General features: G+C 38.4%; 27 protein-coding genes, 2 long non-coding RNA genes and 5 other non-coding genes across 44 annotated transcripts in view; 19 read left to right on the forward strand and 15 right to left on the reverse strand.

Moving 5' to 3' along the window:
- Nucleotides 1-6,339: 6,339 nt before the first annotated feature.
- On the reverse strand, nt 6,340-15,191 carry htr3a (5-hydroxytryptamine (serotonin) receptor 3A). The gene is given in 11 exon segments (XM_042498693.1): nt 6,340-6,650; nt 6,822-7,031; nt 7,034-7,057; nt 7,798-7,936; nt 7,938-8,009; nt 10,539-10,699; nt 11,562-11,731; nt 11,845-11,954; nt 12,446-12,490; nt 13,462-13,625; nt 15,000-15,191. Coding segments are annotated over 11 exon segments (1,476 nt in total). The 5' UTR covers nt 15,070-15,191.
- A 3,567-nt stretch (nt 15,192-18,758) lies between these two features.
- htr3b (5-hydroxytryptamine (serotonin) receptor 3B) lies at nt 18,759-27,324 on the reverse strand. The gene is made up of 9 exons (XM_042498694.1): nt 27,291-27,324; nt 26,045-26,208; nt 25,906-25,950; nt 25,137-25,246; nt 23,545-23,714; nt 21,652-21,809; nt 20,598-20,808; nt 19,413-19,622; nt 18,759-19,024 (listed from the first exon to the last, which is right to left on the reverse strand). Exons 1-9 carry the CDS (start codon nt 27,322-27,324, stop codon nt 18,759-18,761), a joined length of 1,368 nt encoding a protein of 455 aa, XP_042354628.1.
- Nucleotides 27,325-28,328: 1,004 nt separating this feature from the next.
- Nucleotides 28,329-53,151, forward strand: usp28 (ubiquitin specific peptidase 28). Of its 3 annotated transcripts, none has more exons than XM_042498692.1 (26): nt 28,329-28,474; nt 31,383-31,460; nt 32,322-32,442; nt 32,783-32,870; nt 33,803-33,965; nt 36,851-36,937; nt 37,136-37,273; nt 37,492-37,559; nt 37,654-37,730; nt 37,817-37,965; nt 38,071-38,198; nt 38,363-38,458; nt 38,540-38,713; nt 39,597-39,796; nt 41,265-41,335; nt 41,613-41,841; nt 42,620-42,955; nt 43,083-43,216; nt 44,249-44,530; nt 45,588-45,683; nt 46,463-46,641; nt 47,094-47,172; nt 48,598-48,677; nt 49,165-49,288; nt 50,588-50,786; nt 51,437-53,151. In XM_042498692.1, the coding sequence occupies exons 1-26, from the start codon at nt 28,430-28,432 to the stop codon at nt 51,610-51,612; spliced, it is 3,597 nt and encodes a 1,198-aa protein (XP_042354626.1). In that variant the 5' UTR covers nt 28,329-28,429; the 3' UTR covers nt 51,613-53,151. The 3 variants fall into 3 exon arrangements, with proteins under 3 accessions (XP_042354626.1, XP_042354625.1, XP_042354624.1); XM_042498691.1 differs by having other exon boundaries at nt 28,330-28,474; nt 31,386-31,460; nt 43,080-43,216; XM_042498690.1 differs by having other exon boundaries at nt 28,331-28,474; nt 43,080-43,216.
- A 3,661-nt stretch (nt 53,152-56,812) lies between these two features.
- orai2 (ORAI calcium release-activated calcium modulator 2) lies at nt 56,813-65,865 on the forward strand. The gene is made up of 3 exons (XM_042499955.1): nt 56,813-57,123; nt 59,983-60,218; nt 63,135-65,865. The coding sequence occupies exons 2-3, from the start codon at nt 59,988-59,990 to the stop codon at nt 63,708-63,710; spliced, it is 807 nt and encodes a 268-aa protein (XP_042355889.1). The 5' UTR covers nt 56,813-57,123; nt 59,983-59,987; the 3' UTR covers nt 63,711-65,865.
- A 2,444-nt stretch (nt 65,866-68,309) lies between these two features.
- Nucleotides 68,310-70,378, forward strand: LOC121952256. The gene is made up of 3 exons (XR_006106441.1): nt 68,310-68,710; nt 68,791-68,881; nt 69,193-70,378. It is a non-coding gene; the product is annotated as an uncharacterized LOC121952256 (long non-coding RNA).
- Nucleotides 70,379-88,465: 18,087 nt separating this feature from the next.
- On the reverse strand, nt 88,466-108,451 carry bckdk (branched chain ketoacid dehydrogenase kinase). Its single transcript, XM_042498810.1, has 11 exons — nt 107,803-108,451; nt 104,290-104,358; nt 104,070-104,180; nt 101,733-101,780; nt 97,960-98,079; nt 97,319-97,417; nt 96,904-96,977; nt 96,215-96,343; nt 94,713-94,802; nt 94,260-94,415; nt 88,466-92,637 (listed from the first exon to the last, which is right to left on the reverse strand). The coding sequence occupies exons 1-11, from the start codon at nt 108,046-108,048 to the stop codon at nt 92,493-92,495; spliced, it is 1,287 nt and encodes a 428-aa protein (XP_042354744.1). The 5' UTR covers nt 108,049-108,451; the 3' UTR covers nt 88,466-92,492.
- Nucleotides 108,452-112,650: 4,199 nt separating this feature from the next.
- Nucleotides 112,651-123,947, reverse strand: lrwd1 (leucine-rich repeats and WD repeat domain containing 1). 2 transcript variants are annotated; one of them, XM_042499530.1, is made up of 16 exons: nt 123,887-123,947; nt 122,288-122,374; nt 121,505-121,739; nt 120,631-120,750; nt 120,331-120,477; nt 119,259-119,351; nt 118,803-119,168; nt 118,542-118,659; nt 118,296-118,402; nt 117,294-117,504; nt 116,441-116,513; nt 115,858-116,001; nt 115,569-115,672; nt 114,845-115,006; nt 113,572-113,681; nt 112,651-112,862 (listed from the first exon to the last, which is right to left on the reverse strand). In XM_042499530.1, the coding sequence occupies exons 2-16, from the start codon at nt 122,365-122,367 to the stop codon at nt 112,710-112,712; spliced, it is 2,223 nt and encodes a 740-aa protein (XP_042355464.1). In that variant the 5' UTR covers nt 122,368-122,374; nt 123,887-123,947; the 3' UTR covers nt 112,651-112,709. The 2 variants fall into 2 exon arrangements, with proteins under 2 accessions (XP_042355464.1, XP_042355462.1); XM_042499528.1 differs by having other exon boundaries at nt 115,569-115,675.
- A 789-nt stretch (nt 123,948-124,736) lies between these two features.
- Nucleotides 124,737-128,732, forward strand: alkbh4 (alkB homolog 4, lysine demthylase). Its single transcript, XM_042498687.1, has 3 exons — nt 124,737-124,853; nt 126,298-126,486; nt 127,750-128,732. The coding sequence occupies exons 1-3, from the start codon at nt 124,737-124,739 to the stop codon at nt 128,269-128,271; spliced, it is 828 nt and encodes a 275-aa protein (XP_042354621.1). The 3' UTR covers nt 128,272-128,732.
- A 1,560-nt stretch (nt 128,733-130,292) lies between these two features.
- LOC121952169 (E3 ubiquitin-protein ligase CBL-like) lies at nt 130,293-150,956 on the forward strand. Its single transcript, XM_042498686.1, has 15 exons — nt 130,293-130,853; nt 134,722-134,969; nt 137,732-137,878; nt 138,193-138,349; nt 139,165-139,286; nt 139,482-139,619; nt 140,402-140,489; nt 140,694-140,825; nt 141,982-142,188; nt 142,413-142,529; nt 142,700-142,989; nt 144,275-144,442; nt 145,604-145,707; nt 146,282-146,467; nt 147,167-150,956. Exons 1-15 carry the CDS (start codon nt 130,710-130,712, stop codon nt 147,514-147,516), a joined length of 2,598 nt encoding a protein of 865 aa, XP_042354620.1. The 5' UTR covers nt 130,293-130,709; the 3' UTR covers nt 147,517-150,956.
- Nucleotides 150,957-154,667: 3,711 nt separating this feature from the next.
- mcama (melanoma cell adhesion molecule a) lies at nt 154,668-224,585 on the reverse strand. Of its 2 annotated transcripts, none has more exons than XM_042498564.1 (18): nt 224,547-224,585; nt 222,871-223,012; nt 220,845-220,985; nt 175,362-175,495; nt 174,070-174,298; nt 173,881-173,951; nt 173,654-173,741; nt 172,547-172,726; nt 170,853-170,980; nt 169,645-169,789; nt 169,149-169,264; nt 168,218-168,359; nt 165,892-166,022; nt 164,667-164,808; nt 163,937-163,972; nt 160,594-160,723; nt 159,003-159,120; nt 154,668-157,087 (listed from the first exon to the last, which is right to left on the reverse strand). In XM_042498564.1, the coding sequence occupies exons 3-18, from the start codon at nt 220,900-220,902 to the stop codon at nt 157,085-157,087; spliced, it is 1,851 nt and encodes a 616-aa protein (XP_042354498.1). In that variant the 5' UTR covers nt 220,903-220,985; nt 222,871-223,012; nt 224,547-224,585; the 3' UTR covers nt 154,668-157,084. The 2 variants fall into 2 exon arrangements, with proteins under 2 accessions (XP_042354498.1, XP_042354497.1); XM_042498563.1 differs by having other exon boundaries at nt 159,003-159,123.
- Nucleotides 224,586-226,647: 2,062 nt separating this feature from the next.
- Nucleotides 226,648-236,568, reverse strand: LOC121952116. The gene is made up of 4 exons (XR_006106427.1): nt 236,520-236,568; nt 228,773-228,882; nt 228,054-228,377; nt 226,648-226,727 (listed from the first exon to the last, which is right to left on the reverse strand). It is a non-coding gene; the product is annotated as an uncharacterized LOC121952116 (long non-coding RNA).
- A 9,487-nt stretch (nt 236,569-246,055) lies between these two features.
- Nucleotides 246,056-255,682, reverse strand: tmem120aa (transmembrane protein 120Aa). 2 transcript variants are annotated; one of them, XM_042499538.1, is made up of 12 exons: nt 255,517-255,682; nt 253,594-253,712; nt 251,940-252,071; nt 251,599-251,658; nt 251,412-251,507; nt 250,473-250,562; nt 249,853-249,918; nt 249,653-249,714; nt 248,864-248,956; nt 247,637-247,701; nt 247,315-247,383; nt 246,056-246,605 (listed from the first exon to the last, which is right to left on the reverse strand). In XM_042499538.1, the coding sequence occupies exons 1-12, from the start codon at nt 255,592-255,594 to the stop codon at nt 246,492-246,494; spliced, it is 1,044 nt and encodes a 347-aa protein (XP_042355472.1). In that variant the 5' UTR covers nt 255,595-255,682; the 3' UTR covers nt 246,056-246,491. The 2 variants fall into 2 exon arrangements, with proteins under 2 accessions (XP_042355472.1, XP_042355470.1); XM_042499536.1 differs by having other exon boundaries at nt 248,864-248,959.
- Nucleotides 255,683-257,608: 1,926 nt separating this feature from the next.
- Nucleotides 257,609-263,314, reverse strand: styxl1 (serine/threonine/tyrosine interacting-like 1). The gene is made up of 8 exons (XM_042499880.1): nt 262,791-263,314; nt 262,628-262,689; nt 262,318-262,417; nt 261,577-261,710; nt 261,355-261,500; nt 260,504-260,607; nt 259,477-259,589; nt 257,609-257,748 (listed from the first exon to the last, which is right to left on the reverse strand). The coding sequence occupies exons 1-8, from the start codon at nt 262,891-262,893 to the stop codon at nt 257,617-257,619; spliced, it is 894 nt and encodes a 297-aa protein (XP_042355814.1). The 5' UTR covers nt 262,894-263,314; the 3' UTR covers nt 257,609-257,616.
- Nucleotides 258,459-258,547, reverse strand: trnay-gua. Its single transcript is given in 2 exon segments — nt 258,459-258,494; nt 258,511-258,547. It is a non-coding gene; the product is annotated as a tRNA-Tyr (tRNA).
- Nucleotides 263,315-263,415: 101 nt separating the features above from the next.
- On the reverse strand, nt 263,416-265,729 carry LOC121952732 (serine/threonine-protein kinase pim-1-like). Its single transcript, XM_042499547.1, has 8 exons — nt 265,724-265,729; nt 265,458-265,677; nt 264,763-265,022; nt 264,625-264,672; nt 264,287-264,505; nt 263,913-264,093; nt 263,623-263,796; nt 263,416-263,521 (listed from the first exon to the last, which is right to left on the reverse strand). Exons 1-8 carry the CDS (start codon nt 265,727-265,729, stop codon nt 263,430-263,432), a joined length of 1,200 nt encoding a protein of 399 aa, XP_042355481.1. The 3' UTR covers nt 263,416-263,429.
- A 718-nt stretch (nt 265,730-266,447) lies between these two features.
- Nucleotides 266,448-275,317, forward strand: hepacamb (hepatic and glial cell adhesion molecule b). Its single transcript, XM_042498680.1, has 7 exons — nt 266,448-266,610; nt 269,399-269,740; nt 271,991-272,272; nt 273,239-273,332; nt 273,411-273,484; nt 273,578-273,651; nt 274,853-275,317. Exons 1-7 carry the CDS (start codon nt 266,448-266,450, stop codon nt 275,000-275,002), a joined length of 1,179 nt encoding a protein of 392 aa, XP_042354614.1. The 3' UTR covers nt 275,003-275,317.
- A 1,629-nt stretch (nt 275,318-276,946) lies between these two features.
- On the forward strand, nt 276,947-277,035 carry trnay-gua. The gene is given in 2 exon segments: nt 276,947-276,983; nt 277,000-277,035. It is a non-coding gene; the product is annotated as a tRNA-Tyr (tRNA).
- A 251-nt stretch (nt 277,036-277,286) lies between these two features.
- trnay-gua lies at nt 277,287-277,375 on the forward strand. Its single transcript is given in 2 exon segments — nt 277,287-277,323; nt 277,340-277,375. It is a non-coding gene; the product is annotated as a tRNA-Tyr (tRNA).
- A 248-nt stretch (nt 277,376-277,623) lies between these two features.
- On the forward strand, nt 277,624-277,712 carry trnay-gua. The gene is given in 2 exon segments: nt 277,624-277,660; nt 277,677-277,712. It is a non-coding gene; the product is annotated as a tRNA-Tyr (tRNA).
- A 251-nt stretch (nt 277,713-277,963) lies between these two features.
- On the forward strand, nt 277,964-278,052 carry trnay-gua. The gene is given in 2 exon segments: nt 277,964-278,000; nt 278,017-278,052. It is a non-coding gene; the product is annotated as a tRNA-Tyr (tRNA).
- A 1,259-nt stretch (nt 278,053-279,311) lies between these two features.
- Nucleotides 279,312-298,609, reverse strand: ap2b1 (adaptor related protein complex 2 subunit beta 1). 2 transcript variants are annotated; one of them, XM_042498677.1, is made up of 22 exons: nt 298,512-298,609; nt 295,282-295,336; nt 294,944-295,049; nt 294,226-294,361; nt 293,571-293,816; nt 292,943-293,133; nt 291,916-292,137; nt 291,205-291,325; nt 290,808-290,903; nt 290,557-290,672; nt 290,294-290,459; nt 289,878-289,976; nt 289,247-289,506; nt 288,022-288,214; nt 287,260-287,301; nt 286,133-286,285; nt 285,835-285,980; nt 285,245-285,374; nt 284,946-285,030; nt 284,427-284,513; nt 282,591-282,745; nt 279,312-281,814 (listed from the first exon to the last, which is right to left on the reverse strand). In XM_042498677.1, the coding sequence occupies exons 2-22, from the start codon at nt 295,316-295,318 to the stop codon at nt 281,740-281,742; spliced, it is 2,862 nt and encodes a 953-aa protein (XP_042354611.1). In that variant the 5' UTR covers nt 295,319-295,336; nt 298,512-298,609; the 3' UTR covers nt 279,312-281,739. The 2 variants fall into 2 exon arrangements, with proteins under 2 accessions (XP_042354611.1, XP_042354613.1); XM_042498679.1 differs by lacking the exon at nt 287,260-287,301.
- A 3,006-nt stretch (nt 298,610-301,615) lies between these two features.
- On the reverse strand, nt 301,616-311,181 carry mks1 (MKS transition zone complex subunit 1). Of its 2 annotated transcripts, none has more exons than XM_042499692.1 (18): nt 310,882-311,181; nt 309,399-309,520; nt 308,612-308,664; nt 308,243-308,410; nt 307,128-307,225; nt 306,715-306,843; nt 306,386-306,490; nt 306,060-306,168; nt 305,869-305,925; nt 304,895-304,937; nt 304,740-304,802; nt 304,545-304,615; nt 304,394-304,463; nt 304,155-304,262; nt 303,647-303,780; nt 302,834-302,916; nt 302,557-302,654; nt 301,616-302,003 (listed from the first exon to the last, which is right to left on the reverse strand). In XM_042499692.1, the coding sequence occupies exons 1-18, from the start codon at nt 310,956-310,958 to the stop codon at nt 301,894-301,896; spliced, it is 1,698 nt and encodes a 565-aa protein (XP_042355626.1). In that variant the 5' UTR covers nt 310,959-311,181; the 3' UTR covers nt 301,616-301,893. The 2 variants fall into 2 exon arrangements, with proteins under 2 accessions (XP_042355626.1, XP_042355625.1); XM_042499691.1 differs by having other exon boundaries at nt 307,128-307,228.
- A 2,939-nt stretch (nt 311,182-314,120) lies between these two features.
- Nucleotides 314,121-323,193, forward strand: zw10 (zw10 kinetochore protein). Its single transcript, XM_042499027.1, has 16 exons — nt 314,121-314,330; nt 315,487-315,621; nt 315,743-315,844; nt 316,180-316,257; nt 316,689-316,848; nt 317,429-317,581; nt 317,979-318,176; nt 319,217-319,353; nt 319,448-319,630; nt 319,991-320,214; nt 320,534-320,605; nt 320,695-320,864; nt 320,970-321,100; nt 321,275-321,406; nt 321,885-322,087; nt 322,459-323,193. The coding sequence occupies exons 1-16, from the start codon at nt 314,226-314,228 to the stop codon at nt 322,577-322,579; spliced, it is 2,304 nt and encodes a 767-aa protein (XP_042354961.1). The 5' UTR covers nt 314,121-314,225; the 3' UTR covers nt 322,580-323,193.
- A 771-nt stretch (nt 323,194-323,964) lies between these two features.
- LOC121952490 (G protein-activated inward rectifier potassium channel 3-like) lies at nt 323,965-329,934 on the forward strand. 2 transcript variants are annotated; one of them, XM_042499210.1, is made up of 4 exons: nt 323,965-324,314; nt 326,046-326,268; nt 327,038-328,244; nt 329,552-329,934. In XM_042499210.1, exons 2-4 carry the CDS (start codon nt 326,089-326,091, stop codon nt 329,761-329,763), a joined length of 1,599 nt encoding a protein of 532 aa, XP_042355144.1. In that variant the 5' UTR covers nt 323,965-324,314; nt 326,046-326,088; the 3' UTR covers nt 329,764-329,934. The 2 variants fall into 2 exon arrangements, with proteins under 2 accessions (XP_042355144.1, XP_042355146.1); XM_042499212.1 differs by lacking the exon at nt 323,965-324,314 and having other exon boundaries at nt 325,992-326,268.
- An 890-nt stretch (nt 329,935-330,824) lies between these two features.
- pom121 (POM121 transmembrane nucleoporin) lies at nt 330,825-341,926 on the forward strand. The gene is made up of 13 exons (XM_042499597.1): nt 330,825-331,400; nt 333,464-333,673; nt 333,823-333,972; nt 335,012-335,092; nt 335,223-335,394; nt 335,484-335,572; nt 335,652-335,731; nt 337,314-337,435; nt 337,540-337,639; nt 337,962-338,231; nt 338,850-340,538; nt 341,234-341,332; nt 341,772-341,926. Exons 1-13 carry the CDS (start codon nt 330,829-330,831, stop codon nt 341,870-341,872), a joined length of 3,735 nt encoding a protein of 1,244 aa, XP_042355531.1. The 5' UTR covers nt 330,825-330,828; the 3' UTR covers nt 341,873-341,926.
- Nucleotides 341,927-344,798: 2,872 nt separating this feature from the next.
- tbl2 (transducin beta like 2) lies at nt 344,799-349,084 on the forward strand. The gene is made up of 7 exons (XM_042499440.1): nt 344,799-344,987; nt 345,783-345,907; nt 346,758-346,942; nt 347,087-347,244; nt 347,412-347,538; nt 347,804-347,956; nt 348,363-349,084. Exons 1-7 carry the CDS (start codon nt 344,879-344,881, stop codon nt 348,820-348,822), a joined length of 1,317 nt encoding a protein of 438 aa, XP_042355374.1. The 5' UTR covers nt 344,799-344,878; the 3' UTR covers nt 348,823-349,084.
- Nucleotides 349,085-350,022: 938 nt separating this feature from the next.
- mybbp1a (MYB binding protein (P160) 1a) lies at nt 350,023-404,641 on the forward strand. Its single transcript, XM_042499009.1, has 27 exons — nt 350,023-350,223; nt 351,300-351,395; nt 352,717-352,800; nt 352,879-352,953; nt 353,191-353,298; nt 354,630-354,820; nt 355,636-355,803; nt 356,745-356,862; nt 357,607-357,896; nt 358,471-358,581; nt 358,666-358,791; nt 359,782-359,988; nt 360,886-360,994; nt 361,119-361,209; nt 363,304-363,464; nt 364,369-364,485; nt 364,940-365,113; nt 366,152-366,325; nt 366,820-366,977; nt 367,089-367,223; nt 368,519-368,609; nt 370,153-370,284; nt 370,827-370,895; nt 371,015-371,128; nt 401,793-401,894; nt 401,996-402,120; nt 404,023-404,641. The coding sequence occupies exons 1-27, from the start codon at nt 350,047-350,049 to the stop codon at nt 404,381-404,383; spliced, it is 3,864 nt and encodes a 1,287-aa protein (XP_042354943.1). The 5' UTR covers nt 350,023-350,046; the 3' UTR covers nt 404,384-404,641.
- Nucleotides 404,642-416,463: 11,822 nt separating this feature from the next.
- Nucleotides 416,464-418,801, reverse strand: LOC121953100 (uncharacterized protein C11orf87 homolog). The gene is made up of 2 exons (XM_042500048.1): nt 418,482-418,801; nt 416,464-417,140 (listed from the first exon to the last, which is right to left on the reverse strand). The coding sequence occupies exon 2, from the start codon at nt 417,040-417,042 to the stop codon at nt 416,617-416,619; it is 426 nt and encodes a 141-aa protein (XP_042355982.1). The 5' UTR covers nt 417,043-417,140; nt 418,482-418,801; the 3' UTR covers nt 416,464-416,616.
- A 14,259-nt stretch (nt 418,802-433,060) lies between these two features.
- Nucleotides 433,061-442,667, forward strand: psmg1 (proteasome (prosome, macropain) assembly chaperone 1). The gene is given in 9 exon segments (XM_042499640.1): nt 433,061-433,162; nt 433,165-433,243; nt 434,342-434,445; nt 436,052-436,145; nt 436,147-436,195; nt 438,500-438,562; nt 438,688-438,886; nt 442,316-442,446; nt 442,584-442,667. Coding segments are annotated over 9 exon segments (834 nt in total). The 5' UTR covers nt 433,061-433,125; the 3' UTR covers nt 442,662-442,667.
- Nucleotides 442,668-444,589: 1,922 nt separating this feature from the next.
- Nucleotides 444,590-452,275, forward strand: ccdc15 (coiled-coil domain containing 15). The gene is made up of 10 exons (XM_042499462.1): nt 444,590-444,991; nt 446,001-446,150; nt 446,612-446,740; nt 447,820-447,936; nt 448,028-448,156; nt 450,318-450,437; nt 450,533-450,636; nt 450,933-451,127; nt 451,376-451,524; nt 451,626-452,275. Exons 1-10 carry the CDS (start codon nt 444,815-444,817, stop codon nt 451,673-451,675), a joined length of 1,320 nt encoding a protein of 439 aa, XP_042355396.1. The 5' UTR covers nt 444,590-444,814; the 3' UTR covers nt 451,676-452,275.
- A 503-nt stretch (nt 452,276-452,778) lies between these two features.
- slc37a2 (solute carrier family 37 member 2) lies at nt 452,779-471,640 on the forward strand. Its single transcript, XM_042499466.1, has 18 exons — nt 452,779-453,402; nt 455,282-455,363; nt 456,926-457,016; nt 457,411-457,489; nt 457,575-457,710; nt 460,667-460,743; nt 462,981-463,147; nt 463,716-463,753; nt 463,834-463,983; nt 464,896-464,986; nt 465,091-465,153; nt 465,681-465,766; nt 466,458-466,506; nt 466,818-466,891; nt 467,504-467,582; nt 467,739-467,836; nt 468,011-468,075; nt 471,346-471,640. Exons 1-18 carry the CDS (start codon nt 453,344-453,346, stop codon nt 471,359-471,361), a joined length of 1,500 nt encoding a protein of 499 aa, XP_042355400.1. The 5' UTR covers nt 452,779-453,343; the 3' UTR covers nt 471,362-471,640.
- A 1,296-nt stretch (nt 471,641-472,936) lies between these two features.
- On the reverse strand, nt 472,937-491,678 carry pou2f3 (POU class 2 homeobox 3). Its single transcript, XM_042499726.1, has 13 exons — nt 491,580-491,678; nt 491,255-491,311; nt 485,579-485,607; nt 483,148-483,249; nt 482,143-482,248; nt 480,769-480,857; nt 479,348-479,524; nt 478,280-478,421; nt 477,206-477,339; nt 476,296-476,460; nt 475,639-475,681; nt 475,428-475,542; nt 472,937-474,265 (listed from the first exon to the last, which is right to left on the reverse strand). Exons 2-13 carry the CDS (start codon nt 491,301-491,303, stop codon nt 474,226-474,228), a joined length of 1,191 nt encoding a protein of 396 aa, XP_042355660.1. The 5' UTR covers nt 491,304-491,311; nt 491,580-491,678; the 3' UTR covers nt 472,937-474,225.
- A 1,588-nt stretch (nt 491,679-493,266) lies between these two features.
- Nucleotides 493,267-521,706, forward strand: trim37 (tripartite motif containing 37). Of its 2 annotated transcripts, none has more exons than XM_042499159.1 (25): nt 493,267-493,481; nt 496,912-496,991; nt 497,287-497,388; nt 498,414-498,454; nt 498,693-498,809; nt 500,326-500,413; nt 500,530-500,652; nt 502,185-502,308; nt 503,656-503,723; nt 504,210-504,334; nt 505,254-505,304; nt 506,796-506,877; nt 507,674-507,750; nt 509,399-509,578; nt 509,738-509,852; nt 509,958-510,149; nt 510,418-510,551; nt 510,769-510,851; nt 512,736-512,963; nt 513,542-513,850; nt 514,470-514,619; nt 515,011-515,206; nt 515,325-515,416; nt 516,808-516,930; nt 521,314-521,706. In XM_042499159.1, exons 2-25 carry the CDS (start codon nt 496,971-496,973, stop codon nt 521,418-521,420), a joined length of 2,928 nt encoding a protein of 975 aa, XP_042355093.1. In that variant the 5' UTR covers nt 493,267-493,481; nt 496,912-496,970; the 3' UTR covers nt 521,421-521,706. The 2 variants fall into 2 exon arrangements, with proteins under 2 accessions (XP_042355093.1, XP_042355094.1); XM_042499160.1 differs by having other exon boundaries at nt 518,473-521,393.
- Nucleotides 521,707-534,459: 12,753 nt separating this feature from the next.
- ppm1e (protein phosphatase, Mg2+/Mn2+ dependent, 1E) overlaps nt 534,460-576,716 on the reverse strand; it is a 49,003-nt gene continuing 6,746 nt past the window's right edge. For both annotated transcript variants that reach the window (XM_042498595.1, XM_042498594.1), the window contains exons 3-8: nt 545,132-545,253; nt 541,650-541,849; nt 540,584-540,772; nt 537,257-537,400; nt 536,242-536,335; nt 534,460-535,780 (exon numbers count right to left, since the gene is read on the reverse strand). In XM_042498595.1, the coding sequence (XP_042354529.1) occupies nt 534,837-535,780; nt 536,242-536,335; nt 537,257-537,400; nt 540,584-540,772; nt 541,650-541,849; nt 545,132-545,253 (1,693 nt within the window). In that variant the 3' untranslated portion in view covers nt 534,460-534,836. The remainder of the gene's footprint in view (nt 535,781-536,241; nt 536,336-537,256; nt 537,401-540,583; nt 540,773-541,649; nt 541,850-545,131; nt 545,254-576,716) is intronic.

A 576,716-nucleotide genomic window follows, 5' to 3' on the forward strand; every position in this document is an offset into this window, starting at 1 on the left:
TGAAAACAATCATACATTAATGGAGAGGACCCAATCTGTCTGTGAATTCAATCTGTAAATGGCTCATTGCAGGGGATTATAAACTAAGAAAAAACACAGTTGTGAAGATTTCTATTTGTGCCAATAGATGCCCCTTAATCCTACACAATGGACCTTTAGCATTTTTCTTGTTCCAATGACAAACTGTCGACAGTGAAGTGTATGTATTATCAGAGACAGTGTTGAATTCATCTTTTTTTTTAACCCTGTGAGCACTTCCATTCAAATCTATTAGTAGGGTTGAGGCAGAAATTTCTGATACAGAAAGCTCAATCTGGACAACTTAAACTAAAGCTATTTACATATATAAAACCTAGAGGGAGGTGAGGCTTTTTTATTGAATAGAGTGTCAATCACACTACTGACTGGCTGTTTTCAATGAAACGCGTCAGTATTCACAATATGTGTCCAAGTATTTTGCTTTTCAGAATGACACAATGAAAAATTATATAAAGATAATTATAGCGTGCATGCAATACCTCCATGGAGTGACAGCCAGCTGATCGGCTCAATAGCCTATAAATCCATCAGTCTTCCCAATGTTAAACTCAGGTAGAAAGGCTTCTTAAGTGTACTGAGTTTAGTTCTGCTTCGTGCACATTGTGGCTGTTATAAAGCATAAACTGATGCAAGAAAGCAAAAAAGTTACATTTGAATTAACCTTTCGTAACCATTTCAAACCACAGCACCTGACTAAATGCCACCACTTAACCATCAGCAGCCTGCTGCATGTTTCCACAAATGTTCACAGTGGAAGCGCATTCAGCTGTCTGGCTCCGCGCTCACCACCTGGCTGTGATGTGCTAATGGTGACTACTGCAGCACTTCAAGCCTGACTGCTTTTTGTCTGTTCTGCCTCTTGTGCCATAGAGGTCACAAATGCTATCATTAGATATGCAGGGCGTGTGTATGTGTGCACCTCTATTGTCACACACGCATGATAGTCATTATAGAGGAAGCCAGCCGAGACGCAAAATGTTCAGCTCGTGCGTGGTGATAGAATGACCTGAAAAGGGTTTACATGAGTCTTTTTGTGGCAGGCTGTTGCTCATGTTTGCCTCAATTGTTGTGTTTTTATTGCTTTAACAGTTGATTAAACATATCATTTTGTATCTTTATGTTATATGACATTAAACCAGCTAACATGTTGACTTCCAGTAGGCACTTATTCCAGTTTGTAGGTAAATATTGCACAAAAAGCAAAGTTAAAGCAGACTGCCATTACTGTTGCGTTTAGCTTACTTTGCCTCCATTTATTTTTATCATATGTCTCTGTCTTACTTTATATAATTCCTTTTGGCTGTTTATATGTCCAGGGCTGTAGGGTTCATTTCCATGTTGGGAGGGACACTAAAAGACAGGGAGTTTGAGGGTCCTACACCAGAAAATTTTGATTGTCAAACACAGATTTTTATTTTTTTATTTTATCAAAACATAAGTCCACTCCTATTTTCACATTTTTGTTGAGTGCAAAAAATGCTGTCTAAATTTTGATTCAGACATGTCGTCTGCCCTGTACTTGTTGTCACTTCTTCTCTTGTTCTTACTTTATTACACAATTGTTTAAAAAAAACAAACAAAAAAAGCAAAGATTAAATTACAGTTTGATATTATTTATCACGAAGCCAATATGTGTGTCTGTGGTAAATTCAGACCCGGTGTCACCTGGCCTTTCCTCTGGTGCCACCATCAGGCCAAAATTTGCACTTGCTCCCCAGAGGATGAACCATTTCCAAATACAAAGGCATATTTTAATAGGCTGATTGTAGGGCTGACAAAATGACTGATTTAGCTGTCTGCTTTGTAGCACGAACTATAGGGCAAGCATGAAAATTTTGATGAAAATAAAATTCATCGTAACCATCCTATTATTGCCACAAGCAGCAATTAAATGCACTGAAAAGAAGGTGTCCTGACACTGTTTATAAAACTTCCTGCTGGAGTCATGAGACACATGACACATAATACTGTGAAGTAATGTGATTTGTTGCTGATGTGCTAAAACATGCACATGTAGGCATTAAGCTCTTCTAATGTGTTGCAGCTTAAAGTGATACACTTTCATTGTCATCTGGCTGCTGTGATTTCATCCCCAATAAAGCTCAAAGAGGCGAGCCCGTCTTTGTGTCCAACAAATAAACATCACATCAAAAGTGTCTCCAGTGCGTCCCAATAATGCCACTATGTTTGCTCATTTCCTCTCGCTGGCACACAGGATCAGATCTTGACTTCAGTGTATTGGAAACTAATGAGGCAGCTTTCCACTTTCCCTCTCCACTTATGTACTCACTCCAAAAGAATTACACCCCAAACACATGGCGGCTCTGTGGTTATTTTTTCTGACTTTTTTTAGATTTTGGCAGAAAAGAAAAACAGGAAATGAGAGGGAAAAAGCTCTCATTGTGAGTGGTTTTGTTGGACTTGTTGCTTTAGTGTGTTTGATCTTATTTTGGGGTGTTAGGAAGGAAGGGGCAGGGGTTGGTGAATGGTTTGTCAGGATGGTAATATGAACAGTGAAGGGCCTTTGTGCCGCAGCAGGAGGTTTCAGCTCTTAACTTTGACCCACTAAGGGCTGGATGATTTAGGCTGCTAGCCTTCAGTACTGAACTGACGATCCTGTAGTTTTCATGTTTTTAAGAGTTTTAAATGAAGGTTTGAACTAAAATCTGATAATCTTAGCTTATCTTTACCTTTCACAAGTATTTAAAACGCTAAACCTTGGTGTGAGAAAATTATGAAAAAGAAAAAAGCTGGGAAAACTATATTTACTGCTAAGTACCATAATTAGATATCTAAAATTACATTACAGAATAATTACAATTTTCAAGTACTTTTTCTAGGTCATTTCTGTTGTAACTTTTTACCGTTACATACCAGAGGGAAATATTGTACTTTTTCTGAAGGTCTTGGTTACCAGTTACTTTACAAATTAAGGTTCTTGCATAAAGTGCATCAAAAGTTTTTAAAATATAACATTTTGTTATAATTATTTTTTTTTTATAAATGGTACAATTGTTTTCTTATTTATTTGAATACTTTTGAGTTGATATATATATTATTATGATTATTATTATTTGGGGGGATTGGATGATTTTAATGTAATACCTTAAGTGTACTGTTACTTTCACTAGTAGTGTTTTCAGTGTTTGTTTGTTTTGTTTTTTTAGTAATATTACTTAAGTAAAATATGGCAATCAAATCTGAGGTCTGGTCAGGGTGATAGCTGCACATAAAAATGTGTTTGTCCTTAACATCAGAGGCGCATCCTGCGTCATACTATGCAAATCTTTACAGGTTCATATGCAGAGAACAATGCATCAGTTGTTTCTCAGTTTAACAATTTATGTAGCGAAGGGCTGTGTTATACAGTTGACATTCAATTGAGTATTATTAATTCAAGAAACTGTGCAGTAAAATACCCTGTATATCTTCATTCACATTTTTTCACACGTATATGACATTGTGAAATGCCATATTGCAAAGGTGTAAAATGTAGATTCTAATTTTAAGCTGCAAGGTATTTAATGATGCAAGTATGAGGGGCTACCGCATCGTCTCTAACACTATCGTGGAGTTCTTCCCAGTAGCGGACAATGTGGACGAAGAATTTGGTCACTATTATATAGATAAAATCCACTGCACGAGGCAAAAATTAGATTTAAAAATTCCCAGCTTTTTACAGTATATTATATTGGCCAACATTACCTTGACATTTAAGGAGTAGCATATTTTAGATGGGGAATATTTTCTAGAACTGATCAATATAACATTCTGTGCAATAATAAGTTATATAAATAAATAATCCAGGCAGCATGTTGTTGATGTGAAATACTTGTATATCAGCATTAGTAGCAGCTGAAGTTGGATTTAATTTGCACAAACTGATGATATGTTGAATTCAGAAGAAGCAACGTTAGGTTTTGGTATAAATTTAAAAATAATAAAACAAAAAAAAAAAAATATATATATATATATATATATATGTGGTAACTTTAACTGCCCCAAAAGTCTGGTATGTATTTTTAAGTATTTTCATTTGACCTGCACATCTATCTGTTTTATTTTCCATCTGTTCCTATTATTGTGAAATTATATATGTGTGTGTGTGTGTGTGTGTGTGTGTGTGTGTGTGTGTGTGTGTGTGTGTGTGTGTGTGTGTGTGTGTGTGTGTGTATTCTCGTAAGTTGAGTCAGTCACAACACAGAGCATGACTGGGCTCTTCATTGGGAAAGTAGAAATATAAACCAGATTTAAGAGTCTGAAAGATCTCTTTGGTAACATGACAGATCCAGGTTAACCTAAAAATGTCTCTATTAAGTCGTTTGTGTTTCATTAATGTATTGAATCCCTTAGCATGCACTAAAATTCAGTGCAAATATTTTTGCAAACAAGGGACTTAATATTCAGCGACTCCATCCTACTGGAAGTATTACCGAACCTGTAGCTCCTGGCTGCAGTTGAGGGACACTAATGCTGTTGTGCATGGTGCCATCCTCTGGCTGCTGTGATGAACTGCAGGAGTTAACTGATGATGAATGAGCAATGTGGTATTTATACTGCTATTAGAAGGTTTGCAGCAAATTATGAGCAATGCAAAATAATTACCTAATTGGAAATAAATAAATAATTACTAAAAAAAATATATGCTACTACATTAATACTGATAATTAATTTAGTGTGTTAAAGTTTTATTGGAGCTATTTTTTTAATTTCATTGTTGCAATTTTGATTTCTAAATCTGTTTCCGTTTCAGACGTTTCAGCACTGAAAAAGAAAAAGTCACTATAGGGTTAAGTCCAAATTAGTGGGTAGTCATTCTAAGACTGACATGATTATAATAATTAGAAATAATGACGTGAGTTTCACATAAACATTCACAATATTTTACACCGTTTGCTTCGAATAATTTATTTACTTTTTAATGTCTATAATTATGGCCCACATGGGCTTCCATAAAAGTAAGGTGAAGATGGTAAATGTTTTATTTAGTCACTAAACACTTTCAACTTACTTTGGCTGCAAAGAAACTTTGCTTTACAAAAATTCAATAGTTTTGAGACAAATTTAATAACATGAGGTGATACATAAATGTTAAACATTTTATTGATATGTATATAAAGCAGTACAAGTTTCCACAATTTTGCTTACAGACTTAGTATTTACCATAATGTGAAAATAAACTTATAATATGCATCATATTTATGTGTCTATATGTAAGAAATTCCAAATTCAGGGAAAGGGGTCATGCAGTCAAATGTTTTCCATAGTATACATGTAGTGCAAACAGGTCACCATATGCAATTATCACCTTATATAAATTCCTTACTTACTGATCCATTTAAATGCATTTTTATATGTTTTTATCAATTTTACACTTCAATAACAGAATTTACAAATACCCTACTGTTCACTAACTTGTCCCTAAATCCAAATTTTATTCTTAATCTGTATATTCATTATTGGATTTTCCACAGTTTGCCTTTATTGTAACATACTGTCGAGCTTTGTCTTAGGTTTTACCAATTTATATCCCTTTAAAGGTATTAATTATTGTGGCCATATTCAATATATGTTTTAATTGATATTAAAACATGTATCGACTTTTATTCTTCTAAACCCCAAAAGACAAACATAAACAAACTCTTTTAATTGTTTTTAGAGCTCCTTAGCCACCCAAAGGCCCTGAAACTAGTAAATGGTACTTGTGTGGCTTCTGTCAAGTTGCTCATTGCCTTTTCCCCCATAGTTTTGAGAGAAATCGCACCAATTTGCTCAAGGTTTAAAGGTTAAAATACTTGCGAAAGGTGTGTGAAAGCAGCAAAGGAAAATAAATGGTGGTGCAGGTTTCAAAAGGTTAATCGTTGATGGTTGATAAGACATCAATATGAAAGTGGTACCCTTAGCTAATATATATCTTTTTTGTCATGCTACCATTATTGTCATCCTTTTTAATCCCTCATAATGGTGAATTATAGTTGCATTTACAAGTGTGTTAGTGCATTTCTGCTTGGGCATTTCAAAAAGCCTTGACCCGACCCTGAAAACATCTCAGATTGCGCTCACATCATGGAGAACTCTCCGATCAAACCTAAATTGATGATAATAATATTTGTAGGGATATAGTGGCAAACCTAGTTGTACAAAGGCTCCAACAACAGGAAGCCTTTCCCTGTTCCATCCCTCTGTGAGTGCCTCCCTGTATCCACTGAGCTACACAGGGCACAGAGCCAATAACTCTGGCCTTTTGAATTTAACGCTCAACCCTCGGAGCTTGTGTCCACAGCTGTGCAGAAGCGAGACTCAGGCGACCTGCCACACTGACCACAGCGTGCCCAGAGTGATGCTGTACGCCACCACGGCCACTAAGTAAACTCTGAAGAGCAGCACGTCCAACACGTAGCCCACCTGCAGCCACTCTTTAGCAACTTCCCGGCACCTGTCCCTCTTCTCCAGGAAGTGACGTATTGCTGTCACTTCCTGCAGGATGTTGTCCATGACTGGCGGGGTTGGGTCTCTGGAGGGGGGCAAGCCCAATCCGAGGAGTCCACTCTCTCTATCGCGGTGGCTCAGCCTTTGGCCTATGTCACAGGTGTGGTGGAGTGTGCACTGAGCTGCAAGATGAGACAAGGATAGGCTTCATTTTACTTTGAAATCTGAATTTTTAATGAAACAGGTGTGAAGGTTAACCATTTGAAACCTGGATAAATGGCACTTTTCTTGTGCTGCATTCAGATGCCTTTCACAGTTGTTCATTACTGTGCACGCTTTCACCTGTACCTTACCGGTCCCATAGTTGCTGTCCTTGTAGTGCTCCAGGTCAGCGCCCTGGGAGGACAGTGCAGAGCAGAGGCGATGCTTCTTGTGGATGCAGAAGAGGACCGGCGCTCTTTCCAGCACCAAATACTTCACCCAGTGGGGCACAGGGGGCTGCAGGTCCTGCTTGTGGACCAGACGTACAATCAGCACAGTTTCTGTCAGGCTGATCACCAGAGCGCCATGCAAACCACGAAGTACACACCTGCAGGACAGGTAAGATGAGACAAGCTGTTGATGTGATGATTCTCTTGCAGATATTCTTTAAAAGCAGATAGAAGTTAGACAATACAACATACTTTTTTACTCCTCTAAATTACATGGTTTGCATTGTGACTCATACAGACAGCAGACTGCAAGTTGAAGTCCAGGGGCCGGTTTCACAGGTGGATGTTAGGAGAAACCTTAAAGAGAAGACTTAAGGGTGTTTTGTGCAACTGATTTTATTTTAAGGAAACTGTAACTTGGACTTTAAGATAATCTTAATTTAAGGATTTTGTGCACCAGGCCCCTTGGAGTTTTGCATGTGCCTCGATTTGGGCCTCCTCTAACAATCAGGTGGATTGAGCATGAATGGAAGTATTTTACTGCTATAGACCCGTGATGTTGTGGTTATGTGTTGAGGATGTTTCTGTGCCTTCCACATGCTGGGATAGTCTCTCAAAAAAATCCTGAAATTAGTGCTTGAATTTAGTCTGAGTGTGCTCTCAGAGCTTGTTTTGCCCTCACCAATCTGTCGCTGCATGTTTGACTTGCAGATTAACTGCTGCTCAATTTTGTTTTGTGCTCTCCTGACATAAGAGTTTACCAACCTTTCTTAATGTTTTTTTTCAATTCTGCATGAATTTAGAGGTAAAGTTAGGGTAAATATTTTAAAATCATGAGCTGACACTCCTTGCTGAAATTCTCCTCTGAGTGCAAACTGCTGTATTGGATCACAGTCACCTATCAGTGGGGTTCCTATGGCGGTGGCAGGCAGAGTGTCAGATACAATGATGAGGAAGACTGAGTAGCCCAGCAGCAAAGTGATCTTGAAGGAAACCCTCTCTCCACTGTCTGGTGGCAGATAGAAACCCACAATGTCCCATCACCATCAAGAAGATACTGGGCAGAAGCAGGTTCACGGTGTAGAACAACGGCCGCCGCCGGATCACCACCTGGGAAATGAAGGTTTTAAGTCAAAACATGCTGGGAAAAAAGGCAGGATGTGGTTTATCTTAAAGACTGGAAACAGGGGGAAGCATGGCTCTGTCCTTAAACTGTCAATAATGATTACATTGTATCTCGTTAGTTAAATCTGTACATACACAGAATTGTAAAATTACCAGTGTATCGATCTTCCCAATAGTATTGAGGAGTATTTCTGGCTATACTGTGAGCGATCCAGTTTTTATGTCAAAGGCTAAACACACTAACTCCACCTCTGTACTTAACACTCAAACATGAGACCATGAAAAAGCCAATAAGCATATGTCCCAAAAATACACAACTATTTGGGCCCATGCGTTCTTTTTAGGTAGTATTAGGTTATGGGGGTATTTTTTTGTTGAGAGACAGTAGTAGCCTAATTTGATCCAGAGGGCCTTGTGGTTCATGGTCAGCGATTTACGCCCCACAGCCTGCAGGTGCTCCACAAATATTTAAGTTTTCGTAAAATATTCAGAAAAAAATTCAAACAAAAGATTTTTAGACCTAATGTCAAAACTGGATATTAAAACAATACAATGTTCCTCCTCCGGTCTGTACGATTCAGTTTTAATAATAATAATAATAATAAAAGCAAAAAGATGCATTAAAAACTGAAAATATTGTAGTTTTCTAACAAGTGAGATGTTAACAGTTGAACAGGAGCTGCTCAAAAGTGAGAATTAGAACAATAGAATTAAAAATGTTATTGTGTAATTGAATGTCATTATGTAATAATGATAAGAATTATTAAATTTTTAAAAAACTGCATTCAAAACTGAAAATATTTTAGTTTTCAAAAAAGTGAGATGTAAACAGTTTAATAAAGGGCTCATAAAGTGAATAATTCAGTTCGAAAGAGTCTCAGTTAAAATACACTGGATACACCTTTGGTTTGGGTTTGGGCTCTTTTGGTTGTTATTGGTTATTGTCAGTCATCAGTCAGTGACACCTGTTGTGATTGGCAGAAGGTGACGGGGGAAACAAAGGGGGCGGGCTGACACACAGAGCGCAAATACACGGAAATAACGAGTAAGACACCAACACGCACATTTCTCTCCTGAATTTCAGATTTAGCTTGGACATTGTTGCTAGGCCGGGCGAGGTGTGTGAGTGATGAAGACACCTGTTGGACTGTTAAGATGCGCTCTGAGTGACCGGAAACACCTTTGAAGGCCTGAAGACTTGAGACTCAGCTCCCTGAGACACGAGCCTTCTCTGCAGGACTGACACAGAACTGTAAGTTAAATTTTATTTGCTCTCAGTCTGTTTTAGTTAAGACTTTTTCTACTGTTTGCTGCATGTCACCCGAGCCAGGCCTGTAAGATTTAACTTTATTTATTCTGTGTGTGAGGAGAGTAATTACTGCCAGATCTGTGGTGTAACTTTATTTTAAATAGTGTGCAATTCTTGCTTTAGAAATTAAAGAAATTGTCCCATGGAGGGGACTTATTAAAAAGTGGTCCCTTGTAATCATCACTTATGACCTGCTGTGGTGATGTTTATGTCTGGAGACTTTGACCTCTGCCTGTATTTTCTTATTTTCTTCCTACGTTGATCTGAATTGATATCAGCATTTTTTTAAAATTTTTTTTACCTTTGTTGGACTACAGTGATCTGCTCTTTATGAGCACACCTGACTACTGCCTAAAGAGGCTGGATACTGTTTACCATTGTGCTTTACGTTTTATTACTGCCTGTTGAAACCGCGTACTCTGTCCTTCCACAGATTTTCGTGTTGATTGGTTTTCATAAATTTCTGCTTCTGGCTTGCACTCTCACAATACTTTCTTGATGTTGGATTGGATTTGCATAGAACTTGCAGAAAAGCTTTTAAATACACCGCTTCCTCTTGTTGAAATAATTTATGGAGTTACCTAAATTGTCTGAGCTGACGGGGGATTTTAAGTCCATTTTAAGAGATGGTGAAAATGGCATTCTTAGTCAGTGTGATTACTCCTCAAATTAACGTTGAAATAGTTTTCAGAAAATTGTACTTGTGTGTTCATTTAACATTTTTTAGTGTGTTGCATTTTCACTGGATGTTGTGCTTGCTCGTTATATATGTATATATATATATATATGTTTGGATGTATCTCTGCACAGTGCAAATTTGAGGTTGGAACTTTATAAAAAGGTAGCAGCAGGTGCCAGACTTTAGGCAGCAGGCATCCGAAAGGACGCTGCATTAATTGCACACAGTGCAGCAGGAAAGGCGCAAATGTAACAATACAAGACTAAATCAGGGATTTATTTTCACTATAGCTGTTGGCACTGTTTACAAATAGTAAACAACAAATCCTGTATACCTTTTAGGTAATCATTTTTTGCAGCAGGTTGCAATAGTACATTTAAGTGCATTAGGAATATTTTTAAGGTCATTATTTATAGGAAAATCTTGCAGGTCTTGAGGTCAGTTCATGAAAAGAGAAAATCTTTGATTCAAGATGCAGCTCCTGTATTTATACTACACATATAACTTAAAATCTTTAAATACTTACATGAAACTTCATCTCAGCGTAGTAGTCATCATTGTCCACACTGAAGATTTTGTAGTTGGACAGTATGTGGAGCAGCTCCCACTCTCCTTGGTTCATGAAGACACTCTTGTCCTCCCTGAGCTCCTCGGGGCTTCTCATCAGGGTGATGTTGATGTCATCAACTACAGATCGAACACAATGTTGAGAGCAGCATGAAACGGCCATGGCAACAAGCTACCTTTCACCCTCCGCTCTGCTCTTTAAGCACACATCACAGCAGGGGAGAGTTCACGGATGCACAGAACAGAGCGGTTGTTCCACTCAAGTCTTAATGAGAAGAGTGGAGGAGAGAGCTGAATGTTGTTTTCTGATGCCGGTGAATATTTCTCACCATTTTGCCAGAATTAGCAGCACGTAATATCAGATTATTTGCATCATATAAGGAGCTGCAGATGTTGGTCATGTTAGGTGCCTGTAAATAGATGTAACTAGTTATGAGCTCTAGAATGTAAAATGCACTGAGAAATGATAGTGTTAGAGTGTTATTGTTAAAAATGATGGGCAGAGTGGTGAAAATAGGACCAAAGTTGAAATAAACTGTGGTTATCTTTTAGGTTAAACTCTTTAATGTGTGTATGTTTCTAAAGAAAGTGGGCTGCGTTCTACCTTCATTTTAGAGTTAAAACAAAGTTTACACTACCTTACCTAATTCAGCTAAATTTTATGGAAGTGTCAGAAAAGTACGTTGGGATCATTTTTATAGAGTTGGACGCCTTATTATCAGAAATTTTAACCTGCTAAGAAAACTTAACACATTCTTGAGAAAAAAATACAATTTTCTTTGTGGATTTGTCATATTGGAAAATTAGTTTAGATAACTGAAATCAATGACATCAGACACTCAAATGCAGATCCGGATGGTATTTTTTGCTCTTTAAAACACATTAATGCTAAGGGAAAATTCTTGAAAGCTTGTGTAGGTGATGTTTTAAACCAAAGGCAAGTTAAATCACATTGTAATGAAGCAAGTGAAGAAGGCCTTACTGGTATGTAGCCAGCTCTGGAACGTGAGGCTGCATTTCTGCACATCAAATGGGAAGTTGTAGATGTTGAGAGTGCAGGCTGTTACCACCTGGATGGGCTTGTAGTTGCGCACCAGTCCGTCATGTGTCACATAGACGTAAGGTATGTCGGGAGACTTCCCAACATCTACACTGCAGATCAGAGGCAAAAATGTCATGTTTAGAAGCAAAGACAGACTGGAGCCAGCTCTGGTAGAGCAATAAAAGTAACAGAAATAGTAGTAAAAAACAGCAACAGTTCTTACAACTCATTGATGAGGATGTCAGGCACCCACACATTCGCAGTAGGTATTGAAACTTGTTTGACTTCATCAAAGTCTTCAGGGTTCCACACCAGAAATTCATCCGTCCACGACTAAAATATTGAAGAACAGAAGAAGCCAGCTGAGCGTATAGTATAATAAATAGATTGGCTGGTACTTTTGTGTAAATACATACAGCATGAGTGTCTTAGTAACAGAAATGTAATGTTATTGGTATATTGTAAAGACATAGAATAAAATAGTTTTAAGGGGTATGATAAAATAGAACTAGAAGGACACTTTTCTCGCAGATTGCTTAAAAATTACAACAACATAAGAACAGCAACAGTAGAGTAACAAATGTAAAGTATATATGGAGTACAATTAAGTGTCTCATAGAATATCAGTAAAAGGAAAACAAAGTTAGTAAAATAATTAGACTAAAAAAATCACAAACTGTCAAAGTATTGAATGCATATTTTGCTATTATAGTCCTTACTAATTGGTTTAATGGGAGATATTGTAGTAATGCAGTAAATCAAAGTAGCTGTATTGCAGATGTGGTATTGATAGAGCACTATTATGATTTTTGTGCTTGTCTTACCTGTCTGTACCACACATATGTTGTCAAAACCTGGTTCTTCTCATCCTGTATTGGAATACAAAAAGACATCAGGGTGTTTAGAAAAAAATATTTTATATTCAGTCATTTTCAGTCATTCATTTTAATATCAGTTTATATACATATTTATATATATTGGAAAACATTCAAATTCAACAAGTAACTGTGTTTATTGAGTTATTTTTTTAAATAGAGCATCAGTTGAAGCTTCAAAAATCTGTTCACACATATTATCTCGTTTAATCAAACCTATCAGCGCTGGTAAGTTGTAGAAGAGGGAGCTACTGGTCCACCCTGAGCACATTTAATCAAAAATCTTCTGTGTAGTTGAGACAAGAAGAGTCGCATAAATGCCAAATCCTATTTGAAGTCAACTGAAAATGTACATTTCAGATATGTATGTATGGAGCCATTTCTTTGTGAGCATAAACATTTATTTGTTGATAAGACATTTCATTGATAAAATATGAAATATGCCCTTATATCAGCTGGATTAGCAATCTGGCAACTGCCCCAGACCATTGCAAGGCCCCTGAAATCTTAAAGATCTTACTATTAAATATAAACTGACACTAAGACCCTAAAGCAATAAAGTTGGTTGCTTTAAGTTTTAATCTTGAGGCCCAGTCTTGAAGAGTCTTGGTTTGTTATGATGCATATTTTTAAGTAAATGTGGGAATCAAATTAACACGTGCGGGCATGTGAGGACAGTCTGGCAGTCTGGCAGCTAAATATTTGCTTCAGGGTTCGTTTGAGGTTAATCCATGCGTTCTGCTGTATTACTATAAGTGTTACATATCAAATATAACCCTGTAAAGCCTTAATTAAGTTTGCAGATGTTTGTATGTGTAATTGCAGATAATCATCCAGATTGCATGTGGCTTATGAAACAATAATTAAAGGAGTCATGACACACACACAGTAAAGTCGGTAAATAACAGAGCAGGGCAGGTTAGTGTGACGTTCTGGAGTTGTGGACTTGTTTGTTTGTAACTCACCACATTGAGGATGGAGTAAACCATGAGGTCTATGGCCACTATAGTAGACGTCCTCCAGTCCTTCACTGGTCTCACTCCCTTCTTGTACCCGGCGCTCAAGAACTCAGAGAGCCGCACTAATGTGGCGTTGGCAAATCTTCCTGTGCTGCTGCCCAGTTTCTTCACTGAAAATGTTTAAGATAATTATCTTTTTATGTGCCATTACATTATTGAGTCAAACATACAGTGTTTGTCTCATTTATTGTCAACAGGAGAGGTATACTATATATATATATTAATTTATCAGTAGGCCTACATGCAAGTTTTCTATATATTATCTTCATTGGAATAAAACGCTTGTTTTGTTTTATTAAGATCCGGTAATTCAAAATACTTTCTAAGTAGAGGTTTAAGCACTTGCAAGTAAAACTTTTTGCATATGAAATTGGCAATAAAACAAAAAACCCTAATAAATGTCTAACAAATTCTATTCAAGTCAAAACAAAGTGAAAGGCATCAAACTAAGCGTTAAATAAGATAATTAATTTATTTTTATTTTTATTTTTATTTTTATTTTTATTTTTATTTTTATTTTTATTTTTATTTTATTTTTATTTTTATTTTTATTTAGTCACAGTTCCTAGCTGTTTTAAGCAGTGCCACTTTTGTAAATGGTATGTGCTACAATATATTTAATTAAATTTTGAAATTTTCATGCAATGAAATGTAATGTCTTTCACCTCACTGTCTTTAAAACAAGGTTACTCTTAACCTAATTTTACATAGTTTTATGTAATATCAGTTTTAATTCATTTAAATAACATGTTTTCAAATTTCATATATATTTTATTATTTTTGTTCTATTTTATACAAATGCCCTCATAAATGACAGTCTAGAAATCCAACAAAACCAAGACAAATCAGAAAGACATCTACATTTTGAAGCAGTATTCTGTATTTTAAGAGCAACAGTGTCTGTAATTCCAAATTGCTTGGTAACCATTGTCAAATAATTCACCATTTTGACCAAATAACAGTAATTGTAAAATAAAATAAATTTAAAAATATATCACAATCAAATAAATAAAAAAAAAGAAAAGAAAAACACATTGTGTATTATTATGCATTTTATCACTGCTTTATAATTAAACTTCTTTGTATAATTGCTGTTACCACAAATGCTTTTTATTAGATTATTTTAAAAGTGCTTAATTCTGATCACTTTTTCACACTATTTTATTAACTGTAAGTTATTCTGAAAAATAGCACTTTCATAGCACCTTAGTTGTGATATTATATTTTTTCATTTAATAAGTTGATGATTTTCTCAAATTAACTAAAATGATTCAATCTTATAAACCACAAATCAAAAGATTTTGCCTGAGTTGTGAATAAAACTTCAGCATTTATGTCTCATATTGCAGTCAGTCTCTGTTGATGTGTTAAACACACCAAATGATTTCAATTATCAGCTTTTCTCACACTTTTTCTCTTGAATTAAATGGGCCAAAGACTTGAATAATAGACTATAATCGAGTGTTAATCAGAAGCCGCTGTACCTGTACAGGCTCTTGATGCTCCTTGAATAAGAAGGAAGATGAGTGCCGTCCAGGCCGCTGAGAGTCTCATGGTGCCACTTCACCTCTGTTTTCTTCTCCTGCTGTGGAGGTCTGCCTGCCGCTCTGATGAAAGGCCTCGGGATGCCTGATGCCCATATCCTCCATATTCATCCACTATATCCATCACTTGACTCTCATTCACTTTCAAAACCTTGTTAGTGTCACTCAGCTCATGAGGGTGTATCCGTCTGCTCTGACGCCACTCCTCCTTGTTCAATAAAGCAGCGGCTCTCTGAGATAAATGGAGCTGAAAGACTGCAGAAATAAAAGCTAGTGACCGGATCGTATGTCATGTCTGAGTAATCATTTAATTAAGTAAAATGCCAGCGCTGAACCAGTGTGTTAGTGTGATTTAGAACAATTAAGAGACACTTAGTCAAGGGTGTCAACTCACTTACTGACAGCAAAGTTTCAATCGCATTTAATGTCTTTCATTAGTGGCCATAACTGCCTTTTTACACCACTTTCTTTATGTAGAGATCCTACATGTTGAAGTTCACAGCCGCTGATATTTAAAGGAAATCGTTTAAGCTATTATAAATTGAGTTTGTGTTTAAAACATTGACTTTTGCATGTTTGCAAATGCATAATTATACCCAGAATTAAAATAAAACTTCCACTGATAAATGCACAACATGTGCAAAAGTATGTATGCCTATATGTAACATTTAAAGATGTATTTTCCAAAACTATGGGCACTGATATGCTGCTATGCAGCATCCACTCTTTTAGGAAGTCTTTTCACAAGATTTTGGAGCCTGGCTGCAGGGATTTACTTTCACTCAGCCACTAGAGCATTAGTGAGGCAGGGCGATAAGACTTGGTTTGCAGTCAGCGTTCCAATTTATTGCAAAGGTGTTTGATGGAGTTGAGGTCAGCTGGTGTCTGTGCAGGCCAACTGGGTTCATCCACAGTTAAATAAAGCATCTCAAAATATTGTTGTATAATATTGATTTGAATTTATTCTGATGAACTGAAAGATTGTGTTTTCCTACGTGCATTTCGAACAAGCTTATGCTAAAAACTGGATTATTTGAAAAATACGTGATTGACCGCAGCGTTGGAGACTCCTTGGCTGTAATGATATCGTTCAGGTGCAGCCTCGGGTAACAAGCCCTACAAGGCAAAAGAGTAGCCGGAGGAATTTGTTTTTTCTTACAGATGATCTGTCTCATTTAATGCCATGTAAATATAGTGACAATTCAAAATATAAAAAAGGTTGTTACCAAGTTACCAACTACAGCTTTAAAGTTAGGAGAAAAAGTTGTGGTTTGGATTGAAATGAATAGCTTTCTTTGAGAAACGACTATCTGGAAGAAGGCTTTTAAGGAAAATTTCTCCCATTTGCACAGAACCATCACAGAAGAACTCAGGGCTCCCACAGGTCCTTCAAAAGTCTTAAAAGGCATTGATTTTTATTAATCTAAAAATAAGGCACTGATTGACATTAAAATGTCTTAAATCAATCTTTCAAATGTCTAAAAAATGCTCAGACACTGGAGATGGGATTTTCATGAATTCCTTTTTCTGACACGGCATTGCGAAAGCTCAAAGTAATGGGTTACTTAAAAATAATCATGGTAATGTACAGAATGCCTCTTGGATTAAGAAAATCCAAGAGCTCCAATACATATTTGAAAAATAAGATAAACTCTCCCCCGAACCTTAGCTAATCGATGTCAGTATTTGTTTCTTTTCCTTGGTGTGTGTAAAATTGGTCCAAAATTTAATTCCAAGTGGCATTAAAAAATCTTTAAAAGTCTTGAACACACTTGCCTTAAACTGTAAAAACCCTGACAACTGTCATTTGTCCTGTTTTCACTGTCCAAATCTGTCCCTATCTGCTATTTCAAATTCCTGAACATAAAACACAAATTTGGTTCAAATTTTCATACATATGCATTTGCTGGCCTACTTTTTAAGTTGTAAATCTGCCTCCTAGGCAAAAGGCAAAATACTGAATATGAATATGCAGCTTTTGAGAACTCTAATTTCTCCCGACTTGGTGTAATTCAGAAATAAGAAACGGCAGCTTTGTGGCTGGTTTTGAGGCTTTATTTTCACTTCGGTCATGTGTCATTGTCACAACAATCAGCTTAAAGGCTCTTAATTTATTTCAAAAGAACAGATACAGTCATCTTGAAATGATATTCATATTCACAGTGAAGTTAAAAGACAAAGCCTGTAACATAACACACAGCCAATGGGTACCTGCAGACAGTAACAAAGCACTGACTAAACATTTATCTTTAGCTTGGTTGCATAACATCATGTAACCAGATCCACTGGAGGAAGAGGTTTGCAGATAGTGTGAAAATTGCATTAAAATGGATCTTTCCACCGGCAAGTTTTCTATGACGCACGCTTGATATTCTAGTCATGACTATTAGGAAGCCAACAGGGAATAGAGACACAGCAGCTGAGCTCTGAATGGGTTTTATTGATCTATTTTGTGGCAGTGGGATTGAGATTAAAGTATGAATACAATATCATAACATCACACTGGCACTGAGGATTTTCTCCAGAGAGCTGCTTTATTTAACGCCATCTCTGAGTAAATCTTTACTTTCGGGAATTCATGATAACAGACGCGATACAATAATGTCTCTCTCAAATTATAATGTTGCTATACAGTGGCAGTGCAATATTTGGAGGTTAGGCAAACAGAATATTAAAGGGTAGTTCTAGTTTCAGACAACTTGAATTTTATTCTAGTAGTTTTGACATTATAATTTGGTTAAATTCCATAGCTGAGATCTGGGAACACGATGACAGTGCAAAAAGACGTGAAATACGACCAGAGAGGTTGTAAACTAACAAATAAGCCAAAACAGCCCAGTCACCAGAAAAAATGTTGACATTGTAAATTTCTGTTAACCACAAACACGATACATTTGGGAGTTTCATATGTATCATATCAGTGTTTCTAAAGTGGCGTAATATATAAGGTAGCTTAGTCATTCGTAGGTGGAGGGGATGGTGGATAGCGTGTCACCGAGGCGAGACGCTTGCAGAGCTGCAGACCACTCTTTGAAATCAACAAACAACAACACTGGTTGTATTTTTGAGACCCTTTATGGCGTTTCCATCCATGTTTGTGGCTGCCAATTTGGGTGTTTTTCACCAACATGTCGCTACTTTTTTCAGCGGCTTTTGTGCCACTAACATGGATGTTTCAGATCAATAACATGACTTTGTAACCATAACCAAGTGGGGTTTTTTTGCCTAAACTTAACCAAACCTTCACCACATATCTGCGACAAAATAATAACAATAATAAATGTAACATATCTGTGGTGTGCAGAAATGTACAAACTCAGCTTGTTTTGAGTTTCCAGATAAAGTACAAAGTAATGATGACTGATCAAAACTTTGGCAAAAACTACATAAATAAGAAGAGTTAAGAAAAGTTTTGATAACGTATTTTTTAAAAGCATAGTATTGGTATGTAATATACAGTGTATCCTATTATATTTATTTATTTGTAATTATTAACTTTTCTGGACGTTTGAAGTATATTTTGAATCTAAACACACATTGTTCTGTCTGCAATAGCAATACATCATCCTTCCCTTTGCTTTGTAACATATTTAGCCTTCTCCACTGAAAGGCTGAATCACTGTAGATATGATAAAGACCGTAAACAAGAAGTGCTTTCAGTAAGAGTATTAAAAATTAATTAAGTCTCTGGTTGTGCGGTCAGGCAAAGCTCCAAATGGCCCAGAGCATCAGCAGCGTAGCAGCATACAAGGCCAAAACCAGCAGGTAAAAGCGGAATAGGAAGATGTCGAGTTTGGAGCAAAGGGCCAGCCATTCAGCCTGAGCCGAAGACTCACTGTCTTCCTGGGATAAAGCCAGGCGGAGGGAAACCAGCTCCTGGAGAAGCCACTCCAGCCCAGATGGAGCATCCTGGATCTCATTCAGGGACAGAAGGTCCTCCTCCAGTGACGGCTCAAGCTCATAATCTATAAGGGGATCATTCGATCATTAATGGAGTTTCTCCAAGTAGATGTAAACAATCCAGATCAATCTTGATTGATAGGACACTTCATTAATATTCCTGACATCAGTATTGTTATACTTTCAAAAAGAGTGAGTTTCTAAACATCTTGTGTAACCAACAGTACCAGAACTTGGTAGCATCCAAATTGTTTCTGAATTTTTAGGGTTTAAACTTTCCTGCATTTTGGCTTCCTTTTATCCAAGTGTTCTTTCACCCTTGACTCCAACGGACTCTTGTATTTTTTGCAAACTGACCTTTTTGATTTGGTGGTGTATAAAGCAAGAACACACTGTGGTATCGCCTGTCAGCAGGACTTTTGGAAAATCTCAGTCTTTGAGCTCGTGGCTTACCTCCAGATGGGTTGATGCGATCAAGGGTCTTAATGGAGGTTAACGCGCTCTCTGTGAAGCCGTGACCAGCTGAGCCATACTTGTCCAGCAGGCAGGCAGACACTGACATTTGCCTGACCTCCTTCTCACTGTGGTGGAGCAGCTTCACCACCAGAATAGACTTGATCAGACTGAGCATCAGCAGGGCCATGCACACTGCGAAGAACACACCTGGATGTAGAAAGGAGATAAAACAGAGAAGTTTCCAAAACTGGCTGCTTTCACAATAATGGCCAATAACCAGATCAGAGCATTATTGACAATCAGTATTTATCCTTGACCCTGATCATTCTCTCATAGTTCACTGTAGTTTTAACTCTGCGGCTGTTTTTAAACAGAGGATGTCCAAATTGTACCTTTTTTTTTGTAGAGATATTCCTGTACCATTTTTGTTACAGATTCCAATAACTTAACGTTTATCTTGGCAGATACTGAGTACACAGTTCCAATCCAGTACCATTGCTTTAAAAATAAATTACAGCTGTACACTACTGACCCTGTAAGGATGTGAAATGATGGCTGTCAACATTGTGTGGCATGGCTCAGGTTAAACCTTTTTGTAAAATATGAACAAACACAAACAGAACTTTTTTTCCAGTTTTAAAAACAATGCCAAATTACTGATATTTTGCCAACAGCTTATGTTACATCTTTTACCAAAAAAAAAGCAATTCTTCTTTACCGTTCTACTATTTGCTTGGTGCTGCACAATGCAAGTTGCTTTGTAGGTTACTGTTTTAGAGTGGCCAAGATAATGGATTTTTGGGTTTTCTACCAGGCAATGTTGAAATTTTGAGCATCAAACACTTAATCTCTAACAATTTGTGGATCAGTTTATGGTATAAATGCCATTAATTTTATCAAAACAAAAGCACACTACTTGTCACATTTTTATCTTGAGCGAAAAAAATGCTAAATGTTTAAAATATTGTCCTACGCCTAAGAATAAAAAAATAAACCCAAGCTTGAAGCAATGCTTGGTTTGCCTTTTTTTAAAAAATATATATATTTTCAGTTATTAGCCCTGAATCAAAAAGAAGCTGTTGCCACTAATTGGAAGCCAAAGGAAAGTAGGGAAAAAAGTAATGACAGCGACTATCTATCTAAACTATCTAAACAACAAAAAAATACCATAAAACATGTGACCTATAAGTGGTGTGTTGATGGCAGTGGCAGGCAGTTCGTCTGTCAGGTTGACTCTGAAGACCGTGTAGCCCAGCAGGATGCTGATCTTAAAGACAATCCGTGTACCGCTGTTCAGAGGCAGGTAGAAGCTGATCACATCTACCAGCATGAGAAAGATGCTGGGGATGAGGAGACCGACCACATACAGCAGGGGGCGCCGGCGGATCAACACCTGAATGAATTATTAGGACAGAGAACTGAAATCTGATGGAAACTCAGAAATAATATCATTTATTTAACCACATGTCCCTTCTAGATGTGCAGATAATGCTGATTTTATTTGTCCAGGTCTTGACACTTTTGCTTCATAAAGATTTTTATCAAGTTCTTTTAAAATTAACATATTGCCAGAACTGTAAATAAACATTTTTCTGTCCTTTTCATATGACATACTACCTTTAACGACAAATCTGCCCCAGTGTAACAATATCCCAGTGAGCCATGAAATGCTCCATTATCAGAGAGCCCTTCGCTCTTTGAGCTGAATAAATAGCAGCCCTCCCTGCTCTCCACCTGCAATGGGCTATGGGGCCATTTTCCTCACCACTAACAAGAAGTCCATTGATCAGGCAGCCACTGAGACAGTCTCATTATGGTTGCTCACCCTCCCCTGTCTATCAGCCTCCCTCTCTATCTGTCTCTTTACTTGCCAGAAACAGCCTCGGCCTCATCATTTGGCATTAGCTCACTAGCCCGATCCATGAAGGTCGCGGCCAATTGCTTTACACTTTACAATTCCACCGCACAGCGTGGAGGGGGGCTAACCCACAGAGGGGCTACAGTTTAAAGCTCGCCATCGATAAGCAATCACAGCCATCACAGCCATCACAGCGCGGCTACTGGCTCACTTGTTACAGAGCTGTTCCACAATACTACACCTTTAGACATGAGAATTATTAGGATTATATTAAAATAACCTGCAATATGTCCTTTTTACTCTCTTACTTTATTAAGCAAATCATTTGCGCTGTGTGAAAGTGATGAATGCACATGATAGAGACAATGAGGCAGATACATTAAACTGAATGTGGGCATAGTCGGTGTTGTCTTGGTGGATTTGCCAGTAGCTGGAAGGAATGGACAACAGTTCCCATTCTCCGTCATTCATGAACTCCCTCTTATCGTTAGCAATGGCCTCTGCACTCCTCCACAGCGCCAGGTCTATTTCCTTCACTGTGAAAGCAAGGGAGAGATAATGAAGGTTAAAAAGGAAAGCAGTAACTATCTGCTTTTCCTTTTGAGATTGTGTTGGGTTTTATCCAGGCTCTTCTTTTTTACACATGCTTTACATTGTCCAAACAAATGCAAACATGGAGAATTGAAAGTTGTAATTAAAATCTACTAGACTGAAACCACCACCGTTGATTAGTGAGCTACTGTTGAAGCACGGGTGAGTAAATAATCTCAAGTTTCACTTGTAGCTTTTTCAAAGCTTTCAAACACAGTGTTATTAGTGGAAGTTTGCTCAGCTATTAAAGAAATGATTCAGCTGTCATCCTAAGTACTGAACTTCGTTCACATGGTAACAGCTAGTTGTATGGAGAACCCCAGTAATGAGTCCTAAAACCCAGAATAAATTAGCATTTCAGCACGTGACTCCCTCGTCTCAAAGTCAATGGTTTTTTTGAATGAGTTTTTGGTTAGAACTGAAGAGACTTTCACGATTTGTTTCACAAAATAAAATACATCAGTTAACATGGCTAAATGAAACTACAGAACGTCATCACACCAAACCACATCAAACACAGCTTTACAGCCTCAATGGTGGCAACGATACCAAAGTGTTGTTGTTTGTGGCCTAACATTAGCTTTTTACTTGTGTTGATTTCATCTAGGCTTCAAAATTATAGAAGTGGTGTAGTGGTGAGGTTGCAGATTGCAACTAACTGAAATTTCTTTCAGTTTGTAAGAGGACTACAGTGGCCAATGCAAAAACTCATATGGCCCTACCAGTGCCAGTGCCAGTGTTTGGTTTGTTTATTCTGGGCTACTGTAGAAACATGGCAGACTCCTTGGAAGAGACACACTAGGTGTATAGATTAGGGCTGCAACTAATGATTGTTTTCATGATTGATTGATCGGCTGATTTTTTTGCACATAATGACCTGAAGCCCAAATTAACGTCTTAAAATATGCTTATTTTGTCAAACCAATAGTCAAAAACTGAGACTTTTTATTTACTATGCTAAATGACAAAGAAAAACAGATATTCTCCCATTTAAGAGACTCAAAGCAGTTAATGTTTGACATTTTGGCTTAAATTAACTTAAATGATTTATTATTGTAATAGTGTGCGATCATTATTATTTTTTTGATCAACTAATCAATTAATTATTTCAGCTCTTATGTAGATATATACTCTATTGAAAAAAAGTCATGAATATTACAGACACCATTTATACCCCTAAATCCTCTTTTACTTAAATTGAATATCTTTGAGTTTTAGACTGTTGGTCAATAAAAAAAAAAAAAGTGAAGAAGTCACCTTGGGCTTTACGAAAAATCTCAATTGTGATTGACATTTTTTGGACATTTTATAGACAAAATGATTAGTCAACTAATTGAAAAAGTAATTGGCGGAATAATCCATCATGAAAATAGCAGTTAATTGCAGACATAATCATCACCCCTGTCTCTGTTCAAAGATGATCTCTGGTGTCAGATGCGAATGGCCTCCTTGATTTTTCTGCAGATCACGTTGATGACTTTTGACTCCTTCCCACTCTGTGCCATCAGGGGTTTTGGTTTGGCGTTTACAGACTGCTAATGCTCTCTATTTCTGGTGTTCATTCAGTGTCTTGTAGGGTACACCTATGTGGTGTTGTCACACATGATATTATACACCATCATTTTTCTACGGGGGATCCGTTACTGAGCTTACAACCACCACCACAGGCAGGAAATGTACCTGAGTGAAGCCAGCTGCGGAAGGTGAGGCTGCAGTTCTGCTTGTCAAATGGAAAAGCGTACATCTCCAGGCTGCAGGCCAGCACCACCTGCATGGGCCGGTAGTTCTTCACTGAGCCAGAGGAGTTGACGTAAACATAGGGGATGGGTAGGGACTTTCCCTCGTCCACACTGGGAACGAGAGAAAGGGGGGGAAAGGTGAGACAACAGGGCAGAATATGAAACCTGTCATGCTGTAGAGGCCATTTGGTGGTCTAAGTTCTACAAATGTTCACATTTGTCAAAAGTGCTGTTAGTGGAATTCAAATTCACTTTTGATTCGAGTTAATAAAACTTAAATTATCACCTAGGAGCAGTTTCAACACCAATCACAAATATGTAGGACAGAAGCAGAGAGGAGAATATGAATAAGAGGAAAGATAAGTCAGTTTCTTATCTTGTCAACCAATTCCAGTATTTAGCTTTGTTAAGTGACCAGATGTGGGCTTTTTTAACATTTACCAAAGCATCACGTGGCAATTTTGTTTCATATTTTTCATTGCATTTCATAGTGCTTTAAGAAAAATTGTTTGTCTATGTCACTGATACTCAACTTACAGCCTGCAGGCCAAATCTGGACCATTATAGGGTGTTGGATGGCCTGCCTACAATTTTTCAGTTCACAATGAAAAGAACCTGATTGACACTGATTTTTTTTTTATGTACTTTGAATATAAATAAGACGCAAGAGTGCATAAAATGCATCAAAATAGAGCTTATTTATCAAGCTGGCATTATTTGTGGCTGGATTTGCCTCTTGGCAAAGATGAGGACAGCAAACATTGACAGCAAAGAAAATGTTTCTTTATTAACTGGCTATGGCCTCCTGTTATTTTGCAAAAGTGGCCCATGGGCAAAGCGAAATGAGAATTCCTGGTCTGTCATTTAGCAACTTGCAGAGCCTTGAATCGCATTGAGTATTTAAAAAAAAAATTCTTGCCTGGCAGGGTAGCTCTAATAGCAGGTCAGCTGTGTGACACCTGCCAGTCAGCACCCATGGAGAACAGACTTTGTTAGCCAGTTTTTTTCCTGTTTTTTTCCTGATTTTGATCTTTATAGAGGATATGAGTCAAAAACCTAATGTTTGTTGCTGATCAAATTGGTTTGGACAGTAAAGTTAAGTTTTTTTATTAGACGCTTAATATACAATAGTGCTTTTAGCTACTTTTATGTAAATATCTTTTCTGTATGTATATACGTGTATATATTTAAAACAGTATGACATTAGTTGTGTATTTACTTTAGCCTTTTTAGCGGGTGACACCAAGTTTGAACTTTAGCACACTTGTAATTAAGAAAGGTGTCTTTTATTCTCACTGGGGGTGGCCAAAGACATTTTTTAAGTTCTACTCACATTTGCTTTGATATAAGGATTTAGTGCTTATAGGGTTTATGGCGAACAACCAAGGTCCCTGCAAGTGTGTTTTTTAGTTAGCTGAAATCAATGGAAGTCATTGGTAAGCCGGAGAACACATGCTCAGACTCAGCTGCTTTAGACGCTGGTATTCTGAAGGACACTGATGTTTAAAGGGACCCTTTCAGTTAATTTCTCACAATTCACTGATGATAACATCAGGTATCCAGATGGCATCAGATGACAGTGAGATCTCATTGATGCCATCAAACTCCTCTGGGTCCCAAACCAAGAACTCGTCTGTCCAGATCTGAAAATGGAGCAGGAAGTTTGTGGTGAAAGTAATAAAATGTGTTTAAATGAGTAAGCAAATAGTTACAACAACATTTAAATTAGCTGCCTGTATTATTGAGAATGAAATGTATTCCAATCAATATTACAGAATTCACTCACACTGTGAAGGGAGAGTTGCTGTTCACAGTTCAGGGTATGTCAAGAAACTTTAAAATGACAACTCAAGGTTTTGTATAAGTTTGTTTTAGGGGTTGATCGATAAGGGTTTTTCAGGGCCGATAAAAATGAAAATCTTTCTGTCAGTATTTAGAATTTGGAATATAACAAACTCCAATGCAAAACTTTGTTTAAATGCCTCAAAAGTTAAATCAAAACTGCAAGTTCACAGCAACTTTTTTTATGAAGTCAAGTGGAAATTAAATTAAAAATAAATAAATAAAAATAGTAACATAAAAAGTTTCTCCAATGCCGACACTTTCTTTGAACTTTTTAATTAATTAACTTTATCAGTGATCATTAAAATAAAATGCCGATACAGATAATCATCAAAATGCCAATTATCTGCCCCAGTAATCAGGCAGATTGATAATCGGTCCACTCTTAATTTGAACAAGTTTAATTTTAAAGATATGGCTTTAATAGAGGAGAAAAATGCTTGTTTTTTTTTTCGCCTACCTGTCTGTACCAAATACTTGTGGTTATGCTCTGGGTCTTTCCATCCTGTGAAAAGGAGAACATATACTAATTCTTTTGTTTTTTATTAAGGCTGCTGTTTGACTTTGATGAGATCAGAGTGCATTCAAAGTTTACATACCACATCCAGTACAGACTGCAGTATGAGGTCTATGTAGATGATGGTGGGACTGGTCCAGTTGTGAACAGGTCGAACTCCACAGTCATATTTCCTGAGGAGGGTCCTGGTCAGCTGGTTCAGAGCTGATCTTTTTGGCTTTTCGGGCACACATTCAGCCAGATGAACTGAAAGGCAAAGATGGCACTGAGAAAAGTGGGCAACCAGAGGCAGCCACAGACATTTTTCATAGGTTTGGCCACTGAAAACATTAGAGTGGCACACCAAAAGTCATATCTGACTTTGTGTGATTTGATTATGCTGTTGAAGTCAGGGTACCCGCTTATCCTTAAGAAGTCTTAAAAAGTAATTAATTCATCAATTGCAAAATAAGTCCTTAGTTTGTATTAAAATAACTTAAATTGATCTTTCAAAAGTCTTAAAATGGTCATACACGAGGAATGTGATTTAATGAATTGTGATTTTTTTTATGATGTTGCATTATAAAACCACAAAATAATTGTTAACATCTTTTGTTCAATAATTTAATAAATTCCTCCTCTTAAACTCATCACGATATGTTGAAGCAGTGGAACCTCACAGGCAGTTTGAGAAACACAAATTTCCCAAGAAATTTTCCCACTATTGTTGGTAAACTAAACTAAACTAAATGATAATATGTTCATTGTCTTCTATGTTTTCATTATAAAAGGTGTTGCTATTAAATCATTTGACATAGATAATTTAACTTTTTCACTGGGCAAAAAACGCCATGTTTTATGTAACAATAAACATTTGGGCAAAATAAAATTGGCCTTCTTCAGTTTTGGTAATTAGAAAATTGGTCTTAAACTTAACTCCAAGTGGCATTAAAAACATCTTGAAAAGTCTTAAATCTAACTTGCTGTAAGCTGCAGGAACCCTGAGAGAGCAACGGGCTTGGCCATTTTCAAAGGGGTCCCTCTAACTCTCACCTCTGAGGCTTGTTTTTCGGTAAATGTTTGAGAAAAAAAAGTCCATTACTTATGAATTTGAATCTGTGACAGAGTGGTTACTGACCTAATGTTAGTGAAATAGGTAATCAAAGAGCAAACAATGTTTGAAAAATCTGAAAACTGCAGAGCTCTATTTTCATTAAACATTTCACAAAGTATGTATAAATATTTGTAACAAAACTCTGCTAGTAATTTTTAACTTAGAAATAAATACATCATTCTATTTCAGAAATGCAATTATCTGATCTTATCTTCAGCCAAAAAGAGGAGCTTACCTGAGAACAACAGCGTCAACCAAATGAAAGACATCAAGCTAAAAAGGATATCAGCCCTCCAGATGACAGGTGTTATCCAGGTGTCACATGAAAACACCTGCTCAGTTAACGCAGAAATATCCACAGTTTCAAGAGTAGTGGTACTCAGTGTAGTGGACGAACAATGAACAGGATAGTGCAGACATTTTGGTAGCACTGATATTGATTTTCCACTGCCTGTGTAAGGTGATACATAATGAAACACACTGGAGAAGAAGCTCCCTGGAGGCTTCTTTAGTGCCAGTGTATTGCTTCATTATGTAGGAGCATGAACACTTCTGTAGCTGTTATTGTAAAGGTGATTTTAATTCAGCTGCAAACACCAAGTAGAGCATGCAACAGATATACAATATGTAGCCTATTGTTCCTGTGTTACATTGTGTGTGTTAAATTTTAATTTTAAGAAAACATTGGAGGGGGGAATTTAGTGATTAAGAGGTTGAAATTATAAATGAAGTTGAAATTGAGACACAATTTGCAATTTCAACCATTCATTACACCCCCCTCCCAAAAAGAGGTCTTAAGGCACCAACAGTGATCAATGGACCGAAAGCAAAAAAAGCGTCAGTGAACATTATAATACCATATTATGCTAGAAAAATGTAGACCAAGCTTGATTTAAAACTAAAATGGGCAAAAATATGTTTAAGGGTTAAAAAAAAAAGATTTTTAAATTAATTTTGAACAAAAGTAGCCTAACTCTTATCTGCAGAGTACTGCTGTGTTGCTTATTAAAATGTGTTTAAAGGGTATCATAGTCATTAAATAATATGTTTCCAGAATTTCTCTATTTTTATGTTTTATTGCCGAAAAAAACACAAGGTGATATCACCTTATAGTATGGAGACATGCAGTTATATCATCGGGGTAAGTGTTAAATTTGTCACATGAGTATTGTATTAAGTTTAGAAATGTCCTGTCACTCTGTGTGTGAGTGAGAACGCGCGCGTTAACGTTCTGGTGCACGCGCGTGTCTTGACAGGTGAGCGCGCGCAGCTGGCCGGTCGCTCTCGGCGTTTGACAGATGGAGTTGGTGTGACTCGGAGTCAGGGCTAAAAGCGTTTGTTGAAAACAGGAAGAAATTCACTTTTTTATCTGCAATGAGAGGTGAACAGACTGAAAATGGGGAAAACTCAACAAACTCGGTGAGCGCAAAGGATGATGGAACCGTTATTAACGTAACAAGTGACATGTTTGTATCGGAATGCCCGAGAAACTAACACTAACCCCTCTGCTGTGCGAAGCCCAAACTTCTACTAAAAATACTGCGTTTTAAAGTTACTTTTACCATAATTTCCTTTTAACAATATGCAGAAAAAAATGTCAAACATTATCATATTGTTCAGAAAAGACTCTTGAATTCGGCATACAAAAATGAAGCAAACTGCTCGTATTTTAATAAAATTCATAATTCAGATGTGCCTTATTAGCTAGCTAGCAGTTAAATATAGCTATATTTGTAAAAGCGTTGATTTTTTGCTAACTGCATATTGGCTCGCTAAATTACTTTAAGTTGGTTAAAAAATAGAGGCAACTATTCGAGTTAATATGGTAATATGGCACTATGGCAAAAAGTTTCTTAATAAACAAAATTTTCACATTTTAATCTGATGTTGTCAGTTGCTAGTCTCATATGACACAGGACTTATTACTGCTATAATCAATTATATAGCCTACAGATACAGGGTGTAAAAGATTTAATTTATTTTTTATTTGAATTCTCATAATTAAAAAGTTAACTAGATTATTTTTGAGTGTAACATTAGCACTTAAACCAGTATCTGGCTCTGCAGTCTGTTGCTTTATCAATAGGGCTTTCTAATGAACTATTCCAGCAGACAGTATATTGAGCCACGCTTCTAATGATAATATGTACAAAAGAGATAAGGGTTTACCAACAGTAGAACTTATGTGGTGTTGTTATTCTGTTTATTTGCCTCTGTTTTCTATTTGGTATTGACATAGGAGGTGTGTGTGAGAAAGAGAGAGACACCCAGTGCCTTTGTCACTCATGTCTGGTGGCATGGTGAGTGGAATGATAAACAGAAGCCTGTGCTATCCATGTCAGTAGCCTAAAATAGAGGCTAACCAAGAGGGTCTCAGATAGCCCCCTGGTCTCCATATAAGTCTGGTCAACTTGCTCTTGGCTTCCTGTGTGTGTGTGTGTGTGTGTGTGTGTGTGCGTGTGTGTGTGTGTGTGTGTGTGTGTGTGTGTGTGTGTTTATGCATGTGTGAGAGAGATACCCTGACATGTCCACCTGCTGTTGGGTTAGAAGGCTTTATATATAGCGCTTCTCACTTAGCAGAGTTATGTTATTTCTTTTTCATGTTTATGAGGTCAAAATACATAACAACCTTTGAGAATTTTTGTCCACCAGTCTAAATGTGGATAATGTAATTTTGGTATGTTGGCGATTTGGCATACAATTAGTTGGCTCAATACATTTCCCACAATGTTCAAGTCTAGCTTAAAGGTAGGCTTCAGTAATTTGTCCCCACCAAGGAAACAATTTTGAAACACAACGTGACAATTTGTACTTAAACTTTCAAATCTGTAATAAGAGGAATTAAAAGAACAGGTTAATAATTTGGGAAACACACTTAATTTGCCAGTATAGTAAATATGAAGTTACCACGATTAGCCAGTTAGCTTAGTTTGTAGAAAGACTGGAAACTACGACAAACAGCCAATCTGACTCTACCTGCCCTCCAACATTCTGCCTACCAGCACCTCTAAAGCCACTAAATAACATGTTATATCTTGTTAGTTTAACCACTCTGTGCCAAAAAGTGCGTGGAAAGTCACACGCTAGTATATTTCTTGGCTGAGATGAGTAACTTCCTGGAGTCTCCTTTGGCTTCTCTCTCATTGGGTCGTCATATATGCTGCAGAGAGATTAGATTAATCCTCTCATCAAAGTCTCAGTAAGAAACAATGTAAGCACATCTTCAAAATGTCAAACTATTCCCTTAATGCTGCTTATTGAAGCCAATCTGGCCTTGTTTCATTGCGCCATTGTCCTGACCCAGCCAACATGTGGACCTCCTATAGGCATGACAATGTCGGCATTTGGACATTTGTCCTTCAGCTCCATATATACCCCATGAGTGTTTGACCAGCTCGGTCAGAGGCTAAAAGTGACACACTTATAAGCCGTTATCCTCAGGTGCCACATACTGTACTCAGTATAAGGCTCACTTGTGGCCCAGTTTTGTCACTTTGATCAGTCGAATGCGGGTATGTCACTAACCCACACCAGTGGTGGATGAAGTACCTCTAGGCCACACTTGAGTAAAAGTACAGATTTAAACGAGTGAGTTTGGTAGAAGTTAAAGTTACATTTTAGAATATTATGTGAATAAGTAATAAGTGTCTTATATTTACTCTATTTATGCATCAAAACTAAAGTAAAAGTGCAAGTCAATGTCATTAATTAAAAAGCAAAGGGGCAGAGAACTGAGAATTATTCCGTTTATTTCTTCATAACAAGTACACAACCTTAACGTTGGAGCGGACATGCAACCTAAAGTAAAACAAGGTTTTCTTCACAGCTCAAAGGACTTAAAGAAAACCTTTGACCTCCAGGTCTGACACAGTACAGTGGAACAGTTACCACGCAGTTACCTGTCACAAATCTTTATCTCCTCGAAACATTATAATCATAATGCCATTTTCTGCTCTTATTATGAAGTGGGTATTATCGCCAAGTGGAATTAACTGTGGTTTTCAGAGCACTTGTTTGCATACAACCTTATGTGATAAACCTTTGATCTCACATGCAAGCTAGCACCACTGATTTGCCAAACCTTTTAATATTGTAATTACAAAGTGACAAAAATTCTCAGGGGAAATGTATCAGAAAGAAAGTATACATTTTCTTTAGGAAATCTAGAGCACAACTGAAAGTTGACCGAAATATAAAAACTCTAGTAAAGTCCAGATACTCATCAGGAAATATACTTTGTTAGATTACACCACCAACCCAAACAATGTGTGGCATACAACATGTTGACATGACTGTTGTTTTCTGTTTGGGCAATCCTTTCCATCAGCAGAGTGAAATCCTGATCAACCAGCTGAGGGAGATCACTGGCATCCAGGACCCACAGATTCTCTACAGAGCCTTGAATGTAAGACCTAAAAAGTCGTCATCAAATTTTACTCATTGACGGTGTCTTCCCTGTTTGTAGCACTTGGTTATTTTGCCAAAATGCAAGCCAGAGCATGAACTTCATAAAGGAAGTGTAACATAAACACAGCATTGTGATTTTCCAAATACTGAACACTTGATAATAATAAAGTAATTGCAAAAGTCAGGGGTCTCTTGTGACTTACATGCATAAGGTTTGTCATAAGGTTTGTTATAAGCGTGAAAGGGTTTAGAGAGATGTAAAATTACAATTCATCCTGTAGAGAACAAAAATGTGTGTACAAAATCTCATGGGAATCTATCCCTAGAGCCATGCTGCTAGTTGGCTAAAAAACATAGCCCTTGCTGTTCTCATGTAATTAATGTTAAAGGAACACTCTTTGATTACATTAAAAGCACCCCCAGGGTGCCAAGTTTCCACCCCAGCACACTGCTTATTTTTTGAAACACGACTGCAAAGGAAAAATCCCTAGGAGCCTGAGTTAATAGGAACCTCATAAAAGTGATAATTGACAAACAGTACACTAAACAGTCTGGCTGACTGCGGTGCAGGCATCATCCAACCTGTTGTACCAGGGGCAGACAGAGAAACAGCAGGAGCTCACAGGTTCGGGAGGGGCACATGCTCTCAGAGTTCTTACAAAATTAGAAATGTTTGTCTGCTGCTGGTTTCAAACACAGAAGGGGATTTTTTATGTTCCTTTAACACAGTTTGCTCTGTCTTTATTTCCATGCATTTCATATTTGTTTATTTTGTTTTACTGTATTGCTACATCTTCTGCAGACACTAATAACATCCAGAATATCTGACATTATCTTTTCCTTGTTCTCTCTTTTTAAGGCCAGTCAGGGTGACATTGGACATGCCGTTGGACTGCTGACCACCCAGACTGCAGAGGTTCAGGATCCTGGAGAACCACAGGAGTCAGGGACCTCTGCAGAGGCCTGGGAGGGCCAGAAAGGTACAATGGGGACAAAACAAGCATGCACAAAATTGTGACTGCATTCACTTAATTGTTAAATTTTTTAATATTTCAGATATAAAATATGATCACATAAAAGTGCAAAGTGACATGTGGTTGACAGCATATCATGTCCAGCACAGGATATAAATGCTCAGATCAAAGCAAGGCACATGTATTTATATAGCACATGTCTGAACCAAAGGCAACCCAATTTTCTTCACAGATTAAGAGCTATGCAATCTGTTATTCCTAATATGTTGGTAAAATTGAATATAAAACTGTTTTAACTAGAATTTCGCGACCTTGTTGACACATTTTTGTCTGTTTGGTTCTTCAGGACTTCAAAAAGATGAACTGCAGACGGCCATCGAGCTCAGCCTGCAGGAGTCCCACAATGCCCAAGAAGAGGAGAGAGAATTTAACAGGTAGAAGAGAACCTGCTTTTTATACAGGCTTCTTTGATACTGCTTACTGTGGGGTTTTTTTCTAATTTACTGCTGACTTTCTCACAAACTGCCAAAATCATCATCAAGATTATTTGCAAGATTATTATGAAGCTAAGACAGTCAACAAAGGTAACTGCCTCCATCTGACAGCCCATGCTAAACGAAAAACACACAAAGGAACAGTTTTCGGAGACTCTTGTTTAGATGAAAATTGATTAAAATGTACCGCTATCGTAAGTGCACTTACATTTTAGTCACACTAGTGGCCTGGCTTTTGGTTTGGCACTGTCGTTAACTTGTTCAGTTGGTCCACCAGATAGAGGATGAAATATCTTGTCATCTATTAGGATGTATTGCCAGTGAACTGCCATCAAATTTCACCTGCAGTTAAAAATTTTTAATCAGTATCTCAGTAGTTGTGGATGGATTGGCACACAAATTAAGGCCTTACTGGTTCCCAGACAATGAATGTAACTGACTTTGGTGATACCCTGATTTTTCTTCTAGCGCCACCATGAGGTTGACCTTTATGGTAAAGAGTAAAATATGTTAACAAAAGTTCAATTTGTTAAATACTCTGGTTTATTATCAAATACCTGCAAAGCTACTGACATCCACATCAGCTGCACTTTGTGTTTTTTGCCAAAGTGAAAATGCCAGTGTAATAACACTTTAATCTTTACCTGCTAACGTCAGTGTATTTATATTTTTATTATAAAATTGGCATACCAGGCAGTTGATTCTGTTTTGCAGCACAGTTTGTGTTTCCTGAGAGATTTTAGGGGATTTTACCTTTAACTTATTACTTATTATTGAGCCTATAAACAAGACAGGGAGTCTAACTAAGTCAAGCTGTGTTTAATAGAGTCGTCAGTTCATTGCTTTCAGATGGATAACTTGATGTTCTGCAGGGCTCTGGAGGCCAGTGCAGAGGAGAACGCAGCGAGAATGAAGAGGAAGAGATGTGAAGTCCAGAATGAGATGTGCAGCCCTGCAGACTGGATCCGTCAGGACGACTGGCCCGTGGGCATTCGCAATGTTGGCAACACCTGCTGGTTCAGTGCCGTCATTCAGGTGGGAATCAGCGTGCGAGCAGTTACATCAAAGTGATGAGGATGTTTTGACACAAACTGATACAGCAACATCTGTTTTCTTGCTTTCCTTTTTGTTTTCATATAGTTTTAGTGTCCTGAAATGTGGGACAGGTATTCTTGTAATTTGTAATTTATTTCAAATGTATTTATTTAAAAAGGGACAGTGTACATTAATCCACATTTAAACAAATGTAAATGCACCCGAGTTAGCTGGAAAGCTAATTTTCAGCAGTAGTCCCTTGTCTTATGTTAAAAGGCATCCTAAAATAACAGTATGTACAGTTGTTAAAACAAAAAACATTAAGATAAAAAAGGCACACAATATAGAAAGATTAAATGTATATTACCTTAATAAAAGTATTCATAATAAAGCTGCACAGCACACACTAATCATATTGTCATTTAAGTTCGCCAAGCTCCTTCTCAGTGTCCACCTGTTCTAGCAGTATCTCCTTAGCTGCTAAAACTTAAAATAGCTCTCTCACTTGGCTAAACAAACGTTTATAGACTTGGAGTTTCCCTTCCAAGATTTCTAACTTTAGTCTGTCAGAGGTGTCACACCTTAGAGTCAGTCAGCAAGTGTTTGTTCTTGGCTTTTAACAATCTCTAAAATAGTTTTGATAGTTTTTTTTTTACCAGTTTATCAGGATGTCTGCAGGTCCTAAGAGAGTCTTCAAATGTCTTAAATTCAATTTTATAAATGCTAAGACTTAAAAAACATTAAATAGTGAGTTTGTGAGATGTGTATTGCTCAACTTTAATAACCACATTTCTGCATTAAACGTACCTCTTCACTAGAGCTGCAATGATTAATTAGTTGTCAACTATTAAATTATTCATCAGAAAAATTAAATATTCGATCGTTTAAGTAATTTTTTAAGAAAAAAGGTAAAAATGGACAATGAAAATAATCGTTAGATGTAGCTTTACTTTTTTACGGGACTACACATATGCTAGTTATATTTACTTGCCTTATACTTAGCTGCAATATTTCATTAACAAAATTATGATTTGTACACAAATTATACTTCATTGTGGTTAAAAATTATCATGATAATGTCTTAACAAGCAATAAACTAAAGTATTTAACACCTGTTTAAAATGAATGAACATGTGGTTAATGACGTTTACGTTTTCTGTAATCTGGTTGAAAAAATGTATTCCCCATTAGCAGTGAGATCTCCCCTCTCTCTCACCTTTTTACTGATTATACCATCCTTATAGAGTTTTTAAAAAATATTATGAAGAAAAGAAAACTGTGTTTTTCCTAAATGTCAGTGTACAGTATGTCTTTGAGCTGCTAATTCCATTACAAGTCCATTCCAGACTGGTTTTAGTCAGGCCTATCAGGTGGCTCGACAGAAACTGGAGCCCTCACTCACATTGAGATGCACAGGCTGTGTGGATAATTAAATAGTTACTGCTGCAATGATGGAGCCAGCAGTAGACTTCCTAGTATGAGCTTGAAATGGACAGAAAGGAGACAGTAATTGTTTGTCTCTGTTGAACTCAGATATGTTCCTGCATCGATGTAGAAGTAAAACCCCCAAAGGACAGGGGTTATTATCAGGGAATAGAAATGGGAAAATGAGGCAGCGTTGTTGGAATACTAATGCCGTTCAGATGATACCCTTTTGTTTATATTTTTGCTGGTGTCGATACTGTTTGTTAATTTGAAGCGATTGTTGTAGATCCAACAGAGCCCGACTCTTGATAAAGCAGTCTCGCCTTAAAAAGTAATTATGCTATCAGATTGAGGCAGAGTGACCACATGATTCAGTTGCCGGCTCATATTCCCTCTATTATCCTTTGTGGTATAAATTACAGTAAAACTGAGATAAGCCGTAATTGAATTTCCTACTGAAATGGAAATATAGATCAAGATATTCAGAAGTGCTCAGAGCTCCACTCCCAACCACACATGACACATAAGAGTAACTGACCCGTGTTAATGCATTAAGTTTATCATGAGAATCACAGGTATCTTATAACAAAGCAGTGTGGTTTGTGTGATTGAGTATTATTTGTAAAATCAAGGAGTAAAATATCAGAAAATTTAGGAAATTGTTTTTCAACACATTTTTTCAAAGTTACTGAGACACGAGTATCTACTTTGTTAATAATATTTTATTTATTTATTTCATCACTTGGAGCCAGTTTTGAATTATTTGGCATTCCGGTAGTAACTTTGAAAAAGTGGAAACCACCACAGCTGAGTGACTTCACTTCGCCTAATGTGTGATAATACATCCTCAATGAAAACTTTGATTTTATTGAAACTACTCAAAAACCCATCCAACTTTTCTTTAGGATCATTTTTTTTAAACTTACAAAATTTGCAGTAATATGAATTTCACAAAGATGTCTGATTAGTTGAATGTGCCCAAAATGTTCAGCCCAAGTCCTGCTTCTCAAAACTATCTAAAGGCTGAGATAACAGTGAATTTATCTCACAAACCTTGTATTTCCAGAAAGCATAGTAACTTAAAGCATTCACAAATTTATTGCACAGTAGATTAACGGGTGCCTCCCACTCACTTGCAGACAGTTTGAAGCATCTTAAATGGAACCTATCATTCTTTTCCTTATTTTCTGTCATACATAATGTTACAGTTCAAGAGATTCATATCAAGTGTACCCAAATTGTCAAATAATGACACAGTTGTGTGTAAATGTAATCCCTGAGAGTGAAAATCTTAGGCTTTAGAACTTCCTGAATGCTCTGTTTTCAACTTCTTTTGTACTTAGACCACCACTACAAAGCACAACCACTGTAATCATGATCTGCTTTGCTGGTTTTCTACCACATCTGATCTTGACTGGAGCACTGCATTCATGGTCCTTTATTTTGTTGTTTTTTCACAGTCACTGTTCCACCTGCCTGTGTTCAGGAGGCTGGTTCTCAACTACCATCTGTCTGAGCAAATACTGGAGAAGTGTAAGAGCCATTCTGTGAGTAAGCTACTGTCACCAGCACAATTGTTGTCATATTTTCGTTCATTCAGGTTATTTTTTTTATCTCAAAATGTCAAATTAAAACATCTACAAGAGAGGAAAACAAGCTGTTGGGATTTCCTGTTGATAAGAACGTAGCGACTGTGTGATAAAGTTTAACGGGGTTGAAGTTTGACTCTGAGCTCGTGTTTAAAGGACAAGAGGAACATAGCTTTCATGCAGGAGCTGCGCTGTCTGTTTGCCCTCATGTTGGGCTCAACTCGCAGATTTGTGGATCCCTCTGCGGCAGTGGAGTTACTGCGAGATGCTTTCAGGACCAGTGAGGCCCAACAGGTACAAAACTTTATTGGTCTTTTGGCAAAAATGTTAACTTAGTTTAGAAAAATGGAACTTAGGTTTATTTATTTATTTTTGTCAAACTAACTGTATGAACTTTTGACTGTATTTACAACCCTAACTCCTTACAACTACAAAGTTTATTTTATTTTATACCCAAAACCAATACATAAAGTGTGTTTGCACATTCTTTTCTTCTAATGTCTTTATTTCAGGATGTCAGTGAATTTTCCCACAAACTGCTTGACTGGCTAGAGGATGCATTTCAGCTGGCTGCCAATGAGTAAGATATATATTGTTGTCATCCACATGCATGAGTTCTTCTTTTCTTTTTGTTTTCTAAATAACATAAGTATGTTGTCATGCTCTATTTTCAGTAATGGAGAAGACAAACAACAAAACCCCATGGTCCAGCTTTTCTATGGCACCTTTGTGACAGAAAGAAGACACGAGGGTATGAGTTTTGTCAGAGTTATTGTCACAATGACAAACAAAATTAATGCTGTTCTCAATTACTCACACGTATGTGACTCTGCTTAGGTAAGACGTTGTGTAACATCGAGCAGTTTGGCCAGTACCCCCTGCAAGTCAACGGCTTCAACAACCTGGACGAATGTCTAGAAGGTGCTATGGTTGAGAGGGAGATTGAGTCACTGCATTCAGATCACAGTGCCACATCTGGCCGTGAGGTGAATAATTTCATCAACTGACAGAATTTCTACACTATAAGGTATTTTTACCATTTGTACATTTTGATGCTTTGCTATCACAGTTGTATTTTCTCTTGGTTGCAGAGATGGTTCAAAAAGTTACCACCTGTCCTGACATTTGAACTGTCTAGATTTGAATTCAACACCCAGCTCGGTCGTCCTGAAAAGATACACAAGAAACTGGAGTTCTCACAAATCATTTATATGGACAGGTGAGCTTTGTACAGACAACACTATCATGATGTGCACATTGATTTAGTTTCAGTTGTTCCGACATGATACAAGAAGCTTCTTCAGTAGGAACAAAAAAAATCAAGGCTGTTATTTGTCTATTTAAATGTTTTAACAAATATTTGGGGACTTTTTCTGTGTACAGATATCTTCACAAAAACATAGAACAGACCCATGAGAGGAGAGTAGAAGTGAAGAAACTCAAGGAGCAACTTGCAGCCCTTCAGCAGAAACTTGAGTGGTAAGTCACCTCAACTTTAAAACCTTGCCACTTTTTGGGGAAAAAAATGTTTTACTAATTGTGTCCTGCTTTTATTCACAGCTACAAAAACTATGGCTCAGGACCTGCAAAGTATCCTCTGGCTGACATGCTGCAGTTTGTGTTGGAGTTCGCTACAACCAAGCCTTCAAATGTTTCCCCTGCTGAAGATCTGAGACCAGTTTCTCCAAACCCTGCAAGCCACCCCCTCAGTGAACCCATCTCCAAAGACGACAGGTTGAGTACACAGAGAACCAGAGTAAGGGTCGACAGATTATCGACCTGGCCGATTATCGGTGCTGATATTTGGCATTTTGCTGATAATTTGTATCAGCATTTTATTTTAATGATCACTGATAAAAATTAATTGATGAAAAAGTGTGCATATTACACTCAACCAACACCAGGGAAGGCAGTCTGCAAGACATGCAAAGAAAGTATCAGCATGGGAGGGACTTTTACTTTGTAAAACCCAAGGGAGCTATTTTTCTTGTATTTATTTTTTTATTTTAATTTTCCCCTGAACTTTATTATAACAAAAGTTGCTGGGAACTTGCTGTATATGATTTTGAAAGTTTTGTTTTGACTAAACATTGCTAAAGGCATTTGAACAAAGTTTTGTGTTGGAGTTTATTGTATTCCAAAATCTGAATTTTGACAGAAATATTTTCATTGTTATTGTAAATGCATATTGGTTCCAAATATTGGTTCTCGGTCTAATTAAATGCTAATAATCTGTATTGGTATTGGCTCTAAAAAAACAATATTGGTCGACCCCTAGAGCAGAGACTTTACAAGGCAGTGGCCCCTGATCACAAACAAGGCAGATTTTAAAAAAAATCTACAGGTTTTTAAAATGAACAGCATGTTATTCAAGTACCTAATGTGTCCTTCAGTTGCTGCGCTGTTGATACTGGTAATTGAATTGATTTGGGAAAAAACATTCATTACATCTTGTTTCACTAATATTAAGTCCCTTGTGCTTGAGAAGAATAACATTTGTTTACAAAAATTAGAGCTGAAAAAGAATATTTACTTACGCCATAATCATTTCATGTACTGAACTTTAAAAAATATAAACATATAGACCTGTCTTTGATACTTTTCTTGCTTCCTTCAGTGAACCTGGAGATACAGATTCATCGGAGGGCCTGGTTTCTAGTTGCCAGCGGACCCCCATATACAAACCATTCACCCAGTGCAGACACCCCATTGACCGCCCACCACACCCAGCCCCCCACAGCATCACTGAAGAAGAGCTGCACTTTGTCAAGACCTGCCTGCAGCGTTGGAGGACCGAAGTAGAGAATGACATAAATGGTATGCAAGTGAAAACTGACTTTGATTATGTTGCTTTTAACACAGGCTTATGCAAGTCTTGATGTGCTATTGTCTCTGTTTCGGGCTGTTTAGCTGCTGTATGCTCCGCTGTGTTTGCTAGTTTCCTCTGCCAAGGAAGTCATGTAATCGTTTCCATTTGTTGTTTTGGTTGGTTTGTCAGCAGGATTACAGAAAGACTACCAGCCCAGTTTTCATGAAACTTGGTCGAAGGGTGTTGCATGGACCAAGGCAGAACCTGTTCAATTTTGGAGTGGATCAGAGCAAATAGACAATTTAAAAGCTTTTGTTAACATTGAGAGATAGAGCATTTGGCTTTGGCAGAGGTCTTTGCTATCTGAATGGCCATCTAGTTATTTGTGAACTTTGTCTGTTGTTTTGTGTTGGGCAGGTAGTGCACAGTACAGTGGCCTTATCAGTTTTTGCTGAAAATGGCCGCCTGCAGTGGCTGTATGAGTATGCTGAGTTACCCAAAATAGAAAACATGTGGGCTATAAAACCAAAACATTGAGCTGAGAGACACTTAAATGCTGCAGAGAGATGAAGAGCAGAACAGCAGGATTCCTGCGTATCCTCAAAAAGTCTTAAAGGGTATTGAATTCATTCATCTAAAAACAGGCCTTAAGTGGTGGAAAATTGACTTTAATCTTTCGAAAGTCTTAAAAGTGCTTTGACATGTTTTTTTCTGACCTTGGAAAAAGATAAAAACTCAAAAATAATTGGTGGCAATTTCTTGTCAAATAATTAAATAAATAACTTTTCTTAATTGTCATAATGGGAGTCCAAGCAGTGGAATCTTACATGCAGATTAAGAAACACAAACTCGCTCAGATAACCAGTCAAAATGCTAGATATTTCCTACTTCTGTTGGTAAACCAAATAGATAATTTCATGATAGCGTAATATATTCCTTTTCTTCTATGTGTTACACACTAAGAAGGTTTTTTTTTTTTTTTTTTCAGAAATGACAAATTGTTAAAGGCAGATGGTGCAGAAAGAGATCACTTTTGACCCTAAAATTGTAGTCCATGACTTCCCAAAGGCACATTTTGTTGCTGCACTTCTTCCTCCTCTTGATCGTGCCAAATTTCCTGGCATATGAATATATATAACTGGTATAATTAAAGAAAGAGCCACAGAGCATCTTGGGAAATACCACTTCATTATCACAGAGCTGCGCACCTGCACTGAAAAAGAACCCAGTATCTCAGCTGACTATGACTCCTGTCTGTCCCAGGCAATAGATTATAATCAGTGTGAATTGTTGAGTCATATTCTTTTGAATTGAACCCAGTTTTCTGAAACTGTGTCATTATGAGGCAAATAAAAGATAAAAGAATAAAAATCGTAATGGAAATTAATTTTCACTTTGCTGTAGGTGTAATGTATTAATTTCTGTTATCTGTCTGTGTTTGTTGCTTTGTTTTTTGTGTTTGCTTGTGTTTTCAAGAGCTAAAGGCCAGCATTGACAGGCTCACTCAGACACTGGAGGGCATGTACTCAGACAACAGTCTCTGCCAGGTAAGATTTACACTCACCTAATTCACTCTGACAAACAGCAATTCAATCACGTTTTACATCTACAGCTGTAGAAAGCATCGTCTGAGATTAGATAACACGTTATTGATCTCTGGAGAAACAGAAAATAATGTAATGTAAACAGAACAGAGCACAAATTAGAACCAATCAGATGAATGTTATGCTGCAGTGGATTTAAAAGTTGCACTGTCAAATATATGGTGTCAGTGTTTTTATACTGTTGGGATTCAATGATGTCTCTTCCACCCTGCCTATGTAGGCACCCTACAGATTGCACGCAGTGCTCGTCCATGAAGGCCAGGCATCAGCAGGCCATTACTGGGCCTACATCTACGACCATGCCAACCAGCGCTGGATGAAGTACAATGATATAAGCATCACTGAATCATCATGGGAGGAGCTGGAGCGAGACTCATTTGGGGGCATGACCAATGCCAGTGCCTACTGCCTGATGTATATCGATGACAGGCTACCCCACCTTATTACAGGTATATTTCTGCGTGTTTTTCAGTGATATGATTTTATTTGATTTGATAAACCTGGAATAATCCTAGAGGGTATTTTAGACTATTGCAGTAGAATCACAGCAAAGAGGAACAAAAAAATACTAGTGAACATTGGTGTGCACAGACTCTCCCAAAGGGAGAATAAGGGTTTAAACCTGGACTGGGCACCTGTTTGTAAAGCAAGTACTTTGTTCGGTAAACAAGTCTTGACTCCAGCAGCAACAGGATCTGTCAAATACTGGCAATCGTGTCAGCAGCAGCAGACTTTACTGAGACAGAACAACAATGGTACATTTGTGCATTAGCAATGCAGAGGGGCATAAAAGCAATACATGATAATGTAACAGAAAGTCCCTATAAGTTATAGAAATTATAGTTTATATAAAGAAATATTTCAAGTTTTTTTAAACGTAACTCCCACTCAGTTTAACTGAGATTGAGAGGCAGACTGTTCTATATTGTTATAAAGTAGAACAGTAAAAGCAAAGACCTCCTGTGTATCAATGGTTAAAAATGTTAAACAGTCCAGTTGGCAGAAGGCTCAACTTTTAGCAATATTTTCTCTTGATCTCTAAAATGTCGCTAATCTTGACACCTATCTTATATATATTGTAAATATTTAGTTACTCATTTGAAGAAGACCAATTAATTATTTGTATTGTCAGTTGTACTGTCATTTACAATTATAATATGTGCAGATTAGATCAACAAGTGGCTTTTTCTGTGAGTCTGTTAACTGACACTACCCCTACATACACAGAGGACACAGATGATGAGACAGGCCAGGTGCTGCATGGCATGGACTCCCTGCCACCTGTCCTCAGACGCTATGTTCATGAAGATAACCGCTGGTTCCAGCAGGAGCTCAGCGAATGGGAAGAGCAGTTCTGCCAGACCGCAGCCCCACAGGGAGAGTCTACAGTCTCTGCAGAGCCCCCAAACCCCCGTCCAGACATCATACAGCAAACACCAGTTGAGCCAGCACCCCAGTCAGGACCAACCACTGAAGAGCCAGACCAGGAAGCTTCTTCAGAGCCACAACCAGACCCAGAAGCAGAGAAAGATCTGGAGCCAGAGCCCAGAGAGAAAACTAAAGGTCTGTAGTGGTGACAACAGAAAAGGAAATTAATTAAATAAACTGTAAACAGTACTTTTCGTCATGTATCTCACTCACAGCCTGTCTTTTCCCCTTTCGTTTTTTTTTTTTCTTTTGACCCCAGAAGAATCAGACTCAACGTCACCACCACCACCACAGAGCCCCGGCTGCCAGCCAGACGACACCAGCAGTGCCACTGTCACTGACACCGTGGAGCCGAGCCAGAGCTCCACTTCAGCTGAGACGGAGCTTCAGAGTCAGGTGGGCAAGTCCAGATCCCCCAGCCACCCGCTCCCCCTCTGTGGAATATGGGTCAGAAATTCCAGGCCACATAAATAAAGGTTTACATCTGGGTCAAGGATCCCATTCCACCGCTTAGCATGGTGATGGAAATCTGGGTTTAATGTCAGGTGGGGTGTCAAGTAATTCACAGATAAAATAAAGGTTAGTTGTAATTGCTGCTATCGACTTATAAGTTTAATAGACAGTGGCTTTTTTGGAGGCATATCATCTTGTTGTGGTCAAAATATTACATATGCAGTCCAATACAACACCACAAACAAATGAAAAGTCACCATCATAACACTTTTGGTGTTAGTAAACATAATAACTTTAAAAATTGACACTTCTGTTGACATATCCGGAGCTTCACTGACATATTGATTTGTCACATGTAAGTAAATATTACTTCCTAAATGTTTTTTGACTGCATTTAGCAACAGTCTCTCTGCTGACCCACCTGACTTTATATAATAAGATCAACCTTTCACTGGATACAAGTAGCCATTTTGAATTTCACACACTCTGAGCTAATTTGTTCACCATCAGACTTGAGGGGGGTGTTGGTGTAAAAATAGCAAAACACATGCTGCTAAATATTTTCAGATCTATACTGTTTGCGAGACAGGTGTTTACAATGCATACAGATGTGCTGATTAGTGTAGGAGCATTGTGAAAAGCGCTAAACAGCTTAAATAGCTATATAGATATCTGTTGGAATGATAATGATAATAATAATAGATAGATAGATAGATCTTATATGGTGCTTTTCTTGGTTTTCATTGACACTTCACATGAAATTCTAAAATAAAACAAATACAAATGCAAAACAGAGAATACAAAATACTGAAAAACACTTGCATGAAAAGAACATATACAAGATATACAAGAACAGAAAACAAAAGCAAAAGCTTTAGAGGAATATGGCAGTTTAGATTTGGGGAGGCAGTGGGAGACAGTTATTTGTAGGCTCTTTTAGATTAATGTGATTCTTGTTACATTTTTCTCTGCCAGACTCCTGCTGACACTGAAGCAGAGCCTAGTGACCAGGCACCATCTGACCTCGATGTGGAGAAGGACGACACACAGGCGGCAGGCGGCGGCCCTCAAGCTGAAGGTGAGCCAGAGGCTTCCAAAGAAGCTCCTGAACATGAAACAAAGCAGGAGAATGAGGAGGAGCAGCAGCAGGAGGTTCCAGCAAGACAGCGACAGCCTGAGAATGAGGTCTCAGAAGTGGAGATCCCCAATGTGGGCAGGATTATGGTGAGAGCTGATGCTGATGGATACAATGAAGAGGTAAGTATGTGTCATAATGTAATATGAATTAAGCAGCTAATACCACATAGCTGCACTTCAAGTAATGCCCCAGATTATAATTTAAACTGGTTGAAGTTTGGGGAAAAATGCCATAGAAGAATGTCTTCTGCATGCTGTTATTCAATTTAAAATCTTACACTGTCTGCATTAAAGTCAGAAGATTAAGTCTAAGATTATAACCTCTCTGTTGGACATGCTTTGAACCCCTTGTCCTCTTCTGGCCAGGAGACTGATTTTGTTTAATGAAAAGTTCCTATTACACCAACATATAGTCATTGGATCAGAGAAGTCATGTACCATCTTAAACTGGAGAAGATTAGATGTACTGGCAGAGGGTATACCTGGAAATTTTATACAATTTTGGCAGCCTTTTTGAGCCACATTGGGGATATGGAAGATGACAGCATGACATCATTATAATTTATTTGTTATGTATATCCTTTTATGGGTATGTGGCTGTGTATAATAGATATATATTAAGGTCTGGCATGGGTTGGGGTATTGGTAAAGTTATTATTTCTTTTTTTCCTCTGTTTGCTCTGTGATGTAATATGTAAAAAGTAAAGTACAGAAAAGGACCTCAATCAAAAAAAGAGTGCAATATTCCTAAAATAAAGAAAGGATTTATCCTTCCTAATTCTTCTGGGATGGCGCTTAGATTTATGACTCCACTTGACTGATAAATAGTCAAAATTTAGCGAAGGTTGTCCTCAGGTTTTTCTGAGCTTGACCACTCAGACACAGATATTGTAATGAAAACCTACAAGTGTGTGATTTTATTCTACCCACTGCTATTTCACTGCTTTTTTGGGACACATTTGAATGTCGCTGTTAGTCATTTTTAAATTCTTACTTAACTGACATTTTCCATTATAGATTTACAACATCTCAGTGTGTAGGAGTGTGGTGCAAACCTAAACTGTGCAGGATCTTTACACAGACATGATGAGCAGCTTTAATTGTCAGACTGTTTGCTGCCCAGGTGGTGTTTTTAGTCTTTTTTATTTCTCCTCTTCATTGCTGTGTCATTTCCCAGATGATGCTGACTCCAGCTATGCAGGGCGTCATTCTCGCCATAGCCAAGGCCAGACAAATTTTTGATAAGGAAGGCCCCGAGGCTGGTCTCATCAAGGTACAGTCTTTCAGGGATGTTAGAGATCCTCGCGTCTCACGTTGATAAAATAATTAAATAATGTTACTTTTTCAGATAGATTTGCCAGCCAACATAAAATCTTTACATTGCTACATTAAATAAGATATTTCTTTCCAATGTATTTATTAGAATCAGGACAAAATAATAAAAGTGTAATGAGGTACCTGACTACTTGAATAAAAGTTAATCTCTTAAGGATATTCATCATTCATCATTCATCATTCATCAGCACAGAACATACACTGTATTAACAATCAGAAACTTTATAAAGATTTCTTTCTATAAATGATGATGACACTATTTTTTTTATTAATTATTCTAAATGTAAGAAGGTCAGATCAATAACAAGACGAGTGCTTTAACCTTGTCTTTGATGCATAAAATCCTAAAATCATAAAATACTCTGAAACACAGCAAATATTGCAAATGGTGTGCCGCTGTCTTTGTAACAAAAAAGAAAGTTTTTCTCCTTGTGAGGAGATACTTGAGTAAATACAAATGATTTACTTGTTTTTATGTAGTTTTGATGAGATTTTATTTTTATTTTTATGTCTACCAGCCTTTACTCTGTTAGCATCAAAACTCTTACAACATACTCAGCTTTTGTTCAAGTCAGTCTGAGGTGTGTCAGTCACTGTTGGTTACAAGGTTACATCACATGAAATTTTTCTAGCGCTTTTACGTGTTTGCCCACAATGAGCATATCAGCAAATTTAAATATAATTAAAACTAAGATACATCTCCCACTGCTCCTTCAGGCTTTCCATGAGGAGTATTCACGCTTGTATGAGCTCTCCCAGGAGGAGACCACACCCCAGGAGGACCCTCGTCTGCAGCACGCTCTCGTCTACTTCTTCCAGAATAAGGCACCCAATCGCATTGTTGAGAGGACACTGCTGGAGCAGTTTACTGACCGCAACCTCAGCTTTGATGAAAGGTACACACAGATAAAAGACAAGTGGACATTCGATGAGTATGAAACTAATACTGAAAAAATGGATCACAAATCCAAAGATCAATGAGAAGCCTCTGTTTGACATTATATGGACATTATAACACATTAGATCAGAGCAAGTTGTGAGGCTGAAGGAATTCAGGGACAAGATGAATTGCTTTGTCAGAAAACAGATAATATTTGGGAGATGTCTGTGTAGTAGGTTGTGTATATATTGTACAATATTTACACATAGCAGAAGTAAGTGAGATAAAATCTGAATGTGGCTCCACTCAGAGTAGCAGCATTTCACAGACCAAGACATACAGTTGACTGTAAAGCATGCTTGTTATGCCATCTAGTGTCTAGAGTGGAGACCTGCAGCATGGTGTGAAGGTTCTGTTTCAACATTGTTGTGAATTAAAAGTATACACATGTCATTTCTGCACATGCAGGGCCATCAGTATCATGAGGGAAGCCCGAGCCAAGCTGCGCCTCATCAAACCCGAGGACATGGATATGGATGAGTACTTGGTACTGTCTTACAGATGGTCTGTCCTCTGCCTTTTTGGCAGAGGACAGACTGATTGGCTGATTAATAGGCTGTTTGGAGTTTATCTGTCCCATTTTGTAATTATTTCAATGGAAATATATCTGTCTCTGCTGTCTTTTAATTGCTTTACATTCAGGGACAACATGCTGACCATTAATATGTAGAAATAGACATGAAAAGTAATTTTGTGACAGATATTTTTGAAAATGGACTGGACTGAAATAGCAAAGATACGCAGTACAGACAGAATATGAGGTGCTGGCAACTGAATAGTAGCTTACAAAAAACATTTGATGTCCATGGTGCCAAAGGTTTTATGCACTAGAATATAATAGAAACTTAACATCAGACTTGTCACTTATTGAAAGTATAAGTCTGGTGATATTCAATGTTTTTCTCATTGTCAAATCCTATGAAAAGGCCAAAACCAACAATGGATTGATGCCTCTAAAAAGTACTGTCAATGTAATCTAAGCCAGAAATGGTTTATTCCTCAGTGCCGTGGAGCTCCTTTGTTTCCTAGAAAACACATTAATGAGCCACACTGTTGAACTGGATGACTTGTTCCCTCTTTTTGCTGAACAAGGCCACTGTAGTTTGTTTTGAGTCGGTCCCACGGTAGACATTTTTTTCTTAGAATTCCTGGGACCCTGTGGGATTCTTGCAGGATTTTTTTAGAAAGTTTTATTATTCTCCAGTGGGTATGGAGTCATTTCCACCATTCATCATGGGACTTGGATGAGACAGGACATATAGTTAACCGGGGCAGGTGAGACTGGGATCATAATCACAAAAAGTCAGTTTTATTATATAAATATTCTGTTCTATTATGGATAAATGCTATTTTCTTGCTTTATGGGAATGGGATGAGACAAGAGTCATTCTTTCATGATTGGAGGGGGACAGCAGGTCTTTCTTGTGGGAGTGGGATTGGACAAAAGTGAAAATCCACTTTAGTATGACCACCTATCCCACATACACCAGCTGAAAATAGTACCTACCTCCTGTTTGAGTAACATTTGCTAAAACTACAATAACCAGCTGTGTTTAGAAATTCCTGAGCTTCTTTTCGAAAGTAAACTATTGACATCAACGTCAGCAGAAACCAGATGACTTGAGACTGAGAGCCACTGACAAGTTTTGGAAATTGGAAAGTATTGAGAGACGGACCAAGGCAATGTTGATTTTCATCAAAAGAGAATTGTTGAAGAAAAATATAGAATATCAGCAGATTTATCCTGTGAGAGAGGAGGGAAATGGAATGACAAACTAACCAAATAACAACTGAGGACGAAATAACGGCTGTATTTAGTGACTGTTAAGTGGCAGAAACCTGATCAGACATTTTAAAAAACAGCACAAACAGCAACTAAAGCATTTGTTGGTTGTCCTGTGTTTTCTCGCAGCAGTGGCATGATGACTACAGGCTGTTCAGAACGGTGTTTGTCTACCTGCTGACTGGACTGGAGCACTACCAGCATGGGAAGTAGGTGTCAGGTGTTCACCACTACAGCACTGGCCAGCGTGTGTCAGATCACTTCTGCGGATCAATAGCAATCTTTTTGTTTGTGTTCATCTGTGTGTCGCACCTAAACATTTCTTGAAACTTAATAACAAAAGTTTCACAATGTCACAATAATCATTCTATACTTACAATATAGAGAAAAAAGATACAACTATAAACAAATAAACATAGTTAATCATTTTCTGACACTGTGCATGAGAATAACAAGACTTTAAGAGTGAGGAAGTTCAGCTTGTGCAGTATGAAAAACAGGATGGAAAAAATGCATCTTTTGATGGTGGCATTGTTTCATAAGAAAAGATATGCAGCACTAATATTTTGTTAAAAAGCTCGAGAGGCTTGAGGGCTCCAAGTAAAATCGTAAATACTTCTTTATTTATCGTCAATAGTGGGACTCAGTTGTTATAGAGAATGATATGGTGACTGTCGCCTTGTGTTTGTGCTGCAGGATGCGGGAGGCATTGATCTTCCTGGCTCATGCATACGAGACCAACACCAGTCTGCTAAAGAATGGAGAGAAACGTGGCATGGAAAAGTCTCTTATTGCCAATTACAGGAGGAAATGTCTCACTGTGAGTAAGGCAGCTCTTACAGTCAGTGTGTGTGTTGACTGTACATTATTGTGAAGCATAAGCTTAATGAACAAATATAACTTTAAAGACAGCTTGCTCTTGTGATTTGATATTTCTTTTATGCAAGTAGAGATTTTGGCCTCCATAAAAGGGAAATTTTAGGAGTATCGGAATCATGCCATTCATCGTCTGGGAACTATTTGTGTCCATGAGACATTTTATGACATTCGGTCAACTGTTGCTGAAATATTTTAGTCTGGAACACGTCGCTGCACATACATAAATATACTTAAAATTATACACAGAGTAAATTTAAGTGGTGTCTCTAACAGGACAAATGTTTTATAGCTGACTTTAAGTCATACTTACAGTATGAAAAGTATATACAATGCAATGCAAATTTTGTGTTGTTGTGTTTAAAATAATGACTATGGTGTGGAGGTTCAAAGTTCAGTATTGACCCTGGAAGCAGAAGGTGAGAAAAAAAACCCAAACGGATTCCACTGTAGTGGCTGTTCTGGAGCTTTTGATCATATCACATGAACTTTAGCCTTCAAGCCAACATGAACAAGACGTGTTCAGGAGAAAAAGGAAATTTGAATGTCCAGAATCCCATTAAAACTGAGCATACTTCACCTGATGATGAAGCTCATTTTATGTGAGAACAGCTCCAAAATGGATAATGTGTTACAATTGTTTTTATACCACATAACTCATGGTCAGTAATTCTGTAGTCTTCAGTTGTGTAACATTAATGCAAACTTTTTATCTAGAGACATTTAACAGCCCCTGAAATTTCTATTTTTGGTGACCACCATTGGGTTCTCTAATCCCCTTGCTGAAGTGATGTGCAGGTGTACTCTGAACACATGACAACACGATTAGTTGTAGATGAAGGTGCAACAGGTGCCCACTTCGAATCACATCCAACCACCGCCATTCGGCTTGAAACTTTCAACCAGAGAGGGCAGTGACTCACACCTTTTAAGCCTGGTGTTAAGTTATAATAAAGGTGATGAAGAATATTAGATTTTTATCACTAACTTACAAATGTATGTATTAAGATTTACCAACACATAAACATAATATCCACTCAGTATGAGGTAAACTAATCCGATTAAGATTTCAATGCACCAAGATGTGCGTATAGATACATGTGTGAATCTGTATGTGTGATTCCCTGCAATGCATTATGAGCACTGATTTGGTATCTTGACAAACACATAACATAATGTATACAGAGAAAACCTTGTAACAGTAGCTTTCTCCATCCTTCCCCTCCAAACATCCACAACACAGGCATTGAATGAAAGAGCTTCAAAGCTTTTCTGCAGTGGTGAGGAGACCAGTGTGGAGGAGGGCATCGCCGTCATGGACGAAGCCGTCATCCCCTGCCTTCATCTGATGAGCAGGGATGCAGCTTTATCTCAAGAAGATCGAGACGCCATGGAGAGCATCCGCAGCCACTGGTGCTGCTGCCTGGGCCAGGACATGGATGGTAAGATTACTTGAATTAACACTTTTTTGCATGTGTTGAATTTTGCATTTGAAAAAAACGCTTTAATAATTCTCACCTAAACATTTAAACTTACTTAAAGGAATATTTCACGCCCAGATGACCATTTGTATGTTAATTACTCAGCCTTTGTTACATTGGATTTGTGAAGAAAACGTTTTTCCCCCCATGCCTCCATAGTGAACAGAGAATCCAAAAACAGAAAATTCTTGATGAATTAAATTCATAGGGGTCCACGCTTAACAGCAAAACTATATCAAAATATCTCTTTACAAACTCTCACACAGTACAATCCAAGTCTCATTTATCCAGTCATTTGTATGGTTTATTCTGGTGCTTACATTCAGTGTTTCTCAACAAAACAAATTGTGTGTATCCCTAGGCTTAATGAGCATGTTGCATGCATCTACATCAAATGTAATTTTTAGAACATGTAAAATGTTTTTTTTAATATATCCATGCATGCTCTCTAGCAGCATTCTTCCTTGCTTCCTGCTGGAAGCATACACTATCTTCTGTGCAATAGTAGAGCAGGAAAATTAGGACCTCCACTGATACTAACACCAACAAACATTAAACTTAAATGTGCTAAAATAAAATCCCCATTCTTACTGCTCTTCCTTTGTTTTCAGCCTCACTGCAGGTGAAGCTGGGTGAGTTTCTGCCTCGGGTTCTGGACGGTTCGGCTGAAACAATAGTTCTTAAAGACCCTCCCAAAGTGCATGTCAACCAGGCCCACGACCTGTGCAGTCGCCTGGCTGCTGTCATGGAGTCCATTCACAGCACCTCGATAGTCATTGTAAAGTAAAGCCCTCAAAGAAATCCCTTACAGCTTCCTTGAATCGTGCGTCCAACCTGCAAACAACTTGACTGTTAGTTTGTTCTGTGCTGACAGACTGTGGGGTTGAGATGTTTTCAATAAGCCAAATTATGTATTTTATTTTACCTGCTTTTTTAGCATTGCACATTTATATTATTTTAAAGGTTTAACATAGCAAACTATAAACAGTCTTTAGGGGTAGATAGGGGGTGGGGCAGGACTGTCACATGGATTTGTGCTCACTGTAACATTATCAAGACATTTCATTTCCCTCTGGAAAAATCTTCAACAGGATTGAAAGTTCACTGCATAATCAAAATGCATTCTCTGTATCCTTCCTAGCTGCTTTCATGAATTCCCTCTGACTGTCCACCATCTTCAGCATCCCCCATTTTGCTGGAAAAAAATACCGGCAGTTCTTAAAAATCGTAATGGCCTCAGAGTAGCAGCAGGTTATGTGAAAGAGGCAGAACATAATTGTTTTTCTCCCACGACCCACAGAACTGACAGCAGTTATTTGTTAACCAGATCAGGTAAAAACATGTTTTAGACTTTCTGCCTCATTCTGGTAGCCTGACATCACCTGACCAATTGGAAATTCGAATAGGCAAATAAAACATGAACAATAAAAACATTAGCTTACAGATTTAATATTTTGGTACCAACTTCAAAGAGCATATTACTTACCGTCATGCCCAGTGCTGGTACTATGTAGTGATATTTTACCTAAAAACTGCAGAGAGAAGTGTAAAGGTTTGTATAGTTGTGTGCCTGTAACTAGCTTTTCATCAGCTGAACAAACAAGATGTCATCAGTAGGAGAACAGGAAAGCTTGAAACTCTGATCCACACACAATCAGATTTCAGGTATTGACATGTTTTATTGGCTGGCAAATTTGTTGAAATACTGGTGATGATATAACTGTCACTAAACTGGATCGGTAGGATTTGTTGTGTTGTTAGGCAGTGTGAACGCACAATAAGGCCTTCATACAGGGCTAAAAAAAAGAAAAAGAAAAAAAAAAGACTTTTATTGCACGGTAAAAAAAAAAAAATGCTTTTTTAAATAAATGTTTTATATTACTTTGTATTTTTCCAGAACAGGAAATTTCACATGTAGATAAAGCTAGAAGAAGATAGCCACATTAATATTATGCATACAAATATTTTGGCAGGGCACAACTCTGAGCACTGGAACTATTAGCAGCAACTCTTCTTTGTTGAAGTTTGACAGAGCCCTGTTGGACAGCACCTTGCTCAACAGATGTGCCTTTTCTCCCCCTTTGAAGGGCTCTTTGTTAATCATGTAAAACCTTTGAAAGGAAAGACATGGAAAATAAATAAAATCCTTTATTTACTGGCATCCTAGATATAAAGCAGCATCATGAATGAATCCTCCTAATTAGGATTTTCAGGCCAGCAACATGGAGTGAGTCTACCATTTCTGGTTGCTGATTTCACACTGCTTTTTCACTCTGCACTCTGTGATGATACTCAATAAATGGTTTAAACTCTGTTTACACCTTTATCACCAACTGTCTTCACTTGTGTAGTGGGAGTAAAGCTTGCTAAAATGTGTCCAGCTGTTATGAAAAATATATCAATTAAAGAAGACATGCATTTGTTGGCTGTTTTAAAGACTTACACAGATTTGTTTCAGTAGAAACAAGTGGACTAAAAGACAGATCAGGGGAGGTAAGTGCTGAGAGACAGACTAGTGTATTGTTGGTTTGGTCTTTTAAGGGGAGACATCCCGGGTTAATAAGGTAAAAAATTTAGTATCTAGATATACCCATGAAATTATCCCAATTTTAAACTAAAAATTAAACTAAACTAAACAAAAAAAATTGTTGTCGGAGTTTTCTGAAATGTTATGTTTACGTTTGCAATTATCTAATTAAATCTGTTGTGATCTGAAGACATTTCCAGAACAAAAATCTTAACATTGGAAAAATCCAGGTTAAAAATGATTGTTTAACTTTGTTGACACATATGAGGAAACGGTTTTATCAGAGAGAATTTTGGATATCTCTTTTTATCACTCCATAAATCTGAAATTTCTGTCAACAAAAAAATAATTTTTATCATGTTTTTAGGAATGTGATGTTCTATGTACAAACCCCTCTATTAACATCTTCAAAATACAGCTACGCATAACAGTAGAAAGTTTGGTGTACATGAGCGCTACTGAAGCGGAGATTTCTGGTTTAGAATTTGAGAAAATAGTCATTTTGAGAAAAAAAACATAAAAAATATGTATTGAAGTTTTCCATACATTCTTAAGAGTAACATTTTTTAACTAATAAGTACTATCATAAAACTCCCCCAGTTGATCACTAACATCAAGAAAAATTATCTTTTAATTGCAAGTTTCTGAAATCTTCTGTTCAAATATGAAAATGAGGCATCATCCAATTAAATATGTATTTTCTGCATAAAATTCCAGAAGAGAAATCTAGACTAAAATAACATCTAAATGTGTATTTTAGATACTTTCCCCCCACTAGACTGGATAAAAGACATGTAGAAGCAAAGAAAAAAGCCAAAATCTCAAAATTGACCAGTGCATAAAAATAATGTTTTCACCTGTCTGTATTTGTTAACATTAAGAAAAATACTTAAACTTCTGAGCCATAGTGAAAATGATTGAGTAATTCTTTTGGCATTTGCATCTCCCTCGTGCAGCCGCTTGGCCTTTACATGACTTGACGCAGTGACAGCTTTTCTTCATCTCAGCCTGTCTCTTATCTTAAGTGCTGGGATTCTGTGTTATTTTCATGGCTTAAGTTGGCAGTGGTACATATAATCTTCCCAAATTCACATGAGCCCCTTTTGTCTATGTGTGTGTTATTTTACTACAGCAGTGTACAGTTTCTTCACTGTTAATCAAGTTTAAATGCACATCAGAGATGAGATTATACTGAGATTAAGAGAATAATACTAGTGTGTCGGAGTCTGTACAGCGATGGATTAAACTCTGATTTTCACTGTCTGTGTTTTTCATAACTGCTCTGATGCAGGATGTGTTAGGATGGAGGTAATGGGTGCTGTTGATGATGTCTACAGCTGTCCAAATGTGTCAGGATGTGTGCTGTTATTATTCCTTCTGAAGTCAATTGGTTTTAGAAATTCAGTTGCATAGGAATCCAATAATTTAGTGCAAAAGTTGTAGTTGTGTGGTTTAACGGTTTATTTGCACAAAAAATCAGTAGCGCACTGTTGTGGTCATATGAATTCTAACCTTGTTATTATCGTGAGTACAGAGACAGGACCAACAGTATGCTGAGGATGTTTTGGACAAAGCATTTAACAGAGCTTTCTCTGCGTTCTGCATCAGTGGACATTTCCTCATCCAGCAATGTCTATTTTGTCTCAAGAGTTGCACCTGAAATAGGATTTTAGTTAAAGACAGGCCCATGATAGGCAACAGCAAACAGAATGTCTTTGTGGAGAATCAAATTGTCAAATAATGGCCAATGACGTTAAACGTGTTAGCTTCAGCCGCCAGCAAGAGAAAAAATGTTGCAGTGTGCAGTTGAACTGGTTATTTGGAGCTTGAGGCAGGGCCAAAGGTAATTTTTGGTTGCATCATGAGCCACAAACCTTTGCAGAGTTGTTGGCATCAACACAAACTCTGGACCCTTTATAAAAATAGGCTATTCATAAATGGAAATGTCTGAAATAATGTTTGACAGTGATGAATGCACTGCTGTAAACTGTACTGACACTGTGTAAGTGCCAGTGACATGACTAACACAGTGTGAGAGGCTCTCAGCTTGATAAAACTGCAACAATTTTGGTGAAATAAAGTAGTGTGAGAAAAAAAATATCAATATATGTGAATGACAAAGGTCATCAATTTTTCCTAACATGCCTAACCATTTTTTTTCCTATAGGAGTGTTTTCATATCTATTTTGTGCACACTAAAGTCCATTTTGTTCTGTCAATTTAACAGAATGACTGATTTTAAGGATCACCTATTTTTTTGTTTTTTGTTTTTTTTTGGCCATATAGTGTACTCTTGAGCTGCAAATCAAAATGTTTTATTTGCATATATTTTGCATATACAGTGAAATGGGCCATGGGCAGTGTCCAGTGGGCTCTGGGCTGCTGCTGCTACTAGTTTCAAATTTAGAGTTAATGGATAAATACAACATATACTGTATGTAAGATATGCCTCAGCCCTCAGGATCACATAATGAAATACACACAGACTCATAATGTGATAACATTATAAGCCTGGTAATCAGCGGTGTAGTGGTAGTTAATGAGGTGGGTGGGTAGGTTACATTTTTGTTGCCTTTGGGCTGATAGGTGGGTATTTTGTCAGTGGCTAGAAAAAGAGATAGGTATAGCTGCGGATACCCTCCACTACACCACTGCTGCAATGTAAACAGGAATGTAGTGTGGATGCAATATATGCATAATAAGAAGTAATAAATATACATTGTATGTGATGGTGCCCATAAATAAACTTAATGGTTTGGGTTTTTTTGTAATTGTAATTGTTGTGACACTATCAGTCTAGGCCAGTAATACGCACCGTATGGGCCATGGGCCAAAACTGGCTCCTGATAGGGTACCAGGTGGCCTCCAAATCACTTTCTATTGCATTATAAAAACACGTGATTCACACAGGGAATTGGTTTTGTACCTTTAGTTTACCTAAGGTGCCAGAGTGCATAAAACAGCATCAAAATAGAGCTTGTCTATCAGAAAAAAAGGTCTTAGCTAATCCCCTGATGTCCTGAAATTCTAGAAATATCATAAAATCTTAAAAACGTCCTAAAATCCTCGATATGTCCTAAAATCCTGGAAACAGTCTTTAAATTTCAGAAACATCATACAATTCTAGAAATATCCTCAGAAAACACTAGAATGTCTTAAAATCCTGGAAACGTCTTGAGGTTTGAGAAACATCTTTAAATTTGAGAAACATCTTAAAATCCTAGAAATGTCCTAAAATCATAGAAACATGTATGGGGCTGGAGCAGCCTCCTGTCATTTTGTAAAAATGCCCCCCAAGCAAACCAAGCTGAGTATCCCTGCTCTTGGCTCTTTTTTGGCAAATGTCCTGGTTTATGCACAGACGCCAAAAAAGACATTTACTCAATGTAAATCAGCGGTGCTTTTATTTTGAAGGCAACACGCCCAACCGGAAGCGTTCATTTTAACGACTTTAGTTTTCCTCATCTTCACCTGCCGCGGTAGTCTGCTGCAAACGACCCGAAAACAGGGTAACCGGACGCCAGGTGAAGTTATTTAGGAATGAGATAAGACAACGCCCAGGTTTGCTAAACATGTCGGGGAGGAGAAACGTTACAGGCTCAAGCTGAACGAAGACATTTGTTGATCACCGCATCCGAAGAGCGGAAGTTGTTCAACGAAAACACTCGGAGTGGTCAAGACGGTGTTCATTTATTGTTTTGGGCAACGTGGAGAGACAACTTCCTTGGAGTTTAAGAGTTTGGGCAACCTAAAAGGCACCTCGGCGGACAGGTAAGATGAAAAAAAGTTGTCAACAGATGAGTGAATAGATTAGAAAATCGCGTTGATTTGTTTGCTAACTAAGTTAGCTAGCTAACGTTAGAGGAGTCGGTGTCTTACGTTGCCTTGTTTAACTTTTAGTAACTTCCTGCTTAAAACCGTGACAAATGTGAGTGATTTCATGTCACATTTATTAATCTTTTATGTCAATGTGAGCAGTTTTGCCTTCTGGCTTACCCGTGACGTTGAATAAAATAACCGCAAACTAGCTTTTCTGTTAGCTAAACTCGGTAAATGGATCCTGCTAACTTGTCAGTGATCTAAATATATATGAAGGCGTAAAGGTGCACACATCTGCAGAAGTGTTACCTCTGCAGAAATCAGGGAGCACAGGAGGACTCCGAGCCTTCCTTTCCAGTTAGACAGTCTTTATTTATGTTTTGCCTGGTGTTGCATCTTTTCCAATTTGAATTCACAGCTGTTTTTGAAGTTGAGTCCACAATCCTTTTTTGTACAGTTTATTTTGGAGGCTATCCCAATTATACAGTTACTAGACTAAGTAAAACTGCCACAATAAAAATAGTGGCTAGTATATATTTTCTGCCGTCGCTACCCTGATAGGTGTACACGTTTGCACAAACTCGGAAGACCAGGTCCGTGTTTGCATAAAGCCTTCGTAGTTTGCAGTGATGAACAGGGGGTGGGGGAGTTGGGTTGATTGACACATACAGTAGCTAATAGGGGTCGACAGATTATCAGCCAGGCCGATTATTTGGGTCAATATTTTGGCATTTTGCTGATTAGCTGTATTGGCATTTAATTATAATAATAACAGACGAAAGTAATTAATTAAAAAGTGCAAAGAAAGTGTCAGCATGGGAGGAACTTATACTTTCTGAAACCTCAGGGAGCTTTTTTTATTTATTAATTTTTATTTAAATTTTGACTTGACATTATTAAAAAAGTTTTGATTTAACATTGGCAATAGGCATCAAAACTGAAACATTTAACATCATATACAGCAAGATTATTGCATTTTTTTTATAAAGTCAAGTGAAAAATTTGAATTAAAAAATTAATTACTAAAAATAGTTTCCTCGTTTCTCCTTTTATAAAGTACTCCCCGTGCTGACACTTTCTTTGCATTTTTTTAATTAATTAATTTTATTAGCGTTTATTAAAATTAAATGCCGACACAGGTAGTAGGCAAAATGTCAAATAATGGCCCAAATAAAGGGCCACTCCAATGATTTGTTGACCCCTAACCCAAACCCTCTAAAGGACTGTACTTTATTCATGAGAGGAGGGGGATTACTGAGGTGTGACTTAATTTTTTTGTTTGTTTTTATTTTGACCCTCCCCAAAGTTTTAAATATAATCATCTCCCTCTGTCCATCACAAGTAAATAAATATAGAGAGGTTTTGGATGGGGTGTAATTTCATGGTTATGTGCAGGCCAGCTAAGTTCATCTGCACCAAACTAGAAACAAATATTTTGGTTTGACCTTGGGGCACTGCTATGAGGAACAGGAAAATCTTATTTAAACAAAGCTGAAGGCACACCATTATCTAAAATGCCATCATATGCTACAGCTATGAGCTTTCCCTTCACTGCAGCTAAGGGATCCAAACCAGAGTAGTTTAAAGTATACTGGGGTGTCCATATGTTTCAAGTCGTGTAGTGCAGTGGTTCCCAACTGGTCAAGCCATGGGGTTCAGATTCATTATTCGTTGAAGGTCCACATATTATAAATTACCACATATTCAGTTTTATTTCACAAAATTTAAACAACACTTTGGCCAAGAACATTTTTTTAAGTGTTCTACAACTGCTTTGACTTTTTTCCATAGAACTTACATAGTGAAAAAAATATGTTCACACATATAATTGTATTCAAACTTCTAAGCTCAAAATGCATCATTAAGGGCGTCAAAACATTATTTATTTTCTTTCATTATTTGTTTTTCATCGTTCTTGTGTTTTAACATAGTGCAGTCCTCAAACAATAATTAATCATCATCAAAACATTTTGCAGACTGCTTGCATTTTCTTTGCCATGAATAGACATTAGCCACCAAATAGATCCCAGTTCATTTAATGACCTCATTCATTGACAAGCTCTGACATCGAGCCCCGAGACCGTTAATAAGTGCTTTATTAAAGGGAGGTGTATCAGAAAGGTCAACTAGTTGAACATAAGCATAAAAATATAGTTTGAAAAATGTAGAGAGAGAATCAACTACAGGATAAAGTGCATTATAGATCAATAAAAAGACAATTTTCTTTTTGAAAAAAATTTCTTCCAGTTATGGGGTGTATTTATCATTTCTATAGGGGGATTTTGTGACGTCCACCTATGACGATTGCACATTTCAACCAGCTGAAACTTCGTTTCTTTATTTCCAGGTGATAATACACTGAAGAAAACACAGTTATTATATTCAATTTCTACCAATATATATCCCCCTAAAACTTACACACTGGACCTTTAAGGGTGTTTTATTTAATTTTCTAATCTTTTCATAGGTTATCTTTCTCATAGTATTTCTATCTTGTTCTCCCCCCATCTCCTACTGCTCCCAACTCACACACTATGTACAAAGAGTTTCCACTGACGCTTTACAACTCCCCTGGCTCTTTGCCTTCAGCAGGCTGGAGATTGTGACGGACAGACTTCGTGCCCCCAAATATTTCCATGGTTCATGGAATATTTCTTCTTTTTCCTTAAAAGGGGAGAGATATTGATTATGAACAGCAACACAAAGCTTCAGTGATTTAACTTTTAGAAAAAAATACAATTGTGGGTTTTTCTTTTTGTTTTGCAGTTGTTCCTCATATTGACATGACCATCTCTGTTTTCTACCCACTAGGTGCTATGAGCAGTGAGCTGAACGTGCCAATGGGATCCCCGGCCCCAGGAGTCTCAGAGCGGGCCCCGGAGAGCGGGGGGATGGACTACAGGGACTGGGTGCGACGCAGTTACCTGGAGCTGGTGAGCTCCAACCATCACTCAGTACAGGCCCTGTCCTGGAGGAAACTCTACCTGAGCCGAGCCAAGCTAAAGGCCTCCAGCAGGACCTCTGCACTGCTCTCTGGCTTCGCAATGGTCAGTCACATCCACCTTTTTGAACCTGCTTCAGTCACACGCAGCTTGTTGAAAAATATAATAATAATCATAATAATTACTTTTTTTATGTAGCACCCTTAAAGTGCTTTGAAAAACAAAGCAAAAGCAAAAATGGGATATATGGAAGGCAGTACAACAACAGAAAGCCAAACAGTCCTACTAAACACAAGCGAGACGAAACAAGGGCCGAGTTAGGATAAAATCTAAACAAGAGGACAAATAATGCAAAATGAAGGACGTAAAATGTCAGTAGAAAATAATACAAACAAATAGACCAATTCCAACAAAAGCAGTAAAATTACAAATGAAAGGAAATTAAATAACTTAAACATAAATAAAATGGGTAAAATAAATAAGAAAGACAACACCACATAAAAGCAATTCTACAAAAATGTTTTTTTTAAACTGTGAAAGACTTTTAAGTCATGATTGTTTTTTTATGATTAATTTCATGCAAACCTTTTAATATTTGACTGAGTTGCCGAATTCTAGACAGCTCATAGCCTGAATGAATCTTGCTGGTTAATCTACTGCATGTCACAGGAAAATAAAGCTGTGGGCAGGAACTGGTTTTAAACTTCCTGTCTGTTGCTGAGCAGCAACCTTTACTGCGTATAGTTCATTATTCTTATAAAATAATCATAATTACATTGATTTATGGCATCCGATCATCAGTTTTTCTAACATCTGAGCATCCTTAAAAGCACCTATCAGTTTATAGTGTCTTATTGTAACTGTATTACAGCAAAAAAAATGTAACTTTTACAAAGAAACCAAAATGCAGCATTGACAGTACTTAAAGATTAAACCACATGCATGTCAAATTTTAGATATCACAAGCCAGTGCTTATACTACTGTGCATCATATATACACTGGGCTTGCCAACAGCTGCCTCTATGTTATACTTCTTTAAACTGCTGAATTTCATTGGGTTTCTACTTTCTAAGTGTTATCTTTAGCTTCGACTTTTCTTTAGTGCTGCAGAATATTGAGCTTTATGATTCGGTATTTCTCACAGAAATCTGTCTAAGGACTCACAGTTGACTCCCTTATTCCTAATAAGTTGTTTTTTACACCAATCATTTAAACAGAGTTTCATGTGCACCCAAGGCTTAAAGTGCTCCAATTATCAATGACTTAACAACCTGTAGGAAGTGAGCAGGATGTTTACTTGCAGAGACCTTGACACCCAAAATAATTCCTTCTTCGTAGCTCTTTCACCTGTGGTGTGTGCAGTGTGACCCATATGTCAAGGTCACAGGATGTATATCATGTGAAACGTTGATATGAGCAGGGCTGAGAAGATCACACGACGTAGAAAGACTGAGTAAATGGCTGTTTGTTTACATGCACAGTATGTTGATTTGAGCCGTACGGTGCATTCACACCATATCAGGCGTTGCTGTGATTAGTCAGAGTTGCACGGCAGAGTGGGAGTGTCACTTAAATGGCTCTTTTGTGGGGGAGCTGAGGGTGGAGAGAAAGCCAATCTTCTCATCTCTTTGACTGAGAATTTGTCTTCGTTAAGTTTATTAATGTTGGCTTGAAGGAGCTGCAAAATTCCTTTTGATTATCATGGCCGTAGTACCACAAAAGACAAGCATGTGTGTGTGTGTGTGCACACAAAAACAAAGCAAGTGCTTTCCTTTGTTGGATAGTACACCTTCAAGCTGTTGTACACTTAATTTCTTTTGCTCAATATAATATTTAAAGAGAATATTACTTGTTCCCATGCACTGTAGGCATCATCAGGTCTAATTGGTGGTAAAGAGAGTGGCCTCACATTGAGCATCAGGTTATGTTTCTCCAAAAGTTGATTTCATCTCAACATTCACTGCAGAACGCTGTTTTTATATCTCCGTGGCAGCGATGGCATTCATCTCATTCTTGCTCTTCTGAAAGTGATCTTAAGAAAATCTTGATGGAATTCCTTAACATTTGGCACAAACATTAAAATGAACTCAAGGATAAACTGATTCGATTTTGGTGGTCAAGGCAAGGCAGCTTCATTTCATACACACAACAGGGCAATTCAAAGTGCTTTACAGAGCGATAAAATATAAAAATAATAGTAAAAGGATACAGATTTACATTAAAAGAGTAAAGATGTAAGATATAAAAGGTAAAATTCAATTACTCAATGATTTAAACATTTAAAAGAATAATTACAGAGCAGACAATACATGCAAAGATAAAAAGATTATCTAAAATTATTTAAAATCTAGTTTAAAAATATGTTTGCAGTTATTACAGACAGGAGTAGCCAGTGTTAAAAAGGAACGTTTTTAGCTTTGGTCAGAGTCTGGGCTTGTCTAACATCATCTGGGAGGTTATTCCAGGTTTTTGCCACATGATTACCAAACGCTGCTTTTCCATGTTTAGCTCTAACTCTTGGGACAGTCAGCAGGCCAACCAGATGTCCTGAGGATCCTAGAAGGTTCATATGTCAAAAGCATGTCAGAAGTATATTTGGGTGCTGAGCCACAGAGTGATTTATTGACAAGCAGCGAGATTTTAAACAAATCTCATTAAACATTAAAAACATTTTAAACAGTTGTCTGAGTGACAGGTGGCCAGTGTAAGGAATTTTGAACTAGAGTAATGTGGTCATATTTCCTAGTTTTTGTCAGGACAAGAGCAGCAGCATTTTGAATAAACTGAAGTTTGCCGAAGAGGTCAAGTATTTGACTGGTGTATAGAGTTCTACAACCGCGCTTTTTCCAGCATCCCCAGCAGCTCCCACCGCCTAGAAGCACAAAATACTTTCAAAAGAATGGAAGGAGTGTCGTTTCACTGCAATGCCTGTTTTTTTGTGAGTGCAGCCTTATCCTGTTTTAACACACATATAGACACATAGTGACTGTATTATTGGTGTCCTTGTAAACACGTGACAGGTGGCCATGGTGGAGGTGCAGCTGGAAATGCAGTACAGTTACCCTCCTGTGCTCCTCATTGCCTTCAGTGTGTGCACCACCGTGCTGGTGGCAGTGCACCTCTTCGCTCTGCTGATCAGCACGTGCATCCTGCCCAATGTGGAGGCCGTCAGCAACATCCACAACCTCAACTCTGTCAGCGAGTCACCACACGAGCGCATGCACCACTACATCGAGCTGGCCTGGGGCTTCTCTACAGCCCTGGGCATCCTGCTGTTTTTAGCAGAGGTGGTGCTCCTCTGTTGGATCAAGTTCTTGCCTGTAGACTGCAGCGGGGCTAAAAAAGGACCTGCCTGCACCACCACTACAGGGAAGCCTACGGCAGCCTCACTTGAGCCGCAGGACAGCGGCTGGAAGGCTGCACTGGCCTCCACCATCATCATGGTCCCAGTGGGGGTGATTTTTGTTGTGTTCACCATTCACTTCTATCGCTCTCTGGTGCGCCACAAGACGGAGCGCCACCACCAGGAGATCGAGGAACTGCACAAGATTAAGGTGCAGCTAGATGGCCATGAGCGAGGCCTCCAGACTGTGTGATGACATCCCTGCAGCTTTAAAGACTTTTCCTTGTGTCTCATATTTATCTCTTCTCTGACATTTGCTCTGGTCATTATTAATGCCTTACTTGAAATCGTAGGCACTGAGCCTTAAAGCTCCTCACTTCACAGCACAGACAGCCAATACATGTCAGATTGCTAATTTATTCTTGCATTTTAGGATTTGTGCTGTGACCTTGTCCGTGTTCTCGATCTGTCATATGTGTTGGTAAAGGATAATGTAAAAAGGTTTACAGAAAAAAGGGCTATCATATTTTGTGGGCCATTTATGCCATTTTCTTTCCATTTCTGTGTTTTTATGGTGGGGTTTGGTGACGATAGCCAGTCTCTGTTTGGATCCAGTTCCATGTTGGAAAAAAACAGATTTCACACTGATGCCGGGTTCATACTGGACACTGAAGCGCCACAAAGCACACTGATTTTCTGTGAAGCACTGCCCACTTCCTCTGGTGCCCACATTAACCAGTTAGGCGGTTAACAACGGTCAAACCTTTTGGCCTGCAGCCGGCTCACAATTCAAGTGATTGTTTTGGTGTCTAGTCAGTTTTTTTTTCTGAGAGCAAATCTGGCAAGAAAAGACATTGATGATCTAATATGAATAACATAAAGGATACATTATACATATAAACGACAAATTCTGAGAAGTAATAAAATATGCATCCAGTGCTTCCCAATACGTGTCAGTTTTGTATAATCAGATCTTTTCAGTTCCATAATTTTGCATTTCAAAACAGTTTTGAAGTCCATGTTGACCAATTCTTACCAGATTCACTTGATTAGGAATCAAATGACAGCCAAAAAAAAAAACTACATGGGACTAACAAAGTGGGTGTGTCTGTAAAGGAGAGATTCATGGATTCCCACAGAACACGTTTTCATTTGGATATCTTGAGGTCAGAAGTGAAGGGACCCCTGTGAAATGGTCATGCCATTTTTCCATCGGCCAAATTTAGCCCAGCTTTAGCATGTTATTTATCCCCTTTTCTGAGAAGCAAGCATGACATGATTGTTACAACAGGCTTCCTCAGGTCTTCTAGTTTCATATGATACCAGTATCGTTAAAACTCAGCTCAGTGCAAACTCCTAAAGACAGGAATGTTGGCCTGCGTGAAACATGTTTAAACATTTTTTTTATAAAGCATTATGTACAGACCTTAATGGCACTGCAATTAACAAAACAACACTGACAATCCCAGTATAAACAGGTGTGAGAACATGCCGACTTCATCTCACTTTGGTTGTATTTTCTCTTCTTCGCCACTGCCGGTCTGAACAGCGTCTGAGCTCTGAATTTTATCCACTCTGAACCTCACCTGCGCACTGCCATTGGGTGAGGTAAACACCCCCCCTCCCCACCCATTCTTGTTCCGAGAATATCGAAACATTAAAATACAGGCAGAGTCTCTGCAAATACAGTCACCACCACACATGAACAGGAGCCCATACGTGATGATTTGCAGGATTACTTTTGTATAGGTCTCTATTATTTTTTACAAAGGAAAAAGTTACTGACTGTACCTTTAAGTTGAGACAGTGCTTTTGACGACAATGGCAGTTCATTGTGTCGAGATGCCACCAAAGCATTCAAAGTATATCAGACCCCACTTGATTCACATAATAAATATCGAATAAAGTACTCTATCTGTATCAGTATTACTTTAATGGTACTGGTATTTGTACTGGTATCATATTTTTTTAAACAATACCCAGCCTTACTGACCAACACTGAGAAATGCTCTTTTTTGTATGAATAGCCAGGCAACTTCTGACGGGCTGCAGTGTGACAATTGTTATATGGGGGTGCTTCAGTCCAGTGTGAACATGGTGTTTGCCTAACAAATTTGTCATTGAATCTTTTATCTCCTTACTTGCTCACAAAGAGTTTCCATCACTATTGTGAGAGGAAATGGTAAATACTATTTGTTACTTGCCATTATTTATTTTTTTATTTTTTATTATGCTCTCAATAACTTGGTTTCCATGTTCAGCCAAATACTGTGAAAGAAATACTCTTTCTTGAGGGTCAATCTGATACTTTGAGTTTTAGTTTAGGGGTCGACAAATTATGATTATTTGGGGCCGATATTTGGCATTTTGCCCATTATCTGAATCAGCATTTTATTTTAATGGTCATGTATAAAATTAATTAAAAAGTGCAAGAAAATGTCAGCATGGAAGAAATTTTTGCTTTGTAAAACCTCAGGAAGCTATTTTTATTTATTCATTTATATTTAAATTTTCACTTCAAGTTTTGTGTTGGAGTTTATTCCAAATTCTAAACATTGACAGAAAGATTTACTTTTTTTTTGTAATTGCATATCGGTCTCATTAACTACTAGTAAGTGTTATCAGCATCGGCCCTGAAAAACCAATATTGGTCGACCCCTATCTTAGTTATTCATAAATCAAATTCTTGACAAATATTCATTTGATTCAATAAGAGATTTGAAAATATTTGGATTCAATATGCAGATTCAATACTTTGATAAATCCTATTGCATGGAACACTGTTTACACTCAACCTTTCCCTCAGTCAGACTGACACTTCACGTAAAACTAAACTTGATTTAACTGTGAAGATCTGAGTCATGCATCACACTGCAAAGAGCTTACGTGTGTATGTCTCACTCTGTTCTGACTGACTGAGGGTTTGTAAAGTCTTAAAAAATGTTACATTCTTGTAAATGTGTTGGGAATTTGGTGTCAATGTGTTTTTCTGTCATTTTCCTCCTTCAAATAGCTTTTATTGTCTTTAACAAAGACCACAGCGCCTGTGTAAAAGGTGTCAAACCAACCGATTCTGCACACTGATGCTGCTCAAAGTGCTTAAATATGAATGTGTTACTGTCCAAATATAGTTCTGCCTTACAGAATTATTGCCTTTTCTGAACTGCTGTTTTGCTAAAAGTCACAACAGAAGCAGATCTCTTTAGCTGGGAATGTAGAGGGTGACAAAGTTTAAACTAATGAACTTTAAGAGATGAGTCAGAGGGCGTCAAGGGCTGAAGAAAAGCTTGTTGAGAGTGAAAAATGAGAATTAGAACAGTCACTGAGTGGATGTTGTAAGCAGGGTGACCTTGTGACCTCCAGTATGTATAGTAAATACAGTCGACCTTTAAGTAAGTGTGGGTTAATCAACACTGTATATAAAGATCGACGACATGACAGTGAGGTTATTCAATCTCTATTGCCCCCTGGTGTCTGACTGCAGTACAGGTCGCCCCTCCATGAACATGGAGGAACCAAAAACTCAAAGTACACACCAAATACATTTTTCCCAAAGATGGTTTGTGTCACTGGAGGTAGTTTTCATCACCATAAAGTTTGTTCAAGTGTTTGTTTTCATGATAAGTTCAGTTTTAATGAGTTATTGAATTATAAAAAAGGGTGCCTTTCCGCCATGATTGACAGCCGTGACAGCCAATCCGTGTGCTCACATTCAATGGCGCTCACAGAATAAGCTACCTGTCCAATGCAGGCAGTTCAATTTGTTCTTTAAAATGTTTAAATTGAATAAAATTGGCCAGGCAGTTGCTGATATACTGTCAATATATGTAGTTAATATTATCATAAAAATTATATATATAATTATTTTTCTCCGCATAAATATTCGCAGGAAGGAGACATGGATCAGGTACTGACACACCTGTTTGTCCAGGTCAGGCTGCCATAGATAGCTCTCAATGATGGCGGACTGTTTGCTCATGCGCAGAACAGATCGGGCAGGCGGAACGGATTGGATATCCTGCCCGACCTCCCTGTAATGCATCCATGACCTGGTACTGATGGTACTGACAGGGGGTTAGTGGGAGCGCGTCATCCATCTTTATTTACAGTCTATGATCAACACACAGAGAATTGACACCTCCTTGGATGGGCTCTTAATATATTACAGTGTTTAAAAAAGTAAATGTACCAACCTGTTATCACATTCCAAATAGGATGACTGACCAAAGTGTTGTTCAGTTGTTTGTTTCTTGCTTCTCAGCAGAGACAGAAGTGCACTTGTAGTTCAGTGAGTGAGTCCTGGGGTTCTTATCAGAGTCCTGCTTTGTCTCGTTTGTGGTTTTGTGCTTCAGAAATGAATACTGCAAAGGTCAGGAAGACCTGTGATAGGAGCTGAAGATGAAATTCACAGCCTGCAACAGACTTCCAAAATAAAATGTAAAAAAAATGTTGGTAAAGTTTCCATTGTTTCCTGTGTGGTTATAATGAATCACAGCTATTTTTAAACAGGATAAATGTTTGTATTACCTGATGTCAAACAAGGTATTTTGCCCTATGAATGGATGTAGAAATGCTAATTTTGTGTAAAGTACTTCACTATAATTTTTTTTAAATGTTTTTTCAACAACATACTATAAATGAGTTGTTGTTTTTTTTTTTTACTGTAGTTGACATACTATATGATGACATTTTTATGATTTTGGGGTAACATACTATACCATGTCATTTATTATGATTTGAAGGGGGGGGGGGGCTATAAAATGACATTTTGAATGATTTTTTTTGACAACATATACTAAGTTGTTTTAATGATTTGTTGACAACATACTATACTGAGTTTCTCTTTTCTATTGGGGTTTTCAACTGAAAAAGGAAAAACAGATTTTTTTATACCAATGTATAGAAAACATTGTTTACCAACATACAAATTCCCTAAAGGGTAAGTTGTCCTACATGTTTAGCATATCAAAATTAACCACACAAGTTTATTATTATTTTTTCACAGATGAACTTATCTGTATATCTTTTATAAGGAAAAAAGGGGAGGGGGTAAGCTAGAGGTCAATATGAAAAAAAATACAGAGAAGAGAAAACTAGATATTGTGTGTGTGCGTGTGTGTGCGTGTGTGTGGCCACCAGAGGCGATAGTTGTGTTTTTCATGCTCCGGGTTGAGCAGCGTGTCCCGGAAACTGTAACGGGAGTGTCGTCACACGGAGTGTCGTCACACGCCAGATTTGCTACACCGCGAGCAGGTACCCTCGAGCAGTAAACTTGTTGTTGTTGTTTGTTGCCAGCGTGACACTACACTCAAACTTGTTTGTTCATTGCTTAGTGCACAGTTTGGGTCGAGTGAAGAACATATTGTGGATTACTGTTCCTGCCATTCAACTGATGACAGTCTGCACTCTTGTAGGAGAAGCGAGGTATGTGGCGATTTGATTGTTGTGCTGTTGAAGTTGTTTGGTTGTGTATTGGGGGTCGTTGCAATGGTGTGGCTGGCGTGGCAAGTTTTGTGAATGCAATTTGATTATGGTGGCTTGTAAATGATGGAAAAATATGCTTTTGTATATGTTTAACGTGTTTGTTTTAAAGTAAATTGTGCACTGAAAATGTTATTTAGAATGTGGGATCAAATATTGAAATGTTAAGTTGTATGTGTTGCAAACTCTCATTGTACAAAAATAAAACCAAACTTTTTTTTTACTATATGTTTTTGTTTCACCGTGTTTGACAGACAAATAAAAAAGGATTTCTTGCACCGGTCGAGCTGCAGGGACACTCGACGCTGCATTAAAGCCGTCTTCCGTCATCCGCCGGCGGCTTCTGGATGCTGCAGCTGCGGTGAGAGACTTTTGGTGGCTGACAGGTAAACCACTTGCAAAGACAACTGTTTTAAGTAACTGTAGTTGAAAAGTTTAAAGCTTTCTGCTCGTCTTTTCATCACATGAAATAATGGACATATAAAAGATTTTCAATGTGATCAGAAATAGTTAAACATAATGTTTTTGACTGTATGATGCTTTCCTGCATTAAATGTTTGAATTTAAATTTCCGATTTAAAAGGTCAAATTGCAGCTACAGTCAATATATTCACTATCTTTAACCCTGAACCTAATAATATTTAGAGGGACTTTTTTTTCTGATGGTGAATTACATACAGTTTATGTTTGATATCTGCTATGCTACTGTTATTAACTTTGATGTGTCTAAACGGTGTGAATGTCTGATACAAGTGGTGATAAAAAGCCAGTATTCATCAAATTTGAGCTCAGATACAAAAAAAACAGTATAAAAACAGCTTTTCGTGATAAACAGTAACACAAAACCAAATCATGTTAGCATCCGCTGAAGAAATCAAAAATTCCCCAAAAATTCAACCAGCAAGGTCCAGCTCCCATGAACCCACATGGCGCATTTCCACTACAGGGTAGCGGCTGTACTCTAATTCTTCACTATGCGCCTTTGGTATGGGGTACTTTTCTGGGGGTTGTTTTCCATTAGACCATCTCAGTGTAGCTGTTCCTCATAGCAACGCCGTGCGACACTGCCGTGACGTCAGTTTCAATGCGACACACACATATGCACATGGTTGGAATTACACAGTAGCTTTAGGGTGAGCTTACTGAAAGGTTGAGCCTGCCTCAGAATCAATTTATTTCGTTTATAGTTATTATATTTGTTAGACTGTAGCTCACTATCCTTTTTATCTGTGTAAATACATTTAACCCTTATGCCCCCTTCAGGCATTTATGTACATTTTTCTCAACTTTTTTTTTTCTCAGCTTGTGGCATGAAGTTTTGCAAGACCTCGTCTTTTTAGTAAAATTTTTGAAATTATTGAAATTGTATTCTAGTCAGCAAAGACCATACAGAACTGATATGTATTTCATTTTTATATTCTTCATTTGAGTGGTCAGCGAAGACTGATGCTTAACACATACAATACTGATGTTTTTTTTTCATTTTTATATATTCTTTATTTTTGTTTTTGTGTAATGTTCAATGAGTAAATTGTTAAATAAAAGTTGTTTGTTTAAGAAAGCAGCCTTCTGAGTACTTTTGCAAAGTCATATCGGTGCAAAATCAGTGCACAATCCACATAGAAGTCTTATCTACATCGGTCCCAAAAATCCGTTTTTTATTTCGTCTTTATTTGACAGGACAGAGTTTATGTGTGAGCCGACGCCCAAAGCCTATTTTTGGCCTTTTATTCGATATTGTATACTATTACACATCTCGACAAGCTATACCATGTCGTTTTCAGCTATTTTTTTGACATGTCAAAATTTGACATTTTGCAACATACATTTTTTGGCCATTTTTTCGACAGACTAAATAATGACTTTTTTGGTCTTTTTTGACATCTTATCCTGTTATGCATCCAAGTTTGGACATGCCCAGAAGACATCCGGAGGGAGGTGCCAAGTAGGTATGCTGATCAGATGCCCCAACCACTTCAACTGACATTCATCATATTTTGACATTTTTCACCACACTATAATATGACATTTTTTGGAATTTCCATATTAGGGTGTTTTTGCCTGTTTTTGCAACATTCTATGCTATGGCATGTTGCGGCACAGTATTTAACACTGTTTCAGGTCATTTCAGCTGTTTCTGGGACATGTCAAATTTTGACATATTCACCACACTGTAGTATTGCATTTTCTGTCATTTTTTGACCATCATTATGGTGTTTTCGACTGTTTTTGTATCATTCTATGCCACCACGTGTATCAGCAGACTCTTTTATGCTGTTTTTAGGGGTTTTCAGCTGTTTTTGGGAGAGGTTATATTTTGACATTTTTACCATACTATTAGCCTTGCCTTTTCAGTCATTCTTTCAACATGCATTAATATGGTGTCTTTGGCCATTTTTTTCAAAATATGATGCTATGGCGTGTCTTGGCACACAATTTTCTGCTGTTTTAAAGTGTTTCCCGTGTTTTTTGGGTCATGTCATATTTTGACATATTTCCTTTTTATTTTAATACATCTCCTACGATGGATGGGTGGAAAGGAGACATCAACATGACAATCAAAAGAGAAGATGGAGTCAGAGTTTGTGTGGCACAAAGTAAATGATTTATTGGAAGCCACTACTAACAAACATTCACAATTGTGGAGGAAGAGGGTGGGATGAGAGGTTGTGCCAAATAAACTGAAAAAAAACCCAGTAAAACAGGGCCTAAACTAAATCTTGTCTTGAAAACAAACTCAAACAAAACCTGAATTTCTTATCTGAAAAGAAGCTTAACCAAAAATAAATACAGAGGTGCGCCACCCCTAAAACTCAGTGTTTTTAGACAATGTGACTTACTTGAGTAAAAAACATATGGGATACCCCAGCTTACCTATCCACACCTTCACACCAACAACCCAGTTCACTAAGTAAACGCCACTTGAATGGCAGCATTAAAAACCACACCCAGCAGCTCCAGCAGGCAGAGACCTGATCACTGCAGGCAAGGTCCTTTTATAAGATAGACCTGGGTGTTACTGGCCAGTCTGGGAGTCACACTACACAGGTGCAGGCAAATTAGGTTGATGGCACCTGACAGCAGAGAAAGAGAGAGAGAAAACCAGGAGGGAAAAGACACACACAAACACAGCTGCACTGTGCCGCCCCTTCCCCCACGGCCTGACATGTAAACATATAGCCTTGCCTTTTTGGTCATTTTTTCAGCATGCATTATTATAGGTTTTTTTTTTTTGCAGTTTTTGCACAATTCTATACTTTTATGCTGTTTTGAGGTGTTTTCAGTGGTTTTTGGGACATGTCATATTTTCACATTTTTGCCTTACTATAGCCTTGCCTTTTTGGTCATTTTTCCCAACATCCATTATCATGGTGTTTTTGGAAGTTTTTGCAAAATTCTATGCTATAGCGTGTCTTGGCACGCTATTTTATCCTGTTATGAGGTATTTTTAGCGGATTTTGGGACATGTCATTTTTGGCATTTTTGCCTTACTATAGCCTTGCCTTTTCTGTCATTTTTTAAACATGCATTATTATGGTGTTTTTTGCAGTTTTTGCAAAATTCTATGCTATGGTGTGACTTGGCACGCTATTTTATCCTGTTTTGAGGTGTTTTTAGCGGATTTTAGGAAATGTCATTTTTGGCATTTTTGCCTTACTATAGCCTTGCCTTTTTGGTCATTTTTTCAAGATCCATTTTTATGGTGTTTTTGACCTTTTTTGCAAAATTCGATGCTATGGCTTGTCTTGGCATGCTATTTTAAGCTGGTTTTGGGTGTTTTTAGCGGATTTGGGGACATGTCATATTTTGACAGTTTTGCCATACTATAGCCTTGCCTTTTTGGTCATTTTTTCAACATGCATTATTATGGTGTTTTTTGCAGTTTTTGCACAATCCTATGCTCTGTCGAGTCTTGGCACGCTATTTTATCCTGTTTTAAGGTGTTTTTAGTGGATTTTGGGACATGTCATTTTTGGCATTTTTGCCTTACTATAGCCTTGCCTTTTCGGTCATTTTTTTTCAACATCCATTTTTATGGTGTTTTTGACCTTTTTTGCAAAATTCTATGCTATAGCGTGTCTTGGCACGCTATTTGATGCTGTTTTAAGGTGTTTTTAGCAGATTTTGGGACATGTCATTTTTGGCATTTTTGCCTTACTATAGCCTTGCCTTTTCGGTCATTTTTTAAACATGCATTATTATGTTGTGTTTTGCAGTTTTTGCAAAATTCTATGCTATAGTGTGACTTGGCACGCTATTTTATCCTGTTTTAAGGTGTTTTTAGCAGATTTTGGGACATGTCATTTTTTGACAGTTTTGCCTTACTATAGCCTTGCCTTTTTGGTCATTTTTTTCAACATCCATTGTCATGGTGTTTTTTGACCTTTTTTGCAAAATTCAATGCTATGGCGTGTCTTGGCATGCTATTTTATCCTGTTTTGAGGTGTTTTTAGCAGATTTTAGGACATGTCATATTTTGACATTTTTGCCATACTATAGCCTTGCATTTTTGGTCATTTTTTCAACATCATTTTTTTATGGTGTTTTTGAGTTTTTGCAAAATTCGATGCTATAGCGTGTCTTGGCACGCTATTTTATCCTGTTTTGAGGTGTTTTTAGCGGATTTTGGGGACATGTCATATTTTTGACATTTTTGCCTTACTATAGCCTTGCCTTTTTGGTCATTTTTTTCAACATCCATTTTTATGGTGTTTTTGAGTTTTTGCAAAATTCTATGCTATAGCGTGTCTTGGCACGCTATTTTTAGCTGTTTTGAGGTGTTTTTAGCGGATTTTTTGGGACATGTCATATTTTGACATTTTTGCCTTACTATAGCCTTGCCTTTTTGGTCATTTTTTTTCAACATCCATTTTTATGGTGTTTTGACCTTTTTTTGCAAAATTCGATGCTATAGGCGTGTCTTGGCATGCTATTTTATCCTGCTGTTTTGAGGTGTTTTTTTTAGCGGATTTTGGGACATGTCATATTTTGACATTTTTGCCTTACTATAGCCTTGCCTTTTTGGTCATTTTTTCAACATCCATTTTTATGTGTTTTTTGCAGTTTTTTGCAAAATTCGATGCTATAGCGTGTCTTGGCACGCTATTTTAAGCTGTTTTGGTGTTTTTAGCGGATTTTGGGACATGTCATTTTTTGACATTTTTGCCTTACTATAGCCTTGCCTTTTTGGTCATTTTTTTCAACATCCATTTTTTATGGTGTTTTTGACCTTTTTTGCAAAATTCGATGCTATAGCGTGTCTTGGCATGCTATTTTAAGCTGTTTTTGAGGTGTTTTTAGCAGATTTTGGGACATGTCATTTTTTGACATTTTTGCCTTACTATAGCCTTGCCTTTTTGGTCATTTTTTCAACATCCATTTTTTATGGTGTTTTTTGCCTTTTTTGCAAAATTCTATGCTATAGCGTGTCTTGGCACGCTATTTTATCCTGTTTTGAGGTGTTTTTAGCAGATTTTGGGACATGTCATATTTTTGACATTTTTGCCTTACTATAGCCTTGCCTTTTTGGTCATTTTTTTCAACATCCATTTTTATGGTGTTTTTTTTGCACTTTTTTTGCAAAAATTCGATGCTATAGCGTGTCTTGCACGCTATTTTAAGCTGTTTTGAGGTGTTTTTAGCGTTTTTTGGACATGTCATATTTTGACATTTTTGCCTTACTATAGCCTTGCCTTTTTGGTCATTTTTTTCAACATCCATTTTTTATGGTGTTTTTTTGACCTTTTTTGCAAAATTCGATGCTATGGCGTGTCTTGGCATGCTATTTTAAGCTGTTTTGGGTGTTTTTAGCAGATTTTGGGACATGTCATATTTTGACATTTTTGCCATACTATAGCCTTGCCTTTTTGGTCATTTTTTCAACATCCATTTTTATGGTGTTTTTTGCAGTTTTTGCAAACTTCGATGCTATAGCGTGTCTTGGCACGCTATTTTATCCTGTTTTGAGGTGTTTTTAGCGGATTTTGGGACATGTCATTTTTGACATTTTTGCCTTACTATAGCCTTGCCTTTTTGGTCATTTTTTTCAACATCCATTTTTATGGTGTTTTTGACCTTTTTTGCAAAATTCTATGCTATAGCGTGTCTTGGCATGCTATTTTATGCTGTTTTGAGGTGTTTTTAGCAGATTTTGGGACATGTCATATTTTGACATTTTTGCCTTACTATAGCCTTGCCTTTTGGTCATTTTTTTCAACATCCATTTTTATGGTGTTTTTTTGAGTTTTTTGCAAAATTTCTATGCTATAGCGTGTCTTGGCATGCTATTTTTAAGCTGTTTTGGGTGTTTTTAGCGGATTTTGGGACATGTCATATTTTGACATTTTTGCCTTACTATAGCCTTGCCTTTTTGGTCATTTTTTCAACATCCATTTTTTATGGTGTTTTTTGACCTTTTTTGCAAAATTCTATGCTATAGCGTGTCTTGGCACGCTATTTTTGCTGTTTTGAGGTGTTTTTAGCTGATTTTGGGACATGTCATATTTTGACATTTTTGCCTTACTATAGCCTTGCCTTTTTGGTCATTTTTTCAACATCCATTTTTATGGTGTTTTTTGCAGTTTTTGCAAAATTCTATGCTATGGCGTGTCTTGGCACGCTATTTTATCCTGTTTTGAGGTGTTTTTAGCGGATTTTGGGACATGTCATTTTTGACATTTTTGCCTTACTATAGCCTTGCCTTTTTGGTCATTTTTTCAACATCCATTTTTATGGTGTTTTTTGACCTTTTTTGCAAAATTCGATGCTATAGCGTGTCTTGGCATGCTATTTTATCCTGTTTTGAGGTGTTTTTAGCTGGATTTTGGGACATGTCATTTTTGACATTTTTGCCTTACTATAGCCTTGCCTTTTTGGTCATTTTTTTCAACATCCATTTTTTATGGTGTTTTTGACCTTTTTTGCAAACTTCTATGCTATAGCGTGTCTTGGCACGCTATTTTATGCTGTTTTGAGGTGTTTTTAGCGGTTTTTGGGACATGTCATATTTTGACATTTTTGCCTTACTATAGCCTTGCCTTTTTGGTCATTTTTTTCAACATCCATTTTTATGGTGTTTTTTGACCAGTTTTTTGCAAAATTCTATGCTATATGGCGTGTCTTGGCACGCTATTTTATGCTGTTTTGAGGTGTTTTTAGCTGTTTTTGGGACATGTCATTTTTGACATTTTTGCCTTACTATAGCCTTGCCTTTTTGGTCATTTTTTTCAACATCCATTTTTATGGTGTTTTTTGCAGTTTTTGCAAAATTCTATGCTATGGCGTGTCTTGGCACGCACGCTATTTTATGCTGTTTTGAGGTGTTTTTAGCTGTTTTTGGGACATGTCATTTTTTGACATTTTTGCCTTACTATAGCCTTGCCTTTTTGGTCATTTTTTTCAACATCCATTTTTATGGTGTTTTTGACCTTTTTTGCAAAATTCGATGCTATAGCGTGTCTTGGCATGCTATTTTATGCTGTTTTGAGGTGTTTTTAGCTGTTTTTTGGGACATGTCATATTTTGACATTTTTGCCTTACTATAGCCTTGCCTTTTTGGTCATTTTTTTCAACATCCATTTTTATGGTTTTTTTGACCTTTTTTTTGCAAAATTCGATGCTATGGCGTGTCTTGGCACGCTTTTATGCTGTTTTGAGGTGTTTTTAGCGGTTTTTGGGACATGTCATTTTTTGACATTTTTGCCTTACTATAGCCTTGCCTTTTTGGTCATTTTTTTCAACATCCATTTTTATGGTGTTTTTGACCTTTTTTGCAAAATTCTATGCTATAGCGTGTCTTGGCATGCTATTTTATGCTGTTTTGGGGTGTTTTTAGCAGATTTTGGGACATGTCATATTTTGACATTTTTGCCTTACTATAGCCTTGCCTTTTTGGTCATTTTTTTCAACATCATTTATTATTTTATGTTTTTTGGGCAGATTTTTTTTTGCAAATTTCTATGCTATAGCGTGTCTTGGCACGCTATTTTATGCTGTTTTGAGGTGTTTTTAGCGGATTTTTGGAGGATGTTTTTTGGACATTTTTGCCTTACTACATGTCATTTTTTTTGATCCATTTTTTGGTTACATAGCCTTGCCTTTTTGGCATATACTTTTTGGCATGCTATTTTAAATTTTTTAGGTGTGGTTTTAGCAGATTTTGGGACATGTCATATTTTTACATTTTTGGTGTTTTTTGCCTTTTTGGTTTTTTTCAGCACATTTTTATGGTCTTTTTGCATGCGAAATTCTATGCTTGTCTTGGCACGCTATTTTTGCTGTTTTGAGGTGTTTTTTTAGCGGTTTTTTGGGACATGTCATTTTTTGACATTTTTGCCTTACTATAGCCTTTGCTTTTTGGTCATTTTTTCAACATCCATTTTTATGGTGTTTTTGACCTTTTTTGCAAAATTCTATGCTATAGCGTGTCTTGGCATGCTATTTTTATGCTGTTTTGAGGTGTTTTTAGCTGTTTTTGGGACATGTCATATTTTGACATTTTTGCCTTACTATAGCCTTGCCTTTTTGGTCATTTTTTTCAACATCCATTTTTTATGTGTTTTTTGCTTTTTTGCAAATTCGATGCTATAGCGTGTCTTGGCACGCTATTTTATCTGCTGTTTTTGAGGAGGTTTTTAGCTGGATTTTGGGACATGTCATTTTTTGACATTTTTGCCTTACTATAGCCTTGCTTTTTGGTCATTTTTTTTCAACATCCATTTTTATGGTGTTTTTGCCTTTTTTGCAAAATTCTATGCTATGGCGTGTCTTGGCACGCTATTTTATGCTGTTTTGAGGTGTTTTTAGCTGTTTTTGGGACATGTCATTTTTGACATTTTTGCCTTACTATAGCCTTGCCTTTTTGGTCATTTTTTTCAACATCCATTTTTATGGTGTTTTTGACCTTTTTTTGCAAAATTCTATGCTATAGCGTGTCTTGGCACGCTATTTTATGCTGTTTTGAGGTGTTTTTTAGCTGTTTTTGGGACATGTCATTTTTTGACATTTTTGCCTTACTATAGCCTTGCCTTTTTGGTCATTTTTTTCAACATCCATTTTTATGGTGTTTTGGGAGTTTTTGCAAAATTCTATGCTATGGCGTGTCTTGGCACGCTATTTTATGCTGTTTTGAGGTGTTTTTAGTGTTTTTTGGGACATGTCATATTTTGACATTTTTGCCTTACTATAGCCTTGCCTTTTTGGTCATTTTTTTCAACATCCATTTTTATGGTGTTTTTGACCTTTTTTGCAAAATTCGATGCTATAGCGTGTCTTGGCACGCTATTTTATGCTGTTTTGAGGTGTTTTTAGCGGTTTTTGGGACATGTCATATTTTTGACATTTTTGCCTTACTATAGCCTTGCCTTTTTGGTCATTTTTTCAACATCCATTTTTATGGTGTTTTTTTGACCTTTTTTGCAAAATTCTATGCTATGGCGTGTCTTGGCACGCTATTTTATGCTGTTTTGAGGTGTTTTTTAGTGTTTTTTGGGACATGTCATTTTTGACATTTTTGCCTTACTATAGCCTTGCCTTTTGGTCATTTTTTCAACATCCATTTTTATGGTGTTTTTGCCTTTTTTTGCAAAATTCTATGCTATGGCGTGTCTTGGCACGCTATTTTGCTGTTTTGAGGTGTTTTTAGCTGTTTTTGGGACATGTCATTTTTTGACATTTTTGCCTTACTATAGCCTTGCCTTTTTGGTCATTTTTTCAACATCCATTTTTTATGTGTTTTTTGCACCTTTTTTGCAAAATTCTATGCTATAGCGTGTCTTGGCACGCTATTTTTATGCTGTTTTGAGGTGTTTTCAGCTGTTTTTGGGACATGTCATTTTTGACATTTTTGCCTTACTATAGCCTTGCCTTTTTGGTCATTTTTTCAACATCCATTTTTTATGGTGTTTTTGACCGTTTTTGCAAAATTCTATGCTATGGCGTGTCTTGGCACGCGATATTTTATGCTGTTTTGAGGTGTTTTTAGTGTTTTTGGGAACATGTCATTTTTGACATTTTTGCCTTACTATAGCCTTGCCTTTTTTGGTCATTTTTTTCAACATCCATTTTTATGGTGTTTTTGACCTTTTTTGCAAAATTCTATGCTATAGCGTGTCTTGGCACGCTATTTTATGCTGTTTTGAGGTGTTTTTAGTGTTTTTGGGACATGTCATTTTTGACATTTTTGCCTTACTATAGCCTTGCCTTTTTGGTCATTTTTTTCAACATCCATTTTTATGGTGTTTTTGACCTTTTTTTGCAAAATTCTATGCTATGGCGTGTCTTGGCACGCTATTTTATGCTGTTTTGAGGTGTTTTGAAGTGTTTTTGGGAACATGTCATTTTTGACATTTTTGCCTTACTATAGCCTTGCCTTTTTGGTCATTTTTTTTCAACATCCATTTTTATGGTGTTTTTTTTGCAGTTTTTGCAAAATTCTATGCTATGGCGTGTCTTGGCACGCTATTTTATGCTGTTTTGAGGTGTTTTTAGCTGTTTTTGGGAATGTCATTTTTGACATTTTTGCCTTACTATAGCCTTGCCTTTTTTGGTCATTTTTTCAACATCCATTTTTATGGTGTTTTGGCCTTTTTTGCAAAAATTCTATGCTATAGCGTGTCTGGGCACGCTATTTTATGCTGTTTTGAGGTGTTTTTGAAGTGTTTTTGGGACATGTCATTTTTGACATTTTTGCCTTACTATAGCCTTGCCTTTTTGGTCATTTTTTCAACATCATTTTTTATGGTGTTTTTGACCTTTTTTGCAAAATTCGATGCTATGCGTGTCTTGGCACGCTATTTTATGCTGTTTTGAGGTGTTTTTTAGCGGTTTTTGGGACATGTCATATTTTGGCATTTTTGCCTTACTATAGCCTTATTTTTTGGTCATTTTTTCAACAGGTTTTTTATGGGTTTTTGTTTTTGGGACATGATTTTATGCTTTTTGAGGTTTTGCCAGTTTTACTGGGAACATGTCATTTTTGACATTTTTGCCTTACTATTTTGGTCATTTTTTTGGTCATTTTTTTATCCATTTTTGTTTTTTTTTTGCAGTTTTTGCAAAATTCTATGCTATAGCGTGTCTTGGCACGCTATTTTATGCTGTTTTTTGAGGTGTTTTTAGTGTTTTTTGGGACATGTCATTTTTGACATTTTTGCCTTACTATAGCCTTGCCTTTTTTTGGTCATTTTTTCAACATCCATTTTTATGGTGTTTTTGACCTTTTTTGCAAAATTCGATGCTATAGTGTGTCTTGGCACGCTATTTTATGCTGTTTTGAGGTGTTTTTAGCAGTGTTTTTGGAACATGTCATTTTTGACATTTTTGCCTTACTATAGCCTTGCCTTTTTTGGTCATTTTTTCAACATCCATTTTTTATGGTGTTTTTGACCCTTTTTTGCAAAATTCTATGCTATGGCGTGTCTTGGCACGCTATTTTATGCTGTTTTGAGGTGTTTTTAGCTGTTTTTGGGAAATGTCATTTTTGACATTTTTGCCTTACTATAGCCTTTTTTTTGGTCATTTTTTTCAACATTTTTTTTTATGGTGTTTTTGCAGTTTTTGCAAAATTCGATGCTATAGCGTGTCTTGGCACGCTATTTTATGCTATTTTGAGGTGTTTTTTAGCTGTTTTTGGGACATGTCATTTTTTGACATTTTTGCCTTACTATAGCCTTGCCTTTTTGGTCATTTTTTTTCAACATCCATTTTTATGGTGTTTTTGACCTTTTTTGCAAAATTCGATGCTATAGCGTGTCTTGGCACGCTATTTTATGCTGTTTTGAGGTGTTTTTAGCAGCTGTTTTTGGGAAATGTCATTTTTTGACATTTTTGCCTTACTATAGCCTTGCTTTTTGGTCATTTTTTTTCAACATCCATTTTTATGGTGTTTTTTGCTTTTTTTTGCAAAATTCTATGCTATGGCGTGTTTCTTGGCACGCTATTTTATGCTGTTTTGAGGTGTTTTTAGTGGTTTTTGGGACATGTCATTTTTGACATTTTTGCCTTACTATAGCCTTGCCTTTTTGGTCATTTTTTTCAACATCCATTTTTATGGTGTTTTTGACCTTTTTTGCAAAATTCTATGCTATGGCGTGTCTTGGCACGCTATTTAATGCTGTTTTGAGGGTGTTTTTAGTGTTTTGGGACATGTCATTTTTTGACATTTTTGCCTTACTATAGCCTTGCCTTTTTTGGTCATTTTTTCAACACCATGTGTTTTTATGGTGTTTTTGGCAGTTTTTGCAAAATTCTATGCTATGGCGTGTCTTGGCACGCTATTTTTATGCTGTTTGAGGTGTTTTTAGCTGTTTTTGGGACATGTCATTTTTGACATTTTTGCCTTACTATAGCCTTGCCTTTTTGGTCATTTTTTCAACATCCATTTTTATGGTGTTTTTTGACCTTTTTTGCAAATTCGATGCTATAGCGTGTCTTGGCACGCTATTTTATGCTGTTTTGAGGTGTTTTTTAGCTGTTTTGGGAAATGTCACTTTTTGACATTTTTGCCTTACTATAGCCTTGCTTTTTTGGTCATTTTTTTCAACATCCATTTTATGGTGTTTTTGGTTTTTTTTTTTGCAAAATTCGATGCTATGGCGTGTCTTGGGCACGCTATTTTATGCTGTTTTGAGGTGTTTTTTTAGTGGTTTTTGGGACATGTCATTTTTGACATTTTTGCCTTACTATAGCCTTGCCTTTTTGGTCATTTTTTTCAACATCCATTTTTATGGTGTTTTTTGACCTTTTTTGCAAAATTCGATGCTATGGCGTGTCTTGGCACGCTATTTTATGCTGTTTTGAGGTGTTTTTAGCTGTTTTTGGGACATGTCACTTTTTGACATTTTTGCCTTACTATAGCCTTGCCTTTTTGGTCATTTTTTCAACATCCATTTTATGGTGTTTTTTGCAGTTTTTGCAAAATTCTATGCTATGGCGTGTTTCAGCACGCTATTTTATGCTGTTTTGAGGTGTTTTTAGCTGTTTTTTGGGACATGTCATTTTTGACATTTTTGCCTTACTATAGCCTTGCTTTTTTGGTCATTTTTTTCAACATGTTTTTATGGTGTTTTTGACCTTTTTTGCAAAATTCTATGCTATGGCGTGTCTGGCACGCTATTTTATGCTGTTTTGAGGTGTTTTGAAGTGTTTTTGGAAATGTCACTTTTTGACATTTTTGCCTTACTATAGCCTTGCCTTTTTGGTCATTTTTTCAACATCCATTTTTTATGTGTTTTTTTTTGCAGTTTTTGCAAAATTCTATGCTATGGCGTGTTTTTGCACGCTATTTTATGCTGTTTTGAGGTGTTTTCAGCTGTTTTTGGGACATGTCATATTTTGACATTTTTGCCTTACTATAGCCTTGCTTTTTGGTCATTTTTTTGGACATGTATTTTTATGGTGTTTTGGGCAGTTTTTGCAAAATTCTGATGCTATATGTGTGTCTGGGCACGCTATTTTATGCTGTTTTGAGGTGTTTTTGAAGTGTTTTTGGGAAATGTCACTTTTTGACATTTTTGCCTTACTATAGCCTTGCCTTTTTGGTCATTTTTTCAACACCATTTTTATGGTGTTTTTTGCAGTTTTTGCAAAATTCTATGCTATGGCGTGTTTCAGCACGCTATTTTATGCTGTTTTGAGGTGTTTTTAGCTGTTTTTGGGACATGTCATTTTTTGACATTTTTGCCTTACTATAGCCTTGCCTTTTTGGTCATTTTTTCAACATCCATTTTTATGGTGTTTTTTGACCTTTTTTTTGCAAAATTCTATGCTATAGCGTGTCTGGGGCACGCTATTTTATGCTGTTTTGAGGTGTTTTCAGCTGTTTTTTTGGAACATGTCATATTTTGACATATTTTTGCCTTACTATAGCCTTGCTTTTTGGTCATTTTTTTAGACCTGTGTTTTTATGGTGTTTTGGGCAGTTTTTGCAAAATTCTATGCTATGGCGTGTTTCAGCACGCTATTTTATGCTGTTTTGAGGTGTTTTTAGTGGTTTTTGGGACATGTCATTTTTTGACATTTTTGCCTTACTATAGCCTTGCCTTTTTGGTCATTTTTTCAACATCCATTTTTATGGTGTTTTTTGACCTTTTTTTGCAAAATTCGATGCTATAGCGTGTCTGGGCACGCGATGCTATTTTATGCTGTTTTGAGGGGTGTTTTCAGCTGTTTTTGGACATGTCATCATTTTTGACATTTTTGCCTTACTATAGCCTTGCTTTTTGGTCATTTTTTTCAACATCCATTTTTATGGTGTTTTGGGCAGTTTTTGCAAAATTCGATGCTATGGCGTGTTTGGCACGCTATTTTATGCTGTTTTGAGGTGTTTTTTAGCTGTTTTTTGGGACATGTCATATTTTGACATTTTTGCCTTACTATAGCCTTGCTTTTTGGTCATTTTTTTTCAACATCCATTTTTATGGTGTTTTGGGCAGTTTTTGCAAAATTTCTATGCTATAGCGTGTCTTGGGCACGCTATTTTATGCTGTTTTGAGGTGTTTTTAGCTTTTTTTGGGACATGTCATTTTTTGACATTTTTGCCTTACTATAGCCTTGCCTTTTTGGTCATTTTTTTCAACATCCATTTTTATGGTGTTTTTGACCTTTTTTTGCAAAATTCGATGCTATAGTGTGTCTTGGCACGCGCTATTTTATGCTGTTTTGAGGTGTTTTTAGAAGTGTTTTTGGGACATGTCACTTTTTGACATTTTTGCCTTACTATAGCCTTGCTTTTTGGTCATTTTTTCAACACCCATTTTTTATGGTGTTTTTTGCAGTTTTTTGCAAAATTCTATGCTATGGCGTGTTTCAGCACGCTATTTTTATGCTGTTTTGAGGTGTTTTCAGCTGTTTTTGGGACATGTCATATCATATTTTGACATTTTTGCCTTACTATAGCCTTGCTTTTTGGCTCATTTTTTTGGACATCCATTTTTTATGGTGTGTTTTTTTGGGCAGTTTTTTGCAAAATTTGATGCTATAGCGTGTCTGGCACGTGATTTTATGCTGTTTTGAGGTGTTTTGAAGCTGTTTTTGGGAAATGTCATTTTTTGACATTTTTGCCTTACTATAGCCTTGCCTTTTTGGTCATTTTTTTCAACATCCATTTTTATGGTGTTTTTGACCTTTTTGCAAAATTCGATGCTATAGCGTGTCTTGGCACGCTATTTTATGCTGTTTTGAGGTTTTTTTTAGTGTTTTTGGGACATGTCATTTTTTGACATTTTTGCCTTACTATAGCCTTGCTTTTTGGTCATTTTTTCAACATCCATTTTTATGGTGTTTTTGACCTTTTTTGCAAAATTCGATGCTATAGCGTGTCTTGGCACGCGATTTTATGCTGTTTTGAGGTGTTTTGAAGTGTTTTTGGGAAATGTCATTTTTGACATTTTTGCCTTACTATAGCCTTGCCTTTTTGGTCATTTTTTTCAACATCCATTTTTATGGTGTTTTTTGACCTTTTTTTGCAAAATTCGATGCTATATAGCGTGTCTGGGCACGCGATTTTATGCTGTTTTGAGGTGTTTTTAGTGGTTTTTGGGAATGTCATTTTTGACATTTTTGCCTTACTATAGCCTTGCCTTTTTGGTCATTTTTTCAACACCCATTTTATGGTGTTTTTTTTGCAGTTTTTGCAAAATTCTATGCTATGGCGTGTTTCAGCACGCTATTTTATGCTGTTTTGAGGTGTTTTCGGCTGTTTTTGGGAATATGTCATATTTTGATATTTTTGCCTTACTATAGCCTTGCTTTTTGGCTCATTTTTTAGACCATGTGTTTTTATGGTGTTTTTGGGCTTTTTGCAAAAATTGATGCTATGGCGTGTCTTCAGCACGCTATTTTATGCTGTTTTGAGGTGTTTTTAGCGGATTTTGGGACATGTCATTTTTTGACATTTTTGCCTTACTATAGCCTTGCCTTTTTGGTCATTTTTTCAACATCCATTTTTATGGTGTTTTTGACTTTTTTGCAAAATTCGATTCTATAGCGTGTTTGGGCACGCTATTTTATGCTGTTTTGAGGTGTTTTGAGCGGTGGTTGGGACATGTCATTTTTGACATTTTTGCCTTACTATAGCCTTGCTTTTTTGTCATTTTTTCAACATCCATTATTATGGTGTTTTTGTAGATTTTGCAAAATTCTATGCTATGGCATGTTTCAGCACGCCATTTTATGCTATTTTGAGCTGTTTTTGGAATATATCATATTTTGATATTTTTGCCTTGTGTTTTTATGGTGTTTTTGACCTGTGTTTTTTTGCAAAATTCGATTCTATAGCGTGTCTGGGCACGCGATTTTATGCTGTTTTGAGGTGTTTTGAAGTGTTTTTGGGAAATGTCATTTTTTGACATTTTTGCCTTACTATAGCCTTGCCTTTTTGGTCATTTTTTCAACATCCTGTTTTTTTGGTGTTTTGGGCAGTTTTTGCAAAATTCTATGCTATGGCGTGTCTTGGCACGCTATTTTATGCTGTTTTGAGGTGTTTTTAGTGGTTTTTGGGACATGTCATTTTTTGACATTTTTGCCTTACTATAGCCTTGCCTTTTTAGCTCATTTTTTGGACCTGTGTTTTTTATGGGTGTTTTTGACCTTTTTTTGCAAAATTCTATGCTATGGCGTGTTTCAGCACGCTATTTTATCCTGTTTTGAGGTGTTTTTAGTGGTTTTTGGGACATGTCATTTTTTGACATTTTTGCCTTACTAAAGCCTTGCCTTTTTGGTCATTTTTTCAACATCTATTTTTATGGTTTTTTTGACCTTTTTTTTGCAAAATTCGATGCTATAGCGTGTCTGGGAACGCGATTTTATGCTGTTTTGAGGTGTTTTGAAGTGTTTTATGGGAAATGTCATTTTTTGACAATTTTGCCTTACTATAGCCTTGCCTTTTTGGCTCATTTTTTGGACCTGTGTTTTTATGGTGTTTTGGGCAGTTTTTTGCAAAATTCAATGCTATGACGTGTCTTGGCACGCGATTTTATGCTGTTTTGAGGTGTTTTTAGCGGATTTTAGGACATGTCATATTTTGATATTTTTGCCTTACTATAGCCTTGCTTTTTGGCTCATTTTTTCGGACCTGTGTTTTAATGGTGTTTTGAGCAGTTTTTGCAAAATTCAATGCTATGGCGTGTCTGGGCACGCGATTTTATGCTGTTTTGAGGTGTTTTTAGTGGATTTTGGGACATGTCATATTTTAACATTGTTGCCTTACTATAGCCTTGCCTTTTCGGTCATTTTTTCAACATCCATTTTATGGTGTATTTGGCCTTTTTTGCAAAAATTTTATGCTATGGCGTGTTTTGGTACGCTACTTTATGCTGTTCTGAGGTGTTTTTAGCGGGTTTTGGGACATTTCATTTTTTGACATTCTTGCCTTACTATAGCCTTGCCTTTTCGGTCATTTTTTCAACATCCATTTTTATTATGTTTTTTTACCTTTTTTGCAAAAGTCGATGCTATGGCGTGTCTTTCCACACTATTTTATGCTGTTTTGAGGTGTTTTTAGCGGATTTTGGGACATGTCATTTTTGACATTTTTGCCATCCTATAGCCTTGTCTTTTCAGTCATTTTTTCAACATCCATTATTATGGTGTTTTTGACCTTTTTGCAAAATTCTGTGCTATGGTGTGTCTTGGCACGCAATTTTATGCTGTTTAAAGGTATTTTTAACAGTTTTTGGGACATGTCATATGTTGACATTTTTGCCTTGCCTTTTTGGTCATTTTTTCAGCATCCATTGTTTTGGTGTTTTTGGCCATTTTCCCAACATTCTACGCTACAGCGTGTCTTGGCACTATATGTTGTTGTTTTAAGGCTTTTTTTTTTTTTTGACATGCTAAAGTATGACATGTTTGGCCTTTTTTTGACATTGCATACTATTACCCGTCTCTACATTGAAGGTCAATTCACAGTAATGACAAGGACAAGAGAAAGAGGGGGGGGGGGGGGGGGGGGGATTAACAGCAATAATGGTAACAATAGCATATCATATAACAAAAGTGATAGACGTTACTTAATGCACTTTATGATTGCATGTGATGTTACGTGCAAATATTGTAGGTGTTGGTAAGAGTCCTGTGCATATATTAATAGTGGAGGCATGACTCACAATAATGGCAGCAGAAGGTTGCGTCAAGCAGGATCATGGCATTTGCACACATGGCACCCTGGACAGGACCACAGCAACAGCACAACCAAGACCACGATCGAGTTGTGTTGGCCTCTGCTAGGGTTGTCCCTTGTCACTGATCTCAAGGTGCAGCCTGGGGGAGGAAGGGGTCAGGTGTGGGGACCTCCAAATTGCATCTCTGCTCTTTGCGAATGATATGGTTCTGGTGGCCTCATCCCATCGTATCCTCCAGCATATACCAGGGCAGTTTGCAGCCGAATGTGAAGCGGTTGGGATGAGATTAGGCACCTCCAAATCTGAGGCCATGGTTCTCTGCCGGAAACGGTGGATTTTCACCTCTGGGTGGGGGGAGAGTTGCTGTCCCAGGCAAAGGACTTCAAGTATCTCGCTGTCTTGTTCACGAGTTAGGGTAAAATGGAGCGTGAGATCGACAGGCGGTTTGATGCGGCGTCTACAGTAATGCGGGAGTTGCATGGACTGTCATGGTAAAGAAGGAGCTGAGCCGGAAGGCAAAGTTCTCGATTTACCGGTCCATCTATGCCCCAACCCTCTCCTATGGTCATGAGCTCTGGGTAGTGGACGAGAGGATGAGATCGTGGATACAAGCGGCCGAAATGAGTTTCCTCTGCAGGATGGCTGGGCTCAGCCTTAGAGATAAGGTGAGGAGCTCAGACATCCGGGAGGAGCTCGGAGCAGAGCCATTGCTCCTTTGCATTGAAAGGGGTCTGTTGCGGTAGGTCAGGCATCTGATCAAGATGCCTCCTGGGCGCCTCCCACTGGAGGTGTTCCAGGCATTTTAGACTGGTAAGAGGCAGACCCAGAATGCGCTGGAGGGATTAAATATCTCTCTGGCCTGGGAACGACTTAGAGTCCCCCAGGAGGAGCTGGAAAGTGGTGCTGGGGACAGGGACATCTGGAATACTCTGGTCTGCCTGTTGCCCCCACGACCCGGCCACAGATAAGCGGAGGACGATGGACGGATGGATACTATACTATATACTTTTTGGTGATTTTTGGTGGCCATACTATACTATGTCGTTTTTGGACATTTCTGGACGCCATACTGTACTATGTCGTTTTTTGTGAGTTTTGGTCGCCATACTATTCTATGCTGCTTTTGTGATTTTTGGTCGCCATACTATACTTTGTCTTTTTTTGTTTTGTTTGATGTCTATGATGTTTGTCATACTTTTTCAATGGCATACTATGCTTTTTTTTCATGACATATTTTCATAAGACCTTTTTTCTTTTGCATATACTATCAGTTTTAAAAATTTCATATTATACTATGATCTTTTTAATGATACTTGAAGACATGCTATGCTATGATCTTTTTTCATGATTTGTTTTAAGTCATACTCAACTATTACTTTACAAATTTTTAACAAATGACAGAAAAAAGTTCCAATCAAGTAAAATTTTTATGTATACAGGAACACAACAGAAAACATGGGAGAAGCTAAATTATATTCAGTCAGAGTCAAAACACTCCATGGCAGTGCATCTTGTTAGTAACATGATTCCAATATTTGGCTTTATACTGGAGGTGATGTTGAAATTATCTTTTGTTGTTGTTGATCAGCCTTACTTCTATTTTGAACTATATTAAATTACAAAATCAGAAACCTGGATAATGACCTCATATGTTGTACATTTTCTTCCTCCTCAAAAACTAAAGTGATACATGTAACAAGCCACCTGCACTTTTCATTTTACCCCAGCAGAGTGCATTTCATGCTGAAGCCTGGCTACTAAATACAAAATATACAATCCACTTTAAACATTTTACCAGCAACACTTTGGAATAGAAGAACATTTCAGAATGATGCTGGTAATCTATCGATTTGTCTCAAAAAGGGCACTGAGCTTTTGTTTACTAGCCTCTGTTAGCTATGTTTTGTTAACCTCCCTTTTACTTTACATGCATACACTACATATTTACTACATCTTCAAGACCTTCAAAGCCACAATAAACACATTAATTCATATAGTTGGCCCTGGCAAGAATACAGGTACAGATAATATAGGCCATTCTCTGTGGCTCTTGAATTGTCATTTATACAAGGTTATTTTTGTTTCATAAAATGTTATAATAAATACGAGCCTTTGACAAATTAAATCAGATTGTATTTTGAAACTACTGAATTAACTTGTTCACTTACATTATCACAATGTCTCACAAGCAAACACACTTGTATGTAAACTTGTTTGTGAGTACAAATCAAAGTGAACCAGTTATTTAATTTGTAAGATATAAAACATATCAGAATCTTGTATTATTTGTGGGTTTTCACAGAAAAAAAACAGTCCAACGTTCCCATCAGGTAGATCATATATTTTATGTGATTCTAAAGCTTTCAAGATACAGCTTTAGTATAAAATGTTCAACTCCAGGCCAATCACACAAACACTAGTTAACAGACTGAATCTCTACCAGAGCCAAAACTGAAAAGCTGTTAAAAAAAACTGCTTTCATTGCTTCTGCAAAGTTCATAAATTTCCCATCTTGTTAATTACAGCTCAGGATTCAAAATGTCTTTAATAAAAAGACAACAGTATAAGCTAATATCATGATAAATGCTCCCAACAGATAAAACTAAAAGTGTAACCTCGGGTTGATGTACTGGTGCCCGCTGGGGAATGTTCAACAAAACTTGAGGAGTGCTTGAGGTGATTATCTATTGGGGCAAATTTCTAAACTTCATAATGTGGCTTCAGTTATTTTCTGTACTGTATTATTTGACTCATATAACTAGCTAGAAACCCAGAAAGGCAGTTTGCTAATAATTTTTGGTAAGTTATTGTGAGATCACAACTTACATTTTTGGTGAAGTAGTTGTAGAAACAGTTTTGTCTATAATCATAAATAATATATTTTCCAAGATTGTGTTATTGTGTTACTCATCTAACATCTTCAATTAAAGGGGGTGACTGAAACAGACTTGGATATAAAATGTTTAAATGATGAGATTTCGGGTGACAAAACAAGAAAAAATGTTTGATATCAAGCATTAGGGCCGGGCAATATACAGATATTATATCGATATTGTGATATGAGATGTCACCTCAGATTTTCCAGTTATGCAATTTTCTGAACATACCAAACTGTTCTTCTATTTGCATTTAACACTTAGTCATTATATCCCGATACTGATGATTACTTAACAAAAATCTTGTGTAACTATTTTATGAAAGCACCGATGAACCATGCAATATCTGCACAATATCGATATCATATTGTATTAGTATTTAGTCAAAAATATCACAATATCTGATTTTTACTAAAGGAATAAGGGGTTTACAAAATAGAAAAAAGATGTTTGTGGGTGGGAGGCCAGTGAGGGATCACATTCTTGTAGCTGCTCTTGTGACTAAACCTGCTTCAAACAAGGTGCCTGTGGGGTCATCCTGAGTGTCTGAAACACCATTTTTCAGTGGAATAATTGACAGACGGTGTGTTCATCTTTTTTTTTTAAACTTTTTGGGAGGGCAGACAATATGACAATCTCGCCCACTTGCGCAGATTGGCTGGATGTTTGGAGCTGTGAAAGTTTACTGGGTTTGAAAGTCTCTTTCAAGCTCCCTTTTTAAATCTTTACCCAATTGAACCACGTTATCCCTGTTTGTACAGTGAACTACAACCAGACAATAAAGATACGCAAAAGACACAAAATGACTGGATAGAGAATAAAGAGGTGTGAGATGCAGCTAGGAGGGGGAGGATGATGGCAGTTCGTGACCATTCAGAGCATCAACACGTGCATGTGGAAGTGATTGGACGACATGTTGTACGCAGGGTTTCCCACACAACCTGCCACAGTCAAAACATCTGCTGCCACATGTTAAATTTATATTTTTGGAGCTCCACTCATCCATTGATCTTATGAGCTGTGACCGGATTAACTGGTCAGTTATCCACATCACGACTGAAACTACACATACGGCTGCTGAGGGAAAAAAGAACTCATCGAGAGCTCCGCCTGCGGTGCATTCATGGACCCACAATAACTTCTGAATTTAGAGAGGGGACACAGAATGAAAAAAAGATCCCAATTCTGTGAGAAGCACGGCCTTGTTTGTTTGAAGCATGTTGAGACCTTTAGCAGTGACAAGTCTGGAACTGATTCTTTCTAAATTAGCGGGGAAAAATGGCAAAAACACATAAAATTAGATATGGCCATTTGTTGTATCAAGGTAATGATGTGATCAAGTTATGATCTGAAAAAAAAGCCCTAAAAATGACTAGCAAACTTAGCCAATCTGAGCTTCTGTAACTAATAGTGCAGAAACCCTGTCGCTGACCCATCTTGAAATGTATTCTTGTATAAAACTTATGTCAAAAAGACAGCAAACTTGACATACAACTGACAAACTCCCTAAAAAAAGAAAATCTTAAATCAGATAAAACAGAAAACAAGAAGACAATATTGGACAATACTTCTCTGGTATATTGTTACTCTGAAAGTTGTCAAAAACTGCTATGATCGGTGCAAGTGCTGAGCTTTATGACAGGAAAATTTATCATTGTGCAAAGAAAAAAAAAGTCTGACATCTGTGTGTACTGATAAAGGCAACAAAAAGAAAATGAGAAACAGTCGGCATGCAGTAGAAGGACTAGCGTCACACAGTAAGGCAACTGAACATCTCGGTTGGCTTCCCTGCCTGAAAGCTCCACAAAAATACTGCTGAGCAAAGATGTTCATCGCGGCGACGAAAATCTGTTAATGAGCTTTTGGTGTTTTGGCAGTTTTTTTCTGAGCTGAACTCGACGGTTTTGTAACGTATCGGTCAAGAGTTGAGGTTTACTGGACCTGCTCAAGTCATTCTTGTGGCTTTTGATACAAACATACAGCAAGGTTCCGGTTATTCAAACTATATTTATCTCCGAGGAACACGTGAGCAGCTTTGTACACTTTGAGGAGATTTTGACAGGGTTGCTGGAGTGTCTCAGAAGTTTCATTTGAAACATTTCATCATCAAAATGTCTTGTTACTATTTTGAGGTTATTCGACAAGTAACTTTAGAGTGAACTTCTTTAAAACTGAAGCTCTTTTTCCTTTCCTTGAACATTAACACCAATGCTCACTTTCATGCACAGTTTGTCCCGATAACCTAAACATTCAAAAGTTCATACGCCCCCTAATATGTCAAGACAACATGCCACAGGGTACAAAACAGAGGAAAAACAACTGAAATCATCAACTTGAGAGCTAACATAGCTTATAATCAGTCTAAGGCAAAACATAACAAAAAGAACAAGTAGTGGGTTGGTAAATTTAGGAGCTTTCTGACAACATACTGTGTGAAGGCTATCACTTCGTGGACCAAAGTCCTGTAGTCCATGCCAGCCTTCCTGGTGGGGAACCCTCTGAACTCCTGCATGGCCTGATTCCTTGGTCGGGATCTACGAGAATGACCAGTGGCGAGCTTTACACTCGAAAGCTCTCTCCCTTGCCGTCAATGTGGCGCAGACGCAGGTACACGTCTGTGCCGATGCCCTGCATAGACTGTACGGACAGAGAGCCGCCCAGGTACTCAGCGTAGGCCCTGGACGTAGGCAAACCAAAACCAAACCTGCAGGACACAAAGATGCAGTTAATATGACAGTGAGGCACCGTGATGAAAATGATCTGTTGTTGATCAAACATTAACATGAAGCGCAGATGACGTGAAGGACAAGCTTTGCTCAGAACTGTGAAATGCCACCTGCAGGTAAATACGGGTGGTCTGGGTCTCAGGAAGTCCCCTCCATCATAAGGCGGCTTTGATTTTATGATTAAACAAACCCAAAACTCCATTCTCACCATTTCCTCTCTGACCATGGCGACAGTGTTGCATGACAGGGAAGAATACTGCTAAAACTTGGATTTTGAATTTGTTTTCCAGTTCACTAATCAGGGTTCCTATAGCTTATAACAGGTGGAATTTAAGACCCTTTTAAGACTTTTTCAATGCCATCAGGTCTGATGAAGTTCTGCTATGTTTATTTATTTAACTCAATAAATATTTCAGTAGTAAGTGGGACAGTGCGCAGGAGTTTCTCTCTTCTAGATTGCTCCCTTCTCTGACACACTTGTCACACATTCAGGTGTGCAGATTTCCCCAGTACAAAAAAAGGCTAAAAACTTGCAATTTCATTTAAAAAGCTGCTGTAAACTCAGACTTTCTGCAACCTAAAATCATGAAACGCCATTCAAACATACAGAGTAGTCCTCGCAACTATCTGACTGTACTCAATCCAGTAGTGTATGAAAAGTTTATCACTGCATTGTGGCCTTCTTTTAAGAGGAAGGAGTCCATTTCATAAATCATCTGAAAAGAAGAGAAGTGCAACTGATGATGGTGTAATATGGACTGTGACAGTCATTTTGTGATATGCAGTTACCCCTAAACCACTTCCTGTGTTCGAGCTGATTGTTTGAAACACTCTGGCAACCGATCCATGCCAATTTTGTGTATTTTTGTTAGCTAGCTAATCTGTTATTGTTGTAGCTTAACCACTAAGCCTCACAAGTTATTCTTCCTCTGGTGCTTTCTGGCAGAAACAAGCAGCTTTAGGTGCATTACCACACTGCTGGGCAGCATAGCGCTGGTGTGCAAGAAAGCCAAGATATTTAATTTATGATCTGGCTGACAGAAACACATACATGTGGTTATGAGTCCATAATGCTGAATTAAATCATATTTGATTTTATCCTGACACTTGAAAGTGAAAATGGAGCCTGAGGCGTGATTGTCGGGTTGTTGATATATTTAAAGGCAACACTCCGTCTCACACAGATGGCTGACAAAAGAAAAACAAACATTAAGTGTGTTAGGCATTATTCCAACACAAGCCTCCAGCACAGCTTCTCTGCTGCTGCTTGGCACCGATTCTCAGCTATCCCTTGTGCCCTCACGGAGGCGTCTGCATTTGTTTTGTTTCTCCTCTCATTTCTTCAGGTTTTCTCTGAAACATGTCAACTACCATTACATTTAGAAAGAAAGATATATATACTTTTGTGTGCACCAGACTTTTAGAAATTATGTGACTGTTTTTGCTTTCAGACTTATCCATATTAGTGTAGCCAAAATCTATTGCAATGTTTTGACAAAACCACTTAATTTAATAATGATCACACATTGGCAAGTTTAGCGTAATTTCTCCAACATTTATAAAGGCTGAAGAAGCATATTCTTCATTTTTAAATTCTTACCCATGCATGGGGCTGGACTGGTTTCCACTGTTGGTAATGTTGTTGAAGAGGTTGCTCATGCGCGGGTCCTGTGCGCTCTCCTCAGCAGTGCTGAAGTGGTAGTCCATCACCTTGTCTACAATATTGTGAGGTATGCCGCCACCACGGTCTGAAATCCTTAATGGAAAAAAATGCAACATCTGATAGTAACAGGTATGTTAAGCCCTGGAGATCTTCATTAAATATTGTTGCAGTCTTTTTTTTTAAAACAAGGAAATGTAACACCTGACAGACAACATCTCAATCACTACTTGGATCTTCATGAGGTTAAAATTTTGACATGGATTAAGTGTGCAGGCGTTTACTTAACCTTAGCTGTGTTTTATTGCCTTGATGTGCGCATATTTATTTAACCTCAAGTTCTGTTCTTTTCTGTTAAAAAAGTAGCAATAGAAGAGACATTTAGCCACTCACCTGATGACAAAATCAATGTCATTATTGGCAATAGTGACGACCACATCGGGCACATTGTATGGGGTGTCCAGATGGCTTTCCATAGTGGCCCTGAAGACAGAAATACATGGATGTCACGCGGTGTAAATGGTGAGCGTGCAAATTTTGCTTGCACGTCAAAAAAAGTTAATTTTTTCAATGTAAAATTATGGCAATTGAATTTGTTTTAGGTGCACAGAAGATTTGCTCACAGTGGGTATAGACTATTGGGTTTTTTTGCACTAAATACTAGAGAATGCAGAAGAATGATGTTACTGTTGATATCTGCTTTTCTGGTCCATTTGTAGGTGCTGTGATGGACTTTGACTTTGTGATGCTTTTTATGACCCCTTTAAAACTTCAACAGAGAGCATTTAATACTATTTCCAAAGCAAAACAGTGCACATAAGGGCTGAGTTGTCAACTTGACAATGTTAACAGGGACATTTTTGCATATTTTTGTATCTCTGTATAACAATCAATGTTAAATCTCATAAAGTAATTAAATCAATGACAAACACAATAAACTGTGTCTCGCTGTTACGTTTAACGTTAAATAAAACTGTGTTAAAAACATTCTATTTTAAATTTTAATTACCGTTTGCTTTGAATTGTTTACAACACTGTGTAAAAAAAATGGCTAATTTGGTAATCCTCGCACTCACAGTGCAGGCTATAGTTGATTCTCCACATTAAGACACACTCACACGTTACAGTAAATCTACCTTTCATCCTCTTAAACAGTCCGTTAAATCTGTAAATTCCAACTAAGCAGGCACCAAAATAAAGGTCTGCTCTGCCCTTTGATATCACATTATTGCAGATCCACACCGAAAACTTTACTGTCCAGATTTCAAACTAACTAGCAGGAATAACAGAGGGCTTTGTGTCTTCTCTGAGACCCCCTGGCCAGCTGTGTTAAGTATCATCTGCACTGTTTGTGTGTGTCTTTCCTCCTGTTCTGTTCTTGAGAGCAGGTGGCTTGTGGAGAACCAATCGAAACATTGCAAGAAAAGAGAGAGCTGGGCTGAGTCCTGACCGAAAACCAAACCCTATTTAAATAGGTGAATCTTGTGCCGATGGCTGAGATGGCGTCCCTTCAAAATTTAAGACCTACCATAATTTCAAAAAAGACTTTTAAAGAGATGTTATGACCTTATATTCTGGTAATCTAACACTGTCTAAGAGTTTTTAAGCATCCCTGGAAATCCATTTAATCCATTTAAAACCATTTTTGTTTTGTTTTTCCCCAAGTTTAATGCCTGATATAGCAAATAAGACAAATAATCAATCCTGGGCCCTGTAAATGTGGGACTGAGAACTGACTGTATTATTACAACCCAAAATGCAAAAAGAAAATTTTACAATGTGACTTTGTGATTTCCATCTGTAAGTCTCAAGGTATTCAAACAACAGGAGCAGAAAGTCAGGCTGGAGATGGATAAACGTCTACATCTTCAGTATGACTGAAATGATGCGGTTACCTCATGGCGTTCTTGAGGAGCTCGGGCAGGATGTAATCCAGAGGCAGAGGGATGAAGGGGAAGCGAGCTGCCACGTGTCCGTTGATCCTCACTCTGGGCGAGTTACCATACTGGTGCTCACACAGACGCCTGATGGACATAAGGAACCGTTAATTTGGTCATAAACCAAAACATGGCACAAACTGAGATTTTGACCTGGGGATGGTGCTGGATAAAAAGTTATCAAAATTGATCCTAAGGAGGACTTAAATGTGTGAGCCAAATTTCTTTATAAGCCATACAATATTTGCTGAGATATGAAATGTATTGTAACAGTAATAATACTATACATGTGCTGATTTTATTGTCTTCACCATCTGTTAACTGCTCCAAACAATAACAGATACATTGATTATTTCCAAGCCATTCACCCATTAATGCCCCACAAACTGTATACACTTTCTGTGTTTACTTTCTTTTAAACCTGGTAGAAATCACAGACTCCAGAAAGGTCGGTCATTTGATAAGATTACAGAGTAAACACGAGTGATAGCTCGTATCTTTTTCGCAGCTCAGGGTGCTGAAACGCAAATGTTCCTGACAGTTTATCAGCTGAACTCTGACTCCCCTCAGTCAACAGAGCGCTCCTTCAGAAGCAGAAAGTCATATAAAGGTGATAACTAAACAAAACTGTGTGACTTAACACTTACCTGGCAAAGTCTACCCACTTCTCTATGATCTTTTTGGGGGAGAGACGTCTGCATATGATCCCAACAAAGTCAGGCTGAAACGAGAAAAGGAAGTTTTTACTTAAATTAAGAGAGAAAACAGATTAAAAAAAAAAAAAAAAACTATATATAATAATTAAAACAATGACTGTAATTTATCACAATCCTCAGTTTAAATTCACTTTGTCCTGAACTGAATTTCTCTGAAGACACAGAAAGACACTGAAAATCATCATTTCCTAAAAAATAATGTGGAAAATTACAAGGGCAGATCATTATTAAATGTTTTTTGTGCATTGTAAAACTCTGAGCAGAAAGTTCTTATCATTAAACATTCCCAAAATATATTTAATACATGTTTAAACATCATGTGAATCACATAAACATTCAGACGTACATTCTCTTCATGGAGGGCGAGATGGTGCGTGGCCAACATTCGGATTCCCAGACGAGAGCACAGCGTCGTATCCAGGAAGCTGCGGAGGATTGCCTCATCCTGCAAAGGTAATAAAGACGATTTACTACAGAACAAAAATCTGAAACATTAACCTTATCAATTTTTAATAGATTTTATGAGCAAAGAATGAAACATTAAAAAAAAGTCATTCTTAAGACCCATAACAGGATCTTTCCAAGAGTTTTTTTTAGGGATGCACAATAATAATGGCACATCATCAGTATGAGCAGATTTTGTCTTTAAAATGAAACATTGGAACTAGCCAAAATGCTGATTTCCGCCATGAACATGAACAAAACACCAACCCTTTGCTAACGTATTTCCTTATTTTGCTCAATGGATGAATATTACATACATTGAAAAGCATTGTATTTTATGTCTCCATCTGATGATGGGCCATCATGATAAGAGTAAGCATAATATTTTTTCAATTCCACTACAGAGGAGACTTGATGTTCCAAGCCAAATGAGTTGTTATATATCGACATATTGGATATCAGCAAAAAAATCAATATCCTGCATCCCCAGTTATTTTCAATGTGAGCTCCAGGCTTCTGAAGTTCTGGACAAGCAGTTCTGACCTGCATGTGTCTGCGACACTCCCTGAAGCCCTGGGCCAGCATAGTGACCACATCTTTATGGTCGTCCAGCAGCTGCTGCACCAGCTTACAGAAACGAGCCTCCACGTCCTGATCCTTGATCTGTAAATATCAAGACACTTCAAATCAACATTTTAATACTCAAAACAAGCTCCATTTTAGACATAGGCCTTTCATTTGCTTCGTTTAAAAAAAAGATCATATTTCAGAGAGGCTTTCTCATTCTGTGATCTGCTCCTGTTTTAATTTGATGTTATGAAACTCAACACTTGCTCCATGTTTCCCAGTTGTCTATAAACTCAGTATACTGCATCTATTTCGAAAGTTTTTCTATTGTGTATCGGTCTATGAAATGTGTCACAGCAAAGGTCTTAAAGTGGATCAAAGGGCATAATCCCTCCCTTTTCTGGATTTTAATGTGAAAAATATGCAGAGTGTTTCCACTGACAGTAGTTTGACAAAGTAGAAGCATCTAGAATTAAGAGAAATAAAACAATATTTCCTTTAAAAAGAGAGAGAGATTATATTTAGAGTGATGGAAATAGAGCTGTGGAAATGTGCATTATATTATACATTATCAACACACTGTAATTTACCATGTGGGCTACTACAGAGTTTCTGCAGCTTACAGCAAGGTAGCTTTTTAATGCTGTTCCGAATTAAGTTTAAAACCAATATTCTAATAACCAAAATAGAAGGAGGCCAATTTTATTTTGCCCGAATGTTTACTGTGACATACAACATGGTGATCTTTTTGTCACGTGAAAACTTTCGATTATCTACATCAAATGTTGAGAAACAAAAACAGTCCTTTTAAGAGTGAAACACACAGAAGACAATGAACATATTGCATTATCATAAAAGTATCTATTTTGTTTACCAACAGAAGTAAGAAATACCTGGTATTTCTGGTTTTCTAGGCGATATTGTGTTTTTCAATCTTTTCGAAAATTATTTAACAAAAAAAGTCATAAAATCCTACTTCCCATGTCTGAGGATTTTTAAAATTTTTGAAAGATTAACTGAAGTCAAATTTATACCAATTAAGGCCTTATTTTAAGATAAATTAATTCATTGCCTTGCTTTTTTCATTGACTTTTAAGGATCCGCAGGAACCCAGTATTATAATACAGGTAATTTCAGCCCCTTTTAAAAGTGATTAAGTCCATTTTTACATGCCATGGCATAGAGAGTCAGAAAAGCATGTGCAGCAGAGCTAAAAGACATCAGACTGCCGTCTTCAGGCTCCTTTCTTACACTGAGAGATCTTTTGACTTCTGATTAAAAAAAATGTTTTTAAAAACACCCACATTTCCAAACCCACATTATAGTTTTGGTGTTTCTTCAAAGCGAACGGTGGAAGATAATTTTATTCTTATTGTGACTGACTTATCCCTTCTGGGATTTGTTTTATACAATAGACCCTTTTCCTGTTTTGTACCTTTGCAGGCACAGACAAGATGTTTTTCTGAATCTGAGGAGTCTCTTTTAGTTTGGTAGAAAGCCAGGGGGCAACTTATTCAGATCAGACTGATAAAAAACCAGTGCAGAACAGAAAACGTGTTCGGCAGGCTTGTCATTTTCTGCAGTCCAACGTGTACTAACACGGGGCCAAATGGACACACTTGACACATTTTCCAAGAACTCATCAAAGGTAATCGAGTTCAACACAGAGTCGAGGACTCAGGCTGTTCAATGTCACTGTCAACCAGGAACTGACTGAAGAGGACTGACCCACATTCCACACTGAGCATGTTTACTGAAACTGAAACCGTCCTGAACCCTTAAACCATAATTGCGTAAGTTGTCACTTTTTCTTGGCTGTTCATTTCCTCTTTGCCGTCACACTGTATGCCCCGCGGAGCACGTTCAAATTTTAAAACTTCGTATAGAAAACAAAACAAATCACAGAATATTCATATTGAACAGCCAAATCATATTCACATGGTACAGTTGGATACAGGCCTAAAATTTAATACAAAAAACTGCAGGGGGGTCCAACATTTACCATATATGCAGCAAATTTTAAAATTACATTGGCCTCCCCAACGAGACCCTGCGCACCCCTTGAAAAGTACCGCAAAATCACAGCAAGTCATTTGACATCCCTTTTGATGTAGAATTGGTCGAGACTGTGTTTTTGTTAATAAAATAAACTAAATGTGCGTTAAATTAAATGCACTGCAGCTTTTGCGAGTGATACATCACCTGGCGAAGACCGATAATCTAAAAGCCAATGAGTAAATCAATCATTTAATCAATGATTTACAGGACCATGTTGCTTGTATGACTTCATAAATAAGTGGAATTTGTGCTTTTAAATGTGGCAATGACACAACGGCGACATTGCAAAAACGCTGCATATGAACACCATTAACACGCTGCTGCCATCACGCACTCCTAACGTGCGCCGTGTGAAACGGGCCTGAGGGTTTGTTAGCTATCAGGAAAAACGGTAACACAAAACAGCCACGCATTTTTAACTAACAAAAGAGTGAATGTCTGACACATTGTTGTAAGAAACAAAGTTGGTTTCAACAGAACTTAAATGTTGCAACAGTGTTCTTTAGAAAAGGATTAAGAGTTAATATGCAGAGTTAGTGTTGGCCATTCAGAGCAGAGAAGTGCGTTTTAAAGGGAGCACACATCCCAAATTACACTTCAGGGAAGAAGGAAGTTATCACACACCTCATTTGTGTATTTAAAGCCTGTGTGCCCTCTCCAGCTTGACGCGGCACGCTTTGGTGTCTAGGTGGAGGATTTTAGGGATCCAGAACTCCATAAATTTAGTTGCATTTGTGCCCTTCAACTTTTACGGTTGATCCGTCAATTTTTATGTCTAGCCCTGTTTTCATTGTCGTTAAGCTCCTTTACTTTTTTCCGTAACGATCAGGCGTTGCTCGGTTGATGCATTTTCCATCGCTAGAATTCTCTGCTCCGCCTCATTAACTCGGCCAATGACTTCTTTTAAACTCTGGGAAATATTGACGTTGATGTCATGTACCATCTTTTCTAGATTTTCGTCCATCAATAGCAGCAATATCAGCTGTCATTACCTCCAGAACTGTGGTCCGTTTCCGGTTGTCTTTAGCTGTACATAATAGCATGGTGTTGCCATCTTTTGGGGAGACCGCAGCTGTGTCTTTCTTCTTTTAAAGTTGTTTGTTAGGCATTTTGCCCGCTGGTGTGCTCCAAAAACTATCCAAGGACATCACCCAGAGTAGTTACTCTGCTTTGGTTTGAAGTTTATCGCCAGAGGGAATAATGAAACAAATATTGCTTGATAGTGTGCCGGAGCTCTAGTAGAGCGTGGCTACTCGGTTGCTTGCATCACCGGAAGTCATCACACATACATATACAAATATATACATATAGTATTGTTAATCTTATTTTTGCACAGTGCTGTAAAATATAAGGTGGTTCCTGCTTGTCATGTTTTCACTGGTAACTCATGACTGTAAATCTCGTATCATTTGGGGGATTTAGGTCAGACCAAATAAGTATTTTGAAGATGTAACTTTTGGCTTTTTATTCCACTGATTTAATTAAAAGAAAGTACCGTATTATTAACCCGATTAAAGTAAGACTTAGAGGTTAGGCTTACATTCAGACTGACGAAGTGCTTAACAGATCAATTAATCTGGAAGGGCTGGCAACAAATGCTCCCACTTGAACTTTAACTCACGACCCCACGGGAACGTGTAGGTACGTATGTGGGTACGTGTGTGTGTGTGTGTGTGTGTGCGTGCACTCACCGGGGGAAAATCACTGAGCATGTGGTAGGCTCTGATATACAGTTCATGCTGCAAGAAAGGACAGGAGAGGCTACAGTTAGACTGATTCTCTGTTGATCATCCATGCAAGTGTAAAGCATCACACCACCATCATCCACCCTCTGACTGGGCCCCCCACCACCTCTGACAAGTCCACATGTGGCTAACATTACACAACATTTCAGCATGCTTTCAACAACAAATCTAACAAGTCCTCCTCAAAACAAGCTTTTTTCTGATGTAACTGGACTACATCAGCCTTTAATTAATAATCCGGACAAACATCAGTTGAAACTCAAAAGCCTCTTCAAGTGTTGTTTTCTTTTTGATAGAAAAGCTAACGGAGTGAGTAAAGCCACCCTGACCTACATTACAACTGGTGGCACACAAAAGGAGTTGCGCTTTATGTAATCTGCACAGAGGAGAAAGGAAGGAATCTGGGTGAAAGTTCATCGGGAACAAGACATGCAGACTGCAGGGTGAACATTGTTCCCACATTGAGGCCCTGAAACCAGAACCTCTCACTGAAAATAAAGATGCACGACACATGCCGATCCAGACTTATGTCACTGATTGTGAACTGGCGTGCCGTTCAAATAGTTTTATGGGTTTACGAGCTGAGGCTTTGAGACATCTGTGTGTGAGGCCTGTGCCACCACCTCTGTACATGGGGGGTTTCAAGGAATTTTGCATCTAAAATAAATCCGCAGCAGTGTGTCTCTCCAGGTACTGTGTCCTGGTCACTATTTCTCATACTTCACTGTGGACTGGAATGACCTTCACCTGCAGAGACAGTCCCTATAAAAAGTGTTAAAAGGGTGAACTGTCTGGAAATTTTCACGGGTAGAAAAACATTTCAAAATTTTGTTTGCAGCAAAGATGAAAATGGAAATATAACAAAAATGGCGAATCTGCACAATTCTTTTAAATCACTTTTACGTGTCATTTAGGAATAAATGTGTTGATAAAAGGGATGAAACAGTTTCACAGCAAATGTCAGTAAAACTCCTGCCGGTTGCCATTACAGTTTCAAATCCTAATCTTAAAACTCCTTCAGTTGACTCTGATTTCCCCGGCTCTTGAAGCTTTGTGTATAGGTAATGGGTTCCGTCACGCTGACCTAAATACCGATAATAAATATTACGTCTACAGCCACTCCACATGTTCTATTCTACAGGCAGATAAAGGATTTCTGGTGCAGCTTCCCCTGCTTACAAGCTGCATGAAGAAGAGAAAAATCTGAAGAGGTCAGAACCGAAAACGGTAACAAGACAGTAAAATGTAAATGTGTATGATCTATGCTAAATGCTTTCAGAGAGCAAGTTGTTACCACTATATCTGCCTCTAGCAACAATAGTGTAATGTGTTTTCAACGGCCTACAACAAAACACAACTATGCTGCCACTCAGACTGTCCCTTGAAAGTTGTAGATTCAAATCATCAATTGGAGACCCTCAGTCAACTGAAACTTCTGCTTGAAGCGTCTTCTTGCGTCAGTTTTTCTGTTTGTTTTTTGGTTTTTTGCTCGTCAGCGTGCTGTGTAGTGTACTTCTGGGAAAGTTTTGGTCTCTAGATTTTGCTGTGGAGTTAGTGCTCTTGATTTTCACGCAACTCTTTGGTACAAGCTACTCCAGACATGCAGGCAGCAGCACTGAGGGGGAGAGAGGAGAGACCCTCTGCTTATAAGTGGTGTATTTACAGCACACAGCACTAAAAACTTTCGTAAATGTCACATTTACAACCTGTCATTAGTGCCGTTTGCTTGTTTACTATCTGATCTTAATGCCGCCATCACACTGGTCGTCCCTCAGAGCCCAATCAGACTTTAAAACGTAGTACAGCAAAACAAAACATATCGTTGAATATTCGTATTGACCTGCCAAATCCGATTCAACTGACATAACTCTGAGTCGTGTACAGGCCTAGCCACCACGTCTGCCCGCTACCTCAAATCCCAAGAAACCTCACTGCGTAGCTTCCAGGAGTAAGCTGTAGTTCACCATAAAGAGAACGATTAGCAAATACATCAGCAATTTATTTGCTCAAACTTCAAAGCAGGTGTTGCCCCAGGATCATTTTTGTGTTGATATATCTATTCACTGCTCAGGTATTACCCAAGGAAACTAGATCCGACATTTGGATTAGAGGACCAATTGAGAGCATTTTCCACGTTTCAAAGTTCAGCCGTGACCCTCCCGTGCACTGGTCCACTTGTCACTTTCTTATTATAGAATCTGCTGCAGTGCCAACACTCCCTCGCTTCATGTATAGCTCCACGCTGTAGCCAGGAGCGGTGCCGGGTGTGTCTAGTGCTCTTACCACTTGCAGAATGGTGGGATTGCAGCCGATGATGAAGGGCAGACTGCGGAAGCCCTTAATGCGGTGGGCGATTCGCACAGGCAGCTCCTTGTGTAGGTACCTGGCACTGCTCTGAGGTCACACACACAGATAACAGTGGAAAGTGAGTGAAGATTCACAGAGATCAAAGAGCTTCTCATTAAAGCTGCGCTCAGCAGTTTTCTTTGGATGAAATATTTACCAAGATGTGGTGTCCGTCAGGAGATTTCCCAGAATACAGCAGGGTCGCTAAGGTCAGTCGCACTGAGGCCTGGGGAGACATTAACATGTATGATCACATACACATTCACGGACAGGACTGCAGGTCATCTGACACTATGTGACCTGTAGACAGCTTTTGCCATAAACATTATTTACAAAAGAAACAGCTGTAAAACTTCAGAAAACATTTACTGAGCAACACACATTGGGAAATAACTCAGGATGGGTATAACACTTTCCAGAAAACCTGTTTCTGCTACACCAGAGGTTCAGTACTAGTACCAGAAATGTACTTGTACATACTTAACTTTTAGAAATCTATTTTTTTTCTATAACGTATTTTTTAATTAAAAAAAAAACAACTTGTCTTTTAATTCCTTTATACTTCACTGTAACTTGAAATACATTAATAAATACTAATGATAATAATATTAATAGTGTAATCACGTGTACTGTGAAACTGTGATATTTTCTGAGACAGTTATCATGCCACAAAAATCTGATACTGTTAAAACTCCATGTGCAATTATGTAAAATATTGCCAAATCATAATCTGATGTTTCAACTCTCAAATACTTTGAAAATCCAATAACTGTATGGCTCTGCTAAAAATGACTGAAATATATAACTAGACCAATTATTTTCTATTTCTGTGTGCAGGGAGTCAACCAGGCTCAGCCTGAGAAAGTCACTAATGCTCATGTATTATTGGGAAGAAACCTTTGATGTGTCTCCAAACAGTAGCCTAACTGGTAAATGGCTGGATTCCAGGTCACCGATTAGATAACCGATTCAACGAGCACCACTACACCTAACAGACAATTATGTGCAACACGATTCCAAGGCAGCCAATGATTGTCACATTAACACGGCAGACACACTATAGTGTAAAAAGTCTCAAAATAAACTGTACAAAGTGTTAAGATTATTCAGGCATTGACACATATTAAACCTGCTTGTGAGGACAGCCTCAGGAATAAGCACTGGTTTTAATGTCAGTGACATTAAATTAATGACATAAAAGACTCTTGTCTACACCTTTCATTAACATGCACTCTGTATCTGGATATCTTATCTAGAAAAGGAACAAATGCATGTTAATGAAATGTGCAAATGCATGCAGGGAGGGTATTGTGACTCGACCACATCTCAACTGGTCTGGCTACATTGGGTTACCAGGTGTTAATGTGGCTCTACTAACACAACTAAGTCAAACAGCTATAAATGTGAAAAGCTTTGTTTACTCTGCTCTGACAGTATGAAAAGGTTTGTTCAAGTGCTTCTGTGCAGAGCTGGGAAGTACAAGTACACAATGTACACGTGGAAAATCTGACCTGATTGTGGCTCAAGAGAGAAGCTCCATGAACATCCACTACAGTCTTATTTTTGTCTGTTTTTTATCCACTGTAATTATCTTGTGGCACTTTCCCAGAGCCCCAGGTTAGGGTGTTTGTTTGACTTAAAGTCACAGCACAAAAACTGCAACCAGACAGATTTGTGGCTTCACGCATGAAATAAGCCATTAAACTGCAGTGGCTTCATGCACTGCAACAGTGTAATAGTTGTATACGTTTGCACAACTACATTTTGTATTTCCAGCTGACTATTTTGGTTTATGTGACTATCTAGACTTTTTTAAATGAGACAAGTAGGTGCAAATCAGTCAGAAAAAAATACAAGTATGAACACACAGGTGTTTACCCAATAAGTTATATCATGAAGTTGTAAGATTTGCATAAATCAATAATTTTGGTTGGTTTTTTATTACATATTTTTAAGTTTGATCAGTCAATAAATAATAATATCAGTGAATCAAAATGCAATCATGTTTGAGGTCATTAAGATACAGCACAGCTATTATATGACTTGTTTTCAACTCTAAAATGTCTTTAAAAGCCAAATTCAAAGAGTCAAAATGTTATGCAGTTAGGGTTGCAACTGTATACCGTAGTAAGTTTGATACTGTTTTGAGATATGTACCTAGATTTATTTTTTTGAGAATTGTATATGGGAGCAATTTCTTTCAAACTTTTATGTATGAACAAATTAATAATATACTGCTCATTCTTGGGACAATCTGTATTTCATATGCAGCTGCAAATTCGTTCCTCATTTAACTGTGAAGAAATACTTGTGACGTGTTTGTTTTGTTCCACATTGAGAGAAAAAAAAAGCTTTTATATCCCACAGACAGCTGGAAATGATAACACAAACCACTGAGGCATCCATGTTCTTGCCAAGCATTAAAAAAAAAACATGGTTTGAAAAGAAGAGGGAGGCACAAAAACAGTCAGAATGAATAATGAGTTTGTTATGGACTTATAGTCAGCAGTTGTGGGAAAAGAGCCATCCATGTTGACAACATATTAACTCGGATACAAAAACAACTGCTGGTACGTACTGGTTTCCTATGAGCTGGTCAACTTGACCTCCATCGCTGAAACTTAACACCAAATGGCAGCTTTGTATTAGCAGCTTTTCGACTACAGTCAACACTAGTTACAAGGAATCATTAAAACTAACGGGATTTATTAGTTTGATGGTGTTATTTTGCTCGGGATTAACGGATGTCAGCTAACAAAACAAAATGTTCTCATGAAGAACCACGATGCTGCGTTTACGTCCGCGTGGGGAAAATCGGTCAAGTAGCGGAATTAACGTAGCGGTTAAAATAACGTTTAAGAAAACATGTTTTTAATCGTACAAAAAAACAACACGATACCAAATATTGTAATGTCGTTAAAGATAATTAAAATTAGATTGGATTTTTTTTTTAAAAAAATGTAACATGACGTTACGTTGCATATTACATTATCTTTATTTAAAATTAGGTTAATAACTCACACATCCATAACATATACTGATGGCAGCTTTCTTCGAAATACAGAGAAAAGTTGAGGTTCATCATTTGTCAAATAGTGTAATAGCTAAACAGTGGTAAAACAAAACAAAATACATTTACTTAAGCACTGTGCTCAAGTATTAATTTGAGGTACTTCTACTTTGCTTAAATATTTTATTTTTGCATCAAAAAATAATGAGAAAAGTTTATCAATTATGTTTTGTTATAACTCTGGGTGTTTTTTGATTGACTGATTTTTTTGGTCCGTTTTAATTTTGAGGTTTACAGGTTTGTTGTATTTTTTTTTTAGATGTTTCTGCATTAGGTAATTATAATTCAAATACTTTAAGTACATTTTGCTGATTAAACTTACAGGACTTAACAGAACTTTAACTTGTAAAAAAAAAAGTATTTTCACAGGGTGGTATTGGTACTTTTACTTAACTAAAGAATCTGCATACATCTCCAAACACTTGGTTAATCATCAAAGTACGACAAACGTATTTACTTGACTTTTCAGTGTCCCTGAACGCAGCACATACGTTGCTAACAGCTAGCATTACTCCCAAGCTACAGCTAGCTTACTCCCCCCTCGTTGTCACAGTCGTAACGTTTCAGAGGAGTGTACCGGTGAAAAAGTCGCATTCTTACCTTTTCCGCAGAAACGTCAATCGCAGACTGGTTGTAAAACGACGTGACAGTCTTGGACCTCTCTCTCGCCAACTCCGAGAAGCCCTGCATCGAGGACGTGGAGCGAAGTCTGCGGCTCCCCGTGCTTGACATCGGCGGCACTGTTGTGGTGAGCGGGGCCAGCAGGAAGCTGCCGAGCCTCGGCCTGGCCCTGCAGGTTGCACCGCTCAGCATCTCCACCGCTATACCCGCCAGTCCCGGACGCATTTGGAGACGAGCTGTGTGTGTGAACAGGGCTGCCCTGTTCCCGTGCTAGCACTAGGTTGTTGGGTTGCTACGAGGCCATCAGGGTCGCGTCGTAATGGTGTACAAAGGCACGTATCTGAATACAGTAGAGAGGGTACAGAAAGGGCTTTCTGCGCATTGGCCAGCGAGAAAGAGATCTGAGGCAACGACATGACAGCTAAACCAATCAGTCAGTCAGAGGCGGAGCCAGGCGGCTCCAACGCCCCCCACCCCCCTACTGTACTGCGAGGCGAGGAGCAGCACGTCGGTAAACACAAAGTGCCTTACCAGAGTTATTTCAACCCTTATGTCGTCTAAGGGGTCAAAAATGACCCGCCACTATGTTAAACAGCATAGAAAAGCCCCCTAAGTGACCTGTTTTGGTCTATATCTATTCTATTCTGTATGTTTAATATGCTGCTGGTTACTTAAATTTCCCTCGGGATCAATAAAGTACCTATCTATCTATCTATCTATCTGTTTTTGACTTGAAACTTAATTACTTTTTCTAGAATGACACCAACATGAGAAAAAGTGAAACACCGCCTTTGTTTCCATGAAAGCTGTGCACCAACAAGGTAAAAATACTGTCTCATTTTTAACCTGACAGTTATAAAATCACACAAACACACACAGAAATACATCTGCAAAGGCCATGCACACAACACAACACAATACCAACCAACACCAGCAAGGTAAAAATCTTGTCTTAGGGGTCATTTTTAACCTGGCAGTTATAAAATCGCACATACACACACACACACACACAAAAGCATCTGCAAAGTCCACGCACACAACATGACACAATACCAACCAACACCAGCAAGGCAAAAATCTTGTCTAAGGGTTTTTTTTAAAAAACCTGGCAGTTATAAAATTGTGTGCGTGCACGCACACACAAACATTTGGGATTTTTCTTATACACTGACCCTTTAAATGACAGGAGATGTGAGGTGGTTAAAAAGCTTTGCAAATGAATAACAGGAGACAGCTTTGTTTTTGACTGTGGGGAAGTCCACCCAGCTTTGTGATTTGTGAGAGAAATGAGTATGAAATATCTGTGATGAAGCACTACCATACACAGGGTTGGGACAGCATGACAATATGGAAAATCTCCACAGTCAAGTACAGACGTGAAGGTTGATTTCACAGTAGTTTTACATTTGGGAGAAAACAGAAATTCTTTAATTCTGTATAAATATCCTGGTTTGATTTTTATTGTTTGCTTCATATTAATCATGAGTCATAGTCTGCTGTCAAGCCAAATTCCTAAGTATTTGTATGACTCAGCAAGAGTAATATATAGTCTGGATGCCAGTGAAGTCTGAGTCACTAGTGGAGGTGGAGGATACCATGTAATTGGTCCTTTCTGCATTTAAAACTGGTCTGTAATTAAGGAGTGATGATTGGAAAGCATCAACTGCAGACTTAAGACGAGCCTGGCACATATAAAATTGTATCAGCCAAAAATTGGCACTTAAGTATTGATAAGGAAGAATTATGGTAGTTGCTGTAAACAGCAATAGATCAAGGATAGAGCCCTGTGGCAACACATTTCTAAATTTAAGATGAACTCACTGACTGTGTACCATCATTACCATGTTGCCCACAGGGGACAGGGGCGACACTTTGCAGGTACTTGTGCATATTTAAAAGTCCTGTGTTTTTACCTTCAGGCTGGATCTCTTTATTTACCCTCCCCCCAAAACACAAATAAGTTACGTAATGCAACCTAAAACTTAATTTATTGTAAATATTAACAACGTAAACATTTTTGACATGGCCAGATTAACCTGTTACGGGGCCCAAGGGTAAAAAAAAAATGTTGTGGGCACCAAGTGACAACCACCATCTCTAGACATCACTATACGGTAGTAACTATGTAAAAAATAAATAAAATCAATGTATATAACTCATCTCAGACAGAATAAAATATGCTCTCAATCCATAAATTTGTTTAAACAACCAGGGTTCCTTTGCATTTTCATGCACAAAATTTGAGAACTTTCCTATGATTTTTAAGGACCTATTTTCCCCACTTTCCCACCATTTTTCAAACTTATCAAATTCAAACTCTATTCAAATATAATTTCAGCCTGCTGGCAAACGTAAAGGGAAAACGCGAGGAGAAACTGGAGAAATATGTGACGCTAAACAAAACATTTTCATACAGACACATATTAGAGCTACGGTGCGTCAACAGCGACAGAAAATTAATTAGCCTTTATGTTACATTGTGTGGAGGGTTATCCATGGGAGATTATTTTAAGAGATTATTCCAAGATTTAGAAAAAGCAAAATTCCACGACTTTTCCAGGTTTTCCATGACCATGGGAACCCTGATTGTGTTTACAAGGATGATTATACTAAGACACATTTTTAGGAGGATCTGCATGACAAAGTGTGGCCAATGACGTGTGACATTATGATCGGCACCTAATTTTAAAATTTATATTAAGCATGGATCAGATTTTGAGTACGAGTGGATCTGTGAGCTATAGCCTACCTACACTTTTAATAACCATTGTTTTCCTTTTTTTTATAACTTATGAATGTCCTGTGTAGTAGCTGGTCCAAAACTAGATTTTGACCCAAAGGCTGTATTTATTACAGTTTCTGAACCAAACCCAGCCTCAAAAGTCCACATTACTCTACAGTGTACCTGGAGAACAAGCGTAGCAGGACAGGTGGGGAAAAAGCTACACCAAACAGAATTTAAAGTGGTCGACTACCTGTATGCCTGCTGTTGAAAATCATCTTTTTAAACATTTTTTGTTATTCTTGGAATTAAAAATAAATGTCATGCTAACAGGTGCCAGGCTTTAAATAATTTAAGAGCTTCGGAGGTATCCTTAGTCCGAAGTCGCCAATAGATCTTTCACACAGAGGTGAGGCTTTACCACAAAGACACGCCGCTAATGAAACAATATGGAGTTTCAATTACTAAAACAGCAAGAAAAAATAAAAACGAATGAAGTTCATGACATGAAATAACTATGTACCTGTGTGTCTATCTACCTAAATTATAAAAAAGCACTGACAGTTATATTTTTTATTAATCAGTGAGAAAACTAGCAAACATAATCTTAATTGTCCAAAGGAATGCAATAGAAAACTGTTAATATTATCCTAACCCAAAATATATTACACATTTCACTGTTGGTAATATACCATATAACCATTTTTCTTGGATGCTCAAATAAATTTACGCACAAAGCATGTGTTGTGAGTAGCTTTCAGAGGGATTAATCACTGCCAAGGCATCCTGATGACCTCATGTTTTAGATACACGTCCCTGGTTTAATCCTTCTTTAAATAAATGTACATATTCATAATGGAGTGCGTGGTTTTTTTAGATGCAGTAATTGGATTTATTAAATCAAGATATTTGTTCGACTTCACACGTGAAAACATTGTGGGTTGCATACAGAAAAAAGCTACAGTAAAAACTACTTCAGGATTAGATGGTAAAAGAAACACGTTTTACTGCTTTCATTTTCTGCATTTCTTCTCTGCCTCCTTACTGCTCAAAGCGGTATTGACTTTTTTCTGTGAGGACTGTTTGCATCCTTTAATGTTATCAGAACATCACAAAGTCACTTTAAATGGCAAGGTCCAAAGACTGGCCTTTAAATAACAGATAAGGTTCACTCACATTATTATTAACAAGTAATATGTACGTTTGAAATAAAAATTGAATGCAAAAAAAAAAAATCAGTCAAGAGTCCTATTCATAAGGCCAGTGACTAAATAAATTTGTCAAACTGATTAAGCATGCGCTCATTGTTTTTTGCCACTTGTTGGCAGTACAAAAAGCTACAAACTCAACCCTTATCCTTTATTACCATGTGCAGTTTTTATGGCTAACTGGCTGGTAACATCAGAATTTATTTAGAGTCATGGTTCTTGATACCTGACAAATATTCATCAGTAGCTTTTTACTAAAGCTGAGTAGAATAAAATAAAACCACAGACTTAGGAGACCATAAAACTAGATGTAAAATGAGATGCCTCAGACAGATTACAGCTGCATTTGTAGCTGATGTTGCATTACTGTCACCCTGTAGACTTAAAACTAGTTATGGTCGACTTAGAATATTTACATGCCAGTTTACAGTAAGTCATTACATTGACTAAATAACACACTATCTGTAAATTTGATGTTGTGTTTTATAGCTGGTCCGCACATTTCTACATGCTGTGTTTAAAGATACATAACTAAATAAAAAAACAAAGGATTGTATGTCACATAGCAACAATTCTTTTCGTCTGAAATCTTTTCCCAAACCCAGCAACTTTTATGTGTATCAGTAGAAAATTCAGCAAATTTTATACACATTATATAAAAATTGTAGTTATTGTATTTTTTTCAGTTTTTCTGGCTGTGACTTTCTCCAACATCTCACAACAAATCAACAAAAAAAGGCACATTCCCCAAAGAAATTATGAGGAAAATTAGTTTAAAAAAATGTTCACGAGGTTCATTGCAGTCTGTCTTCATGACAGCAGGCAAAAGGCATGTTGTTGTTATGAGAAACAACACTTACCTCTCAAGTACCAAAATTTGGTACACTGTCTTCCAGTACAAAAAAAGACAAACATCTGACTTCCATCATGAGTTGCAGTCACACCGCCTGTGATGCTCAGGGGGTCTCCTCCCTCTTCCACACTATCACCATGTTCTTATCACTAAGAGCCACCAGAAACTGGAGCTCAGGGTCCATTGCTACGCTGTTGATGGAGGGGCCCTCTACTTGGCCGAGGCCCTTCCTCACCGGAGTCGGCCACTCCAACACCTGCCAAAACAAAAGGCAACGTTAGCTGTTCATATGAGGACTTTTATGGGATGGCTTTCCATCTAAATGTTGATCTTTGCTCAGTATGATGTGGTGCAAATGGCAAGAATAACATGGTGACAAAATAATGAAATGTTACATGTGGAAAATGTTTCAAATTTAAAAAAAGAAAAACTTACCAAGGCTCTTTCAGCATCATTTGTATGGCAGTGCTAAATAGCCTTTTTTAAAAATTACATTCGAAGTTTCTATCGAGGTTTTTAAATGAAGCTTTGAATGTCTGTCGTCTTATTTTATGATGTCATCACTCTAAAAACAACCAAAAAATCCACAAACAAAATACCCAATTTTACCAAAATGATTTATCGGATAAGATTAGCCAGGCTTTTTACTAAACCAACTTTCTTAAATGAATGTCATTTATAGTTTTGTTAGATTGCTGCTGGACTGCTTTGTTAATACAGGTACATGCTAAAACTGAAACAGATGTTTTGGAGTGCGTGGATAGTAATTTTACTGTTGACCATTGTTTTCTCCTCTAAATAACCTGGGGGGTTTGTTTACAACCAGTGCGATTGTCTAACTGCTTGTGTTTTTCCCCGCCTCACTATTTTTTTAGTTATGTCATCATGTTCCCAGATCTCATTAATGAACTCAGAGAGGGTAATGTAATGTAAGTGTTCACAGGACATTTAGGGGAGATGGATACCTCAGTGGGCAGGATGGGTTTCCCAGTTTGGAGACTGTTTTTCTGCAGGTTGTTGACGTGGTATGTCCATATCCTGCCTTTATCATCACCACACACTATATAAGCTCGACCTAAAGAGAGGGAAATAAACACACACACACAAAAACAAAAACAAAAAAAACACACACAGGCTTTTTTTGTTACTCGTGAATACAGTACACAAAACTTTAAAAAAAAAAATGCAGCTCAGGGTTAAGCGGTGTCCCTCTGCTGACATTTTAAGGCAGTGTTCCTTTACCGGGTGCTCATAATGTGTGTTTGTGTGTCAGATGTCACCTCTTTATCTGGGCCATAACTCAAACAAGAAAAGAGATGATATAAACATTCCTACTTCTTTGCAAAAAAAACTTTTTTGTACACACTTTTTCAGCCAATTTATGCCCCGTTTACACACTCCATTCAAATGGATTAATTTCCCCATAAACTAAGACGTCTTTGTCACCATGAGGCTGAAGAAACGCTGTTAAATAACCTTTAACCATAAAGGTAAACCTATTTTGTCATTTGCTACAGTTGAAACCAACTGCAAATTCACCCTTTCCCAAAATACGACCAACTGCATTAAAATATCTAACAATAAGAAGTGCATGTAATCTAGTCTGATGTGCACAATGACATGTGACTTATGGCTCCCCATTTTTGCAAATGAGATAAACCTTTAAAACTCTGCAAGATCTGCTTGACAGAATGTAAGGTTTTATGTTCTTACTCAACATGTTCATGTTTCATTAGTGCCATATGTCTGATTTAATTGTGTTTTAATGCTGACTTCAACCAATCAAAATTTATTTAAAGAGCACCTTTCAAACAAATCAAATGCAATTAAAAGTGTTTTACATCAAAAATGGATCTTATCTAAGTATAAACCATAAAATTTGGATAGAAGGATACTGCAAAAAGCCAGACTAAAAATTATTATGTCTAAAAGTATCAATATTTTCAGTTCCTCTCAGATTCTCCGGCAGGCTGTCCCAGCGAAAAGTCTGAGGTCTCTGACTTTTTGTCTTAGTGAGCAAAAAGCTTTTTCCTCTAGTTGTTCAACAATTTTCTCTTCTATTCAACTAAATACAGTTATGTTGTTACGCTGTCCTTTGCTTTTGTGCCACAGTTTAAAAAAAGGCACTCTGATTTCATGATTTCATGTACACAATTTTCATATATTCTCAGGTTTGATGCAGGATTATCTGGACATTAAAACAAACGCAGCTTTGCTGATCAGATGAGGTGAACTCACCAGGGCAGGTGTTGAGAGCGAGGTAGGGGATCTCAGTGTTAGCCCACTGCAGCTCAGCCAGAACCACGGCACACACTGTCCTGTCCTTCTTGTCAGGCCGCTGAGCCTTGGTCCTGCTCCAGCTCCACAGGTAAATGGAACCATGCATGTAGTTCTTGGAGGCTGGAGGAACATTATGACCCATCATTTCAAAAGGAGAGAAAGGAAAACAGAAAATTAGAGACATGCATAGAAAGAAGGGTAAGCTGGGGGCGAGGTTTTTGCCAGTTTGACACTGAAACAAGGAAAAAACATCGAGTAAAACAGCCCATAAACAGTTTTATAGCAGGTTTATAGTTACAAAATACATGGTTAGACACACTATTATACATATATTAACATGTGGTCCAGCCCCATCTAGACAGAAAAAAACTGAACTGTAGCACTATCAAGTGGTCGACTAAAGTAATACTTAGAGAGGATATTTGTTTACTGAAGACATTATTGATCAATTTCCATATTTACTGTTCGATACATAAAACACAATGTAAGGCTCATTTATGTGCTGAGCTTCACACACTAACCACTAAATAGTCTTCTCATATCTGCCTCTGACTTAATTGTTGGCTTTAAAATCCTAATTATATCAGTGTTCCCAGATGTTACTAACCGAGGGGGCATACTTTTATAAACAATTGTAAATAAGACTACAGTGGTACCGTGGTATACTGTAATAGTTACTCACCCACTACGTCATCCGTAAGAAAACTCAGGCCATCGATGGTGTGGTAGTCATGGTCTTTATCTTCCTTCTTATATATGGGGAAAGTTATCTCCATCTCCTCAGACCTACTGAGAGGAACAACACTAAATAAGACCGGCATGCAAAATTGCTGTCATGTTTAGGTAACTACATGCATGTCTGAGGGGGAGTCTCTATGGGATATACCTAAACAAAGCTTCTGAAAAAGGTCAGAATGAGCCAAAACTTCTCAAAACACAAACACATGTGCACACTCTGTGGATGCCTTTACCTCTTTGTGTTGTTGCTGACACCAAGTTGTGTGTTGTAGCAGTGCAGGCCGTCCTCACAGGCAGTCAGCAGGTGTGTGCTGGGGGAAGTGGGTGGGAGGCAGATGTGCAGCGGGGTGGCGCTGATCTCCAACACCAGCAGCTGACTGGAGCAACAAACATGGCAGAAATATTCTCAAAATCACAGCCTGAACCTCCACACTACCCTGCTGGACCCGTTACAAATGTACACATGAGGTTTGTTCAAAGAATTTACACACAAAATTTTAAAGTTTTTTGTCAAAAGTGTGTGCAGACAAAGAAAGGAATCTCCATAAGACATGTGGAAACTGCACATCACATGACAAGTGTCATGGATTCTTCCTTATATCACAGCTTAAGAGTTTAAAAAAGCATTTTACTTCAAATGGAAAATACAATATTTTTCTATTTGCACTTTGTCAGTGAAAAAAGGGGATCTAATTATATAAGTTTAAAAGAAAGTGTCCTTCACATCTGTTAAAAAATATTATTCTGGTTTAGAAATGTTTTTTTTAAGACAGATTTGTAGTTCAATATAAAAGTGAAGCAGGCAGAAATACTCACACAACTTTGTAGTTGTAGTGGCTGTCCACTCCGCCGATGTCCCACATCACTATCTTATTGTCATATGATCCCGCTGCAAGAGAAAAAGTAAACTGGTGAGACCACACACTGAGGTGAATGAGATAAAAAAATAAAATAAAAAGTTAGTATCAGTAAGATCATGGAAATATGTTTTTGGGAGATTAAATTGAGTGCCAGTGAAGCTGCATCCAAAAACACACCCTCAAAAACATTACTGCACAGGTTTATCTAAAATCTTCAGCTGGTAAGGACACGGTTACCACACAACAGTGTTAGCCCAAGTAATACAAGAGGGAAAACGAAAATTAAATAGTGTGTCATAAGTAACGGGTGTTCACCTCTGCTTCTATCTATGAAATATGGATGTTTTTCGCTGATCGTTTCTCTACAAATAAATGAAAGCTCAGCAGGGGCTTGTTAAAACTTGCCTGATTGACTAATCCAGTTTTTTTCACTGTTGGATTTCTTTGTAACAATGTAGCTGTGTTTTCAGTTCTTACGAACTAACTTGCTTGAGTGCAAAGGAATTAGCAATAACAGAAATGATGGCCGATACAAAAGAAAAGAAAAAAGACTCAAGGGCTTGTGTTTTTTGTAGATGACTCACATCAGGGAGGGCCTCATTTTAATGTTGACTGATAATGTTGGATGAAAACACATTTGGTGCTTTTTTATTGAAATAACAATATTGCTGGGAAAAACATGACTGAAGAGATGATTAAGCTGAATTATTTTCTCATCTGTCAGATGCTGGACCTCTGAAACATGTTACTGTCGAGCAAACAGACCTCATTCAGGTAGTCCTTTATGTATAGTAGTGACCATGACTCACTGAAGAGGAAGTTTCCCTGGTGGTGGTTGAAGCGCAGGACAGACAGCGCCTTACGACTGGCTCTGAACTCCCCATAGGCCACATTGTTTCTAGGGTGGATCAGTTTGACCAGTCCTCTTTTTCCTCCGGCGGCCAGAATGCTGCAGTGTTGAGCCGAGGCCCCGCCTCCCCTGGACATCAAGACTGTGGACCAAGCCAGCGAGAAGAACTCCTATTGGGAGGAATAATGGATACAAACAACATCCGACAAACACATCAAGCTTATATCATGAACTGAGTACTCGGTTTTATCCATATATAATTAGCATTCCCACAACAGTGAGTCACCTTGGGTCCATAGTTTAATCACGTTAAATCAATAATGACAGTTGCAATATGAAATCTTAAGTCTATATGGGAAGTGTGCAAGTGTTAGAGATGTAAATTTCTTGACAAAAAGATGGATCAATTCTCTGGGCAACGATAGGATATTTATGTTTACATCACAAACTCTGCCACGATACAATGACAGTTTTATTCAACGCAGGGGCCTGCAAACAATATGAGAAGATATCAGTCAAATTTCTCTTTTTTTCTTTGCTTGTTACAATTACCTGCCTGACACTCAGCTACTAGCACTGCTTGAATGTTTAGGAAGGAGGTGAGCTTCGATGGAAATGGTGATACAGACATGCCATGGTAAATTTCAAAATAAAGGCGTATCTTAAAGATGACAATATGTATCAATGTTTTCACTCTGCATCAGTATTATTGTAATCACTGTGTTGTTACATCGATCCAGATCAATGTGTCATTAGCCAACATCTGCAAAATTCTGCTGATGAAAGCTTTTTTTTACAATTCTTCCTTTTTGGGTGAATATAAGCTTTTCTCTTATGACACAACTCAGAGGGAAAAGGGTAAAAAAAAACAGTTAAAACAAATTTATTGTGATTTTCTGTTTAGGTTTATGCTGAAGTCTACCACATAGGACAATGTTATTAGAGAATAAATGGAGCAAACCTCGCCAGGAACTTTGTACTTCTTCATCACCATCCCAGTTTCACAGTCAATCACACAGAGAGAGTCTCCACCACAGGTAGCAACCAAACGGCTTCCTCCACTAGTGCCTGTTAATACAGGAAAACAGAGTTCATTTCTACTTTTTAATGAATATAGTTATTTTTTTAAAAGCTACTAGCTACACATTTAAAGCCTTTTTTGGTCACTTAAGCTTTGTTTAAAATGCCTTGCGGATGCCCTCGGTACCTGTAGAATCAGGCAGCGGCTGGAAAGCACAAGCCCACAGCTGAGTGGAGAAGTCCTCCGAGCTGTCCTGTTTGCTGTGGCACTGGAGGACGTGGAGAGGCTTCAGACTCACTGGCTGCTGGAGGAAGCAAACGTGAGCAAAAAGGATGATGGAGAGGAAGAGATATCAGAGTGGAAGGAAAGAAGGGACTTTAATGACATGATATTCTGACAATACCAAAAACTGTGCATTCAATATTGTAATGGCCGTGTTTTTATTACCTGTGTCTTGCTGCAGCTCTTTGTTGTGAAAAGCTTGTCAGTGTCTCTCTGCAGCTCTGCTTTGTTCTTCTGTTTTACCTGCGCTCCAGCATCATCTTTAGTTTGTTGCACTTTAGACCCTTTCTTGGGCGTCTCTGTACTTGTCTGTCGTCTGGTGGGAGTGGAGGGAGGCTGGCTTTTCTTTCGGGGGCTCATCCTGATGGTGTTATTCTCGGTTAGCGCTTGAAGATTGCGGCCGGATTTGCGAGGACTTTCTGCAGCTGGGGAGGCTGGGAGATCTGAGCGCAGTTTCTTACGAGGTGTCAGCCTTATGCTGGTGTCCATCACTGATTCAGTTTGTTTCCTCTTGCAGGGCATTGAGACCTCCTGCAAAAAGCAAACACGTGAGCCCTAAACTAAGTTCAACTTCAGCATATAATCATTTACACAGCATCTCCCAACACTACAATATCTTACACAGTTCTCTTTAGTGTCAGTAGGCTCCTTGATCTCCGGCTCTTCCTTTGGATTAATCAGAGAGCTCAGATACTCCTTAGCAATAATCTCCACCTAAGTACCAAAGAACACAAAGAAAGAGTTACTTAAATTGGCAGAAGTCAAAATACAAATGTCTCTAATGTCTGGCACTGGGTTGCACGTGCTATGCTAAGTTCAAATGTAGCCTGGTACAAACAATAAATAATTTGTAAAGTAGGTCAGTGCTGTTTACACACTTCTTACATTTTAAGGGTTGCACCAGCTGAAACAGTTCCAACGCAGGCATAAGTTACAAGCTGAATCTTCAACCTAGCACTAGCACAAACACAGTAAAGTCCTCTGTAAAGTAGCGACTGTCATGGTGCATTATTTTGGGAGATGGAGGATTGGTGAATTATATCGCCTGTTTTGTGTCTGAAATGCGTTCTCCATGATAGATAATATCCACAAGTGATGCTGGGACTCAAATACTCAAAATAAAAATGCAAAAAATTGAATGGGGTGTCTGAAAACATACAAAATAAAGTTCATATATATATAACATATAATTAAGTGGGCAATTGCAAGTAAATGCCCTCTGTGGCCCAATGGAAAATAAATATAAAGAGTTACATACATTTCTAATTAACAGCCACTAATTTATAACAGTTTGCCTGAGCAGACTACCATTATGTGGTTGTTATAACGTATTTCATCTGCCCAACTATAGGGTACGATTATATTACACTACATCGTTGTTATTCTGCACTCGCTGTAGGTTAAAGCTGTATTGCCTAATCATAATGCTTTGTCCTAGATAACATACCTTTTTGTTGTACAGTGATTTACAGAATAGTGCTTTTCTCTGACTGGCCACAAAAAGTAAAGATGTCTTTTTCTGCAACAGTGTCAGTGTGGACTTTGCACCACAGTAGCTAAGATGATATATCTATGTAGCAACCAAACATCGCCCCAGCCTCAAAATCAAACTAACTAGCTTCAACTTATTGCTTCGTGTGGATTTTTCACCCTAAGCTCATGTGTAGCTGGTGCAACAGCCTGCTGAAATTACCTTCCATTTGGTGAAGTCGCTGACTGAACTGGGTCCAAATTTAACCTGCTGACGGGCAGTGTTGACAAAACGTTCCTCCAAATCGGACATTTTCTCCGCTGTGATGGGATCCGGGAGAGAGAAGTTCTTCTCCCAAAGCGCAATTACCTAAAATAACAGACAGTTTGTACACTGACAACAGCAACAGCTTATGCAATAAAATGGTGCTGCACTTGCATGTTTGAGTGTAACATCCTTCCAACAGTGAAACAACAGCCTTAATATCATACGATATGACAAAATAAGCCATCTGTTTCATACCCTGGTCCTCAGGTTCTCAGTGTAGACAAAGCGCAAGTGGTTGGCAGAAGTGCTGATATCTTTACCGTTGTAGATCCTCAGTTTGGGTAACAACGCCATCAGCTTGTGATTATCATTCACCTGAGGAAGAAAAGCAACGTTAACAATCAAATTCAAGACCTGCCGAGGTGGCTTTCATTATGAAATGACTCAAATGATCTCTTGTGAATATTGTATAAAATAAAAATCTGTTTTATGGAAGCGCAATACTACATTGCTGGAGTAAGGTTTTTTAAAAAAAAAAAAAAACTGCCAAAATAAAGCTGCTTTTAAAGAAACCTACATCTTTTTTGCATGGATTTGACAATTTGTTACAAAGGATTTATGCTTCCAAGTATAGTTAACAGATTCCAAAGCAAAGTAGCCAAAAGCAGTAATGTAAGGTAGAAATGCTATCCACATATCCATTATCTGTACCCATTTCTCCTGTGCAGTGAAGCCTATCCCTGTTCACATTAGCATAAGGTGGGAAACACACTCAACAGTCTATCAGAGACCATCAGTCACACTCAAATTCACATCTATAGGCAATTTAGAGTTGCCCTGTTATTACCAGAGTGAAATGCAAATTGGTCTGGAAGCTCTCTGTTTATTTTAGGTTTCCGGGGAGGCGTTATCAGTGGGTTACACATATATGCGACATAATGTAGATGGCCAATCACAGCACACAGTCTGCATGACTTCTAATCGGGGGAGGATCCCGAAACAGTCACAGCGAGAATACACAAACTACAGAAATTCAACGCAGAAACTTCTGGCTGTGAGACAACATTGCAAACCACTGACCCACTGTGTCTTCAACAAGCATATACAAAGCCATTAGCCATGTCCTTACAGTGATATAAAGGTTGTCCTCCATCTTGAGTTCTTCCAGACCGCTTAGAGACTCCAGAGTGGTAACATCCTCCATCTGGTTGTCGCTGAGATCCAGGCAGCGAAGTGCAGGCAGCTCCAGATCCTTGGGCATCTCCTGCAGTCTGTTCCCAGACAGATCCCATCGCTCCAGGGACTGGAGACGGGACAGCAGCTTGACTGGTAAATCCTGATGCTTCAATCCCAGCTTAGATAGACTGAATAGAAAAGAATTTTCGAGTCAGTGTTTCCACAAAGCAGGCTATCGAACAAACTGTGCAGTCATTAAATAAGATCTGCAACAACTCCTCACTGTTCACACTGGAGCTCTGCTACCACATATGCAAACAAAAACATACAAAAAATGTGTTTTACTTCCACCTTTTGAATAACTCTGTTTCAAACTTCGTCTGATACTGTACTTTTTACATTTATGACAATAAAAGTATACAAACTTATATATTTTTTATGCAACAAAAAAAGACAGCTTACACAAATTTGGATTTTGATTCAAAGCATCAAGAATGGATATAACAATGCTTCAAATATTTATCTCTTTTTTTATTCAACCAGTACACCAGTATTAATCCAGTATATGGGATGGGACTTCTCGGTAGTTAAGACCTCAAAATATAATCAAATTAACTGCCTCTTGCAGCACATAGGTGTCACCAATATACAAATACTCCACAGTACAACTTTAATGCGTTATGGATTTTCACCTAAAAAACCAACCGTAATGTAAGAAGAATAAAGCCATGCTTACTTCAGTGTCTTGATTTCCTCCAGTTTGTTGGTTTTTGGAGAGCCTTTCTCCAATAAGAGTTTCTCTGTTATCTTCTCCATTGATTATCTGTACAAAAAAAACACAACTCAAAATAATTAAGATACAGGAAAAACAACTGTCGGGTTCTGAGTATGATTGATTTAATGGTTTCAGTGCCCTCTTCTGCTGAAAAACTCAGGTCTGTTACACTCAAAGGCTGTATATAAAGATGTTTATATACAGCCTGTGGTTACACCTCGGACCACACCCTGTGATCGTTGATGGGTGTGTCCAGGTGCTTTGAATGCACCCATTATTGCACATCAGGGTACACAGACCACATCCTGAGTTTTCGCATATCAAAACAAGCGAGAGAAGGAGCACAGAGTTTAAAAGGCTTCTCCATGTGGTTGTAGTACCAGCGCAAACTTTCCAAACTTACTGAAACTAAAAGAGACCAAGTCTATATATAGGCTATTGAGGTTAAGGCATTCCACTAAAGTTAGTGGCAGCCATGTTTAGAGGAATCTGCGTATTGTTGGTGGCAGTTTGTAGTTTATTGTGACAATGAATATGTTTAAGATCCGCCTAATAAAAGATTGTGATTCTATTTATGGGCTTATGATCTACATAATCACAAAATGTAGGTAAAAATCATCATTTCTACAAAAACATCTTCTCATAAACTGAAGACTCACAAACTCTGCCACGCACTTGAGACTCTTTCATATGCAATAAAAACACACACACACTCCAGAGACTTTGATGGGCAATAAATACTTAAATATTTATATTTATTAATGTATTTGCACTTTTAAAGTTGTGCTGTTTTTATCCTTTCACTAATGCGTTATTAATTTTAGACAATTGTTATATTTCATTGTATTTTTTTGTTGTTTCTGGTGGTTTTCGACTTTATTGTCTTTTATAGTTGCTTCCTGTGACCTCAGAAGTCAGTTTATGTTTTGGAATGACAATAAACCTCGTTTAAAAAAAAAAAGCTAAGTACAATCCCTTACCTGGCTGGGTATCACTACACTATGGGAAAAACATTTAAAATTCAGCAACTGTTTAACTTTTCTTCAACTTGACTTCTAATATAAAACTACTTCTTTACGCCTTTTTTAAATACCATATATTGTTTTAAATACATATAATTGATCCTCTGCTTTTTACGTAGCAAACAAAACATACATACATTTTTACCATACTGAGTCTGATTTATGAATGAAATGGTTCATGCTTTATGTGAGTGTTTAGCAAAAAGTGACCACAGAGAGGTCGCCTGAGTTAGCTAAACAACTATCACAAGAGTACGGTTTAGACCCCGAGCAGCACTTGCTCTTCGGTTACGTGCTCTTACCTGTAAAATATGCGGTTATAGTTATACAATGACACGTTTTGAGGAAATTGATAGCATTAGTCGACAGAAACAACAGAAGTTGGCTAGCCACGTTGGATTCATCGTCTTTGTATCTCGCTATTAAGTCAACATTGCGTTACAATTAACCACTTTTTACTGCACTTCTCGGTCGTTTTCCTCCGTAGACAGATATAAGGTTAAGTTATTGATTAATAATCGTGGATAAAAGTACTTACCGATACTTTTTTAGCAACTTTAGGGGATTTAACGCCACTCCTGCACAAACCGAGTTCTCCCGGGGAAAATCTACGTACATCCGGTGGGCGTGGCTTACGACAAATAAAGACTTGCTGGGTTTTCATACCCTGAGTTTAACCTGCCAGGCAAAATATTAAACCCACAGCACAATCTCCCAATATCTGCCTCCTGTTGTGATTTTTTATTGATCATGTTTGTATTTAACGGTACATTGTACAGAAAGACATTTCATTTTTTTTTTTAAAAAAAAAAAGATCATTTAACATAATATTTGAACGACGGAGGCTTAGATTAGGGTCATGTTAAAGAAAAAAAAGAAGTTAGATTTCGATAATAAAGTCATAATATTAGATAATATATAAAATTTCGAGAATAAAGTCGTGATATCATAAGAAAAAAAGAAGTACATGTATGGGAATAAACTTGTGATATTACGAGAACAAGGTCTTAGTTTTACGAGAAAAAAATTGTCATATTATGAGAATAAACTCATAATATGACGAGAATAAAGTCTTTTTTAATTCTTGTAGCTTTTCTCGTAAAACTACGACTTTATTCTAGTTATATAACGAGTTTATTCTCATAAAATGTATTACATTATTCTCGACGTCTCAAACAAAAGTTCCTCAATGTGGCCTTAAAGGCGGTCGTACGTAAAAATTTGTCTTAGTGAATTAAGAATTAGAATAGTTTAAAGTAGAGAATGGGTTAATTAACAAAATAGTCATACTTTGTGTGGTGAATAATGAACCGCGGGTTTCGTTAGGTGGCGGTGTTTATCTACTTTGACCTCCTCCACAGACCAACAGTAGAAGAAGAAGATGCAGGATGATGGCTCCTGACAGCAGCGGCGGTGTAGCTTCGTGCGCTTGTAAAGGTATCAGGCGATGCCTCAGGTGTGAACAAGCGAAAGGAAAAGCACAGCTTGAGGCAAATCAACCACAGGTAAATATAACAACTAAAAACTGCGTGTTACATCGTTTTTATCATAAGTAAACGGATGTAGTTGTTTGCTTGCGCCATCAAAATTAGCTACGGATGCCCTCACAGGACATTCCCTCCTGTGTCAAAAAGTTAAAAAATACTTAGTTACTGTATTTTTTGTCTTTGTTATAGCATAATAACGTAGCTACATACAGCTTTTCTTGTTACAACAAGATACATTGTTATGGCTAATACATTCATTGTTAACATTATGTTTTTGTACACTTTGGTGAAAAGTAGCAAACTACATTTTAAGGTATTTGTACTTTCTTTGAGTTTTTACACTTTATGCTACTTTATAAAACAAGGTTACTCCACTACATTTCAGATAGAGATATTATACTTTTTACTCCACGACACTGATGTCATAACTAGTTACTAACTCAGATAATTCATATAAATTTTAAACCAACTAATAAATATATTATTAATAGTATATTAAACATTGTTATAAATAAATATAATAAATTATAATGTATTATTATACATTACACTACTCAGCAGTGCTTAAAGTTAGCTCCATCTTTACCTCGTGCAACATCAAAGCGATAAACACTTTAATGCATCAGTTGTAAAACAATAGATATCAATATGAAATGCAGTAGTGTAATGTAAAAAAGTAATAATACTTTGCTACATTACTTAAGATTTTTTTGGGACTATGCTTTACATGAATTTTTATATTTCTGTCAACTTTCTCTCCACTCCTCTACATTAGCTAAATAAGAATGCATACTTTTACTCCACTACATGTCCTCTAAGCATTTTGGTTACTTATTATAAAATGAGGAAGGAAGGAGGGGATGGATGGATGACAAAAAAGGAAAGGGAAGGAGGGAAAAACTAAACATTGTTTTTTGGAATAAGTTGTAAAAAAAAAAAAAAAAAAAGAGAAGAAATAGATTTTCTTTGAGCGTGATAGGCTCCATTTTTAAGGTGATATATGTTACAAGGAAATAAGTTTATGTTTTATGTTTTAGAACTGACACCAGTAACATAAAGTGAAGTTTACTTGGGAATTAAAAAAAAATATTCTTTGGGTCCACAAACTTAGTCTCCCGTTCATGTCTATGGAGCAGTTCCAGACTTTATACCCAACATCACAGGTCTGCGACTGACTTCTCTGGTGTCCGGCTTTGACAGAGAGCAGCTCACTTTCACAAATGTTCAAATATTCAGCTTTCCTAGACCACTGAAATAACAGTGTTGTTTGTAATTTAGGTTGTGTTCCCCTTAAAGTAAATACTCTGAGTCCTTCTTCCGCCATTGCACTTATCTCTGCTTGACTGGTCTTGGAATTGAAGTGCATATTTCATATTGTCAAATTGTGCTTCATCAGAAATAACAACATTGCTACGTTGAGAGTAGACCTAACTTTAAAATTACGTTATTTTTGTTCATGAAGGTCGTGCATCATTTCCTCTACGATCCTGAAACAAGGCTTGCTGTTCCCAAAGATGCAGAGGCTGCATCCTTCCCCTTTCCTGGTGTCTTCCTGTGGGAGAACTTCATATCAGAGGAGGAGGAGAAACAGCTGATAAGCACGATGGACCAGGATGTGTGGAATGAGTCCCAGTCTGGTCGAAGGAAACAAGTATATGAAACACACAAACAACATGACCTACATTGTATTTTTTAGGGTCATTCTTCCAATTACAAGACAATAAGGGCCTAAGGACAAAAGTGTCATATTTTGACAATAGCTTGTTTATTGGCCACAGTGTTACAAACCTGTCGTAATGGCTTTGGGCAATTAAACTTTGTAATACCTGTAGCCTTTTGTTAATTTTAGCACACTGTTAATTTTAAACATATCTTTTTTAAAATTATCATTATCATCTTATACTGTCATCAGGTATCGCATTCTTTTTATTTTTGTTTTATTCTAATTGTCTGACTTTATATACCTCAGCGTGGTCTTTTGGGCACCTTGGTGCCAGCTTTGCCTGTCTGCTTCATTGATGGTTTTCATGTTGTTGGGTTTGCTGTTTGTTTTTCTTGAAATTACTTTTTTTTCAAAAAGCACTTTATAAACTTTATTATCATAATCATTATTATTATTATATGGTTTTGCACCCATCCAACTCACTGCCCACCAATTGGGTGCAATACAAATTTAATTCCAGTGTAACTTTTGATAAGCAAGAACATCTGCACTCCTTCATAATTTACCTACTCTAATCTCTAAACCAAATAGACCCACAAAGGAGCTGTTGTCCAGCATGAGCCATGGTCAACCTTCGCTTCATTTAATTGGCTATCAAAATAAACACCAAACCTTTTACTCCCCAAACTAAAATTTAAACTCTAGCACAGGGTTCATTAACTGGATTTGTGCCATTTTTTTTTCAAAGCAGACAAAGTGAACCACTGCATGCAGTGTTTCTGCAAATTAGCCTGTAAATAAACTAATCAAGACTCGCATATTAGAGGTGGTTAAATTATCTTTTATAAAATTAATTCCATCTGAATTTTTTGGGGGTGTCAATATAGGAAGAAAAAAACTACTAGATATCCTAGACACTATAGGGCATTTTTTCTCCTCATTTATTCTGAATTCATTAATATTCTGCAGATTATGGCAGGCCGGATGTGGCCTGTAGGCCACCAGTTGCCAATCGCTGATTGGACAACCGCATCTGTGATATCACTAACAGGATGGGTTGTTGATTCAGTGATACTGCCTGCACACATATTCTATCAGATAAGACAATGACTTCGAAGAAACCAAAATGTAACCTGTCATATTTTGTTTCTTTAGTGGAAGTAAAGCAATCTGCATTGTGAATTCCCCATTGTTATTGCTATTACAATATTCTGATCAAATAAACAAAAGTCTTTTCTAATGTTGTTGCAGGACTTTGGCCCAAAAGTTAACTTCAAGAAAAGGAAAGTACGTGTCGGTGGCTTCAATGGACTGCCGGCTTTGAGTCAAAAACTAGTGCTCCGAATGCAGCAAGAGCCAAGTCTAGCGGGCTTTCAACCGGTGGAGCAGTGCAATCTGGATTACCATCCTCAGCGAGGCTCCGCCATCGACCCACACCTAGACGACTCGTGGCTGTGGGGGGAACGCCTGGTCACCATCAACATGTTGTCAAACACTACACTCACCATGTCCCTCGAGCGGGGTCTGCCGGAGTTGGGATTAGCAGAGGAAGTCCAAGTAGCTGTGCGTCTTCCTCGCAGATCTTTAGTGGTGCTATTCGGAGAGGCGCGGCACAGGTGGAAACATGCCATTCACAGACACGATGTCCAGGAGCGCAGAGTTTGCAGCACCTACAGAGAGCTGTCTGCAGAGTTCCTACCTGCAGGGCAGCAGGCAGAGCTGGGAGCTCAACTTTTAAGCATTTCTTTGAGCTTTAAAGGGACTCCAATATAGGATCATCTGATGATGCAGAGGAAGGCTGTGCTATCAGAGGAGGTCCAGACTTTTTGGGTGACTTGATAAATTAAATTCAGACATAAATTTCTATCAAATAGAACTATATAAATGTTGTTAGCTCATGTATTTTTGTTCAGAGCTTCAGACCTACTGTCCTTCATACATGCAGTTATTTATACCACTCAGAGAAAAAGAAAATATTCTGCACTACTGATTTCATAAAATATACTACCAGAATTAACTGATTAAAAGTCTTGTCAACCAATCAAAAATGCATGAAAATGGAATTAAAGCAAAACTTTGTTCCACAAAATTATCTTCAACAATCCTGTGTAACAATTGTCCTTGAGTGTCTTATCTGGTTTGATTTAATTGTTAATGGTTAAAGTCTTTAAAACTTTTTGCAGAATTCAGTCTTTACATCTCTGTCTTTTAATAAAAAATGTAATTTCCACACACTTTTTTTTAATATTATTATTATTATTTTTTATAAAGAATGTGTACTTACGTTTCCTGCAGTTGTGACTGGAACTGAGGGGTCACAGATTTCATCCCAGCGTGTCCATGCATGGCCGTGCCTTCAGTGGTGATGTGAGGATGTGGCCACACAGGAGCCCTGCTGGCTCCAGCTCATCTGAGCTGCTGCAGTACAGAGAAGCATCATAAAGATTATAAAGAAGTGAAAGATTAGCCCCACTTTTAACAGTTGTTAAGTTAGAGTGGTGCTAACATTAATTTGTCAGTAATTATAATTCAGTAATACTAAAAAATTGAGAATGGCTGACTGTGGCTCCTCTCAAACACCCACCGATGATGTGACTGGTCAAATCACAAAAACTAGTCCTGATAGCCTATATAATACTCTGAATGGTCCATTATACATAATAAGTAATTTTACTTATGCAGGACTTTAACTTGTAACAAAGTATTTATGTACAGTTTTAGGCCTATTGTTGCTAATCTGAATACTTTTTTGACCACAATTCACACTGATATAAGATTTCTCTTACATTGGAATATTTTGACATTGCACTATTGCAACATTTAATTTAATAAAATATCTGAATACTTCTTCCATTACTGCACAGACCCATCTGAGACTTGTTGCATTTCCTTTAGTATATTTTGATGCTAATATTTTTGTGCTTTAACTTAAGATTTTGAATGCAGGACTTTTACCTGTAACAAAGTTACATTTGTATATATGTATTTGTACATTACATTTGTATACTTTTATAGGCCTATTGTTACTGATCTGAATACGTCTTCCAATACTATTTACATTAATGCAGGACCTTTTCTTGTAATAAAGCATTTATATACCGTTATAGGCCTATTGCTACTGATATGAATACTTCGACCAATATCTATATTAATGCAGGACTTTTACTTGTAATAAGGTATTTATATATCATTACAGGCTCATTGCTGCAGATATGAATACTTCTACCAATATCTATATTAATGCAGGACTTTTACTTGTAATAAGGTATTTATATACCGTTACAGGCCTATTGCTACAGATATGAATACTTCTACCAATATCTACATTAATGCAGGACTTTTACTTGTAATAAGGTATTTATATATCATTACAGGCTTATTGCTGCAGATATGAATACTTCTACCAATATCTACATTAATGCAGGACTTTTACTTGTACTAAGGTATTTATATACCGTTACAGGCCTATTGCTGCAGATATGAATACTTCTACCAATATCTATATTAATGCAGGACTTTTACTTGTAATAAGGTATTTATATACCATTACAGGCCTATTGCTACTGATACGAATACTTCTTTCGCCACTATTGACATTAATGCAGAGCTTTATCTTGCAATGCAATATTATGACATTGCAGTATTTAGATTATCAGAATATTTATTTTATCACCGCACAAACCCACCCGAGACTTATTTTGTGGCTTTTTGTCCCAATACTGATGATCCTTTATTTTGAAGGCTGCAGCCGGACATCCGTGTTTACTCTGGCTGCTGGCTTTTCGTTGGTTGGATCTGCTGCACAACCTGTTTGTTGATCGCTCTATGTGGCTTATTAACACCCCGAGTTTATTATAAGCCGGGTTGATTTCTCAGGGGGCTCTAAGTTGCCGTCGCCAAGCGGAGATAGCTATCTGTCTGACAGCAGGCACAACAACACAACGAGTATGTCCTAAGCTTTTATTTGGCGACGGAATTAAACTGAAGAAGAGGCTTTTCAAATGTAGCTTGTTAGCTAGCTGCGTCGCGTACAGTGTACACACAGCCTTTTTGTTCTGCTCTTCAACAGCCTCTGCATGTCAAATTATCACAAGTGTTAACAACAGATAGGGCGCGAAAACGGCGGTTGTTGTGTTGAAAAACGTGTCAAGGATATTCCCTGGTTGTCAGTTCTCAGCCCCGGGGCTAACCCCCGGTCGCCGACCGACTTAATGGCCGGAAATCCGAGGAGGGGCGCCGGTCTCATCGGCTTGATGAAGGACGCCTTTCAGCCCCACCAGCAGCCTCTCCAGCCTCACCAACCTGCAGTGGTCGATAAGAAAATGGTGGAGAAATGCTGGAAACTCATGGATAAGGTATTGGCAGTGTTATTAAGAGTTAAAGAAACCGTTATAAATACAAAACATGGAACTGAAAACGAGTCACTTGACTTCTGTCAGTTATCAGTAGTTTTACATCAGAAAAACATTCAGTCTTACTTCCCTGTTTTTCATTATACTTATGGGTAAAAACTGTCCTCTTATTGCACCTGAACCTTAACATATACAGGCACATATTTACCCACAGGCCTGGGCGATATGGAGAAAATAAAATGTTTGATATTTTTGACCAAATACCGCGATATTGATATTGCAACGATATTGTAGAGTTGAATATTAGTGCTTTTACAAAAATATTTACACAGTGAGATTTTTGATAAAAAAAAATATCATTAGTAATGTGGATATAATGATTAAATGGGTAAAGGCGAATAATAGATACGCTATAACAATTTGGTAAGTTCAGAAATTTACATCACTTTATTGTAAAGTAGTGGTGGGAAGAAAATGATATCAGCGTATTGCAATATTTTATGTGGGAGTATTTTATCCATACATGGATGCCACATTTAGATTTTTTATTTAATGAATTAATAGAATATAAAATACAAATTAAACATTTGGGATCCTACTATAATACCATAATCAGTTGCTTATTTAGTTCTTTGAATATGCTTTGCTGCAAAATAAATGACTGAAGTGAGATTAAAAGACAGAAAATTTAATCTTGATAGATAAAAAAAGATGTTGACTAAAGTATTTTTTAATTTGTTGTCAAAAAAGGTAGTATATTGCTATGTGATTGCAAAACGTTTAAAATTGCAATAATATTGTATCGCCAACCAAGTATCGTGATAATATCATATCATGGGGCCCTTGGTGATTCCCACCCCTACTGTAATTTAATGCAGCATTCAAAACCAGAAGAAGACAAAACATTTGATATAACGATAATCTAAGATAATTTATAGTGTCACATAAGGCTGCAACTATATGAGATTTTTACAGTATAATAACCACATCAGAAAAAAGTTATAACAGTAAGTTATTACACAGTTACTATTATCATTGTCAGTGAAGGCAAACAGAAGTTTGGGGTTTTTTTTGGTTGATCAAATGCCTTATCATAATTGAAACATAATTCAGTTTTTTACAATGAAAGTATGTGTAAAGTCTGACAGGCACTAGAGGAGAAAAGGAAATGTGCACATGCAGGTTAGATTTGCCATCCAGTTGCCTTTTTCCCCCCTAATATGTTAGCTAAGTAAATGTACACAGCGTGATAACCGTCAGTTGTCATGCCACGGCACACCTTAAAATTGATATATCGCTTATATATAACATCACTAAATTAGCAATATATTGCTTAGCCCTATTTACCACTGTCAAACAGATGTTCTCATATTTAATAAACAGTGTATTAGATTTACTCTCGGAGATCCATATATAGAAAGGTATTTTGGCAATGAGTTATGGAGCTGTCTGCAGTGTCTGCATGAGAAAATTGAACCCTCAAAATTGGAGTACAATATTGTCCCTGATGCATTACCTAATTTGGATAATTTTAGCGAATTAGGTCAGTGACTGTAGTCTTTTTGATGACTTTGTGGAAACACCTCAAGGGCCAATGGGGGTCTGTGGGAGGACACCCAGCTAATGTTTGGTATTAGATTAAAAGAGGTGTGTTTGTGTGTGTGTGCTGTGTGGACAAAAGGTTTAGTTTAGTATATTCATTGCCGAATGTCACTCCTGTTTATCTTTTCCACAATCTTAACTGAGCCAGACAGGAGAAGAGGAGAGTGGAGGGATGAGGAGACAAGAGTTCACAAGAGATTAATTCAGGGGAGCTGGAGTAAGAGGAGAGACGGATATCAGATAAGACAGAGTACAATACACTATTTGCATGCCTGTTGTGCAGTGTACTGTGCAAAGAGGTGGCTGCGCTGCCTCATTTACATCTACAGTATGATGTCTTCATGTCACATGGAATTGACTGATCCTTTTTGCAGTCGGAGGTTTTAAAACTTTTTTTCACGCAGCTCATATGCTTCCACTTAGGACTGGCTAATAATACAGTAATACTGTAATGTTTATTGCCTTGCATTGGAATGTTATTATGACAATATTGTAATAATGAAATAAAATTGAGTTATTGGAGGTTTTTTGCCTCTTGGAATTTGTAACAAAGGAGCAGTTTTTTGTATCAAACATCAGTTTGATTAGTTTGTGTTTTTTAAATTTTCAAACTTTTGCACATTGATTGCAGAACAACTCTTATCAGCTTCAACCACATCTATCAACTCTGTTCCCTCAGCCCTGAGAGTAAACAGTGCACTTGTTTTAAACTGTCATATTGTCAAGCAATGCAAACATTTACACACAGTCTGTTACTCTCACAGGTTAACATCAACTGTATATGACTTTTCAAAATGAGCTAAAGGTCCAGTGGGTAGGATTCAGGAGCAACCCTTTGCAGATATCAATTTACTGTGTTTATATTAGTTTGTAATCACCTGAAAAAAAGGAGACATTTATATGTACAAATGGAGCAGGTCCCACACAGGTCCCTCACTCCAGAGTGTGTCATGTTATTCTACAGTAGCCCAGAACAGACTAATCAGACACTGGCCATTCACATTTTTGCGCTGGCCAATGTAATTCTCCTGCACGCTTGGCACACGGGTGAAGTTTCAGTTCTGCTACCTCACTGCTAGATGCAACTAAATCTTACACAGTAGAGCTTTAAAACAAGAAATAACCACCTCTCCTTTTGCCTCTAAACATGATTTTTGAGTGTGAAGTCAGTATTTGCACTCTTCAACTGAACTAAACATTATAAACATCAAAGCTCGTGGTTAACAGTAGGGTTGAGTAACACCCACGATATGATAATATTACAATACAATATAATTGCAGTTTCAAATGTGTTGTGATAACATGTATTGTGATTTATTACCTTTTTTCAACTGTAAATTATGTCCCCAAAGGAAAACTTTGATGTTTTTTTTCTCATTTTTATAGCAACAAAATGCATCAAGTGGACTTGAAAAGCAATAATTATATTATTCTTGTAGGCTAGTAAAAGTTTGACGTCTATTTTAATATTAATAACTTACATAATAAAAAAAAACATACTTGGCATCTGTGTGATGATATGATGTTGCCACAAATATTGCAAAACTATGATGTATTGATTTTTTCACCATCCCTAATTTAAAGGCCAATTCATAGTTTACCTGTCATTGTGTCCACGAGGATTCGTTTTTGAATGTGCGACGTTAATATTGTCATTCATCCAAGTCTACAAGGGTCTGCATGGATCCTAAATGCGGATGTCAGCATGCAGCCCATTTTTGTGACTAAACAAACTGTATGCATAGAAAGAGCAGCAATATCAAATGTACAAATTACAAAACATAATCTCTTGTGTCATACTCCAGTCCAAAAAGCTGCAGTCAAGTTTGAAGTTATTATTATTCACATATACTCCTGACCCAGCAGTGTCTTCTTAGTTTACGTTCCACCTGATGTTGACGTTAAGCTGCCCTCCGCCAAGCTGCAGGGGGCTGATGCAGACCATCAATTTTACTATGAAAGGAACACCATGTGTGTTGTGTGACAGCAGCTGTCCCCAGATGTTCAATGCGGAAAGTGCCTCCAAGCCTCAAGTAGTTGATGTGAAGTTTGGCAGAGCTTTGATTTATCCAGCTCAGGGTGCTGAAGCCTCATTAACTCAAGATAATTGGACATATTAGGACAGGATCTCATAATAGCCAGTATGGACAGCAGAGATGATTCAAGCAAGAAAAAACAGTTTCAGTGCACACATGGGCACCTGAGAGTCTTAAAAGATTCTGAACTTCTCCTTTAACACAGTCTCTGAGCGTGTGTGTTTTCTCTCCAGGTGGTGCGTTTATGTCAAAACCCCAAGGTGGCGTTGAAGAACAGTCCACCCTACATCCTAGACCTGCTGCCGGACACCTACCAGCACCTACGCACCGTTCTTTCCCGATACGAGGGCAAGATGGAGATCCTTGGGGAGAACGAGTATTTTCGCGTGGTCATGGAGAATCTGACCAACAAGACGAAGCAGACCATGAGCCTTTTTAAGGAGGCCAAGGAGAGGATGTACGAGGAGAACTCGCAGCCCAGGTAAGCTGACATCCTGAAGAAATGACCTTCATTCTCTGTGTGGGAAATTGGCAGGAGGAAAAAAAAAGAGTTGTGAAACAGGGGAAGTGTTTGGGTAGCTGACAGATGTTACAAAGATCAGGCTTATGGTTGTTTAAGTTGGCGCCGTATCCATGAAATGAGCCCTGAAGATCATGATTGTAAGAAACTGCCTAATTGGCAGAGCTGCTGCTGACTGAAGCTACATCTGTGTTATGAGTCTCAAAGTTAATTCATTACGGATTATGTGGCTTTACAGAACAGAACTGTGCTTATTATTGGTTGATTTAGAGAAGGTGGTCTCATCTAAATGCTAATGCCTTTGTACATATTCAGTCAGTATTCAATACAGTCCAGTATTTACAAGGATTATATGACTTTTTACAAGCTAGCTAAAACTGAAATTGTAAATGGAGCAATTCAAAGTGAATCTGTCTGTTACTGTTTTATTTAGTTTAGTTAGATTGTTTTTCAACTCAAATACACACATACACACAAAAAAAATCACATTTTTCAAGCCTGGAAAAGTCATTGAATTGGTAAAAGTCATAGTAAGTTTTGGAAAAGCTGTGGAATTTTGTTGTGTGAAAGTAAATAATGTTTTGTGGATAACCTTCCATGTAATGTAAGATAAACAGCAAAATTAATTTTCTGTAGCTGACAATGAAATGTAGCTCTAATATGCATCAGTGTGTGACATTTTGTTTAACATTGCATACGTTTTGTCATTTTCTCCCTGGTTTCATCTTTGCTGTCCAGATAAAATTATCTGGATCTAATATGTTGCTGGATGACTGGGGCTAGAAAAAAAATTGTCATTGGCCCTTGAAAAGTCATAGCAAAGTTTGTCCAAATTTTGTCCATGAAAATGTGTGTGCAGTCAGTACTTTTGAAGCAGTGAAAACACAAAGCAAATTTTGCTGACCTAAAGGATGTAAGCTGAGGCCTTAGCTTATTACACCATTTTTACATTAATTGTTTTGTACTGTTCTTCTTAGAGCTATACAACAAAATAAAAAAAAACAAAAAAAATGACAAGAAAAAAAACAAGAAAAACTAAAATAAAACTAAATATATGTATATACACGCATATTGGCATTCATAACTCTCATCATATCTTTAAATATTTTTTCAAAATCTATTGAGTGTTTTACACATGTTCAATACATTTTGAAATCTTCTGCTCCTACTACTACTGTTGACATTTTCACAAGGCTGTGTAAAAGAAGCTAGAAACATAAAACATTTCATTGGCCTCATTTAATTGACAACAACAGCTATTAATCTTGTCAGTCAACATTTAGAAGGAAATGACTTATTGCCACAAATATATCGCATGTATGTTTTTAAACAGGTCAGACAACCACTGTATTTTAGATAGAAACTGTAAGATACTGCTCTGTCCTCATTTTGGAGACTTCTTTGAAAACATCACGTCAGTGTGAGGTTGACACTCTTTTTATCACTGGTGAAATTTAACCTGTGACATTTGGTAGAAGCCATGTGAATATAAGAAAAAAAAATCAGATCTATGATGAAGACATGATTAAGCTGTCGCAATCACATCCACTTCCTCTGTTTCTCAGAAAGTCATTACTAAGGGAAAGTACATCCTTCCTCTGACGCACTCTGATTTTTATCAAGCGCTTCCTCGGAGATGCTCTGTATCAACAACTATTGTGAAAGTTAGAAAATGTATCAGTCACTGGGGATTCACTTAGTACAGCCCCGTTAACAGACTTGTTGGCATCTTAAATTATTCGTCCTCCTCCGCCTTTATCAGGTGCAATCACTCACACTGCAACGTCCTTTTGAATGTATTTTTAAACTAGAAAAGAGTGTGCTTTCTATAGCTTAAAATTAGTTAATTCATTGATAGGTATATCTTCAGAGGTAAACTAGGATCCAGGATTTCTCTAAAAAAATCATATAGACTCAAACAAAAGTAATCCTTCTCAATCATCAATCATGACCAGCTACTAGTGTGTGGTTGTGCATTTATCTGCAGGTCCTCTGCCTGCATTTTTTTATTTCTGTCTTATTTTTCTATGGCATGCAGCATGCAGGTGACATCAGGGCTTTATCAAAAGATAGCGACCAGGTGCCAGACCGTGAGCAGCACACTTCCAAGAGAAAGCTTTGAGAGTCGCGGACACAGTGCCAGAAAAAAACAACAACACAAATATAGCAAGGCGAAAGGCCAAGTGACAAAACTCTTTCCAAAATAGGGGCGAATCACTGGTTGTCTTTCACTTTCATTGGAGATACAATTAGATAGACAAGATAACAATTCCTGCACCATTAATGGATAAAAGATATAAGATTGGAAAGACGTTTGATTTAGAATTTATTATAGGCAAGATTTGAACATTACACTACTTGACTTCCATACTAGGATAAGTATAAGTGGAAGATTTTACAGTGTATACAATAATTTAAGCATGCTTTCCTTAATAAGGCCAAACATTTCAAAGTTTGAATAACATCTCAGTATCTTGAAGTATGTGAAGGTTCTGGGTAATAAAAAACCAATCAAAGGAGCTAGGAAGTGAGGAAAAAGTAATAACATATTCTGTAAATACAAGTGTGATTTGCCTTGTTTTGTAGTGGATAAGCACATTTACTTTGTTTTTTAAATTCCTGTAATCTTTCTGACCAGTGATATGAATTTGGACAAACATTAGAGCTTAGTCTGATAATGTACACTAAGTTGTATCTGTTTCTCTCCGTCCTCTCTCACTCAGGCGAAACCTTACCAAGCTGTCTCTGATCTTCAGTCACATGTTAGCAGAGCTAAAAGCCATCTTCCCCAATGGCTTATTTCAGGGCGACAATTTCAGGATCACCAAAGCTGATGCTGCTGAATTTTGGAGAAGGTCATTTGGGGACAAGTGAGTTCTTTTGCTTTATGTTATTTTAGGTTATGTTTCTTTTGGTTTGTGGTTGTAAACTTTGTTCAGCAGCTATTCAGGTGTTTGTTTGCACACTAAACTTCTATCTGTGGTTTGATGATTAGAGCTTGTTTTGCAAGTTTTTACTTGTCATTTTATGTTTCAAAGGTAAATTTTTAATCTGTTTTAGACTTCCATTCACTTAGATTCTATTTTGATGTTACTGCCTGAGCTTCAGGTTCAAGCTATGATGAGAGTTTAGGTTCCTAAATAATTTGTAACTTTCTGGTCCCGCTCCCTCCCGTGTACTATAGGACCATTGTGCCATGGAGGACATTTCGTCAGGCTCTCCACGAGTTTCACCCAATCAGCTCGGGCTTGGAGGCCATGGCTCTCAAGTCCACCATCGACCTCACCTGCAACGACTACATTTCTGTCTTTGAGTTTGACATCTTCACCAGGCTCTTCCAGGTAAAGCTCATAATCACAGAGCGTCCTGAGGATGTCATGGTCTCTACAGATCCGTGCAGTAATTCAGTGACGAGCTACAAAGTCTAGACTCTGAATTTTTTTTTGGACAGGATGCAGTGATTTAACTGCTACCTGTAAATACCTGCACAGATCCATTCAGCAAAACTATTAGATCTGCACAGCTGCAGATAACTTTCAGCATTTTCAGTCAGAAATCACTCGATCTAAATTACAAGCAGTATGGCGAGACATGTTTCAAAGTATTTTGATTAAAAAAACAAAATTATTGTGCAGCTGTGTTATGTTTAATTTGCATATCATAGCTAATCTCTACAGGGCAGATGGGAAGGTTAACCCTAACCCCTTCCTGCATTTCAGCTGGGTGTTTTTATCAGACCCTATTTTTACCATGGATTTTTTATTTTTTGCAGATACTCAAGTACTTTAATAATTTATTGAGAGTACTCAAATATGGAAGTTACTTAAAATGCCCACCCTTTCGCTGAATCACATTTTTAGTGAAAGGCAATAACATTTCACAGCATTTAGACATTAATTCAATTCAGAGAATAACAGGCTAAGTTGTGTGGAAAACATTTGCACTTTCAGTTGTGTTGGTTTCTCTTCTGTAAAAGTCTTTTGAAACCCTACTTTATTTACATATATGTTGTTTTTGATGTTATTCTTGTTATTGCAAATTATCAGAATCAGATTCCTGTCTGCATTTCTTGAAAATCTGATTTGGTCATCAAAGCATAACAAAGCCTAAAGCAGTTGATATTTGTATCATGAACTCTTTTTTGTGTGTTGTGCAGCCATGGTCGTCCCTTTTAAGGAACTGGAACAGTCTGGCAGTCACACATCCTGGTTACATGGCGTTCCTAACCTACGACGAGGTCAAGGCTCGACTCCACAGGTTTATTCACAAACCTGGCAGGTAAATATTTCTGCATCATTGTCCCGTGTTGACCAGAAATATAAGGAACTATAGAAATAAAACTCTGAAATGTTACTTTATGACTGTTTTGGATTAGTCTAAAAGGGATCAAAATTCCCAAATGCATTAAACATATTGCTGCAATTGAACGCTGCCGGTTTTTACTGTTGGTTGAGATTGTCGTCTCCCTCTCAGCTACATCTTCAGACTGAGCTGCACTCGGCTCGGCCAGTGGGCAATCGGCTATGTGACAGCTGATGGGAACATCCTGCAGACCATCCCCCATAACAAACCACTCTTCCAAGCCCTCATTGATGGATACAGAGAGGGATTGTGAGTCCCACTAAAACACAGTGTCAATGCACCAGTTTATGTATTTAAGGGTTGTTCTAATTTACACATTCCTTAACGCACGGATTTTTAAAAAAAAATTAGAGACAGCCATAATGACTTCAGAATAGCTAGAAGTTTTAGTTGGTGTATTGAAGACATGTTATTGTCTTGTATTGTGTTTATAATTTGGGGTGGGGGGCTGATCCCTGTGTTCAGTATTTTGCAATAATCATCACTTCACCAATAACTTACTAAATAGGGCTACAACTTGTAATCATTTTCATTTGTTTATTAATCTTCTGATTATTTTGCAACTTATTGATTAGTTGTTTGTTCTGTAAATGTCATAATATGGTGAAAAATGTTGATCAATGTCGATTTTACTCCTGAAAAACATAAGTAAACCAATCAAATCAGTTTTCAAATTAGTTGATGATTAATTTAATAGGTAACAACTAATCAATTAACTGTTGCAACTCTATTACTAAATATGCAGTGATGTGAGACCAAAAAAAAAGATGCAGTATTTGGAAGCAAGCATCTTGTGGACATTAGGGAAACTGCAGTTTAAATACAACTCACAATTTAGCTGGGAACCCCTGATTTTAAAGGTACTTTATCAATGTTTTTAAATGAACAATAGAAAAATGTGTAACGTACAAGGGGAGCAGTTTCAGCAACTTCTTAGGCAATGTTTTGTTTAACATCTAAGTTCAGAAAATTCATTCAATGCTAACCTTAACGTGTGTTTCTGTGTGTTTACGTATGCTGTTGTTCTGTAGTTATTTGTTCCCAGATGGTCGTGCACAGAACCCAGACCTCACAGGGCTGTGTGAACCTTCTCCACAGGACCACATCAAAGTTACTCAGGTTTGGCCTTGTTTGTTTCTCATCTGTAAAGCGTTCCTCATTCTTGTACCTCAGGGAAGCTGTTTTCAGTACACAAGTGCAGTAGCATGTAGAGGCCATTAACAATGAATCAGAAAAACCCTCTAGGTTAAGAATGAAGTGTTAACACCTACCATATTCAGTATGAACACCCTGACTCCTCTTCCTCCTCCTTCATCCCTGCAGGAGCAGTATGAGCTGTACTGTGAGATGGGCTCCACTTTCCAGCTTTGTAAGATCTGTGCAGAGAACGACAAGGATGTGAAGATCGAGCCCTGCAGACACCTGATGTGCACTTCCTGTCTGACTGCCTGGCAGGTGAGGCTGCTCACACACTATAAAAACTTTTATTTCATTGTTTACTCTCTGCTCTGTAAATCCTGACAGTCACAAAGGAAGTTCGTCTTTCTTTTGTTAACTTCTGTAAAAAACGATTTATATAAAGCATTTTATATTTTCATGTTTTAGTAACAAGCTTCACTGTTGTCTGATTTGATCTATTCTGATCTAAACTGTTGCTGACGTTGTTTGATGTTAACTTCATTTCCTCCATGTTTGATGTCTGGATTATTTCAGCATTATTTAAATTTCCTCAACACTAATTTCATCAGTGCAAGTCCTTCTTTCTAACAAACTATGTTTTGATTCAGAAATTATGTCCAATTGCTTCATTATTGCCTTTTTCTCTGATTACTGTTAAGTTGCCGTCAATGAAACTTAACACTTCCTGAACAGGTTTCACAATAAAAGCCTTCTAGCTGCTCAAAGGGCACAATCCCACCTTGCCCTTGTAGGACTGTCTTTTGAAACATGTACAAGAAAGGGATGTTTTATTGACAATTACTTAACATTGTCAACAAAATAAAAGTCTCTCTACTCCAAAGGATGTAGCAGGATTTAAGAACAAAATTTAATTTTCAAATCTACCTTGTACCTTGAAAGGGTTAGTGATTGGGGAAAAAAACGGTGCATCAGTGCAAAAGTATGATATGGCTATGGCTGTACCGATGGAATATTTATTACCTCTGCCAAGGAGGTTTTGTTTTTTCGGTTCTTTTTAGGCATGACTGCGGAAAAACTACTGGACTGATTTTCATGAAACTTCGGTGGAAGGGTGTTGCACAGGCAGTGAAAGAACCCATTAAATTTGGGGGCTGATACACAAATTATTTTTCACTTTAGATTGGGCATATGGCATTGGCAGAGGTCTGTGTTAGCTATATGGGACTATGCATGGCAAACATGTAAAAACACATCTTTACCATTTTTTATACGTTTGAATCATGGATGTCAAACGAAAATTAGGTATAATGTGAAAAACATCCTACACCTCTGCTACTTTTTTTTCACCATCGTTTATCATATGTTCAAGAGGTTCTTCCACCTGTCATTTGTGTTTGAGCTCATATGTGACAAAGGCCTCACTCTGCTCCCTCAGAGTTTTTAAACTTTGCCTCCTGTCTGTATCTATCAGGAATCGGAGGGTCAAGGCTGCCCTTTTTGCCGCTGCGAAATTAAAGGTACAGAGCCCATCGTAGTGGATCCATTCCACCCGAAGGCCAGCGGGGCTTCCTTTGCTGGTTTCCAGGGGTCCGGCCGAGCAGAGGCTGCAGGCAATGACGAGGAAGAGGACGATCGCCTCGAGGACCACCTTGTCATGAGCAGGCTGGCCTGCTCCAAGGTAAATTCAGGAGCCCTCCAACACTCAAAACATCAACTTGACAGATGCTCACCTGATGAGATTTATTCTCAGGAATCCATGTGGACTCATTTTAGCCACTGCTGACAAAACTGGCTGGACTGCAGAATTGTTTGTACCAGTTTAGATAGCTGACATGACATGTCTCTCATTGGTTTGTGCCACGCAACATCTCTAAATGTATGTGTGCATGTGTATGTGTGCAGGTAGAGCGCCCACCATCTCCAGTGTCTCAGCTGCCTCCGGTGCCCCCCCGACTGGACCTCCTGCAGCAGAGACCCTCCAGCTCCCACAGCGCTCAGGTTCAGGGAGCCACAGCCAAGGTTAGTGTGTGTGTGTGTGAGCACACCCTATAAAGAAACAGAGATTTAACATACTGATGATTGCCAAACCTCAAATATACTGTCAGCTGTACAATCAATGTGAGGTTCTGCAGAAGTACAAGTATGTGTGTTGATGTGTGTCTTCACATACTCTCCTACCTCCACCGCAGATCGCAGCCACTCATAGAGACAAGCCTCTACCTCTGCCTCCAGCCCTGAGAGAGCTGCCCCCTCCTCCCCCTCCAGAGCGCCCCTCCCTGGTCGGCCAGGACTCCAGACTCCAGAGGAGACCCCTGCCCTCTACCCCCGACCAGCCTGCCTGGGCTTCCAACTACATGGTCCCACGTCCTGCTACCAAGGCCCTGTCGGGTTTGTCCTCCACCCCGCAGAGCAACGGAACCAGCGGAGAGGGAATCAAAACTCAGGCGGCTACTAACGCTGTGTACTGCCTGGCTGCAAGGTACGCAGCTCTGCTGCTGTGAGCTGCAGTGAATAGGTGGAGTTATGCTGCCAAAAGAGAAAAGTATATGCACAATTTTTCATACTCAGTCATTGTGTGACCAAGTTGTCCTGGACAGACTAGTAGGGTTCCAGCGGATCCTTGAAAAGTCTTAAAAGGCATTGAATTTATTAATCTAAAAATAAGGTCTTAATTGGTATTAAATTGACTTAAATTAATCTTTCAAAAGTCTTAAAAATGCTCAGACGTGGCAATTAAGATTTTATGCATTATTTTTTGTTGACGTTGCATTGTACAGTCTCACAATAATTGATTACATTTCAATAATTCAATAAATTCCTTTTCCCTAAACTTGTCATGATGCGAATCCAAGTAGTGGAATCTCACATGCAGATTAAGAAACACACAAGTGCCCAGAAAACCTTTTCACAACTCGTGTTTTTATGTAAAAGTAAACATCTGGGCAAAATGAAAATGTACCCCTCCAAGTTTAGTTATTAGAAAATAGGCCTAAAACTTAATTCCAAGTGGTATTAAGAATAGTCTTAAAAAGTCTTAAATCTTCCTCGCCTTAAGCTGAAGGAACCATGGACTAGTATCAGCTGCTAAATATGATTTTAAGTCACAGCCACTGACATGTCGTAGGAAAAATCTGTGAGGAAGTCGAGTGAGTCAGATATTTAAAATACAAGGCATGATGCGTGATGTGTCCCTCCTGACATATAAATGACCTAGTTTTGATTTTAATAACCTTAACACGATGCTAAAATACAGTATGCATTTACCTTAAAAAAAAAAGGTATGCACATATCATACACATGGCACACGTCTCTTCCAGTTTCACATCCAAAAATATATACAATACTGCGAAGTTATTATCTGCTCAGGTGCAAAATACAGAATCATTATAGAATGTACTATAACTGACCACAAAATCCTTTCACAAGTAAATTACAAAATTGTTATGGCCGCATCAAAATGTAATGGTGTATTTTTACTATTATATTTATACAGTGATAAAAACCTCAAAATTAAGGTGCATCTGCTTAGCTATACCTGAAACTTTTGTCTAAATAAGGAAAACTGAAGTTAGTAAACCCTGATTTTAGAGTTTTTTATTATAGTATAATTTTTCCCGAGATCAGGAATGAACCTCTGTGCTCAAATTATGCGCATGGTTTTGTAACCTCAGCTCTGTCAAAAATGAAGGAGCCTGATTTATAAATTACAAATGGAAAAAATCCAGATAATTCCATCACACTTTGTGTTTTCTATATATGATCAGATCTCTGCCAGCGGCATCTGTATCGAGCGTGGAGAACCCGCCGTCTGACTCTGAGGAGAACGAGTACATGAGTCCCACCTCTCTTCCCGCCTCTGGTGCCCCCTGGGTCATAACAGGCTCCTTGGTGCCTCCTCCACCGGCACAGACAAACCACCACAATGACATCAGGTAAACAGGAGGACGAGCGGTGCTGCAGGGCCATTCTTTCTCCTAACAATTTAAAAACAAATGTATTTATAAGTGTCTCTTTGTAGAAATCATGGAAATTCTATAAAGATTTTTAGCATGGGCTGCTGAACTGAACAAAACTTAACTAACAAGCAAGCTTAAGGTTATTTTTTTAATCATATATAATGATAAAGTTGATCATGATTGGTCAAATAGATGTCATTACAGAAAGGATAATTACAAGCACAGCAACAGAACCCACCAGGTCCAACCAGGACCACCAATATTTACAAAAAGAAGAACAAACATTTGTTTGACAAATAACAATGATGTCCAGGCCCTCAGTAGTATTTAATGAGCCTTTTAGAGGGAGCGCGAGTCTGAGATTAGTGACTAAAATGTGCACCAGATTATTTAATTTTTAATAAATGGACACTGTTAGAGAAATATTGGAGTAAATATTAGGATAATATGTCTAGAGTGGTATTATTTTTATCCACCAGGGGGCTCTGAAGCCCCAATTTTGTTTGTCTATGGATGTCCCAGTCCTAAACTGACAAATACCTCCCTTTCCCTTTTTTGCTGTGTTTCACCTCCTTGGTTAAATAATTTAAAGGAGATGACACAACTGCAGTGTGTGACAATATTGCAGCAATGTCACTATGATGGGAGAGTCATCACATACAGGGTTAGAATCCACACAACAAAGGAAGAATGAGTAGAAAAGCTTCTGAAATGTTAAAACCATTGAGCGGTATGTTTTGATATAAGCCGACAAATGAATGGTGAGAGAAGCAGTGGCAGGACTTAGTACATGCAAAATTAATGCAGCTTAGTATCATTAATATCTTAGTATTATTTGTGATATGAGTTAGAAAGATGCAGATTAAAGTGTGTGTCTTGTCAAGATGACACACACGGTGCTTTTATTATATTGTATAAAGAAAATGGTATTATTTGTTTACATTGTGTTCAGAGCTGTGATGAGTGGTTTTCAGTCAAAAAATGGTTTGTTTTATGCAGTTTTTATTCTGGTTAAGTTGCTTTCAATTGTAATTTCTGGAAGAACTTAATTTTTTTATAGAGAGGGCTAGTTTTTTGCAAAGACCAACATAATAAAAGCACTCCAAATAATCATTTTCTCTCTCTTTGTCCCACCAGTGAGGTGGCTGACAGCGACTCTGAGGACCCCCAAGTCTATGAGTCCATGTGTATCATCCAGGCCCAGGCTGGTTCTTCTGAGACGGCACAGGCTTCTGAACTGGGTAACATTCACATAACTAATTGTCACTGGAAATATCTTAAACTCTAGTGTTATTATTATTCCAGTATTACATATAAATATCTTAAACTCTAGTGTTATTATTATTATTCCAGTATTACTTCACACTGAGGCCCTAGCACAAGTACTAAATACAAGAATTCACTATAATGTTTACTGTAGCTAGCATTCATTTGCTGAAGTTTCTTGAAGAAGCACGCTTATATTTTGGGAAATACATAATTTTTGGTGTACTCTTGTTGAATTTATGGCATATAAAGTTGATCATTGGAATTGTAAGTTGTATCCTGGTCACATATGCTTACATGAAGCAGGTCTTTTTTTTTAATAGGATAATCGTGAAAATGAGCTTCCTTAGTAAAGCTGAGTAAATTAATTTACATTTTTCATGACTTGATAAATGCAGATGTAGTCATAACATAAACTGAACATTTAAGTACAGTGTATTTCACGGCGGTTATATGGCGTTACAGCACACTGAAAGTGTTTCTTTAATTTGTTTTCTTTTGGTCTCGGTATTTTAAGTGTGTGTTATTTACTGCATGTTTGTTTTTCAGACCTCCCTCAACATTCAGCTGCGGTTCCCCTGGACAGGAAGGAGGACACTTGTGAGGAGGATATTTACGAGTATGACTGTCCCCGACCGCTCGTCCCTCCCGCCCCCACCAGAAGAACCATGTCAGATATCGGCGGCCCTTTGGCGGCCTTCAGCAGTCTCAGCATCGACGGTGCAGTAGATGCCAGTAAGTGATTTTACATGGTATATATTACGCCCCCCTTAGTTGTTGCTCCTTTTTTGGATAATGCTAGTGGCCCGCCATTATTGGTACAACAGCCTGTCACTCATCATAGTGTGATCCATGATTAAATGTACAATCTACTAGAGCATTATAGGGATGGACAAATTATCGGCCTGACCAATTATTGGGGCCGTTATTTGGCATTTTCCAGATTATCTGTATTTTCATTTTATTTCAATGATTGCTGAAAAAAATAATTAATTAAAAAGTGCAAATAAATAAACTTTTACTTTCTAATACCAGGGTAGCTATTTGAATTTATTCATTTTTATTCAAATTTTCACTTGACTATTAAAAAAAAAAAAAGTGCAGGGAACTTGCTGTTTATCATGTTGAGGGTCTCAGTTTTGATTAAACATTTGCTAAAGGTGTTTAAACAAAGTTTTGTGTGGGAGTTGTAATATTCCAAACTCTAAAGAAAGATTTCTGTTTTTATTGTAAATACATACTGGTTCCAAATATCGGTTATCGGTCTCATTAACTACTAATAATCAGTATGGGTATCGGCCCTGAAAAACCAATATCGGCCGACCACTAAAGCATTAATTATCTATCTTATTAATACTTCTGTATTCACTCAGGTACTTGAATTCAACACGACGTTTCCGATTTTTACTCACTGTTGTACACTGTTGTTTCCAGGTATGTTTGCAGCCGGTGTCGACCCTGAACGCCCTCCTAAGCCTCTCCCACGTCGAGCCAACTCCGACCGACGGCCTCGGCCTATAAACCGCGAATTTTCTGCTCCATTACCAGACCTCCCTGGCCCCTCCTCTGCCTCCTCCTCCCCTCCTCCTCCTCTTCCTCCTCCTCCTCCTGCAGGCCCTGGAAGCCTGGCCCTAAACGGGGAGATCGAATGTCTGATGTCCCAAGGCTACTCCATCCAGGACATCCAGAAAGCCCTGATGATCGCCCAGAACAACCTGGAGACGGCCAAAAACATCCTGCGCGAGTTTGTCTCCATCCCCTCCACAGCACACATCGCCACATAGTCACTCCGGGCGAGCCCATCCTCTCTGTCTCATCTGTCTCCACTCTGTGCCATTATCATGGATAAGCATTTACCGAGCACTTTCCTGCAGGGCCACAAGTACTTGGCTTCAATCTGAGCTGCGTTCACGTCATATCAGAGGATGAACGAGATGAAATCATCTGCAAGTTCAAAGTTCTCGTTTTAGTTGTGGAAATACATTATTTTAATTATCTCGGAGTACTGTTACACCAATGCCAAGTGTTTGACATTGTCTAATAATAATCGCTGTTTGAAGATTGAGGTTCTTTCAGTCCAGTTTGGTTTAAGAAGCAGCTTGATAGAGGCAGAACAGTCAGATATGACGTGAACGCAGCATACACGGAGAACAGAAGCCTTTAATGTGAGCTCTCTGTAGCCAAGCTTTGACCCTGTCGTACTTTGCTGAGGTCCACTCGTGCTGTGGCAGCGTCTCCCCTCAGTCTGAGTATCGTCTCTCATTAAGCTACGTGTTGAAGTGATCAGCAGCGGGATCATGGTTTTTGACTCAGTCTCCCGCTGCTGGCAGCCGTTCAGTTTGGTGCTTTTACAGGCTTCTTGGCAAATTTGTGGCGTACGAAAATGTAGCGAGTTCGGTCGGAAAATTAGTGATTTAACTCTGTGGCGTGTGTATGTGTGCGTTTGCTCATGCTGATGAATGTGAATGTTCAGTCGCAGTGCAGTATCGCAGGGCTTCACATCGTACACGTCACTGTGGCTCGCACCGTTTTCGATGGTATTCGACAAGTTGACACCATGTTTTCCTCTCAGCTCCCGGTTCAATGATGGTTCTGTAATGAAATAACACATTTTAATGTTTAAGTACTCTCATAACTTGTCGTGCTGTGTGTAGTACTAACAATGGCTGAGTTTATTTTGTCATTTAACTCCATGATTGCCTCCCAGGCGCTCTGTCAACGAAGGCTGGTTTATTTACTCAAAAGCTTCTCTCATAGTATCGTACTAATAAGCAAAAGGACTTTTTAACTTGTGCTGTTAGATTTCCTCCCACATGTTGATGCGATTTAGCATCGCATTTGTACCCAGAGCAGCCAAGAGATCAGATTGAAGGGATTTACATCGAGCTCTAAAGCAAAAAAGCAGGCGGCGTGTTGTCATGTGGACTCAGGTACTCAGTAAAAAGCCAGGGTTGAATGTAATGAAAGAACAGATGCCGAAGGACGCGTCATATAATGTTGGCGATATTGTTGACGAGCACTAACTAATTGCGAAACATTACAGAAACATTCCAATGATTGGATTTTATTGATTATTGCTTTATCTGAAACTCTTAATTTTATAGTTTTGCAATGACTCCCCATTTATTTCCTCCAATTTCAAACTCTGGAGATGCTCCAATTTGGTTACAATAATCCACCCATCACACTACAGCTGGAGGAACTCGGACATTTCAGTCATTTAGCAGTTCATAGAATCAGTGGCAGGATGAATGTTGAAATTATCAGTTCACAATATCAATCACTCTGAAGCAACATAAAAGATATCGGAGCTGAAGTGATTATAAGATGAGCTGGTTGCCAGAACATGATCTGCAACCACTTTGATCATTATTTGTCTACTTCACCTGCAAAATAATCATTTGTGTATCAGTTATTCGCCTTGTTTTGCGTTTAATTTGGGCTTCTCAGCCAAAGACTTCAACACAATGCAAAGACATTGTTATAAAAACATTCATGGTGATGACTGAAGTAGTTTACTTGCATCACTTCTGTTTCACCTCTTATGCACTGATTTACTTAGAGTGAAAAGCCAGTTAGGTGATGCCTCTCACGAACTGGCTCTGCGCCAATTCTGTATACTGAATTGGCCAAAAAAACAGCCAACAAGGGCTGGACACACAGCAAAGTTTAGGGCAACAAACAATCACTGACGCCAACCAACGGCTTGGTGTGTCTTGGCCCTTATTTGAAGATGTAAAATTGAGCTTTGGGAAATTTGTCATCATTTTCTAACATTTTTAAGACCACAAGATAAATGTAAAAGAGTATTAGCGGGTTAATCGTTGGTCATTTAAGATGGTGATCATGGTAAACATTATAAAACACCAGTGTCGTCATTGAAGGCATGTTAGCATGCTCTGTCTGAGACTGAAATGTCAAAGTTCAAGCTGTAACCGAGTAAACAGGTCTGTCCTGGAACAGGACTCAGTCTGGGTCAAGTCTCAAGTCCTCGAGTCACCACTTGAACTTCATTCACACCCAACAAAATCTCAAAATTAACACAGAAAATTGAAACAAAAATTGTCATCCAAAGTTGTGGATTTCACTCAGGTTTTTAGATTTCTTTTCCAGTGGACCAATAATGAGCAGCTTTCACACCCAGTCACTGCCAGAAACAAGACAAGACTGAGCATCTCATGACTTCTTTCACACATAAAACAAGTGTCCCATTTAACTATGAGTGCAGTTTCCTTTGTTATCCTCTCCAAAATAGATCCTGAGTCGTCACTTGTGATTTCTGCAGTATCATGCAAATGTGCCTTCCGTCAATCCTAACCTGCACGTCAAGCAGACAAACCAAGACAAAAACAGTTCCTGCACATTTACTGCTTAAAATAAATCCACGCAGCTTCTGCTTGTGTCAGATATTCGTTTTTCAGTATAAATACATCAAGAGTTCGAAGTCGGGTCATTTGATAAGCAGGCAGCATCATAGGAGATATTAAAAACAGACAATTAGAGCTCAATCAATACTTGATTTCGTCAACATGTCTGTGGAATCCACTTTGGGCTGTCTCCAAATAGAAGCATGCTTAATGTGCTTTAAGTTGTAAGGAAACAAACTTTGATATAAAACAGGATGAAACAAGCAAAAACTCTCATGTGTACATAGATGATTTCCCTGCTGACAACACTGAGGCTGGTGAATCCGACATTTGTCTCGCTATGATTACACAGAAAATCTCGCAGCTTTAGTTGACCCAAAAAGCAAAAGCATGTCAAAGCGGCAGGCTGCCTCTCCGCCTGCGTTGATTTACAGAGAATGTGTCGTCAGCCCCTTCGCTTTGTGCTCTAACAGAGACTAACTCCTGCCCATGAAAGTGCCGCTGTGTGAGGACACACTCGAGGCTGACAGTCGTACTCATGTTGAATCACTGCCAGAGGCTCCGCTGTCTCTCACACACACACACACACACACAAATACACACACACTCCTTCTCTGGTAAAGTCAGCTGGTGTGTTGGGTCAGATCCACTGGTTAATGATAAGTGTGATGTCACCATGGTAACTAGCCTTTTCAACAAGAACTTGCCTACTAAAAAAGTTGTCTTCATTGCTTTGTTATTGCCTGTGTAAATATGATTTTATTTATTGTCTTTTTAATATCCTCAGCATTCGTTGTGTTGCCATGTTTTTCATGCCTAAGCCATTAAGATTTTTAATTAAACAGTATTTTCTTTAATACCTGATCTGTTTCATTCTTTTCAAGGGTAACTACACCCCAAAAAACACTTTTTTTTTTTAGCAGTTAAGTGCCATTATTGGCGTTTGAATACAACAGTACTTGTCTAATAATCAAAAAAAAAAAAAAGAAGATTATCTACCGACTTACTTTTCACCATGGAAGTCAATGAGAAAAAGTCTAGACTTTTACTATTAATACTTTAAGTATATGTTCGAGATCATACTTACTTTTACTTAGGTGACATTTTCAGTGCAAGATTTTTACTTATAAGAGTATTTTCACAATGTTTCATTAATACTTTTACTCAAGTACAGGATCTGAATACTTCTTCTACCAATTTATATTAACGACTGTGATTTGCAATATTTTTTCCTGCAGAAGTGAACCCAGAAGCTAGAAACTGCAACTGCACTGGACTGAACAGCACCTGGTATCTAGTTACTACTATGGTAAAAACCTCCTGAAGGAATTCTTAATGAGAGAAGTTTCAGCTGGTTGCAGTCTGTAATCCTCACTGTTAGATGGCACTAAATCCCCCTAAATCTTACACCCTGGACCTTTAAAACAAAACTGTCTTAGTATGGAGCTGCTAGCAGGACTGTAGACTTTATTTATCAATATGGAGGGGGTCCAAAACATTGTGGAAGTGAAGCATGATGGCCACTAATTGCAGGGTTGGTGGTTAAATTCCTTAAAAATGTGTTGGCATCACATATGCCAGAAATAAATGAAACCTTACTTAGTTTTAAAGCGTCTTCTTATACTACACTTTCAGATCCTGGGTGTTTTACCTTCATGTTTTAACGAGGTCGTAGATTTTAACCCTCACATGTTTGGATCTGGAGTTTATTTGGCCTACTGGCCGCTAGCTTAGCAGGTTTGTTTTTAGCCTGGTGGCTAGGCTAGTCGGTCGCTTCTAATGAAACTTTTAAGCTCCCACAACTTGTACGGACAAACTGCTAGTCTGATGGCTGAGTGTGGATCCGGGTGTCGGTCATGCCACTTTACCGTTTCAAGGCTGAAGAAAAGCATCGCTGGTCTGGAAGCTGAGCTCAGGGAGAAGGACGAGCTCATTTTGGAGTTTTCCACCGTCGCCATAGTCCAGGAAAACAGATCACAGTTCTGGGCTCCTCTGGCTGCATCAACCGGCATGCGACCAGCCAGAGACACTCGGACTCTGATCCCACTGTCTCTTGTAACGGATCCATCATTAACGGAACACCGGAGCTCGAGGCTGTTTCAGCGCTGCTCGTGGGAGCTGAGCCCCGAGCAACGGCAAGTTCGACCCCACGTCAACCGGAGCACTGGACTGTGGCCCGCCGGCTCCACCTGCTCCACCTCACAACCTCCCGCTGACCAACAGGTTCAACATCCTGGACATGCAGGATTTCCCTCCACTGGAAGGAGGCTCCAACCCTCCAGCGGACACGTCCTCCAAGAAGTCCTCCGCTCTCCGCAGGTTGCTGACGGAGGCCGTCAGGAGAAGCACCGGAGGTCTCACTCGTCCGATGATGGCAGGGGACCCCTCTGCCGAGGACGCCACCGCCGCCTCGCTGCAGCAGTCACCGGTAACAACCCAACATCCACAGCCGGTGAATGCGGCGCACTCAGCGCTACCTCCTCCATCAGCGCTGGTGGTCGGCGATATTATCGTGAGGTACGTGAGGTCCAAGCAGGCCGTCACCATCTGCTACCCGGTGCTAAAGTCTCCGACTTAGTTTGTGCCAATCCCCGCGAGCTCACTCCTGTTAAGAAGGTGGTTGTCCACGTTTCAGTAGGTTGCTGGTTTGACACGAGTGGCTTCAGACTCAATATCCAGCTCAAAACTTTGGGTTTATAGGAAATATCAATCTTTTCCGGCAGCGTCCTGCGTTTTTCAGAACAGACGGTCTTCATCCAAGTCGGTTGGGCTTACATTTGTTGTCAGCAAACATTTTCATCATACTCTGTCCAGCCCACCTGCATGACTGTTTACAATCACCGGCAGGTGTGACCTGCTCTGGATACTCACTCCTCATTGGTTGTCAGTTCTTGTTCTAGGCAGCCATCTATTGTTGATTACACCGCCCACCACAGGCAGGGAGGAGACATAACCTCTGCCATTCCTGTTACAACCATAGACTGTAAATAAAGAAAGTAAATAATTATATACAGTCTGTGGTTATAAACAGCCTCAGGTAGAAAAAAGTATGTTCTCAGCGCGCAGCATCCCTGTCTAACTTCACCCCAGTTGTGAGCCAGCCTCAAACTCTGCCTCATAATGTTTTTAGCATGCTAAAATTAGCACTATTAAATATCAGGTCTTTGTCAGGCAAGTCACTTTTAGTGAATGATTTCATTGTCAAGGAGAAGCTTGATTTTCTGTCTTTAACTGAAACTTGGTTGAATGAAAGCCAGCAAATCAGCTCTGCTAACTTAATAATTTTATTAGTGAGGCCAGAGCACTTAAAAAGGGAGGCAGAGTAGCCTCCTTATTTAATGATGTAATGCAAAAAGTTGTCATATCGGAAGTTTGACTCTTTGAATATGTTCGTGTCAGCTGAGATCCACCTGTCGAGCAACCTCAGTAACTACTTCTATGCCCCCTAAATATAATCCACACTTTTTGGGTGACTTTTCTCAACTGCTGGCTGCTGTGTGTATTAATTTGGTTGTGTTCCTATAGTGGGTGCATTGAACATTTTAATGAATGGATGTGCCATTTTCTGCAGCTTAACAGAACAACTGAAATAATGCACTGGCTTCCTATATGTCAAAGGATAGATTTTAAAATATTGTTACTTGTATATAAAGCGCCACATGGTCTCGGATATAAATACATTTTGATTTACTTCAATACAATATGATGCATCCAGACCCCTCAGGTCATCTGGGACAGGTTTGCTCTGTGTTCCCAGGATTAAAACCAAGCACGGCAAAGCAGCTTTAATTTCTATGCTCCTCACCTGTGGAACAAACTCTCTGAATACCTGAGGTCTGCTGAAACTGGTAACTCATTTAAATCAGGGCTTCAAACATTATTGTTCACTGTTGCTTTCCAATGACTTTTTTCACTCTCTCTCTCTCTTGCTCTTTGAATCTCTTCAAGTACTTAATGTAATTTTAATGTCTTATTATTTTTCTTATCATATTTCATGATTTTCCGGGCCCCTGTAAACCACTTTGAATTGCCTTGTGTCTGAAGGGTGCTCTGCCTTACAAAGTAAAAGCATTAAGAACATTTGATCACATTGGCCTGGTAGTGTTGTTTTAAACTTTATCTCAGAGATAAACCTGTCGTCTTCACCTGGAGGTGCACACTTTAAATGAATCGAGACTAGCTGATTTGTTTTGCAGTGGAGGGGCAGCTCTGAGGTCCCTGAATTCATTGCAGATGTGCGCTTTGGTCCTTCCTCCCTCCAGGCTGCCGCTGGAAATCTGAGCTACTGTTGGAGTCATTTCCAGCTCGTGCTGACAGCGGTTTGGAGGCAGTACTACTTCCTGTCTCCTCTGTGGGACTGTGTAGCCCTAACACAGAGCACTCTGAACTCGCCGTTGTTATGGTTCACATTGAGCCCTCGGGCAAAAGAAAACAAAGAAAAGGAAAAGTACTCTTCATACCTCTGAAATAATGGTATAATAGTGATAGAAAAACAGTCTCTCTTTAAATGAAACATTTTTATTTGGCATTATTTTCTTGCAAAAAATATAAAAAAAAAAAACCGCAAGCATCAAAGAATCACATGTACAGTACTTAATTTACACACATTTAGAAAAAAAAACAGAACATAATGTTCAGTTAACTTGTTTTCCCACTGATGAAAAATCCAGAACAAACAAAAAGTGTATTTAAAGTTTAAACTTCAACCGAAAAGACGAGGTGCAGATTAACGGGTCAAATCAGAGATGCTTGACTGCACAGGCGGTCGGTGTTATGGCTTTGTGCAGCTTCTCTGACCATTAATGACAGCGTCGTCCTGCACACGAGGACACTTCTTGCCTGAGGACGTCCTGTACCTGGATATTTATACAACTTCAGCGCAGTGGTTAAAAATAAGAAAACAGAAAACATATCACTACTTTGTTAATGTTGCAAGTCATCTGGGCAAATGTAGCGCTCTCAGCAACAAAATGTCTCTTTTCACAAAAACCTACACGGTGAGCAATCAGTATACATCATATTCACAACAGGGGCCGTGAAGGGAGCGCTACCAGTGTTCATGCATGTTTCAGATGATTTACTAGCCTATAAATACACTGTTTTTTCCTAAGCATCCTTTAAATTAGCTCCAGTTTGTGCCTCTCATCTATTATCATTACATTCTAATAGCTGTTTTTACTTTTAAAACATTTACTGAAAATATTTTAAGAATCTCGAAAGACTAAAAGATCTCAAAAAAAAGGTACACAATATGAAAGATTTTAAAATATTTTTTTCCAAGATGCAACTCTTTGTGTTGTGTTGTGGGGGTGGAATAATGTAAGATAATGTGAATCTTACTTTGTAATGGAACCTTTTTTGGTGGTTTTTATTTTCCTTTTACTTTTTTTTTTGGCTTTTTTTTTTACTAAAGGTTTCTATCATCTAATCTTATGCTGTATGTCAAATTATATTATGATATTTTACAATTATTATATTGTTTTTGAGTGGAACCCTGAAATATTAGCATGTTAACAAGCTGATTTCTCTTTTTAAAAACTACAAAAATCCCAGATGTTTAGCTGTGACTTCAATGTTTCACTAATCGAATGTAGTGATAATACACGACAAACTGAGGGGAAACTGTAGAAAGACATTCGATGTTTTGACCTTCTGCAGCTGCTGCTGTTAATTCAGTTCACTTGCTTGAGTTCAGTAATCCTTCACAGAGAAGAACATCCGTGTGTTTTTGTGTTGTTGTTAAAGATTCATGATAGATTTATGCAGAGCAGACTTTTCAAATCAATCTGCAGTAAATCATCGTGGCTGGAATACTTAAACTTTGAGTAGAAGACTAAATGTTTCCTGTGATGGATTATCTGAGTGAAGCAAGTTGCAACAGTCTGCCAGCTGCTTCTCAAACTGAGCAAAACTTAACTGAAACATCGACTCTAGAAACAGAGCGGTCAGCAGTACGGCGTGTGTTTCGTAAGTAGTAAACATCAAAACATACACAAACACTGGAGCGCTTCTTCGGGCCCAACGAGCTCTCAGTGAAAACAAAGAAAACACACAGAGCAAACCAAAGAAACAAAACAAATTCAGTGTATGATGCAAAAACAGGCACAGCAGATCACTAACCTTTGACCTTTTCACCTTCAGTTACAGTCCAAGGCCACCACTAGCAGGTCTGTACACTACACCTATTTACAAACAGTACAAGGGCTTGACAGCAGTTTGCTAAAGAAGGTTGCCAGTGTGTCCAAGTGATTTTATGATTATCCTGCGTTTCAAGCATTTTCCCAACCAGATAAGACATCAGTTTTGGAGGAAACGCCCCATTTTTCAGCATTTGGTGAATTTCAAAATACAAACATTAGCGTCAATCAAATATCAAAGTGAAGCAGACACACTGACAAGCCTTCTCTCAGTGTGACTGAACCGACAGTAAGGAGCCGCCACAGAGGAGCAGCCGGCGTTTGGTCTCTGACATTGTGTCCCGTCTCAAAACTCACCTGGACCCATGAACAGGGATCAACATGCACATGACCCCAGACGCTACCATGAAATGAAAATCTGAGTGCCAAAATATCTTAAATAACAAAATATATATAATATATACACTTTCATTGAAAAAAAAACAAGGTGACGGTGCACGTGAGACACCATCGTACGCACACAGAACAACAGCTGAGAGCTGAGCACAGTTTGAGGAAACAGTACAAACAAAAACTGAATGTCGAGGAAGCAAACATTCATTCGAAAGAAAATACACATCTGTACATACATACCTGTGTGTTTGAGTGTGTGTAATTTGTGTATGTGTTCCTGTGTAAATCTACTGAATACTGCTGAGAACAAAGCATGATGGGGGAATGTCCGGACTGTGAGGTGGTGTTACCCTGCAGGTCTCAGATCAGTGGGAGCGTCACACACACTGACGGACTGCTGGCTTCATGTGTCCTGCCTCCTGCTGTGCAGCATTACTGCTGGACCGTCAGGGACTTTACTGCAGGGGACAGAGGAGGACATCCATGTTACACCTACATGAACACGCTGCCTAGTAATTATGGCACGACTAATGATCTGTGATCGGCAATCAAAGGAAAATTCCTGTTTATTAAAGGTAACAAAATCCACCCGACAGCACATCTAAAGCTCAATAATTAAAGGGTAATCATGTTTTTTTTCAACCTGGACTCTATGTTCCCATGTTTTTTTGTACAAGTGAGTAATAGGAACACAATTTTTGGAATTTCTCCAGTACTGAGTGAGAGCTGCAAAGGCAAGAGAGGCTGCAATTTAACCACCCAAGGCATGTTTGGACCATCAATTCATGTGCACTCAATGTGCTTCTTTTAGTGACTGAAAGGCTCTGATTATTATTCTGAGTGTCTAAATATTTATAGAAAGGATCTCTACAGAGATAAACTTTTGGTCAAAGCATATGATCCTTTGTGTTTAACCAGAAACAGCCTCGAAATTGCAATCGCCAAAGCCACCAGACTCCACTCAAATAAACAGCAATTTCAGCTGGTATCAGCGCAGCATATTTTCACATCTAACTTGGTGAATTCAGAGTTCATTTCAATCAAACCAGAGTTGGTGATTGCTGGAAAAGTGGAAAGACCAAAAAAGACGTTTTTTATTAGTTTTATTTCGCTTCTGTCGACTCTGAATGAAATGTTCTTAGTGATAAAATTACTGTTTATTTAAATGGAGTCTGGTGAGTTTGGCGTCATTGATTTTAGGGCTTTTTCTGGTTAAACAAAAAGGATCTTACTCTTGAAAAAAAAATCTATCTTTGTAAGCTGGAAACAAAATAGGCTATTCACTGTGCTGACCTGTGTGACGTTAATAAAGGCATTCAGTAAATTAAAGAAAAAAAAAGACAAAATATTTGAAGATTTCGCAATGCGTTGTCCAACTCCCCATGTCTTAGCAATTCAACACTTTTGAAAGACTTTTGATTTAACATTTACGAATTTAATGCCTTTTAAGATGTTTGAAGGATCCGTGGAAAGCCCTGGTTACACTGCAGCGCTCTCAGTAAATACTAGACCAGTTTATACAATTGTTGTTCAAACTTAACACCTAGACACAAACACATTGGAAAATAGGGTCCAGATAGAAAACTGTAACTTTCCCTTTAACACATTATATATTTGTCAAGGTGCTGGTTAGTGGATTTTGTTGCCGTTGGACAGACAAAAGCTAGCTGTTTCCCTTTGTTTACAGTCTTGGTGCTAAGCTAAGCTAGCTGGCTGCTGGTGGCAGCTTCATATTTAGCATACAGACATGAGCATGAAGCACAGGACATGAAACACATGACTGCATATATCTATTTTCTCATTTAACGCACAGCAAAGAGCAAAAGCGCAAGAGAGCAAGCAAGCACGTTTTTTTGGAAAATGTCAAACACTGAAAACTTGAAATTTCTGGCCTGAAAATCATTAAAATCAGTAATATAAATTTGGTAACTAGATACTAAAAACAACCAGTAAAGCCAAGCAGGCAGCATTAAAGCGCTGGAGACAATACTGAAAAATATGGGAGTATCCCTTTAAGTCGCTTGTATCAGCTTGTAACATGTCCAGACATCCTCACATCATCAGATATGTTTTCTGCGTGCTAGCAGCTGGCGCAAGTTTATTTATAACTATTAAATTATTGATGGAAAAAGCCCCTGCTATTAGCCCACATAAACATTACATACCCAAATTTAAACCAGCGTCTGTGAAGTTACTGTGAGCAGGATGTCCGACTCTGCATTTCCTGACTTGCATCTATGATGATTTCTTTCTCCCTCAGGACAAACTTTACTTTTAACTCCACAACTAGGAGACTAAAGCAGAGAAAACTTTGAGTCCTTTTTTTGTTAATGTGAAATACTGTCATTGTATTCATCCAGCCACAATAGATACCTGGTCATTAGGGCCCTTTTTGTCTCCGTTGACAGCCTTTAGGAGGACGGCTTCCTCATTCTTTGTGTTGGTCTTCATCTCCACGACAATGTCGTCTTTGGTGGTCTTCTCTTTGGTGCTGCTGACAGGCACAAAAGGTTGGCTCGAGGAATTTTATAGAAACACAGGTGACTGCAGAGGCACTTCTTTTAGCATTTAGTTCATGTTTAACATTGACTTATTATATCCAGCTTTAAGCTTTTCTTTATTCAGTCTGTCTATATTTAATTTTGCATCAACATCCTCTGAATACCCGAAATACGCTGACATGTTCCTCTTTCATTACTTTAAGCCAACAGAATAAGGCTGACATTTTATGTTCTTGTAATTGTCTACAAATCCAATAAATTAGTCCGCCTCTCAGTATTTTCCAACTTCCCAAACCCATCTGTGCAACTCAAATCTTAAAAGAAAAAAAAGATTTAAAGATGTATACTTGTATTTAAAAAAGAAAAAGAAAGTCCAGTAATTTATTTATTGGCTGTGCACTGCATTATTTAACAAATGCAGATTAATACTCATTCGGAGTTCAAGTGAATATTACCAGAAGCAGGATGGTTTAAGAGGTATGACTCAAAAATAAACTACACTGCCCAGATTCATTGTAATGAACATGGGCACTGATGGTATTCAAAGCGCAGGAGCTACAATTTTTTTGATAAAGGTAAAATATGTCACCACAAACTATTATAAATAAAGCATTGTGGTGCTACAGAAATGTCTACAAATCATATTTCAGAATAGGCAAGATGCTTGTTTGAAATAGTCTCCAGCAAAAATCACATGATCATCATTTTCATGTTATTCTCAGTGAAAATGAAATGAAAAAATTACCATTCCCACTAAAGTCGCATTTGCAGTATCTGTCAAAATCGTCACAAATTTTTTTTTTTTTTTGCATATCATGCTGCCCTTGAAACCTGTGTTAATTCTGACAACAAAAACTATGACTTGACTTGTTCAGGACTAAAGCTGCAGCATACAGTGAGTTCAGTCAGGACTACTCAAAGGGGTTACTTAAGTTCAAGTTAACAGAGAAAGAAGGAAGTTGATATCTGGGCCCATTTTGGATGTTTTACTGAAATTGATACCATCGAACCACGCTTTCCATATTCTTAATCATTCAGTCTGTGTTTTTCACCAGATAACATTTTATGTGAAACTATTGTGTGTGGCTAGACTATATATACTGAAATTTGCTGCATAATCTGATAACTAAATAAAGATAGCCAACTGTTGACTGCAACTAGCATCAAATATGCCCAAACCTTTAGTCAAAGAAAACAGAGAGGTTTTCTTAACTAAAAAACTACTCAGATCTAAGACTTAAATAGGCCTAAATTATAAAAAAGCAGACCAAGTTAAGACTGCATGTCACTCAGTGCAACAGTGTGGCCCATTAATGTGTTTTAAACAGCATTAGGACAAAAATTGAGCTCTGCAGCACAGAAGAATGAGATTTATCAGCTCTGCATACACAGACCTGTTAACGGGACCAAAGTTGTGTTATTCTGCACACGTCAAAGGTAGATCTGGAAGACAAGGTACTCACATCTCCTGTTTCCCTGAGCGTCCACAGGGGATCTTCCCCTTCTTATGCAGGAAGTAGAGAACGCTGCCGAGGACGGCCAGCAGCAGCAGACACAGTATGATCACCACGATGATCACCCCACTGCCCTCAGCTACACACACGCACACGCGCACACACACACACACAGATCAATCATGTTAGCGTCAGTTCATATGGTACCTGCTACTTTGACAGCAGTGCAGTTTAAGGATATTTGCAGCCACAAAAGACACAAAACAAATATTTTTTCCTGAGCGTACAGCTTCTGGACAAAACACTGCATTCTGTGACATTTTAAAGGGGGTCTTTGCCAAAAGTACACATAAAGGTCGCTTCACTAGTCTTGCGGAGAACTACTCAGCCTGTGAAAACAGTTGCAACTGTTGCATAATGTATTCTGTGATCTCTGGAGGAGCTTTGTCGAGTCTTGGAGAACGACCCAAGCCAAAAGGAAATAAGGCCTAGTCCAGTCGACATGGGTATTTTTGAAAATGGGGTTTTTCTCTCCTTTGTTCTTAAACAGAATCTTGTCAACACAAACACTGTTACAAACAGAATTTCTGTCCAAATGAAAATCCAAAACCACAACTTCTCAACTGACTTTCTCAAACTGTTCACCATGTATAGAGTTTCACAAAAGGGTCAGTTTTTAGTGACCTAAAACAAGGAAAGCCCAAAATATAATGGCCAAATATGACAGTGTACGTTTGTACTAGGTCTTTTTTATTTATAACAGAAAGCCTGCGTTACAAACTGGCAGCACAAAGTTTTATAGAACTGTCATGTTTAAAGGTGTTCATCAGGTAGGAAAGGACTACAAAGACGTTACAGGTTGAATTATGGGAAGTGTAGGATTCAGTATTTTTTCAGTTTAAATGGGACTAAAAGTTAGAATCTCTCGGCCTTTGCTTCTCTTAATCTGTCTTTTGCAAGTCCCCCGACTTTAAGGAAGTGCATTGCTCAATGACTGGAGAACGCCTTTTAAAACAGAAGATAAGGGAACACCTACTCTATACCTGCACATTGCATTATTTAAACTTTTTCTTTCTCAAGTGGATTATCTAACAAAGTCCATTTTCTCATGCATAAGAAATAATTAGCTGTGCGTGAAATTATGTCGATTATGTATCAGTGTTATTAAAATGGAAGGAGTGCAGTAGAATGTCATTTATTTTGCGCAGCATCTGTGACCCACTCCTTAATAACTGACTTTACATTATCCGCCCAGAATGAAAATAGTTTTTTTTAAACTGCTTTTACTTTCCATTACAAAGAGGTTACACTTAATATTCATACCCTGCTACTGAAGTTCATTTTGTGTCAGAGGCGAGCAGTATACTGGTGGGAAATAATATAAACAAAAACATTTAAACAGGGTTCCCACACATTTTCATGGACAACATTGCAAGCTGGCATATATGATGGGAGAGGTAAAATGCAGGGCAGAAAATGAAGAAATGTTCTTGCTGGTGAAAAAAACCTTGTCACACATCAGTGCATATTAGAGCTATGTTACATTGACAGCTACAAAAAATACATTTGGTTAGGTTATCCACCAAAGACTGCAGCAACATTTTTATTATATACAACAAAATTCCATGACTTTCCCCAAACTTTCAATGATTTTTTACTAATTACATGGCTTTTCCAGGCCTGGGAAATGTGTTATTCCATAACTTTTCCAGGTTTCCCATGACAGAAGGAACCTCGTTTAAAGGAAAACAAAGCATATTTGTCAGACTACTACAGTATTTCTAAGTCCTGTATAATATTCTTATAATTACTAACAATTGGTGTTTTTTTTGTGGATGGAAACAACTGCAAAATGTTTTTTAGCCTCCCAAAAAAGCAGCACCTAAAAAAAAATCATTATCAGTTTAAGTGTACGCTGTATTTGGAATATTTTACCGCTTTACCTTACTGTTAGACAGCCATTTCCATCATTGAACTGAAGCCGATATGCTGACCAGTCAAAGATTTGACCAGTTTGCGTGTTATTTTGTGACTTTAGGAGCCAAACTAACATTGTGTTAACAGCAATATATGGGTTTATAAGTAACAACAACATCCTGAAGAAACATCACATCACATGGGAGAAAATTTTTAGGAGAGCTAGAGAATATGGGAATACAGCATTTTTTGAGTATAAAACATAGATACTTTGACCACAATTAGAATTTCCAGATTTAAATAAATCAGAACCGGTACTAAAAAACTACAAAATAATATATCAAAACTTAAATAAATACATAAATGCGGATGCCCTTTAAATACATAGTATTAAATAGTCACAGTCATATTTGTGCTATGGTCCTCCTAAACTGAATTACAGTTTATTTTGCCGGTAATGATGACAGAAAGAATTTGTAAGAAATTGTTGTACTATTACTAACCCAATAAAAATCATCAAGCACATTGCTCTAATTCCACAGTCGTATTATCTCAGACATGACGTTATCACTGTCAGCTTTCAGCCCATTTTGTGGATTTTATTTGCTTTTCCTGCACCGAATTATCCAGATCAGCCTTTCGAATATGCTGACTCCACAAAAACTAATAGACTGAGACGGCGTCACTCATTTTATGATTCTGAGTGTCATAAAAAACTGATGCAATTCATTCTTAGATAAGGTCTTCCACTGCTTGTTAAATGTGTGTAGGAAGCTTCTACTCTGAGCGACTGTGCGTGTGTTTAAATACGGCCGATAATAACCTCAGTTAACAATTCGGGGACTTTTTGACACTGTTGTTTTTAATGGTCATGGGTGAGGGGGGGGCTGTCTGAAATGTTTTTATTTGCCCATTGCATTCCCCACAGGCTAGTGAAGGTTTTAATGGTAAGAAGTGACTGCTCAGATAAAGTCAGAAAATTTCCCTGTAATAATGCCCCTCTTCATACTTTCCCGCAATTTCACCTGGTGTGTAAAAATCCACAATAAAACATAAGACCGTCTGGAAAAAGTCAATAAAAATGAGACACCTATTTATTTTTGTTTGTTTAACAAATTCTGGGAAATACAAATAATGTTTTTACCACTGCAGAGCATCTGGTCCAAATATTATAACTGTTGGCGTGCTTGGATTTGCTGGTGTTATGATTTTTCTCTCTGCATCAAACAGAATATTTAATGTGCCCACAGGCCATCCCAAAAGATCTGCTGGCAAACTAAAGACAGTCCTGCTATAACGTCCCTGTATGAACATCATGAATAATGTACACAGTCCTCCAACCCATTCATTGTGACAGAACTTTGTCTAAAAAAGAAACTGAGCTGAAGAGAAAGAGACGTTTTTAACAAGAAGAGACTGAGAGCAACAATCTTACCGGGAGAGAAGGGAGCAGCCGAGGTGACTCTGGGAACTGTAGACAAGAAAAAAATGCTTAATATACGCACATAATTAATGTGCAGCTTTAGTGATTACAAACAATCCCTTATTCTTCTGGAGGTGTGATAGAAGGTGTAATAATACTGGCTTCATCCATCTGCTCTCCGCAGGTCACCAGAGGAGTCACAAGAAGGCTTAAAAAATGTTTTTAGGTACAAAGAAATCTGTTCGATACAGATACAGCTTGTGAGCAAACTGGAATTAATTAGAGTCCCAACTTTGCAAATGATCAGTCTTTGCTCGTGCATAGTCTGACATTTTAAAAAAGGCAGCTTATGTATTCAGGACAAGCAACCCTCTCGCTCATGATGGTCATTAATTAAAGCTTCAAACGCAAAATAAGTGTTTGACTCCATCACTCATGCAGGAGAGAGCAGAAAACTCTCTTCTTCCTTCATGTCATTACTTTAAACTCACTGCAGCTCCTTCAGAGAACCACAGGCCAAATATTGTGCAAACAGTCCTGTCACATTGAAATAAATGGAAATTAAATGGGTGAAAAGATGAAATATGGCCTTTAACATGACAGAGGGATTTTTCAAACTTGCACTATTTAAAGGCAAACGTTAGTGCATACTTCAGAAGATTAAAAATGATGGTTACTATGTATTTCAGAGCTTGAATGTGGATTTTCTTAACAGATTTTTCAGTGGGAGAAAAGCTCTTACTAGCTTTGATGCTGAAAGCCTTCACTTCGGTGCCCATGTCATTGGAAGCGTTGCACACAGCGCTGATGTCCGAGGTGACTTTGACTGACACCACGCTGTGGGTCATGTGCTCGGTGGCCTTGTTCACCACTTCTTGCCAGTTCTGTGAAAACACACAAACACACTTTACATTTCTCTCTCTACATCAGCAAGTATTTATTGTTTGAAAAATGATGCTCATGGGACAAAGTGCGCTCCAAAATACAGCTGACCCTCACAACTAGCAAAACTATGAAGTCTATAATCAAGCTGCCACCACTGTGACGGCACAGTGCTTGATAACCTGCAAAATAATATTGCACAGTAATGTATGACAATGTTTACTTTTTAACAGCTCTGTGTGCGTATCCATGTGACACTTCACTTTTACTGTTTCACATGTTCCTTTTCTTTTTTTTTACATAAGAACATTTTGTTTGACTACAATACTAAATATCATACACGCTCGTTCAGTTATTTATTGATGGTATTGTTGTCAATATTTTATATATTATAAATACTGTTTTATAACTTGTAGATGTTAGATGTTATATACTTTATTGTTTTGTTGTAAAGCACTTCCTAACTTCGTTTTAAAAGGTGTTGAAAATGATTTATATTATATTTTTATTTATAAAAAACCAAAAAAAGCAAGGCAGCGTGAGTATATCTATATAGCACCATTCAAGTCATTTTTAGGGGCACTGAAATACGCTAAACACAAAGCATTAAGTAAACAGTAGAATTGCATTACAAAGAAATGAACAGATGAATTGGCAAAGAAAAAACTGTTCTACATATTCATATTTGTCTTTGTTTACCACCAAATGCATAGTATTCCCCTTTTTTAAGCAAAAATGTATAAGTCAGACTTATCAATGTGTGAATTTAACAGTTAGCAGTGTCTTTGGGTGTAGATTTGTTTTGTGTTCATGTTGTGACGCTCTGAATCATCCAGATATTTCCTGAAGTAAAGTTTTCCATCTGCTGAGCTTGTAATCTGGTTTAAAGGTCCGTATCAAAAAATATTTCTTGGGAGAGCGCAGACATTTTGCTAGAGAACACAAAAGTTTCAAATGTTCCTCTCATTATCTTCACTTGTCGACTGATCATCAGCATCTCAGACCAAACTAAGGTCTACTGAACCGAACGCTGCATGATGAGTAGCATCTTAAATCCACCTATCAGAGCGAGTCAGAGCGGATACCTGGCTGCCGATGATGTTCCAGGAGATGCTGGGCTGTGGATGACCCTGAACCTCACAGCTCAGGTTCACCATCCTTCCTGTCGCCTCCGTCAGCTGCACCTCCTGCTCCGCTCCTACCAGCTGGGGACCACCTAAACACAAAGACAGCATAATGTGTTTACACCAGAGACATGCACATGGATGGGGATGGCATTTTGTTTAAAATTTATTTATGGGTTCAGTTCCAGCTGAAAAAAAAATGCTGGTTGGATCACGAGTGTTGGATGATAAATATATAAGAATAAAATAACAGAACAGTATGTCTTTGCTCCATCTTCAGCACCAGCTGGAAAATGAGAGGCTCTTTGATTAGGTGAGTTATTAACTAGCATGTTGACTGGTAATATGTGCAGAGAGCAAAAACAAATTTAATTAATGTTCAATTGTATTTCCTGAATATTCTTTGTTTCGAAATACATTATATAAAAGATTATATTGTTGGGTCTGAACTGGATTTTATTGAGCAGGTCTTACAGAGGAGACAACCCCACCAGCCCCCTCCACTCCCTGCAGGTGTTTCAGCAGAGCTCCTTCAGCCACAGGTTGATCCCACAAGCATACAGGACTGAATGCTGCAGAAAGACTTTCCTGCCAGCTTCCCTTATACTTTATAGTGATCTTAAATAACCGCTGTTTTTAATTTTGCCCATCACATTTTTGATATACAACATAGTATCTATTATTATTATTATTATTATTATATCACTACCTTAGTTTCCCATGTACGAAATGTCCTAAAATGATCATTTTAAACGTGCTGCCTAACTAAATTATTCAAATATTACACGGTTATATCGGATATAGGATTTGCAGATTTTGGTCAGGCTGCAGATCTTGTGTATTTGAGGAATTTATTGGTTTTCTGTGCAGGTTGCAGGGTCAGGTGTGATACTGCAATTTGCAGTTCTGGTTCAGGAGCGGGTCTTGAAAATAACATGCATTCAGGACTCTGGTTAATACCATCAATTCAATTTCAACATTTCGTGTCTGTTTACCTGATGTGTGGATTAATTCGAGATAACATACATTTCCGCAGCACTCGTCTATCAGTTCAGTACATCAGAGTCATGTCATACCCACCACCCTACTGCCTTTTATTTTCTTTTCAGCAGAAATACAGTTTTTATTCGTTAATACAGTCCAGTCACTTTTTGTTGGATGTTAAACTACAGTCAGAGTGAACTTGACACTTCCTGCACAGATGCTTCAAATTAAAAACCTCTCAGTGGTTTGACAGAGAACAGTCCTCCTCTTTCCTTTCTGGTGGGTTTTTAAAGGGAAGAAAAGCTGCACACTCTGCAACTTTGATGCAATTCTTTATTTGAAGCTAAAAATGGACGTTTGGCACAAATCCAAACTTAACGTGACACTTGCAGCAACAGCGGCAGGTGTTTCAAATCGGAGCTCTTATGCAGAAATAGAGTCACTCAGGAGGCCATTCATAACCAAGAAAGGCATGTAACAAAAACACGGCCATATATTTTAAAAAACAATGAGATCAAACCACAGAAATACAAAAAAAAATCTACACAGAAATACATTTGAGGGCTTACATTCAAATTTTAAATGTGAAAAAGGTGATAGAAAGAGCAATTAACACTTCAAGATCTTTCTGTTTTATTGCATAATTTCCCCATATGCAGACTTTTCCACTTAAGCCAAGCACTAGAACTCTTTTCGGTATTTTAGAATATCTTTTACCTGAATTGTCCTTTCCTAAAAAAGGTGAGTAAAAGCATTCCTAACAAAAATTTCTTTCTGTTTTATGGAGAAGACTCTGGAGAGAGACCATTATTAGGAAACTTCCCTTGGCAGGCCAAGATGGGAGTGTGCGTAGTTGCAGCAGCTCAGTACTTTCAGTGAAACAGCATTTTTTATACTTTGTGTGTGTTAAACATACGCACATACACATAAACAGACTGACAGATAGCTGCAATGCACTGTTTAAAGCACATGCACTTTATATCATACAAAGACTTGAGCTACAATCAACTTTAAACCTGCTGCTGCCATTTATTTATTAACATGTAAGACAAACTAATTATTACTATTATTATTTATGCTTCTTAGTAATTGTAACCTTTTAATTTCATCAATATTTGTGAATTGACCTTGTTTGTATCTGTTTATTTAATGTTTTATTAGTTTTGTGTGCAGCTGTCAGCCTGAGAGTAACAAAACATAATTACGTTGTACTACAATGTAACTACAATGACAAATAAAGTGTCTAATGCCTCTGCATCAGGAGTACAGAGAAGTTGGTGGAGCGGTGCAGGGGATGACTGACCTTGGACGATGATGTGGACAGAGCCGCTGGTGTGCAGGGCGGGCAGGGAGGGAACGGTCACCTCACATATGTACTCTCCTGATGTGTCGTAGTTGGCGTCTGTCAGGTGCAATGTGTTCCCCGTACCCACCTGCTTTCCATCCTGCACAAACACACACACACACACACAGAGGTGATGTTTGATATTGAGAATGGACAATGAACCTGTATTAGTTAGTGGTGTGGCTTTAATAAGTATGGCAATGTAGACCAGTGATGGTCACTGAATTGGATGGTTTCCCATTAAAGTTAGCACATTCATGTTTCCCAGAGGTTGTACAGAGCCCCTGTGGTGAGAAAAAAACAAATGGAAAAAAGGAGACTTTTGCGATCTCCCGAGAAGTGTTTTAAATGAGACCATGCATGAAATGAGATAACAATCGCTCTCACACTCCGTCTGACTTTGGGTGCAGATCTGTACTGATATGTGCTTATGTTGTCATGTGCTTAACCACGCAGACATTTCCTGAGGTAAAGCTTTCCGTTTGCAGAGCTCATTATCAAAGTTGTTTCAGAGCCACTAGACTGATGATGTGACTGACATGAGGGTATTTAACAGTCACCACATCTACTGATCTAGGCCATATTCTAGTTCAACAAGCCCTTTGCATGCTGCCCTGCTGCAGGTTACTCTAAATATTTCTCAAAAGAATATAGCAGTTTTCTGAGGGGTTGCAAAATGTTCTTCAGAGAAAGCAAAAATATTTATTTTTTGTTGCCACTCATCTATTTTGTCCTCCCTCTCAACTCAGACAGAGGGTGAATACAGATGTTCCAGCACAGAGGAAAATAAAGTGAATTTTGACCATTAAAGAACATAATACAAATATGCACCTGAAAATGGCATAATAGGTCCCCTTTAATCTTACATCTGTACTAATGTCTAACGTACCTTGTACCAGGCAGTGGATGTTTTCAGGGAGGACAGAGCGTTGCAGGTTGCAGTCAGATCTTCTCCTTTGAGCATAACTTCTGAGTCTTTAGGTACAACCACAGCTGGATCCAAATCTGAACACAACACGGACAAAATGTAACACAGGAGACACAAAGTTAGGCAGAATTAATTCAATAGTTTAAGTTAGTTTTGTGTGCTTATTGCCTTTCTTTCTGACCCTGAAATGACATGATCAATATTAATCTTACGTCCGTGCATTCAGTACAAAGCTGAACTTAGAACGTGGTTAGCATAGCTTCGTATGAACACTGGAGGCTGAGGGAAACAGCCGGCATGGCTCTGACCAGAGTGAAAAAAAAATGCAAACCAAAACCTCTACAGCTTACTAACATGAAGGATCTCCTTTGTTGTTTCTGTAAAAGTCTGTTCCAAATCTATCTTGTGTTATACCTACGTGTTTGTTTGTGTGCATATTCATGTGATCATTTCTTACAGTGCACAGTGAGCTGCATTTCTCCTTTGACATCAGAGTGGCTGTCGATGTCCAGCGGGCGACACTGGTAGATGCCGCTGTCTTTACGTGACACTGGTGGCAGCATCAACACATCGCCGCTGCTCTCCAATTCCACATCCGGCTCCTGTAACAAATACTCTTATATGAAATCTGAATCCATGTCATGATCACGAGAAAGTCAAGACAGAAGTTAAGATATGTTTCTTGTATTAGATGTGCTTTTAGGAGAAACGTTCTAAAACATTTCCAAAAGAAAAAGATGACTCAAGATTTCTTTGGTGGAAAGAGAGTTTGTGGGTGAAAAAACAGGTGGTGATTCAAACCCACCAAATTTTTTGGAGTCACAAAACTTCATGTCAGAGGTTTATGTAAGTTACAGAACATTTCTCGCCATTTTTTTCGCCACCATGGTAACATTTTACTGTCTACTTTCACGCCTGAGATCTTGTGACAGCAGCTACAAATGAAGCCAAAATTTACATTGGAGTCCATTAGGGCGACAGACAAAAATGGTTAAATACAAAGTTTAAACAAATCCTAAATGTTTAACTGTAGTAACCAAACCAAGTTAGGCTACTCAACAGTAAGAATACAAGCCACAAAAATATCTGTTATATTTTTCAGCGCATTGCAAAACCACGATTACATACAACTATTGTGAGTGTGTTTGCTGTCACTATCACGGCGCTCATAAAAATATCTCAAAAATGTAATAATGCACCCAGTTTAAACAACTTATGGATTGTTAAGAATATTTTGTTTGTGTTTCTTTATTTAGAAATTGCAATTATTTTGGCAGAGATAATCATGACATTAGATTTTAGAATCGTCTCACGCCTACTCCTAAGTCATAGTTACAGCAGGAGCCTACCGAACGCCCCAGACTGCCTGGTTACTAAAAGTTAAAACGTCAGTCAGCTGAGTTTTGTCCGCACATACAATGGGTGTGTGTCTGACATGGGAATGAGTCCTACCCATGAGCCCCGTCAGCGTGGCCTCCGGTCTCAGACCCCGGCCTGGATCTGCAGGGTCAGAGCTGACAGAGCCTTCTCAGACCTTGCACACTCATGTCTACATGGGGGCCCTGTGAGCTCTGCATATCAAAAACATTCCCAACATGTCTCCTGTGTGTCACCCATTCTCTCTCTTGGGGACTTTTAGGGTGAGAAAATGCCTCCTATTCTTACTTGTTCTCTGTTGAAAATGAAGGGCGGCGGGGGGTTGCCATCACCCTGGCAACGCAGCTCCACAGTATCCCCCTCTTTGACCAAGCCCTGGGGCGACTCCTTCCACAGCTCCACCATGGTGGTGGGGTCTGGACACACACACACACACACACACACAAAAACACAAAAACACACCAAATCAAATTAAGCAGGCTTATTCAGCGAGCTGCTAAAGTCACTTTACACGGCCATTTCCATAACGCTGACAGCACAGACTGTTTGGCTCTGACTGCCACAGTATCACTAATAAAATGGTTCAAACAATGAACCAACAGACAAATAACACATCTGTTAAAATCCAATATTGACAATTACAAGATTTAACCCTTTGAAAACCAACGTCGCATAGATTCTTGCTTGAGTAAATTTGTATTTACTGATCTAAAATAAAAACACAAATAGCTACAACATTCATTCTTTTTCCAGCAGAAAGCTCAGGCTTCTGTTTTCTCCGTCATCACATCGTACACTTGAGATGACGTCATTAGGCAACATTACATTTGGAGCAAAACTGTGCAAAAATGTTTGGCATCACCAGAGGAATCAATGATCAGTCTATCATAACTCCTTTGCACTCTGCTCATATCTCAAAAACTAAGTAGTGTGCATAGTTTAAACAACTTATGAATTGTTAAGAAATTATTTGTTTATGTATCTATGTTTAGAAATCTTATGGATCAATATGTTTTGTGAGCTTATTATTTCATTAAATCTGTTGAAAAAAGCTGTCAAGTTTTTTTTCATGACATAATTTCAATACTTTAATCAATTATTATGATTTATTGGCTTACATAACCATTTAACCTAAGTCACGCAGATTTTAGCGAGATGTTAAGCATTTGAAGATTTTTCCAAGAAATGGCATCACAAGGAAAAATACCAATGAAGAAACTGGTGGACCATTTCTACTGCAGAGTTCAAAGAGTTAAGGTATACCTCAGCAATTTCATATTGAGACAGATCAAAAAAGTTTGGTATGGTTTTGTGCCAAAGTTTAAAGTATTTTTCATGACAACTAAACTGTGCATCATGTGTAAAAAAAAAAAAAAAAAGACAGAAAAAAAAGGTGGAACGCTCTTTTAAATGACACCAAAGTACACCCCAAATCAAAACCACATATTTTATCTCTTACCTGTAGTGCTATTTAGAAATCCAGATTGTTATGGTGTGAGATGCTGAGTGTTGGAGATATCGGCCGTAAAGATATCTGTTTTGTCTTTAGATGACACTCAGCTTGTGGTGCTTAAAGCGACAAAAATAAAGCTGAAAAACTCAACAGCAATGTCTCCTTAAGGAGAAATGGAGCGGCATCAAAGCTGTAAAATTGTAGTTATGGACATTAGCCATGAAGTATCAGGCAGTGCCAATTTTCCTCCATAACTACAGCACCCTTAACTCCAGTTTGAGCACACTGAAGAAAAAAAAAAGCAACTTGTAACTAAACACCCGAGTGCTGGCTGTAATTTTATGTGGTCCACTTGGCCTCACAGCAGAGGAAACACTGAACCGAACAAGCTGAGGTCCCAAAGATGGAAGAGCTTTGCAGCAACTATTCTGTGTGAATTACTGTCAACTGACATGATACAAACATCAACGATTGTCAGCCATTGATCAGATCGCTCAATCAGGTATAAAAAGGCTCAGCGTTTACTCACAGTGAACAGTGATGTTGATGCTGTTGGACTCCACTGTCCTGATGGCTCCCGGGACAAAAAAGCTGACCTCACAGGAGAAATGGGCATCCTTGTCGTCCTTCATCACCTTGTACTCCAGTGTGCTCTGGACGGAGTAGAAGCCGCTGGACTCTCGTGTCACCAGGATCAGCACGTTCACATCTGGAGTATGAGAGACAGTATGAATCTGTAACAATGGACCACAACCAATACTGATCCCAGATTAAAGCAATTTTCACACATGAAGGACCAAAGTGCACAATGAGAGGTAACAATCTTCTCCTGTTTCAGGTTTAGTCAGACTTTGGATCGAATTATTAATCATCCAGCCGCTCACACTGAGCTCTCATTATTATAACCAGGGGCAGATGTAGTGATTTGAGGGCCTGGGGCCACAGGCACATTACCTTATTTTCAACCTTTCTCTTAATTTAACATAAAATATCCCTAAAATAAGTCTTCAGTTAACTCAATGATAGTAAAAAAGTCCCTGAAGGAAAAAGATTGGGAACCACTGTACATGGTGCAGCCATGTACTAGGATTTAACCTAGACTTGTTAAGTGTGTATTAAAATATTGTTTGTCAGACAAATTGTAAAGCTCTGGCTGACCCTGCACTAAAGCTGTCGTGGTGCCCGAGCACCTATTGTTTCAGGATGCGATGACGCATATCTACATTGAAATAAATGGATTTGAGTGTACCATGTGATATGTGTCTGGGTCCTTCGACTCTTGCGATTCTGTGAGACCGAACCATTGGCCTGCTGACATGCATACAGCCAGGCTTGTATTCTTGCTGGTTCTGGACAAAATCATATTTTCATGTTCATATTTTATTTCTGGTAGACCAACTGACCAACAGACATTTCATGTCTGGAGCCAAAAGGCTAAAATATCCCAGTTTTCTGTGGACAGAGTGGTTCCTTGCTGCTGTTTCTGAGAGATTTATGGATTTCACTGTTTCTAATCACAGTGCATAGAAAAGATTTCCCTGTTCCAGAGCTGTATCAGTATTTATACACATTTTAACCAAAGAAAACACTATAGTGTTACAGGTAGACCCTCTGAGACAGACACATTTGCACTTACGTCCTGGTGCAGACATCAGCGGCGTGTTGTTCTTGTACCAGGTGATGTTGGGTTTTGGGAAGCCGTTCCGAGCCTCACATGATGCAACCTGGATGGAAAGTCACATTGACAAATCTTTACTATCTTGAAGATGGTCATTTCAGCAGTCTACAAATACTCGAGACAAACTTGTCGAAACAGACATATTGAACTGGTTGACCTCAGTGTCTAAGATAAAGTGGACTCACCTTAGATGGCACCTCATTCGTCACAGATATTCCACTCAGGACTCCCTCGATCACTGGAGCCTCTGGAGGAGCTGAACATGGAAAATAATCCCTTCAGTCTTTTATAATCAACATAGTGAAACATTAAGACTTCTTTTAATTATTATCATTATTTCTGCCACTGACAAAGTGTTTAGTGAGCTTCCTCACCAAACACTCTGAGGTGAGTCTTGCCCTCGGCGTTCCCGGCAGCCAGCCCGTTAACCTGGCAGAAGAATTCCCTCTCGTCATGAAGCTGCACATCCTGGATGATGAGTTGAGTTCCCTGCTGGTCTGAAGTCACCTCGATGCGACCGGTGTAGTCCGTGTTGTTGTCCACCGTCTGCTGACTGCCGTCACCGTAGAAGATCCTCATCCGCGAGCTGTTACCCACAGCTCTCTGCAGGGGGACACACAGGGGACACGCTTTCACTCAACTCTTGGATATAATCATCTAATGAGAAAGCGTTCCAGAAAGAGTCAAAAATTAGTACATTAATTAATACAGGCCAGTTACTGTGCAGACTCCCATCAGTCACATGACTGAGGCTAAAGAGGGGAGGGTTGAGTTAAAATCGAGCAAAGAGGAGCTGATGGGGGTACTGCTCCAAAAAAAGCAGGTCCACTCTGCTGTTTGACTGTGTCTACGTGCATTGCTCATCATTTTCATTTAATATTTACATGAATTACATGAAGTCTGTGATTCAATGACTAAGTAAATGCCGCCACTTAGTATATTACACATATTTTATACACTTAAAATACTTAACATACTGCTGTTAAACAGTGGAGCATACTTTTACATACTTAACACAGCATTTTACACATATTTTACACATTCTTAAAATACTTAGCATATGAGTTTTAAACATTGTAGCATTTTTTTTAGATACTTCTTTCTTTTCATACTTATTTCTACTTTCTTATAACTCTGTATGCTATGTATCAAAATGACCATAATGTATCATGATTTCCCCTCTGGGATCAATCAAGTATTTCTGATTATAATTAGAGTCTTGTTTTGCATTTTAAAGTGATTAATTTGTATATTAAAATATGGGTTGTGTCGTATGTTTTATCATCCTAACGGCAATGAGAAACAGTGGCATCAATCAAAGTAACTGATGTCAAAACGTCCCACTTTCATATTTGCAGTTGGTCATTCTTATGAGTTTGAGCCCTGAGTCACCATATTTGTCCTTTACAACTGTCTAGATTTTTTAACCCTCTTGGCTAGACTTTATCCTCTTATTTGATTTGACTTAAAAAAAAAATTTTCTTCCTTTCAGTGGACGATATTACAGGAAATAAAAGTCTGATTCTACAACTAGAAACAGAGCTTGGCCCCCCTGAACATAACTGGTATTTTTGACTTTGAGGGGGCAGCCCTGCTCCACACATGTGCGGTTGGATAGTTCCCGACAGGCAGTGTCAGTTTTCGCAGCGGGTCCAGCACTACTCACCACAAACCACTGGATCATGACAAAGCTGGGCTCGCTGCTGGCGTCAGTGAAGCTGTACTGGCAGGCGATCTTAGCCGAGTCACCCAGGTACACCTCAACACTCTCATGCATAGTCAGCTCCACCTTGGCCCACGCTGAAAAACACACAGAGATGCACATAAATCAACGTCATGCTTTCTGCAGGTACCGTGCCATGGTGCCATTATTATTCATGAACCAATTACAGCCATAAAACAGTATTAAAATCAACATAAAAATGCATTTCACTCTGACTTTGTTCTCCCTTACCTACATCTAATTCTAAAATTGACCCTCAACCCTAATGTAATTCTAGACTGCATTGTGTTTGGCAGATGATTGACTGCAGTCCCGGGCCAACCTGGAGCCAGTCTGCCATGTTAAGCAGAACAAAGAAGAAAAGGCTTCTTGTCCACATGGCATAATTTTCATCTCCCTTCTGCCTGGCTGACTGTAACCACAAAGCCACATCTTGGCCAGAAAACCAGTTCCCTAGGCATCGTCGGGAGAATGCCGGCATGAGAAGGCCAGCCAGTTTGACACTGGGCTGTTGACTCAGAGAGCCAAGTGCTTTTTCAGCCATTTTGGACTTGGCTGCGATTAACAGAGGGGCCAGTTCACACAGTGACAAAGAAGAACAAGATGGCACAGCGAGTCTGTTGTCTCAGTTTAATCTGGTCTGGAGTTGTCATTAAAGATGGTAAAAGATACGTCCCCTCATCTCCCTTTTTACAGTCAGGTGTCACAGTGTGATGTTCAGTCTCAACGTAAATATCTGTTTTAGTGCAGCCTGTTTCTGCTTACACTTGTCTTTTTTTGTCTTCAAGACTTTTGTTCAGAAAAACAAACAAATTCAGAACATCAATGGCTTCTCCCAGTATGATCATTGTGTATCTGATTCAGTGCTGCACAGTGCAACAAAGGCCTACATGTTGTGTGTGCCACCCAAAAACCGGTCAGTCTGATGAATGAAATTACTGCAAAAGCAACCGTGCACACAGCTTTGTGCTGCATATGAGACAGAGCAGCTTGTTTGTTTGGGGTGAATCGATAGAGAATTGCTGTCCTACTTGGTAGTTGTAGTCTATTGAGTGAAATGTGTTTATAAAAATGCAGCGAAGTGATGATACAGACATTGCACACGAGACACATATAATGTGGACAAACAAAGTCTCTCTCTCTGCTATGTGCACAAATATTAATGATAAATAAGTTAAGATATTTAAAACAATGCACTATATTCATTTGAAAGGTCATGAAAAATTACTTTTTAACTGCACCAACACAGACACTTTAATAGTACATACTACAATTTTGTGGTTGCTGCTGTAAAACTTTGAACCTCTGGGGGCACTCAGCAGCTCATCTGGTAGAGCGGCTGCCACATCTACAAAAGTCTATGTCCTTGCCGCAGCAACCCCGACCCTATACTGCATGTCGTCCCCTTTCTTCCCCCCTTTCACTCAAGTGCTATCCTGTTGAATTAAAGTTAAAAGCCAAAAAAATTATCTTTAAAAAAATCCAACTCTGTGTCATGTGCAAGAAAATTTCACACACAGCCCTGCTATTTTTTATATAACTTCTCATTTACATTCAATTTTAATGACTTTTAAGTCCTAATATTTATACAATTGCATTTAAGACATTTTAAGACTTTTTATGGATCCTCAGACACCCTGCTTACAGCAGAACTGTCCATGTGATTTGTTTTTAACTGTATTGTGCATACATACATTTAGTGTTAACAGACACTGAGGGAAAAAAAAAACTTGGGATATCCCACATTTTGTTTTGAACCATTTGTTGGTTTTTCAAAATAAAGGAAAAACAATTAAGTGGGGCGAGACCTCCATGTTCTCATATGTTTTCAGCGTTGGTTGAAACTGACCAAGCATGAAAAGAGCTTTAAGAGTCCAGTTGCCACCCTGCTGCCCCCATTCAGCCGGCTGCTCCCCCATCACCACCCTGTCTGCAGCCCCCCCCCCCTCCACCTCACCACCACCAATCATATTCACAACTTATTTTTTTCTTTCCGTCCCTCCCTCCTCCGCCTGGGCCTGTGCTCAGCCAACCATTCCTTCAAGACAACGGGCGCGCCATTGTTCCCCCACCTGGGTGGACCAGATCTTCCCTCAGACACACACGCACGCACGCACGCACGCACGCACGCACGCACGCGCACACACACACACACACACACACACACACACACACACTCAAGTCAGCCAAAAGATGCTTTTCCCTCCTTATACTAAAGGTTAAAATCAGTTCATCATGTGCTGAAGTTGTTTACCGTGACCAGGATGATGTGAGACGGCTTTGAGACAAGAAGCAGATTACAGAGACTGGAGAGCAAAATATGTCACAGAAGTCAGTGTAAAAAATGTCGTGTCTCTTTGGGGCCGTGCTGCTAACTTTTCAGCTAATCCGATTAGCTCTGGGGGGTTGCTGGGGATTTGGCTTCCAAAGCCAACCTGGGACCGGTCTTATCTGTTCCTGTTGTGACTTTATGCTGCATGGACTAAAGCACAGGCACACATGACCCATGATCTATGGACCCTGACAACCAAAACTGCCGCCTGTGGATGTGTGTGTGTGTTTGTGTGTGTGTGTGTGTGTGTGCGCATATATTTGTGGCTGTCTGCTGTCTGTGTCTGGGTGATACAGAGCTAATTCATTCAGGAAAAAAAAACTCCAGAATATTTGGATGTGTTGACAGGATCAGGCCTGTGACTGGACAACAAGACCTCAAATGACTGGTCAGTCGGAGGGATAAGCGACAGGGGGGAGGGCAGGGGGAGAGACTTTCCCAGTTCAACAACAAACACAATAACATTTCAAACTGGAGATGAACTTCTCCTCTGGTAGGAAAGGTGTTTACAAAACCATTCATACATTATTATGTCATTGTTAAACTAACAGTATGACTGCGATTAAAGGAAGCAGTACTGGAAATCATCTTTTCATTATATATTTAATGAATGGGCATCATTCTTTTTCTTTTCCTTCATCCTTCTCTCCTTTGTGATTCAGGAACTGGTTTCAGTGCTGCCATTTTGCCAATCAGCACAGCAGGGCTGGGAAACGTCTGAAACTATTGCCAATACCAAACATATAGGTGCCAATTCCAAAATTAGTGTGTTTATACACGCATGAACTACCAGTTTATGAGGCTCATCCCGGTTAGGCTGGAGTTGCTGTTAACTAAGCGTACACATACACATGATGGCTGCCACGTGTCTCCTGCATCGGTTTGGTGCATCGGCGGTGCACTTCCTCAAAAATTAACACGACGCGGGCACGAGATGCAGTATGTATTTAAACAGCAGGGGCGATGTGGAGGCAAAACCAATGTAGGAGAGTAAACAGCAGCGGGGATTACAAATGACTGAAAGCACGAGAGATGCGTATTACCCATTGTCCCGACAGGCTCGATTTAGAGGCCACCGACATTGTCGCTGCTGTCCTCTTTTCTGCCTTTATCTCATCATTAACATGATAGTAACTTCCTCGAGTGTCGCTGTGTCTATTGTTTAATACCACCCATCCGGTAGTTGCATACTGCCTGAGCTCTCTCGTGTGCCCTCGAGACGATGCATCCTAATGACTTTTGTGGTTTTGAGTGAAAATGTCTTGACAACAACAAATATTAAATGCAAAGAAATTTGGCTAAGATGTTCATGTCCCTCTCAAGATGAACTGTAATAATGGAGAACTTGTGATCGTGATCAGACCATTTTTTTGTGTAAAAGATGCTGACTTTTCTTTTAAATCACAGAACACTTCTGTCTCTTTCACCTCCCTCTCCTCCTCACATCCTCAGGCTTTGGGCTACAGGGCTTCAGGGAAGACTAAAAGCAAACAACTTTCCTTGAAATTAAGACCACATTCCCCATAAATACCGAAGCTTCCACAGAGAAGCCGGGATGTTGCTGCTCATGCTAAAGCAGGGCCTTGACTGTTTCTATGTAATGACGCTGCATTTTTGTTAATTCAGCTGGGGGCAAGACAAATCTCACCTGGTGCTACAAATTAATTCTTGGAAATGATCTTATTTGTTTAGAGTAATTACTCTGAAGTCTTCAAATTAACTTGGTAATGATACAGGCTGTTAAACAGCACTTTGAACCCTTTTTAAAATGTTTACAGAGAAGGCGGAGTGTGTTAAAAGGGATACAGACTAAATTAGACAACAAATTAGTTTCCTGTCCTTCTATTCAAGGCAAATAGAGACAGACTCACACAATGCTCTCACAAAACAAATCAGACAATAGCAGACATAATGAGGGGGATACGTCCAGGACAGCTTCTGCATACAGTCGCTCATTATCTGCCTAACACACAGACAATACCCTCAGACGCTAACTACAGTGGTCACCATTATTGGCATTCCTATTCGATTACGGCTGTCAGCTTAAGTCTTTAGCAGATCTGCAGCTCCAACACTGATAAGAGCCCAAATCACCTCTGACACAACAAACCGGCCTCATTTACTCACCATAATCCCTCACATGCCCAGTGAGCCATGAAATGAGGCTGAATGATTCTGAGAATATAAAAACGTCCTGTAAGAAGTTATCTAGAAACTCACACGTCCACTTAACATGTCAGGCTGATTTTGGGGGAGATCAGCGGAACATAATTAAAGGTCTGGAGTATTTTCATTTGATGTTGCCACAAAAACACAGTGTCTGGGGTCTGAATTAGGGATGTCAAGGATGAACAATTTATCCGTTAACTGCTATGAATATTTTTCGATCAGTTATGCATGTAGGTCTATAGGTTAATTTTGCTACTCCACAGTTGACTGCACTGCGCACCCCTCTGATCTGGTGGGAGATAAAACCCGTCTGGCCGTGTTAACATGCGGAAACACAGTGGCCCACCTTCTGGCAGTTTTGCCAACTTTTTGACTTTATCACTTTATTTAATGACTTTTTAAAACCCTTTTCATACATTAATGTCAAAAAAGTGACTAGAGACAGAGTTGATTTTCTAAGTTTAAGTTGATGTTTTCATTCTTTGGATTGATAGTGCAAGAAGAGGTGCACTATAGTATTGGCGCCATAGCTCTCATGCCATTCAAATATTTTGTTGAGGATTTATGCCGTTGAATTTGCAATGTTTTGATGTTTTTATTGATGCGCAATGACTTGACCAATATGCAAATAAGCGACCCTTCGTCGCTCTGCACTGTGCACTAGCTAGGCTGAGTGTGAGCAAGCAGGCGGTCATTAGACAATTACCACTTTATGTCATTTAGCTTCTTTTTTTCCCGTAAAAGTTAGTCACCAAATAATGTGTGTGAGGCTATTGAAATCCAAATTAACTGAAATGCACAGCCCTTGCTTAAATATTCACACTGAATACAAGGAGAAGTTCAAAGAAGCAGATACACATTATTCTGCATATGTAATGTCACACATTTTCCTCCACATATACATTCTAGGAAAGAAAATCAGCCTTTTTGAAGCAACTTATGAGGAAATGAAAGAGACGATCAGCGTTTCAGACTTTTTCAGGACATGGTGACTCTGAATAAAAGTTGTGCGTGGACACTGAGTGTCCCTCAGAGAGCGGAGGGTGTAAAAAGCTAGCATGTAAGTGTAGATGACAGGGAGGAGGATTTCTCAATACGCAACCCCGGTGTGGTGTCGAACACCTGGGGGACTCTGTGTACCGCCTGACATCAAAGAGCACAGACACACACTTACTCGCACACACACACAGTGAAAGCATACAGCTCTACAGTGGAGATGAGAGCTCCTTGTCCTTCTGATGCGGCTGTGCTTTCAGAGGCAGCATCTGGCACAAATCTCCCTGCAGCCTGTTCCCTGGGTGACAGGCAGCAGCACTGAAGGGTCCAGGATTTATTCTTTCACATATAGAGATAAGGAAGTGCTGCAAATCTCCTCAAAGGCACAACTTTATGCATCAGTGAGCCTTCCCTTTCATGCAGCAGAGCATATCACCGCTCCAGGTCAGGACCTCGCACAGAGCCCTCCATGATCACTGTCAGCGGACTCGCTCAGGTTAAATGTAGCGGGATGACACTGACTTTCATTCACAGCGTTTTGAACTGCGCAATGCAATTTTGACAGGACATTAGTCAACTTTTTCACACTTGCAAATACAAGGTTCCTATACCTTAAGGCAAGCTAGATTCAAGATTTTTTAATGCCATTCGAAATTAAATTTAAGAAAAATCTTATATTAAGCAAAACTGAAGGGGAAAAAAACTTTACCGACATCAGTAACTCAGGGTTAGGGACAATTTTGGCAAGAAGTTTATTGTATCATAAAACATTACTTTTTTTGTCTTGTAGCTGAGACTAAGGTAGAACAGAAGTGGGAAATACCTGGGGGTTGTTTGTTTTGTTTTTTGGTGGCAATTTTGTAAATCTCACTCTGCATGTTTCACTAACTTGACTCCTATCATGCCAAGTTCAATTTTTTTTGTGTGCATATAATACATTGAGCCTGATACGTATTGTTGTAACCTAAATTTGGTTTAATGCCAAGTTTTATTTAATTTGCACTCATTGTCCTCTGGGGTACTGTGACAGCTATCTAGCAGACAGTGGACCTCTGCCATGATCAATGGCCAAAAACAAAGTATAGTATTTCATCTTGATCTGCGTGACGTCAATGTAACGTGTATTCGTAATTTTAATATATTGGGATTTTACAATGCAGTGTCAGAGAAAAAAGATTCATAAAATCTGATTTCCCAAGTCCTGGCATTTTTTTAGAATTGTGAAAGATTGATTTAAGACATTTAAATACCAATTAATGTCATATTTGTAGATTCCTGAATTTAATTCAAATTCAACTTTAAATACTTTTCGAGGATCTGTGGCAACCCTGACTTATTTTATTAGTTTCCTGACTCCAAACAATCCTACATGCAGAAAGGTAGGTGCAGTGGTGGAACTGAGTGTTTATGAGGATCAGGTGGCACAGTGCACGTTTGGTGCTCATTTGCAATGATTGCACTTGAATGTCTGCCTGGATAGACCACCTCTTGGAAGTGAAATTCTTAGGTTTTAGTTGCAGATGGCGCACACACACACGCACACACACACACACACACACACACACACAGTGTCATTCCAGATGATTTAAAAATGTCTGGAGTTGTGCTCACTAATGAAAAAATTGACCATTAAGAGGTTTGTTGGCAGGATGAAGAATGTAGAAGCCACCCTCCTATATAACTGTCTACCTAACTCTCTCGCTCCATGGAAAAATCAACAGAAAAATGGGACTGATCCAGCGGTACAACTCTTCAATCAGATCAGACTGCAAAGCCCTATGAAGAAAATTTGTGATTTTGGGCTATAGATCATATATTCAGTTTACTCTTGTGAAAAAAACTGCTCCTGACAACTTTGATACTTCTTGTGCACCGGTTGTTGTGGTCTGGTGGTGGGATGGAGGATATTTCAGGGGTTTGCCAAAAACGATCACTTTGTGCACACCGAAAAAGACGTGCATTTTGCTCCACTGTTCACTGCAGGAAATACAGTATTTTCATTGAACTAGGTTGTATATAAAACAGAAAGATGCAAAAACGTTTCAAATTTGGGCTATTTGACCAGAGAAAAAGCACTTTAGCATTCGCTTTTGATCAAGCTGTAGAAAACCTGCGACTACCAAAATACACGGCACCGCGCCAATTAACTCTCCACCCAAATCATTTGCACTTCTGCACAGTGAAAGAGACATGCATGCATTTTGCTCAACTGTGCTTAAAATGTAGTTGTGACTGTGTAGACACTTTGCTGGACTTCACTGGCTTGGTTTCCCACAGCTCAGCTGTCATTTTGTCCTTGACTCTTTCTTCCATCTATACTTATGAAGCAAGTCATTTTTTTTTTTTGCTTTAACTTAACAAGATTTGTCCCATTGAGATCAAAGATCTCTTTTAGAAGGGAGACCTGGCCAGCGACAGAGTTTCAGCCATTACCATAAAAGCACATAAAAGCAGAGAGATTTGACTCACATTAAAGTGATCAGATGAAACATTTACACAGACAGCGTGAACTCAACAGATTTCACCCTTTTTTTTAACTCATTCAAGGTCACCATGTCTTGAAGCTTTAGATCAATCTGTAGATTGTTCCTAGAGTGTGTTCAGAGAAGCTAGAGGCTTTCTTTCTCACTTCAGTTCTGATCTAAGGCACAACAAAATGCAGAGAGTCCACTGATCGGAGAATGTGATTTCCATATTACAAGTTCAAACCATCTAAACTCAACATGGTTGAACTGAATGTGTCAACAAAATGGAATCTGTGTTTCTTTTAGGAAATCTGTTGAGACTTTACTGACATCTTAACTCTCAAATGTCTGCCTGCATTCCTGCTCATGACATGCAAAACATGTCATCATGCTGGGAATGTTTCTCTATTGGTTTTACGGGTTTAACTACATCCTCCAATCTCCAGCAAACAGTCCACCATCGCTGGCTTTTAAAGAATTGCTAATCATCCCCGCCGGTTAGCAACTTCTTCAGCAGCTGCATTAATTTTTCATCGTCACACCCAATGGGTGAGACTTCATTAAAGGAGCAACATGAATGTTTTATTTATGCTTGTATCTGATGTTCAGCAGTGAGTGTGGTGTGTTCCTCTGCATCTACTACCCATCAATGGACCCCCTCCAGAGCTGCCGGGCGCAGGCATGCAGGTTGCTCCGCAGCCACAGGATGGCTAATTAAAGGTCAACAGGCTAAACACTGTGTCTACATCAAGGGGGGGCGTTTCCTTTAGCTATCAGCAGAAAAAAACTGATTTTTTGAGAGTGAGCCAACGGCAACACATATTCCTAAAAACTCATTAAGAAGTCATGCGTACCATTGCTAGAAACTCGACCCAACAGCCAAAAACATGGAGATGCAGCATAAATTTATCATCTTGTAACTCTGTTTTTCCAGAAACTGGCTCAATCCAACTGTAACAACTGTGGATCAATCATTATCTGGTAGCTGGATAATGAAGTACAGTAAAACTTACTGAAGCTAATGTTTGAACTGGGAACAGCCTCAGATCCACAATACAGAAATACCCGTTAAAGAGATATTTCACCAATTTTCAACTAGCTTTGCATCAAGCAATGTGAGTAGTGTGTGTACATGATCTGTGGTAAACTTTCCTGCATTTAACCAATACCTACATATCCCTCCTCACCAGCCGGTGAAATTTGGGGCTGCTGCTCAAACTGCAGGCTATACTTCTGCATTTACGTACTGCCCGTGATCGCCTGCCATCAGCCGCCACCTCAAAGAATAAACTGCTGTTCAAGAGACACAACTGACCCTCCCTCTCTCTCAAAATACTACATGTATTTTACGCATTTTAACATATTTTAATGCTTTGTTTCGCTGTAATGACGACAAGGGTTAATAAATAGGAAGTAGGCACTACACTGCTTCTTGCACAGTGAAAACAGATGCCGAAAAAACAGATCAAACAGTAAAACTAAGCAGCACTGATCAAATCCAAACGGAGAATCTGTTACCGAGTTGCTTGCTTCTTACCTCAAATGTTTTCAGAAACATGTATTAGCTTACAGTTTAACTGTAATACCGGATCCGGCCGGGCATCACTGTTTAACACGGACCGTTCCACGTTACGTCACCCACCAGCGTGTAGCATTCTGGTAGTTGTAGGTTTTGTACCTCCTGAACAAAAGTGTCCTCTTTCTCTGTTTTCTATGGTCATGAGGCACCAGTTTGAGATGTATTTTTTTGTACTGCAGATACAGCCAGTGAAATACCTCTTTAACCACATCGCTACAGTTCTGGGGAAACACAGGCTAATTCTGTTTGGTTTCCATTTCAAACATAAATATCAATTCAAGGACATGTGATTGGATTTCCTTCCGTTTTCTAAATGGATTGGCATGTTTGGACAAAATGCTAACCGCAAATATGTAGCACGTCCTGACCTATCAAGAACTGCAGGCATCATAACAACCAAACATAAGAAGCTTTGGAGCCATTTTCGCTGATTTATCTAACATTCAACAGCATGTGAAGTGATCTCATTTCACTCAAGGTGAAGAAATGACATTTGGAGGGAGACAGAACCTGGAAACAGCAGTGATTTCGTCTCTGTCTCATATTAAAGTGGGTGAAAGACGAGACATTAAGGTAAGAGGGGCCAGGTATGAGGCCTCGTCTGTTATTCTAACACTATAAATAGGAGACCTTTTTTCCAATCAGACCTCTGACGACAGCACGCTGTACTCCAACAAAGGCCTTCTTATCCCCGGCCCTGTGGTCATCATCACTGTGCTGAAAATCCTTGAAAGCTACAAACTAGGTGCCAACTAAATCAGCTTTCCCTCAACCATCCAGCAGAAAGGGCCAGAGATAATCACTTCCATTTCAATCTCCAGAAACTAAAGAGCTCTAATAACAAGTCACTGTTATAAGACCATTTAACATATTCAGTGCAAAAAATGGCACTTTTGCCTTTACTGGATAGTTGACAGTGCAGATACAGAAAAGAAATATGTAGAGAGTGAGGGCTGTGGCATGAAATCTGGCCTTATATAGACCTACTCTTGATGAATTACCTTACAATAGCCGCATTTCCACTGCCTGTTTAAGGCAGGAATATCACGCTATTATGCCGCCTCGCTTTTCTGTATATAGCGTATGATAGTGGAAACAGGGGACAGACTGGTCTGATCTCTGAGCTGAGAATGGAGGTAGTAACAGTGCCGTAACCAGCTCTGTGTACAACCTAAAGCCGAAAGGACGTGACCATGGGCGGCATGGGGGTGACATTTGGGTTTATGTGTGCGACCCACTGTGGGAGGTTTACAAAGCAGCTGTTAGCAAAGTGGCTAATTTAAAGAAGATCAACAGTAGTCGTAAATGTCCACAAACTGGGAAAACAATGAGATTCAGGAGCTCCTTACGCTTCGAGCGGAGGATGAGATCAGCTGCCATATAACAGAGACGGTAAATGACTGTTATTACCATGTTATTATGTTATGTCATTGTTATTGTTTACAGAGCATCGTCATTGTTATATGTCACACAAATATCACACCTCTTTCGCAGAGACAGATGCCATTTAAAATCACACACAGGAGCAGAAGGATGCCTCTGTTTTTTTGGTTTTGGGTAAAGCTTGTGTATATGTTACAAACAAGGCTGAAATGATTCCTTAAGACGTTTGAATTAATCCTTTACTGCAAATCACCAGTGCACATTATCTGCTCCTAAGCGTCTTTAATCCATAGAACCATATACTGTGTTTTATATTGATGATGTATTTATATTTCTTTGGCGCAATGCACTACACTGTGGATACCTGACGTGAAGAAGACACCTCAAAATCAAACACCCATGCTCGAAAAACAAAAACTCAGAATTTACTCAGCACAATAGCATGATGTCATCTGCAGCATATCAACAGAAAGCATCAAGTAGACCCAAGAGAAGGTGGTATTAACATTAGCCCCCCACTGGATTGCCATAAACATTGTTCTGCTTCCCTTCGTGCTGCCCGGAGCTACCCGCTCATCAGACCAAGGGGGTCCCCGGTTTTCACGTCATCATGTGGGCTTTTTCCTGCAGAGGAGCAGGGAGCTCCAGGCAGCACAGAGGGAAGCCAAACACTGATCATCTGCACAAACTTCCACACTGAAGTTACACAAAGCTGTCTGAAAAATCAGCAAAGTTTCCCTTTTTAAGAATGTAAATCAACACGGTGACTGATTGGGCTTCTTCACAAACTGACTAAGCTAATTTATGGACATAATCACAGAAAATAAAATGCTGCAGTCACGTTGTGAAAGCCTCATTCATGTTATTGAGTTAGTCACACACACAAGAAAACACACAAACACCAACAGCCCTTCTCTCACAGCGATGCATCAAATCCCCCCAAAAGCAAAATATCAAGTGGTACAAGTAGCAATTTGAGCCTAATTATTGTCTGTTATTAATTTAAGCAATAAAAATGTAGATTTTTTAAAAAAAGGAATCCACTTATCCGCTCATTCAATAGACCTGTCTTATTTTCTTTCATGTGTATTCACTATTGATCCCTTTGAAACCTTGATTGACATCAGTTCTCTTGTGCTGCGTTCAGACACCATTCACAAGTGATTTGAATCTTCGGCTCCTGAGCAAATTGGTTTGGAAAACATGGGGGAAGAAGGAAATGATCAACATGGCAAAAAATGTCCCACAAACTGCAAGAAATTAAAAAGTTGACAAGGAAATTACCTAAAAAATTAGCTTTAAAAAAAGGGGGGGGGGGGGGGATAATTAACATATTTAAAATTATGTTACAAAAAACATTTTTTTAAATCTTTTTTTTGTTTGTTTTTTTACTTTCTTTTTGCTTATTTTCAGGTAATTCTTTGTAACGTTTTTTCACTCTTTTATTTTTTTGCTAATTTTTGGTCCACATCTTAAGTCTGTTCATCAATGGATTCATCGGCAGAATAGTCAGTTACTAAAATAACTGAAAGCTGCAGCCCTGGTTACAATTTTCAGAAAAATAGAGTTATCACTTCAAAAAATTAAAGGAGCTGCTTTAACTAACATTGCAGCACAAAGCAAACAATAAAGTGAACAAAAACAATACGATGTATGATTAATTCCTCCGGTCTTCATAACCAACAACGCAATCATTTATGCAAACAGGCTGCATCTATTTAGTGGGAACGTTCTCTTGATTCACTTTGTACTTGATGAGTCGCCTGGGTTTTTTACATAAAAATCGTACACAATTAGCTTTAATGGTGATTACAAGCTACGCCTCTATCACACACACACACACACACACACACACACACAGAGAAATCACAAACACTTCCATTGCTGTGAACGTGCGTTTGCCTAAAATTTGTTTGAACTCCTTTGCATTGTTTTGTGGGTCTGTGTCTGTTTGCATCTGACTGTATTAGCATTCGAGCTGTGCCTGTCCCACAACAAAGGCCTATTTGTGCACTCCCTCTCCTTTTATCCTGTCACCCAGACATGAGGCGAGCTGTCGGGCGAGCATGCCACACCTAATTCACCGGGATCAAAATGGCATCCCCATCCCACCCCCCAAATCCCCCGCTGAGAACCTTAATGCTCTCAAAGAGAATATCAGAGTGATCACAGGTGCACTGCTGTGTTAATGAGGAAGAGAGGCTACTCCCTGCGCCCAGACCAGTCCTACTACCCTCCCCAAAAACACACACACACACACACACACACACACACACACACACACACAGTACATGATTCAAAAACTGTGTTATTATTAAATAATAATTTCAATTCCAATTGCAGACCCGCATATCAAAGCCCGTCTGAAACCCATAGTCCGATAACCACGCCTGCTTTCCGTAGCGTCTGGCCAGGTGTGAAAATGGGCAGAGCGCCAACCACCTCACAAACTGTTGTCTCCACATTCCTGTTTCTACAACTGACCATATGATCCCAACCATGCTGGCAGCGGTGAGAGACGATGTGACAGAAACCTGGATCACGTCCAGCTGGATGCAGCAAATATTGTGGGTCAGAGACTTGGAGAGCCAAAGAGACCTGAAGCTGTTGGCACACGGTGCAACACCTAACTAAGGCCACATCAACACTAATGCCTTTCAAAAAGGCGTTTAAAATGAAATTCATCTTCATACACCTGAACATTTTTGCGTAATTTCAGCAAGGATCTCTGTCTATACTCAGAAGCCTGAAAACACACATCACATGACCATTCATGTACACTGGGCATGCGAATTCCAGTGCAAACAGGAGTCGAGTCACGTTTTTTTAATCCAATCAATGGTCTGCATACATCGATTGTACATCAAACTAAACCTAAATGCAGTACCTTCAACTGTGTTCGGGTTTAAAAAAAACCTCCTTCAACTCCACCAGCTGCTGCAGCACAGCCAACAGTTTCATTGTGTTCAAGGTCGGCTCTGTGAAATGATTTTTAGGCAACCGTAAATGAAACATCATCACGGTGTGTTTAAATGTAACATCAAGAAAAAGAATTTCAGAAACTGTTGAGAAACTTCAATAATACAGTGGTTTGGGTGAGAAATTTGTTTCCCAGCAAAGTAAAATGGATAGTAGAGATGGAATGATAAAGTGTTTAATATATTATCGTGATCTCTCATCATCTTACAATACATAATTAAAACTACTGATGCCAAAGTTTAAAGATAAATATTTATGTCAAAATATTAAAATTTTATTTCCTAATCACTAAAAACATGACTGAAAGAGACCGTAAAACCAGTTCTGTTAAAAACGTGTTGTTGCCTTGTGTTTCCACAGAATAATAGTAAAGAATCGATAAAGACTCGGATTGTTAAAGAGTCTTGATAATGGTATCAGTATCAATAAAAATAACTATCCCCATTGCTGCCTTCCAACACCAAAATCTAATCAGTTCATTTTTGAGTCCAAGTGGACATTTGTGTCAAATTTTACAAGAATCCCTGTAGGTGTTATTGAGATACTGCCTTTACGAGAATGAGACAGAAACGAGGTCACACTGACTTTGACCACCAAAGTTTAATCAGTACATCCTTGAGTCTCAGTGGACAAATCTGAAGATATTCCCTGAGGACATTCTTGAGATATCACGTTCACAAGGATGGGACAGACAGATGGACAAACGGACAAGCAGGCAGGCAGGCAACCCAAAAGTGGCAAAGGTTGCATCTTCAAATTGCTTGTTTTGCCTGACAAACAGGCCAAAATGTCAAAGATATTCAATGTAGAACTCTTTCACACATTCACTGCAAACCTAAAATTATCTAGACATTACCCAAAGGAGCTGTATGTGAGAAAGCAAATCTCCGAATCAGTTGGATCAGACAGTAAACAGACTTTATCCAGCCAACTCCCTAGTGTAAAGTCAGTGTAGTGTCCGATTGACCCTGTTTGTGAACAGAGTGGGTCATTGTTGAGAGAGTGGGAGTGTTGATGACTTCCTCCACAGAAACGGAAGAAAACAAATGTGGAATTTGCATCCTGTCCTGCCTGCTGAACGTACTTCCCAGGTAGGGAGTATTTTCAGCTTCTGACACGGACTATCTTTTGTTATGTGCTACATTTCTGAAAGGGCAACTCCAGACATTTCCAGACTGATTCTGCAGACACGGTGAAAAACAGCTTAGTACTACAGAGACAGAAAGGCTACAGAAGTACACACTTGAAAAGCTAAAACCATTTTTGGCAATTTTTTGCTTGAAAAAATGTCTTGGAAAAAGTGATGTATAATCAAAATAGTTGCAGACTAATTTTCTCCCAATAAACTATTTGACTAATCGTTTCAGCTCTAAAGCCTTGCAATTAATTTGGATATTACATTTTTTATGATTTATTAGATTGGGTGGTAAAACGTTACATCCTTTAAACCCTTAACATAATTAAGGAAGTTTTCCAGATCAGAAAGCCAACAGCAATTTGGATACTTGATTCAAACTTCTGCCGAATACATAACACTTTTACATAAAACAAACTGTCGTCACACTAACAGTTTAATAATGCCACTACGCTTTTAACCATTAATACCAAAGAATGGTCTAAAAGGACCATGTTGCACTTCTGCAGACCTATGAGTCTTTGTTCTCTCAAGTACTTTTTCATATTTGAAGCTGTGTCTGATCGGGCGTGCACGTAGCTTTTCTGATAGAAGAGGAAGATGAAAGCACCGATGGGTATGCGAGGGTCCGTAAATGTATTACTGGAATTTTATTGACCAAATCACTAAATCTGATCTCTTCCAGCAGCTCTCCAGCTGCTAGACTGCAGCATGGTGGCAGATTCAGCAGGAAACAAAAAAAAAAGAAAGAAAAGATTTTAAGATGAGATTAGACTTTTGGCTGTCCATGTTTTGTCTGCTTAATCAGTAAATCATTTGCCTTCTTTGTTGATGCTCTAAGGCTGGGTGAAGGACAATTACCTGCAGGTTAAGGAGAGAGCAGCAGACAGTGGCAGGCATCACAGGGTGGGGGAGGGAAACTTGTGGAGGAAGGCGGGGATGGGGAGCAAACAAAGCACATGTGGGCTTCTAGCTTGAAAGGGTTTTACAACTCTGGAAAGCTACCAAGGCAGCAATTATCTTATCCTTAAATGGCAGGTAAACAGTAGAAACACTAGGGATGTCTCGATAAAGTTTATTCATTTTATATTATTATATTATTGAGTAACTGCTGATACAGAGTCCCGTCACAATGCCATTTCCTAGATAATACACACTTTAAGTATTTCAAAGTTTCTAAAAACAATCCAATGTATATTTACAAAAAAAACTGAATAGATCTGCAGTGCATTAAAAAAATGCTAGCATCCCGGGCATTTTAATGTTTTTTTTTTTACAAGATATCCTAATAATGTATTTCAAAAGAACTTCTCTATCCCTCCTAAAGAGAGTATTCACCAGTGTTTGTTGCTTCGATGTAACCAGAGTTACCCAAATGTATTCTGTTGAATGCTTCTTTTTGTCATATGTAAATGTTTTGCTTGTGATTACATTAATAAATTACTCTTGTTGTTGATTTGCTCATGGTGCTTTTGTTGCAGTTGCAGTAGCGTTGTAAGCGTCTGCAGTGAAACACCATGCAACAGTTAACAAACAAGTGAGGTGCAAGATACTGTCTCTCACTGAGCTGAAATTAAACAAGTGCACATACCAGTTAATTAGTCTCACACTGGGTTTCCCTGTCATTCATGGTGTGTGTTTTGCTGTGAGAGAGGCCCCTGCTCTTACACACATGGAGTGCAGAGACAGACAGACAGCTGAGGGTTAAGCGTTGATGATGGATGCACTTATTGCGTTGCTGTGCATGAAAGTTTAGCAAGTAAAAAATATCTGTGTGACAACTGATGTCAAGCAAAGGAGCGGATCACCACAAATAAGACATTGCCTGCCATGAATTTTTTTTATATTTTTGGAGCTGAGGCCATTAAGTAGGAGCTCTGCTGGAATATTTATACCATAAGGTTATTGATTCACCACATTTTCGGGATGCAGAGCTTACACTAGGCACAAACGGAGCAGCAGAACGGCAGGCTTAGTAGAGCGCTGGTTCTACGTGTGATGATATAGCCGATCCCAATCAGTTAAAAAAAAATGCCATGATCGTCCGTGATACCGATCTATGAGATTGGATCGGGACATCCGTAATCTAGCACTCCTTTTTGATTTGCCAACTCGGTGCATTGCTGGATGACTTTGTTGGACCAATTTAAAATAGTTGCAGACAGAAAGCTGGTCAGAATAACAAACCAACAGACTGATAAATTCCTTCAACTCATTACGTAACTTTTCTTATTAAGTAAGGACAGTATGTGCGGTGCATGCAAACAGTTTCTCTCCCAGTGACCTGGGTTGTTGTGTGCATGTCAACACAGTCTGTGAGAGTCAAAGGTTCAAAACATGTTCAACCTTCACAGCAGCCTTATTGACACGTCTCCAGATCTAAAACACGTGTATTTTCACAACAAACTTGCCTTGTATTTCACGTCAAAACACAGCGCTCGCTTCCAGGAAGCACTCAACACTTTCTCCTTTTACTCTAACGGGAGTCACATGCCTGCAGCCGGTCAGACACAATGTCAAACACAATGATATATCTGTGTTCAAAACTCATAAAAAGCTGCATTGTTTGATATGAGAGCTAAACGCCTACTTTATCTTGATCTCCAGACTGGGAGACTCCAGTTCTCAGGGCTCAGCAGACAATATCCACCGCTTGTCTTATTCGCTTGGCCACAACGTGCCAAGACCTTGAGCCAGGGCTGTGGTTTTGACTGAATTCCCAGTCGTCGGGTGGCACTGTGTCCTGCTGGGCTGGGGAGGATGGAGGAGGTGGGGTTCACTGCCATAAGCAGCTGTGAACAATAGTAACGTGGCCCCCCATTCCCATGCTGTGGGGGCAGCTGGGGAGGGAAGCTCCAACAACACCTGTGAGCGGCCCATTTGTCAAGTGATTTGTGGGAAGGAGAGAAGAAGCAGAGAGAAAAGAGGAGGGACAGCAAAGAGGGGTGTGTGTGTGTGTGTGTGTGTGTGTGTGTGTGTGTGTTAGTGTGATCGTGTGTGGAGGAATGGGGGGGTAACTTGAAAGAGTATTATCACAAGACCACACACAACGAAATGCCTGTTGATTTCCATCTCACACACCTGCGCATCTATAAAAAAATCCTGCCATGCCATGTTCAAGTGCTGTCAAAAAGAATTTTTCTCCAGTTTACTGGTCAAAATGGATCATTCACGCTCACAACTGACCATCATCTATAACAGCCGCCCAAAGGAAACTAAATCTTGCCTAATAATCGTGCTTCAAACTACACACCACTGCGCATAAAAGCCGTCAAGCAAAGAAATTATCACTCTATACATTTACCTTTAATAAAAGTACACACAACAAGGATTCAACTGTTTCTTTGTGCTTAAAGTTTGATTCTGTGCTCTGTTAATGCCTCTCAAAGTTCAAAAACCAGTTTAAATTCAGAAATTCAGCAGCTAAAGAGCCAGATATGTCCCTCAAAAGTTGGTGTAGTTGCTGATTTTTGCAAGGACAGTGCACAATTAAAAGATGACAACAACACCAGAACAGCAAATACACAATATAAAACAGCAAAATACAAAAACTAGAGTGAGATAATGAACAGAGAGACTAAATACGGAGCTAAAAATGGAGTTAAATATTGGATTTAAAAATATTAGGTTGCTGAAACACGATTCCAGGTGAAAGCTACTGTTGCTCTGGGTCTACTCGATGTTTAAAAAGGCAACTCTTAACTAACATGTTCACCATAACAACTCTAACCAATAATACATTTCAGTGTTAAAATGAATTAAAATCCATCTTTTTTGTTATAATTCATATCTTTTGCGATAATATTGTATGCACACAACTATTTGTTTGCTGAGATGTGAGGACAATGATTTCAGAAGAGGCAAGAAAAACAAGCAGCCAGACAGTCTGTCAACAAAGCAACACTTTAACGAGATTATGTAAACCACTTTATTTGTTGCTGTAATCCCAGACTTCAGTTTTACCTCTGTGTGTTTGTGCAACCTGTCCTATTTCCAGATTACAGGAGAGGAGGTCGTGTTTGGTGACTCCTGGAAGCTACTTGACAGCTCTTGAATTTCATACATGTTCACATTTTTTCCATTTGCACTGTATGTTGTAATTTTACTATACTGGTATATTCTTTACACACCATTTATTTGCACATCTGTCTGTCCTAGGACAGGGATCCAACCTCTGTTTCCCTTCCTGAAATTTTAGAGTTTGAAAGTTTTTTGGGGTGAGTTTTTCCTTATCCGAAGAAGGGGCCAAAGGACAGAGGTTGTCGTAAAACGAATGTGAAGCCTTCTGAGGCATATTTGTGATATTGGGCTGTACAATACAAGCGACTTGACTCAAACTGTGTTTGCACAACTACAGTAAGTACGTTAGATACAAAAGTCAGGCTGCAAACTGTGATGGATGTTTATAATGGACAGTCTGGGTAACGATATGATTGTTTGATTTGATTTGTTTGTGAATCCAGAGAAAATTGGCTCGATTCCTTTTTCAACTTCACAAGAAATAACTAGTTAAAAGAAAATAGCCTGAAACTTTACCTGAAAAAGTGCTTAAACATAAAAAAACATAATTATTATAATCATAAATTGAAAATTATCATTTAATCTATTTTATTCATTTTTGAATTTATTTGTTTAAAAGAATTTACTGATATCCTTTTCTCTCTACTTTTAAAACAAATAAGCAAAAAAAAAAAAAACAAACTATTTTTTAAATAATTCACGTCATTTTCTTGTCCCCTTTTCCTATTTTCTTGAAATTTGTAGGGTATCTTTTGTAAAGTTGCTCATTGCCTGTTTCCCAAGTTTTTGAAAGGAATCAAACCAATTTGTTCAGGTCTCAAAGGTTTAAATGCTTGTGAAAGGTGCCTGAATGCTGCACAAGAAAACTGAGGCCTTTCCAGGTTTCAAAGGGTTAATGGTTAATCTAGGGATTTCTTTTCTTTCTGATTGTTTGACTGTTTGACTTCTTTCTAGCAATGTTGGGGTGTTCCCAGATCTTAAGATTTAAACTTGGTAAACTTGTTCAGTTATATACTTAAAGGAATGACAAAAGGCTGCATATGATATAATACATTTATAAGAACAAAATTAAAAACTATGTATCTATAAAAACACAATGAGACCATAATGTAGCTGGAATATACTGTTTACCACTACAAACTACATGATGTCCCTGATGGCGTAATTTTAAGAGCACTACACTTGTATTACCAAACAAAACAAAAGGCACAATATGAATCAACACTTGTAGAAAAGACAGCAGCTTGGTGTAAAACAAGAATCCAAACACAAAAGTGCTCATGAGACAAAAGTTAGAAACCCAAATTTATGCTGAAACATGTATAAATTAACTTCCACAGACAAGCGCAGGGGGAAAATCCTCTGCTCAGAACGCTCCTCTTTGATTAGACGGTTGATCTTTTAACAGGGTCCAATATCAGGGCTGAGGGAGAGGGGGAGGATTTGATATTTAAGCATCTCTTTATCCTCTCCCTTTTGAAATGTCAAGTTCAAAGATCCAGACCAGCGGCCTTGATCTGTGAGCTAAGACGACCTAGAGAATTACCCGGCAACTCCTAACCGTCATCACACGGCAGAGACGACCACAGCTTTGTGGCGGAGTCGCGAGACGGTACACACAGAGTGTTATTAACTGTGATTACATTAAAGTCTGTAAACAGGCTTTTGATGTTTGTTCCTCGTGCTTCGGTCAGACCTGCTTAAATCGAATCAAACCAGTGTTTTCTCTGTAATGAAATGCTCATTGTGCATTGACATTTCTGCTAATTGAATTGAACTTATTCAATTAGGACACTTTCCCAAGCAGTCCATCGTACCCCCATAGAGTGTAAATGCTTTAAGTTTGTATGATTTCTACAGACAAATATGAAAAGGTCTTGATGAATGTAATGAAGAGAAGTGATGGATGTGCTGCTCCACAATTCTGAGTAGCGTGCCAGTGTCAGTGAATGAAGTACTGCCAGTTCATTAAGAGCCAAACAGAGCCTGATGTCCTGCTGAACTGGAGCCAAACCAGGCAACAAACTGAAAATAACACCAACATGCTAAAGACAGAGCCGAGATATTATTATGTTTTCACCTTAGAACCCCATCACTGTGCTTTTTTACATTATTTTACTTTAAGAACACTTAGTAATTTACAATACAATATAATGTAGTTCTAAGCCATATGAGTGCTTATTAATGTATTTGTCAAAAAATGTTTAAGTAGAGGTTGGTTTGTAAACAGATAACGAACGGCAATAAAGTAGAAAACAGTTGCAACTAGATCGGCACTCTCTCAACGTTAACCCTCTGAAACCTGAGCAAATTTGATTTCTTATTTTAAAAAAAACATGGGGAGAATTCAACAAGCAACGTATCAAGACTTGGCCCAAAATAGCAAGAAATTGGTTTAAAAAGTTAAAAGAAATTACCTAAAGATAAGCTAAATAAATAAAGTAAAAAACAAATACAAGCTAGAAAATGACCTAAAAAAGGTATATTTTATCATATTTCTTCTGTGAGATAATTTTAAATATAAAAGTATCATGATTCTAAATATAGATTTATGGACATTTTCTCCTATTTCTGGATAATTTTTAATATTGAATCGGAGAGAAGCATATCATCCCGGCCTTACAACCAAATGTAAAACATAGCCTCATTATTGGACATTATCTTGTAAAATGTCTTCATGGAAGTCTTTAATTGACAAACATAGTACGTTAATGTATTCTTTAAAGTGCCGTCAAAGCTGCAACTACATTATAGAGTCCAAAAAACATTTATGATCTGTTATAGATGTTCATAGTTACCCTGTTTTCATTATTTTGTGTTTGGTCTGTTGTACTAATGAGCAGAAAACTCTTTACGGCTTTGAGAAGTTTACACAAAACATATTTTTGAGCTTGGCGGATTAAATCTCATTTGTTTTTATAAGCACAAGATACACTGCTTTGCCCTCAACAGCAAAACAACATCTTTTAAACTCAGTTTTGTCCTCAAGATTTCACTTTGCAAAGAACTTGAGAATCGATTCCGCTCAGCTAAGACACGTACAGGATCCATCAGCTCACATTTAGATGATTCGCTGATCAGATGCTTACAGAAAATGCTTGTGACAGATTGAGTCCACTGAACGACGGTGGTTGCCTTCATATTAAAACACAAGGGGATGGACACTTTAACTGTGAAAATGCTGAATCAGAGCTGAATAAAGTCGAAGAAAGTAACTTTATTCAGTGAAGTTTGAAAATTTATAAAAGTAGGTTAAAGTTTTTCGAGTCAGAAAGTATCAGCTCATTTTTTCGTCACCTCAGAGTTTTAAGGTGAGGCTTCATTTATTACGACAAACACGTCAGCACCTTTGACAGCATGACTGCCTCTTATTAAGAGGGCACTGCGCTGATTTTACACATGAGGATCGGTTTCCTGACTGTGGAGAGAAGCACTCAGCCCGTGGAAACTGTCCAATAATGTCCTCTGTGACTTCGGAGGAGCTGAGAAACCCTGGACAATGTCGCTGGGGTTTATCTCAGCTTGGGCTTCCAGACCAATTTTGAAGAACAGTCCTTGGGGGGCTGGGGGAGTGGCTTTATGGCGAGTGTTGGATCCAGGGCTTAAAAGTCAGGATGTTTCGTCCTCTGCTGCTTCGATTTCAACCACACATTTTTATAATCTGTCTCTGGAAAGTCCCCTAACTTTATGGAAGTTCAGCACTAAATCACTACAGGACTACATAAAAAGAAATAGAGACATACATTAAAGGAAAAGTCTGTCGAGGTTCGTCAATGTCATTATCATTACCCAACATGAATTGACTGGGTTTCGATTCCCATCCCTACTATAGAGTACTGCCAATGGAAAATGGCTATGACATGGACTTTGTCTGATATGGCTCATTCCTCTGTCCCACAGACATACATTGTTGCCTAAAACTATTAAACTTCCTCTCCTAGCATTGATTAAACCCCTAAAACCTCATCTCAAAATTCCTTTTTTTTTTACATTAGGAAATTTCCTTCATGCCTTAAAAAGGCTTAGTTAGCGCTACATCTTACCCTCACTTAATGTGCATGGCTTAATGAATATGCAAATGAGTTCACACCCCCATCTCCACCCACCCCACAGCTGCCCGCCTGCAGCTCAAGCGTACCTGCGCACCTTCAACTCTGCTCACAAACACACAAACTTCTGCCTGTTTTCTGTTTTGTGAGCTACTGTACACAACACAATGGCAAGAGGTAGTGCAGGAGTAATTCAGGCATACGTGTTCGTACTGTAAACCGAATCAGAGGAAGAAGATGGAGACAATTTTTGCCTTCAAGTCAATGTATCAAAATGGTAAAGTGTTTATATACAGATGTCATAAACCTTCAGCTTGACTACATTATGAAATGGCTAATAATGTTCCTGTTCCCCTGTTTCCGATCGCCAGCTCTAACAAGTTATAGTGAAAGCTAACACTGATATCACGGTTTACGCAAGACTTTTATGGCTGTTAATACTCAAAAAACTACATAGAACTAAATATAACTACCAGACAAAAAGTCATATAATACCCTACATTCAAACAGGAATAAATCACTTCAAATTAAAATAAAAGCTAAATGTAAAAGTGGTCTAACTAATCAGAGATTTAGAAGCAGAGGCAGAGGAGGAAAAGAGGAAAAGAACTTAGTGTGCCGCCATAAATCACCAAGCCCACGAGATTGGGTCCTTAGATATATGACCTATGAAATCCTGGCTGTCTGCATCTGTGATCTTGACAATGTCATTGGTACACTGCAGTTTCATGGGAGAAATGTTCAACCATGGTGATGACTGCTTGTTTTACTCATTGGTTTTGAAGAAAAAACAACCTATATGGATATATTAACAAACTGAAAAACTTGAAAAACATTAGTAAGCCAGTGCATACAGCTTTGTGCATACAGTGTGGTTTATATAGAGGCAGTTTCACAAACCCACTGCAAATGCTGAAAATGCTCACGAGACCAATGGTTCCCCACTGGTCCAGTCATGGGAGCCTGAATTGTCCTTAATGGGTAGGTCAAGGTCCACACATCATAAATGACCACATATTCAGTTTTATTTCACAAAATGTGAACAACACATTGATTTAAAACTGGGGCTGTCAGCATTAGTGCATGAACTGCAATGCGATTAAGGTCCATACATAATGCATTTTTTTATCACGTTTATCGCAGGCCGACATTCCCGTCTTTAAGAGGCTGTACTGGGCTATGTTTTAAAGCTGATACTGGTATCATATTTAACTAGAAGACCTGAGGAAACTAGGGGTACCAACCATGTCATGCTAGATCCAGAAAGGGGTGGAATAATGCTCCAAAATTAAGCTAAATTTTGGCAATGGAAAAAAAGGCATGGTCATTTCATTGGGGTCCTGTGGCCTCTGACCTCAGGATGAATGAAAATGGGTCCTATGGGTACCCATAAGTCTACCCTTTACAGACATGCCCACTTTTTGCTAGCCCCATGCAGTTTTTTGCTGCAGCTGTTTTGTTTTATAATCTGGTAAGAATTGCTTTACCTTGTAAATATGGACTTCACAGCTGTTGAACTACTGAAATGCTGCTCTTATAACACAAAGAAATAAAACTTTATTAAACAGAAAACAGAACAGAAAAGTCACTTTAAAATAAAAGCGCTGTGCCAGAAATTCATTGTACTTTACAGGTTCACAATACACTTGGGGTGCCTTCAGAGAGGACCACAACCCACCCGTTGGGAACCACTGCATTAGACCATGAAATGTGTATTAATCCACAGCTGGAGATAGTCCCAAAGAAATGTACTATACACTCCTGTTTGAGTGACATTGGCTAGAAGCTACAGAGCCCAGCTGTCTTAGTAAACTGCTAAGCCCTTTTTAAAAAATAAAATAAAACTACAAATTTCGGACCCGTTTATTATGATTTGGGCTCAGGGCTGAGCGCCACAGACAGGATAAAGAAGTCTTTCCATGAGAAGATAGAGCATTGCCAGCGTTAACCTTTGAGCAAACAGGTCCTGAGAAATTTGAGCCTGTTTCTTCACAACTAATCTGTCGGATTAATGTAAGAGGCGACATATTGTAATTTGAAACATTTTTTTTTCTTCTTATAGCTTATGGCTAATCTCTCTTCTCTCTCACTCACTCTTCTGCAGCTTAGTGATGGAAACCTCTCAGATGTAGCACTCAAAATCTGTCATAAACTCGCTCACACCATGCATCATGTGCAGACGGCTTGCAGACAGAGGGTGGGGAGGCGGGGTAGGAGATGTATGTTGTTGTCAGATAGTGTCTTTGCCGCTGGGTAACAAGTGCCGCATGGTTGTAGCCCAGTCATTAAAAATCACTGATCTAAATGACAATCCCAGTTGGTGGTGAGATATAAAGAACTGATGGTCTTTAAACTCAACTCAGAGACATGACAAGGAGATCACAATCTAAATGAATCATCTCCAGCCAGCGATAGCGTGTCTCACTCTTCTACTATTATTTGCTATGTGTTATGTACCCTTTAACAAGAGTGTTTTTTCAGGCCGGTCGATATCCGTGTTCCTGGTCTCTGCTGGGCAGCAGATGCCAAGCTGGCTGGAGGTGGAGGAAGCCCATGGCGACGTGACTCCTCCAGCTCTGCAGGGGTCTTTTGCAGAGTCAGAGATCTCTTCACCAGGTTTGCTGCTCGTCAACCATACTAGAGTATTTTTTAAATGGTTTCCCCAAAAAAATAGTTTCATCTTCTTTACTTGAACTTTTTGACATGATGTATGTAGCTGACATAATGTATGCAGTAACATAATCAAGCCAGTGACTGTGCAGCCCTTCAGGAGCCATCACTTATTAAGCGGGGCTCTGTATGGGGTCTGTTATAGTAATATGACTGCATATATGAGAAGTGTGACATATGTTGCAACTTAAACAACGGGTTAATCCTTCGTCAGCCAGAATCTTAAAGCTGTAAAACTATCTTTATGAAGCATCTAGAGGAATCTTTGGGACAGCATGTACTTTCAGGAGGAAAAAGCTGAAGAGAAATGAACATGGCTATGACTGCTAATCTATCATAAAGCCCAACAAACTTTAAGAAATACTTAATGCTTCCACTAAAACCCACAACACAAAAAAGGCAATAAAATATTATATTTAAATTGTAGGGTTGTCCAGTGTTGGACCCCAGATTATGTCCTCAGATATCTTGTTTTGTCCACAACCTAAAGATAACCAGTTTAGACATAATGCAGCGTGTGGTTTAACCAAATTGGTTACACATTTTCTGGAGTCTGGAAAAAAACAACAATGGATATCATCGGGCCCTATTAGGTAACAATTTCTCAATCAATGTGTTTACCGTGCAACACTGTAGAGTAAATAGACCCAATTTTCATTGACCTTGCCAGGTCAGGGTCACTTTCACAACAGGGCATGCAGAGCGGCCCAGACGTCTGCTTCCCCGGCAACCTCATCCACCTCCCCAGCCTCCGCAGGAGGTTCCCATGCCAGATGCCCAAACCACCTCAAATGACTCCTGTCTGACACCAGGGTCTGCTTCTGTCACCCACTGATGACGTCAGAAAAGCTGCAGGGGAGACTTTGGCTAAGATAAGATTCATGTTCTCGTCTTCGCCTCAAGGGATGCTGGGAGGCTTTCCTGCGGTTCTGCTGTCACAGCTGAGAGGTGCATTTAGGGCAACGAGAAATCACTTTCCAGGACACAAAGACTGTTGTAGTTTATGAATTTGTCTAAAGTCTGAAGCCACACTGGCCAAACTGCAGAGATACACTTTGGTGGTTATACAGTGTCTGTTTGTTAATGCAGTAATTCAGCAGCACAACAGCCCCAATACAAATCACACTCACTGCTTTACGAGATGTCAAAATTGGCATAAAGGTGACATGAAAGAAGGGTTTCCAAAACAGAAAGTGTTCATCCTTGAATATCCACAGCAAAATGTCAGCTGTATGGACAGACTGCAGAAATTTCAGCAAATTCTTCCAGCAAACCTGCACAAACCACACAGATAAAACCCAAATGTGTTGGGGGTTTATTTTGGAGGCACTTATCAGTCTGTGATAACACAGACACACACACACACAAACAGACACACATCAATTTTAATTTGTTTGGAGCAAAATGCTGTCTGCCACAGAGCTAGATAATCCATCACGGTAAGCATGATGTCTTCATTTGGTTTTGATTCAAGTTTTTTTTTTACTTGACTGTTTTCCAGCCATGAAATAATTCCTCACAAACATGGTTTGGTACAGCTTTATCACACTTTTCCTCTTAAATTGTCAGCAGAGATTTTCCAGCTAGGTTTGACACTGTGTTTTACTGTATTTGTAAAGAATTATAAAAAACAACAGAAAATATCATGAAATTTTCCAATCTAATAATTTAATATTGAGTATTTGCCGATACCAAGTCCTGATCCGATGCTTCTTTTTTCCGAGACAGTGCACTTCAAGCACTTTTAATCCTTTAAAATCAATCCAATGCAGACTGTAGCATATGCTTGACAAGTGAATAACTCTGCAAATCATTAAGAAAAAAATCCTCTGCATCCAAAGTGTTTCGTAATTTATATTTAATTTTTTACAAATTAAAATATAAAATATCAAACCCTCTCTTTAATCATTTTGGCCTTGTTGCTGCTGCTGTGAGTAACCTGTATCAGCTTTATTCACCTCATTATTTTAATCATCTAGACATCCTTTTTGCTGATAAAGTTACAATACTACATTAATGTTATTGTTTATTTTTAGCTTGCAGGGCCTTTTGTTGCACCTGCAGTGCTGTGGTGAGTGTGGTTGTGAAAACACAAACCACCGCTGTCTGTCTCTTCTCCACGCAGGGAGGTGAAAGACAGTGCGCTATAGACGGCAAAATGCAAGAGAATCTTACGCTTAGCTGAGTGCTCATATTTTTGGTACATAACAAATTAACAATTTCATACAACATTTTGCTGTCATGCATGGCATGTGGTGTTGCATTGCGTGCCATAGCCGTCAGTTTAGCCATCAAAGTTGTACTCAGATGGAGTTAATTAAGTCTGGACAGCAAAAAAAAAAAAAAAAAAAAAAAAAAAAAAAAAAAAAAAAAAATATATATATATATATATATATATATATATATATATATATATATATATTAATCAGATCCAAATAACATTTGGAGGTGGTTTTGAATGTGATCAACTTTGTAAAGCATCTCAGTTCAGACACACTGGCCACATAACCGGATTTCAAAGTGTGTTTTGCGTCACACGCAGTGCAACACACAACGACAACATCAAATCAAGAATGACTGAAGTGCTGAGATGAATCCATGCAGCCACAAGCACAATGCTATGAAGGCAATACAGAGAACAACAGTCTGAGGACAGATGTTAAAATGAATTTAAATAAATAACCGCGACTTGACAGCAGCATGATTGTTTAGAGGGTGAAATGATGGACCTCCATTCCTCATGCTTCCACGTTGGAAAGCCACATCACCAGCATAGCTCCTAATGTTACTGACACATATGTTGTTAGGAAGGCAACCCATGCATTGGGTTAGTAATATCTGGGCACTTAAATCCTTGCAAATAACAGTGTGGGCAGTCTGACTAAAAGATTTCATTTGAGACACAAATCTCAGTGGCCTGCAGTCTGAATGTAGCCTTTGATACTAAACCGTGTCTCACATCAACCCAAAACATGCTTGCCAACAGCTAACCAGCGCCTTTATGTTGTTATTCAAAGAGTCTGCAGTCCAGTTGTTAAAGTTAGGCGATAGTCTAAGCTTGGAGCCTTGACACGTCTTTATTCTAACATTTTGGTTGTAGGAGAAACCCCACAGGGCAGATTCCAAACCCTAAATTTGAGCTGCAGAGGAAGATCACATTACAGCTTTCATCAAACACATCTTCAAAAGACACAGGCAGTGACTGGCAGCAACTAAATGGCCCCCAAAAGTCAACTCTGCACCATGGGTCCTTAATAAATCCTGTCTGCGACTTGGACATCACCCTTCAGAGTCAGATTCTTATCTTTGAACAAAGCCTGTTATCACGTTCCCTGTCAACCTCTGTGACATTTATCAACAAAGCCCACCGACGAGTCACCATGCAAACTCTGCTACAAACCAAACATCTGCAAGAAAAAAAATCTCTTGTTATTCTATCTGCATACTGTGGGAGCCATATTAAAGACTTTCTCAGTTAGAAAAGGACTCATTTGTTTGATCTTTCCCCAATTCAGATTCAGCTCATCTCTCCTCAGACCGCCAGGCATTTGTCTAAAATCTCTCCCACACATCAACTCTGTGACTTCCGCAAGCTGGATGGAGAGAGACAAAATGCACACAGGTTCTTAAGTTTTTCAGTTTTATGTTTTGCCAAAATCACAGTCAATCTGTCACAAGTTTGATACAAAGCACTCAGATAGCTTGGCTGGGAATCAAGCCTATGTCCACAGCACCAAAGATGAAAAAGTGACAAGTACTGAAAAAGCTGGCAGCTGTCGCCATCTTGTTTACTAATTCTTTGATTTGATGGCCTAAGATTTAATGGTCCAATGTTTAGGATGTAGGGGAATCTACTGGCAGAAATTGTGTATTGTATTCATAACTATTCATTAATTTATAATTAAATGAAAATAAGACACTGTATTGCACCACTAGATGTGACTGAATCAGACAAACTGGACCATTTTAATACATTTTGCAGTTACAGACTTTTATTTTGTAAAGGTTCTTGTATGCTGCTTGTATTTAAATTTTTAACATTTGAGAAGTTTAGCTTCTTAAATTAAAACAAGAGTGACGACAGTTAATTCTGACCTTGGAAACATTTTGACAAATAACAGCTAAGAGGCTGTTGAAAACTTTGGCTAAAACTATTAAACTGACTTTCAGTTAAGTATTTTGTCAAAGAAAAACATACTGCTAAAGAAAAGTATGTATATTCATTAGAGGGAAAAAAAAAGTTTAGTATCTATGTCAAATTTCAAGTATCATATTGGTATCTATTTTGAAAATGATGCTCAGACCTCGTAATAAACGTAACACACACACAGATTTAAAGAATTTATAGATGTGTTCAGCGCTGAAATGATTAGTCTATCAACCAATTAGTTAACTGACAGACTTAACCAACAACAACTTAGATATTTGATTAATCTTTTAAGAATATTTGCTGCTTTTCTTAGTTTTTCTATGATAATAAACCTAATAACTTTGGGTTTTGGACTCATCTTGGGCTCTATAAAACTGTGATGGCATTTTCGCTATTTTCTTAAAATTTTATCGACCAACGACAGACTAGTGATACTCAACTTACGACCCGTGGGCCAGATAGGGTGCCGGGTTGCTGTTAACCATTTTCTGTTGAAAATAAAGTGATTTAAACAGGAATGTCTTTTCAAACTTTGAGTGTGAAAAAGGTACCACAGTGCATAAAAAAGGCATCAAAACAGAGCTCGTTTAAGAAAAGTGCCAGTGGAGGATCCCCCACAGAGGTCAGGGCAAATGTCCTAAAATCCAATAAACACCTTGACACACACCTGAACTGCCTGGGGCTGCATTATGTTTCTTAAGTGGCCCCTGGCCTCCTGTCATTTTGCAAAAGTGGCCCCTGGGCAAAGCAAGCTGAGTATTCCTGCTTTAGACTCACCACTAAGTAAAATCTGCGAATAAATCAATAGAGAAAATAATCAATATCTTTAGTCTCACTTGTGTTAAAAGATGCAGAGAAACAGACTGGAGATCTTCTCGACAAATTCCACTGTCCGATCAACAGTTGCTGCTGGTTTTCCACCACCAGCTTATTTTCCGCCTCTCTCGGTTCTCCTGAGGGACACTTAAACAAAGAGAGGAGTCCTCTGGGGAATCTGCCAAACAAATGCCCCGCAACCACTAACTGAACAACAGTAAAAGACAAAAATAATTAGGCATGCACTATGAATCAACTGAGGGGGAGAGTCCCACACAAAGCATGAAATGTGAGTAAAATCTGGCCCTCTACCACTGCACTGATCGCTGAGCCTCCAGGGCTGGGATAACATTTACAGACAGCCCTGACACAAGACTGTAATCCTGCTCTGTGCATGATATCATGCACAGACATCCCCTCCACCCCTTCATACAAAGTTTAGTTTAAAAAGCACACAGGAACTGGGTATTCTAGATTTCTGTGTGCAGATTTCACGCTAAGAATTCACCAAGAAAACATGAAAATATGAGAAGTGTTAATCATAACTGGCCTATTTGAGCATCAAGAGAACAAATTCAAGTCCATTCCTTGCTGCATAGCTGACAGTAATGAACAGATTAATCAGAAAAAAAACACTACCAGATGTATGCCATATCCATGCCATGGCACAGCCCATTAGCACAAGAGGCAAACACCATGAAAGCCGCTCTGGTTAGCCCCCGAGGTCGTCATGAATATTCATATGCACATGTACACGTTGAACACGGAGATGTCTTTTCACCATCAAAGTCAGTCTGGATTTAAACAGACTTCATTTTAATTTGACAACAGATGTGAATGCAAGCTGATGTGACAGGAAACTGAGTGGCACAGTGCCAGACAGCATGAGATATCGACTAATAATTGCATGTGATGGTAAATGGATTCCACAAAATGTTAACTTTATTTTTAGTAGCCATTTTAGTAGCAGTGCAGCTCTAATGACAATGTCTTCTGGTCCATTACGGAAATATCTCTATGGTTCCCGGATGATGCATCTTAATGACTGTGGTGATCCTCAGGCTTTTCCTACAGCACCACCATGACTGCAACCAGAGAGGTTAGGTCATTGCCTATTAGGTATCTTATCTGGCTGTCAAGAAATCATCTCAGACAGACGGCTTTTAAATAATTCATTATTCTTAAGATTGTTTAAGAATGAGGCTGGTGCTTTTCTATGGTAGGGCTGTAAACTCCTGGTCGATTTGGTTGGTTGATATGAATTTGTCGGACTAAATTGGTGTCACTCAAACTACGTCATGTGTCCACCAAAGCTTTTCTTTTTCCAGCTGAAAATGGAAAATTGTTGTTATATTTGCGCCACATATTTGTTCATCTCAGAACAGAATCTCAACAATCTCGTGTGTTTGGTTGAAAACAATATGGACTCTGAGTTATTTTTGTTGACTGTCACAATAAATCACTTTCACCATCAGATGGTAACATAGCCTCTGTGCCCTTTGCTCCTTAAATATCAGATTAATTACAGACATTACCTGTTGTATTTACTATTTTGTTACTCTCGTCATATGTACTCATGATATCAGTTTGCAACTTAATCCTGGTGACGAGCTGCATGCCTCACTAAATTTACTTTGCTGGCTCTCAGGCGTTCTCCAGGTGACACTGACACATTGGCTGGCTGTTTGACAAACATAAGAGCAAAAGAAATCAGAGGACTCGACATTCCTCAGGACAATGACGTGGTTTGAAGGGAAGCCCTCAGCTAGACAAGTCGCTGTCACCTGCATTGTTCCAGAAAGAAACATATCTCGTATCCATTACAAGAGAACAGACTTAAGTATACTAGAGACAACTCAACCACTGACATACTGCGGTGGTCACATTTCACACACCTATACCCCTCAGGATTTAAAAGGGGAATATTTCAACCGACCAGAGGTGAAGAGAGTTCATTAAGGAGCATTAAGGACCATTTTACAGCAACATATTACTCAACAGCCGCTCTGACATAAGGGTAAATTCACTCTGTAATAAAGGCTGAGTTACTCTGGTGATGTTTGCTTGAAGTGCTTTTAGTATAAATATATATCTAAAAAGTTTGAAAATTATTTTAATTTCTGTGTAATTACCCTCCATTTGGATGTGCCACTGCACTTGTCAAAATTAGAGGCCAAGAGATAAAATGTATAACTGAAATTATTGGCAGATATTAGCTTGTCATTTGAGTATCTGGGTGTATTCAGTGAACAAGTTACAAGAAACTGCAGTAGAAACACCAAAGATATATTTAAGATCATTTTCCATGATGTCATCATTTCAGTGAGTGCAGTTTAGAAGTTTAACTTAAATTTCAACTGTGAAAGGTCCACTCAGTGCATATCGTGATCAAGTATTAGTTAAACATTTGAAGAAATGTTTTCTCATCTTATCGTTAATCAGTTTGCCATCGTAAATACTTTCGACCGGTTCTGCATCTTGGTCTGTAGGTAAAGCTGCATTCACACAAACACTCCACTAGCAACTTTAGAGAGATTCGCTGCTACCGGTGTTGATCTGGCAGCACCGTGACGCATCTTCTAGTGTAAATTCCTGGAGGGGACAACCCGGCACATCTCAGCCCTTTCCCCATCACATTCCCAACAGCCACTGACAGACACAGTCCAAAACACTGCCTCTGATTGGTCGACAAGTCAGAAAAACAGCCTGATTGGTTCGATAAAGGCATCATTTACGGCTATTGGGGACAGTTGACAACCATAACTGTTTCAACATGGAAATATGGATAAATGATGAATGAAGAGTGTCAGATTTATCAGTGTGGATTTATGCAGTTCAGGGCTGGATTTCAAAGCTTCTGAAAGGGATACGATCACACCGGAGCCCTTGTTGAACCAGCAAGACAGCTAGCGTTAATTTTAGGCTCTCACATGTAGCCCTCCAGAGACATTTAATGTCAGTCACGTTACATTATGACATCATCAACCCCAGATCTAACTTATAAGGTGTCCAGTATATCCGAGTCCTTTTTTAACACTTAGTGGTGAGACAGACAGTTCAGCTGGAAAAACTCCACTTCAGTGATAAAGTATACAGATTATTTTTAGCGTTTATGTTAGCCCTGGTGCCTCTTACATTTCATGTGATTTTGTGTTTTTTTGTTTGTTTTTCCTTAAAAATTAAGCTGTGAGTTACCGGTTAATGGGTTTGGGCAGTCAAAAACAAATTTAACCAAAACTGACATCCCGGGTACAGATGTGTACCTCACTACATGATCATCAGCTTCTAAAACGCCAGGTGAAAGAAAAACACCTAAAGAGCCAAAAAATAAGCTGCTCTGAAATCAGATCAGAATCAGATTTTCTTTGGCATCAAGATCTCCTGTTCTTGTTGTTTTGGACACTTAAGGAGTACCGTCTTCCAGTTTCTAAGGAACTGTTTTGGTAGGCTTTCCACGTGGGTGGTATGTTATGTAGTGCCAGCTTTATGTGCCAAAGCTTGATCAAATAAGAAACACGACATTAATTTAAAGATTCTGATGAACGCTAACAAAGATCACAGTGGATGAAAACTAAACAGACCGAAGATGGTGAGCTTCATCACTCCAGCACCATGTCACACATGTATTAAGTACATCTGAGCCTTTATTTGCATATTACTCTTCCCTGTGTGCTGCTGCTCTTTCAGTCACAACTGTTGACGACCACAAGAGCAAAGTAAATATTCCCAGGCTCTGTCCACTGCACTGAAAAAAAAGAGAAAAGGCAAAGGAGGGGGCATGAGAGAGGTGTGTGAGGAGACACAGGACGGGGGGGGACACGGCTCAGAAAAGGCGGGAAGGAGCCGAAGACCATTGTGGTGTACGATTTCTGTGTAACATGAGCCCCTGCTTGTTGCCCCCACAGCAGAATGTGCCTTGTCCGATGGATTGGGCGTCAGGTGTGTGCAGCTGCTAGTTAAGCTCTGTTTGCAGACCGAAGAGGGAGAGAAGTGGAAGAAAGAGGAAGGAAAGGCTTCTCAATGAAGGCGATACTGGAGGTTTTTTGTCTCTCCCTGTGGCACTGATGGGACCACTGCCAAGACTTGGATTGCGGCCCAAGAGAGTGCCATGTGTCCCACAGATGGGCCTTCTAAATATGAAGGGACGTCATGTACAGATGGCCAATTTTGCCTGAGCAGAGTTGAGAGACAAATGGCCAAATCTGCTCAAGACTGAAATACTACTAATGAATGTCTTATTTTAAAACTGAGGAAAACAGGACTGTCTTATTGCAGATACATTTGCACAGCCATGAATATAAGCATGGTTTCGCATATGCACGTAGGATATTTAGTGAAAACAATACGTGACAAAAGATGTTCATGTAGTGAGGAAACTAAATATAAATACACTCAGCTTATAAATGATCGATTTGGCCCACAGGATGCTTCTTTGTTTACATGTTTTACTCCATCCTGTTATGCATTTATCTTTAATCTTCTTTAGAGCTTTTCTTACACACGAAAAATTATTTATTGTTGCTTTTAGCCAAAAAAAAAATATCCACTTGCATTGTGCTACATAATATAACTCATAATAATACCATTAATTAATCCTGATGTGATGAAAAATGTTGATATATTTGCCTCATGACTGAAAAAAGCTGAAATACACAAGTTTAACAGTAAAAGTAAGTTTGTAAAAGTGATTTAACATTAACCTAAAGAGAAAAAGAACATGCCGTCATCTCATTACTAAATTGATCATGAGATGAGACACATCAGGATCTGCATGATTCAGCAGAGGTGACAATGACTGATTGATCACATCGTATGCTCACAGTGTGGTAATTAATCAGCTGCATGCTTTTAGTGTGGATATTATAGATTCAAAATGCTTCTGGGGTTTTAATGTACTTGACAACACTCTCTGCCTGGACTCCAGGTGAGACGCTGTTTATGATCCTGCGTTAGCCAGTTCAAATTATTTGGTGTTGTTGACTGTCCAGGTGTGTGTGATCCGGTGCCAAGTGAAATATTAGAGGAAGTCAATGTTATGCTACTTAGGCTTGGCCAGTATTTCATACCTTCCTGAAAGTGTGTGGTGCAAACCAGTCGCCCACACACACATACACACCTCCCAACGGCTTTTCAGGCTAATAATTACACAATAGAAACACACAAAATGCTAAGAGTTGTTATATTTTCACACCTATCTTCCTTATTAAACAGAGAAATACAACTGTGCACCTTTTGAACTCAGCTTTTTCTCAGTCAAGGAGGACTGACGAGACTTAATTGCCTCATTAACTCATAAAAAACACAAAACATTCAAACTAGGCAGAAACAAAACTCATCCAAACTGTTACTCTTGTTAGCAATCTAGTTAATAAGTCCATTGTTCCAACAACCACCAGCTCCTGTTTGGTCAAAATAAATCGCCAATTTAGATGTAAAAAAAACATGTTGTTATCCTCATTTGTATATCAGTTACGCCCCCATATGTGACTCAGAGCAAACAATCACCCCAAACACAAAAACACTTCATTATAAACAGTCAAGTGCGGATAAGCAATACTGCATTGCTTATGCAGAAGTATTTAAATATTAACATTTTAGCGATAAAACGTGCTTGAGAAGTGATGAGCTTACAACTGGATAAATGGATGGATTGGATTGGATTTGTGTGAGAGTTTGTAAACAGATGTTTAGATATAGTTTTGCTGTTTTAAACACGGACCCCTGTGACCCCTGTGACCCCTGTGAAACTGCTTTTCTCCAGACAACATCTGGGTAAATCTACTACGCAGCCTGAGTGTATTCTGTTTGTAGCTCATACTGATACATGTAAACACCGTGGGAGGAGTGTCTTGTCAGGACTGGCTGTCATACAGTATGGATGGATATCATCGTCTTATGGCACGATATCATGATATTATAGAATACCCAACCAGGGCAACAACATTCATCACACTGCTTTTACAACACTGTATACAAACAATCAATCCAGAGCAAGCAGTGCAGCCAAATCCAATATTTAGGATTCAAAGAGGCCTTTTAAAAAAACAACCTCTCAGCACTCTCCCAGTGCAATGAGCAAAAAAAAAACTGATGTGAAACCCTGCAGCACTTTTAAAAATAAATACAAAAAAAGTGTGGTGAGGGAGACATTGTTCATGTTGGTGATAAAAGTTTAGCACTCTGGCACGACTCCATGACGAGCTCTTCACCACCTGAATGTACACAATGTTCCTTCGTCCCATGAGTAATTTCCTACATTCCTCTTCTTGATTGAGTTTGCTTAAAAAACCATCTCCTTCTCCTTAAAACAGGTCCTATCTCCTCTCAGGTGGATTTTTCACTGTATAGATTTTTCACTTTGTTGAATGATGTGCTTTGAATAACACACCAGCCGGGGCAGTTCTTCAGCACCAGAGATGTAGTCAATACAGGAGAAACTCCCTCCCAGCAGGCCAGAGATCAAACTACAGAGGCAGCTGTTGGATATAAAATCCCTCTTAAACATCAACCATCCGCTGACTGCAGATACACTCCACATGCAAAGACAAGGCCATTGAAAACCCTTCAATTCAGGCTTAAGGGAGAATGTCAGCTCTGCTCCTGCCAGCTAAACAGCTACAGCTTTGATTTTCAACAACTTGTCTGGGATCTTGAGAGCGTGCGAAGGCTTTAAACCAAAGACTGACACAACAAACACCAAACAAGTGCTTTTAAGAGCGAGGTAATACAAGTAGTTTTGCCAGTTTGAGTTAATTTGCAGCAGCTCAGCGGATTCAAGGAGACAAAATTCAAGTGGAATGTTTTTATAGTTATGTTAAGGCAAATCAAAGCACTTAGTTAAGGTAAGGGAAAAAAGGTGGTCTTGGTTCCACATTGATCAGTCAACACTGGCTGCAGTTACATGGACAATACTTCTTTTTAGTCATCATTTTTTCTTTTACTGACATCCATTGTAAAGCATATATCAATGAATGAACAGGCCATTCTAAAAAGGGTAATAACAATACATACAATCAAAGTCCAAAAGATAAAACTGGTCAAATAAGATGGACGATCTTTCTTCACACAATTGTTAACATGGACTCCATTTAAAGAGATCCAATAAGATGTGCATTTGCATTAGGCCTGGGTACTGGCAGCCTCTAAGGTATGGAGACTGAAATAACCCTGTGCCAAGAAGTGTCGAAACTTCTTTTGTGACATGATGCCTGCAATCTTTTTTGTACCGAGATCTAGAAAAACATACTATTTGTATGGTCTGCTCGCAGCCAATTGCAATGCAACATGTGATTGGCCCAATACATTTGATTTGTTTAGGTTTTTTTTCAAACCTTATTGAGAAAATTCAGTTCATTCAAACAACAGAAGGGGAAGAGGCAACCAGAAAAAAAACAGATTAGATTAAGGGTTTACATGGTTATAAGGCACTAATATTTTCCCCTTGAACGGATTATCAAAGGTTTACGGGACCCCTCTCAATCAAGTGAAACCCCTTCCTATCAGGTCTCTTCTGATTGAGGTGGTATCATGAGGCATTTTTAATCCGATTAGGCGATTATTCTGATTATAAGTGGAATATTAGGGTCAATGTAAGTGGACCTGCTGCCTTGAGGTATTTAACAAAAGCATCTTTCTTTAACATTTTTATAGTCTGAAGCTAACATGGAACAAATGATGCTCACCCTGGTCTCTGGTTTTTAAGTCTAGTGCTGTCCATGTAGAGAAATGCTTACAGGCTTGAATAATCGGTGAAAGTAATGAAAAGAGTTAATTCAGTGGGATGCACCGGATCTGAGCCTCCGCCGTGCTGACATACATGTTACTTGAATTAGCTTACATATGCCTAATGCTACAGCGAGGCACCATTATAATGCCACAGGGATCAAACAGCGCACTCTCTTTAATGAAAACAATGAGCCAATACATTAGATTATATGGCTGTCATGCCTGGCTATCACTCAGGCAAATGCACTAATCCCACACGAACAACTGCAGCCAACAGCTGCACACTTCCTGCTACATGCAGACGAGCCCTGCAGCGGCAGAGCGAAGGCGTTCTCAGGCGCCCCGCCACAGAGACGGATGAAGATGAGGTCAGGGAGACCAGCCAGTATTTACACGAGGAGATCAACTCACTGGGGTAGCCTCTGACTCATTTCTGGATACTTCACTACTTCACTTGCTAAAAACACATTTTCTTATCCGGCCAATAATGAGTGATTAATGACGTTTCAACTCTCACAGCCAAAAAAAAACTCTTCCTATATATAATGCATTTATAAATATGCATGAGTAAACAAGACAAAGAATCTAACCAAACATTAATAGTTTGGGTCTGGTTGTGCAGCCACAAATTAATCTTCATATTTGAATAAGTGTGGTTTTCTCTTATTAAAGTCTGACCTTGTGGTCACAAACAATTTGAATATCTCAATTATAAGATTGGCAGTTTAGATGATTTAATCAAATGAAATGCATCACTTACTTTTATTCTAGAATATCAATAAGTCTATATGAACCACCATGAATAATAACAATGGTGAACGCTGAACATGTATGTTAAAGTGCACTACACAGTCATAGCACATTGTTTAAAACTAAAATATGATGTTTATAATCTTTGTTCTCATGGATTATTTATCTATCCATAAGGCATTTTTCTGTTTCAGGGTTCCTTCAGCTTAAGGCAAATTAGATTTAAGACTTTTTAAGACTTTTTTAATGCTACTTGGGATGAAATATGAAACCAATTTTACAATAACCACTATTTATGGGGAAAAAAAAGAAAAAAAAAACATGGACCCTAACCCTAGCACTGGCTACTTAGAGTTAGGGACAATTGTGCTCAAATATTTACTTTAATATAAAACATAATTTATTTTGTCTTCCCAAAGTAAAAAGTTAGATTATCATCCTCAAATGCTGATAAATCAAAAATCAATCAGTACCTTATGGAATGAAACACACAAAAAAACAATGTATAACTATCTATTCCTTGAAAAGGGTTTGGTCATTTTTCATTTGACTGGATGCTGTAAATGTATATTAGTGTTATTGGTTTGTCTCTCTTATATGTGTGACGTTAAATTCTGTAAGTTATTTAAAAACAATATACCACCACTTATCTTCAGATTTTACGACGCAATGTCAGAAAAAAGAAGATTCATTAAATCCTACATCACATGTCTTAGCATTTTGTAAGACTTTTGAAATATTGATTCAAAACAATTTAATACCAGTTAAGGACTTATTTATAGACTGATTAATTTAATACCTTTAAAGGCTTTTCAAGGCTCCGTGGGAACTCTGTGTATGCATTCACACCACAGATAGGAACGCTAAAGTGGCATAAGTCTGCAAGCAGTTGGTGCAGCAACATGACTGGTGTTTTGTGTTGCACTTTGTTTACACAAACAGGTTTTTTGTGGCAGTTGCCTGTGCTGCATTAGCCACGTTCAACCAATTAATGCACACTTACATCACTCATAGTTTCGTTTGTGCAGGGAGAGTAGCTACTCTGAAAAAGGGGCCGAAAAAGTCCCTCAAAACGGCGTTTTATGAGCCATGATTGTTCCTTGTTCTTGTGGTGTAGACACAACAAAAAGGACTCTTAGAACTACGAAAAAGTTCCTCTGCTCCGAAAAAGGAGTAAATGTCTTCAAATTGTCCAAGAGCCCAAGCCTACATCAACAAATAGCTTGTTTTATTTGACAAATCGCGCAAAGATATTTAACTGATGATGAAATAAATCAGAAAAGCAGAAAATCCTCACACTTCAGAGGCTGAAACAACACATGGTTTTGTCTTCTTGCTTGATAAATTACTTGAATGATGGCAATCGTAGTTTTCTTTTAATCAGCTAATATATTTCTCGACTTTTTCTGCACTAATTAAAAATGTCACATATTAATGAACGACAACCTCCAGGTGGCTTGATATCAAAGTTACAGCCCTTCAGTTGTGCATTGATTCTATCAACAAGGAGACTGTGAAATGAGCAGAAATCCCACAGCGAAATACTCCACACCCTCAACAAGAATAACCTCAAACAACTTCAGCAAGAATCAGAAAGCTCTCCATCAAGGATGAAGTGAGTCGTCTCTTAGAGGCTTCACTCAACAAAAAGTGGTAAGCCACGATATCCCCTGGCTCTGATGGTCTGCCATTAGGAGAGCTGCTGAAATGTCTTCTCATGAGAGACACAATGCTTTGTTTATGGCTGATACCAAAGCTGTCTTGAATAGTGTCAGTCCAAACACTGTCAAAATGTCAACCAACCCCTAAAACATCTCACAATCAGCTGCTGTATCAGTCACTGCCTGAGGTAAGGTAAAGGATGTATAGCTATGAGTATTGTATTTTCACTCCTCCCACTTCTTATTATAAGGGAAAAAGCACACCAGCATGTGTTAGTCCATCTGCTTTCTGACTAAGAGAACGTCTCTCAGCCGCATGCCTGTTTGTTCCTAATGACGACGTATTGTTTTTAGTAACAAGTCATGAATTTATATATCTATTTTTTAAAGGCTCAGTACTTCTTAAAACAGTTGGTTATAGTGGGTTTTAGCAAACGTTACACAAACGGGACAAAATGCTGCATTTCTAAGGGACTATTTTCAGCTGTGGATTAATACACATTTGAGGATTTATTGCAGAAGTGAGACTCTGGTCTTTCATGGCAATAAAGGAGCCTGTTGTCACCCAGCGCAACAGTGTGGCTCACTGATTTGTTTTTAGTTGTTTTTGGACAACAATGGAGCTCTCTGGCACAGAAAAGAAAGACCTATCAGGCTCCACACAGACAATGCTTGTTAGTGGAACCAATTTAATGGTGATTTGGGGCGTTAAATGGGATTTATTGAAGCCAGAATATCACCAACATTTAAGGGCAATTAGTCCATAAGCTGTTTTACTTAAAAGGACAAGTCCCCACATGATCTTGCAAAGTTGGGAGTGTTTCAGGGAGACACTCCGCCCTACTGGGGACTAACTAAAAGTTACTAGTTCTTCGTACTACAGCCTCATTTACCTCCATCAGAACATCATGTCGTCGCTGCCTTCCCAGTTATGTGAGTTATACAGGAATTACTGGCTCATGATGATGTTGGTTATATATATTCGAATTATGGTGCATTACTCTTTGGAGGAACATATATACAAACAGTGCATGAGAGCAGCCTGAGATCTTTCCATGCAATTCTTGATTGCAAAGGATATCTTACACAAAAAAATGACTTTAAGGATCACTCAGTCTTGAAAAGCACTGCAGGATAAAGCCTTGTTGGGTAGAAGTATTTCATGATGGCATGTGTCTGCTTTCTGTTCAGTAAATATCTGCCACTGCTGATTTACTGTGCAACCACACTCCCTGGACCACTTGCCCATTCCTGTAACACAACATGCCCATCAAACTGATGAACACTGGTCTGTGAGATCAATAAGGAGGTTTGTGCACAGTGCATCAGCTAAGCATGTTGGAGTTTCTTGTCATACTAAGGATGGGTTTATTTCCATGCAGGAGAGACGCTTTTAGCCACAAATTGTATTGGAGTAAGTGCCCTTCAAGGACCATTAGGGAGGAGGTCAGTTTTGACAAGAGCCTGTTTTGGGAGCTCTTTAGATGGCCAGGGTCTCTATCACTAACCAACAACCTAATCCAAAAACAGACAGCTTTACTGCGTCTCCAGAGGAGGTAGAGGGGAGATGAGGATTAAATAGCGTTAACCCAATTAAGACAAGGCTGATGGGTAAAAAAACAGGGATTTAAGAGAAAAAGAGGTTTAAGGTCAGGACAGAGTGAGTGTTGTCCTATTGTGAGATGCAACATGAAGACTAAGAAAGGTTTACATTTTATTGTCTGTAGGTAATCCAGCAGTAAACATGGTGTCTGCCTTCAAGAGCACTTTTGATTCTTATCTTTAAATATTATTAAATCCATCAAAAAACAATTTTACAACCACACTAAAAATGGGTTGATTAATCTGTTATTTGATTAATTGTTTAAGCTCCAATTAGCCTTCTAGTATTGCATAAGTAGCCTCAACCCTTAAACCTTATGTTCCCTTACCTGACGTTACCAAGTCATAAACAAAACTCAGACTTGAAACAATTAGTATATTAATCAATTTAATCATCAATCAGCAAGGTTTCAGCACCTTAACTGTTAAGATTTTCTGCTTTTCTCTCTTTTACTTGGGTGTTAATTGTATATTTTTGGATTGAGGCTGCAGAATATCATTTTTTATTGTTTTTCGTGATGTCAATTTGCACATTATGCATACTTCGAAAGACAGTGAAACTAAATTATGAATATAGTAACAATGTTCTAAATTGCATTCTGTCTGTAAGCACCATTTCTGCTGATAAGCGGCAATATGCGCAAACTCTCTAGCCAATCAGACAGAGCCCTCGCCCTCTCAGTCAGCTAGCCTCCAACTTTGCTCAAAGAACCTTGCTCGAAGGCTTGGAGCCAGTAAAAAGTTACTTCTGGCATCATCATTATATAATATAATATAATCATTCATTTGCCAGAAAAAGTAAGGGAGTGAGCATCATTATTTAAGCCACTTTCACACATTTACAACAACCCTGGACTTATCTAGACATTACCAGGAAGAGCTGCATGTGAGAACTCAAATGTCCAAATCATTTGGAGTGGACATTAAATGGACTTTACCCTGACAGATCTCTAGTATTTCCTAGTCGTCTGTGTAATATCTGATTGAGTCCATGAGTGAACAGAGAGAGTCATTGTCAGGACAATTCACAGTAAGCAAGTAGGTGTGTTGATGACATTTTTATCATTCATCTGGCAAGTAACCATAAGAGTAAAAACATCCCAGGGTAAAAAAGAAAGGTCACTTACGCAAAGACACCAACAAAGACAACGAGATTCAGCAACTTCTGTTAGAAAGGGCCAAAGCCGAAATTGTTAAATTCAGAGAATGGCAAGAGACTGTTTTATTAAAACCAGCTTCAAAAACAAAACAATGCGATTTCAGTGAGTGAATATCCGGACCTGATTCTTTGGACATTGTTTGGAGTTCATATGACAAAACTGCTTGCGTTTGCTCGACTCTCTGAGACTAAACTGTACTCTGACTGTCAGTCTTCATGTCTTCATGTCATGAACATTGATCAACTCTTTTGGGGTAAAGCTCAATATGTACCGAGTGTGTGGTCGAGAGAGCGAGAGAAAAGGAGGATGCACTCAGACAGGTGACGGTGACCAGAGCAGAGGAGTGGACCAGGAAAGTTGTCAAGTGGTAGTTATTAGAGGTCGACCGATATTGGTTTTTCAAGGCCGATACCGATTATTATTTTTTAATGAGATTGATAACCAATATTTGGAACCGATATGCTTTTACAATAAAAATGTATATCTTTCTGTCACTTCTGACACTTTCTTTGAACTTTTTAGCCAATTAATTTTATTGGCAATCATTAAAATTAAATACCAGTATAGATAATTGGCAAATTGCTAATTATTGGTCCCAATCTGTTGACAGTTTGTCCATGAATAAATTCTTGAGCTCCACAACACCCAAGCAAATACACACATATACTGCACATGCAGTCACAGGTACTGTGCAAGTGTGAGTCCAGAACTCAGTAGCTACACTTCAATATCTATTAACCGAAGCTAAATGACAATATTCAACGTGACTGCATATTTTCCTCACATAGTGCAGCACTAATTTGGATTTTGGCTCTCTAGTACTGACCCAAAAAAGACATCTGAGGGTTTGACCTTGAACTCTCAGAAACTAGGATACACAATTTTTTACTGTTACTGCAACAATTTGGGAGAGCTAATCTTCAAATGAGTCAAGAATTTATTCTAGCATTAAAACTCCTAGAAGAGAACATATCCATAACAATGGTAAACCCAGACTGGTTCTCATAAATGCAGGTGTATAGACAGACACACACACACACACACACACACACAGAGAGAGAGAGAGAGAGAGAGAGAGAGAGAGAGAGAAACATATTGGCCATTACCCAGTTGCTCTGTCCTCTGTCTATAACCAGCCTCTTCCATCACATTTCTATTATTGTTTGTGTCAAACTGATGAAAAACATCACAAAGACTCAAAACCAACCTTGTCCTGATTTGAAAACTAAGTCTGGTCCTGCGGTTTGTGGTTCTTCAGATGTTTACAGCAGTCTTGTTAAACCTGTAATAACTTATAACCAAGACTCTGTCGCATAACAGTTTATGACACAAGCCTTTAAAAATACACCCGTCACATGCAAATGCGTGCTCATGCTGATCAGCTGCGTATGGAGGGTTAATTGACCCGTTAATTACGCGGTAATTAACTGCACCTTTAAATATTTTACAACTTTCAAGCGAAGATAACCATGAAAAAGTGTCAAATTAGTGCAAAACTACACAAATTCAACCTGCTCTTATTTCACTGTATGTAAATAAGCTTTCAAATTCGCAGCCGAAGCGAAAAGCAACTAACACGTGCCTAATTAACCAAAAAACACATTATATACAAAGAAAACTGTGCTCTGGTGGGTAAACTTTAAAAAGCTTGTTCGTGTCGGTAACATTTGGTAGGAGCATCCAAGAAAAGCCACGCGCTGTTTTCTCATTCAAAGTAAACGGCGGTGCTCCTTTACTTAAATGTTTTTTTTAAAAATGGCGAATTTAAATGTAGTTTTCACTCACCGCTCCAGCTGAGGAGGCACACGTGAAGAAACAGCGGTAGAAATTGCAGGAGAGCCATGTTGTGCTGCTTTTCGTATCCAGTCCGAAACACTCTGAAGTGGTGTGTCGACGAGAAGTTGCAGCCAGCAGACCCGGAGGAGACTGAGGAGAGGAGGAGGAGGAGGAGGAGGAGGAGGAGAGGGGAGGGCGCTCAATTAAAGTCTCAGTCTGGCGGGGTCCTCCTATTGTGGAGGCTTTCTGTGTGTGCAGCTTATCAGTGTTTTCTTATGCTACAAACTCCTAATTCACACGCAGATTTCTTCTGGGGTAGAAAGTCTTCAAGGTCACGATCATAAGCGCACCTTATCACTTCTCCACACCTTTTAGCCTGAACCACACGGCCTGTTGGCTGGATTTAACTGGGACACTTATTTTGCATTTTCATAGTGGCTGAAGGTGATAAATCCATTAACACATGAGCCTGAAATTCAATTTTCAAGTACTGCAGTAAGCTACATTTGGGAAATGTACTTATTTGCTTTTTACAATAAAAAATATGAAACCACTGTCATGTATCTGCAGCCAGCAGGAGGTTAGCAGAGCTTAGCAACAGTGGAGGATCCTCAGAGTACCAGAGGTCAAGATCTGACAAGTCCCAAGTCAAGTCCCGAGTCAAGACAGGCAAGACGCAAGTCAACTCCCAAGTCACGCATGACAAGTTCTGAGTCAAGTCCCAATTCAAGAGTAACAAGTCCCAAGTCAAGTCCTGAGTGAAGTCATAAGTCAAGCACGACAAGTCCCAAGTCAAAACTGACAAGTTCCAAGTCAAGTGAGGCAAGTCCAATGCCAATGTCAAAAGCCAATGTCCCAACAAGTCATTACATAGTCCTACACTTCACTAAATGTAATGCCATTTAAACAACTGACTAATAATATATTAACTTTAGCATTAAATGCTTTTTTAAAAGTTAATACACTTTTTTTAAAACAAGTGCAACTGAACTTATCATAAAAAGCTGTACTTTCATACCACAGTTTTTTATTTTATCACATTTGGGATTTTATAAAATTTTATTGATATCAATGCCATCATCAGTTGAGCTTATCAGTATTCTTTATTGATTCCCTTATTGATTCCTGACCAGTTTTCTCTATGGAAAAAAAACAGGTCTAAGCAGGTTTTCACCGCCAGCTGAACTGTTTTATTATGTATGGGTCTGAACACAGTGTCGAAACTAAGTAGAAAAAAAGGCCTGCGTGTGACTCAGGTGTGCAAAAACGCTGCTGCCTAACTGGTGTTTAGTTTGGAACTGGTTCTAAAAAAACTAGACTGTCTGTGTGGCGCCAATATTATAATATCAGCATATTTACTGTTTCCGCCCGTACTTTCATTACCATTTTAAAGATATTACAATGAACTATTTTGTCATCTTTGTTCATGAAAATAGGGTTCAGTTAGCATACAACAGAGAAACAATGGAACAACAAAAATAAAGAATTCCTTTCCTTTTATGGACCAAAATTGCTTGTTGATAAGTCATAGTGGATGTAGTGTAGTGGATATTGTGAACACGTTTACAAAACAGCTCAAGACGCATCTGCAGACTTACATTTGTTTTGTTTTGTTAATTTATATGTCATATTTTGATTTTTTTTTTTTTTTGCAATGAACTTTGTGATGTATGATCTATAGAAGATACAACAAAAATAAACCTTCTGTAATTATGATACAAGCCATTGCACAAATCACAAACTACCATTTTGGAAAGTACTTGATAAATTCTAAATCAGCAAGCAACCAATGAAGACCACCACCACTAAAATCAACCACTTTTAGATCATCTAGCAGTGATAAAAACCTTAACCATCATTTAATTTTTTTTTTAAACTTCCAGCTGTTTCTAACTCGCCCACACATTCTCCCCAGGAAACATGTAATCTAATTAATATTCTTCTTCTTATGAAGCAACCATGACAATATTAATATTCTTTCAACACAACAGCCATGATGCAGAAAACACAGTTTAGGTTAGCAGAGGTTACATACGCTGGACTTCCTCCAGTAAAGCGAGCAGGCTTCTGGTGTTTCCATCACAGACTGTGGAGTCACTTTGGCTAACAGCTGCAGCAGAGACGCTTCCTGCAGTCGGTCACCCAGCTGTCCAGCTCCGTCATACATGAGCCTACAGCTGTGGACACGGGACAGGTATTAGACATGGAGACCAACATCTCGTGGTTGCAGAACATTTATAGCTGACTATAGGTTTACCACAGAGAGCCTCCAGACGTGCAGTATGTGGGGCAGGGGTCATGTTATGAAACTGTGACACTGTGATTTTCATTTTCCTTCCAGCTGCTACAAACATATCAGACAGTGGTGGAATGTAAATAAGTACATTTACTTATGTACAAATTTATGGTACTTTTTTAAAAATGTCATGTCACTTTCTGCTTCTACTACACTACACTTGTACACACAGTGTAAATATTATACTTATAATACCACTGCATTTATTTGATAACCTTAGTTTCTTTAGAAATCAAGGTTTTTGCACACAAACAATATGAAAATATAAAAATGCAGCTGAAATGATCACTGATTGATTAGGAAATTAAGAACCCCCCACTGAGGTCTGGGCTATGCCCCCAGTGTCCTCAAATTCTAGCAACACCCCTGCTAGTAACAGAGCATTTTTACAGAGTGGTATAACTACTTAAGTAACAGATCTGAATACTTCCTCCTCTGCTGGTATCAGGCAGGCTTTTACAGGTGTTTTAAAGGTATAAGCATTATTGGAAATTAATCTGAGGGCAGCCGGGATTGAAAACCATCCTGAGTATTTGTTCTTGGACCCTCAATTCAGATACGAAAAAAACCCAAAACAAAACAACAACAAAAACAATCCTAAACAAAGGAAAAAATGGAAGAAACCTCAGAAAAAGCAGCTGAAGAGGATCCTTCTCTTCTCTACAGACAAAAGATCAAGAGGAAAACCTTTGTGGCATGTGACCATCTAAATTTTAATTTTCTACTTATTTGAAGGATTTTTTTTAAGGCGTGAAGATGACAGTAGATCCAGGATTCCACAACAAAAAAAGGAAAAATTAGAGAAAAGTGAAAAACGTTGTTACCTCTCATTCACTAATTAGACTAATAAGACTCTTCAGGTTTGTTTTAAGTCTGGAAGTCTGGACTCCAGGTCGGAGGAATCAGTACTCAGTACAATCAGTACAATCTGAGCCCTGTTTCTTGATTTTACACTATACGGCACCTTTATGAATAATAACACAATCAGCCTTTTGTCAACATAAAATAAACATAATGTGAGCTTGACACTGAAAGGAGGACAGCAGCAGCTGCACAGATGTGAAAAAGTGTATCTTTCACCTCATATCAGGGAATATTTGGTTTGGATTTGAGCCAAATTTTCTCTCAACTTTGGAGGAAGCCATCTCTCACATGAAATCTATCTACCTCTTACTCATGAGGCGTGATTCTGACCAGGCTTCTCCTAAAACGGTTTTTGTTCCCCAACTGTCAGCCCACACATTCACTCCTTTGTTAAAACCAGCAGCTCAGTGTCCACAGGCCCTGAAGCACACCGTAGATACCCCTGCTGCTGAAGAATCAGATGAACAAACATCAACAGAGTTTAAATGTTCTGTGTAATGTTTAAGAAAAACTTCACCTACAAAACAACCATTTGTATATCAGTTATTTACCTCGTGTGGAATTGGAGAAGAAAACTTTGTCTTTCTGCCGAGAGGGTAAAATCCTAAAAAAAAAACCAAAAAAAACAACGGACATTCTTCATGAAGTGAAATAAACAGCTACTGGTAGCAAGGTAGCTAAACTATAACCTATGGGGAAAAAAGCTGTGCATGAGACCATTTATACATAAGTGTTTTAAATTTTATAGTTTTAGTGTAATTTAATGTGTTTGGGAAGTACTAAACATACAACTAGATAAATGAGCCTTGGGTTATACCTCTTGAGTTGTGTTAGGGTTTTGAAAATTGATGCTTTGGTATAGTTTACTTCAATTTATTTAGATTTTTGTTTTACTTTTTTTCAGACAACAAATCCTAATGCAACAGTAAACATGATATCTAAGGAAGCTGCAAATATAACAGCTTGTATATCTAACAAATTAGTGCCAAGCGAATGGCGTTGTCACGTTACATAGTTAACGTTAAGTTATGAAGGTTGGGTTTAAGAAGATAAAAATAGTGGTTTAGAATAACTCAAAGTTCACTTGGTTTCACACAGGACACAAACACTGGTCTATTGGGGTAAAGTCCTGTGTTTGTTTGACCCATACCATTCCCAATGACGTGGGTTACATACGGATTGTGGTGCTTTACTTTTCATACAAAAAGTGCCTCAGAACAGCCTGTTCTTGTTCTTGTTCACCATCCAGGCATGCGTAAAAAACAAAGTTTCCTTAACGAATTAAAGGTGTGTACTTGATATAAAAATGATCATTTTGCTGGTGAAGTAGCGACTTTTCTCTAACACTTTCTCACTGACTCCTTCTGCAACCTTCTGAGGATTTTCTGTCCCTAAATCTCATTTCTCAACCAGTGTTTTACTTCTTTTGCAGCTTTCCTCTATTTCTTCTGTCTAATTCCCCCTGCACTGCAGTCATTCCACTCTAACTCTGCTGCTGTCCTGCGGAGGGTGTGGACAGGCATGTGCTACAGCTATGACAGATGGTGCGACCAGCCTCTTCTCCTCTTCACCTGCCACATAAGAGAGGAGCTTCACCGGACAGCATAACATGCCGGAAATTCATGCTACGCCCTCACAATAACACCCCCCTCTGTGCAGGCGCCCTGACAAACCATGCGCTCTCATAACTCAACTTCAGCTCGACTTTTTTCTTTTACTTTGTAACTAGAAGATCAAGTCTTTCACCTCTTTAAGCTCCTCCTCTGATCCATACTTACCTTAAAAAAATGCTCATATTTTTGAAAAAAGATAAAAATCTAAAATTATTATTATTATTTAATATTAATGTATTGTGTTGGTTATTTGTGTTTTTTTTATTTGTAATATTTCCATTAATTCCATTAATTAAAAGCATGATTACATTTTTTCCTTTGTTTAATTTTTTTAGATATTTTATTTTTATTAGTTTAAAAAAAATAGTTTTAGTAGCACGGGTAGTAGCAGTAGCAGCAATAGCAGTAGTACCCCTAAAATTATTATCAGTATTATTATTGCAAGTATTGACACAAAGTTAGGTTTTTAGCATCAACATGTTAATGTCAAATTATTGCTCCCATGTTGAAAGTTACATACCTTACAAATAATATGTAGAAAATAAAATATTTAGAAAACTAAACTAACATAAAAAGCAACTTTAGCATTGTTACAGGGTCATTTTTTTAAGCTACTCAAAATAATTTGACAAGGAAAGTAAAGCATTATTTTTTGTACTTGGTAACTTAAGTAAGTACTTCTCACACAGGAGCTTTTGAAAATGCTACAGTAGCATTTTAATCAGAAACAGTATTGCAGTTGTAGTCACTGGGAATGATGTGATATTGCAGTCAAAATCTACAGTATATTTGTCTCTTGAACTCTTGCAGATGTGAAGGTTGGGCCACACAAATATCGCTGGATTTGGAAGTGAAGTCTGTTTTATGTGAGAGTGGAAAGAAAGTCACAAGCTCGTGTGAAAAAGTCTTTGAAGTGGGCAGAAATCCCAAACCCCATCTGAAATCCCTCTTTTCCCCTGTAATGGAGAGGAGAGGCAGAAAAAAGATGACTCCCTTCTGCCAAATCTTTCTTCTGTATTTTTAAATCAGCTGGGCCTCTTTGTGAAATCCCTTCCCCCCTTACCTTTTTCTTAATTCTTCTTTCTCTTTATTTCAGTCATCCCTGCTGCTGTTGTGACGCTGGAAAATAAAAAGAGATTTAATAATCAGACTTACTTAAAATACACACATGTTCTGTACATGTAATCATGAATAAATAAATAAATCCTGACATTGAAAGTACCCTGAAAAGTGAAGTACATTGTGCTCTGACTCTCAACAATTAAAGGGAATTCTAACTGGGAAAAGTTTCAGCTGGACACAATCTGCAAAAACACATAAATCTTACATACTGTTCCTTTAATATGACCAAATTAGTGAATGAATATGATTTTCATGACATCAGTCCCTATTCGACTTTCCATTCAAAGTCTGTAATGATCTCACTGTGTTGTAGTTTTGTAGTTAGCGGCAGAGTCCACCTTTCCTGGAAATTCACTGTGTTTGCCACTAACCTTGCTGACAGCGACTGCTCATTAAAAATAAATCTACAACGAAAGGTATTCTCATTTTTTGTATTTTTTTGGTAGCAGATCAGTTTTACATATTGCAGGGAGTAATGAAAAAAAGAAACAGATCGTACACATGGAGCTGTTAGACGACAAGCTGCAGACCTCCATCATTTAAAGTTACCAGCAAGGAAACGAATAGCTTTCACTGTGCCCTGGCACAAAGGCAAAGGTTTTATGTTAACATTGGGGGCGGACATGTATGAATTGGGGAGTTGGGAGGGGTCCTCTACCAGAAAAATTTCCTGTACTCTGGTGAGTTTTTATGCACCAATTTGTGCCTTTTTGGCATAAAATGTATGGTATAAATGCCTTTAATTTTGTCATAATAAAAGTCTTCTGCTACTTTTTTGTTGTTATTAAGGGGACAAATTTACATGTTCTCTATATTAGGGTGATGTGTTCCCTGCCTCCCCCCAAAATCTACTCCTATTCCCCCGCATGATGGGGGAAAAAATATTTTTAACTTACTTAATTAAAATAATGTGTGTTTGTTTGACTGCACTGTCATTAAAAGAAGCTTTTCTGTTGTATTTCTGATAAAGGAGTGGCTGAAGGATAATATCATAACATACTGTCACCTATCGTGAGAGGACAAGTATCCTAACTGAGTAATTTCAGCTTTTCTTCATTTCTTTGAAACAAAAGAGAAATAAGTAGGTCTACATATAATCTTAAAAAGTATACACCAAGTGTTTGCACTTATGTGAAGCTGGGGAGTCAAAATGGTCAAAAAACAATGCATCAAAGATAACGATACAAATATGTAGATTTATATCTCCTTGTATGCAACAAACTCCAAAATCATTGCATCATCATGCAGCTGATTGTGTGGCAACAGAGATACATACAGTCCAGACGGTTATTAACAGTGATTTGTCAAAGATTATAAGCTTACAGGTAGGCCGGTAAAAGTTTGGTTCAGGTTCAGATCCAGGTCCACATCCAGGTCCAGATGGCTGCATAGGAAGGCACAAAGCAAGAAACTGACAGGGAATGAGTGTCAAGGGCTGATGGGGGGAAATGGAAACAGGTTAGCAGGTGAATGAGAGAGTCAGGTGACTGGGACAGGTGGGGAAGTCTGAGGGCATCTGGTGGATGGATGGAGAATGGCAATGCACGACGGTGAGGTTAGTGAGGAAGTAGCTGTGGACAGGAGGCTTTTCTCACTTCTGTTTGGACATCAGTTCTTTTCCTCGCCTCCTCTACTTTTGTCTCTCACCTGGTGGAGGAGGCAAGAAAAATGCACGAGAAGTGATGAGTTGAGGCAACAGACATTTAACAAAATGAGACATCCGTTTCTTGGAGAAGCCAGGGTTTGCTTGTTTTTTCAGTTTTAAAAGCAACATCATTTAACCCTTTGAAACCTAAACAAATTGGCTTCAATTCTTCAAGAATTCTTCCTGAATTGAAGCAACTTTTTTAAAAAGTGCCAAAAAATAGCAAGAAATTAGCAGAAAGTTACATAAAAATGACCTCAAAATAAGAAACAAAAAAAGTGAAGAAAACATATACAAGCAAGAAAATGACTTTATGAAAGAGTGAAAATGAAGTCAGTCCTATATGATGCCTTTTTTTACATCATGGGTGCTGAAAAGACTTTCGCAAACAACACACCTCTGTATTAACGCTCACTGCTCCTCCGGCATGCCTCCCGTATCCTCGCTCCTTTAGGTGCATTTAAGTGAATTGAGACTTCCTTCCAGATGGTAAGCTGTTATCGATTTCTGGGTCACAGGCAGGACAACGGGAAGAAAGGAGGCACAAAACAGAGAAATGAGAAAAGGTAAGGGACTGAATGGCAGACTGAGTAAATAAAAAAATGACAGGATCCTACATTTCCCATGATACAATTTGATCGTGTACATTTTTAAGATCCTCCCTGCTTGACCTGTATGTATAAAATCAAATGCTTCTTTTATGTTATGACCATCATTTCATATCTTGAAACAATGATGACAGTCTAAGCGGCTTTTGTTCTTACTGCTGCTTTGAAAATCAGACTTACATCTAACATGACCCCTTTTTACAAAGTCTTCCTGACAGGATTTCATGTATCTGCAGTGTATCATATCCATGAATATTACACAGCTGTAACTGTGGTGGCTTTGAGCTGTTCAAAGTACAAAAGAAATGAAATCCAGGCTCCTCTGTAGGCCAATATAGAGGTAATCGTTGAATGGCATAAAAAAAATCTTTGAAGTAGTCACAAGATATTCAACTGCAGTTCATTATCATCGTCATACCCGTCCCTGCAGCCTGAAACGAGCCCACACACTGGCTGCTCTGCTCACACAGATTGGGGGCAGAGTGTTTCACCACAGGGATGCCAGACAAAGTCAAGGACCGATGGTTTGGACAGACTCTGTCAGAGAAAGGGGTGGGACAGTAAGAAAGGCCATTCACCAGAGAAAGAAATGCCAGGGGGCTTCAAGGGCACGCTCCCCCATTTGTGAAACAGGATTTTAATAACTTGTTTATTCTGGAAAAAAAGATCTAGGTCTTTAATGTCTTATAGAAAATTACAGCAATCACACTAACAAGCCTCCAAATGGGAACAGGAGGATTGCTCTACCAGAAACTACATCATTGGACAGACTCTTTTGTGTGTATTAACCATTTTGCATGAATGGATTACTTAGAAAGCCTACCAGGCACAGGCTCAGGGGCCCAAAAAGTCAGGGGGCCACCTGGCCTTCACTTGCAGAATGTCACTCAAATTAACATTAACAACGGTCGACCCAAAAGAGACTCAAAAATACCTTAACAAGGGTGCCTGGTGGCTCAGTGGATAGAGCGGTGCTCCATATACAGAGGTTGTGTATAACTAATAATAACTACAAACATACACAGAACTACCAAAAAAAAGACACAGAATTACCTCAAAGAGATACAAAATAACTACAAAAAGACAACAAGTGACCTCAAATGACCAAAAAAGATATGAAATTATTTCAAAGAGGAACATAACAACTAATGAAGATGCAGTATTACCTCATTAATTAAAAAAGACACAAAATTCCCTTAAAGAGACACAAAACAACAAGAAGACACAAAATGTCCACTAAGAGACACGACATTACTAAAGAAAGACTTTTTTACCCAAAAGAGACACAAAACAACAAGACTAAAAAAAAGATACATGACCTTAAAGAGACATAAAACAAAAACAAGGAGACATAAAATGACCACAAAGAGACACAAAACCATCACAAAGTCTGTGTGTCCTGTTCCCCCTTATAATCTGTCTATCTAAGTAGGTATACAGTTTGGAAATAGCATTGAAAAAAAGTAAGAGGCTACTTTGGTCAAGTTTTGCAGTTTCAGCTGAGTTGAGCTACCAGTTTGTCCCAGTGGCCAACGGCAGTACTGCAACTAAAATGTCCTCTGTGGCCCCAAAAGTATTTCCCCATCAGAGACGTCTGTAAAACTCTGACAGGACAGAAGAAATCCTCCATGTCCTGCAGCAGTTTAAGGAAATTCAAAGATGAGGTGATTAGGCTAGCGTACAATTCAGAAACTTTACCCAGACTGCAGTCCTAGGAGCCAAAAAAGTGCACTTTCTGCATCCTTATCACTCCCACTGCAGTATGAACTGGGCAATTGAAACATTTTGATTAAACTCTCTCTTATCAGGTCCACTATGTTTTGCTGAGGCCCCATTTCCAAATCATGCAGGCAAAGCTCATCTTGTAGCGGCACAATGCATCACCCAGGAAGACCTTCAGTGTTTGGCTGCAGACAGTAGAAAACAATAGTGATAAAAATCTGCCTGGCTGGACCTTTGACTGTACAGTATATTACCATGACAGTTGTGTTTATTGCTGTAGTGATTATAGCACAACTGAAAAGACCTTGTGATGTAGCGGCCTCATCACTGTTGTATTAGAACACTGTGAAATTGTATATTTACTGCTGGAAATTGGCCATGAACTAAAAGGGAAAATCCAATTAAAGTTTTTGACACAAAAAAACCTAAAAAAGTTTTTTTGCCATATTATTTCACACTTACTGCATGCCGTGAGCAATCCCCAGAAAAGGATGTGTTTTATTTTTGCTTTTTTTCACAGTTAATTTAATGCTGCATTAAATATGTGTGTACCAAGGAGTCAAAGCTCAAAACACAAGAAGAATCAATGGAAATAATGTAGTTTGACAACATAAATTTTGTCATGTAAAGAATTCAGCCACGACAGCTGATGGATGCAATTTGCATAAACAAATTAAGTAATTCAAGGTTAATATGATTAACTTTTAAACTAGAATTAGTAAAGCTGTCAGCTTCTGTATAAGTTTTTCATCCTGATATCTTGTTCGGTTTATGATTCAAGTTCCTCTGTACTAACCGGGTCTGTTATATGTTTTATCATTGGTTTATTCACAAAGGCCACAAAGAGACACAAAACAACTACAAAGAGATGAAAAACAGCTGCAAAGAGACTCACAAAAACTTCAGAAAGGGGCAAAACAATCCCAAAGACACAAAAAATGACCACAACAGGGGTGCAAAGCAAATACACAGGGACTCAAAATGACCACAAAGAGAAACAAAAAGATGCGGAACGACTACTAAAAGATGCCAAACAACTATAAAGTCTGGTGTCTTGCTCTTCGGGACCGTGTCTACCAAAGCATTTTTTTCCCGGCTGAAAACGCCGGGCGCTTCGTTCACACTTGGGCGCTCCTCAGAAAACACCTGGGAGCATAGGAGAGCATTTTGGAGATGCAGTGTATTTTTTCAGCTGAGAAGCTTTTGCTGCATCTGGTTGCTATGATACAGAATATCCGCCGAAGCAAACATGCCGGCATATGGTAGAGTACTTGCTTTGGATGAGGGGAAGGCTGAAGACTTCAGGGATAGAGGACGGACATGCTAGTCTGTGTAGGTTCATGAGAGGAAAAATATATATATAATATTTTTACACATTTTTCCTTCATTGTTGTTGTTGTTCAGTGCTTGTATATATCAGATATGGCAACTTGTCTTTGTGGCGGGTTGTGTTTCCCTCCTCCACTGTCACTAGGCAGCTGAAGTAACAGTCATGAGCACAGCATTTTTACACAAAGCTGAACATTTTTTCAACTCTTGGCACTCATTATATGTTTTTTTTTTCTACACTTTACCATACATCTCCTTGCCCTAAACCTAACCATCCATGCTGCTGTTGTCTAAACAAAACCACCTGCCACACCATCCTACCATGTGCATTCACTGACATCACAGTGGCATCCTGGAGCATAAACAACAGACGCAGAAAGATAACTAACTCGAAATATGTAGACGTGGAAGTCCACTGATGAAGCTGCAACATGTGACGAGTCGGGATAAGAACTTGTTGGGAGGAGAGGCGGTGGGGCCTTCTGCATGTCTGTGCCAAGGGGCCCATTGTGTCATAATCCAGCCACGTAAACAAGGACTCACATGCGCCAACATGCACACGCAGCCAGACCATCTAACAGCGAAGAACAGAGAAGCTCGGACTACAAAAGACACAGAGGGAGCATGATGCAATTACATAGCATGCAGAGCTTCTGTAAGATAAAAATATACATGTTCATTAATTCAACACAAAACATATAATATAAATTTAGATTATATTCAACCCTTACGTTTTCAATTCACCAAACATAACCTAAAAGAGTGAACTCTTGTCCGACACCACCCACAGCAGACGCTGAATAAATGAGCAGACAGTCAGAAGTGATCCTGAGGAACACAGAGAAAGAAAACCATGTGCCTTCACCTCAGCAGAGGTGAAATCTACAGAGCTGGAGGCTTACTGGAACAAGAATCATTAGATATACTCAGAATTTCTGATTAGATTATAGTCGGAGCATTGTGCGGTGTGGAGGCGTGTGTGTTTTTGTAAGGCAGAGGGCATAAATGGGTTATGGGACCTCGGGATGTTTTGGGGGAGGGAGTAACTGATTGTACCTCCTACCATTGCTCAGATCCTGTGACAGCGTTCGCCCTGAAGGAGACCGTCACGTTACCATTGACCCCTCAGAAAGATTGTTGCCATGGCCACAAGACGCCTTAATGAGCTAATGAATCACTCTGGCACACCTCAGCTTAGACACATCAGTGTCTCGTTGAGGGCACAGAGGGAGGGAGGGACGGGGCGGGGTCGGACTCCATATAGACACAGTACAGGGACCCAGGTGGCCAATTGTTCCCAAATGTAGTGAATCAAAATTTGGTCAGGGCAGCTCTTAATCACCAGCAGACAGCACACTTCACATCCATTCTTCTCTGATTACATTAACAGGACCTCGAGGACTCTGCCATGTATTTTCTACTCACATAATAAAGAGACTGTAACCACTTTTGTGTGTTGTGTGCTGCGGTATGTGGAAATCTCTGTAACATGTAAGAGACTTTCCCCATATACTCCATCTTTCACATAAATTATTCAGTCCTGCATTAATGATCACATCAACATTTTGGGGAAAGACGCTTGTTTGCTTTCTTTTTCCGAGAATGACATGAAAGGATCGATACCGCTCTCATGTCTGTGCTGCAGTGAGGATATGGTTAGCCTAGCTTAGCATAGAGACTAGAAGCAGAGCCTGGTTCTGGTCAAAATGATGTAAAATGCCTTTCAAACACTCCCAAAAGAATAAGAATGAGTAAGTATCTCACAAGTTATATGATATTTAGAGAAGCTGCAAAGAATAACTTGATGCCTATAGCGTCTTGCTCTTTTCTAGCTCCTATATTTAAATTGAGATCTAATCACAGCGCAGGCAGAATTAAGATAACAAGCACTTAATCTAAATGCAAAGCCTGTAAAATATGTAATTTCAATATAACATAGATAAAGACAAGTAGAGATTAGTGATAGTACTACAGATCTGTAGGGATTTACAGTGTTTTACATATGACTTGTGCACTGGCAGGGGAGAGATACAAAACAATGAGCCAAAGATGCTAAAAGAGGCTAAAAAAAACTGGCACAGGCTACAGAGCTGGAGGATAATTCAGTGGGTTCAGCACTACAGGCACAATTTGGTTCAGTACTTTTATGAAAAAAATATCACTTAATGTTGGATTAACACTTTCTTCAGTTAATACAAGTTTCTAAAGTACATTAAAAAAAAAAACATGTAAACCGCGAGGATTTTTCTCTGAACATTTTTCTCTAACAATAAACAGAGCGGCTTTAATGATGTGGCTCTTGAATGTTTACATGTGTTCAGTAATCCAGCAGAAATTTAATTCAGTACTAAAAAAACAGGGTTTGAACTGAAGAGCCGGAGCCTTCAGGCAGCTCTGATAAGGCGGCTTTAAATTCCCCCTTCTCAGCCGCATTATGACGGCAGCCGCTTTCAGCTGTTTGTAGCTCACAGACAAGAAATAAGAGCTTCACTGCGCTTTTCTGAGGAAGTTCTCACGGGCTGAAAACCTGCACTTAAAATTAGAATTTACTAAATGTAAGCAATGTCTTAAACAGGCGCGGTGACAGACCTTTTAACTCCTCACATACTAATGCGAGATACTGTTTCTTGTTTGTGCGTTGAAGGTATGTCGACGAGGGTCGAGTTCGGCCCCCTGTAACTTGACTGACAACTCCAAGTGCAGCGGCTAACGCTATTAACCTTAAGCCATTCAATCATCCAATCACATAAAAAAGTCAAGTGTGTAGCGTTCCCAGAGGTGTTAACTATTCACTGTGTTCACATTTTAAAATTATGGGGTCAGTTTCAGGCTACATGGTTCCCCTCAGGGTGCACATCAAAACTGTGTGTCATCAACCATTTCTATTCTGTATATTTGTCTTGTAAGTGGTCTCTCTGCAAGCATCACACATTCTTTTTAACCTCTTTTTGGGTCAGCTGAAAGAAGCTTTTATTCTTGACATTTATTGCAAGTGAAAGCCCATTGTTTTGTGCTGTTTTATTGTTATGCTTTTGGTTCAGTGTTGCAGCACTGTTTTGTTACCCCTCCTGTGCACCGCAGACAGCCATGACACAGCAGTGGCCTTATGCCCGCATTGTCCACTGTGGTTTTTATAGTGTGTCATGTTTTGCAGCTGCGAGCAACATGTTTGCACGTTTTATTTTTTTGCATTTAGTGTTTTAGTTTTGTGCAGTGAGCAATGCGTGAGTTGCATTGAGATACTTTTTTTCTTTTAATTTTAAACAGAATTTTATATTATTTCTAAATAATCATTTATTAAGCATCTCTTGTCCGCACTTTTACTATTTTTAATGGTGATTTTTATTTTTTTTTTTTTTAATCATTTCCTTTATGTAGTGATGCAGAAAATAACGGTGAGGAGGTCATCTGACTTCATCACAAACCTGCAATAACGCCACAATCTTTCCTGAACTGTAACCAACTGTTTTAGTCACCTAATTTTAACCTTAAACATGGTTTCCTTACTGTAACCTTGATGTTTCCTTCACCTCAGCAATGCTGCAGTTTTTATTGCAGATGTTGTAGAAAGCAAGAATTTAAAAATGGATGCAAAGAATGCAATTTAGGGCTTTACAGAATCGTCTGTCAGTTCAGCAAATACTGACCACACTGCCATTAAATTTGCAGTGGTAATCATATTCCCCCCACAGGATAAATCCTGGTGTTAAAGTTGACCTGCTGGCTCGCACTGACCCGTCCTCAGGTCAAATCATCCACTACAAGAAATATCAGATTCTAACAGCCATGAGATTTACTGACACACATTTACGTTCCCCGTCATTGTTTCCAATTTGGACACTCGAGAAGCTTTTCGGTGATCCCACCCTCAGGTTAAAAGGTCAACTGTGCATGGAATTTATCTCATAATGTAATGAGTAGATTGCAGTTAAAGGAGCTGGAAATATTCATTCTTTTGGTGCACACTTTATTTTACAGGTCTGTAGCTCTCTAATATTTTTTAAGTATGTTTCTTGGAGATAATTTTGTTACATTTTATAAAAATAACATTTTGCGTGTTCAGCTGACCACATACTGCTGTCATTATGTGTTACACTGAAGCACATAATTCAATCTCAACTAACTCCCCTCTTGCACATTTTTTTGTATCTGTGTTATACTGTTAACTTTTACATCCCATGGGCAATGGTTTCCACATTCCTGCACAACTGTACACTTTAAAATTTAAAACTTTAATTATTTTACATATTTACATATTGTTATATTCTTTTGTGAAACGTCTTAATTTTACTTTATATTATGTCTTTTTATTTTTGCAGTGTGTTTAATGTTATGCACTAAATGACCTAGTCAAGTTACTTTGCGAACATTTGTGATTCTGATTCTGACTAAGAGACTGAAATAATGTTGACAAGTTGATTAAGATTTATTGATCACAAGTCCAAGATGTGTTTGTAATCAGTAATAATAATAATAGTCACTTACCGAGCTCCTCCCCTGAAGCCTGAAGAACCCCAGTGAAGAGTTGAACCTCTGTGAAACAGAAAAAAAAACTGTTACATATTGTAAATCGAACCCTTATAAACCCGCAGGCCATAAAGCATTTGCTATAAGAAATTCTGTGATTCAGCAGAAAAACTTAAATAATTATTATATAACTTAATAGGCTATTTAAGGCTATTATTTGTGACAATTACCATGAACTTACAGTGCAGTTTGTGCAGTTTTTCTCATATCCCACCAAAAATATACTGAAGATGTATGTGAAATGTGAGGTCCGTCGTCAACAACGTTCAACATTTATCTGTACATAAAATAGATGTTATTTTAGCTGAGTGTGTTTCTTTTTTCATACTCCAGACCAAATAAAGTGTCAGTCTCATTTATGTACTCTTTTTTCTTTCTGTCCTAATTGTGAACGACAGGAACAACTCCTGTTTCCGCCTCCTCTGCGGAGTCAACACAGGTATAAACTCTGTCACGGTCGAAAGAACACGATGCATAATCTGTGTTACAAGTGTGTGTTTACTCACTGCAGCTTTGTTTTATTTGCTTGTTTACACCTAAGCTCAGCGTGGGGGCTTGTGATGATTTAAAAGGGAAACGGTAACCAGGGGAAACTGGAAATAGCAGCGACTAGCGCTCACCAACAATGGCTGCAGTGAAAGTAACAATGACATTAAATGGAGCTTTAGAAGGCTTTTTTAAACTCTGTTTTGTGCTGAAAAGATGGAAACAAAGGCAATAAACCGGATGTTGGGAAGAAAAGCTTTTCAACAAGGCAACACAAGGCGCGATGTGATATTTTAAACCTGTCACAGTGGGGGGGGGGGGGGGGGGGCGTGTGTGAACAATGTATTTTAGGCCTCCAGCATGTGCAATGCCCTGCAGCCTCTTGTTCTCTCATAGTCCTCAGTATTGTCAGCATCTGCTTCAATTAGTTTCTGCAGTCACATCTTAGCTTCTCGGCGTCAGCGCATTCGAAAGCAACCAATCTGTCCTCATTATATATGTGCTGGTTACAACTGTGACTCTGCAAGGTCGTGTCCTCTGTGTTGTTTCTGAGAGGATGGGGGTTTAAAGGCCTCAGTTTATATCAGATTTTTTATTTTTATTTCACTTTCTTTTGGCAAAGACTATTAAATTTGACTCCATTTTAATAAAGCGATTCAGTGACTCTCAACAACAATTATATTCCTGGCAGTGTGGAGGCAGCTTTGAATATGCATTTAGACCGTCATGAGGAAAACAACAATTCCAAAGTGTACTGAGGAGATTTGGAGAATCTGTGCCAAGGAGCACTGAAACTGTTCTCGAGACTCGTGGTGGGGCAAATTGTGTAAATTCACAGCGTAATTTTTAATTTTTCTGTTATATTTTTATAGATATTTTCATATTGAATGTCTCTCCAGGCCACACAGTGTCACCAGACCTACCTGGTGCTCCTTCTCTGCTGCTCTACACAAGGGCATTAGTTTCGTTTTAACACTGGGGGGGCCACAAAGGTCTTGGGGTCTTTCGCCATTTGGTTAGTGGCCCTACACGTCAAACTATGACCGACCGTCTAGTCACCACTCCAGGATCGGTTTTGGACGCCCAAAGATGGCATGTCATTGTACACTCATAACATGTCTTGTTTCTATTCAAAATAAACTTTAACATATTTTCACAGCAAAAGGTCTGTTTCAAAATAAACTAACAACTTTGGTGAAAATTTTGTTTCTAGTCCCTTCCTTAGGTTCAGGCAACAAAAGCGGTGGTTAGGTTTAGACAAAAAAACCATAATGTTAGCATGCTGCAATGTTATAAAAATAACTCGATTGACTTTTGGTTTCACACTGGACACAAACAGCTGGCTCACAGGTGACAGACTTGGGTTTGTTTGACCCATTCAACATCCCTGCCACCTGCTGTGTGTGGATTTCTAGGTCTTTATACTATGGCACTTTCCTGGAGCTTCAAAAATGCAGCTGGCTTGTGCAGCTCATACTGCAACTAAAGTCTGATGCCAAGTACTACTGACCAAGCATCAGTATTTGCCTTTGGGATTGAAAAATTTTAGAGCATGTCATTTTTTTTAATTTCCTGTACTGTGGTCATATATGTGCAGAATTTTTGTCAAAATAAAAGTCCTCTGTTCTACATCTGTGGTTGTCCATGCCGACTGCTGCAAATCCACTTCAGAATCACTGACCGAAGTAAACTTATACAAGCCATGTTTAAGAAACATGAGGACACACGTAAAAAATATTTTACAACACTTCATCTCAAAATGACAGCTGTAGTATTAACAATAAAAATGTTTCCTCCTGTATTTCACTATGGACCATTGTGTGGATACATGTTGAATGAGCATGGTGCACCTGACTCGCTGCCCGTGCTCTGCGGGACGCTGCAGGGTGTTTATTCTGAACGGAGTGGGGTGATTGTATTCAATCAGACGGAGGACAAAATGTGTTCTGATTAATTTTCTCTTGGCTCAGAGAAAATTGGCCATCTGGCTTACAAGAGCACACAGTGTGTGTGTGGGAGTGGGCCTATTGACCCACTTCATTGTTCAATCTTCGGCCCCTCAGGGCTGAATATTACCTATATGTGGGTCAAGGACTCTATGGGACACAGTTGTGTACAATTGTAAATGCGGACTCCGTATATTTTTGTAAACACATAGAACCACAGTGTATTTAAAATTGTCTATATTTACTGCGGAATATTGATTTTTCTTTGTTTTGTGACTTAAAGGTCTCGTGTGTAGGATTTCATGGCATCTAGGTTCCACATTGTAACCCACTGAAACGTCTCCTGTGTGCCAAGTGTGTAGGAGAACTATGGGGCCAATGCAAACATTTGGAAACACGAATGGCCCCTAGTTTTTAGACTGTGTCTTTGGCTATTGTAGAAACAACATGGTGATCTCCTTGAACAAGGAACTGCTCCCTATGTAGATATAAATAGATACGAAAACACCTCGTTCTAAGGTTTAAAAAAAAAAATCACTGTGATTTCAACTGATTATATACAAAAGAAAACATAATTATTATAATATATTCAATTTCTGCCAATATATTCCCCTAAATCCTACACACTGTACCTTTAAATTATCAGGTAATCAGGTAGTTGGGTACAATCTTTAATTCAAATCTTAACCTCAAGAGGAAGTCTTGGAGAACTGTCATACTTTCTTTAGCTAAAATCAAAGAGAGTGAAATATGTTTGCACAGTCTCTAAATAAGAAGATAACTTACTTAGATTAACGCATAGATCAGAAAATACAGCTATCCATTAGCACGTTATATCTTCTTTGTTGGGTCCGCGCAGGAATTTAAGTGTAAAAATAGCATTATTTGGTTTTATGTGGCAGATTATTTCTTAGCAAATCACACCTACTGGTTGCCTTGAGAGCTATGCATCATAGTAACGAGTAACTAGAACCAAAAGTACAATACTTACCTTCCAAATGTAGCAGAAATATTAAACAAACAAACAAACAAAAATCCCACCCTTTGTTAGATGTACTCACAGAGGTCAGTCAATGGACAAATAAGTGACCTGTCATTCTTCAACACAGAGATACTTTTTGCACAAGACATCTAAGTTTATTATAGTGACAGATGTTTGTAAATCATGCTGAGTTCAAATTAATTTATTCTTCACCAAAGAATATTTTAATATTTTGGCATGAGGCTGTTGCTATTAAATTTTGGTGTGCACTTGACAATGAATGTCTCATCCAAGTGATTACAACTTAAAGAGTGCATCCCATATAATTTAGGCAAATGACTGAACAAAACAAGGGTCATAAAGAAAACACAGCTCTGTGCTCTTGCAGATCTTTCCCCTTCTCATTAGTAAATTAAGTCCCACGACAGCCACTCCTTCACCTATTGAAATATGATCTGAGTGCCAAATTAAATATGCATATTTAATAAGAGGGGAACATGATTACATCCACTTGTTAAATGAAAGCATGAGGAGAGAGGAAATGTGAGCGAGACAGAGTGAGAGAGATCTTCATGGCCTGCAGAGTGAGAAAGAAAAAAGAGAATTCATCTTTATTTTAACACGGCTCTTTGGGAGTAACCCTGGTAGGACTTCCCCCACTCTGCAGAAATGATTACACACACTCTGGCTTTCTGGGGGTTTGGACTGCGGGTTCCTATAGCAACCACAAAAAGCAGACTGTAAGGATAAGGCTTGCTTGCCATGTGCCTTAACATTTCTACCTTCTTCTTGAACCATCAAACGGCATTTTGGAAGAGGCGCTGTGCAGCTGAGTGTCTTCTTCTGCTCCTCAAAGTGTTTCTTTGTCAGATCTGAGTCTGATCTTAAAATCTAAGCAGCGCAGTGCTGATGAAAAGAAGATAACTTAGACTTTATCATGTCCAATACAATGTAAAGATATATATAGGCACCAACCAGGGTACTCGGGGAGACTCAAAGTGACCACAAAGAGATACAAAAAGGTAACAAAAAGATGCAAAGGAACTGCAAAAAGATGTTAAATAGGCAAAAAAAACCCACAAAAGCATGCAAAACAACTACAAAGAAACACAAGACAACCGCAAGGAGACACAAAATGACTACAAAGGGATAGAAAACAACCAAAAAGAATACCAAATCACCTCAAAAGGGATCCAAATGACTACAGTAAGACACAAAACAACCACAAGGAGACAAAATGACTACAAAGCAACACATAATGTCCAAAAAGAAATACAAAATTACCACAAATCAGCCCCAAACAACCACAAGGAGACACAAAAATACTTCACAGGGGCAAATACGGCCAAAACAGACACAAAAGTACTTAAAAGAAAAACAGAACTACTACATGGAGACATAAAAGCGACACAAAATGATCAAAAAACGATTCCGATTTTCTCATAAGACATGCAAACGACTACAATAAGACATAAGACAACCACGGGTAACAAAATGACTACAAAGCGACACAAAATGACTGAAAAACTATACTAAATCACATTAAAAAAAGACCTAAATGACTACAATAAGACACCAAACTACTTCAAAGGGACAAAAAAACAACCAAAACAGACACAAAATTACCTCAAAGAAAAACAAATAACCACATGGAGACACAAAATGACCACAAAGTGACAGAAATAGGGTAAGGGACACCAAATAGGTTCAAGCAACTACAATAAGACACAAAACAACCACAAAGAGATGCAAAAAACAGACACAATGTGCTAAAAAGACACACAAACCCCCCACAAAGTCTGTGTGTCTTGCTCCTGTGTAGGAGAGGTAGTGGGGCTCTTGCATATCTGGGCCTACGGGAGTATTGTCCCATGATTAGCAGGGATAATGTATACCATGTTTACCATCTTGGTTTGATATATACGCATGCTAACATTTAAAGTCTACTCCTGAGAGTGAAAACTAACTTTAAAATACCTAAATAACAACAAAAACAGACTTCCTCACTTCCTCTTAGTGGCAACCATCCATTTGGTTTCATTCGTCCAGGATTTGAGATATATATTCCTGAGATTTCTGCCTCCACAAGCATTAAGTTTGTGGTTTTGCATTAATGCTTAGTTTGCTCAAAGCACTGAGGAATTACATTTAAATATTCAGCAGCAACATATCTTTCCAGAGACACTACCTCTATTAGACTACTCTGCATAATCCACAGAGCTGACTGTAAACAGTGTTTTTATTGGAATTACTTTCTTTCCTTACAAATAGTCAGCATGCTCACACCGGGGTCAGTGGATTATCCAGAGACTTTGAGAAGTGAGAGAGTCTGAAGCACATCTCAGAGTTTAGGAGCCCTGAAAACAAACACCTGATGCCTGCAGGTAGATAACTGAGCTGCAACCACCAAAGACGACACTGTCCTGAGGCCACACCGAGGTTCATCAGGTAACGGAAGTTCAACCGGCTGTGTTTTGAAGTTTTGCAGGTGTGTGTGACTAATGCAGGAACAGAGAGAAAGAGCTGCAATAAATGAGAGGAAACACATGCCTCTAAATGGTACCAATGTAAATGATATCAATCTCTAACCACATCACTTCACTTTGGATCAACCTCATCACACAGATGCTATCAGGTGCTCAGTCTGTGAAGTGTTGTGGTTCTTTGATCCCCGAAAAAAACATTTTGTGACTTTTTTTTCTCACAAATTTGCGATTTTATAAACTCAGAGAATATTCTTACTTCCTCAGAATATTGCCCTCCGTTTTTTTTGTTTGTTTTTGTTAATACAGTGGCCCTAATACGGCGTCATAAAAAATGAATCTAACACTAGACAATTTTTTTACTTGAGAAAAAACTAGCATCTCAACAAGCTGTACAAAAGAACAAAAAGACTATCACCAACATAAATCCAAATCTCTCAGTGATATCTCAGTGAGATTTCCACTCCTGGATCAGCCTCTTTCTTCAGTATCACCTCTTCTATCATGAACTACTTCCTCGCCTCTTTTTTAATCACTCTGTCCCACATGGAAACTGCCGTTCTCTTTCATACACACTCTCTGAGAGAAAGCACGTGTATTTCAGAGCTACTCAACCAGAGACACCTCCTCTCTTCCTCTCTCTCGCCCTCCCTTCTGCTGCCAGAGTCGTTCCCAGGCCGGGAGAGGAGGTGAGCGCAGATAAGAGGTCTTTATCTGCGTCCCAGAGGGAAGGTGGGTTAAGTTTAAGGTGAAGGTTTGACATGGCGGCCCGGCTGCTTGCTGTGGCTGTTCCCTCCTTCCCTCTCCACCTCCTGATGCGAGGCTCAGACTCAGTCCCCGATCCCCATGTCCTTGGGCTCATTCTTGACGGCCCCCACTGCTCCATGCTTTAATGAGAAAGATGAAAGAGGTGCAGGCTGGGAGAACACCCAGCCCTCCTCCTCCCCTTCTACCACCCCGTTCACTTTGCTCCTCGTCCCGTTTGTTCAGCCCAGGCTCGCTCTCTCTGGCCCTGCAGCACTAACTCTTCCAGGACTTTTTGCTGGGGTGGGGGAAGATCTACTGTAATAAATTGGGAGTGAAGCTGGTTTCCATTTTAAATATTTCAGGTATTATTCCCTCTGATCTTAAGTGCAAATTTCTTTACAGCTCACATTTCTTTGTGTTCTGCCACTGTGGCTCTGCTGCAGATATGTTTAAATCATAAAGCCTAAGAAACAAAGCTTTATTGAATTCTAGCTTTATCTAGTGAAGTTACAATGATAATGGTGTTCATGAAGTTTTTCTTTTTGTGTTTTTGCATATCAGTATATCGATGTGTGTTTAAAAGACACTACAACAGTGATACTCAACTTATGGCAAACGGGACAACTCTGGCCTCCTGATAGGGTGCCAGGTGGCTCTCCAATCGTCTTCTAATTCACAAAAAAACCCAAAGTGATTCACACTAGTAATTGCTTTTGTACTTTTTAAGTATAAATCAGGTGCCGGTGTGCATCAAAAAGCATAAAAATAAAGCTTGTAGAGACCCTATTTATGACCTCAATGAATTACAATCTAAGAAATGTCCTGAAATCCTAGAAACTTCTGAAAATCCCACAGAAACATCCTTAAATCCTAGAAATGTCCTGAATCTTAAAAACGTCCTAAAATCCGACAAATGTCCTAAAATCTGACAAATGTCCTAAAATCCTGGAAATCTGATACTTATTAATCCCAAACCAACTCTGTATAATCACTGATACGAGACTGACAAAAAAGTTAGAAAACTGCGCCAAAATGCCAACCGCGAGAGCCAGAACAGAGAAACAAGAGGAAGACACCACGCCGCCATGCCCCACCTTCACAACAAAAAATAACAAAATGTTCTCGACGCCATCACCTCACTGAAGGTCGATATTAACTCTATCAAGCAAGACATCTGTGCCACCACAGACGCCCAGATTATGGAGGTAGCAACCACACTCCACGCAGAATTCGTTCCTCAAAAAGACATTTCCAAGGCCGCCACCAACCAGCTACCACAGAAACTCATGGCGCTATTCCAGATTAGTCCAGATTAACATTAGCTCCCAGTCATGACTCTAAATGTGGCCCTAGAGCTCTGAGTCCAGGTCTCCCACTGAGGCCTGATAATTGTCTTGTTTGCATTACAATTACTCTGAAGCATTCGCTGATTAGCAACATTCACTCACTGAAATTGACGATTGACTCTGATGGCGTGCGAACAATCAGCACTTGGGTTCAACACCTCCTCATCCTCCTCAGAGTCCTGCAGCAGCAGATGGTGAACTGTAAACACTCAAAGAGATGTGATCCATCTGGAGAAATGACTCCCAGGATCCCCGTTAAAAACACAACTTGGAAAAATAAAGAAAAGTGTGATGATGTTTCTCTAAGAAAAGATTTTCAGTTTTGATGGATGAAATCCACTTTGCGTGTTTACATGGAATCGGATTGCGTTCACAGTCAAAATACAATACTTCCACCTTGTGGTCACTTTGATGTAATGCAATAAATGCTTCATGTACTCGCCAAAAACACTGCCATTAGAGCAAGAACCACAGATTTGATTAGAGCAGTACCTCTTAACTGCCAGTATCAACAGTTATTACTGCAAGTGAAACCTGTTCCAATGTTCATATGAACACCTGACTTTTGTATTAAGACAGCTTTAAATTATGATTTTTTTTCCCTTTAAATGTAATTTGTTTCTTACATTAAATTTTGTACATCAGAAACACAACACAACAGGATGCGCTTGTTATAACAGACACATTATAGGTGTAAATAGGTATAAGAAGATCATATTAAGCCTCTCACAATAATTAATAATCAATTTATCGAGGTAATGTCCCTATATTGTTTGATATCGCCTTTGTATGTTTAGTTACATAACAATATCACCAACATTTTGCCAAAAATGATGCCAGAATTTTATGGAGCACATTTTTTGTTAAAAGAGCCGGAGATTCAGTTTGATTTTTTGTTTAAGTTGTGTAGTTTTTATTTTATTTATGTTTTATTCATTTTTTACATCCCATGTCTGAATATTATAAGGTTTTTAAAGTGCATTGCTCTTTAAAAAGGGTGTACTTGTATTACTATGTTATTATGATATCAGTAAATTAGTGACATATCATGGTCTTAAAAATTACTATATTGTTTCCTGAAATTATCTGTAAGACAATATATCATCCACAAAAAGTAGTTACCATGACAGATCTAGATCTAAAAATGCTGAATATTCGTGCTGCAGTAAAATACTTATCCACTCACCAGTGGTGAAAAATCACTCAGATTCTTTAGGAAAAAACGTATTGCATGCAAAATCCTAATTTAGTAAAAGCAGTCTTATCAGCTGTAGTTGGTTAATTATATATATATATATATATATATATATCTAAATATGCTGGTTTAGTCTGACAGCTCCAAACCTCTGGGTTCGGGTCCCTCAAAGGGCCACAATGTAAATCTGAGGGGTTGTTATATGATTAATGGGAGAAGAAAGAAGAAAAAAACAAATTTGTATTAGCTTTCCAGAATTTCTCTAATTTTTGCTGTTTTTGTTATGAGGAAAAACAAAAACATGCAAACTTTTTTTTGGGGAGGAGTGTTTTAATCAAGCACTTTCTGTAAGGCTAAAATACAAAGCAGCTCTTGAGTAACAGACCCTTAATAAATATGATGCAAACCCCATTACTGTGTCCATTCAGTAACATTTCCTCAACAGAGTTGTACAATTCATCCTGATACACAACCTTACAGCCTCAATAGGAAAGACCTGGAGGGTACTTATTTTTCTTGGACAGGTCAATGTGAAAACATCTTTGGCCGACCCGTACAACGAATTGCTTTGACCATAATTTTTCACACAAATGAAACCAACATTGATAAAAGTCGCAGGAAATGTAAATGATCCACTAGGACAACCATAACATAGATAAAGAGCTCTAAAGAGAACATTAGAGCCAATGGTAACTTTGCACATTTCAGAAACAGGAGTATTTTTGGTGATTTTTCTGTTCAGGCTTTATAAGCTCTTTGGCTTGTCCTGGTTGTTCATGTATTTTTGGTAAACCACTCCCAGCGTGGTGAAGAAGTTTCCCATGAAGAGCACCATGTAGGAGCAGCCGCACATCGCAACCTGCACCGCAGCAAAAAAACAAAGCTTAGTGAGGTGCTCTTTGTGACTGAAAGAACTCTAATAGAATACGCTGTTACACAAACCACAAAAATTATATGGAAATGAATAGTAGTTATTTTTCATTTTTCATCTGTAGGCCTGAAGTGATTCTAACATTCTCCAATCTTAAAAATGTATAGCCTATACATCAAATTAAAATTATGTTTTAACTTTTCACTCACTAAAATGTGTCAAACATCTACATCCTGGTGCCTTTTCCTTTTAAATTTAGCCAAACCTAAATAACAGTGGCCGATCTTGAGCATCCCTAGCTAGTCTCAGTATTTAATACTTCCTAAAAATATTGCTTTGCTTTCTTGGCCAGATAATCATCAGAAGTGCCAGATAATCATAAATATACCTTTATTTGTTACATTTTTTAACAAATCTGAGTCATGACAGTCAAGCTGGTATGGCTACTAGCCATTAATGTGTTGTCACTGTACACATTTTACTTTTATTGAAGAAAAAGAGTCTGATGATTATGAGCCAAGATCTATAGTAAAAATACATTGTAATGATCTTTAAAAACATTTTTGTTCATGTTTATCCAAAATGGACATCAGAAATCCTTTTAACACTGGCAGGATTCAGACTCCAAACAGAAGTGGTACGACACTTCTGAAAAATTTCAGAATAAATTTACGAGGGAACGTTGAAGTGTACGAACCTGCCACTCTTTACACTCTGGGAGCTGAAACATCTTGAAGAGCGTTATGCTGTTGTAGAGCTGCCAAAACTGTGAGAGGAGGAACAGTCGACAGTCATAAATGCTCTGAAAAGGTAACTTTGGATATCAAATTTCCCAGTTCTTTATTTTGCATATCTGAAGTGAGATTTTCACCCAGATTGTTTTTATTTTTAATTAATATTTCATCCGCTTTAATCTTCGGAATACGCAGTGATAAATATCCATGTTTTGTTTCTTGATGAAATGAATGAGCCTTAGACGTAGGGAAGCAGCGAGCACTTTTATGAGAGAGGCTACTCACATGACCAAAAAACAAGAAAGGAAGGAGGAAGGTCAACCCTCTCCACATCCAGGACTGGAAACCCTCTGAACACCAGGAGAGGAAAGACAAGAGTCACTGAGCTGAGATGGACTTATCCGGCATTATTCTCGTTTTTTTGTTTTTTTTATACTGAAAATCATAAACGTTTTTTGTAACTATTTTATTTTTTCAGTAAAAAAGCTTGAGGATGGTAAAACCATCACCATCACTACCTCCTCCCAGTGCTCCCCACAGATGTACGGGTAGGAGGGATAAAAAAAAAAAAAAAGGGAGAAAAAGACACACAAAAAACAGTGTACCCTGCTAAGTGTGTTTTTATGGTCATCCACTGATAAAATGACATTACATGATGGAAAGTGTGAAGAAAAATGTAAAAGTCAATGAGGTGTCATGATATAAACGTTAAGATTTTTGCTAAGGATTCCTTATTAGCACTAAACTCAAGTTTTTCCAGGTATTTAGGTATAAACCAAAGTTTTTGCCAAACTCTGCCACACACTGGAGACTCTTTCATTTGCAATGACACCCACACACCAGAGACTTTTCGTACTTATATTAATTAATGCATTTTTTTTTAAAAATTGTGCTGTTTTTATCCTTGCTAATCCGAAACTATTGTTTTATGAATCTTAGACTATGGTTTTATTTCATGGTATTTATTTGTTGTTTCTGCTAGTTTTAGATTTTAGTGTCCTATGTTATTGTTGCTTTACCGGGACCTCAGTGCTTTGTTTTTTTTTTGTGCAGTGTTTTGGGATGACAATAAACCTTTTTGGGTCTTGAATGTTGAAATTCTGATCTGATGATGGCACTAGATGAAGTCAGTGGATTGACAAAAGTGATTACAAGTCATGCTGAGGAGGACAATAATGTCCGTACCAAATTCTGGACAGTTGATAAAACACTTGCTAAGACATTTCACTCAAAACCACAGTTGTGAACCTGCTGTTGTCAACAGATGGAAAGAAGGAGAATCACTTCAGTCATTAGGATTCATTACCTGAAGAAAATTAATGTCTGGATCAAATTTCATGGAGGTCCTTTCAAAAGTTGCTGAGATATTTCAGTCTGGACCAGAGTGGTAGACTGACCCCGGAGCTACGTGTAGCTGATTTCTGCACCTTCTCCTTGTATGATTTCAGAGTCATTTAATTATGAATATAAACTAACAAGCGTGTGACTGACAGCAGTTCAGACTGCACTCACCCACTGTGAGGTCCATGTTATGTCTCTCTCCCAGCGCTCGCAGTCTGTACAAACAGCCGCTCTGATAGTAGTACTGGAGAAACTGGACAAAGCCTACTTTGCAAACAGAACAGAGAACATATAAGGAAAAGAAGTTGTTAATTGTAGACCAAGTTCACAGTCATAAAATATGTTAGGTGTTATTTACGCACACTTAAAAAAAAGTAAGTATATTCAAACAACTTCAGCTTTCCTTTTGAAACTGGCAGCTTTCTTATCTTCTGGTATAAGCCTTGTACACATGACACAGTTCAAAAGTTGGTAATCCCGTGCCTCAAAAGCTTGACTGAGTACAGTCAGATGTCTGAGAGGATGACTCTGTGTCGCTGAATGGTCTTTCATGCTTTTAGGTTGCAGCATGTCCTCTTACGAATGTGTTATTTTGTATGAAGGGTTTGTTTTGTACATGGAGGCTGGATTCCTGTTACACAAAATTATGCTTTATCTGTTTTAAATAACTGCATAATACAAGACACTTTGACCTCTTCAGGCCTCAAAAATTCTTAAAATTACACAATATGAGAAGGAGAAATCACTCTGGAGCACACGATTATAGTTGGAGCTTTACAAAACAACATAAGACAGGTCTACACTATATCCTGTGACAAGGGGTCACAAACAGGATTTGCTTGATTTTAAAGCATTACAAACCAAAAACACTGTGAACAACAGGCCTTACCAGTTTACTACTGAGCAGTACAACATGTATATTTTATGATGTAAGAATGTAGTGTAGTTTGAGTCTCTTACTTTGGTATAGACAGTATGTTAGGAACTGGTTCCTAAACATTTGGTACAGAGCACCTTCAGGCCTGAGAACAAACACAAACATGACATTCAAAAGTGTAAAAACATTTTAATAATTAAGTTTTGACACCAAGCCGTCAATGTTATGATAATGCTTCGTGCAGTTATAGAGAAGATGTAATATGTTGGGTAATGTCGCTCACCAGGTGAGCATGACTCCAGACAGGAAGGTCGACACGTAGTGATGAAAAACCCACCAACCCTTGATCCTGAAACAACACAAGGACACAGACAGGCAGGATCAGGACTGTGTGCAGTACTGCCAGACCTGCACGATGTTATTCTAGATGTAGGTACACGCTTGGTCTGCGTGACATCAAACAAAAAAGTTGCAGGACATTATATATATGTCCATATGCAGCGTGTCGCGCATATTATGACCCCCAAAATGAGAAAATAAGATTTACTTTTAATTAGTTCTTGGAGTGAGTTCACTCTTTTCAGTCAAGTTGTTATTAGTCCCGGTCTCTATAAGCATAAGCAACAGTGGCCTCTCATGCTTGTTGTGTTGACTAATTTGACCAAGACCAAGAATTGACAGAGACTAAAACAAAAGACATATCCTGTTTTGTTTTTTTAAATTTTATTTTGGATAGTTTTTTAAGTGCATAATATAGCGTCAGTTATTAAGACTAGTTTTACTTTTTCTGTTAAGTAAAAGGACTAGTCACACCTTGTTTAAGTTTGTAGTTAACCAAAATAACCTTGTACCATTGAAAAAAACATAACAAAAAACGGTGGAGACATTAAATGTGTCACAGACCTTGAGCCGTTGCTGATGAGGATACTCTCCCGGATGGTGAGCGTGCAGTAGTACCACACCAACAGGAAGTTGAACAGGGCATCAAGGGCTCTGAGACAACGTCAAAAAAGATTAACATTAAGAGGTTAAACACACAAATAATGTACACATATGGCAGAAATGATTAAACAAACCAGCCGTACAGCAGAGGCAGAAGTCCTGTGTCTGTCTACACTGATTCTGATCAGGCGCATACTGCTCATAATCACCAAATCATAACCAAATATAAGCAAGTATTTATGTCCAGTTGACCCCACATGCTCCGTCCTGCTTAATTATCACCATGTTTTGTTTATGTAATGTGCTAAATATACGGTATATGTGCCGCCAGTTCACTTTTGCCGTGAAATTTTGTGTTCAAGTCTTGCATAGTTTATATTTAAATTTTTATTCTTATTTAATTTCATACACTGTACTTACAATAATGTATTGCTTACTTTTTCTATGTATCTTTATTTCTGTCCATGTGCCTTTGCAACTGCAAATTTTCCCTCTGGGGATCAATAAAGGTTTGCATCTTATCTAATATGAAAACTTCTGTCAGTTTGGAAATTTTGATACTAGCAGTAAGGCTCTAGCATTCATGTACTGGGAGTTATCAGGGTGACTTAATAACTGTCGTGAATGAAGCCATTTTTATAATTTAGTTTGGACATTACCTTATTTTCAAAGACCTAGACATCACAGTATATTCAGTGACTTGTTCCTTTATCAGGACAAACGGGGGCACTGTCGTTCATCTTCAGTCCGCCCCACATGCACCGTCTTACTATGATAAATATTTCCTAGAGCACCAAATGTGTATTAATCCTGGTAAATAGCTACATTGTGCACATCTACATTCACAAATCTTACTCAGAAAAGTTCAGCAAACATCAAAAAGTTGTAGGTGAATCTTACCTGTAGCTGAACAAGAAGCGACATGTGAAGGAGAACACGAAGAGGATGACCGTAAGGACCAGCTTAAACTTCTCGTATTCATCTTTGTAAGCAAATCTGAAACGATGTGAATGTGATGTTGACACCACTGTACTTTTTTTGAAGACATATTTGGGGTTATAAGAAAATGAACATCTGCATGACTTACTTGGACTGTTTGTTGAGGAGTGTAACATTCACGTTTCCTAAAACAAGAGTGAGGTATAACCTAAACAGAAAGAGGTGTCAGTCGTTCAAAATGCTAACGTCCTAAACATAAACATAAAATTTAACATAAAACATAAATTTGGTATTTTGAAATGTGAAGCTTCAAACAGAATTGGGTGTTTTATTCGCTCATGTATCAGATCTGTTAGAGCTGTTATGGCACATTTCATGTGAATGTACAACAACTTTGAACAGCTTCACATTGACAGTCATTGTTGCACTTTATAAAAAAACTCCTCAGTCACCCAAACACACACAATGGATCATACGACAGAATCACACCCGTTCTTTTTTGGCAGAAAAGCCTCCATCTCAGAGAAAGCATTTGCTCTGTCTTTGATGGAGTCCTGGATTTCAGCAATGGTGTCCACATCCTCTGGATTTAATTTGGGTGTTGGATGGTTGTCTTTGCATCTAGTTGTGGATAAAAAACACAAACAAACACTCATTATGTAACATTTAAAACACAGCACAGACTGAAGAGTAAACCGAATAACAGGGTCCCCAAACATTTTCATTGAAAATATAAAAAAGGACCCAAAATAAAATTTCCACGACCACTCACAATGTATAACATGAACATTGCTCCATCTTAAAAAAGCAGTACAATTTAAAAGCACTAATGCGACATAGCATGGAAACTTTGGAGTTCATCGACCTACACATTAAATTACGTCACAATCGTCACAATGCTATTTTTCTCTTATTCAAACATAATTCCAGTTAAGTGGCATACATGGAGGGAGGGACGAAGCGGGGGAGAAAATGAAGAAACGTATATGATAGTTAAAAAATGTTTTCACACATCAACGCATACTAGAGCTGTTTTAAATCAGCATCTACAGAAAATAAATGTGCTGTCATGTAACATTATGTGAGAGGCTAATCTATGGGAGATTACTGTCACAACTCATTTTACTACATATAAAAACATGTCATGACTTTTCCAAAACTTCCAAGGATTTCATGAATTCCATGGCATTCCCAGGCCTGGAAAATGTTGGAAAATTCCATGACTTTTCCGGGTCGGACCATCAGCTGTTTGATCCGCGATAATGAAACGCCATGAAAGCACATACAGTCGTCAAATACTCAGCTGTATTCTAGAGTCAAAGTCGTTCACTTCAGTACATGATTGTTCAACACTTCAGCTGTCGCAGAGTTTTGGCAGGAGTTTTGCCTTGGTGTCTTTAGAGCGTGAGTCAAAGCCCAAAAGCGTGAGACTCACGCCAGATACGTGAGGGTTGACTACCCCAGCGGGGAAAGGATTTACAGAATTAAATAAAGCAAAAAATATATATATAACCGACATGGGCAAGATTACGTCAGTTAGAGGTTGTGAATGTTTTGATTAATTGCCCAGCCCTAACACATCACGCAGCCTACACTTCTACACGTCAATGCTAGCGTCAGGGAAACATCTAATCTTGGCTGCTGATGTTATTAATTTCTCCCTAATTTCGATTCAGATTCCTGCATAGACGACGCAGAGACGCTGAGTTTTAAGAGACAGATGCCAAAATGTAGCAGACGGAGGGTGAATACAGTTGTTTCAGCACAGACATTATGAGGAAAATCAAGTGTTTTTTGAACATTATAGCATAGAAACATGTTCTAATATAGACCCAAAGTACAAGTACGAAAAACAATATGATAGGTCCTTGCTTAAGAGGCATGTCAGATGCATTATCGGGGGGTTATACAAAAATGATAACTTTCAGAACCAGAACCTGTAATGACAAACAGAGTGATACAACTGACTTTTGGGGTCACGCCAAGATATGGGCAGCTGTATTTTAAATAAGCTGAAAATGTTCATTACAAGAAGACCATTAAAAAAGGCCTTAAAAGTAATCCATCATGTTGTACTGTATTGGCCTGCTCTTGCACAGGATACTGCCAGCAGATGCTCACTGAATCACTGATCAATACTTACTCTTCTAGTGACGCAGTGAGCTCTTTAAGTTTCTTCCTCTGACGTGCTATAGCACTCGAGCAGCTGTCCTGCAGTTTGGTCACTTCCTCAAGTTTCTGTTTATATAGACGATGTGTGTCCTGGGGGTGGAAAAAAAAAAGCATATATCATTTTTGTACAGTGCCAAATTATAAAAGGAGGCGTACCAGTGAATCTTCCACAATAAACAACAGGAAGTTAATTGGCTAAAGATAACAAAAAGGTCCTTTCATGAGGAAGTTACTTGCTTGTTGTTAATTTTTGTCTTTTGTCATTAGACTTTATTGTTATGATATTTCTCATTATAATTACCCACCTCTTGCTTGTACTTATGTGTCTATATAGTGTCTGTGAGTTGTAATTGTTTTATTTACTGACAGAGGCTTATTGTATTCCACTCAGCATGTGACCTCTGCTGACAGTTGCTGCACAGTTAGCTGTGTTGTAATCACGATCATGTTTTGACATCCACAGTGAATGATACTTTGAGTTCAGAGTGCCTCGGAGCACTTTCTGTTCAAAATTCAACTGTCTGATCAGTAACTGTAAAATATTACACTCTGAAATGTAGCAAAATAGTACAAATATAAAGTAGCATAAATTAAAACTCTAAAATAAAGTAAACATAACTTCAACTTGTACACAAGTACATGTATTTTCTACAACTAAGAGACACACTTTCAGTTATACATCGGGGCCATAAACTGTGGCTAGTCTTTCAAAGACTTCAGTCTCTCCTGTCTTTTATTTTGACCTCCTTTTATAAAGGGTTATTTGTGGATTATGTGAATGATACTAGTTATTTAAGGGAAACAATGTTACAGGATGTGTCAAATACACAATTTCAGAATTTGCGCGTTAACTTCATTTTTTTTAAACTCTACAAAACAGCATTACAAAATTGTCTAAATTGTTGGTTCATCAATTAAAAATGAGGTTCAGAGAAAAACAGACGAGATCCCAGGTCAGCAGGTTACCTGTTGAACTGTGTGTGGCACAGCACGACACCTGAGACAGTGGTGCCTGCACTCTCACCTGTTTTAAAGTTTGCTGACAATATGTTGATTTACATTATGTAATATCCCCTTTCTTATAAAAATATGACTTTACTCTTGAAAAATTACGTTTTTTCTTGTAAAATTGCAACTACATCCTCGTAATATTACAACTTGATTCTCACATTTTTTTGGTCATTTTTTTCTTGTAAAATTATAACTTTATTCTCGTAATATTACTAGTTTATTCTCATAAATCACAGGGTTTTTTTTTCGGTAAAACTAAATCTATATTCTCATAATATTATGACTTTTTCTTATAATATTACGAATTTATTCTCGAAGTCTCAAAAAAAAAATTCTCAATGTGGCCCTCAAACTCCATTGCATGTAACCAATATATGGTATTGTAATAACATATAACAAAACATTTAAAATCGAAATAATATTTTATCGTGGCCTACATATCGTGATGATATCGAATCAGGGGCCTCTGGTGATTTCCACTCTTCATAAGTACAATGAAATGCAGCGAAATAGATAAAATATAAAGTGGCATAAAGTTAATATTCTCAGTTAAAAATGTACTTGAGTAAATGTACTATCCATAACTAAGAGACACACTTTAAGTTACATATAGTGGCCATAAACTTTGGCTAGCGGTGCTCCCCCAAAACAGTGTCGTGCACGGACAATGTAACAACAGTTCCGCTAGCAGTTGCCAACGCGGTTACATTTCTCTACTTCAATTTCCACTGAGTTTTTTGTTTTCACAGGACATTTACCTTTCTATCAGCTGAGGGTGGATCCCCCGGCCGCTCCCACCCTGCTCCGACTGTTAGCTTGTCGGGCAGGGCGCACCTCTACAGGGGTTAGCTGACACGGGAGATACGCTGTCGTTTCAACGTACCTGAATTTGTTGGTAGTTCTTCTCTAAATCCTCCCATTCGCGTAGACATTCAGGTAAACCTGTCGGAGTGAACAACATTTTCTACTCCGGCATTAGGAAACCCTCTGGAGTTGGGAAATATTCACGCTCCGCTGTGTGCAACAGTTGAACTGCTGTCCGCGTCAAAATAAACCACCGAACAACAGTGACTTCCTGTCACGGCCTTCAGAATAAAAGCCCTAGTGACTGAATTGTTTTTGGTGTTAGTTTATTTTCTGGTTATTTCTTCCTACTTTCCTGGAAAATATGTATTTCTTGTAATTTTTTGGATGAACTGAAAAAGGGGGGTAGGATTTGAGGAGTATTCACTTTCTTTTACTCCCCTTTTGGACATGAAATACTTGTGTTTGTTTACTAAATATTTAATATTTTCGGATTTTTTTTTATTGCTTATATTTTATTTTTGTTGTCTTTTTTTATTTGTCATGTTTGAAATCAAGATCTAACTACTACAACTACTATTTGAGACACGAATCTGACATTGATATTGCTGTTGTTCTAAAACATTTTGTTTTGATGATTTTCTTTGACAGATCTGCTGAATCTTTAATTCATTCATTATCATAAAAAATGAAACACTGTACATTAACTTAAAGACAATATCTTTGATACAAAGGCTTTATACTAGGGTTGTGATTATGTCATATTTTCACGATTAGCCTACAAAAACAATATTATGACTATATCTATCTATATCTCTTTTTTTTTTGGCTAATAAATTAACTAAAAATAGTGTGGAGGTGAAGAGGGAGTCAGTAACCATAACTCTAAGTAACTGTAAATATATGTTTGACAGGTTGCCCATTTTTTGCACGTTTTTGCTTACCCAAATAATCTCTATTTCACCTTCGATCATTTTCTAGTGTCACTTTTATGTTCTTCCAAAGATGTAGGAAATTATTGCAGAAAATGAAGCATTAATCTGGACTAAAAACAAAATAGATTGCAACCACAGGAGGCTACTCAGGTTTTACAGGGTGAGTCATGGTAAAAATAGGGTACTATTAATTTTTCCCTATTTATTAAACTGTATTTCCATGTGATGTTACATATTTTGGTTACATTGTAATAAAATGGCATTTGACCCTTTTTATCACTTGTAACTAGTGTTATAATTTAATTTTTTAACAAAATAATCTATATCAACAGTAGCCTGTTACATTCTCCATATATGTTGTTGTGATTTAACGGATCTGAGTTAAATGTAATGAGTTAAATCAACTATCTTGCAGTTCGATCTAATAACATCTAAAGGATTACACCTTTTGTGCTTTTATTTTGAAGGCCACGTACAATGTCCGATTTTATTGCGGCTAAAAGTGACGCATTTTACAAAACTTCACGATCATTCCTCTGCGTGAGTGCGTGAGTCGTGCGCGGTGGACGTACTTATTCGCTACTGGTTGGTCCAATCAGATGTCCCGTTGATTCAGCCAATCAGCACCAGGACCTTTAAACAGCCGCTTGTGTGTCTTGAAAATATTTTGCCCTGAGAGAAGCACCATTATCCCTTACATATATTAACATGAACTGTTATAAAACACAGCTATTACAGTGACATAGGCTGTTTGGTGTATTCTCTGCAAAGAGGGCGCTTTGTTCCTTGTGAGGAAAATTTCAGGACAAAATATTCTCACCACTTGGCATGTGGCCTGTATTTTTAGAGCTGATGTTATGTAACTCTGGAGAGAGGAACCTGTCATCTCTAATATTGTTAGCACCTCTGGCAGATCCATGTAAGGACTGAACTACAACTAATGACATTTACATAAATAACTTTTATTATTAACTGTTTATCTCCACAGTTTAATGTTTTTTTTAAGTCCCTCATAGTCTTCACTTATTTCTTCTTTTAATATATATATACAGCTACATAATTTTGAGCTGACCTTCCCTCATAGATGTTTATTTACAGATTATGTGAATGATATTACAGGTATTTAAGGTAAACAATGTCACAGAAGTGTGTCAAATACACCCCCTTACAATTTTTACATCAATTTCACCTTTTTAAACTGTAAAAACAGCATTACAAAATTGTCTACATTGTTGGTTCATTTATTAAAAATTAGGTTCAGAGATATTGGTCACTTTTGATCCCGTAATGTGAAGCTCCCAGTCAGACAGCTGCTGCAGAAAACCTGTGTTTGGCCTCATGTTAGGTTTACATTTGAGCACGTACCTCCAGGCATCCTGAAAAGAAGGCACACCCATAGTGTTATGTATTATAAATGTTATATTATTTCTCATGGTAGCCTGCTTTATTTCTATTATCAATATTAAATTTATGCCTGTGTGTTAAACGAGTAGTTTAACGATAGGGGAAATACACTTATTCCCTTTGCTGCCGGGACTTAGATGATAAGATTTATATTGCAGTCTGACATTAAAATATTATCAATTTTGTGAACTAACTCTTGGCAAATATGCAAATAAGTATATTTCCCAAGATGTCCAACTAATCCTGTGAGCATGCGATGGATTACTGAACAGGCCTATCAGTCACAGGGGCCCAAAGTGTCAGGGCTCTCCTGAACTTCACCTGCAAAATGGCACTAAAATTAACATGTCCCGGCCAGGAAAAGATTCAGAATGACCCCAAAAAAACACAAAAGACCACAAAGAGGTAATTACAAAACAACCACATGGAGACACAAATCCACAAACACACACACACACACACACACACCGACTACAAAGAGAATAAAAACGACAAAAGAAAGGCACAGCCACCATTTGTGTGTCATGCTCTTTGTAAGAGAGGTGGTGGGGCCTATAACGTATCTTTCATTGCTTTCTTTTGACTAGTGGAATCAAGCAGTGTAAACCGCGGCTCTGAAAACACGGCCCATTCACATATTTTCCTTTTACACAATCAGTGAGTGGACACCAACAAAAATCCATCCTTCGAGCCGGAATTGAACCAGCGACCTAAGGATTACTGCTACTATCAACCTACAGTCCTCCGCTCTACCAGCTGAGCTATCGAAGGGATGAAGTGATGCCTTCGTTCTGCCACTACATAGATGCTGAAATGAAGGTGATTTTGTAAAGATTACACATCACAAAGAGTCACGTGTCTTAGATTACATATGCTCCTTTAACACTGGCACATTCATGACAAAATTGTGAGGCAACTGCTTAAAATTCCTCCAGACTTCAGACAATTTCATAGCTTTTCTGCACAAGCAACATATCTGTATTTACTGAATGGTGCTACTTAAAAAAATATGAAAAAAAGATATTTGTGTCAGAACAACACCACTCAGTAAACAGGATTATGTGTTTTATAAACATTCTTTTGACGAAATCAAGCAATGTAACCGACAGCTTTGAAAACAAGGTCCATTCACATCAGTTTTCTTTTTTTTGAGCTGGAGTTGAACCAGCAACCTAAGGATAACTGCAACTTATCAATCTGCAGTTCTCCCCTCTGCTAAATGAGCTAACAAAAGGAACAAGCTGATCGAAATTGTTCAGCATCTTCATGAATACTGAAACTGACGCTTAGCCAAAGCTGATTTTGAAAAGACTGAACATTATAACATACATGAGAACATCTACAAATCACCTCCTTAAACTAAAATCATCAGAGAAAAACTACACTCAATATAACAGCGGAGCTGGAGCGAGGACTCGGTAAGCTTTGCTTAGCACGTAGACTGGAAGAAGTAGAAACCGTAAATGCTCTTTTTTACAGTTTTGTTCATGCTGTTGAATGTCCAGGGCTTTGAAAACTTCTTTTTCTTATTCTGATGTGGAACAAAAACATAAAAGTTTTAAGACACTCTCAGCAGAGTGTAACTGCTAACTTATTACTTGTTATCATCTTGAGATTACATTGTAACTATACTACAACATTTTGCACAGCACTGCTGCATTCTGCGCACACTGACACCAAAACAAATGAACCCCACTTGCCTTTAGTGTGTATTTAAGGTGGTGCATGAGAAAGGCAATGACGACAGCACTGCAGCGGCTTCTGCCCTGCCTGGAGACGATCAGGACACGAGAGCCCATGTTGATGTGTGTACCTGAAAACAAGAAGATGGATGGCTATTTCAGTTACCAAAACACTCAATCCATTCAACATAAGCGATATTTATGGTGAATTAGACACACACACACAATAAAAAGGCGATCATATCTACTGCATGTAACTCCTTTCATCATAAAATAATAATTTAAAAAAACTTGTTAATGAAATCCTCTAAATGACCTCTGACTGTAGAGTTTATGAATTCAAATTGTAGCGACAAAATGCACTTTATAGTCAGTTCTTTAAATTCAGCTTAAACCTACAGAGACCTGTGATTTTTAAAAAATAAAACAAGAAAGGATTTTTTTATTTGCATTTTTCACCCATATATTTTAGTTGTTTTTAAGTTTTGTGGTCCTGTGTTAAAAATCTGCTCAGCTCTAATTTTGAATTAAAATACCCAAATCAGTGCAACATCTACTTTCTTTTTTTGTTGCCTTTACAAATTCCCAGATTCCAGTGTTAAATTTTTACAAACAAATTCAGATTGACATTTAACATATTCAGATTATAAATCTTTAAAATCAGCACCTGATGGCACAAATATCTGCGTCTTTTCCTTTTTTCTGATAATTTTATCTTAATAATCTATCTTGTTTCACAGCTGTGACACCAATTGTACAAGAAAGTAATATCTCCATATTTAAATTCACACAACAAGTCTGAATTTTATGAATGATATGCAGTTAATATCACACAGTTTGAGCTTGGAAATACATGTGCAGTCGGTCGTTAATCTGAACTGCGATGCACTACAGCATTTTAAATTTAGATTAGTAATCTTCATCATTGCAGGCTACAGTGAGTGCAACCTTGATGCCAACAATTCATGTGCTTCCTGTTTCTATATATGAGACTACCAATATTTGTAAGAACTTAAAACAGCTTATTAAATAAGGTACAACTTACCAATAAAACTACAAATCCTCTCAAAACTTGAATATAAATCAGACGCCACTGAGTCGGCCGCAGGGATGTGCAGGACGCTCTGGTTCCCCTGAATGGATTTAGGTCTAAAAGAATCACAATAAGAACAAACTCAACACACAACATTCAGAGCTTTCTCTAAAAAATGTTGCTAAAATTAAAAGCAGAGTGCTATAAAACCAGACATCATAAAACTTTAAATAGAAAAACAATGAAACAGTGTTAAATTTAGTAATATTCTGTAAAGCACCAAACCAAACAAAATGGTTAATTTTAAAGTAAGAATATGCTGAATTAATGATATTTCTGTGCAGAATTTACAGATTACAGTAGTTTTTTTTAAAACTTTACAGTGGATTTAAAGTATCTGAGTGTTACATTTGAACATTTCTTAAACTTGAACTCTTTAAACTCTTTAAAAAAACATTTAAAAATGGTATAAATGTTAGGACATTGACAAAAGAGTTATTTTACATGCTATTTACCAGCTATTTGAAGTTGAAAGACAAATAATTATGATTTTCTAATATGTTGATTCAAAATTATTAATTTAATTGGAGGGTTTTTACACATAATGTAATTTGTGATGGTATTGCATACATTTTATTAACTGGCAGTGTAAATTTAACAGTTTAAAAATGCTGCTATTCCAACAGTTTTAAACTGTTAAATTTACGTGTTGTTTTGTAAAGTTGTTTACATCTTCACTGTATTTTTTACAGAATTATTCTGGCAACCACAGCTGCCATTTTTTTTCCATATAAGCAACAGATTTATTGATTTATTATTTTTTTTACAGTGCATGACATTTTAAACATGCAGGCCTGTCTTACTCCAGAGTGTCCCTCTGTGAGATGCTGATGACAGCGCTGATTTTCAGGTCTTTGAGGACGCTGGAGTCCATGCTTTGTTTCTGGTCACCCATGTACAGCAGTCCTGCTATGATCTCCACTGGATAACTCTTCAGGTTTTCCAGCTCCTGTGACAGTCCACAAATATATTAAATTGTATTTACAAGCACCAATTTGAGCCATCGGGTGTATCGGGTGTCTTACCGTGATGGTATAGATGATTTTCTCAGTCCTTAAAAAAGGGTACAGACCTGAGAACCTCTGAAAGCCTCCTCTCACCACGTGGACTGGAGAGAGGCTCACTTTAGCTAAAGCCTGAGCACATTCAGCTGCTCTGCCTGCAATCACAGCCAGAAGCCAACTGATAAACATCAATTAATACCTGTGTGGCTAAAATCAATAAGGGGAGCATTTCGTTAACCCGTTCAGAACCCAATTATAGTCCAAATAGCAAAAGATTAAAAAAAATTGTAATGGTGGATTTCTAACCATAAATTATTTTCATTTTTTTATTAGGATACTTCATGATGTTTTTTGTCCATTTCAATAGATAAAAAATCTCAACATAGAAATCACCTAACTAACAATGGTCTTCACATACCTTTTTTTTATTATTATTTATTTGTCATAGCTCAAATCAATGACTAAATTTATTAAAACACATTGCCTAACAGCATGTTAAAAACCTCCCGAGATGCATGCTCTATGAACATAATCAAAGAGATTCATCATAAGCCGAGTGAATCATAAGAAAACAGTATTTCCAGTCATTTTCTACTGACACTTAGATTCGCTGGACAGATCTTTTTTGAAAAAAAATCCTGAGCAATAGCTATACATCCTTAATTTTTTTTTTTAATCCATCAGTAATACAACATCTCATCTGAAGGGAACTACTAGCTCCCCCTGTCTCAGAAAAGGAGCACGACCCATGAAACCAATTACCTTGTTCCAGTAAATTGCTTGTGTTGTTGTCATAAACCACCACATGCTGCATACTGTCAACCTCCACAGCCTCTGGCAGGAGGAATGTGCCCTCTGAATCCTGGAAAGAATCAACCAGAAAGTTTTGATATTTGATTAAACAAACTAAACCCAGAGAATAAAGGAACCAAGAAAATGAGTTGCATTGCAAGGCATGTCTTTCAATTTGCCTTCCTGCAAGACGAGTACTTTTACTTTTGGTACACTCAGTTCATTTTCCTGACACACACAGGCATGAATCGCAAAAATGTGGACAAAATGACATCCGTACCACTTTGACATTTTTGGCTGTTATGATGTGACTCGTTGTGTAATCCTGAGTTTCACGAGCATCTAGAAAAGAGACAAACAATATAAAAATATATAAGGAAGTTACAACTACAGTTAAATTTAATTAAAACAGATCATTCAAGAAAATCCATCCCGTATCTTACCAACCAAACAGAGGTAGTTGATCTCTGCCAGCCTCGACACTCGGCAGCACTGGTTGAGCAGATTGTAGAGCTCAAGTGGCTCAAATATAATTATTTCAGCCATTGAAGGGAAAAAAGTGGCCAGAAACAAATATCAAGAGTAGATGAACATGATAAATAGATTGACCTTTTAGGAAGAACATAGCATCTTACAAATAAGCACCTGGTCTAACTTTCTAAGATGCTTTCAAGGAGCATAGTTGCTGTTTGTTTAGGTTTTGTTGCTAAGCGACTCAGCGCTTTCCCTCATTGGTGGTTGGTGATGATGTAGAGTCTTAAAGTCACAAGAATCAATTTCTTGACCATGTAAATGACTTGCTGTTTATCCACACATGAAGATGAAAAAGTTTTAGTTATATTTGATTTATCATTGATTAACTGTTTCATTTCTGCAGTCATGTTGAGTCTGACTGGCAGTTTCCTCTTATTTATAACAAACAGCTTTTTGAGGTTTTCACACACAACAATTAGGCAACTGAACTGACTAATCAATCCACAATTTTGATAAACGTCAAGTCATTTTTCATGCATAAATATTTTTTAAAAAATTCCAACCCTCAAATGTGACAATGTAGTGCCTTTCAGTTTAATATTTTGGGGTTATCTGAGCCATGGGTGAAGCTGTAGCTCCTCCAGGGTAAGACGCTGCTTGGGGTCTTCCTTCAAACACATTTGCAAGAAATCTTGGCAATCTGGAGAAAAAGCAGATGAGAGGTGAAGGCGATGCATGGGAATGTGACTAAAATGAACAGATTTGACTCTGTTGGTGTGTGTGTGTGTGTGTATTTCTTACGCTCAGACAGCTTATTGCTGATTGTCTGCTGCTTTTCAAGAAACTTTGTGGTCTCAAAAGCAGTACACCGATGAAGCGTCTCATACAGCACAGCTCCGAGCTGCCACACCGTGGTGGGGCCGGCCCTGTAGGTAAAGCGTCTGTGCCACTCTGGAGGGGTGTAGGAAGAGGTGCCTAGATTACAGACATAATAATAAGATGGTGAGCATGAGGAGCTGCAGCTTTGCTTTAATGTAAAAATCCCATATGGGTAAGTTAGTGAAGAGCAGCAGTAGAAGCTTGATTCTTACCATAAAAGATGTGATAAGAAGACCTTTTCTTAACGAAGCAGCTCAGTCCAAAGTCAATGATGCGCACACGTGGGACATCCGAGCCGGTCTCGATGAGGATGTTTTCAGACTTGATGTCCCGGTGGAAGATGTGCTGACCCTCAAGATCGAGTGCTGCATCAACGAGCTGCTTAAGGATTATCTGAGAGACACAAAGAAAGAGATGAGGTATCAGAGTGGAGGTTCAACTTTTTTTAACTTCAAAATACAAAGATTGTAAAACTATTCTCAAGCCAATACGTGCTAAAATGCTCAAAAATGCTGATGATTTGTCATTAAGTTGCTGTAAAAGGCTTAAACACAAATATATTCACACGGACCCTCCAGTAGCTTACCCTGGCCTCTTCTTCTTGGAGAGAGCCGCCATTTAACTCAATATATTCGGTGAGGTCATTGGAGGGAACTGGTCTCTCCAGTACTAGGATTAGCTCCTGGCCCAGATCATACCAGTCTAGTAGGGACACAGGTGCTGACGTCCCCACTGACCCACTTGATCCGGCTGCCAGTTTTAACATTATGGCGACCTCCACCGATATCTCCTTTCCATTCTTATCCTGAAACATCACAAAGAAAGAGAGATTGAGCGAGAGAGCCATCATTCATTCACTGTATACTGGTCAGTAATAGAGTGCAGCGTTAAAAACAGCAGAGATTTAAGGTGATGCTCGCTCACCACATGTTTACAAAAGACCTTGTCCTTTGGGATGTGTTTGACGGCCACCTATGAGAAAAAAAACAGAACTTCTGTTAGCACTTCCTGCCCATACTGTGTGTGTATATGTGTCTGAATGAGAATGTTAGTAGCACTTACTGGTAAATTATCTTCTTTCCGGTAGCCAGCAAACACTGATCCACAGCCTCCTTCACCCAGCTGGTGCTCTTGCTGATATTTGGCCTCATATGCTGTTTGGGCATCTACCAACAGATCTTCTGTTTTTAGCTCTCTGGCTTCATCTTTTACTTCTTCTGGCATCAGGATTGTCTTATTACATGTGGGTCCCTCTCCATCAGCGGCAGCCTTCCTCTTACGCCTTCTCTTGCTCACATCCTCCACAGATGTGTTGCAGTTTTCTGGAGATGAGGAATAAACATGGGAGAACATCTGCTTGTTGACAATCACTAACGTGGACAAACAGTTCTCCAAACTAAATGACAAAACAGGTCATCATTCTTCCAGTTAATTATAAAGTACAAGTAAGTAAGTACGAGAAAGTACAAATTGGGTAATTCCATTTTCTGCTTATTTATATTTCTATCGCACTACAATTCAAAGGGATTATTATATATTTATTTGATACCCTTAGTTACTTAACAGATTAAGATTAAAATGCAAAATAAACACTGTAATGTAATTATCATGATAAACAATAATACATTTTAAATGCAGGACTTTTACTTGTGACAGAGTATTTCTACACTCTGGTATTTTTACCTCAAAGGTTCCACTACTGTCTAAACTTTGTGTTCAGTAAAACGATGGTGATGAGCTTCACATGAAAAGCCTACCTTTGCCAGTGTCCGGTGAGGAGGAAGCCGACTCCCGGTCATATTTGAGAAGGTCAAGTCTTCTCTTAACCTTTTTCTTCAGTGGTCCCTCTCCATCTTCTCTGACCTTCCTTTTGAGTTTTTTAACTCCGACCCTCTCACTTGAGGTGTTTTCACTTTCAGAGACCCTAATATGTTTTCTGAGGGTCGCCTTTTCAGGATTGGCCTTCTTTTCATCCCCCTAGTCAGGCCATCCTTTGCCGTCTCTCTTTTCTCCTCTGACATGCTCCCATTTCGCTCTATAAACGAGGAAAAGCACAGTTGAACAATTTATTCAGAATTAACTATCTGTATGACAGTTTTTTCATCATCTCACAGTGAGGGAAACAGAACAGCAGGAATCAGAGATCTATTTTGAGGTACTTTCTCTGAATTGCTCTAATAATCTAATAAGTCTACTTTATATGAATAAGTCAGATCATTTGAAGAATACTTAACCCACAAAATGACCTTTGTGAGTCAGTAAGTCATGCTGTGTTATCTTGAATTCATGAAGAAAACGATAATTAAAAGATAATTAACTATTCACATAATCATAACATTGGACTAACATATCAGCTTATACACTACAAATATCCAAGTCCTATGGTCTGTTTGCCATTATATTTGCCGAGGACATTCATTTCCCAGTGGTTAATCTTCTTTTCTTATTACACCATGGCCTCCTCTGGAGCCACTTATACTTCACAAGTTAAACTCCACCACCGGTAAGGCTGAAAGATAACCAGGTTTAAACAACACTAATGCACCGATATTGTGGGGTGATGAGCACTGATGCAGACAGCATTAAAGCTTCTGGTCTGTTTATGAATGTATCAGTTATTGTTTCAATAAAAACATTATGCTAACTGAACATACAAAGTGGACATCCAGTCACACACACACTTTTGTCCTGCTTCTACACTGGCTTTTGAGAACAACATGTACTCAGTCCCGGCAGAGTCTGAATGAATGACTGTGTTCTCCGTCCTGCCCAGAGTCGCAAATCATGCTGGTTGTCTGGGAGGAAAACAAAGCTTGAGACCCAAGATGAAGGCAGAGAAGGAGGCTCCTGCAAAACCTCAAATTATTTCCCAGATTTTATTGCTCGTGTGTCTCGGTTCCTTCAATTCAGGTATGTTGCATTTTCTACTTTATAATTTGCTTTGAAATTTGCTGATATAAACAGTTCACATAGGTTTTCCTAATGATCTAATGTTTTACTTGCATGTTGATGCATGGTGTTTGACAGATTTTGCAAAGATAAAGTTTAACAGCTGATTCATAAAATGCAGCTTTTGTTTGTTTGTGTGTTGGGGTCAGTATGGGGATCAAATAATTACAAATTGAAGTTTTGAATTTCTAATGCAGTGTTGTTCGATCTAGAGTGTCCTCCCAGTAGATTATGGAATAAACACTCATATTTTTAGTGTAATTTACTTTTACTGTGCTTTCACAATACTAGCTTGGGTCTGGAAGAAAATGCAAAGTCAGTGAGGATCACTTGTTGTGATAGACACACAAATTACGTATAAAGAGTGAGAACGCCTGCAAATGGTGGGCTGGAGGAGTGCTGTTGGATCAAACCAACGTCAAAATAATAATGTGACTTTTCAGACCTTACTTAACTACGCAAAGTACTTTATGTACCCGATGTACATAAGTTTACGTTTTGCCAGCATGTTATTTTAATACATTAATTGACCACCAGTGAACAGTGTTAAGGAGGTTACCTTTTACATGTAAGAGGTTACAAACTATAGTTAAACATGTGAGAAGTAATATAACCAATTACATAACTTAATCAAAGTAATGTAACTTACTGTATTTGATGACTTTTCCAACAAATACTTTAAATTGGGCAATAAAGATTAAAAGGAGAAAGACAGACCAAAAGAAGCCATTCCTGCACAGCAAAGAAGCTGCAAAGCAATAGAATTAATATTATATTTTAAATATAAACTTATTTATGTTTGAAAATAAAATTTAAAAATATTCAAATGAATCATATAAAACAACCATAAACACAAATAAACTATGTTGTATATATATATATATATATATATATATATATATATATATATATAACACTTTGTATACTACTTCCTTTCATTTGTAATTTGATTACATGTAAACTAGTAATGCGTTTTTAAGGGGTCTTGTCCATTTCTCTGTGAGACTGTGCTGTAATATTGCAGCATCAAAGACATCACAAAGATGGTATTTGTTGTTCTGGTATTTGATTGCTTTAGACTGTGTGGGTGCTTTTACAGTCTTGTGCCCACTCTTTGTAAGTAATACTGTAATTGTACCCAGAGGCTGACTCAGAACCAGTGTTTTCAGATGTTCAGTTATTTTCAGCTGTGGCTGTGTCTCATCACTGTCCTGCTATTGTTGTGGCTAGCAGCAGAGTCACTGAGCTGCTCTGTTTCTGCAACGCTAGCATGGCATCTGGACTGCTCCCAGCGTTCTTTTCATGAACTGCCAAGAAGGAAATTTGAACAAACAATCCCCACTTTTGTTGGCTCATGCTGGCCCATCCCGAGGACTGACAGCTGTTCCCATGGTAATGCGTATCTTCCATGCAAACTGGTTCCAGTATACATCAGAGATGGGGCGGGATGCCCACACTAGCCTTCAGCTAACTACTGTAATCAGTCACTGTAGATGAAAAAACAATAAAACTGACATGTAGAGTGAGTAATGATGACTGTTTACGTCACGCCCGCGTATAACAACTGTTGATTGTTCATAAAGCCAAAGAAGAGTGGCATTCCTCAAAATAACATTCAAATGGGATGATTCCACTGTACACAATTTACTTATGTCCAATGCCGCCATTCATTGTCAATGCAGGAAGTGGTGTGTCCTCTATGTACCAAGGCAGAATGTGGAGATCGGAAGTAGGGATGCACGATATTGGATTTTTTGCTGATATCTGATTTGCTAATATGAAATCGACTAATTTGGACGATAATCCCAATCTAATTTTGGTGATCATCAATTCTAACCTGCGGTGTAGTTAATATTATATGATGCATACTCTTATCATGATGGTCCACAAGCATTTGGAGACATAAAATACAATGTTCTTCAATGTATGTAATATTCAATTATTGTGCAAAATAAGAAAAATACTGAAACTTAGGATTGATGTTTTGTACATGCACACTTAAATTATTGAAAATATATATATCAGTGTGTGATATAGGCAGAAGTCAGCATGTTGGCTGATACAGATGTTTCAATTTAAGGCAAATATATGTCGATATTATCATGCCTCGTCAGTTGGATGGGTGTGTGGCTTGTCTGATTTTTAACGCAGTTAACAAAGAATTGAGAATGAATGTTTGTTTTTTGTTCTTTAAATTGTTGTTTTTTATTTTTAAAAAATGCACAGGTCTGCAGAATTGTCCAATTTAATATTGTGTCTGGGGTTGTATTAGAACTTTGAGTCAAGCTGAAATAAAGATGACTGTTCCTGCAGATTTACGATACTCAGTATGACAGTTAAAGACACGACTGTGTCAAACTGCTGTATAAATAGCCCCTAACATTTTTTTTTATGTCAAACACCTGGTGATTTTTTTTTCTGTATTAATTTACAGTGGTTGAATTCATGTTGCTTTCACAATTGTGCATAGTTACATCTTGTTGTTTTATGGCAGATTGCAGTCATTACTATTGAGGCTGCATACTGCCACAGCCTACTTTACCAGAGGCATAGTTATGTCCAAGTTGCGTTCTACCACTTCATGAAAAAATATAAAAATACTCTGCTACTTTCATGTTTTTATTGGCATGGACAAATGCCCAGGTTCTACGTATTGTGGACGGTCTCACTATGGTATCAAGTGCTATGTTCTGGGTGGACATAAAAAAGAAACATCTAGGGCAGAAAACTCTTCTGTGTCTTTCTGCAGGTGGGGTCCTGGCAGTGAACATGACCATCCCCAACACTCTAATAAGAGGCACAGTAGGGGGAGAGGCCCTGCTGTCAGTTCGCTACAACAGCTTCAGCCCCGACCTGCCGGTCATCAAGTGGCAGCTCAAAAGGGAAAAGTCTGTCACTGTCGTCCAGTCGATTGGAACTGACATCATTGGGACTCTGAGGCCTGAATATCGTGACCGCATCCTGGTATTTGAGAATGGGACTCTGCTTCTCCACAACCTCAGAATGCCTGATGATGGAACGTATGATGTGGAAATCTCCATCACAGATGACACCTTTACAGGAGAGGGCAGCATCACACTCACTGTGGATGGTATGAGGATGAGTTTTACTGTACAATTATAAGATTAAAAATCTGTCTCCCACAATTTTTCAAAAAAAAAAGAAGCAAAACAGTGTATTGAAAAGAAAACCCTCTCAATCATTACGTATGAAGTGTGAGGCAGTGTATTTATCTGCAGAGACTGTCTTCTGCCTCTATTTTCTAATTTTCCTCTTACTGCATTCAGAACGTTTCTTTAGCAATAAGTTAGTGAGCAGGTGCAAGACCATGAGCAGCACGCATGCAAGAGGAAGTTATGAAAAACTGCAGACTCAATGCCGGAAAAAAGGCAAATATTGCGAAGGAGAGTGAATCTGGGTTGGCCTTTCACTTTTACCACTGATGCTGTTTATAAACAATATCCGCTAGATTCTGCACAATATACCTTTAGTGTGATACTAAAGTCACACCTATTCCTCTAAACCAGTGTCATAGAAAACATATGACTGTCTTTGACTTAGAATCAAGTCCAATTCAAGTCCCAAGTCCTTAAAACACTGACTCTTGAATAATGGGCTGTTAAAATAACAAAAAGTCAAAAAGTAGACCTGGAGGAATTTATGAGGTCATCATGCTGCTCTATGAGCTGCAGATTACTCCTCATGCTTACAGAAAAAAAATGAAAAACGCTCTGGGTCCATAGAATCCTATGATATAAGATATACGATATTTGTTAGTTGAAGCCCTGTCTCCTCAAAGTGAGACCCCAGATTACCGCGATGGATAATAATAGAGAGGTATGTATGCTACTGCCTCATCATTTCACCTTTGGTTAAGTGGGAATACAGATGGACAGAGGAGAAAGCTGCCTACCTTGCTCCATCAAGAGTGAATCAGTAATTTAGTCACTTTTGGCTCAGAGTGGCACAGCAAACAGACATTTAAAAAAAAATACTGAAATGAAAAACTTTATCCAAACTTTGAGAGACAGCCAGGCAGCTTGACAGATTTAAAGACAACACACATCCACACAGGTGTTTTCACTTTGGCTGATTAGGCTTCTGCTCAGGTTGTAGGTGGGCGGAGTTACGTTGGATACAACATGAGGTCATTGACCTCCATGTGTCAATCGCTGCATGCTGGCATACTGCACTAGGTGTAGCTATTGCATATGAGGCGGTAGTTATGATGATGAATGTCTATCAGCTGACAAACAAAGCACAGCAGGTGGTAGAGATGCTGCTGCAAACTGTAGTCTAATCTTTAGCTGTATCTCTCGTGTTCTGGGTCACTCTCCTACAAATATATGGGGAACATTTATTTGTTGTCAGCAATTGTGGTAGTGGTTGTTGTGCTCTAAACACCCCATGTATTTAGACCTCCTGTGCCTTATGTTCACATCTAATCTGTTCAACAGGGACACATTTAAATGGGAAATACCTCATGATATGCTGCAGCCGATTGGTGCATGTAATACTGAAAGAATGGCATCAACCCTGCCCACATAGAGGCCTGTGTGAAGGTCACCTGTATCCCGAAAAAGAGTAGGAGGGAGCAACAACGTTCCACAGGAGCCAAACTTTGTCAGGGAGAATATTTTCTTCCAACGCTACTGCTGAGAATGTAATCTCATGCCAAGTGATGTCCTAGATTTCATGGCTTTTAAGACCCATCTACTATACATCGATGTCAATGTTCCATCAGTCAAATGTCTTGAATTTTCCAAAACATGATTGACATTGTAGTGTTTAAAATAAAAAATACACAAATACAATTATACTGTTTATTAAAACAGTATACTTTTCTTAAATTCCCCAAATTTCCCATTTGTTTCAGGCTTGGAATCTAAATGTCAAGTCTTGAAATTTATTTTTGACTTGTAAAACAACGACTTGGTTCTTTTTCTGCGATATTTGCCACAGTCTTTATGTAGACCTCTGTCTGATTCTCATCAGGTTGTCTAGTTTGTTTCGCTGCCTCAGAGTGGCCAAAACACAAACTATTGTGATACTACAAGATTAAATATTTTAAATAGTTAAGGGTACAAACAGATGAGCCTGGAGAACCACAATGGAAAATTAGAAGACAATAATTTAATCAGAATTAAGACCTTAATAAAAGAATGATTTTAGGCATGTGCATCTACATGTCTTTTCTGCAATTGCTCTATTTTTTGCAATGTTGTATTTTTTTGCTCCAGGTTCACCACATATACTGCATTAAAGATGGAGAATAGTATGTTTAATGGTCTTTTTTTTCTAAATTTTAAAAACGATTGTATGTACTGTCACCTATATCTAGAGTCTATATCCAGGCCCTATATCCACATGGAGAGTTCATCAGTACTGGAGCTCAGTGAAAACGTCATCCTCAACTGCTCCCATGACAACGGAACCAGGACTACATACAGGTGGTTCAAAGGTGGAAAGCCACTCACCAATATGACGAGGTTCATGTTGTCACCTGACCAGAAGCTGCTGACCATCACACGGGTGCTGATGGCAGATGATGATACCTACAGCTGCACAGTGGAGAATCCTGTGGGCAACATGACAAGCATGCCGATCAGACTGACTGTCTACAGTAAGTGATACTGACTGAGTTAACAACTGCAACACCAACAACAGTTTACCCTTTGTAACCTGGGGCAACATCACTTTCTTGTTCTGCTTTCCATTGCCTTTAACAAGTGTTAGACCTTTGAACCCTGAAAAAATTGGTTTGATTTCTTTACAAAAACATGAGGGGAAAGGCAGTTTGCAACTTGGTGAGAAATGTTTCACAGATTGCAAGAAATTAATGGTTTTAGGAAATTATTTTTAAAAAGCTAGGGAAAAAATATCTACAGAAAAAAAGCTTGGGAAAACAATGTGTTTAATTATCATAATTACAGATACAAATTATCTTAAAATTATTATATTTTTAAAGCATATTTCCAGGTACATTTTCTTGTTTGTTTTTAAACTTTCTTTCTTAAAAAAATCCACCAACTTATTTTCATGTAATTTTCTTGTACTTTTTACTAAAATCTTGCCAATTTTTTGGGTCATTACTTCTTTGTTGCTCATTGCCTTCTTCCCATGTTTTTGAAAGAAAGCCAGGTTGCTCAGGTTGCAAAGGATTAAACACATCATGTTTGACATAGTGACATATGCAGCAGGTTAGAGTGAGAGTTTATCCACAAATCAAAAATTCATATTTTTGTTCTTATTTTTAGTGCAATTTTTCAATCTCAGTTGTTCTGTTGTGAGAAATGTTGGAGATATTGGCTGTAGAGAGCTATGTCTCTTTTCAGAAATCATGGCCTGGTTACTCAAAATAATCCACAGAACATGTTGTGAGCAGTTTCATAAATAAACTATTTTCTTTCCACTGTATTACACCCACCACTCATATCACCATGCAAAAGGAAATGTGCATCTATTCATAAATAAGAGACTCATGCTTGTGACAGCCTGATATTATAAGATCAGATGGCAATGTATATTGTTCCTGTGTTGTTCTGGTAATGTTAATGTTGATTCATTATTATTGTGCATATCCTACCAGGAAGAAGTTCCCTCTACATCATCCTGTCCACTGGAGGCATCTTCCTCCTCATCACCTTGGTAACAGTATGTGCCTGCTGGACACCTTCCAAAAAGTGAGAAGTGTAGATCCTGAGTGCAAATAAACAAACACTGTAACATAATGTTAATGCATCATATTTTATCTTTTTTAGGTCAAGACATCCCGCTAGAAAGCCTCTCTCCAGGTTTTATGATCAATCTGATCACCCACCAGTCAATCACACAGGTATAGTTTTGTTACACTGAATTAATGTTCCACTGACAGTACAAAAAGTGAGAATTTAGGCGAATGACAATCCAATTTTGTGTTTCACCACAGATGGTGTGCTTCCAAAATTTACAGAGCACAATGGAGTAAATGCTGTAACTTCACTTTACATCCTCCAGCAAAAGGTATCTCTCTCATTACCACTATGATCTTATTACACTCTGTGATTAAGGTAAAAATCTGAAGCAATGCTAATGTGCTCTAGAGGCTTAAACATGGTTATTTATAGTGGGGCTAAAAATTTAAAGTTTGTTCTGAGAGTGGACAGTAAAAAAAATAAAGTGTAATTTAAAGGTCAAGTGTGTAGGGTTTAGTGGCTTCTTGTGGTGAGGTTGGAGACTGCAACTGACCGCCATGAAAAACCATGAATGCAAATGACTTTTTATAGAGCCAGCGTTTGGCTTGTTCTTTCTGGGCTACTGTGGAACAACATGGTAAACTTTGTGGAAAAGGACCCACGCTATATTTAGATATAAACTGCTCATTCTAAGTTCATTGAAAACATAAATTTTTAGTTTCGGGTAATTATAAACTAATAAAAACATAGTAATGAGTACTATATTCCCTTTATGCCAATATATTAAACTTAACCGTAAATTGTAAAAAAAAAAAAAAAAAAAAAAAGACATCGATCCCTACGTGCAACTTTATGCTAGGAAAAACTATCATTAGTGCCTGAGACCAGCAAGTTTGTCCTGTTTGTTGTGCAAAGCTAAGTGAAATTGAGAATGAGATTTTTTTCTTGTTTTGCTGCCCTGTCTATAAGACCAAAAGGGATGTACTTCTTAAAAAGTAACATCCATTGAAGTTGATTTCTTTGGCTGGATGACTTGAGTGGTGCTTCAGGAAGGAAACCTTTAGCAGGTTTTTTTGGTCAAACTTGGAAGAGCAATTCTGTAAAAGAAATATTTGATGCCAGCAATCACATTTTTGTGTTTTGTTAACCCATGAGGGTTAGACACTTCAAGAACAAATACAATCAAATAAAATCAAAAATAGCTGCATGTCCACACACAATAAACAACAAGCAGTTCCTGAAAACTTGATCATCTGTCACTTCTACTGCAGAAGTCAGTAACTTAACAGTGCAACTCCTCTACTCACTTAACAGCTGCTAGTTAATGATGTCTCAAATCTATCAAAGTAAACTAACAGTCACTGCAGTGCTTTAAACCAATTGGCTTTCACTGACGCCAGTGAGCGCTCTTATCAGGGAGCCTATATGCCTGTTCTACTGTGTAAATTCTATTTTACTACATGACTTTTATTTGACAGGGTAAATGTTAGCAGAGAAATGATTTGAGCTGAAGCCATCTTGTTTTGCAGGATCCCTCCATGGATGACTCATCCAGCAACAGTATTGGATCTCCCACTGAACTTGACAACCCACCGAGCTACAACAGCTCCCCCAAGTACACTGGTTGTCTGACCCATTCTAATGGGTCCCCTGCCCGCTCCTCCTACAGGTATACCTGAGGGCTGATCGATTCAAACTCTCCACGTCGCAGCAGGTGTGAGTTCAGAGTGTCATTCTGACTCTGGAAAGCAACTTTCTTCACATCCACACGGAGTTCCTTGAAAGAATTCAAAACCGTTTTCTGGGGTTTTACAGTAATGTCATCACTGCCTATTGATATAATTTCTTTTATTGAAGTAAACTGGAAATTGAACACAAGTTGTGTTGGATGTTAACAACACAGCCTGTAGAGGAATATGAAGGCAGTGAGACATCAGGCAGGTTTTGGGATCCACCACTAACCACCACTGTTGTTGGTTACTGGAATTACAAATTACAAACCTTAGGAATTGGCATGGCGTCTACATGAAGCTGAGGCAGGTTCTATGAGACGCAAGAATCAAACTGTCTTGCGATAAAGATACTTAAGTTACGTTTTATTGTCACTTCAAATTCACCACCACACTAGATGGGATTTGTTGTTTATTTTGAAATAACTTAAAACTAAAGTTAAACCAGAAAAAAATCACCTTCAGACATGCTACTCTATTTCTCATTTACAGTATTGTGTGTGATCTTTTCTGTAGTGTTGAAATGAAATACAGCAGTTTGTACATTACTATTTCAGTTATACTACATGATTTAAGAGCATTTTAATTGAGAAGACAGGTGAAGCCATTTTGGTGAAAAAGCTATGGTATTTAAATTTTATACAAACTTTAATAAAAATCAATTTCTTGTGTATTTCCACTGCGCTCCTTGAGTCTTTATGTGTTTTATTCTTTATGCTGTGCATCTTGACTTATACTGATGGAAAAGGTTTTATTTCTCACAATTAAAAACAATCTGAATGCCAATGCTTACTTGTCAACGACTCAATTAACAAGAAAACTAAACTTAAAGTTGGTCACAAATGAGCATGCTTTTATTATACCTAACATTAGACCAGAGGAGACAAGTAGACAGGGCCAGTGGACGAATTGGCAGCAGTCAGCTTGTGTGTGAGGTGTGCCTGAGCTCTGGCGATGGTGTGTGGTTTTATACTTTTATGAGAAAGAAACTCTTAGTTGCTGACCTCAAAATTTCTTAGTGATTTTTTTCTTTTTTTTTCTTGAAAGACATTATCAATCCCCTCATCCCCTGGGCTCCGCAGTAAATACTACCACAAAAGACCAAGACTACTTTTTGACAAAACCATTCAAAAGGTAAAATATACCAATGAACCTCATTGTGAGAGCTGTAGGTTGCAATGCATCAGTTTCAGAATCAATGAAAAACCTATAAAAAGAGTCCCTTCAATGGCTCAGTTGGTAGAGCAGATGACTGTAGGTTGAATATAGCAGTTATCCTTAGGTCACTGGTTCAACTCTGGCTCAAAGGACAGAATTTTCATTGGTGGCAAAGGACAGCTCATTCAAAAAGTGAAACATGTCAATTGGCCTCGTTGTCAGAACTGTTGTTTACATTGCTTCATTGGTCTGACACAATGACCCATGTAAAACCAGCCGTTTGGTTATCAAGAAAACATTTGTTAGCATGTGCGTTTTAATGTTGTATATAAAGTTTGGTGAAGCATCAGTTTTAGTATCCATGCAATTGCTGAAAACAAGTAGAATGCACATCCCTTTTCAAAGATCAGTTGTGAGAGCAGAGGACTGTAGGCTGAAAACAGTAGTTATCCTTAGGTCGCTGGTTCAACTCCGGCTCGAAGGATGGACTTTTCCATGGTCCGTGATGATAAAGCATTCAGAAGGTAAGATATATCAGTGGGGGTCGTTGTCAGAGTTGTAGGTTTCATTGCTTTATTTGGTGCGACACACTGACCCTTGTTGACGGCAACGTCTTTGTGGTCGAGTGCAGTTCTACAGTTTTAAGAGGATGCTTTGTAAACTTCCAGAATAAACTTTGGTGAAGCATGAGTTTCAGCATCCATACACAAGCTGTACAAAGGAAACTAAAACATCCCTTCGATAGCTCAGCTGGTAGAGCGGAGGACTGTAGGTTGAAAATAGCAGTTATCCTTAGGTCGCTGGTTCAACTCCGGCTCGAAGGATGGACTTTTCCATGGTCCGTAATGATAAACCATTCAGAAGGTAAGATATATCAGTGGGGGTCGTTGTCAGAGTTGTAGGTTTCATTGCTTGATTTGGTGCGACACACTGACCCTTGTTGACGGCAACGTCTTTGTGGTCGAGTGCAGTTCTACAGTTTTAAGAGGATGCTTTGTAAACCTTCAGAATAAACTTTGGTGAAGCATGAGTTTCAGCATCCATACACAAGCTATACAAAGGAAACTAAAACATCCCTTCGATAGCTCAGTTGGTAGAGCGGAGGACTGTAGGTTGAAAATAGCAGTTATCCTTAAGTCGCTGGTTCAACTCCGGCTCGAAGGATGGACTTTTCCATGGTCTGTAATGACAAACCATTCAGAAGGTAAGATATATCAGTGGGGGTTGTCAGAGTTGTAGATTTCATTCCTTGATTTGGTGCGACACACTGACCCTTGTTGACGGCAACGTCTTTGTGGTCAAGTGCAGTTTTACAGTTTTAAGAGGATGCTTTGTAAACTTCCAGAATAAACTTTGGTGAAGCATGAGTTTCAGCATCCATACACAAGCTATACAAAGGAAACTAAAACATCCCTTCGATAGCTCAGCTGGTAGAGCGGAGGACTGTAGGTTGAAAATAGCAGTTATCCTTAGGTCGCTGGTTCAACTCCGGCTCGAAGGATGGACTTTTCCATGGTCCGTAATGACAAACCATTCAGAAGGTAAAATATATCAGTGGGGGTCGTTGTCAGAATTGTAGGTTTCATTGCTTGATTTGGTGCGACACACTGACCCTTGTTGACGGCAACGTCTTTGTGGTCGAGTGCAGTTCTATAGTTTTAAGAGGATGCTTTGTACATTTCCAGAATTAACTTTGGTGAAGCATCAGTTTCAGCATCCATACACAAGCTATACAAAGGAGCCTAGAGCATCCCTTCGATAGCTCAGTTGGTAGAGCGGAGGACTGTAGGTTGAAAATAGCAGTTATCCTTAGGTCGCTGGTTCAACTCCGGCTCGAAGGATGGACTTTTCATTGTTGTTTAAGGACAACACATTCAGAAAGTGAAACATGTCATTTGGCCTCATTGTCAGAGCTGCTGTTTACATTTCTTCATTGGTCTGACACAATGACCCTTTGTTATCAAATGGAGTTCATCTCCAACAGTGTGCATGTGTCTTTTAATGTTGTAAATAAAGCTTGGTGAAGCATCAGTTTCAGTATTCATGCAAAACCTGAACAAAGTAATCTAACACCCGTTCGATGGTGTAGAAGGTGAAATATGTCAATGGGCCTCATTTTCAGAGCTGTAGGTTTTATTGCTTGATTTGGTCTGAAACACTGACCCTTGTCTAATCCTTTCCTTGGGCATCGAGGATAGTCACCCAACTATTTAGGCATGTGCTTTGTTAGTACCTGCAAAATAAACTGTGGTTAATTCGGAGTTTCAGTCTCCATGCAGGGGCTAAACAATTGACGACTGCTGCCTACTTTCCATAGCCCAGATAAAGCAAAGGACTGTAGGTTGATGATGAACAAAAGAATACCTGCACACATCAGAAGAACATCAACTTGCTTTTGCACAACCATTTCAGTCATTGCATGCCACAAACATTTAATTCATATTTTGAATTATTATGGAAATATACATCATCAAATCGTTAATCAGCAGAGTCTGTAACTGTGTCCTTTTACAAATAAGGAAAATATTGTCCCATTCTCCCAGTCCTATTTAACAGTTTTAGAGCCCTGTACTACTCTGTACATTTAGGAAAATATCTGTAAACATGTTGCTCTATGTATGTTGTTGCCCCCCCTTTATGTGTGAAAGTGATGACTCCAGCCCCAGTGCCTGCACTTAAAGGTGGATTGACTTGTTTTGTGCCCCCCTTTTGACAAGGCCTAACTCCCACCCCCCTGTGCATTGTGTATGTACCCTGTCACCTCCAAGGCCCCCATCATGTGCAGTGCACACAGCATGCTGTTAATGACAACTCCATCATTTCCACAGAGACCCTAAACAAACCTGCATGCTGGTGCCTTACCTTGCCCCAGGTTTTTTGAGTGACAGTGTGATCGTGGTAATTTGGCAATATGCACCAAAATAATTTAAACGAAATATTTAATTTAGCTGCCCCTACTATCTTGATTTTTGATACAGATCCCTGATGATGTGTGTGTCTGGCTTTTCAACTTACCTTTCTGATCACTGACTTGACTGACACGCCTCTCAAGTCTGTTCTGCTTTGTTTACACCGCACGTCTGAACACACAGTGAAGGGATCACGTGTTTGACAGTTTAATGACATAAGATGTGGTACTGTGACAATAAATCATTTACAACAAGGTTACAGCAAAGATGCTTGGAATATTCCATTTCATAAGATGCTATGACATCTCTCACCGTACATCCTGTATTGTTGGCAACAATTACACGTCTATGTGAGGGAGTGCTGGAGACAATGCTGCTTAAAAAAATATGAGATCTGCAACAGAGACATAAAATTGGGAGGTTAGTTTTGAAATGAAGCAAAGCCACAGCCTAAATGAGAAAGGATAAAATGGACAGTGGGCTCATGCAGGCACATAAACATATTTTTTACATTACCGTGTAGGAAAATAGTGTCACCAACACAAGTGCTATGCTGAAAATGTCTTTTCTGTTGAAGAGATAGAGGCAGGGCTTCATTTCCTTTTCAGAGTTATACCAAAACATATTCATTTATTAGCTACATCAACTACACCATCACTGGACTACACTTTACTACCGCAACTCTGGGCCTGAGGGCGTATGCACCCTTTGTTCTATAGCACACACAAAGCCAACATTAAAGGGTTATATTGATATAACGGTATTAAAACATAAACTTGGCATTTAATTTGCGTGAACGCTTGGTCCTGTGAGATTGGTTTGGCTGACTTGCCACAGGTTTAGATTGAGTTAACATCAATGGCATGAAGATTACAAACACTGGAATCAAAAGAAAAGGTGAAAACATTTAAAGCACATTACAGAATTGAAGCTATTGCAACAACGAAGCCACCTAAAAGGGAAACGCGCAGAGGTAGATGCACAATAAATAGGAATGACGATGCATAAAGCCATGTACAACTATGTGGTTGCAGTAAACAGGGCTATTACATAAAGAGTTACATGAAAAATAAAACAGCAAATATTCTTCGGAGTGGCACCGGTGCGTTAACATGTATTAGCTGCTGTGTTTTGTGTAGTGGTTCCAAGTGAAGACTTGCAGGTTGAAACTCAGGGCAACCAGCAATTTAAACAAGAAATTAAGCAAATGCACTGTGCGTTATTTTCAGTCAGAGGCTTCTGTACTGTCTGCTCCACTGACGGTTTGCATTCCTCCTCTTCAACAGCCTGCTAACACCTCACTACGCATGTATTTTTATTTTCTATGACTTTATAATTAAAGAAATTTTTGCTCTATTATACCAGAGGTATACCAGGTCTGTTGAAGGTGCGTCACATGGCATTTCACTTCTGTTTGCTTTTTACATTTGGAATTATCTGTTGCATCCCAGTTACCTGTGTAATGTGCTTTTTGAATGTGAGCATTTAAACATCTACAAACGCTGAAAAAAAAGTGCATTTATGCGTAGATGAGGTGAAAAAGGCGGAGAGCTGATAAAGACTACATGGTGAAGGCAGATGGAGAGACATTTGTAATTAAGACATCTGCAGGACATGCTTCTTTGTTTTATCAACTGCAGTTATTTATCCGTGGGATCGACCACAAATGACAGGACAAAAGACAAAAAAGTGCGACTAAATTAATTCACAGGTGGGAAACAGAAATGAAATGCCATCATTTACATTAGAGTTATTGGTCCTCTTACTTATGTAATGTCTGGTCTGCATTTTCATTTTTCAACTTTTTGGAATGTCATAAAGTTTTCTAATTTCTGTACAATGTTTGATACTTTTGGAGGAAAAAGTAATGTTTCTATTGCACATTAAAGACAAGAAGCTATGTTAAAGGTCATGACAGGAAGGACAGGAATAGATTTCCTGTTTGATATAATGTTTGTAAATTCATCTTGTCTCTTGAAGTAAGCTATGAGGAGGCAAACCTGGTGTAGCACAGACGTTAGTAGCTTCTGACAGTCACATTGTTGTGTCAAACACATTAATGGCAAAAGAAAACAAATCAACACTGGTATTATTCTGTAGGTGCAACTGAAGCAATCAAGGTAAAAAAAAAAAATAATAATAACCAAAAGGAGTGTGAGCCACACACATAGTACAAAATTGAAAACAATGGCTTTGTGGAAACTTGGGAGATAATTTTTCCACTCATGACAGTTTCACCATCAGTCACATCTTTACAACATTAAGACACTAAGTTAAGGATGGAATGGCAGACATGTTTTCACTGGAAGGTAAAAATCGACATGGGGAGTTGAGTCAGGGTTCAATGATGCTCCCAACTGCCAAAATAAAGGAAAAAACATCAACGTTTTTTTGTACTTTTTAACTCCAGTACAATTTACACCCACAATACTTTTGTTTTGACATCTGTTGATCACTACAACAGAAAAATACACCCAATATTCCAAATTATTTAAAAATCTATTGTTTCCTGTTTGGATTCCCTTGTTTTGGCAGTCAGCTGCAGATGGCAGAAAATGATTAATTAAACACTGCAGTTTGTCATCAGGATGAAGCAGAGTTGCTGAGTGGTAGAGCAGGTCAGTTCTTCAGCACAGCGTCGTACGTCTGGTAGACGTACTGAGAAACCTCCGGGGCCCGACACTTGAGAGACAGCTGTGGATACAGAGGGGACGCAGAGTTAGAACAGGACACACCTTCAGTCACACATATAAGCAAGACGCTGCTTTAAGAGTCGAATCAAATCTGTCTCTAAACTCTGAGGTATACAGGACTGGAACAGGGGTACATTTTACATTTTTAGTTGTATTTAGTCATTACCTTTATCAAGAGAGCCTGTGGGTCAATAGGGCTGTCTTACAATTTGAACTAGCATTTTAATGTGGGAAATGTCAATATTTCATTCTGAATTACAGAAACCTTATTGACCACAAATCTGAAAATTGGCATTCAGTTTCACCATAAAATAAAAAAAGACATAACCTAAAAACATTTTTTAAATCTATAATGATCTGTCTGAATTCAAAGTTTGGCATTGCCTTTTAAGCAGGCAAGTTTAGTAGTCGATACCAAACACCAAAATTCCATGTTTCTCAATGCCCAATGTGATAATAAGATAAACAAATTAAACGAATCCAAGGTTCTTTAAGATTCACTTTTTAAAAAACTTTTTAATTTAATTTAACTTACCTTTTCCACATGTTGCTGTTCTAAATTATCAGCAGATTAATCAGCAATGAAAATAACCCTTAGTGGCAGCCCTAATCCTAAAGTTTTCATACCTTAAAATTCTTTCTGCCCCTTTCAAACCCACCGAGCTGCACTAAAGTTCTACAGTAAACCATGTAGATGTTACCTGGCCTTTTTCCATTCATAATGTGCAAAAAATAGAGATCAATGGAGGTTCAATGGTAAATTCCTGAATGCTCTACCGTGTAGTTGGGGTTGCCGGGCTGAATACGGAGCTCAGCCAAGATCCAGATGCCGTTGGTCAGCTTGAGGGACTGGTACAGCATATCTTGGCCTTCTACGTTTCTCTTGGCGATGGTGTAGATGTTGTTATTCTGCAGCTTGCCTGAGACTGTGTCTGCAACAACAGAATCAAGTTCAAGTAATTAACACACCTAAATTACTGAAAAAAGAGAAACCACATAAAACACACACAAAAGAAGGCTGTAATCACTACTGGAATCATAATCACTATAGGTACTAACACTACTGTACACTGAGCTAATGCAAACGCTAACACTGACAAAAGGTTTATCAGGTAATAACAGTTATTTAGTTCTACAAGGATTTTAATGAACTATAATGGGAAACCTTCAGATTTCAGTAAACCTGATGGTATTGGGCCAAGCTAAGAGGTTGTTAGCCATCCTGCTGTCTGAATAATAGCAGCACAGTTAAGGACAAGTTGGAAATGTCCTTCAGTTACAGAGGAAGCGGAAACGTCCCAAGATATGCATGTGGATGGAGAAAGAAAACAAGAGAGAGAGGAGTAAGGTCTTTGGGTGAGTTGTAGCAAAAGAACTGCGAGGTTTCAGTCCAGACATGGTTTCTGAGGAACATTTTTTTTACACTGGGACTAGTCCAGGATGAGTGTAAAAATGTCAATGTCAAGGGATCAAAAGGGGACAATTTGTTTGGTTGTAGGAGGTAGAATGAAAATTTGTTTTATAAATTTACATATAGTATATGTTATATACTCACAACTTTTTTTTTGTTTGCTTTTGCTCACAATTTTCATAATTTGAAATAAAATGCTTATTCTATGCACACAAAAGGCTTTTTTCTCTTTAAGTTTCCTCACAGATTTTTTTTAAAACATTGGTGAGCACACCTCTTTTGCCAAGATAATACATCCACCTGAAAGGTGTGGCATATCAAGATGCTGATTAAACAGCATCATTACTGACAGGTGTGCCTCAGACTGGTCACAATAGAAAGCCACTCTAACATGTGAAGATTAAATTGGAAAAAAAACATATTAGAAACAGTTAAGTATTTTAATTGGACAAGAGGCATTTCATTAGTGCTAATGTACAGCAGAACAGCACCGGGACTTTTTACTACGCATTTATCATTCTGCATTACAGATGTTCAGAGCCATAAATTAGCCTACGTTTACTGTCGTTGTAACAAATTTTACACCACAAACATGAACATATTTCCAAAAATAACATTTTCATTACACTCTGAGTGGTCTGAGTGGAAATTAAGAAGCCTGGATACAATCTCAGGTATGTTTAATATAACATCAGCTGATGTCACAACGGTACTGTCTGATCAAACTGATAACTTGTATTTTTACCGGTTGCACAATAAATAGAAACATACAGATAAATGATGAGTGATCAGTTGGCGTCAGGTTTTATATTAGATGGTGATGTTGAACAGAACAGGTGAAGACACATCAGGTGAAAAAAATGTACTTATGCCACAGTGTTGCAGATAAAATTGTACTTGTATGAAGCTTCACTGCAGCAATGATGAAATTAAATTTGTTATGCATGGGAGTGTACAGAACAGAAGGTAACTTACATACAGGTAGGAAAAAATTCTCTCTCTATTTTTTTTTAAGCAAATAACCAATAAGTCTTCAATTGCATTCAATAAAAATAAATAAACAGATATGGAGAAGACAGATTAAACAGATAAACTCACTATAACAGTGATCAGCTTTACTTGTCCATCAGAGAGAATTTGTTTTGAGAGACATCAGAAACATTGATATGAAACAGAGGGAAACATTTACAAAATTGTCCTACCTGCATTTAGGTGACACTCCTTTATTTGGTACTGCAGCTCATTCTCATTGGGGATATCTTTCCAGGTAGCCAGGAACACCTGTCGCTCTGAAGAAGAAAAACCAAAATCTTATCAACATCAGTGATGTGGAAGCTGATTTCAACACAGAGAAACACGACTATGGTCATGGTCTTTTGGTCTTTTAGTATTGCATGCATGTAGCCATAAAGTGCACATTTAAGACCTTTTACAGAGTTCTTGTTTTGATTTTCGGTTACTTATGAGATTCAAATTTTTATGGCATTCATTTTCTTCAAAAGCTGCAGCTCAAACCTGATTCTAAAATTGGCTCGATTCAAATATATTTTCAGATATCGTACAGTGAAAAGTGAAAACTATATGAATAAACATTTTTCAAGCAATATTTTATCCGTGCTTTAATGGTTATAGAAGATGTTATTTACTGCTGAATGGTGTGACAGTGGTGGTGTAAAGAGAAATGTGATGCAGTACAATTAAGTTGTGAGTAACAATCATACCCATTTTTCCATCCTCAACAAAGAATATGTTGAGAGGGATGAGTACGCTGAAGTAGAAGACATCGATGCTGTTCTTCACAGCCACCTGGGCACAAGTAAACAAGACATGGGTTTCCGACACTCTTTGTTCTCATTATACCTGTTCTGTACAGCCGAGATGTGCTGAGGTTCATATTATCGTTATATTACTCTACACAATGACTTAAAATTTTAACAGGACACAACACAAAAAGTATAAGATGGTTTTGTAAATGTGTAGCACTGCTGTTCAGATGTCTGGTGAGTGAGTGCTTTTGTACCTGCAGATTATTGAGAGGGTCCATCTTCATAACTGGCCCAATAGTGTTGATGGGCAAAGAGATCTCAATACTCTGGCTGGGCATCAGGGGAGTGTGAATGGGCAGAGGACTGGTAGGAATCACCCCAAAACTATGGGAAATAAAAACAAACAAAAACCCAACATTAATGACATTCAGTACCTGCATTCAGTTAACAAATACACATTTGATTTATGAGGTGCACCAAGCTATGGCCAATCGGAGCCAGATGCTATAAAAAACAGTAAGTTATTTGATCCAGGTGTGAATGCATGTTGTACACATTCTCATTGCAATAAAAAGCCAAATATTAGCAGGTGTTAATGTTTTTTTGTGCAGTGGGACTGAGGCTATAGTTTGAAAGCGCTGTGAGTGGTCACAATTACTAGAGAAGCTCTATACAAGTGCAGATCTATTTATCATTTCACAGGTAAGATTACTGAAGTCTGACCCTGGAAATCAGTGTGAAAGAGGTCAAATAAAGCAGTTTACGGTTTTAGAGAGATGTTGATTCAATTTGCAGATAGTTATACTGTCATTCAATGCAACATCTCCTGTGTTGTTTCACTGACCTGTTCTTGTTGAACTGGACAGCGAAGTCGGTCATGTGTTGCAGAGCCTTGTTGGTGAAAGTCATGTCCATGTACATGTGACCCTGGCGGCGAGAGAAGGTTCCAGAGATCTCTAGTCCTTTGGCTTTCACTGCAGGCAGCCACACCTGTTAAAAAAAAAAAAAGAAAAAGTTAAGTACACTGTCCAACCATGAAGGATCTCCCATTATTTTGTATTTCATTTTGAGCATTGCATCTATAATTGACCGAATGCATGTTTTCTATTTTTCTAGAGAATTCTAAGGTGGTGTGAACTCACTGCTTTCGGGGCTATGTGGCCTCCTGTGGTGATGGCCATGCCGGTGGAAAGCTCAAACAAGTCATTAAGGCCACTGCTGACAGCCGGAGGAGCTGGTGTAGGTGACGGTGCAAAAGTACTGGGGACAGATGACGGGATGAAGTTCTGTCCCACCTAAAGAAATAACAAAAACACACACACAATCTAAGCAACCATAATTTCACTATGCTTTACTAGCAACTTGACTATTTGCTCACAGACAAGCTTAAGTCATGCCAAAGGAAGAAACATTATAAACATTTGAAATATAGCAGGAGATTAGCCAAAGCCCTCATGACAGAGAAAGTGTGAACAAGCTCAAATGTGAGGTGAGTTTAAAAGAGCCTTCCTGCAGTTTTGTGTGTTTTAGCCCATAAATTAGAATGGCACACTGAGCGAAATATACTCTTTTGTTTTTGTTCCCATTTTTTACAAGTTAAAATAACTTTTTTTTTTCACTCAAATATATCAGTAATTAGCGGGACAGTGTGCAGGAATTTGTCTCTTTGTTTTTAGATTGTTCCCTCCTCCTCTGATGCACCTGTCACACATTCAGGGTGAAGAGATTTTCTTCAACAGTTGGTGTTCACACCTGATGCCACTGTACGGGAGTGTACGTTAACTGTACTCCAAGTGACTCTGGCATGGATCTGCATGGTACAGTATGGTTCACAAAAATCAAACAAACTGGACTTTGGGGTCAAGTGTACTAGGATCCAGGCACGGTCCCTGAAGTGAAAGCCCCCCTTCTCTTGGGCCAAGATTATCCATCCACCTGACAGGTGTGGCATATCAAGGTGCTGATTAAACAGCACGATTACTACACAGGTGTGACTAGGGCTGGACACAATAAAAGTCCACTCTAAAATATGCAGCCTATTCAAACCAAGATTAGTGCCAAGAGGAAATTGTGGGAAGATTTTTCCTGGACAGAAAATGGGCAAAAGCATGCAAAACATCTGTGTTTTTTTCTAACTATTAATATATGAGTGTGAGACAGAGAAGCCAGTTGTAAGAAGATGAAGAAGTTGGTTTGAGAGTGTGGTAGGTTAAATTGCAGCATGCAGCATGCAGACAGGCAGACTGCCAAACAGAAGGGCTGGACTTACTGCTGGACTTCCCCCAACACCTCCGCCCAGGTCTCCCCCCAGCTAGAGGAGAGAAGAGAGGCCCCCAAAGACAGCATCCAAACATCACAGACAGACCAAACACACAAACAAAGACAGAAACAGAGACTTTCTTAGCAACCGCAACCCATCAAGAGGAGCCCTCACGTTCTGGGAAAATACCAACTCCCCATGGAACGTTAGACATTAAAATCTGCGAGAAGATCATCAAGGAGTCCAGTTATTCCAGCGGCTCGGAGAAAGTGGAAGAGTGACCATTTACAGAGGAAGAATTCAACAAGACTTAATGTAGCTCTGTGTTGGAAATATTAACATGTTATTGTACCATTTTTTCAGGATTTGAATTCATTTCAAAAACATTTATTATAAGTTTTCATATCAAAAATTATTTAAGTAAAATACAAGCCTCCTTGAGTGAACAGTAAAAGACCGAAAAAATGTCTCAGCACAATTTTATTTGAAAATAATGCTAAACTTAGTGTTATAAGATAAAAGTCTTCAGCAATGACAACATGTATGCAAACATTTTGGCCAACTACAGTTTAAATAACAGCTGTAGAGACTCTGTGCTGTGAGCTTCTATAATTAACTCATTTTTCTTTAAAGGTTCAACACCAAAGCACTTTTCAAGATAAGTCTTGTTGTGCAAACAAGAAAGCATGGAACATCTTCAGCCAAGTTTAGCCAATGCTTCCACTCTACAGCAAAATTAAAGCTTGTGTGTGCGTGTGTCTTCAAGCTCACCAAACTGTCCAGGCCACCTCCCAAAAGATCCACAGCTCCCATCTGCATTGAGGAGACCTGAGGCACATTGACTGGAGGGCCCAGGTCCAGGTTCAGCAAATCACCCAGCAGGTCACCCTGGCTGGGAATCACATGTGGCTGATCCATGGCAGCTGCTGGTCCGCCGCTCACAGGGCTCTCACCTGTGTCAATGCTGTCACGGGAGGAAACAGTTGTACTGGTAAAGACAGGAAAATTTTAAGTCCAGTAGTGACATTAAGTCAAAGGTTTAGCATGAATTTATATTTAATGTGGCTTAAAATATCCATGAATACTATCAAACATTGAGTTTTATATAATGAAGATTTTAAGGTTAACAACTTTTAAGTGCCCATTTCTTGATGTCTTTTAAGCAGGGATGTCAGTTTTAGTTAATTTTGCTTTAAATAGCCCAACACCCAGTAACTGGGAACTAACCAGGTGATTTTTGAGGGAAAAAACCCCAAAATGAACTGAAATACAAGGGGTTGTTCCTTTAGTCTGTTGGTCCATCAATTTAGTGAACTTTAGCACTGCATTTCGAAGCACTATTCATTTAGAGGTGGTGAAATTTCGATGTTTTGCGACGTAAATATCTTGCTTATTATATTTTTAGGGGTCCAAGCAGCATCACACGCTGCTGTTTTTGCTCACATTATTCATTTTTTTTTCTGTTGACTTTGCTGACAGACAGCTGGCTGCCTTAAAATGTGCAAACATAGTGCCCACTGTCCACCATCCATTACAAAGCGAATCACTGAATGAGCAGCTCTTCTAGATAGCTCCCACCGCACCCAGGTAATGCGCAGTGCACATTGTGTGTGTATTGTTGTGCCGCAACTCAATCAACTGAACTGCAAACAGTGACAGAGAATAACTGTCTGTTATGATTTCATATAATAAAATTCTACTTAGTGCGGGCAGAAGACAGATATTGTATAGCAGACTCTGTACTTTCCACTCCCAACTTGATGCCACATTTTATACCACAGCTGCTGCTTTCAGGCCGTACAACATTACTCAAGAGCCCTAAAGAGATCTAACATGGTTCTTCAGGCACATAAACAGCACTTTGTCTTTGCCTTTCATGTTGAAAACACACGTCAAGAAAGCCAAAGGCGGTCACACCATGTGTGAAAAATCAAAGGGAGCACAACTGCCAGCAGAAAATTTGAAATGTGGATCTATCATAACGTTTGTGGCTGACCTGCTGTGCTGCACAGGAAGGTGTTTGCGGTGGATTCCGTGGCTGCCCTCGACGAAGGCGCTGGGGGGTTTGTGATAGACGGAGGCGAGGGAGCCGATGTGGCAGATGAGCTCGTCGAGCAGCGTGGGCTCAATCAGGTCAGTCTCCTCTGAGATCAGGGGTTTTTCTGACAGCACCACCTCCTTGGCGGTCACAGGGTCGGTGGACAGCAGGCGCCAATAAATGTAGCCCCTGTCACGCAGGTCAGGGTTGTCAGAGTCCTGCAGAGAGTTCAACACACGTGCTGTAAATCATATTTCACTGTATCTATTTAAATCTAAAATGAAAGACTTTATTGGACGTTGATGTGTTTAGCCTGCCTGGTTGTACAACTGACTCCCAGAGAGTTCTTTTTTGACTCATAGATAGTTATTTTTGAATACAAATTTTATTTATTGTGATTTGTATTTTGTCTCCCTTTGTGTCTCTGTCTGCAACTTTGTGTTTTCACTGCTGACTGTCCGGGTCAGGTCTCTTAAAAAACAGATTCTTAATCTCAGTAAACAAATAACAAAGTAAAGAAAAGAAAATTAAAGAAAAAAAACATCATTAATAAAATGTGCACTTCTTTAGAATAAAAGACGACACTCACCTGAGTGGCCAGGCTGAGGACCTGCTGCACCAGCTCCTGAGTCTCTGATGGCTTCTTGAGGAACAGCTTGACAATAGCAGTCAGCAGAGTGAGCTGGACCTGTAAATCAAAACACACACTGTTATATTATTACATTTACAATGACTCCGAGCCTTGCAGTGAGAGTGGGAAACATGCACAGTATGCTAACAGCCAAACAGAGCATTGTGTAGGAGATATGCTGTGTTATGCTGGACAAACTCAACTGGGCAGAATTCTCCTGTCGCTTTTATTATCTGTATAAAACATACAACTTTAATACAAAACAAGCCTGTTTCCAAAACAGATCCTCACGATCTGTGTATTTGCTGAATTCGATGTCAGCAACTTTTTAAGTGATTCAAGACCTGCCGTGTGTTTTTTTCTAATGAACCCACCTGAGTGCTCTCGTCATGGAAGCCCTCGAGGAAGCTCTCCAGCAACTCGTCAGCGTTGTCGATTCTCTCAGCATACTCGCCAACAATCCAGATCATGGCAGCACGGGCGTCAGGCTCATCCAGAGAGTCCAGATTCTCACACAGTGTGGCAATAATGCTTTCATACCTGAACAACACCAAAACAAAACCAGTATCTCAGTGGTCAGAATGAAACTGCTTTACATGTGACTGAGTAGTTCTCGGGGGTTTAGTGGGAAACGTACTTGTTGGGGTACTTGCGGAAGATGTCCCTGATGACCACAATAGCCTCCTGAACCACGTAGTTGACTTTGGTCTGGATCAGGTCCAGCAGGGTGCTGACACAGCGCTCAGCTGATTGCTGGAGAGGAACAGGACAGAGGCATCATATCAACATTAGGGTGTTGCTACCATCACAACACTCTGGTGACAAGTCTGATGATGCGCATGAGAATATTTTGGCATAAAGATCAGCCATGATGACAGTATTTCTTACCTCCACTTTGATGGCACAGCGTCCAATTGCTCTTACAGCTTTGCGCACAAAGTCAACATCCACCTCTGTTGCGTACTCTTTCAGCTCAGCTAGCACCTGAGAGTGACCGAGAACACAACTGAGATTAACTCTATGTGTACACAATACAAAACTACATATCGATCAGTTTTAGTTGAGATTCAATTGTACTTATTGTTCCAGTTTCATTAAAATTACAGTGGACCTTCTAACAACAATGTAATTCATTTGAAGGACAAAAAGTTGATCTATTAATCTAATTTAATCCACTCTAATGCAAAGGTTGGTTACTATAAACCATAACTGTTAAAGAAGATAAAATCTTACGTTGCAAAATTATCTTTCTAAAAATGTTCCAATGTTGTTTCATATCAGGTACCTGTGCGATGTTGGCCTGGGAAGCCAAGCGGATCATGATGTCCAGTTTCTCCAGTTTCACATAGATGGGGTCATTGTACTTGACAAAGAACACCTTGATCTCCTGCTTCAGGATCTCAGGCCTGCACAAAAGCAACACAATACATATCAGACTGTGGCCTAGATACATGACAATGGTTTTCTCTGTCAAACTTAAATCTGAAAAAAAACCAGTTATTTTCTATTTGAGGTATACACATTTATACATGTTACTTTTGAATTAAGCAAATGCAAGCTCCTACTGTAGGAGAGTGATGTATTAAGGGTATTTTGTAGACCTCATACTGCAGGCTTGTTAATTTCTACTTTCTAGTAAGCTAAATTTTACTAAAAGAATATCCTACTATAGGGTGGTAAGCCCCAAACAATCATCTGAAACATGGCAACCAAAAAACAGTCCAAAACCAGCAGCCTCCAAGAGTTTAACACCAGTGTGTGTGAATATTTGACAGGAAATAATAGCAGAGCTACAGCTGTCATTCAGCTGTAGAACCAGGAAATATCCTAACAGCTCAATACTTAATATAATTTAATAACTCACATGTAGCAATAATAAAAATAGATTCCAACATAACGTTTTTCATGCCATTACAGAATATCATGGGCAGCAGCAATATGAAGTCCACTGCAGTGAAAGATAAAAACCCAGTCCCTGCTGTTTGTGATCACACACCTTTTCTGGACAATGAGGTTGATGTTCCTCAGAGCCACATATTGCACCTCCGGCTCTCCAGAGAGTAAGGTGACCAGTGGTGGGGATAACTTCTTCAACAAGGTGTTGTAGTAGTCGGAGTCTTTGGGCAGCAACTCCAAGAACTTCATCAGCACCTTGACGGCTGACAGCACCACTGCTGAGTTGGCGTGAGACAGCCGCGGAGTGACACGCTCACAGATGCTTTGAAAGGGAAGGAGGGAAAGATGAGTCAGTGAGGAAATTTAACATTAATCTGAAACAAGTGTGAGGGTCATCATTTCAAAAAGGAGAGAGCTGTAGAGATTGTGTTGGGCTTATGTCTGCTCTTACACCGTTTCAGCTTTTATCATTCGTCTTTAGGCATCACAAACTAACTAGTTTAACCCTTTAAAACCTGGATTGTCATCAGTTTTCCTGTGCTGCCTTCAGACCCCATTCGCAAGTATTTGACCCTTTGAAAACTGAGTAAATTGGTTAAATTACTTTGGAAAACATGGGGGAAAAGGCAATGACCAACTTGATAGGAAATTTACCACAAATTGCAATAAAGTTAGTTAAAGCTGACAAGAAAATCACTTTCTAGTTTTAAAAAAGAGGGGAGAATTATTAGAAAAGGAAAACAGGGGAAAATGTACAGAAATCTATATTTATAATTATAATATTTTTATATTTAAAATTATGTCTCAAAAACTATTTACAATAAATACATAACTTTTTTAAAGTTAATTTTCCTGTAACTTTATTTCTAATTTCTTTGCCATTTTTTGGGCCATGTCTCGTTAAGTTCTCCCCATGTTTTTGAAAGAAATCAAAGAAATTAACATTTTAACTACTTAATAAACATATCTTAATTACAGAATTGCATTTGGCATTTCCATCTCAATCTATTAATCAAACTAAAATAAATCAATAAGCAGAGAAGCTTGCTCTGCTTAACATATTGCCTTATTAGCTGTCTCCTTCCAAAGGGGGGGGCATGGCATACTGCAGTCGGAGTGATTGCTACCTTTGGGCCTCACGCTCATCCTTGGGGTTGTAGTTGGACAAGCAGTCCAGGATGAAGATCTGTCCCCACTCTGTGCACTCGTTGAGAGCCGTCAGCAGCTTGTTGATGTTCTGGGGATTGAGGTCCAGCAGGTTGCTGTTGGGGTGAGACTCGCTGATCTCAGACAGGGCTGCGACTGCATTGGCCACAACCTGAAGAAGAGAGGTGTTTTGTGATAAATAGCTCTGTAGCTATTATGCCATCTGGATTTCATCAACAAATTCACTGCAAATCAATACGTCTTTAAGAGTTGGGAGGAGCATTACTCATCAGCATAATCCAAAAGAAACTCAGGAAAACTCAAAAAGTAGTCAAAAAACATTCCCTCCAACAAAGTCCAAACTTTAATTCCCTTTGCTGCATGCAAATATTTCTTGGAAATGTGGCAAACAAATGACATTAAAATGCATTTGAAGCTCACTTGGTCAGTTCGACTGTTTGAGTTTAACCTTATTCCACTGGTTGTGTTGATGAGTGAATAATAGATATACATGCCAAAACTTAAATCAGAATCTGTTTTCAGGCCTGTCTTGGCATTAAATCAAAACCTAAGAAAATATGGCTCAGGTTGAACAGAACTGACACGCACCATGGGATTAGAGTCAGCAATGAGATCTCTCAGGGAGTCCAGGAAGCCCTGGTCCTCCACCATCTGGGCATTGATGTCATGAAGCTTCGCCACACAAACAGCCGCCGTCTTCCTCACGTACGGGTCCTCATCTTTCAGGCACTTCCTCAGCGGCTCACACAGGTACTCGGTGATCTTGTCCACCCTGATGCAGCCCATGGTGCGGACGGCCAGAGCTCGGATCAGAGGGTTGGGGTCCTCACAGTCCTGGAGGGCGAGACAGGAAAGGCAGTTTTGATTAATAATATTAGACAACTTCCCGAAAGTCATATTGCAGAGTGTGCTATGACTAAGTCTATGACCTTAAATGTATCCTTTGTGTATTTAATACAAAGTTGTTTTCACTACAGCTTTGCTTTGTACAGGGGAGAAAATTAGTTTTAAAGAGTTTTTTAATGTATTAATGGCATAAACACAAGTGTACAAACTACCATATCCCATCAAAAGATATTTTTGGAAAACTGCCTGGCATCTACAGAGAATGCAACTTCATATTCATGACTTTTTTTGTCTGTAAAACACAACTCCAAACAGCACGACAATTAGGGCTGCAACTAACACAGATGCAGTGACAGCATTATACACAGTACAAAAAGCATCTTCTTTCTGGCCTTGCCTTGACAAAGCTGTTGACAGCCATGATGGCCATGTCAGGCTGGCTCTTGGCGTAGTTCATCAAGTAAAGGTAGACCAACTTCTTCAGCTCCAGGTTGTCCGTCTGCATGCAGTTCACCACATCTGGGAACAAAGAACTGATCACAAAGCAAAGGAACTCAGTCAGGGTTTACAGATTGAGGCTTCAAGCTCATTCTTTTATTTATTTTGTAAGCAATGTGATAAACAAGTCACCCTAAAGGCCAATATATATTCTCTCAAAAGTATTGTTCGGGCAGCCTGAGAGTTGTATACATAAACGTTTCCAGATTTGTTTCCTAATAGTCCAAATGTGCAAAGGTGTGACACCAAGCAGAGCTCCAAGCTCTCCACAAACAGTTTTCTCAACATTTCTGACATTCCTACCTCCGCCACCGGCTGGGTCCACTTTACTTTTCACTTTTAAGTGTCTGGTGACGATCTGGCACAAGGTTTCCAAGTGCATTTCCACTGTATTGACTAATATTTTTTGACCAATCAAAATTAAAATAGCTTTGTTGGCAACCCTACAAGTTACTAGAACTTACATTCAGTTTCACTTCCTAAGAAGTACCAAATGTAACTCCACTAACAATGGAAACAAAAGCAGATCTCATCATAGTAACTACACATTTCATTAGAATTTCCGTCGGTTGACACAAACCAGAAAGCTCTAATAGAGTTTGAATTTCAATAAATACCTGACATCCTTGCCAACGGTCATGGCAGCAATGACCTTCTTTACTGCCTCTTTTCTCTTCTCCTTCTTCTCATTGTTCAGCTCTGCCTTCAGTTCAAAGATCTCCCCTGTAAGATGAATCACACAGAGTGTCGGCGGCAGCACAATTTGAATAAATTTGTCAGAATGATTTTTCCAACATTGAAGCTACTCAAACAGTGAATTAAAGGAAACTGGATGTTTAAGGGTTAAACAAATTCTTCACTGCATAGACTGAAAATGAAAAATAACAGCAAAGTCTAAAATGTTTTTCAGATTTTTACACTGACAATCATCTCAGCACCACGTGTTTTTACTCACCTTTTTTGTTTGTTGTAAAATATTTGGAATCGGTCATGATTGTGGTCCTTTAAGTCTGTACAGGAGAAATAAAGTGTGTTATTATGCCATCCGCAAAACTGCACAATTTAGACTGGCCTCTTATTATTGCACACCTGTATAATAACCATGCAATTAAATCAGCAACTTGATATGCCACAGCTGCCACAGCTGTAAGTACTCACCAACACGTAATTAAACAAATCTGTGCACAAAATTTCAGAGGAATAATCTGTTTATGTACATAAAAAACATCTTAGATATTATCATTATTTATGATCTTTTATTTCAACTCATGAAACCAGGGAGCAAAAGCAAAAGTGCTGTATTTAGGATTTTGCTCTGTGTACAATAAGAGTTAGAAAGTCAGATTTCTGCCCCACTGTATTTACCCCTGTCCTCTGTATATGTCGTTAATGTGAAGTTGAAATGTTTGGGAAAAACAACAGTATCTTCCCATGAAACTGCAGGCAACACAAGTTTGCAAAACTGGGCCGTCAACTGCACTGCTAATCATTTCAAATTGCAATACTGACTAGCAAGTTCCAAGCTGCCACAGGAAGCAACGTCAGCACTATTTATTGGCAGCTTCGTAACATGGATATCCAAGATAACATGTTGGGGTGGTGTAAAACACACTATTTGACTGTGGAAACATCATATCTGCAGAAATGAATCAGGCTTCACTATCTGGCAATCAGTTGGTGTTTTGAGTATGACAGAAAATTTGTATCTGCCTGGATTTGAAGTGCTACCTATAATTTTTTTTTGGAGTTTGAATAATGGTCTCAAGTTTTGGATACTGTAAGTCACTCATTTCCAAAGAAGGGAAGCCTTCATGCTATAGCAGCATTCGGGCTGCAGCAGGATATCAGTTTCAAGGTATACCTTGGTATGAAAATTGATTGTTAATATACTGTGTAAATTTGTTTATCTATGGTATTGACAAAAAATGCAACCAGATGGAGAATCTTAACTGTGCATCTCATATTTGACTACTTGCCACTTTTCACCCAAACCCAAAGGTTTCAAATTTCAATCAACATAAGGGGACATTGTAATGGCCAATCGTATTGTGTAATGCCCTATACCATGAAACCATGATATTTTCTGGTGTCATGGTTATCATACCATGAAAATCTCACACTGTTGCAACCCTAAGCAGTATATAATTTTATTTTAGATAGGCGTGCTTCCAACTTTGTGGCAACAGATTAGGGAGGGTCAATTCCTGTTTTAAACTGACAGTGTCTTGTGCACAAACCAAGGTCTATAAAGGAACAGTTGTCCCAGTATAATATAAAAGAACCTGACTGGCCTGCACAGAGCCTTGACCTTAACCACATTCAAGGCCTTATTGCCCAACATCACAACATTACCTCACTAATGCTGTTGTGGCTGCGAGGGAGCAAGTAATCCCTTGCAGCAGGTTCCACAATATTATTTTATTTATTTATTTAACCTTTATTTCACCAGGTTGGTCCCACTGAGATAAAGAATTTCTTTGCAAAGGGAGACCTAGTCAAGATAGTCAGCAGTGAGAACACAAAGTTGCAGACAGAGACACCAAAGGAGACAAAATACAATTCACAAGCAATAAAATTCGCATAAAAATAATTATCCATGAGTCAAATGAGTCTGGGAGTCAGTTCTACAACCAGGGAGGCTAAAAACACTGACATCCTATATAATCTGCTTCTAAGTCTTTTATTTCAGATTTAAAAACATTTAACGACACCAGCTCCTTGAGTTTCAAGTCATCTGCAACAAAATCCAGACTGAGGGTGCAGAATACCCAAAAGCCCTTTTCCCAATTTCTGTCTGAGCATTTGGGACAGAGAGCATAAAGAGGTCTTGAAAACACAATTAATTCTGGCTGGTACTTTTCTGCATGATGAAAACAAATAGGTAGGAGCAGACCAAGAATTGCCTTATATATAAAGGAGTACCAGTGTACGAGCCTACGGTTCACCAGAGCAGGCCATCCTACCTGAGAGTAAAATTCACTAACGGTGAGTCAGAGCTTTACAATTTGTAATGAACCTCAAGGACACATGGTAAACTGAAACATCCACATGGAGACACTGAGCAGAGGTGTGCATGTAAAAAAGCGATCACCATAGTCCAACACAGGACTTTTTACATTAAAATAAAAACACAACTTATTTTGAAAATTTAAAAAAAAAAAAAAAAACAGTTTTAACCTCAGCTTTTTCACCAGGTACACCACATGTAGATTAAAATCAAGAGAGTCATCAAGCAAAAGTTAACAACCGCATTTCTTTTCCATCCAGAGTGACCACCACAGGTACATTTTTGTGAAAAGCCTCCCCATTAGAGTGGAAGTGGTTATAAACATACATATAAATAATACAGTGTAGTAGAGTGACATGTTCAAAAAGTGGGGTCAAATATTAAGGTGTCTACATACTTTTGGCCATGTTATTTACGACAAAAGCAGGTTGTTTGTATGTGCACATAGTTCCTTGGCTTTTATGAGGCATGTCCAGGGCTTTGGTAGGATGCTACACAAACATATTCAATGTCAAATACACAAAAAGTAACGTTTGTTGGCATGAAAATTGGATTTATGATTCAGTTTTGCCAGCTATCCACCGTTACACATTACCACAACGCATTTAAGCGTAAAGTAAACGTTAGCGTTAGCTATCTTAACATACACACAACTAGCTAACTACAATCAAATAGCTTTGACGCTGGCACTGTAGCTGCTAGGTTAACTGTAATAACATCAATTTCCTTCTTAAAGCAAGGCTAAACCTATATTAGTTGTGGCAATTCCGATAATACCCGGGGCGTGAAAACGTTTGACCTCTTCACATCAATACAGCTACAATTAACTCGAACCACAGCGGCTTTGCTTTGCTAGCGTTAGCTTGCTGCATGCTAACGTTATATGCACCAGTTCAACGATCGCCGCTAACGATGCTAGCTCGCTAATAACGACATATTAACGTTACAAACCAAACCAACTAACGTTGGTGAGTCCGCGTTTCCAGTCTGGTTTGACTTGTGATATTAGCATTAAATCTGACATCAAAACAGAAAAGTGACCAGCGGCGGCCCAGCTTCCATTTACAGGGAGCTGGGTTTTCGTCTGTCATTAGCCGCCCAACGGACTGGCCCCCATAAATAACACAAAAATAGCAATAACGTGATAGAAATGTTGAAGTGTGAGATATTTTAGATACCTGGTTGAGTGTATGTCAGCGGGAAAATGTTGCGGTGGCTGCAGACGAAGGTTGGTCCCTTGCCTGGTTTGAGGAAGATGGAGAATCAGGATTGTGATGGGGCGTTCACTGTCATCGGACACTGGAAGACTTCCTTTTTTCTTTTAGTAAAAGGCTTCACTGAAGACTTTTACTAAAAGATATGGAGCCCATGGGGCCCCTAAAGGAACATTTGGGAGAAAAAAATAGAGGGTGGAAAAAATAATGGAGAAAAAAATGACGACGGAAAAAATGACGCTGGAAAAAAAATCATGGTGAAAACAAATTTCCAGAGAAAGTTTCTTGTTCTTCCAATTTGTTAGGGAGGATTTTTCTTGGAAGAACTAGACATTTTCTCAGGAGATTTTTTTTCATCATCTACATTTTTTTCCACCATATTTTTTTGTTTTCACCATCAATTTTTTACATAATTTTATTTTTTCCACCATCTATTTTTTTTTCACAATCAAATCTTATTTCCTCATTTTTTAACCATGTATTTTGTATTTTTATTTTTCATATGATTTGGATCTGCAAATTGTTAATAAAGCAATATGAATGTATGCAAAGCATAGGACACACTGCATGATGCAAGGTCACTATTATTTGCAGTGACACTACATATAATCATGTGCATGTGGATGACATAGACAGATCAGTCAGTTACATTGTCCTTTATGTTTACCAGTAAAATAAATCAGTGCCAGGGCTGTATCTAAATTGAGAATGAGGTTTACATTTAAAAAGCACGGATTTTAGGTGTGACTGGAAACTGTCCTACAATTTTTCCATGGCAGTGAATGCAGCACGGAAGGAAAGACTCGGTTGGTATCTGATGACTGAAATTATAACAGTGTTGTTAGTGTCTTTCTGTTAAACTCCAGGTCAAATAGAAAATGACTGTAACATTAGGCTATTTTTTTGCAGGAGCAGAAGAAGTTCTCTGTGTACCAAGGTATAAGTATGAACAAAACACTTTAAAAGTACTCAAGTGTCAAAGTGTCATGCGTTTCTGTCTGTTTCAGCTCTGATATGCAACAAAAAAAAAGATCAGCAAACATTGCGTATTGCTCAGGTAGGATTCAACTTTACAACTCAACTTCTTAAAAAATGTAATATTTTCTGGAGAAAATAATTTTGGGCAAGTCGAGACTGAAGTCGAAATGACGAAAATAAAGTTGAAATTTCGAGAGAAAAAAAGTCAATATGTCGAGAATAAAGTCGTAATATAATTTCGAGATTTGCCCGGCGGGGGCTGCTCGTGGCCGGGGTGATGGCGGCGGACTGGTATCTCCTATCCACCAGGGAAAGCTTCGGAGAGCCGAAGCGACCTCTGTGTTTTAGCCCGGGGAGGGCTGCTCGTGGCCGGGGTGCTACTACCGGGGCTCTCCGGGATGAATTTCCAACGTTTTCCCCTCCTCCTCACCACCACCAGCCACTAGCCACCACAGAGTGGTGGAAGGTGAGACCCCCAGGGCGTGGTGGGATCGAGGCGGGATTCCCGGAGGCCTGGCCCGGGGTGACCTGACCTGGCTGGGGAGGTACACAGGGCGGGCAGGGGTCCCTCAATGCAGTCGCGGGTAAAGTGCAGGAGTAACCAGTAGCCACGGCTGGCTCTGAGGGTGAGATGAGACCTCAAAGGTGGACTGGGATCGAGGCGGGGGTCCCGGAGGCTCGGCCCGGGTAGACGTGGCCCAGCTGGGTGGTCTCCAGGGCAGACAGGGGCTCCGTGATGGAGCCGCGGGTTATGTAGTAAATCTCACACATTTAGAGCAGCCAGGGCAGGCTCTGGTGTGAGGTGAGACCCCCAGGGCGTGGTGGGATTGAGGCGGGGTTCCCGGAGGTCCGGCCCGGGATGACCTGGCCCAGTTGGGGTTGGGACACAGGGCGGGCAGGGGTCCCTCAATGCAGCCGCGGGTAAAGTGCGGGAATAACTTTGACTCTCTTACGGTAGCCACGGCTGGCTCTGGGGGTGAGATGAGACCCCCAGGGCGGGCTGGGATCGAGACGGGGGTCTCGGAGGCCAGGCCGGCGTCAGGCTCACCCTGACGCCGGCCTGGCAGCCTGACTGGTGGTGGTGAGGAGGAGGGGAAAACGTTGGAAATTCATCCCGGGGACCCTAGGTAGTAGCACCCCGGCCACGAACAGCCCTCCCAGGGCAAGTACACAGAGGTCGGCGCTGATCTCCGGAGCTTCCCCTAGGAGATAGGAGGGGGGTACCTCCCCGCCGCCATCCACCTGGCCACGAGCAGAACTCGCCGGGCAACTACACAGAGTTCGCCGCGGCTCTCCTCTCTCCTTTCGACTTTAACCTCGAAATTATATTACGACTTTATTCTCCACATTTCGACTGCTTTTCTCGAAATTTCGACTTAAATCTCGATATTGTATTTCGACTTTATTCTCTTTATTATCCGTTTCCGTACGTTTTGAGAACTGGGTAGAAGTAGAAAAAATAGTAGTATAAGCATAAAAAATATAGGTACTTGAGCAAAGTTGTCATTTTGCTGAAATGATCCACTTCATAATCATATATATCATTATTATTATGTATTTATATGTTCATCACTTAAATGTTGCAGCTGGTAAATGTGGAGCTATGTCCAGCAGTTTTATTTACTGTCAGTCAACTTAATTCATAATAATGCATAATAATTTATCAGTTATTTATATTTGCATTAAAAATCAGAATCTTCAAAGTAACAAGTAATTGAGGTAATGAGAAAGGTAGTGCAGTGAAAAGTTCAATATTTTCCTCTAGAATGTATTGGGGAAGAAGTATAAAGTAGTATAAAATGTAAATACAAGATATAAAAGCACTTCACAACTGAGTAAATGTACTTAGTTACAGTCCACTATTGCAATACACCAGTAGCTCCTAACAAAACTTATTCAGCCTTAAACTGCATATACAAAACAAATAAAATTGTATGAATATAATTTTGCAAGACATTTGAATAAATATGGCTATAATCACATGGAAAAAAGTACACACAAAAAGTGGTTATAGTTCATGTAAAAAGATTAAATTACAGAAAATATAATTGACATATTTGCTGTAATTGACAGAACCAATGAAAAATATATACAATCCAAATATAAAACAATGATTTATTTTATAAAACATCACTCTTTATGAGCCTCACAGTCTATAACTCTGGAAATGAGACTATTATTGTCTTAAATCTAAGACAAACTCACTGTACAAAAAATGCAATGCATGGTGTTGCCATACTTACGGTCGTAACCATATTGGCTTTGCTCCTTATTCATTGCAACATAAAATCCACATGTTAGCTGTAACAAAGAATGGCGTGTGCTTACAAAGCATAAATAGTAATCAGACACAATCTTTCACTGTTTTTCACAGCAATGCAGAGGATTTGATCTGGGGTTGGGAGGTGGCGCTGATGAGGTCTCTGGGGAGACTTTCTCGGGCCTCTTGCATCTTTTTCCTGGCCCTCTGAAAGGCCTCTGACAGAAAGCAAATACAAATAAACATTACAGTTAATACAATTAAGGTACAATGTCGATTTAATATTCATTTTTAAAAATATAGTTTAAATATGAAATTAAAATTTGTCCTTGATCCTGCTACATCTTTTGTTCTGATGACAGAAGTGCATGCAGATGCAGCAGCCAGTAGCTCCTCAAATACTTTCTCGCTTTACTTTTCTATTTTTGCTACACACAATTAAAACACATTGTTGATAGATCTGATTTTCTTGTAAATGTTTGTCTTATTTCATACAAAATAGGTCTTAAACAAAAGTGCTTCTAATCATCATGTGTTTTTCCATAGAACATTTTGGCTCCACTTGCCATGAAACAAAGCAAGCCTCTTTTCTTGTGACCTTAGATCTGTTGTTGCAATCCAGCACTCTTTGTAGAAATTGCTCTTCATTCTGCAGATATCTTAAATATTTTGAGCTTAAATGCTGGACCAAACTGAAGAGCTGCACACAACTTAGCTTTCAAGCTGATCTTTAAACCCTGTGAATAACACATTGTGACTGAATGTCTTTACCTAGTATGTTGCAAACAGCTCCTTGCTGACTAAATCCTCCCAGCTGGTCAAAAACTTTCTGCCTCCTCTTCTTCAACATGGCTGCATCAACAAAGGCTCTGAAACATACACAATATAAATACATTAAAGGACACTCTACAGCTATAGTAGAGGGCATTAAAACATTTAGCAGTATGATAAATGATGATGACAAATAACACATTTCACAGAAAGTTTGTGCAAAGACAAAAACTGAGGTTTATAATAATCATTACTGACATATTTAGGGTGTACTCACCTGGCTTGCTGGATGCAGTGCAGATTAAAGGTGACACTTCCTGTGGTTTCAGTGCAAAAGCCAAAGCGGCTCAGCCTATCACCCTGCAGCCATATGTGGAAGTATAAAAATAAAAATAAATTTTAAAAACACTTCATTAACATCGTGTGAACATGGACATATATGATGCAGGTTCCTAAACGGGCTTTGCAAATGTGTGACAAAAACTGAATGTAACCAGAACTGTGTTTGTTTACCTCCACAGTGCCTGTACAGTGGACACAAATTATATATGATGCAACTTAAGTAACTTAGTAGTGATCCTACCTTGGGTTTTTATTTAACCTTAAAGTAAAGCAATGCTCCAAATGGCAAAAACCCTGTGATTAATCAGCATCAGGAGCAGCATTTACATGAGTGACGCTGTGAAGAGTATTGATACAGAGCTTAAACATTATTATATTTTTTCGTGTTTTTGTGCTTTTTTAAATAATTATATTTTTTGTACATTAATAAAACAATAAACCCGACTGGAAATACAAGCAAAATGATTCCGATCTTCACAGAAAACTACTCACAGTTTAACTAACAGCAGCACGATGTGTAGTTTCTTTTGTTTTCTACCTTTTTTCTCTTCACTTCCAATTAGTAAGATTATGTTTTAAATCACCAGATGGACCCATTTACTTAAACTGTGCTGACAGCCACAGGAAAGCAGTGCAACAACTGGGTGTAAATCCAAATCAATCTGTGCATCTTTGAGTGAAAATGATCTTACATTTTTCATGTTAGCTCTCAAATACCCAAAGAGCTTACACAGAGGTTTAGGCCTACCTTAAAGGTCCCTGGTATTCTGACATAACTGAGTTCTTCAAGCTCTGGAGATCCTCCAATAAAGAAGCGCCTCAGTGCAGAGACCGTCCCCGTCTGAAGGGGTCTCCATGTATGGCATGTTATTGTATGCTTACCTAGAAAACACACACACACACACACACACACACACACACACACAAAGACATTAAGCATGAAAATACCAGCAAGGACTTGACGAAATGTTCATTAATTTACCAAACATTTAGTTGCTTTGTAACAACAGAAGAGTAACAGAGAAAACATTAGTCATAGATAAATAATCTAAATAATTTTTCAAGCAAAAATGCCCAAATATTGTTGATTCCAGCTTCATGAATTGTTACTTATCATTAATCACTATTTTTTGACATTTTCCAGAAAAAAGACAGATGAAATCAAGAAAATAATCAGCTGATTAATCAACTATGAAATTAAATGCCTGCAGCAGTCCTAATTTTAATCTAATAACGTTACAGCATACACAGCATACCAGGAATGGCAGGAAAAAGCAGATAGCCGTAGCCTTCAGTTCGATAGCGCTGCCACGAGTCCAGAGACAGAACCTTGAAGTAGATCACTGGCCACTGCAGAACTGAGTCTGAAACAAGGACAAAACCCATGTATTATTCTCATTTCTTGAACGCAGCACAAATAAAACAAAAATTACTCACAAATAACTAATGCCTGAAACAAATTCTTTAAACTTAATACTCCATGGCTGATACTCACCTTCACTCTCTTTTTCACTCATGTAGAAAGCCTCAAAGCTGAAGGGAAAACTGAAGAAAGCTACATTTTCCTGTGGGCATAGAGAAGGGTTTACAAATCTAAGCAGCCACACTCTCAAGCTGATCACAGGTCTCTTGTATGGTATACACACCTTCCCTAATGTTTTGGCCCGGCAGGTGTGAGTAACCCCCGAGAGAGCCTGAAATGGCAAACTGGACCAATCTTAAACAAGAAAGAATAATACAAGTCAAGGAGGTTAACTGAATTTAGTTTAACAGATTTAAAATGTCTCAACAACACCTCAGCATGCCGACGTAACTTGTGTGATATGCTGAATGTGACTCACTGTTGGGCATTTCCATGAAGAAGTGGATGTATAAGTTATCATATTCAAAGCCTTTGGCTGAAACTTTGGAAAAGGAGGAAAAAGGGGGAGATTTAGGCAAGATAGTATAAACAGATTATATACACAGTAGTGGTGACCAAAGCTGTCCTACTCACCAATCTCTCCATTTATCACGTAACGCAGAATACCTAAAGGAGGCTAAAAGAGAGAGAGATAGTCAGTGCAAAAGCCCCAGCCTCTTATTTTAGGTCCAATGATAATATTTGATCAATCATTTCAGTAATTTCCAAGCAAAGATGTTAATTAATGAGGAACATTTTGGCTCCAGCTTCAGAGATGTGAAGATTTGCTGCTTTTTGTTGTCACATATGACAGTGAATAGAAAATCTTTGGGTTTGGATGGCTGGTTAGACGCCAGCTGGTAACCAATGTCAACAGTTAGGCACTGATATTTTGTTGAATTTAGGTTGTTGCATCAAATGAAAATAAAATCAGTGTCAGAATAACATGTAATGCCAACGTCAATTTGACGTAGAATACTGACAACAGATACACTGATATTTTGGTGGGTTTAAACCCAACATTATTCCAAACGTCTCATGATAAAGTCAACTTTATGTAAAATAACAACATTTAGTCGTGAGGAATGGAGACCACTCTGCTGGCTCACTCATTTCTATTTGCATTGGCCTATTTATTTATGTATTTCTTGACCTTGAATGTAGTTGTTTTTTGTTTTTTTTTAATGTGACTATTTGTATGTTTTTATGCATATGAGCTGCTGGTCACATTAACTTCCCTGTTGGGATTAATAAAGTATTTATCAAATCAAATTATCAATCAAAACCAAACATCTGCTAAGTATCATAATGTTAATGTCCAGACAAGAAGTAATTCTGAAGTCATTAGGCATTTAAAACATAATCAACCCCGATTTTCTTTCCAACCAAAATTTTACGTATTTAAAACTAAGAATCCAACTTTTTCTGATGTCATATTGATGTCCCGTGCCGGCTGATTAAACAAGCTACGTGAAAATGTGACCTCGGCCTCTGGTAAACTATTATGAGCACTGATCCCTATTTTCAGATCAAATTCAGCTTTAATTACAGTTTGTTAAATGACTTACCATTTCAAAGTCCTGTCCAACAAGGCTGTTGAGGTACTCCTTGTGCCGTACGTACAGCTAGAGACAGAAAAGTGGACGTGTCCATATCATAAAACATGTTGTTTGACTCGATAATCAGTAATATGAACACAAGCATTAAAATACTCCTTAATTCTGCTCTGGTCCTGGAGGAAATGTGGAGATGAACTCACGTCTTTGTACATGTTCAGCTCCCTCTCCTTCTCCTCTGGCTGCATGACTGGGCTTACGTTCTCCACGGTGAGACGCCAAACTTCTCTCTTCTCCCCCTCTGTTACAACCCTACACAACAGCACACACATCAGACTGGTTTTCTTTTAATTAATCCAAAAATATGATGAACATAGTTTCATCATAATCCATCAGAGATATTAAAACCTTAACTATGAGTCGATGATGTGGCTACAAATTCATATCGCAGCTTTAGAAATATCCTTGCCGATCAAACATTTGTCATCTGTTAATACTGGAGATGCACAGAGTCATGTTGTGAACTCGCCTGTATGGCTCTTTGCCTTTGTTGAAGTCAGGTTTTATAATTACTGTTCCACTGCCATCTGCCTTTATGGTTACCAACAAATATTCGTTCTCTTTCTGGCCAAGCCTGAGAAAGAAAATACATGAAAAAAATGTTTTAGATTTCAAATCATACTGTCAGTGAAAGCAAAAGGTTTCTTCATGTAGTTATTTTCTGAGCTGCAAAACGTACCCCCTAAAGGGCTACATTGAGTTTTTGAGAACAGTAAAGATCACCAGGTGGAAACTGATGGATGAGTCTGCTTTGATGCGTCTTTTTTTGCCACGCTGCGAGTGTGTTAATGGTCTTACCTTCCAGGGGGGCCGAGATCTCCCATGATGTGCATGGTCTGCATGGCATTATTCACCACATGACGGTTCTTCACAAACTCCTCTGTGGGCTCCCAGTTGACGATCTTTGATTTGGGGATACTAGAATCCCTGCAAAATATGCCAGATCATCCAATCAAAGGACAGTTAAAAACAGTAAACATTACAGGTATTCTCTTTGATGATTAATAAGCATCATTTGGATGAAAGTTAATTAAAGAAATTTGATCCTTATTTATTTACACAGTTCAAAGCAAACACTGTATGCTCCACAGACAGAAAGACAGTCACAAGGGGAGACTCTAGTTACATACTGACATTTGTAAAACAGAATACAGAATTTCTCCACGGAGGACCACTGAATTAATAAATGAGTGAGCTGTTGTTTCACCTACATGGTACGTCTCTCCTGCCGTCTGTGTCTTATGCTGGTGATCCTTTCAGACAAGAACGTGGGGCTGGATTTGGTTGTGGTCAGTACGTCAGTGGAGTGCTGCTTTCAAGTTAAAAAACAACAAGCTAATTACAAACATAGTTACAGACAGGAATCCTTCCTCACTGACAGCACTCACACTGAAAGTGTAGAGAGAAGTCTGGTTTGTGTGCAACACCAGGGTGTCGAACAAGATTAAATTACCATAAAAAATATCACAGTTTTCCCAATGGATCCTCAGATATGCCTTCTGGGCAACCACTCAAATTTTAATATAAGGAATAGCCACTTCATCAAGCTAACAGAAATCCTACTGCTCATCGCCAAAAGTACATTGCAATAAGATGGTAGTCAGATCCATCATTGCCTGCTGGACTGTGGCTCTCAGAAATGAACAGTTGTATTCCTCTAGAAAAGATAATTTACTCACTAAGGAATAAGATACTTTTTCTATAAAATATGGCAACCTTTTATCAACTACATGGAGAATCTCCCATCCCATGATTTAATAACGTTCCGCATTATGTCCCTATTTTCACCACATTAGTGTTATAACAGGTTAATGCTATCCTATCTCTCATCCTTTTTACCGTTTATGTTATTGTTGTACTTAACTTTAATAGTTACATTTTTATGCAAATCGTTACGAGCACATGTATTTTATTGTCTGTTCATTTATTTTTGAGTTATTTGTAATGTAAATTGATGTTTTTGTACTGTCAATCTGTGTCTGTGTTGTTTGCTTATTTTGAAAAAGATTTTTTTTTTTTTTTAAAATCACAGTTATAACAAATACAAAGATCATGACTAAAATGATTTTTTTAAAAAAAACACCCAATAGAATAAAATCAAATCTAAATCACTGCTGTCGGAAAATGTCTTTTTTTAATAGTTGGTATCTGAGCTATAATTATCACGTAACACCAAAAACTGTGCTAAATAATTAAAAGGCACAAATACAAGAAAGTGCAATAAACTGAATTATTCACAATTTTTTAACGGCCCTTATTCAGATTCTGTTTTGTTTACAAAAATACACCCCCACTATATGAATAATTAGGAGGATGCATAACCTACCAGCTGGTGGAACGGAAGGCAGGCAGTGTAACGGTCATGATCAGTGTATGTAAAAATCCTGTGGTTACGTCGGCCCTTTGCTTTGCTCAGCGCCTTCACTTCTGTGTGGTACTGACGGTCCAGAGGAGTCTGACACGCTGCCTCGTTCTGGAACAGCTCCATCTCATACTGGGAGCACAGACAGAGACACGGGGGTAAGAAGGTGGGGCTCACAAACAGGACACACAGAGATAAATCAAGATTTTTGCATGACAAAGTAATGGAATAATAGCAAAGTAACCTTTAACTCTTGAACTCTCTTTATTATTAATATTATTTTTATTTATTTCTCTATATTCTAAAGCACTTTGAGGATGCTAAAAACTCTACCTGACTGAAGAGTTTTTCTTGCCAGCCCACCACCTGCTCCTCCTCATTATCACCTGTTGACAGAGGAACAGAAATGTCAAGATATTAAAATATTTGAGGGAAAAATCCACAATAAACCACGTGCAAATACAAGTTATACACAATATCTATCACATTTCTGCACCCATTCTGGTATTTGATGGTAAATCTTACTTAGTGTGAACTGCAGAACAAAGAAAGACAACACTAAGTGTCCAACAGCCGCCAAAATAGTCAACTATTCACACAGTCAAGAAGTACTGTGTTTTGAGTAAAAGGTGCATTGTTTCCTAAATGTTCAAGTACTTCCTGATACTTGCTGGCAATAACTCAGCTGACAATTAAACCAGCAACTCCTGATATGTTCGAAAGTCAAGCAGGGAAATGTAGAAAATCACCAGTGATAGGGAAACTACATTAAAAGTGTAATTTAATAAACTAATAGCTACTTCACAATGAGAAGTAATTAAACTACTTCTTAACTCTCAAAAAATAGCTTGTCAAAGTTTGACTAGTTTCAAAAAGTAGTTCAACTACATCCAAGGGAAATCATCACAATCTGACTCTGGATTCTCATGTTGTTACACAGAGTTTCAACTGAACTTACAGAGTAAAGTGTTTTGTTGTTGTTTTTTTAGGGACTAGAGCAGGGCAATTGTCACCTAAAGAGAGCTTGAGGATGTTTTAAGGTTAAGATATGGAGCATTATTGAGGTGAATCTGGAATATGTTGAACTTTTAAGGAGGTTCACAGATTGTTTTTTTTTTACCTGTCTGTCCTTGTGAGGTGAGGGTTTCCAGTTCAATGTCTCCTCTCTCTTCTTGGGACAGAGCCTGCTGCTGGTGGTGTTGAGAAAGTGCTGCTATGGAGGTCACCCTCTCTATACGCACCCTGAAGTGGAGAAACAGATGAAAAACATGTTGAAATTAAGTGTCCTATAGCTGCATCCTACAGTGTCAACACTATCAAAAAATAACTGCACTGAACACATAATGGTCCCTTTAATATAGGCGATGTTGGAATTCTAGTTACCTCTTTGTCTTAAATATGTATACGTATATACATATAGATAGATAGATAGAAAGATAGATTGATAAATAGATAATTGTTGTTATTGTTATTATCTATTTTTTAAAAGAATTTCATTTTATTTTTATCACTTTTTTCATTGCTATTATTGTTACTGTTTTGTTATACAAATATGGTTATTTGATTTCTTGTGCTCTTTTTACTGGATTATACAGTAAACGTAAAGTATGCATTCTGTGCCAAAGTAATAGGTGTATTTTATAAAGTCATATCACCATTGTAACCCTTAAAAAGCTGAGAAAACTGGTTGGATTTCATTTAAAAACATGGGGAGAAGGCAACAAGCAAATGACCAAAACATTAGCAAGAAATTAGGTTTTTTTTAAAGTTACAAAAAAATTAATTATCTGAAAATAAGCAAAAAGTTTGCTTTTTTTAAAAAACACACAACAAAAAGACCAAAAAAATGCTGAAAAATCATAATATATATACGTACTTAACATTATTTTAACTATTATGACAACCCTCCCCTCTTTTTAAAATTATTTTTTAGAATCAGAATCAGAATCAGAAAAAGATTTATTGCCAGGTATAGTTAACACAATACGAGGAATTTGTTCTGGTGGGTTGGTGCAACATAAATATAGAAAAAGAAAACAGATAAAATAGAAGATACAAATATAAAATATAAAATATAAAAAGTACGAGTCTTACAGTGCAAAACAAAACAAGTAACACAAGTAACAGTGTAACAGTGCAAGAAACAGAACCATGGAATTAAAGTTATATACAACATATATAGGTAACTTTCTTGCTACCCTTTAATGGTTTCTTGCAATTTGTGGGACATTTTTTGACAAGTTTCTCACTGACTTTTTCCCATGTTTTCGGGGGAAAACAGGTTTCAAGGGTCAAGTAGTTTGTGAGAGGCGTCTGAACGCAGCACAAGAAAACTGCTGTCGATCCAGGTTTCAAGGGGTTCATGTGGACATGAAAAGTATTGATAGGTATGTAATTATTATTTTAAACATCTCTTCTATGTTATGTGTTCTGTATGTTGTCTTTGTGTTATGTGCTCAATAAATAAAATGTTCACAAAAAGACAAAATGTGTCCTGAGACAGGGGAAACTCACCACTGTGAACCCCACAACACCTCTCAGTAATGTTAGCACACTGGGGGTTTGTAGCTAAGCTAACCTTAACGTTACAATTAGCTACTTACCTTATTCTCATGTTTTTCACAGCATCCCGGGACCGATACACAGCTTCCCCGGCATCTGTGTTCCAGCTGTCTGCCATGAAGTTTGCGTTAATATTAAGCAAAATGACGATAGCTAGTTATTTTCGTTAGCTACAGTTAGCAAACAGCTACTTTATTTGTCTTTAACGTACTCGCAACAACACGCAGTTTGATAGCTAACTGTTTGCGGCGTTTTCAAAAGTGAAAAAAGTCACTATATAAACGCTTGGTTTAATACATATCAGCAAACACCAGAAGATAAAGAGCCTTTAGCAAAGAAGTTAGCACAGAAAATGGATAATAGTCGTTGCCATGGAGATACGTAGTTCTTCTGGTTTAGATTTTTTTGGCGGTTCGCAAACCAGCTTACATGAGCATTACCGCCATCTTCAGAGCCGGAGCACAGAGCAGTGAAATGGCGATATGGCAGGAAAATGCACGTCTTATTATAATGTTGTGTTTTTGCTTGTTGCAGTGTTGGAAACATTCAACAGACACATCTACACATTTTTATCTTATTTGTTTTGAATTAAACGAATTCCCACATACATGGCTGCAACACTTAAACACCTACAAGTTATAAATTTTCTTTTTATTGGATTTTTGCATTTAAGTACAACAAATAAACATATAAAACAGAAATACCCTCCCCAACAACAGGTGCTGCAACAAAACAGATACACAAAAAAAGAAAGAAAAAAAAAGGGGGAAAACAAAACAAAAAGCACAAAACCAAAAACAAAAACGAAAATAACAAGTGACAGGGTAGGGTCAGATATTAATATTTGTTAGTGGACAGGTCAGAGTCTCTGTAAAAAAGTATGCAAGGGTTTCCAGAGTTTCCAAAATTTGTCCAATTTATGGTTAAGTTCGTAAGTCAGTTTCTCCAGTGGAAGCAAAGCTGATATCTGAGAAATCCACATATCAACAGTAGGAATCTGCAGCGCAGACCAGCGTAGCAAAATACACTTTTTTGCTAGATATAAAAAACACCTACAAGTTAGATTTATTGTCATTTTTCTTAAATGTGGTTTAAGAAGAAATGAAATTAAAGTTGATCCTGAATCCTGCTACATCTTTTTGGCATCAAAGGAGGAGTTGAGGGGTCTCACAGCGAATACGTCTGTATTTTTTTCCAGGTGGCAGCAGGGTGAACAGATTGTGGCTGGGGTGGCTGCTGTCTTTCTGTATCCTTTTTGATCTGTGCAGACACTTCACAGAGGTCACTGATGCTCTGTAGATAAAAAACCAGCGATGTTCTGGGCAGTTTTAATCACCTGCTGTAGAGCCTTCCTGTCCTGGGCACAAACCATGCCAGTTTGTGATGTTTCCAGTCAGTGTGCTTTCTATTGCTCCTCTGTAGAAGTTAACCAGGATCTTGCTCTGGAGCAGGGGCATCGCCAGGAATTCTGGGCCCCATGAGAACATATCTCATTGGGCCCCATCACTACGGCCCAAGCCAACCCTGTACAATTGTTATAACCACACCTGCATTACCTGATGACCCATTAAAAGCAATAAACAACTATAACTTTGTTTTACACTCCTGAAAAATGTGAGAGGGGCCTCTGAGAGAGACTCCACATTTTTTCTAGAAAGGAATTCTGAATGTTTGTTCATTAACTCAGATAATTTTAGTTAACGTATTGCAGTCACTACTTAAAGAGAAAAAAATGAAAATAAAAAAATAATTTTTATTTCAGGCCCAATAAGGGCCCCCTCCCCACTTGGGCCCTGGGTAGTCAGTCCCACTTTTCCCCCCACTATGACACCCCTGCTCTGGAGTTTAGCCTTCCTAAGTTACCGTAGGAAGTAGAGTCTTTTTCTGTGCTTTTTTTAACCTGGGTGGTGATCTCAGTGAAAGTACTTCCAAGGAACCTATAGCTGTTCACCTGCTCCACTGATGTAGACTGGGGTGTGTGTCTTTAGGTTAGTAGGTTGTTCTCTGCATACCACTCTGCAAGATTGTTGATTTCCTCCTGGTATGAATTCTCATTGTTTGTAATACGATCGATGATGGTGGTGTCCTCCGCATACTTCACAATAAAGTTCTCCTGATGTCTGGGAGTGCAGTCATGGGTGTACAGTGTAAACAGAAGGGGGCTAAGCACACAGCCCTGGGGGACTCCAATGTTGAGCACTAATGTAGAGGAGGAGATGTGAATGCCAACCATCTCAGGTCTGCATGTGAGGAAGTCCAGTATCCAGTTGCAGAGTGTTGTACTGAAGCCCAGAGTGTTAAGTTTTCCAAACAGCTGCATGGGAGAGATTGTGTTGAATACTGAGCTGAAGTCAACAAACAGCATCCTGATGTAGCTGTTGAGTGAAGAGCAGTAGATATGAATCTGTCTGTGAATCTGTTGGTTCTGAAAGCATACTGGTGAGGGTCCAGGCTGGCAGGGATGTTGTCTTGCTGGTGAACCAGTTTCTCAAAGAGCCACTGGGTGGTAGTTATAAAGACTAAACACGGCAGACTTTTGAGGTACAGGGATGATGATGGCTATCTTGAGGCAGGAGGGAACAGTCTGTTGTGAGAGTGAGATGTTAAAATTTATTTATATTAACAAGATGATCAGCAAAAGTTTTTAGTACACGTTCAGACTTGTTTGTCAAGCAAATGGGCTTGATTTCTTACAAAAAAAAAATCGGAGAAAGCCAATGAGCAATGAAAGAGGAAATGACCCAAAAATTTGCAAGAAGTTAGTGAAAACTACAGGAAAATTCCCTGAGTTAAAGAAGAAAAATAAAAATAAAGTTAGAAAACGGTAAGAAGACTTGGAAAAAGTGCTAATAATTCTGTAACATAATTCTAAATATGTAGTTACATTTATTGTTTGCATAGTTTTTCCCTAGCCTTTTTTCCTTTTTCCCCAGACATTTTTCCAAAATTTTTAAAAATAATTTTCTAAATCTACTAATGTTTTTCAATTTGTGTAACATTTCTCACCAAGTTGCTTAGCGTCATCTCCCATGTTTTTGAAGGAAATAACACCAATTTACACTAACTCTTATATAAAATAATCAGCACTTTTTGGGGCAGTTTCTTGTTTGTTTTGTTTCGTTTTGTTTTCTTATTTTCAGGTAATTTTCTTGAAAAATGTTCTGTATTTTTTTCTCATTTTTTCGGCCTTTCTTGAGAGAGAGGGTGGCGGTAGAGGTTTGTCACTAAATAAAAACAAACGAAGAAGAAGTCAGGGGGCGGGACCAGTCGCCGACGTCTCGGCGCGTCTCGGGACCAATCACACCACCTGGCGGGTCCTGAGTTGTTGTTGTGCTGACCTGTCACACTTTTCTGAAACATTATAAGGGTACTGTACACAAACAGCATGTCGTCGTTTGTGACCGAAGTGCTCGCCAGCTCTGGCAAACTTGAGAAGGAAGATTTGTCCTGCAAAATAAGCAAAATGTCGCGCAAGGTGGAAGATACGAAGGTAATCCTTTAGCTAGCATAGCATTAGCTCCGCGAAGCTAAGTAAAGTTTGAACCAGCGTTAGCAGTTAGCGCTAACACTGAGAGGCATTAAACTTCTCTAATCATTTAGCTAACGCTAGTTAGATTTTTACGGTGCTCCCCGAAATAATACACAGCTGCACATAAATGCCAGCCACGTTATTAGCTGATGTAGAGCAGACTGTTGTGTTAATGTTAGTTGCCTTTTTGTTTGCTAACAGTTAGCCAAATGAGTCGCAGGCTCAGTGGTGACATCAGGCTACGTGGCTCTATTATTTTCAGTAAAACTATAATGTTTCGGCTTTTTTTCTCATATTTATCTGCTGTAATTAATTGTAACTTTACAAATTAAAATGTGTGAACACAAGTTATACGGAGAGCTTTTAAAACTACTTTGATAATCATCATGCAAAACGTTTCACGATGTCAGCTTCATAAACGTAAAACTGTGCTGATTTTCCCATTAATTACTTAAATATTGTTAATGTATATTGAAATTATGTTGATGTCTGGATTATTGTTTGGATAAAGCAAAAATTGTAAAGGTGTCATTTTGGATTCCTAATAATTGTGATTGTATTTCTCACAAGTTAGACAATTTTTAAAAATTAAACGATCAGCAATGAAGAAAATAATCAGTAGATTAATCCATAATGAAAATTATAATTAGTTAGTAGTTTGAAATAAGCTCTACCGCATCAAATTACAGCAGAAAAATCCTGCTTTTACATTAATGCATGAGAAGGGCTGCAACAGTGTGAGATTTTCATGGTACAATAACCATCTTGAAAAGTTCACCATGATACTGTATTTTACAATCAGTAGGTTATTATTATTGTTATCAGTAATAGTGACCCTTAAAGGATTTTTTTTGATTGAATAAACACTGTATTGTGTAGAAACTTAAACCAAAGTATGTTTAAACAGCCTGACAGGCAGTCAAGAAGGCAAAGAGTTTTGCACTGCACACCGTGGTGAGATGCCTTCTCAGGTTGCTTTCTAATACCATAGATAAGCAAATGTACATAGTATGACATGCGTTTTCTTGGTATATCACTGCAACTGTATGCATGAGTAATGACATCTAATGATGCAATATATCCATTGACTCTGTTTCTTTGTGTTTTATTTTCATAGGAGGAAGTGTGTGAAATGATAAACAAGAAGTATAGTGACTTCCTCCCGAGCCTTCAAGGATCCGAGGAGCTGATGGTGCAGGTTGAGGAGGTCTCCAAAGAAATGGATGTCCTTAAAAACTGCATTGAGACTGAGGTATGCATAATACTGTTTAGAAATGAAAGTAAAGCTCAGACCAGGTCACTTGAAAGCAGAGACTGGGTCCAGCTTTCAGGGCAGTACTATAGTTTTTACCTGTTTGTGTTTGTTGACACAGGTGCAGCAGAATATTCACGTGGCTGTGGCAGAATATGCAAAGCTGAAGCAGCAGCTGGAGAAAAACACTATCGTCATAACAATGCTTGGACATCTGAAAGAGGTACAACATACATGGCAGTTTATTAAATAAATTATGAAGTAATATTTTTCACAAATCAATAGTGTCAGGGAGTTTCCACATTACTCCATTAGCCAGTCGATGAACACATCATAGATAGAAGTAACTTCACATCCACTTATTGAAATCATTAGGGTGCTAATGTCACCTTATTGAGAAAGAAATGATTGTAATTCTGCATACTTTTCTATGAATTTCTTTCTCTAATAAGATCATTATAACATTTATTATATGCATTTGTAAACGTCTAGCTATAATTTTTAACAATCTACACGTTTGCATGTTTCTGTAACTGTCACGTCTTCTGTGTGACTCAGTTTCACAGTGCAATGGAGGAGTTCAACAAAGCTTTACTGGACAAGAAGTATGTTGATGCAGCCAACCAGCTGGAAAAGGTGAGAGCTGCTTATTGTGTTATTGTCTTATTTTCAAAAAGAGGAAATTGTGACTGCACTTTTTCACCCAGCATTTTTTCAAATTACATGTATATCCAATCACCAGTACTCTTAACCCCAGGTCATCCTGGGAAGTGGCTATATCTTGTTAAATAAATTGACTCAAATGTCAGAGGAATAACTGCAACAGGAAAAAAATGCCATGTGGGTGTGTCATACATGCATGCGCGATTTAGCGTCAGTAAACATTATGCAGAACAAATGAGCTAAATAAGAAATGTTATTTTAACAGTAAAAGCTTGTCTATACAGGAGGATTTTAACCACATTCTCATATTTGTTCCGCCTCTCTTTTCAGTCTATAAATAGCACCCTGAGTGCATGTCAATGTACTAATTGATACTGATATGACTTTTTTTTTTTTGTTTACAGGCAAGAGCCAGTGTGGATTCACTGAAGGGCTGGAAGACGTCCCAGCTGCCACTGCTCAGTGCTCTTAGCTCTGAGTTGACGGTGCAGAGAGAAAACCTAATTTACCACCTGGGAGATGAATGGAAGCGCCTCGTCATCTGGAGATTACCGTCCTCAAAGGGTAAGACATTCTACTTTTTCTTCTTTTTTTTCTTAATTGATATTTTTATTATGCTTTTGTTGTGTCTTTATTGTTTGAGTGAACATGAGCAGCTGACTGCATTAATTTCCTTTGGGAAAAGTATTTGTCTGTCTGACAGACCGACATGGTACTAATACATCTATATAAAGTATACTCTGTTCTGTACTTTGCTGATTTTGAACTTTATTGTTCAAAAAAAAATTCATCAAACAAAAAAAGCCTACATTTTCAAATGCAGCAGCATTCAATGATGTCTTAAAGGTACATTAAACTATACATAGCATGGCTTTTTTCCATCTGCGTGTAGGTGTATATGTGATACTGATCATACAGAGGATTGTTCAGGCAGCGAGTCAATATTCACTCTCACCTTTTACCCAGTTACTGCATTAATTACAGTCATTGTCTAAAAAACAATTAGGGATCCCCTCTACCCAGCTTGTCCAAAATTTAATCATTGATGAATAAACTGGTCTTTTCTTAGTTTGTATATTTCAAAAACATGACAGAAGTCCCATCTGAGTGCAAGGTGTAGTGACTTTTGGATGTGTGTCATCAGAGCCTCCAGGTATGAAGTCCTTCCTGAAGGTGGAGCTGAACCTGAGCCATGCGTGCAGTAAGGACGGTGAAGAGAAACCACCTGCTCTGCTGCGCTGCGTCCTGCAAGCACTGGCCATCCAGGGAGACCTTCAGCACAAGATCAAACTCTTCAGTAAGAGCAAGCAACACTGCTCACTCTTCAATAGGCAGCACTTTCATAGTCTATTAAATCCGTTTTCATACCTTCTAGACACTTTTTTTGAGTTACTTAAAAATTTGCACCACACTTTTAGGTAATTGTGTACAACATTTGTACTGAGCGGGACAATTTACAGTTTAAAATTTTAACTACTCAGTGCTCTGTGGTGGACGCTTTTCCTAAGCATGTTTTTGGCATTTCTAAACTCCTTTTTTGTGCTGTATGAGTTGATGTGTGAATTCATACTGTGTATCCACAATAAGCTTAAGTATCCTCCGATTTATCGGCCAGATAAATCTATGATCTAGCTCTAAAGCACCATGTGTCCCAGGTCAGAACCCGCTCAGTGCTGATTTCTGTTGTCCCTCAGGTCAGGTGCTGTTGAAGACCATGTTGAAGCCGTTGGTGATTTACCCGTCGCTGTCGGTGAGGGTGACAGAGCAGCCGGGTGAGGGAACCATCCTGGCCTTACAGTGTTTGGAGGAGAGCCTCGACGAGAGATCCACTCCTTCACAAGTCTACAGCAAACTGCTCCTGGTGCTCAGGACGCTGCACTCACACCTGCTAGGTACAGCACAGCCAGGCCCACGTAGAAATTATATGTCATGCTTTAAAGGGTAACTTGGAGGCAATAATATTTGAAAATAGTCCAGTATTGAGCAAGAGCATTGCAGCTGGAAGCCACAAAACAGGCTGCAATGTAATCACTCAGGGCATGCTCACACTTTCAATTAACATCCACTAAAAGACCTTGTTGTTGTTGTTGACTGACTGGCTCAGATTGTTATTCTGAGTGTCCGACAACAATATGGAGAGGATCCCTTCAAATATAGACCTTTTTGTTAAAGAGTAAGATCCTTGCTGTTACACCAGAAACATCCCAGAAATTCCTAAACCCACCAGACTCCATTTAAAAACAATCTTAAACTCTGGCGGTAGCAATTTTGTTTTATCAAAAAAATAGAAACTTATGCCAAGAACGATAACTACTAACTATAAAAAAAAACTATAACTATTAAAAAAAATTAAAGCCATTATATTCTGGCCAATTTAGTCATCAATAACTGATTAGTCTCCCTGACTGTACCAGATTCTGGCCAGTAGATAGTGGTGTTGACTGCTACCAGGAGAAGCAGAAGTCCCTAGTGTTGATGAAAAAAAAACATCACCCTAAAATTATGATTTATAGGCTACATAATGAATTTAGATCCAAATCCTCTGACTTTAAAGTGTTCAATTTGGGTATCATCATTACATTTCAGAGACATTTTTCTTCAAAATAAAGTCTCAGGAGTGCTGTCCTGTCTGTGGCAAAAACAACAACTTTTAGTGGATGGAAGCTGACAATGTGAACATGCCCCAAGTGGTTACAGTGCAGCTCGTTTCACCGCTGCCAGCTGCAGCCTTCTTCCTCAATACTGCACTAATTTCTTTAGTCTCTTAACCGCAAAACATGGAAAAATGGGGTCCAGGTTGACAAATAGCAATCAAACCTTTTATAGTTGTCACAGTGTTTTACAACTCGATCATTTCCTGAGTAATGAGATCAGAAGGTGAACAATTTTTAAATTATGATCAGTAAGCAAATAAGTGTGTGTTGTTTTTCAGATGTGTCCATTGGAGACAGAAAGCTGTCAGCTATCTTGGGGGAGCTGATTTGGGAGGAAATTTCCCAGTGCATCATCCATGAGTGTCTGCTCTACTCCATCCCCACCAACAGCAGCCAGCTGGAGAAATACAACACTGTATGCACCCAATAACAGTTTGCCATCATGCTGTAACACATACAGAATTCAGTTTTTACTTTTTTAAAATTTTGTTTTGTTTTCCGTGTTCCAGGTGATCAAGGAAACTGAGGAGTTTGAGAAGTCTCTGAAGGAGATGGAGTATCTGCAGGGCGACTCCACAGACCTGCTCAAATATGCCAGAGACGTCAACTGTCACTTTGCCAGCAAGAAGTGCAAGGATGTCATCGTGGCGGCCCGCAAACTCATGACCTCCAAGATGCACAACACCGTCAAAGTATGTGTGAGCGAGGGCTGAGTGTGAAGAAACAGGAGCGTGGTGATTGATTCAGTTGCTTTACCCTGAAATGGAAAACGGGAAACATCAAACGTGATTTTCTTGGGCTGTTAGTTTCTTTAGACTCTCTGACCCCCTGTCATGACATTCTCTCACGCCACCACTTTTCTGCTTGAAATTTGGTTTTCGGTGACAGATTTTCACTCATTAGGAATTTATTTCCCTTGTGGCAAACTTAAACTTGGGCACTAAATTTTCACTGTTGTATTCCATTGCATGTCCAACTTTACATTAAATATTTCCCAAAATCTCCAGATGTGTTTTAATGCTTCCTTTTGTCCCCCCAATCTTTCCTGTTAGATCACACCAGACTACAAACTGCGTCTTCCCAAGCTGCCTGCTCCAGCTTCAGAGCTGAAGGTGAAGCAAGAGACCACAAAGGACGAGATGATGATGGAGAACGCGAAGCAGCTCTCTGCGTGGAGTCTGTGCCTTCCAGCCTGCCGCATCAGCGAGTCGGTGCAGCAGCTGATGGAGCTGGCACTCAACACCCTGTGTGAAGCCGTCGGAAGCTCCACACAATGGTATGTTACAGACCGAATGCTCGATTTATGCTTCTTTGTGGGGCTCAAGTGTCCGGTGATGTCATATCAAGAGTCAAGGCCAGTCGAGAGATCCTGTGCGGCCAGTTTTTGTCTGTTTGTGCACATCTAACACTCTCTAACTACCCAGAAGGAGATAGGCGGAGAACCATGCTGTAGACCGTATATTTTGGAAAAGCCCCTATCGGAAAAGCCCCACGCTATTGATCTGTCCTATCTAATAAAGGTTAAAATGCCAAAAAATAATCTTAAAAAACAAAATGTTGCAAAATATAACAAATCTTCCTGTTGTTCTTATCAGTGCATTACAACTCTTCTTCACTGTGAGAAACATCTTCCAGCTGTTCTACGATGTCGTACCGACGTACCACAAGTAAGGATATTTCCGTTACTTTAAGGCCCCTACTCCCTTTAAGGCGCTAAGAGTTTTTTTTTTTTTGTTTCTCTGCTAACTCCATCCAGGGAAAACCTGCTCAAGTTCCCTCACCTGGCTGCTATCCAGCACAACAACTGCATGTACCTGGCCCACCACCTGCTCACCCTGGGACACCATTTCAGATCTCACCTGCCGCAGCCCCTCAGCGAGGGCGTTGCAACGTTTGTTGACATGGTGCCCGGATTCAGGAAACTGGGTACACAAAGAGTTCTGAATTTCCACTTCTACATATGAAATATCAACATCTGATCCGCAGATTGACTTAAAATATACTGAGCACCCTTTTGTCATTTTCTTCCAGGTGCACAGTGCTTCTTAGCTCAGATGAACGTCCAGAGAGCAGAACTTTTGGAGAGACTTTCCACTGCTCATAATTTCTGCAACCTTGATGATGAAGATAACTACATTGCTGCAAGCAAAGCAGTAAGACAGGTGAGAGGAAAGGCCCTGAAAATAATATGTATTGTGTAAATGTGTTATAATAGTGAGTGTGTCATGAAAATGGTGTTTGAGCAAACAGACATATATCTGTATGAAACAGTTCTTTTTTTTCATTTATTCACTGCCTCTCCTTTATACGCTGATGATCTATTTGCATGATTGCAGGTCATCCATCAGCTGAAGCAGCTTGGCACAGTGTGGCAGGATGTCTTACCAGTCAGCATCTATTGTAAAGCCATGGGCAACCTCCTCAATACAGCCATCACAGAGGTCATCGCCAAAATCATGATGCTGGAGGTTTGTACTTTTTTAACATGACGGTCCCTCAACATAAATGTGGGACTTTTCTTGAGCACTGTCAGGCAAAAACTCCCAATGAAGACACGTACGGTAAATTTTCAAATAAAATCTAGATGATGAATAATGATAATGAGTTGGTGGATGCCACAAACAAATGAATGTTGGTCACTTAGGAGCCTGGTAAAAAAAATAAATAGATAAAACAGTGGCGTTGAATAACCTTTAAAACAGTGGCTAAGATAATTAATTTCAACACGATTTACACACGGCACGTGCACTAATGTCATTAGTAAGTGTGGGCTCTGATTGCTGCTTCCACTTTGGTTTCAGTCCCAGGTTAAATACCCAAATTTGTTAAGTTCAAACCCTGAAGTGATATTATCTTGATAATTTGTGATGCTAATCTGCTGTATACTTGTTTTATTACGTTACTGATAATCACTGAGGATTTAATTTCCCACTCACCCATCTGAAGGATATTTCCTCTGAGGACGGGGAGCACCTCCACACTCTGTGTCAAACTCTCATCGAGGAAGGTCCGCTGGTTTTCATCCCTCTGGCAGAGGAAAACAAGAACAAGAAGTATCAGGAGGAAGTGCCGCTCTACGTGAGGAAGTGGAGCACCTTTAAGGAGCTGGTCATCGTGCTGCGGGCCAACCTGCAGGAAATCGTCGACAGGTAAGGAAACTGTGCAAATAAATGATAATGTAAAGTTTTTTTTTTAAAAAAAAGGTAATTCCAGGTCTTAGAAAAACATAATTGATGATAAATAATTGTTTTAAAAAAATATTAATAAGACAGTAGTAAACTAACTTTTATGTGAGTGCATAAAAAGAAAGGCTTTGGTATCCATCATACATTTTAAATAATAATGATAATAATAATAATAATAATAATAATAATAATAATAATGCATTTCATTTATAACACTTTTTGTGGTACTTAAAGACACTTAACGATCATAAAATATATACAACATTATTTACACATTAAAAGCTCTGTGTGTGTGTGTGTGTGTGTGTGTGTGTGTGTGTGTTTCCTCTCCACAGGTGGGCTGACAGTAAAGGTCCGTTGGCGCTGGAGTTCTCTAGTTCAGAGGTGAAGAATCTGATCCGAGCCTTGTTTCAGAATACAGAGAGGAGAGCTGTCGCTCTGACCAAAATCAAATAAATGAACGCATAAGAACGATACTAAAGCACTTTTTCCTCCTGAGGAAAATATGAGTCATGCCTTTATTCATTTCCATTTTCTGTTGCATTGAATATGCATTTCTCTGTGTGTAGACTGAGCAGTTTGTCACAGAGACATAGTTGCCCCGTCTGATGAAGGTGCTGTCGCTGTGCCTATAAGCCGGTTGTAATCAATCTGTGGGATATGTTCCTTCTCAGCATTCAGACTGCAATTAGTCCCACAGAGATTACACAAAGGCTTCTTTACATCAGCAGCCTCAGTCATATAGCTTTGGGGGTTTACCACAACAAAGCCAACTGAGGTTGTGTAACCAGCGGCCTGCCATCTGTTGACATGTGTGTTGTACCTATCGTTAACATTACTGCACGTTGTTAATTAAACCTTGTCTGTAGTTTGTTTCAGCTTTTCTAAACTGATGTCATTTCAGGAGTTTGTTTGGACCTAAACGTCTCTAAACAACCATTAAGTCCTGTCAAAGGTTATACCCTCGACCTTTTGTCTCTTGTCAAGAGCTTTCTTGTGCGAACCTTAACTGACCTCTTCTACAATGTATTTATTACTTGTCCAAATAAACCAAAAGACTCTTTACAGAACCTTTTCCAAACTGTTTGGGTTTGATCTATATGATTTTGATGCCTCCTTGTTGGTCCATGTTGCACCACTTTCAGGTCAAAAATTTTACCTTGCACAAAAGTTAGAGAGTGCCAGAGCACATTTATGCTCCTCGGAGGATGACCCATTTCAATTTAGGTCACCTCATGAGGCAAGGAAACTCTGATGCCTTGGAGACTTACTATATTACACACAAGATCATGATTAATCAGGGACTTTGATGATTAGAAGGTAGAAGGTTTATTTATTAGTCAATGAAATTTAATTTGTCTTTGATCCTGCTACATCTTTGGAGTTGAATGATGAGTTGATTAAAGCAGCTACTATGAAATTTCCATCCGGTTGCTTGGGCATGTTGCTGCTGGTGGCATCATTCATTTCCTGCAGTGCATTTTTTTGTATTTGCATCAGTCTTGTGTCCTTATGGCTCCTTACAAGGTCTGTCTATCCAGTGCAATAGCTTGATCCAGAATTTTAGGGGTTAACCATGTCTCTGTGAAGATGGTTAGAGATAGAGGAACAGCTCTCAGTCCAAGTCGGGTCAACCTCGCCCTGATGCCAGCTCTCCTCTCTCTTGTTGTCCGGCGCTCTTGGTTCCGTTTCTCCCCTCTGGTCTGACTGGCCGCTCGGCGTATGCCGTTGGTGGGGATCCTCTCGCTGTCTGCTGCATTCAGTCCAAACTCCACACAACTTTTCCTGATGTTGATAGGGGCTTCTCTATCGTAGAAAAGTTGGGCTTCAGCAGGAGGATCCACGGAGTTGAAAAAAAAGCAAAATATAGGGAAAAAAAGTAGCAAGGATTTGAGGAGCTACAGACTGCTGCCTCTTTGGGGAAAGTGCTACCGGTATGTAACAAATGCATTATTACACATTATAATATTAATTTAATTGTCAGATTGTCTTTGGAGCTGCAGTGTTTTAGAGTTTCATCAGTATTTTCTCCATGAGTGATGCAGGGGGAGGAGACAAACAGCTGGACAGTCACACAGCAGCAGCAGCAGCAGCACCTCCTCACTTGCTCCTCGTCTCCTCCTTCATCAGATCAAACCTGATGATTCAAAGATGGAAATCAAGTTCTGGCAGCAGCTGTGTTCATCTTGAGGTATGTTTTACACAGGTATGCTTTTTATTTCTAATGTGTTGTTCTAATGTATTATTAAAACTTTTTTGTTTGAATTCTGTTGTTTAGGAGTTAAGCTTTCTGATCTTTTGACATATGAATCAGTGGAAGCTACTGCACCCCTTAAAGACCTCAGTTACTTAAGTTTACTTGATTATTATATTAATTGTTGATTCTCTATAATTTATTATTCATTTTGTGCATAACATTAGAAAATATAGGGAGAATACAGACGGTGCAAAGTTGTTTCTCTTTACTCGTAACTTTAAATATTTGCTTTATTAACAACCTGAGACTGTCAGTCAGTGTGCACTTTTAGGTCAGTCGAACATTTCCAATAGTTCTCAGTGATAAATTACGCATTTGGCTTTTTATTCAAGGGAATTCATGTTTGCCCTGTAGTTAGAACCAGATTAGCAATAATTATTATTTCTTTCCATGGAACTTAAGTTAGGAAAAAAGATAAGAAATTATGTACGAAAAAATAATTCTCAACTTTTTAATAATTCCACATCATTATTTTAAAGTGTTGCACATTTAAGTTTGATCATTATATCCACAGTAGTTATTCCTTTTGTTTTTATTCTATTTCTATTTATTTTATTAGATATGTAACCTTTAACTTTCCCAGTCATGCCGCCTTGCCTGAAGGTAAATTTTAGATCCTAGCTGCTATTGTTGCACAAGGGACAGTTATGAGTGTAACAAAGGTGTGTTTACTGTTTTCTGTCTATTTACCAGTTATATTTATGATAGTTTACAAGGACAGGTCTTCCTCAGTGTTTAGACATATGCATTTGCCCTCCAAATAAAAGTATGAACGTAGCATAAGACTTTTACTTTGACAAAGTTAAAGACATTTGCAGCATACATTGATGCAGAAAATGCAGACAATGGTGCAGAAAAATTAACTAAAATGCAAGAAATTAAATGACTGCCTCAAGATACCTGCACCCTCGCTAAAACTAGTCTAACACTCAGATTCAGATCAGACCTTTTAGTTTCCGTGCCTGTTTAATAAGATAGATTCCCGCAGTAAAATCCTGTCCATCTGATTGGCTCCTGTAAACAGCTGCATCACACAGCTGGATCACATGTGCATTGTGGATTAAGAAACTTGTTCAAATGTTGTGTGTCAGTGTTGTGACACAATAATCAGAGTTCTGCTGAAGAGACGAGTGAATTTACCACAGTTCACTTGGACACATCTGGACAATACTTTTCTCTAAGCCTTCGGGCAAATACAGTTGGTAATCTTTTCAAATCCATCATGTTCTTTGGTGTTTCTCCGATTAATTTTGAGGATTAGTGATAATCCCTACATGTGTAATAAATCGGAGAGGGGATAGAGACACCGATCAGCCCACTTCAGGCTGATGAAACCTCATGTTGTGCTGATAAGGAAGTAGTGAAACATTTGCTTTTGGCACGTCATCATACACCATCACAGCTCGGGCTGATCAGCAGACGCATCTAGAGGGCTCGCAGGATTTTTTTTTTCTTGAAAGAGAAGCAGCATTTATATAAAACGTTGAGAAAATGTAATATAGCCCTAAGTCATGTTGCATTGAATAACTGTCTCAAAACCTCTTAAGTTCTGTCACCAGATATTCGAACATATTTCTGCATTAACATGAGTTTTTGTTGCCTCGTAAACTCTGTTGAAAACTGACATATATAACGTAATTGGATGTAATTTTGTGACCCAAACAGAAGCAGAACCTAAAAAGAAATCAACATTGCAAGGACCTCAGCAATGATCTCCACTGTTACGTTACAAAACGTTCAGTGCAACAGTCAGATCAGGGGCCCCGTCAGGATCGAGCCTCGCAGGAACTCCATTCCCCCAACGCAGAATCGACCTGCTAAATATCTGCTGGCGTACCTGCCTCGACCACAGTCTGAATCAATCCGATACACTCCTTACACTTATAAGGTACAGTTTCCTATATTATATGATATGATGTGCACAGAAATGTGTTTTCCTTTTTCTTATTTTACCTGCATGTTTGGGCATCACTCTGCAGACAGATGTGTGCAGAGTTTGAGAAGACTGATTTGACAGCGATCTGCTGAAGAGGAAATGTTTCTTTGTTTGCATTTTTCAGCCTGGACCGTGTTTTCTTTGTGTCCAAGTGACTGATGTGAACAATAATTTTCTGTAATTGGTCCAGTACTAGGAGAGAGCGTTTAAGATCAAACAAAGCTACACTGTCTGTACTCTGACAACACACTGCCCTCTCACTTGTGTTACCACCATTGTCCTCCTGCAACATTTCATATCTTCAGAGATTTCAAATTGAGACTTCTCCTTGAGAAACACTTAAACATAATCATAAACAGGTAACATGAAACTTTATACATAAATAATAACAATCAAAGCCTGGCTGTGGCAAAAACAAGCAGGGTAAAAGAGTAACTAATTGGTGAATTCAAACCTTTTTGGAACATCATTGACACAATGGTCGTCATCAGTCCCTGCCTTTGGGACAGACTGTGTACCGACTTCTGTTTATTAAGATTATGTATATTATTGACAGGACAGCTATGGATTGACAGGAAATGGGGGAAGACAAAGGGGAAATGACATGCAGCAAAGGGCCACAGGCCTCAACATATGGGGCACACACTCTACCGGGTGAGCTAGTTTGCTAGTGGTCGCCCCCACATGAATTTATTTAATGCATTGTTCTCCTTCCTGTAAGGTTATAACTAAATCCAGTGTTGGTGCCATGATGACCACAAAAAGAGGCTCTCTTATCCACAACTTGAACTATGCTAAGTGCTCGTCACTTCCACCATCTCAGGAGGGTTCTCCCTCCCAGAGTCCCTTCAGCCAGTCCTCTCACGCTCTGACTTTGGCTGAGCAGGAGCAACTGCACCAACAGCACGCTAACCAAGCCGCTCCTCTGGAACCAGCAGAAGTGACCTCGAAGCCTCAGCGTTCGCATCGCAACAGAGGCCTGAAGCGTTTCAGCTCCAGGTGGCAATCTAGAGGCTCCACCAGCAGCAGCAACGTTCCCATGTCTGCAATAGAGAAGCTGAATGGTGCAAAGAGTCACAGGAAGCGCTGTAAGCTGCTCGGGGACGACCACTCGTTGCATGTTTCTGCCAGCAATCAGCGGCAGCGTTACGTCACCAAGGATGGCAAGTGCAGGGTCAATCTGGGTCCTATTGCAGACAAGAGTCGCTTTATCTCAGATATTTTCACCACGCTAGTGGACCTCAAGTATCGCTGGTTCCTTCTCGTCTTCACTATGTGCTACATTCTCACATGGGTGGCCTTTGGTGGAATCTACCTCTTCGGTGCCTGGTTGCGTGACGACATTGCACATGTTCATGACCCACAGTGGAAGGCATGTTTCCAAAATGTAGACAGTTTCCTTTCAGCCCTGCTGCTGTCATTAGAAAGCCAGAGGACAATTGGGTACGGCTCCAGGATGGTGACGGCCAACTGCCCCGAGGGTACGGTTCTCCTCATGGTCCAGTCCATCCTTGGCTCCATTATCGATGCTCTCATGGTGGGCTGCATGTTTGTGAAAATCTCCCGGCCACAGCAGAGAGCCCAGACGCTGATCTTTAGCAAGCACTGTGTCATATGTGAGCGTGACGAGAAGCTGTGCATGCTCTTCCGCATTGGTGACCTGAGAGCGAGCCACATGGTGGACGCCAAGATCCGGGCCAAGCTGATCAAGTCCAGGCAGACCAAGGAGGGCGAGTTCATTCCCCTGGAGCAGTCGGAGATCAATCTGGGCTACGACACCGGTGGAGACAGGCTGCTCCTGGTGGAACCACAGACCATCACCCACATCATCAATGAAAGCAGCCCTTTCTGGGAGGTGGGGTCAGAGCGGTTGAAGAGGGAGACCTTCGAGATCATTGTCATCCTGGAGGGCATCGTGGAAGCATCAGGTTTGTAAAAATTAAAGAAGAGTTGTCAAACAGTTAAAGGAACAGTGTGTAAGATTTAGAGGGATTTAGTGGCTTGTAGAAGTGAGGATTGCAGATTGCAAGCAGCTGAAACTTCTCCCGGTTAGAATTCCTTCTGTGTTCGACTGTTCGTGATACCGGAGCTTTATACTGGGAGCAAAGTTCTCCGTGGCAGTCTCTTCCCCTCCAAAACAAATGGATATTTTGATTTAAACTGGTATAAACACCGAAAAAAGCCGTTTCACGTTACAAATCAGTTTTCGCTAGCTCAGGAACTGCTAATGTGTGCTCACCATTTTTCTCTGATATATTATGATTCAGATGTTAAGGAGGTTTTTACTGGGAGCTGAATTATACACAAAGGTCTCTTCCTTTCCAAAACTATGCTGGAGGATTAGGGCTATGTTAAAGAAATAAAAAATCTTCGATTTTTAGAAAAAGGTCATATTATTACTTGAATAAAGTCATAGTTACTAATTAAGTCACAGAGTAAGATCGGAAAATTGGGTAATATGGTATAACAAGTATGAATAAATGATCAGAAGTGACCCGTCTCAATCTGTGGTGTTATTTGTCATAAAATTACAAGTTTAATCTCATAATATTGCAACTTTTTGTTAAAAAATTTACGAGTTGAATGTTGTAGTATTACAACTAAATTTACACATTTTTTCTTGTAATATCGACTTTTTTTTCTTGAAATTGCATCTTTATTCTCGTAAAATTATGACTTTATTCTCAAAATCTAAGGATTTGTTTTTTTGCTTTAACATGGCCCAAGTATGTCATACAAATTATATGAACCAGATGATTTCTTTGGACAAGGATCCTCTTCCTGTGCAGATATAAACACATCCTTCAAAGGTTACAAAAACAAAATAATTCTTATATTCAAGTGAATATACACTAAAGAAAACATACTTATTATATTATTTAACTTCTGTCAATATATTCTCCTAAATTCTACACACTGGACCTTTAAATGGTACAAAGTGGGAGGTTTAGTTGGATGGAAAGACCACGGCCTGCAACTTAATCTTCAGGATGTCGTATCTTCACTGACTCTCTCTGATCGTTTATTATATGATTCATCACCAAATACACAACACAGCTGATGTGCTTCAAATATCTTTGTTTCTGCCTGACCTGATGTTAACGGCTAGCAATGAAAATTAAACAATGTGTTTGAAACTTATATGCATAATCGTGGACATAGGCAATTTCAAATGTTATCACTCCTCCCAATAAAATGACATTACCTGATCCTCTCATCCTTTGTTGTGTTGCAGGTATGACATGCCAGGCGAGGACCTCCTACACACAGGACGAGGTCCTCTGGGGCCACCGATTTGAGTCGTGCATTTCCCTGGAGAAAGGGGCGTTTCGTGTGGACTACAGTGCATTTGACAAAATCTTTGAAGTCCAAATGTCTCTACTCAGTGCAAAAGACAGGAGCACAGCAAGAGAAGAAGAAGATTTGTTTTACACAAATGTTGGCTGAATAAGCAGTTTTTGTCTGCATATAATGAGTGACTTTAATCAGTAAGATAAATTATCATATGTCATGAATATTTATCTCAGGGCAACCATCGTTTCTGTTGTTCTGTCTTGTGTAGTATTACAATTTGGAATGTTTTATGTTGTGTTTAAACAATATTTTAAAAATAAACACCCTGCTGAACCCAGCAGTCTGCGGTCATTTCTATGCATTTGAAAAAGTAGTGCTCCAAAATAAGCTCCACTCAAAGATCCACTTACTCACTGAATTTTCTTGAACTTTCAACACGACATGTTCAACTCTGCAGTCTTTATTCAGTGAATGGACTCATTTGACATCATTAAACCTAAGGATAAAACTGCAGTTATGATACAATCAACAAATTATATACTCCTTATGAAGTAGACTGGTCCATGTCAGTGTATTTTCATTTGAATGAAAATACACGTAAGCAGATTTGTATTGTTGTAGCTGGTTGTAGTGTTTTTTGCTTATTTATCACATTTTATAAAATAATTAGCTAAAGCATCACAAATCAATCGTAAATGTCATAGAGTGGAAAGTGACTTGGTACATTTACTCAGCTACTGTTCTATTTGAGGTGTTTGCTGATCTACTGTTCCTTAAATCTCTCAACACCTAAGCTGAATATGTATCATTTCTTTTTTGCTGTTCAGCAAAGAATTGTAACGTGTGCATTTTCATGATGGGGATGTGCGACTGATGGATGAATGTATTTGTTGATGTTTTTATTGCTGTATTCTACTGTGTATGTATTGTTGTTGTTGTTTGTATTGATTTATACTTCAGACACTGAAGCCCAAGGCACATTTCCCTCAGGTACAATAAGGTCTACGGTGCGTTGTGGTAATTGTAGTTTACATTAATGGATAAAAATGCACCTCACAAATACCATACTGATCTTCAAAATGCTAAAATATAAAACTGTTTTAATGCAGCGCCTCAGTGTGAACTCCGGCCCTTTAGGTGGCGCTGATGCACCAAACAGTGGAAAGCACTAAAATCCAGAGAAGAAGAAGTAGCGTGAGAAGTGCAGCATGATGGGATATGAGAGTCCTCCGGCGGCGCGCTGCCGCCATGTCACCGAGAGAGAAACATTTAGCGATTCTCTCTGCTTTAGGCCTAGTTAGTCTTGCTCTTTATTATATTCCTACTTTTCTTTACGCGACTTTAATTCTTGCAGTGTGTTGTATTGTGTGCTACTATCACAGCGGAGAACCGCTTCCCGCCAGGTTAGGCCTGAATCCTCGGGCTGGGCTGACGGTCCCAGCCGTTCTTCGGCGCTGGTTGTGGGGTTGGGGGGTGACCGGCGTGTCGGCAGCCGCACGGGGGAGAACCAAGAGCGGCAGAAACAAAACCGAGCTCCGGGAGGCAGAGGGACACTTCAGAGACAGACACGCTGAAACTGGGATTTATCGGAGGGAAACATTGTCAAGTGACTCATTTCTTTTCAGCCCCCGGGATTTCCTCATGGGGAGTTACATCGGGAAACCCGAAAGTCCGACCGCCGACCTCGGGAGGCCGAGAGCGGGGAGAAACCCCCGAGAACAACTGCGGGAGAAACTGTCCAGACCCAACCATGCTGTCTACACCCCCAACAGGAGGCTGTCATTCACCGGGTGCGTTCAAAACCAAACACGCTACTTCAGCATAAGCTCCGGTCTGTTAGGAGGCGGAGAAGATAAAGTTCAATTTCTTGGCGGGTTTTTAACGTTAATTATTGACGCCGAAACCGTTGGCTGCGTTATTAACGGCAACACTCAAATCAGAAAAACTGTATTTAGTCCTACATCTTTATGAATAGCGATGGAAAAAAAAAAAAAAAAAAAAAAAAAAAAGGCGATATTGTGAAGTTGTGAACTACTAAAATGAGTGGAAAAATGGCTTACCCCTTTGAAATCTGAGCAAAAAATTATCTCTAAAACATGAGAATACACAATGAGCAATCAAATAGAAAGGACACAACATTTAGCAACAAATTCGCAAAAAGTGCGATAAAGTTACTTGGAAAAAAATAAGAAAATGAGTGGGAAAGAAATGTTTTGTGATATATTGTGCATGGCGATAACATAGATTGCAATTTGACTCTTTGAATTGGCACAAGCAATTTAAAAGGAAATGGTCAAAAAATTCAGAATAAGGAAATGACCTCAAGAAAGTGCCTAAAAAATAAATAATTAATAATAATAATAATTTTAAAAATATAATTCAGAGAAGTATAAATATAGTTTTATGGACATTTTTAAAAATAGTAATAATCAATAATTCATCCCAGATAATTTTCACATAATTTCCTTGTCACCTATTGTGAACCTACCACCTTTTGCGGTACATAAGTTGCTCATAATGTTTTTTCCGTTTTTGAAAGAAATCAAACCAATTTTCTTAGAGGTTAAATTATTGTGAAAGGTGTCTGAATGCAGCAGGCAAAAAAAAAAGATTTTAATTCAGGTGTTAAGGGGTTAATTACATTTTCCAACTGCAAAATTTTGTCCCCAAAGCAAAACTCTGCCAAAATTTGTTTCATCTAAAATTTTCACTCTGTTCATCTCAGTTCAGTCACTTTTACGGCAGCAAAATGTATCTAGTAGATTTAAGAAGCTCTTGATTTTATTATTCTTGTAGGCTACTAAAAGTTTAAAATATATATCAAAAATAAAAATATACATAATAAAAAAACAGAATGTGGTAATATATCCGTACAATGTTGCCATACAAAGCTGTGCTGTATTAAATCGTTCCCTATTATATCAACATTAGTGAGTGATCTGTACTTTTTATTTCCCAGACTGCCAGCAACACCTACAGAAAAAGTACATGAACTTGTTTTCCTGGATCTAAAGATCCCATAATTTTCCAATATAAGTGTGCCTGGCCTGCCAACAAGTCAGCGCATGTTACATATGGATTAACATGTTTACATGTGTTTTAAAAGTACAGATTTAATCACACTAACACAATAATTTTACTTTTTCTGTCATCATGTAAAGGCAATAAGTGTTGGATTTCTCCTGAAGTCAGCTCGTGGCTTAATGGTATAATGGTCCTCTGAGGCTACTGTTGGTGGAGAAAAATGCCATGGATTTATACAAACATGCACAGCAGTTTCAACATATTGTACAAATGCCCTCTACAAGTTATTGTATGATTTGGTCTTTTAACCTCTACTCAACGCTTCAGGGGAAAATCTAAATGTTTTTTAAATTTGTTTTCTAGCTGCAGATTGTAGTTTCAAAGGAATTTTCTGTGATCTCAAAGATGTCCCCTGTCTGCCCAAAGTGATGAAATGTTTACCGAGGGCAAAGCCAGCATTTAAATCTGATATTTCCACGCTGGCCTGACACGGAGAGTGTAGTGGAGAGGAGTATAGTGGACAGTGCAATGTGTGGAAAATAAATATTGAGTTTGAATGATGTTTTCAGCCAAGCCAAACATTTTTATCATTCCTGGCATACAGTAGACATCTTTGTGATCACAAAAATAAGTTTGGACTTTTCCCCAAAGGGCCTCATAGGGAAGACTGTGACTAAATGACGGAGTAATAAACGGACAGCTGAAGTCACAAACGAGACTCTGTATGATGTGTTATATAAAAAAGTGAATACATCTTTGCTGTATGTTTGTTATTTGATGCAGGTAAGATGTGTCAACTCTAGCATCATATTGTTTTTCTACCACCCAGGGAGCCGCTGGGCACAGTGGGCAGGTTCACCATCACTCCCCAGCGTCACTACCCCCTGCAGCAGCCGGGTGTCTCATCAGTGGGAGTATTACCTCCTGTCAAGTGGGATGGCTTCAGGAAGAAAAATATCCTCAGCCCTCGTAACTCACCGGCTGTCCTCAGCCCCGTCACTGTGAAGATCGCTAGGCCGGACCACCACAGCTCCCCCAGGTCTCTATTTAAACACATATTCCACATATTGTCTTTAAGCTACTATTAAAAATGTTAAATATGTGTTGACACCCGATTTGTGGGTTGAGCTCTGCTATTTGAATGTTAACATCTGCCAGAGCTTCATTGTTAACTGTTTTTGTTTTTAGTTTCGACCATCTGAGCTGTGCAGGGCTCCCCAGGGCCCCTGTGGACCCCTGCTCCAGAGAGAGTGTCCTCAAGGTGTTGAAAGAAAGCCGCAAGAGAGAAGTGGAGGATGAGGACAGGAGCTTCACAACTGAGCAGAAAAGCAAAAGAAGGTACAAAGCTGAATATCAAGCAGAGTGCTTCACACACAGCGTGCTGGCTCTTAATGTAATGTTGCCGTCATGTTGGAACGAAGCCTCAGGCAACATTATCGTTACAGCACATATGTCTCAATGACCATTAATTTAACATGTAGATGAAACCAGGCATGTTAGAGATTATGTCTCTGGAAATGGTTTTAGATTTTTTTCATCTTTCCTATTGTAACTTAAATCAAGATTCAGACCTTTTTTTATACATTGGGTTAAATTGTGCAGGGAAGCATTGTGACCATATTCAAGAACTACGACGGCAGAAAAAAACCCGGCAAGACTGGTTTGGAACGGTTAGAGAGCTAAGAAAGCAGCAAGAACGTCTGTGGATATTAAAGAAACTTGTGGATGGATTCAAGCTTTTAGTTTGGGCAGATGAAAGTATACAAATGAAAACTGAGCCATTAATGAACTCCGGTCATATGAAAAGACTGGCGTCCAGTTGTTTGAGCTGGACAGAGCGTTCGGATCTCAATCAGATCTCAGTGCGGGCCCGTTATAATTCCAGGTGTAAATGTAATAAAAACTAATAACTAATAAAATGAAGTAAAATAATAACTAGATCTTGATAAGAGACTCATTATTCAGGTTTCCCACAGTCATGGAAAACCAGGAAGTTTCATGGAATTCATTTAAATCATTGATTGGAAAAGAATTTTGTAGTGTTATTAAATTATAACCCTAATTTACATTGATGTGTGACAACGATTTGTTTTTCCATCAGGTACGTTTCTTCAGTTTCACCCTGCTTTCCGGCTCTCCCGTCATAAATGCCGGCTAGCTGAAATTATGTTTGAATAGTTTGAATCCTATATGTTTGAAAATGCAGGGCAAATGGAAAAGGAAAAAAATGATTAGGATTAATCCTTGAAAAGTTTTGGAAAAGTTTTGAAATTTGGTCCATGAAAATGTGTGTGAACCCTGGATATAATGCAAGGTGTAAAGAGGGTCTTAGTCACTTCCAGTGTTATGCATGTTTGTAATTCTTTTATTTCCACAGGCGTAACGACAGCGGTGGAAGCGCACACTCTGCTTTCGAGCCTCTTTTGCCCAACGGCACACCATCACAGCTGGTCCCTAAGTGAGTTTAACTTTTCTGAAGTGACATCATTCTGTCTGTCTGTCTGTATTTAACGCTGTGAAGCCCATAACACCGTGTGATGTGTGGCTGTCTAAATGTGAGTGGAAATGCTTTTCCTTCCTTCCTCCAGGCCAGGAAGCCTGAAAAGAGGGATGGCCTCCCTGGCGGAGGACTCTATTATGAAGCGGTCTCGCACCTCCTCCATCAGCTCTGGCAGCGGGGTCCATGCCCCGAGAGGAACCCCGGGCTCCAGGAGAAACCCAATCCAGAGCTCCTACAGCTCCTCACTAGGCCTCAGCCAGGTAATACTTACCCACTGCACTACAGTGCTCATGAGCCTGCAAAGATAAAGCAGAGTTGTTAAGCTTTAACTCTTTGTTTACCATCACAGTGGAAAAAGCGGTCAGCACCTAGCTCCCCTCTGTCCAGCCCCGGATCATCCCGCTGTCAGACTCCAGAAGGAGCCTCCAAAAGACCCAGGTATGTCTCAGATGATTTACAGCCGTTCATCTACTTTTAGTCTCATACTGCAGTTTGTAACTTGTGGTTTCATCACCAGAGAGGACGAGGGACAGTCTCCCAGCTCAGCCTCCTCAGTGCGGTCAGACCAGACAGCCTCCGACAAGGCACCTGTGACTTGTAAGTCTTATTTATGTCCAGTGGCTGTCTTATGTAGTAAACAAAGGACTTTAGACACGAGGCAGATTATACAAGGCTTTATAATGTTGACAGGGCATTTTAATTAATGGTAAGAGTGCGTCTACTTTGCCCAAAGAAAAAGAGGATTACTTTAGTTGAACTGAAATGTGATTTCTTTCCTTCTAGACCAAGGACTTTTTTTCAAATTTTCCAAACACGAGCTAATCTGTATGAGACTCCTCTGCTCTTAACCTGATTAAGTGCAGTGTTTCTGTGTTAAGCCGTTGACATAAGATGCACGTCAAACAGTGTGTTACATAAATGGACAGTTGGATGTGTAAGCTGTTGGTCTCACTTTGTCTGCTATGAGTTTAACGTTGTGATGCATTGGTCTGACTAATAATAATTCAGATACATCAACTTGGCGTGCACAGGTGGTCTCCTTTAAAAAAAAAAATGCAACTTGGAACTCATTCGAATATCTAAAAAAAAAAGTTACTGGCAAGATTTGAACCACGGACAGTGTAGTTCACAGTCAGCGCATTGATCTCTCAGCGATTGGGTGCCTTTAGAATTATTTTTATAAAAGGCAACTTGAGGACAGGGTTGTCGTGGCTCTGCAAGTCCACAGTGACTGAATGTAGTTGACAGCAGAATAATAGAATTTGAAGACACAGAAAAGAAGCTACTTCACGCCTGGGGATACTCAGTTCCCATATTAAGGTCAGTATTGTTGCACAAACTGATCACAAAGCCACAGTGGAAAAATTCCACAGGTTAATGAGGTCTTGACACCACTCGTGTTACAGATTACATCAGACATTTTACAAGACAAGATCGATGTTGTTCAATATTTAGTAGAATGCTGTATGAAGTTACCGCCAATAGAAACCGAACATTTGCTGCTGCTGAAGCTTCACATTAGAAGCATTTAACTAGCAAAACACAAGTTGATTTTTATTTTGAAGTACTCGCAGAAAATGAGAAAATTAGCCCGAACGTTCATCAAAAATAGTGGTCATTTTGGGCAGTTGTTGATAGCAGATCAGTTTGAAATACTGCAACAAGAAGCAGGAGCCTCAGAGCTTTTAGATGCAGGTGACAGGCTGCACATGTCAAGCTTTTTAGCAATGTAACCCTCTTCTTTTCACGTGTTATTGTTATTAGGTTCCCATTAGCATTGAGTTTAAATCTGAAATACTGCCCAATAGATGCTTTTGCCTTTTGCTTTGACACTAAAGCCATCGTTTTGTCGGTCAACTCTACTTCCTCTCATGGCTTGATTAGTGAAATCTGACTGCTGCTACCCTGCACTGAGATTCTGCTGCTGCTGCTGCTGCATGGAGTAGGCACTTTCAGTTTTTATCGGACTACTACTGAATGATGGTAGGGGCAGTGGACAAGCAATGTAATTGTGTTATGCTTCAACACTGTGAAACACCAGTAATACCCACTACTGCAGAAAGCCTAATGCTGATTCAGTGCATCCATGGCAAAAACTGAGTTGGTTGAATAGAATTAGACTGTGGCTTTTATCTCTTACATGGATTTAATTAATGTCCATTATATGATGATGTTGCAGCCAAACTGACTCCAGTCCCCAAGGTCCCAGTCCCTACCTCAACAGACTCTACTGGTAGTGGTGGAAAGAGAAAACGGAAAATCCAGCTGGTGTCCAGCCACCGGGATGATCAAATCTCTCTGGTAATGGATGCTAAACTTTCAGATGTAAACCCATGTTGATATAGTCACGTCTTACAGGAACCCCAGGTTTCTCTGCTTAACTCTTGGTGCTTGTCGATTTGCAGCCCCCGCCTCCAGAGCTAGGCTACACTATAACTGTGAAAGACCTCGACGAAGAGAAAAAGGCTGCCATCAGCAAGATCCAGAAGGTCCTGGAGACGCCTGGTGAGTTGAAGCAGTCACAGTTAATTCTTCTTATTTTAACTGATACACTGTTTGGGCCGTGCTGCACTGTACAAACACTGGAATAGTGGCAGGCTGCTGCAGCCCACCGTAACTGAAAAATCAAAAGTCGAATTTCTTGAGTATTGCAGCTGTGTGATAGGCTTATTCTTCCAAATATTGATGTGGCATTACATCTTAGCTCATTCAGAGATGCTAAAATGCGTTCTGTTTTGGCTGTGGCATCAGGACCATTAGACCTGACCAGACTTTTGATGCTGCCATTCTGACCTCTGACCTTTCCCTTTGATGTGTCCTTGTTTAGCTCCAGAGCCAGAGAAGTCTGTCTCTCCCCCAGCCTCCACCTCCACCCAGCCTGCCTCCTCAACCAGCTCTACCACCACCACCCTGAGCAGCCTTCTGGCAGCTCCTCTGTCCACAGCCTCCAGCCCTGCCATCCCAGTCATCAATCTGGATCCCAGCCCCAGCAGCAGTGTTAGCAAAGCACCTGCAGCCTCCAACCCACTGCTGGAGGCACTGAAGATGAAGATCAGCTCCCCTGCTAGCTCCACATCTGCTGCCAACACAACTACAGGTACAATCACTGAACGTGAGATGCTCTCAGGGAAGCTCTGAACTCATTTTTGCCATATATACTCGAAGTTGGTACAAAGTTGTCTTGCAGGTGTGACTTTTTGTTAACATTTTTAATCTAGCATTTAAAAATACGCATATAATTCCTGTTTGTTGTTTTTCTAACCTAAAGATGAAGCCTGAAACCACAAAGTTTTTAAATAAATTGGTGTCTTAAGGATCCCAAACACAGAATAATTAAAAAAAAAAAAAAAAAGATAGAAGTGATTTCTATTTTTATGTGTTGCATATTTATTTGTTTATTTTATTTTTTTTATCATTTAGATTTTTAATGAGAAAATCAGAAACGAATTGAGACAAAAAAAAAAACAGACAGGTAAACTAACAGGTATTGACAGATTGACAATTGAAACAAAAAAAGCAGCTAATGTGCCAGGCATTAGTGAAACATGTCACTCACAAGTGTACTATACTGCATCATCAATGTTTTCACAGTCACATTGTGTCCTCCAGACATATATCCGCTCAAACTGTCCCATTGTTCCTTAACCAAGTCATTTTTTCCGGTTCTGTCTTCCCAACAATTATCAATAACATCTTGTTTGTTTTGTGTTTGAAGTGTCTGAATCGACCACGCCAGTACAACCCAGTGGCTTAACCCTGAAGGTTTCGACTCCAGCACCTACACCACAGCCCCCACCTGCCTCCCAGTCTCAGTCCTCCTCAGCTGGTGTGGAGCAGCCCTCTGCCTTTACTCAGGTGCTGACTCAGGTCTCCAAGGCATCCAGCAGCCCTCTGCCTGCAGCAGGAACAAGCCTGTTTGGATTGACGAGTCAGATCAGCACCCCCGCTGCTTCTTCAGCCTCTAAACCAGTCACTGCTACTGCAGTTGTCCCAGCCAGCAGCTCCGATTCAGTCAGTACCACCAACCCCCTGCTGGCGTCAGGGTTTAAGCCCATTTTTTCTGTCACCACCACCACCTCCTCTGCAACATCAGCCCCAGAGAGTAAACCTCCTGTCCAGAGTTTCAAGCCCATCTTTGGAGCAGCCACTACAGCTGCAGGCTTTGGACAGCCTCCACCCTACACCACCACTGACCCAGCTCCTACAGTTTCTTCAAGTAGTACATCCTCAATGTTTGGATCAACAAGCAGCACCACAGTTACCCCATCTGCTTTTCCTGGCTTGACCACCACTGGCACCACCTCCACCACAGAGCCTGCAGCTCAGCCAACTGTCAAATCACTCTTTGGAAACTGGTCAACACCAACCACAACAAGCACCAGCGCAGACACAGCGCAGGCCCCTAATACAGGGAGCACGTTTCAGTTTGGAGCTGCTACCACCACCACTGCAGTTGCCCCCGCTGCTGCTGCAACCACAACCTCCAGCAATAGCACCTTCGCGTTTGGTGCCACACAGCCGGACCCTCAAGCTGCCAACCAGAAGGTATTCGCCTTTGGACAGGCAGCACCCAGTCAGAACACAACCACTGCGTCATTTGGAGGCTTTGCCATGGCCAACACAGCTCCCACCACTGCTGCTGCCACCACCCAGTCCACTTTCACCTTTGGAAAGTCGTCATTTCAAGCACCGGCTGCGCAGACGACCTTTGGCTCCTCATCGGCACCATCAGCGCAATCAACCTTTGGTGCCTCAGCAGCACCAGCAACGCAGTCAACCTTTGGTGCCTCAGCGGCACCATCAGCGCAGTCGACATTTGGCACCACAGCGGCACCGGCAGCGCAGTCGGCATTTGGTAACACAGCGGCACCGACAGCGCAGTCAACATTTGGCACCACAGCAGCACCAACAGCGCAGTCAACATTTGGCACCACAGCGGCACCGTCAGTGCAGTCAACATTTGGCGCCTCAACGGCCCCACCAAAACCCTTCACCTTTGGAAACAGCGGAGGAGCATCATCCGCACCTGCCTCCAACCCTGCCCCAACCCCTTTCGCCTTCGGGTCAGCTGCTGCCACCACAACCACCACCTTTGGGACCCCAGCTAAACCAGCATTTGGAGCCAGCTCCGCTGGTTTCACTTTTGGTGGCACCACCGCTCCTTCAGCTGCACCAAGCTTTGGTGCAGCAACTCAGACTCAGAGCTCCTCCACAGCCACCTTCACGTTTGGCAGTGCTGCTCCTCAGCAGGCTCCCTCCGGCCCCGCGCAGTCAGCATCCAGTGGATTTAACTTTGGAGCTAGTATGCCATGCCCCCAGTTTGGAACACCAGTCGCCAATAATCCTGCACCACAGATGGGGAGCTTCAACTTTGGGGCTGCTGCTACTGACAAACCAGCTTTTGGTAAGAGTGAAGACTACTGCTTTGTTTTGCTTGTTTATAATTTAAACAGAGCTACAGAAAGATTTCTTTAGAGTCACAACCACATTTTTAGCTTCACGATTACTAAAACTTGATTTTGCCTGCAGAACAAATACTACGAGGCATCAGTGATCCCCATTTACTGCTCAGCTGCGTTACTGATCAACTGCTCTCTGATTTTCAGAGACAATATGTGATTAAAAAGTGCATGTGGAAATCTTTCTCGTGGTCTAATGCCAAATCTTGGTTTCACAGTTTGATTCAGAATCAATTCTGCAGTCAGTTTTTAGTCCATTTGATTATGAAACGTAACTGACAGTTCAGCAGATTTGTCTCTAAGTAAGTCACTGATGGAACAAAACATAATCAGATAAAGGTATGTGAGAATGAAGAACTTTTTTATTTGAAAATAAACCCAGCAATTATTTGGAAGCATTATACACTCTTGGTTCAATGTGAATAATGAAATGGTATGTACAACATATTCCTGAGTAAAATTTCCTCATTCAAAACTAAAAACTCTCCATACAAAATTAGAAAAAAGGGAATGGGGAGACTGGAAACCCACCCTCACTCACACTGCTGTAAAAGCACAGGTATCTGCCTGGTCAAGTTCAATCATTTAGCCTGAGTTTTGTTTTTTTGTTTAATCAAGTGATGATCTGCTTTCTCCGCAGGGACGTCGACCCCATCCTTCGGCCAAAGCGCCGCTGCAGGTCCAATTCCCTTTGGAAGTCCTGGAACTCCAGTCCAAGGCTTCAATGCTGTTCCTTTTGGTAGGTCATTGTTTGCAAAAAAGAGAGATAATTTAAATAAAAATGTATTTTTAATAAAATAAATAATAAGTAATATATATGATTAAATAAATTATATATATAACAGGATTGATCCTTTTGTGAGAACATTAGTTTTGTGATTGTGTGTAATATATTTCGATTAGAAATGCTGTTTTTTTTAAAGGCTATCAAGTAGCTCTGGTTATGTGGGCCAGTTTTTATTAAAGAAAAGTTTGGCTAAAAAAGTTGGTGACAAAGTCATCACTATGCGTCATGTCCTATAACTTTTTCACAATCAAAACTTTCTTATAGGTTTCAGGTAAATTGTTTCGAAAGTTTTAGTGTAGTCAGGTAAAAACATATCTATGTGAAAATGTTTGAAGTAGACAGAAATATCGGTGTTTAAAAATGACTCGCCTTATGTATTTTTGATCATCAGGGTCTCCAGCGACTCCCTCCTTCTCTATTGGAGCCGGATCAAAGCCATCCGGAGCACGTCAGAGGCTGCAGGCGAGGAGGCAACACAACAGGAAGAAGTAACCTGCTCCATGTGGCCGCTTTCAGAGGACTTTGGCTCTTGCTGCTGTTGCTGCTATGGTTTAATCTGGCTAACATTGCTCTGTTCTAAGCCCAATACCACCACCCTAAACCAGGCCGCCACCATGCCCTCTGCGTCCCTCCCCTCCTCCAGTGGGTTGTGCTGGCCCGAAACATTGTGTTTTCAGAGGAGTTAGAAAGAGCACACCAGCTTGCTGAGTAAACGCTGCCTGAATGTCTACATGACCCAGCGTGGGGATGTAGCAGTGAGGAAACAGAATCCATAACAATGTACTTTACTTGAAGCGAGAGAAGACGAGTGAATAGTTTGATTCTGAACAAAAGCATATCCAAAGTTCTCTTTTCCGTTTCAGTATGTGGACACTCCCATTGATTCGTCTTAAGGAGAAAGTCCGGCAGAGACATGGAGCCTCGGCTCAAACATTTTATTTTTTTACGTGAAGCGTTCACTGGTTTGTATGTTACAGAATATTTGAGTACATTATCTGAACGAGTCTGGACGGGGTGACGTGCACAGTTGATTCAGATAAGGTACACAACACTGCAGTGTAAATGTAAAGTAATGAGACGTTTGCATTTTAAATTATTTTTTTAATTGGCTCTCTGACCCTGTAAATGAATGATGTGTTTCTGCACTTAAAGGGCGACTTAGTAAATGTCTTAATGTAGTTAGTGCAGACCCTTATGTTCTTGTTTCATACTCTTTGTCATTGCAAGCATTCCCAGAGTCCTCCTGTGGACCGCCTTTTTTTTTTTTTTTTTGTTTGACAGTGATTGCCAACACTGATGTAATTAGCAGGTCAGTATATGATTAGGATGACTACTCCTAACTGACAAAACCAAAGCCAATTCTTCAACTTCATGCCTGTGAAAAGAATCTGTGATCTTTATCTTTAAATCCTGAGATGTGTTTGTTTGTGCCAGACTACCTCTCTTTGCTCCAGGCACTGAATCCGTGTTACTTCACTGAACAAATAAATCTGACAGGATCGACTGGATCCATTTACCTTAAACTACTGTCAGTACAGACGTACCTTTAATAAAAACAGTTTTTAAACATCCGCACATCAACACGTTATCCCCACTTCTGGAATATCAGTCATAATAGATAACACAGCATTAACAAAAAATCCGATTCACTAAAAGTACAATCTGTCAAATGCTTGGTAGTTACAAAATTTCTCACTATGATGCAGGGTTTTTGTTTTCTGTAATGACTTGCACCGGGAGTTGAAGAATTTTGTCAAACAAACATGACGGTAAACCTGATGTCGGCATTTTATCAAAAAGGATTTCTGTTCTTAGTCATAAACTCATCTTCTTGTGAAAAGTGATAAGTATCTGATGCAGTTTTTTGATGGTTAATTTTGAATTAATAAAACTGAATTTTGGACGTGGATGTTCCAACAAGAACACATTTTAACCCTTAATGATCCTGTTCTTGTACTTTGCTTCCATTAGATCATGTGACCAGGCCACTGATGCGTTATCAGGGTTTCTGCAGATCCTTAAAAAGTTCATTGAATTTTATGGATATTAGGCCTTAAAATAGTCTTACGTATTTATTTGTGAGGTCTTAATTGCCAAAAACATATTCTGATGTAAAGATATGCTATGCAGTATTTTCCTTAAAAAAAATAGTTATCACAGGCTTGCTTTGTTATAGATTAACCTTTTAAAGCCTGGGCAAATTGGCTTGATTTCTTTGAAAAATGTAAAAAAAGGGCAGTGAGCAAATTATGAAGAAATTACCCAGAAATGAGTAAGAAATTAGTGAAGTGAAGAAAATTACCTGAGAAATGCCAAACAAAACAAGGAAATGACGTGAAAAAATGTTAGAAAATAAAATAAATTTGATAATTAATTTGATTATAATTGTGATCATTATAAAATAATTTTCAGACATTTTTTCCAAGCTTTTTAAAAAAACAAATGTCTAACTCAATAATTTCTTGTAGTTTGCTTAACATTTCTTGCCAAATTGCTCAATGTTTTTTTTTTTTTTTTGGTGCATATCTGTAAAAGAAACAAAGATTCAAAGAAGCACAGCCTTAACCCTTTGGAATCTGAGCAAATTGGCTCAATTTCTTTCAAAAACATGGCAAAAAGGCAATGAGCAATCTAAGAAGAAATGACCCAAAATTGAGGAAGAAATCAGTAAAAAAAAAAAGTACAAAAAAATTACCTAAAAAACCCTCGCTTACCATTCAGTTCGTTTTTATAGAAGTTTTTTGGATATATAAAACAGGGCTGTTGGCCACCTGCTTGAGATAACGTTAGTTAGCTGCTTAGATCACACATACTATGTATGTGTGTATATATATATGTAATATTCAGTCATGCAGTTAATTTATTGAAACCATGAGCACCAAACACAACTGTATTATTGATATTGTAATGAAGAGAAAGACGTTAAAAAAGAAATAAATGGGTAGATGTAGAAGACTATTTTTTAAAAGTAAAGAAAAATGTCCAGCGATCTATATTCATAAAGTAATTATATATTTAAAATTATCTTCCAGAATCAATACAATTTTTAAAGAATTTTTTGAGGTCTTTTATTTTGCTCTTTATGCGTTTGACTTACTTTCTCGTTTGTTTGTTTTTTTTAAAAATTATTTTACAAATTTTCAGCTAATTTTCTTGTACTTGGGTCAAGTCTTCTTTCATTGCTCATTGCCTCCTTCCCTTGATTTTGGAAAGAAAGAAAGAACAAAGATATGTGTCCCGATTATAACCCCGATGAGGTCAATGAATTAAGCAAATAATAGCAATGAAGTTAAACGGTACTCTAGATTTGTTGTTTTTTAAATAAACGTCTGTGACCTCCAGTCCTTCAGGTGGCGGCAGCTATCTCAGTTTGCCGCTACACGATCAAATCAACGAAGAAGAGGATAAAGACGGTTGTACGCATGCGCAGTGTCCTAGTAGTGAATAGTAGCCAAGTGGACGTTAGCAGTGAAAAGTACGTGGCAGAAAACTTTCGACATGGAGGTAGCTGCACTGTTCGCCCTGACTTTGTTACTGGGTGCACTGGTTATTCTGGTGGCACTGGCGGTGGGCAGACGGAAGGAAGAAATAAGAGAGGAGATAGAGCGTCATTTGTAGATAGATAGATATAATTAGATAGATATACAATTGATCTCAAAACTGAGAAATTGGGGTGTAGCAGCGCCATACAGTAAGAACAAAGAGAATAAAGAGCAAACAATATTAATAGAATATAAAAGGAATACGCTTAAAAAAAAAAACTAAAAACTAAGAGACTATACATATATACATATATACAAGTGTAAAGTGCGGAGTGACTGCAGTTGCAGAGGTACAGTATTTTTTGTCTAACCTGTTGAAGGGTTCTGACTGATGATAATATATATATGTCTGTATAATGCTAATTTTCTGGAACGGGTAACATACCAAAAAAAATCTCTTCCTAGTCATAAATAAGAAATGATAAGTAAATTAATAACAGCATACAAATATTCACAGCATCATAACACAAAATAGCATTTACAAACAACAAAATTTAAAACACAGAGAAAAGTTTGACAGAAAAGAAAAGAAACTTTGACACACACATGTCCATTTAGACAAGAACTTTTTGTGACTGTCACCTGTCATTAGCTACAAAGGATTTGCACGAGGGATTTTTATAGAAGGAGTACGTGCACGAGGTGTAGTCTCTAATAACATAAATATTACTGCTTCAGAGCTATTGTAAGCAGATGCTACAAGCTGCAAATCCATGTCATCGCTTTTCGTGTGTCAGACTCTGTGACAAGATAATCCACAAGGTTTATGTTGTTTGGTCACACAGTGGCAATACTGAAGTATCAAAAGTTTCATAACTTCAGATGTTGTTGAGCTTGATGTTCTGTGTTTTGTCTCTCAGCTGAAGTCAGTGTTGCAAAAGGCCCGGCTGCATCCAAGAAACAGAGACAGGAAAAACAGCGCAGCCGTAAAGATAAAACGTCACAGCACACTTTCAGCCATCCGCTCCTGGCAGCTTCACTGAAGGTAAACAGGAGCACAAAACGACACACTGTCAAAACACACAAACACACACACACACACACACACACACACACACACACACTCGAATTGTAAGAGACTCTGAGTACAACTGGGATTGTTGTTCAGGGACATTTCTGTCGTCATGAACTCATCAGAGCTCCAAAACGACCCTGGTTCTACTTATTGTTTCTATTCAGTCTACCATCAAAATTATGACAAAATATTAGTCGTCTCTCAGCTGTACAATTCAACCACATTAAGATATCAAGACGAATCAGCACCTTTCTAAAATTAAAAACAATATAACCTTCATTAAATTGTGTTTAATGCTGTGTTGACACCAGGGACGATAACAATTAAACAATGATCAGTTAATCAGTCGTTAAGATATTAATCGAGCATGTGAAAATTCTTCGATTTATCGATAGGCTATGCAGTGCTGTCCAAATTTTATTTAAAATTTGCTGTGAGCTTTGATTGGGGAAAAGCATATTTGGTATTATGTGAAATAAAACAATGTTTTTATGTTTTTTTAAAATAAATATATTTAAAATTATATATATAAAATATAAAATATTTAATGATAAATCATGAATTTTAGCAATAATCAGTTAAGGAAAGTGCTTTCAATTTGCAACTCTAGTTCACACTACAGGAGACACAGCAACAGCGTAGCATGATGAATGCATTTCAGCCGGACAGATGATAAATAAACTTTCACTGAGTGTGTTTGTGATGCATTTTTAAAGGTTTACATCTTGAATACGAACAAATGACGCCTCACTTAGCTTCAGGCTCCTTCTCCTGAACCCCTCTTTGAAGGATGATGACGTTGTGTCTACGTGCTTTTTAGAGCCACAGTGCGAACGTGACGTGCCTGGATTTCAGCAGTAACGGGAAGTACCTGGCGTCATGTGCTGACGACCGCACCGTCCGAATCTGGAGCACCAAAGACTTCCTGGAGAGGGAGCACAAGTGTTTGAGGGCCAATGTGGAGCTGGATCACGCGACACTAGTCCGCTTCAGCCCAGACTCCAGGTCTCCTCCTCTCTCTTTCTTATAAACTCTTTTTGTTGTTGTTGTTGTTTTCAAACTTTGTTTACTGATTTTCCATATAACCACAGAACAGAGATAGAAACGCAGATGAATTTGCCTTCACTGACTCTCATCTTTTCATCACAGAGCGTTCATCACCTGGTTGGCCAACGGAGATACTATTCGAATCTTTAAAATGATCAAAAAGGAGGACGGCACATTCACCTTCAAAGCTGCTCCTGAGGACTTTCCACAGAAACACAAAGCCCCCATCCTCAACATTGGCATCGAGACAGCAGAGACGGGTACAGAACACAGTGTCTTTAAATCACATATGAATTTGACTTTTTTGTGTGTGTTATTATTGTGTTTTAATAAGTAGAGACTATGCCATACTTTTCCCAGAGGACAATGGTTAAGTGTTTCATCAGTGCCATCAGTTTAAAAGATGTTTTTTGTTTCTCCTCTGCAGGTAAATTCATCATGAGCGCCTCCACTGACACCACGATCCACATCTGGGACCTGAAAGGAGAGGTACTGGCCTCCATCAATACTAACCAGATAACCAATTCTTACGCTGCCATCTCTCCGTGTGGCAGGTCAGTCCCAACCTCTATCACTGCAAAGCTTCCACCAAAAAGATCAAACACGGATCACTCAAATACAGAAAACATATTCACCCCTGTGCAAGCTTTTAATGTGTAATTGTCTCAGAATATCGAATCAAAGTAGATTTAATGTGCCTTTTTTGGTGCTGATCAACAGGAAAATGCTCTTTAACAACAACAGAAAAGCATTAATGAACTCCCACGTGACTTGAGTGGAGATGTAATTCTGTGTATTTGTCCATCTCTGCGCTCTCAGGTTTGTAGCCTCATGCGGTTTCACTCCTGACGTGAAGGTGTGGGAGGTTTGCTTTGGGAAGGGAGGAGAGTTCAAAGAGGTCGCCCGAGCTTTTGACCTGAAGGGCCACTCTGCTGGAGTTCACGCATTCGCCTTCTCCAATGACTCTCACAGGTAATGAAGGCTTTTCTGCTCATAATTTCAACCCAAAGAGGCAGTTCACATTATTTTGACATTTTAAATGAATAGCTCTCTTTTGACATTTTGAGAAGCTTCTTTGCTTTCTTTTACAACAAATATTAGCAAATGAGAAAATTGGTACCACTCATGTCTGTTTTACAACAAATATATATGCAAAGGAGAGTCAGTAGTGGAAGAGCTTACTATGTCCATCTATTTTTATATATTTTTAACATTATAATTCATTCTTTTTGACACTGTTGTATGTAATAAATAAAAAAGGTTAGAACATGTTAATAAGCGAGATTCAAAAGTGTGGTATGCTAATTGCAAAACAATTTGAAATGAATTTGAAATTTTGATAATATACGCTGTGTAATTGTTTGTTTATATTTATCAGAATGGTGACCGTCTCCAAAGACGGTACGTGGAAGCTGTGGAACACAGACGTGGAGTACAAAAAGCAGCAGGACCCCTACCTCCTAAAAACAGTCCCCTGTGCGTCATCTGAAGGGAGCCTGGTGGCCTTGTCTCCAGACGGCCGGGTGGTGGCCGTCAGCGACGGCAGTAACGTGGCTATGTACAACGCTGCCAGCGGACAACTAGAGGAGGAGCTGCACGGCGTCCACAGCGAAGATATCAACGACCTCAGATTTGACATTAACGGACGCTTCTTGGTGTGCAGCGGTGATAAGGCCATCCGAGTGTTTCACAACGCCCCGGGTTACCGGGCAGCCATCAGAGACATGCAGGACATGCTGAAGAAGGCGCAGAATGAGGCCATGAAGCAGAGACTGGAGCAGCAGATCAGAGAGGCTCAGAGCACCCTGGACACGGTGCTTGCTGCCCCCGTTGAGTGAAAGAGCCCCCCCCAAAAAAAAACTCCCCTTTGATTGTGATAATGTGACTCAATCTCAACTCTCCCTCCGTCACTAACAATCTGGTCCAGGAAAAATGGAATTTGCATGCAGTTTTAATAAAGAACTTCTTTTTATGGAAAGATAAAATGGTTTGAGTTCAGGTCTTTTTGTCCTGTTATGATGTTTTCAGTGTTACTCTGCTGTGGCTGATTTTCTATTTGCATTTTGAAGCTTCAATTTAAAATTTTGCTCCACTCAAAAATGCGTGTTTTGCTTATTTTTTTCCCTCACTCGGATGTTTTTTGCTTCACTCTGCAGGATGATGTTTGTGCAGAGTTTGACACCAGAAGGCTGTTTGAACATGAGTTTGTCTGAAATATCAGTTCAAGACATGTTTGTAAGAGCAGGATTTGTGACATCATAACAAGTTGATAGTTTAGTTGCTTTATTATTATATCCATATAATTTCACTAAGAACGAGGATGGATTAGGGCTCTCAGATTTTCACTACAGTCTATAAATAACCATATATTTTTTATTTTTATACCAAATATATGTATTGGAATTAATGCAAAGAGCAAACAGCTGGGGAGTTAAAGTTATTACAAAAAACTTACAGCTTATTTTTAATTTTTAATTTTGTACAGTTCCTGCTTTGACAAATGCTGTGATTTTGGTGATTTTTACAAAATACATGCCTTTCAAATGTGAGATGTGGGGTTCAGGAGGGTACTTTAAATAAATAAAAAAATAGCTATTTGCACATTTACATACATATATATATAAATGTGCAAATAGCTAATATATATATATATATATATATATATATATATATAGTATGGTAGAAACCCACAATGGGCTTTTTTTTAGGGACCTCACCTTAAGAAAAGGATAAAATATATAAAAATGCAACACATTTCCATTAGTAAAGTATTTGAGTATTTCTTTCACCACTGTAAATATACACAAAAATATTGTATATGTAACAATATGTATGTATTTTGTAAAGCAGTCAAACAGAAAAGCACAAAGTATTTTTTTTATTATTATTATTATTATTTTTGTTATACTGTCCCGATTTTTGCTACTATTCAGTTTTTACTTTATTAAATAAAGTTTTCGAGGATTTGAAAAAAAAAATGCTGTTGACCCGGAAGCAGTATCCTCGCGGTGCGGCACGTTTTCCTCCTGCAGCAGCAGCATGTGTAGTGTCGGTGTGAGGAGATGTCTGTAGAGATGGTGGAGCTCTCCGTGAAAACACCGGAGCCGGTCCGGCCGGCCGGGATCCTGCAACAGAACCGCGTCTTCCTCGACTTCTTCTGGGACTTGGCCAAACCGGATCAGGAGGTCCGGCTGAAGGCGGTGGAAAACCTGATCCAGTACCTGAAGACCAACGAAAAGGTGATCAGTAACTCTGAGAGTCTGAGTGTCAGAGCAGCGTGCTTACTCACTGAAGTAACAGTGGCAGTAGTTAGTAGTTTGTAGTAGTTACAGTTTTAATGTCAGCAGTGGTGGAAGAAGTACTCAGATTGTATATAAAAGTACCAACACCGCAGTATAGAAATACTGTCGCAAGTAAAAATCCTGCATTCAAAATAAGTAAAAGTACAAAATTATTAACATCAAAATATACTTCAATAACTAAAAGTGAAAGTATTCATTATGCAAAGCGTCAGATTAATGTATGTCATATTACTGGATTTTATTTATTTCTGTATTAACGTGTCCATCTCCTGGAGGTTGTAACTGGTAAAGGTGGAGCTAGTTTAACCTTTTCACCCCCGGATTGGCATCAGTTTCTTGTGTTACATTTGGACACTTTTTATCAAGCATTTGAAACCAGAGAAAATTGGTTTGATTTCTTATTTAAAAAAAAAAAAAAAGGCTTAAAAAGGCAACAAGCAATGGCAAGAAATTAGGAAAGGATGATAATAGAAGACCTGAAAATTTGCAAAAAACAAACAGACAAGAAATACAATAAAAAAAAGTAGAAATATTAGAAAATAATTGTTAGAAAATAATAATAATAATGATAATAATAATAATTTAAATAAGTGTATTATAAATACATATTTAAAGTTCATTAGATTTACATTTTTAGCATTTTTTTCAAGCCATTTTCCTTTTTCCCATGTAGTTTAAAGCAAGTAAGGAGCAAGTACCTCAATATTGTGCTTAAGTACTGTTTTTGAGTAGTACTTAGATAATTTTGAGTCATTAAGTCAGCAGTGGTGGAAGAAGTATTTTTATTATTTACTTAAAGTAAAAGGACATAAATTACTCAACATATAAGTTCATCTTAAGTTGCATGTGTATATTGGTGGATAACATAACTTGGAATTTATTTTGTGAACTGTCTGAACTGTGTTACTTATAGAAATTTTACTTTGAAAAATGTATGCAGTTTATACAATAGTCCAAAAGAGAAGAAGATTTCCTGCGTGCATCATGTGCTTGTTGCTGTGTGTGTGCTGCAGGCAGATGAGTTGGATTACACCTTTAAAAGGCTGGTGGACGGACTGGCTCACACACGAGAGGCCGCGAGACCTGGATTCAGCCTGGCTCTGGGACAGGTGAGTGGATTCGACTACCGAAACCAGTTTAACGATAGAAAGGCCAGAACGGAAAGGCCGTTAGTGGTCATGTTGACCGCCAGATTCCAAACTCTAAAATATGTCATGATCCCAATATAGAGAGTAATGCATTTGTTGTGTTAGGATATCTTAACTAACACCACAATTACAATTACATTTGAACAAGTTTAGACTTTATTTTGCTTTTATTATTATTTATTTATTTTGGGGTTTTTTTTTGTCCCATCTACTCATGTTATGTATGATGTGTTATGTATAGCCTGGCTTTTTGAAACTTTCACATTAGTTAGATGGAGGCTCCACATAAGCCCAATGGGTTTTCTGTCTCTTCCTGCACCATGTCTTTGTCGTTCTTGTGTATTTATTTTAACTGTACAAAAAAAATTAAAAAAACAAGTTGTAAACGTTGCTAAAATTTGAGAGCTATAATGCACATTTTCAGATAGTTATGAATGCTGAAAGAGGCACTTTTAAAGTTTAACTTTTGATAGAGACCATGATTGTTGCTAAGTAACCAAGATGCAGCTGCCACCGAGCAAAAAGGTATCAATTTTACTACAGCAAAATCTATGCAGTCATTTTGACCGCCTGTGGCCGAAATATAAAACATTGATCACGTTTTTTTGCCTTCTGTGCAAATTGTATAAATAACATTTTAAATGAAAATACGGGAATTTTTAGGGGAGACATCAGGGATCAGCAGCACTGTAATTTTTAATTCAAAAAGTTATACAACATAAAAATATGAAAATGGTCAAAATGACCATCATGGCCCTTCTAGTGTTGAACCCAGTTTGATTTATTTATCCATCTTTACATTTCAGATTGACTTGTATTTGACGATATCTGAAAAGTACTTTTTGCACATTGTTGTTAACATATCTTCATGCACTGTCACTGCCTATTGGGACTTTTCTATCAGCACTTTTGTCTGTGCAGAGTCAAAAATGCTGTGTTGATTTGTGTTTCCATTACCAGTTTAAATCTTAAGTCATACCCGAGATGGACCGTCCTTGAGGTCGAGCCGAAGCGTGCCCAACTGCCTCCAAGCAGGTTGCAGTGCCGTTATTGTGCCTCTTTAGTTTTAAATAGTAAGAGTTGCATTTGTAGATGGTCGTGGTGATGTGAATCATTCATGAGGCTTTGCATTGGAATCCAAAAGTGATCCATTTTGGCTGAAGTGGTGACCTCTCCACTGTTAGTGTTAAAAAAAAGATCTGTAATAACTGATCCACGCAAGAAATAATGATCATTTGTTCATTTTGTTGGCACTGGCATGACAGGAGCTTTTGTCTTTTAGGTCTTAAGTGCTTTTGGAGACGTTACCCTGCAGAGTATACTCGACAGAATCAAAGAAAAGTACAATGTGCAGACGGTGAAAAAGGTGAGTGTTTGATATTTTCTCTGAAAAATTCATGAATGGGCTCTTTGTAAATGTCAAGGTCTTCTCTTGTTTTTACAGAAACTTTTCAGAAATGCTTTGTTTGGAAACTTGTTTGGCGTCCTCGCACTTCATCAGTCTGGTCGCCTCTCTAAAGTAAGTAGTCTCACCATGACTCATCGCTTTTAACGGACAGGCTCAGATTTTGGTGTTTTTAATAGAGATCATGATGAAAAAGAGGAGTAAATCTAAAGCTTGTGTGTGTGTGTGTGTGTGTGTGTGTGTGTGTGTGTGTGTGTGTGTGTGTGTGTGTGTGTGTGTTGTTGTTGTTGTTGTTGATGTGCGTGAGCTGCAGTGTAACGTGGTGTTGTGGTCTCTCCTGTGTCTCTGCAGGAGCCGCAGGTGGTGCTGGGATGTGTGCAGCTCCTGCAGAGCCTCAGTCAGCGCAGACAACACCTGAAGGACCTGCCCACTAAGACCATGACGGACATCCTCAATGAGGTGCCAGCTTTATGACACTATTGGAGCCATTTATCCACTTTTAACAGATGGAGTATTTAATTTATGCAAATTGAAAAAGAAAAACTCCACATCCATCTTTTCTTTTCTAAAACTGATGGCAAATCAGCTTTATTTGTTCAGCACATTTCATACAACAAGGCAATTCAAAGTGCTTTCCAGAGCAATAAAATAAAATAATAATTATAATAATTATACGACATATTAAGAGATTAATAATGAGTAATAGTATTGGCTGGTCCCAAACTATTAAGATCTGTAAAAATATGTAAAATAACCTTAAAATCTTTTTTAAAAGATACTGGAAGCCAGTGGAGTGTAGCTAAACTCGGGTTATATGCTTTCTCTTCCTTGTTTTGGTTATAAAACATAATAAAGGACACAGATTTACAATAAGAGTAAAGAAAAAACATTACCTACTGAATGATTTACAATTTTTGAATAAGATTTTAAATACAGAAGACGTGCAGACAAGAGGTGCAAAGATAAAAAGATTATTTAAAATGATTTAAAATGAAGTTTTAGAATAAGCTTGCAGTCATCGCACGTTGGAGTAGGCAGTGGAAAAAAGGAATGTTTTTCACTTATTAACCCATTTTCCAAAAAAGTTGTGGATCACATAGGGAAGTGGTTTAGTCACCAAGGCTGTGTCGTATGGGGGACCAAACCGAAGAGCCAAATGTATCAAAACATGACTTTGTTGTGATAAATTAAGGGGTCATCACAGCTGCTCTAATGATCCTTGGATTTTAGAAAAATACAAACCCTCCAGAAAAATGGAGTCTGTGTTAGAAATTGTGTCATAGGAAGCTTTAAGAGGTCACAGGTAGGCTTTTTTGTTTGTAACATGTTTGCTGCACTGTAATGACATGGCGTCATTACAGTGTTTAGCTGTTTGCTAAATTACTATTTTGGGTTTACGAATGTGAGGGTACCAGGGCCCTGCGGATATGTTGAGTTCCAATAAGAAAACGGTCGGTTTGTTCATTTTTGGCTGAATAAATAAATAAATTAAAATTTAATTACTAATTAAATTAAAATGTAATTACTGGCTTTGACCTAAAAGTGGTCAAAGTCGGGGCTTGTCTAACATAATCTTGGGGGTTATTCCAGGTTTCTGCTGCATGATAACAGAAAGTCAGAGATATATTTGGGTGCTGAGCCACAACGATTAATCGACAAGCAGCAAGATTTTGAACTCAACATCTCTGAGTGACCGGTAGCCGCTGTGAGGACTTCAGAACCAGAGAAATGTGTCATATTTCCTAGTTTTTGTCAGATGTGTGATGTGATGTGTGTGTCTGATCCGTCAGATCCCAGAGGCAGTGTTTGAGGAGGTGCTGCTGAGCTCTTTGCAAACTGAACTGGCATCAGCGTTCAGTACTCCGGAGCAGCTGCAGCTGCTGCTGGTCGCTCTGCAGCGTTTCCCACAAACCCTCAAACCCAAGAAACTCAAGAAGCTGCTGGGCTCCTCGACCATCATCAACGCCGACAACATCCCCAAGTACGAAAACCACGACTTTCTCTCAATTATTCAGCAATGCCTTTAACCATATTGTGCTGATCAGCTAACATTAGCTGCTATTCATGCACATGATGTCACAGGGGTCCCGCAGATCCTTAAAACGTCTTAAAAAGGCATTCAATTCATTAATCTAAAAATAAGGCTTTAATAGGTTTTAAAATGTCTTAAATCAATCTTTCGAAAGTCTTAAAATGCTAATACACTGGGAGAAGAACTTCCTTATCTCTTTTTTTGACATTGCATCATGAAATCTCAAAATATCTGGTAATATATATTTTTAAAATAATTTTCCGAATTTAACATCAGGCAGATAAGGATATAGGAACCAGCAACACTCATACACATTTACCAAATGAACTTAATAATATAAAATGTTCAGTGTTTTCCACGCGTCCCACTGTAGAAAGTCCTATTTTTTTCAGCATTTGAAGTAGACCATCTGATGTTTTACATTATTTTTTAGGGCTTTTATTGCCTTAATTTGACAGGACAGTTTTTAAGCGTGGGGGGGAGTACGGGGGGCGACATGCAGCAAAGGGCCGAGGACCCTTTAAACCTCTGTTTAAAGGGCGCCGCTAACCAACTAATGTTTTATGTTGAAGTAAACATTTAGGAAAAATAGTCTTTAATAAATATTTAAAGTTTATTTTACTTTGAGTTGCAATAAAAAGTCTGAAAAAGTCTTCAATCTAAAAGCTGCAGGGACCCCAGAATTATGCAAAATGTGAGCGTCCGTTTCTCTTCCGACGGCTGCCGTGTGGGAAATCTGAGCAGCGTGTGTTGTTGTATTGCAGGTTGACGGAGGTGTTGAAGATGGCAGCTCGCTCGGTGAAGAAGGAGTGTGTCCTCCCAGCTGTGACCCTTGACCTCCTGAAGCTCTCTCTGAAGGAAGACAGTTTCCAGCTCTTCTGGAATAACGCCATCATCGACGGCATGTTTAAGGAGCCTCCGGGGCCCGCTCAGTGAGTCCGCACAGAGCGAGCAGCCTCGTAGAGCAACAAGCGGCTAACTAACTTTTATCCCAACAGTCAGAGCTGAGCGCGTTTCTGCTGATTGTATCTGAAATTCTACAGGCCATTTTTATATTTACCTCAGCTGCACGGAGAACCTGCAGCCTGTGTTTCCTTTAACCCTTTAAACCTGGGAAAAGAAATGACCAAGAAATTAGCAAGAAATTAGAAAAAAAAAACAACTAGAGAATTACCTTAAAATTAGAAGGAAAAAAACAACCAAATGGGAAAGTAAAAAAAAACAAACGAAAAAAACAGGGAAATTACTTTTATATGTTTATTTTTTTATGAATCAAGACAAAACAGGTGAGGATAGGCAAGACGGACAGAGCTGAATACACTGAGTGACATGACAGGTTGTAAAAGAGCGAGCAGACAAACGAGCAACATTGAAAGAGGGAGGAAAAAATATAAAACAGAATCAATATAGCAGGGACAGTCAGTTGCGTACAGTTGCTTTGTGTGTGTGTGTGTGTGTGTTGTGTGTGTGTGTGTGTGTGTGTGTGTGTGTATGTGTGGATTAGGGAAGTTGTGTGAAAAAATATTAATTACTTTGAAAAATTTAAAATATTTAACTGATAATTTGAAATATATTTCTCAAGAAAAATGTTACTAGCTTTTAAAAAAATAATTTTCGAAATCTACTAATTTCTTAAAATTTGCGGGACACTTCTTGCCGAGTTGCCCTTTTTTCCCCGCCATGTTTTTGAAAAAAATCAAACCAACTTGTTGGTTAAATACTTGTGAAAAACCTCTGAATGCAGAACAAAGAAAAATGATTGCGATCCAGGTTTGAAAGGGTTAATTCATCACGTCTGCATGTTATGTGTCACCTTGTCCAGCTGATGCGTCCCGCTAACACGTCCCTCTGGTGTCGTCCTGTTTGTGTCCAGTTACCTGGGCTTCCGTCTGCTGGGCAGCGCCCTGCCGCTGCTGTCTGAGGCTCAGCTGAAGGAGGTTTTGTCTGGAGAGGTGATGATGCACTATGGCGAGCACGTGGTGTCTTCTCAGGTCAGTGGCGACGTCTAAACGACACGTTACGTTTTTCAACAGGGAATGATCTCAGACAGTTAGAGCATATTTTTTGTCTAATGTATGCTACTTAAAAAAAGTTGTCTATGTCAAATGATCACTAAAAAAAAAAAGAAATCCAGATCTTTATTGGGCTTATATTAGAAACAGGTTTTAATTTCAAATTCGTCACAGTTAATATAATCTCAAAATGCCCTCCATGTTTACAAATTTAGTACTAACGTCCATTTCCGTAGCACTAATTCGAGGTTTCACATTAATTGTTTTGCAATAAGCATCAGAGAGATTTTTCACAATTTTTTGTAACCACAAAAAATGTTTTTATTGGAACATAAATGATCTGTAAAGCATTTCTATATTATCACCAAACATTATTTAACCTATAATTTAAGGCCTAAGTGCACTGAAAGCTCTAATCGCCTTGTTTGACAGGTGACAGCTGAGGCTCTATGATGCACCACAGAACCATCAGTGTTTTAGGAAAAGCTCGCTATTTATTTGCAGGCATATACATATCATAGTTTTGTAGAAATACTGTGGATATTGGACAAAATTAGCTAAATTAAAGCGTTAATTGTCGTGTTACTGTCATGTTTCATGGAATTTTGTTGTTATATTGGTTAATGTCCCATCCCTGTTTGGTCAGTATTATTTTCTTCACTCCCAGCAGAACATAAGCAACTGACTAATTCAAATCTCATCAATTTTTTTCTTCTCTACCAGAAAAAGGATCGCTTCAAGCTGTCCCCGGAGATGGACACCTATGTGTCGGACTTCCTGCAGGGCTGTCAGGATGCCGACAAACAGCTAGCGGTGATCATTGGCTTCTCCTCGCTGACCAACCAGGGCTACCCGGTGGTGCCGTCGGTGTGGAGGGTGGTGCAGCACCTGCAGCCTGCAGCTCTGCAGCAGTACGTGGAGTGGCTGAAGAACATGTTCCTGCAGCCGCAGCTCGACAAACTGCTGGACTTCAGCACTCGCAAGCAAAAGGACAATCAGGAAGGAAAGGAACAGTGAGTGAAACACCCGTGTGTTTATTAAGATGGACAACATGACAGCTCCCCCAAAGTAAAGCCTCTCAATCTCAATCGCCCCCTGGTGTCTGTCTGCAGTATAGGTCATAAAGCCCGCCCCTCCATGTTAGTGAATGGGACATGGGTCAAACTAAAAACTCAAAGTACACGCCAAATACATTTTTCACAAAGATGGTTTCTGTCGCTGAAGGTTGTTCTCATCACCATTATGTTTGTTTTTATAAGTTTGGTTTTAATGGGTTATTTAATTATACAAAAAGGAGATTTTCCACCATGATTGACAGCTGTGACAGCCAATCCATGCACTTGTGTTGAGTGGGGCTACTCAGTTGGTCGGACATGTTTTTTGGCGGGAACTTCCCTTCTGCAAATATCGATACAGTGCAGGCTTTGGCTCTTTATGACGTCACCAGTACAAGACGACAGCGATTGTATCCGGGATATTTTAGCTTCTTTTAAGCATCGTCCATCTTTATATCCAGTCTTTGCTTTAGTAGCGTGTTTATGCGTCTGCATAGAAACTGGATGAATGTAACTGATCTTTCTTTCTCAGGAGGGAGAACCCCGTGTTCCGCCTGAGGAAGTGGATCGTTTCTCGGCTCTCCTCGATCATTGACAACCACCAGGTGAAGAAGCAGGAGGAGCTCATCATGGATGTGGCCAGGTGAGAACTACCTGGAGTTAAACAACGTCACCGTCTCAGTTTGTTTGAATGGAGGACCATCAGCTGCTGTCGTTTCTTTTCCAGGTTTGTCTTTTTCCACGCGTTCTTCAGCTCCAAGAAGGCCTCAGGCGACATCCCAGAGACGAAGGGGAAGCTCTCTGTCCCTCTGGACGATAAAAGCAGAGAAGTGCTCATCAGTTCTTTCTTTGGGTGAGAGACGAGGGAAAACTTCTCTGCTGTCCTGAGACAGCTGCCTCTTTAATAGTGATAATAATAACAATAATAATGATATTAACCTTATTTATATTGCACCTTTATAAACAGATATTTACAAAGTGCTTTAACAGTCAAAGCAAAGGCAGGAGCTCAGGGAATAATAAGATAAACAGCAACAAACATGCCAAGCAGAGAAAGGTCTAGAAAAGTCAAAAAGGCAAGAACAAAATGCGAATGCAAAATGTCAGCCAGAATAAAGCAAATAAAAGTGATAAAACAGGCAGATCTCGAAAAGCATTTAAAGTACTAAATTAAACTTTTAGAAATGTTAAGAATAAAAGCAATAAAAGACTATATTGAGTAAAAAACAAACACAAAAATAAGAAAATAACATTAAGAAATTGCCCCCAATTTTTTTTCTTTTTTTCTTTTAACACAGTTTTAAATATATAAGTAAGAGAATTGTAAATATGATTTTCTGGACATTTTCTCTAATTTTCTCCTTTCTTTTCTCCCTTCTTGCCAAGTTGCTCATTGTGTTTTTCCTGTGTTTTGAAAGAAATCAAATTTCTCAGGTTTCAGAGGTTAAAATGCTTTTGAAAGACGTCACAAGAAAACCGATGACAGTCGAGCTGTTTAAGGGTTAAAAGTCCCTCAAATACCACATTAAGGCACCTTAAGACTTGGCGGTTCCTTAAGACCTTAAGGACCTTAAGGAACCACATAGAAAAATCCAAATGATGTGGAAATGTGTAAAGAAACAATCTCTGACTAATGCCTCAGAAGTCTGACTGGAAATGGGACTTTTCACATCTTCAGAAAATCAGCAAAAGGACGACAAATCTGACGACATGCTTTAGGCTTTACCCCGCAAGAAACATGGACCGTCACAGCCAGATTGGGACCCTGTTTTATCCAAAAAATCATGTTCAGGTGTCTCATATCACTGCTGCATCACTGACTTTCCGTCTGTCCGCTCCTCAGACTCCTCCTGTCCATGCACCACCTGCCTCTGACAGAGGACTCGGCCGAAGGCGAGGCAGTCAACCTAAAGCGTGTGCAGGGCGTCACGGCCGATGGCACCATGTGGATCTACCACCTGGTCCAGTACGCCCAAGTCCTCCTAACCCAGACAAAACACGTCCAGAGGAGCCAGCCCTTCAGCCCTGAGCAGAGACAGGCCTGGGACAGGTAGGACAACAGTTTCTCCTCAGTGTGGTCTCTGTGACTAAAGGCAAGGTGTTTTCAAGAGCAATAAAATATGAAAAACATAATTAAGGAAACAGATTTACAATTTAAAAAAGAGTAAAGAGATCAAAAATAAAAGTTAAAATCAATTTCTTAATTATTTAAATAGTGATTTAATTAATTTTTAAAATAAAAATCAACATTACAGATAGCAAACTGCAGACAAGAGGTGCAAGGATATAAAAGATTATTTAAAACAAGGTAAAATTAATAGCAGAACGAGGTCGACATACAGCTTAGTTCTTCATTTTCCTTAATAGAGTATTACATGAATGTAGTTCAGGTTTAACAGATGATACAGTTTATTACAATGTAGATCTTACTTTAGACAGATAGACTTTATTGTCCACCTCATTGGAAATTTGTCACAGTAAAGCTTCATACAAACACAAAAAACAACACACGATTAAAAATGCACAAATGTACAAAACACAATACTGCAAACAGGCAGGTATGAGCAATACATTATATATATTACATTATATATAGAGACCACATCTTACAAAATAGTAGTTTTCCCTCATACGATTATTCAGAGTTTATTGCTTGAATGGCATAGGGAATAAAGGACATCCTACAAATGTGACGACTGATTTTTGGGATCCTACATTGACGGCTGGAGTAAAGCAGCTCAGAGTGTAATGAATGTGAGGTATCTGACATTAAATGTTTGGCGTTCCTGCGTACAGCACTGTTACATTTGTTGCTGAGCAGTTTCTGTGACTTTCCAGTCACCTTCCTTTAATGTTGACAATCTTAGCTTGTTTTTGCTTGTTTTTTAATGAAAACTATTATAGGAACGTGTTTGACAGCTCTGGCTCTCCATGTGTGTTTTTCCAGCATGTTGGAGTCGGTGGCAAACCTGAAGAAGAAAGCAAAGAAAGGCCAGACTGCAGAGACGATCGCGTTCCAGCAGCTCTTCCTGTTGGTCGGCATGCACCTCTTTAAGGTACAGCTCGCCACCAGAGCCGTCATAGAGCGGCACTGGTGTTGTTGCAGCCTTAATGTTGTCCTGTAGTTTAATTTCTGGTCAGCGAACACTAATCTGCTGACACGAAAACTTTCTCCTGAAGGCTCCTGAAGAGCTGCTGGACATCATGAAGGACCTGCAGAGCTGCATGGACAAAGCTCAGGAAAAAAAGGCCAAGAAGAAGAAGAAACAAGGTGAGCTTTCAGATAAAATAGGTATGTTTACATGGAAACTGATTCAAACTGATTCAAATTTCAGTCGGTTGCAGAGGGGGAGTTTAAAACTTTTTATAAACCGATCAAAAGAAAATGTGCATCATGTAAACGATGAAGCATCTCTGGCTGCTTTCTTTCAGCGCGTGCTCCGTCCTCACGTTACGGCCTTCTTGTGCTCGCCTTCTTCTCCTCTTCATCGCCTCCAGTAGAAGTACACTGATATCGTGCTGTTGCTTGATTAAGAGCATCAAAACAACAGCAAAAACTGCACCGAGCAGACAATAAATATCAGAGAGGGACAGAGCGCTGTGCTGCCGCCAGAAGTTATCCAGTATTTGTTTTTCACCGCGAGGAAATGCACTTGTGGCGTAAGAGTGTGTGAAAGGTGTCAGTTGTGTCATTTTCACGCATGTCAAACAGCTGCTCCATTTACATGCGCCTGCGTTCGTATTAGAGGACATCCCATGTCAACAGCTGACCCAAAATCCTCAATCAGGTTGAGAAAAAGTGTGCATGTAAACGCAGCTGCTGATGACAGTGTTTCCTCTTTACCTGGCTTTGCCCTGAATACTCAAGATATCACAAGATCACAGGGAAATCCATCTTGTCGGCCTAAAGAGGTTAATTTAGATGTTTCAATTACATCTGTTTTATTTTAGAACAGGAGAGTATTTCCTCTTTTACAGAGGAGCAAAGAAAGGCACTGAAGGCTTTTCTATATGGAAAAGATGTTTTCTCTTTTCCTCCGACTGGCCAGTGACAGACGTCGATAGACAGATGATTCATCCAATCACCTGCCAAGTGTCTTTTTAAGGTGCCTGCCCTTTTTCCTAACAGTTTCCAAAGACATTTTCTCAGATGGTTCTGTGTGACAAACCATCTGCCGTGTCAGGTTAGCCGCCTCCGTCACTCTCTCACGTCCTAATGTTGCACTAAACAGGATTCATTTTTACTGATCTAAATCACTTAAACCAGGTCTCAGACGAGACGAGCACAATGTCTCCACCAATTGCTACAGATTTGAGACTTTAGTTCTGTTTGTATTTAACTCAGCTGTCCGTGTGGTCACCGGAGGGAGGTTTTTCCCCACGAAACGAGGGAATAGTCGAAACTGGATATCTCAAAGTTTTCAGAAAAAAAACTTAAATTAGCCGAAATGTTTTCTTTAGCTTTAGAAATGTTTTTATAAAAGCAATGTAGTACAGTGAAACTTTATTGATACATTTTACAGTTTTTGATGATATTAATGCCCATTTAGTACATTGGCCACAAGAAACAAAAAAAAAAAACTCAAAATAAAGTGATTAAAAGAAAACTTAATTCAATCATTGTTTATTAGGGAAAATTGACTGAGCATTAAGAGCTCTGGATTTCTTTTCAGCGGGCTAAAAGGATATAAATCATACAATAATAATAAATTCAATAAAAACAAATCACTAGCAGCAATAGCTTTCAGAATGTATAAATGGCTATAAAATCAGTAAAAGGGATGAGAAAGATGAAATTGCAAACAAAACAACAACAAAGAGACGGCAAAAGATGACAAATAGATGCAAAGGAACTGAAAGCTGCAAAAACAGGCTGAACAGCCACAAAGAGACTCAAAAACACTGCAGACTCACCACCCCCCCACAAATACATGCTCAGGATCAACAAAACAGGAAAAAAAAAACAGGAAAAATGATGACAATGAAAACAATAAATGGCGATCTTATCTGTGAATTGACCAAATCAGGAGAACTGTACATTGACCGTATTAACTATCATACACTTAAAATGATCTTCAGACACATAGCTGTTTAATTTTAATATTTTCTGTAACTTGTTCCACTTATTTGGTCCAAAGAAGCTAAAGGCTGATTTACAAAGCTCTGATCTGAGGCGCGTGTGATGAGAGGTGGATTTAATTTTTCAAAGAGAAGTTCGGTAGAGGGGTAATTCAGCAAATGGAGCTGATTCAGGTGTCAAAATGTGACCAAAGTGAGACATTATCAGTTTGTGTCGCTGCCCAAAGTGGCCAAAAAAAAGTCAGTTACCCTGCTTTAACTGTGTGTTTCTTTTTCCGCGCTGCAGCCACACAGCAGGAGGAGGAGCCTGAGTGGGTGGAGGTGATGGTGGACATCTTGTTGTCTCTGCTGTCCCAGCCGAGCCGACACATCAGACAGGTCTGCAGGACGGTCTTCTCGTCCATCTGCCCGCATGTTACTGCAGCGGCCCTCACTGCGATCTTAGATGTGAGTAACAAATTCAAAGTCAATCTCATAACCTGTCACACTTTGTGAAAATGATTTTACAGGTTCAAGATTATTTTAGATAAACACAATTTGCCAAAACACAAGGTCCACTTCACTCGTTTTTTTCTGAACTTTTAGCCAAATCTTGAGGCTTTTATTAGAGGAGGGTAAAGTTTGTAAAGAGGTCAGTTAAGTGTCGCACAAAAGTCTCTTAACAGGCTGTTAATCTTCTGCCAGACATCCAGGAACAATCATTAGACAAGGGATCGATGGACAGACTTCTTGTTTTTTAAATGCCCAGATAATAATAATAATTATCATCATCGTTATTTGTATAGCACCTTTGATATAAGAAATGCAGCCCAACGTGCTTTACAAATAAAAAATTACATGCACCAGTGCATGCACAGTGCTTCACATGAAAATACAAAGAAGACATAAAGACATAATAAAACCAGCAAGTAAAAATAAGATAAGAATAGAATACATCTTCACATGGATAAAATTAATTTGGTAATACCAGTAAAAGTAAGATAAAAATAAAAATAGAAGATAAGAGAAGATAATCCTTTATTGATCCCCAGAGGGGAAATTCAAGTTTTGCAGCAGTACAAGGGTAAAGGTCAAATAAAATAACATTTAATAGGTAAAAGATCAATATACTGTGCAAAAAATACAAATCAAATAAAAAGTAGAGGTACAAATAAATAAAAAATAGAGGTACAAGAATGCATAACATAATGAGCTAATAATTAAGCTAAAAACAGAGTTTCTAACGTGTATAAAATGAAGGAAAATACAACAGTTTAGACATACTTAAATAAATGAGTAATCTCTAATTGTATTCAGAGTTACTTCGATCTGTTTCACATGTCTGTAATGTGTGTTTTTGGACTGTGTGCAGGTCCTGGACCCGGAGAAGGATGATGAGGACGCTGCTGTGGTCGTCACTGACGACAACAAAACCCAGAAGAAGAAACCAAGTGAGGACGATGATGAGGACGATGAAGAGGAGATGGAGGTCGGTTCTTTTCTTACTTATTCACAACTTATTTTCAGCAGGTTACGTATGCAATTTGGGAAGTCGTTTATGTAGACTGTGAATGTAAATATACGGGTAGGAATAAGTAAGTGTGTACTTTTTCCTGCTCCTTTTCATACATGTGATATTTAAACTGAAGTGGCTTTAGTATTTATTATTGAGATTAATGTATAGTTTTTTTATCGGTCTTTTTTTGTCTTTTTGTTGATTGCAGTTGGCCGTAAAATTCGTTTGCTTTTATTTGTGTGTTTTGTTTTGTTTTTACGTGTGCAAAATAAAAGATTCATTCATTCAGTAAAATCGTTTTAGCATCTAATGCCGTATTATGATTAATCTTTGATTTATTCCACTTAATAAACGTGTCTTCACTGTTACGGTTTGATTTTTGTGCTAACTTTTGATGTCCTAAAAAATACGGTTATTGCCCCTCTAGGAGGACGAGTCTGACGGATCAGATGATGACAATGATGAGGATGAAGATAATGAGGCCATGGAGGAAGAGGAGTCAGAGGAGGAGGAGGAGGAGGAGGAGGAGATGGAACAGGGAGAGGTGGACCAAAGCTTCCGTTTGGAGCTGATGAAGGTCCTGAAGCAGCAGAACGCTCTGGTGGGTTTTTTAGGCTGCGTCTCCGTGTGTCTGTGATTCACGTGTGCACACGTGTGAACTTAAGCACAATTATAAACAGCAGAGCAATGTGTTTTTCTTCTGTTTTTAAGTCTTCAGGCTGTGATTAATATTCCAGAGCAGCAGGTGATCAGTCTGATTTTATTTATCAATTACAATTTTGACTTCCATCGATTAGGACATTTAATATAATCAAGATACAGTGACTATTGTGCCGCAGTCTGTTTTGCAAGGATGCTCATACATCTGTAGGTCCTTAAAATTTATTTAAAGGACTTGCATATTATCAATATAAAATTTAAAAATTATCATGAAAAAGGTCTTAAAAAGCATTTCGTCTAAATGACCTGTTGTGTTGTGTGATAAGTCCTGCACACTTCTTTTCTTTACAGCGATGCACTCCGTACAAGTTAGTGACTTTCTCCCTCGATTTAGCAACTTTTCAGACTGTTTTTGTGACTTTATTTCTAAAATGAGCGACTGGCGACAAATGTAGGTACTCAGACCATCGAGGAGAGACACAAATATATTCAAATCTGTCACATCGTAGTTCATTTCCATGCACACTGCTCAGAGTAATCACAGTCCATGGTGCGGGGCCTCTCCCGCTCCTGCTGTGTTTATAGCTTATCTTAACAGATGTTTACATTTTTTTCATTTTTTTAAATGAGTTATTTTCTTAAGTCCAACAAATGCATGATGTTTCCAAAGTTAGTGAGTCATTTTGTTAAATAGTCATGATGCAGTCCAGATTTATTCATAAAGCACATTTTAAAAAAGTTAACCAAAGTGCTCTACATTAATAATTAAAAAAAAAAGGCAGAAATAACATAAAACAGGATGTTAAGAAAAACAGAGTTATTGACCAAAATAATTGTGCTTATGATAATTAAGTAACCTTACTGCTAGATTCATTTAGCCACGTCCTTGTCTCTCCTGTCGAGAGGTTTTAGATGAAGTAAACAGAGCAACGTGTGTGTGATCCGAGCTCACAGTGTTGATGTTTTTCTGTGTATTCAGGCCACAGAGGAGGACGGCAGCAGCGATGAAGATCTGGACGATGACGCCATGATGGAGCTGGATAAGGGCCTCGCAGCGCTGTTCTCAGAGCAGAAGAAGAAGAACCAGGCCAAGAAGGATGAGAAGTCAAAAATACAGAAAGAGAAGATGCTGGTCCGAGACTTCAAAATCAAGGTACCACAGCCTAAAATCAGCAACTTGGCATGAAATGTCTCACAAACTGCAAAAAAAATCAGTAAAAGGTGATAAAGACATAACCTGAAAATTGCCTTAAAAAGGAGAGAGAGAGAGAGAGAGAGAAAAAAATCATCAAATAACTACTGAAAATATCAAAAAAATCTATATTTATAATTATATGTTTACAATAAGCCTACAGAGAAATATATTTTTTATTATAATTATTTTTCACTTTACTTTTGTGCAAATTTCAGGTAATTGTCTTTTTATTTTATTTATTTATTTTTTTAACTTTTTTATTATTTTCTCAATCATTTTTGGGTCATTTGTAGTTGCTCATTGCCTTCTTTCCACGCTTTTGAAAGAAATCAAGCCAAATTACTTGCATGAAGATGGGATGCAGGAGGAAGCTGTGAGCATGTCTCCATCAAAAGTGGGAAAAAAAATACAACCTCCATTGTCCCCAAAACTGTCTTCCTCCACTGTTGTAGGTGCTGGACCTGGTTGAGGTGTTTGTGGCGCGGCAGGCTGGCAGTCCTCTTGTTTTGGGTTTGGTGGAGCCTCTTCTCGCCATCATCGACAGAGGAATGACCTCCGGCAGCGACCAGCAGGAGCAGGACTTCCTCCGCCGAGCTGCAGGCATCTTCAGGTGACTCACCTTCACTGTGGAGGAAACATCTCTATCTGTAGTTTCTTTTTTTCTTTTGTTTTTTTTCTGAGTATGAATATTTATTTATTTTTTCTTTTTGTTTAAATTTAGGAATGAGTTGTGTAGGTCCAAGGTTTACTGCAGGACCGCCGGGGACAGACAGGGGGAGCTCCACGACCTGCTGGAGAAACTGATGACTAAATCTCAGAAACTGTCCGACTCTTCAGTCTGCCTCTACTACTTCAGGTACATGACTCAGCTGAATGATTAATGTCTCTGAACTCTCCCACACAACATTATATATGTGAATGTTTATGCCATATTAGGAAAAACGGGTCACCGAAACAGAGAAAAAAGCAGAGTAAATGGGAGAAATGACACACAGCATGACAGAAAATTACAGTACATTAACTTGTGAGAAAATTGCTCTTGTCTCATATTTGAGCCAAAAGGGTGTTTAAAAACCCTTTTGGCTCTATCAGCACAGTCTTCATAAGCATGATTGAGTTTGCTATTTGTCTATGATTTTGTTCAAACTTTTAGAATCAGAAATACTTTATTGATCCCTGAGAGGAAATTGCGATTTTTTTACAGTCGCTCTGATACCAAGGATAAGGATGTATATAAGCAGAAATAAGACATCTGAAAAAAATTAAGAAAAATAAATAAATAAATAAAACAAGAAATATTAAATAAATAAATATGCGAATTAGTAAAAAATATTGCGCATTATACTTCAATTTCCCACTGGTATTTAAACAATTTAAAAAGTTACATTTGTAAAAATGTCATTTAATAAAAAAATGTAAAAATTAAAATTTTAAAATGAGTGTGTAATGTGTGTAAAAATATATAATTACAAACATATACAAATATGTGTCTTATGTTACATTACAATGTACAAACCAGAATATTAAGGTTTAGATATATAAAAATAAATGCGTTATGCTTCAGCATCATATATACATATTGTACATATTTTAATGATTCTGAGACGTCTATACGATCGTTGAAGGCGAATCAGCTGTTGTGTTGATGTTTCTCTTCTTTCCTTAAATAATGGCTGTTTTAACAGAGATAAAACTGATATAATTTAGACACCACATGTATTTTTTTATATTCGAAATAGTTAACAGACCCCAAAAGTGCTTCATTATTAAGTGCAGCTTCACCACATTAAACACTATTCACACATTCACTGCAGGTCTTTGATGTGGCAGGTAGATCAGGACGTAACTGTATAGCTCAGAGGCAGTGACTGAAAAGGACTGTTTTATTGTTGATAGATAAACATCCTTTATCTATCTTTTTTTAATGTGAATTAACGTTTTAATAATATGTTGGCACTGGTGCCGAGTGCTTTCATTATATACTGGTCTCCAGAATGATACCACGCTTTTGTTACGCCCTGCAAAACCTCAAGAAAAACACAGCAAACTGAAAGAGTCTGTTTCCAAGGTCAAGAATGAAATATTGGAGCCTAAACTATAATTTGTGCCTGCGGTGTTTAGTATTTTGCTGATGTTGAACTGTCCTTGCAGTGCGTCTCTGTATGTGGTGAAAGTGCTGCGAGGAGCTCCACCTGCTGAGACCAAAGAGGAGCAGACAGCTGACGGAGCTGCAGCAAATGACGTATGTTTTTTTATTGTGTGGTTGTTCTATATCAGGGGTAGGCAACCTGTGGCTCTCGAGCCACATGTGGCTCTTAAGCCCCTCTCCAGTGGCTCCTGTGTCTCTGACTAAAAATTATATGGAAATGAATGGCGATTATTTTTTAAAGATTTTCATTCAATTTTTCAATTGCAAAAATATGTAGCCTGTACACAGAATATGAAAATGTATTAGCATTTCATTAACTAAAATATGCATCATATTTCTGTGGCGGTGGTGCCTTTTCTGCTTAATTTTGCCAAATTTCAAAAGTGGTGGACGCTCCTGAATCAAAAAAGCTTGACTAGCTATGGAATCCAAATCCAAGATAGGAGAAGTCTCAGAGGAAAATAGAGAAGTTAATAATGCATATAGATAATAATAATAATAGTGCATAAATAGATCTTTATTTTACCACCACCAACACTGCAAAGTTAATGTAACAAAAAATAATAAATACTGGTAAAACATATTAATGAATGCTCATATAGACCCATTAATAATATTGACAGGCTAGTTTGACTATGTGTTGTGTTACCTGCGGCTCCAGGCAGATTTTTTTTGTTTGTTTTGGGCCAGAAATGGCTCTTTTGATAGTAAAGGTTGCCGAACCCTGTTCTATATGATTAAGAGCAGAATTATATTGGTGATAGCTGCAGCTGAGGAGATATATGTGGAGGAAGTGACACCTATGATCATAATATTGACTCTTATGACTTTTGAGTCAAAATGTTGCAAGACAAAACCCCAGAATTTTTCCTGTTTATCTTGACATTTTAAATAATTGATGAGCAGGTTCTCTGTGTATGTAACTGGTTTAAGTTCATGCAACCATTTTCTAAAGCTTGGTAGGATTGGTGTCTTCCAGTCTTTGGGGATGAGTTTTTTTGTTTGTACCACATGCATCATCAGGGTTGTTAAAATGTGTAAAGGAAGAATTGCAGAGCCCGCAGAGCATCCAAAGAGAGTCAAGTCTCTTTTTTTAATTTTTTTTTAAAATAATTGACCAGAAAGGATAAATCAAAGGACAGTCCGAAAACAGATGCAACAGTTTACCATCGTCTGATTTACATTCATCACAAAGTGGGGATACAGCAGGGTAAAATGTATGTAACATAACCTTGAAATAATGGAGGCAGTGAATCTCTTTGAGTCGTGTATGTTTTGTGTGAGGTTCCCCTGACTCCTAGTTTACAACTACTCATCTAAACCTCTCTGCAGTGGGGTGCTGCTGAGGTCGGATCACTGGACAATAGTTGTTAACGTTGCATTTTTGTCTCTCATGAATACATCCAGCTTTGCACCAGAAAACTTCCAGATCTGTTCCCATATTTTACTGGGTCAGAAAGTGGGTCAGTCCTGGATAACTCAGCCCCCTTTTTAGCCGGAGTGTATTCCTCACACTGATTTTCTTTTGTTTTGTTTTGAAAAACATTTTTTTTAAATTGTGGTGCTGCACTGTCATCTGTTAAAACCAGTAAAAAAATCTCTGATGTCGTGCTGTCTGCTCTTTCTTGGTGTGCAGTTGAGATTCATGGGCAACGTAGATGTGGATCGGGTCTCCAAAATCTTCAGTGAGGCTCTGAGCTCCTTCCTGGGCAAGAGGAAGAGCCCTCTGACCGCTCAGATGTTCACAGACTTGTTCACCAGATTCCCCGTGAGTACAGCGACACATCATGTGCCAGTACAGGTTACCATGGGGACAGAAACCACGTCACTGCTGGTGGTAACTACTGATTAGGGGTCGACCCATATTGGTTTTTCAGGACCGATACCGATTATTAGTAGTTAATGAACCAAAAAGCGATATATAGAACTAATATGCATTGACAATAAAAATCTTTATCAATATTTAGAATTTGGAATATAACAAACTCCAACAAAAAACTTTGTTTAAATGCATTTAGCAAATGTTCAATCAAAACTAAGACTTTCAACATCATATACAGCAAGTTCCCTGCAACTTTCTTTTAATAAAGTCAAATTAAATAAATAAAAATAGCTCCCCTGTGGTTTTGCATCGTAAACGTTCCTCCCGTGCTGACACTTTGCACTTTTTAGTCAATAAATTTTATCAGCGATCATTTAAGTAAAATGCTGATGCAGATAATCTGCAAAATGCCAAATATCGGCCCTTAATAATCGTCCAGGCCGATAATCAGTCGACTCCAACTAATGATGCTGTTTTTTTATTTCCAGGTTTTGTGTGTGAGGCTGTTGGATACGGCTATGCAGCACATCACATCTGGGGTCAGAGTTCACCAGCAGGTAAAGACAAAACTCCTCCATCTAAGAAGCCACAAATTAATGTATTACTTTCTCTCTCTGTTTTAGTTCGTATGCACATTGTACTTCCTGTTGATGGACATTGTTTTGTGTCTGTTCAGGGCCAAGCGTGTGTGTTGGTGTTGCGGGCGATGCAGAGCAGAGAGGTTCAGCAGCTGCTGAGCAGCGCTCTGTGGACAGAGCTCTGTGTGAAGGTCTCAGGTCAGCTGGTCGAGGTAAATCAACACACATCACGGTCCTGGGATACATTACAGTGTTCAAGAGGCCATAATGTTGGAGGCAGTGTTTGCAAATAAATTTGCTAGTGGCCAAAAAATTCCAATTCAAAATCAGTGCTGTCTTTTTAAAATTCAAAAATTCTGTAAAAACCGTGATTAAAAGTCACTTTTCTGTGTCTAATATAACGTGAGGTTATAACTACACATCAGTTCTTCATTATAAACAGAGACGTTCACACAACAGCGTCCTTTAGGCTTGTGCAAATTTTAATTATGTTGTTCCACAAGGTTTATGAAAGTGGCATCGTGCTGTGATAAATGATGATTAGAGCCACTCCATGACCTCTGTGTGTCCACACGATAGCCGGGGGGTAAACACATACATAATTACATACTTCAGCAATTCTTCACCAAACCACTTCACCTCTGTGTCGACCCGCTGTTTTCCTCCCGGACAAAAACAGACCTGCTAAACAAACAAACACATCTTCTCCAAAAAGTTTTTCACTCCAGTTGCCAAAACTTTGTAGCAAATAATATCTGCCATCATTTTCTGAGCTGCTCTACTTTATCAAGCTTTGTTAAAGGAAGTTCACACAAAGATAATATAGATTGTAGAGAGTACTCCCCTCCCTCGGCTCTCTATGGTCCCAGAAAGTTTTCTATCAACTGGCGTTAAGGAGAACGGAGAACCCAAAAAATGAAAGCATATCGGTGCAAACAGGCTTTGATGGAGTCTGAACTTAAGACAGCAAAAAATGTTAAAAAATGTGTGAAAAACTTTCCAGAAATTCCTGTGCAGCATCATACAGGTGTCTAGTATCCATTCATGTACTCATGGGAATCCAAATATTAGCATTTTCTCTCCTAACCACTGCTGAACAAAGCATTTTCTGAATCTTTTCCCATGAAGGGGAGCTGAGCATGAAATAATTTTTTTTTTTTTTTTTGAATGAAATGTTCCTTTAAACATGTAATTAAAAACTGTTTCCAACATGCAGTGTTTTAAAATAACTTCACTATAAGTCCCCCTGTCTAACATCTACATGCACTATATAACATTTCTTATTTTTAAACACACTATAATGTAGTTGGGACAGGGACCCATAAGCAGAACTCGAAGTCTGGGGGTGGGGGGGGGGGGTATTTCGTGGTTAGGGGGCAGGGTTATAAACTGATGACTGTGATTGGCACCAAAGGTTCATGGCCACACAACAGATTTTCACGTCTTGCTGCGTTCTTAAGTGATTTCCCGTCAACACTTGTCGATTCTCCTAACACTTGTAATGTCTCTAAAACACTAGTCTTTACTTGTCTATTGGAATTGTCCCCCCGGTTAGTCCCCCCTGTAAATGCAGATTTTAGACTATTAAAAGCGACACAGCCGGTATGTCACCATCAACACTGCTTATGTCTGTGTAAGTTTGGTGTCACACAAGTCATGGTGCTTGTTACCACTATATGAAGACAAATACTACCCCAAAACTGCAACCGTTTTATCATCCATTTATGCCATCGTTCCTTCTCGAAATAAAAAGCAAAATAATGATACACTTTTTTCGCAAAGCCACTCACACACACAAACACACTTTTTTTTTATTTCCCTTTTTTCATGTTGCAGCTGGCTTCCTTCAGTTTTTTTTTTTTTTGCAGTCCAGAGTATTTTCCCCTTTTTTTTCTGGATTAGTTTCTTTCCTCTCGTGGTAGTAATGTATGTTAAAATAAAAATAACTCTACTGTATCGTTTCACGAAGGGAAAATGATACCTGCTATAAAAGCCTTTAGAATATTTATAAAATGTTTCCTTTGACACCACTTCTTTCCCTTTGTACCTTCTTCTGGAGATTCAGATCTTGGAGCGTTCCTAATAGAAAAGCCCCTGTTCTATCCTCTCATTTTGTTTCATACATGAGCTTTTTGCCGTACTGATTTCTTTTTTGTTTTTTTTTAACTTGTTATCTGCTTTACATAAAAAAAACGTCGTTACCTGGATTATCGTGCTGGCAGATTGAATTTGCCAATTTTCTTTTTTCGGATGCTGTCGTGCATTTAAATGCCTATTTGTTTTGAGCTCTTCCATGTGAGCTTGACATGTCCACTTCTGTCTTAGTGTCTCTATTATTTGTTTGAGAGGTGCCCTGCAGCGCGAGGCGGTGTAGGACTTTGTCTTTCCCTCCCCTGTAGCTCGTGATTGTTTCAGGTTAGTTAATTTTTTATTTAGGGTCGCTTTTTAGTTCCCATGCTTTCAGGACAAGCGTGAACTGGCGGATCGGAGAGATAAAAAGATCGCAGGTAACCTGTCTTCCACCCATCTGAGGGATTTTCCTTCAAGACCCATGTACAATCTCTCCAAATGAAACCATGGATGGCTCAACAATTCCTGCCCCTGTGTTGCTCTCTTCCTGCGTCTGATCAATTTTGCTCCTTGGTCTCTCTTTTTGCACACACACACACACACCATTTTTTCATGTTTCTTTCACACACAACATACTATCACCACACACAACACACACACACAACCACAAAACACACCCACACTTTCTGTTATTCAATTATCATGCTGGCTCCCCTGAACTTTTTGCCTGTTTCTTTGGAGTCAGAATTTTGAGATGTGAAAGGAAGATCTGAAAGAGGAAGGTGACTTTCGCAGAGAGATGGTAGAAGGTGAATAGGATGAAGGGGTGGAGGTGTTCGGGGAGGCTTTTTGTGAACAGTCAGGGAGGGAATGTCAGAGATGGAGTATTCTCGAGCAGTGTGTGTCTGTGCTGTGTGTGATCTGGAGGTTACTCCTAATTCATCTTTTCGAAAGCTTTGAGTTTGGTTGGGCTTTCATAACAGATGCCTCACCTGCCCTAGAGGGAAAGCTCCGTTCTCGGGCCTGCACGTGTATCAGTTTGAATCCTGTCTCTTTCCCCTGTGTTATAGTTTTCGCCCATAATGTTTTTCCATGGCTCATATAACCTGCAGACATGTCCTTGCCTTTCTTATCTCCACACCACACTTCGTTGGTCACACTACGCTGCCATCAGCCCACAAACCCCGCAAAGGATCTGGAAGGGGTAAAAACGGAGAGAAAGAAACGACAGTTTTGAATGAGAGAGGGCAGTGATCTTACGGGTGGAAACGGTGATAATGCGTTTTATGTCCGCAGGACTGAAACAATTCACCTGAGATGATTCTAATATGTGCAGCCACAGCGGTGCGTGTTCACACTGGCCTTGCTGCCTGAGAAACACGCTCGCATTCAGGACACTTTTCTTTTGAAATGATGATTCTAATTAGGATTTATCGTTTGTGTGATAGTTTCTATCGTGCCCAGAAAGAAATTTCCCTTTTAGCTTGTCGATTATGCCCATCTCCTTTGAGAAATCTATCTTGAAGCAAAGATTACCCTAATGTATCGTGACAATTCAGGACACAGTGAAAAAAATCACTAAGGGGTTCTGTCACAGAATAAATGTCTCCGTGCATAACTTATTGTAAGTTACTACATGTGTTACACAGTGCCCCATCGGCCTTGGATAGACACAGTTTACTTTAGAAATGAAAAATACAAAAAAATAATTAGAAAATGTTTTAGATAAACGTTTTGAAACTGAACTTTATGTGGCTTGATTTCTTCTCAAAAATATGGTGAAGGACTGCTCAAAATAATAATAGTTACTGTAACATAAATTGAAAAATATAGTAATAATGCTAATTATTAATATTGTTATTCTGGACAATTCCCCGATGCTTATTTCTTCATAAAATTATCCACTACTACTTTCTTTCCAAAATCTGTTGTGTTATAAATATATAACTTGTATGGGTTTGCTTCTTATCTGTTTTCTTATAGTTTCTGCCCTTTTTTTTATTTTTTCTTTTTGTCTGGACGGCATTTTGGTCAAACGTTGGTTATGTTTTCCTTTATTCTTATGTTTCTCTTGTTTTTTTAGAAATCCGGTTTGACCAGATTAAAGACAGATCGTAGGTTAAATCAAAGAGCATGTCAAACACTAATGGCCTATTGGAGTTTTGCTGTTAAGAAAAAAAGTCATTTTACTTAACTAACTGTTCTCTGTGCGTGCCACTTCAGTGATGTCGAAAAACATTCGTTGATGCCCCTTGCTCTACTATTGCTTAAATATAAATTTACGTAAGAGAAATATAGCAGGTTTTGCCTGTGTAAAACTTTAGCTCACTTTGTTTGCTATCCAGCAAAGGAGAGCACTTCACTTTGTCTGTCGTGAGAGTACACACTGTCGTTTTGTAGGGCAATAAAAGTAACTATAGTACCACACTAAAGGAATTTTACAAGCTCTTTTAGAACACTTACAGAACACTAAATACCCAGTCCTCTGGACATTGCTGTCGAGATGTTACTTCCTCAGTCTACCACCATCCCTCCTGCACAAATTTGCTCTGTCTTGGGGCTAACATTCTACAGGCTGCTTTCTTCAACCCTGACAGATAATTGCCGTTCTATTTTTACGCCAAATTGTAGGGTGTGAATGTTTAGCCATAGTTAGCTTGTGTTCAACAAAAAATGTATCTTGATAAGACTGTGAGCTCCTCATCTCCAAAAAGTTAACAATGTTGGTTTGTTCTTAAACCGTGATTCTCCTATCTGTTCCTAACCTGTCGCCCTTTAATAGTTCTTTTTACGCTTTCGAGTGTTCCAAACTTTAACAAGATGGTCCTTTTTTGTTCAAAAACAAAACGTTTAGCTGTTTTTGCAGTTATTTTTCTCATGTTTCCTTTTATTTTCAGAAGGGCTTCCTTTTATTCAATTTGTTTTTTTTTGTTTTTTTTTTTTTTTTTTTTGTCATGACACTTGTTTCCTATGTCAGAGGGCAGAGAGGAACAACGGTTTAGAAGGTCGTAATTGAATGGAGGAAGAGGTCACTTTCGAAACGTTCTGTCGGTTCCTTATCCTCTGAGGATCGAGGTATCTTCAGCTAGAGTTATTGGAAATGTCGATTATTTACATCACAAAGCATTGCAATATGAAGACACTGTTTGCTTTTTTTGAAATACTTGAACAGCACCATGCACGTCTTGATTAGTTCATGTAAGCCTTTTGGACTTTGATCACGTCAGGCCTCTAGGTCTTGCGGGAATGAAGGTTATCTCTCATTTTGCCCTCCGGTTGCTGTGTGGTGGATCAAATGTTTCAATTTCATCTATGCAGTTGACGAGCGGGATCGTTCCGCTGCATCCAGTGTTTCCATCCATCTTGCTGTATTTTATTCTTCCTCCCCGATTCCCAAGAACCAGTGGTCTATCCAGTTTGTCATTAAGGCAATCAGGCTCCCGTTACCGCTTACTTTACAAATCACCCGAATTTCATAAGCCCTGTTCCGGCTGTGACCTTGAGGAGTCTTTTCTTTTTTCTGTTCGTGATTTCATTACGGGGGGGTTGAAGACAGAAGAGCGAGCGTCTAGAAGTCGACACAGATCTGCTCGCTAAATGTTTTCTCGTCAACTGACCTCCTTTGATGATTTGCAATTGTGTTCCGTGTCACGTAGGAGTACGTGTACAGCAGAGGGGGTAAACACTTTCGGCAGACTTTTTGTGAAGCGTCGATTTCACAGTGTGCTCATCACAGATAAATCTCTCAGTTAAGATATCCAGCTTTCTTACGTCATTTTGCAAAAAAATTAAACTGTGTCTGAGACATATGCACTCTGTTTGTTTACCTTGATCTAGACGATAATAATTTGCATACTACCAATAAGTTTGCGTGAAACTTTTTGCTAGAGGGCATAAATCCTAGTGCATGCATTATGTGAATTATGGTGCTTGTCAAATCATGTGTTAACATTTAAAGCCTTGGTTTCTAATGTACAGTTTTTCCGTTTCTGCGCTGTCCTTATTAAATAAAAATATACTACCACACACATAAATGTTCTGTGTGTATATTATTTTATTTTTGTAGTTTTTTTTAGCTTTCATTTTTTCCCCAAAATCATTCTAATTTCTTAAGCTAGGTTTATCCGGCAGATTCCTTTCTTGTGTATCCTTGTTTTTGCTCTGTTAATCGTTTCGTGTATCGTCTTCTCTCTTCTTCCATCTATCGTTTTCTTTTTGTGTCGCAATTTCCTCTGTGGGTTTGTTCGCTTTTTGTTTTTTTCCTTACTATCTTTTTCTTTTCCCGTTCTTTTTTCTGTGTCTTTGTGCTTTTTGTCTTCCTCCCCTTGTTTTTTGGTCTTGGCGGTTTTTCGTATCTTGGGTTTTTATATGGTTGTGTTTGTCTTTCGGCGTTTTTTCAGTTTTCTTCCCCATTCTCTTACCGTGTTGTAACGCTTTCATATTGGATTTTGCGAGTCCTTTTTCCGTTCTTTTCATTTTCCTGTTTTGTCTCCTTTGCGTTTTCTGTCGTTTTGCTTCCCTCCTCGGTTTCCTTCATTTATCTCTTCCTTGATTCTTTCGAGTTGATGCTATGCATGGGTTTTCTTCCTCTTGCTTTGCTGTTCCCCCCCCCCTCTCGCTCACCCGCCCCTCCCGCAGAAAACAACACCCATCCACACCCACCCAACACTAGATTAACCCCCCACCGCCCAGTAACACACATCATACTCATAACTCCCGGTCCTACAAAGAGCCTGTATCATTACCCCCCAGCCAGAAGGCCACGAAATTCCTACCAAGAAACCCGGCCCCAAACCAACCCCCCCCCCCCCCCCCCAACAATCCAGCACCGCACCCCCTTACAGGCAACGCATCCTCAATTCAAATATGTCAGCCGAGGAACTTATCGCCCCATCACATCTAAGGCAACCCAGCATAAACCTGCCAGGGAACCTCTCCACCAGACTATGCTCACCTGCTATACAGTAACGTCTTTTATACACACTATTTTTTCTCTTTAACAAAGCTTGAATTAAAGTAGAGCAGCTCAGAAAATGATGGCAGATATTATTTGCTACAAAGTTTTGGCAACTGGAGCTAGAAATACTTTGTTGGAGAAGATGTTTTTGTTTGTTTAGCAGGTCTGTTTTTGTCCGGAGGAAAACAGCGGGTCGACACAGAGGTGAGAAGTGGTTTGGTGAAGAATTGCTGAAGTATGTAATTATGTATGTGTTTACCCCCCGGCTATCGTGTGGACACGCAGTGGTCATGGAGTGGCTCTAATCATCATTTATCACAGCACGATGCACTTTTCATAAACCTTGTGGAACAACATAATTAAAATTTGCACAAGCCTAAAGGACGCTGTTTGTGTGAACGTCTCTGTTTATAATGAAGAACTGATGTGTAGTTATAACCTCACGTTATATTAGACACAGAAAAGTGACTTTTAATCACGGTTTTTACAGAATTTTTGAATTTTAAAAAAGACAGCACTGATTTTGAATTGGAATTTTTGGCCACTAGCAAAATTAGATTTGCAAACACTGCCTCCAACATTATGGCCTCTTGAACACTGTAATGTATCCCAGGACCGTGATGTGTGTTGAATTTACCTCGACCAGCTGACCTGAGACCTTCACACAGAGCTCTGTCCACAGAGCGCTGCTCAGCAGCTGCTGAACCTCTCTGCTCTGCATCGCCCGCAACACCAACACACACGCTTGGCCCTGAACAGACACAAAACAATGTCCATCAACAGGAAGTACAATGTGCATACGAACTAAAATAGAGAGAGAAAGTAATACATTAATTGTGGCTTTAGATGGAGGAGTTTTGTCTTTACCTGCTGCTGTGAACTCTGACCCCAGATTGTGATGTGCTGCATAGCCGTATCCAACAGCCTCACACACAAAACCTGGAAATAAAAAACCAGCATCATTAGTTGGAGTCGACTGATTATCGGCCTGGACGATTATTAAGGGCCGATATTTGGCATTTTGCAGATTATCTGCATCAGCATTTTACTTAAATGATCGCTGATAAAATTTATTGACTAAAAAAGTGCAAAGTGTCAGCACGGGAGGAACGTTTACGATGCAAAACCACAGGGGAGCTATTTTTATTATTTAATTTGACTTTATTAAAAGAAAGTTGCAAACTTGCTGTACATGATGTTGAAAGTCTTAGTTTTGGATTTGAACATTTGCTAAATGCATTTAAACAAAGTTTTTTTGTTATTGTTATATTCCAAATTCTAAATATTGATAAAATTTTTATTGTCCAATGCATATTAGTTCTAATATATCGCTTTTTGGGGGTTCATTAACTACTAATAATCGGTATCGGTCCTGAAAAACCAATATGGGTCGACCCCTAATCAGTTGTTACCCACCACAGTGACGTGTTTCTGTCCCCATGGTAACCTGTACTGCACATGATGTGTCGCTGTACTCACGGGGAATCTGGTGAACAAGTCTGTGAACATCTGAGCGGTCAGAGGAGGGGCTCTTCCTCTTGCCCAGGAAGGAGCTCAGAGCCTCACTGAAGATTTTGGAGACCCGATCCACATCTACGTTGCCCATGAATCTCAACTGCACACCAAGAAAGAGCAGACAGCACGACATCAGAGATTTTTACTGGTTTTAACAGATGACAGTGCAGCACCACAATTTAAAAAAAAATGTTTTATCAAAACAAAACAAAAGAAAATCAGTGTGAGGAATACACTCCGGCTAAAAAGGGGGCTGAGTTATCCAGGACTGACCCACTTTCTGACCCAGTAAAATATGGGAACAGATCTGGAAGTTTTCTGGTGCAAAGCTGGATGTATTCATGAGAGACAAAAATGCAACGTTAACAACTATTGTCCAGTGATCCGACCTCAGCAGCACCCCACTGCAGAGAGGTTTAGATGAGTAGTTGTAAACTAGGAGTCAGGGAACCTCACACAAAACATACACGACTCAAAGAGATTCACTGCCTCCATTATTTCAAGGTTATGTTACATACATTTTACCCTGCTGTATCCCCACTTTGTGATGAATGTAAATCAGACGATGGTAAACTGTTGCATCTGTTTTCGGACTGTCCTTTGATTTATCCTTTCTGGTCAACTATTTTAAAAACAAATTAAAAAAAGAGACTTGACTCTCTTTGGATGCTCTGCGGGCTCTGCAATTCTTCCTTTACACATTTTAGCAACCCTGATGATGCATGTGGTACAAACAAAAAAACTCATCCCCAAAGACTGGAAGACACCAATCCTACCAAGCTTTAGAAAATGGTTGCATGAACTTAAACCAGTTACATACACAGAGAACCTGCTCATCAATTATTTAAAATGTCAAGATAAACAGGAAAAATTCTGGGTTTTGTCTTGCAACATTTTGACTCAAAAGTCATAAGAGTCAATATTATGATCATAGGTGTCACTTCCTCCACATATATCTCCTCAGCTGCAGCTATCACCAATATAATTCTGCTCTTAATCATATAGAACAGGGTTCGGCAACCTTTACTATCAAAAGAGCCATTTCTGGCCCAAAACAAACAAAAAAAATCTGCCTGGAGCCGCAGGTAACACAACACATAGTCAAACTAGCCTGTCAATATTATTAATGGGTCTATATGAGCATTCATTAATATGTTTTACCAGTATTTATTATTTTTTGTTACATTAACTTTGCAGTGTTGGTGGTAAAAAATAAAGATCTATTTATGCACTATTATTATTATTATCTATATGCATTATTAACTTCTCTATTTCCTCTGAGACTTCTCCTATCTTGGATTTGGAATCCATAGCTAGTCAAGTTTTTTTGGCGATTATTTTTTAAAGATTTTCATTCAATTTTTCAATTGCAAAAATATGTAGCCTGTACACAGAAATATGATGCATATTTTAGTTAATGAAATGCTAATACATTTTCATATTCTGTGTACAGGCTACATATTTTTGCAATTGAAAAATTGAATGAAAATCTTTAAAAAATAATCGCCATTCATTTCCATATAATTTTTAGTCAGAGACACAGGAGCCACTGGAGAGGGGCTTAAGAGCCACATGTGGCTCTAGAGCCACAGGTTGCCTACCCCTGATATAGAACAACCACACAATAAAAAAACATACGTCATTTGCTGCAGCTCCGTCAGCTGTCTGCTCCTCTTTGGTCTCAGCAGGTGGAGCTCCTCGCAGCACTTTCACCACATACAGAGACGCACTGCAAGGACAGTTCAACATCAGCAAAATACTACTAAACACCGCAGGCACAAATTATAGTTTAGGCTCCAATATTTCATTCTTGACCTTGGAAACAGACTCTTTCAGTTTGCTGTGTTTTTCTTGAGGTTTTGCAGGGCGTAACAAAAGCGTGGTATCATTCTGGGGACCAGTATATAATAAAAGCACTCGGCACCAGTGCCAACATATTATTAAAACGTTAATTCACATTAAAAAAAGATAGATAAAGGATGTTTATCTATCAACAATAAAACAGTCCTTTCCAGTCACTGCCTGTGAGCTATACAGTTATGTCCTGATCTACCTGCCACATCAAAGACCTGCAGTGAATGTGAATAGTGTTTAATGTGGTGAAGCTGCACTTAATAATGAAGCACTTTTGGGGTCTGTTAACTATTTCGAATATAAAAAAAATACATGTGGTGTCTAAATTATATCAGTTGTATCTCTGTTAAAACAGCCATTATTTAAGGAAAGAAGAGAAACATCAACACAACAGCTGATTCGCCTTCAACGATCGTATAGACGTCTCAGAATCATTAAAATATGTACAATATGTATATATGATGCTGAAGCATAACGCATTTATTTTTATATATCTAAACCTTAATATACTGGTTTGTACATTGTAATGTAACATAAGACACATATTTGTATATGTTTGTAATTATTATATATTTTTACACACATTACATACTCATTTTAAAATTTTAATTTTTACATTTTTTTTAAATTAAATACATTTTTACAAATGTAACTTTTTAAATTGTTTAAATACCAGTGGGAAATTGAAGTATAATGCGCAATATTTTTTACTAATTTGCATATTTATTTATTTAATATTTCTTGTTTTATTTATTTATTTATTTTTCTTAATTTTTTTCATATGTCTTATTTCTGCTTATATACATCCTTATTCTTGGCATCAGAGCGACTGTAAAAAAATCGCAATTTCCTCTCAGGGATCAATAAAGTATTTCTGATTCTGAAAGTTTGAACAAAATCATAGACATATAGCAAACTCAATCATGCTTATGAAGACTGTGCTGATAGAGCCAAAAGGGTTTTTAAACACCCTTTTGGCTCAAATATGAGACAAGAGCAATTTTCTCACAAGTTAATGTACTGTAATTTTCTGTCATGCTGTGTGTCATTTCTCCCATTTACTCTGCTTTTTTCTCTGTTTCGGTGACCCGTTTTTCCTAATATGGCATAAACATTCACATATATAATGTTGTGTGGGAGAGTTCAGAGACATTAATCATTCAGCTGAGTCATGTACCTGAAGTAGTAGAGGCAGACTGAAGAGTCGGACAGTTTCTGAGATTTAGTCATCAGTTTCTCCAGCAGGTCGTGGAGCTCCCCCTGTCTGTCCCCGGCGGTCCTGCAGTAAACCTTGGACCTACACAACTCATTCCTAAATTTAAACAAAAAGAAAAAAATAAATAAATATTCATACTCAGAAAAAAAAACAAAAGAAAAAAAGAAACTACAGATAGAGATGTTTCCTCCACAGTGAAGGTGAGTCACCTGAAGATGCCTGCAGCTCGGCGGAGGAAGTCCTGCTCCTGCTGGTCGCTGCCGGAGGTCATTCCTCTGTCGATGATGGCGAGAAGAGGCTCCACCAAACCCAAAACAAGAGGACTGCCAGCCTGCCGCGCCACAAACACCTCAACCAGGTCCAGCACCTACAACAGTGGAGGAAGACAGTTTTGGGGACAATGGAGGTTGTATTTTTTTTTCCCACTTTTGATGGAGACATGCTCACAGCTTCCTCCTGCATCCCATCTTCATGCAAGTAATTTGGCTTGATTTCTTTCAAAAGCGTGGAAAGAAGGCAATGAGCAACTACAAATGACCCAAAAATGATTGAGAAAATAATAAAAAAGTTAAAAAAAAAAAATAAAAAAAAATAAAAAGACAATTACCTGAAATTTGCACAAAAGTAAAGTGAAAAATAATTATAATAAAAAATATATTTCTCTGTAGGCTTATTGTAAACATATAATTATAAATATAGATTTTTTTTGATATTTTCAGTAGTTATTTGATGATTTTTTTTTTTCTCTCTCTCTCTCTCTCTCCTTTTTAAGGCAATTTTCAGGTTATTTCTTTATCACCTTTTACGATTTTTTTGCAGTTTGTGAGACATTTCATGCCAAGTTGCTGATTTTAGGCTGTGGTACCTTGATTTTGAAGTCTCGGACCAGCATCTTCTCTTTCTGTATTTTTGACTTCTCATCCTTCTTGGCCTGGTTCTTCTTCTTCTGCTCTGAGAACAGCGCTGCGAGGCCCATTATCCAGCTCCATCATGGCGTCATCGTCCAGATCTTCATCGCTGCTGCCGTCCTCCTCTGTGGCCTGAATACACAGAAAAACATCAACACTGTGAGCTCGGATCACACACACGTTGCTCTGTTTACTTCATCTAAAACCTCTCGACAGGAGAGACAAGGACGTGGCTAAATGAATCTAGCAGTAAGGTTACTTAATTATAATAAGCACAATTATTTTGGTCAATAACTCTGTTTTTCTTAACATCCTGTTTTATGTTATTTCTGCCTTTTTTAAAAAAAATTATTAATGTAGAGCACTTTGGTTAACCTTTTTTAAATGTGCTTTATGAATAAATCTGGACTGGATTGGAAAATCGGCATCATGACTATTTAACAAAATGACTCACTAACTTTGGAAACATCATGCATTTGTTGGACTTTAGAAAATAACTCATTTAAAAAAATGAAAAAAATGTAAACATCTGTTAAGATAAGCTATAAACACAGCAGGAGCGGGAGAGCCCGCACCATGGACTGTGATTACTCTGAGCAGTGTGCATGGAAATGAACTACGATGTGACAGATTTGAATATATTTGTGTCTCTCCTCGATGGTCTGAGTAGCTACATTTGTCGCCAGTCGCTCATTTTAGAAATAAAGTCACAAAAACAGTCTGAAAAGTTGCTAAATCGAGGGAGAAAGTCACTAACTTGTACGGAGTGCATCGCTGTAAAGAAAAGAAGTGTGCAGGACTTATCACACAACACAACAGGTCATTTAGACGAAATGCTTTTTAAGACCTTTTTCATGATAATTTTTAAATTTTATATTGATAATATGCAAGTCCTTTAAATAAATTTTAAGGACCTACAGATGTCCTTGTAGAGCATCCTTGCAAAACAGACTGCGGCACAATAGGTCACTGTATCTTGATTATATTAAATGTCCTAATCGATGGAAGTCAAAATTGTAATTGATAAATAAAATCAGACTGATCACCTGCTACTCTGGAATATTAATCACAGCCTGAAGACTTAAAAACAGAAGAAAAACACATTGCTCTGCTGTTTTTATAATTGTGCTTAAGTTCACACGTGTGCACACGTGAATCACAGACACACGGAGACGCAGCCTAAAAAACCCACCAGAGCGTTCTGCTGCTTCAGGACCTTCATCAGCTCCAAACGGAAGCTTTGGTCCACCTCTCCCTGTTCCATCTCCTCCTCCTCCTCCTCCTCCTCCTCTGACTCCTCTTCCTCCATGGCCTCATTATCTTCATCCTCATCATTGTCATCATCTGATCCGTCAGACTCGTCCTCCTAGAGGGGCAATAACCGTATTTTTTAGGACATCAAAAGTTAGCACAAAAATCAAACCGTAACAGTGAAGACACGTTTATTAAGTGGAATAAATCAAAGATTAATCATAATACGGCATTAGATGCTAAAACGATTTTACTGAATGAATGAATCTTTTATTTTGCACACGTAAAAACAAAAAAAACACACAAATAAAAGCAAACGAATTTTACGGCCAACTGCAATCAACAAAAAGACAAAAAAAGACCGATAAAAAAACTATACATTAATCTCAATAATAAATACTAAAGCCACTTCAGTTTAAATATCACATGTATGAAAAGGAGCAGGAAAAAGTACACACTTACTTATTCCTACCCGTATATATACATTCACAGTCTACATAAACGACTTCCCAAATTGCATACGTAACCTGCTGAAAATAAGTTGTGAATAAGTAAGAAAAGAACCGACCTCCATCTCCTCTTCATCGTCCTCATCATCGTCCTCACTTGGTTTCTTCTTCTGGGTTTTGTTGTCGTCAGTGACGACCACAGCAGCGTCCTCATCATCCTTCTCCGGGTCCAGGACCTGCACACAGTCCAAAAACTCACACATTACAGACATGTGAAACAGATCGAAGTACTCTGAATACAATTAGAGATTACTCATTTATTTAAGTATGTCTAAACTGTTGTATTTTCCTTCATTTTATACACGTTAGAAACTCTGTTTTTAGCTTAATTATTAGCTCATTATGTTATGCATTCTTGTACCTCTATTTTTTATTTATTTGTACCTCTACTTTTTATTTGATTTGTATTTTTTGTACAGTATATTGATCTTTTACCTATTATATGTTATTTTATTGACCTTTACCCTTGTACTGCTGCAAAACTTGAATTTCCCCTCTGGGGATCAATAAAGGATTATCTTCTCTTATCTTCTATTTTTATTTTTATCTTACTTTTACTGGTATTACCAAATTAATTTTATCCATGTGAAGATGTTAGTATTCTATTCTTATCTTATTTTTACTTGCTGGTTTTATTATGTCTTTATGTCTTCTTTGTATTTTCATGTGAAGCACTGTGCATGCACTGGTGCATGTAATTTTTTATTTGTAAAGCACGTTGGCTGGCTGCATTTCTTATATCAAAGGTGCTATACAAATAACGATGATGATAATTATTATTATTATCTGGGCATTTAAAAAACAAGAAGTCTGTCCATCGATCCCTTGTCTAATGATTGTTCCTGGATGTCTGGCAGAAGATTAACAGCCTGTTAAGAGACTTTTGTGCGACACTTAACTGACCTCTTTACAAACTTTACCCTCCTCTAATAAAAGCCTCAAGATTTGGCTAAAAGTTCAGAAAAAAACGAGTGAAGTGGACCTTGTGTTTTGGCAAATTGTGTTTATCAAAAATAATCTTGAACCTGTAAAATCATTTTCACAAAGTGTGACAGGTTATGAGATTGACTTTGAATTTGTTACTCACATCTAAGATCGCAGTGAGGGCCGCTGCAGTAACATGCGGGCAGATGGACGAGAAGACCGTCCTGCAGACCTGTCTGATGTGTCGGCTCGGCTGGGACAGCAGAGACAACAAGATGTCCACCATCACCTCCACCCACTCAGGCTCCTCCTCCTGCTGTGTGGCTGCAGCGCGGAAAAAGAAACACACAGTTAAAACAGGGTAACTGACTTTTTTTTTGGCCACTTTGGGCAGCGACACAAACTGATAATGTCTCACTTTGGTCACATTTTGACACCTGAATCAGCTCCATTTGCTGAATTACCCCTCTACCGAACTTCTCTTTGAAAAATTAAATCCACCTCTCATCACACGCGCCTCAGATCAGAGCTTTGTAAATCAGCCTTTAGCTTCTTTGGACCAAATAAGTGGAACAAGTTACAGAAAATATTAAAATTAAACAGCTATGTGTCTGAAGATCATTTTAAGTGTATGATAGTTAATACGGTCAATGTACAGTTCTCCTGATTTGGTCAATTCACAGATAAGATCGCCATTTATTGTTTTCATTGTCATCATTTTTCCTGTTTTTTTTTTCCTGTTTTGTTGATCCTGAGCATGTATTTGTGGGGGGGTGGTGAGTCTGCAGTGTTTTGAGTCTCTTTGTGGCTGTTCAGCCTGTTTTTGCAGCTTTCAGTTCCTTTGCATCTATTTGTCATCTTTTGCCGTCTCTTTGTTGTTGTTTTTTTGCAATTTCATCTTTTATCCCTTTTACTGATTTTATAGCCATTTATACATTCTGAAAGCTATTGCTGCTAGTGATTTGTTTTTATTGAATTTATTATTATTGTATGATTTATATCCTTTTAGCCCGCTGAAAAGAAATCCAGAGCTCTTAATGCTCAGTCAATTTTCCCTAATAAACAATGATTGAATTAAGTTTTCTTTTAATCACTTTATTTTGAGTTTTTTTTTTTTGTTTCTTGTGGCCAATGTACTAAATGGGCATTAATATCATCAAAAACTGTAAAATGTAATCAATAAAGTTTCACTGTACTACATTGCTTTTATAAAAACATTTCTAAAGCTAAAGAAAACATTTCAGCTAATTTAAGTTTTTTTTCTGAAAACTTTGAGATATCCAGTTTCGACTATTCCCTCGTTTCGTGGGGAAAAACCTGCCTCCGGTGACCACACGGACAGCTGAGTTAAATACAAACAGAACTAAAGTCTCAAATCTGTAGCAATTGGTGGAGACATTGTGCTCGTCTCGTCTGAGACCTGGTTTAAGTGATTTAGATCAGTAAAAATGAATCCTGTTTAGTGCAACATTAGGACGTGAGAGAGTGACGGAGGCGGCTAACCTGACACGGCAGATGGTTTGTCACACAGAACCATCTGAGAAAATGTCTTTGGAAACTGTTAGGAAAAAGGGCAGGCACCTTAAAAAGACACTTGGCAGGTGATTGGATGAATCATCTGTCTATCGACGTCTGTCACTGGCCAGTCGGAGGAAAAGAGAAAACATCTTTTCCATACAGAAAAGCCTTCAGTGCCTTTCTTTGCTCCTCTGTACAAGAGGAAATACTCTCCTGTTCTAAAATAAAACAGATGTAATTGAAACATCTAATTAACCTCTTTAGGCCGACAAGATGGATTTCCCTGTGATCTTGTGATATCTTGAGTATTCAGGGCAAAGCCAGGTAAAGAGGAAACACTGTCATCAGCAGCTGCGTTTACATGCACACTTTTTCTCAACCTGATTGAGGATTTTGGGTCAGCTGTTGACATGGGATGTCCTCTAATACGAACGCAGGCGCATGTAAATGGAGCAGCTGTTTGACATGCGTGAAAATGACACAACTGACACCTTTCACACACTCTTACGCCACAAGTGCATTTCCTCGCGGTGAAAAACAAATACTGGATAACTTCTGGCGGCAGCACAGCGCTCTGTCCCTCTCTGATATTTATTGTCTGCTCGGTGCAGTTTTTGCTGTTGTTTTGATGCTCTTAATCAAGCAACAGCACGATATCAGTGTACTTCTACTGGAGGCGATGAAGAGGAGAAGAAGGCGAGCACAAGAAGGCTGTAACGTGAGGATGGAGCACGCGCTGAAAGAAAGCAGCCAGAGATGCTTCATCATTTACATGATGCACATTTTCTTTTGATCGGTTTATAAAAAGTTTTAAACTCCCCCTCTGCAACCGACTGAAATTTGAATCAGTTTGAATCAGTTTCCATGTAAAAACATACCTATTGTATCTGAAAGCTCACCTTGTTTCTTCTTCTTCTTGGCCTTTTTTTCCTGAGCTTTGTCCATGCAGCTCTGCAGGTCCTTCATGATGTCCAGCAGCTCTTCAGGAGCCTTCAGGAGAAAGTTTTCGTGTCAGCAGATTAGTGTTCGCTGACCAGAAATTAAACTACAGGACAACATTAAGGCTGCAACAACACCAGTGCCGCTCTATGACGGCTCTGGTGGCGAGCTGTACCTTAAAGAGGTGCATGCCGACCAACAGAAGAGCTGCTGGAACGCGATCGTCTCTGCAGTCTGGCCTTTCTTTGCTTTCTTCTTCAGGTTTGCCACCGACTCCAACATGCTGGAAAAACACACATGGAGAGCCAGAGCTGTCAAACACGTTCCTATAATAGTTTTCATTAAAAAACAAGCAAAAACAAGCTAAGATTGTCAACATTAAAGGAAGGTGACTGGAAAGTCACAGAAACTGCTCAGCAATAAATGTGACAGTGCTGTACGCAGGAACGCCAAACATTTAATGTCAGATGCCTCACATCCATTACACTCTGAGCTGCTTTACTCCGGCCGTCAATGTAGGACCCCAAAAATCAGTCGTCACATTTGTAGGATGTCCTTTATTCCCTATGCCATTCAAGCAATAAACTCTGAATAATCGTATGAGATTTTTGGGTCCTACATTGACGGCCGAAGTAAAGCAGCTCAGAGTGTAATGGATGTGAGGCATCTGACATTAAATGTTTGGCGTTCCTGCGTACAGCACTGTCACATTTATTGCTGAGCAGTTTCTGTGACTTTCCAGTCACCTTCCTTTAATGTTGACAATCTTAGCTTGTTTTTGCTTGTTTTTTAATGAAAACTATTATAGGAACGTGTTTGACAGCTCTGGCTCTCCATGTGTGTTTTTCCAGCATGTTGGAGTCGGTGGCAAACCTGAAGAAGAAAGCAAAGAAAGGCCAGACTGCAGAGACGATCGCGTTCCAGCAGCTCTTCCTGTTGGTCGGCATGCACCTCTTTAAGGTACAGCTCGCCACCAGAGCCGTCATAGAGCGGCACTGGTGTTGTTGCAGCCTTAATGTTGTCCTGTAGTTTAATTTCTGGTCAGCGAACACTAATCTGCTGACACGAAAACTTTCTCCTGAAGGCTCCTGAAGAGCTGCTGGACATCATGAAGGACCTGCAGAGCTGCATGGACAAAGCTCAGGAAAAAAAGGCCAAGAAGAAGAAGAAACAAGGTGAGCTTTCAGATACAATAGGTATGTTTACATGGAAACTGATTCAAACTGATTCAAATTTCAGTCAGTTGCAGAGGGGGAGTTTAAAACTTTTTATAAACCGATCAAAAGAAAATGTGCATCATGTAAATGATGAAGCATCTCTGGCTGCTTTCTTTCAGCGCGTGCTCCGTCCTCACGTTACAGCCTTCTTGTGCTCGCCTTCTTCTCCTCTTCATCGCCTCCAGTAGAAGTACACTGATATCGTGCTGTTGCTTGATTAAGAGCATCAAAACAACAGCAAAAACTGCACCGAGCAGACAATAAATATCAGAGAGGGACAGAGCGCTGTGCTGCCGCCAGAAGTTATCCAGTATTTGTTTTTCACCGCGAGGAAATGCACTTGTGGCGTAAGAGTGTGTGAAAGGTGTCAGTTGTGTCATTTTCACGCATGTCAAACAGCTGCTCCATTTACATGCGCCTGCGTTCGTATTAGAGGACATCCCATGTCAACAGCTGACCCAAAATCCTCAATCAGGTTGAGAAAAAGTGTGCATGTAAACGCAGCTGCTGATGACAGTGTTTCCTCTTTACCTGGCTTTGCCCTGAATACTCAAGATATCACAAGATCACAGGGAAATCCATCTTGTCGGCCTAAAGAGGTTAATTTAGATGTTTCAATTACATCTGTTTTATTTTAGAACAGGAGAGTATTTCCTCTTGTACAGAGGAGCAAAGAAAGGCACTGAAGGCTTTTCTGTATGGAAAAGATGTTTTCTCTTTTCCTCCGACTGGCCAGTGACAGACGTCGATAGACAGATGATTCATCCAATCACCTGCCAAGTGTCTTTTTAAGGTGCCTGCCCTTTTTCCTAACAGTTTCCAAAGACATTTTCTCAGATGGTTCTGTGTGACAAACCATCTGCCGTGTCAGGTTAGCCGCCTCCGTCACTCTCTCACGTCCTAATGTTGCACTAAACAGGATTCATTTTTACTGATCTAAATCACTTAAACCAGGTCTCAGACGAGACGAGCACAATGTCTCCACCAATTGCTACAGATTTGAGACTTTAGTTCTGTTTGTATTTAACTCAGCGTCGTGTGGTCACCGGAGGCAGGTTTTTCCCCACGAAACGAGGGAATAGTCGAAACTGGATATCTCAAAGTTTTCAAAAAAAAACTTAAATTAGCTGAAATGTTTTCTTTAGCTTTAGAAATGTTTTTATAAAAGCAATGTAGTACAGTGAAACTTTATTGATACATTTTACAGTTTTTGATGATATTAATGCCCATTTAGTACATTGGCCACAAGAAACAAAAAAAAAAAAAACTCAAAATAAAGTGATTAAAAGAAAACTTAATTCAATCATTGTTTATTAGGGAAAATTGACTGAGCATTAAGAGCTCTGGATTTCTTTTCAGCGGGCTTGGATATAAATCATACAATAATAATAAATTCAATAAAAACAAATCACTAGCAGCAATAGCTTTCAGAATGTATAAATGGCTATAAAATCAGTAAAAGGGATGAGAAAGATGAAATTGCAAACAAAACAACAACAAAAGACGGCAAAAGATGACAAAAGATGCAAAGGAACTGAAAGCTGCAAAAACAGGCTGAACAGCCACAAAGAGACTCAAAAAACTGCAGACTCACCACCCCCCCACAAATACATGCTCAGGATCAACAAAACAGGAAAAAAAAAACAGGAAAAATGATGACAATGAAAACAATAAATGGCGATCTTATCTGTGAATTGACCAAATCAGGAGAACTGTACATTGACCGTATTAACTATCATACACTTAAAATGATCTTCAGACACATAGCTGTTTAATTTTAATATTTTCTGTAACTTGTTCCACTTATTTGGTCCAAAGAAGCTAAAGGCTGATTTACAAAGCTCTGATCTGAGGCGCGCGTGTGATGAGAGGTGGATTTAATTTTTCAAAGAGAAGTTCGGTAGAGGGGTAATTCAGCAAATGGAGCTGATTCAGGTGTCAAAATGTGACCAAAGTGAGACATTATCAGTTTGTGTCGCTGCCCAAAGTGGCCAAAAAAAAGTCAGTTACCCTGTTTTAACTGTGTGTTTCTTTTTCCGCGCTGCAGCCACACAGCAGGAGGAGGAGCCTGAGTGGGTGGAGGTGATGGTGGACATCTTGTTGTCTCTGCTGTCCCAGCCGAGCCGACACATCAGACAGGTCTGCAGGACGGTCTTCTCGTCCATCTGCCCGCATGTTACTGCAGCGGCCCTCACTGCGATCTTAGATGTGAGTAACAAATTCAAAGTCAATCTCATAACCTGTCACACTTTGTGAAAATGATTTTACAGGTTCAAGATTATTTTGATAAACACAATTTGCCAAAACACAAGGTCCACTTCACTCGTTTTTTTCTGAACTTTTAGCCAAATCTTGAGGCTTTTATTAGAGGAGGGTAAAGTTTGTAAAGAGGTCAGTTAAGTGTCGCACAAAAGTCTCTTAACAGGCTGTTAATCTTCTGCCAGACATCCAGGAACAATCATTAGACAAGGGATCGATGGACAGACTTCTTGTTTTTTAAATGCCCAGATAATAATAATAATTATCATCATCGTTATTTGTATAGCACCTTTGATATAAGAAATGCAGCCCAACGTGCTTTACAAATAAAAAATTACATGCACCAGTGCATGCACAGTGCTTCACATGAAAATACAAAGAAGACATAAAGACATAATAAAACCAGCAAGTAAAAATAAGATAAGAATAGAATACTAACATCTTCACATGGATAAAATTAATTTGGTAATACCAGTAAAAGTAAGATAAAAATAAAAATAGAAGATAAGAGAAGATAATCCTTTATTGATCCCCAGAGGGGAAATTCAAGTTTTGCAGCAGTACAAGGGTAAAGGTCAATAAAATAACATATAATAGGTAAAAGATCAATATACTGTACAAAAAATACAAATCAAATAAAAAGTAGAGGTACAAATAAATAAAAAATAGAGGTACAAGAATGCATAACATAATGAGCTAATAATTAAGCTAAAAACAGAGTTTCTAACGTGTATAAAATGAAGGAAAATACAACAGTTTAGACATACTTAAATAAATGAGTAATCTCTAATTGTATTCAGAGTTACTTTCGATCCGTTTCACATGTCTGTAATGTGAGTTTTTGGACTGTGTGCAGGTCCTGGACCCGGAGAAGGATGATGAGGACGCTGCTGTGGTCGTCACTGACGACAACAAAACCCAGAAGAAGAAACCAAGTGAGGACGATGATGAGGACGATGAAGAGGAGATGGAGGTCGGTTCTTTTCTTACTTATTCACAACTTATTTTCAGCAGGTTACGTATGCAATTTGGGAAGTCGTTTATGTAGACTGTGAATGTATATATACGGGTAGGAATAAGTAAGTGTGTACTTTTTCCTGCTCCTTTTCATACATGTGATATTTAAACTGAAGTGGCTTTAGTATTTATTATTGAGATTAATGTATAGTTTTTTTATCGGTCTTTTTTTGTCTTTTTGTTGATTGCAGTTGGCCGTAAAATTCGTTTGCTTTTATTTGTGTGTTTTGTTTTGTTTTTACGTGTGCAAAATAAAAGATTCATTCATTCAGTAAAATCGTTTTAGCATCTAATGCCGTATTATGATTAATCTTTGATTTATTCCACTTAATAAACGTGTCTTCACTGTTACGGTTTGATTTTTGTGCTAACTTTTGATGTCCTAAAAAATACGGTTATTGCCCCTCTAGGAGGACGAGTCTGACGGATCAGATGATGACAATGATGAGGATGAAGATAATGAGGCCATGGAGGAAGAGGAGTCAGAGGAGGAGGAGGAGGAGGAGGAGGAGGAGATGGAACAGGGAGAGGTGGACCAAAGCTTCCGTTTGGAGCTGATGAAGGTCCTGAAGCAGCAGAACGCTCTGGTTTTTTTAGGCTGCGTCTCCGTGTGTCTGTGATTCACGTGTGCACACGTGTGAACTTAAGCACAATTATAAACAGCAGAGCAATGTGTTTTTCTTCTGTTTTTAAGTCTTCAGGCTGTGATTAATATTCCAGAGCAGCAGGTGATCAGTCTGATTTTATTTATCAATTACAATTTTGACTTCCATCGATTAGGACAGTTAATATAATCAAGATACAGTGACTATTGTGCCGCAGTCTGTTTTGCAAGGATGCTCATACATCTGTAGGTCCTTAAAATTTATTTAAAGGACTTGCATATTATCAATATAAAATTTAAAAATTATCATGAAAAAGGTCTTAAAAAGCATTTCGTCTAAATGACCTGTTGTGTTGTGTGATAAGTCCTGCACACTTCTTTTCTTTACAGCGATGCACTCCGTACAAGTTAGTGACTTTCTCCCTCGATTTAGCAACTTTTCAGACTGTTTTTGTGACTTTATTTCTAAAATGAGCGACTGGCGACAAATGTAGCTACTCAGACCATCGAGGAGAGACACAAATATATTCAAATCTGTCACATCGTAGTTCATTTCCATGCACACTGCTCAGAGTAATCACAGTCCATGGTGCGGGGCCTCTCCCGCTCCTGCTGTGTTTATAGCTTATCTTAACAGATGTTTACATTTTTTTCATTTTTTTAAATGAGTTATTTTCTAAAGTCCAACAAATGCATGATGTTTCCAAAGTTAGTGAGTCATTTTGTTAAATAGTCATGATGCCGATTTTTCCAATCCAGTCAGATTTATTCATAAAGCACATTTAAAAAAGGTTAACCAAAGTGCTCTACATTAATAATTTTTTTTAAAAAAGGCAGAAATAACATAAAACAGGATGTTAAGAAAAACAGAGTTATTGACCAAAATAATTGTGCTTATTATAATTAAGTAACCTTACTGCTAGATTCATTTAGCCACGTCCTTGTCTCTCCTGTCGAGAGGTTTTAGATGAAGTAAACAGAGCAACGTGTGTGTGATCCGAGCTCACAGTGTTGATGTTTTTCTGTGTATTCAGGCCACAGAGGAGGACGGCAGCAGCGATGAAGATCTGGACGATGACGCCATGATGGAGCTGGATAAGGGCCTCGCAGCGCTGTTCTCAGAGCAGAAGAAGAAGAACCAGGCCAAGAAGGATGAGAAGTCAAAAATACAGAAAGAGAAGATGCTGGTCCGAGACTTCAAAATCAAGGTACCACAGCCTAAAATCAGCAACTTGGCATGAAATGTCTCACAAACTGCAAAAAAATCAGTAAAAGGTGATAAAGAAATAACCTGAAAATTGCCTTAAAAAGGAGAGAGAGAGAGAGAGAGAAAAAAATCATCAAATAACTACTGAAAATATCAAAAAAAATCTATATTTATAATTATATGTTTACAATAAGCCTACAGAGAAATATATTTTTTATTATAATTATTTTTCACTTTACTTTTGTGCAAATTTCAGGTAATTGTCTTTTTATTTTTTTTTATTTTTTTTTTTTTAACTTTTTTATTATTTTCTCAATCATTTTTGGGTCATTTGTAGTTGCTCATTGCCTTCTTTCCACGCTTTTGAAAGAAATCAAGCCAAATTACTTGCATGAAGATGGGATGCAGGAGGAAGCTGTGAGCATGTCTCCATCAAAAGTGGGAAAAAAAAATACAACCTCCATTGTCCCCAAAACTGTCTTCCTCCACTGTTGTAGGTGCTGGACCTGGTTGAGGTGTTTGTGGCGCGGCAGGCTGGCAGTCCTCTTGTTTTGGGTTTGGTGGAGCCTCTTCTCGCCATCATCGACAGAGGAATGACCTCCGGCAGCGACCAGCAGGAGCAGGACTTCCTCCGCCGAGCTGCAGGCATCTTCAGGTGACTCACCTTCACTGTGGAGGAAACATCTCTATCTGTAGTTTCTTTTTTTCTTTTGTTTTTTTTTCTGAGTATGAATATTTATTTATTTTTTCTTTTTGTTTAAATTTAGGAATGAGTTGTGTAGGTCCAAGGTTTACTGCAGGACCGCCGGGGACAGACAGGGGGAGCTCCACGACCTGCTGGAGAAACTGATGACTAAATCTCAGAAACTGTCCGACTCTTCAGTCTGCCTCTACTACTTCAGGTACATGACTCAGCTGAATGATTAATGTCTCTGAACTCTCCCACACAACATTATATATGTGAATGTTTATGCCATATTAGGAAAAACGGGTCACCGAAACAGAGAAAAAAGCAGAGTAAATGGGAGAAATGACACACAGCATGACAGAAAATTACAGTACATTAACTTGTGAGAAAATTGCTCTTGTCTCATATTTGAGCCAAAAGGGTGTTTAAAAACCCTTTTGGCTCTATCAGCACAGTCTTCATAAGCATGATTGAGTTTGCTATATGTCTATGATTTTGTTCAAACTTTCAGAATCAGAAATACTTTATTGATCCCTGAGAGGAAATTGCGATTTTTTTACAGTCGCTCTGATGCCAAGAATAAGGATGTATATAAGCAGAAATAAGACATATGAAAAAAATTAAGAAAAATAAATAAATAAATAAAACAAGAAATATTAAATAAATAAATATGCGAATTAGTAAAAAATATTGCGCATTATACTTCAATTTCCCACTGGTATTTAAACAATTTAAAAAGTTACATTTGTAAAAATGTAATTTAATTTAAAAAAAATGTAAAAAATTTTTAAAATGAGTATGTAATGTGTGTAAAAATATATAATTACAAACATATACAAATATGTGTCTTATGTTACATTACAATGTACAAACCAGTATATTAAGGTTTAGATATATAAAAATAAATGCGTTATGCTTCAGCATCATATATACATATTGTACATATTTTAATGATTTTGAGACGTCTATACGATCGTTTGAAGGCGAATCAGCTGTTGTGTTGATGTTTCTCTTCTTTCCTTAAATAATGGCTGTTTTAACAGAGATACAACTGATATAATTTAGACACCACATGTATTTTTTTTATATTCGAAATAGTTAACAGACCCCAAAAGTGCTTCATTATTAAGTGCAGCTTCACCACATTAAACACTATTCACACATTCACTGCAGGTCTTTGATGTGGCAGGTAGATCAGGACATAACTGTATAGCTCACAGGCAGTGACTGGAAAGGACTGTTTTATTGTTGATAGATAAACATCCTTTATCTATCTTTTTTTAATGTGAATTAACGTTTTAATAATATGTTGGCACTGGTGCCGAGTGCTTTTATTATATACTGGTCCCCAGAATGATACCACGCTTTTGTTACGCCCTGCAAAACCTCAAGAAAAACACAGCAAACTGAAAGAGTCTGTTTCCAAGGTCAAGAATGAAATATTGGAGCCTAAACTATAATTTGTGCCTGCGGTGTTTAGTATTTTGCTGATGTTGAACTGTCCTTGCAGTGCGTCTCTGTATGTGGTGAAAGTGCTGCGAGGAGCTCCACCTGCTGAGACCAAAGAGGAGCAGACAGCTGACGGAGCTGCAGCAAATGACGTATGTTTTTTTATTGTGTGGTTGTTCTATATCAGGGGTAGGCAACCTGTGGCTCTAGAGCCACATGTGGCTCTTAAGCCCCTCTCCAGTGGCTCCTGTGTCTCTGACTAAAAATTATATGGAAATGAATGGCGATTATTTTAAAGATTTTCATTCAATTTTTCAATTGCAAAAATATGTAGCCTGTACACAGAATATGAAAATGTATTAGCATTTCATTAACTAAAATATGCATCATATTTCTGTGGCGGTGGTGCCTTTTCTGCTTAATTTTGCCAAATTTCAAAAGTGGTGGACGCTCCTGAATCAAAAAAGCTTGACTAGCTATGGACTCCAAATCCAAGATAGGAGAAGTCTCAGAGGAAAATAGAGAAGTTAATAATGCATATAGATAATAATAATAATAGTGCATAAATAGATCTTTATTTTTTACCACCAACACTGCAAAGTTAATGTAACAAAAAATAATAAATACTGGTAAAACATATTAATGAATGCTCATATAGACCCATTAATAATATTGATAGGCTAGTTTGACTATGTGTTGTGTTACCTGCGGCTCCAGGCAGATTTTTTTTGTTTGTTTTGGGCCAGAAATGGCTCTTTTGATAGTAAAGGTTGCCGAACCCTGTTCTATATGATTAAGAGCAGAACTATATTGGTGATAGCTGCAGCTGAGGAGATATATGTGGAGGAAGTGACACCAATGATCATAATATTGACTCTTATGACTTTTGAGTCAAAATGTTGCAAGACAAAACCCCAGAATTTTTCCTGTTTATCTTGACATTTTAAATAATTGATGAGCAGGTTCTCTGTGTATGTAACTGGTTTAAGTTCATGCAACCATTTTCTAAAGCTTGGTAGGATTGGTGTCTTCCAGTCTTTGGGGATGAGTTTTTTTGTTTGTACCACATGCATCATCAGGGTTGTTAAAATGTGTAAAGGAAGAATTGCAGAGCCCGCAGAGCATCCAAAGAGAGTCAAGTCTCTTTTTTTAATTTGTTTTTAAAATAGTTGACCAGAAAGAATAAATCAAAGGACAGTCCGAAAACAGATGCAACAGTGTACCATCGTCTGATTTACATTCATCACAAAGTGGGGATACAGCAGGGTAAAATGTATGTAACATAACCTTGAAATAATGGAGGCAGTGAATCTCTTTGAGTCGTGTATGTTTTGTGTGAGGTTCCCCTGACTCCTAGTTTACAACTACTCATCTAAACCTCTCTGCAGTGGGGTGCTGCTGAGGTCGGATCACTGGACAATAGTTGTTAACGTTGCATTTTTGTCTCTCATGAATACATCCAGCTTTGCACCAGAAAACTTCCAGATCTGTTCCCATATTTTACTGGGTCAGAAAGTGGGTCAGTCCTGGATAACTCAGCCCCCTTTTTAGCCGGAGTGTATTCCTCACACTGATTTTCTTTTGTTTTGTTTTGATAAACATTTTTTTTAAATTGTGGTGCTGCACTGTCATCTGTTAAAACCAGTAAAAATCTCTGATGTCGTGCTGTCTGCTCTTTCTTGGTGTGCAGTTGAGATTCATGGGCAACGTAGATGTGGATCGGGTCTCCAAAATCTTCAGTGAGGCTCTGAGCTCCTTCCTGGGCAAGAGGAAGAGCCCTCTGACCGCTCAGATGTTCACAGACTTGTTCACCAGATTCCCCGTGAGTACAGCGACACATCATGTGCCAGTACAGGTTACCATGGGGACAGAAACCACGTCACTGCTGGTGGTAACTACTGATTAGGGGTCGACCCATATTGGTTTTTCAGGACCGATACCGATTATTAGTAGTTAATGAACCAAAAAGCGATATATAGAACTAATATGCATTGACAATAAAAATCTTTATCAATATTTAGAATTTGGAATATAACAAACTCCAACAAAAAACTTTGTTTAAATGCATTTAGCAAATGTTCAATCAAAACTAAGACTTTCAACATCATATACAGCAAGTTCCCTGCAACTTTCTTTTAATAAAGTCAAATTAAATAAATAAAAATAGCTCCCCTGTGGTTTTGCATCGTAAACGTTCCTCCCGTGCTGACACTTTGCACTTTTTAGTCAATAAATTTTATCAGCGATCATTTAAGTAAAATGCTGATGCAGATAATCTGCAAAATGCCAAATATCGGCCCTTAATAATCGTCCAGGCCGATAATCAGTCGACTCCAACTAATGATGCTGGTTTTTTATTTCCAGGTTTTGTGTGTGAGGCTGTTGGATACGGCCATGCAGCACATCACATCTGGGGTCAGAGTTCACCAGCAGGTAAAGACAAAACTCCTCCATCTAAGAAGCCACAAATTAATGTATTACTTTCTCTCTCTGTTTTAGTTCGTATGCACATTGTACTTCCTGTTGATGGACATTGTTTTGTGTCTGTTCAGGGCCAAGCGTGTGTGTTGGTGTTGCGGGCGATGCAGAGCAGAGAGGTTCAGCAGCTGCTGAGCGGCGCTCTGTGGACAGAGCTCTGTGTGAAGGTCTCAGGTCAGCTGGTCGAGGTAAATCAACACACATCACGGTCCTGGGATACATTACAGTGTTCAAGAGGCCATAATGTTGGAGGCAGTGTTTGCAAATAAATTTGCTAGTGGCCAAAACATTCCAATTCAAAATCAGTGCTGTCTTTTTAAAATTCAAAAATTCTGTAAAAACCGTGATTAAAAGTCACTTTTCTGTGTCTAATATAACGTGAGGTTATAACTACACATCAGTTCTTCATTATAAACAGAGACGTTCACACAACAGCGTCCTTTAGGCTTGTGCAAATTTTAATTATGTTGTTCCACAAGGTTTATGAAACGGCATCGTGCTGTGATAAATGATGATTAGAGCCACTCCATGACCTCTGCGTGTCCACACGATAGCCGGGGGGTAAACACATACATAATTACATACTTCAGCAATTCTTCACCAAACCACTTCACCTCTGTGTCGACCCGCTGTTTTCCTCCCGGACAAAAACAGACCTGCTAAACAAACAAACACATCTTCTCCAAAAAGTTTTTCGCTCCAGTTGCCAAAACTTTGTAGCAAATAATATCTGCCATCATTTTCTGAGCTGCTCTACTTTATCAAGCTTTGTTAAAGGAAGTTCACACAAAGATAATATAGATTGTAGAGAGTACTCCCCTCCCTCGGCTCTCTATGGTCCCAGAAAGTTTTCTATCAACTGGCGTTAAGGAGAACGGAGAACCCAAAAAATGAAGGCATATCGGTGCAAACAGGCTTTGATGGAGTCTGAACTTAAGACAGCAAAAAATGTTAAAAAATGTGTGAAAAACTTTCCAGAAATTCCTGTGCAGCATCATACAGGTGTCTTGTATCCATTCATGTACTCATGGGAATCCAAATATTAGCATTTTCTCTCCTAACCACTGCTGAACAAAGCATTTTCTGAGTCTTTTCCCATGAAGGGGAGCTGAGCATGAAATCAAAATTTTATTTTTTTTGAATGAAATGTTCCTTTAAACATGTAATTAAAAACTGTTTCCAACATGCAGTGTTTTAAAATAACTTCACTATAAGTCCCCCTGTCTAACATCTACATGCACTATATAACATTTCTTATTTTTAAACACACTATAATGTAGTTATAGGCAGGTATAAGAACTTATTAATGGATCTGTCAATTACAAACCAATTACAGTGATTATAGACATACTGTTCATTAATTATCTCTAAAAGCTACATGTAATAATGATTATATTAATCATAATAATCACAATAATACATTTTATTTGTATTGGCGCCTTTCTGAACGCTCAAGGTCACCTTCCAAGGCAGAGTTAAAAAACAACAGTATAACAGATCAATTAAATCAAGAAGACAAATTTATAGTACTTAAGTTTAGTGCTGTTATAAACCACATTATACTGTATGATACCCCTTTCTCACAGGTTTTTAAAACATGGGTAAACCTGCTAAATATATGTGATTGGCTTGAACACAGTGCTGTAGCACATGAGTCTACCTTTGTGTCAGCTGGCGTGTGTGTGCTGTTGTTTGTGTGTCCGTTTGACGTCACAGACAAGCCGTAGAACGGGTTAACAGCAGAAGCAGTAAGAACAGAGGTCGCTTAAAACTTTTCAGTGGTGTCATCTCTTTGTATATCTCTTACTTATTCAGTCTCTCTTTCAAACCCGGTGCAGACTAATTTGGTACTAGCGCAGTTTGGGAGGAGATGGAGGGTAATTAGTGATGGCACGTCATTGCATCTCGCCAGTTAAGTAGCTGAAATTTTCGCATTCAGCCAGGTGTTGTGTTCCCATCAATGCCAGTTGGAGCCAAAGGCGATAAATACCCAAGTCTAATGCAGAGTCATTTGACCCGAATGTGAATGCTGATCGTACGCATTATTATTGCATTAGGGATTATAGCATTTTTTTGTGCAGTGGGAATAAGGCTTTTATTAACTAAAAATAACGGAAAAAATGTGTTTTTCTAATTTCTCCAGTAAGCAAAGAACCTTTCTTAAGGAATTGAGGTGATAGGGGTCCGTGCTCAACAACAGCAAAACTACGTCAAACCAGAGGGTTGTTGGCAATGGATCCGCTGATAATGAAGCCAACATGGACAGCAGTCTAACCTCATTGTCCTCTTCTCTCAGAGTCTTCAGCAAGTTGGTCAAACTGACAGCAAAGTGGTGAAGGAGAAAGTGCTGAAAACCCTGGAGCTCTGTCAGTTCCTGGTCAAACACATTCACTATCAGGTAGGTGTGAGCTGCAGGTGTGAGGATGAACACGAGTTCATGTGTTGACGTGGTTTGAGTTCGGACTAAACGCTCTGCTATCTGCTCCCCACACTGTGCAGAAGCTGTCTGTGGACCTGGAGCCCCTTCAGAAGGTCCTGCAGCCTCTGACCAGCCTCATTGCTTTCAAGAAGACCGGCAAGCTGGAGGACACCTACTGGGCCGTTATGAAACACTTTGGAGTCACGTGAGTTTATTGTGATTTGCACTCTAGGTTTGATAAGCATGCAGTGTGTGATGCATACCTGATTAGTAGGAAAAATCAGGTTATACTGGTAATAATCAGGTTTCTGTAAAATCCTCAGACACATGCAGCAGGTCAGGAATCAGATTTCCTCCCTTCACTAATTTTGGATCAGTGACTCACTTATATTAATCTAAAGTAGTGATAATGAGTGTAAAGACACATGTGATGGTAGAATAAATTAACATTAAATGTGTAAAATGTTAGAGCGAGCACTATTTTGGCAACGTCTGATGAGGAGAAAACTGAGCTGGTGATTCCATGACTGAAGAAGAACTTTTGATGAATTACACACAATATTTAATTAGGACTTGATCGAGGAGAATCACGGTTGAACACGGTGTGGTGCAGTGTATGCGGTCCAGAGATTCTGGTGGTGTCCTTGTCTGAGGCTCGTACTTAACCACAACAGTCCTCTAAGACGCTACATGTCCCCAGATAAAGTTTTTTTGCACAAAGTATAACAAACAAGTGAGCTCACCGTGTTCACCCTAAATCACCTTGCCCGTCTCTCCAACTATGCAACTGCACACCTCTGAGAAGAGACACTAAATCTGCTGAGACCGAGATAAAGAAAGGCAGCTGTGATGGTCAAGTATCTGACCTCGACGCCTTTTTCAGGCGTGGTACTGACCTTACTCTTGCTTCACCAAAAATTCTCCGTCAGCGTCCATCAATACACGAAATGTCGCCTCATTTGTGACACCTCACAAAGGAGATAATGGTACATACTCTGATGTTACAAGCCAAAAACGCCGGTTTCCCGTCTGCATGTCAACACTGAAAACAGTTTTATGAAAATTTTTACGACGGATGGAGATTTACGAAAGGTACGTTTGCAGTGACAAACATTTTACATGTGAACGCAAGGCTAAAATGAATAGAAAAAGCGACATTTTAAGAGGCAGGTTAGGGTTAAGGAACATTAAAAAGATGCAGGTGTATTTTCCTTTTTGTTACTTCTCTGTATCTGTTACTGTCACTGTCATAATAGTACCATTTACTTTATTTGCTCAGGGAATATCAAATATGTATTTCATTTGTTCATAATTATTAATATTAATCATATTAATTATTGTTTTGTTGTTATGTTATTGGTTGATTTTTTTTTTAAAAAGCTAAATTGTCAAATATAGCTGTGTATTTGTAGGTTAGGCTTTAGTCAGGCTTTAAATTGAGCTATTTTGAAGACGAGGACGCGTGTTTATGGGCTCTGCCCTGCGGTTAAAGACATACTGTCATGCACGTGCGTTCATGTGAAAAGCTGTTTGGAAACCCAGTTATGTGTATACATGGCCAAGAAATTGGCATTCTGCAGAGGAAATCTAGCTGAGGAAATTGGGTTTCTCTATCACCCAATCAAGTTAACTAGGTATGCTGTATACATGACGTTAAAGGAATCAGATTACTGCAGAAAGGCTGCAGTAAAGTGGTTACAAAAATACTCATTGTCCAGTTTCTGATGTATCTCAACTAGCAACTCTAGTGTTTCCTCAATGTGTAGCAGCATTTGTTTGCTCCACCATTATGTTATATATCTTTTTAAAAAAAGCAACTTAGTTTATTGACTCTTACTCAAATTTAACCAAAAACTAAACTTCATACTAAATATTGAAGTAGATGGGTTTAGCATGTGATTTGTGCTCTTCTGTGTCCTCTCAAACAATAATTTTGATTAAAAGCATTTTAGACAGGTTGTTGGTCAAACCACAGAAATTCGAACCGCTTATTTCTTCATTATTACTTATAATGCGTGTTTTCGTTTTTTAAAAACTGTCATTATTGTGTGTTTTTTATAGTTAATTGTGGTCATCACATTGACCTTGCATGTGTTAACCTTCATAGGAAACCCAAAGTTGAAAAAACAAAACCCGACAAGCAGGATGGCCAACAGCAAGGTCCCAAGAAGAAGAAAGGTTTCCTGCCAGAAACAAAGAAACGCAAAAAGCGCAACAAGCCTGTTTTAGAGCCAGCGGCGGCGGCAGCGGACAGCTCAACCTCCAAAGACAAACCAGCAGCAGACAAAGGACAAGCCAAAAAGAAACATGACAAGAAAACAAAACAGAAACGACCGGCCGATGGCGCCACAGCCAGTCAGCCCAACCCTGCCAAGAAGAGCAAGACGCAGCCCGAGAGCCAGACAGCCAAGAAGAAGAAGAACAAGAAGAAACAAAAACAGAAGAAAGAGGGAGGAGGGCAGACGTAAAGTGGACACTGCTATTTAAGCGTTTATTCCCTTTTAAATATGTTTTCTCGTCTGTTAATTTTTCTTACTTGACTGTCCTGCGTGAACAATATGAAGATATCAGCATTTCAGTGTGAGATATTATTATACATATTGAAATCTTTAGATTTGTGGGATGTGAATCAAGATGGATTATTTTTCTAATGTGTGACTGCTGTTAGATTAGAAAAACATGTCTCCAACAATAAATCCATTTCTCTTCTTGGAAATCCCTCAAAACTCTGCTTCCAACTGTTCTATCATATGCCTTTTATTCAGACCATTTCATATTATTGCTATGAATATTATAGTTTTTATTTTAAAGGTTTATATTTAAGGTTAATAAGTCCAGTGTTATAGTCTGTTATAGCCAGACCTTTAAAAAAAGCCCCTGGGAAAGTGGTATAAATGTATAAATACAGTATTCAATCTAAACAAATATCGAAATCTCAACTTTTACTATTTTAAAATAACACTTCATCAATCAGACTTTATTTGTGTAGCATTTTTCATACAAACTGTAACACAAAGTGCTTCATACAATAAAAATAGAATTCCCCCTCACACACACACACACACACACACACACACACAAAAAAACAAGACTTTGATAAAGTTAAGCACCAAAAAATAGGAGTACTCATTAAAACCAGTAAATGAGGAAAAGCTACCCCGAGTATAGTCCACGTACAGATATTTTAATATTTATATATTAGTATTTAGTATTTTTAATATTTCAACAATTTTTTAGTTGAGATTCAACAATTCATCTGTTTCTCTTTAATCTATAGATGTTTAATAAGTTATTTATTGAGTATATGCAACAATTCATGAATTCATATTCTTAGAATAATGTATGTGAACTTGGAAGTTAATGTTAAGTTATTATAAGAATATGAAGTGACTTTGTCACATATACTCTAGATAAACATCTACGGAAAATACAAAACAGTTTAACTACTGAATCTCAACACAATAAGCTGTTAAAATGTTGCAACTACTCTATAAAATATCTGCAGGAAATCTATTTAAATCAAGTTTCACCTTTTCACTTTCTATCAGCAAATTCAGTAAAAGACCAAAATAAACAACTTCCCTACTCTGTCTGCAGCACTCAGAATATAGTCAGATTTCCCCCTTTTTAATTGATTTATCCAAACATTAATGTTGTCACTGACCAAAACCCAGTTGCTCAGCCTGCCAAACATGATTAAGTTCAATAAAACCATTACTGAAAGACATGTGAGGACCTGTGTCAACATTCACCTTTCTGTGTCACCTGTTCAGACTGACAGGAGAAATTTAACCTCATTATATAACGTTCTCATTAGTGAAAACGTCTCTGGCCTTTGCACGGGGATTTCATGTTGCCAGCCTTTGTGCTATAAACTACAGTGAGCAGTTGCACAGAACCCCAATTCAGCTGTCGGAAAAATGATGCAGTGTCCCACAAATGGATTACTATACAGGACAGGAAGCCATGCTGCCATAAATCTACAGGAGAGCCGGGCAGGTAGCAGCCCCATCCATCAGTTATCTCCACTTTAGGAACCTTCAGTATCAACTGGAGCCATCCTACATACAACGTGTTTGGTGCTGCATGCACAGTACACAGTCCCAGTGAGTCAAGACGCATGGTGGTACATTTGTCTGTGTCCTAACTAAATATCAGAGTTTGAATCTGTATGAAAATAGAACCAGACTGCTCTAATACATAAACTGAGTATATGTGTATATATTTATATATGTTTATATTTTAATTATATAGTGCTGAACACAGATTTATCACCCAACTCTGCAGTTTAACCTCATCTCTACAAAGCATTGTAGCTCCTTTAAGCTCTTTGTTTTGTTTTCTTTTTAACTGTTTTGATTTACTATCACTGTTCTCATCGAAGTCTGTGTCTATAGCAGCTGTTTTCAGTAAAAAAAAAAGCTCCAAGCACCAAGACAGACACAGTCAGAACAAGTAAACAGCGTGGAGCATTTAGCAGCTGAAGAGAGATGTTTCCCTCAGGAGTCGGTGGAGACCAAAAACAGAGTGAATGTGACTAGGTGGCCAGACACATGATCCCAAATGAAAATTTTGATGCTTCAGATCTGCTGGTTGTGTCAATAACGAAGTTTGCCGACATGTTGAATTAAAAAACAAACAAAAAAGTCTAAATATGACATGCTAGGTACTGCATCAGGATGTTCAGTACATGGATGCTGTCTTTTCACTTTCAGTTTCACAGGGAATGTACCTTTTCAGCTTTTTAATTCATATAGTCTTTCTCAAAATAAACTTATAATGTAGGCAAAACACTTTGTTTTTAGAGTTTGCTTCCTTAAGTTTAGTCAGTGAAAGTATCTGGTTAAGTTTAGAAAATAAACAATCATGGTTTGGCTTCAAATAACTACAGTTGTTTTGAGCGTAGAGTAACGTCACTAGCGTAGCATGCCACACATACAAGCACACAACGTTTTATAATAACTTGACTGACTTTTGATTTCACATGGGACACGAACACGGGCTCCCGGTTTGACCAATCCACCTCATCTCTCACCTGCCCTGTGCAGACGCTCTCGCTCTTTATACTTCAGAGTTGCCCAGAAACCCTTGCCACCTGTGTCAAACCGCCACTAAGGTTGCCTCTGTGCGTCAGTGTTTACTGCCAAGAGCCACTGACCTATCAGTATTTGTCAAATTAGGAGTGAAACCAGGCACCACCCCCAGATGGCAAAAAACTCAGTTAACACAAAACTGAATTGGTTTAAATTAACATTGAGGTCATAAATGAGTTTGACATAAACTCTGACATCCATGCTTTTCTCTGACAAGTTTAAGAGTTCTCTAGTAGATAAATCATTCACATTTTTGTGACCACGAGTTTTCCCTTTGGCTTGTGGCCAATATCTGAACTTTGTGTGAGAACAATTTAAAAAAGATCAAAGGAGGCTATTTAAATCTGTCAGCAAAGACCAGCAAAGTCCTTTAGGATTCAATCTCTGGACACAATGGATGTACAAAAATTCATCTTAATCCATCCAGAAATTGTTGATACATTTCAGTCTGGGTCAAGGTGGTGGATCGACCAATATATAGGCTGACACTGCCATCCCTAGAGCCACACTGCAGCTATCCACGGCTGAATATACTAGGAAATGTAATGAGAGAATGAGGGCAGAAAGAGTGTGTACGTATCAGATGGAGATCATGTTCAGTAGCTCTAACAAGAAGTTCAGAAGTTAAGCTTTTACAATAAATGCTAAAAGCTTTGAACCTGCTGGTCTGTTACTCCTTCCTTCCTTTGCATACAGAGCAGCTGAGGTGCTTGTCTGAGTTCCTGATACCTGGCAGTCACAGCTTGAACCTGCAATAATGAAGTGTATAAACAGACACTGGTGGTGACAAATCATCCACCTCGAACCCTGACAGCAGGGGTGAGAATAGGAGCAGCGGTGTCCTTTCTTCCTGACAGTGAACTGTCACTTGTCATCGCTGTGAGTTGAGATATAGAGCGCAGAACCAATCTGCTAATGCAGCTCAGTGGAATAATAAGAGTGGGCTGTAAAGTCGAGGGCAGAGTCTCATCAATATAAGTAAGCTGTAACTGAATGCAGCCCTGATGATTCATCCCCTCACCTTATGAAATAGTTTGTGTTCGCCCGTGTTGTTTTTGTTTGAGTGTGGCCCTTTGGAGTCTGATGCTCCACAGCAGGCAGGTTGGCAGGATGCTGGCAGGGTGTTGGTTCTATATTGAGTGCAACCGGAAACCTATTAATTAGTGCACCCAGTGTTTACTTGCCAGGCCTTGTAGGAACAACTTAAGTAGAGTTCTACTGTTACTGGGAGGCTGCCCAAATCGTCCCAAAAGCCTCACACAGTCTCTTGTTAAATACCTGCTGTGCAGAAATATTCCTGTTCCTGTAACGGTAATTTAAAGGACCATACCCATTTCTTTTTTCTCTCTACAAAACTCATACTGTGTTTTTTAACAATTCTGACCTTTTTCCAAAGCAGGTGAGAAGAACTGGTGTGTGAACCGCAGCAGTGATTCCAAACAAAACTAAAGTTTTAAGTTTCTGCAAGTTTATCCAGAAATGAAAGCAAATCTATGGTTCTCTGGACAACACAGTTTCATCCCAACTCGTCAAATATTGCCAATTAGTCACTTTCACATCTACATATGATGTGCTGTCCTCCTGCATCTGTTGTTAATACTCCTGGACGGTGTGTCAATTTACACTTGTAACATGTATTGCGTCCTTTACAAAAAGACTTCATGTTTTCACATGAAATGTGCAGTTTCTGCTCATTAGTTTAAACTTACATCGGTAAAAGTCTGTTGTGCAATACAATCACATAGCTCCCGAGTGAAAGTCCAGGGTTTGTTAGACCCATCCAACTCTCCTCCCGTCCACTTTTTAGCGACTTTCAAGCTCCTTCTATTTTGTTGGTACCTGCAGTGTTTTCAAAATGACACCGTCTGGCAGTTTTAATCAACTTTTACTCGTTCGTTGTGTATTGTACCCCTGCGAAAATGTGCCTACAAGACTGAAAAAACTATCAACCGAGGGGGGGGGGTCGATTCGATTCAAAGATTATTTTTGAACCTAGATCATTAATACTCAGCTTAGACATTTGAGGCGTAGCCCGAATCTCTGTTGGGGGTGGCCCCCTAACTATCTTTCAATTCACAGTGAAAATTAATTGATTGACACTTGGAATTTTCCTCTAATGTAAATAAGGTGCCAGGTGCATTGAAAAAAGAGCTTGTTTATAAAAAAAAATTAAAAAAGAAGGTGGCCCCCCCAACAGAGATTCGGGCTACGCCTCAAATGTCCTCAAATCCTAGAAATGCCCTTTGTTCTCCTGACCTCTGTGAAGCTGCTGTTACTGGCCCCTTGCCTCCTGTCATTTTGCAAAGTGGCCCCCACGCAAAGAAAATTGAGTATCCTTGACCTAAACAGCCCAACCATTTATCAAAAACCATGGTGCAGCCAATCAATTCAACACCAATCCTTATCTATAGTAGGGATGGAAGTGTAAAATTTCTCCTGGGAGTGGCATAGGAGGATAAGCTTGGTGGAACAGTAAATAAAAGTTAAAGTATATAAAACTTTATTTATATAGCATTTTTTAAACCAGGCCTTCATTCACTCTGGAGCACAGATACTCACTAAATCTTCCTTTGAGATGTGGTACTATGTAAATGCTTATGCTAACTGAAGACCAGTTGCCTGAGGAGACACACACATTACACACAACTGTATTAATGCTATAATAAACAGCCTCAGAGGACCTAATCCACTCACTGGCCAGCCATCGTCCCTTGCAAAGTTTATCTGCAGCACTGAGGAGCAGAACCCCGTGGGACAACAAAACCCTGAAAACTGGCCTCATTAATTCTAAATGAGGCTATACACAATAACTAGGTTATTCCCAGAGCAAACTTAAGTCACACAAAAGTCTTTGCCTCTGTCTCTCTCTTTGCTTTGCAGCGCCACGAGTGACAATAAAAAAAGCAGTCCTGCTTCATCTATCCAAAGTTAATGACCTCCATCATCTCATTCATTTCTACCCACTGACCTCTATTCCTTTAGCCAGTGACAGTCATCCATTCCTAGCTATTGGCCTTCATCATTCCCTCGCCACCAACTTCTGCTGAGCCCATCCTCCATTTATTACTAACCACTTACTTTTTCTCACTGACCTTAGCCACTGACTATAGCTTTCTACCCACTAGCTTCTTTCCAGTCTTCCATCCATTCCTAGCCATTGACCTCCACTCTTTTCAAACACTTGACCTCCATGAAATCCTAGCCACTGACCTTCTTCTACCTTGGCCACTGATTTTAATCCATCTGTAGCCACTGACCTTCATCGATTCATAGCCACTGCCCTCTGTCTATTCCTCCATCACTTCTAGCCACTGACATTTGTCCATCTCTAGCCACTAACCTTCATCCATTCCTAGTCATTGACTTTCATTCATTCTAAGCCACTGACCTTCATCCATTTCTAGTCATTGAGTTTTATACATTTCCAGTTACTGACCTCTAAAAGCCACTGACTTTAATCCACGTGTACCCACTAAACTTCATCCATTCCTCCATCCACTCTTGCCGATGAATTTAATTCATTCCTTGCCACTGGCCTACTTTCATCCAAAGTCATTGACTTTCATCTATTCTTCCATCCATTCTAGCCACTAACCTTCATCCATTCCTAGTCACTGACCTTCACCCCTCTGAAACCATTGGCTTTCATCCATTTCTAGCCATAGCCGGACCTTCACTGAGTTCTAGCCACTGGATGCATCCATTCCGAACAAAATACTACCACCAACGTTCCTCTATTCATTCATCCATTTTTAGCTACTGACTGCTACCAAACTCGTTGCATTCTCAGCCACTGACTTACTTTGTTTCCAAGACACTAAACATTCTTAGCCCCGCTGACTTCCATCCATTCCATCCCTTGCGACTTACCGACACTGATCTGCATCCATTCCACCGATTCCTAGCAACTGACCTCCATCCTCTCCAAAGCCCCTGACCTCTGTGGATTCCCATCCATTGTCCTCCATCAATTTCTCTCCATCGATCTCCATCCAATCCCAGCCACTGACCTCTTTCCATGCCTTGCTCCTGAGCACCACTGACCCCCATCCTCCCCTAGCCACGAACTCCCACCTATTTCATCCATCTCTAACTGCCAATATCCATCTATTCGCCATTGGCCTCCATCCCTCGTCACTTGCATCCATTATTTGCCACTGACAGCCGGCCAGCTTCTTCCCTCATCCCATCTTACCAGCAAGAGGTGTTTCGACCCTCCAGTAAATATAATTTATCTCCAATTTTAGCAGATGGAAAAGTGCCTCACAGTCAAATAGAGAGATACGTATTTCAGGAAAATGGTTGGAAGACAAAATATTGTAATTATATCTGGTCTCGGTTGCATACAGTTACGTAATTTATAAGAAATCCACGTCTCTTTATTACAGTTCCACTTTTTTTTTTGCTGAAACATGTATGATGTTCCGGATCCTAATCTATAAATTGCTCCAAAGGAAACACACATTTGAATGTAGAATGCATTAGTCATCTTCCGTTGACTTACTTCCAATTTCCCGGCGAAGATAAATGGTTTCATTCTGTTGCACTTATGCCAATGAGATAAGATAGACGACGGGCAGTCTGTCAGTGCATCTTCCAGGGGCTGGAGCGTTGCCAAAAACTGCTTCATATTCCCAGGCCTTTTCTTGCTGGGTACAATTAGGAACATGGTGTCCTGGTACCTGGCCAACACACTGACTGATGCTGATTCACTTCCACTGACCTCCAATAAGACAGGCTGTGGCGCCATTATGGGGAGATGTTGAGATTAAGGGTGGTACTTCTATGGATAACCTTCATGTCAATAAATCAAATTGAAAGATTGATGAGGTGTATACAGGAGATGTTCTGTATGCAGTGGATCTGATTCTGTATTCAGTACACGTGCACATGGTCCTATATACCACAGATATTGCGTAAGCAGTGATTCTTAAAGGGTTTTTTATGCAGAAGACCTTGTGCGAATGCTATGGCTCTCCCGTGAGAAGGTCATTTGTCTAGTGATGTAATTGGTGCTGCATGACGTAATGAAAATCCCCTCAAACATTTGCATATTATCTAATGTACACTGTAAAATCTAATCTTACTTAAAAAAGCCTTTGAAAGTGACTGCATCGACAAAGGAAGTACATGTAACTACTAATCTTAATTTATCTATGTTTTAAGTGTAGTTGAAATCTTGTTGATGAAGTTCACAGATCTGCGAGTTCTGTTTTAACATGTTTGAAAATACAAATATGATTGACTAGTTTGCAACCAGCAGAATACAGACTTATAACACAGTCAACTTGGTTTATTGGAGTTGCTAATACTTAGAAAGAACAAAGTCATTTTATTTGTTATTTTTAAGTGGCAACGATTTCACAAAATTAACTATGAATGTGTCCTCTATCTATCTAAATTTTGAGTAAACTTAATTGAATGTAAAAAAAACATAAATTAAGATTATTAGTTATATTGGCTTTTGCTTTTTCAGGGCAATCAGTTTCCTAGATTATTTTAAGGTAAGATCAACTTGTCAGATTTTACAGTGTACTATGGAAATTGCACAAGTAGTTATTCTTAAAGGGTTTGTATGCAGGAGACCCTGTGCAAATGCTATGGATCTTCTTGGGAAGGTCATTTGTGTAGTGAGGTAAATGAGCGTTGCATGACATATTGAAAATCCATTCAAAAATTTGCATATTATTTAATATATACTGTAAAATCTGGCAAGTTGACTTAAAATAATCTTCCTCTCCTTTAAAAAGTAAATATTACTATTAATTTAGAGGGGGTTTTTATATCTAAGTGACAAGTTTATTTGAAATGTAGTTGTATTTACTGAATTTTGTGAAGTTATTTCAACTTAAAAATTACAAGTGAAATTACCTTGATCTTTCTAACATGTTTTAGAAAATACAAATATTATTCAGCAGTTTGCAAATAGCATAATACAGAATTATAGCATTGTAAACTGGGTACTGAAGTTGCTAAAACTTAAAAAGATTGATTTAAATTCACTTGTCATTTTTAGGTTGCAACAAATTTACAAAATCAAGTAAATACAACAGAGTTTTAAGTAAACAACAATTAGATGTAAAGTAACCATAAATTAATATAATTTGTTCAATTTACTTTTTCAGACACTCAATTACCAAGATCAGCTTGTCAGAATTTGCAGTGTATCATATAAATTGTGTAAGCAGTATGCGGGAGACCCTGTGCAAATGCTGTGGATCTTCATTATTGACATAAATGAGCGTTGTGTGACGTATTGAAAATCTATTTAAACATTTGCATATTATGTAGTGTATGGCATTATATGGGGTGAATGGTGGGAATTTGTACCAGCCAACAAGTGTTAAAGGTTACTGACACATTCAAAGGATTAACATAATGTAAGTATTTATTTATAAACTTAGAATATTACATATTTTCCTTTGATAAGGCAGGTTATATGAACTCCAGAAAGATGATGTTACTGTAAAACATTCCAGCTCTCATAATGGCATACATTTACAGTGAATTCATATAATAAATGACACAGAATTTCTAGTAGGCCCACTATGATACAATATGAAGGATTTTTAAAACATAAAGACGGGCTCAAACTGAAACCCTCTGTTGGAAGGATCCTCAATTTATTACATGTCAGAGAATACATTATAAATACTCAAAAATGAAAATACTATATAAGCGCTAAAACTTACTATCTGACACATTTAAAAAAATCTTATGTGCAATACTACAGCAAAAAGTCTTGCATCCTGTCAGGCTAACTAGAGCTACCTACAGATGTCTACCAGACATTGGAGGACAGTACTTTAGGCAAATATGCTAAGTCACTTAATTTAAGGAAAAAATACTACGCAAACAAATAAGCCATTTTTCTACAGCCTATATGCAGCTTTGCACTGCCTAACAGCACCACAACATCCATTATAGTCTAACTACATACTGGTAGTGTGTCAGAGAGACATGCCAAGGAAGATCAGCGAGCCATTATGGTCTGTGTTGTGTCACCAACTCTTAATAATTTAGCACAACCGTGTGTCACATCCCAAGGAGGATTTAAAGTTTAAACATCTTTGAGGTTTAACCCTTTGAAACCTGGAGCGACATCACATTTCTAGTGCTGCTTTCAGACGCCTATTACAAGTATTTAAACCTTTGAGCATTTGAGCAAATTGGATTTTTTCCCCTAAATTTCGGAGAAAAAGGCAATTAGCAACTTGGTGAAAAGTGTTCCAAAAATTGCAAGAATTTAGTAGAAAAAGAGAAAATAAACAACATAACCCCATCACTTTTTTTTAATTTTTTTTTTTTTAAATTTTCAGGCTAAGGTGAAGTACTTTTTGTCACTTAAAATAGTCCAAGCCATGTGGTACCATGCTGTCCACTGTGTATTGTTTTCCCTGTAGTTAATGTATTCTCGTGTATTTAATGTTATGCAGCTGTGCCTAGCACTTTTTTGCCCAAGACAAATTTCCTTTAGGACAACAATGGGTTTTTTTAAAGAAAAAAAAGAAAAGAAAGGAAGAAAGAAATAGATATAGAAATGTTTTCTAAAAAAAAAAAAAAAAAAAAAAAAAAAAAGGAAAATGTCCACAGAAAAAAGCTAGGGAAAAAATGTAGAATTATCATAGTTACGTGTTTTAAATTAGGTTACAGAATTATTATATATTTTTAAGCACACCCTCATGTCATTTCCTTATTTGTTTGTAAGTTTATTCATTTATTTTCAAGTAATAGTCTTGTACTTTTTACTAATATCTTTGCAAATTTTGGGGTAATTGTCATTGTCTTCTTTCCATGTTTCTGAGGAAAATAAAGCCAATTTGCTCAAATTTCAAAGGGTTAAACAATGTCTTAGGCTGGGGAAGAGGAAGAGGTCCAAAAGTCAAAGCAGGCAAATACTTTATACAGTGCCATAAGGAATTACCGGTTGGCTAAATACTAGTGTATTAGGAAGGTGTGTGGCCTCATAGCTAACCTACGCCACTGTAGTACTACCTCTATTCTGCTCAGTATTCTGCATTAATGTTTCTAAGTCATCTACAAGCAGCAGAGATGGGTGTGGGAGTTCTTTGTGCCTTATTGCTTTTCCTGTTTATTCCACAGTCTCATTCCCTGAAGAGAGAACCCCAGTAATGAATCCTAAAACCCGGAAATCTGTTAGCATTTCAACACCTCCAGTTCCCTTGTCTCAAACTCAATGGGTTTTCTGAATGCGTTTTTTGGTTAGAAGTCTGAAATAAGGCCTGTGGTTAACACAAGCTGAAGGGACTTTCTTGTTCTGTTTTACGTCAGTAAATACCTCACTTGTGTACTTTGAAGTTTTTATGTGTCTTAAAAACATCATTGCTAACAAGTGGCTAACGAGTCATCGCGCCGCATCACGCCGCGTCGTGCCGAACACAGCTTTGCAGCCTCATGGTGGTGGCGACGCGACCATAGTGTAGTTTATTATAGTTTATTTCTGGCAATTGCATTTAGGGTTTAAAAATCCTGAAGGTGGTGTTCATCCGTGGAGATTATCTTGCTGAACAATACCTGTAAGTATCATAAACATTTGTTTACCACAGAGCTTATTTTCTAGAATGATCCAAAATCCAATGGAAAAATACAACGCTGCAGTTAGCCTCAGACTCAGCAGTTAAGGAGAGATTTAAGGGAAGCGTAATTTGCAGTGCTTAGTGACCGATTTTCGACTTTTTGCACCTCCTACTGTGGTGAAAGCATGTTTGATGTTTTAAGTAAAGCCTCAGCGCTGTCTGAAATGCACTTTCAAGTTTGTGAAACCCTCATTCTATTTGTGAAAATCCCCCCCTAAAAAGTACATTTTACTGTGTTTTTCACATGTCGACCACATTGACCACTACACTTAGGCTGGTCAAATCAGAACTAGATGATCCTAGAGAAGATTATTTAAAACACAATTGCAGACTTGTGACAACCTTTTCTATTTGTGAAAATGCTAAAAATTAAGATTTCACTCTGTTTTTCGCATGCAAACCACACTGAACCGGGTCCAGATCAAAAACCGCTATACTTAAACTAGTCAAATCTGAACTAGATTATCCCAAAGATAAAGATTATTCAGAACACTATTTCAGACTTGTGAAACCCTTATTCTATTTGTGAAAATGTAAAAAAAAAGGAGATTTTACTGCATTTTTGACATCTAAACCACATTGGAACAGGTCTCTCCAGGAAATCCATTACACTTTGAGTGGTCAAACCTGGACTAGATTATCCCAAAGAGGCTAAAGATTATTTAAAACACAATTTCTGATTAGTGAAACCTTTACTATATTTGCAAAAGACAGTTAAATGTACTTTTCTTTTGTATTTTCACAAATAGAATAAAGTTTCCACAAATGTGAGAATGGGTTTCAGACAACGCTGAGGCTTTACTTAAAACGTCTAACATGCTTTAAGCATTGTAAATTACATTTCCTTTGACCCTCCACTTAATTGCTGAATCAGAAGCTGTGAATCAGAAGCTAACTCCAGCGTCATTGGAAAAATCCCATAGGCTTTTTGACGAGGGAACCAGGGCAACGTTGGCTTCCGGGTTGGCCTACAGAAAAACGTCATCCCTGGGGCACTCTGGTTGCACTAAGTTAACAGTCAAGAGGAACTGTCTCGTGCAGCACCTGTTTGCCCTCCGTGGCGTCCCCGCCGCTCTCCGCGCTCTGGCACGAGAGCTTCTCCTCACATCTCACAGGTCGGACGATGATGCACGGCCTCGCGGGCTCCCCGCTCGTTCCGGCACCGCGCGCGGGGCTGCGACTGTCGCGCTCGTATTCCTCCTGCGCGCGCTGGATCTTCCTATTCCGGAGCTTCCTCTTGTGGAAGTGGAACGTTGCCAGGGAAACGAGGATGATCCCCACGAGCACGGCCACCAGCACGAGGAGCGCGAGGGTGGAGGAGAACGGTGGAAAAAAGCTGAGCTGCTCCGCGCAGGTGCCGTTATTGGCCTGGAAATGCCCGTGACAGCGGTGCAGCGGCACCGGCAGTCCCGAGGCCTCTGAGGTTCTGGTTGTCATCCGGTCCACTTTTACCGGCCACTCGTGTCTCTCTGACCCCAGTACCCTTCGTGCTCTCCGGGCTCAGCGCGGTGACACCGGCCCGCGCATGTGGTTACCTGCACCGAAAAGAAGACACACGAGAACCGCTCAGAACAATCAGATACCCGCCCACCTGCCCATCCTCACCCGGTCCAGGCTTCACCAGTAACACCAGTTTGAGAGCATTTAAACGGGCAGAGCTGAAGTTAGCTTAACATTCGTAGATTCCGATTCAGCAGTTAAGGGGGGAGTTAAGGGGAATATAATGCTTAGTGATAGATTCGCAGCTTTTTGCACCTCCTACTGTGGTCAAATAGTTCTAGTTACTCGGTAGACGTCTTGACTAAAGCCTCAGCATTGTCTTAAAACCTTTATTTTCATTGGGAAAATGCAAAATGAGACTTTACTGAGACTTTACTTTACTGTATTTTTCACATGACCACACTGAACCAGGTCTCTCTTGAAATCCACTGTAGGCTACTGAGGTCAAATCTGAATTATCCAAGCAAGGTTTAAGTTTATTTTAAATACAGTGTCAGATTTGTGAAATTTTTATTCTATCTGTGTACATGACAAAAAAGCAACATCTCATTTTTTTGCTTTAGCAGAAATAGAATATCAGTTTCACTAATCTTAAATTACATATTAAATAATCTTTAGCCTCTCTGGGATAATCTGCTCCAAATTTAATCCATCTGAGTACAGTGGTTTTTGACCTGGTCCGTTGTGATCTACATGTGAATAATGCATTAAAATCTCAGTTTTTAGCAGTTTCAAACAAAGAAAAAAGGTTTCACAAATCTGAAATTGTATTTTAAAAAGTCTTATGTTTCTCTGGGATAATCTAGTCCAGATTTGACCCGTTTAAGTATAATGATTTTTGATCTGGACCTGGTCCAATAAGGTCTACATGTGAAAAATACCCCTTTTTTGCATTTTCACAAATATAATAAATGTTTCACAAATGTGAAATGGTGTTTAAGACAACGTCGAGGCTTGACTCAAAACGTCTAACATGCTTTCACCACAGTGCGAGGTGCAAAAAGTCGAGAATCGGTCGTTTAGATTTGCAAATTACGTTCCCCTTAGCTCTCCCCTTAACTGCTGAGTCGGAAGCTACGAATACGAAGCCAACTTCAGCGTCGTCAGTGCACACCATTGCACACTGAATCACTATGTTAGATAAAACCTAACAACCATTACAAGAGCACATGCTCAATTAGAAAAAACGGACGTTGCTTTGCATATAAAATGGAGTAGAAGTCAGGATAATACATCATCTATTGTATTGTGTAGGCCTACGAGATTTAGCCATCCTTTCCTGCACTCCAACGCGGCATCGTTGTCTAATGTTAGAGAATAACGTCTGCATTTGGTGCACCTCAAGCCATATAAATTAAAATGAAGCCGATTCTTACCTGATGAAATTGTCAGTGCGGGGAACAGTCCGTGAGTGGGGAGCCGATATGAGTAAATGGGAGAACAGGATCACGGTGACGCATTTCATACAATGAGATGCTGCTGCTGAGCTCCGATCACTCAGGACGCTTTGATTGCCGCAATCCGCTCAGTCTGCATCCAGGACAGCGCTTCCACAGCTAAATACTATAAGTAACAGGGGAAAATCCCTCAGTGTGCACCAAAGTTGGGTTTGAAAATGCGATTATAAAAGAGCTGTGTTCTGGTTTTTCCTAGAAAAGCGCCCCTTCCTCCGGTCATCCGCTGCTCCGCTCAGCATCTGAATGAAGAGCTGCAGCTGCATTAAAGGTCCCGTAGTCAGCTGGCAGGGCTTTTTTTTTCTTCTAATGTAGTCTATGTATTACAGACACCAGAGTGCTTTTATTGCGCTCTGATCTCTATATTCACAAAACCTTATTCTCTTCATGAATCAAATAAAGAATAAACTCAGAAGTAAATTATTTCAGTAACCATTGGCATTCCTGAGGGTGTGGTCACTCAAATGCTGCATGATTTGAAGCGTTTAAGCCTCATTATGGGGGGTGTAACTAATGTCTACCTGGCATGCATTCATTTTAGCTAATATAACTATAGGATTTTTGTCAATAATTAGCTTTTTCCATGATTTATGGAAAGGAAAAGTTGAAAAAATCGAATATTTATGGACATCTATGGAGTTTGTGAGTCATTATAGAATATGTGCTTGGTAAGCATAGGTGTGGATTTAGGGAGGGACGCAAGGGACACCTTTAATATTTTGTACACGTGCATTTGTCCCAAAAACATGAAAGCAGCAGATGACTTTTATTTTGACAAAAATATAAACACTTACACAATAAATTGATGCAGAAATGACACAAATGGTGCAAAAAATCAGAATGCAGGAAATTAAGTGTTTGATGCTCAAAATTTATCTGGTGGGAGACCCTGACCCCCGTCTTATATATACCTCCTACCTTATGCAACACAACATTATTATCATTATTAAATGCTGTCACTATACTCATTAAACATCACTGGAAGCTGTTTGTGAGGGGACCTGTGATTGAAGTTGATTAGGGCCAAATGTTTCATTCAATAAATGCTGTTTATTTAATATTTTTCAAAGTTTTATGGCAGTCTAAAGCAGCCAGACCTTCACACACTGTCAGCTTTTATTGAACTCCATTCAAAAACACTTGAAAAGTCAGCTGTGATGTTTGCCACTTCCCCATCTCCCCACATACTTCCTTCCTGACCAAATTTGGGTTTTCTGGCTCAATGATGGTGATGAGTAATAAACCCAAATCACTTGGATAACTGGTAATCTTCATAGACTCACTGCAGTCATGAAATTCAGTAAGGATTAAGGAAATGTCCAAATAAGGGGCTAAATATAACTGTTAAGCACATGGTTTCACATTAAAAGTACTCTTGAATTATATATGTTACACATTCACTTTTACTTTTGGTGAAGAGATTAAATATTTTACAAAAAAAACGTCACTTAAAGTAAGTGTCGACGGATTACTGAACAGGCCCACAGAGCACAAGCCCAGGAGCTCAAAGTGTCAAGGGCCCCTTGGCCTCCATATGCAAAATGTCATTCAAATTATGAATTAAGAGACTCAAAGTTTAAACAAAGAGCCAAAAAAAAGACTACAAAGAGATGCAAATGAACTGCAAAGATACACAAAATCACTGCAAAACAGACAAAACAACCACAAAAAGACAAAATTACTACAAACATGGACAAAACAACCTAAAAGAGGTACAAAATCACTACAAAAATGGACAAAATGACCACAAAGAGACAAAAAATCTCCACAAAGCAACTACAAAGAGATAGAAAATCACTGCAAAGAGAAACTAAGTAATAACAAAAATGGACAAAACAACCACAAAGAGACACAATTACTACAAAAAATGACAAATCTACTATAAAGACACAAAGTCACCATAAGGAGACATACAATAGCTGCAAAAATGAACATAACAACCGTAAAGAGACACAAAATCACTACAAAGGGACACAAAACTACAAATAGACATGTAACGACCCCCACAAAACCACTGCTGACACAAAGTCTGAGGTGGTGGGGCCTTTTGCAAATCTGTGCCCTGGGACCTATCGTCTCTAATCCGCCCATGGAAGTTAATTAGAAAACCATCAATTTAGACCTCCACCAGATTGAGCTCAGCTCCTCCCTGACTGGAAGATTGCTGCAGGCTGTGTGGCATGTTCTCCAAATATAGAAGTGTGGGTGAAGGAGAACGCAGCATGGACACGTTTCCACAATGAGGCCACACCTTGACCTACCTTACAGCATTGTTAAAAAATGCTGCACAAAAAAAAAAATCCATTTTCATGACTGATTAAGTCTGCTGTAGCGACTTATCTTTCAGTGGATGATCTGCAGCCCAGTTTCTCACTACATACTAATTACAAGCAGGTTTCAGTATGTAGTGTGTTCACACTGGAAAAGTGGTGAAATATGCGTACTAAAAAAGGCAGATTTTTTGAGTGTGTTGTGATGATTGATGACTCTATTTTCCCACTGTGTTTTGCAGAAATGAAAAGGAGGGCATGCTCACAGCTGTAAAACAAAACAACATTTGGACAGAGGTAAAACAGCTTTGTGAACACAGCAGAAAACAAAACAAAACAAAAATGATTAATTCTTTCTGTTGTCCCCAGGGAAAAAATAAACAGGACTAGAGTTCGACTTAGTATATACTTAGCAGAAATATACTGATAGTGTGATCTGTTGTCATAGTAACAATGCACTGTATGCTTATGATATATCATTGGTGTTATCAAAGATAACTAAAATACAATTAAGTGTAGTTGTATGTTCAGACACCATTAAGATGTACTTAAGAAAAACTTTTTCTAATACTGCTCTCCTAAAAATATACTTTAATCTGACTTTGTTCTCTTTTTAAAAAAATATTTATAATGTGCACTTTATATATAATTTCAATACATTTTAATGTCATAATAGAATATTTATTGTATATTACATGTGTATTAACAATTTATCTGAAAACTGGATTTATATATAGCCCATTTAAAAAGAAAAAGTGCATTTTTAATCAGCATCAGTAATAAAAAAAAATGTATTTAGGTGGTACGGCCACCTGGTGAATTTAAATCCAAAATAATCTCTGTTTTTGGTCTCCACAAACTCCTGAGGGAAACATCTGTCTCTTTAGCTGCTAAATGCTTCACTTTGTTCACAGGCCAATCTAACTGTCAGCTGTTTGCTGCAGGTGGTGTACAGTGGGTTTTTAGAGCTTGAGAGTAGTGAAAGGGAGCTTAAACATTAAAGTCTTTGTAAAGCTCAGTAAAGCTGATGGGGGATACAGGTGATAATTTACTGTTTATTCACTGCTAGTCTTACATATTATTTTATTTCATTCTTTTTTCTGGTTTTAATTCACATTTTTACTGGTCAGTTGCTGATTTTAATTATTTGATTTTTATTTCTTCTTCCTCCCGGTCTGCAAATTGGTTTTTTTTCCTGTTTCTATTTGTCAGTCAATCTTCTATTATTTCCTGTTTTGTCTTGTATCTCACTTCTTTTTTTAGATAACTTTACTTCCTGCCCTTGTGTGTTTCCCACCTGTGTGATTACCAACTCCACCCTGATTAGATTCACCTGTCTCTCATTACTCTTCCTCCCCAGTATATATAGTCGGTGATCCTCTTTATACCTGGTGTTAACATGTGTGCATGCCAGTGAGAGTGTGTGGACGTCACAGCGGTGCCCTGGGCCCTTTGACCTCCTCAGGTAAGTGATGAAGGCAGTAATGAAATCTGAACACACATGGTCAGCTGGAGACACATGATGGACACAGATGAGAACAGCAATGTCTCTTGGCTGTCTACTTGTGTTTGGATCAAATACAAATACAAATACAAAAAAAGGGGGTAAAAATGAAACAGCCCAAAAATTGGTAAGAAATTAGTTATAAGAAAAGGGTTTTTTTAAATGACAAGGAAAAATAAAATAAAAACATTTATATATAAACATAGCATATAAACATTTATATATATGTATATATGTACCTTTTTCTGAAAGAAATCAAGCCAGCTTGCTCTGGTTTCAAAGGATAAAATAAAATGGTGTCTGAACACAGCACTTTCTGATGTGAAATTATATGAATTAAAAATAGAGTTTTCTGGTCATATGTCATATATTACTATATTTTTTACAAATTGCTGGACATGTCTTGCCAAGTTGCTCATTATGGACTTGTTTTCTTATGGCTCAGTGATGAAAATACTAGTGCAAGGGGTCTGCATGCAGCACAGAAAAACTGATGTTGATCTGAGTGTTAAAGGGTTAATAAAAACAAGTCAGGGTCTGTACTAAAATGGGAACATTGGCACTGCACTTTGACACTAAATTGTAAATCAGTAGGGAGGGATGCTTGGCTGGACTGATAGAGAACATCTGCAGCTCGATACTGTAAATATTGAACAGAAGGTAGCCGGCTCTGAGCAGCACTCCTTGATGGGGGCCTCGGTGCTGTCCAGGGGGACTCCAGGTGCTGGTAGTCATCATCTCCTCTTATGAAAACAGGGAACAGGGGAGTCTTCTCTCTCCTGAAGTCCAACTGCAGGTGGTTCAGCTTACACCACTCCACAGCCCCTCTGCATTCAGCCTCTTAGTTCCTGCTGACAAACGCCACACAGGCAGAGTCATCCAAGAGCTGAGAAAACACTGTGTGTAATATCTGAAGTGTGTGTGGAGGAAGAACACACAGGAACGTCCCCTGTGGGGTGTTTGTTTCGTCATTTTGCACTGATGTCCTCGCAGTCTCTTTTATCTGACTTTAAATCGTCTTCATCAATTAAATATGACAGAAATCATTCACTGCTGAGACTGAAATTACATCTGATAAGACAGTCGTTTGTCCTGCAAAAACTTAAAGTGATTTTTTGATTCTTGTCTGTCACTCCTGTCAAGTCAGTTACCAGCATTTTTCCATCTCAGCGATGTTGCTAAAATCCCACTTATTTTATCATTGTGTGGTGCTGAAACCATAATCCATGCATCAGTAACCCCCAGACTCGATTTGCCTGACGTGGGAACAAAACACTTTAAGTCAGATTTCATAGTACTGAGCTAGAAGTAAATTTTAGGATTTGGGAGCACCATCTGATACTATAAAAATTAAGGTACTCTATTGTTTTATTATATATATATATATATATATATATATACATACATACACATTTGGCAGGGTTACAGAACAGATTTTTATCTGAGTAACCTCAAAATTCAAAAGAATATGCAGAAAAGTGGATTACAGTACAGCATGGTAGGTAAAACACTGTGTAGTGAGAACAGATAAAAGCAAAGAAAAGTCTCTGTGCTTTTTTTGTGTCGGTACCACAGAGCGTTTAAGATTCTCACAGTAATTTCCGACTTGTGGACATGCTCCATCACCAGCGGGGCTCCATGAAAAATGAATGCCCTCGGAGGGAGAGAGGGTCCCTGGATGATGAACTCACTGAAGATGAGTGCATACTGAAAGATTTATACAGCTATTCATGCACAGTTTAAGGCCTGGCATATGTTTTAGGGCTGTTAAATGGAGAGTGATTATAGCACTTATTTTAATATTCACACAGGTCTGCTCAGCTTTTTCGGGTCAAACTGACCCACATTAGAGCAGAGATCCAACTCCAACCACAGAGGAACCACTTAATCTTCTAATAAGTGGAATAACTTATATAAAAAATCCCAAGCTAAAGCTTCTCTGGGGCCCTGAAGGTCGATATAAACTGAAAAGGAGATTTTAAAAAAACAAACAAGCAGCAGCATTTTCTGGAGATGCTGTGGAGTAGAAGTGCAAAAAGAGTCTAGGCCTTTTCAAACAGATTATGTCGTGCAGAGTGTATCTTTGTAGTCAATGATGAATTGTACAAACAGAGATAAAGGTGCAAACATTCAGACTCTCTGAAGGCTTTCATGGTGTCGTACACACAAAAAGTGACAGAGTAGCTGTGTGAAAAATGGAAAAAAAGAGCTTGAGAGAGAAGTTTAAACCCTGTCCAATTTCACACCTCTGCACACTGTGTGCCACCTGCCCGTCACCAAGCAGCAGTTGGTTTATTGGTGCTTTTCTGCTGCCTGCTGAGGCTGGAAACGAGGTTGATGAGAGAGTGAGCCACAACAGTGAAGCTATGAGCTGTAAAAGCCAAAATGATGAGCTGAGAGTTGCTGAAATGCTGAAATAGCAAACTTTTTTTTTATTAAACAGTGGCTAATTTACACATCCAGTAGTTACAAAGCAACATTATTTATTATTATTATTGTTTCCGGTTGCCTTGTGATTTTAAGTCCTATATTGACAATCTTTTGAGCTAATTTTTTGGTCTCCATCTTGTTCTGGTTTTACCAATGCATTGTCATCCCTAGTCATCACATATCGCTGCTATATATAAATAAATGAAATAAAATCATTATACAGCACATGGATACCATAACTCTGGAAATAAGCTGCAGACAGGAGGAGGTGGAAAACAAATAAGATAAATGGAAACATAACAGAAGTAATAAAAAACAATAGTCAACACATTAAAAGCGCATAAAAAGTATAAAACACATCTTTAAAAAGTAACAACCATAATATGCGATAAAAATAAATAGGTGGAATTAGTTAAAAGCAAGAGCAAGAGTAAATTTACTTGGTTAGTTTCCACCACTGACAGTATAATTATAAATCCAAACTATGACTGAAACTACACTTTTGTCTCTCTTAATGACACTGTACATTATGTATCTGCTGATTATTGAGCCGCTCCATTCTCTTCCAGTGCCGGGGCGCTCCGACTGCAGATTGTGTTAATCAGGATTATTAACTGTAATGAGAAAGCTTTGTGGGTCTGAATGCTAAACACATATTGATGCTGCCCTCTCAGTGTGTGTGTGTGTGTGTGTGTGTGTGACGTTGCGTCTTCATATGAAATGAGCTGATATCTTTAAAGCTGCAGGCCATCTCCAGGCAGGAGCCATCCTCTTGATATTCCTTCCACGCACACACCACTGCTTTCACTGCAAGTCTCTGTCAGCAGAATTTCTAATGAACTGCACAAAAGCCGGTTTACCATGCATACACTCATGCATGCGCGCGCACACCAAACACATACACACACTCGCGCACACAAACACACACACGAGCAGACCAACTTCTTTTTGTGCACAGCAGAAATGGCTTTAGGAAAGACTGAATGAGGCACGCGGAGAGGAAATGTCTTCCACAAATTGATTTTTCTTTTTCCTTAATGATGACCCTGTCACCAAGCACTACTGCCGTGTGTGATAAAGTGTGTGGATTTATTATATGAGGGTTTTACATTTGTGCAACCCTAAATGAAGACATACAACCTCCCTTTGTTCTCATTGTAAATGGCTTTATACAATAATGACAGTTGAGGCAGAGAAAAGGAAACATGGGGAAAGAGCCAAGATTGACATCACCAATATGAACTGAACCACGCACGTTGCATTGAGCCACAAGGTGACCGTGACACCAGCCTGTAGAGAAAGAATGAATTTTAGGGCTACTTGAACAATGGCTAGCTAATAAAAAAGACTCTATGAAGTTGCTCTAAGAAGGGATCCCTTCACAGCCAGTATGGACAGGAGGAATCATTACAGCCATTAATAACTCTTTCATGTATATAAGGACATGTGAGACTGACTTGAAAGAAAAGTGAACCTATCCTTTAAATTGTTATTGGCATTGTGTCTGAGAGGTGTAGATTGAACTCTTCCTTGAAAAGCGGGTCTGTCCGGCTAACTGGTCACACATTTCTCAATACTGGGTTCACTTTTTGCTCTCATACATTTCTCATACCTCCACAATGCACGAATGCAACCAGGACATTCATACATGTGTCAGCATCAATGTAATGAAGTGCTCAAAGTAGTGACAGCGCTCTGTAAAAATAATCAGTTACAAGTTAAAGTGTCACATTCATGATTTCTCTTATTTTAAATCGCACTGCAAAATGTACACAAAGTATTAAAGTAAACTTGAAGGGCAGACTGGTTAATGTGTGTGCATGTGTATATATATATATATATATATATATATATATATATATATATATATATATATATATATATATATATATATATATATAACTATGGTAAGTAAGTAAGTAAGCATTTAATGTTACAGAGCAGAGCACATTTAAACTACTGTATATCAGAGGCTGAACCAAGTCTTTTATTTGCAAGTTTCAAGTAATACAAGTCTTTGCACTCAAGTCCAAGATAATAATAATAATAATAATAATAATAATAATAATAATAATAATAATAATAATAATAATAATAATAATAATAATAATAATAATATATCCTTTAACATTAATGGAATTTTTGGGGGGGTAGATATTGAAACCATTCTGTTTAATAAGAACTCTAAAATGACAGTAAATTAATGAAAAGATTGATAACATATAATTAGTAGTCAGTACTTCAGTGCAAACAGGACGCATGCCAAGAGTGATTTATCTAATGCTAACTTCCTGGAAGAAAGCCACCTGAAGAGGTTTGGCTCTAAACAAACAAACAAAAAAAAAGCAATGTACTGTGGGATTTTTTATTTTTTATTTAGCTTATTTTTTTTTAGACACACACTTCAACAGTATGCTGGAGAAGGTTAATCAGGTTGAAAACTTTTTTTTTTTTTTTTTTTTAATTTTTCTGCCAAACAGACCATTAAAGGTTGAACTTCCTGCAGAAAAACATTAACGTCAGTCAGTCAGTGTGGTTATTTATATATATTTAATCAAACCTCAAACTTGTCTAAACGTCCTCCTCTTCACAGTTTTCTCACTGACGTCGTTATATCGATCTTTTCTTTGGCTGGTGGATGGTACATCATCAGCGGCAGCTCACCTTTCCCACCCACCTCCAGGCACTGTGAGCATCATCATGGCCCTGCTAGCATTCACACACAAGTTGGTATGATTAAACCCCACACTTTACTCAGAAGTGATCACACCCCCAGTTGATGAACAATTCTGTTCCTAAGCAACTGATCCTTCCTGTGTGTGGGGTTTGCATGTTCTCCGTGTGTGTCTGCGTGGGAAATCCTCCAGGCGCTTTCACTTTCCTCCCACAGTCCACAGACATGCAGCTCAGCTGGAGCGAACACTTTAAATTACCCCAACGGGTAAATGTGACTGTGAGTAGGTGGTCTGATGGAGTGGGTGCATGAGTGTGTGTGTGGAGCGCTCCATCCCTTTGTGACAGCCATACATATGGAAAATGGAAGAATGATGAACACTCAAAGGTGTTTTTTAGTGTTTTTGTAATGACCCCTCACTTTTCATGCATCTGTACATCAGGAGTGGGAGTTTCTAAATGATATGCCCTGAAAAAAAAGTCATACTTTAGTGGGCTGAAATAAAAGCTTTGCCCTCTCAGTGAGCGAGCGATGCTTTGCTCAATAAATCTCATAATCTGCCACTTAGACTGTAGATGGAAATGGTAGCAGTGATGGAAAGGTCAGGGTCACCAGTATAATTACGATTCCTCAACTCGGAACAATGTCAGCGTGCCCTCTGTGGCTGAAAAAGCTCCTCTGAACCACAGAAATAAAAATAAAAAGCATTATATAGCTGGTATTATCACTGTTCTGCTTCTTCTGTTGTAATATTTTGATTGTGAGCTCCCCGTTCATGTCAATCTTCAGTTGTCCTTGTCATTTTAACCCTGGACATTAGTTTTGTTGCGTTGCATTCAGATGCCTCTCAAGAGCATTTAAACCTATGAAACCTGTTAAAATTTATTTAAATTCAGTTGAAAATATGGGAAAAATGCAATGAGCAGCATGGCAAGAAATGTCTGGAAAACTGCAAAAGAAAAAAGAAAAGTAAAAGGCAACAAGAAAACAACTTGAAAATTAGCTTTGGAGAGAATATTAAATATTATCAAAATAGGAAAAATGTTCAGAAAACTATATTTATAATCTTACAATTATATACTAAAAATTATGATACAGAAAAAAGGGTTAAAGAAATACTTCACGCTTTAAAATGACCATTTTTAAATCAATAAGTCAAGCTGTGTTACCTTGAATTTCTGGAGAAAGTGTAGTTTTCCTGCATGCCTCCACAGAAAACTTTGAACATCTCATTTATCCAGCTGTATGCTCAGTACTTCCTAAACATCTGAAGAGAGTGTAGATAAACTTCAATTTCACTAGCTTTAAATAGGGTTTTAGCGAAAATACATGTGTTTAGGAAGTACTGAGCAAACGACTGCATAAATGAGATGTGGATTGCTGCATGAGTAGCGTAAGAGCTTGCAAATGGATGTTTTGATATAGTGTTGCTGTCGTTAAATGTGGACACCAATCAATCAATAACTCAATAATCAAAGTGTTGGCCGTTTTCTGTGGAGGCACACAAGATAAACAAAGTTTTCTTCACAAATTCTAGGTAACATGGAAATCTATTAATTTACAAATGGTCATTTTGGCACAGAGCTTTTATTTTGAAGTGTCTTTTCTGTTTATTCATGTAATCTATTTTATTTCTTCGTGTTCTAAGCCAACATGTTGTTTACATTTTGTTAAATAAAATTGAGGGGGGTGATATTTTATCTAATGTGTGGACCTTGAACTAATGACTAAGGAGAAATCAGTTGGCAACCAGTGATCTATACTTTATATCAGTGATGTTCAACTCAATATAAATGAGGTGCATGAAAGGCATCAATCAGAGCTTGTTTATAAAAAAAAAAGTGGCAGAGGAGGATCCCTTGGACTCTGCCAGAGGTTTGGGCTAAGCCCCAAATGTACTCACTTCTCATCCTGGCTTGTGAACTCATGTCGCTTTTCTAAAAGTGGCCCCTGAACAAAGCAAATTTAATTTCCCCTCTTTGTGCTGTGAACATTTACACATTCACTGGAAAAATCTTTTTTGCACATTCCTGCACAAAACTGCTCACCTCCATCTTTTCTACTCTATTTATGTTTCTTGATTATTGCAGTACTTAGGGCCTCTATATTTTGTCTTGTTATTTTTTATTATGCACCAAAAAGCCAACGCATATTCCTTTTATATGAAAACCTACTTGGCAATAAACCTTGTACTATACTGAATTTGTGCCCTTGAATTACTTAATTTGTGCAGGAGGGAGGGATGCCTCTCTGTAACTGAATCAATTCCCATTTAATGTTCAGTGCATGCCAACCAGCGAGGCAGTCTGGCTCGTAGGAGAGACGATCACCATCCTCAGGCTCTGCTGCTTTTACATGGACAAAGTGAAGACGCACAGAAAGAACGGTTCCAAAAGGGCTCATCCTGAGGGGCTGAGGTTCTACCCAGAGGCATTTGCTTCTGAAGAACCCTTTTTTGAAGAAAGGGTTCTTTGTATGACCGAGAGTCCCATTAAGAATTAAGCCCATGATGATAGTGGGAGAAATGTATTTGGGTAATGTAATCAATGTTTATTTTAGGGACCCCCGGATGGGTTCTAGATGAAACCATTTGAATATAAATGGGTTCTGGGTGTAGAATCCCCTGGTTGGGTTCTTGATGAAACACACACTGAATATGGAAGGGTTCTCAGTAGAATCGCCTGGGTGGGTTCTTGGGGGAGCACTTTAATCATAAATGGGTTCTTACTAGAATCTCCTGGGTGAATTCTAGATTAAACTCTTGGAGTATGAAAGGGTTCTCTGTAGAGTTGTCTGGGTGGGTTCTAGATGAACACTTTGAAATAACAGGGTTCTCAGTATAGAATCCCCTGAACTGGTTTTGGATCTTTTAGAAATGAAAGGTAAAATCGCCTGTATGGGTTCCAGATTAAACCCTCGGAATATGTATGGGTTCTGTGTCGAATCACCTGCATGTGTTCTAAATGAAACCTTTCAAATATGAAAAGGTTCTTGGTAAAATCGCTTGGGTGGATTCTAGATGAAACCCTTTGTTTCCCAGCAGAATCCCAGATGAAACACTTCGAATATAAATACGTTCTGGGTAGAACTTCCTGTATGGGTTCTTGTGAACACCCTTGGAGGGTGGAAAGGTTCTGAAGGGGTGGAACCATTACACCAATGACGGGTTTTCTGCCTCTCATAGTGAGTTCTGGGTGGCACCTTTCAGAGATGGTTCTAGGTATTACCTTTTATGTAAGGTTCAGGGTAGGTCCCTCTGAGGGGTCCTAGCTGGAACCTTAATAGAAGGCTCTATGAGGAACCAAAAAGAGTTCTCCTATGGAAACAAGCCGCAGAACCCTATATGGTTCTAGTTGGCAACTTTATTTCTCAGAGCGCAGGCAGGCTCGGGTGCTGTTGTCCTCTTACTGTCCTGTTAATAGTCAATGATGTTGTGACAGTCCCAGTTTGTCGTGTTGTTGACATTCGTCTCTTGTTGTCTCGAGCCTGGAGGCTTCAGTGTTTGTTAAGCAGCAGAACGGCGCTCCCTCTCCTCCTCTATCTCTCACTCCTCTATCAATTACATTAACAGCTGCCTGAAGCCTCCTCGAAGCATGTTGCCCCATGTTGTGACAGGAAACCTTTGTGCTGCTACTTTATGGCCTCTTGCTACATTATTGCACCACACTGGTAATAGAGCTTACTCTCTATTCTACTCCAGGCTTTGCCCTGCGATCCAATTTGTCTTTCCAACACTGGACATTTTTTCTGGTGACAATGAAGCATTTTTATGGCCGTGCTGATGTCATCACATTTCTGTTTGTCCCTCATCTCCCGGGGCACAGCTTACAGGAAAATGAATTATACAACACAATGGAGAGGATGGATGTTCTGCAGTCAACTTGAGGCCAATTTGCCCTAACATGACTTGGCTTATGTTTCCATCGAGCTATACAGCTCAACGACCTGCCAGCATCCTTTCAGAACGATGTTTTCCTGCTTTCTCCTACTCGTGTTAATTATGTATCACCACTAAGAAGCTGGCGGAGTCATGTGGTATGTCAAGTTTACCCTTAATTGGCATAAAGGCCAGAAATAGCACATCAAGCATTCCTACGCTAATTGTTAGTCATATTCGAGCTCCTATGCATTGTATAACCAAACACCATGTGACTCCAGTGGAGAGACACGTCCTTAAATCATTCATTGATTTAAGTGAGCAGCTCAGGCAAAAATGCGTTGGACAGGCAGAACTCATGCATGCAGCCGGGGCTTTGAGCTTCCCACAGGGATTGTGGGAATCGACTGGTGTTGTACGTCTCCATGTGCATGGACGGTGTGTTGTCTGTGCATTTTAAATATTTAGTCAGATCTCATTTGTTGGAATATGTTTTACAGTAAAACATATGCTAATGCCTTAGCTATAGGTTTAAACTATATACTCACAGGTCTATGTGTACATCCCGAGTCACATAGTGTCAAAAACAACCCCTGTGTAATAACCCTATAACATGACTAACACAAAAAAGTAAATTATATTTATTATATTTAAAAAACACACTTTTTTAAAAACATGTAAATAGAATCACTGTCAAATATAAATCTAAGCACCATGTAGGCCTATATGCACACACTGTCAAATCCACCTACATCATGCATATAAAGCAACATGTTACATTAATTAATAAACTTCATTAACAGCATCCTTTGCACTTTGCATTATTGCGCAATTACAAATTACAAATTACAAACTTGTAATACTATTTGTATTTTCAAATTAATTGTTTTTTGTTATAGGATACATATCATATTTTGTATACTTATTGATATTAAAAAAGTATATATATATTTTTAACATATTTTTTTTTCTGTATATATTAGTTTGGCTAAATGTTTATCTGGTTCAATTAATTTATTTCATTTTATTGTTTTGAACTCAGATGTGCTTTTACTTTTATTGGTTTAAGTATTATTGCATCTTATTCTATTTTCAGATACAAATTCAGATTTAGACAACTTTATTTATCCCAGAGGAGCAATTCAGTTTTACAATCTACCCAAACCAAACAAAAAAACTTGTGGACAGGAACAAGCAGCACGCAGCAGCAACAGTAGAAGAAGTAGTATGTCAGAGATGTCAATACAAGGCAATACCCTGTTTGTTTGCATTTTCTTTGCATTTTTTTTTTTTTTTTCACTCAATCGTTATCATCTTTTATTGGTCTGTTTATCTTGTATTTTTCTGTTTTCAGTGCTTTTATTTATTTATTTTTTTAAGAGGTCTGACTCACATGTCTTTGTATCTTTCATTGTTTTATCATCCATCTTAATTATTATCCTACAAGGTTTTATTATTAGATTTAATGGATTTGATTCACTTTTATGGTCGGTTGCTGGTTTTGTTTTTTGCCTGCAACTTCCAACAACACTTTGTGCAGCACATTGTGCTTCCTCCTGAAACCACGTGCTATGAAAATAAAATTCTTGCGTGGTTTACCTTTGCCCAGCTTTGCTATCGTTGTTTTTTTGCTCTTTTTCTGTGTATTGGTTTTTGTTTGTCAAAAATTATGTTTTTATCCTGAAGGATTTCAGTTTTGAGGTTATTATTTTGAAGGGGTGTTGTTGCCGGCGGAAGTGGCGGATGTGCATCATGACTGGCCGTCTCACCCTGTAGCCAAACTTTCGTTTTCTTCACAAAACCTGGTGATTATGGCGACGTTTTTCGGTGAGGTTTTGTCTGTGTATTCTGGGCCGTGGAGGAAGATGAGGAGGAGCTCGATGAAAACGAAGAAGATGAAGAAATCCGCAGAGAACTGGAGGAAAAAAGGTAAATAACTTTAGCCAGCTAACGTTAGCATTGAGACAGGGAGTCAGACAGCGTGGAAATAATCACAAACGTTCAAAATCATTATGAAATTACTTTTTGATTACATCAAGTTGTATGTGGTCTTCATTTTCACGTTTCCATCTTTTGGTACCTCCCGCCACATGTTTATATAACGTTAACTTAATTAGCATCTTCCTTAGCTAGCGACATGACACATGACATTTGGGTAACATCAGTACACTGTAGCACATTACAGTGCAGTTAAAGATATAGAGATTTTAAAACATATATGTATGTACTTATTTTACAATATATTTATTCGTTTCAACTCGTGCAAAGAGGACATATTTTTTTAGAATTTAAAATTTATTTTTAATCTATTTATTCTTTTTTTATTCTTTTATTTATCTCTAATCAGTTTATTCTTTTTAGTGTGTATAAAAAAGACATAAAAGGATTAAGACATGACAAAGGCATATAAGGCAGGAGAAAAATAATAACAAAAAACAAAATAAATAAGTAACGTGATAATGGTGTAATAAAACTAATAGCAATATGATTTTTTTTTTTAAAGAAGCTGTTTATTCTTAACAAAGTGGATATGACAGAGGATTATGACGGATAATTTTACTATGTTTGCCATGAGCACCTGATACAAGGTTTTGTTTTTTTTTAACTACATTTGCTTGTAGTCTACAGAGCAGCCAGTCATCTCACTTTAAAAAATAAAAAGTAAAAGTTAAGTAGAAGTTCAAAGTATAAAATGAAAAGTACAAACACCTTTAACATTGTTTCCAATTACAGTATTTGAGCAAAGTTGCAATACTTGTTAGGGAAGTTTTTTTCTGGTTATTGCGGCAGTATTGAAGAGAATGACAAATATACCTGTGAAATAAGCCCAAAAAAATCAGATTAACATCTACTAGAGAGACCTTCATGCCAGGATGCACGAGATTTAACAAAAATATGGCGATTTCTTGAAGGCACCTGCATCCCCAGTGCAATTCAATAAACATCTTTAAATATTTGATTATGTTGAGTTGTTTTAGGGTTTTACCACAACGGTTTCTTCCATCTAACACGTCACTTTTTCATCAGGGAGGTTCATCTGCACTGGAGCCCTGAAGTCTCCGAGTCGCTGAAGTCTGGAAACAAGTTGCAGTGTTCAGACTTCATCCTCGCTGTGGGACATAACGCTGCCAGTAAGTGGCTGCCAGCAGCTTTCTGAGTCACAACTCTCCTCTTTGCTACATTACCTGTAATTAGTTCTTCTGACAGCTCAGTCAATATTACAGATCAAATTAAATTTAAATAATTCCCAAAAAGAAATTGCAACATAGAGTAATCCAGCAACGTTAGCTCTGCAGTCTTACAGACTTCCAGAAATGTTTTTACTTCTGGTAACATTATTAGCTCAACATAATAATCTCTGCAAATCAGCACACAGTTCAAGCTTACAGACGCAGTTAATATCAATAAAAGTAACGTAACTACTTCAACTTTGTTACGAACTGTTGGTTCTCGATTAATAATATCGATGATGGCTCCATTCCATTCAGTTAGCAGGATGTAAATTTAATGCAGGTTGGGGGCTTTTGGCACAAGTTTACTTACTTCCAAGGTGCATGGAGAAGGAAAAGAAGTCTAAAGACGTTAAAACTCCAGTAACTGTAATACAGTCAACCATTAATGACAGAATGGCTTCAACTAATGTTTATTTTCATCACTAAATAACTTGCTAATGATTTTCTCAAGTAATCATTTGATTGTTTTGTCTATAAAATGACAAAAATAGTGAAAAATGTCCATCACAGTTTGGTAAAGCACAAGATGATTTCTTCAAATTGCTTGTTTTGTCTGACTTACACCTCTTGTGTGTTGTTTGTTTGCGAAAACTGCTCTCCCTGGCTCTATTTTAATCAAGTTTTGCACACTTGTGCCACCTCCAGCCTATTTTAATCAGTTAGAATCACGGGCTATATACAGAGACATACAGTCTTAACTATAGTCAGTGGTCAAAATCGGGAGTGATGTCCTCAATGTAACTTTCGTCAGCAGTTAACATGGATGCAGATAAACTTACGTAAAGGTTGAGAAAATCATCGAATCTTTAAAAATGTTAATTTTCACACTCGTTATGCCAGAGTTCACTCCTGAAACCTGAATTGAGATCACTTTTCTATTGCTGCTTCCACACTTTTCAAGTAATTAAACCTTTGAACCCTCAGCAAACTGGTTCGATTTATTTCCAAAACATAAGAAAAAAAAAGAAATGACCAACTTGGCAAGGAATGTCACACTAATTGCAAGAAATTGGTAGATTTAGAAATGTATTAAAAAATAAGCTCTGGAAAATGTCCAGAAAACCATGTATATAATTATCATAATTATATATTAAAAATTATGTTACAGAATTATTATTATTATTAAAGCACTGTTTTTTTAAGTAGTTTCCTTGTTTGTTTCTACTTTGTTTTTTCTTTTCTTTTTTGTGTGCTAATTTTCAGGTAATTTTCTTGTACTTTTTGCTAATTTTGGGTCATTACCTCTCGAGTTGCTCATTCCCTTTATTTATTGGTTTCAAAGGATAAAGCAGAAAATCCTCCAAGTTAAAAAGCTATTCAGTTTTTGGTATTTTCTTGTCCAGAAAGAAAGGAATTAAAATGATTAATCAGTTACCAACAAAGTCACCACTCAATTTTATGTTGATAGATCAATCTGTTCAGTGTTTCAGCTCTTCGTGAAAATATCCACACCAGTCCCAATGTCTGCTGTGAGGATCATTTTAATGTCGGCCTGTCTTCACAGGGTTTCTGTCAGTGTACGTTCTCACCTCTGAAAACTGGGACGCGGTGGGACATGCATCCGTGTGGAACGAGCGGCCGGGCTGTAACCGGGCAAACCAGCGAGGAGTCTGCGTGTGTTTTCTACAGACACAAGGACAACCCATCAGTGAGTGACACACTGAGCAAAACAGCGTGTGTGCAGTTTGATTAATGCCACAGTAAGCACCTGTTGTAAACTCAATCATAATCTTTCAGTTTAATGAGTTAGCACTTGATCTTCTATTTAATTTGTTTGTTTATTTTCTCGTGTATAATAGCACATCATTATGGCTGTTATTGTAAAGCTACAAACAGGAGGCAAATTAGAGGAAAAACCTCAATAAATCGGAGCAATATAAGGAAAGCAGATGCGTCTGATGACAATAGAAAAATTAATCATATGAACAATAATGGTTTGTTGAAGCTGTTTATATAACCTGATACAGCTGTGTTTGCATGTTTCAAGAATAAAATGAAACCCCACTTCAGCTACAAGAGTTGGACAGTAGGCCGTGACACGAAGGATTAATGAGACGTAATCAGCCATCTCTTCCATAAACTGTCAGAATAGAGTTATAACCAGTCAGTCTGGTGAGTGCAGAGGTGTGTGTGGTTATTTTCTATTATCCTTGGTGTCGTTTGCACATGATTTAATCGAGATAAACACAGTGGATGGTTGTGCGTGAGGCGTTAGATTTATCACACACATTTCTGTTCTGCTGCCTTCAGACGGCTGCAGGGTTTTAATGAGCAGAAAGAGAAGACTTTGATACAGTATCAAGCAGCTGTGAACAACACATACTGCTACACCTATTAATGTATAAATCACTGATTTAAATGCACACTTATACCGTCGTGTACCGTATACGCCGGTGACATTTCAGGAAGTTATGAAATATTACATACAGTCCAAACCTGATGCACAGGCGTGTTCTTTGCACAAGTCTTTTTGTCAGCTGTGATTTTATGTGATTATGTACAAAGACATGCAGGATACTAAGCGATGTGACACACATCGTCTGAAATTAATATGAAATTTTACTGTTGGGCAGATGTTACAGAACCTGCAGATGCAAAAGTAACCTTAGTTTAGTTGCTTAAAGGTGCATTATGTAAGTTCAAGCCACCCTGTCCAACCGAACAGGGGAACGTATTTCACCCTTTAATTATCATTCTACTACCGTGTCCACTCAACTGCAATTTACAGTCACCAGCCACTCAAAATAAAGCTGCTGTCTTCTGATCTTCATGTGCAATGTTTGTGTATAGTTTACTTAATATCTTACTTAACTCGCGAACTGTAAGCCTATAGTTTGTGTTGTCATTAGTTACACAAAAGATATGTTTTGGTAAATAGCCAACGTTAGATGTAGCTTACCAGTCTAAAAGAAACGTTTTAATTTCAGTATCAAACTGTATCTTTTTACTCTCCAAGAGCTGTCTCCAGTGTTAGAAAGCCAAACCAATATTTACTCTAGTTTGGCTTCCTCTTGCTTTGCTTCTTTTCTTTGCCGTTGCTTCTTTCTGAGAGCTGCTTGTGATGGGGGCAACAGTCATTTTCCTGGAGCTTCTGCCATCGCTGTGTTTCTTCCACACTGACTAACTAACTGAGACTTTAACCTCCACGCTGTATCCACTGAATCTAAACTCCTACAGTGACTCACTGTCGTCTCTCAGGCCAGGACGTATTATTACAGAAGGGACAGCCCGTCCCGGCTGTTAGCAGTGGATATCTCTACAATACATTACATAAGCATCTGGGACATAATGTCAAAGATGTAACTTCTTCACACTCTGTTGACAGGGTTAGTTTATTTTTTAAACTAAAATTATGTCCAGATCTTACATAAAGCACCTTTAAGTTTGCACTACTTACGGTCTCACAATCCAGTTTGAGTTTTATAGTATTTATTGTCTCATCGTATGGTTACATTTTTAATACTTTTCTTGAATTTTTTGTGTCCAAGCCATGTGAAACCCTGCTGTCCACTGTATATTGGTTGCCTGTGGTTAATGTATTTTTATGTGCTGAATGTCATGCAGATGCTTCGAGCACTTAAAAGCCATGTGTGAGGCATGTCACACGTCTGATGATGCAGCTGTGCCGTCGTCATGTTTAATTCACGCTGATTTAAAATGACGGCTCTGAAGCACGGAGATTTGGTTTTGTTAAGTGCCTGTTCCCTCGACTCCTCTCTCACCGTGTCTCTCGTTCTTGCCTCCCCCACTCGCATCTCAGGTGAAAGAGAGCGAGGAGAAGGAGAAGCGAGTAGAGGAAAGGAATCAAGGATGTACAAAATAAGAAAATGAACATGTTTTCCCTTTTAATTTATGATCCATCAAGTGACACTGGTATGTTTCCAACAGGGTTAAGCATGTCTTAAATCCACGAATGTTGCATTAAATGTCTCTTGTGCCGCTTTTCTTGAAGGTTTTGATATGCCAAGTGACTTGCTACATTGCAGAAGACCAGCTTTTCCAGTGGACAGAAAAGGTATTACATAGCAAAATCAGTCAGATGGGACTGTGATGAAATTGTGTTGTTATAGGAGAAATTTGGGGTGTTTTGGGGGTAATCAACATGGTGAAGGTGATGTTGTGTCTCTCTGTCCCTTGTAGGTGTTCGACTGTCTGCAGCACAGACAGCTGAATGTGACTCTGCTGTCAGAGAGCTCTGTGTCTGAGTACAAGGCGGCCGACTATGTGTGCTGCAGCTCCGCTCCCTTCCTGCGCTCTCTCCACACCAGTGCTTTCAGTGGTCGGCCTGTGTGCCAGTCACTGGAGCAGCCAAACATAGTCACAGGACTTCCAGCCGCAGGTATTTTCACTCTTAAACATTCTCTAATTCAAGTGTCTGAAAACCCACATTAGCACCAGCTTTTCCTCTTGTCTTCGCTCATGTTTGAGAGAACACATCCAGCACATCCAAGCTGCACGACTTTGCTTTTCTTTTTTTAGTAATGCATCTTTAGATTCGGAGAAAGACGGTTTTCCTCTTGCAGATGAAAAGTGAAGCATTCACCTTAAACCCTTGCCAAAAAAAAGAAAAGAAAAAAATCAATCGTCCACCTCTCGTGAAACTGTGCTCTCGGTCGACCTTTTCTTTTAGCTTTATAAAGAGGCATTCTGGTGTCAGGTGTGGTGTCGTACATCAGAGTGCTGCTGACTCTAGAAAATGAGTTAATGTTGATAAGTTGTGCAGTTAGGCGCACTTTGCTAAATGTTAAACGTTTTAACCACAAAAGAATTCACAATCAACGAATAAACAATACAAAGGCGAAGTCAAATGACCAGACCTTAATATTTCTGTGCGTGATTGTCTTCTTTTTAATGTTACTAGTAAAAGTTCCAGTTTAGATTAATAACCTTAATTAATAACCTCGATGAATATGGCGATGTTTCTTCTTTCCTGGCAAAAGTTAAAGGGATATAAAAATTTTCAGACTGCTTTTTCAACCTGCCACAAAATGTATCCCCTCTCGATACGCTCTGTTTACTATCAAGTATTTTATTTTGTGCATACATGAGGTAATTGTCAGAAACCAGAAGAGGTTTATATCTTTCACATAAATTGTCCTTTTATTCACATTTTTGTGGCGAGGATGGAAAATAGAGGCTCTGCTGAGTTAACAACCAGTAAAGGAACCCCCAAACCTCAGCCACAAACTCTACGGCCTTTGCACACATGACCGTGTTTCGACCTCGTGCAGCAACATTATAATTAAATATGCAGATGACATGACCGTCCTTGGTCTCATCAAAGAGGGGGGCGAGTCATCATGGGTACCGATACCCGTTATTAAACAAGTCCTTGGGCCAAATTATTACAGACCATAGTGTTGATAAGCTCCGTTGTTAAAGGTTCTGCTGTCAGCGTTGGAGAAATCAAGAAAATATATTTCTTGTTTATTTAGGATACATAAATGTTATAGTTTACAGTTTCTGTCTCATAAGATGAAGACATTCGTCTATGAAGCATTTTTGCTCTTCTGTGTGTCGGAGCCTGGCTGCCTGCTGCGTGTGCGAGGGGAAGCGTCAGCTCTGTTCTTCCTTTGTTCTCATGTAACATTGTGGGAACGTTTTATAAAAGAACGATCAATGATGTGTCACCTCTCAACATCACCAAAACATCCGCAGAATGTTGCAGTTATAACGTAACGTCTTAGTTAGCATTTACTTCTTTCTTCAAGGAACATTATTTGAAATGATAAACATCCGTAAAACATTCTTTGAACATCAGATCAAAATGTTTTCTTTAAAGCATTATTACAGCTTGTAGCTGTCAGCCAATGTTGTGGGAACGTTCTCTGCTTGCTGGGGACTAACTTACCCGTCAGCCCTAAAAAAAGTCCTAAAAAAAGGACTCAAAACTGCAGAGAGAATCTGACCTCCTCTCTCTGAATGCACACACAACGCTGCAGGAGGAAAGCACAGAGCATCCTCAGTGACCGACTCCACCCACATCTCTCTCTGCTCAGGTGGATGCAACCTGAGACACCGCAGGCCGGAGAGCGTCAACACCCACGGGGCACGCTCTCATAACAGCTTTTTTTCAGCCAGTCAGACTGCTTGTAAGGACGTTAAGGCTGGACGGAAACAGCTCACCCTCCGCCTCATTCACACTTAACACCTCGAAACACTGATGCACTTACAGACTGTTATTCTCTCTTTAACTACCTCACTCTCCAGGACCGGCTTATCTCTGTCATACAGAGTCTTTTTCTCCAGTTCATTGTCCTGTGCAATAATGCAGCCTGAAAAAATTTGTATCCCACTATAACTTCTGCTGGAAAAGCAGAAACTTCTTAATATTCAGGTAAAGTAGGGTTAAGTTGCATGACCTGAAGTATACGCACAGGTAGAGGCTGTTGGTAACAACACAGAGCGGGCTGCAGAAAGACGAAAGCACGGAGACTCAACTCGCTAAATGACAAGAGGCCAGCGGCCAGTTGCATTAGCCCCTTACATTTTTCTAGAATTTTAGGTAATTTCTATGATTTTAGGACATTTTCAGCATTTTAGGATGTTTCTAGGATTCAAGGACATTCCTGGGATTTTAGGACATATCCAGGATTTTAGGGCATTTTTAGGATTCTAGGATGTTTCTAGAATTCTAGGATTTTTCTAGGATTTTGGGACATTACTAGGATATTAGGACATTTTTTAAGGTTTTGGGACATATCTCACATTGTAGAAAATTTGGGATTTTAGGACATTTCTAGGATTTTAGGACATTTCTAGGCTTTTGGGACATTTCTGTGATTTTGGATGTGTCAAGAAGTTTTTTTTTAGGTTTCTTGGATTTTAGGATGTTTCTAGAAAAAAAATGGGAAGTTTTTTAGGATTTTAGGACATTATCAGGATTTTGGGACACTTCTAAGATTTTAGGACGTGTCTCGGATTGTAGGAATTTTTTTTTAGGATTTTAGGACATTTCTAGGCTTTTGGGATGTTTCTATGATTTTTAGATGTGTCAAGAATTTTTTTTGATGTTCCTAGGATTTGGGGACATTTCTTGTATTTAAGGACATTTCTCAGATTTTGAGGCATTTCTATGATATTTAGTCATTACAGGCTTTGCTAGGACCTCTCTTGGGAGTTCAGGGCACTTTTTTTTTGATAAACAAGCTCTATTTTGATGCTGTTTTATGCACTCTGGCACCCTATGCAAACTAAAAGTCCAAAAACATTTCCCTGTGTGAGTCAGGTTATTTTTTATTGCAAATTACAAAATGGTTGTGGGCCACCTGGCACCTTTTCTGGGCCCAGATTTCGTTTGGTCGAGTATCACTGCTCTATCAGCTTATTCTCTTTAGTGTCTAAATGTCTAGAAAAGACTCTGCAGACCTTCTTCTCACTGTAATCACTGCCCTCAATGAGTTAATGAACCGAAACGCTGGCCGGTAGTCTGGAAAGTCACATAATGTTACCAGGATGTAAATTGTTTGGCCAATAAATCCAGCTTACTTTGGTTTGATTCTCTACTTTTCTCAAGTGTCCTTGAGCGAGACACTATCTCAAATTGCTTCTGATGTGTGTATGTGGGGAAAAAGTTGCTTTGGACAGAAGCATCTGCCAACTCAATGAAATGTGGTGCCATTAGTGCTCCTCTCCACTCACGGAGCTCACATCGTCTTTCATCCTGATTTGGTCATTTTGGTGCCGCTGCACTTACAGACTCTGAAAGTCTTCAGCCCATCTGTTTCATATTCTAGTCGTCGGATAACCTTGCATTCTTCTTCTTCAGTACTGAACCACTGCGAGGTCCACCACATCGCCTCAGTTGTTTACCAGTGTTACAGTGATGTCATTGGCCCTGACTCTGTCACCATGGAGACCTTCAAGCCTGCACTTACAAAGCTTGGCAAGTCCATACAGGTGAGCAGCTTTTCTTTTCATATCTGAAGTAGCTTTTAAAGGTCAGAGTAAAACTGAACAACATCTGAAGAGTTTCTCTTCTTCTCCTTATTTTTAACATTTTGTACTCTGGCTTTTCTTTCTGTTTTTGTCCTCAGTTGGACCCGTCTCCCAGCACAGATGTCCTCCGCAAATTTGTCAGAACCACCAACATTCAGAGTAACCTTTATATCTGAAAATGGTCCTTGTTGCACACTGTGAAGTGCATTGTAATTCTATTTCCTTGTGGTAAAATACTGTCATTTTTTAATAAACAGATTAAGTAAAGAAAACCTTTGAATGAATGTCAGTAATTTAATGATTTACTTAATCAGGGCCCAAGCATTTTCAGTGCCAGGGCCCAACAGTCACTGGCACTGAAAAATACAAGGTACCTATTGTTTTTTAGAGATTTTTTTTCTGCTGTGCAATCCGTTTTTTAAGGGTTTCAAGAAATTTGGCATGTGCATCAGAACTGGCAAAAATGATCTGCAGTGACTGGGCTCGGGTGTGGCCAGCGGGCTCGAAAGCACCCGTAAATGCACCGATTGGGATAAAGTTCCTTTGATGTTCACAAAATTTACTCTCATTCTGAAGATTAAAAATTTGATTTTTTTTTTCACAATGTCATCTTGGGTTTTGTGGGGTTGGTATGTTCTCCCTTTGTCAGAGTGGGTTTTCCTCCCACAGTCCAAAAATGTGCAGGTTAGAGATCTCTAAATTGGCTGAAGGTGTGAGTGTGTATTGTTATGTGTCAGCCTTGTGATAGTGTAGCGACCTGTGTGGGATGTGCTCTGCCTCCTCATTTCAACTGGGACAGGCTCCAGACCCCCCCTGCGACCCCTAACAGGATAAGTGACTACGGAAAATGCATGAATCCCCAGTGTCCAGTCTGCTTTGCACACAGTGATGGTATTACCACAACAATGAATCTGGAGCTGGACAGTAAAGCTGAAACAATGCAATGTGACATTGAAGAGATCCTAAAAACATCACAGAGCCTGAGAAAATACAACAATTTGTCTTATCATATTCTGCTTACAAGAGGAACTGGCAGTGGTGTGGAAACTGTATCCTGATCCCTGCCTCGAGTAAAAGTAGCAATGCCATGGTGTAGAAATACTTTGTCAACAAATAAAAATTATGCATACAGACATATTTGCATCAAAATACCAAAAGTAAAAGGACTCATTATGCAAAATGTCCCATTTTATAATAATGTGTTAATGTGTATTGTTATAATTTTGCAGCTGGTAGATGTTTAATAAATAAATAAATAGATAAACATACATATAAACATATATATAATAGCTTATCTTTATCCATAATAATACACAATTATTTATTGATTATATTTTGTATGATTAAAATGAAAGATTTATATAGCAGTTTTAAGAACAAAGTTACTTTGACAAAACAAAGTAGATGCAAGATACCCCAATAGCAATATGAGAATAGAAACCAAAAAAACCTAGCAAATTAATGCAAGACACAATGATGGTCAAATTAAGAGATCAGATGCAAGAACATATTAGAAAGAAGACAGATGATAATGATACACATAAAAACCATCAAATAAAATGACATAGCATTAAAAGTAAATGCAATAAAAATAACAATAAAAGTTAATAATAATAACAATGATAATAATAATAATAATAATAATACAATGGTTTTATTATTCATTAAATAATAATAACAATAATAATAATAATAATAATTATTATTTATTATTAGTATCATGACAGAATAAAAAGATAAATAAAAAGTTACCCAAAAAATGCAGTGGATTATGAAGTACAATATTTTAATCTGAGCTCTATTGAAGCAGAAGTATAAAGTGGCAGAAAATTTAAATTACACCTATTTAAAATACTTGAATAGATGTCCTTTTTTATTATACACCACTGGGAGCTGTCGTGATTGGCATAGTTGAAGCAGATTTCCACCTGCTGTTTTGAGCAATAATGTTATATATAATTATGTACAATGATATTTAATAATATTGTGTGTTTTTATTTTCAGTTCTTTCAGTGCTTGCTGAATATATTCTCAGTGTCTCCTCCTGTCCAGATGGGGGCAGTACTGCGTCACTGAGCTGTTTATCAAACGCCGGAAACTAAAAGAAGATAAAGTGAGCGAAACTCAAACAAACCTGCTGGCGTTTACCAACTTTTGTCAAATGTTAGACGTGTTTTTCTTTATTTTTTCGTCCAAACAGTCATTAAATATCGTGAATTTCACAGTCGATAAAACAGCTAACAACGTTACGTCAATATTAATGTATGACGACGCCAACCGTGAAGATCAGTGAGTTAGCAGCTTGGCTAACGAGGCTAACGGTGCTGATATGAGTGCCAACCGGCGGATAACGTCGACGAGCTGCAGGTGCAAAGCTTCAGTCAACCGGAGAAAGGAGCACCCAGCCCACAGAGGAGCCAGCAAGGTCCTGGCCGAGAGGAACCAGGCGGTGGTGGCTGTGGGAGCCTGGGTGGAGGGCGGGCAAGACATCCAGGAGCACCCGTCTGTGAGTTTGGCTTTTGACGCTAATAAACAAAACTAGCTTGTTTGTTTCCAGTAGGGGATCTGCAGATTATCGGCTTGTCCGATTATTGCGGCCGATATTTGGCATTTTACGGATGATCTGTGTCTGTATTTTATTTTATTGATTTGCGATAAAATTAATTAAAAAGTGTAAAGAAAGTGTCAGCATGGAAGGAACTTTTGATTTATAAAACCCCAGGGAGCTATTTTGATTCATTCTTTTTTTTTTATTTAATTTTTATTTGACTTTATAAAAAAGTTACCAGGAACTTGCTGTATATGATGTTGAACGTTTCAGTTTTTATTAAACTTGTTAAAGGCATTTAAACAAACTTTAGGTTGTGTTTTTTACATGTTATACTAGAGCGTTTTTCGATATGCAATACTATGACTTTTTTAGGCATTAAAAAACAAGTTTTTGGGGGCTTTTTTTCGACATGCTACATTTTGAGTATTATTATTTTTTTATTATTTAAATTCTCACTTGACTTTTTTAAATAATTGCTGGGAACTTGCTGTATACGATGTTGAAAGTTTCAATTTTGATTAAACATTTGCTAAATGCATTTTAACAAAGTTTTGTTTTGGAGTTTGTTATATGTCAAATTCTAAATATTGACATACAATAATCGAATTCAGCTGTCAAAAACCAATATCGGTCGACCCCTAATTCAAGTTAACCCTTAGTTTTTTGTTGACGCTTTTCTTTCAATTTGATTGGGGAACCACAGACCACAGTTTTTATGTGTTAAAATGATAAAAAGAAAATTGATTAAGTTGCAAAGAAAATTAAAACTCAACAAGGGACTGTTCTTTATTAATGAGAGGGGAGGGGATGGTGCAAAAAAAGAGTGATTCGTTTTCACTGAATTGATAGATTTATTGAATGATTGTGGCAGTTTTGATCGCAGATATCGGACTGTTAAAAATTCTCCATGAGTCCTATATTTTACTGAAGTCATCGAAACAGTCTTCGCATGTCTTTGTTTTAGACTCTGGCTCTGCTAACTGAAGAGATCCAGGAAGAAAAGAGGAGGGAGAATGAAGAGAGCCTTCAACGATTTCAGGATGAAGTACGCCATCGTGTGGCGCAGCAAGCTCAAGTCAGCAAGAAGCGACAGCAGCCTCAGGCAGACTCACTGGTAAACATTACATTATTGTGACTGACATGGATTTATTGATACAAAATACAAAATCAGTAAGGGTCGAGGGCTGATTTGGGTAAAGTGAGCTCCGAGCGGCTTCATTTTCACATGCATTTAAGTATTTTTAACATTGGATATAATGTTTTTTTCCAATTAATTGATAAAACAATTAGTCTGCAGTGTGTAAGAAAATAGGAAAAAAAATCCCATCACTATCTCACAGTTCTTTGAACTGCTTTATTTGACCAATGGTCCAAAAACTTAAAGATATTCAGTTTACAATTATTATTGCCTACTTATTATAAAAGTGGATTATATTTTTGTCCTTTGAGTTACTGATCATTGAATTGACCAAATTAAATATTCTTTTGGCACTACACGATTATGATGATGCATGACTCTGCTGTTGCCCCTGCCTTTTTGACCTCTTCATCGTAAAACAATGTGTTTATGTCCAGATTAAACCTGACAGGAGATTCCCACAGCAGCAGTATCAGGCCTGGACCCATCATGTGTCCGCTGGTGAGAGGCCGATGTCTGCGGGAAGTGCTGCGCAGCAGAGGGTGATAGAGAGGAGCTCTGAGGAGGTGAGAGGGCATTATATTATTCAATATTTAACATTTTGGCAAAGTAATCTCATGGTTTATTTACTGTTTTGATATGTTCACTTTCCATTAAACTGTGAGGAAAAGATACCTGTTTCTTTATGTTTTTGGTGTTACCTACATAAATCAATATAACAACATGCACTTATTTGTCAAAAGTATATGGACACATACTTTTGTTTGCTTCAGATTTGGGGCTGTTTTTTATGCTTTAGTCAAGGCTGCTTGGCTCCAAAAAAGGGAAAGTTTAACTTTACTTATACTTTACCTGCAATTTTCTGTCTGGAAATAAAAATGCCCCAGTGCATAAAGCCAGGTACATAATGAAATGTTTTTACTTTGGTGTTGAAGAACTTGATTTGCCGGCATCCAGCACCTCTGGGATAAACTGGAAAGTCACTCTTTCACCTCACTAATGCTCTTGTGTCTGAATGGGAGCAGCCAGGTTCAAAAATATTGTGAGAAAACTGAAACCAGACAAGTGGGGGCTGTTATTGCAGCAGATAAATGGCTTTGATTATAGTGCGACATGTTAAGTCATCACAATTAGCTGGATGTTCAGCCAATAATCAACGAGAAATGTCAGGTCACAAAAAGCAAAGAGAAGTGTCTTTACTGCATAGGTTGTCCACCAGAGAGCACTGGTGAAGAATTCAGCTTTAAAATGTCCCACTCAATACATATCATGGTCACAAATTCAAGAGATTCTCATTTTTTAAACAAAGTGTTTGATTATTTTGTGTTGGGATGTTAAATATAGATTTTTTTATTATCAAATCCTTTGAACTTTCAAAATCAATAATGGCATTGGCCTCAAAATCCCAGTATTTGTCAGGCTCTTTAACTGTGGAGGATCAAAGTCAGCTCAGGCGGCCAGAGACTTTTATCTCCTATCATCCCTTTTGTAATGTAGTGTCGGTCCTATGTTGCCCTTATTTCTTCAAATCAATGGTGTGTGGTGTTTTTGGCAGGCAGGATGATTAGATTGTTTCCTTGTGTGAGTGACAGAATAATGTGACAGTGATTAATCTGGAAGAGGATCTATTTCCACTGTTTTCCAGCCTAACGGAGGCATGAGGCAGGTCAGACTCAGACTGGCTTCCTGTCGGATGATCCCACACGGGGAAACGAAGTCAGATCTTCCTGGAGGCGAATGGAACATCTCTCCAACCAGACATGTGAGCGTCTGTGTGTCACACTTGTTCCTCTTTTTAGAAACACATTGTTCCTACACTTGTGAGTGAAATAAAAATCCTTTGCACCCATCAGGGAGCTGGATCTCACGTGCTGAGAGGAGAGCAGGAGGAAGAGGAGGATGTTCAGGCAGAGGAAGAAGAGGAAGAGGGAGATGATTATCTCTTCACCAGTCAACATGAATGTCCCCTCGTTCAGCAGAAGGTTAATAAATACCCACAGTGCAGCTGTGGCACCTTTTGTTATGGTTGAGTCTGTGTGCCATGCTGATGACTTTCTAAATGCAAATTTTAAGTTTCATCTAGGATGCCTGACGGTCGTAATTTGAGATTCAAAATGTTAACGCCCAATTTTCTTTACAGAGCAATAAAATATCAAACATATTAAAAGATAGAGACTTACAATAAAAGAGTAAAGAGAAAAGGTATAAAAGCTAAAAATAATTATGAAATAATTTATTTTTAAAAAATACACTGTTAAAAGTAGCAAAAGTGGAGCCAAGAGGTGCAAAGATTAAAAGTATTATTTTAAAGGATTTAAAATCAAGTTTAAAATGATTTTGCAGTCATTACAGAGTGGAGAGGACTGTGTTTAAAAAGGAAAGTTTTTAGCTTTGTTTAAAAGTGGTTGTGGCTTTAAAAGTTGTGGCTTGTTTAACATCATCAATAGTCCAATACAAATACATACAATACAATATACATAACACAACATATGATGCACATCTCCCACACTGACACCATAAATCATGGAAAAATAAAAAAAATGCTATCTGAGGCTCTAATTTTCTGTTCCTTTGAGATGACCCTCACTTTAAACAAGTGCTGAAGGTCATTTAGGGTAACACCATTAATCTTATGACACAGCTAGACAACTTTTTCCACTTTGTTCCTATTTTTAAGACTGCCTAACCAGCAAAACGTGATGCGACATCTAGATGCTGTCTTATAAACATTTGCATCCATTACTGTCTCAGCCAACACCGATGCAGATAGTTTTTATTTATTGCACTGTATGTCAGGTAGGGATTTTCACCCCAAACATGGCTCTAATGCTAATCTTTTCTGTCCATAAACCAAATCTGAAGTATTTTGATAAGATAATGGATAATGTTGATGATATTCTATATTTCAGTTGTTATCAACAAATCCCATGAAAAGTCAAGAACCAACAATACCTTAGTCTGTCTCACCTGGGGTCACTCCTCAAAAAGCCAGTTGGATTTTAAAATTTGGACTATTGCAGAAAATAAGCTCCGTTGCAAACAAAAGTTTATAATACTTACACTTTTTTTCGGCAAGATTATCTTCACAATTAAACTCGACTTTAGGATTTTTGAGGCAAAAGTGTAGCTGACAGAGGTAAAAAGCGAGGGTCAGGCTTTAAATAAACCACACCACACTACAACGAGGCTGTAACAGTGTTTGGTATGATAACATTCTCTAGTCTCATTTTGCTACAGTAATGGTCTTTTTTTAAGAACAAGTAAAAGCTCGTAGAACAAAACAAGAAAATCTCAACTTATGTTAACCACAGACCTTATTTAAGGCTTTTAACAACCACTGACTTAGAGATGAGGGAACTGGAGGTCCAAAAACGCTTACTCGCCCCTGAGTTTAGGACTCATTCCTGCAGCACTCTATTAGTTCCTAATGAAGATTTAATTTGCTGAAACAGCTGGACTGTTATTTTTAGTAAATATACAAACAGGAGGATATTTCTCATCCACGGGTTAAATGTTTCGGTGAGTATTTACAGCGGCAGGATGGTGTATGTTGGATTTTCTTCAAATAAACTACAGTTTGTTTTCATGGTAATGAAGAAACGTCATAGTGCAACAGTGCTCTAATGTTTTTGTACAACAAAAGCGCTCTATGATTCAGAGGAACAGGAAACATCAGAGTTTGAACACACTGTAAAAAGAAACTTTTTGTTTTAACTTAAAAAGGTTTGTGTCCAAGCTGCCTTAAATGTTTAGTATTTGAGAATAGAAGTTGAATTATTAAAAACTTCTGTCTGCTCAAAATCAGTAAACTTTGAAGGCAGCACTGACACAAGCTTTCTTTTAAGTTAAAACAATTAGTGTCTTTTTACGGTGAACATAGAACTTGTTAAAAGAATCAGTTCTTTTATGGGATTTGTTAACAATAACAAAAATAAAGAATATCATCAGACTTCTCCCATAACATTTGTATTGAGAATGTGGCGAGCTTGAAGATATACAAAACATATTTATTTAGCTGTGTGAATTAGCTGTTGGCTTCTTGGTACATTCATACTGATTGAAGCTAGTCATTATCAAAACCTGTTTTTCAGACTGAGAGAATATAGAGAAATACTGTCTATTCTGGCTGTGTATGTGTTTCAGGTCAGCGGACCTGTGTTTTGGGATACTGACAAATCACAGCCTGATCCTGGTTTCAAGTCCAGCCTCAGAGTCCCGCAGGTCCTGTGGCCTCTGACTGACCAAGAAGAACTGAAAAGACAGGTAGACGTCAGACATGCGCATCAAGCTTTGACTGTACGTGTTCAAATTATGTCCTGACAGATTGGGTGTTACAGACAGCATGTCTCTCCCTGCAGCGTCAGTCTCAGTTCCTGATGCACCGCCGGCGATACATGAGCATTGAGAGAGAGCAAGTGAAGGAGAACAAGCAGAACAGGAAACACCTGAAGAGGACGGCAAGGTGACGAAAACCGCATAGTTTCTCTCGCGTCACTTGAATGATCAGTGTTTTTAGAGCATCAAACACTCTGCATCTTTGAAACATGGCCGTTAAATGTTCATATGAATAAGCTGATAACAAGTATTCGCAGCAGAAAAAAAATCCTATTTCCTAATATTTCCTACATTTCCATATTTTACCAAAATATGGCTCAACGTTCCACCTTTGTGTACAACGTGCAGATTGATTAATCTACTGGCATCTTAGTTAAGCCTTGATCTCAATGAAGATCTCTCAAATGCCTGCTTTCACTGAAGGATCAAAGCAGAGAAAGAGCAGGTTCGTCTGGAGGAGGAGAGAAAGCTGGAGAGAGCTCGGCAGCTGGCGGAGGTCAAACAGAAGCTGGAGGAGAGAGAGCTGCTGATTCTGGAGCGACTGAAGCTGGAGGAGGAGGAGAGAGATGAAGAGCTGCTGAGGAGGAGAAGACAGGAGAAAGGGAAAGTAGCCACAAGGTAATATATGTAATTGAATATAAAGAGCACAAAATGTATAAAAGGTGCAATAGAGGAATAGTGCAGATGTGCAGAAGTTGGAGTTACAGTGCAAATATCTAGAGTCAAAATAGTCGGTGAGCAGCTTGAATCACAGACCACCTGGTCCACATGCTCTGAACTACACATGCACTCTTAAAAACAAATGTTAAGCACCATCCTTAAGCTGAAGCTGCCCTGATAAACAGTCTGACTGTGGCTCTCTGCAGGTTCATCGAGGCTCTGAGAGCTCAGATGAAGGAGCGACTGTCTCAGGAGAAGCTCGAGCCGCCTCCTCTCTGCTGCTGCGCGTCCTCGTTCTGGGACTCTCACCCGGACACCTGCGCCAACAACTGTGTCTTCTACAACAATCCCAAAGGTACTCGCTCGTACACACACCTGTCTCATATACCGCTGCTGAACTTTAGCGGAAATAAATATGAAAACATCAGAAACACTGAAAATCATTTATCTCCACAGCATATGCGAAGGCGTTACATTCAACAATGGTGAGTTTGGAATTACAGTAAAGGATGCTGATGCGCTGAAACAGACTCCTCGCTGTCTGTTTAAAGGAACAATCCAACATTTTGGATTATACAACGCAAGATGTCAAACCAAGAGGCCGATGAGGTTGATGGCTCATTCAGTGTCACATCAGGTTGAGGTTTTCGTTATGTTTTAGATTTTATTCAAACTTTATGTCTGTTATATTTCACACCAAAAAAAACCCCAAACATTACAGTTACATAAGGTTTTAATAATATCTAAAATGTAAACATAAGCAGCCATCTGATTTGACACACGTAACCCTGACCAGTTAAATCACTGTTTATCCGGAGTTTTAGGATGCGATTAACCCCCAGACTGAAATATCTCAACAAATATGAGCCGGATTATCACATTTTTTCAAAACACGTTTTCCTAAAAATGAATCCAGTTGACTCTGATGATCCAGTATCTCAACAACTGCAAGATGGATTGGCGCAATATTTTGTAAAGACGTTGATGGCACCTACAGTAGATTATGTATCCTAAAGACTTTGATGATCGTCAGACTTTGTCCCTAGTGGCATCATCAGGTCGAAACTGTGCAAAGTAGGGTGATATTATCAAAAAACTAGGGATAAATGTCCAGAAAATTTGATTGATAAATATTTACAGTTATTCTACAAAATAAAACATTTTTCCAATACATTTTTCCTTTTTTCTAATGTCATTTTCTTGCATATGTTTTTGTTTTTTGTGTTTCTTTGTGTCACTTATTTCCAGTTAATTTTCTTGTAACTTTTTGTAAATTTCATGCTAATCATTGGACAATTTTTTTTTGCCCATTGCCTTCTTCCGCTACTGCCTTTGACCAAAATCAAGCCATTGTGCTCAGGTGTTAAAGGGGTTAATGATATCTACACCTCTATTCTCACTAATAGAACTGTTAATTGTTGATATCAACAACTGAATAACAATAATATCTTCCTACATGAGACACATTTTAAATGGACTGCTCTCTGTTGAGATACTCACGCACTCATCAGCATCGTCAAGTTAATCATCTTGCGACCCACTGAAGGGGCCACGACCCCCATGTTGGGAATCAATGGAGGATCAGCTGCTGCTCCTCTCAGCTGCTTCCTGTTTGCCGTGACGTCAGAGGAGCCGAGGGTCACATGGCCGCCGGGAGGCTCCGTCTGGAAAATCTTATGGAATAACACACTTGGGCTAATAATATTTTTTTTTTTTTTTTTTAACGAAACAAACGCCCTTTTGGTCTTTAATGTGTGTATCAGAGCTGCACAGAGGTAGGCTGGCTCTCCGGACCCGGTGGATATAAACTCAAAGCCGCTCAGTATGGAGACCTGCTGGATGTTTACGGACTCTTTCTCCCACCAGGAAGCTCCCAGACTGCCGCTTTATTCCTGTAGTTAGCAGCTGGCGTCTAAATTACACATGTGCCTTAATTTATTCGTTTTTTAAAGAGGCTTCGTGTTTTAAGTAGCACGAAACAAGTGTGTTTTTTTTAATAGCTAACTCTCCGACGCGCTTTTAACCGTTACAACCCGTTAATAACCCGGTTATACAACCGACGTTAGCCAGCTACAAACCGTCCAGCAGTGCCTCTTTACCGGGAACAGCCCTCCGAGGACATGCCCGGGATTTAACTCTCTCTGGTAAACTTTGACACCGTTTTCATCGGAAAAATGAAGTCGTCTCTGGCTCCCGGGATACGACTTATTACTGCCTTCTCTCGAGATAGTTGGTAAGTTTCCATTGTCCCTTTTGTTCATCAAACAGCCAGTTAATAACATCCTCATTACACCCGCTAGTCTAGTTTCATGTGTGTGTGTGTGTGTGTTATCAGCCCCGCTGTAAATGATTGTCTTAACCTCATCAATAAACACATTCTGAGAATTTGTAGGCTATTTGAGGCTATATAACCCAACGCACCCGTATAATTAACTTGTTTTCTATACCCTATCTGTTATAAACTCATAACTGCTGCTTGTTTTTATATTTATAGTATATATATATAGTATATAGTATACACCGGGTACTTTTGGTTTCTCATGTGACAATTAAGAGCCACGCCAAACTCCATTAGAAAATCTGCATTTTTGAGCTTCCTGCCTTCTCGACACAGATTTGACCTGTAACTAATTAAACAGTCATCGACAAATGAAAAATTTAAGAAATTTGGTTAAAGACTAGATTCACCCTATTCTAGTAACATCTGGGTTTCTAATATCACGCTGTGGTGATTATTACTCTTTTTTATTGATTTTACACTAATCAAGACCCTGATACCCCAGCAGTTAGATAATTCCTACCAGTTAAAAGATATATATATATATATATATGTATATATATATATATGTATATATATATATATATGTATATATGTGTATATATATATATATATATATATATATATATATATATATATATATATATATACACACACACAGATATATATACATTTATAGTATATAGTATATTATATATACATTTATAGTATTGAAATATTACAAAAGTTCATTTATTCAAGCACCGTACTTAAGTATAAATTTGAAGTACATGTACTTGAGTATTTTATTTTCATGCTACTTTTACTTACACTTATACATTTCAGAAAGAAACATTGTATTTTTTACACATTTATCCAATGGCTTTAGTTACCTTACAAATTAAGATATTTTACATAGAAATCATAAGAAGAGTTATCATCAAAATCCTTTTTTTTAATAATTTTGAGTTTGGGGTGTTTTTTGCTCTTCTTATTTTAATAATTTTTAAGGTTTTTGGGTGTGTGTGTGTTTTTTTTGTTACTTTTTTAAAATACTTTGGAGGTGTGTGTGTTTATGTGTTCTTTTAGATTTTTCTGCATTGGGTACTTTTAATGCTTGAAGTACATTTTCCTGATTATACTTACTTTTATGCAAGTACCATTTTCAAAGCAGGGCTTTTACTTGTAGCAATTTTTTACAGTCTGTCAGTTGCAAAATACTCAAGTAACTTCATAGTAATGAGTGGTGCATGTTAATTGAAAACTCGTATGTCACAGTGCAATGCCATGTTTCTAGTGTATGTGATAAAAACATAATGAAGAGCTGAAGAAGGCTAATGTTATGGAGCCATTTAACCTTGATGTGCCATAAACACTAATCTACCTGTCTGTTAGGTACACCTGTACAATCTAATGCAAATGAATACAACAGCCTTGCAATAAATCCTATTTTCGTGACATTTATCAAATTCATAATAGAACAATCTTGTAGGTTTATTGGATCAAACAGTACAATCTCCCTATAAAGTAGTAATAAAATGTAAATACCTCAATATTGTAGAAATAAAGTACTTGTAAAGGTATATCAAATCGTAATCTGTTTCTAACATGTTTTTATAGTTTATTAACAGCAGAAAGCTGTAATTCTTAGGCATTTTTATTTATGTTAAGGATTGATTTATGGTAGCAAGAGTTTTTTTAAAAAAAACTAACAAGTAAAGATTTCAGTTTTTCTCTTAGTTTTTCTTATGTCTCATTGTGCTTGCAATGTACAAAATAAAGAAGATTCACTATAAATATCTACTGTCCTATCAGAGAGACTTTGCCACTACATCTTTTTTTCTCTCTTTTGTAGGTACCGCGGTTTCATTCTTTTCCTCACCTTCCTCTTCTACACGGCCTACCATCTGTCACGGAAACCTATCAGCATTGTTAAGGTGACTGGGACAACTCAATTCCTTTTTTTATCTGCAGTTTTTGCAGGAACTTGTCAAGTGTGGGTCATGGGTCAAAAAGCTGCACGTAAAGATGTTCTCAGGAGCCCCTTCATATAAATTTGGAATTGATGAAAAAGATAAAAAATCTCTGTCTTGAGTTTGTTGAGTTGTTTTAGCTAAGTGAAGCAGAGGTTTTAGTGGCAGAAAAAACAAAACAGCAACTAATTTTAAGTACTGAATCTTACTGTCAAGTCTCCTCCTTTTGTTATTTAGGAATATGAGAGGATCAGAGGGGAGATGAATAAATGTATGAAACCATTTCTTATTAGACAAAATATTAATGCCCTTTCAAGCCGTTTGTTATTTGGATCTCAAGGTTAATTTAGAACAGCAGATAGCACACAGCCACAGAGGCGGCAGAAGTCAACACTCACTTTAGACTCATTTAAAAAAAATGTTAACTCGAAAAATAACTCAGATGCAGCTGCAAGTGACGAATTTCTGTCTGATGCAAATTTACCAGAACTCCCTCCAGATACATTAGAGGTTTATTAGGTTAAATTAGTTAAATAAATGAACATGTTTTTGACATGCCACCACATACATCATACATCGTTTAATAATAGTGGAGGCGAAAAAGTTGACACAGCATAGTGTGGCAATACTTTATGTGGTGATATTGTATTGATATGCAGATGCCAAATATCATTTCTTATATAAATACAAATTAAATTTTGGTTGCCTTCTAGAATAATGAAATCAGTTGCTTTTTCAGTCCACTATATACATTTTGCTGCAGTAAATATGTTTGAAGTGAGATGGACAGACTAAAAACTTTATCGTATTTGGCAAAACAGATTTTTTAAAAAATTGGGGACATAATTTGCAGTTGAAAAAGGTAAACAGTGGCAAAATATGTTTTCGTAATACTCAGCATATCACAAAACGTTAAAAATCACAGTAATATTTTATCGTCAGTCAAGGATCCTGATAATGTTGGATCGTGGGGCCTCGTGATTTCCATCCCCGTTTAAGAAAGCATTATTTTCACGTATTTCACATCTTGCATTCAGTTCTTTACTCCCAAAAACAGGTAAATTCCACTTTGAATGCTCTACATACATACAGCTAAAGGTAAATCTTCTGGACCCACTATTTTCTCTTTTTTATCCATAATGATCAAACTGATTTTGTCAGACAATGCTACAGATGATACCAGAAGACTCCCACACATTATTCATGCTTGTGATATCAAAAGCTCTTCATCCGTAGATAACCCGTAAGATGCTGAAAAGGCATTTGATATCTTAAGATTCAGTTTTAAAAAAACAACTACATTCAAAATCAACAGACAGATAATTTGATGTCAAAGTGGGCATGTTTAATATAATAAAAGGCAAGGAAATGTGTGTTAAAAAGACACAAAATTACTCATATGTCTGCACTCACAAGTTCCTGTAACTCCTGTGTAATAATACCAACATCTAAACATATCTAGTACTGACAGTTTTAGCTGAGTTGTTTCGTCTGCTCAGTTTTATGTGTTTCTGCCTGATTCTCAGAGTGAGCTGCACAAAAACTGCTCCACAGTCATTCGGCCAGCAGACCTCAACATAACCAACAATGAGACTTGGTGTGATTGGGCGCCTTTTGGTAAGTAAATGTTGCAAAAACAAACAGATAACTGGCACTTACAGATAATTTTTTTTTATTTATTTAACGTGGCAAAACAAAAAAAGAATGTGTTAAAGCTCCAAGGCATCGTCAACACTATCTATGCTAAATATTGGTAACTGAGAATGAACGATGTTGTCCTCAGCATGTAGGATATGAAGCTACTGTCTGGTATATGAATGCTTTTCATTAAGGCACAGGTTCTGTTCACACATCACACGGTTCATTTATATCATGCAATTTCAAGTGTTGTTGGGTGTGAAGCTGTTAAGGGCTCTTGATGCTGCACAACTCTTACTTGTTGACAAAACATCTAGAAAACAAAACGATTATATGGATGAAGCTTAGAGTGTTGTCTGTGTCGTCTCTCTAGACCAGGAGAACTACAAGACGCTGTTTGGGGTCTTGGATAACTCCTTCCTGGTTGCTTACGCCATCGGCATGTTCTTCAGGTGTGTATGTTCTGCAGATCTTTCTCTGTGTGTGTGTGTGTGTGTGTGTGCTATGTGAAGTCATAATCATGCCTTGTATCCACAGTGGGATATTTGGAGAGCGCCTGCCTCTGCGGTACTATCTTAGTTTTGGGATGCTCATGAGTGGATTGTTCACATGTCTGTTTGGCCTTGGTTACTACTGGGACATCCACTCATTAGGGTACTACGCCTTCGTTCAGGTAAACACACACACACACACACACACACACACCATCACTAAAGCCCCTTACACACATGCAGTCTATACATGTGGCGTAACGTGTGAATGGGAGCAGGGATTAAGATTCAGGGAAATCTGTACCGTCAATTTCCCACCTCAAGACCTCGTAACATTTCACAAAAAATGCTGATACTACTGAACTGTGAATGAAGGCAGTAACATTGCAGGGACAAACACGTAAAAGGTTACATCCATTGGACAAAAGACACTTTTATATGGAGCGAGCAAACCAATCACAAGACTCGATTGATGATGTAATTAAATCTGTGTGAATTAAATGTTTTCTGATTCAAGTAGATAGTACTAAAATATGACTTTTCTTGTAAACTTGTTAAATTATACACACATTATGAGAACATTGGCACTAGTCAAGAATGGCTCCTCGCCCGCCGTATTCCTCCACATACGGATTTAAGATCAGAGTCTATTTCAGTTGTGTTTAGTGAAGCATAATGTGCACAGATAGCTGTTTAAATCACACAGCTGTATAGTTTTTTAACTTGTTCACCTTGTTTTTAATTGATTAATCAGCTCCCAGTCTTTCTGCGAGCAGCAGATTCCCCTCACTTGCTTTGGTGGGCTGGGAAATTAAATCAGTAAATCAATAAATGCAAACACTATTGATTTCTTTCCATAGTGCTGACATGAAAACTTGGGTTCAGTAAATGCTATCAGTCAGGCTGGTGAAGACAGTTTGTCCAGCTGCTTTTGTAGGCAGCGAGCCCACGAGCAGGTTGGAGTTGGTGTGGATTAAAAAGTACTATCAACACAGGGATGTTTGTACCACAACCAATCACATTGTGTGACACAATATGATGTCCACGACATAGCAACATTTACCAGATGCGTTTCGAAAGAAGAAAAGTATAGTGTGACCCTTTTTTTCCTGTGGAAAATATGTCAAAGAGTTAAGCTCCATACCGTAAATTAGGCTATTGGGTGGGGTTTGGTTAGAGACCTGACCTGTAATTTTTGGACGATAAACATTATTCACTAATTTATTCATTTAAAGAGTTATAGATTTAAGAAGTTTTTCCGTAGATCTATTAGTACTACTAGGCTTAGAAGCAGACTAGTCTGGCTCTCTCCATAGTAGCAAAACTTGTTTCTTGTTTGTTTAAGCTGTACACAAACAGACAGTCATCTAAGGATACTTTGTGGTTTTAGAGGAAGTTGCTGATTGGAAAAATTTCTTGGGGAAGAACAGTTGGACACTGTGTACAGCTTTAGCGGGATAACAGTTTTGGTGCTATCATGCCTCTGCAGAGACCAACAGCTGTGCTCACTGACCATATCTGGCGAGCCACAGTATGGCTGGAGACACTGCAGGAGTTCTGCATAGATGGATAACTATTATTCGTTACAAAAAAGACACAGCACATAACGCCACTTAAAATGATTGTTTGTGCAGAGATCTCATTTCTCTCTCTGAAAAAAAGCAAATTTTTCCCAAAATGTTAAACTATTCCTTTAACGCTGTTAGTTTGTGTACCAAATTATCTGCCCAATTTGGGAGTAGGTTTGCATCCTGTCTTGTGCGTTTCTGTTGTTGTACAACTCTTTGTTTACACTTAGACATTAACCTTCAAACAGAGTAAAGATATATGACACTTGAACAGCTATGAACAATGACTTTGACAGACTTTGGCAGGCAGAACTACTGCACACAACAAACTCACATCAGGGGAGAAACAGGGAAGAAATTAGATGTTTATTGCTGACCTGTTCAGCCATGCTGACAGTCAGGTTTCATAAGTTGCTGGACTCTGTAGGAAATGCTTGTTGCCTCAGTGCAAGTTAAGGTATTGTCAAGAGTTTTGTTTCACTTCAGTCTTTTTTAAAAAGTCCCATCAACCAATAATAACCACACATCAGCCCCCACAATCAGATTTTAGGTGTGCAAGAGTTGGTTAACCGTAGAAACAAATGGATACACCAGTTTTGGACTCAAGCTACTTTCTCTTCCCATATATTTAAGCTGCAACTAACTATTATTTTCATTTTTAGTCTCTAAAATGTCAGAAAATTGTAAGAAAAAGAAAAAAATGCCTGTCATAATTTCCCAGAGTTAGCTGTCTTAGCCAAAACCTCAAAGATCTTGACCAGAATCAGTGAATGTTTTCTTGATCAATGACTGAAATTATAATTAATATTGTGCTAATGAACTTCAGTTCATCACTGGAAAATGAAAATACTTTTAAAACGGCACTAAACTGAAGAAAAAGTCAGCTGTTACGGTGCATGTACAGTTCTGTTCCTTAGTTTGTCGTTAGCTCATGAATGCAAAAGTAGCTCTGAGGAATCAGATGAGCCTCACGTCATGTTACCCTCCCTGGAGTCAAATTCCACAAGTAAATTCAAAACTCAAAGGAAACTATAATTAGAAATAGTACTCATGCTCTAAATATTAACCTATGGATTAAAGGCCTATAGACCTGTTGACCCACTTTAAACTCATTTAATTTATAATGACACTTTAAGGGAAAATAACAGTCTTCCTTGATTTAAGACAGATAAAAATTCAACATAGAGAACGTGAAATTTTTTTTAAGACCAAAGCTCCTACATGTGGCTATCAAGAAATCACAGGTTTATTGTACTGACTAATAATCCTTTTACCCCATTACAGGTGTGACCTCTGAGCTCTGGGGGTCAGTAATAGACCTTATTTATCATCTCTTTCCTTGAAAAAATGCAGAGATCTCACGGTGGCTTAGTCAGGCTTTCCTCACACACATCACATGACTCACAGCTGCATCATATGACTGCAGAAGTGTGTGTGAGCTTGTGTAGGTTTGGTGTGGGAATGTTAAGGTGTAGGAATGGTGTGCTCACTGCTCTCCTCTTATTCTCCTCATTATGTAGAGTTTGTACCAGCGTTAAGAGGCTTTAATGCTTTTTGCTTCACTCTGCAGGTCATGAACGGGCTGATGCAGACCACCGGATGGCCAGCAGTGGTGGCTTGTGTTGGCAACTGGTTCGGAAAGGGGAAGTGAGTACTGAGCGATGTGCATCAGCAGCACAATCCTGCTGACGATGCAGCAGTAGTGTTTTTTTTTTAAGCTGGCTGACTCACACATGAACATTTGTCACGTTTTGACAGCACAGTGAGACTCAGGCTGTGATTTATCTCAGACCACAAGCAGCAAATCCTTTCAATCATAAATCTAAACTGCCCCTTATATACACACACTGCTGCTCAGGTCCATGTGTGTTTTGGTCTTTGAGTTTTTCCTTGAAAAAAACAAAAAACAAATTATAATTTGATTTCCATCTTGAAATTTAAGAATGAAAAATGAAAAACATTGTCATTGCCATTGTCAGTTTTCAGGGTCAGAAATGGAATACATTAAAAATGAATAAATAAAATAAAATAGAATGATTTTTTATGCTTTTTGTTTGTAAAAATTCCTCTTTACAAACAGAAATCATTTGTTATGAAGGGTTAGTTTTCTACATGGAAAACAAAATGCTTTACAACTAGACTGAAAACTGAAAGGGCAGAAAGAGCCAAAGATCCCTCTGAGCAACACTTCAGTAGGAACAGAAGAAATCAGCAGTCATTACTAAAAGAAACTGAACGCTTGGCATCAAAAAGTGTGCAGATTTTAAGAGGATCAGGTTCCTGTTTCAGTGTCGAGTGCGCAAAAATTTCCCAGACAGGTTACAGGCAACGTGTTGCTATAGCAAAACTCTTCCTCAAACATCAGAAACAGTCTACAGTCAGCACTGTTGAAACTGGCTCAGGAATTATCACAAAGAGAGCAAATATCAATATTTCCCAAAATGTAGTTTTTAACATGACCGACGACCGACGATCAAAGGAATGGCATAAAATCTGCATCCTCAAACATGTATGAGAATATGAGACATGATAAAGGTTGTTTTAAAGCAGGGCTCAGACTACAGGAGTTTTGAGCTGATTTATCCCTGATTCACCTCTCCTGACAATCTGGGACAAATCCCGTGAGGGGCCACAGTCGGTTTTAATGTTCAACCCAGATTATCTTAACCTTCTGAACTGCTCACAGGCTCATTGTGGCCGCCGTGATCATTTCAAACTGATTTGATATTTAGGATCTAAAATCTGGATAATTACGGTTAAGATTAATACAGAGCAGCTGACGGTGTTGCCAAGCAACAGTGACCATTCTAGCCATTCTGCCTTTGTTTTTCTGAATTTAAAGCATTGTTAACGTTACAGAGAGCAGTCGCAGAACTTCAGTCTCTGTTTTGGTTACATCTGCTTCTCCATGAGATCAAGTTAGGTTGTTAATTCATGCTCCCTCTGGCACAACAATCTTATTTTATCATCTTTTATTTTTTAATATGTAGAACAAACAGCAAACACGCAAATACACAACAGTACCCTTCACCTCCATAAAGAAATTATGAGGGAAAATGAGATGTAGAAAAAATAGATAAATGAAAGGAAGAAAAGAAAAATAACAAACTTAATGAAAAGTAAAATTAACAATAAAAATTTTGTAAATAAATAAAATGACATGAGACGCACAGGGTCTATAACTCAGTGGTCGTGCACATGAGATCCCTCACTTTGTCAGTAAAAGAAACCCTGGCTGACACAGATGGTTGTTTGGCACTATGCATTTTTGCTATTGACGTCTCCATATATGTTATATCCTGTAGAGATTCTGGCACGACAATCGTTCTTTGTCACTTCAGTTTTTATTTAAGTCTCTGAATTAATCAAACGTCATATAAATACAAAAACAACTTCAATATAAACAGTACAGCCATCTTTAAAAAACCACTACATACAAACAACAGCAATGTCATACATATCTCAGTGCACAAATATAACAGAGCATATCATCATTTGTTACATACTAGAAATTGTGTCCCTTTGAGTGATGTTAATTAAATAAAGAATGATAAAATAAATACATAAGAGTCTTTCTACCCTCACATATTAGAGGGACCTATTTCCACCGTTTATATCATTTAAAAAATGTTCCCAAACCTGATCAAATTACCCTTTGTCACTATTTAACCTTGCTATCATTAATTCAAAGGAAGCATTTGGCACGACATTTGGCACGATGCGCCATTATTTTCAGATCCTTTAGTGTGTGCATGTTTGAGATTAGAGAGAAGAAACGCTCCTGTTTGTCCTTATGTGTGAGATGCAACCGGATTTCAAAATAAGCGCCGCGGTTTGAAAGGACGTACTCATTACCTTTTGTGTGCTTATGTTTTGATCATCAGGCGTGGCTTCATCATGGGTGTGTGGAACTCACACACCTCAGTGGGAAACATCTTGGGCTCCCTCATCGCAGGAGTCTTTGTGTCCTCTGCGTGGGGAATGTCCTTCATCGTCCCTGGACTCATCATCGCCTCCACAGGGATCCTGTGCTTCTTCTTCCTGGTTGAGAGTATGTGTCTGTTCATCAGAAAAACACAAACACCAAAATACAAAGCATTAATCTTGGACAGAGTTTAGATTACAAATTTACGGTTTTGAATGAAAAATATGACAGCTCCATGATTGGTGTAAATCTGAAGAGTTTTTGTATTTTTTGGGGGGGGTTTAGCAAATCTTTAACTGAGTTGAGTACCATTACTGGTCTGATCCAGTTTTTATTGTTGATCAATGTATGGATTGTTTTTTGTTTTTTTTAACAATCAATCTAAACCCTTCAGATAAATACTTTGATATAAAACAGAAAAAAACAACAAATGTTTGACATTTTTCCTGAGTTATTAACCCTGAATCTACAGATTGATCAGTTGATTCATCCCTTTCTTAGATAAATGATCGATTATTAGTTTCAGTCCTCACTATAGAGTCAGTTGTGAGACATGTTTAGTGTTAACATTAAGGGTGGAGGCTGAAAAATGTGACATATTTACATGTTGTATTTTGTCTTGCTTAATATATCTTGTCAAACTTGAATGTTTGCTTTTAGTTTTCACTTGTATCTTTCCCTCTCTCTTATGCAGAACCTGAAGACGTCAACTGCAGTCCCCCTCAGCACCACGTAAGTTAAAACACAAATATTCATCTTTCGTTTTCACACAAAACGGGACCTCTTGAACTCATCATGCATGTGTGCGTCAGAGCGAAGAGGAGAATGGAGAGACGGAGCCCCTCCTGCATAACTCGTCCCATGCTGACAGAACCGTTAATGGTGCCATCACCACAGAGCCTGTGGAGGTCGTTGAGGAGCACGCACAGGCCATCAGCTTCTGCGGGGCTCTTAGTATACCTGTGAGTGGAGACGACTGCTTTTAACCATCAAAAGTCTTGTTTGGATTCAGTTAGTTTTAGACAGGCTACGTACTACGTACTATTTTAAAGCATTATTCATTCATAACAAAAAAAGATAACAGTATATTTTATATTCAGAATTTGTGCATCTTGAAAGGTACGCAGCTGTTGTGTGAAGGATTTGAATTATTTTAATTTCTTTTTTTGTCACCCTCTGGTGGCGGCATCAGGAAAGACACTGATTGTTTCATTTTTCTACAAAATAAAATTTTGACAGAACAATTTGACAGTTGTTAGGGTCAGAAAAAAATGAACACAGAGCAGGTTTTCTGATTAGAAAAAACAGATTTACAAAATTTAATTCAATCAAGTACTTTAAATTCAAACTCTGCTTTTTAATTCTTTGAGGCATTAGACCTGCAGAAAGAGTTTCCTGAAAGCAGCTGCACCCTTCTTCTATTCTGACTTTGTGACATGTAAAAAAAATCTCAAAAAAATAAATGATAAATGTAACTGATGGCTGAATTACACTGGCTGCTTCAGTGTAAGTGTCCTGATATTGTGAGTGTTGGCTCACTCACTGTCACATTGATTACAATACTTTGTAATGAGGCAAAATTAAACACGTTTAAAATTCTTTATAAGAGCTTATATATCACTGTTGAATTTAAGGTATCATACTGTCGACATTTGATGCATGATACCCAGCTTCCTGTCACATCACACATGGCGTTAAATAGTTTTGTGCATTGAATGTGAATTTTGAGGTGATGAAAGGCTCCTGTGGTGGTTTTCATGGTGTTTTTCTGTCTCGCAGTTGATTGTGAATTACAGTACTGTGATAATGGAAACATTTTGAGGTGATGAAAAGCTCCTGCTGTGGTTTTCACAGTGTTTTTGTGTCTCACACAGGGAGTGGTGGAGTTTTCTCTCTGCCTGCTGTTCGCCAAGCTGGTCAGCTACACTTTCCTTTACTGGCTTCCTCTCTACATCTCAAATGTTGGTCAGTAAACACATGCTTTTTGTTTTATCGTTTTATAACATCATACATGTAACATTGTAAGTCTTTTTTTTTAAGTTAACGTGGATTTTGTTTGTCATTTTCAGCACATTTTGATGCCAAAGACGCGGGAGACTTGTCCACACTATTTGATGTAGGAGGAATTGTGGGTAAGCGGTGAGCCTCGACTCATCAGTAATATCACTTAATCTAACAAGCTTGTATTTTTCAACAAGTTTATGTGGAAAGAAATTAGGATGTTGATTATAAATGTTGACTTTTCCTGGTTTCAAAGGCAGAATTACAGTAAAGTGATGTTATTTTCTTAATTTACCAGATTGTTCTATAATTTATCCAAACCCACTTAGTCATATCCACATTACTGATGATTGTTTATCAATTATTTATCAATTTATCTTTATTTTGTGACAGCATCAGAAGTCAACCCTTAAATATCCTTACAATACTGATATCCAGGTATTTGGTCAAAAATATATTAAAAAAATATTGCCCAGTGCTTGAAGATATAGAAGGAAATATGTCAGATACTAATTATACAATGCAAATACATCTCTGCAGTTCAATTTTTGGTCGGGCTGCAAATAGAAAACAGCAGAGTTAAAATAGTCAGACAGATAAACATCATCACAGTGCTGCCAGGAAAACACGATGTGACTTGAATCTCGTGTGTCTGCAGGAGGCATCACGGCGGGCCTTGTGTCCGACTACATTGGTGGAAGAGCAACAACTTGCTGCGTCATGCTGCTCGCTGCTGGTCCAATGGTGAGTGTCATCTAATAAATCTAATTATTTAACGACAGCACTTTTGTTTACATATTTGCACAATCACCCTTTTAACCAGTGGCTTTATTCCAAAGATTAGCCTACACATGTTGAAAGGATGAGGCTAAACTAAAACCAGTAATACAGTATGTTTTATATGTGGACGTCGCTGTTATTTCATTTTATTTATTTTATTTATGAGGACAACACACATTAATCAACATTTCTGTAAATGTGCCAGTGTAAACCATCAGGCTAATTTTCAACTTTAGTCCTTTAAATGATAAAATTCACATAACAACGGCAGCAGGACACCGTAACGACAGCAACAGCTACCACAAGCAGGAACTCCCACACAGAAACAGCAGAACACCAGTACAAAACAATAGCACAGCAACAATATATAGCACAAAAAGCCACACACGCAGCATGAAGCAACAACACACAACTAAGCATAACATGCAGACATGTAGAGCAGCAACAAGAAACAGCAACAGACAGAAGCAGAGATAAAATACAAGAGTGATTACGTAGACCCTTAATAAAATGTAAAAACATGCAGGTATGGGTTAACAATATGATCATGTGCACTAAAACACAGGCAGGCAATGCAACACAAAGTTAGTGTGTGTACCTGGTCATTAAAGCTGATTCTGATGTCTGCTGATTGTTTATTTTGTTTTTGTTCCAGCTTTTCCTCTATAATTACATCGGACAGAGCAGCATTGGTACTACAGTCGGTAAGACTCTTTACTGTATTTCTGGTTTTAATTTCTTGGAAGGTTTTGTTTTTTTCCTGCTAGAATGAGCCAAAGTTTAAAAAAAAAAAAAAACAAAAACTTACTTTATGGAAAATACTTACTTGGATAAGGGTTTCTCATGGTGTTAAACTTTTGTGGAAATATGAAGAGTAACAAGTCAATTTGCTTTTATGCCTTTGATATTTTGGTCAGTGTTGGATCATGATCTGCTTGCGAGAGTTAATTTACACACAGTGTATAAAAATAGTTCTGAAGTAGATTCATTATTAACAGTTTTTTTCCATATGTAGGTATGCTGCTGGTGTGTGGAGGTCTAGTGAACGGACCGTACGCCCTCATCACTACTGCTGTATCTGCTGACCTGGTAAGACCTGAGGCATCATGGGAAAAGTCTCTGCCGCCTGTTAACAAATCGTTCAATAAAAACAAGTCTGTTGTGAAATTAACACAGATTCTATGATCCTGATGACATATAATAACATAAACATTTACATTCATAAAGCACTGTACTTTTTGAGGTTGAATTTACATGTACTTGTACTTGAGTAATTCCTTTTTACAATTCATCATACTACTACTTCACTTCATTTTGGAGTCAAAGATTGTAATTTTTACTGCAGGGCATTGATTTGATAATTGAAGTTACTTTGCAAAATTAGATTAATAAATATAGATTAACTATTAAATTATAATGTATTATTATCGGTTAAGCTACACAGCAGTGTATAGATAATTTAGAAAGAGCTCCACCTCTCCCAACATCAAAATTATGAAGAAATAAATGCATCAGCAATATTACACAGTATTAATCTGAAATGGGCCACTCTGCATTAAAAGTGTTTTTACTTGTAAAACTTATGCTTTTATACTTTGATTAAAGCTGGACTTTAACTTCTAACAGTGTATTTATACACAGTGGTATTGCTGCTTTTAATCAAGTGAAAGATCTTAGTATCTCAACACTGTGTTGTAACAGGGAACACATGAGAGTCTGAGAGGAAACTCCAGGGCGTTGTCAACGGTGACAGCGATTATTGACGGCACTGGTTCAGTTGGTATGTATGAAGTTACTTTACATGACTCTTTTAAAGCTCCTCTAATCATCATTTGTTATATTAGAAGTCTAAAAAAAGGTTGAAACTGCTTGTTTTTTCCTCTTAAAGAAACACTTGTATTTGCACGTGCTGATGCTGTCTGCGTGTTCTCTGTAGGAGCTGCGGTGGGTCCGCTGTTAGCTGGTGTGATCTCTCCCACTGGCTGGAACAACGTCTTCTACATGCTGATCTCTGCCGACGTCTTGGCCTGCCTGGTCAGAGACGAGCCTTTCTCTACTCACTGATATCTTTAATCTCTTTACACAGCAGTGCTTCAAATTTTGAATCTTTTTCTCTCATGCTTTGGATAATTGAATTATTGTGACTGATAAAGATGTTTCTGTAGTTTTATAACAACATTGACTGACACATTGTTTGATTGTCTTCAGTTTTTGTCCAGGCTTGTGTATAAAGAAGCTCAGGGATGGTGTGGACGTACGCCCCGAGTTAGGGGGTGAGTATCAGACTGTTGTCATTCATTTAAAATTTATCAGATTTTTTTTTTTTACTTAACCTTTATTTACAATAATGTCAGGAAGTCTCTTGAGTTTAACAGTGTATTTTTTTAACCCTGACCAGGAGGCCAGAGAAGCAAACTATTAGAAAAACAGCATATCTGTGAAAGCATGTTTTAAAACAGCCAGTAAGGATGGTTTACAATAAAAACCCATGGCAAGAAAAGTCATTCACATTAAAATAATAGTCTCCATTTCCTGTTTTACTATTAGAAAGAAGAGTCAAGATGCTGATAGATTAGTTTGCCAATTAGTCTTTAAAATACTTGCTCAGCATTTTGGGAAATCCCTGTCCTGCAGAGAGTAGATGAGAAGAACAATGCTACTTACGTCTGTGCATTAAGAATACAGCGCTCAAGTCAGGACGCAATTAGTTTATGTTAACATAAAGACTGGAGGCACGGGGAAACAGCTGGCCTGGCTCTGCCCAAAGGTAACAAAAATCTGTCTACCATCACGTTTAAAGCTCACTAATCAACATGTTATATCTAATCAGCTGTTATTCATCAAGAACTAGGAGTAAGAGTTAACTTATTATAGCACCATTCACACAAAGTGCTTCACAGTAAGGAAATTATATGCACTGAGTTTAACAAAAATAGACAAGAGTGATCATAAAACAGGCCAACAGGTGTGAAAGGACATGTCCATACAATTCAAATGTATGAAAATAAGTTTAAAGTAGAGAAGACAGAAGGCATCCTAGCTCAATAAAAAGCTAAACCATAAATCTTACAGTCATGAAATCTAAAAAAACAAAACAAAACATAAATCATAAGACCAGTATAACCATAAATACCATAAATAGTTACACTGTGTAACTCCCCATAAACCCACATATTATCATTTTACATTTCTCGTCATTTTTATATGGGTCAATCAATTGATATATGACCTGTTAATTAGTTATTTTTAATAGGGGTCGACTGATATAAGTTTTTCAGGGCCGATACCGATTAGTAGCAGTTGATTAGACAAATAGCCCATATTTGGCACCGATATGCATTGACAATTAAAATGAAAATCTTTCTGTTAATATTTACAATCTAAAAAAAAAGGGGGTCTATCGGCCTGGCAGATTATTAGGGCTGATATTTGGCATTTTGCTAATCATCTGTATTGGTACTTTATTTTAATGATTGCCAATGAAATTAATAAGTTAATAAATACAAAGAAAGTGTCAGCATGGGAGGAACTTTTACTTTGTAAAACCTCAGGCAGCTTTTTTTATTTAATCATTTATTATTTAAATTTTCACTGAACTTGATTTAAAAAAAAGTTGCTGGGAACTTGCTGTATTTGATGTTGAAAGTCAGTTTTGATTAAACATTTGTTAAAGGCGTTTAAACAAATTTTTGTGTTTGAGTTTGTTATATTCCAAATTCTAAATATTGACATAAATATTTTCATATACCGGTTCAAAATATCGGTTATCGGTCTCATAAAGTACTAATAATCTATATCGGCTCTGAAAAAACAATATTGTTCGACCCCTAGAATATAACAAACTCCAACACAAAAGTTTATTTAAATGCCTTTAGCTAATTGTTAATCAAAAATGAAACTGTCGACATACAGCAAGTTCCCAGCACCTTTTTTATAACGGCAAGTGAAAATTTAAATGTAAAAATGAATAAATAAAAATAGCTCCTTGAGGTTTTATAAAGTTAGAGTTCCTCTCATGCTGACACTCTCTTTGCATGTATTGCAGACTGCCTCTCCTGGTGTTGTTTGAGTGTAATACTCCCATACAACACTTTTGGATCTTTTCTTCAGTGCGTCCATCTGCAATGAAAATTTGGAGAGAGAGATTGAAACAGTGAGCAGTTAAAGTGAGGCTGCAGTCATTGTGTAGCTCCATTTATTACATGAAAACCACTTTGGAAAGCCATTAGTGAGTTTCAGTTATTTAAATGTTTGATTTACAACATGTGGGGACATAAACCTGTCATTGAAAAATAACATGCTACTTCATTACTGCAGAGGAATATGTACAGCAGCAATAAAGGTGAATTTTTATCCCTGAAAAGTGTACATCTTCTACAGTGCATGCCTGTGTTAACTGTTTACTTCAATAAAAGTAGCAATAACACAGTGTAAAAATACTCTGACAAACAAAGTATAATTAATGTAACAAAAGTAAAGGTGTGTTTCAGAATAATATATTGTACTGCTGGTTTCTAACTACTGATGCATTCATGAGGTCATCACTTAATGTTTCAGCTGATAAAGATTGAGCTCTTTATTTTATTTTATTTTTTTAAGAAATAACTTTCAGTCGACGTTATTGTCGTCTAATGTAACACATAACATGAAAACACCATCACATATGCATTAGTGTTAGATTTGCAGTGTGGAAGCTTAAATATGTCCCTGTTGCGCTGCCACCAGTGTGATTTAGAGACGCAACATTAGTTTTCGCTTCATACATAAATCCATTAATGCTTAATCATTAGAGTTAAAGATGGTTTCTGTCACTGAGGGTAGTTCTCATCACCCTGATGTTTGTTCAACTGATCATTTCTATGATAAGTTCGGTTTTAATGAGTTATTCAGTTACACAAAAAGGGGAATTTCGGCCATGATATACAGCTGTGAACAGTAATCTACACGCTTGCGTTCAATGGGACTGCTCGCGATTGGTCGGATGGATGTTTTGGAAACTCCCCCACCCCGGAGATCGCCGCTACGTTTATAAAACATCCATGACGTAGACTCTGGCTCTGAATGACGCCACCAGCACAAGATGGCAGCAGCCGTTTGCAGAGTATTTTAGCTTCACTTAGGCATAGCAGCGATAAGTGAGGGCGTGGCGTCCGTCTTTACGTACAGTCTTTGGTGAAAACGGATCAGAGAGAGAGCCACAGCCACAGCGGAGCCAAAGTATTGCACTTTTTAATTTAATTTCATCAGCAATAATATGTCTCCCCCTAATTTTCAAGTTTTTAAAAATGTATTTATTTTATTTTTAGAGAGAGCAAGGCTAGTTTTTTTCCCTCTGTTTCCAGTCTTCATGCTAAGCTAACAGTCTCTTGGCTCCAGCTCATGAGGGCGCTATTGATATATTCTTATCTAACTCTCTGCACGTCAGCAAATAACTCGGTGTCAAACTTTTCCTTTAAACAGGGAATACAATTATTGTATTTGATTGCATCGTCAGTCATTCTTTAACTCAGTGTAACTTTTATTAACTCCACTTATTTTTCCAGGTTCAAAGAAATCTGAAACACTCACACAATCAAACCAGGACCCAAACACAGAAAACAGAGGAACAATGCCGAAACCGACCTCAGTGTGAAGTGGACGACCTCTTTCCGTTCATGCGTAATGGAAACCAGCAGAGCCACCAGTGGAAGATTCAGGGCACTAAAGTGACGATTGAAGCCTTCTTCTTATTGTAAATCAGAGAATTATGTCTTTATGGAGACAACGCCTTTTATATGACTAATCTGCTCATACTAACTTGTTTTAAATATTCTTTTATCATTAAAAGTGTACATACTGCTCATTTTCTCAATTTGTCTTCTTAAGTCACTGCATCCACTCAGTACACACCATTTCAGGTCAGTTTTATTTATTTAATTTTTTATATTTTACACAGTCTTTAGTCCTTAATGAGTGTTGAGTCAGGATCTATCTTTGAGATAGTTCAGATCAACATTCTGGGAAAACACTGAAAGAGCTGATTTTAAGTAGTTGAGACTCTTCTCAGGTCTGAATCATGTTTAAAAATTCAGCAGCGCCCCGTTCTTTTATTTCCACCTTTCGTCTGTGCCAACTTTATGGATGAAATTATGAATATCCAGCAAAACGTTGTTCAAAGAGTGGAAGGTCTAATCCCAGGGTTGGTGGTTTGATGTCGTAGACGTCCATATGTAAAACACTGAACCCTGAATTTCTCTTGAAGGGCAAAAACTTGCCTGGTAGCTTGTTGTCAGTTGCATGTGACTGTTTGAAAATCAGAAGCAAAACCAAAACAATGTCTCTTCAGATGACTGATAAACAGCACTGCAGGTATGAGGGAAAATATGTATATTTCATTTTGTAGAGAACCGCTTCTTAATTGTCCGACTGTACCAACACTTATTTAGCTTGCCAAAGTGAAGGCTGCTATGTAAATACACAGTGACTGTCGACAACTGCAGGATATTAGCAAGCACTTAAATATAATTGCATTTGCTTACAACCACATTATATTGTTTTATCAAATGTTTATGTGTAACTTACAAATGCTAAAGAGGAAGGATTAAAATAACGTGACCACGCTCCATCTCGTGCATAAGGTGGCAAATAGTGCAAGAGAAAAAAATTGCATATTCACAGTTTACAAAAGAGCTTCAGACTATCTGTGAAGAATACGTCCAAATTTTAACTTCACTGACCTTTGACCTCTAAATACGGTCTTCAGGGGGTGCCTTCAGGTAGCCCTCAGCACAGGAAGCAATATTCTTGTGTACTCCGTGCGCCATTTAAAAAGGAAAAGAAAGAAAGACCTGACACGCGTGGCCATCCTCAGTTTAATGACAGGAGTTAAAAGTTAAACAGCGTCCCTGGAGTTAAGAGGTAAAGACAGATGATTTCACAGAGGATCGCAGCACGGCAGCTTCAGTTACATCCGTAAAAACTTCACTTTACAAAGTATCTGCTGTTACATTACATAACATCATTATAGTGGTTGGTTTACTCAGTTTTAAACCACTGCAAAGCATTTTTTAAACATAATATACAATGGACACTCAGAACAGAAGTTATTTCTTTTAAAAAGGGGGCCACTAAACATACTTTTATATATTATATATATTATATATATATGTATATATATATATATAAACTAAAGGTTTTTGGGGCTGAGGGCCACAGTGAGGGTGGGAAGTCTAAAAAGTATCAAAACTCAAACTAACATTGTTGGTTTTAGTCTTTTCCATTGGATTTGTTGACAAAAAAAAGACCTAATATGAGCTAATATGAATATAATATACCTAAAATACTCTGTCAAGACTGCGATTGAGCCTTGCCAACTTCCAAAAAGTGTAAAAAAAAGAGTAAGGACAAAAAAATAAAATACAGAAATGTTTCTCATTTGAAAAAAAATAACCAATAACAGTGCTAACTTTGTTAAATTTATTCTGAATTCTTTAAAAAAGGTGTGTTTAATTCTGTTTTATTATATCTTGGGTCTTTATTTGTAAGTTTCAACATCTTAAAGAAGAGGACAAGTTGCAAAGAGCTGAATACCTTCAGGGTTCAAACGTGTTGTGGAGGAAAAAACAAAGTCAGAGAGTGAACTCAGTGACCAAACAGTGTGTTACAAATATCCACCACAGTTTACAAACAGACTTAATTTAGACTTGTTGTGCTTTCATAGTTTTCTAGTGCAATTTGGGATTATTAGCAACACCTGAGGTCACTTCTAGTGACTGCAGAGTGAGAGCAATAATCTACATAAACTGTTTTAGTTGTTATCATAGCTGATAGAAGAAATAATCAAACTGCAATATTACAACCCAAGTTCTAGATACACAGACCTATCCTTAAATATAAAGCTGCTGTTTTCAATGATATGAGGCCTTTTTGTGTGAACAATTGAATGAAATCCTTTTGTTTTGACTGCACATTTATTTAGACAGGCTAGCAGTGCACGATGTCGAATTGAATCAATGTCACTAACACAACAATAACTATAATATGAACATAAAAACATACAATAACAGCAACAACTATGAGCAGAAAGATGGCAGAATAAAAAGGAACAGCTCGGCACAAAATCTTAAAGAATCTGAACCTGAATCCTTCAAACTGATTAACTGAAACATATTGAACTTTTCCCGCCAGTGTTTGCGATATTTGTGTTTTTCTTCATGTTCCCCCCTGAAAAAAAGGAATCACATGAACACAAATCAAACAGCTCGAGGCTGTCCTAACAGCGCTGTGTTTGCAGTCCTCTGCTGTTTTGTCTCACGGGTCCGTCTAAAGTTTAGCCTGTAGTTGTAACCCTGTTCCTAACAGGGGTCATTGTGTTACTCGGTCACGTCTTCAATGTACGTCCTTCTCAAAACAAAACAAACTTCATATGATACAGTTCGAGTTTCTCAGTGATGATACACAGTAGGATTCCATCGGTACCAGGACCTGTAAGACCAGATCACAGCATTATTTATCTAAACAAATGAAGTGACAGAAAAACCAGACGGGGAATGGTGATAGCTTTAGTTACTCTTCGGTTTGCACTTTTTCATACCCTTCCTGTCCAAATTTGGTGATACTGAATGTAAATTTTTCTTTTAAACTGAAGGATGAAGTGTTTCTTCAGGCGTCCTGATGATCTTTAAAATGCATTGAATTGATTCATGTAAAAATAAGGCCTTAATTGGTAGTAAAAAGTCTTAAATCCATCTTTCAAAGTCTTAAAAATGCAGGATTTTATGAATTGTTTTTTATCTGACATTGCATTGTAAAATGTCAACATAATTGGTAACATCTTTTTTTTATCATTCTTATCGAATGCCTCATGCATTAACATCCGCAAGTAACCACATTTCCTAAAATGATCACCTATTCCTTTCACCCTTTGAAACTTGGAAATTTTATTTGGCTGCATCCGCATACTATTTAACCCTCAGAAGCCTGAGCAAATTGGTGTAATTTATTTGAAAAATCATAGAATAAAAAGGCAATCAATGACCCACAAATGTCCCACAAATTTCAAGAAGTGAGTGACGTGATTTAAATAGTTCAAAAATAGGGGGGGTTAAAAAAATATTAAAAAATTTAAAATTATGTTAAAGAAAAAAATAGACATTTTTTAAAATACATTTTGGCACTTTTTTGGATCATTTTCTTTTGTTTCTAACTTTTTTCTTTTTTTTGTTACTTATTTTCTGTTTTTTTTTTTTTTTTACTAATTTCTTACTAACTTTCTGGCCATGTCTTGTTGCTCATTGCCTTCTCCCCCCTCTTTGAAAGAAATCAAACCAATTTTCCCAGGTTTCAAATAGTTAAAAAAATGCATGACGAACACTGAATGATTAAACGAGATGATGGATTTTTTTATCTGTTATAGATGCTTCTGTTTAAAAACTGTTTGGTCTTTTAGGAATAGTTTGACATTTGAGGAAATTTGCATGTTTGCTTCCTGGTGGAGAGTTATTTAAGACAAATGCACAGTAAATGTGAGGCTACTCAGCTAGCCTAAATCTGTCCGATGCTAAAAAAAAACTCTGTAACAGCAACTCTAAAGTGAAGTGAGAGAAAAGGCGAGATAAAGCGGCCTGTTTCGGTGAGTGTTTCTTACCCTGGCGTGCTGTAGGAGGCTGGGTTGACCTGAGACGTTAAAGGCACAGAGGTTGTGGACAGACTGTTGGGAGAAGCGTCACGGCTTGCACTGTTTGGAGAGGAATTTGATGAAACTGAAAGGGAAAGGTCGAAATATTATTAAAAATGCAAAAATACTTAAATGAAGAACAGCACTTTATCAGCGGTTGAATGCAGGAAACAGTACTTGCCTCCTCCTGAGGCCAGAGGACTGTAGGATCTGGATGAAGGGGCCTGAGACAGAGTGAAAATGAGATAAAGTTAACACTAAGAATGTAAAATATATTTGCTTTACAACCAACAATTTCTATATTTAAGCAATGGTAGAGGAAGTACTCGGTTCTTAAGTAAAAGTAACACCACAGTGTAAAAATACTCCGTCACAAGTAAAAGTCCTGCATTAGAAATTTTACTTGAGTAAACTCCATCAAAATAAACTTAAAGTACAAAAAGTGAACTCATTATGTAAAATGATTTATAAAGTACTACTGTCTTTGCTTACAAATTTGATATTTCTGCCTACAACCTGCTGCAAACGCCAAAAGATCAGACCAAAAAACAGGTATACATCAAGGTCGTGCCCCTTTTTTGGGATAGAAAACTGAAGATCTAATTAATTGTCATGCAACATAACAAAGATTGCGAAATGTTGAATGAAAACATTTTAAACAATACTCAAAACAATTTGTATATTGAAAACTTTCCTAAAATGATCTGTTAATTTCAAAACATTTCCAGGCCTGGAAAACAGGTTTTCTAATTTCATAACTTTTCATGAATGTGGGAACCCTGATAAAACAGGTATAATCTTTTAGGTGAAAAGGATCGATGCCGCAGACAGAACTAACCATTCTGGAGTTGTAACTGTGGTTTTTCACGGATAAACTGGCCACCGGACAGTAGATCCTCTTCTCCTTCTGACGACGATTACAGAACCAAACTCGAACCACCTCCTTCTCCATCGACAGCTGCTCCGAGATCAGGGTTATCTCCTCGGAGTTGGGCTTGGGGTTCTGAAAAACAAAAAAATTATTTCCTCCTTTAACCCTCTGAAACCTGGAGCAACATCATTTTTTTTGCAAGCAACACACACAAGTATTTCAACCTTTGAGCCCTGAACAAATAAGTTTGATTTCATTCAACAACATCAGAAAAAAGGCAATAAGCAACTCGGGAAGAAATTTTAAAAAATAAATTGCAAGAAATAAGTAGATTAAGAAAATTATTTTCAAAATGGTAGGGGTAAATTCCTAAAAAAAAAAAAGAAAGAATATAAGCTAGGAAAAAATAAATTTATAGCTAACTGTCATAATTGGATAGTTAATATTATGCTACAGGTTTATCATGATTTTAAAGCATTTATCCAGTTAATTTCATTTAAAAAAAAATCTTCTTCCCTTTTTTTCTTTTTTCTTTTTAAACTAAATTTCAGGTAATTTTCCTGTAATTTTTTTTTTTTTACTATTTTTAATTTATTTTCATTTCTTGCTGATTTTTGTGAATTTTGCCTGGGAATCGCTGATATATGATATTGTCAGTCAGCCACTGATCAGGCCATCCTACAACTAAAACTTTGTCAGCTTAACATTTTAAAATAAAACAATGTAGTGTCAGCTGTGTCAAGCAAATGTCTAGTAACAGAATTTACAATACTGACCAACTTGTCTCCTGTTCACAATAAATTATACAACTTAAAAAGCAGAACAGGCTCACTCTAAAAAATGTTTATATAAAATGCTGAGTCAGCCTTGAACTCACATCGTGGAAGCGTTTCTCCAGAGTCATCTTGATGTTTGTTTCAATGCTTGTCCTCTTTTTCCGTTTGCGTCCGTAGCCCTCCATCAGGGGCGGCAGAGAGGTGGGGTTGCTCATGGAGTCAGAGGGTGAGTTCTCTGATGTAAAAAAATCAACATACAACATCAGTTTTGAGCTGCAATAAAATCAGGAAGGTTAATAAAAAAAAAAACATTTTTAGAGCATGTTTTGTGCTGCAGAATTAGTATTAATGACCGTTTTTGTTTTGTTTTTAACTCAGAAATCTATGCTCAGAAATCTGTTTGCAGATACATAGGCTACCGGTTTCAAGGTGGTATGAAAGTTGACGGTTCTCATACTGTTTGCATTTGCTCATGCGCAGTATATTTAAAAAAGGCAACTGAATGAAAAAAGGCAAAATGGTTTTAATATTCATTTTTTAAAAAATGTTTGCTCAACCAAAAAAAAAACCCAACAACCCTTGTTTTCATTTCCTCATGATGATAATAGTTAAGGGTCAACAGATTATCAGCCTGGCTGATTATCAGGGTCAATATTGGGCATTTTGCCCATTATCTCTTGACTTGACTTTATTTAAAAAAATGCTGGTAACTTGCTGTATATGAAGTCTAAATTTTGATTAAACATTTCCCAAAGACATTTAAACAAAGTTTCATTTTGGAATTTGTTATATTCAAAATTCAAAATTTTTAAGATTTTTAAGATTTTCATCTTTTTTGTAAATGCATATCGGTTCCAAATATCGGATATTGGCATCATTGACTAATAATCTGTATTGGCCCTGAAAAACCAGTATCAGTCTACTCCAAATAATAGTATTTGTGCTATAACGTGTACTGTGAAACCGTGATCTTTTCTGATACAGTTATCTTACTGTAAAAATCTCATTCTGCTGCAACCTTACCTGTACTGTAAAGGAATTACGAAATTATTCATGAAGAGAATTTTATATAATTTTAACTTTGCTTTGCTTGTTTTTATGCTTTTTTTCAGAATCAAGGCAGAAGAATCGGTGGCACTAAATAAAAAGTGACAGTGGTGATTACTGTGCTGTACCTGCGTCACTGAGCCATTTCTCCAGCAGAGGTTTGAGCTTGCACATGTTTTTGAAGCTCAGGTTAAGAGCCTCGAAGCGAGAGATTGTGGTCTGGCTGAAATCATTACCGTACAGTTTTCCCATCGCGAGCCCCACATCTCCCTGTGAAAACACACACACACACACACACACACACACATACAGACTTTTAACACCCTCTCATGCAAAAATTAAAAGTATAGTAAAGTTCCATCTGACATTTGTGTCAAAATTGAATTATTAATATATTATTTTTCTGTGAAATGCAAAACTTTGAAGTTCAGTATCTCGAAACTTCTCAGAACGCAGATAAAACCTTATAGTTCCAAGGAGGCGACACGTAAGCACAAAATATATTTGATCAGTTTGACAAAAAAGTGCCCATCCCTTTCTTTCCCGGCGGATGGAGTTTGTCTGAGGTGAACCTTGACTCAAGGTTATTTGTCAAACTGCTGTTTCCAAGATCAAGAATGACGATCACACCCATATTTGATCAGGCATTTGAGTCATTTTAGTTTTATACGATCGAGTTAAGAACCCCAAATTGATCTGTGTAATGAGAAAATCCAGAGACACACTGACATTGCTTCAAGTTTAATGAGGGACCAAATACAAGCTTGCCAGCAGCCAACATGTAAAACCAAAATTTCATAAACCGCATGTTTAAGAAGGAAAACTTAAGGTGAATCTATCATTTCACGGAAAAACTGCGCACTATGTGGAGCACAGTAGGTCAAAGCTGATGCAGGAGACAGCATGGGTTATGAGTTCCCCATTCACCTTCTGGGGTGTTTAAAACTGATTGTCTGACCGCTTGTGTTTTTAATTTAATAAATATGAGGGCCAATACGAATGAGACCTGAGTTATAATAAAGCTTAAGTACCAGGTGTCTAGCCCAAACCACAAATGCGACCTAAGAAATACAAAATATAAAAAAACGCTCTCTAGAAACTCTTCTCCGTGACACTAAATATTCACAACTCAACAAGCAACAGTAGTTTTTAGGGTCTCTAAAGAAAATATAGCGGGGGTGCTTTCTGTTTATTACCTGGGTGAAGCCCAGTTTGATGCGTCTTTGTTTGAATGCTTTTGCGAACTGCTCCAGTTCTTCCAGATCACTGGGTTCCTCCTGTGGTGGGACTGACATGTGTTTGGGCATCTGCAGGTGGGACATGTCCATGTGGTTCTCCATAGACGGCCCTGCCAGACCCGAGCGACTCATGGCCTGGATCAGAGAAACGTCACAGAAAGATCTTCAGTTTCCAGGTAAAATTAAAAACAAACCAAACAAAACAAACAAACAAAAAAGGTTTTAACTGTCCTGTAGCACAACAGTAACTGTGATTTAACTGCAAGTATTCAGAGCTTTTAGTGTTTGCTGACAGTGGTGTCAGCTTAAGCATGAATCGACTGGTGGCTCATGTGTTTCTGTCCAACATTCACCAAGCTAACTGTACTCGCGGCAAAAAAGTAAAGTATTAAAGTTTGCTATTTGTGCACTTAACTGTGCAGATACTCTTTTTACCAAAAGTACAAATTTGTACCCTAATTGTTCTTTTAAACCTAATTTAACAGTTTTTGGGGGGCAGAATCAAGCTGTTAATACAACACTTATCATACACATATCATCATCTTTTAAGTTGTTATCAGTGTTGTGAAGGTTACTTTTGAAATGTAATAGGTAACAGATTACTAGTTACCTTTTAGAAATGTAATAAGGAATGTAATAAGGTACTACATTTGAGTACTTTTTGATTACTTTTCTTAGAAATGTTTTAAACTAAGTGATAAAGCTGAAAATAAGAGCATTACTGCACAGTTTAAAGATGCAAAGTAACACAGTGAATGTCATATTCGACATATAAACTTTTCACAGAAAATAATTTATTTAGATGAATTTCCTGAGTAATCATTTTGATTTGTAATTGTCATTTTTTAAACATTGTTTGAAAAATAAATTAATTTCTTTCCTTAAATCCTGCTACACCTTTTGGAGTAATACCAATAAATAATAATATTTTGGACTAATAAACCTACCTTGATTTGAAATTGTAATTTAATTACTTTTTTCTCAGTTACTGTAACAGATAATATTTGTTTTGTAATCTAATGACATGTAACTAGTTATACCCCAACACTGATGGTTATGCTAAACTTGTTAGCAAACGGTTTCTTTTTTCCAAATCCAGCAGAGCATCATTTATTTGGAGTATTTATGTTTTTGTTCACCTGATTACATGTAAGTCCAATATTGACTTTCTTTTAGCTCTCATTTTGGTCTCCACCAATTCTTGAGTCAAATATCTTTCTCTTTATAGCAGCTAAAATTGTTGATGAGAGCAGTAAGAGTGAAACAAAACAATAAAAGTTACAGGATATAAAACCAAAACAAAAAGTCACATACAGTATATAGGTGATGGGACTTTCTTGCTGCATTTTACACTCAGAGCTAAACTGTGTTTGACTCACCTGGGGAGTCAGAGCCAGTCCAGGCTGATGCTGAAGGAGACTGGTTTGACTCTGACAGGGAAGAGACAGCAGGTTCTGCTGCAGAAGAGCTGCAAAGGAAAACAGCGTGTTTTCATTAATTATCAGTTTGTGACTAAAAACCTCAAGACAATCTGCTGCTGCTGTTGGTGGAGAAATGGATGCAACATGCACTTGCCAATGCACTTTTCTGTCACTCTGATTGGCTAGAACTTGTTGCCATCGTTCATTTGATTGGTTGGGGTGAGGGTAAATTAGCCAATCAGAGGCCAAGTAAAGCACAGTAGGGCGGGCCCTATTGTCAGCGCAAATTGTTGTTTTCTACCCTTCTTTTTATGCACAGATTCAATGTTAGCTAGCTTTAGAAGTATTGTTCAGTGTATTTCTTCATTTTGGACTGAGACAGACGTACTGAGAGAATGTATAACTGTTGCCTGTCAATAGTAAGTCCCCTTAAAACCGATTTTATCCTCCTGTTATTAGCTCAAAAGTAACTTTATAAACATTTCAACCAGCAAAGCTTATGCTAGCTGTTTCCCTCTACTTTCACTCTTGATGCTAAGCTAGGCTAACAATGTCCCGACTCATAATCACTTTTTAAATTCAACTCCTGGAAAGACAGAAAATTGTGCTTTTAAGATGTTTCACTTTGCCTTTAAGACATCTATGCTAAAATATAGCCTTTTTGTACAAATAAACAAGATATAAGATGTTAATTAGTGGGATTTAGAGGAGCTGGTATGTGGATTTTGTTAACTTTGAACAGAGTCTTTATGCTAAGCTAAGCTAATGAGCTGCTGCCACTCAATATGATGTCAAAGAGACAATGAACTCTAATGATGGACAGCTGTTAAATTTTGGTTGTAATGAAAAGCAGATTGACAACATTTTTCATGTTGTGTACGTACGTTAACATTATGACGTTTTGATGCCTTGTGGTATTCACAACCTTGTAAGTGTAAATGTTTGGAGATGTCCAAGTTCACGACTTTGCGTGACTTTCATGTCGTCTATTATCAGTATTCTACGTTAAATTGACGTTTACATTTGACGGCCTGATGCTGAATTTTGGTCACCTGATGTCACAACCTCAATTCATTTATATATGAACGCCTAACAACGTTGGTGGCCAGCTGGGTATATTTGCTTTATACGGACATGAGAGTGGATATTCTCATCGAACTGATATATTTCTTTTTATTTATATACAGTATATTCCCCAAAATGTCAGTCCTTTGAAGAAAACCTCTCCATTAATTGCTCTGCTTATTCTTTTTTGTTAAAACCAAAAGGGCAGCTTAAATCCCTGAAAATAATCCCCCCTGTGTTAACTTTCTGTGTTGTTTCAGGTTTTACCTTGGTGGCTGGTGGGACTCTGGGAGAGCAGGAAGGGGGAGGGAGAGGACAGGTGAGACGGTGGCATCAGAACCAGCTGCTGCATGGGGTGGAGAGAGGTGAGCTCCTGCACAGCAGACAAAAAAAAACAACTGAATGAGTCTCGACTCATTCTTGGTTTCAGGTGATTATACACTAATGACAAAATAGTTATTAATATATACTATTTCTGTCAATAGATGGCACTAAATCCGACACACTGGACTTTTAATTGCGTAAAAAGTTAAAAGTGATGATCACAATTTCTTAGATATTACTGTGGCCATATGTCTTGTTGTACCTATTTTTTTAGTTTCTTTTTAGTATGTTACTCCAGTTATTTAGCACAGCACAGGTTTTTTTTAAAGGAAAAAAGGTCACATTGGGTGCGATTGAGTCTGAGATACCTTCACTTTTAGTCCCTAAAATGCATATCTTACTAATCATACTAATTACCAGCAGTAGAATGTGAGTATGTTTACTCAAATACTACTTAAGTAGCCTACAAGGTGTACTTTACCTGAGTCATTCTTTCAATGCCACTTTCTATTACTGCTCCAATACATTTCAGAGGTAAATGTTCTTTTTACTTCACAAAATTTATCTGACAACTTCTGTTGCTTTACAAATTAAGGTTTTTGCACACAATACATATAAAAATGTACAAGGAGAGCTGAAACTGAATCAGCCAATTAATCGACAAACCAAACAACCAATCGATTAATGGAGAAAATAATCAGCAGATTGATCAAAGAACCAATCAATGAAAAAAAAATAATAAATTAAAAAATAAAAATATTAACTACATCACGTTTTCAAAGTAGTACTTTTTTTGTATTTTTACAGTGTGGTGTGTGTGTAGTTTTACTTTAGTAACGTGTCTGAAGTCGGAGGTTTAGTACTTGTGGCCACTGTGTGTTGTGAATGTGTATGTTTGTGTTTATGTGTTGAAAAGCTCAACAAAAAAAACGGAGTTGTTGCGTTTACCCCAGACAGCTGACCTCCAGGCACTTGAGAGCTCTGCGTCAGGTGACATGTCTTCAGCGTGGCGGCTGAATGAGGCGAGTCACTGATCTCCTCCGTCTTTATCTAAGACATCAAAAGCACAGCCAAAACAGTATTACCTCAGGTTTCTCATAATTAGATTAAGTAATTAAAAAAGGAGGGGAAACGTTGTCTGTGTCAGGGGCAAATGAGTGCATTTTTACATGTGTGTGTCTGTGTGTAGAGATGGAGCACACAAACACTGGTGAATTCTCGCTCCAGGACCAGTTTGGTCACTAAACATAATACAAAGACTGATAGACTCTCTCCCTCCCCTTGGGCAAGCCAGTATGCAAATATCCCTCCCCATCCTCACATCACCCACCCGCACCTAACCCCTGAAAGCCATGTCACTTCCTGAAAACACGAACACTGAAAGAAAGGTCCTCCGCTGCCAAAAACAGTGTTTGGAGAAGTATCCAAATAGCTGCAAACTATTTGAGATGTTTGAGAAGAGGTGGCAATCATTATTGACATCTGTGGAGGGAGCCGGTGGTTTATCCCGAGGATGTTAGCCGTCTAAAAGTCAGTTGAGCCTCAGGTAAAGGTTCAGTACCATTCTCGTGGCTCAAGGCTATTTATATTCTATAACTGCGCTTGGTTACTAAGGATACAGAGAGTCTTGATGTTATTCTTTATTTTTCTTATCATCAAGTCCCATGACAACACAGAAATCAACATCTGATCCTTCTAAGTATTATCTGTGTATCCCCATTCTGATTAATCTTTTCCTCTGTCATAAACTTTCTCCCAAAAACTATTGAAAATGTAGATATTTTCAGTCAGTCTCTCATACATCATCCTGCTGCTAAATATTCACGACAGAACTAATGTGTATTTATCCGCCGCTAAAAATAGTCCCAAACAAAAGCACTCTAAGAACTACAGTGCTCAGCTGTTATCCTGTATCTTTTCTAGACTGTTTTTCCACTTACGTCTATGGATTTTGTAATACACCTTTATTGACAATAGCCGTGATATTTTAAAAAATGAATTATTGGTACCATGTTAATTAATATCGAACCCATAATGATATTGTGTAAATACTGCACTTGTATTTTTAGTGTAATCACTTTACTGGAAAAGAGACAATTGATGATAGGTTGCTATTATTATTATTATCATTATTGTTATTATTATTATTATTTTTAAGGTGACTTTTGATGCATCATGAGCCAAAAAAGTTAGAAAATGCTGAAATAATACCAGACAAATGCATCATATACTCCTGCCTGACTAATATTTCTAACAATAGAAACTACAGTGACCAACGTTTTATGGCAGTTATTGAGTCTTTTGTTGGTTTTGGTCAGAGTTGTTGTTAATAACAAAAACATAAATAACAGCGGACAAATACTATAACCTACAAACAGTAAGACCTTAGTTATCATGACAGGATCAGGGCCTAGTTGTTCAGAAGCAATCTGATCACATATCAGCTCTTGGATTGTGTCAAATCTTGAAAATAAGTTGTTAAAAAGAAAAAGAAAGGATTCAATGTAATCCAATCTTGGTTTTGATCTGGATTATATTATCTTTACTATGTGCTGTTCAAAACTTCTGAGTAGGATTGGGATGCCTTTGTTTTAAAATATCAGGATTATCCTGATCCCAGCAGAAGGGCAGATTCTGGTACAAAATGCAATAAATCTTTTAAATGGGTGCATTTATTTACTTTTGCACTTGATTAGATACTGTAAAATATTACCCAAATAGCTGTCTATATCAAACCAAAAATACTTCATTACTTTATGTTAAATACAATTACACAGTTACAAGTAGTTCCTTATAATTGCATCCTCCATGCTGTTTTCTGGCTCCTAAAGAAAACCGTTAAAGTGACTCCACGCCGGCTTTTCTACCAGTTATTCTTGACACAGCTAGTATCCTACATTGTGAAATGTAATCTAATTTAGAGTACCGCTTATCTGGATTACTATAGTCCTGGATAGCAAAATATGGAATTTCCTAATCCACATCATTCTGATTGATATTTATTTTTTTTGCAACTGGTTGCTGGGGGTTTGGACAAGTCTGCTTTCTCGTGATGCTCCCGCTCAACGTTCACCGGCAGTTTCACTTATTTCAGAAAGACCAAATGGCTTTTAAACTACTAACATCAGTGCACTTTAAAGTTAAGCATTTTTGTGAAAGATAAAGAAGTTAATGTAATCCATGTTTTCCTTTAAAATACATGACTGAAGTGTACACATGACCACAGTTTCTCCCTCTGTGCTGGATACAAACATTAGCGTCTAATCATGCTGGCAAACAGGAAAAGGTTACGGCGTGTTAATCAAAACAATCCAGTCGTCATTCATTCACGAATTTGAGCGCAGGAAGTGCAGTGAATTATTAAAACTCGGTTACTTACTTGTCGATTGAAGTCGATCCCGTTTTGCTCTAAAAGTCAGAGGAGAGAAAGAGAGATTCAGGTTTTTAAAATGTCACTCAGTGGCTCATAATTATATTCAGCTTCTCCAGAGTGACACAGGTCAAATTAAATCATATAAATGAGTCTGTGAGCGTTCAGTGTGTACGTGAGACATTATTTCAGTGATGTATGGTGATACTTTGTTTACTGTTTGCAATTATTTTACCACTAAATTGCCCTCTTTTTACAGCTGCAATGACATCATTTCCTAACTGGCTCAGTAGACTGTTACTGAATATAATTTCTAATAAAACCAAACTAAACAAAATCCAATGAACCATAAAACTAGAGTTCTCTTCTTTAAAAAAAAAAATAAAATAAAAAATTGATTTACTAAAACTGACCACTCCAAAGGCGGTAAAATATTACAGTCAAAACAACTTATTTCTACCATGAACCTGGATTAATATAAAGATAGAAAACATGCATACATCTGTGCAAACAAATTACAACATAAATACAGAGTGAAACGCTAAAAACAGATTAATGACGCATTAAAATTATATTAATTAAATGTAAAAGTAAGAGAATTATAAGTATAGTTTTCTGGACATTTCCCCCCCTTTTTTTGGATTATATCTATTAATCCCACCAGTTGATTTTTAGATAATTTTCTTATCAGGTTTTACTATTTTTTGCAGTTTGTGGGACATTTCTTGCCATGTTGCTTATTAATTTTTTTCCTGTGTTTTTGAAAGAAATCAAACCAGTTTTCTCAGGTTTCAGAGAGATTAAAATGCTAGTGAAAGGCATCTGAATACAGCACAAGAAAACTGATGTTAATTCAGGTGTTAAAGGGTTAAAGTTAAATAATAAAATAATGTGGTACTTAGATCAGTGTACTGCAGAATATCTGATCAAGCATTATAGGCAGTATGGGAGACGTTTGTCTGATATTTGAACTTTTTTTAGGAGTTTGCTGTATATTTTCACTGCACCGGCTGCTGACTGCATCTGTGTGTACACAAAACGCACTTTTGACACGTCTTTTCAAGAAGTGCAGTTTTCCTCCTGCAGTGTGAAGCTGTCAGTGTTGAGTGAGCGGACAGGCAGAGGGCTGATAGAGGAGGGGAGTTCAAAGGTGTGCTGGATAAGCTTGCATCATTTGAATGTCAAATGGGGCTATTTGGGATCGTACGTGTGTGTGTGTGTGTGTGAGAGAGAGGGAGAGAGAAACAGAGAGAGAGAGGCAGTGAGCTGCAGGAGACACTCGATGCAAATACACCTATAACAACCCCCACCGCCCCACGATGTCACTGCCCCCCAGCACAACCAGCTTCACAGCCAAACTTCCAGTATGGAAATGACCAAGACATGCAAATCAGCTCCGAGCGCAGGAAGCCTGTGTTAGAGCTCTGCCTGCACACACGCTGGAAACGGTGGTTGCACACAAAAAAGCCTCCATTTTAATCAGTTGCTTTGTCTTTTACTCTGTCTGTCCGTCCTAGAAGTGTGTAATTAAGTGATTAAAAACTCCACTGGCAACAAGTGGAGAGGCACCATTTCTTCAGCCTGAGAATATGTCTGGCTTCAGTTAGTCTTGAGGGACAATTATGACAAATATGACAGTCCTGCGATATATAATAAGTCACAGAAGTCCTGTACTTCAGCCAAAAGGTGGCAAGATATTTAATTTATCCCAGTGGGGAAATTCTCATGTAGCATGTAGAAGTACACAAACAAAACCACTCTGAACAAGAATGGTGCAAATAAACAAATATCAAAAACAGAAGCGCTAATATATGGCTTAAATTAATTAATTAAAAAAAAAAACATGCATGCATGCAATGTGCAAGTTGTCGTACATTGTGCAAACTAGATGTTATGTAAAAAGTTGTGGCCTATTGCACTTGTAATTACTTACATTATTATAGTGTGAACACTGGCATCAAAAACTGTAATGTTGGAACGCCACAAGTATTTTGGCATTTTGCAGATTATCTGTGTTGGAGTTTTATAATAATGATTGCAGATAAAATGTATTAATTAAAAAGTGCAAAGAAAGTGTCAAGATGGGAGGAACTTTTACTCTGTAAAACATCAGGGAGCTGTTGTTATTTATTCATTTTATATTTAAATTGTCACTTGACTTTATAAAAAAAAGTTGCTTAGACCTTGCTGTATATGATGTCGAAAGTTTCTGTTTTGATTAAACATTTGCTAAAGGCCTCTAAACAAAGTTTTGTGTTGGACTTTGCTATATTTCAAATTATAAATATTGACAAAAAGATTTTAGTTTTTTGTTGTAAATGCATATTGGTTCCAAATACTGGTTATGTGTCTCATTAACTACTATTAATCGGTATCTGTAACAGCCCTGAAAAACCCAAATTTAAAGAATTTCTGATGTTGTTCTGCATTACAAAAAGACTAAAATCTGCATTTCTTCTCTCAGTATTTTCTGATTCCAAGTCCACTGGTTTCTAGTAAATCTTAAAAATAGTCACAATTTTCAGTTTTATTCAAATCAGCTGGTCACTGTGTTTTTATTAAACAGACAGGAGGAAAAAGAGTGTTTGTCAGAGACTAATTTTGTTGCTGTTTGGGGCAGCAGGACGGTGTCTGTGAGACTGAGTCAAAACAAACTACAATGTGTGTGTTTATGATAATGAAGTAACGTGTCAACCAGTTCAACACTGTGGCTCATTAATGTGTTTTTAAATGTTTTTGGACAATAATGACCAGGAAACAGATATGTCAGGATTCAATCACTGTTGGTTTTGATCGTATCATGGGATTTTTGGAAAACGAGAAAAATGTAAAATAACACCAAACTTATATGTTTAACTTATGTTTAACTTACTTTAAACATCACAAAAATACCCAGATTTTTTTTTGTTTTTACTCATGTTTTTGCTGTTTTTATCTTTACATTGTATGCTATTTTATCTTATTCACTATAGCACTTTGTAACTGTAATTGGACAAACAAACAAAAAACCATAAACATACAAATGCTCCGATCCAGATTCTAACTTGCATCGGGATTATTCTTTTGTATTAGCTTTTTCTCTTTTCTCATGTTAATATTTTTTATTTCTAGGACATTGTAGACGACAGTATCTTAATATTTGTTTTATATATTTATTTTACCATTTCTTTCAGATTCTCAAGCTACCAAAAACAACTCCAAAAGCAATGCAAAAATGCAAATTCAAAAATGTAAATAATCTGGTTTTTATGAAGATGTGAAGCAGCACAATAATGACAAGTTGTTATGTAGGTTGTCAGACTGTCTGACTAAAATCGCACAGGAATTATTTGCATTTTGAGAGCAATGTAACACTATCTGAGGTTTTTTTTTTTCCCAAAAATTACAAAATGTATCTAAAAAAATCCCCTGAACTTGTGTTCTATGCAGTATTTACTCCATAGTATTCACAAAGCAGCACAATGCAGATTTTTTATGATTATGTTCAGGCATTCACAGCACTCAATTTGAGGAAAGATAACGTGAAAAGTCTCTCCCAAACTGTAATCATACAAGACTCTGGATTCAAACTAAAATCAATACTGTCAAAACCCTTTGCTGCATGTTTATTCTACATAAACTTATATTAAACTGTATTTTTTTTCTGACAAATCTGTTCAATTAAATGTGGGGATGCTCGATATTGGATATTTTCCTGATATTTGATATGCCGATATATAACAACTAATGTGGCTGATAACCGATACATCATATATATCCACTTTTTTCCTAATTAATTATAAAGATCATCAAGTCTCTTCAGTAGTGGAATTAACTAGAGACGATTTTATTGGCCGATATTGGCCTCTCACTGATATAGTATATGGTTTTTGTGTATATGTTGCCCAATTTGTACCAAAATAAAAAGGGGTTGTTGTTTTTTTTGGCTAATTTTATTGGTAAACTGTAAAATATCCTGCCTGCTAGATAGAAAGATAGATAGATAGATAGATAGATAGATAGATCAATATCTGAATTATTTTGCTCCCCAATATCGATATCGGCCCTAATAATCTGGTATCAGTCAGGCTCTAAAATTACCTTGATATTATACATACTCTTGATGGCCCACCAGCAGATGGAGACGTGAAATTCAATGCTTTTCAATGTGCGTAACATTGATCCATTGTGCAAACTAAGTTTGTCAATAACAATAATAATTAAAAAAATCGGTTTGTGATAGCTGAAATCATTTTAAAGCCAATATTGGAGATTGAGAGCTGCATGCAAATGTCTTTACGACAGAAAGTGCAGCTCTCACTGAAAAAGAGTCGCAATGATCATGCATATTGACAAAAACATATGATGTGCAGCACTTCCATGAAACAGAGACGTTCACTTCTCTCACGCAGCCATTGTCTAAATAAAAGTTCCACTTTTTCTGTTGCTGCTGGTTCCCGGTTTTGTTTTGTGGCTGGTTGGCGTTCTCGGCCCCCGGGCAGCAAGCATTTCTCAGCAAACAGCCTCAGGTGCATCCTGGTATAGCAACCAACTGCCATAATATCACACACACACACACACACACACACACACACACACACACACACTCACACAGGCTCACGCTAACAAAAAGCTCCCTATGAAACAGGAGCAGGGCAAAATGCTGCTTTTATTTGTATGAGGAACAATTTATTACACAAAATGTGCTCTTTGTATTAAAGTTAAGAGGAGCTGCTCTAAAAAGTTGTGCTTAACCCTTTAGATCCTGGATCAAGATCAGTTTTTGTTGTGCTGCATTCAGACGCCTATTACAAGCATTTTACCCTCTGGAACCTGAGAAAACTGATTTGGTTTGTTTTGAAAATGTGGGAAAAAGCCAATGAGCAACTTAACAAGAAATGTACAAAACATTGTAAAAGCTGACAAATAAATGATTTGAAAATTAGTCATTAGATATTATCCAAAACAAAGGACAAAATAAACAGAAAACCATATTTATAATTTTTATAATTATGTATTTAAAATTATGTAACAGAAAAAAAAGTTTTATTTTTGCACTTTTTCCCCCAAGTTTTTTCTTGTCTCTTTGGGTTTTTTTCCCTTTCCCTTTCTTTTTATGAATATTTTCAGGTAATTTTCTTGTGATGTTTTACTAATTTCTTGCTAATTTTGAGGGCTAATTCTGGTTTCTCATTGCCTTCTTTGCATGTTTTGGGGAGAAAACAAACCAGTTAGCTTGGCTTTTAAAGAGTTAAATAACACAGTAGGAAATAAAAAAAAACTGATGTAAATAACAGCAACACAGACCACCGAACAGTGAAAAAACAGAACCAAAAAGTCAAATTTTTACCGTAAAAGGCAGGATTTAAAATACTCCTAAGATGTTTGCATCCAATACGTATCCTTTCAGATAATCCCTGACTTTTCTAGACATCTTTTAAACATTGAAAACTTCATAAAAATCAAACACTCAACTGATAAAACATGACAAATCAAATAAATAAATAAATAAAATAAAAAGAATAATGAAATAAAAACTAAAATACTTCACATACAGTCAACAAACAAACTCTTTGTGTAGAAGTGCAGCATCACGAATAAATAACACACTCTCCTGAGCCTCATCTTGTCTCTGTCTGTGTGTGTGTGTTGGTGTGGTTCAGCTGTATTTACGTGCGCCACGAGGAAAGGTGAAATTTATCTTACCTGCCTGTTCGGCTGGAGCCTCTGACTGCTCCACCGTGTCTGCGCTCATCTTAATATCTGTAATGATAAATATGGCTGATTTTCCTACAGGATTGTAGCTTTATCAGGACAATGAAGCACTCGGGCCACCCAGGAAAATGATCTTTAGTTTATTCTAATGCGCCCTCCCCTCCATACCAACAGCTGTAATATTCATAAGCAAGGCAGATATTCTCACAACGCACCCGTCATCTCCATGTAGAGTAACCACGAAGCACAAAAAACCCTTGAAACTCATAAAATAATAAATATATTATAAAAGTAATTAATAGGAGGAGTGACTCACCTCAGACAGACAAACAGGTTGTGCTGCTTCAGCGGCTGTCTGCCCTCCCTGATTACTTAAAATAAAGCAAGTATTAGGATGAAAAGTTTTGGAAATCCACAGCTGCTCATCAGCATTTTCCTAAGTGGAGAAACGTTCACCTCTGCAGTACACCCTGCACTGCCTGATGGGCTGATTTGCATATGTCTCAGTGCGTCCTATCCAGCTTCAGACTGTTTGCATAAAACAACAATGGGGTTACTGCAAATTACAGTGTGTGTGTGTGTGTGTGTGTGTGTGTGTGTGTGTGCGTGTGTGTGTCCATAAAAAAGGCTGAATGACGGCTTCAGATGACAAGATGATGTATAATCGTTGAGACAGCTGAGTATGTATCATTAACTAATATGCTAACATTTTTATAATAATATTTTATAATACAAAACTAAGTGAGCCTAATTTTGATTTCTCTCAAATTTGTAACTTAAATAGTCAACATTTTTTTCATTCATCTTGAAATGTTGACCTTTAGTTTTAACTTAAAGGTCCCATATTTTGAGAAGAAACTTCCTTAAAGTTGTGATGTCACATCTGTGCTATATAGACTGTTTTAAACTTGACAACAAGAATATTATAAATGGATCCACACAGTTAGCTGAGATGGCTCAATGTGTGCTAGTGATGGGGAAGCATTTTAAGTCAAAATAATTGAATAAGCTTAAATTTCACATATTATACTATATTGATAAAGTGTTTACTTCTTCATATTTTGGATTACATGAGCCTGAAATTTGAATTCTATAATAAATCTATCTTTAAAAAGTAAAGATTTTTTACTAAATATCTTGAACTTTTGACCTACTGGCTCATAGCTGTATCCAAAAGGTCTCATATTGTCAAAAATCACACTATCAATTGCTTGCCTTGCATTTTATTGTGGTCCTGTTTTGGTTTTGCCATGTGACTACTTTATGCACTTCATATACTTCGCACTTTTACCTGTCTTACATTCAAAAACTTTTATTTATTTATTTTTATTGAAATTCAACCTGTTTTATATAACATTATTTCTTTTGTTAGCGTCTTCTCTGCTTGTACATGTGGTTATTCTTTTAATCCTAATTTGTGTCCGCTTAAATGGGGTTAATTCTCTTCTCCACATTTTATTTACTCATTGGAAAATTCTATTTATGAACTTACACCCTCATGCTTTGTACACATCAGTATTTTATTATTTGTGTTTTAATGTTGTTTTTATTCTGAATTTTGGTTATGTCACAAGGGGGCAGGGGGAGGGCCTGCATGGGTGTCTGATATTTATTTTATTCTGTAAACCTTTTTATCTGGGAGCTTGAAAAGTGCTACATGAATTAATATTGTGATTATTATTATTATTAGTAGTAGTAGTAGTATTAGGGGCATTTTTCGATAAGTTGTTCATCAAATTCTTCCCACGATTTTAAAAGAAATGAAGCCAGATTGCTCAGGTTTCAAAGGGTTAAAGCAGTCTCTAAGGGTTAAAATAAAAGTATAAATAGTGAAGCAGGGGAACTGTTTTTGATGCACCTCTTCTGTGATTCTGTGGTTTGTCCATTAGGTGGCGGTAACTCCCCTTTAAGCAGTCTGAAAAACGAGGAACATTAAAAGCAAGCGAAGAAGAAAAGGAGCCATTTGATTGGTTATTGCTAGGGGACAGACAGCTTCAGAGCAAGCGCGACCGCTACATCTTCAATTTAGGGCAAAAAACAAACCGTTTTTTCGTTTTTCAGCGTAACTTCTGCCTTTACGCCACTGCGACTGGACACATTTTGGTCTCTTATGGTCGATAAATCAGCCGCGACAACGCCTGCGGTGTGTTAGGATAGATACATGTAGTTTTTTCGTTTGTTTATCAGGTGTGACAGACGAAGCCGAGTCTTTGAGAAGGTAAGTGAGCCACCCTGCTAATGTCAGCAAGCTAGCTAGCATCACAGTTATATACAGGTAGTCTGTTTTCTGCTTATTTAGGTTGCTAATTTATGTTTAAAGGCATAAAGATCTTGTTATTACTGCTCCCGGACAGGTTGGTTAGCTGTCAGTGTGTCTGCTGATTCTGGGCCTCTTATGTGGGATGGCAGGTTGGCACAAGCTAGCGGTGATGAAAATGCTTAGTTGCACTATTATTTGCTTAAATAACGAAACTCTACAGACTTATATTTGGGACTGGCGTCTATATGGGACGGGGCTTTTAGTTGCTTTCACACTAAACTTGTTTAACAAAGATGGAAATATAATGAAATTATTTGTTTAACCTTTTGAGACCTGGGCAAATCGGCTAGATTTTTTTTCTCTTAAACATGGGAAGAGGGAAAGAAGCAATGTTAGCATGGGATCTGTGAAAAGTACAAACAAATTACCTGAAAATTGGCCCAAAAATAAATAAACAAAACAATCTACACAAATAAAACAAAAAAGGAGAAATCGAAACAAAAAAAACAAATGACCTGAAAAATGCTTAAAAATTATAGTACGTATGTAAAATAATATCAAATATATAATTATGATAATTAAGAATACAGTTAATTGGACATTTTTCCTGCCTTTTTAAAAACAGTCTTCTACATCTACAAACCTCTTTTTTGTCTTTCTTGTTTCCAATGCCGTATTCTTTGGTGCTCACGGTTTCAGTAAAATTAACTGAACGGCTGAATTGTAGAGATTGTTACCAAGCTAAACATGTGTGTGTCAGGTCCATATTGAAGAAAGTTTAAACACATATACCAGAGTTGGAAATTAGCACCAGTCACTGGCCAAATGCTGGTAAAATGTGCAAGTGGCTGTTAGATTTGTGTCACTCAAAAGCCCAAAAAACCCCAATGATAATCTGTTCAGTGGCTGGTAGATTTTTGACTCCACCAGCCATAGTGGCAGGTGGAGAAAAAGTGCATTTCCAATCCTGATATACATATTATATGCGTGATCTAAGCAGCTAACTAACATTTGCTGTGTTACTATCAGGTAGCCAACAACCCACTTTTATACATCCAAAGAACATTTATAAAAGTGAACTGCATGGTTACCAGACCGGGCCTCTAATTGAGATAGGCCTTTATTTGTCAAAATGTGTTGCCGCACCTGGCTAGTGAAAGGGACTGGGTGTTCAATTGGGACTAAGCTTTTATTTAAAGTTTTATGTAATCGGTATTTTCCCTAAAGGACCATGCAAATGCGCGTTCTGCACACTACATTTTACAAGTTTGGACTCACCTGTTATGTTTATGTTTTTCTTCTATCATTCAACAATGGCTATTTTGACAGAGTTAAAAAACAAACAAACAGTATAATCTAAACATAAAATGTATTATATAACTTATATTTGAAATAGTGTTTGCCCCCAGAGAGGAAAGGATTAAATAATTCAAATGTCTTTTTAATTAGTGTCCCTACAGAGTTGCATGACAGGGGGGAATACTGTTATATCTTGGTTTAAAATTTGTTGTTGAGTCCATAAAAGCTTAAGTGACTTTCAGTCATTCCTGAGCCACAGTAGTAAGAATAGGCTCTAAATATTCTGTAAAGCCATTTTCCTTTAGGCCTCTGAAGTCTTACAGTGGATAGATTTAAGAGGTTTAGACAGTGATTTGTCATTCCACACTATGCTTAGCGGATATGATCCAGTTCTGTCAGTGCTAACTCTAGACTGACCTATTTCTGTTATAAAGTTTGAGCAAAAGCTTTGCTAAAACAACACGTTGCCGTTTATTTCTAATATGTTATAGGTTTTTTGTGCACTTAACACTTAGACAGGAACCTGTTCATATTTAAATCTGTACACATTTTGATGCTTAGCTCCTAGTTTCTTTTACTAATGTCTGATGATTTCTTCTATTCTTGCTGAACAGTTGCACAGACATATCTTTGTCTCTTTATGCTCTTTCAGTTGGCAGTCTGGTGCAACCATATTATAGTGTTTTGTTCTCCATGTACTAAACAAACCCTCCATACAAAGTAACAGTTATTTGTAAAGGACTTCTATAACCTAAAAACATGATCATATAGACAAGGAACATATAGAAATATAGAGTCGTCCTCTCAGCCATATGTTTGTCCCCAATTGAGCTTTTGTGGCAGGAGACTCCAAACTTTTGTATGGTTCAGAAAAAATAAAACTAAAACACAAAATAAAACAATGTGGAATAGTCAGAAAATAAATCTAAAACAGTCTAAAAACATTGTTAAAGTATAAAAAAAAAATAGTATGTATACTTTTTTAGAAGCTTTCATGCCCTCTGAGCGACCACTAGTTTCATGGAGTTCATTTCTGTATCATATTGACTTGTAAAAACTTGAAACTTGAGCTGTGCAGTTCATCATGGTGAATTTTATGTCTTCAATTTTATGTCTTCATCATTATTTTTAGAGTGATCATGACATGGTAAGTGAAGGGAAATAAAATGCAAAAACTGAAAGCAATATGATGTTTCATTAAAATAGTCAGCTGTAGTGTAAAAATCACAATGCAGTGGCACATTTGTGTTGTTTGACTCAATACACCAGTGACTAAGAGGCAAAACAGAAATATCAGGTCTGTCAAAAAAAAAGCTAGGGCTCGGTAATATGGGCTGAAAATGATACTGAGATATTTTTATGCTATATCCCAATACACTAAGAAATAAAATGCAAAAACTGAAAGCAATATGATGTTTCATTAAAATAGTCAGCTGTAGTGTAAAAATCACAATGCAGTGGCACATTTGTGTTGTTTGACTCAATACACCAGTGACTAAGAGGCAAAACAGAAATATCAGGTCTGTCAAAAAAAAAGCTAGGGCTCGGTAATATGGTGAAAATTATATTGAGATATTTTTATGCTATATCTCAATACACAATATACATATACATATATATATATATATATATATATATATATATATATATATATATATATATATATATATATATATAGCACTTCAATAATGCTAAGAACTGGGAGACTGAATCGAACATTATAAATTTTCTTTTCCTAAATTTCCTCTTTGATGTGACAATATTGTAGGAACTGGTACTTTGAAAAATATATTAACACAGTTCCATTTTTGACAAATAATCATTTGTAATATAGATAAAATGACATAGTGGATAAAGACAAGTATTAAAAGAAGCAAAACTCTCTGATCAGTTCACTGTAATGCAACATTTAAAGTCAAGAAAAAGCACCATTTATTCCATATCCTGATATAACAATATCCAATATCTAGGACAATATATAGTCTCATATCATTGTACAGTATAATATGTTTATATTGCTCAGCCTTTCTGGAAGCTTAAAGCACAGTTAAACAAACACAGCTCATTTTAACAGTGCTTTTCTTTTTAGACCGCCGGCTACGACTTCTTTGATTCATCTACGAAAACAACAACTTCAAACTGGCTGAGATGGATGAACAAAGTGTTGAGGTATGTACAGTGTCACACACCTCAGGCCAGCCTAACAGCTGGACCAGCAAGTGACCGACTGGATATTATTTTGATGTTTATGGATGTAATAAGTCTGTTCTTCTCTGCGCTTACTGTACAATCCAGAATAATTCAGTAAAACAGCTTTGCAGTAAACTTGATGACCTTTGTGAACTGTATAGTCAGTTTTTGTTGACACTGTGTCTGAGTGATGTTGATTCAACATCGTGGTGATTTCTGTGGCTGTAGATAGTTTTAAACGGAGCTTCATTGTCTCTCTGCTGTCCCTGTTCAGAGCATCGCTGAGGTGTTTCGCTGTTTCATCTGCATGGAGAAACTGAGGGATGCTCGTCTCTGCCCACACTGCTCCAAACTCTGCTGCTTCAGCTGCATAAGAGTAAGTCTGTTTCCTCCAGGCAGGGTCCAGAAAAAGCTCTCGCGCAGCACTGCGTTCTGCTGTAAGGAGTAAATTCTGGTGTCATACACAAACATGTCACAAACATTTTAATAGCATGTATTCCCCAGAATCAGTTCTGGCAGAATGAGACAGATGTAAACTTAAAAGGGGGTTAAAAGAAGGTTTGATACCCTGAACATATGGGATATTACACTTTCATAAAACTGGGAGAGTCACAATAGACTGTTAAAAAAAGTGTGGTCAAAATTGAAACATCATGTCCAGACTTTTTAGCTCCAAAACTATGGTGTTCCACAATGCAATATAGTAGTGTCTTTTTCGTAATACCCTTTCTACCAGATTAATACTCACATCACTCGAATGTTACACAAGCAGAATAAAAAGTGCCTTTGTTGGGAACTATTTTCAGCTGTGGATGAATACAAATTTGATGTCAACTTCAAATTCTCTATTGCCAGTAGGGCTGCTGCCAATGATTATTTTCATTGTTGATTAATCTTTCAAATATTTTCTAATTTATTAGTTGTTTGATCTACAAAATGTCAGAAAATTGTATAAAATGTTGATTACTGTTTTCCCAAAGTCCAAGATAATGTCCTTTAAATGTCTTGTTTTGTCCTCAACACAAAGATATTCAGTTTACTGTCATAGAGGAGTAAAGAGGTCAGAAAAAAATCATATATAAACCGCGCTCTCTATCACCTAACGCTGAAGCTCTGTGGTGCACAGTGCCTCCCTCTCTCCTGACGCTGAAAACTATCGAGGGCATCTCTCCCTCGCTGAAGCTGTGAAGCACACAGTCGCCCCCTCAGCTGACCGAAGCTCCGATTATTCGCTGGTAGTTAACACCGAAGCTCCAGAGCCCAGAAAGTGGTATTTGGGACGGCCCGAATTGCCAGCTGTATCCTAAGCAGAACAGAGAAGAATATTTAACATTAGAGGTTTGTTTGCAATGTTTTTATTTAAATGTATTTATCAATGAACTGTAATATCTTTTTTGACAGCGGTGGTTGACGGAGCAGAGAGCCCAGTGTCCACATTGTCGGTAAGCGCCCGCTAAAACGCATACTGTCTGTTCACTGTTGAAAGTGTGCGACTTTAAAATAGACAAGACACAGTTAAATTGTTTTTCATAGAAATGTAACAAGTGTGTAGGAAATCACATTCAGTAGCATCTTTCAATCTAGAATGTTTGTTCTTAAGTGTGTGTCATGTGGTAAGGTTTTAAAGTGTGTGTGTGTGTGTGTGTGTGTGTGTGTGTGTGTGTGTTCATCAACACACAGGGCTCCACTCCAGCTGAGGGAACTGGTCAACTGTCGCTGGGCGGAGGAGGTCACACAACAGCTGGACACTCTGCAGCTCTGCAGCCTCACCAAACACGAGGACAATGACAAGGACAAGTAAGCACCTCCTACCAGGATTTCTAGCCATACATGAAATCTGATTTTAACCACAACAATGATGATAATTAATTCTCACTACTTAATTCCCTTGCACATCATTGCTTTGATGTGGTGGAAGAACAACAGCTACTTCTAGAGTATACTATCTTTGAGGACGAAAAACACACTGGGAATTTTCTGATGTTAAGCTTAAAATAAAAATGATGCATGGAAGGTGTACATATCGACCCTGCTGCTGTGTGATGCCTGCAGGTATTTACCAAACTCAAAGGAAAAAATATAAACAGACGTGGGCAACAAACAGAACATCATTGTTGAGATTCTGCAAAACTTTGGATTACATTTAGTGAACAATTTTATCACTAAAACTCTCTGCTCTGCCATTAAAATCATTAAACCTGTATATAAATGGACATTTCAAACTGCATCAGATGTGAAATTTTAGATCAAGTGAAAGAGACACAACTTAATGTAATTAAAAGATGTTACGTGGCTTTTGGAGACGAAATCAAAAGCTTACAATTTGTTTTTATAGACCTATCTCTGTGTACAAAGTCTGACTTTCAGACGTGAAGTCTATATACAGTGTAGCTATACATTTTTTACCAAGGAGTTGTTTTGCTTACTTTTCAGCATGAGTTTTGTTTTGGTGGGATAAGACTTTGAGATACTTTCCGGCTCACCCCAAAATCATGAAAACTGGCAACCTGAAAACAATGCTTAAACCCACAGCTGGTCTGCAAGCTGCCCGCTAAACCTGTAGCTGAAAAGTTGATTTAGTTATGTAACCATAATATAACATTTCAAAGTTGGAGTGTATCTATGATTAACATGGAACTCTTAAAGAGTAACTCCAGTATATTTCAACAGGGACCCTATTTTCCCATGTTTTTGTGTCTCATTGACTAATGGGAACTACATTTCATTTCTTTTATTTCTTTCATTGATAAAGGTCTAAAAAATGTTTGAGCCGTCCTTTCGCAGTCATGATGCTCGATAAGTGTCCTGCTTAAACAATGCTGCCTGAGAAATGGTGTTATTTAGTCTCATGGTGTTTTTATTACTGGGTGAGTGCAATAGGTGTAGTGTGCAATGTGTACACAATTTGTATTCAGTGAAACTGGGACTATGTGCAGTTGCATGTCTGGTGTTGTTTTTGTTCAGGCTTGTGTTTTTAATGTCATGGTGTGACAGTTGTTTTTGTTGTAAATGTGGAGGCATTATCTGTGCAGCGCTGAGCCTGAGACAAATTTCCCCTATGGGAACAATAAAGTGTATGGTATGTTATGGTATGTTATGGTATGGATGCCCCAGGCTCTGCTTTGTGGGCCAAGATGGTGGTGTGTCTGTGGTTTTAAAAAGGTCTTTAAAGTCTTAAATTCAACTTTGAGAACCCTGGATGTACCCCGATAACCAATCAGTGAATAGCTGTGCCATCAATGTTTGTTCACTAAAAATGCTTGTGTTTAAATGTTTTAAAAAATGTTAAGATCCTGATTTCATTTGATTGCAGATGTGAGAACCACCACGAGAAGCTGAGTGTTTTCTGTTGGACCTGCAAGAAATGTATCTGTCACCAGTGTGCTCTGTGGGGAGGCATGGTAATGTTCGTAATGCTAAAACCACAAAATATTCTGTTTACAGTGATTTAATACCTGAATCATCACGTAAGAGAAACTCTAACCAGAGATCGATGTGGTTTTTTTGTTGTGTCCAGCACGGCGGCCACACCTTCAAACCTCTGGTTGAGATTTACGAGCAACACGTGACCAAGGTGAAGGAGGAAGTCGCCAAGCTCCGCCGGCGCCTCATGGAGCTCATCAGTCTGGTGCAGGAAGTGGTGAGGACTGCTCTTTGATTTATACAAAAATATCCTAAAATCTAAAGGACCTGTGGCCATAACATTTACTGAGCATATTCACTCTCCTCAGAGGATGTAACCTTTCTATTCTGGACGTCTATGAGCGTTTCTGTAACACCACCCTCAGGCCAAATTGTTATGTGTGAGCACAGCGGGACTCAAGGGGTGAGGAGAATCATAAATAGCTGTACGTTAAGGTCCTGAGGCAGCTGTCGGAGTGAGAATTTTCAGCAGCTACTGCACTGCCAAAAATATGCCTATAAAATCAGACATTCAAAAAATATATAGTGAACAGAAAAGTTTTTATTTTCATTTTTTAAAAAAATTTAGTTGGTTTCTAGATCATATTCCAAATCCATTCAGATTAATGCGTAATAACTCTTAAGTGAAAAAAGTGTTTTGTCAGGTCTGGACCGCTCTTGAAATCTGTTTGTACCTGTGAAGAAATGTGCGAGAAAATTACATAATTTGACAAGTTGTCTTAACTCACTCGTACGTGCCACTTCAGAGCAAATCTGCTCGTATGAGCTGTTATTCCATGAGGCCAAATGTCTCAAAATCTTTCAGAGATTTCTGTTAAATATTCTCTGTGCAAGAAGTCAGCAATTTTACATGTTGCCATAAAATGTAATATTATACCCAGAGTCACTGATCATTTTTGCATCAACATGGTGACATTTCTCTAACTGTGAGTTTTAATTTGAGATTATCAAGTTTCAAGTCATGTCATAGCTTATGGACAACAATTACAGAGAAATAGTTGTTGGCAATGAAAGTCTTACATCTCAGGCTCCTCCAACAATGCTCATGTAATATGTATCAAAAATCAAGTAAAAGCAAGTCAAAAATTATACTCTAAGACATAAAATAATTTTGAGGTTAAAATATAGGGCTGAAATATAATTATATTTGTGTTAGATATGTTTACAGTAATTGCTTGTAATGTAAACAGGAATGAAGTAAATGTATATGTGTAGTGAGGAGTAATAAATTTACTGTGTATATATTGGGATGCAAAAGTGTAGTAAAACAGAAAAAGTATGATAGTGTTTCTTCTGCCTTTTAAAGACATCAAATAAAGCATTTCAGAAATAAGCATTTCTAATGCAGCACTGCATCTTACGCAGTATTCAGTGAGGCAAAAGAGGGGGAAAAACTTTATATACTGACCATGCTCATTCTTTAAGTCATGGAGATAAACAGTCATTGAATTACCACTTCACTCATAAAATACCTTAATTCAAAAAGATTAAAATAGTGACATGAAAAGTTTAGGAAAGTTAAAAAATGTAAGTAGTTTGGGTGTCTTGAAGATTACAGTCATCCACTAGATGGCACTAACATATTAATATTTCAGTTGATGTCTGTTAGAGTAACCTGAAGCTGTGTGTGTGTGTGTGTGTGTGTGTGTGTGTGTGTGTGTGTGTGTGTGTGTGTGTGTGTGTGTGTGCGCGCGCGTGTGTGCGTGCATGCATGCGTGTGTGTGTGTGTGTGTTCTGTCATGGGGTCAGGAGAGGAACGTGGAGGCTGTCAGGGGAGCGAAGGATGAGAGGGTCAGAGAGATCCGAAACGCTGTGGAAATGATGATCGCTCGTCTGGACAACCAGCTCAAGAACAAACTCATCACCCTCATGGGTAAGACTCCTCGCTGTCACACTGCAGCTGTGTTGATTCTGGCGTTCGTTTTTTATTTGGGTTTAAAATCTTCACATTAATTTTTTATTAAATCACAATTTAACTGAAAATTGTGAAACAGTTGATTAAAATTCAAATTAGTTATTTTTTGCATCATTTAAAACAATTTTACTTTGAACATTGGTAAAAACAACTATAGTATCTTTTATCAACGATATCATCGTCTATCATGATGTTTCACTGCAGATTCCAACCTGCAGACCTTTGCTATGTCATCTCCCCTCCCTCTTTCACCCTTAAGCTGTCCTGTCAAATAAAAGCAAAAAGTCCCCCCAAAAAGTCTTGAAAAAATTAGACTCCAAGACATTAATCATAAAATTGTGCAATAGGTAAAATGTAAGAATAAAATATAATATATTTACGGTAAATTCCTGTACCGAATGTCTTTTTTTTCCCATTCAAAGCTTCTATTGAGGTTTTTCAAATTAACCTCTGAAACAGTGTTTTTCATATTTTATAATGTCATCACCAAATAAAAAATCCTAACTTGTTATAAAGTTATAAATCACATTAAATGAGTTAGTCTTATTGTTATTAATCAGCATTTTTTAATGAATAGATGTATTATTCAGGTTTGTGCCTCATTTTGTGTGCGGCAAGCACAAGAGCGAAAAGTTTCTTGACCACAATGAAAATGTTGTCTTTAAAAGGCTTAACACCAAAAGTATGGATTCAATCAGAATATGTTGTTAGATGAAAACATGTGAATTTAAAAATCCAAACGTATTTAAAGAAAAGATGTAATCATTTTTAAGATTTTACAGTGCTCTAGAGTTGTCTGAAATGTGAATAAACATGCAGAAAAGGCAGCACTTGAGCGTTGATTTAGAATTCAAATGTCAATGTTCTGATTTAAGCTTCGAAAATGTCTAGAGTGTAATATAGACAGGATAACATGAATATGTAAACGGCCGTGTGTGGAGGTAAATGTCATCCTTGTCTGAATAAAAAAAAAAAAAATCCTTTTAACAGCGTTATGATGCAAGCAGTGTTATGTAATCCATGTCTGAAAGACCTCTTGTTGATGCAAGACACCTTAACTGGCACATTGTGTCTAAAGGTTGAGACCTTCCCCCAACAAAATATGCAGACTCCCTGCTGAAAGCTGTGAGAGGCCCCTTTTATAGCTACGGGGCAATATACATGTGAAATATTTATCTGGACTGAGTGGATGCGTGCACTCAGCACCCACAACCTGCACACCCAACCACTCACACTCAGCGGCCTCCATCAGGGCTGACATTCAGCACAAGTACACTGAAAATAGAAATGCTTCCTTCCCACCAGGCCAGAAGACGTCCTTGACCCAGGAGACAGAGCTGCTGGAGTCTCTCCTGCAGGAGGTGGAGCATCAGGTTGGTAGCAGCTTGGAGCCTCCATTCATTTAACGGTGCTGCATGATGTTGTTTTGTTGGAGGTGTACGCTCAGCTGTTTTCATTAGTAAGCCTGTTGTGTGTTTTGTATTGTACTGTGTGAGTGCAATAAAAGGTATCTTAAATCCCCTCCCATCATCAAAACAATGATCAGATTTGATATTTTAATAGATAAAGAGCTGTTTTTTTTACTATTTTAATACCAAATTACTATACTTTTGGGGGGCAGAACAACTAAAAGCTGACTAAATTCTAAACACGATGTTACCAAAACATTTTGCTTCCAATACTGGAGTAAGTACAGGTATACAAACTAGTACACTGGATCATTTAGTGCATGTGAAGATGCTCATTGAATGTGGTGCATGAGATCCACTCAGCTATTCAGCCAGAAACAATGTGTCATCTCTGATATTTCAGTTACATGATGGTGGTGACAACACAATGATTGTTCCTTTGTTAAACAGCTTCACTCCTGCAGTAAAAGTGAACTGATCTCCAAGAGCCCAGAGATCCTGCTCATGTTCCAGCAGGTCCATCGGAAACCCATGCAGTCCTTTGTCACCACGCCGGTCCCTCCAGACTTCACCAGGTAATCTGCTCCGCTGTAGGTGAGGTCACGTTAGCGCTCTTTGTCCAAGTTATTTCAGGTGAAACGGCTTAAGTCAAAGCGAACTGGCAAAGCAAAGGCCATTAATGTTTGAGCTGTTTTGCAAATCTCTTAATTATGTAAAGTTTTATGAGTCAAAAGTTAGGTGCAATAAAATATGCCCTTATCATTTTTGGTTCAATCTTTAAATTTTATTAATTTATTTGATTAGTCTTTAAAACTATAGAATGTCCAAAAATTGTTAAAAATGCCCATTTAAATATAACAACAAATACTTAAATTTGAAAAGCTGGAAACAGAGAATGTTCAGCATTTAAATAAATGACTGAAATGGTTAATTAGTAAATGTTAATCAAAATATTTTTATTGGATCATATCAGATTCAGATTTATTCTAATTGCATAAGTAACAAGTACTGAGACAGTAAAATGTTGTTTAGTATCTTAACAGAAATGCAAAAAGCTGTTCAGTAATGTAAAATATATACAGAATAAACCGTAATATTCAGAATAAGTATAGAATGTAGAATATATCAACAGACTGATTTCAATATTTCAAGATACAAAATCATGACTATGTGGATTATGGGTCTTTAAAAATGGATTGCAGTAATGAGATAGATGAATAATAAGTTGTTTTGAAGTGAATTTTCACACTACAAATATAACAGAAACACAATTAATTCAATATTATGCCTGTTTGTAACCTTTGATGAAGTTGTTTCATTTCTGCATCCCATATTTAAACTTCCTATCAAGAAATAGAAAGGATGCTGAGTCTTCAGTTATGTTTAATGTATTTAGGCCTGTAAGTCTGTGGATAACTGATGAAACAGAAGCCAGACAGTGTGAGTAAACTACAGCTTTATTCAGTGTGTATTCTGTATTCTGTGTGCTTTCAGTGAGCTGGTTCCTGCCTACGACTCCAGCACTTTTGTTCTCGTCAACTTCAGGTAAATCTCCTCCCCTATTAAGCCGTCACTGCTGCAGCAGACAATTTTTTTTTTAAATCCACTGCTGTTAAGAGGTTTATCAGCTGTGTGTGTTTGTAAATAATCTTAAAATAAAAGTTGAATTGCTAATCACACATTTTACTCAAATTCTGCAACCCAACTTGGCTAGTTTTAATAGTAGTTAAACGGTAAAATGTGATGCCATTATTTTACCACCCTCTGAGCTCTGATCAGAACCAAAAATCAGGCCCGACATGAATCCTCACATTTTCTGTCCAAGCCCAGCCTGCCCTCGACCCACGGCAGCAGCTGAGCCCAATTTACAATCCAAATTTGCACTGTAAAAATAGGCCTATATAATATTACTTTTTATATATTATATGTTAATTTTTTTATATTAAAACATGTATTACAAGCAAGTAGCTGGTGTGTTTCCTCGCACCACTTCTCCTTCTCTTCCTTCTGTTAGCCTGTTTCAATTTCAGTTTCAAATAGCTTTATAAATCCCAGTAGGGGGCAATTAGATAAGAGCAGTATGTTCATAAATACAATAAAACCCCACACACATAGCGGCATTTACAATATACAATCAGGCAAGTGCACCAGGAACCAAGGAACTGGGATAAGAAAACAGTGTATACAGTAAAATATAAAGCACCTGCAGCATGTGCAGGACAGGTTCGGCAAAGTAAGCTGCATCCCTTGGTGCATTTAGGACTCACGGCGTTCCACAGCAACGCAGTGAGCAGATGATGATTACCACTCTGCTGCATGTTATGCACATTTCTCCCACTGCTGGGGAGGCAGAAGCAAACTGCCATTTTCCATCCCTCTCTTGCACTCTCTTTCTCCCCTGGTTCTCCACATCCTCTGCTGTTTCGTAACTTTCCCCCTCTTCCCTCCCTCTTTCTCTTTCTTTCCTTCTTGATTCAGTCCATTAAAACTCCTGCCAAAGGGCCATGTCAGCATGAGACGGTTCACGACATTTTCATTTAAAAATAATAAATAAACAGCGAGAACCCGACACGATTCAAGCCCAAGGGAACAATGAGAAATTGCGGTTTGCTGGATAGGGCCCCGTCGGTTTCGGGCAGAAAATTAGAGCTCTACTCATAGTAGCCAGTGGTTGTATTCACTGGGGCTGTAACTACAACACAAACTTCTGCTAGTTGAAAACTTTTCTTTTATCAAAAGTTGAGTCTGAAATATAAAGGAACATCTGTCTGAAATGAACAAAGTAGCTCTCTATGAGGCAAAACAGCAGAGAAGAAAGTCAGTGGGGTTCAGGGAGAGTTGTCGACAAAGAGTATAGGGAGCGCTTTGAAAAAGCCCCCCCACCCCCGATATATTTCAAGATTTCTGTCCACTGAAGGGTCTCAGCGGTTTCCCAAAAGATAAATACATGAAAGAGCAAAGTTTATAGGATGTAAACACTTGTCAAGTTGTGTGTATATAAGAGTGTTTGATATGTGTGTGTTTGTGTGTTTGCAGCACCCTGAGGCAGCGGGCAGACCCGGTCTACAGCCCTCCTCTACAGATATCAGGACTCTGCTGGAGACTCAAAGTTTACCCAGTGAGTTCCACCTTTTATGATAATTTTCATTAATAGCTGTTCTTTTGAGATTCTACACCAAAAACCTCTTCAAAATGCTATATTATGACTTTTTTTGACATTTGGATTGATGAATTCCTAACCCTAACCCTGGCCCTGACCTCAAAACCCTAACCCTATTGTAGTGAGTCATTTTTCTACATTTTAAATGTTGACTTTTTGGACTATAGTTTTGAAATTCTACAAAGCCTGGCTTCACTGTCTGGAGTTAGCTTTAGCATCTACATTATAGTGCATAGTTGTTCATCTTTTAGTCGCAAATAGTGTCAATAGTCCAGATATGATGATGTCAGGGTTGTGATCGATCAATAAAAATAATTTCTGTCAAAAAAAAAGAGAAAATAGAGTACTGAAGTGTTGAGTATAATATGGTTTCCGTGTTAATTTTATATGCTTTTGTTGTTTTTGTTTGCTCTTTGCACAGACCTACATTTCCTAGCACTATAAAACTTAATAAAAAAAAAGTTGTTAATCATGAATGGTAAATTCAAATTTGAGAATTTTGAGTAAAACACTGTGTTTTACAAAAAAATAATAATATACAAATAAAGCAGGGAGTATTAGAAATATCTCTATAATGAGCCAGTTTTAAATAAAGCACTGACCCTCTGTAGTTATGAGAACACTATAGTGGATTTGTACTGAGAAATAGTATTCCCGAGCAGTTTATTTGTTAGTTTGTTCTCCAGGTGATGGTGACTGGTTACTGTCATTATGGAAATGCAGGAAAAATAACTCTCGTGATTTGTTTCCTTAGGATGGTAACGGTGTGGTCCGTGGAAACTACCTGTCTGTGTTCCTTGAGCTGTCTGCTGGACTCCCTGAAACATCTAAGTATGAATTATCTCTGAATAAATTTCCAATTCTCTACGTGGATGAAATATCAGGTTGAAAATGCTGCTTTTAGATTTCTGTCTTTTGGCAACATAATTTAATTTGTCTAATTGTGATATTGTAAATATGATAATATTAACAATGGCATAAGGACCTCTCCACCCACGGAGCAGTTGTGATCATGACAGAATGAATTATTGCCAAGTTAAGGATCCATGAAAAGGACAAAATTAATAATGAAAATAAGATCGTCCTACTAACAAATATTATCAAGTGATATCTTTCTCTGTGTCCTGGAGCTATTCCTTCAAAAACTATTACAAGCACGTGTTCAGTCATTACTTTGAACACACTTATTGGAGTTTTTATTGTGATCATTCCTGTCCCATACACCATCCTGCCTCTGGAAACACTCCTCGGAGCACCAAATGTGTAGTAATCTCTGGCTGAAAATAGTCCCAAATGCTCCATTTACTTCTGGTTGAGTAACGTTTTCTACAAACTACATTGACAAGCTGCCTTTCCTCCCAATAAAAGTATGCATGTAGTGGGACTGAAAGCCACAGACAGAGTATCGAAGGACTAATACATTGTTGTTTTGATCCTTTTTAAATGTTGTTAGCTTAATTATTTAAAATGCAGCTAATAAATATTATAAATTATTAACATTATATATAATGATATATTCCTTTATAAATAATCGTAAAAAAACATAAAACCGTGATTTTTCCTGTGAGAGTGTTGATAGATAAAAGCGTCATATCATGAAATCCCCAACAGGAGTTAAATGTTTTCAGTAGGGATTTCCTGATCTGATCTCAAACATCGCATTGGGGGCCGGTCAAGGCAATTTTTTTTACTGATTGTGATAGGCAATATTTATCTTACAGAGCGTCCAATCCTTAATTTTATGTCAGCTGTCACACAGCAAAACAGAGTTCATCTTTAGTCACCTCTGCTCCACTAAGATGTCTGTCTCTCCTCTCTGCTGAACTTAAGAGCAGCAGCTGAGCCCCGCCAGCTGCAAAACACCACGCCATAAAGGAAAACGCAGTATGACCCTGTTTATGAGAACTTGTTTCATTTCAGCTCTGTAAGAGAGTCTTGCCTTTTTCGTCTTTGCTGTTTGCATTTTTCTTTGCCCTGCTCCAAGGAAAGACAGACAGCAGTGCTGAGTTTACTGCAGCCTCACTCGCCACTGCAAGTACGCGAGCTCCGCAACCAAAAAGCCAACATGGCTTGTTTATTAATGAAGGGTAATCCACCCAAAAGATATATAGAAAAGAAAATAAACACAGAATACAGATGGACTCTTAAAGGGCTTTCTTCTCTCGCTGTCTCGAGAGTGAGGAGGCCAACAAAATTAAAGGGATGGTCTTCCTCTTTATATTTTTAAATAAATAAATATATAATTATATTAGGCTAATAAAAAAAATAAAAAAACATCATAGAACAGCTTTGATGCAGGTATTGTTAAAAGTAACTTTAAAGAGGCCTTTTTAAATTGTGCACCATGCAGCTGTATTATCTAGGAAAACAAAAGAATCAATTTTTGTTTTTCACAACACCATAGGAAAGGTCGCCTTCTCTTCACATTTCTTGTTTCATGTTCCTCTGTTTGGTAATGTAACGTCTGGTTACTTTATAGGTATGAGTACCGTGTTGAGTTGGTCCATCAGGCCTCCAGCGACCCAACCAAGAACATAATTCGCGAGTTTGCCTCTGACTTTGAGGTCGGTGAATGCTGGGGCTACAACCGCTTCTTCAGACTGGACCTTCTGGCAAGCGAGGGCTACCTGAACATGCAGACAGACACACTGGTCCTCCGGTGGGCTCATGCACACACACGCACGCATGCACACACACACACACACACACTCATCATCATCATTCTGTAGATCATGCTCAGGTGTTTTAGAAACTTTCAGTAAAGCAGTTTTGTTGTTAGAGAATAACAGAAGGGGTGTCATGTGTTTGTGCCTCACAGCTACCAGGTTCGCTCACCCACCTTCTTCCAGAAGTGCAGAGATCAGTACTGGTACATCAGCCAGCTGGAGTCGGCTCAGAGCGGCTACATCCAGCAGATCAACAACCTCAAAGAGGTACTGTGTGTGTTTCTTTATTTCTTCTTTCTGCTCTGAGTAAGATAGTATGCAGCTGTGTCCACTTTATAAATCTCATGAACTGATTCATATTTCTGATTTCAGAGGTTGGCCATCGAGCTGTTTCGCCGTCAGACGTCACGCAGCTCCTCACCCCCTGACCTGAGGCTCACTGCAGGCACCACAGCCTCCGAGAGAGACCCCCGCTCTGTGAAGAGTGACGACGACATCCAGACCACTCTGACCAACACTAAAAAAGGGGAAGAAGAAGAGAGGACGCAGCACGATGACTCTAATGTAAGGACAGAATATCCTGCAGCGGACTTACTACTGTTTAGATATTTAACTAAGTATATTTGGTTAATTGAAGTTGTGCCTGCACAAAGTGAGTTATTGCCCTGTAAAGGCAATGAAGTCAGACGTCTTATCTTATGGGACATGTTTGTGTTTGACCGTTTTTGGCCTTAACTGTCTTTGACTAGGTGAGGTGACTCTTGGAGACAATGGGTATGTCTATCACAAAACCCTGAGCTTAGTGTGATCATGACTTCTTTGTGTTGTTCAGGAGCTGTCGGACGGTGACTTGGAAGTGGACTGTCTGACAGAGGAGGAGGTGAACCCGCTGGATGGCAGCAGCACCTCAGGGAGCTCCACGGCCACCAGCAACACCGAGGAGAACGACATAGATGAGGAGACCATGTGAGTAGAATTTGCCTGCATCTCTTAATGCAGCATATTATTAAAGTTCCAGAAGCCCAAATCATCTCTGTTTTGGCCTTTATGTTCTGGGCTGTGGTAAAGGGACAGTGACTCAAAGTGGGAATTTTGTACATGCCTGCCCGTACACAAAATCAGAGTTTACCATTCGCAGAATTACTGAAAACATTGCTATTTCTGTTGGTTTATAATTGTACAGGTCAGGAGAGAATGATGTAGACTTCATTGGGAACCTGGAGACTGAAGAGGGAGAGCTTCCTGATGACTTGGCCGGAGCCACAGGTATAATTCATAGACCTACAAACTACTCATAATGACCTGACAAAGCCCCATGACACAGAAGTAGAGCACACTGACTCCACAAATCTAAGATTTAAGATGTATTTATTTATTTATTTATTTATCACAAACATTGAAATGACATTTGTGCTCTGCAGGAAAAAAAGAATACCTGAATCCCTAGACTGAAAATCGAATACCTACCAAAGTACCGAATATTTGAATAGCCAAATATTGGGGTCCAGCCCAAACATTTTCCATCAACTTTGACTACATTTGAGAACGAAGCAAAACTGATGCAAACATAGATTCTATTACTGCAGATTATTTTCTGCCGTAAAACATTTGGTGTATAAAATCAGAAATTTCCCAAAACCCAGAGATATCCAGACAGAGAAAAGCAGCAAATCCCAAACGTTTGTGGAGCTGAAACCATCAAATATTTAATGTCCTTCCACAAATAAAGGCCTCACTCTCTCTTCAGTTGAGGCAAATAAAAGCTGCAGCCACTACTTGAGAATTTACGGAGTCAAATCTATTTCTGTTGTTTGGCAGCTGTACAAGCAGAACATAGCGATACGATAGTGGGCCTCAGAGCAGCTCCTTCAGTGTGTTTGACTGTGTTGGTGTTGAAAGGCATGAAGAGCATGAGTCATTGTTGGTGCACTGTAGCACCTTCCAGCATGCTGATATAGAAGCACTTGGTGTCTGTATGTGCACATGTGTGGGGGTTGTGTGTGTGTGTGTGTGTGTGTTAACTCGGCAAGGTGTCAGAGTTGAGCTCAGCAAAACGTTGCTGCACATTGTTTAAGTCCCTTTGTGTCGTGATTTTTTTTATAATAAAGTTTTGCTTTGATATTTTTTAAAATAATGGAGTTTAGTCCCGAAAAGGCAGAATACATTTTTCTTGAAAGATCTACACAAAAATTAAGAAGAATATGGGCTGACATAACATAAACAAATTTTAGAAAGGATAATGGAGCAATAATTATATGATGGTTTGTTTTTATTAGATTTAAATTTGATCTTGACAATAAATGAACTATGAAACTGCAGGCTAAAAATATATTTCTATTAATATTGAAATGGCAATTAAGTATTATTTATTATTATTATTATTATTATTATTATTATTATTATTACACATTCACATTTAAATGAATAGAGCACTGCTTTAACTTCATATTTTATATTCCTGCAAATAAATTTACAAATCTTTGCATCAAAATAAGACTAGTCCTTATTCACCTCGAGAAACAAAATATAAATAACATTGTACCAAAACTATTATCTCCCAAAGTTAAAAAAATAGAACACACTTCCAGTTTTCACGCTCTGCTGCATTCCTGTTAATTAACATTTTTTGCAACAAATTCAGACTTAAGATACAGTTCTTCTTCATTTGATTCCAGTGTTATTTGGACATGTATCTTTGGCCAAATTTAATGCAATTGATGTGGTTTTCAGTTTGTCTGAAATATTGGCACGCTGTACACAGAGTTCCCATTGTCATGAAAAACCTGGAAAAGCCATGGAATTTCACCCAGTCATTTTCCAGACCTGGGAAAGTCTTTGATTTATTGATGTTTGTATTACATTGTTACAGTAATCTTCCAGGGATAACTTTCAACATAATGTAACATAACAGCTTTTAAATTTTTTAAGATTAAATGTATATATCGCAGTCTGTCACATTCATTTGATTGTGGGAAGCAAAAATTGTGATGGATATTAATATATGCAGCCCTAGTTCTAGTGCAACACCATCTCTGCCTCCACTTTCTTTTTTAAGAAAGACATTATTCCTTTTGCTCTGAATTATTACAAGCCGTAACCCTAGCTTCCCTAAAGAAAATATGTAAACCGCATAAAATCTGTCTTCTGCAGGTGGATCCAGCTCCAGTTTGCGTTCCTTACATCGCAGTGCTGCTGCCAGTCGCAGTGGCAGTAGTAGTGGAGCTGCTGCTGCCGGTGCCGTTGGTCCGGGCAGCAGCAGCCTCCTGGAGATCGACCCGGTCATCCTGATTCAGCTGCTGGATTTAAAGGAGCGTAGCAGCGTGGAGTCTCTGTGGGGCCTCCAGCCTCGGCCTCCTGTGTCTCTGCTGCACAGCCAGGGTCTGTAAACACGCTCTGTTCTTAAATCCCAACAGATCATTCCAGCTAAACTGAGAATCAATACTCACAGCCACAGTCCCTCAAAAATAAAGTCCCTTTTCACAACTGTAGCGGCTGCAGAACTGTGACTGTACAGAGGTTTATCTTTTTAAAGGATTCAGTGATATCACATTTGAGAGTGGACTAATACAATTCATTTTTCTGCGATGATTGAAATCATCTCTGATATTAGCTTGTGCCTATTTTCTAAACCATCATTCTGGTGTGTCAGAGAGAAAGAAAGGAGAAAAAAGAGCCATTAATTAATTAGTAAATACATAACTAAAAAAAAAATAAATCCATTTTTAAAATTTATAAATAAAATAAGAAAAAAAGGGGGAGGGGGCCATTTCTAGTGTAGGGGCTGTTTTATTCCCCATCTAGAGGTTGCTAAATCACCCTCCCAAAAATTCAGCCACTGAGTCACATAGAATTTAGTGACAATTTAGTGAATATAAGTGAATATAAGCAGTTTTTCCAAATTAATTTAATTAACTCAGTTTGTAACTCCGCTCCTCTGCTTCTTGCTCGTCCACCAGCTCATCATCACTCCAGGAAAGACAGAGAGCGGCGGCCTCAGGTTGTGCGTCGCTCAGCTCCAGACTCTGGGGTCCTGATCCGCCTCAAGGCTCAGATGGCGGAGGTCCGCAGCAAGATGTCTGATGTCAAGAGTCAAGTGCTGGAGGCTCGGGGGACTGGAGAGCCTAGGCCTGGCCCCTCAGGGGGCTTCAGTCTGGAGGAGGTGCCCTCCCACCATGCTGACTCAGAGTTGGCGGCTTGTCGTAAGCCTGGTGAGCTCGACGTGCTGGGAAGAGCGGCTGCGGCTCGGTCCAGGCCCTGCCGCCCTGGTGAGGACTGCTACACTGCAGGATTAGAAATCAAAAGAACTATAAATAACCTTGTTGTTTGTCAGACTGTGTGAGTCACTTATATCAAAATAAAACAAAAGCCCAACCTACAGTAATGCTGCAAGTGAAATAAGTTGACTGTCTGATCTTTTGTTCGTACATAATTAGTTTTTTTTCTGTCAAAGCAAAATTGAAGGTCAGTATTTGTTGCTTCCAACAAACCTGACACAGTTAGCATTTTATAACAGTTTAAATAAGAAGTCTGCTCTCGGTTCAAATTGTGAATATTGCTCGAATCATCATGATCGTCATTAAGTATCAGCGTAATTTCTCACCATGTAAAGATGAGCCCAAGGTGTTTTTGGAGTCTAGTTTAAAGAAGTTTATCTGTAAGTATATTTGGCACCGTTATCTTACAGTACTTTTGCTTTCATATGAGTGCGAGATACTGAGACATGAACCCCACTTTATACTTGTCTGTAGATGATTGGGCTCACAGGGCTAGTCAGTATCTTTTTTTTTTTTTTTTTTTGATGATTGTCGCAAGACTCTTACAGTTATTTGGGTCCATAGATCTGAGATAATTACACATTTGCCTCTGTCTTTATTCTGTGTGCAGCCAGGAAATCTCTGTCTCCTGTCCTGGACAGCAGCAGCTCTCTCGTGGTGAAGAGGAGGAGTCCAGAGGAGATGGAGAAGGACCTGAGAGGAGCAGACGTGACCACAGAGCTCAGTCTGCATCTTAAAGAGGTGCTGGGAGGTGCAGAGGGTCAGTAGTTTGTTTTCTAACTTGTGTTTCTATTTAAATCTGTACAAATTGTGTTTTTTTTTTTGCTACTTGGGTACAGAAGAAACAAACCTTAAATCCAGCAAAGACTGAATATCACCTCATACATTTTACATGGTAAGCTTGTTAGCACAGTTTACTCATCTGGAAAATCTGCAGCATTCATGTGCAGTTATGTTGGTGTTTCTGCGATTAACCCCAGAGGGAAACATCTGGCTCTTTAGTTTCTTAATGTTCCACTTAGTTCACCAGCAGGTTAAAAGTGTAGTTGGTGGGTCTCAACACCCACTTAAGTTTGTTTCAAACTGAGAAACAACACAAATCAAGTCCCATGTTTTCCCGTTGTGTAACTGTGCTCCTGTCTCTGCTCCAGGAGCGCTGAAGGCTGACAGCTCTCAGGGTCCCCTTGTGTCTCTCGGCAGCTCCTCGTCAGAGCAGGCCTCCACCTCCAAGCAGTATTCGTCGGAGCAGCAGCTGTACGGAGCCTCTGGGTCCAGGGACGACATTTTTTCTTTGGGAGGACCAAGTTACATGACCTCCAGCAAGAACTGCGGCAGTAGGACCCTAGGGTGTGTCTCAGAGACTCAGCATACACAGTTACGTTGTTACATAAAGTACAACAGAGAGCTTTTTTTGCCCTCATCTTTTTGCCTGCCTCTTACAAAGACTGTTTCATTCGACCTGCAGGGCAGCCATGTTGGAGTGTGAATCTGAAAGCTCAGGAAACTCCCATCATTCCCTGCTGGAGGGACCCTCTGCACAGCCACAGCCAAATGAAGGTCTGTTTACCCTCTGACTGTTAGACTCTGAGTGTTATTTTGTAGCACATGTAGCCACATAGCTTAACCAGGGTACCTGCTGTTCCTTAAAAAGTTTTAAAAAGCATTATAGTCATCAATCTTAAAATAAGGCCTTAGTTGGTGTAAAAATGACTGAAATTGATCTTTAGAAGTCTTAAAAATGCTTGTACATGGGGAATAGGATCTAATGAATTGTGTTTTTTCTGATGTTGCGTTTTGAAACCTCAAAATAATTGGTAATATCTATTTTTTGTTAAATAATTTAATAAATTTCTCCTCTTGAACTGGTCATGATGGGCTATGAAACGGTGGAATCTCACATGCAGATTGAGAAACACAAATCCGCCAACAAAACAGGCAAGAAATGCCAGATTTTTCCCACTTTAGTTGGTAAACTAAATAGATGTTATTATGATATGTTCATTGTCTTCCATGTTTTCCATTACTAAAGGGTTATATTTTTTCAACACTTGACTTAAATAATTTACATTTTCCACCTGGGAAAAAAACACCATGTTTTATATTACCATAAAAATCTGGGCAAAATAAAATTGTCCTTCAGTTTTGGTATAGAAGACGGGTCTTAAACTTCATTCCAAGTGGCATTAAAAACATCTTAAAAAGTCTTAAATCTAACTTGCCGTAAGCAGCGGAAACCCTGAGCTTAACACAAAGACTGTAAACAGCTAACCTGGCTCTGTTCAATGGAAACAAAATCCACCTGTCAGCACCTCTAAAGCTCTCTCATTGACGTTATATCTCGTTTGTTTAATATGTACAAAAACTGAAGTGTAATATGACCCCAGTTATGTACTGGGATTCATGTTGGCTGAGACCAGTAACTTCCTGGAGGCTCCGTTTGTTGCTCAGAGCCAAGAAATAGTCTGGCACAAGCTAAGCTAACGGGCTGCTGGCTAACGCTTGATATGAAATGAGCAGACGTTAGAGTGGTATTGATCTTCTCATCTTACTCTGAACATGAAAGCAAACACGAGTATTGCCAAAAATGTTAAACTTTTGCTTTGGATTATTTGTCTTGCAATCAGGAGTTAAAATTTGTGATCACATCCCAACTTTTGATCGACGGCTTTGAGTTTTTACGGGGTTCCCGTGGATCATTAGAAAAGTCTAAAAGGCATTAAATACATCAACTAAGAATAAGGCCTTACTAAATCAATCTTTCACATAGAAACATCATAGAAAACCTGTAAAACAACAGGACTTGACTGCTAAACTCTGATTAAAAGTGTGTTCAAAAGTTATTTTGGTTCCAGTTTTTATATATATTTTGTCCTTAAACATAAATTTCTAAATATGGGTGAAAGAGTATATACACAGGTCTGATTGTCTCATCTAGTCTTGTCTTTTAGTCCTGTCTGTAGATCAGTCACCTTCCATCCTGGTGGCAGCAACAAGCAGTGACAGCGACACTGAGGACGAAGCTCTGCAGAGCAACAACTCTCGCTATGACAACCAGACTCCTCCCTGCACAGGTAACCAACACACGTATACATGACAACTCGCACACACAGCTCAGGTCAAAGCCCCTTTACACTTTGGGATTGGGCAAAAGAAGACGAACGCCTGACAAACAGAACAGAAACACTTCACTTTTGAGATTGAGGACTTATATCCCACATTGACGCCCAGCTGTGTACCAAAAAATGCAGCGGTGAGAGTGAACCAAAACAGTAAACTTGTAGGCAGGAAAATAAAAATGTTAAGTTTTTACCCAAATTTAATGCAAACATTTTTTGGGGAAACTCAGAAAAAGGAAAAAATTAACAATGCAAATATTAGACGTTGGTTCATCAAGATAATCACCTGGTTGCACAATTTTTGAAGTTTCATGCATTAAAACATACTCAATAGCAATGTGGAAAACATGCTTTAAATATGACATTTATCATTATCTCACACCTGGAGTGGATTATGCCTTTGGTCGTGTGTGTACAGAAGTGTATGTGTGTATCTCTCTGTCTGCAACTGATGTGCACATTCATGACTGTATGCTCAAGGATCTCTCGTGGTTGTGGTGATTCCTAAATGTTGAAAAACGTGTTTACCTGGTTTACATCGTCATTTACTGCTGACTCCTCACTCCTCATGACTGGCTTGTCGGAGCCTCAAATCGTCAACAAAAATCACGTAACAGAAGGCATTTCAGTAAATCCTCTCAGCTCAAAACAAGCTTTACCCAGAGTCTTGCAGGCCACAGTTTGACATTTGTTTTGACTCAAAAATTGACATCATTTGAACCAAAGCATCTGCACATTAATTGTATACCCAATATGTTATGATCCAGTACAGTTAGGCGCAAATCCTCTCCTCGTCTGTGCCATTATCTTGACTGTAAGGGAGCCGAGAGGGACAATTCCTGCCCACACAGCTACACTGTTTCTTATTTGTGTTTGTGACAGTTTGTAATGCATGAAGGTTTGTAGCCAAGGTTAATTTAGCTTTCCCAGGTTAGACTTTTGTCCCTGCGTGCGTGCGTGCGTGCGTGCGTGCGTGCGTGCGTGCGTGCGTGCGTGTATGTACATGCATCATGATTTATTCATCTTGCCTGTTTCCCTATTTGTCAGATTTTGTTTTTTATTTTATTGATACCAACTTTTCTGATAACATTTCAAGTTTTATTTTATGTCCTTTATTTCCATCTGATTTTTTATGCTCAGGACGATTAAAATGAAATCCACTGAAAGGCGCTACAAAGCTCCATTGATCAGAGTCTGCAGATCATTCTCTGTGGGTTAATTACAACCAGTGTCTCCTTTTCATGTCATGAGATCCATCGTTAATACGATCGTATTGATTTAGCCGCTAAATTGAAAATACAGTAACATCTGGTGTGGTAATAAAAGAAAAATTATATGTGTGGGTCACAGCTACCTAAGAGGTTAAATGATCTGGCACATTTGGGAGCAAGCAGGTTTTTTTTTCATGTTTCGTGTCAACCACGTTACTCAAACATGGATTTAGTCTTTGTATACACACTCTTTTCCATGAGTTCTTCCTCCACTTCCTTCTTCCAGGAGAGCAGCTTCTGTCTGATGACATGAGTCTGCCTGCTGACAGGTGATTCCCTCTGAAACCCACCGCTTTACCTACAATCAGCCGCACAGCGATGCAATAACGTCCCGGAGGCGACGCTCATCGCTCGTCAAACACATCTGTAGAGTAGAAACTGCTCGTTATGCATGAAGTCGAAATGAAGACAAACTCACCTGCTTGTCCAGAAACAGATTTCTCTTGGTATCTTGAGTATTTTCAGAATTGGACCTTAACAGAAATAATGGAAATGACATCCAGTAATTCAGGTGGTTGTGGTGGTGGACGGCCAAATCATGTCACAATATTGTGTGAACGCAATGAAACTGCCCCTTTAAAACAACTTAAAGAACTAAAATTGGACCTTTACTGTATTTTTCGACCACTTGTTTCCCCGATGCGTTTCTTGGTCGTCACTATAAAGGGATGAACATACTTTCAGTTCATTCATGGTCAGTTCAGTAGATATTTAAGAGTAAAACACGACTACCACAGCCGCTTGTGCAATGACTGAATCTAATGTTTAAGGCATAAAAACTGTTGGTGTACTTTTATTTTGCAAACCTGAACCATTACGTTTTACCTGCTGCAGGGCATTTAGTCACTTTAATCAGCACAAATCTGCACACCTTCTCTGTATATAAATGCTTCTACAAATCTACAGTCTACGGCATATTTCTGAGGAGAAACTGTACATAATCTGCAGCCTGTCATAAGAGCTTAGTGTTTTATAATGGCTTGCTGTTGATGTTTAGTTCAGTCTGTCTGGGCTTTATTCTCCACACCTACTCGACTTCCTTCACCCGTGTCCCTGCACCTTCCAGCATCGGTGCCAAAAAGACTTTATTCACTCCTCAAACATTCACTTTTAGTGACACTGCAGCATTTTTTTCTCCAAGGTGAACCTCATTTAGAGCTCGTTTCTGGTAATTTATGTAAATGTCTCTTAATAACAGCAGCAGCAGCGAGCACCGTGTCTGTCTTTATGTGACATTTGCAAAGGTTGAATGATCACTGAATCACACGGCTTATGAAACTGCTGCTGCTCCAATGATGTCTGTGGGCTGAAACTTTGAAGCATGCTGCAGATCTGACTCTGTCACAATGACGTCGTCTGCTCGGACATCACTGACTGAGGTGCAACATGCTCCATGGCTTCCACCCACAGTGAGCTGCTCACTACAGTTTATACACAACTCAAAACTCAGCCATTATTTATTATTTATTATTCATTTAAAGGAGCAATTTGAGATTTTGGGGAAACATTTGCTTTCTGTCAAAGAGTTTGATGAGAAGAGAGCTGGTTAGCTTAGTTTAGCATCAAGACTGCTGTCCAACAGGACTACCTTTTTTCAGGTGGACTCTTGAGATAAGTTACGCCTCAGTCTTTGATGCCACAACAGCCGTCAAACTCAGCCCTGGACTCTTACTTTGGACAGATGTTAAATTTAATACCGTGATACTGCCCAAGCCTAGTTGGCATGAGAAGTTTGGAATTTTAGTTATTCAACAACACAACTTAAATCCAACAAAATTATATTTTATGTCAAATTTATGCTGGCATTAGATGTTGTCCTGACATTAAATTTTGGTCACAGCATTCACAGCAGATGTTTTGACTTGTCGTGGAAGGAAAAGCACAGGTGTTACTAATAACATTAACAATGGCTTTGTTCTATTAAAGTGTCCCAGTAAAGTGAGACAGTGAGCCAACATGCACGACACCAGGACCCCGAGCTTTTCCGAGTCAAAATGTCAGCTGTGAGAAAGGGTTGATACCTGGTTTGTTTTTAGTGCTGAAATGGAGCAAAGCCATTTTTCTTAAAGGGATAGTTCACCCAAAGTAATTCTCTGTTGTGGTATCCATTCATGCAGATAGTTTTTGTTTTATTTGTCCAAGTTTTGAGATTTCTGCCTCCACACTAAAACAAAAGAGGTGAATGTAGGGCTCAAGTGATGATTGTTTCCATTAGTGATTAACGCATTGATTATTTTCATCAATCACTGCAAAGACTGAAAAAGTCCCCACATAATTTGAGGCAGATATTTTAAGATGTTTTGTTTGACCAACCAACTGTCCCAAACTCATAGATATACCGTTAACTGTCATAGAAAAGTACAAATATATTCACATTTCAAAAATTGGATTTTGAGCCGCATTTTTTGCTTTGACAAAATTATCACAATTGTGAAAATACCATTTACTCCTGCTGCATTCAGATGGGGTTATGTTTACACGAGAGGAGTCCATATGACGCTGTGGTATTCACAAACTCGTGAGTGTAAATTTTCGGAGAGATCTGAGTTCATGACCTTATTTACACGACTTCCCATGACATGAACACGAGTTTGAACGCAGCATCTCTTTTCTCAGTTTCCACTTTCAAAACTGTTGCCAGTGTATCCTGTGAACTTCCTGATACAGAATAACAGCAACATCTTGTGTGGAAATAAATGTTTTTGATACATTTTTCAAATGTCATTTTTACATACATGGAGCAAAACAAATGATATCTAATTAAACTTTATTTGTTGGTGAGGAGGCAGAAATTTCAGAAAAAGACATCTCCAAACTTTGAGAAATAAAAGAAAAAAAAACATCTGCAGAGTTATATACCGCTAGACATCTGACTGAAAATGTTTTTTTTTTGTAATTTGGGTGAACAGACTCAAACTGTGGTGCATTGAAGGCTCTTTTTTAATTCTCAGAGAACTTGACAGGAAAGGTTTAAAAATCTGTGTAATTATGTAACGTGCTTTGTGCTGCACTGATGGCTGACTGCTTCACTGGCTTTTCTTCATGGATATATTATTTTTCACCTCAGTGCTCCTACAAACTAAGCAAACACGTCAAAGGCTGCTGCAAATCTGGGAGGAACACAGCGCTGAAGTGCTGTTATACAGAACAGAAGTACAACGTGTGAGCTGTTAAACAGACTTTTCTGCACTTAATAAGACTGATGATTGACTGTTTACTGACTTTCTGTGTCCTTGAGCCACATCTTATTTTGAAGGTCACTTCAAGGGTAATGTTGGTATTTTTCACCCTGGACTCATTTTTCATGTTTTATCTCTAAGTGACTGATGGGAACAACAATTTAAAAAATAAATCACTGCAGCCAGCAGCAGTGAAAGAGGCTGCAATGTATTGTTAAAGCCTTAAAAGTCTTTAAATGATCTTTGCTACCACAAATATTTTATGCAATTTTATTTATCCATCTTTTAACCCTTTAAAACCTAGTTCAACGTTGGTTTTCTTGTGCTGCATTCAGATGCCTCTCACAAGCTATTTAACCCTTTGAAACCTCAACAAATTGGTTTAATTTCTTTCAAAATCATGGGTTAAATGACCAACTTGGTAAAAAATGTCCAACAAATTGAGAGAAATTAGTCAATGGGGACAAAGACAATGGCCTGAAAATAAGTTAATTAGGTCCAGAAATTTAATTTTAGTTTTCTGTACTTTTTGTGTAATTTTCTTGCTTATTGTTATTTACTTTACTTTTTTAAAAACTTTTTTTTCTTCTTTTTTTCCTTATTTTCAGGTAATTTTCTGGTAGCTTTTTTACAAATTTCTTACTCTTGTTTTGGCCATGTGTTGTTAAATGGCTCATGGCCCTCTCGTGTCTTGAAAGAAATCAAACCAGTTTACTCAGGTTTCAAAGGGTTAATTTATTTTGTCAAAATGAGTCACTGTGTGAAATTCCACATTTCAGACGTTACCAATCTTTAATCATGCACTAAAGCTAATTCTGTCTTTTTACTTAATACTTAAATTAATCTAATTCACTCTAATAACCGTATTTCTACATGAATCCTGCCTTTGCACGGGACTACATGCTTACCATTGTGCTTACATGTAGTGTTTGAGTAAGAAAAATGTTATTTGTCCAAAAATCAGACTAAAAACAGTTATTTTGTAAACGTATTAAAAAGCATTTAATTTAACTGTCTGATACCTGTAAACACTCTATGTGTCAATGTGAGTCCACTAAAAGTGCTTATTTTTGCCACTGACAGGCTCAGAATATTATGTCAAGTGTCTGACAACATTATAGAAAAGATCCCTGCAAAGATACAGTCTTCGGCAAAGAAAAAGATCCTTTTTAACCAGAAACAGCACTGACACTGTTCTTGCTAAAACCACCAGACGCCACATGAATAAATTCAAATTTGATCATTATAAAACACACTTCATTCAAAGTCAGGAGGGAAAAAATAATAATTTCAGCTGTCTCGGTTCATCTTTCCGCTGTTCTAGCAAAAGCCAACTCTGGTTTGTTTGAAATAAACCCTGAATTCACAAAGTTAGATGTGAAAATATGTTTGCTTTACAGCCTACGCACTGACATTGCTGTTTATTTCAATGGAGTGTGTTGGCTTGGAAACTAATTTTAAGGCTGTTTCTAGTTAAACATAAAGGATCTTACTCTGTAACAAAAAGCTATTTTTCTATAGGATTTTTTCCATGCAGCTGTCAGACACTTAAAATAACAATTTGAGGTCTGTCGGTTGCAGCTTGTTTTGCCGATGCCGGCTGCTTGTGCAAGTTGAAAAGTTGTTGTTCCCATAAGTCAGACAGTCACATATACATGGGAAAAAGGGTCCAGGTTGAAAACCAGTGAACTAACCCTTTAATGTTTGCATCTAAGAAATAATGGCATTGTACACCTCTGCAGTCATTAGTTCACGTCGTAAATATCTTAGTTATTCAGCAGCTTGCTGTACATGTGCCTGAAAGTGCATGACTTTATCAGCTGAAGGAGAAAGGACGTCTTGTTTGCTGACATGACGAGTCAAACTAAATAAGGTTAATGTATGAAATTCCAGTCCTCTTAGTCGTGATTTTGTTACTGTTTCTTTACATTTTCTTGTACATAATTTAGGCTCTCATTGTTTATTAACCTTTACTCTCTTTTGTGCTTGTTGTGTCAAAAGCTGCTTTCTATTTTGAATGTTTCCATAATGCACTGCAAATTATTTGATGTGTACATTTCAATATTGTGTAATTCACAAATAAAATGTTTTATGATCCTGGAAGTGACTGCATTTTTCCCGTCCTCTGACTCCCACTTCAACTACCTTCTGACCACAGACGATCATCACTTCAAGGTGAAATGTGAAAATGTAGAATTTAGATTCGTACAAAAGAGAGTTTGCCTTAAACTTTCCGCTCACTATTTTAATTACTGAGAACTAGGACAATGTTTGTTTTTTTGTTTGTTTTTTTTCTTTTTTCACAGAAAAAAATGTTGGGCAAAAAATACCTAAAAGTGAATACTGAGTTAAAACAAACTGGTTGATCAGTGATTAGACTGGGACTAAATTCTTTGACACAGCATTCCTGCGGATTCTTAAAAAGACTTGAAAAGCATTGAATTAATTAATTTCAAAATAAGGCCTTAATTTGTATTAAAATGTCTTAAAATGCTAAGACACAGGAGGTAGGATTTTATGAATCATTTTTTGTTATGATGTTGCGTTTAGGAAATTTAGATCTGAAAATCAACTAAAAATAATCTGCATCGAAGCATCGTTAAATCCACTGTACAGTGTACCGCGTTTTGCATGAATGATCGTAACTGTAGCACACTGTGTTTACGCTGATAGCGTGGCATGAGAAGACTGTACCTCAAAATCATACATCCAAAATAAAAGACGTGATTTGAGAGTGAGAAACGCATAATCACCAAGACAACTTCTTTTTTTCTCCACTATGAGATTAAAAGAAGTCATGTTTTATGTTACAATTACAATTTCGGCAAAAATAAATCTCACTGTGGCAATTTTCTACCTGGTGGCTCCCAATGTGCTTCTCAAAATTCCTCCTAGCCCCCTGTATAATTGTCTTTTTTTCAGGTTTGGTTATAGGAAAGTTGGTTTTAAATGTTATTCCAAGTGGCATTATAAAAGTCTTAAAAGTTAAATTGTAGGATTCCTGTCAGCCCTCATACAGGGACAGGAAGTATAATCCACACATTGCTCCTTGTCTCCGCACTGAAGGAAGAGCTCTCACGTTCTTTCCTCTGGATTTTATCACTTTTTTCCTCAAACTGCAGGAATGGAGAGAATAAAGCCAGATTATGAGTGTGGGGTGAAATGATGAGTCTTTTTATAGAAAGAATGTGGAGGACTGCTCACTTTTTTTTTGCAAAGCTGTTTATGTAACAGCAGACAGCACTGTTCCACATGAAAGCCCTGTTACAGCATCACATCACTCCTCACACTGTGTGGCTTCTGGCATTTCTCGCCGCTACATGAAAACAATTTGTTCAGGTTCCCTGTTACTCTGTCGACCCCTCTACTGTGTGATTTTCATAACCCCGGAGCTGGATTAATGGGTTAGCCAGCTAACCTCTGCTTTGTATTTCATTTTCACACAGATGGCTCTCTTTTTTTAAACTGTACGAAATCAAAGATGGAGCATCTGTGACATCAGCCACAGCTGTCTGAAGGGATGGTTTGAGTGTTGCTGCCTGTCAGTATCTTAACTGGAGACAGAAAATCCTAATTATGTGCAGCTCAGACGAGTCCGACGTTAATCTGCGGAGTTGTGAGATGATTAATGAAGAGACACAAGTTCAGGTATACAAATTTACTCCACTCCTAATAGAAACCCAATAGGCAAGGTGATTTTTTAAAGCAATTTTGGCCCAAACCTACGTTTATCTCCTACAAAGAGATTATCTGGGTTCCCACAGATCCTTAAAAATTCTCAAAAGACAACATATTCAATAACCTAAAAAAAATCAACCTTGAGTGATATGAAATGTCTTGAAAAAAAGTCTTCAACATACAAAAACAAAGGAAGTAGGATTTTATTAATTGTTTATTTCTGATGTTTTGGTTATTGTGAAAAAATGGTGTTTAATTCTTTAATTCTGAGTCGCATTTAAAAAGTCTTTAAGAGTCGTAAAATGTAGGAACCCCAGATTATCTAAAACAATCCTATCTAATATATATATATATGCCAAAAACCTGTCTTAGGTTTTATGTTGATCGATTTTGAGAGGGGTTATTCTCAATTTCAGTTGACTTGAAACTTTAAGGCAGTCCCAACTCTATCTTTATTCAGTTAAAACTAATTTTACATTGTAGACGGTGAATAAATTATTTTGATAAAACCCTAAAAACAGAAGAACAGACAATATGCCGTACACGCCGCTCCTTTTGAGATAATCTCCTCGGAGACAAAACAGATTAACTTCAGTTTTGGCAAAAATTGTCCACAAAAAAAGTTTGATCTTGCCTTTCAGGGCTTCCATAAATCTTTACCCTTTTGTTAAATATTAGATAATTTGGCCTTTTTTGGGCCCTGAATAGTTAATTAAATGAGACCATTTCAAAAGTTTAGAGGAGAAAGTACCCGCTTGAAACCTGTGGTTTGTGTTGTATTTTCATGTATTACTATGAATGATGTAAAGTAAAAAGTTAAAGTTTAATTACCAAGAACCCAAAGTGACAACTTCAAAATGTTTGTCTTGTCCAAAAAAACAGTCCAAACCTTAACTTTATTAAATTATTAACAAAATTAAAAGGAAAAGCCATAAATTGTCATGCTTGTGAAGCTAAACACATGACAGGTTTTGTTGTGAAAATTACTTATCAGAATAGTCAGTTGGCTGATTGATCTTCATTTAGTTTTTATGCAAAAGTCTTAATCAATGAAGTAACTAAAACTGTCTGATAAATGTGGTGAAATGGAAGTATGAAGTGGCATAAAAGACAAGTATAAGTATCCTAAATTTGTGCTGAAGTACAGTAATTGAATGAATGCACTTTTCCACTGCCGCATAAGGCAAAGGATCCTGGGTAATTTAATGGAGCCCAGTTAGGAGCTGAGAAAACGAAATGACAAAGATCAGACAATCACAAGTGTCTAGGAAAGAAAAGGCGTCAGTCGAGGACTTGTTCTAATCTTTATATACATGATAATTAGTCACCAGATACAGTACACATATTTTATATACTACAGGAACACATAATACAGGTACTCAACGTGTGTTTTACTGTTTTTTTGTTTGTTTTTTAACCTAACCTGCATGTTGAAGAAGAGCCAATCATGGGGTTTGTCTTCAAGCTCAGAGGACAAGAGTTAGGGACCAAATACAGCACTCAGCGAGCTTATTCATCCACATTAGCCTCATTAACATACATTTGAAAAGAGTCTGAGAAGTCCAGGCTTTCTTTTTCAAACTGCTCAGGGATGCCGAAACGTCCTGCCTCCTTTATCTTGTAAAGAAGAGAGCTTCACATTCATTTTTCCTCGGACATGAAGATCATTTAGCATTTTGGACTCAAACTAGTTGGCCACAGACTTTTTACAGGAGGTGAAGGAGTGTGTTAAATGAACCTTACAACAGGCAGCAGATTATGACTCATAATCCTATTCTCTACGGGGGGAAAATGAATGAGAAACTGACTTCAGGAGCTCAGCGTTTCTGCTCTGTGACCTTTCAAGTTTCGGCTGACAGAACCACTTTTTTGTTGCGTCCTTCAGCAGAAGACAAACCCTCGGAGAGCCTTTTAATGCAACGTCATTATTGCTTACAGAGAAAAAGAAAAAAGCCTTTTGTGTGTGTCTCTCTGTGTCTGTGTGTGTGTGTGTGTGTGTGTGCGCGTGTAGACACACAGTGCAGATTCATGGAGGGCCCTATAGTCAGACAGTGATTATTATGGGAGAGCAGAGCTGAACTGCTTGCTTTCATCATCACCAGGGAAGGAAAACATCCGACTCAAAGGAACCTTTAGTGCAAGCAGAGCATGAGTGAGGGAGGGAGTGTGGGGCTCGTGAGCTTTTAGGTAGAGGATTTACCACAAGTGGTGATGTTTTTATTGCTCATACAGTGACAACTTCTGGCGGTTTGCAAATTATGATGAGTAACACTGTATTACTGATTCACAGGGTTTTGGTGAATGCGGTCCTTGTCACCGAGCGCTGTTGTGGTACGTCTTTCCCTCCAGAGCGCAGAGACAGTTCACGTCAACATCGCAGACCTGCTGTGAGACAGCATCGGTGAATCACAGAGGACAGGAAACTACTGCACAGCTGCTCTGAGGTGTGGACACAACTTACAACATGCTTCAATGATCTGCCACCATTTACAAAAAAAAAAACACTTCTGTGATCTTCAAATTTATTTCAATATGAGATCTGGTTATAATGACAAAGTTTCTCATTGTAAGGATGAATAAAATCTTGTTACATTGCGAGAAGTTTTCGCCCAAAAGATATATTTAAAGGAGCTAATGGGTGGGTTGCCATGAAATTTTGTACTGACGAACATGTTCCTCAGAGGATGAATCTTACCAAGATCACTTGACTTTTCCTCTTGTGCCACAATGAGGTTCACATTTGTGATTTTGAGAGAAATATCTCCACAAATGTTGGATGAGTTGTCATGAAATTTCATCCAGACATTTACTTTCCCCTCAGGATGAATTCCGATTTGTTTGTCAGCTGGCATATCACCAAATACCTACAAAATTTAAGACATTCACATCAGCCTTTAGCTGTTTCCTCACTACAAACGACACAGCAAGGGCATGCCAAGCTAGATTATTGCTGAGATGGCATCAAAATGCTGCTCAAGCACTTAACGTCATCACGGTGCATGTATGTCTGCTATTTGCCACCCAGGAGTCCCCTCCATGTTTACAGTCTACGCATTTTGCTGCTTCCTGTTTGGTGCTAGAGCGATGGATAAAGTTCAAATCTTTGAAGAGTGCCAATATGAGAAAAAGCTGGCTTAAGTCAGCTTTTTATGACCACTTTACACCAAATGATCAAGATCACAGTGTAAAAACTGTGGTAAAACTCAGGATTTTGTTTGAACCTTGGAAATTTGTCTAAGAAAGTGAAACTGCTTGAAAAAATCTTTTGGTGTAAGGAAGGCATAAGTGCTTCGGACATTGTCAGACTCCGATGAAGCGACGTCGGCAGAAATAAGTGATTGTTTTGGTTAAAATTTATTCTGATTTGACACTTTGTCATTATAACAAGATCCTGAGATTAACTCTTCTTACAGCTTTGCTTCTCGAAAGTTTACTGCTCTGTGTGATCCGTGTAAAAGATCTGTTCTGTTATCTATCTATTTATCAATCTATCTGACTTGCAACACAGTGACTCTAGGTAAAACTGTTTTATCTTAACACCACAGCAGCTCAGTTCACTCGTGTGCTCTTCATCTCTAATCAACTCCATGCAAATCATCTAACACCTGCAGAGTTGGAATGAAAACCTACAAACTACAAATATAATTTGATTGGCAAGATATTTTTTTAAGGCTGGTATTGATAAAAATGTTTTAAAATTGAAGCTGCAGATTGGAGATTCAGTATTTTAAGCCGATAATTAACATCTTTACGTTTTTTTTAAAATTCATGACAGGGTAAGAAAGCAGGGTGAAACAGCAGCTAGGCCACGAAAGTACACTACAACTCTCCAGTGAAAGCCAGACTGGTTCAACACCTTTTATATGCTTTAGCAGCTCTTGAAGGCAGCGGCAGTGTTAATAAACTGATGCCCTTCTCAGACTGTTCAATAACGTAACATCCTCACCTCCACCTCAGCCTGGTGGCGGGAGATTTTGGGATCCAGATCCAACATCTGACCCAGCTGTCGGGCCACGTGGAGCATGGATTAAAACCACTGATTTACAAGACATAATTATTATATGTACACTCCTCCAGCACTCACTCAACTCACAGTTAGTACTCATAATATACATCCGTGCCTAAGTGAATATTTGAAATGATTTCCATTGATCTTCTTCTTGTATCGACCAACACTGCAGTGATACTTCCACAAAAGAGATCCAGTGGTTTCAGTTTGTTGAGTTTCTCGGCGATAAACTCCTTGCAGCTAAGATGCCTTTAGCAAAAGACGAACCACCTCACGTCGACACACTTCACCGAGTCTCTGAGGACATTCTGGGACACATGAGGTACATTCTGCTCCACTGATGCTCTTCACTTCATCCGTCCACAGGATGGTTTGCAGGAGAGTGAGCCCCCATACTACCAAAAGGGGAGGTGATGGCCCTGAAACCAGTGCCTGTTTGTCTTGTGACTCACATGTTTTGATATCACACCTTTTGCGAGTGACGGGGCCAGGAAAGCAGAGGCACGATTTACAGAACCTGGTCGGCACTAACATCCTGACGTTTAGAAATTCACTTTATCAACCAAAGAGCGGGGAATGATGACGTTAGGGAATGTTAGGGAATAATTATTGTGTCCAAAATGACCGTTCAGTAAAACCCAACCCCGAACAACATAGCAACTAAACAAGGAAGGCTGTCACACTTTGGATTCCTCCACATACATTGTACTTAAAGAGTTTCCATGGTCTTTTTTTGCCTTAAAACATGAGAAAAGTGTCGGGAATGTTTGTCTGCTCTTCTGCAAGATGCAAAGCATGTCTGGCTAACTGGCATACTGCTCTAAAGCCCCTTTTCCACTGCACAAAAAACCCAACTAACATCTGGAATTTTAATGTAATGGGAAAGGTAACAATAGGTATTCACACCCGCATCAAATGACTCTGCAGTTGTCACGAGTATTTATCACCTCCAGCTCTGATCGTCATTGATGGAAATATAATACCAGAGTGAACGTGCTAATTTTAGCCCCTTAACCAATGAGATACAGTGACGTGCCACCACAGAATACTGTATGTCTCTGTCCAAGCAGCTTTAAAATATCAGTCCAAATTAGTCTGCACCAATTTGGAAGAAAGACTGAATAAGCAAGACATAATAATAATAATAAGCAGTGGGAAAGGAGTCTATATCCTATTTTTAGCAGGTTTTCCTGTGTTTAAAAAAACCTGCGTGTGTGCGCCAATTTTGGTGGAAAAGGGGTATAACAAAGTGTCATCTCCAAAGTCGAGCAGAATATTATTAGCTAACTAAATTATTTTGTGGGGTTACATGTTACGTTAGAAAAGGCTCAGAGGCTTCAGAACTTTACCAAACATCTTGGTCAGTCTTCATCCTCAAAGACGTTTGTAGTGTGCCATTAAAATATGACCATGTACTGTTTGAAAAACAGACAAAAAGCAGACATAACCTCTGTGTTGCTTATCCAAGTATGATTTTGTGTAAGTTGAGCATCCTAATGAGTTAACTAATTACGATAAAAAATATGCTAGCAGCAGTTGCAGACCAGAAATGAGAAGCCAAAGTGAAATTGGGCACCCATTATTTAAAAAAAAAAATTACCACACATTTTGAGTGGTAGCTATATCTGCATTTACCGTGTGAGAACACAAAGCCTGACAGCCGTAACTAAAGGGGTGATGGGACTCAGAGAACAGTCATTTGCTCCCACAACAAATAAAATAATTAACAATAAGAGGCAACCAAAGCATTTCAGTACTTTGAAATTGACAGTCAGAGTTAGTAACTCAGGGTAATATGGCTCAAAGTTTACCTATGATTTCATAGTTTCAATAGCAAGTGTGTGTTATAGCTAGTTTATAGTCATTTAGTATGGTTAGATACACAAAGAAAGTTACACAATTAAAGCAAAGTGACATAAGTCTCTCCACAGATCAGTCTCACCAAGTTAACGGGTATGGGTGCTATCACATATCATCATACAAATTAGTGTTAGTTGATTATATTTGTTAATAATGGTTATGAATTAAAGAGGAACGCTATCATATCTGGTGTTAATCATATGAAACCAATGAATGTTGAAAATGGCTTTTATGTCTTATAGACGACTACGGTGTAATGAAAGGTGGCATACAGATTTGAGTTTGCAGCACTGTCAGCAGCGAGCAGAGAGGGGGCTCTCCAGTGTTAAATCCAGATCAGATCAGAGAAAGATCTAATTATAAAAGGCGCCGTGGGGCCACGCGAGCTGCCCTCGGTGGATTACTCTAATGATTGGGGCTATCTGCAGCAGCTGGTGATGACTGGGATGTTTGCTGCGTTGTAGGGGGGCCATAAACATCACAACTTTATTGATTAGAAAACTCTGCTCTCTAATGTGCAGATTGTATTCAGGTTTTTCGAAGGACTTTTACTCTAAAACGACAATTTGGGCAATGTGCATATTCACTTTCTTTAAGTCCACTCTCATGTCTGTCAATAAGGATCGATACCAAAAAATCTGTTGCTCTCTTCTATGTCGTACCTATTAGTATTTTAAGAGTAACACCATCTGTTTAATCATGTTGTTTTGTTGTCAACACATAAAGGGCTCTTTGCTTCTCCACTGCAATGCGTTGTCTACACTCAGAAACAACGTATGCGTGCAGCACAGTGGGGCTTGCATTCTGACTGGTTTCATCCAACATATAATAGCAGTAATGGCTTAAGAAAAGAGGAAAATACCCACAAAATAGAAAACTTGTAGCTGTAGCCGAAACAAGGGAGGAGGGGGGAAATACCTTTGTATCCAGACCCCTGACACTTTGTTCACTTGCAGAGTCTTTTCAGAGAGGCTCAGACAAAGAATATCCATGTATATAAAAGTGAAACTTATATTTTAGTCAAATCAGATCTTCAGCCTCAGTTATTGTTAAATTTTCAAACTGTTATTGGTCATCATTTGCTGTTATTTTAGCAGGCAAATTATTCACTTCATAAATAATGACACATTGCTCTCCCCAACATTAAAGTATATAAGACACAATGGAAAGTATCATATTGGTACTGATAACAGCATTTCTTTCTCTGTATTACTTTGTATTGGATCAAAAGCAAATTTTGTGCTACTGCCCACTCCTAATGACTACATAAATCCGGCCAAAAGGTAAAGCTAAACCTAAAACTCTTCATGCAAAGCTATATGTTAATCAGTATATCAGCACATCATCAGTATCTGCAGACAGCGCCTTAAAATGACACATCAAGATTGGTCCAAAATGAACTTCCCTGCCATTATGACAGGTCGACAAGATGAACTTTTAATTATTTGACTTCATTCATTCATTCATTGGTCGTAACAGCTTATAAATCCTCTTAAGGTTCGCAGGAGGGGGCTGTCATAGGGGCAAAAGGCGGGGTACACGCTGGACACGTCACCATACTATCACAGGGCCGACACATAGAGACAGACTGGGACCCTGAAGCAACAGTGCTAACCACTACACCACCGTGCTGCCCATGTGTGACTTAAATTAACTGAAATAGGTCAAATTTGCTCAGGTTCTGGTTATTGTCAGGATTGTCTCAGGGAGAGCATCATCTAAGCCTGTTTTTCAGTTCTGTTTAAAATTTGTTACATAAGAACAAAAGTAAACATGTTTTACATGTAAGCAGGGTTAAAGGAGTTTTATTGTTTGGCCCAAATAATGTGTAGGCTACATTTTATAAAGAACTGTATTTTGTGCCTGCCACCAGTTGGCCATTACAATGAGTGTAGGTGTAATAATTATGTTAATGCCGCTGCAGGAGAGACTTGATATTGTCTGTTATTAGGCTGAAAAACATATGTGTATGTATCATTATCAGCCAAACTGCGTAGGGAAAACATCTGCATATCAGATATCACCAAAAATCCAATACTATGCATCCCTGCTTACCAGCTGCTGGCTGTTAAGTAGCATCATATTTAGTATACAGACATGAGAGAGGTATCAATCTTCTAATATAACTCATGGCAAGAAAGTGAATAAATGTATCTCCCAAAATGTCAAACTATTCTTTTAAAATGGCACAGAGTAATAATACGACCCGACTGAATGCCAAACTTGTCCTAATGGTTTTACATGAATTTAGTAATCAGTAAATCTGTGTGTGCATTAGGGAAACAGGCTTTAGTAATACGTATGGAAGGCACGAGTTCTGCAGCTTTCAACTGTCCTGGCCCAACATTAAATGGTTTGCACTTATTAAGCCTGCTGGAAAATACTCCTGTTTAATGGGTTTTGTGTAAAAGTAAATACACTTGGAATACTTGCAAGAGCTATGTGGCCCAACAATAACTATAACAAAAAATAAATAAATTAAATACCCCTCTCCTCCACCCCAAAAAAAACATTATCTCAGGAGTATATCCCCATCTGGAATACTGGACAACACGAAGCATTTATTCAGGTAAGTGACTGCTAATCTTTTATAATCCGGTGTTAAGTGCTTTTATCTGTAGACAAATTGTGGCTGGATAATGGCTGGGTCATTGACTGTATGGGGAGAGGGAAAGAACAGCATGTGCCTTTAGTCCCTATGAACTGCATTTATCTGCCACCAGAGGACTGCTGACAAAGAGGTAAACTTCGCCATTAGAGTTTAATATTCAGTCGCTCGACATTCTCCACAGCTGTCTCAAAACAAAAGGTGTGTCACCTCAACCTCCATTTATACCTGGGCAACATTAGATAGAAGGAAAGAAAAATTATTAACACAAAAGTATTTCGTGGTTTTAGTTTAAGGCTTTACGTTTTGACCCTCAGGGCCACTGTAATTCACTGCAGTTCTTCAATAACCAAATTTTAGGCATCCTTTTCAAAAATGTTTCCTGTAAGTTTTGTTTGTATTACAAATTTTTAAAAAAAGTAGATCGTTATTGGATATTTTAAAATCTCAAGTAGAGATATGGGTACTATCCTCATATCATCTTAGGGACTTTAAAGAAGTGTGAAGGCTGTTATAAGAGCACATGCTTGTGCTTGTGGGTTTGGAATTCAGCTACCATGTATGGGTTTATTATTGAGATCTTTTTTTTTAATGCATCAACCTGAGAGCAACTAATTGGTCCTACAAGGCTTATTCTTGCTGTCCAAAATACATAATTTCTGTCTGAAGATGCTGACGAGAGTGTTGAGCAACCAAGCATTTGAATTAAACCTGTGCTCAGACTGAATGCAAGTGAACTTTTGCTTTTCCTAGCACTAGCTAGCACTAGAGCTTTGAAGTCCAATAAAGACTTCCTTTCCAGCCAGCTAACGACACACAGACCAGGCAATTTATTTAAAATATCGCCGAAACTCCAGTTTTTCCTATTTTTTTGCACTGCATACAGTAAACTCTGTCTGTTGTCCTGTCTGATATTTTTATACAAGGATGCAGCCTACATTTAGTCTGAACACATCTAATCAACCTACATCTCTGGCTTCATGTTGACTTAATGAATGGAGTGGATGCAGTTTTGCGCTTTACCTACAGCATTAAGGAGCAGGGCTTGTGTTTAGTGGGCCGGCTTACATTTGGAAACATCTCGGTTTAGGACAGAGAGCACCACTCCTCCGACAGAGATTCAATAATCATGTAGAGACTGCAGGAGCCACAACTACCTACTATCAAAGAAAGACATGTTGAAGGCAGAGGTGGGTGGGTGGACTGAGGGGCAGGACTGAATAAATGAAGGAGATGGTTTGGTTTGGGTCACCTCTTCAGAAGGTGGAATTGTGGGGCAGGTGAGGCACTGCCACTCCGGGCCTCCGGTCGGAGTGGCGCCGCATGTGCGGCAGCAAGTGGCCAGATGGTAACAGGCCTAGCAGCTCCTTGGATGCGCCTGGCCTCCTACGGCTCCACCGGCGACTACCATAACCGAGCCTGCGGCTTTGCCTCACTGCCTGGCCTAACAGCATGGCTGTCTGGGGCCACAGTGGGTCCGTGAAGCTAGAGATGCTGGCCTCCTGAAAGGGAATACAGGACCTGCGCCTCAGTGGGCGTTCTTCTCGATAGATGTGGGAGGCTGTGAAGAGGTCGGGGCTGAAGTTGGAGCAGGGCTGCCGTAAGCCCCCGGTCAGGGAGATGCGGCCCTCCAACGACGGCCCCAGCAGGCTGAGGCTAGTTCTGTCCGTCAACGAGTCCGTTCGGTCTTCATAGCTGAGATCAGCAGGGGCCGAGCACTGCTGCAGGGGCCAGCCTCCGCGACCCTTCCCCCCAATGTCCGCAGTGCTGCCTCCCTCACCCCCATCGCGTTCTACCCTGACTGCCTCGTCTTCCTCCTCCTCCTCCTCTTCCTGTTCCTCCTCCTCCACATCCGCTACCTCTTCCTCCTCCTCCTCTACCTCTCCTTCCACCACACCCTCCTCCTCGTCCTCTGTGCCGCTGGGTGGTGGGCAGCGTGGGTCCCGCAAGAAGACCACTATGACAGTGATATTATCACTAGAGCCTGCGTCACGGGCCGAGGCCACCAGCTTGTGGGCTACCATGGTGGTGTCTCCTGCATTCTCCTGGAGGTGGTCGCTCACCACCCGCACCGCCTCGTCTGGACTCACTGTGTCCCAGAAGCCATCACAGGCCAGGATCAAGTAGTCTTCTGAACCATCCAGTGGGAAGATACCATGGTCCGCATCACCACAGATGTACGGCTTGTGCTCTGAGTCACCTGGCAACACAGGTAACAGGTTATTCTGTTATTATTGACTCATACCACTGCTCATACTTTGACAGCATTACACAGCCTAACGATTCATCAGTTGAATTTCATGTTTGATTAAATTCTTAAGCGATTAACCGCTCATGGATTAATTGTTACCATCCCTATTGTGGACTTTTAATAACAGTAGATTCAGAAGGATGCGTTGGTCTCTAGTGATTGTTTAGAGAAAAGTGAATACCGCTCCCCGATGAAACTGGTTAGAGTGGTCGCAATATCCGACTAAAGATGGAAACGGAGACTAATGTGTTGACAGTTCTGTCTGATATCAGGCAAAGATTCTCTTGTTTCAGCTGACAATGTTTAAGTTTAAGCAAAAATGAGTAAAAACAGGCATGAAAAAAATTTCAGAGTCCAATGTATGAATATGTACAACAGGTACATGTGGTTATTCTGAGTATTAATGGTACCTATTGCTCTGGATACAGACAGGCTGCCGTTAACCCTCCATGTGCCAAACCAGATCACACAGCCTCCCAGAGCCTCAATCCTCTGCTTCTCATCCTGCAGACACACATGAAGCACAGTCAGTTTTAGTGGTGATTACTGACACAAATTAGCAAATATTTTATTTTAAATCACAATGTAAAATGCAATACAAACTTTTGTGCAAATTTTGTAAAAACACTACAGTTGGAAAGCCTGGAAAAAGCTGTTATATTGATGTTATTCTTCGCTTCAGTAATGTTTATTTTAACAGAGGTGAGAACAATATATTTTAGACACCAAATGTATTATGTAACTTAGATTTGAAATTGTTTTTGCACAAAAAGAAGAAGAAAAAGAAAGAATTACATGATTTAAATTCAGGGGCGCAGCTGTAGATGCTGTAAACATTTGGGTGCTTGGCACAAACCCACTAAACTCTGAGGCAGGGTTGGAAATGATCACCAGCCAACAGCCAAATGCTGGTAAAATATGCAAGTGGCTGCTAGATTTGCTTCACTCATCAGCCAAAAAAACAATTGTTGTCTATTGAGTGGCTGGTAGGTTTTGGAGTCCACCGGCCAAAGTGGCAGGGGGACAAAAAAGTTCATTTCCAACCCTGGTCTGAGGGCAATTTTTCCTCCTGTTTACAGCAGCTATATGCACTATTTTTCAAGACATTTGAGATAAAGGAATGCCAAAAAAATCTGTCCATCATTTTGGGAAAAAAACATGATAGTTGGTAAAGGTAAAAATCATCATGTAGAACAGAGATACTCGACTTATGCCCCCCCACCCACCCTCACAAATGTTAAGGATGGTAATTTTCCCTCCTGCTACCTTAAAAGAGACAAAACTTGTCTGATGTTTCTGTTCTTTACCTACATAACATAGGTATGAAATTTGATGTAATTTTGGACAATAATCTTATTGTAAGTGATAGATTTTTAAACTTATGGTGTGTGAGGATGTGTGTGTCCATGTGTAAAGGTGTGTTACCTCTCTGTCTGGTTTATGTGGTTTCATCAGCTCCACAACCTGCCCTTTCCTGACCAGAATGACCTGGGAGTCTCCCAACCAGGCCACATACAATGTCCGACCCCGCAGGAACGTCACCACGCCCGTTGTGCCACAGCGCAGGTGCTGCCACACACACACACACACACACACACACACACACACACGTCACAGTAGTCAGATCACAAACTGAGCAGCAGCTAAATAATTTCATACCAGATCAGGATCATCAGACTACGAGCAGAAAAACTGTCATGACTTTTTGGAAAGAATGTGGAGTAGTTGAGCCAATTTGAAAAATGGAAAAAAACATAAACAGAAAGTGTTGATGTGGAAAATAAACACACAGATGTGAGGGATTGGTGGGGGAGAGGTGTGGGTTTTGGTGATACTTAGTGATTTAGAAATTAATATAATTCTGGATTTGTATGAAAAACATCCTAAGTTGCTGCTTTTATTTATCGTTGTTGAACTATTTAAGATCAGTATTTTAATCAGTAGTGGAATGAAACTAAGTACATTCAGTCAACTACAACTTGTACATCTACTCTGCCAAATCTCAAGTAAATAATGTACTTGTTACTCCACCTTATTCTACTATTCTGACAGGTAATTACTTTTCAGACTGCGGCCTTTGATAGACCTCCTGACCAGTAATAAAATTCATTTCTCCACATGTTAATTTTGAATGATAAAATTACTTTTAGAGATATGTGGTTCTCACAGGACAGCCATGCTACAAACATATTATAATCTTAAATAATATGATGCATAGAGAACCAGAGAAATGAGTCCTAAAACCCATAAATCAGTTAGCACGTTAGCACCTCTGGTTCCCTCGTTTCAAAGACGATGGGTCTTTTGAATGGGTTTTTTAAAGCTTAAAAGCGACTGTATAGTAGTTTGTTTATGGCCTGACATTATGTTTTTACTACTTGTGATTGCATTTAAGCTCCTGAAAGTAGTGTTCATTTTTGCAGATTATCTTGCTTATTGTCTTCAACATAATGTGTAAGTATTATAAATGTTTCTTGGCCATAGAATTTATTTTCTGCCATAATCCAAAAATCCAATGGAAAAAGCAAATTGAAGAGGGAACCAGGAAGACACAAATAAAATAAAGCCAATTTCCCTTGGTCTCAAAAGGCTAAATTAATAATTTGATTTTATTTCCATCTTTGCAGAGCAAGTTTTGTGCAAAATGAATTAACAGCCTGTCTCATATCAAGGCCTGTCCCATTTATCTGTCTGTTTAGTTAAGTGATTGGGGGCAAATAATAGCCCTGGCTATTAAGTTTTACAACTTCTTCCCACACTGCCAAATCCATCGGTAATAAAATAAAAACAAACAGCGTGAATTTGACTTTACGTGCAGCTGACTGCTCAGTTGTTCTGCTGCGATCTGATTGGCTGTTGGCTGTCACGTACTGGTGTCGTCATCAGCTCGACGTTGACAGACGTTAGTACGTCTTTTTGTGAAAGGAAGAAATAAACTGCGGTGTCACTGTGAACGAAGCGGATTATCTCCTACAGCATTAATTTGTAAGTCTACTTTACTCGAAATGAAACACATTGGTGCCCACCAGCCGCGAGATATTGTTTTAGACTAAAACTCTAAACTAAACCAAATTTAAGGTCGAGTGGACGTCTCTGGACTAAATGGCTAACTTTAGCTAACGTTACTAACGGCTAGCTTGTTGGGCTAGCTTAACATGATTAAGATAGTTTAACACGGTTAAGCTAGTTGCAGATTGCAAATTGCATGACACGTAATTTCCATACAATTTAATAGTACAATTTCACTAAAATTAGCTAAGTGGGCATATGTAAATGTTTCATCTGTGTGTTGTTTTCTGGGTAGATTTTATCAAGAGGAAAGTGTCATTGTAGCTACATGTACTTTGTACCTTATATTTGTTGCTGGATAATATCAAAACATGTTTATATGAAGAGCATGAACTGAGTGGTTTAGTTTGGTTGTAGAGTTGGTTTATGAGATTGACTGTGAATTAATAATAACGCACGTTATTTATATTGCGCCTTTTATACAAGAATTGCAGCACAAAGTAAGTTTTTTAAATGTTCAAAACAAAGTATATTCTATTCAGTATCACTATAGACGTGTTGTATAGCTTTTAACACTGGAACTGGTTGGCCACTTTATTTCATCATGGCTGTTTTGGAGACTAGGAAGAGAGTTAGTGATGTATTAGTGAGTATTGAATGTGGGAGGAAAAACACGATCTAAAAAGGCTAAATGTCTGTGGGTGAAGAACTCAAAAGAGTTAGCTAATGGATCATTTTACACTCTATTCAAGGAGCTCGAGCCAGTGTGCCTCCAATGAGTGCATTCTCCCTTTGAATTCATGAAAATAAATAAATAGCCCTTTCTTCAGAATAAATATGAAATTGTAGCTTGATATCTGATTTATTTTTGGATAACAGCTCTTCATCTCAACAGTATTGTGACAGCTAATGTTTAGGGTTGCACCTAAGGATTATTTTCATTGTCATCTGTCAAATTTTTTCTCAATGAATCGATTGCTTGTTTTTTTTACAACCCAAATATATTCAGTTTACTGTCAGAGGGAAGCAAAGCAACAAGAAAATATCAACATATCAATATTTTTTCTTTAAAAAGAGTATTTTTGTTAGGTTACTTAGAGTTTACTTAGAGTTTTTTGGTCAGGTCGGAGGATGTTAAATGTTAAATAGCATATTATTTCGATGTACATTGCGTAACTTTATCGTTTTGCATCTATCCAGAGTAGCTGTTGCCACACAATTTTCTTGCTGCACACAAATATGAATATACATCGATGTGAGACTGTAGGCTGTAAATGTGTAAATACGTTTTACCAAGAAAAACAAATAGGAAGATCAGCAGTAGTGAAATCAGTGAAATGTGCTGAAGTTGTAGTAGAGTTTGCAGTGTTTGCTGTACGAGTGGGGCCACCAGTAGTAGTAGTAATGGTGGCAGTAGTAGTAATAGCAGTAATAATAGTAGTAGCAAAAATAGAAGTAGAAGTGGCCGTAGTAGTAGTAACAGGTATCAAAGTAGAAGAAGTAATTAGCAGCAGTAATTAGGGCTAGCAGCAGTAGTAGCATTAGTCATGGTAGTTGGGGGGCTGTAGCAATTGTAGCAGTAATATAGTAGTAGTATTAGAATATATTAGTACACAAATATATTTCAGTTGACTAACAGGTGATAACTTTGCAAAACCCACAGGTTTACTCTGCTTATTACTCTGTGTGGTTCAGTGTTTATAATTCTGAGTCTGTTTCTCGTTTTTTTGCAGGTGAGGTTACCTCTCGTGAGGCCTTCTTCACAAATTGCTCATCTGTAAGTTTGAAGGCTCTGCAGAGCGCCTCGATCGGGTCCTGGCCAAACGATTCCTGATGGACTAAGTTGACGTGGAGGTGGTTGGCAGCAAAAATGGCAGCATCTACACCGCCATGACCGTCAAACACAGCAAAGTAAGCCTGTTCCTCCTGATCCTGTCAGACGATACATAAAAACCTTCAGCAAAGTTGTAGTCAAATGCACACATGTAACACCACAGGTCTGCAGGCGGTTAATGTCATGATTCAAAGAACACTCAAAAATAGATATTCATATGGTGACATGCAAAGCTACTTGCAAGAATATAATAAACTAGAATGTTCTTTTTAATTAAAAAGTGTAGGTTTATGGTGGTTATGCTACAACACTACTTTACTGTAATATGAATACTATTTAAATTTCATTTGAAATTCTGAACATTTGCACTAAAGTGAAATATCAAAACCTGTTGTCAGATTTGTTTATACCGGCAGTTCGTAGTGAATTTGGTGCCAGTTTGTACAATTTCTTTGTAAGTGAGAAAATTTGTGGCAGCAAGTGATGGGGTGAAGAGAAGTGGTCATTTTTTTTCAATTTTTCTAAATTAATTTTATATTTACATATGAGAAGCCTTTCACATAACTAAGCTAAGCAAACCTGCTTGATATTGTTTAGATCACCTTAGACTGACTAAGTAAATTTGCGATGTATTATGAATTGTTGGCAGTGGAAGGTCTTATGACATTCATAATGATCTGTAATCAACAAGCTTTATCTACCTTTATTGTATTCAGTAATCAGATGTTCATCATTGTGTTGATCTGTTTTTTTCCTTCATCATTGTCATATTCAGTCATCGTATATTACTGCAGTAACATGCACATTACTAAGCAGCAAAAACTTTTTGTTTTAGTTCTAGTTGCTATTTTTACTATTAGTAAAACACTATACTATCAGAAATCATAAACGCAGCTACCAATCTTGGAAACAGCTTCATAGTTCAGTGGTGCTATAACGAGGACCTTTGGCATTGTGTGGGTAAGTTGTATGCACCTGAACGTTGAAGAGTGTGTTGAAGTCAGGGATGATGACGTGCTTGTCCTCCATCTTGCGCCTCATGTTCTTGATGGCGTGGATGGAGGTTTCATAGTATGGCTGTGGACGGCGGCGGAAAGGCAGCTCCTTCAGCCAGAGGCAGCACATCTCAAACAGTGTGTTAAACACCAGGCGGGCTAACTTTACAGACTCCATCTCTAAAGCACACAAACACACACACACACAAAGTCAGAGATCAGTCAAAGAGATTCTTTATTACTAAGTCTTAACACTTTGTAACACAGTGTTCCAGCAACTTTGAGTTTCTCCACTATAGAAATGATAATATACCATGTCTGTGTTAAACTGTCACCTCTGCTTATCTCTGAAGCCTCACTGGAAACAGTGCAACTAACAGTTTGCTGGTGAAACAATAATTGATAATAATTGTTTAATTTCACTGTCAACTTTTTCAATTTTGATTTAGGGCTGCAAATAACGATTATTAACATCATAAATTAATCAGAAAGTTATTTTCTTAATTAATTGTTGGTCTATGAAATGTCACTTAAGAAAGAGTCTAATCAACAATACTACTATAATCATTGTTAGAATCCTTGATAAACCTACTACTTAATGATAAATTTTGTATTACTATCTTTATTACTTAGGTGACTTTCATTTACTGTCATGTTTTTGATTTAAGTTGAACTCTAATGTCTTTTTACTAGAATGTCATATTTTTTCCACACAAAAACATGCAGTACTTTTTTTAGTAGTGCCTGCAGATCTACCCTAACATCACCAATAAATTAAGGCAGCAAAAAAATCAGCTATTCAGTCAAAAAAGTTAACTATTTAGTCATTGCTGCTGGGAAAGCGTAATTGCTGTGAGCACTGGGTAATAATTTAAGGAATCATAAAGTCCAGACAGCAAAAATAAAAAATCCAACAAGGAATGTAGCTCAGCCCTGCTCTCAGTGTTCCCTGTGGCCACCCGTGATCTTGCAGCAAAAACATCCCCTGCGGCTGAAAAAGTATTTTCCCCATAGACCAACACTGCAAAAGAGACATCTGTAAAACTGCTAATAGGACACCTCATACTGCAAATAAGGTCAATTATGAATCTTTTTTTTTTTTAATTTTTGAGCCATGGAGGTTTTATTTTAATAAAACTTTCCTTGGGTCAAGAAAAGCGATTTAAGAATCTGTGATGTCATCACAATGTTAAGTCTCTGATCTGTACGCACCACACAAGCAGTTCCATTGGACTGAGTAGGCGCCATCTTAAGGTCTGCTATCTAATAATACATCCTTGGCTGCTGTGAGCAGAGTGCTATAGAGGTCAGCGTGGAGAATAATAGTCCTGGGACAGATGCTGAAATAAATTGTGGGATGGAGAAGTTCTGCGCCACAACTTGACCGTGTGACTGTATGAAGGATGAAAAGAGTTGACCTCTGTTTTCCGTGCTTTTTGTTGGAAAGCTGTGTGGCTGCATAGTTAACTACAACTAGGTCATTACCACAAAACCGATGCAGAAAGGTTGGTGATGTCATACAAATCTGATCTGATCACTTGCAAATGATAGTGCAGGCAGTTAGTCTTAAAGATCTAATTTCAAGAAAAAAATCTGATTTTCTTGCAGTTTGAGCATAGACCTAGAAAGATATGTCATCATTTTTATCAGCTATCTCTCATCTGGATTTTAGCAGCTTGACATTCAGATGACATCATGTAGAAGGATTTTAGGTGGTAACTGAACTAAAAAGTTTAATTTGAGTTTCGTTCTGTGTCAGAAATTTAATTGTGATAAGTCCCCATCCCTGGTGACCTGTTTTACTTTTTCAGAAATGCCGACGAAATTCACTGTCATTGAGAAGTTAGTGGAACACAGGCAAGCCCAGGAGTGGCATCAGGGCTTCATCTCTCTGTAATAACAAAGACACAGGCTGTGCATGTACATGGGCTTGACCTACTAATGTTAGCTGCAGGTATAATAGTCTATCCTGCCTTTGCCATTGTCCTCTCTCTCACGCTGCTCTCCCAAATATGGTACCAGTGAGACAGAGACAGACCAGCCTACGCTGTGTCCCATTTCCTCACCCTCACCCCTCCACCCTCTAAAAGTACATGGACATCAAACAGCGCCCTAATATTAAACTTCACTGTGTGAACTGACTGTTCAGCTCCTTCCCCCCTTTCCTCTGCATAATGAAGATGTTTCAGCACTGCGTCTGGCATCAAGGGCTACCCATAACACCTTGCAAACAGCTGAAGGAAAAAAATGTTGAGTGAACAGTAGAGTGCAGCGGAGCAACATCAAACAGGCTGTGATCGTCTGTTATACAACACAAGAAGTTCTTTGAAAAAGCACACACACACACGCACAAAAAACACACACACACACACACACACACACTCACACTCAGAGCGAGGTGCAGAGCAGTTTGAGTCCATCAAAATTAAAACATGTTGCACAAGTCCTCTCCAGTGTGTAATTGCCATATGTTTTGGGCTGTTGTCAACCTGATTAATGCAAGATGATCAAAATGTTTAGTGAGTAAAGTGCGTTAAACTGGAGGGAACTTGTTTTTATTGAAAAGACAAAAAAAATCTCTCCACAAAATCTGCGTTTTTCTTTACGCTTTCAATTTATGATGATGTGTACAAGTCAAAGTTAGAGAGAAACTGAGGTATGTTTCAGCCTGAACCCTGTTTTTTTATTTTTTGTGTTTAAGTAAAATGAGAACTAAGTAATGTTAGCACTATAATGATTTATTAAGCCCTGCATTTGACCTGTCTTAAAGGATAAGGCTGTTTGTTATTGTTTTTTATAAATCCCATGAAAAGTCCAACATTTCTCTCTCAGTATCTCCCCATCCTGTCTGTGACACTGCAAGCCCATTCCCACTGAAGAAATACATCTTTAAAAACAGGTCACAGATACATAGTGTAATTTTTAATTTACTTTTAAAGGCTCTGTAATTTTCTAAAACAGCTGGCCGCTGTAGTTTTGGGTGAACGTTACATACACAGGAATAAATAAATAGTATATTTGTTATCTCTTTCAGTAAACACATAATCATTTGATCAATTGTTGATACAAACATGCTGATTAGTGCAGCTCAAACAGAGTGCTGAATATAATTTGTATATATTTGCGTGCTGTGTCAAGTTTCAAGTTCAACATCATCCAAGCCTTCTGTCTAAACTTGATGCATTTATAATAATATTCAAACTATTTCTACAATAAGAAAATTATGAGACAAAACCTGTTGATCATTTTAATGAAAATCTGTTGGCCTGAGAGTTTGATATGGAGTCTACTTTCTGCCCTCTAGTGGTCAAATACCACTTAATGCAGCTTTGCGGGGGAGAACTGGGACAAAGCCCTGGTGGTTAGATGCCTGCTGTGTATGTGTGTGGGAGACCTAATTTGTCTGTGCCTCTGTACGTGTGTGAGAGAGAGCAGTCTCGTGGGCTCCCCTGGGGGACTCACGTGGTAATGGGTCAGCTCCATCTTCTACAGTCTTGTTGAGGTGGTGGATGGAGAGGTCGGTCTGCAGGAGGCTGTCTGCTGTGGCTCTGGCGAGGGCTGCGGCCAGGGAGCAGGGACAGTTACTGTGGTGGGGAGAGACGACAGGGTTATGAATGGATCAGAAATGAAAATTATGATAATCCTCTGCGGAGATCAACAATGTCTTCTATCGTTTAGCCGGTTTATTTGACTAAATATAACTGTGTCAGATGGAAAAAACAGCATACATATTCCTAAAGCCTGAACAGGAGAATGATTATTTTTTACAGACAGAACAGACTGAAGCATTAACATGGCGAAAAAATTCATCTGACTCTAGCTCATCACAGATGCTGGCACAGATGTCATTAGCATGTATGTCTGTGGTAATAAGAAATTACAGCAAAAAAAAAAGTCAAATGTATGATTTAGATAATTAATAAACAGAATCTCCATTTGAAATTTGGTCCATGAATATGTCTGGGAACCCTGTAAAATCCATGGCAGTCCGTCACATAGTAGCTGCTCAATGCTAGCATGGCTAAAAGGAATATCAACAGATGTATTAAAAATTATGTGTAAGTGGAAAATTTAACCTAAAAAATGCCAAGATAAACTAAACATTAAAAGCTTATTAAATTATCTAAAAATATAACTTGTCACAAAGCTGAAAACAGGCTGTTTTTTCTTTACCAAAAGTTACCAGTTTGAAAGAAAAATAGATTAACATGCACAGTGACATGAACCCTGGCTAAAGAATACAGTTCATTTTCAATGAATGAATCCAAAGATGCTTTATGATCACTGCATAATGCATTTAAAACTGCATTTCTTTAGCACACACTTCTGTTTGACCCACAAATATCCTGTCAGCTGGAATGAGCTGGTGCCAGCAATTTGTGCCTTGAAGATTTTTTAAGTGATATAACAGTTCTGTTTGAGAGCAGCGGTACATCACTACATCTGGCCAGAACTGTGTGTGCAACTGTGCTGGAGGAGGGAGGTGTGTCTCCTCTTAAGGTTATCGAGAGTGTTAGGAAAGAGGAGGGGGAGGAGGAGGAAGTAAAGGAAGAGAGGGGTCGTTTGAAGGACTGAAGGCTGGCTGTAAATGAGTCACAAAGATAACTGGGTCATTTCCAGATGCAGGTAACCATGGCAACCCAACTTCTTGATGCTGTCCCTTACAATCAAATTAAGTTGGTAATAAACCTGAACTGACGTTAAACTGCAACTTAATCAAGGAAAGCCAGAGCTTGCTTCGATGCAGTATGATTGAAATAACTATAAAAATGATTTATTCATGTCTGTCCCGAATAAATATGATAATCTGAAGCCAGTTGTACGTCATATCTTTTTCTTGACAAGGTACAAAAGCACAGAAAAGTAATTTGGAGTTCTAATTAAAAGCCCTTTTTGGGTTACGCAGTTTGTTCATGAAACTATCAATTGAAATGTCATAGATCAGGTCAGGGAAGCAGGTCAGGTTTAAATTAGGAGAAAAAACCCAACTCTGACCTTTTTAATTAATTAAATAGGGACAACATTTGGGAGATAATAAGTGACACTCAGAAAGTACTTCCCCAAAACTCACAAACTAAAAAAAAAGTTAAAAAAGTTTTTTTGTTTATGTGAGGCTGAAAAGAATTACTTTTTCATCAGTATTTTGGTCATATGTCAAATTGATCCATTTTAAATTTTGACCTGACGATGACACTAGTTAGTGAGTTATAGAATAAACTGATCACAATAGACAGAATCACAATGTGTATCGTAACTTCAGGAAGATCCCTTAAGTCAGACCACCATTTCCAAATATATATCTTAAAAATGTTACAGTTACGGGGGACCGGAGTGCGCATGCGTGGGATGTAGACGCTCTTAGCCTGTGCTCTCCACCGCAGCTTTTATAAAATTGCTTTACACCTCAGTAAACCCGCTCAGGAGTCGAGATTTTTTGCTTGCGCACCTGTCTCATTTGGTGAACGTTGGAAATCTGAATAATGCCGCCGAAGTCAAGCGCTCCAGCTAAAGGTAAAACCATCGACGGATACATTGGCAATGCTAATGCTAGCGGAACTAATGCTAGCAATAGCCGTCTCAGCGAGCCTCCTGTTAAAGCTACGGCTAACGCTCCGGATGACAAAACCCAAACCTACGAAATATGCAAGGAAATGTGTAAGGGAATGTCCGAATCAATCTTGGAGAAGCTCGACGAACGTTTTGATGCTTTTGAAACTAAGTTCCAGTCAGTTCTCTCCGTGCAAACTGACCTGCAAAACCGCCTGGTCAGTCAAGAGCAAATGACCAGCGTACTTGAAGAACGTGTAGAAGCGCTGGAAGCAAAGTATGAGGATCTAACCAGGTACGCCAACCAACTCCAAACCAAAGTACTGGACTTAGAGGCTCGTTCTCGCAGACACAATATCAAGATTGTTGGCATAAAAGAAGGCTCAGAAAAAGGAGGGCCAACTGATTTTGTTTCCAGGCTTATTCCTGAATTGCTGGGCAAGCAACACTTTCCACACTCAGTGAAAGTAGATCGTGCACATCGCTCTCTGCAGCCTAAACCAGCAGCGGGTGACAGGCCGCGCACCATCATGGCTCGAATTCACCATTTTCAGGTGAAGGAGATGATATTACGCCTCAGCCGGACGCAGCCGATGGAGTACAACGGAAACAAAGTCCTGATTTTCCCGGACTACACCAACGAAGTGATGAGCCAACGCCGTGCCTTCCGAGACGTGATGCAAGCCCTGAGAAACGGAGGAATTAAGCACTATCTACGCTACCCAGCCAAGCTCCATGTGCACTGGCGCGATGAGGACGCACCGGAGATTTTCAACGATCCAGTAGCAGCAAAGGCGGCTTTAGTGAAGAAACGTAGTGTTTCTGTGGACGAGTAAGGACGGTAGATGATTGTAATAACTCCTACAGCCTTTTCAAGGTGAGAGTGTTCATTATATCAGGCTAAATACGCCGCACTGTGGACTATCTTTTGAACTGCGTGTCATTGCTTTATAGTTAAGTGACTAATAGTCCAGTTGCATCGCCACTATTGATACATCTTAGCGCAGAATAATTCCCCTTGAAGGCCTACTCTCATTTGTTTTAATTGGTGTTATGCTGCTATATTTTCAAATCAGTGTTTTTGCTGTGGTGGAGGGCGCCGTGACTGGGGTTAGGCCTGCTGTATGTCCGGCAGCTCCTGTTTAGATAAAGAGGGGGAACTACGCGTCAGGTTCGGGGGACGCGGACGCTGGGGAGGAGGGTGGTTTTGGGATTGTGTTGTTTATGTTTGTGGCTCAGATGCACATGTTCTATTTTTTTTGTACTGTACTACTACAACAACCAGTTTGGATTATCTGTATGCACACAACTGCTTTATTTTTCTTATCGGCTTTAAATGAGTAGTGCACAAGGTAATATGCAGGTGGGAGGCAGAGACTTACAACTGATTTCATGGAACGTTAAAGGGCTCGGCAGTGCAGTCAAAAGAGGAAAAGTCTTTAAACACTTGAAATCTTTATCTGCAGATATCATTTTCTTACAAGAGACCCATATCAAAACAGCAATGCAACACAGGTTAAAGTGCAATTGGATATCTCAAATCTATCAATCACCATTCACTTCACACGCACGTGGTGTGGCTATACTATTTAGGAAGACCATCCCATTTCAAGTAACCTCTGTAATCAATGACCCTCACGGTAGATATATAATGGTCTCTGGTACTATAAACTCATTTCCACTGACCCTTCTTAATGTATATGGCCCAAATGGGTATGAGCCCAACTTTTTCAGGAGGGTTTTTGACCTGATTCCAGACAGTAATGACTCAAACATAATAATTGCCGGGGATTTAAATTGCTATCTAGATCCTTTTCTGGATAGACTATCTACGCGACCACCACCAGAAATTGCATCTGTAAGGCTTTTAAAAAATCTGCTAAAAACCAGAAATCTTGTAGACATATGGAGGATTCAGCATCCTACAAGCAGAGAGTACTCGTTTTACTCTCATGTTCACAAATCCTATAGTAGGATTGATTATTTTTTGATCAGCTCTAACCTTATTTCACAAATCACCGATTCTAAATACCATAACATATTGATTTCTGATCACAGTCCATTAACAATAACATTAAATCTCTCCCTCCCCAAACAGGCCTATTCTTGGCGTTTTAACCCAAACCTCCTTAGTGATGACAAATTTGTGGGAAACATAACAGGCAAACTGAAAGATTTCATAGAATTAAATGACAATGGTGAAGTATCTGACTCTACCCTATGGGAAACATTAAAAGTAGTTTTGCGTGGTGATATAATCTCCTACACTTCAGCCCTTAAGAAAGAAAGAGAAAAGCGATTACTTGAGATTAACAGCACTCTTCCTGCTTTGGAAAGAACATACCAAGTTTCCAAATCACCTGATGACTATAAAGAGATACTAAAGCTTAAATATGAATATAATGGTATTATGAGTGATCAAGTTAACAATTTACTTCTGAAATTAAGGAAGAAACATTTTGAGCTTGGAGATAAACCTAGTAAACTGTTAGCACGACAGCTTAAAGGTGCTCAGGCTTCGAGAGCGATTCACAGCATTAAATCTAAAACTGGCACTCTCTTAACCAATCCCACTGACATAAACCACCGTTTCAGTGAGTTCTATAGTGAACTTTACTCCCCCAAACACAACGGAACACAGTCCAATCTTAACGATTTCTTTGACTCTCTTCTGTTACCAAGGTTGAGTAGCGCGGCTAGGCAATCCCTTGATTCTGAATTTACCCTACAGGAAGTCATCACTGCCATAAAGTCATTTCCATCGGGCAAAGCAGGTGGGCCCGATGGCTATAGCTCAGAATTCTATAAGAAATTTTGCGATACCCTTGCACCACTTCTACTCAGAATGATGCACAATTCTAAAAATGAAGGAAAACTGCCAAACACCCTTTACGAAGCCAACATCTCACTTATTTTAAAAAAGGGCAGAGACGAAACGGATCCTGCTAGTTTTAGGCCAATTGCACTTCAAAATTTTGATCGCAAGGTAATAACTAAAATTTTGGCTACTAGATTGAACAAGCATTTGGCTTCTATCATTCACCCTGACCAGACGGGGTTCATTCCCGGCAGACTCTCCTTTTCCAATGTCAGGCGGCTGCTCAATACTATTTACTCTGATCAAAGTAGCACTAACGGAGCTGCTATTTTGTCTCTCGATGCACATAAAGCCTTTGACCAGGTCGAGTGGCCGTATATGTTTGAGTCATTGCACAGGTTCGGTTTCGGTGGAACCTTTATATCTTGGGTGAAACTGATATATGCAAACCCATCGTGTTCTGTTTTGACAAATGGTGATCGGTCAGCCCCGTTCCTTCTACAGCGTTCAGTTCAGCAGGGCTGCCCACTGTCCCCGGCGCTTTTCGCCATCGCATTGGAGCCCCTTGCTGCAACAATAAGAGAGCACCCACATATAAGGGGGCTTCAGGTTGGAGGTGTGGAGACACTTATCAGTTTATATGCTGATGACGTAATATTGTACCTACATAATGCTGAAGAATCCATTCCTCCTTTACTCAGCCTGATCACATCTTTTGGTAAAATATCAGGGTACACCATCAACTGGTCAAAGAGTGAGTTTATGCCTCTCTCTAGTATCTATTCACCAGGTTTTTTACAGAATGTTCCATTCAAATTAGTTAATGACCATTTTACCTATCTTGGTTTGACTATACCTAAAAATCCAAAATTGATATTCGAATTGAATTTTGCAGAATTCATATCTGCATTAAAACAGAATATTGAATGCTGGAAAACTCTACCCTTATCAATGATGGGACGCATAAACTCAATTAAAATGATCTCTCTTCCCAGATTTTTGTACTTATGCCAAAATCTACCCATCTATCTCACAGGGGCTTTTTTTAAGGACCTGGATTCAATTATCCTCTCCTATGTTTGGAATGGCAAGAATGCCAGAATTTCGAAGGTACATTTACAGAAACCCAAGGCAGAAGGAGGGTTGGGTCTGCCAGTATTTAAACATTATTATTGGGCTGCCAATGTCAGGGCGCTAATATTTTGGCAACAGAGGACCCCAAACATTCAGACACATACAGCCCCATTGTGGCTTAAGATGGAGGCCAACTCTGTAAATGATTCCTCTTTGCCAGCTATGCTATTCTCCAAATTTGAAAAACCAGAGTCCAATAAGAATCTGTGCTTCGTGATAAAGCAGTCTGTAAGAATTTTAAACCAAATTAGGAGCTTTTTGACACTACCAGATACGTCTGTACAAACACCTATATGCTTTAACCATTGTTTTGTGCCTCCTTGGCATGACAGGTCTTACCATGACTGGGGTGAGAAGGGCTTGGTGTCAATCAGTGACCTGTACATTGATAGTAAGTTCGCATCATTTAGTCAACTGAGGGAGAAATACAATTTATCTCATTCACATTTCTTTCGGTATCTGCAGGTTAGGCATTACATCCAATCAAAAATTGGAAATTTCAAAAATCTTCCAATAGAACATGAAATTTACAAGGTCTTTAAGAGCCCTCCTGACTCCAGGCATCTTATTTCTAAAATGGTGCATTTGTTTGATGACTGCATTGCTGCGCACACTGTGGGGACTAGGGACGCATGGAGAGAGGAGTTGGGTATAGAACTGTCTGAATCCCTGTGGACTAAATGTCTGTCTAGGATCCGCTCTTGTTCTGTAAACAGCAGACACCAATTAATCCAATTTAAGATTGTCCATCGTCTGCATTATTCCAAAGTCAGATTGCACAGAATTTACCCCTCGGTCTCCCCAGTGTGTGACAGGTGTAATGTTTCAGAAGGTACGTTGTCTCATGCTTTTTGGTCCTGCTCTTCACTGACAAACTTTTGGTCAAAAATATTTGACTGGTACTCCAAAGCTTATAAAAGCCCCCTCCAGCCCGAGCCTGGACTTGTCATCTTTGGCTGCACACAAGCAATGAGAATTGTTCCTGCTGCGATGCGACAACCACTGGAACTGGGACTGATCGTTGCAAAGCGACTAATATTGAAGGAGTGGAAGTCTCCCAATCCTCCTTCCTTCCAATTGTGGGTCATAGACATGTTATCGCTAATACAAATGGAAAAACTCCATACTGGCTCAATGAAGACTTTTACCAGCTTGTGGAACCCTTTTCTTGCCCACCTTGAAAAGGCCAAAATAGGCTAACCGTGCTCCTGTCCCAACAACTTTGTCTTGTGCCTCTCCTCTGTATTGTGCATATGTTTGTAACTGACTGGTGATAGTTTATGCATCTGAGCCCTGTTGTTTTGTTGTGTTTTGTTTTGTTTGTTTAAAAATGAAAAATTTAAATAAAATATTTAAAAAAAAAAAAAAATGTTACAGTTACAGCTAAAAATTACAATAGAAATAAACAAGTTTGCTGATTTCACATATGTCTGCAAATTAAATAAATTGCCAGTTGTTAACCCTGAAATGATCGTTGTTAGTGTGATGTCACGGGAGGGTCATTAATGTCACTGTGCGATTTCATGACAATCCATTGTTGAGATATTTCACTCAAAGCCTAAAATGTGAACTTCGTGGTGGCGCTAGAGGAAAAGTCAGAAGATCCCCAAAGTAATTTGGATTCATTGTTTGGTAACCATGAATGTCTGGACAAAATGGCAATTCGTACAATAGTTGTTGAGCTATTTCAGTCTGGACCAAAGTGGTGGAGCAACAGACTGGCATAGAGCTGTATAGCTATAATGACAAAAAAACATGCAGAACGTTAATTATTCTGTTAAATGTTTCATATAAAACAATCAGCTTTTTTAAAGCTTTTTTTCCTCCATCCTCTGGCTCTTTTGTACAACCTTCTCTTTTTTCTTGGAAAAGGTTATCCCAAGATTTACCCACTGAACACAACTTGTTATTTCTTAACATTGTAATTTATACAACCATAGATTTAGCTTTTACTGGTTTATAGTAATTAAAAATTGCAGCAGTGCAGCAGCTGGATCCTCAGTGATACACTCATTAACATGCTAGATGGTGTGGTGTTGCACACTTGAAAAAGTAATTGCAGTGCATTTAATTTTCCCAAATAAATTAACTGAGGTTGGCTGAGTACAACACAGGGACAAATAAGACATTTAAATACTGCGTATTTTGTGTGAAAGGGCCTCCTTGTCTCCAATGTACAACAACATTGGTGTAATCAATGAAAACAGTCAGCTCTACTCTGAGACATATGAAACAGGATGTTTGTGTTAACATTCATGAATATGTACCTCCATTTATGAGTATACAGTTGCAGCATATGGTCCCAACAGATGACTGCATCGGCTTCTGATTAATTTTAGTATTTGATTATAAATAATTGTCTGTGTCTTTGTTTCGTAGCAATTCTCTGACATTCTTTGTCATTTAGGGCCTGTCAGACCTCTTAGGTCATCTGTCAAGCATGCAAAGTTGGTGAAACTGTAGTGGGTGGAGAAACAAAGCCTTCACAGTGTCTTTCTTGCATAATTTCCCAGAGAAAAGTCCAGAATAAAAGAGGAAGTAAAAAACCACACAGAGTTTGTAAAACAGAACAATCGCTGAACTTCCTATTGAAGAGAAAACATTCCTCTTTCTAAAGCAAATTTGACACCATTTTCTCCCCTAACAATCAAGTAGCAACATTTAAGGAAGCACATGGAAAATAATTTTACTGTGCCCTTAAATATGAGTCTCAGTTAAACCCAATTTTACAGGATTTTGTTTTTATAATTTTATAATTTAGCACAGCATACACACAACTGCACAAGCAGCTGCCATTAGATCAGCTCCAAATTTAAAAGTTATAAGGCTGAGTAAAAACATATGATTACCTTTTTATACTGCATTTTAACGTATGTATATAACTGCATGATAACTTGTTTTGTAAACATGAACGTACTGCTAAAGGTCTCCGCTGTTCCATGAAGCATACTGTATTTCCCCCAAAATGAAACATGCCTTATAAATAGCCTGGCTTTGCATTTACTTCTGTCAACAAAAATCAAACTGTACTTCACTTTTTATATCTGTAGTTAAATAATTTGCCTCTCATTTTCTTTCCCTCTGCTCTCTCAGTGCATTGTAGTGTTGGAAAAAGTTCAAATGTAAAGTTGAGACACAACAGGGAATATTCTTCTCTCCATGGCAACAACAGAAACTACAAATAACTCCACTGACGATCATCTCACTCACTTTGCAGAAATAGTTAAATGTATTAAAGGCTATTACTCATTTTCATCCATCATGACAGTGTATCAAAACATATCCCAGACAGTTCATGACGTATTTTCTCCATATCATGGCAGCTCCTCCTCTCGCTCCTGGTGCATGAACACTTCAGCAATAAAGGTAGAAAATCTCTGTTAGAAAACCATTGATGGCCCAAATGGCTTGCGGTGATAGCCTGGAGTTATTATTGTCGAAAGTGTCTTCATTAGATTAAAGATTTTAAATTACAGCCACTGTTGGCATTAGAAATAAGGACATCTGAACAAGAGATATGTAAATCAAGTCTTGCAATAAATCTCCTCACTTAGAAACTTTTTCTTCGTCCAGTCCTTGATTTTGTTCTCAAACTGGGTCAAGGGCTAGAAACATCAGGAATGGAGGAGTTGAAGCTTGCCCCCATAATGCAGTAACCATAGTAACCTCCTTGAAAATGTGGCCGCTGTATTGGTGAAATATGTTCTTATCACAGAGTATACCAGCTCTGTCGAGACGAGTTATGTAACAAACCTGATTTCAAAGTCTTTGCATGAATTTTAGCAGCACTTTACAGACGTGTTATTCTGGTGCCACCATACGGTGAAGGAGAACATTAGGTTTAAAATGTGGGTCGATACTGGGTTAACTTTAGCCAGTACCACTGGGTTGTTTTGACCCAGTGTTAGTTTTATTTTTTCATTCTACTGTTGGCTCATTTACCCAAACTTAACATGGTTATTTTGATCCAGTATAAGACACACTGAGCTCCAGTAAAGGATTAACGTATTATTAACAATCAGTAACAAATACTGATGTGTACATTAAAAAGCTAGAGCAGATTGTAAATGTATAAATGTAAAAAAAAAAAAATGTTTTTGTGTTAAATACCCACTTTCCGTAGCACTATCCCAGCTGGAAAAGCAGCAGTATTCTCTACCAACAGAAATGTACAGGTGCTCTATTTGCACCGAGCAGTATATTTAAGGCACTAAGTAGGATGTTTTTTTCAATTTTAGATGCATAGGAAAGACAAGTATTTGTCTCTGTTCACTACATCATACCACATGCTATAAAAAGGAAAAGAGATGTATGACACATGATAGTGTTCAATAGATAAAAGAAAGCAAAAAGATTATATAGATCAAGAGATGAGGGGGTGGAGATGTCAGTATTTGGGTTTTTTCGTCACAAGTGTCCTCTCCTCCATGTTCCCATTCATAGAAACATTTTCCCCTCTACCTCTCTTTCTTCTCTCCTCACTCCTTCCACCACTGGCTGCCCTGTGGGGGTGGATACTGAGCCGAGAGGCTCTGATTGGCTGCAGGTCACACAGGAGAACATTTGGCGCACCAATGGCAGTTCCCTGTGGCTTGTGCATCACAGTGAGGTCATGTGGAGCGGAGGAGGATTAAAGGAGAGCTTAATCTCAGTTCACACCATCACACTGCAACAACACTACTGATGAACAGCACTGGTTCAACTGGTGGTCAAAATCATATATTCATAGTGACGTAAGGGAGATGCTTTTTTCATCAAACTCTATTTGTAGATGCTCTATTTTACAAAGTGCTCTGTCTGGTCTTCTTCTTCTCTTTAATATTTTTAAAATAACTGGTGATAAATGGATGGTATAGACCAATACACACGCACACGCACACACACACACACACACACACACACACACACACACACACAGACACAGACACAGACACACATACACAGCTTAAATAATCAAGTACAACAGACACCACAGGAAGCAACATATCCTTAACCCAAACAAGTATGTAACAGTATGAAAATCAATAAAACATAAAAACACATAAAACAGTTACAGTATTATAACAGAAGAATACATTTTAAGTTGGGATCAATTCTCTCCCTATCTCAGGAAAGACTGAGACACACGCTCTCTCTCGCTCTTGGCAGCACACTTGCTATGTACATAATGTTACACTGAAATCTGCCTCCTGATTCATCCCAGTAGGTACACGCTGGAAAGGTACTGATGCCATAGTACATGCACCTGTTGTTGGTATCCAAACCGCGAGCACCAACAACAGGTGCATGTACTAGCGGTCACAGTTTTAAACATGTTTTGTACTGTTGTGAAATAGTCTCAGTTACCCACCAAATCTCAGTGGTAAGGTTTAGGTAAAAAAAAAAAACAGATTGATTGGGTTTAGTTAAAAGATCATAGCTGGGTTCAAATAAGTGCATTTCACGCTGAGGTTTGGTTTCACACGGGACAAGAACATTAATATCCTGAGTAAGGGCCTGCGTTTGTAGGATGTATCCACCATCCCAAGCTCTCACTGTCTAGGACTTTGTCGTTTCTTCGGTGCCTGACTTCCTCCTTTTCTACCCTCTATACAGGCACTCAGAGTAGCCGCCTAATAATAAACATAAATATGGGTCGTGACAAACTGCTACACAGATGACCTATATGGCTGTTTGGGTTTTTTGGGGGGTGAGACAAGCTGCACAGTCCTTTTGTGAATTCGCCCCAGAGTTTTTTGCATCAATCTGAATACATTTTCTTTCATTGCAGCTCTGAAGTCAATGTGCACCCACTTGCAAGAGCAACCAGCACGCTAGTGTCTGCCAACTGAGCTCCTAGTCAGTGCCACATTTGACTATTTTTCCATAGATCAGTGTGTGTTTGTCAGATTTTTCTGTTTTGTTTCTTTGACCAAAAAGGCAAGATTGATCACTTTGCATTTTTTTAAAATTTTCTGGTGGTTTTACATAGTTTTTTGAAGGTTACTTCTGGCTGAAATCTACCTGTTGCTGGTTAGTCAGCTGTGACTGTGACTGGCTAGCAAGAATTAGCTGAATAAAGTAGTAAAAAAAAAAAAATGCTGTTATATATTATATAGAGGTAGGCTAAATATTTTTAATTAGACTTAATATATTTTGAATTTAACACAATAAACATCACAGTTTCCAGTGATATGCTTAGTTAGTAAATGACTTTGTTATTTCACCTCCTGTCCCTAAGGACCTCTGGTGTCAGTGAGTCAGTTTGGACAGAGTGAAGGAAGAGGATCAGACAGATTAAATGTGAATATAAGAATAGACTTCTAGGGCTTCAACTAATGATTACTGTCATCATCGATTAATCTGCCAATTAGTTTCTTGATCAGACCTTTTTTCATTGTTTAATTGTTTGGCCAATAAAACATCCCAAAATACCAGAAGTGCAAAAAAACAGTAGAAGTGTAAAGTAATTATTTTGCAGTTGAACTGCTTTTTGCACTTTTTGCACTTAGATGCAGAACTGCATTTTTTCTCAGGGTGTCCCTTCAACATGGGGTCCATGACCCCTCGGGGGTCCTCAGAGTCACTGGAGGTGGGCTGCAATCCAACAGATTATTAGTGCAGAAAATAAATTTGAATAAACCTGTGTTGTTTACAGTATACACTATTAATGATAGGCCAACTGTTACCAATTAATCCTTGTTTAGTCGTGAGCTAGCTCATGTGAAGGCTGAATAACTGCTGCACCTTTTTTTTACTTTTTTTTTTTTTTTAAATTGGCCAGTTAGCTGTATTACGGATAACAGAATGTTTTGTAGCTTTTTTGAGCAGGAGACTCTGATATACTGTCCTCCTCAGAAACCACCAGCCAAAGTGCAGAGGGTGAGGCCAACACACCTAGTCGTGCTGCAACTTCTACTGACTTAACAGCTACAGGGAAGTGCAAACCAGAGAGTATTCAGAGAAATATCTCAAGTGCAACTCAGTTTTATACGCTACATGTAGTAGGGGGTCCCTCTTCGTCCCTGTTTCAGCAAAGTGGTCCTTGGCCTAAAAAAATGTTAAAGATCTAATATGATCTAATCGAAAAATGTCCATCCTAGAGTCCATATTGACATCTTGACAAAAAAGCCCTAAACCCAAAAGATATTCAGTTCAAAATGATATAAATCCTAACATTAGAGAAACAGAGAATATTTGGTGTTTGCTTAAAAAAATACTTGATTATGAAAAAGTTGTTGATTAATTCTCTTGATTAATTGTTATATTTTCCCTCTAATTCTAACAACACAACCCCCACACTCGCTAGATTAAACTGTCCTCTGGCTGAAGCGTCGACTGTTGATAACATTTGGAGTCAGAGGTGGTTGCTGCTTTCTCCCATGGTCTTCGACACAGTCTGGTGTTGCTTTTGTTCCCTCGTGTGGTGCGTTTAGCCACAATAATCGTGCAGAGACGCTTTGACAGGCTGCTCGTGGTGATAAAACTGAGCTCTGAGTGTATGTGTTAGCAGATGACTCATGCATGCAGCCATGTTTTTTTTCCTTCGCTTTCTACAAGCTTGTTCTTTTCTACAGAATTAGCCCCAGAGTGGAGCAACAAGGTTGTTTCCATAGCAATACAGAAGCAAGTGACTGACAGTCAATGGTGTCAGTCGTTCTGTTGCCAAACCAGCAGAACAAGCTCCCACTTCATTATTCTAAATATTGAACCTTTTCTGTGCCAAGTGGAGGTGAGAGTGTGGATCCACTGGAACGCACATGGCTCTATTGATATGTCTTGTAGCAGACATTCCTCATATTAAACCTGGAAGAGCCGTTTCTGGGAACACAGAGGGAAAATCCTCTGGCTATTTCCAATCTCACATATTTATTTTTTTTGATCCAACTTTCCAATAATATGGTGAAAAGGAAATCGAAATGTTAGTGTGTTTCTAACAACTGCCGTTATGTGAGCACAGTATTCTCAAGAGAGCATAACAGGATTACATAACACAAAGAGCACCAGTAACCCTTAAATCATAGCATTTTACTGCTGCTTCTCCCCTAAGATGGCTTTCAAATGACTTTGATGAATTAATTAATCTCCTCAGTCCACACACACACGCCATGTGGTGCTTTAGTCTGTTGCTGGGCTTTCTGGCATCTAATGTTGAGCAGCAGGAATCCACTCCACCCAATCAAGGGTAAAACCTTTTTGTTCTTTCTTTCAGGCCTTTATAATGCATTAAAAAATAAAACCTGTGGATTAATTTGTGAGATAGGTATGATATTTAATTAATTCTGACGTTATGCAAATCTACATTATTGTATTTATTCTAAGGGATAATGCATATTCATCAACATAAGAGGAATACTGCAAATCACAAATGATCATTTGTATATCAATTAACTATCCCATGTACGTTAAACTTGATGAGAAAAGTGTGTTTTTCTTTGTCATGCCTTAACAGTGAACAAAGAATCCAAAAAGTCATAGGCGACACATTTTTTGACAGTAAGCTAGAAACAATTTTTCATGAGCTGTTTTCAGTTTTGTGAAAAGAATTTTCATTTTTGTTTGACAAGACTGTGGCTCAGGAGGTAGAGCTTGTAGTCCACCGATGGCGAGGTTGGTTTACAGATTCTCAGCCCCTACAGTCTACGTAAAAGTGTCCTGGCTAGGGCTGCACAACATGAAAAAAAATCATTTTGTGGATAATTTTACAGATACTGCCATTAGGACGTGAGTCACGATTTTAGTTTGAATGAAATTTGGCATTTCATTTTTGCTAAAAAAAAAAAAAAGAAAAATTAAATTGTGATGACTGGATTTTGCTGGGGTCCGTACCAAACAAGAATAATCCATTACATCTGGAGCATGATTTGTGGGATGGGATATCTCTGTAGCATCACAGTGCTTCAGAAGTATGTTGTGACACATTTTATCTTTTCCAAAAAAAAAAAAAAAAAAAATTACAGCTCCTGCGATTTGGATATTGCGCTTTAGATTATATTCAATGATATTTTAATTGATTAATTCAATTAGTCTTTGTGCAAAATACTGAATCCCACATTGTCAGTGTGTATGAATGTATATCTGATAAGGTCTGAGCCACCAGTGTATGAATGTGTGTGAATAAGTAAGTGATGCTTGTGTCGAGCCCTTTGTGTGGTCACTAAGACTAGAAAAGCACTATGTAAATGCAGTTCATTTACCATTTACTTTGTGATGATGCATTTTCCAGCTGATCCAAGAGGGTTTTTCTAGATTTTTTTTTATCTCAAGCAGTAGGAGAATTTTATCAGCACATGAAGGAACACTTTATCCTTCAGTTTATCACAAATGTTCAAAATCAACATATCTGGAGATACATAGTTTTCACTGGACAGGAAGGGGATGAAGCATTGCGTTTTAGGCATCTAGCAGCAGCAGGATGGTGTATGTGTTATTAACTATAAATAAACTACAGTGTGTGTTCATGGTAATAAAGGAACATGACACGTAGTGCAACAGTGTAGCTCATTGATGTGTTTTTAGACAACAATTGAGCTCTGCAGCTCAGAGGAATCAAAGTTTGGCTACACAGGCAATAGTTGTTAGTGGCATTGATTCATTGTTGGTTTTGTGCTTTTCATTGGATTTGTCCACAATTAGAAAAACAGATTATCTCGAGATTTATTCTTTAATACCTTTTGTTTCTGCCGGAGATTCAGTAAAACTGTTTTTTGTTGTTAACAAAACGACAAACAAGGCAACACTGTGCATGAACATGAAATAAGCCAAAACTATAATGACTTTCAGTGCATGACTTTAGTAGAGAAATGTGTCTGGACAGATGTGTTGCCGTGCTGACCATATCACAAGACAAGCTCATCTACAACAAACAGTAAAATCTGCACAGTGTGTTCAGCCGGCAGCTGAAGACCAGCAGATGTCAACAAAAAGTGTGTTTTGCCCTGTCAGCAGTTATAACCTAAGTACACCTCTGGATGTTTTTGAAGCTCTGCTGATGTAACACTGCACTTGAAACAGCGTGGAAATGATGGAGCGACTGTGACTGCAGACGTCACAGAGTGCTGCTGCATGCACTTGCGATGCCATGTTCCACTTACGATGAAGTGCACAATGTTGGCTGCAGAGAGGCGTGTGTAATCTGTCATAAATTTAGAAAAAAAACATCCACACACAACCTGCTGTACATCTCTGAGTGTTTTGTAGGCAGCGGGTCTACTATTGCTACAAGACGTGACAGCAGCTGGAGACTCAAAGGTGACACACTGCGAGAAAAAAGAGCTGGAAAGTGCTTGCATGTGTCATGTTTTTGAAACGGTTGTGTGTCTGTTGTAGTGTAGTCAGTTTCCAGATAAGCCTCCAGCCTCTGCTCTGCCTCCACAGATAGACTGGGGAAGTTGCATGTAATTCCCTGTGAGGTTTTTGAGCAGGCCCAGTGCTGCTCTGCACAAAGCCTTAAGGCAGTATTATGTAATCTACCAGCTGGATCATTGGTGGATCGGTGAGAGCCACATCATGCCCTGACCTGAACTTTCTCTTGGTACTCCTTTTTAATTGGACCAATTTCACATAAATACTAGTGTTGTCTGTGTGAGCAATGAAATGTTACCACATGTTGAGCAATGTCAGTGCCATGACTTCATGTTCAAACTATCTCTAAACAGAAAATGTAATCACCTTAACACGTTTTTCTTCTGCAAATACTCAACTATAGAACTCCTGTTTCTCAATGCATGTTTTATTTATTCATCTTTAGTCCCCATGCTTTAAAGAAATAGTTTGACGGTTGTTTTTTTTTTTTTTTTTACTGTCTTGCTGAAAGTTAAATGACAAAGTCAATACCACTTTCTATGTTGGCAATAAGCTTAGCTTAGCATAATGACAGTAAGCAGGGGGAAACAGCTAGCCTTTCTCTGCAAAAATACACCTTTGAAACATCTAAAACCACCACCTCTAAAACTAAATTCAGACCAAAGATTCACAATGAGATGCACCTACTTGAAATTCGCCAATCTGCAATGTTCTAAAAACACCAATGCAACTACATGAGACAGTGTCCATAGCAACAACTCTTCAACTTTTCAGGCATCTTTTGAGGCTCAATATAATTAGTGGCTTCTTAATATAGTAGGAATGAGGATAATGATAGTGAAATACTGCTAAAGTTCAATTTCTTGAAGTGATGAAATGTCGGGGAAAAAAAACAAACAAAACAAACATCAGATGGACTGTATTCATAATAAATACGCCACAATAATATAAATAACCAGCACTAGTCAGTCAGTCATTCAATAAAAATGAGTTTGTGTGTGAGTGAGTTTCTGATTTTATATTCTAAAATCAGGCATCAGCAATTTGAGCCAGTTCACAAAGCTGCAACTTTTCTCTGCAACATTTTAAAACGGTTTTGTCTCAACCAAATCTTTGGTCTGAACTGGACTTAAAGCTCTAAAAAGAATACCATTTTGTTTGTCACTAACGTTGTTTGACTGCTGTTTGGTGCTGGGCAGGTCGTGTTCAGTAGGTGTAAGGGTCATTATTCTTTTCTTTGAGTTGCAGCTGCTTCCTAAGGTGTTTTTCTTAGAGATATTGCAATACCACTTGTCCTCCCTGATACAGATTCTAACTTTGTATGAATGTGAAATGATTGCTGTCATTGTTATAAGGCAGGTTAAAGGTTAGACCCTTGACAGTAGTTGCCATGGCTGCACAGCACAACTTGCTGTGTAACTGCTTTAGAGTGGAAAAGAAGAAATTATTTCTAAGAAAACTGCCATTTTATCTACGCAGAAAAATGTTTAATAATTACTTGCATGATCTTGGAACTTAACTTATATTTCCAAGTTTTAAGTAAGTGATGTTCTACCTTTGCTTTTTATTTAAAAACCTATCTAATCATCTTTTTGAGCGATGATTTAGCCGGGACAATTACATGCTGATCCAAGCTGCTGAAGTTCCAACTGTGAGTTGCTTTAAGTTACGTGAAATGTTGCAAAAAAAGAAATGTGAATTAAATGCGTTTCAATTAACTGGTTTAGAGCAAATACACCAGGCTCTGCAAAGTGTAGTTTCATTAGAAGTTGGCAGAACATACTCCATTTTTAACATAAAAATGGACTATAACTGCTTTAAAAATAGCTCACAGACACATGATTTCACTTTCAAAAAAAGGCACATACATTTTCTAAAACAGCTGGGACCAGTAGTTTTTTGCAAATGTTACTAAACAGGAGTAAAAGCAAGTAAATGTTTTTTGGAGGGTGGGAGGTTATATCTAGCAGTGGATATATAGAGAAATATGACAAAGTACTTCCAAGAACAAAAAAAGTTTTTTTATCACAGGAAATATGTGTTAGTTGGATACAACCATTGTCGTTTTTTGGTCTTCTCTGGGGATTATTTGATGATAATAAAAAATAAAGTATCAGCAGCCTTATCCTTTAAAGACTGGAGATTTGCCCGTCAGCCTGTTCATCCACGCTGCTGCAGCCATGTTGGGAAGAAAAGCAAAGATTCAAACATTTATGACTCAGTTATCATTCCTCGATATTCTACGACATGGTGCCCCACAGTCTAAAGATTTCCTTCAAGCCCGTCAAAAGCTTCAAGCTTCAGTGTGCTGACTTGATCCCATCCCAGCCATCTGTTTTAACAGAGTATTAAATTGCTTAAGGGATGAAAATACTGGTTGATTGTGAACTGCTTCCTGCACACTGGCAGAAAACAGCTGTTTTGAAACATCTCCTGAATAAATGTAACCTTTGCCCTGTAATGCTTAACAAACTTATAGTGAGTTTAAGATCCTTACTTTGTAATTAAAATCATAGAACATTTTTAAGCAGCTCATTTCTTATGTAATCTTTTCAAGTATTGTAGAGTCTAGCTTGCATTCTCAGCACTGAAAAAGCTGTATTTTTAATATATATAAATACAAGTGGAGATACTAAATCTTAGAAGTCCTAAACTTTAATCTGTGTTAATTTGCAGTAGTTTTACTCTTAGTCACATTTTAGTTATTTGATCTAGGTTTAATATAGGTTTCATTAGCGAAATTTTAGTTTAATTTTTGTCATGCATGTCATACTTTGTGCCATCTTTTATCACCACCCATTCTGCATGCATGCTGACTAATATAAATAATGTTTTGATCAAGGAAAAATAAAGCAGTATTACAATACTGGTGATGGTGATGGGATTTTTAGTTAAGTGAAATGCAAGTATCTCTGAGAATTCGTGATAGGCATTTTCCCTTTTTCAGACCAAATTATTAAAAGATAAATGTAAAAAATGGCTGACACGTTAATGGATAATAAAGACCATCATAAGCTGCAGCCCCACTTAAAAGAGTAAAACATTTCCATTTAACTACCCCACTGCTTTCCTGTAGCCCTATGTTGTCAGTTTTGGCACCTAAAACACTATTAAAAGAGACTTTTTAAAATAAGTGAGGTTTGTATTTAGTCAACTGACCGACAGTTATTTTCATATAACATTAGCCTGATATGATTTACAACCTTATTATTGTACAGCCTTATATTCCTGTTCAATGAAGCCTAAACTGTGTTAAATTCCAGCAGATAATCTTTAAGTCTGTACCATGATGAAATCCAATGCTATTATCACACTTTTTGACCTTTTCTGCAGGAACTTATTCACACTCAGATAAATTAATGATTTTATGTTTGACTGCTTTAGGCTCAACTTGCCCTTCTGTCCACCTATTCAGCGTTCAAATACATTTTTCAAGGTCAGACAGGTAGGCATCCTGGACTATAATGTGAGCTGAACTGCTTTGCATTCAGTTCCACAAACATATGACTCATCATTTGAATTATGGGCACCTTGTGTGAACAAAGACAGCCCGGCACTTTGCAGCAGCAGCAGCAGCAGACTGGAAAAGCTTCTGCAAAAATGTCGATCCATTAATGCTGTAAGAGGGAAAGGAGGACACTGCACACTTTTGAAGGTCATTGCACTTCCAAAAATGGGGCCTCTCCAGAGCTGAAATTAATTAAGGCGCCTGTTTTAGAGACATCAATGTGAGCCACTGCTGGAAAGACTGGTGATTCTCCATTCTTACCGCCCGGTGTTACAGAGTTATAAACCGTGAACCAACTGCGGACGCTGTAAAACTGGACGGTAAATAAAAGTCCCTCCTGCTGCTGTTGGTGTCAATCTGCAATAATCCATGCAAAATTATTGATACTGAGCCATAATTCATATAATAAATACTAATGTAAAATACGCACCTTTTCTCTAAATGTTACCATAATGTTTCTACAGATTACTTCTTTTCTGGTGGGTCAATAGCAAAGGGGGGGCGGGGGTCGTTACAGCGTACTATCACAATATTTTTGCATAACAGTATTTAATCAGTATGCACATGCCAACTATCTTTTTTTTTTTTAAATTCTATAAATTATTAATATTGCAAATACAAATTAAACTTTTGGTAGCCTATTAGAAAAATAACAATCAATTGTTTTTTTTTAGTTCACTAGATACACTTTCCTGCAATGGAAATGATTGAATCTTTTAAATTTTATATTAGTAGATAAAACAGATGTTGACAAGTTTTTCCTTTGAGGACATTATTTAGCGGCACTAATAAATTGAAATATATGTTCTATTTCTAGCCCATGTTAATAAAATGGTCTGAATGTTTTTAATAATGGTCTCAAATCTAATATACTATCCACAGAACTGAATTTTATATACAGTCTCTTTTTTCTTCTTCTTTTTGTTGTGTGGCAGGGCAAGACAAGTATTTGTATTTGTATAGCATCAGATACAGAAGTAGAATAAGCAATAAGAAAAATACAGCAGTAGAAACACATTTAAAAACATCATATAAATAAATAAGAAGATGATAAAGTTAAATCAAGCTGTGCACAAAAAATGGGTGGAGAACTATATACTGAAGATCAGTGTTGTAAAAATTGTGAAGCTGAGCAAGTTACACCCACAGAATCTTGGGCTTTTTTAAGCTCAAAATTTTTAATACAAAAATTTGACTTATTGTTGCTGATAATGTAGTTGTCCGACTTATTATATTAGTATTCATGTTTGTTTTAGTGGGCTTAATTTAAAATTAAACCCTAACATCGCAGCTCACCAAGAAATGCGTTTTTAGATGTCAGAGATTATTATTCGTGTGAGCGAGCCTAAGAAAGACCGGTTGGGAGGCAGGGTTTCTCTGGTCACCCCACGATGTTTTCACACTTTGAAAGAGATGGTGATGAGAAGCCAGTGGATCTGAGGTTAGCCCGGATGTGACATCATGACCTCAGCTGTCTGTCTTCTCACAGAGGCTGAACTTGACATAAGTAAAATCAGTTGAGTTTCCCTTTCACCAGGAAGATTTGTTCAAATGAAACCGTGTGTCTTATTGAAGCAGCATAATGACGTGCAGCACATGACAAGAGGGCTCTGGTTTTAAGTCCCTGTCCTGTCTGTTTGGAGTTTGCATGTTCTGTCGTCATTTGCATGGTTTGCCTCCGGGTGCTGTGCTTTCCTGCCGCAGCTCTGCTGAATAGGAGACTCTTAAATGATCATGACTGTCAGAGTGTTTTTCCCCCGCTGACAGTTCTGTCACAGATTCGGGTTTGTTATTCTAAGAATGGCTAAAGCCTTTCTGGTCGCGATAAACTGATGTAAAATCTACAGAGAGGAGTGGGAACCTGAGTGAGGGATGGTGTGAACCTGGAGAGTAGAGTTTCCTTGCTTGTTTGGGACATTTTACGCTATTAGCCCTTTGAAACCTGAAGCGACATCACTTCTCTTGTGCTGCTTTCAAATGCCTTTCAAAAGTAAAACCTTTGAACCCTGAGCAAATTTGTGCAATTTCTTTCAGAGAACATGTTCCACAAATTGCATGAAATAGGTTCATTTAGAAAATTATTTTTAAAAACTGTATTTATAAATGCTAATTAAATGCTAACTAATTTTGAACCTGAAATAAATTGGTGCAATTGCTTTCAGAAATCATGTTCCACAAATTGCAAGAAATTAGTCAATTTAGAAAATTATTTTTAAACAGCTAGGGAAAAAGGCTAGAGAAAAAAGGTAAACGGGAAAACTTTATTTATAAATACATATTTAAAAGTATGTTACAAAATTATAGTACTTTCTAAGCACCTTTTCCAGGTCATTGTTTTTCTTTCTGTCTTTTTTTTTTTTTTTTTTTAAATTAAACTCATTTTCAGGTAATTTTCTTGTACTTATTAATTTCTTGCTCATTTTTGGGTCATTTGTGCTTTCGTTGCTCATTGCCGTCTTTCTATGTTTTTGAAAAAAATCATGGAATTTGCTCAGGTTTCAAACGGTCAACAGAGCAGAAAGTCGAGAGTAGCAACATGACAGAAAATGAAGGATGAGATAGAGAAAATGACATACAAAGGTTTATGTTGTTGTTGGACACAGTGCTTCATAGTATGGTGCCTCAAGCTTTTCATTTAATAAAAGAAGCTCCATCTGCTTTCAAACAGCAAAATGAAGCTGTATTCATGGTGCAGGCTCTTGAGTTTATCTGACGACATGTTTCCCCCTTCCTGTTTTAATTAGAACATTAAAAGGTCAAGGCCGGACCAGACCCGGCAGATGCTTTCAGTAGCAAGGCGCAGGAATGTAGTAGAGGAATGTACTGTGTGTTTGACCACAGCAATGATCCAGAATAAAGCTGCAGTCCACAGCTCAAAATGGATTTTGTCACTTCACAGCAGACAAATCAGACCATCCACTCAAGTCCCACATGTACTGTCTCAGAATGAAGTGACCTCCTTTTAGAGCTGAACTAGTTTCAAAGACAATGGATATGGCTCTCATCATTGCATTCAGTGTACATAAAACAAAATCAGACGGCGCTCTTGTGAAAGCTGCCTCTCGCCGAGAAAAAGCCAAGCAGACGCAGCTTTAAATGAAAGACAACATGCGCTCTGTTTGCATGGAATTTTTTGAAAGCCCTAGTTTTTCACGCTACCATCTGTCTGTCCACTGGCTTTTCACTGTTTAATCAGAGCAATATGAAGCCAGGAGAGTTGATCCCCTAGGAGATATACATCCTCTGAGGCTTCTGGGAAGTAACTGTATGGCTTTCTAGAGCACCTCTGAAAATTGAGGCTGCTTGAGGCTGTCAGCCTTCTTTTAAAAGGGGTTTTCTGTGACTTTGAGGCATCCTGTCTCAAAGAAAAAGAAAAACGCTGGCCTGGTTATGCAGACAAAACAAATGTGAAGGTGCTTATCTGCAATATGTTTTGGGTATTTTAACTCCATCCTTGTCCCTGGTTTGGCAGTTTTTTTTCTCAGTCCTGACATTCATAAAAAACTTTCTCTCTTCTTTTGCCTCCTTACTCTGGTCTGGGCTATCCAAGCCTTTGAAATTAGTTGCAGGAGTAATCCCTTAATCAGAGTGTCTCGCTGGGATTACTACAGAAGCCAGCCTCAGTTATTGCCCTCCGACACCACTGGCAATTGTTGAGCCTGCAGTATTTGATTTACATCCTCTGACTAGTACAACCATGAAGTAATTACGGTAAACAAATGAATGATGGAGAGAGCGCTTTCAGTGGCCCATGCAACAACAGTAATGTTACATCATAATTTATTCACTGAATCTGTTTCCATTGCACTTAGTTGCATTTATCTTTTATCAATACGCCAATTTCTCTATCTCCCCGAGCATTAAATCGTTTTTTGCCATATTTTTCAGATTTTTTTTTTTTTTTTAATTTTGTGGCATTTCAAGGTTTGTTTTTCTGTGCAAATTAAAAATGCATTAACAGGTAGATGGAAATGCACCTTCTTAGTTCATAGTCACTGCAGGGTTCTCTGCACATTCATTTATTTGTGGCAGCCCACCACAATATCAACATCTGGTGCCGGACCATTTATTAAGTGCGCTGTTGCAATTATAAATACTGTTCGTTTCTTAATTGCACCACAATTTCGAGGCACAAAGCATACCCCAGGCAAAGATGGAGCTGTAAAATAGCAGGCACACTGAAAACGAAACTTAATCATAACTTGACCTGGGTCTAAAAATTTGCTTCCACTTGCCTATGCAGCAGCATCTCCTCTCATCCATCTGATCTTATCAGCTCTGATTGAATTGACTGATCAGTTATCAACCCTGCTTATCAAACTGCACAAACTGCAGCTGCTGCTGCTGAGGGAAAAAAAGAACTTATAAACAGTTTCTCCTGCACTGCTTTCATAGACCCAGGGGACACAGAATGATGCCAGAATGATACAAAGGGACAAAAAACACACGAAAAAAGAAAGCCCCAGAAACTTTGCTGATCCCTCCGTTATTCATGGCTAATATTACTGATCCTCAATATTAAATTTCTTGTCAAGTTTTCAGTTGTTGTATGAAAAATGGGCCAGTAGTATTCCATAACCCCGCTTACATACACACTAACCAAACCAAAAACATAACCTTGGTGGAGGTTATCAAGCTGTTTTATGCACAAAATGTGTTTTGTTGGCAAAATCGCTTGTAATAACATTTGCCAAGAAGAATCTATTAGATTATGTGCATAGCGCAGATTGAATCCACACTCAAGTCTGTTCGTTAGATTTGAAGCTACATCCAGGAGCATTTTAGCTAAGCTTAGTTAGTACAAAGCCTGACAGTTTCTATGACTTTACATTTTTTCTCAATACATTGTTATTGCATTTCTGGTTGTTTTTTTTTTTTTTTACTGCAATTCTTGCATCGTCCCTCTGTTAGGGTTTGTTCAGGTTGACCATATTTTGGATGAGTGAAATTATTCTAGGGTTTTCTCCGATCAGGTCTTTATTTTTTTGTTTTTTTTTATATTTCTAGACTCTGGGTTTAGATGGGTTTGTCCACAGGTCTGTTTTCAACAGTGCAGATGAGAAAAGATGCGTCACATTAATCTTGGCAGCTATGGATACATAAAGTATGATTTGGGCTTCATTCAGAATTTATGTGTTTTTCTAAAACTCATCTTCGGCACACCTTGAGCAGTCTTATTACATATGAGCATGATTTGTGAATGTCTTTATTACAGTGTTCGCCTACATAGGAGTACCTTAACAGAATCATAAATACTGACAAGGCGGTGCACAAGTGGGACACAATTAATATTCCAGGAGGATGTGAGTGATAAAACACACAGTTCCCCTGTAACTAAAGCATGTTAGCAGGCTCCAAATTACAAGAGATGGTTCTTAAGAGACAGCACAGTCCCCAACCTACTACACATGAAACCAAATGTAAGATGTGTATTCTTTCATTGCACTCCAAATTCACAGGAAACAAAGTGCACAGACACCTCTTTAAACAAAAGCTGCCAGCTCAGACGTGGGGTAGGATGACAAAAATCATACAAATCTTCCTAGAAGGATATAAATCACTTAATAGCACACACAATATTCAAACCACCCTATCTTCCTTAGAGAATTGAACAACTTATCCCAGTTTAGTTCATTTGTATTTCATTATGTATTTCATCAATAATCAGCTTTGTGCAGAATGATTTGTCATCAGATTTAATGCTATTTTGTTGCTCAAAATTATCACTCATTAATTAAACTGTCTTTATCCTGTACAAATTGCTCAATGTTACTAAAGATGAAATGGTCACTAATTTTCGAGATACAGCAGCTAAGTGTGAATACAGCCCCTGGAGTGTGGGAGTGATAAGAGTGTGTGGGCAAGTGGACATTATTGCTGTTACACGCTCCTGTATTGGCAGTATTTCCTCTCTCCTGTGCAGCATCCTACTTCTGCAGGACGGCCTGAGGGAAGTCCTCATTAATAAAGCTCTGGAGGGGTTTGCTTGTTTCCAACAAAGCAATGCGCTCGACCTTGAACTAGAGGACATGACTAATAATGGTTCAACAACCACTGAACGTTGATGTGGTTGATCATCTTAATAAAACATAGTGTAACAAGGTGGTAACTGTGGGAGACAGGGTGTACTACAGATGTTATGCTGCTTAAAGTCCAACTAAAACCCTCAAAATGACCCCTTTTTAAAGTTGAACATCTGGGTCAAGGTAATTTTAAAATGTTTAAATGTTAAACTATCATCCATAATAAAATTAATCATTATCAAATAAGTTATTTATAAGTAAAAGCAGGGGAAAATAGTCTAGCGATGCATCATAAATGTTTCCAAGACAGTTTGTTATGCTAATTGTGCTAAGATAATTTATATTCAACAACCATATATATTTTTTTTTTTTTTTTGTAAAGTGACCTTGAGTTCAAGAAAGGGGCTATATAAATCCAATGTATTATTATTATTATTATTATTTATTATTATTATTATTATTATTATTATTATTATTATTATTATATATAAGAACTTAATCATTACAAAAAGAAACACACAGGTGTGGAAAAAATGTAATCTGAAAAGTTACTGAGCTGTTGGACAAATGTAGTGGAGTAGAAGTTTAAAGTTCCATGACTGGAAATACTCAAGTTAAAAACCCATTTCTCAAATTTGCACAAAGTATACCTCTCTCCATTTTCTCTTGTAGATGGGTTTTTTGTTTCTGGTTCGCAGCCTCTGCTTCTTCCACTCTTTCTCTCATATCCATTGCAGGCCCCTGAATCGAAATTGTATTGTGGCAGACTTTGTGATATTCACAAATATCATTAGTCTGTCCAAAGAATCAATATAAAATCATATGTTAAAGATATTTTGGGGGGGGGTTTCAATGCCCTTATTTAATAGGACAGATATAGCATGAAAGGGACATGCAGCAAAGGGCCGAAGCCTAACTTGAACCCGCGGCCGCTGTCGGCGAGGACACAGCCTCTGTACACGGGGCACCTGCTCTATCAACTGAGCCATCAGGCACCCCATAAAATCGTACTTCGATCAAACTTGTGATCTACACCCCTACTCTGTTTACTGGTGGATAAAGCCATGCATAACTTCTACTGAAACTACACTTTGCAGAGCCAAGTTCATTTGCTTCAAGCCAGTAAATGGAAATGTGCCTAATTTGCTTTTTTTGTGATATTTCAAAAGTTTGCTTAAAATTTGCTTTACAGTAGGATGGATACACAACTACTGACTTTAAGTGATCTAGGACTGCAGCTAACTATACTTTTATGATCAATCAATTATTACCTTTGCCAATAAATTGTCAGAATTTTTGGCAGTAAAAATCAATTGCTTTGTCTGATCAACAGTCCAAAACCTAAAGATAAACCTGTTTGACTATTGTGTATAAGAAGGAAAAGCAGCAAACATCATGTTTGTGAAGCTCAAATTGTTAATTAAACATTTTTGCTTGATGAATGTCTTAAACAGTTAATTATCACGATAGCAGATTCATTTTCTGTTGATCAGCTTATCGATTAAACAAAATGTTTCAACTCTAAAGTCAACATAACATTTATATGGAGATGTGCTTCAATTGCTGCTTTGATGTAAAATAAATGGAGAACAAGACAACAGTCATGTCGCAGTTTATAGTCTTTGGTTTATCCTTTAAGAAATCCATAACCAGCAGTTAACGCCACCTACTCTTGTAATTTTGTGTGTGTGTGTGTGTGTGTGTGTGTGTGTGTGTGTGTACACACATTCTTGAGTGCGTCATGTGTGCTTGGAGGAAGCCGGATCTACCCCCCCGTTCTTAACAGCTGTGGGAGACGTTTCTGTCTAATGAGGTCTAGAAAGGCTCTCCCCTCAATTACTATCTATCAGCTCTCAGTGCATGTGTGTGTGTTTTTATGTGTGTGTGTGTGTGTTTGGAGGGTCATTTAACTCCCCCTCTTACTCCTCTCCGAGTCATCATCAATTATCAGCAGTCTGCTCAAAGCCTGTCAGTGAGTATGGAGACTGCCACTTTATTTATTCTGAACAAACAAAATTGTGTAGATCTGTAAAGATTAATTGATAATCCAGCTTCTTATATGTGAATATTTTCTGGTTTCTTTACCTCGCTATAACAATAAACATAATATCTTTGGATTGTGGATAATTGATTTATCAAAAAAAATATAAACAGATTATTCTACAATGAAAATAATCGTTGCCCTAGTGTTGTGATCAGTATTTTAAAATCAATAAACTTAAAGGTACCCTGTTGAGAAGTATTGTTGAAGTCTAACAGATGGATTTCCCTCTTTATAAACACTTGCCAAGCTGATTTTTGCAATATTTAAATTATGCTTTGTGTACATCCAGGTTTGCTTTCAAAGAGTTTTCTTTTTCACTGCCTTTGTTGGCGTATTTCAACATCTGTTGGCGCATTACCGTCACCATCTAACTATGACGGGCATGAAAAAAAAGGCAGGATGTAAATAGCGCCGCTGCATCCTCAGGCGTACATACAGAACTCATACTAGCATTCAAAAACTCCACAAGTTCCCTTTAACTCACCTTAAAACTGGAGACAAGTTGCAGCAATCACCTGGTCTTAGAACAGAAACCCACACGTGTCACATCTAACACAATCTAAACCATTGTTGTGTTAATTTATCACTCCTGACGGGACAAAATTCAGCTTTAAACAATAAAAACCCACAAGGCCTTTTAGCACACAATAGGTCTGCCACCTAAAAATGAACAATTATTACACTAATTGTCTCCTGGGCCTTTCAGGAGGTACATGTATTAAAAAAATCTGAAATGACTTGAAAGTGAAGCCAGTTTCACCCTTGAAATCAGTAAATGTCAAACAGGAATTTGTTGAAAGAAAAATAACAACTTGCAGAAAACCCAACATAAAATATCTTACAAAACATATCTCAGTATAGTTGAGATCATATTATTTAAAAGTTTGTCAAATCATTCAGTGAGCCCTCCTGCCCTGTATGGAAATATCTGCGTTTCTTCACTAATTTATTAAGATTTTTCCTTAATGTCACCTGTCTGTAAAGACGAAACAGGCAGCTAGTTTATGTGTTGCAATCTAAAAGCCCTGCCTCCATTACAGCGCTGACAGAGAGGAACTGAACTCATTTGTACTGATGGTGGAAGCAGAAATGTTTGGGTTAATAACAGTCGACAGATGAAGACAGTTTGTGTGAGTGTTGACACAGGCTTTGGGGGGGAAAAAACAACATTAACTGACTCTCTCTGTCTGACAGTCATAGTGTGCATGTGAAAGTGAAGTGTGGAGAAGCTGATAAAGGGTCTGTAAACATGCTGAATTTTTTGACTTTAGATTGTAATGTTTGGTGACCAATATCCAATGTCAGTATGTCTATTGCCAACATCAGTTTCTTGTAGAATACCTAATACATACTTAAAAACAACACTTGGGAGAAGATCAGCTCTGAACTCTGGATTTCCAGTGAGTAGGCCATATGAAAGTGCTGGTTATGGTCACTTAGCAACCTGAGGCCCGTTTTACACAGCGCGTGTCAGCAGTGCGTGACTTCAGCCTCGCTGAACTGCAGCATGTTTTATGCGTGTGGTGTTCACACATGCAGCGTTGTTTCAATGTCGCTGCGCATAGACTTGAGTAGTGTATTGCAATAATTGTAAGCACATATTCAACTCATTTATGAAGTCCTGCAAGCCCCTGCATTGCCGACAACATGTTCCTGTAAATGTTTTGAAATAAAATGCCTTGTATCAACTCTTTGGGATTCTGTCCACAGAGATGCTGTCAGAGGGCTTTTGTTTTGATTGGGAAGAAGGGAAGTTAGAGTTAAACAGACGTCCTTGTATTTCCTCATCTCTGTAACAGAGAGAGGCTGCAGTAAAAAGTGGTACAGAGTTAATATAATCATCAGAACACCATATTTAGTGTCTGTTTCTGCTGACAAGCGTGTGCATTACACCTTAAAAAACTGCTTTCTCTAGATGTGCTGCAGCTGAGACACGCCCTGCCTCCACGCCCTTGAAAGCTGGCACAGAGAAAGCACAAGAGTAGCACCCAACCTTGACTTAGTATTTTGCAGGTAGTTAAAGACGTGGCATGTGTCCCTGCCCTAAACCCATCAGGAATTACATGCTAGCTTAAATGATCAAACTTAACAATTCATTGCTTTGTAATTATGAAGAAATCATCACTTAATGAAAATGTGAAACCTTTTAGCCAGGAAACGTAGCACCAAGCTAGCAAGACATGCAGGGCAGCAGCTCATCATCGCTCAATCTTCAGCGATCCCTGATTGTTATTTGTCGTCAATGAAACCATGAAAGCAATGCAGATTTAGGAAAGAAACTTGATTTCATAAAGCAAAGCATATAAAGATTAGTTTAGACATTAGTTTAATTTGTTCAGACCATTATATGAGATGAGATTACGTACTTCACCGCGTTGTTTTAAAAATGAGGTGCCAAGGCAGTAATGGCTGCACTTCTGCCTACCGGCCACAGCCGCCTATATATGTCTCTTTGTTTTATTCATACTGCAGCATAATTTAAATCATGCTTGAGAGTAAACCCTACACACACACACACACACACACACACATGCACAGTAAGATCATGCTGTGTTCAGGGGGAGTTGACTACATCCCGTTTTGTTTTGATGTGACTCCCAGCTGCCTGGAGGAAAACGGATTTAAACCTAACCAGCATCATTTTAACACACACGCACACACATGCGCTCTGTCCACACCCCCAGACTCGTTCGAGCACACCAAGTGCTTCACCCACCCCCTATTAACACGCTCACACACACACAGAGGGGATCTCTCTTCTTGCAGAAGTCTATTATTAGCTGTTCAACCCAGAGACAAACTAATGACACGTTGGGATGAATCACCAGAGCTGCTGCCTCCAACTATCATTACACTCACAGCTCCGCTACAGTAGACAGCCATGTAGGTAGGATGCTGGCCATCAACACACAAACATACACACAGTCACAGCGTCAGTCTGCTTCGAGACGCAGCAAAAGATCTCATCCATGAACCTCTGAGGCCCACGTGTCTGCGGGGTTTCACTCTGACACGTGCAAAATCCTTTTACTGTATCTGACATCCAGAACTCATTATTTTATCCTGCATCCCACAACCAACATCAGTGAAGTCTCACTGTCATGTTTTACATGGACTAACCTCAATACTTTTTTGTTACCAAATGACACTTATTGAAATAATTAAGAGGAAAAGCAGCAAATCCTAATTTGTAAAGTAATTAAAGCTGTCGGATAAAGTAAAAAGTATAATTATATATGTTTAGGTTTAACAGTTTACTCTCACTGCAGCTCACAGGCAGCTGTTTTCAGCTTGATAGACAAATTAAAGCCTTACCCAAGCCCAGACCACGGCAGCAGATTTGGTCCAAAGCCTGATTAAAAACCTGAATTTCCACTGTTTTGAATAAATAAATAATATTGAAACATTTATTACAAGCTAAAACATACCGATTCTGGATATTTGAACTTTCTGCAGTACTGATACACCAGCTGCGCTTTCTTGCTCTCTTTTTTTGTTAATGCTTATGACATTCCTTCTGCTGTTCTCTGCTACCAAGAAAGAAAAATATAGTAATTGTCATGTTAAAGCCTTGTTATATTTATCTTCATTTAACAATTAAAAATGTTATGCTCTCAATGTTAGTTTTTCCCTGTGGTGTCCATGATGGAATCACATATTGATATTTTTTAAGGTACTGTATCAGAGTT

Source organism: Plectropomus leopardus, chromosome 13 (assembly GCF_008729295.1).
Source record: "Plectropomus leopardus isolate mb chromosome 13, YSFRI_Pleo_2.0, whole genome shotgun sequence".
Lineage (NCBI taxonomy): Eukaryota > Metazoa > Chordata > Actinopteri > Perciformes > Serranidae > Plectropomus > Plectropomus leopardus.

Coding starts and splice junctions, on each gene's coding strand:
- htr3b (XM_042498694.1), bottom strand. CDS start 27,324: ATGTCTTTCATTTGGTTGACGCTGTTGTTCTCAG. Junction 26,209..27,290: donor GTTGACGCTGTTGTTCTCAG/GTAAGCTCCTCT, acceptor TTTGCCTTTCAG/TTCATCTGGCTGAATGTGTG. Junction 20,809..21,651: donor ATGCCCACATTCAGTTTAAT/GTATCTGCCTCA, acceptor TAATTCATTCAG/GTGTTGATCCGCCGGCGCCC.
- usp28 (XM_042498690.1), top strand. CDS start 28,430: ATGAGAGGTGAACAGACTGAAAATGGGGAAAACTCAACAAACTCG. Junction 37,966..38,070: donor GTGCCACATCTGGCCGTGAG/GTGAATAATTTC, acceptor TCTTGGTTGCAG/AGATGGTTCAAAAAGTTACC. Junction 48,678..49,164: donor GAGCACTACCAGCATGGGAA/GTAGGTGTCAGG, acceptor TTTGTGCTGCAG/GATGCGGGAGGCATTGATCT.
- orai2 (XM_042499955.1), top strand. CDS start 59,988: ATGAGCAGTGAGCTGAACGTGCCAATGGGATCCCCGGCCCCAGGAGTC. Junction 60,219..63,134: donor TGCTCTCTGGCTTCGCAATG/GTCAGTCACATC, acceptor AACACGTGACAG/GTGGCCATGGTGGAGGTGCA.
- bckdk (XM_042498810.1), bottom strand. CDS start 108,048: ATGCGTCCGGGACTGGCGGGTATAGCGGTGGAGATGCTGAGCGGTGCA. Junction 104,359..107,802: donor TTGACGTTTCTGCGGAAAAG/GTAAGAATGCGA, acceptor ATGTCTCCCCAG/GCCTCAGTGCGACTGACCTT. Junction 96,344..96,903: donor AAGTGGGTAGACTTTGCCAG/GTAAGTGTTAAG, acceptor TATGTCCATCAG/GCGTCTGTGTGAGCACCAGT.
- lrwd1 (XM_042499528.1), bottom strand. CDS start 122,367: ATGGAGAAGATAACAGAGAAACTCTTATTGGAGAAAGGCTCTCCAAAA. Junction 120,478..120,630: donor CTGAGAACCTGAGGACCAGG/GTATGAAACAGA, acceptor CTGTTATTTTAG/GTAATTGCGCTTTGGGAGAA. Junction 116,514..117,293: donor CCAGGGAAACTTCCTCTTCA/GTGAGTCATGGT, acceptor TTTCTCTTGCAG/CGGGATCATATGACAATAAG.
- alkbh4 (XM_042498687.1), top strand. CDS start 124,737: ATGATGGCTCCTGACAGCAGCGGCGGTGTAGCTTCGTGCGCTTGTAAA. Junction 124,854..126,297: donor TTGAGGCAAATCAACCACAG/GTAAATATAACA, acceptor TTGTTCATGAAG/GTCGTGCATCATTTCCTCTA. Junction 126,487..127,749: donor AGTCTGGTCGAAGGAAACAA/GTATATGAAACA, acceptor ATGTTGTTGCAG/GACTTTGGCCCAAAAGTTAA.
- LOC121952169 (XM_042498686.1), top strand. CDS start 130,710: ATGGCCGGAAATCCGAGGAGGGGCGCCGGTCTCATCGGCTTGATGAAG. Junction 137,879..138,192: donor AGAAGGTCATTTGGGGACAA/GTGAGTTCTTTT, acceptor CGTGTACTATAG/GACCATTGTGCCATGGAGGA. Junction 138,350..139,164: donor TCTTCACCAGGCTCTTCCAG/GTAAAGCTCATA, acceptor TGTGTTGTGCAG/CCATGGTCGTCCCTTTTAAG.
- mcama (XM_042498563.1), bottom strand. CDS start 220,902: ATGGCTCTCCTGCAATTTCTACCGCTGTTTCTTCACGTGTGCCTCCTC. Junction 168,360..169,148: donor CATCCACTGCCTGGTACAAG/GTACGTTAGACA, acceptor GTGTTTGTGCAG/GATGGAAAGCAGGTGGGTAC. Junction 166,023..168,217: donor TGTCCACATCATCGTCCAAG/GTCAGTCATCCC, acceptor CTTTGTGTTTAG/GTGGTCCCCAGCTGGTAGGA.
- tmem120aa (XM_042499536.1), bottom strand. CDS start 255,594: ATGTTGTTCACTCCGACAGGTTTACCTGAATGTCTACGCGAATGGGAG. Junction 253,713..255,516: donor AGAACTACCAACAAATTCAG/GTACGTTGAAAC, acceptor TTCCACCCCCAG/GACACACATCGTCTATATAA. Junction 251,508..251,598: donor CTCCTCAACAAACAGTCCAA/GTAAGTCATGCA, acceptor ACATCGTTTCAG/ATTTGCTTACAAAGATGAAT.
- styxl1 (XM_042499880.1), bottom strand. CDS start 262,893: ATGGCTGAAATAATTATATTTGAGCCACTTGAGCTCTACAATCTGCTC. Junction 262,690..262,790: donor CAACTACCTCTGTTTGGTTG/GTAAGATACGGG, acceptor TCTCTTTTCTAG/ATGCTCGTGAAACTCAGGAT. Junction 257,749..259,476: donor ACCTTAAATACACACTAAAG/GCAAGTGGGGTT, acceptor CCTTCTTTTCAG/GATGCCTGGAGGTACGTGCT.
- LOC121952732 (XM_042499547.1), bottom strand. Junction 265,023..265,457: donor CTCACCGGACACTGGCAAAG/GTAGGCTTTTCA, acceptor CCTCATCTCCAG/AAAACTGCAACACATCTGTG. Junction 264,506..264,624: donor AGGTCTTTTGTAAACATGTG/GTGAGCGAGCAT, acceptor GTGATGTTTCAG/GATAAGAATGGAAAGGAGAT.
- hepacamb (XM_042498680.1), top strand. CDS start 266,448: ATGACTGTGTTCTCCGTCCTGCCCAGAGTCGCAAATCATGCTGGTTGT. Junction 266,611..269,398: donor TCTCGGTTCCTTCAATTCAG/GTATGTTGCATT, acceptor GTCTTTCTGCAG/GTGGGGTCCTGGCAGTGAAC. Junction 272,273..273,238: donor GATCAGACTGACTGTCTACA/GTAAGTGATACT, acceptor ATATCCTACCAG/GAAGAAGTTCCCTCTACATC.
- ap2b1 (XM_042498677.1), bottom strand. CDS start 295,318: ATGACCGATTCCAAATATTTTACAACAAACAAAAAAG. Junction 292,138..292,942: donor GATGAGCGTGAGGCCCAAAG/GTAGCAATCACT, acceptor TCCCTTTCAAAG/CATCTGTGAGCGTGTCACTC. Junction 286,286..287,259: donor GTGTTGGGGGAAGTCCAGCA/GTAAGTCCAGCC, acceptor TTATTTCTTTAG/GTGGGACAGAACTTCATCCC.
- mks1 (XM_042499691.1), bottom strand. CDS start 310,958: ATGGCAGACAGCTGGAACACAGATGCCGGGGAAGCTGTGTATCGGTCC. Junction 308,665..309,398: donor CACCTCACAAGGACAGACAG/GTAAAAAAAAAA, acceptor CTCTGTCAACAG/GTGATAATGAGGAGGAGCAG. Junction 302,004..302,556: donor AGCTGTTTGCAACATACTAG/GTAAAGACATTC, acceptor GCTTTCTGTCAG/AGGCCTTTCAGAGGGCCAGG.
- zw10 (XM_042499027.1), top strand. CDS start 314,226: ATGTCGTCGTTTGTGACCGAAGTGCTCGCCAGCTCTGGCAAACTTGAG. Junction 316,258..316,688: donor CAGCCAACCAGCTGGAAAAG/GTGAGAGCTGCT, acceptor TTTTGTTTACAG/GCAAGAGCCAGTGTGGATTC. Junction 316,849..317,428: donor GAGATTACCGTCCTCAAAGG/GTAAGACATTCT, acceptor GTGTGTCATCAG/AGCCTCCAGGTATGAAGTCC.
- LOC121952490 (XM_042499210.1), top strand. CDS start 326,089: ATGATCTCCACTGTTACGTTACAAAACGTTCAGTGCAACAGTCAGATC. Junction 326,269..327,037: donor ACACTCCTTACACTTATAAG/GTACAGTTTCCT, acceptor CCTTCCTGTAAG/GTTATAACTAAATCCAGTGT. Junction 328,245..329,551: donor GGGCATCGTGGAAGCATCAG/GTTTGTAAAAAT, acceptor GTTGTGTTGCAG/GTATGACATGCCAGGCGAGG.
- pom121 (XM_042499597.1), top strand. CDS start 330,829: ATGAGAGTCCTCCGGCGGCGCGCTGCCGCCATGTCACCGAGAGAGAAA. Junction 335,573..335,651: donor GGAGCCTCCAAAAGACCCAG/GTATGTCTCAGA, acceptor TTTCATCACCAG/AGAGGACGAGGGACAGTCTC. Junction 335,732..337,313: donor CGACAAGGCACCTGTGACTT/GTAAGTCTTATT, acceptor ATGATGTTGCAG/CCAAACTGACTCCAGTCCCC.
- tbl2 (XM_042499440.1), top strand. CDS start 344,879: ATGGAGGTAGCTGCACTGTTCGCCCTGACTTTGTTACTGGGTGCACTG. Junction 345,908..346,757: donor TCCTGGCAGCTTCACTGAAG/GTAAACAGGAGC, acceptor CGTGCTTTTTAG/AGCCACAGTGCGAACGTGAC. Junction 346,943..347,086: donor CGCTTCAGCCCAGACTCCAG/GTCTCCTCCTCT, acceptor TTTTCATCACAG/AGCGTTCATCACCTGGTTGG.
- mybbp1a (XM_042499009.1), top strand. CDS start 350,047: ATGTCTGTAGAGATGGTGGAGCTCTCCGTGAAAACACCGGAGCCGGTC. Junction 366,326..366,819: donor TCCGAGACTTCAAAATCAAG/GTACCACAGCCT, acceptor CCACTGTTGTAG/GTGCTGGACCTGGTTGAGGT. Junction 366,978..367,088: donor CGAGCTGCAGGCATCTTCAG/GTGACTCACCTT, acceptor GTTTAAATTTAG/GAATGAGTTGTGTAGGTCCA.
- LOC121953100 (XM_042500048.1), bottom strand. CDS start 417,042: ATGACAACCAGAACCTCAGAGGCCTCGGGACTGCCGGTGCCGCTGCAC.
- ccdc15 (XM_042499462.1), top strand. CDS start 444,815: ATGAGTGCCAACCGGCGGATAACGTCGACGAGCTGCAGGTGCAAAGCT. Junction 446,151..446,611: donor AGCCTCAGGCAGACTCACTG/GTAAACATTACA, acceptor GTTTATGTCCAG/ATTAAACCTGACAGGAGATT. Junction 450,637..450,932: donor CACCTGAAGAGGACGGCAAG/GTGACGAAAACC, acceptor CTTTCACTGAAG/GATCAAAGCAGAGAAAGAGC.
- slc37a2 (XM_042499466.1), top strand. CDS start 453,344: ATGAAGTCGTCTCTGGCTCCCGGGATACGACTTATTACTGCCTTCTCT. Junction 457,017..457,410: donor GTGTGATTGGGCGCCTTTTG/GTAAGTAAATGT, acceptor TCGTCTCTCTAG/ACCAGGAGAACTACAAGACG. Junction 467,837..468,010: donor CCGACGTCTTGGCCTGCCTG/GTCAGAGACGAG, acceptor GATTGTCTTCAG/TTTTTGTCCAGGCTTGTGTA.
- pou2f3 (XM_042499726.1), bottom strand. CDS start 491,303: ATGAGCGCAGACACGGTGGAGCAGTCAGAGGCTCCAGCCGAACAGGCA. Junction 477,340..478,279: donor GAAATGGCTCAGTGACGCAG/GTACAGCACAGT, acceptor TTTTTACATCAG/AGAACTCACCCTCTGACTCC. Junction 475,682..476,295: donor ACAGTTACAACTCCAGAATG/GTTAGTTCTGTC, acceptor ACTCTGTCTCAG/GCCCCTTCATCCAGATCCTA.
- trim37 (XM_042499159.1), top strand. CDS start 496,971: ATGGATGAACAAAGTGTTGAG. Junction 507,751..509,398: donor GGACTCCCTGAAACATCTAA/GTATGAATTATC, acceptor GTTACTTTATAG/GTATGAGTACCGTGTTGAGT. Junction 510,150..510,417: donor CGCAGCACGATGACTCTAAT/GTAAGGACAGAA, acceptor TGTGTTGTTCAG/GAGCTGTCGGACGGTGACTT.